Below are 549,354 nucleotides of genomic sequence, written 5' to 3'. Positions count from 1 at the left end.
TAGATTTTTAAATTATTTAACCTATTTTATTTTTACTTATAATGTTTTAAAGTGCCCACTGTTGAGAAATTAAATATAATGAAAAACCAAATCAAGTTAATAGAAAAACAAGCCCTCTTTCCCAGTTAGCTAAGCTAACTCCATAGTCCAAAGGTGTGACTAGAACTTTCTACTGTGAACATTGTTCCATTGTCTTTTTACGTATGCACTGAAATACATGCTGCCTCTTCAGTAAAAGTGGTAAATATCTATTTTTCAAAATAAAATATTTTGGTCAATAAATTATATTAATTGATATCCACTTTTAAATGTCTCAGTGTTAGGGACCCCAACACCAGCCTCATTGCTGCTTTCACAATATTAAGAAAATAAAAAGATGAAAACTCACAATACTGTAAATGAAGAGTGAAAGTTAACTAAATCTGTAATAAACTCCATCCATGACAAGGCCGATAGAAATGACAGAAGAAGACCTGTGAGCCACCTGGGCTATGCCACCACCCACCTGGAAATAAGTACAAATATTCCTCCTCGTCATTCCTTGTCATTGCCTTGAAGCAAACAGAAAATTGCTCCAAATCCTGAAAAGATCTGAGGTGGACTGGACCATGGGAGAAAAATGGCTGGGCCAATAAACTTGTTTGCTAGTTAATTTAGACTTGGGAATAAGATTTCAGATCAGTCAGGTTAGTTTCATCACAGAAGAGATGTTGTTTGGGAGCTAATGACAGGTATGTTTTAGACTAGACCAGCTTCAACAGCAGAATCGAGTGAATTAGAGGAAGCTAGCCAGGAAAGAGAAGGGGAGAAGGGAGTGGGGAGGCATAGAAGGAGGGACCGAGGGAGGGAAGAGGAGGAGGAGAGATGGAAAGTGAACACAAAAGCAAAGAGGAGACAGAAAGAGAGTCTCAATGGCATTTTATCCCTGGCCCAGTGGCTCCTGTTGCTCAGTGGTTTCCAAGGTACTCTTCTGCAGTTTCATACTAAACTTTGTTTTTGCTTTAACTTAAGCTACTTAAGTGAATTTCTGCTATTTAAAGCCAATATATCTCTAGGAAATATGTGGAACTTGTTATACAGAGAGAATTTAATTATTCTTTACACACCAACTTACCAAACTACTACAAATATGCAAAGGAGCTTTAATCTTCTAAATAAACAGATAGTAGGGCCAGAGACTATATATATATATATTATTAGGACAAGAGACAATATATATATTATTACTAATAATACTAATTACTATATATTATTACTAATATAAATTTTGGTTGTTGACAACTACCAGATGTGAATACATCACTTACCATATAAGTAACCTGGAATGAGAATATTGCAGGGCAAGGAAAAGGAAATAGCTTTCCAAAGGCTTAGAAGAATAGCAGACTTCTGAGTTACGGAGTAGAAGAAAATTGTTGGGTATCCTTAGATACAAGGACTTTCTATGAAACTTTTGCAGAAAGTCATGCAGACTGAAATGAAAAAGAGACAATCAGGTGAGATTCAAAAAAGAGATGGAGGAGATAAGAATTGGAAGGCATTTAAAATCTAACAGAAAAATTAAATTAGCATTGCAATTAATAAAGAGCAAAAATGAAACTGGGATCAGCCTTATGGAGGACAAAGTTGAGAGTCCCCACATTCCTCTCACCCTCAGAGATCATGTTGGTGGGTCTTCGCGGCCTACCCAGTAGTGTGACTCAAACCTTCATTTCTAAGGGGCCTGAGCCCTTCTCTGTTCAGTTGCTCATGTGTCTATTCAGAGTTACACTGAGACAAGAGAGTCCCAAGATGTGCCACAGGATCACCTGAGCTCTATACATTCCTCCCTGCCACAATTGTCTAAAACCATCCCTACCTCCTCCTGCTCATCAAGATCAATTAGCCCTGCCAAGATCATGACTCCCTTCTTACCTACTGGACCTGAACAAAAGAAGTCCAAAGTGCTCAGTTAAATGAGACTCTTTCTCTGCCTCTTGGCAGTAAACCCACTTTGGACCAGGAACTCTAACAATGCAGAGACCAGAGTTACAGGGATGAGAAGCACAAAGTCCCCCAATATATGGTTGGAAGTGATGACAGGAGGAACCACTTCTGCTACCTGCCTTGGTTCCTGGGCCATGTATTCCTCCTATGTTGACAGAGCACCATATATGGGTCTCTGATTTAATGCATATAATTAATGCATCCTGAGGATGGCACTCTATCCTTTGAAAGTATTGCCTCCAAGCTATGCCTCAGCTGTGCCTTTAGAATGCCATTCCTAGAAGGTCTGTCAGAGCAATGGGCTAATTAATTCTGGATACTGTACTACAGGATACAAGCAGTAAATCCACTGGTCATGGGCCCACTTCTGTACTTCCTTTGCTCTAAGTGAATCCTCTGGTCAGATGGCTGTTGCATAAGATTCCACATCTATGGATCAAACATTCCATAAGCCCCTGGATAACAGCGCTGGCTGAGGCACTACAGGCTAAGAAGGCAAATTTATACCAAGAGTAGGTATCTATCACTGTGGAAAAACTCCTATTCCTTCCAGGTTGTAGTCTCCTTGCTACCAGATTAGATTCCACAAAGAATAGTGTCATTTAGGGGCTCAGACTTGGTCTCTGTCGGTGGCAAGTCGGACATTCAGAAGCATCAGTATCTAGACAGACCATGACAAATGGAGTCCCTTCTGTTGGGTCCATGCAAAGCATCCATCTCTGCCATAATGACCACTCCAGTAATGTGCTTATTGGGCCAGATCCAGGATGGCTAGTGACAAAGCCTGGATAACATTGACTGGACAAGCCATTTTGCCTACTTGATGTCCCGTGACTCTTTCCCGATGCATGCTTTCTGGCAGCATCAATGTGTGATAGAAAAATTTTTATGCTTTATTCTCACTCCCATGTCCACCTCCTTGTCTCTGATCTTCTATCCTTCCTCCTTCCAGGCCCATGACCAGCTGGCCAGGCCATTGCCCACTGTCATTCTCATTCCATAAAAAGCAGAGTACACTGCTCACAGCTCTGCCCATAGGGAAGAGTTTCCCTGTCTGCTGTTTTCAAAGCCACCTTTGAATACGGCTACAATGGAGCTGCCATCCTTGTTCAGCCTTCACACACATAGAAAGCTGACTCATTCATAAACAGAAGTTGATGATTTTTTTCTTTCTTTTCTCCAGTCATACAAGACCACCATATGACTGTGGGAGTGAGCTGGGAAAAGACTGCTGGGGTTACTGTGGTGCGTATCTGGGATACCTGCTTCTTCAGCTTATTCATGTTCTCTGGCGCTTCCCGGACTCAATTCCAAATGTACCTTTTCCATCTTGTGATTGACTGCTGCTGGTCCTGTCTGACTTTTTGACTCTGCTGATCCAACATAACCCAGCTCACAACAGGCAGTTCCGGATACAGAGTCACTTGGTGCCTCATAATCAGAGGTTCAGTCTCTACCAGCACCCACTAACACACCAGGAACTGTGTCTAAAATGACGTTACTCTTTGCTGCAGTTGGCATGGTCTTGCTTCAAATTCTAGAGGCCTCTTTTGTGATTTTCTCACTGAGGCTTGCTATGAAATGCACACTGAATCTTTTCCCACCACTAAAACCCACAGTATCTTAGAGTCTGTTGGATCATATGACCCAAGTGCCTGGGAAGCCTGACCTTTCTGCAGAACTCTTTCCTGTCACACATGCCACTCAATGCCAGCAGCCTTCCATGTCACTCAGAGGAACAACATTCCTAGCATTCCTGTGTCCCCTGAAAAGAGTACATCTCAACTCCTGGGGTCCTTGATGAAGTGTTAAACTCATGTTCCAAGAAAGAGCGACTAAGAAACTAAATTTTGCCTACTTAGTCTTACATTCCGGCCCCCTTGATCAAGCATTTGAGCTGAGCGACAATACATTGATAAGCGGCACAGAGATCTGGTAATATGCTTTCAAGGAGGTCTGTTGAGGTCATTCATTTTCCCAACCATCTCTGTGTCCTCCAGAGCGTCTGTCACAGAGTGTGCTCCCTACTTCATGATCATATCCATACTCAGGACTCCCAAAGTAGGTGATTCTGAAATCTCCACTTCTAGACTCAGCCTTGTCCAGGTCAAACGCACAGCCTCCTCTACTTTCTCTCCCATTCTAATACTTTCCCCTCCGCCCCATTCTGCTTCTCAGACAGAAGGCATCATGGCATATTGGAGACAGCAGTAGAAATCAAGAACGTTCACCAATGGAATTACATTTGAGCTTGGCCTAGATGAATGAATTGAATTTCTATAAGCAGAGAATGAAGAAAGGCAGGTCCAGGTAGAGGGAAGAAAAACAGAAAAAGGAAAAACCTCAGAAGGAGGATGAGATGTGGCATGTTTGAGGAAGAGCAGTGATCCAGTGTGATGCGACAACTTTATAATTCTCCAGTTAGGGGCGTTGTTTTTGTTGCTATTTTGTATTATTTTTTTAAATCTTAGAGCCATTTCAAAGAACACAAACTAAGGGCCATAGAACAACTGAATACTGTAGTTTACATATAAACTCAGCAATATGGTTTTAAAAGACACTGTTATTCCCCAGTCATATATATGATGTATCAGTTAATACTTTCTCACATGACGTTCCCCCATTTTTGCGATAGTATCTCATTGTAAACTCATATCAAATTTATTGACGAATATCACCTTAGCACTTTTTTTCCTCCATATTAATGACTCCAAACCTACAATTTTCTGGCTTTCACTCTTGTTTTTTCTTCAGATTTGGTCTTTCCCTAGTGAATTCCTTTCCATTTATCTTGATTAAACCTCACTCTATTGATTTCTGTCCTTTCTCTAACTTCTCAGAAACCTACTGTATATTAATTTTGTTTTCTGTGATATTAGCTACCTTCCCGGAACTGAGTAATATTCAGGGAAGTTAAAATACAACAACATTGAAGAGCCAGCCTTGCAGTTAAAGTTCAGCACACTCTCCTTCAGTGGCCAAGGTTCCGTTCCCAGGCACAGAACCACGCCACTGGTCTGTCGGTGGCCATGCAATGATGGCGGCTCACATGGAGGAGGTAGAAGAATTTACAACTGTAAACAACTGTATACTGGGGCTTTGGGGAGAAGAAGGGAAGAAAAAAGGAGGAAGATTGGCAACCGATGTTAGCTTAAGGCGAATCTTCCCCTGAAAAAAAAAAAATTCCAATAACATGGAATGACCTCCCTTTCAAACTTTGGATGCTATGTTAAATTCTAACAGGATGAGAAAATATGTGCATGCATATTTTATCTTAAGAAGAAAAATTCTTTGTGTTCCAATGATTTCTCTTGCTTCATTGGAGAAAATTATAACATTTAGGAGTCATCTACTAAAAGGCCAAGCTTAAATACATGCCTTCCTTTGCAGTGGGACAAAATAAAGAGAAAGGTTCATATCCTAAAACAAAGAGAGTTACTATTGGAGAGTTATGATAATAAGCAGAATAAAAATAATATATAATTACTTTTGACTTTATTTTTCTGTGTATCAAATATTACACATTCATTCATTCATTTAATCTTTATAAGTGTCCTAAGAATTAACATTTAAATAATTTATTCAATGTGATGAAGCAAGGTAAAATTTGAACCCAGGTCTTTCTGACTCTTTTCTTGTTATAGTATGTTCTGCTTTTAATTCATTCATTCAACTCCATAACTTTTTTTTGAGAGTCTCCTATTTTCCAACCACGCTGCTGGATGCTGGAGATATAGTGATGAACAGGTAAGTTTCTAGTCCTCATAGATCTTAATGTCTGTGGGGAAGACAAATCTTTCTCTTAGGCTCATCCATATTCTTTTCTTTACTGCACAGAAAATAAAACTATTTTTTATATTTTTATAGCTATTTTTTTATAGCTCAGCCACGAGCTCCCTCAACTGACCTTCCCTCCACCTCAAAATGTATTTATACTCCTCCCATCTTCACTTCCCTCCACGTCGCCTGACAGGAGGAAGATCCATCCTGTTCTCTAGGATCTACCGCCAAAACTGTCGTTTTGACCCCATGTACTCCCAACATTTCTCGAAATTTTTTTCCAAGCTTCTCTCTCATCTTCAATATTTCCCTCTCTACTGATTGTTCCCTCTGGCCAACAATCTCCAGAAATAAAAATACATATATTTGGTTTTGGTCTTATCTTTCTCAAGCTACTGCTTTCTTTCACTCTTGTCCTCAGCAATAGATTTAACAGGTTTGAGAATCATTTTCTCACTTTCACACATCGTATTCACTCTTCGAACCAATACAATATGACCTCTGCCTCTCCATTGTTAAACTCGAAGACAAAGGGAAATATAAAATACCCCGGTCCCTCACTCCACGACTGCGATCATTCTGAGGGATGTATGTCACTCGGCCTCCCAGTTTCCCCAGGAGATTCGCTGCAGTCACCCCTGCAGACACTGCTCACTGGCTGCGTTCCCTTTGCCTTATCCATTCCCCACTCCCCTACCAGCATTGTCTGCACTTTCCTTACATACTTTGAATATATTTTTTTTTCTAAAATATAAACCTGCTCATGTCACTGCTCTGCTTAAAAACTTTTGGTATCTCCCTTTCTATCCATAGAACAAAGTTATTGTTGACTTGGAATCTTAGGCCCTTCCTAAATTTGCACCAACCTACATTTTTGGCCTTATATTCTACCATTCATTCTAAAGTCCAGCCACATTGAATTAATTATACCTTCCCTAAACACACACCCTTTACTTCAGAACCCTTGCTTTTGCTGTTTCTTCTTCATGGAGTGCCCATACCTCTTTCCATCCCTCCCTCCCCTAGAAACTCTTATTCATTCTTCAAGACCCCATTCAGATGCATCATCTCTAGAAAGCATTCCTTAATCTCTCTAAACATGGCTATATGTCTTACATGATGATGTAGCACTCTGTTCATATCTCTATCAGACCACTTATGTTTTATTGAAATTTGTTTATATATCTCTCTCCTTCACTGTCCTATAAGTTCTCTCAAGTCAAGACCATAACTTACTAAGTCTTCTTGTTTCTAAATACTAGCATCTTCCTGTTTCCAAATACTAGGACCAATATCTAGCGATAAGTATTTGGATAAATGAATGAATGCTAGAAATTACAATTAACTGACATGAAGGGAAAGAAGCAAGTGGGATTATTCTAGGTTTTCTGCTATCCCATCTCCCCCATCCTCCTCCACCACAACCAGTACATATAAACCAAAATTTCTGAAGTAGATTTAATATTAAAGCAAGTCTCATGTACGATATGATTTGTGAAACAAGAGGGCTATTGCAGCCCTAAAACTATCTTTCAGACTACCTCTTCAACTCATGAAAATCTTTTACTGGGACACAAACCTTTCACTTCAATATTAGAGAAAAAAATGCTAAAATTCAAATGACTTGGGAATTAATACACTTATGTAAATTAGTTTTATTGCTAAAATAAATTATATCAAATTTCGATGTGAGGAGAGGATTAAAAATCAAGCAGGCAATGAGTCTCTGAAGAATGGGGTTACTGGTGCCCTGAATCCATTCCTTTGTACTGAGACAAACAAAATTTATGCACAAAAGGAGTTTTCTATTATATACTTCCACGCATTTTCTACTAAGTTTCAGATTCTTACTTTTTCTACTACCAAAATATCTCTGTTAATATCCCATCCCCTTAGGACCCTGCTCTGCACTTCCTTGGGTCATACTGGATAAACTCCAGTAATCACATCAACTAAGCCAATGGATCTGAAACTTGTCCAACCACCCGAGGAGGAGTATTTTTGAAGAGTTTCTCAATCCCTCCTCAAACGTATTAAGTTTAGAACCGCAGATATGAGGCATAGAAATCTGAATTTTTTTAAAGCTCCCCAGGTGATTTTGATGCTCATCCAGGTTTGGAAATCTCTAGACTGGCAAATATATGACCTCTTTTGTGGTACTTCATTTAACTCAATTAAATAAGTATCCACCGGGTGTTATCATATGCTTAGCATAGATGCATCATATAGCTAGCATTTCACAGTGTATATGGTTCCCTCCCAGTGTTTTCCATAGTGCTAACTGGGCATTCATTGCCTCTAGGGAGAGTTGTTATGCGTAAACCAGTTAGAGAGCCAAAAGAGAGCCATATCATATGGAAACGATTTTGAAGAATGTGTTATTTGACAGAAATAATATTTCCCTTTCCATTACCTTTACCCACCCTCCTTCGCTCAGACTATAAAGTTTCTATTCTGAGGAAGAGGAGAGAAAAGTGACAGGATACCCAGACAAGTTTAAATATTCAAGAGAAGAGGGCTTGAAATGGAGCAAGATCCAAAATCATCTGTCCTCAACAGCCCCCATCCCAGCGAACACAGAAACACACCCTGTAGTGCTAAGGATCGTCCAAAAGCCAGCCTGAAGGGATAATAACTAGTTATCACACTCATCAACCTCCCAAGACTAATGGGCAAACTCAGGAATGGGGGATACTGAGAATTGGAGACATCTAGAATTGACTTAGGTGGAATTTCTACCAAACAGAAGAATGAGGACAAAAATAAAATAACTTCCACTCACAGGAATTGAAAGAAAGATAGATATCTTGCATAACTTAATTTGTGGTCTAGTATTTATGCCAATGCTTTAGCATTGACCTAAAGTTGTGGGTGACTCTAAAAGCAGAGCAAATTGCAGCGTCCCTTCCTTTAAAGGAGGCTGTGGAAGGCAGCAGTGGGAGGAGAACAGGCTTCAGAGTCAGACACACCGGGGTGAATCCTGGGTGTCCTAGCAAGGGTTGGCTGTTTGTGTTCACTGAGGTTCACTTGCATCATCTACAAAGTGAGAATGGTGCTTTAGAATGAAATGAGGGGTAAGGGTTAGAACCCTGAGACAGGTTACAAGCTCAGTAAATGTCAGTTCTTTTATTTCTTCCAAGAGTATTTTATCTTAATTTTGAGGCCCCTTATTTACACAAAAGAAAGAATAATCATGCCAAGGTAGAATGACTCAATCCCGTAATTCCTTTTTTTTTTTTTTTAGATTTTTTTTATTTTTTCCTTTTTCTCCCCAAAGCCCCCCGGTACATAGTTGTGTATTCTTCGTTGTGGGTTCTTCTAGTTGTGGCATGTGGGACGCTGCCTCAGCGTGGTCTGATGAGCAGTGCCATGTCCGCGCCCAGGATTCGAACTAACGAAACACTGGGCCGCCTGCAGCGGAGCGCGCGAACTCAACCACTCGGCCACGGGGCCAGCCCCTCAATCCCGTAATTCTTATAAAGTATGACTTTGTAGATTTCTGTCACTGTTTGAACCTGTGGGAAGAAGCTGATGTTCTGCTGAGTGTGTTGGTGATGACCCTTCCCTCCCATCAAACATACCAATGAAGCAGACACTGATTTTGCCACCTCCTCAGTTTCTTAGATGTTTGAATCAGAGTTTAACCCAAATCACTCTGGTTACAATGGCTGCAGAGAGCTAATCTGTAAACTCGGGGTCTTGTTCTGATTACAATAGCAAGAGGAAGCTTTTTATTTTCGCTCAGATTGGCAAGCTTTTGTGCAACTGCATTTGAATTGTAAAGTCCATTTGAAACACACCCTCTCTGGGCGCTGGTCTCTGCAGATGGAGGAAGTGAATGCGGTTTCTAATTTATAGTCAGTGTTATGATGCACAAGGTAACCATAGCTTTCAGGTAAGGAAAGTGGAGACTTGGCACAGCAATTTGGAATTTTTATAGTTAGTATCATTTTCTTGTTAATGGGTCCATTGACAATCATAATATTGGGCCATAAAAGTTGGTGTTAACTTTCCTTTGCCATTTCCAAATTTTCACCTTCTTTTTTTCTTATTCAAACAATCATTGATGATTATAGTTGAAGACGATTATAGAGATTGCACAACCCAGGGACAAGAAAGCGGCAGTCTTTAGGCAGAAGTCCAGCTACAGATGGGTTTATTTTCTCCCCACAAAATGTTTCTTTCTCCTTTTCTTCTTTTTTTTTTTTTTTATTCTTCATTTCTATTTTTCTCTTTTTTTAAATCAAGGGATGACTTAGATACAGGGAAGTGCCCAAATCTTAATGTGAATTTTGTATATGTGTATACTTATGTAAACCACATTCCAATCAAGATACTGGACATTTCCACAGTTTCCTTACAGCCCTCTTAAATAACCAAAATAACCCAAAATAACCGCTATTCTGATATCTATCCCCACAGGTTAGTTTTGCTTGCTTTTAATTTTGCATAGACGGAATCACATAGTATGTCATCTTCTTGTGTATGAATACAAATGCTATGAATAGTCTTGTACATGACTTTAGGTGGACATAAGCACTCATTTCTAATGCGTGTCTACCCAGGAATTAAATTGCTAGGTTGCAAGTTATAAATAGTGTATAAGGATGCTTACAACTGCCAAATGGTTTCCCAAACTGATTGAATTAATTTATACACTTATCGGCAATATGTGACTTCCAGTTGCTCCACATCTTCGCCAATACTTGGTAAGGTATTTTCAATAAATTTTAACTTGAATATGTCTAGGGTCTGTGTGCATCTTCCTCAGTCCATAAAACTTCCCGTTGTCTTATACCTAGGCATTTCATATCCAAAATTTAAGTCCATGGTCCTTGAAGTCTTTTGAGTCAGCCAACTAACTATTAATCTCATCCAATTTCTCACTTATCAGATTAAGAAAACTGGTCCCAGGAAATTTAACTGGCTAACCCAGTGTCACATAACTAGTGACAAATTTAGAATTAGATCTCAGGCTGGACTTCTAGACCAGGCCACTTTCTACTTCTCAGCACTGCCATCCACTGATACTCAGCCCCCATTTTAACTCTTATCTCTACTTGATAAACCCCCTTTCAAATAACTTTATGAAAGGAAACGTACCCATCAATAATGTGCCTCACTTGGCACCATATTGTTGGCCTATATCACAAGGCTTTCTATTGCTTCTTTTCTTGAACAATAAATGGAAAGCATAAATACAAATATGTGTTGAAAGAAGTATTTCATAAATATGTGAAAGGAGGTATAAAAAAAAGACTGGAATAGGAATCAGCCGACTGCCTGCTAGTTTTCAGAATCTTATTCAAGGAGAGAGGAGCCTACCAATAATGGGAATAGGTCATTCTCATCCCACCTCAAGGGCTATTTTACCAGATTCACAAAATCTTCATGGAAAAGTGTAGTGGTTTACTGGCCGGTATTTCTTCCTGGTCTCTACCTTCTTGATATAGTATAAACATTTGCTTAAAATCAGGGAGAGGCGTAAATGAAGTTACGTGAGTAAATATGGTATAATTTGAATTAGGCAAAGGCCGTGAAAGAAGATTGAAAAGTGAAGGCACTATGATGATGTCTATTGACTTCACCTCAGTTTCCTCATATAGAAAATGAGGAGTTAGCTGAATTATTTTTAAGATTGCCTTCAGCTTGGTGGTTCTATGAATGGATTAGCCATAAATATAATTTATATGATGAAGGGAAAACATAAAACAAACCCAGAATTTATTTATGAATATCTGGTTTGAGAGACAGACTTAATTATGTAAAATGGAGACTCCTGTCATCTGATAAACTGGCATTTCCATTAACTGGTCATTGACATGAACTTGGTCTAGTTATTTCATAATCCATCATCCCCCTTCTCCCTCCTCACCTGCCTTCCAATGTATTTGATTAAACAAATTTATGTTTAGTATTTGACAAAGAAATAGTTTCTATTCCTATAGTTTCTTTTCCACTTTATCAACCTGATATATTTCTTACTGGTTTATCTGAGAAAAATGGGATCAATTATTATGCTATACAAAACCAAAAATATGAAAGTAATAAATCTATCTCAAATGAACAATATAAAATTGTATTTATAGAGTCTGAAATGAAATTACATTAGTCATCTTTTCACCAAACGATCTGAAGCGTATTTCTTTTCCCAAAATGGTCTGAAGCAATGGAATAAAAACTCAGGAAGAACTTTTTGGATTTCTCATACCTAGAAAAGAGGAATTCCTGTAAAAAAGCTAGCTTAAAATTATCAGAGTGTTTTGATTTGTTTTGACAGACTGGGAACTCCAGAGACAAGACATTCAGTACCTTACTTAGGAATCACCTTTTCCCCTTGTCATATGAGGATTCATGTTTTCCTTAATTAGAAATTGATCAGAAGCCTAATAAAGCTTGATGAGTGATAGCACTAAAAATCCTTTTCACAAAAGGCTGAACTTTATCTACTCACAAATTTTCTTCCCTTGAACTCACTCCATGCCCTCATTGCATGTCTGAAGAGAGGATGGGGGGAAATTCGACTTATTTTTCTTTGTACAGTTTCCCACTAAATTTTTTATTACTAAGAGTGGTTCTAATAAGTTAGTCAGAGTAACTGAAGAAATGTAAATGTTTTTTATACAGAGGAAGATGAAATCATTTAAAGATTTACTTGAGGATGTTTCTAGAGATTTACAGAGGTGGAGGAACCCTGGCTTAGGAAAGAGAAATAATTTAGTTTACACCAACAGGACCTGTGGTTTGTGATTCACTCAGACCAAAATCTTCAGCCCTCCCCCTGGGAACAAACACATGCATAAACAGCCAGAAACGTAGATTGTGGGAGTTAATAAAATAGTATGAAAATCAATCAGTTGGGTGAAGAAAGGCTGTTGAATAGAATTCAAAGTTTAAATATCCCTACATGATGGTGTAAGTGATTGCACTGTGTCACAGCTTCCTTACAGTCAGGATCTTGATTTATTGTGTGTATGTTTTGATGGAGATATATATATATATATATATATATACAGAGAGAGAGAGAGACAGCACACACTGTCGGTAAAACTGCCTTGGTAGTGGGTAAGCAGGAGATCTTATTCTTTACCAAAGAAATCAAACAAAAATTCCACCATGAAACGGATCTAGTGAAAAAGTCTGACTTAGAAGGAAAGTAGGCAGAATACAGTTAAACAAAGCAAAAACAAGCCACAGAGAGATGCCCTGGCTGGGAGGTTCAGCCTGGGTTCAGTAAGGGACACGCTCAGCATCAGGGTCACCACCAGGGCTTGTGCTCAGGTTGTTACAAGAGCAAGAGTAGGACAGAGGGACAGACGGGGGGAGTGGAGTCATGACAGGTGTTAAAGCAAGTGAGAAGAGACGACGGGCTACAGTGTGGTCACAAATAAGTGTCAAGAAGCTGAGTTTGGGAAGGACATGCTTAGCCAGGATTAGAGAGCTCACAGTCAAAGAAGTAAGAACAGCAAAATATATCTGAGGAAAAATATCTCAGATGACATCAGAATTCTGTCTTTTCAAGGATTTTTATTATTGCTGTAGTTAAATGCAATAGTTCTTCTGGGGAAATGACAAACATCCCCTTGGCAACTCTGCTCCAGGGCAGTCTTCCTTACTAGAAGGATTTTAGGCCCAGAGAAGTGATTTTATTTTCATCTAACCAACCTTTCTCTAGTCTATGCTGGATATTAGTCATTGTAGCCAGCCTGGAGCCATAGCCAAGAAGCCAGTGGAGACAGAGTCCTTTGAGTCTCCTAAAACTTCCACGGTTAGCTTTTTCCCCAAGATAAGAGTTCCAATCTAATAGCTGAGCTTTTACCTGAGGTTCTGACATAAACCACAAAAACATTCAGAGTCATAGAAGTTAGAAACAGCAAAATACGCAGCTCCAGGGAAAACCAAAGTAACCTGTTGACTACTGTTTCCTTTAGTGTCCAGTGGAAGAACTGAACCCGGAGCAAGGACTAAATCTCAGTGAAACTAGAAAGAATGAAAAGATTTCTTAAATCTCCTAGGAGAGAAGAGCACAGGCCAGATTTGGGAGGCAGACCGGGGAGTTCACTATAAATTTCAGTGATTGCACACCTGAAAGATTTTACACTTTTAAAAATCTTCATGCCTGTGGTATTGTGGTTTCTGTTTCAAAATACCCTTCCTAACCACAGTGAAGGGATTAGGGAAAAAAAGAACTAACCTAAGCAATTTTTTTTTTTCTTACTGAGGAAGACTGTCCCTGAGCTAACATCTGTGCCAGTCTTCCTCTATTTTGTATGTGGGACACCACCACAGCATGGCTGCCAACGAGTGGTGTAGGTCTGCACCTCGGGACTGAACTCAGGCCACCGAAGTGGAGCATGCAGAACTTAACCACTATGCCCCAGGGCCAGTCCCCTAAGTGAATTTTTAAAACAGTATTTTAACTAGATATTTTAAGGCTAAAGAAAAAGGAACTGTGAGTGAATATTGTACTCTGGCTAGTAGATTTATTTCTTACAGAGCATGGGTTATCAATTTAGAATCTACTTTAAGAATACTCTAGTATCAAACAAATAAGTAAATAGTTTATACACAATGAAAGCCAGGTTTTTCACTGTTGAAGAAAGAACGTTCAAATGAAGAAGAGAAAGACTAGAATGAATCATGTGCTATGGATTGGGTTTGGAGGTATAATTATTATGAACTCATAGTCTTCAGATAGGTAAATAAGTAGGTAGATAGACAGATAATCTGTGTGTGTGCATGGATTGGTATTTATATATATACATTTCCTAATTCTGTTTGCTGAGAGGGCCTAGAAGCGAGAACACCCAATAGAAATGAACACATCTTGGCACCCACATCTCGGTTTACATATAGTGTTCTCCCATAAACTGAAACATGTGAAGTGTTTGATTCCAGAACTGGGGCAGAGAAAAGGCAGATGAGCCTGGAGCATCCTGAGGGGCCATAAAGTAAGAAATTGCTCCAAAATGGAAGAGGTAGCATATTGAAAGGGCACAGAAACCACCTAAAAAGCTCCCAATGGCCAACACTGGAACACTTTGAGATGAATGAATGAATAAATAAATAAGCAAATAATAGTATTGGATTAGAACTCATAGAGTAAAATAAGTATCAATTAATAAATGTGGGAAGAGAAATAGCTCTTATTTACAGCAGAATTCTGATTAATAAATATGGAAGAAATGAGGGAAATAGACCATTACAACACCACAGTAATAATTGTGCAGGTAGGTGCCACTCAGACATGTTAAAATTAGTGGGTTAAAGTTTGAGGAACAGGAATTTCTCAAACTACCTCCCCAAGATATTTATTAATGAAAAAAGAAAACTAGTACGGTCACAGCAGAGAAGGCTGGCAGACAGCACCCTGACCGGTACTAGGCATGTGGACGTCATGCACTCCCTGATACAGTGCACCGAGAAGAGCACACCACATCTGCAACAGTCTTGCCAAAAATACGTAATCTCAATCTATTCATGAGAAAACATTAGACAAGTGCAAACTGAGGGCCGTTTTGCAAAACAATGGTAATCTGCAAAAGTTTCCAGGTCATGAAAGACAAGGGAAGACAGTCTTTCTTGTAAGCAACTCTTACAGATTTGAAGAGACGGAGGAGACAGGACAAATTCAGTGAAAGTTGGCATTGTGGACTACATCCTAGAACAGAGAAAAGGACTTTAGTGGGAAAACTGGTGAAATCCAAATGAAGTCTGTAGTTTACTTAATAGTATCATACCAAAGTCAATTTCTTGGTATTGATCATTGTACGGTGGTTATAGAATGTTAACATTAGAGGAAACTGGAGGAAAGGTAGAGAGAAGCTCTTTGTACTATTTTCACAACTTTTCTGTAAGTCTAAAATTATTCCAAAAGAAACGTTAAAAAAATGTTTTATCTAAATAAATCTTTTGTCTTCTCACTAAATATTGGATTGAATTGCATTGAAATGAATTAAATTCTAAGAATCAAAGATAGAGGAGGAAATGCTATGAGGAGGAAGATAAAGATCGCTGTGTGTCCCCAGAACTAAAGCCACAGGAAAGGATCCCAGGGGATGGTGTCAGGCAGAGCTGGGGTGGGGGCCCCGCTCAAATCTAAGCTGTGTCCTACCAAAGAGCTGTAGACTTCTCCGGGCGTAGTTAGTAGGCTGTGGAGCTGTGCCCTCCAGAAGAATATGTCCATTAGGGACCAAGGGAATTCTGGAAGAGAACTTATCCAAAGACAGTGTTTCTCAAACTTTAGTTATTCTGCATACTATTTTCACAATTTTTGCTAGCTCTTATATGACCTGAATTATTGTTTGCTCCACACCTTCCTTAGCATTGACTTTGGAATGGCTTGCTTTTTTAACTTGCTCTTATCCCTATGCTACTTAAAATCATCTTGCATGTCACCAGTGGTCCACATACCACAACAGGGGGCCGGTCTTAGAGGTTGTGAAGGGGTGCTGTAAATAATGAAGAAACTAAGGGGAGGGGATGATTGTCCATCCAACACATCACTCACACACACACACACACACACACACACACACACACACACACACACTACTGTCTCAGCCTAAACAGAGAGAAACATAGAAGAGGAGCCAGGCATTCTTGCTGCTTTGGCACGGAAAATTCCATGACTTTGGAGCATTGAGGGATCCAGAGAACATAATGAAGCTCTGGAACCTCAAGGACGTAGATGTCAGGAGTAGAGGTGATGGAATCCAGGAGTGGCAGAGATGGTGGAGGACAGAGGAGTGCTGATGGCACTCAGGCAGCAGACAAAGGGAGAACCAGAGGTGGTAGCAAGGCCACCATCTCTGGAAGCACTCAGAGTTGCCCAGCGCATAGGCAAAAAGATTCTCATAACTGGCAATTGAGCTATGCAGCTGTAAGGCCCTCTCAGGCAGTTGTGTGTGCTGGAAACTGCGCTAAATAGGCTGGAGAAGGAATGAAGAAAACAACTATATCACAAAGTGGCAGAACAAACTTGTATTGTAAGTCTATGCGTGATATCTTTAAGGATTCTGAGAAATAACTAGAGCTAACTGGTGTGTCTTTATATGCATGAAGGTCCTGTATTAGAAATTGGAGATAGAAGCCAATGAAAACTAATCACGCAAGTAGTAGCTAGGATGTACAGTTACGGGAGTGTAAACCGGTAAAGCCATTCCACAAACTGCTGGCAGTACTTAGCAAAATAAAGTGTGGACACATCTTATGATCCTTTAATACGAGAAAAATTCCCACACAGTCTTATAAGAGGAAATGTTCATTACATTTTGGTTTGTAATGGCACAAATTTGAAAGCAATCTAGGCTTTCAATATTAGATTATTGGATAAGTAAAGTATAGTCGGTGTAGACCATGGAACACTGGGCAGCAATCAGAACAAGGAATTACATGTGTGAACAGCATGTGGTTTGATTTTAAAACAGAGAGTTGAGAAAAAATACAAATAAAATAGTCTAACAGCTAGCAGCCATGTAACACTTACTATGTCAGATACTGTTCGAAGCACTTTACATTTATTTTAACTTATTTCTTCCTTGCAAAAACCCTATGTGGTAGGTAGTGTCACTGTCCCCAGCTTATGGATGAGGGAATTAAAGCACAGAGAGAATAAGTGACTTGTCCAAGATCAAATAGCTAATTAGTGGTAAAGAAAATGTTTAGAACCAGGCCACCTATCGCTAAAATCCTTGCTCATACCACTACATAATATTGATATCCTCTATCAATAAAAAACAGGAAGCAACTTTGATCTAATGCATTCTTGTGATTTAAAAACACGTCCATTTCCAAATTAGAGTACAAATGTTTTAAAATATATATATATTTCCAAGAATGTGTAACAGAAAACCAGCAGAATGAATATGCCTATTTGGGGTAGAGCGGACAAGGGTCAGAGTACATAACAGGTTTAAAAGAGGATAATAAATAAAATGAAATGAAAGAACATAAAATAGTTGTAAGGCTTAGAACTGACAAGGCAGCTGGGAGAGTTTTAGAGAAATCAGAGGGGCTGTCGTTGGTAGCGTGGCCTCAGCATGGTCCAGGCTGAGAGAGAAAGAATTGAAGCCCGGACTAATGGTCTACCACATAAATCAAGACGCATTCGGTACCTGAAGGAAGGATTACTCCGGGATAGACAATCTTTCCTTGCTTCATAATTACTGTATAATATTCATCAAATTTCTTGTCCATTGAGTCAACAAAACAGAATATTTTTTTAACTTGAGATATAATTGACATATAACATTGTACTAGTTTTAGACGTTCAACATAATGATTTGATGTGCGTATGCCTTGCAAAATGATCACCACAATAAGCTTAGTCAACCTCCATTACGACACAGTTACAATTTTTTTCTTGTGATGAGAACTTTTAAGATCTACTCTCTTAGCAACTTTGAAATAGATAATATTGGTAACTATAGTCACCATGCTATACGTTACAGACCCAGGACTGACTTATAACTGGAAGCTTGTACATTTTGACAACCTTCACACATTTCCCCCGCCCCCAGCCCCCAGCTCCTACCTCTGGCAACCACCAATCTGTTCTCTATATCTGTGAGTTGGGTTTCTTTTTCTGTTGTTTTGTATTTTGTTTTTTGTTTTTAGATTCCATGTGCAAGTGAGATCATACAGTATTTGTCTTTCTCTGTCTGATTTTTTAATCAGATTGTTTGGTTTTGGCTTTTTTCCTGAGTTGTATGCATTCTTTATATATTTTGGATATTAATTCCTTATCGCAGATATACGATTTGCCAATATTTTCTCCCATTCAGTAGGTTGCCTTCATTTTGTTGATAGTGTCCTTTGCTGTATGGAAGCTTTTTAGTTTGATGTAGCCCCATTTGTTTATTTTTGCTTTTGTTCCCTTTGATGTTTGTGTCAAATCCAAAAAATGACTGCCAAGGCTGATGTCAAGGAGCTTACCCCCTATGTTTTCTTCTGGGAGTTTTATGCTTTCAGGTCTTACTCAAAGCAGGATTTTTATTTACTTTTTATTTTTTTTATTTATTTATTTTTTTTTTGGTGAGGAAGACTGGCCCTGAGCTAACATCCATTGCCAATCCTCCTCTTTTTGCTTGAGGAAGATTGTCACTGAGCTGATATCCATGTCAGTCTTCCTCTATTTTGCATGTGGGATGCTGCCACAGCATGGCTTGATGAGCTCTCTGTAGGTCCTCACCTGGGATCCGAACTTGTGAAATCCAGGGCACCAAAGCAGAGTGCACGAACTTAACCACAACACTACCAGGCCAGCAGAATATTTTGACCCCAAAATGTAGTCCCCACATGCCCCACATTCCATACTTTAGACCTGCTAACTTTCTTTGTTCTTTGTATCAAGAATTAAATAATAGCTATGAATCCTGCATCCAATTCATAATGAATCTTTCTGGTAGTAATAATCACTACAAAATAAAACTGATGACTAAAATTATGCATTCAATGTTTAGTAATGACTAGAAAGTGTTGAAAATTTCAAAAATTTCTTGAAAAACTAGATCTGCAAATTTGGCTCAAGAAAATTGGGTACTTTTTATACACAGGAAATAGTAGACACAAAAGAAATTGGACAGCATGGGGCCGGCCTGCTGGAGTAGTGGTTAAGTTCATACACTCCACTTCAGTGGCCTGGGTACAGACCCACACACAGGTCATCAAGCCACACTGCAGCAGCATCCCACATATAGGACAGAGGAAGACTGATACAGATGTTAGCCCAGGGCAATCTTCCTCAAGCAAAAGAAAGGAAAACTGACAAGAGATGTTAGCTCAGGGACAATCTTCCTTACCAAAAAAAAAAAAAGAAAAGAAAACTGACAGTAGTGGACATTTTAATATCTAATATTGGACTAATGGGTGGATTTAATCTCTGTTGTAAAATTTATGCAGAAAATTGTTTTCCACTTAAATAGTTTCATTAAAATAAAAATAGAGTGGAAATTTTTTGAAATGGTTTACCCTTGCTATATAAAAAGTGATTAAGTAATTTAATTATAGTTAGCCCCAGGAAATTCTTTCTCAATGAAAATCCATCCATGATGGTGAAATACTGTTTTAACGTATCTGTAGTAACAGGAAATCAACACTTCTTAGGGTCACAACCCAGGAGAACACCAGGTTGTCATCTCCTCTTCACAAGCATCAAGCCCACACCAGACACCACAGCCATTCGGAGGTGGGATAGGGCAGACAAGCCCGTCCAAAATATGTAAAGGGACTAGGAAATTCAATCAAAGGTTAGATTTCAGAGCAATCACTGCAGGCTAGGGAGAGCAGGGACTGTGCAGGAAGCGGCTTTGATCTGGGCCTTAAAGGGTGAACACTATTTTGATGGGGAGGGACCACGATTGAGGGGAGTAGGACTTCTAGCTGGTGGGAACAGTCTGAGAAAATTAATAGAATAGGGGAACATATAAGGCATGATCAAAAAATCAAAAGGTGACCTTTTTGGCTTGATCATAGGTTTTACGTAGGGAAATAGTAGAAGATGTAGCTGGAAAGGCAGGCGTGAGCCAGACTTTGGGGATCCTGAAAACCAAGTTGCATAGTTAGGGCATCACAGAGAAACCATGGAACTGCCCAAGACTTTTGTTTGTTTTGCCGAAAAACTGATAAAACCCCAAACAAACCTTTAAACTCCAGGACGCTTTAGGAAAAAAAGCCTAGAAATTATCCACTAAAAGATAAGATCCAATGATGTAATTTTCCACTTACTCTAAGTCTTTATAAAACATCACACTAGAGAAAAGAGAATCCTGGTAAGGCACTTGTTGGGAGAATTATAACCCTCTCCCAACATGGAGAATAGATTTCCTGCTTAGAATCCCTCCCAGCTTTTTGAGTCAGGCCCAGCACAGCAGCTCCGCTGCCCTCAGGGCGATCATAAGGACCTGGGACTTTGGTTTGTGGCTGTCACCTCAGGCTCAGGGCTCTTCCTCTCTGCTGCTGAACCAAGACAGCTGGGGTTGTAGTGGAAAGAAGCCTGGACAGAGGACAGAGTTCGCTTAGCTCGGCCACTCCGGAGCTTTGTAAGCTGGGCCTCTGCCTTAACCTCACGGGGCTTCGTTATCCTTCCCTGTGAGGTGAAGAACTTGACCTGAGAGGACCTCTAAGTATCCCTCAAGCTTTGACATTTTATGTCCGTAAGACGTTCCTTTAATAAGCTACTTCAACATTTCCAGAAGCACCCTCTCCAGTGCGACACAAAAAGTACTTGACGACAGGTGTTGGCAGATCAATGGACAAGTCAAAAATTATAGGTACACAAAACAAAAGTAGCTCTTTCTATATTCAGCTTAAAATGCAGACCTTACTAATTTGCCTTCTTTCCATATACCTTTACATACATACAGCTGAGCTGCCTGAGCGTGGTCTATTTTTGGTGCAACATCAATTCCGCAAAACAGATTAGGAAAAAAATTCTAATTCTCTTCTTTTCTTTTCAATCTGCTTTTAATACTAACGGCAGACAGAAAAGCAGTGATCAATAATATAGAGGTTGCAATCAGAAGACCTGTGTTTGACTGTCATTACTACCACTTACATTACCTTGACCACATGTTTTTTTTTTTTTGAGGAAGATTAGCCCTGAGCTAACATCTGCCACCAATCCTTCTCTTTTTGCTGAGGAAGACTGGCCCTGAGCTAACATCTGTGCCCATCTTCCTCTATTTTATGCGGGATGCCTGCCACAGCATGGCTTGACAAGCAGTGGGTAGGTCCACACCCGGGATCCAAACTGGCGAACCCCAGGCCCCTGAAGCAGAACGTGCAAACTTAACCGCTGCACCATGGGCCTGGCTCTACCTGGACCACATTTTTTAATCTCCCTAAGCCTTAGTTTCTACACTTACAGTGTGATATTTTTGTGAGAATTAATCTAAATCATGTAAATAAAGATAACATATAATAAGCGCTCAGTAAACAGGAGAATATAATAATAATGTTAAACATACATAAAATATTGAACAACAAAAAAAAAGGATGTCTTTTAATATGGAAACTTCCCGAAGAAAATGGCTTAGACTTGGAACACTAACCTGCTAGGATTTGCCTTCCTCTAATTAAGTGGCTCTCAATATTGACTTCATGACAGAATCATTTGGGAGTTTTTGAAAACTACTGATCCCCAAGCTCCACCTGGACACAATAAATCAGAATATCTGGCTCACTTAGACAAGGAGATGGACTGGAAAGCTGAGCTGCTCAGACAGCTGGAGAGCTCTCAGACCTCAAGATCCAGACATAATTTAAATTTTAGAGACTCAAATCTAATTGAGTTGCCTTCTCCCATTAAAATCTGAAATTACAGAACTGGACTAGATTACAGGTGAACTCATGATACATTTCATACAGTGAAAAACCCCTCCAGGAAAGCAATGATTTCCCCCAAACCTGGGATTCTTATATGTTCTTTATATTCTGAGATAATTTCCATTTCAAATATGCCGATGAATGCCAAGATTTGGAGCTTGGAATCTCTTGTCATCTAGCTCAGACTCAAAGGCAGAACGCAGGCCTGAATGACATATGATGTCGAGATTAATATCTGTGAGCCCTATTTGATGGTTGCGTTAGATGTGTTGGGTCCCTAGTATGTGATCTGATCACAGGATGTGGAGTAACAGAAAAAAAGAGCATCAAAGTTTTTTATTCGCAGTATAAAATTCAGGATTTTTTCCTCAGTCTGATAAAGACATTTCACACTTGGGAGGTTTTGTTATTCTTAAAAATACGTTTCAGTAGTAATAAGGTCCAAATAACTAAATTAGATCGTAAAGAAAAATTTTAACATTTCACATGACTATTTCCGTTTCAGTTTTAAAAGTATATTAATTACAATAGTGTTATTTTAGTGATAATTTTGTAGGCTGACATCATTTTCACTAACTATGAGCCACTTCTGCTATGATACAAAGATAAGATGACTCTACCACTTTTTTTAATGAAATTGCCATTGCTCAAAATATTGAACCTCAATATGTCACTATCTGTATATTAGAAATGACATATGGAACGAATAACATTTTCACTTCTTTTCAAACCTAGTGATTCTCATTAGGAATTCATTTTCAAATTTGCCATTTGGAGATCCCAGACTCTGCCTCCTATAGCATTCTGTGAATTAAATTGGCATAACTAAACATGTCCCTATCAATCAACAAAAACGCTGATGTCCTGTTTTGGCAAAGTTTTCAAAATATAATACATTCAGAGAATGAGGCAGTTTACATCATAAATAAATCTTTCACTAAAATCATAGCAAATTTAACATCCTATAGTTATTACAATGGAAATTAATATAAAAGATTTTCTTAAAAAAAAAAAAAAAAACAGGATAGGGAGTAGAAACAGCACTACTCAGTTCCAGCCCCAGATCTTTGTCTAATTAATAATGTGACTCTGGAGGGTTTACTTCAATTATCTGGGCTTCCGTTTTCTCCCTCCGTCTCTAAAATTCTTTCAAGCTTCAATATTCTTTAATTCTTTAATTATATGTGCTGTCATGTTTATAATCAAGAGAACCAAAAGCTCATTTCCATGACATAAAAAGTGAGTGAGTTTCTCTTTGGTTATGTGCCGATCTTTAATATGAGAATTTTGCTCTGCTTGGCACTTATATTACTCCATTAAAATGAATAAGCTTACTTCCTAGCCTAAGTTACTGTTCTGAGAATTGGGACAGCTACAGTATTTAAGGAAAAGGTTAAGTTTCTATGCAAAGAAGCCCTAAAATACAATGGCCTAAATTAGATAGACGTTTCTGTTTCACATACCGTTCCAACTGATCTAGGGTAGGGGGAGGGGGCAGCTCTTTTCCATGAGGTCATACTGCCGTCCAGTTTCTTTCCCTCCTGTTACTCCATCCCCCTAGAGTACTGTCCTCATCATAGTTGGGGAGTTGAAAATTTCCTTAGTAAAAAAGTTCTGGTTTCAAAACCTCTGGTTCCAGATAAGAGAAATTCCTGGAACGTAAGTGATTTGCCCAGTACAACACTACTCCTTACGCTTAGCATTCAGCCGGTCCTCTATCAGCTTCAGCAACGTGCGTCTTCTACCACTTCAAACCCTAACCAGCCACTAACTACGTCAGTATAGTGCAATGGAAAGATCACTGATTTCAGAGCAAAGCAGACATTTGTTTGAATTCCAGATTTCTCGCCTGAGCAAGTGACATAACACTGCTTACCTATAAAATGCAGATAATCTGTATTTCACGGAGCAGAAGTTAGTATGAAATAACATAATGTAAATAAACTTGCTTGTCATGGAACCTGACGCACAGTAAATGTTTCATGAGCGCCCTCACTCTTCCTCACACAGAGAGGAAGAAAATAGCTTTCTGTGCCCAAGTACTGCATGGTGGAGGTAAGATATTCCAACACAAACATCCCTTGAATGACCAGCCTTCTGAGCAATACAATGATGCTGTACATTCACAGAGTCCTCTCCAGTTTTCAGACCACATCTGCATATATTATCTCATTTGCTACAATATTACAAGGTAGGTAGTCAGTAGAATCACCCTCCTTTCACAGCCACATGGAAACCACTGGATCACACTTGATATTTCCAAATCACTCTACACACTTTACTCCATCTGATGCTCGCAACTTTGTGAAGTAGGAGCCGCAGATACCATTACCATCATTTTACAGATAAGAAAACTGAGTTTGAGAGAAGTCATTAGCTTCACTTTTATCAGAATAAAGAGCTAATTTATAAATAGTTCTCAAAAATTATTTTTTAAATGGCAAAAAAAGTGAAGGGATAAATCCGTCTCTTGCTTTCAAATATTGTTTTATTTTGAAGTCTCAGAGAAAAGTATATTCCACATTTAGGACAAGATCCTGATTGTTTTTCTACGTATGGACCAGTATACTCCCTGCTACGCTGTAACAGCAGGCACCTTAGGGGTCAGAGCCACAGAAATCAGGGGTTACTCTCAGCTCTTTCCTCTGAAAAGATACAGACAGCCAACTCTGTGACTGTGGAGCCGGCCCGACTATTCTGTTCCTCTCTGTTCCTCTCCTGCTACTTCAGCAGGATGTACATCAAGAGGCTCAGCTCTACAAGCCAGAAGTGTTGGTCCACTATACTGTGGTGGTGTGGTTTCATTGGGTCAGATCGGGATCTCTCTCCTGGGATGTATGGACCCTTTTAGTTCATTGACTCTGGAAGCTCCATCTCCAGAAACTCACTCTTTCATAACCAGCAATGCTTTGGGCTGCAGGGGTCAATTTTTATCAAGCAGAGATCTATTTAAAAGAAAGAGAGGGGCTGGTCCTGTGGCATAATTGTTAAATTCAAGCGCTCTGCTTCAGTGGCCCGGGTTTGCGGGCCCAGATCCCAGGTGCAGAACTTCAACACTCATCAGCCAGGCTGTGGCAGTGATCCACTTATAAAATAAAGGAAGGCTAGCACAGATGTTAGCTCAGAGCGACTCTTCCTAAGCAAAAAAAAAAAAAAAAAAAAAGGAAAGAGAAAATGTTAAGTGACTACTGGCCTTGGCTCGGCTCAGTGGCTCTATGATAGCAGGTGCAATGTCTTCATGATTTTCTTGGCCTTTTATCAGGGTCATTTGATTACTGCTATGGCTGCAGCCCTCCCATCCTTTGCCAGAGAAGACAAATTTGGATAGCGGAAAGGTGGTGCCTATAAGCATCTGCTTGACCACATCTCTCACTGGCCAGAACTCTGTCACATGGGCACTGTTACTTGCAAGCAAGGCTAATCACCCAAGCTAGAATAATATCTACTTTCATTAATCTCAGGGGAATAAAATCAGCATATTTGGGTCATGGAGAACTTGCTTCCTTCTGATTTCTTCTTACTACTTTTTCTTTCCAAAGTCAAAACAGAAAAAAAAAATTGAGAAAATATCTTGAGTTTCTCTTCTTCTCTGAACAGGACCCAGTGACACTCTCCTAGTCATTTAAAAATTTCCTTGGTAAATACATATGCATCAGTATGGGAAAAGTTTGAAAATATTTTGTATATAAACACATGCAATGCCTAAAAGATGGTCTGGAAAGATATATTCCAAACTTTTGACAGTCATAAATGGTGTGGAAAAAGATTAACTCCATTTATTCTGCTTTAAGAAAATATTCATGTATACTTAAATACATTCTTTTTAAGACGATATAGATCAAAAAATCCTTGGAAACTAAATTCTTGATGTTTTAATTAACATCCATCTTCTTCATGAACATTCTGTCTCCATAGAAAGATATTTTCTTCAGAGGAAATCTACATATACATTCAGCCTCTGTCCACATGTCATTTTGATGAAACTGATTTCTTAAAGAATGTTTGTCCTCTGTATTCCTGGATATTTAAAACCATCATTTAAATGGAACCAAACAAACTTAGCTACGTTATGAACTCCTCATGTTAATTTCTTCTCCCTACAAAGTAACATATAAGGTACTAATAAGATTTACTATATGATATTTAGTCAAACTAATAATATGACACATTTAAGTGCCACATATACTACAGGAAAGAGAATAATAATGTGTAACGAATCTATAAATCATATCAAACATTGGACTGCAATTGGACTTCTCGGCAATAAAGAGGTGGCATAATAAGCCCAACAATGGAATGATGTTCCATATGGGATTCTTAAAGCAGCAATTTTTAAAAGAGTGTAAGTGGAAAACTAAAAGTACAATTAGTTGCACAAAAATATTGATTATACCCAGTAGTTTTATAAAGAAGTGACAAAATAAAAACATGTAGTTGTATGATTAGCTATTAAAATATGATACAGGCAAATTTTATAGTCAAAATGTCATTATGCTTAAGAGAATATCACCAATGGGAAAAATGTGGGCCTCATCACAACCTATAAAATTACATCGCACACTTCCAACTGGATACCATGCAGCTTGTTCCCTTTGAAGAAAAAAATTGCCCCAATTTGTTAAAAAATAAAAATATAAATAAAAATGTATGTATACATTAAGAAATTGAAGTTTTTGGGCACTGTGATATACCCAGGTCCTAGAACGATGCTGCCAGTTAGGAGGCACACAGCAGCTGTTGTTGAATGGATTACTAAATTGAAATACACACCCAAAAATATTATCTCTGAAAAATGGAATTAGAAAGTATTTTAATTTTCTTTCTTTCTCTCTTTCTTTTTCTTCTCTACATCTCTTAAATTTTTAATGAATATATATTACTTTGTCATTAGATAAAATAAATTATAAAGCAATCTTTAAAACAAAATGGTTTAAAATGGCAAGCACCATTTGAAGACCTACCAGACTCGAGTTACTAGGCGAGGCAGCTAGGGATAGCTAGCAGTTGGGCTTACCCGCGGGAGACTCACAGCCAACAAGATGAGCACAGCAGCAAGGAGAGGCCTGGCTGGAGGCCTTACAAGCTCAGATTTTGTGCTTGTTCTCTCTCATGAAGTTGAGATCCAGAACATGTTGCCCTCCTCTGATTATAAAGCTGAATATCTCTTCGCTAACCTGGGGTTAAGGCCATAAGTGAACCAATAACCTCAGGCCCTGGGGGAAAAAAAGTTACAATGAAAAAGAGATTGAAATACCGAGCTTGTGCTACACATGCTTGTTTGGTCTAAAGTCAAGCTCTCCACATAGAATGCATAAGCCCAAAACACTAATGTAAACTTGGTTTGAAGGACAGAAACCATAGAAGAGTCAATCCTATGGTGTAGCTTCATAGGAGTCCTCACCTGTGAACCTTTCAAGACGATTCTCTCAGATGATGAGTATACATAAGGATTGCAAAATACATGAGCAAGTCCAAAGCCATATTAGGCCATGTAAAAATGAACAAATAAGATAATTCACAGAATAGAATAAAGCAAACTGGAAAAAATAAACCAATTTTACAATAGGATTGTTTAAAGTATTCAACAAGATAGCAAGGGAGAGAATATCGTTCAACAGGAACAAGCAGTTATAAAACAAGAAAAGGAGAAAATGACAAATAGCCAAGGTAGAAATTCTAGGCATGAAACGTTAAGTCATTGAAATAAAAGTAAAATACTCAGTAGACTAAAGAAAATAATGACACAAATGAAAAGAGAATTAGGACATTGGAAGAAAAAAGGACATCTCCCTGAATATAACACAAAGAAATAAAGAATCTGCAAAAGAGAAATCAAAGCTTGGAGGACAACGAGAATGAGCAGCTCTGACATTTGTCTAAGGGGAGTTCCAGAAGAGAGGAGAGAATGTGACTGAGAGAAAACATGTGAAGCAACAATAGCTGGCAATTTTCTAGAAATTGGTCAAGAGATCAGAAGTGGTGAAAAGTATGACTCTGGCCCTATCACTGGTAAGAAATTTTAACACTGGATGAAGCAAATCTTTCCAAGAATTGGACAACAGACGTGCAGGTTTTGGTCCTTGAGAGAAAGAAAACCAAAGTAAGCTCTACTTTCCAAGCTGTGATGGAGCAAAATGGAAGCCAAAGACAATGCAGTGGCCTTGTTGGGCAAAGGACACAGATGGGAGGTTGGGCTTTGAGGGAAGTGAAATTTATGGGCAGGGAACAGGAGAGGAGGAGCCCTGGACGGCTCCAGACAGTGTCCATTTTGCTCTTAGCCAAATCCTATGTTGTGCATTCACGGGACAAGTCTCCCCGAGGCCCAGTTGTGAGCAGCTACTGGAGATGGGCAGGAGGCTCTGAGCTCAGCAGAGACTCTGTGAATAAGACCTTTGTGGAGAAGATTACACAAGTTTACTAAAAGAGTTAAATTAATTATGAATACATGAAGACACATACCATGTTTGCCAGGAGAAGATATTAAATACATTTATTCTCTTCCAACTAACCTATAAATTCAATTTAATTTCAATCAAAAGTGTCTTTCTAAAAGTCACATAAAAAAATAAACTCAAACAGTTTTTAGAAATGAAAACAAAGAGAGGGTGTGCACACCTCAGAGTAGAGAAGATGGGATTAAGACACAATAATCAAAAGACACGAAGCAAAGATTGATGCCTTTGACTACATCACAGCTCAGAACTTCTGTAGGGCTAAAGAAACTGTTAAGAATATTCAAGATCAAGGAAAGAACAGGAAAAAAATTAGTATCTAGGATATGTAAAGAATTCTTGAAAATCAGTAATAAAAACACATTAATGGTAAAAATAGGAAAAATTGGCAAAAGATGATTGGCAGAAGAGGATATGCTAACGGAAAATAAATGTACAAGAAGTTGTTCAACCTCAATAATAATCAAGGAACCTCTGATTGAAAACAGGAGATACCATTTTTGTTCCATCAAGTCAAATACAAATGAGTCCAATAGTATAAAGTGCTAGCAAAGATCTAAAGAAAGAAGTTCTCATACACTGCAGGTGGGAGCAAAAATAGGTACAGCCACTTCAGAGGGCAGTTAAGCAGAGCCTAACAGCATTGAAAACACTTACAACCTGGAAGCACTGCTCTTTCATTTCTGAATATATAGCCTCTTCCTCCCAAGCCCCTCCCCCTAAAAAGCGTGTATATGCACAAGGAACATATTCAAGGAGGTTTGTTGCAGCATATTTTTAATAACAAAAATAAAGAAGGGGAGACAAATCTAATTGTACATAAACACAAGAAAATGAACAAATGCAGTATCCTTATGATGAAATACTTTTTAGCAATTAAAAAGAACGAACGAGATCTATCTATCTATATATGTATATAAACATGGCTTGAGCTTAACATAATAGATTATAAAAAGCAATAGTATGATATATATATATAATATACACACACATAGACAAATACATAAAACACAGTATACAGCATATGTGTTTTGCTTGTTTGTTTTTAAAGAATGGAAGAGTAAACATCACAGAATTTATCCACAGTCAGAATTGTGAATAGTCTAGATAAATCTATAATGATTTATTTGAGAAAAAAATACTAAAAGAGATTTGTGATAAAATACTAAATTTGTCAATTTTAGATGGAAAAAAGTAAGTAATTGTATATTATTCTTTATCCTCTATTGTTCTTTTAAATGTCATAAAGCTTAAAAAAATTTCACTGTTTGTATAACAGATGACAGAAATTGGTGGTGGTGAAAAATAATTGAGGGAATCTTGGGTCATTGCAAGTACCACGACAAGTCACAAGTCACGTGGGGGATCTGGTTTTGCTTGTCATGGGTAGCTTTGAGAGATCTAGATTTTCTTTTTTATAGAAGAGGTAAATTAGAGTGACTTCAGCTTTAGAAAGAGACTTTTTGTTTGTTTACCTTAAATAACTCCCATCTGAAATATTTGTTGGTAACACATATACTTGAAAGAATCCTTTTGTTCCCTATTATCAGGCAGTGAAGTTTTCCCCAAGAACATTTCGGAGCAAAAACCAGATATAAGGCCATGCTCTAATGGCACCATTAAATTGCTCAGGGCTTGGTCTGGTACTTACAGTAATACTTAAAGCATTCCCCGAAGGCCCATCAAAATAGAGCTGAGATATGATGTTCATTCAAACAAATGTCTTGCAATTTACACCTAATGAAATTTCTCTCTAACATTGTTTCCTTCACTCCTCCCTCATTAATCAATTAAGAGGGAGTAGAATTAAGATACCAACTTTAGCATAATGTGAGAAAGTTCAGCATTCCATAACTGGGGAGTAAGCAAATGACACATGGTTTTTTAAATGTGTGCAATATATCAGAAGTGGAGAGAGGAAATTAATGTGAACTTGGGGGAAATAATACGACTAATACTGCTCAGTAGCAGATCTTGGATATGTTTTTCTCTTTGATTTTGAAATTATTGGATACTTTTATGGACTTTGCCAGTAAAATAATTCCAGTTTTATTACTATCCATATCCTGTGGTTTTATTTCCTAATAAAAAGATGTGTAGTGTTAGTGTTGTCCTGAAATGTAATTGATTTCTGAGAGGTATTATTTGCTATCTGGGAAATGGTCTTCTGAATTTCTATGAAACAGTGCATGGGTGAATGAGATGCTGAGAAAGACTGCAGTACCAAAAAGTAATAATGGAGATAAAAATTATTTCTCATTATTTTAGTATTGGATAGTTTTGAGTTCAATTTATTGAGGTTTTTAAAGCTTTTTATTGAAATTGTATAGTTCAATAGAAACCAAAAATTAGTTTTGATGTCATGAAATATTTTCATTCCTCAAATCATTATGATATTAGTAACATTAAGTTGAACCCCTCCTTTTTTCCCCCAGAAATGCAAATAGATATACTTAGGATGAAATCAGAGAGCATAGGAAATTTAACTGGACAGTCCTTATACATGAGAATTCTTGATCTGTTTAGGCGCTAGCCACAGGAACCGGCTCAAACATCCCAAAGAACTTAAAATATTTACTGAGAGCTTATGTGAAGGAGACATCCTAAACATTGTGGGAGGCACAGAGAGTAGAGATCTAACTGGGGAGAAAAGATGTCATCAGCTCATATTTCAACCCTCCTTACCACCAAAAGCCAGACCAAGCTGCTCCCAAGCTCCTCTCCCGTACCTGCTCGCCAATTCCAGCTACAGCCTTCAATGGGTTTCATTAGTCCAGCAAGGCCACCGCTCTTGGTTTGGGTTTCACTTCCCCATGTCACGGTTTAGAAAGTAGCCTTGGAGAGAGCTCACTTTGTGTGCTTCCTTTTTCTCAAGAATCACACCCAGCGCATCTGTTGTCAAGTTCTTGAAAACAGCTGCTTTGCATATCTTGTGCAGTGTTATAGTTTGTTTACTGCAGTAGAGCAAATCTGATATTCATTACTACTGTGTGGCCAGTAAAGTCCTTGGGCATTCTCCCCCCTTCGTATCCATATACCTCTTATTTCCTTTTTTTCTTCTCTTCTCCCACACTATGACCTGAGTCACCTGAGGGCTGAAATTATACATTTACTTATGACATAGCCCTAGGGCCAAGGGAGATGTGTATTGAATGAAGCTAAAGGAACCACAAATTTGAATATGACTGATGATCAAAGGTTTTTCCAACTCAATGTTATTTCTTCTTAACAAAGATAACTCCATTTTGGGTCTCTCTTCAGAACAAGAATATAAGTATCAGATGTAACAGTCTCCATATACAGATACATAATCCGTTATCCCACAATTCTGAAAACCACTAAAACCCATAATATTTGGCCAATTGGTTGCCAAAACTCATTTGGTAGCAAAACCAGACCTGAACTAGCGTAAGTGGTCAGTTGTGTCTCAATGCTTCTCCCAAGCACAGGCACCAGTATTGATTATTGGTTTTTTATCTTGTAAATTTTGGTTTAATTGAACTATAAAAATTTCAAAAAGAGTTAAAGTTTGGGTAATGTTGGGAAGAAAGGGAAGCATCTGTCATTATCAGCAGTGCAGAAAATGGAGTTAATGGGCCACTATAAAGCATCTTACTAAAGAATCTAGTATGGCAGCTGCCCCTACATATAATTTAAAGAAGAGAAAGACAAGATGTTGAAGTTTTATGATGACAGTGATGACAGGAAAAGCACTGAAAACAGGGAAATCACTTCAGAAGGTGAAAAATGAAGAGCTTAACTGTGGGTTGATTAAAGGATTCTGACAACATAAAAACAAAAAAGGAAAGTGTGAGATTGGTCAGTGTTTCTGGACAAGCAACCAACCATGGAACGTAGAGATCATTTTCCATAAGACACTTATCAAATTTTTTGCATAAGCAAACCAAACATATTTACCTTTCTGTCCTTCAAGAAAGGGACTATTAAGAAAATGGGACATTATCAAAATCCCTACGTAATGTTGAAGTTTCCATCTTTAGCAGTGTTGTTTTCATGGGAAATGCCAAACAGTACCATCTTGGGACCTGATTCTTAGAATTACGCTAGATAGTTCGCACATTACCAGCGTTCCAAAATGTTATTTTTAATACATGTGAGTTAATGAAAATAATTAAAAAGATATATAAAACAAAAATTGAATCATCAAATAATATGTGAATTTAGACATGTTTACATTTACTTTATAGTAAAAATAATTGTATTGTTGTTAGAAATGGGCTATTTTTTTTAAGTCTGAGCAATTCCCTCCCAGTTTTCTAGCTTTCTTATTGGGTCAGCCTATTTCACAGTTAACTAGAGAAACATGGTAGAGAGAGAAGACAAAGAGCTTTGAATCTTTTGTTAATTAGTCTATAATGCTCCTAAGCTAGATTTAATTCTCTCACAATGTTGTGGCTAACTTCTTTGAGAAGGGATGTGGAGAAGTGCAAAATTTGACTTATTCAGCCACGTGAAAATTGATTCTTTTCATCCCCTGTCCTTTTTATTTATGCCATTAACTATATCTAATATTATTTTTGAGTGAGATCACAGCAGGTAGAGCGTTCTAGAATATTTTTCCTGCACCATTTTAGATTTTGAGGAAGTTATCTGATTTTCACTTAGTTTAATATAATTTTTTCTGTATAGACGTGCCACCAAATGGACTTTGTTTTACTTTCACAAATGTAAAACCAATTCAATAAACCATCTTGATCCAAGCTGCCACTTAAAACAATTCATCTCTTTGATTTCCATAGTATAAACGCAACTCTGAAAAAATGCCTAATTTCATGGCTTGTTTTCTAAGTATATAGACCCTTTCCTATTATACTTAGTGATACAGTGAAAAATATATAAATCAATTTCCTCTTTCTCTAATAAATGTTTAAAAAAAACCTAAAAAGGATATACTCAAGCATAAACAAGATTCCTATGAGTTGTTTAGATACAATTACAAGTGATAAAAAAAAAATTGGAATGTCTTCTCCATTCACTGAAAAGAAAAATGCAGATTATAAAAGCCGCCAAGAAAACATGAAATGATCTTATCCTAAACAGTAATAAAAGACATGCAGATCGCAGCAACCTTGAGATATCACTTTACCTTATAAAATAGCAAAAGAAATTCTAATTATAAATTTAACTTTGTTGAAGGTATATAAAAGTAATATACTCCTGGATGGTTCTAGGCTTTCTTGGAAAGCAATAAAACAACAGATATTGAATCATAAAAATATTCATATATCCATTACTTAAAATAATGTTGGTGAAATGTAGTCTTATATAAAGTGATTTAGTACATAATGTAAAATGAAAAGATGACAATAACAAATATTATATTTGTTATTGTAACTGTAAGTAAGTGAGCAAAACCTTGCTCTCACATAGAGATTTGAGAGGAAGATAGAGCCTGACCTACAGAGAATAATCAAAGAACAACCTGCAAATTTTCTCTGTATTTGTTAAAAAATGGCTAAAAGGAAACTACTTTTATGTTCTAGAGCTACAACAGCCAGTAGAGGAGCCACTAGCCATATGTAGCTATTGAGCACATGAAAAGTGGCTACTCCACATTGAGATACGCCACAAATATAAAATACACTCTGGATTTCAAAGACTCGGTATAAAAAAGGAATGAAAAGTATATCATGAATAATTTTTTATTGATCACATGGTAAATTATAATATTTGGCAACGTTGAGTTAAATAAGCAATGCTATTAATTTTGCCTGTGTCTATGTACAGTTTAAAATGTGACTACTAGATTATTAAGGGTGATTCTGTGACTAAAGAAAGCCCTTAGGCAAAGAATTGCAGATTCTTAAGACAGGACTACAGCAAAACTGCAGCTGACCTGTACAGTGGACCAAGAAGCTATGGGCGGGGCATTGACACCTTGTACTGGCAGAATGTCTGATGGGATCCACAAATATTTGTGAGAGTGCTTTTGATTGCAAGCAGCATAAAATTCAATTCCAACTATATTAAACAGTAAACAGAACACACCGGTTGACTGTACTGCTTCAAACTCAAAAGTACACCTATAGTTCAGGTACCTCTTGAAGCCATGGCTCAACATGTCACAAAAATCCACTTCCTTTTGCATACAACATTGGCTTCATGCCAACAAAAGCCTCCTGTTGGTTCTACTGATGGCAGCAAGATGGCTGCCAGCACCAATGGGGGTTTTATACTTCCTACTTTAAGACCAGCAGGTGAAAGATTATGTCTTTTTTTTGGTTGCTCTCATGAAATGAAGAGGCAGTTTCTTTCCCAAAAGATGCTACAAATGCCTCCTCGTATCTCATTAGCCTTAATTGAGTCCCAGTCTCATCTTTAAGCCAATCACTGCTGCCAAGCATTAAGATAAGTTGATTGAATTAAGGCAATCAGGGATCACCACCTGAATTTGAGAGCTTGGGGCTAGGGGGTCAGTCCTGCCCAAACTGCACAGCTGGGAAATTCAAAGTCATTAAGAAAAAAAAAAGGAAAATGGATGCTAGGGATGTACGCAACAAATATCCACTCTACAACCTCAGGCATAAACACAGAGGCAAGAATTCTAAAGGGAATTTCAATGAACATCTTAGCATGAGAAAAAAATACCCACAAGGGAAAATGAATGCATAAACTTTGTCAGATGTTTTTTAACTTTTTACTATCCCAAAGTTCTTTGCTATTAATCTCATGGTCTTAGCAATATAACCCTTAAACTCAAGGGACATAAATGCTTCTTTTTCTCAGTATCAAGGAAGGGACTAGTGAGGGAGTACTGAGCTACTGAAGAGCTGGGAGGACGCTGACACAAAGCCAAGCAAGTACTAAGGGTTTGGAGGACAAACATTAATCCCTCCTCCATACTTTTGCTTATCCATGTCTTAACTAGTTCTCTCCAAGGAAAGAGGAATTAAAATTCTGATTTGTCCATAGCTGTGACATTGTCAGCACCACAATTAACTGGTAGATGTGGTTTCTATGTGTCAAATTCTAGCACTCCCTGAGTAGAGCTCCCCACATACTTCCTTTTTTCATGCTAAACAGTAAATTGGTAAGGTCATTCTATCTCTATTATTTACCTTATGAGCTGTCAATAGGATAAGTAAGGTTGAAGTCTTCGTCACAGTTCCAGTCATCTTAGATACAGTAAGTAGAAATCCTCTTAGATTATAAATCTCAGTCAAATTGTCCAACCCAACTGAAACTATAAGTTCTCCAGTCCAATCACTACATTGAGGGGCATTGAAAGTTTGTTCAGAAATTTATAAAGACATTTTAGGTCTATTCTGTTGTAATTTTTATAAGCACAGTCACCTCACTTAAGAAATCCAAAAGGAATAAGCGTGAGTGGACAAATGTCGACAACAATCTCCAAACAGAAGATGAGAAAATAGCCTGAATTCCCGACAGAAAGGGGGAAGATAACTTGAATGAATGTAACAGGTAGGGGCAGATAAAGAAGAAAGGAAATCAAGATTGAACCTTAGGACAGGTTCAAGGATACTTGCAGAGATCAAAAGAAGGTGGTTCTGGTGAGTCAGCAGCAGAAAACCACACAACAAGAGAAGAAAATATGAAAGCAATTTTTATGTTGGCTTGTGGTTTTGCTATGGTTGTAGTAAATCCAATAATTTCTTGCAAGTAAAATTAAAAAGGACTTGAACCAGCTGAGGCAAAATAAATGGCAGGCAGCAAAGTTGCACTTTAGGCCTTGGCAGATTAGCTTATTTCGGACCAACCATCCCACAAAGAATAACTAAACAACATCAAACTGATATTTTTAAAATCTTATTCTAATGATTCAGAAAACTACCGAAGTGGATACAGGTTTCCCTCGCTGTCCGAAAGTTCACTTTATGCCGCTTCACTTTTACCAAAGACCTACATTAGTACCTGTTTTCGCTAACCGAAAGAAATCCAGAGAATTTTTACTTTTACCAAACAAAAAGCGCAAATAGCGTTGACCGCTTGCTTTCTGCGAGCCGTCACAGAAGCAGCCCGCACCCAGAGCAGTGAGAGTGGCACCGCCGCGCTCCTCCCCCAGGAACTACGCTCAGCATCTCAGCATCAGCACCGTAGTTTTGAACTGCGTCCGTGAGCATCAGTGCTCCGTCTACCTTTATTTTGGGGGCCTGGAAACGGTCCAAAATTTTTTCCATATAAACTAATGGCAGTCGCTTCTTCGCTTTACACCGCTTCAGCTTACGAAAGGTTTCACAGGAACGGTCTACTTTCGGATAGTGAGGGAAACCTGTCTCATGGTACACTCCCTGTACGCCCCACTCTAGCGCTGAAGTACCCACTAACGCTGCTGCTGAGAGTGCCGGTGGCCTTCAGCTTTCAACTGAGTCCCTCTCAGACTTGTCATCAGCTGAAGAGAGCCACCTCATCTCAGGTCATGTCACTTCCCCGGGCCATCTCTCATCCCATGGCCAGCATGATGAGGGAGTAAAAAGAGCCAGCATCCTTACCCTAGTATAACTGAATGCTGAAGGGCCATGCTCAGCAGCGGAGTCTCACGTAGGGTTGGCTGAGGTCTTCGTTGCAACTGCATTGTGGTTCTACGCCTCCTTCTGCTCAGTCGTATTCCCTTCACCCCCGCAGGTATTCATCCTTAGAGAGCTCACCAGTAAATTTGCTGTATGCAAATCTACGTCTCAGAGTTTACTTTGCAGTAGTGGATAGCTCCAGGCATGGGGTAGCCGCGCAATCATTAAAACTTTCACAGATGATGAACTGGGATGGGATCCTAGTGAGAAAATAAATCCACTGGTGGTAACAATGTATGAAACATTGAGAAATACAGGGAAGTGATAAATATAAGGATTCTGGGATGGCTGTTGCTGGGGATTATTAATATTTTGGGGAAAGACAATGAAGGGCTGAGGGTGATTACTCGCCAGTTTAAGAAAAGGTGTAAAAGCCAGAGGACATCCTTGTCAGCATTTTAAAACTCTTCTGCAGCAGAAAAAGTTGAAGACTAGGTCCAGGGCTAAATTACAACAGTAGCAGACCTCTAGAGAGAATGAATTCTCAAATTCCACAAATCTGCTATGTCAAATGGTTGGAAAGAAATGGAACTCTGAATCTCTTCTTCAGGACAAGAGAGTGCAGGGGATTCAAGATTGTCAAGCGCATCAACTCAGACATCTTCATTCCATATCTCAATGTTGATCCCTTGGACACCCACATAAGGCCATGCCATTGGCAGTGTAGAATTATACACCTTTGGAAAGAAAACATGCTAATAGAAACATTAAATGACTGTGGGACATCAAGGGACCATATAACCAAAACACCCCATCATGAGCTGAGTTCTGTCAGACCCACCAAAGGCAGGAGGGCCCAGCAGCAATCCATTGTAAGATACAAGTACAGTCATGGGTCACTTAGCAACGGGGATAGGTTCTGAATAATGTGTCGTTAGGTGATTTCATCACTGTGCAAACATCATAGAGTGGACTGAAGGGGAACAAAATTTGCCACCCCAAAATATGTCTCTTCAACATGAGGATTATTTTAGGCTGATTATTTTTAAGAAACAAAAAACTCAGAAAGTTTTTCCTGTTACCTCCCCCTTAACTGTCTAAAAGAATTCAGATTTAAAAAAAAAAAAAACCTGTCTCAGGAAGCCCGTTAGCATAACATGAACTAGGCAGGAGACAGGAACCTAGAAAAGCCTGTTTGCTGGACTCCCCTCTGTGTTCTCGTTCTGTGTGGCCAAACATACGTGTGTTTTCCAAACATTTGCTCCTTTTCACCTGCCTGTGAATTGCCTTTCTTCCCTTTGAAGTCCCTGACTCTCCCCACCCAACATCTCTTTTGTCTTTAGCTAAGGATGGTGTCTAAGGTGAGGGCTTCGGCCATTTTGGCCAAAACAAAACAAAACAAAAACAAATTCACAGATACAGAGAAGAGATTGGTGGTTACCAAAGGGGAAGGAGGTTGGTTGCGGGGAGGCAGGGGGCACAAAATGGGTGAAGGGAGTCAACTATGTGGTGATGGATGGTAACTAGACTTTTGGTGGTGTCACTTTGTAGTGTATACAGATGTTGAATCATAATATTTTACACCTGAATCTTATGTAATGTTATATACCAATTTTATTTCAATTAAAAGAAAAATCTTGGGGCCAGCCCCATGGCCGAGTGGGTAAGTTCGTGCACTCCACTTTGGCGGCCCAGGATTTCATGGGTTCAGATCCTGGGCATGGACCTACCACCTCTCATCAAGCCGTTCTGAGGCGGCATCCCACATAGCACAACCAGAAGGACCTACAACTAGAATATACAACTATGTACTGGGGGCACTTTGAGGAGAAGAAGAGAAGAAGAAAAAAAAGAAGATTGGTAACAGGTGTTAGCTCAGGGCCAATCTTTAAAAAACAAGAAAAAGGGGGCTGGCCCCGTGGCTGAGTGGTTAAGTTTGCCCGCTCTGCTGCAGGCAGCCCAGTGTTTCGTTGGTTCGAATCCTGGCCGCGGACATGGCACTGCTCATCAGACCACGCTGAGGCAGCGTCCCACATGCCACAACTAGAAGGACTCACAACAAAGAATATACAACTATGGACCGGGGGGGTTTGGGGAGAAAAAGGAAAAAAAAAAAGCAAGAAAAAGAAAAATCTCTCCAGGAGCCAGATGGCCACACAATCATGGCTTTTACGACCTAGAGTTGCAAAGCCTCATTGCCCCTTGTAATATAAATACCGGGGTAGATGAGGCTTCAGTCTCCCAGATACAAAGCTAACCTAGGTGCCTGTCCCTTCGGCTTTGGGCGAGATAAGAGAAGTTTTATTATCCTTTTGGATCAGGGCAATTAGCTCTTTCATTAGGGAAACAAATGGCTACAGATCTAATCACTATGGTATGCGAACGTGTTTCTAAGAGAAGTGGAAGCAAACAGTTATGACTTTGCAGCTTGTCTGTTTCCATGGCTCAGACTTTTTACACGAACACTGATAATCCAGGAATATTTCATTTCCCCACAATTATATATTTAACAGAAATGTCTGCACATGTATACAAAAAACATGTTCAAGAATGTTCATGGCAGCATTATTCTGAAGAGCCCCAAACTGGAAACTACTCGAATGTCCATCAACAATAGAATGGATAATTATCTATTACAGTATATTGATACAATAGAATTCAATGTAGCAATAGAAATGAATGAACCCCAATACACGCAACAACAGTGACATTCTCACAAACATAGCTGTGAGCAAAAGAAGCCAGACAAAAAAGAACATATACTTTCTGATTCCATTGAAGTAAAATTCAAAAATAATCAAAACTAACCATTGGTGTTAGAAGTGAGGATAATGCTTGCCTTTGATGAGGAAAATGCGGACAGCAAGTGGGAGGGAGCAAAACAAGGACTTCTGAGTCATAGCCTTTGTCTTGAACTGGGTAGTGGTTACACAGCTGTGTTTATTTTGCAAAAATTGATGAGCTGTTCAATTATGACTTGTGTACTTTCTGTACATATTTTATATTCAAAAACTTTGTTTTGAAAAATGGGGGTAAATTTCTTGTAAAGACTCAGCAGTTCTGCCAGAATTCAAGGTCAGTAAGCATTCTGGCCTCTGGAAACACTAAAACAGAGACCAGAAAGCAACACGACCAGAGTGTTTCTCTCTCTCCACCTCTCCTCTGTGCCTCTCACTACTTCTCTACCTCATTCTTTCCCTTCTCTTAGGTCTGCTTGGCAGAGCAAGACAGATGAAGTAGTAAGAGTAGTTAATAGTGTGGTTAATATCGTTTATTCCTAAAGGGTTTTTTTAATGGGAAATATATAGGCTTTGAGCTTCTCTGTTCGTATCATTCCCAATAGGATTTAGAACAGAGCTGATATTCTAGCTTGTACGTACAGGCAAGGTGAGCATTTCTTCTGATTGGTGTCACCCATTCCACACCTCTTATTAAATGATTTGAATATGACCTCTGGCTTAGATTTTAAAAATAAATAAAGGGAAAACCTTTCATTTCAAAGCAAATAGACACTAATTATAAATTTAAACTTCAAATTTTCTGTAATGAAAAACTTCTGATCACTAAAAGAATAAAATAAAGCAAACTGACAGTTTTCTACACCAAAGGGACTACAGGTGATAGCTAGTAAATTGAGAGATATCTCTAACGTTCCAAAGCAATTTTCTAAAGCCGGAATCATTCCTTCACACACCTGCAAAAGATTCAGAAGCCCATGGGGAAGTAAACATTTATTTCAAAAATAAACTTTAAAGTTTGGAGATAAAAACAGACAAGCTGTTTTCTTAAATAAGAAAATGTGGCTCTACCCTACCAGAGGTACTGTACTCAGAATTTCAAAGAGCAGAAATAGCAGGTGACAACTTACTCGGAGACACTCAGGCCAAGTGAACGGCAGAACGAGTATAATTTACATCCACTAAGCACCATATAAGCAGAGAGGACTAGAAAGAAGGAGACGGGGATTCCAACTCCAGTTTTGCCGCTGACTACATGGATTTTCTTCACTGTAAAACGGAAACAAGCACTCACTCTATCATGAGAAACAAATGATCAAGATGAAAATTTCCTCAAAGGAAGTTACTTACAACTTACATTTGTAGTTTTTATTAAAATCTTCTCAAGCCTCTTTTTCCTCTCTCGTTACATTTTTTCTTCCCACTCTTTTCCTCCTTTCTCCTTGTCTTTACCTTTTTTCTTTCCTTTCTACTTTCTCTATCACTTCCTTAACTGTCCATAGTATGTTATTTTAACTGACCGTATAGTTTATATTTATTTGTATTTCTTTCTTAAAAATCAACTAAATTACTTTTACCTGCTTGTAACTCAAAATTAATTTAGTTTCAGTGGGTCACTGGTTTACATGAGAAAAATAAAGTTTCTTTACCCTGGTCTAAAAGAATCATCCTTGGGTTTATTGAAAAGAAAGATTTCGTTTGTTAGGGAGCAATATTTCAGGGTCACAAGGAACCAACCTGCTAGTGATTTTCCTTTCAGGGACGCTGAACCAAACACCACCTCATTTCTTTTGGCTGCCCTGTATCCTACCCTTGGGTGAGTGTGTATCCAGAGTGCCTCCCTCCCTGTCTACCTCCTGAATGTTAAATGAGATCCTAGGATCTCTGATCAATGTTAATCAATCAATAAACACTTTCTTAGCATTCATAGTATGCATAGCTTGTGTTAGAACTTTGCAAAACTGGAGTTAAGAAAGATGTGGTTTTTAACTTCAAATATCTTGCTACGCATTTATATTAGAACACAGTGCAAAAATAATATTATGAATCAGAATAGATGCATTAGGTCTTATTCACTCATTCAACAAACAGAAAATTTTTTCCTGGGGACTGTTAGGCTGGTGAGCATACCAAGAAAATTAGGGGAGGATCCCTATCCTGCAGGAATGCATCATCTAAAAGAGAAAAAAGACAAGTAAACAATTGCAGTCATGTGTTGCTTAACGACGGGATACCTTCTGAGAAATGCATCGTTAGGCAATTTCCTCGTCGTGCAAACATCACAGAGTGCACTTACACAAACCTAGACAGTATAGCCTGCTACACACCTAGGCTATATGGTACCAATCCTATGGGACGCCTGTCATATATGCGGGTCTGTCCTCGACCAAAACGTCGTTATGCGGCGTATGACTGTGTATTATAATGTAATGTAATAAGTATCATAATAGTGAATTAGGAAGAAATCAGACAGGAAGGCATAACTCTGCTTGAGGGTGTCAAGGCTTCACAGAGGAGGAAGCATCCAGCTGAGGTTAAGGAAGCTCACCAGGTGAGAGAGAGGAAAGGAGAGGTGGAGTGTGGTTTTCTCATGTGTTGGCCTCTCTTCTTCTGCCTACCCCTCAAATGCTGGTATTCTTCAGAGTTCTTTACAAGATCCCCTCCACTTCCTGCTCTGCCAACTGCTGGAGTGACTTCACCCACCCAATGACTTCTGTGGGAGGACTCCCAGGCCTGTGTCTTCAGTCTCAGAACTACGTATTCAACTACTTGCTGCTGATCTACATGTGAAGGGCCCAGAGCCACTTCATACTCAAGTCCAACCTGAATTTCACCTTTCCTGCTGTCTCTGACCTGTAATAATGATCAGCCCCTAACTGGTCTACTCCCGTCATTTCTCAGTACTTGAGACTGATGGAAATTTCCAAAGCACAAATTTAGTCTTGAGATTTTCCTGTTTACACCTTTTTGACAAGATGCTGGATTATCTGGTCATCATTTGCCCCTCCAGCCATCCTTCTTGCTCTCCTAACCTCTCATTTTACATCCCAGCAATACTGAGTTACCTTGAATTCCTCACATCAAACATCCTCTCTCTTAATTCTGGGGCTTCACCGTTGGTATGTTCTCTCCCTAAATACACTCTTCTCCCATCCTTTGTCCTGGGTGAGGCCTTCTCCTTCTCCAGGTCTCAGATTAAAGGTATCTGCCCCTGAAATTCCATTGCTGACCCCACAATGCCGGCTAGAGCCCCTCCTCTCTGCTCCCTGCACAGATCTTCTCACACTGAATTATACTTGCCCATCTACTCACTTAGTTACCCCCTCTCAACTGCAAGGTCCATGAGACCATGATTATGTCTGTCTCGAATAATGTTCTATCCTTTACTATGTATGGTGCTCCACATTTGGAATTTGGATTCCAGAGAGACACAGAGCAAAAGTGTAGAAACTTGCTGGCTGACTTACAGATAATGTTTACAAGCTTATGTCCATGTTAGAGACTGGCTCAGGCACTGCCAACTTCATGTCGAAGTCTAACTCTCCCTTTTCATCCAGATACTTTCTTGAAGAATAGGATTACACTCACCTAAGAGATCAGCTCAAGATTCTTGACTGTCTGCCCCTCTGAGAAGTCCTTCACGTGGTTCCTCAGCTGACACTGAACTCTTGGAGGCCTTGAAACACCACCTAGAAGCAGCACTGTATATTGAGAAGTCGCACATGACACACACCTCATAAATCAGGGATAAGTCATTACCGATTCTTAACGTGTAACCAGTGAACTGAAATAACAACAGAGGCTGCACAGTGTGCTTTCCAGTTTAGGGAAGACATTTGTTCAAATAAGTTAATGCTCCTATCTTAATTGGTTGGAACAAATTTACCTACCTAGGCAAACAGAGTAAAACAGAAGTAGGAAAAGAACTTCATTATTTATTAAGATGTCAACTTATTCGTTAAATAAGTATTTGATATATCTCATTGGATTTGTTCGTGTAACTCTTAGAAGAGTGACTGAATCTTCAATTCTGTTTTGCTGAAATTAGTAATAAGCTGATTTATAATTACAAGGCAGGGGCATAATGGCTTTAATAAGGCTTACCTGAAACATAGTTACTTCTTGCATCAACAGCATTACTCAAATATGTGTCATTCTGGAGAGTAGTATGAAGCAGTCATAGAATTGTCTCTAAAATTAAATTGTTAAATTACTAAAATTTAATAAAGCAAAGTAAGTTCAAAGTATTTCTTTTTTTATTGTTTTTTTTAAGTTCTGCAGTGCTCAAGAGATCAATTTTGTATGTTTTATATGGATAAACTTTTGGTGAGTCAATAACTGAGAAACTGATGAATGTTCAATAATCATGTGCAAATAGATTTTTCAGCATTTAGCTAGAGAAAGCAAACAGCTTGGGACTCATTGATTAGAAAGGATCCAACAAGATGAGAGGACATGTTATCATTCCATCTCATGGGGGAGAGGATCCTTCTGAGAATGGATGAAATACGGTTCAACACAAGACACTCAGGGAAGAAGTCAATCCCGGGATCTGGAGAACAGCAGAGCTTCCTTGTGGGATCTGCCAGTCCCAGGCACCCTGAGGAACCAGATGGGTGTGAGTGAGGACATCCACCAGACACTGAGACGGCAGCCTCTAAAGAAACCCTGCTGTCTTTCTAGAGGATCTACAGTGTAGACAAGTCACTTTAGATTGAAAATTACCACACACACAAAAAAGGCTTAAACCACAAAGAGAATTTAATTGCCTTATTTAACCAAAAGGCCCAAGATAATTAGGCTTCAGGTAAGTCTCAGTCACTTAGAAAATGTGAACTGGAGCCCAATTTCTTTCTCCCAATTTCTTTGCTCTGCCTCCTTAATATAGATTCTGTTTTTGATCAGCTCTTATCTTGAGACCCTGAGGTAGCTTCCACATCTCACTGAGCTTCACAATTCCAGGTTTAAAGTTCAAGGAAGTCTGCTGGTTTGGAGAGTTCAAACAAAAGTCCTGCGTTTGAGTCTCATTGGACCTTTTTGGCCGGACTGGAGACACCCGTCTTAACCAACCACTGTGGCCAAGGGGGCCAACAGGCTGAGTGACTTAAGCCAGTTAGGTTCTAACTTAGCAGTTGACGACAGGTTCCGTCTTACCCAACTCACACGGCTGGAAAATGTAGGGTATTGTTATGAAAGGAGCGAAGAAGTCTAGGTTCTGGGGAAGCATCCAAGAACTATCCTATTTCATATCTCTTCAGTTACACCAAACATTTATTGTGTACTTAGAATATGCCAGGCACTGTGCTAGATGCTGGGGAAGGGAAGCTGTGCTAGGGTGGGGAAGATTTGGAGTAAGATATAGGGAATGCGCAAGATGTAAAGATGAACATCATGTGGTCGTTGATCTCAAGAAAATTAACTCTCTGTTGGGGGAGACAAACGTTAATAATTTCCTTGGCAAATCATGTCAGGGTTGTTGACGGACATGGGCCCTTTATACAGCCACAATGGAGGTAACTGCAGGACAATTTGGCAATGAACCTTGGTCCCCTTTCTGCTTTCATGGCCATGGTCCCCACATCCTCTGTATTAAGGTGCTTTTATATGGCATATTTTGACAAAGCAGGAAACTTCCAGATTATTGTGAAATTGTAGTAAGGACATGGGCAAAGATTTTCCTTTTAAATTTTTTTTTTTTTTAGACAATCCACTTTTTTTTTTTTTTAAAGATTATTATTGTTTTTTTTTTTTCCTTTTTCTCCCCAAAGCCCCCCGGTACATAGTTGTGTATTCTTCGTTGTGGGTTCTTCTAGTTGTGGCATGTGGGACGCTACCTCAGAGTGGTCTGATGAGCAGTGCCACGTCCGCGGCCAGGATTCGAACCAACGAAACACTGGGCCGCCTGCAGCGGAGCACGTGAACTTAACCACTCGGCCACGGGGCCAGCCCCTCCTTTTAAATTTTGAAAGGTTTTATGAAACCAGTGATTGCCAAGAATAACAGTACTCATTTATTCAAATCATCTCCTATGTTGTCTTCATAGTTTTCCTTAAATTTAATTTAAACAGCTGTCATTTTTTCTCCAGCATTATGTCTTGCCTGTCTCCCCTCCTGCTGATGGTGTTTTTAAGCAATGACAAAATGACATTAAAAATTCAATCAAAGTGGCTATTTCTTCATCACTATTTGCCTAGAATGATGTATTAACTGTGAAGAATAGCCTTGTCCCTCAGCATGCGGAAAGAAGTTAGACTGTATCACCAAGTTTCACAGAGTTTCTCTAAAAATACCAAGTCTTGCTTATGTTTTATAAAGCACATTTTCTGTGACTGGAGCATAGCCTAAGTATGTAGTTACTTCATGAATTGCTGAAAATTGTGCGGTACTCTAAGACTTTTTAAACATGTTATAGAGTATCTGTCATAGGAAACCTGGTGGAGGCTTCGCCAACATTAGAAGGGACATGGGCTTCCTTTACTGCCCCCTGGTGTCACTGTGTAGAATTGAATGAGACCACAGGTATTGGTAAAGCCATTTAAAGAAGAAAATAGAGATGAAATAAACCCCTGAGGGTGTGTAAGTATAAGCATCCTAAGAAATCCTTCAAAGCAAGGGCAGGAAGGCTAACAGTGGCATACAGACCCAAAAAGATGAGTGCTATTGGGCTATCAGCCTCTGAGTTGAGAGGAAGTAAAGAATGAGGGAACATGGTGGAGGGAGCCATGGGAGAACATGAGTGCACGATGGGAAGAAGGAAAGGGCTTGTGATGGAGCCCCTCTCTGCCACGTGGGAGGGCCGGGGCATGGGAGGAGAGGGGAATAAGGACTTTACCTTTCTGCTTCCGAACCCACAGCCAAGCATGCATCCGGTTTTGACTGGATGATGCCAGAAGCCAATAAACCCCTACAAGCTCAGGTCTGAGGCTTTGGAATTCATGTAAGGCCGTCGTGTCCATAGGAAGATTGCTGATAATGGAAGACCAGCAGTAAAAACATGTAAATTAAAATGCACAGTTCTCTTTCATCCTCTTAATTAACTCTGACACATAGAGTACAGAGTGACTTTCTCGTTTCCAAATTGTTTTTTCTGAACTCAGAGTTAGTAGTAATAGGACCACTGCATTTTCTTTCCAGTCCACAGCAGAAAGTACTTGGCATCTCGTCTTAGAAGAGATGCCAATTTTATATGGCCATTTTCACATCCAGGTTTCAGCAGATGTCGAAACATCCCTGATGATGCACAAAGAAATCGTTCCTGTGCTTTTGTGACATCTTGCTAAGGCTAGAGTCTCTGAATCTCTCCCTTATTTTGCCCTGAGAGTGAACTCTATCTCTCACCCTTTCTCAGGATCTCTAAGCTTGTTACGTCCCACCACCCTATACCCAGAGAATTTAAGCAGACTTAAGTGTTTTGACAGGCTAAGCCAGTATGGTAGATTATTTGCCGTTAAGTATTTTAGTTATCAGTAATAGTTTAATAAGTTTTCTAGAGCAAAAAATATATATATTTTTTAACAGAACTCTTCGATATTTTGACAGAAAATGTGATCAGGGGATTACAGAAGAGTAGTCTTTCAATATCCTCACAGAATGCCATGGCTGCCTTGCTTCACATGTACAAGGTCCCTCCTCCCAGCCACTGCCACCAGAATCCTCTGTATTTTCTCCTATTGCTTAAGTATCTACATGTTAGTTTTCTATGAGTGAGCCTATTTGATGTTTGCTCATTGGTCTGTCTGCCCTTTATCAGTGTGCCTCAATGATGCCTTAAATTCCTTAATTGCAGGTTACCAGAGGAAAAAGAATCTGCCTAATTCTACCTAATACAGCATCATATTTAGGTAATTATACTTAATAGGTGCTTTTTTATTACAGGAAAAATTATATGCAATATTATATCACAGAGATTTCTTCATGATGTCTTTGGGCGGAGGGGTTCTACTGTTCACCTTCTTTTACTATTTTTTTTTCAATCTCTCTTAATAGTGACCCCAGTAGAGGACAAGAAGTAGCAGTCCTTAAAGAGTGAATAAAATAGCAGTCAGGGTCCCCTCATCTCTGGATGTGGCCCTGGTCACAGCACTCTGAGCTTCTTTTCCTCAGTATGCAATGCAGATCACATAGTGTGATAAGACACGTGTTTCCCCTGAGAATTTAAGATGGCAGCTTTCTACTCAAGCCACTGACTTCCACATCTCTGTATGTCAAAAATGCATCTCTCTCTCTTTTTTGTAATCTCTTATTTTACAAATGAGGGAATTGAGATCCTTAGAGGTTAAATGGCTTGCTCACGGGGACACAGCTAATTAGCAGACTTGCAGCCATCATTCATCAACCTTAAAAATGTCCTTTCAGTGTGTTGTCTAGTATAACCTATTACCCTTAAGAAAGCTCCTTTCTGAAGAGCTAGGAGTTTCGTCAATACTGTCCACCTGCCTTTATAATTAACTTTTGTTTTATCTCTCTTAATAGAGTCCATAAAATAGAGGACAAGCAGCAGTAGGTATTTTTAATGTGTTACAGTTTCTGTACGTTATTAAGCCAACCTTAAAACAATGTAAATTATTGAAAATAAGAAGCAGCCATAGTCTCACCAACATAATAAAACCACAATTATTTGATTTTATGTTCTTTCCAAAACTTCTTTTTTTATCGATCAATACATACGTTTTAGAAGGCTGTAATATAGTATTTGTTATATGTGTATTTATATGTTAGTGTTCTATTTTTCCTCTTAACATTATCGTGCTCATTTTTCTATCTTTCTACAAAATTCTACCAAAAAAACTCTTCTGCAAGATGACTGCATCATCATGGAACAAGAGGAAAATTAAATTAACCATTCCCCTGTTTTTGGACACAGAATATTTCTAATTTTTCCTATTATGAGTAATGCAGAAGAGAACACATTAGAAACAGAAGCACGGAAGTCTTCACACAGGAGTCTAAGCCTGTGATAAATATCCCTGTGCTGAGTGAAAGATCTGGCTCAGATTTACCTTCTGTGAAACAGAACATGCAAATATTGAACGTTGTTTTGACATAGCATACACTTGCTTTGCCATGACAGGGCTGGGGATAGAATGAACTGCTCTTTGAAATATTTAAATATTTTTCTTGGATAGTAGACTCTTTTATTGAACTGTAAACTCTGAATGGGTAAATATTTCTTTTTCTTCAACTTAGAATAGGACAGGCAGTTATAAATTATACTATTGTACACCTACTATTGGCCAAGTACTTAACATACATTATCCAGAACCTTCTCAGAAATCCTATAAGCAAGGCGCTGTTACTTTATTTTATAGATTTACAAATGAAGAACCCAAGGCTCAGAGAGGTTCAGCAACTCCCAGAGCCAATTTCCAGTTAATTGACTTTAAGCCAGTGTTCTTGTCCCTGGACCACCTTACCCTATTGGGTACCATGTCAAAACTGAGTAGCAATGAGAGGATACAATACCCAGTTGTTTTTTTTAACATACATCTTTATTGAGATATAATCCATATACTGTACAAGGCACTCATTTAAAGTGTACAATTCATTGGTTTTTAGAATATTCACAGATATGTGCAACCCTCACACAGTCTATTTTAGAACATTTTCATTACCTCAAAAAGAAACCTCATGCCCTTTAGTTATCACCCCTTCCAACCCCCTCTCTCCTCAGTCCTAAGCAACAATTAATCTACTTTCTGTCCCTATAGATTTTCCTATCTGGACTTTCATATAAATGGAGTCATATAATCTGTGGACTTTTGTTTCTGGCTTCTTTCGCTTAGCACAATGTCTTCAAGGTTGATCCGAGTTGTAGCACATATTAGTACTTCTTTCCTTTTCATGGCTGAATAATATTGCATTGTATGGATATACCACCTTTTACTTATCCATTATTCCATTGATGGATATTTGGGATGTTTCCACCTTTTGGCTGTTATGAATAATGGCGTGATAAACATTTGTATATGAATCTTTGTGTGGACATATATTTTTATTTCTTTGGCTATACACTAGGAGTGGAATTATCATATGATAATTTTGTTTAATTATTTGAGGAACTTGCAGACTTTTGAAAGTGGCTGCCCTATTTTACATTTCCACCAACAGTGTACAAGGCTTTTGATTTCTCCACATCCTTATCGACACTTGTTATTGTAGTTGTCCCCTAACATCCACAGGGGTTTTGGTTCTAGGACCCCCAATTATATCAAAATCCATGGATGCTGAAGTCTCTTACATGAAATGCTGTAGCATTTGCATATAACCTATGCACGTCCTCCTGTATACTTTAAATCATCTCTTCTTGTTATTAGTGCCCCGGGCCGTGGCAGTGAGAGCAACGAATCTTAACCACTAGACCCCCTGGGCTGGCTAAATCATCTCTAGATTACTTATAAAACCTAATACAGTGTAAATGCTATGTAAATAGTTGTTATACTGTATTGTTTAGGGAATAATGACAAGAAAAAAAGCCTGTACATGATCACTACAGAGGCAACCATCGTAGGCCTTTGGATCCGCAGTTGGTTGAATCCTTAGATGTGGAACCCATGGATACGGAGAGCCGACTGTATCTGACTTTTTGATTCTGGCCACATTAGTGGGTGTTTTTAACTAGGTTAAAACCTACTTTTTAGCCTCATATTCTAGTTGCCTAAAAGTTCCAGAACTATGGAAGATGTTGGAGCTCCAGTTGTGAACAAAACCAGCTAAAACCATTCGCACCTTGGGACCTACCACATAGGAAGACGTTATCAATCAAATAATCACACAAATAAATATAAATCTACACCTTTGCTAAGTGCCAAGGGACAGGTACTTAATTCTGGAATTTATAAAAATGGCGGCTGCAGAGGGAGTCGGGTTGGGGGTTGGCAGACAAACTTTCTTTTCAGGAAATGTTTGTGACGAGGAGGTGTTGGATTTATGGCAGTATAATATAACCAGTTTCATTCTGTTTCAATTTTTTGGCAGACACACTAATAAATAGCTTCCAGGTAAAGCCTCTAGGAGCCAAGAAAAAAACAGAACGTCTTTTTTTCCTTATGGTAAACAAAAATAATTTTACTAATATTAAAGCTCATGTTCTGATAGACATGTTTATTAGCCTCTCTGCTAAGCTACCTCAAACATTCACATATATTTCCATGGACCTGATTACACAAAATGTCTTTTCTTTATATTTATTTTTTTCTTTATTTCTTTGTTTGTTTCCAGTTCTACTTACTTTTTTCCAGGTGTTTGTTTTCACACCATTTGTTTTATTATTTTGGATGTTTATTTCACATAATCTATGGCCCCTTTTTTGAGCATTTGGGGTTTTATCTATTATTTTATCTACAAATAGATTAAAGTTTATTTTTAAAACAAGACACTTTCTCAGAGTTTCTAATTATTAAAAGAAGTGATGGCTTTGATCTTTTATAAGTTTATATCAAAGCTTCACTAGACCTCTGATTTATATGCCTATAATTCCCTATTGTTTTAACATTGTTCCCTAGAAGACTAGGGTTCCAAATGAGTGGCATTTACCTGGATTTCACCTGGCTTAAGTACAGCTTAGTATATGATAGTGTTCAACTGATATAGGCACTGAGGTCAGAGGTGAGCTTCCTTCCAGACTCTGTTTTCCACTGTTGGTGTTATCTTCAACAATTTAACCACTCTGAACCTCGGTTCTTTCATCAAAAAAATTTTTGATGGACTACGTTTGCAAGATTTTTGTCATTAAATAATACAACTTGTGTAAATGATTTTGTACACTTAGCAAAAAATATTATAGAAGGGTAACCTATTAAATAATTATTTTATTTTGTATTTCCACTGCTGTAGATTCACCTGGAATGAAGGAAAGTTTACTTCCTTCCCCCCTGGACAGTTACAAGGCATTTGTTTCTAAATCCTAATCCCTCTTGGCCAGTGAGAAAGGTAAGCAGGCTCCTGGGGGTTACTAGCATCTGACACCTGGCTTCTTAAGAATTCAAACACCAGCTGATTAACCATCAAGTTGTACTGAGGGAGAAATGTGTATGATGAAATGTTGGGTTTTGTTTTACGTTTTTTTCTTTTTTGTGTGTGAGGAAGATTGTCACTGAGCTGACATCTGTGGCAATCTTCCTCTATTTTATGTGGGATGCCACCACAGCGTGGTTTGATGAGCAGTGCTAAATCCGTGCCTGGGATCCAAACCTGCAAACCCCAAGCCACCAAAGCAAAGTGTGCCAACTTAACCACTACACCACTGGACGGCCCCGGGTTTTGTTTTAGTTGATTGGAAGAAGGAAAGATGGAACGATAAAGACAGCCAATCCTTGGGTGGATCTGTGGAGGCTGAAGCAGAAGGGTTATAGGAACCTAAAGGAATGAGCCTTTAGCTAGCTTTGATGCAGCATTTTGGAGCCGCAAAGGTTGCAGAGTGGCAGTGGGCATGCCACTAAGTGCTGGGAGCTGCTCAGGGAGCCTTGTGGCGGGCCCCAGGCCTATGGTTTGCAGACAGAGTCTGCTTATCTGCTGAATACAGAGCTTGGCAGTGGCAGCGAGCAGCAGTGACCGAGTGATGGTGGGCGACCAGCTCACTTCTAGTTCTCAGTAAGACTGAAAGCAACCTCAGCAGGGGTGGCAGCCACCGCCCTAAGACTAGAGCTCCTCCCTACTAGGGCTTTAGAAAAATGACGGAACTCTGAAGATCCAGGAATTCTTGAAAAATTCCAAAGAGAAAAAAATCCCCACTAAAACAACAACTGATGTTGGACTTCTTACCAGTTTTGTTTTTTTTTTTTCCTGGCAAAGGAAAAGAGAGGAGCATTTTGAGCTTTTGTAATTAAAGCAAAAAAAAAAAAAAAAAAAAAAAAGCAACATTATTTTCACTCTAAGTGATATGAGGCAACTCATAGCTATTATATATATCAAAAAAAGGTACAAGTATTAACCATTTGACAATTGGAAAAGCCTGCACACTATTTTGGCAGCAACACTGAAGTAATAAATGTCTGCTATAATATGATATTATTATTCTTTCACCTTTGTGAGTCCTCTGTTTGAAAAAATCCTATGCTTTAGAAAACAGGTGTAGACCACAGGAAGCCTGGTCCTTGGGTAGTATCTCCTCCAATCCCTGCTTTTCCTTTTCCCTATTTCTCTCTCTGCTTGTTTCTTCTCTCCTTTGCCTTTTCAAATCCTCTTTCTCTTTCTTTTCGTTTTCTCCACATTCTAGCAGGTTCTCAGTCTCATCACTTCCCTCTCATTCTACTCTTCCCTTCCACAGCCCCCACTCCCTCTCCCTGTCTCTCCTCCATTTCCACATCCACTTAGCACTCACCTTCCGCCTGCTCTGCTTTCTGCTTATCTGCTCCCGCCACACACTTAGCCCGCTCCACTCCCTGCCTTACATTGACTTTTTCAAAATAGAATTTTCTTTAAGTAGAATCAGTGATGTAGATCTATATTCCATCCATTCATCCACAAGGGAAATCTCACCACTCAGCCCGTTGCAAGTGGGAAGTTTCAAATGTAAGCATTTGAGTGTCTTATATTCTCTACAATGATTCTGAAATTTGAGTATGTCTGTGAAGAAAATTTTAGATTGAAATAAAAAGTGCCTAAAATATCTATGAAACCTTTATTTAATAGCTTATCTTTCAGGAAAAAAAAAAAGCAAAAACAGACATGGTCACTGGTAACAGAAAGGGTTCTTTGGGGCTGAACTTAAGGAGTTGAAAAGAGGGACATATTCAGATAAAGTGTCTGGTGAGGCAAAACGGTAACACCTCAGTGTAATAAGATTCTGTTTTAAAATAGCTGAAGTAGAAAAAAGTATATGTAATATTCCTCCTACCTAAGTAATTATGACTTACAATTTCTTTTACTGCTGTAGCTTCAAGGCCTGACCTTGTTTACCCTTGGAACTTCTGTTCTGGAGGCTGAAAGAGCATTGTGTGGGCTGAGGAGAGACGGCGGGAGTCCTGACTCTTACAATGGTGTTGACTTGAATAGGTGGACAAAGCGTTTCCTTTGCTCTTTTAAGGACTCATATTATTTTTTCTGAGAGGCTAATCAACCAAAACAGTAGAGTCCGTTCGTGTACATGCAGTGGACTTTTCACCTTGAAACCTTTTAAACAAATGCCTAACAGGAGCTGAAGAAACATTTTCTAATAACTAAAGTGAGTCCCTGTGAACAGAAAGTTCCCAGTGAAGAGGAGTGATGCAAGCAGAGGTGGAAATATGAGAGAGGAAGGCTTTCCTTCTCATCCTTGTTCATTTTGAAGACAAGAAATACTGTCATGACAATCTCATGATGAGGTAAGAGGGGGCAGTCTCCTCTGTCATCAAACTGGAAGAGAAGAGCTTTCTGATGCTCAAAATATTGCCCACACTTGCCTTGTCTGATGATTCGCAATTGAAGAGTAATTCCTTCAGATAAGTCTTCTTGTCTCCTGTTAACTGAATATGTTAGAATGGATAAATCAGTAAAGGAAACCTGAGCACAATTTTCCTAAGAACTGATTCTGTATCAGCGCTGCCCAAATCGTATATATAGTTTTACTAAGAGCCACATTTAGAAAGTAAGAGGAAACAGAAACAGATAAAATTAATTTTAATAATATATTTGCTTTAACCCAACATAGCCAAAATATTATCATTTAAATATGTAATAAACATAAAAAAATAGTAATGAGGTATTTTACACTTTTTTTGTGCTAGACACAAAAGGACAAATTATAGTCTGATTCCACGTATGTGAGGCACTTAAAGTAGTGAAATTCCTAGAGACAGACAGCAGAACGGTGGTTGTCAGGGGCTTAGGAAGGGCCAATGGGGAGTCGTTTTTAATAGGTGCAAAGTTTCAGTTTGGGGTTATAAAAAATTCTGGAAATGGATGGCGGTGGTAGCGTTCACATAAGATTGCGAATTACTTAATGCCACCGACTGTGTATCTAAAAATGATTAAAATGGTAAATTTTATGCTATGTATATTTTGCTGTAATTAAAAAAAGAAAAGAAAGAAAATTCACCGCTATAAAGCCTGTGTTAACCTCCAGCCTTTTAGCTTTGAATTTATTTCCTTGACTTTGGGACGAATACCTTCTCTATATTGCTTCATGATCACAGGTTGGGAAGTGTTATTATATTATTAATTATAAAATTGCACCTTATTTTCTATGTGGTTGAGTACCAGGCGGTTGATGCAACAATTAGTGGGTTTAACTTTCACTTGCAAATAGAAATGCCAGGACCAACCGAGACTCATATGAAAACAATGGCTAAAAACTGGATTCCTGCTACAGAGGTGGGCGTGCTTGAAAAAGAGAAAAACAATTCCTTTCAATAGAAGAAGTTAGTTTAAAAATACAATACATGAAATTCTGGGTTTTAATGAGATATTAAAAATGCTTTCTCAAGTAAACAAACAAAAGGAATTGCCAGTTTTTTCCAGTTTGACACCTGTCAGTGTTGTACTCAGCCTGTCAAGATGTGTGGGCATCAAAAGTGGAAAGAAGGGAGCATTTTTCTAACTTAAAAGTCAATTAATTAGCACATGTTTATTGACCTTTAGGATAACCTAATCCCAAAATTCAAAGCTAAAATAAACCTGTATTTCAGGATGAGAGAATACATTCCCAGCTGTCCTATCACTGCACGTGTCCCGCCGACGGAAGCAACGTGCTCCTAGAAAGCCCATGTTTAGCCGTTGGAGAGGCCTGTGTTTGAATCCCAACACTGGCTTATTAACTGTAAAGCATTCAGAAGAAGTGCGTTATGATGCGGGGTCTGTGAGCCGAGGAGTCGAAAGAAAGATTTCTTAGACTCTCAAGATCTGGCAGTAGTGCTCTTTTATTTAGAGAATAGTATAGAATAGCATGGGGACAGGACCCATGGGCAGTCAGAGCTTCTGCTGCCGCCGCTTCTGCTGCCCCCGCTGGCATGGGGACAGAGCCCATGGGCAGGCAGAGCCGCTACTGCTGCCCCCGCTGGCATGGGGACAGGACCCACGGGCAGTCAGAGCTCCTGCTGCTGCCCCGAGTTGAGGGTTAGGACTAAATTTAAGGCATAGGTATGTGAGTCATCTCTTTACAAGACAAAGAATATGTGAAAAAGTTAAAATGGTATCAGTGCCCTTATGGCCTGGCCATTTGGCGGTCCCACAACTTTTAGATAAGAATCAAACCGGATTGAGTAAATGGCAGAAGTCATGCTTGAATTTTATCCTTGGCTAAAGACAAAGGAGGATTTGTGGGGGGGAGGGTCAGTTACATGAGGTTGCCAGACAGCAACCAACTTAAGTTCTTGCCTCTGGCATTGATTAAGAGCTTCTAGAGATAAGGCCATCCCCCCTTCTTCCTGGCACAGAGAGGGAGGCATCTTCACAGATAGAGGTTTCCCTTAGAAATGTAAATGTTTCCCAACAAAGGGGCAAAACAAATTCCACTCCTTGGAGCCTGAATCTCATCTGTAGTTTTAAAACTAACCAGCCTAAAAATCCTCATCATAAGCCATTTTAAAATTAAGCAGCCTAAAAGTCCTCATCAGTTAGTATGACCGTAACATTGTGTACTGAGAGAATATCAGCCTGAAGTATCTATGTGAATTGCTCTGCTGAAGAGTTAAGACAATCCCAAAAGAGAATTACAACAGGAAGGAAAAGGTTGAAGTTTTAGCTAAACTGGACTTCTCCCTGCAACTCCCAAGTAAAGGTAGCTAAAATGGAAATCCTGATCCTCTGGTCCAAAATGCCCATCTCTGCCCATCCTCAGGATTGTGTCTCATTTACCAAGGGGTCCCTTAAATCTTTAGGTTAGAATTTCCCACCCTTTTAACTTGGGAAAACCGCTACCTCTTCCTATGGAAAGAAATCTCTTCTTATGAACCATTCTTCCCTTCACCAAATACTTTACCAAGTGTAAATCAAGCAGATTTGAGGGCTCCTGAGAAGGCCTTGGTGAGATAGCCAATGACACCTATCATCTTTACACAGCTAGGATGAGAGCGGCCTCTGGTGCTATTGGAAAGCAGGGTTAGGGTCCTCTAGTCCGAGCTTCTTGTCAACATTCTTGCCAATGTGAACTAGAGGCTTCCCAGTTCTTTACTTTGATCAGGTTGCCCTTAAAGTAAGCCCATCTACTTAAAACTCTCATTAACCATTTTCAAACTACACAGTTGCTGTGCACTGAGTTGTGTCCCCCCAAAATTCAGATACTGAAGCCTAACATCCAATGCGACTATATTTGAAGTAAGGAAATTATTAAGGTGCGTAAAGTCATAAGGATAAAGCCCTAAACTGACGGGATTAATGTCCTTATAAGAAGAGACACCAGAGAGCTGCTCTCTTTGCCATGTGAGGACACAGCAGGAAGGTGGCCAACTGCAAGCCAGCAAAAGGGCTCTCAACAGAAACCAAATCAGCCTACACCGTGATCTTGCCCTTCCCAGCACGCAAAACTGTAAGAAATTAAATTTCTATTCTTTAAGCCACCTGGTCTGTGATATTTTGCTATGGCAGCTCAAGCAGACTAAGACAATAGTCTAATCTCATATTGAGAGAGAAAATATTTTCTCAATTAGCATGGGACTGCCATATCCTTTGAGCCAAATATTCTCATTTATTCTAGAAAAGCACTGTTTTGTTTTCTTTTGTTTGAGATTTGTTTTTAACTGCTGTTAGTAGCCTATTTGAATTATTTTTAAAAAGAATACAAAGATTAGTTTCAATGGTTGTTTTCTGAGCTTCTGGAAAAAGCTCTAAAAAGGAATCTTCTGATGAGGGGGCTAAAGGGTGAGGCGTTGCTGCTCCTTCCATATGCCACGCTAATACGAATATCTGAATTGCTGCAAATCAGTGTAGCTACTTCCTGCTTACAAAGAGCTCTCCCTTGAGTTTTCACAACCCTGAGACACAAATAATTTTTTTAATTTCAAAGATGATAAAAATGAGGCTCAGAACTGTTAAGAAATTTGCCAGAGAACAACCAAATAGAAAGTTTGTGATGCAAACACCAAACAAAATCCTCTTTCTAGGGGTCTAATACTTTTTCAACTCTGATTTTTTTTTTTATTAATGTTATGATAGATTACAACCTTGTGAGATTTCAGTTGCACATTTTTGTTAGTCATGTTGTGGGTACCCCACTTCCCCCTTTGTGCCCTCCCCCCACCCCCCCTTTTCCCTGGTAACCACCGATCAGATCTCCTTGTCAATACACTAACTTCCACCTATGAGTGGAGTCATATAGAGTTCATCTTTCTCTGACTGGCTTATTTCGCTTAACATAATACCCCCGAGGTCCATCCACGTTGCTGCAAATGGGCCAATTTTGTCTTTTTTTATGGCTGAGTAGTATTCCATTGTGTATATATACCACATCTTCTTTATCCAATCATCAGTTTCTGGGCATGTAGGTTGGTTCCACGTCTTGGCTACTGTAAATAATGCTGCGATGAACATAGGGGTGCAAGGGACTCTTGGGATTTCTGATTTCAGGTTCTTAGGATAGATACCTAGTAATGGGATGGCTGGGTCATAGGGTATTTCTATTTTTAACTTCAACTCTGATATTTTTTCTCTCAGTTTCATTCATTTTTTTCATACTAATCTTGTCCATTTTTCAGTAAAAGGTCCAACAGTACAGAATTGTTATCTAACAAGTTTTACACAGCATCTTAAGCAAATGACTACTCAAAGCGACGTGAGTCAAGAGATATTTATTGTGTGTCCCCTGTGTGCAAAGCACCATATTAGGCCTTCTCTCCAGCTCTCAGGAACTCACAGTTACCATCTGATGATGCTACAATAAAATTACGTTGTCTTTAAAAATACGTTTTTACAGACATGACTTAATTGATTCTGGAAAAAATAACGTTCAGAAATCACAGTCATCCTCTGTGATATTATCTTCCTAGCATACTCCTCTTGTATGTCTGTTCATTAACCCCACCCAACCATTTTGATAACAAAGGAGCTGACTTGTTCTTATTTTATATGATCCCTTGACACAGCTGACTGGCCCAGCGTGTATGCCTGACCCAAGCTGGGCCAATGAGTCTTTTCCCTGAGATTTTGGAATTTGACATCCAGAGAGTCAAAATAAGTCTCCATCTGAAAGCTGAAGACCTGAAAGTTAACTCTTGGGAGCTATCGGTTACCATGTGTCCCACCAAGTGGAGAAAGATAGTCTGCAAAGAATGAAAATAAAGCCAACAGGTAGAAAGAAGCAGAGATGATGGAGGCCAGCTTGCCTTCTAGTCTCTCTCCTAGCTGTTCTTAAGATCCTTACAGAAAGTTGTTCCTGCCCTTTCGGAAATTTGGTTTCTACTCTTCTTTTACTTCCAAAAGCCAACATTTTGGCTTTGTCTTGTGCGTTTTTGTTTTTTGCTTTTTTGCTTAAGCTAAGTCAAGTTGGGTTTGTGGCTTCCTATTCAAAGTCTGAATCGACACAAAGATCCACACATCATCTTAGTAGCAAAAGTGGGGGGAGAAATTCAATTCACCATAGTCCTATAAGGAAAAATAAAATGTATGAAAATTAATTTTAACACTTTTTAACAAAAGCTATTCTATCATATGACTTTAAAATATTACATTCACATAAAACAACTGAATTTTGCTTCGGGAAAGATACTTGGAAATTTTTCCATGGCAATATTTGAGTGCCTCCCTCTCTTTTTTTACATTTGAGGAGTCCAAGGCCCAGAGCCTTTAAATGTCAAGTCCAGCTGCACCAAGAATGGAATCGTGACACCAGACTCCAGGTAATATTTCCTTCCATGTAAATACGGAATTAGTGTCCAGGAATATACTAAATGACTACTAAGAGTAACACACTCTGCTAAACACCGGAGAATTGTTGTGCACATAATTTATATCATACAAAGTAGGTTAAACACTACCTTTATTTATCATTGACAGTGCTTTCCATTCTCTCCCCCTTCTCTTTCTATCTCTATCTCTCAATCCATATCTCTATCTATCTATCTAAAATTTTTACCCTCTCTCTGGGTTCTTTCCCCTTAGCAAGGTTGTTGTAAATTTCACAAGGTCTATTTATGTATCTTTTGTATCTCCCATTGCTCCAAGCACCATGCATCAAAGATGAGACTGTGTATTTGATAGTCATCAGTCTGCAGGTGATAATTGATTGTTTTTCTAAGGGAGCAAAATTTTTGGAAATACCCATAATTAGGAGGCTGGGACAGAATAAGAAAGAATTATTGAAAAAAGATAAATGAAGTTGAGTCCTTCAAATTTTCTCACCCCTCTGTCAAATTTCTTCCTTGCTTCTGTCTCCTTCCCGTATTTTACCCAGCTAACTCCTTCATTCCTTAAGTCTCAGTTAACATCTCAGTCCCTTAGGGAAGCGTTTTCCGGACTCTCAGAAATCTCCTGTAACAAACTTTCATCACACTCCATATTTCCACCTTTGTGGCACTTACTATACTATTTGTTTTTTGTTAATATTGGCATTTCCCTCAAAGATGAAGCTTCTTAAGGGACCATGTCTTTCCTGTTCTCTGGGCTATTTGTGAGACTGACCAGTACTTGGCACATGGAAGACATTTAATAAATATTGTACTTATTGATTGAGTGAAAATACATCATCATAGTAAACAAAAAAAAGGAAAACATTTCAGAAAACAAGAAATTCATTCATTAATATGAATTCAGGGGCTGGCCCGGTGGCACAGCAGTTAAGTTTGCTCATTCTGCTTCAGTGGCCAGGGGTTCATCAGTTCAGATCCCAGGTGTGGATCTACGCACTGCTTGTCAAGCCATGCTGTGGCAGGCATCCCACATATAAAGTAGAGGCAGATGAGCATGGATGTTAGCTCAGGGCCAGTCTTCCTCAGCAAAAAAGAGGAGGCTTGGCAGCAGATGTTAGCTCAAGGCTAATCTCCCTCAAAAAAAAAAAGAAGGAAAAAATATAAATTCACTATTTCATATCATAAACACTGCAATAGTGTTTATTCACTTTTTAATCATATTCAATAAATTTTTATAGCCTGTCTATTATATTTCTGTCACTATGCTATATGGAGATGGGAAGAAAAAAGCTACTGCCCACTGGGAATGGTACTCCTCTAATGGAGGGAGAATCATTTCCACAAGTTCTTCTAAGAAATGTGATCATTTCTAGAGGAACACACAGCTATGTGAAATAGTCAATGTTACCAAATACTACAGAGAAGTCCAAAGGAAGCAAGCATATAAGACATGTTACATATGTGGTTAGCATTGAATTAGAAAATTAAAGATTTGCATTATCTTTTCAATCATTTGACATGTTTAAGCCGCGCCTTCTTTAAAAAGGCATATACTTAATTCTTGTGCTGTGCTGTGCTGTCTATATAGCCCCACAGATTTTTTTTTAAGAAGGCTATAGACCAAAATACCATGTTTTGTTTAAAATATATATTCAAATGATTCAAAATATTTTATTTAATTCCTAATCCATCAACAAATACTCATGACATCCTGTTTGCTCCATATGGTACTAAATACTGAAACAACTCTAATTTGGGGATAAAAAAAACTGCTAACTGTGTAAAAACATTCTAACAGAAAGAAGATAATAAATATTGCATTATTCTCTGCTATTTATATGTGTATTCCACCCACTCTAGTGAATAATGAAGCAGTTGTTAAAAGTTCAGTAAAAGATAAAATACTACTGATCCTGAGCCCCAATTTAATTAGGCCTGGCCAGGATTTATTATGAGTGTAGAGAGATCATCAAGAAGTTTAAAGAAGTGATGCTCAGTAGAGATTATCTATGCAGTGTGCATATATATTTATAACTCCACCGGGCTCTTTTAACTCAACAAATAACCTTCTTTTTCTGTGGCCCAAATAACTTTCTCTTTTGGAAAAAATAAATTTCCTTGAACAGTAGGAACGCTTCTTTTTAAGTGAAGGAACTGGCTTTATCGTTGGTCAAAAGAGGCTATAAATCAAGCGATTCTTACTATATATTTGAAATCTATGACTAGCTATCTGGTGGGTTGAAAAGCATGCCCTGCTGAAATGGTCATGCTGTGGCTGCACTTAATCCTTGAAGGCACATGTTCTGGACTGTCAGAGCTCCACTAACTTGTGAAATTGTGATTATTCCTTTCAGGGACAATGCCACTGGGCCTTATCTCATGGTAAGATAAAGTGACTAAATTATACTCTGGGAGTACAGCTGCTCACTCAGTGAAGAAACAGGCTTTTCTGGGGTATGCACAGTCAGGTTCCTGGAACAAAGTGTCACTTACTGGTGGAACAGCCTACCTTACACTTACAAATTGCCATGCAAAGCAATAGAACAGGTTTACTAACGTTATATTATAAATGCCAATTTATTCCACTGGGTGAGATTGTTGGACTTTAAATGCCATCTGTTTTGTTTGTACATATTTTACACCCTTTCTCTGGAGAAAATTAACATGAATCAATGTGCTACCCAAGTTTGTTGAATATGGAAGAGTTCCAGGAAGTTTAGATGCAATTAATTAAATAGATACTTAGAGCTTTATAATTCCAATAGAAGCCATTGTCATGTCAAAAGTGTCTTTCAATATTATGCTGAAAACCTGAAACATACGTCCTTGAATGCTCATTACAGTCACTGAAAAGAGCTAAGGGAATTCATTTCCGTTTTGTTTTCTCACTCTTTGTCTGAACTTTTAACTAACCTATTTCTTTCCACCCTACTCTCTTGCCATTGCTGGGCTAGTGAGTATTTGTACAGCTGTTCTCATCCCTGAGCTGCTGAATAAGAGCCTGATTATTTCAAACAACTTTTGTAATTAGCTTTCAAGAAGCAAATTGCTATGTTATGTACAGTATCTGTGATTACGATAAACTGTTCTTTTTTATAACATTTCAGAGTGGGCTTTAATTGGCAAGCCCCAGCAGCTTGGTGAGCATTCTGTGAATTCACTCAGTACATTGAAAAAATAGAAGACTATTTGGCAATCAATAGAACAAGTATGGTACTTTTAGCTCAGTTTAGTTTTAAAAGGATCTATTAAATCAAAAAACCCTAAAATGCAGTGTTGTCGTTCTCTCTGGGGGTAATTCTGTGACTCAGATGTGGTAGTGATAACTTGGTAAGCTCAGTAATTCAGGCAGATAAATCTCACAGGTTCTAACATGCTTTGATATTTCTTGATTTAGGCCCTCATTCAATAAATATTTAGACAAACATCCAGGATCACTTAGACACACTGCCAGGTACCTGCCAGGAAAATGCTCCCCGACTCCGCTCTCAGATGTGGCCGTAGAAGATGATGCCGAGGGAGACTCTCCCATGGAGCAGAGCTTGGAGAAGCGAGGCTGCCTAACCGAGAACCCACCGCCCTACTGGAGAGAGAGGCCATATGTGCTGGGGACAGTGACCGTGTATGTTGTTTTCTGTTCTCTTATTTCCAAAAGGGGAATATTTTATGCAGTCATCGTTTTTCCCTCTACCCTGTTTCCTGGGTGTGTTAAGGTGGCTAAATGTATAATTTAGGCATAAGTTTCTCCACGATTAGGAAATATATCTGCACATAACCAAGAAGAAAGCATCAGCCAGAAATCCAGGACCTGGAACTGGGCGAGACTTTGGTATTTGTCCCTTTTTGGAGAAGATGAATGCATTTCTGAGTATGCATGTGATAGTTGCTTTGTAGTAATGGAGCATGTTTGAATTGCTAATATAAGTATTATGTATGTTGGGAATTAAAGGGTTCTGCACCCAATTCCAGTGTGTGGGGGCAGGCAGGTGGGGCAGGTTCCCACACCACCAAACAATTCTTGAACATCAGCTGGGTATTCTACAATTCAACTCAATTCTGACATTATCTACCCAGATAGCATCAGATCCCACAGATAAAGGGCTCAGTCGTACAAGACTGCTGCATCCTCACCTCACCACTTCAGACGCCAGTCACAAGCGTAGATTGTTACCTGTACTTCTGACTAATTGGCTGTAGATTGGAAGTTCCAATGACCACCCCCCTCCTCAGGTTCAATTAATTTGCTAGAGCAGCTCACAGAACTCAGAGAAACCTTTTAATTACTAGATCACCAGTTTGCTATAAAAGGATATCAGGAACAGCCAGATGGAAGAGACGCATAGGGCAAGATATGTGGGAAAGGGCGTGGAACCTCCCTGGCCTCTCTAGGCGTCCCACTCTCCCAGCGCCCCCATGTGGTCACCAACACGGAAGCTCTCCAAACTTCCTCCTTTCTGGATTCGTATGAAAACCTCATTACTTAGGTATGATTGGTAAATCATTGACCTTGGTGATTGATTCAACCTCTAGCCCCTCTCCTCTCCCTAGAGGTCAGGGGATGGGACTGAACATTCCAACTGTCTGTTCATGATTGGTTCCTCTGGTGCCAGCCCCCATCCTCAGGTGCTTTCCAAAAGTCACCTCATTAACATAAAACCAGTTGTGGTGGAAGGGGGCTTGTTATGAATAACAAGACACCTATTTCACCTTTAGGACTCTGAAGTGATTTCAGGAACAGAGGACCAGAGAACAAATATTATAACAAAAAGTGTTCCCATTGTTCTTATCACTCAGGAAATTCCAAGCATTTTGGGGTCCATGAGTCAGGAACCCTAGAAAAAGACCAAATACAGATGAGAAATTTATTTCAGTCATCTGGATAATGAAATATATATTTCTTATTAATCACAATATTGTAGGAATCCAAGAGGTGAAATCTAGCAGACATCCATTGTTTCTCTCTGTTCTTCATTCCTTCTTTATTCTAGCATAAAACCCCTCTTTTCCTTTCTCTAACTGCCTCTCCCCTATCTGGTGGTACTGACAATTGCAAACCCCAACTGCATGCCCCAGGAGTGGATATTGACTGGGCAAAAGGGTTCTCCAGACCCTTGTCCAGAGATGGATACTGGACTCAAGCAGGCCCATCAGATCCCTCTGCAAGGAGGGTCTTCATGCTGGGGGATCATAGATGGGCACTGAGTGCTGGAGCCTTGAGAACCCAAGCAGCATCTTCCATAGATGAGCTTGACATAAAAGAAATAAGGCTGCTGGCAGAGCCTCATATGCCAAAGGCAAAGTCGTCGTACTACTTGGGCAGGAAGCCGTACAAGAAAGGCTCATTTCAAGTGAAGCCTCATACAGCGGAGGACCAACACCAAACAGTGGCATCTGGAGACGCACCAGAGTAGTGAATGTGGACTAAGAAACCTTGTTTGAGGATATCTACAAGTTCCTACAGCTCCTACACGACTCTGAAAAGAGACTGTGTGTCCCCAAAATAACTGACTTTGTTGGACTTGAGTCTTTGGGTATACCCAAAATCAGGATTTTTGGTGAAAGTCATTTATTTTGGAGATGATTTCAGGAAGCAAAATGAAGAAGTGAGAAGTGAGACAGGAAAGCCAGGAAAAACGATGAACAGTATCAGTACAGAACAAGTTACCGCTGTGGACGACGAGGCCCAAGCTTACAGGGACCCTCTGAGAGGTGGTGTAGAACACAACAGGGGGCAAGGAATCTGGATGCTTATCCACCACCTCTTCTCCATTTTTCATTGGGAGTCACTCCTGAGCATTAACTTCTACTGCACATCCAGCTTGCCCATAAGCTTGTTCACACGGCCAGAGAATGCTCTCAAACACAGAGACACAGAAAGCTGAAAGTATCTATGTGCCTTCTGGGGTGTCATGTGCAGGGGATATGTGCAGGACACCGAGAGAGTCTGCTGTAACTTGTCATCAATCTTGGGGAGTGGACTTCCAATTATTTTATTTATTTGATTTAGAAAAGTAAAGATTTTAATCAAAATGACAAAACAAGCCAATTCACAGAAACCAGTTCTTTCCACCCCAGCTCTAAATACAAATAAATACAAGTGAAAATATTTACTTTAAAAGTGGTTTATTAGAGCCAAGCTTTCAAAAACAAGAAAAAAAAAATTCTCCAGGTGAGATAAACAAACAGAACACCTGCAGCAGTGATTTGAAGTTCCATGGTCCATGGGAGCAACCAAATATGTGGGTTAGGATTAAGGTTGTGGGTTAGAACCGTCAAACATGAGTGAGGGCTACTGTCTAAAAAATGAATCCAACAGATTCTAGATGTGAAAAATTTAACCATTGGAAGAAAAATGTCTTTTTTATTTCAGGTCTTCTAAAGTAATGCATACCTCTTACAAATATGCAAAAACAGCTTTTAATACAATGCAGTGCTGGAACCATATCTTTAAAATTTTGTGGGAAAAATTAATATCAAACAAAAATTGATTATATATTTGGCTAAATTATCAATCAGTATGATGACAGAATAAAGATAAATTTAGATATACAAAGATCTTAAAATTTGCTTCTGACATGTCCATTCTTTGAAAGATGCCTAAATGTGTACTCCAGCAAAATGAAGAAGAAAACAAAGAAAGAGAAGACAAAACTTCCCAATAATGACAGTTAAAGGAAGATCTGGGACCATGCTGAAGACCTAAGGATCAACCAGTTCGTATTGGAGGAGGAGGCAAAGGGCTCCAATGTCACTAGAAAGAGGTAAACTATACTTAATAGAGTGGTTAGGAAGAGATGGCATTCCAGAGAGAATGAGAAAAATCACAGAGATGTGAAACAGCATCACGTGTTCAGGGAACTTCCAATATTTCAGAAGGCAGAGCTTAGTCTGGAGAGATAAGCAGAGCAAGATCACTAAGGGAGGTTGTGCCAGGCACAGGAGACTCTTTGCTACCCCAGCCCGTCACCTCTCTTGCTCACCCAAGAATGTAAGAATCAGGCCCCACCAGTATTCCCTTCTCTCTTTTCAACCTGTTTGATTCCACAACAACCCATAGTCAAATGGCCAAAACCAACTGAGACAAAATTTGAAATATTTAAGAATCATCTTTGATGACATTTTCTGTACCCTTTGCTTCAATGGCTGGATCTACCAACAGGAGTCTAGGATTTTTGCTACAATCTCTCCCCTACCAAAATCTACTGTAATGAAACCTTCTCGAATTAATCATTTATTACTTAAGAGTGCTATAAAGGAATGTGCTATTATCATTTTAAGCCCCTTTTTGAAATTGTGAAGTGAAAATCCTTGCTTTTTACTTAGAAAGCTATTAATTACAATAAACAGATCTAGTCAAGGAAATTTTTCTGAACTTATACAATATTGTCATCATTTAAAGACAGATAAAACAGACAAAAAGTCACCGAGGGTTGAAAGATAATTGCACGTGATATAATAAAATTATACTTTTAAGCTTAACAAACTTTAAAAAACCATGTTATCACTTTCTTTTGGTTCCTGGACCCAATTCCAAGGGGTGTGTGTGTGGAGGCTTCTCCACACGAACAAGCAATTTTCAGGTACCAGCTGGGTGTCCTACAATTCAACTCAATTCTGACGCTATTACTGGGCCCTAAGGGACTGACGACCTGCATGTGGGTCATTTTGCCTGGAGCTGCTTGCACCAATAGGATGAGACCGAGTTCAGAATTGCAGAGCAGAAACTTTACTCATTGATCAATGAGTGGAGGAGGCAGAGCTCATGCTCCAAACCACCTTCACCGCAGAGGGAAGGTGAGCAGGGTTCTTACAGGATGTGAAGGGGCAGGAGGCTCCGCGTCATTGCTCAGGGTGGAGGCATTTGGGGCATGCCAGATCTTCCCTTCTTGCGCATGGCACCTTTTGCACACGTTTCCTTTTGCACATGGCACCCCATTGCCATCTTGGACTTTTCTGGTTTGGACTGGTTCTGCTGTTTGGCCATCTGACACTGTTCTGCCTTGGTTCCTCTAAGCACACAACTTAAAAACAAAGCATTAGATGTGGAAAGTGTTTTAGGGACTTCCCTGGGTGACATGTCTACCCAGAGATAGCATCAGATTCCACAAGCTGAGGGCTCAGTCCCACAAGACTGCTCTCACCTACCTCAGATGCCAGTCACAAGTCCAGGTTGTCACCTGTGCTTCTGACCAACTGGTTGTAAATTAGAGGTTTCCATGATCCACTCCTCAGGTTCGATTAATTTGCTAGAACAGCTCACAGAACTCAGAGAAACATTTTACTTACTGGTTTACCAGTTTATTATAAAAGGACATAACTCAGGAACAGCCAGATGGAAGAAACGCATACGGCAAGGAACGGGGAAATGGCACAGAACTTGCATACTCTCTCTGGATGTGCCACTCTCCACCATCCTCCACATGGTCACCAAGCTGGAAGCTCTCTGAACCCTCTCCTTTTGGGTTTTTAGGGAAGCTGCATTACAGAGGCATTACACAGGATTGATTAAGTCAATCTCCAACCCCTCTCCTCTTCCCTCCCTGGAGGTCAGGGTGTGGGGACTGAAAGTTCCAATCCTCTAATCACATGGTTGACTCCCATGACCACCAGCTGCCATCTTCACACACCCTCCAAAAGTCACCTCGTTAACAAAACAAAAGACATTTTATCACTCTCAACTCTTCAGAAATTCCAACGGTTTGGGGAGCTGTGAGCCAGGAACTTTGGACGAAGACCAAATATATATGAAAAATATACTTTGGTCATCTGAATGATCAAATATATATTTCTTATGAATCACAATACCACACACAAAATTAAGGGAAATGATAATTTTACAGTGAAAACCTTTAAATATGTTCAAAATAATAGTAATATGACTGTGTTATGTTTAAAATACAAACTAAAATTAAGTGCTAAAACTTTTAAAAATTGGATTTTTTGGTTTACTTTTCCCAGGGTTTTTCTGCCTTGTGGTCCCCTGACTAAGGTTGTACTATGATAAAACATCTTAATACCACTATCTTTTCATCTAAAGTAATTTCAGCATTATTACTATTATTTGCAGTTTTCTTCAGCCTAGAATTCATTACCTTATATATACATAGAAATTTTTCTTCAATTATACCAATAGTGTCTATTATAACACACTCTCATAGGAATAGAAGCAAAATAAGGGAACAATAGATATTGTAGTACTTATTTAGTGATGAGAGATAAACTATTATCTGTCGGGATGGACAAGACGACATAATGTTAGAACATTTCTGAAACTTTACTCTGCATTTACCCCAAACTGGCTAATGGCTAAAAACAATCACCAAAATTGGCAGATTTTGCCATGTTAAACTTTTTATTATATATAAATCATGACAAATGTCTACTTTAGAAGCTTTATCCACTTCAGAACCCAGAGAAACATCAAAGATGTTTTGCAGAGGCAAAACAAATGCTTCTTTTCCAACACAATAACTACTAACATCACCGCACTTCAGTGTGAAGCTTATTTTGATATGACTGTAAAATGTATAACATGCCCTGTACCCTGTAAAGGGCTATGCAAATGTAGTCTAAATGCCATGAAGTGGGAAAATGAAGATCAGCGCGTAGAATCTTAATCCCAAGAAACACGGTGACCTCATTTCTTAGCAGAAGCAAGTACAATTCAGTAAAAATAAGATAATCTCAAGGGATTCCTAAATTCCCCCAAACCGAAGACAGATTGAATGTATGACCTAATCACTTGTGATTTCCTTTTGTGCCAAAATATATTAAGGTCTGTAAGGTAACGGATATCTGCATGCATTGTTTCCAAAGGGTTTGTTGGTTTTCTTAATGTAATTTTTTCCATGGGGTTTTTGGTTTCCCCGTTACAGTCTTAAATCCATTGTTGTAGACTCTATGTTATACAACTTGATATAATATTCAACTTGATCCTAGAAGTATATACAAATAATTGGTAAAGGACCTGCCCAAGAAGAATTCTCAGAAGAGGTAAGGTTTAAACTGAGTCTCAGAAGACAAGCTCCTCAATCGGATAAGGACATTTCAATTCTTACGTGTAAAAGTGTGGAAGAATTCAGAATGTGGTATGTTTATGTAGGGAGATCTGAGGCTGCATCAGTATGACCCAGTATAGCTTTCCATGGAACTGAAGGGTAAGTTGAAACCCAATCTGAAAGGCCCTGGACAAGGCTAATGATAAAGAGCCATAGGGAAGGTTAAGTTCTAGAGAAAGTATGTAAGGCGAGAATCACGTTTAGGTAAAATTGACCTTGAAAGTCACATTGCCCATAAAGTACGGTATTCATTTAAAATGTATAATCCTATGTGGTGTTCTTATTCACAGTAAAGCTTGAGAAGCACTAAATTACCTCCAGGGAGGAGGAAGTGAAACTGGCATGAGATCATCTGCTCATTCAAACCTTTCTACTTTCGAGATACTATAAAATCTCTAGGATGAACGTGAGATAGGGGACAATTCTCTGCTTACTTACAAGGGTTACCGAATTCTGCTTTAAGATTAAGCCTATATAACCAATATTGCAAGTTAATTAGGTTAAATGATGTGACTTTATTGTGTTGATTAAATTCATTTGATATAGACTAGACAGAATACATTTTATAGATATAGAATATATTTTAATAAACCAACTACAAACTCAGAGTCTATGATAATTTACCACGAGTTAAATCAAATTTATCTATCAAAGAGAAACAATTTCTATGGTAAATTTATGTGTTATACAAATTTAAGTTTACTAAGAATAAACTTAAAATTTTGAATAACTCAGATTAAATTATTCTCACACAAATGTGTATTTTTAATTAAAAATTGGCATTGGAGCTTCTACTTGAAAAATACTCTGTTAGCAGTTAGTTGCTGGTGTACTTGAAAATATGCATTTCTTTGTTTAAAAAAATTTCTATAATGCAGCTTTTCACTAATTCAACGTGACTCTCTCAAGCTGTCCCTCCTACCCACGTGAGGTGAATTTAAGTAGGTGATATTTTCCTGCTGTGGCATTCTCCATTTCCAATTAAGAATGATTTAAGGCAAATCAAATTCAAAATAAAGCAGAGGCTGCAAAACTAGTTGAGATGTATAAAGATTGCTGATAAGGTATGAACACAAATAAATAGATTACCATGTCATGATTTTTTAAAAGGACTCTGAAGAATAACAGATCACTCACATTATGAGTATTGCAAAGGTGGGCTGAAATCTACCAAAAGTTTTTATTTCTTAAAATATATTTGAGATAGTAAAGCAGAATGTAAAATGAATTAGAGGTAGACACTTTCAAATGAGGAACATAGAGATATGGGATTGGAAAAAATTATCTATTCTATGTTATTTATCTTTATCTTAGTGCTATTAAATTAACTGTACTGAGCTAATGGAAATATGAAATTAGCATTATAAAAAGAACTTGAGATCCAGAGTAAATATTTATTGAGTACCTACCATTTAATGATACAAGACAAGGCACTGTGCGGAGGGAATATCTTTATAAATGCATTCAAAATAATGAGATATTTTTTAAAAGAAACATTCTAGTTTATTCCATTGGAGGGCTGCATTTTTTAATTTAGTATTTCTATATGCCCCATCTTTCTCTACAAAAGGATTTAAGTTACCAATTTCTAAGGGTACTTTAAGGCATGTATGAAAATAATACTGTAAGTCAGTATATGTCATATAAACTCCATAAGCGTGGTACAAACAAAAACGCTGTTGGGTTCTGAAGAGAACAAACCACTTCTGTCTTTGGCTATCAGAGAAGTCTTTAAGGATTCTTTGCTATTTCAACCTGACTTCAAAGGATAAATGGGATTTCAGTAAAGGGAGTTGCAGGAACAGCATATCTCAGATTCCAGAATAGCTTGCATAAGGGAAACAAGGCGGGGAAGCCCTAGATGCATTTGAGTAGAGCGAATGCACCTGCCCATGGTGGATTAATTGATTGGTTGGTTGGTTGGTTGGGAGAAGGTGGGAGAGGTGGTTCATTCACCAGGTTTTTGCCAAGCACTGAGTTTATGTAAGAGAAATGATGAGATTAGGAATAGTATAGAGAAGGTGGGCTTAAAAACCAGACAGACCAGGGATCAATACCAGAGCAGCTTCCTTAACCCTTCGGAACCTCCCTTTTTTCCTTCTAAAATGAGATCATTAATTGGTGATGACAAAACTTAAATAAGACAACATAAGAGAACATCCAGCTCATAGTACTGATGTGATTTTTACTATTGGAACCGAACAGGATCCTGAAAGGCTTTGAATGTTAATAACAGTAATAATTTTAATGAGGGCTTACAATGCGCCAAGCTCTGTTTTAAGCATTTGATGCGTATTAACATACAAGAGATTGAGCGAGTCAGTTCCCCAAGATCACAGACGTAGAGCCAAGATTTGAACACCAAAACCAGAAGCAGCGCAGTTGTGAAGACAAAGCCTCTGCAGTCATGGTCAGGGCCTGGGTTTGAATACTTCCTGATGTCACCACTTTCCAGCTGTGTGGTGTTGTCACATAATAAACATTTCTTTGCTTCATTTCTTTTTCCTGTATAAAATAGAGTTAATCCCTCATAGGGGTGAATGTATGTTACAGTAAAACTTTATTTATAAAAACAAACCCTGGGCCAGACTTGCCCTCCCACCGCATCCCTCCCATCACAGTTTGCTGACTCCTCCTCTAGCCAACTACTAGCTGAGTGACATTTGGAAAATCGTTTAACTAACTTTTCTAACCTCACTTTCCCCTTCTGTTATATCAGGCCAACATCAAAGCAATATTGTGATGATAAAATTAAACGATGTGTGTAGAAATGCTTTGTAAATTCAAACTACCATAGACTTTAGGTTTTACAGCGTAAGGTCCACAAAATATAAATTGCTTTAATGGAAGATCATGTCCATTTCTGTTGAAGAGCTTTTGATCCCAGTGTCTCAGAATCTCAGAATTCAGTGATGATTGAAATGTTTCCTTTCTAAAATTTACAGAGATCAATGACTGGTTTCCAAAACTTCCAATAGTTTTTGTTGTTTTTGGTTTTTTGTTTGGTTTTGTTTTTTTGGTGAGGCAGCTTCGCCCTGAGCTAACATCCATTGCCAGTCTTCCACTTTTTCTGCTTGAGGAAGATTAGCCCTGAGCTAATGTCTATGCCCGTCTTTCTATATTTTGTATGTGGGATGCCTCCACAGCATAGCTGATGAGCAGCATAGGTCCACACCCAGGATGCGAATCTGCAAACCAAGGCCCTGGAAGCTGAGCATGTGGAACTTCAACCACTCGGCCACGGTGCTGGCCCCCAGTTTTTGTTTATATTTGATCTCTGGTATCAAGCCCGTTCTTCCTGCCCTGGGTTCTTGTGGATGTTGTATTCTAAAACTAATAAAGCAAAGAGGGAGTCCATTGACATGGAGATAGTGATATATGTTGAAAAGAAATCAATTACAGGAAACGTTTGCCCATTATATTTAGTGATATACTGATTTGGTCCATTCTTTCAACAAGTATTGATTGAGCATCCATTATAAGCCAAACACTTCAATGTCCTAGAGATACTAAGATGAATCAGATGCATTCCCTGATCCATGTAAATAGACCAGTTACAATGGACTGTACTATTTCAGAAGATGAGACTCCTCCCCCTTGAATGGGTTCAGTAAGCAAGCTACTTTTGAGCTGGACACTCAAAGATTTTGCTAAATGGAGAACGAATGTGTGTGCAAAGACAGTCATGCAAGGACATGACATGAGAGGGCCGTGTTTCACAAAATGCACTCATTTGCACACTATCTTGATAACTTTTATTATGTCCACATACCATGTTCCACTGTTTACTTCACAATTTTCTTTCAATCAACTCATAGGTTTAAGTTTAGGTAAATTTATTTTCAAGGGAAATGTCAGCTTTGTTACACTAGTTACAATTTTCTCTGATACAAACATTAAAATAAAATCCATAATTAATTAAATAAAAACAATAGTGAATAAAAAAGTGGTAATTATTATACCATCAAAAATTATTTCCTTGACCACCAGTGAGCTGCATTTCACACTTTGGGCAATGGTATTTGGAGGAGTGGTGAATTCAAGTAGGGATTTAAAATTACCAAATAAAAATCACAGAATGTTTGGTCTAGAATGAATCTTAGACCTTATGTAATCTATTTGCCACCATTTTACTGAAGCCAAGGGAAAAAGTATTTTGCCCAAGATGGCAAAGATATATGTTCAATTGAGAACTTACAGCTCCTAATCTAATGTTCCTTCCAGTGCCACATGGGACTGGATTGATCTTTCAATACTTAATGACTTTGATAAATAAATTTATAGATCTTCAATTTTAGACTGAGTCATGTAGAAAGTTGCTTTAAACAATGGATTCAGTATGCCCTGTTCTCTGGTAATGGGATTAATAACTTTAAAAAACATTAATGAAATTTCTTTCACTTAATACCACTGTTAGCCTACGGCCTGAAGATAAAAGCGTGAATAATGGCATTTCTAAATAAACATGGCAGACGCAAGATGTGTTGATCTCTGCCCTGTCATGAAAACTCCACCAAAATAACAGTGAAGGGTTATTGGAAAAAAAGGGGGGAGGGGGATATATCTCTCCCCTCAAAAAAAGAAAAATGAAAGGAGACAATAGCAGATGGAAGGTAGCAATGATGTTTTGGGGAAAAGAAAATACAGGGATAAGCAGACACTGAATTAGCAGAGTGGAGGTAGCTAAATTAAAGTACCAAGAACCCGGTGCATGGGGAAACCGAAAGCAGAAATTGGAGGCTCTCAACACACCTGAATTTAGGGATTGGCTTCAAAGTGGAAGTGAAAGCAGAAGGATCAGCTGAGAGTCTGGATAAGGAGCAATTAGACCCTGCTATCCCCTCTCCAATCTGTATAACCAGACCACTGGCCCTGCTCCCATGATTAAATCAGCAAGTCCCCGGACTGGGGACCCCAGGCACAGCTGATGGCTGTGCTTAAACGAAGGGGTTAAACGAAAGTGAGCTTAGCGGGCAGAGAGACCCGCCCCTTCCTAACCCCATTCTACTCCCAGGACAGCCTAAGCAGGCAATAAGGGGACTCCTTTCTGGTAAAAGTAACTAGGCCAAAAGAAAGGAGGTGCAAGTGCTGACACTTGAATATGCCTCACCAAATGAACAATTGCCCCAATCAGTTGCCCTAGGGTGAGGCTGACCACCCACCAGCCAAATACCCCTCCTGCCCCCAGGCTGGCTTTTTAATAACTATTTTAAATACACATGGACAAGGATCACCAGACATTTTAAGGACAGCTTTAGCATAAAGGACAATAACAAAAATAAACAGAAAAAATAATTTGAAGTATAGAGATAAATAAACTAGAAAAACAAGTAAAATTGTATTTACTAATGTCCAAGAGATCAAAGATAATTGCATTCATTAAACAAGAACAGATTGCTGGGGGGGGAGAAATGAAGAACATTTAAAAACCAAGAAAAAGTTCTTAGAAATTATAAATACAGTAGGAAAAATATGCATATATTTTAAATCAATGAGAGGTTAGGAGTTGAAAAGAGGAAATAACTCCTCCAAAATAGAAGCAAAAGTCAAATTAATAGGAAGTAGGTGTAGGAGAAAAAATACTTTAGAAAGTGAATCTCCCCAGTGAAGCTTGTATAGAGTTGATCTATTTTAATAATAACAGGAAAATTTTCCCAAGTAGCTTCTTGGGTTATCTTCCATTCACAAATGTACATGTTTGCATTAGACTTGTTCCAAATTGAGTTATCAGATGTTTTTATTGGAAAGAGAATATTTTAAATGTTTAAAATCAGTCAAGTGGCAACTTAACCACAGGAATACAGTCTCCTCATATATATTTCACCGTCATCATAGTCTCATTTTATAAACTTCAGCCAGTCTGAGTTTCATTCTTTAAGAAGCCTGCTTCAGTGATCTGGGAGGTTGGGGGGAATAGAGAGGAGAGGCAGAGTGGAGTTGAGGGTGGAGGGGTGTGGGAGGAGAATGAGCAAGTAAGAGCTGTCTGATCGAAATGAGCAGAGCCCTCTAAGGTGATCTTGTGTAGTGGTGTCTGCAACAATCCCCCCATAACAAGGCCAGCCATGGATGCCAAGGGATTTGATCGCTGTCAAAGAAAACCAGAGCTGGACAGCAGTTAAAGCAGTAACAACAGATTTTATTCAGGAGCTATTGCAACAGGGGAAAAGAGACCTCAATATAGAACTGGGTTCAATTCCAAATACAGCAAGGATAAGTGTGGGTTTACAGCCAAGGAACAAATTGGGGTGAGGGAAGAGTCAATAGATAGAAAATTACCAAGAAGAAACGTCATGAGTTGAGGGATTCTTGCTAAACCCACTCAATAGGATTCTTGCTGAAGGCTGCCCAGCATGATCAGATATCACCTGGGGGATTACAGAGGATGAGGAAATTTGATCAGATATTGAAGGTGATATTGAGGGTGGGGGATTCTGGCTAAAGGAACTTAGCAGGATTCTTGCTAAAACTGGATTCTACAAGGTTGGAGATAGAAGCCTAAAGTGAGGCCTAGTTGAGCAGAAGGCTCAGAGGAGCCTGACTCAAGTTTGATCAAGGAGAGAATCTTTGTCATCACCTTAAAACAAAATTGATGTTCACTATACTTGTAGCTTTCCCACATCATTTTGTCATCTTATATAAGAAAAAGGCATTATAGCCGGTTAAAACCGGTACGAAGAAGCAAGAAGCTTCCCCAACCTAACTAGCCACAACCCCCTATACTCACAGTGGTAAGCTTGCCACCTTGTCCATGTTCGTTTTCCATCTCATCCCAAAAACTGAGATGCACATGCGTACTCAGAAGTGCTACGGTATAGAGCCTAAGGGCTCAGACGTGGTGCCAGAGGCTGTGGGTGCAGATTTTGACTCTACCATTTGCTAGCCATGTAATCTTGAGAAAAACGACTTTATTTCTCTCTAACTCAGTTTTGCCGTTTGTAAAGTGGAGATAATTATTGTATCTAATCTCGTAGAGTTGCAAAGATTAAATGATTCTATATGTAAAGAGCTTGGAACAGTGCCTGGTACACAGTAAAGGCTATATAATTGTTAGCCATTACTATTACACTTTGTTGATGTTAATTATTCTTCTAGGGTAAATAGGATTTGTTAATCCCCCCTTCTTTCATCCTAAGAGTTCCCCACCCACCTTCTCCTTTGAAACCAAACCAACTACCATTTGCTCTTTCCCAGCAACATAATTATTTCCTATTTCTCTAGAATAAACCAAAGCAGTGTTGTAAAATAACAGATAATCCCATACGATCTTGAAAAGAAGGTGAGGGGCCAGCCCCGTGGTGTAGTGGTTAAGTCCAGCATGCTCTGCTTTGGCAGCCCAGGTTTGGGGGTTTGTATCCCAAGCATGGACCTACACCACTCGTCAGCCAAGCTGTGTCAGCGACAGCATATAAAGTGGAGCATATAAAGATTGGTATGGATGTTAACTCGGCTAATCTTCCTCAGCAAAAAAAAAGAAGGTGAGACAAACTATATCTTCCTGTCAGTGAGGCAAGACAGTTGTTCTGAATCCTTGAAAAACCAGAAACTATTTTTAGTGGATACTATATTTTAATTATTATTTTAAAAATACAAAGATGAGATTTAGGAAAAAAATGCTATTCAAAGGTTTTTAACAAAAAGCAAATACTTTGTCCCTGACATGTTAATCCTCTAGTTTCTTTCCCAAGAGGAAAACATTCTAACCTTTTAATTTCTTCCTTTGTGTAGTTCTCTCTCTACTCGTAGTTCTCTCTCTACTCTACACAATATGCCATATTAATAGCTCTTATTTTTTCCATTTTATGCATTATCTGTTGATTTTCTGCTGTGACAGATGAGGACAGAATTCACGTACACTACTTTCGCTTCCTTCCTGCAATGTACCTAACATAGTAATACACTCTTTAGGTTAAATCAATAAATCATGGTTACATTACTATAAATATGTACTATTGTATACTAAAGAGCATAGTATCTTGTGATTATTTTTCCATTCTTATATTACCATTTGTTTCCTTGGAATTTCAAATTGATTATTTTTTCTTCCACTATTTGTCTTTCTCATATTTGAAAATTTTTCCAAGTTCTTGGTCACAGCATATCTTCTACCAAGAACCAGTAACTCTCAGTAGTTTCTATTTTAGTTGCAACATTCTCTCATATTTTCATCTCCTTCAATTCCCGAATTGTTCTGGAAGGTAGAGGTAATTGCACTTATTTTTGTGATCCATCTTTTCAGTTCTATCCAGGTGCCATCTTTGTCTTCCTTAGGGTGCTCAGGCCACATGCTCTGACTGCCCGATTTCCAATCATTTATTTCCTGTGGACAACGCTCACTATTGAGGAGCAGGAAGAGCAAAGGCTTAGTCAGACTCTGATTTAAAAGCTAAATCTGCCACTTACCAAATATGTGATCTTACGCCATGTCATCAACCCTGGTCCTTTCATTTGCCACTGTACATTAAGGACTATATTAGAGAATTCTTCAAGAAATATGCATTTCCTTATTGAGCATTTAACATCTCCCTGAGCACTACTCTAAACTCTTTACATGCATTTTCTCATTTAATCCTCACATCAGTTTATGAAGTTAAATAGTCTGATAATCCCATTTTACATATGAGGACTCTGAGGCATGTGGAAGTTTAGGAATGTGCCTAGGGTCACATAGGAGCCAGGGATGGAGCCAGGAATCAGACTCAAGACTCCGACTTCCAAGCCCAGACTCGCGGCTCCTACAGCTTGCTTCCCCTCAGTGTGAAAACGCATCTTCACAAACTGTTCACCATGATAATAAACCATATGGCTTCTCATACGTATTCTGTGTCCCAGGATTTATCTGTAAAGGATGGTCAGTCTAATGGAACATTCCGATAAGAAACTGATCAGCTGGAACTATTCTCTAGGCAGATTCCAAAGCCAGCAAAGCAGAGTGGCAAAGAGAGTGACTGAGTACATTCCACACAGCAGATGCGGGCGCACAGGCTGAGCTCTAATGAGCCTGCAACACTCCATGATTTCATCAACCACCAGACCTATTGTGCAAAAAGCGCACTTTACACCTCCAGAAGCTCTGCGTTGCAGCTTCCCACACCAGCCTCTAGTTCGTTATCAAGAAGCAAGCCTCTCCTTACCCCACCTCACCGGCCGATTGAAATGATTACCTGAGAAGGTGATTCCCCAAATTACTGGTCATCTGAATCATTGAAAATTCACTTGACTTCAAGTGATAGAGATGACAATTTTACATACACAGACATGTATATTTCTGGGCCTCACATATAGAGATTCAGATTAAATAGGTCCACAAAAGGGCCGCATTACATATTTTTGTAAAAGCTCCTCAGATGATTTTGATGATCAGCCAGGTGCAGGAACCACTGCTCAAAGCGCTGAGCTCCGTTCTCACCCAGGCGGTGTTCCCTCTCTTCTGCTGTCTTCTTCCTACATGGAACCCTGCAGTCAGCTGGTGTCATTCTTCAGCCTCTTCCTTTGCATCTGAAGGACGTCTGTCCAAACGCTAACTACATTTTCTCTATTTGGATCATCACTGAACTAAAACCACTAGTTTATTTCTTGGCAGATATTTCATTCACCTATATTATTTACCTCTTCACTTGATTTCTCTGTAGGTCTTTTTCCTTTTGTCAGTTTTCCATATTAATTCCCACGGGAATATCCCGAATTCTCATTTTCTACTGCTCCCTCGGCCCCTCTGCTCCTCCTTCTCTCTGATGCACCCTCACGTCCAAGCTGCCTTGCTCCCTGGACCTTTGCGGAGGGAACTGGCCACAGAAGTAACCACTGACACATGTTTATATGAAGGACGAGGAGAGTTCTAGAAAAAGAGAGTTAAAAAGTCATCTAGTTATCTAATTCCCTGCTGCTTTCTTCCCAGCACCGGTTATTCCTGCTTTCTCAGCAGGAAGCGAGCAAATTGGAGATAATGGTGGGCAGGTTTTATGAGAGCAGAAGTGGGGAAGGGACCAGGGCACAGGTACAAAAGACATCATTATCCAAAGATTAATGCCTGTACTTTAAGACTAGAGAAAAGATGGAGAGAAACAGATGGAGAGAAAGATCTACTGACCTGAGTTAAGAGTGGCCAAGGGGCTTGTGCTGGACTGTCAGGAAGTATGAAATCCATGACCTTGAAAATAGGATTATTTGCTGTGTTAGAAGTGATGTAGGACAGGTGTTTGAAATAAAATTCTTCATATGTAAAATAAGCTGGGTCCTGAAAAACCTCAAACGGAAGGGGTGTGAGTAAGGGGATAAACTAGAGAGAGGCCTTTCATGCTGGGTGGGGGCACATTTTACTTCCCCCCAAGGACTGGCCATGGCAGGAGGCATTCTGATTTGACTTCACGTCACATTGTTGATTCAATAACGTAATCATGATACTTTAATTTCTGATGTTTATCAGTTCATATATCTTTTAAGTAAAGTAAAAGTATTCGGTGGATTATGATGGCCATAAATCCAATTTCTATAATCCAGAGTTTGCCAGACTGTTTAGTTATCAAATACCTGGCGCCTTCTTTTCACCTGGAGGACATTCCTGCAGGACAGGAAACATTGGTCAGCTGGGGCAGTGAATTGTATAAGGACTGAGGCCAAGGTGCATTATTTCTTTTTCTAAACGTTACAGAACAAAAACCACAGCTAAACATAAATACCATAACATAAAAACCTGCTGTGCCCCAACCTGGGACACCTGCTCTGCCTGGCAAACTTTCTCCTACCTTCCATTTATGCCTCAAAGCTACCCCATAACAAACTATTTCATGCCCCTCCAGGTCTTCCTGTTTCTTCTATGCTACCACTGCAGCTTGAACTGACTGAGTACGCTGTTCATTGTGATGTATTTTAAATAATCGGATACATCTGTCTCTCAATTACATTTGGAGCTTCTCCCAAGAACAATGTTTTATTCATCTTCCTAGTCCTTCAGGGGCGGTGCAGTGACAGATAGGGAGGGGAAAGCCTGCAAATGAGCAGCGGTGAACATCATGGGAAGAAGCAGCCTGAACTGTTTTAATGATGTATAGGCATGCGACTCTGCCCTGTGCTCCACCCGCTCAGGGAGAGACCAAAAATCTGGCTCTAAAACTGAATAGTCTAGAAATCTAGTTGCAAGATAAAGATAGAAGAGATTTGTCTGGACTCTCAGAGTCTTGTCAGTGTGTTAAATGTCCACTGTACAGAGGTTAAGAGCTCTGGCTTTTGAGTCAGACAGCATGGAATTTACTAGCTATGAGGCCTTAGGCAAGTCCCAACCTCTCAAAGCTTTTCTCCTCATCTGCGGAATGGGGAAGTTAAGGAAATGAAATAGGCACAGTCCTTGGTTTCAATAAATGTTATTATTATTGTTTTTATTATTATCATCCGACTAGATTTGTACAATGAGGAAAAACATTGTCCTGGAAAAGTAAATGGTCAATCACTAGCCACACATCGTGAATGTCAGAAAATGTTGTATGAAATTCGGAAGTACTAATCCAAGGCTGTCTGTGTGCCCATGAGGTATGCAGGGATGCCTGTGGGGGGTGTGTGTGCACGTGCAAATGCGTGACTGAGAGTGAGAGAGTGAGATTGGCAGGGAAAGGCTATGGATAAATAATAATGGTCAGGTTTCAGGTCATCAGGTAACTTGTAGAACAGAATAAATAGCTTTCCTGAATTTTGTAGACTGAATTGTGTCCCTATAAAAATTCAAATGTTGAAGCCCAACCCCCAGTGTGACTTGGATTCTGAGATAGGGTATTTAAGGAGATGATTAAGGTTAAATTAGGTCCTATGGGTGGGGCTCTAATTTAATAGGACTGGTGTCCTTATAAGAAGACAAAGAGACACCAGAAGGGCATGCACACAGAAAAAAGGCCATGTGGGGTCACAGCGAGAAGACAGCTGTCTGCAAGCCAAGAAGAGAGGCTTCACCAGAAACCAGCCCTGCTGACACCATGATCTTGGACTTCCAGCCTCCAGAACTGTGAGAAAATAAATTTGTGTTGTTTAAACCCTCCAGTCTGCGGTATTGTGTTATGGCAACCCGAGCAGACTAAGACACTGAATAAAAGCAGTCTTTCATTTCTCACAAAAAGTTCTCTCTCTCTGGAAGTAGGGACTTGGGGACCATATAGTCTGATCCTTCATGCCCAGCAGAAGCCACCACTTCCTGCGCATACACAAGCTTTCCTCCTTCTCAGGGCTGGGGAGGAAGCCCCCACGTCAAAGTCCTTCTCAGTGCTTGTCTGGGGAGCAAATATTTATGGCAGACTTTTTAACTATTGAAGAAACGTCTTTCTAAGGACACATGACTAGCAGGTGGGAAGCCATGATTCCAGTCCAAAGATGCCCAGCTCTGATGTCTGTACCCTTTCTATTAGAAGAACTTCCTCCCAGAGTTTCCCCAACCTGGCACCAGGAGGTGGCCAGAAAGCTTGGTTGAATGTTTGACCGAAAACTGATGGTGTGTCAACTTGTCTTATTCACACTAGTTGACTTTGTATATATGCATATATATACACTTTAGTTTATGGAACTTGATTTTGAACAGGAGGAAAGATAAAGCTAAAAAAACAACTGGAAGATAAATTTGCATGAAGTCACTGAAAAATAAAGTTATGAGGAGCCTGTACTGATGTGTTTAAATTTGCTAATGGGGGGCTGGCCCAGTGGTGTAGCAGTTAAGTTCTAGTGCTCCACTTCAGCAGCATGGGGTTCACCGGTTTGGATCTTTGGCACAGACCTAGCACCGCTCATCAAGCCATGCTGTGGTGGCATCCCACACAAAATAGAGGAAGATTGGCACAGATGTTAGCTCAGTGACAATCTTCTTCATGAAATAAACAGACAAAGAAATAAATAAATTTGCTAATGAAATCTTCACCATTACCTTCCTAATGCTGGATTTAAATACACAGATGTATTTTTTATTTTTATCGCTTTTTTAGCAGGATCAGTTTTTACTTTCTCCCCTACCTTTAGAAAAAACATCTGTCTGGGATTTCTCGTGGTCCCAAGGCTGTAGCTGGAGCATGGAATTCGCTGATGCATAGAAGGGGTTGCCATGGGCTTGTACCTCCTGCCCCCTACCCCCAAGCTATTACAGCTGCTGCTGACAGCGCTGACAATGCAGCTAGCAAGAGCAAGCAGTCTCAGATTCTGCTTTAGTTGAGGAACAGGAAAAAAAAGAATAGGATATTACCCACCTGCCTATTTCCTCCTCTTAAACACAAAGAAAACTCACTTTTTTCCAAAACTTTCAGGTGGAGTACTGGGAGAATACAGGCCCTTAATGTCTTTATATTTTTATAATACTTTACATTTCTGGAGATTCACATCAGTTAATTCGTTGTTTTCTTTATCTGCTTATGTAGCAACTAAATAAACCCAGATAACCCTTCACCCATTGCATAGTCATGGATCGTGTAGAACTTGAGATGGGCTCTTTTAGCCACATTTTCATAAATGTTCAATAGTAAAACATTCACATTTCTACTGCAGGCATCCATACTCTCTAATTTTCATTCTCTGAATATTTAAGGAGAAAGCAGGAAGGAAATAATGACACCTGGTTTACTCCTGTAATGGGCTTTTTATAGGTTAGTTTTGTCTACTTTTTTGAAAGAGATCTTTTTTCCAAATTTCTATTTTGAGCATTTGCTTTCTATAGTTTCTGATGGCTGGGACCCACCTCAGAACTTCTTCCCATCTATCCCAGCTCTTCTTAGACATTTTTTTAAAAGTAAGAATAAAGATGGTAGTTTGGAATATGGTGAAGTAACTTAATTATTTTGAATGTATCACCAATTTAGTGAAACTTTTAAAGATCCAGAAGAAAAATGCTCTCTTTACATTCAGGCTTATCTATCCAGAAAAAAATGATTCTAAATACTGCAAGTGGAATTATATATCTGCTTATAAATTTGAAAAATAATATTTTTAAAGGATTAGAGTTGATTCCTAATATTTAATTAGGAGAAAGGGGAGAACCAGTAAACACTTTTCAAATTACAACTAAATATGAAAATAAGATATTGAAGTAAAACCATTTTGGGCAGGCTACAGTATTGCAATATGAAAAAAAAAAATGTGTTTAAAGACAACCAAATGGAAAAAGCAGAATTTGAAACTAAAAGTAAATATCTGGAAAAGAGTCATCATTACCTGTGTCTCCCACTGGCAAATATTTGCACATGAGGAAAACTGGGAGAATAGAAATGGTGCTGAGAAGCTGATGCACCAGCAACCTTAGAAATGATCTAATTTTTCATTCTCAGTCTTCTTTCTAAGGAACAGTGACCAATCTAATATTACAAAGTGAATAATAAGTAGTAAGCTGACTACAGCTATCCACCATTTTTCTCTTGGGAAAGCAAGTGCTAGTTGGGAAGCAAAATTTGCTTCAGGATTTTCTTCATTTGCAAGAGACAGAGATGCAAAGGATGTATAAACATTTGAAATGTAGGGTTTATATTCAGGATTTCTTTTTCCTTTCTTTCCTTTTATGTTTTGATTTAGGAACCAAGTATCCTTAATCCACATACAGAAGAATCAGGTGACAGCTATGAGTCCAGTCAACACTTAAGTATCGGTGATATGTTAGGGAACTGAGAACTTGGACGCCATCTCTAGACAGGAGGAAGACACAAACCAGAACAGATTTTGACATAACTCTGGTGGCTTTGGCTCCTTCTCCCCACACAAGCATCTTCAAGAAGATAAACACTTCTTGTTTTTCTTCTTTTATGTCAAGGGTACGCTGTAAATTATTAGAACTAATAAATGTGTTCAGCAAGGTTGCAGGATACAAGATCAATATACAAAAATTAGTTGTGTTACTGTACACTTGCAATGAATAATCCAAAAATGAAATTAAGAAAACAATCCCATTTATAATAATATCAAGAAGAATAAGAAACTTAATAATACATTTAGCAAAAGAAGTGCTCAACTTATACTCTGAAAACTATAAAACATTATTGAAACTAAAGAAGATGTGAATAAATGGAAAATATCAATACTCCCCAAACTAATCTACAGATTCAATGCAATCCCTATCAGAATCTCAGCTGACGTTTTTTAGAAAGTGACCAACTGGTTCTATAATACACATGGAATTACAAGGGACCCAGAATAGCCAAAACAATTTTTTAAAAAGAATAAGAAAGTAGGAGAACTCACATTTCCCAATTTCAAAACTTACTAAAAAGCAACAGTAATCAAGATAGTATGGTACTAGCTAAGGAGAGACATATAGACCAATGAAATAGAACTGAATGTCCAGAAATAAAATCATGTGTCTATGGTTAACTGATTTTCAAAAAGAGCGCCCAGGCCATTTAATGGGGGAAAAAAACAATACTTTCAAGACACGATGCAGAGACAAGTTGGTAATCACATGCAAAAAAGAAAGTAAGAAATTGGATCCTTATCTCACATCATACCAAAAAGTTAACTCAAAATAGATCAAAGACCTAAATGTCAGTGATAAACGTCCAGAACTCTAAAAAGAAAACATAGATGTAAATCTTGATGACCTCAGATTTGGCAAATGATTTTTGAGTATGACACTGAAAGAATGAGAAACAAAAGATAAAAACAGATGATTTGGACTTCTTCAAAATGAAAAACTTTTGTGTTCCAAAAGACATCATGAAGAAAGTGATATCCCACAGAATGGAAGAAAATATTTGCATGTTATATTGCTCCAAGGGACTCATATCCATAATATGTAAAGAACTTACAGCTCAACAACATTTAAAAAATGGGCAAAGGAGCCAAATAGACATTTTTCCAAGGAAGATGTACAAATGGCCAACAAGCACATGAAAAGATGCTCAACACCTTTAGTGGTCAGGGACTGCAAATCAAAACTACAGTGAGATACCACTTCACACCCACCAGCATGGTTAGAATAAAAGAAAGACAATAATAAGTGAAGGCAAGGATGTGGAGAAATCAGAACTCATATACTGCTGTTAGGAATGTAAAATAGTGCAGCTGCTTTGGAAAACATTTTGACAGCTCGTCAAACAATTAAACATAGAGTTACCATATAACTCAGCATTTCCACTCCTTGGTATATAGCCAGGAGAAATGAAAATGTATGTCTATAAAAATGTATACATGAATTATCGTAGCAGCATTATACATAACAGCCAAAAAGTAGAGACAAAACAAATATCCATCAACTGACAAATGGATAAACAAAATGTAGTATATCCATACGACAGAATATTATCTGGCCATTAAAAGGAAGGAAGAACTGATACTGCTACAACACCTTGAAACAATCTTCAAAATATCACAGTAAGTGAAATAAGCCAGCGGCAAAAGTCCACATACTATATGATTCCGTTCATATGAAATTCCAGAATAGGGAAATCTGTAGAGACAACAAGTAGTTGCTTAGGGCTCAGTGATTGCTTGGAGTTGGGGCCTTGGAGGGAAAGACAGGTGATAGTTAAAGGTTATAGGGTTCCTTTTTGAGGTGAGGCAATGTTCTAAAATTGACTATAGTGATAGTTGTATATGTCTGTGACTATGTGAAAAACCATTGAAATTGTACACCATAAATGGGTGAATTGTGTGGTATGTGAATTATATCTCAATAAAGCTGTTTTTAAGCAATTTTAAGTGCACCATATCAGTAATCTGAAAAGCAAAGAAAACTGTACTGTAAAATGTCTAATACATAATGCATTTCCATCTGATCCTTTATGGCTCTAGTACTTCCAGAATTGCTGCACAATTTTTTTATAATATTAAACACATCAAAAATCATCTTTGTGCCCTCAGGGCTTGCAGAGAAAAATGATAACTCCCTAGGTTGGAATTCAAAGTTCTTCACAATCCAGCTTCACACTAACTTCAGAAAATTTATTTAATTTAAAACGTTATATGAGCACGAGTAAGTCACTAAAACCATACAAAAGGATATACAGTGTAAAGTATAAATCTCCCTCCTACTTCAAATTCCTAGTTTCTTTCCCTCCTTAGAGGCAACCAGTTGTCAATTTCTTGTGTATCTTCCCGGAGATGTTTACTACGACTCTGTTCTACACCCCACCTATCCTTACCTCTCCACGCATATTCCACTCATTCAGCACCTAAAATGGACTGCCTTTATTATTAATTATCATTTTACGTGCATAAAAGTTGTTTCTCACTGAAAGTAAAACTACATGCTATATTTTTAAAAAATGTTACCTATAGCACCAAAAACCCAGGACCTTGTACATTGTAGATACCCCAGTAATTTTTTTCCCAGTAAATATTGTTGACTGGCAAGATTAGAGGAAACTGCTCAGAAAAACTTTTGGTTCTCTGCTGACAGTAGAGACTAATACCTTAACAAGGAAAAACAGGGGCCGGCTTGGTGGCATAGTGGTTAAGTTCTCGAGCTCTGCTTTGGCCCAGGGTTCATGAGTTCAGATTCTGGGTACAGACCTACACCACTCATTAAGGCAGGCTGTGGAGGCAACCCACACACAAAACAGAGGAAGGCTGGCACGGATGTTAGCTCAGGGACAATCTTCCTCAAACAAAAAGGGAAAGATTGGCAACACATGTTAGCTCAGGGCCAATCTTTCTCACCAAATAAACATAGACAAGGAAAAACATGTGGACAGGAGTAGAGGTATATAGAGAAAACATTTTCTTAAATGTTTTCACAAACGCATAGGATTGAAAACAATACATTAACTTCCATGGAAAATAACCAAACTTTGTACTGCTTTTCTGATGATTTTAGACATTGGCTGAAAATAAATCATACTCCCCGCATGGAAATTCATGGCCAAATAATTGTGCTCATAAAATGTTCCAATTAACCTCTAAAGCAATACTTTTTTGGCTTGAAGTTGATAGCATATTCTACTAGATCACGAATTCATGTCTAATAACGTAAAAGACTTTTTTCTTGTAGCTCAAAACCTAACAATGAAGATAACAATGAAACAATTGCTGTATTCATATCTCTATAACTATTGGATTCTCGGTATTAAGAAAAATAATATTTCTCTTCAATTAAGTTTTGGTAAGTTTCTCTTCTTTTCATGCTTTTTCCTAGAGATATTCTTTGACTTTTCTGAGTTACTCACCATTACATTTACTTCCCTTCTTCTTTCTATGTGCTTCCTAATGACAATCTTGGTTTTCATACTCTCTCTATTTTCACTTTGCTTCACTAATTCTAGAACTAAGCAAATATTCCCCTGAAGGACACAAACACAAAAACAAGATGGTTTTATCTTGCATTATTAAGTAATAATAAGGTATTGAGATTGAATCTGGTTCTCCAAGCTGCACCAATCTTCATCTTTCCAGGTTACTCTAAATGCCAGTGCATTACTAACTTCCTGGACAAAATGCTCGCTGTGAAAATATAAACTTCACTAATTAGTGAGTTGGGTGAATGAGCAATCTGCGCATATTAACATTTGAATTGTAAGATGTTAAACACAAATAACCACCCACGTTACAATATAAGGAGTAACAACTGAAATACTCAAGTGATTTATTTAAATTTTTCCAATTGTAGAACTCTTTGTCCGGGATATGTTTATTTGTTCAGACTATTGTTAAAATAATAATATGACTAAATATTCAATTTCTTCCTTTTGGTGGGCAATGATTAATTCCACATTTCTTTTCAAAATTTCAGCCATGTGCCTTACCTTGACTCAAACTGATATGGCAAATAGATCAAATTAAAACTCACAAATCTATTTGCATTTCAAAAGAGAGGAAACACGCCAAAATTAATTCAAAATTTTCATATGCTTTTTAGATAAGTTTGGTGATTGACATCTGAGCTTAAACATAACTTCCATAACATCATCCATCTATGTAATATGTTTAATAGAACATATTTAATAATATATTTAATTAAGAAGCCTTCAAAATCCTAGTTAACAAATGATAGAAAGATGTCTTGTATTTGAGTATCTTAATATTTTTAAATCATGCTCATTACAGACAGTGGAATGGTCCATTGGTAGAGCTTCAACTGTAGAGATGACAAACTATTTAGTGAGCAATTTACTGAGTATCTCATTACCTTTTCTCTAACCACAGACATTGTAAGTTCATTCTATCAAACTTAATAATGTTGCTTTTGAAGCTCTTTACTTCTAAGATTTAAATGGGGACTCTGTCATATGTCAGCCTACAAGTGAACCTACATATCCAGCCCAATAAAGCAGATGCAACGTGCTAAAGTCTTCCTCTGCTACAAATGAGTTAGGATGCTCCCTTTCGCTTAAGTGAAGCTCTTTATAGCTTGTCGGAAAATGAAAACTTAAGCAATAAATGAGTTTCTGTATCCTCTGAGAACTGATGCTCCTTCATCCTTTTAGGTCAGTAAAGCGCATCTCTCTCTAAGGCTGACCTACATAATCCTCAGTCCAGAAAGTTATTCTAAACAGAATAATTTAAAATCTATGTAGTACATACATTAAAATTTAAGTTACAAAGAACTCTCATGTTTCCAACTGAGCCACAACAAGTGATTTTGTAAGACCAACACAGCCAAAGATTTGGTCCTTTATGTAGATGGAATAATTGCATGTTTTAAATACATTTTTCTACTGGATTAAATGAAATAGTGTTCAGAAGATTTATCGTTTTTTGTTTGTTTTATAAGATAATGGAAAAATACTGGACTCTTAGAGGTTAAACCGTTTTAACATCTAACTCTTTTATTCCATCTCTGACAACTAGCTGCTTAGCCTTTGCTGGAAAATGTTGAGTTACAGAGAAGTGAATGCTTCATTATTGGAGAGTCTAACGTAAAAAATTCTTCCTTATGTTTAATCAAAAGGAGCTTCTGTAACTTCTAATCATTCTACCTCTTGTAGAAACATAAATCAGTCTATATTCAAGGAGTAAATAAAATTGTAGATGACAAAAATGCATTTCAAACTTGGTTTTCTTGAATTCTTGATTTAAAAGCCCAATTTATGTACAAGAACTTTCCAAGGCATATTTACTAGAATTTGAGTGAGCAACGGAAGCCCTAATGCGAAGAAAAAAGATATTGTTGGCATTTGAGAGATCAAAGTAAATTCGTGAATACTTTTCTTCCCACTTTTGTCACCTTTCCCCTATTTTCTTCATTCTTCCCTTAAATTAAAACTCCTTTCCGGGGCCGGCCCCGTGGCCAAGTGCTTAAGCTCTCGTGCTCCCCTGCTGCGGCCCAGGGTTTCGCTGGTTCGGATTCTGGGCACAGACATGGTACCGCTCGTTGGGCCACATTGAGGCGGTGTCCCACATGCCACAACCAGAGGGACCTGCAACTAAGATATACAACTATGTACCAGGGGGGCTTTGGGGAGATAAAGCAGAAAAAAAAAAAAAAAAAAAAAAACTCCTTTCCAGTGGGAATGATTTCAGCTGGGTTCCTCCTGGGTTAAAGCAAATGACATTGCTATTCCAAAGAGATGTTTGTTAGAATGAGTGAATGTCTAATTGGTGAAATGCAAAGAGTAGAATATTTTGGTGCTTTCTACCACTCCAAGAAACCATTTCCCTCTCCATTTATCCCAAGTAAGCCATCAGGGGGTAAAATACACAGAACTATTCACATTGCTTAGTAACGTACTGCCACACATTATCTGCACATAGCTCTGCACCTTGCAGGAAATAATGTTTTCAGCACCAGACCTAACCTGAGATAAGCCTCTACCTCTCTGGCAGGAAGTTATCCTCAAGGTCACATAATAAAATGCCTTTCTCTTTCAAATGCCAGTATTCAAATTGAGTGCCATCTCCTTTTGCACTGTACGGAATGAAACAAAATCTCAGCTTACATCTTGATGCATGCCACAGCACCTGAAAGCTCCTCCTTTGTAGGGAAGTGATAGGTGAGGACCGCCTCTGGAACTTGGCTGCCAGAGGTAAAGGCAAATGTGAATTTGAACTGGATCCAAAGCCTGATGCCTGTTTGGACATTAACACTGTCACGTGATCTACAAAATATGCCTGGTGCTTGTTTCTCTGGGCCAATTGGCCTTCTAAGTGTATTGACTTCCAAGTTTCATCCCCCACTCTGAGACTCTAGTTGGAGAGCCTAGAGACATGAAATTGTTGACACAAGAGGTTATAATGTTTGTAATAAAATATTCCATTTGTCTCTTTTATATCTACACATTTTTTTGAATTATAGGGCACTTAAGGTTGTTGTTCAGGCAATCAAGTTTTGGACAGGCTTTGCATTTAAACTTTGCTATGGGTTTGAAGCAGCTTCACCCTGAGAACTTCCTATAACCACATAGATTTATTTTAACTGTGTGTTAATTTAATGATTAATCAAATTAACTTTTTTAATTCTTAGTTTTTTAATAATGCATTTTTTGTGGCATGACAATATCATAGTACTAATTGCTTTTCTTCTAAATAGGCATACGGAGCTCTTTTTTTCTTAATGTATTTATGAAGGCATAGCTTTCTTTTTATACTAACAGGAATAAGCATGTGAATAGTTGTTAATGAAGTTTTCATTGGGAAAGAAGGTAAGAATGAGGGAGTGAAATAGTTGCTTTAAGCCTTTCTGTTTAGCATATGTGGCAACTTGTGATAGATGGGGAATTATATTCTACTGTGTTTCCTCGGAAATTCTTCCTAGCCTTTCTTAGCCTCAGATTCCCCACTCATAAAATGGGTATAAAAAATGTCATATTTTGTCAAATCTAAGACACACTGATTGTAACACACACCATTATTTTATGTATGATTAAGGAAAACAAAAGTAAGTCAAACTAAGACACAATACTTTCTTATCTCTTAAAATTGTTATTTTATACTTACTGAAAGGTCTTTTTAAGACTTATTTAGACATATTTAATTGTATGTCACACATTTGTTTCTATGACTTTCTGTGTGCACAATAATTTTCAATATGGTAAAAATAGTATAACCAAGCTGTGAATTCACAAGTAATGGAAACCATGTCCTCCTGGCTGATAATGACTATAACCAACCCTCAATTATAGATGCTCCTAAGGCCAAAGGTGTCAATATGTGAAGGAAAAAAATGTGTCTCAGACTCTAGGAAGAATGGAATTTTATTATTATCAATAGAAATAATTATTGTCATTATTATTATTATGGTTGTTATTTTCAAAATCATTCATATACCACAGATGAGTATGTTCTAAAATGAACATTCAAAGATGACCTGCTTTAACACTATAGAAACTATCATCTTAAAGTTATTTTTTGAATGAGTTAGAGAAAATAAATTCTCCTTTTTTTCAGCATAAATTTTTGTGGGGGCTTCTCTGACCTAATGTCATTAATAATCTGATATCCAATTATTTCATGGTTTGCCTTTGTTCCAGGAGCTATCAAAGACTTCCAGTTACCCTGGACAGCACCATTCTTGAATAAATCTCCCTCTAATTAAGTATGTATGAATACCTTTTAACAGTAACTCTCAGTGAGGTTGACCCATAAGGACAGCCAAGCATATAAGCCAGGCCATCCTACTTGCTTTCTTTCAACTTCTACCTCCTCCTGTGACAGGGAACCTTAAAAAAATGATAGCTCCATTCTGTCAAGCTTTACAGACTTTAAGGCTTTATATAAATTCCACTGAAGCTACATATTCTAACTTGATGCCCTCATCCTAGCTGAACACTGCCCTGAACTACTTTGCAGTCAACAGAAGTATCTTGGAATGGTTTGGCATGTGCTTCCCCTCTATGATTCACTTTCGGTGGCTCATAATGCAAGGTGTACAGTACTGCAGAATTTATTTCTCTAAGTTCAGTAACCTTCCGAGTTCACTCAACCAAATAAGAAAAACATTAGACCACATAATGTAAAAATAAATTCCTAGGCACTATCTGTGCAAGTATCAAAAACATTTATAGCTCATACTTAAACTCCTTTCATCTATGTAGTGAACACAAAGCCAATCTGTTAAAATTCATCATTTTTGCTTTTTTAGTAAAAATAAAGGTGAATCATTAAAGAAAAAACCTAAGAAAAGCCAATATCTACTATTGTCAATAACAGATTGTATATTCCTGCCCCTGGGAATAAGATATGAAATTTATCCCTTCAAAATCAATGTTTAAAATTCCGTGGGTTTTCCAAATTTTGAGACATTTAGTGACTTTATAGTCATTAAATCTTCTCAACTCATATCTTCTCAAATTGTTTAAGTCTTCCTTTGTGAGCTGGCTGTGCATCACTCCAAGGGGAGCCCTAAAAAAGGGACTGTGGATGCCGCCCAATATTTTCATCCTGAGATGTGCTCCTCTACTGCCCTCTACTGTAAGTATCAATAATTTCTACAAGGCTGCCGGAATGTATATGGTGTTTCTATTAATTGAAAAGAATAGGAAGTAAAAGCTCTACTTTGGAAAGAAAACAGGCGCAAAGATAATCTACAAAGAAGAGGTGGGAATTTTTCATTATTATAAATTACCCTAAAAGGTTGTTACTTTAAATCACCGTTATTAAAACAATGTTCCAAAAACATGATAAATCATGCTAAGCCCAATTGGCTGTATTTGTAGTGGCAGGAGGAAATTCTCTCAGGATCTCACGCTGGAACTTTTTTTGTTCACTTCATGATAAATAAATGAGTTAAAACAAGAAGTGTGGTAAAGTCTATAAACTTTGACTTCTGCTCCAATTTCCTCTTTTTAAATGTCTTCTTTCTTTACTGAGAAGAGAAAGGAAGTTAATTTATTTTCCTCTCTTGCCAAAACGGGAATGAAATTGATAGTCAATTATTTGCCCTTGTTTATAGTTGGCTCAATTTTACTTTGACAAAAATTCATTCCAATTAAGGCTCTTAATGTTTCATTTCCTTCTTTCTGTTCTTCTGTCCTTTCTTCCTTCAACAAACATTTATTGAGCATGTTCTAGGCCCCAAGTACCTTGTTAAGAGCAGGAAGAAGACTGGTTCCTATCTTTATGGAACTTACAGTCTTTAAGGAGATATAGACATTTAACGAAAATTTGCAGGAATGAGTATTTAATTATAATTTTTCAAATCAATGTTACAAGCAGAGCACATAGTATATGTAAAGGACCCTGGTTGGAAGGGAACTTGGTGCACTCAATAACCTGAGATGTCAGTGCGCTAACGAAATGTGGTACATGAAGCTGGAGAACGAGACAAAATCAGAACACACTGGGTCTTTTAGGACATCTTAAGGATTTTGGCCTTGATCCCAAGAGTATTTGGAAACAATTTGGTCATTTTGGGCAGAGGAATGATGTGATCAGACTTGTGTTTAAGAGAGACCACTATGCCATTTGCATTGGTAAAGTGGGGATAGGACTGAATGCAGATTTTTTCAGTGGATATTGCCTCAGTCTGGTGAAATATGGTGGAGGCCTGAAATAAGGAGGAAGCAGCAGACGACTAGGAGAAATTTTTAGAAGGTACAATGGAAACGACTTGGTGTGTAGTTGGATGAGAGTGTAAAGGGAGAGTTTGTGGAGTTGGACTATAAGAGAAGAGCAATTCTGAAGCAGAGAAGGCTTGCGAATTCATTATTAGGTGTGCTAAGTTTTCTCTGTAATTCAAAACAAAACTGTCTGTTCTTTACTGCTCTCCCCTGCTCACACACACATACACATAGAAATCCCAGCATTTCAAAGGAATTTCAGGCATGTTCCAGCTGTATGTCAGCTTAACTGGTATAGAAGACACAGCCTCCCCCTATAAATATATTGAAATGCTGGATATATTTAAATTTATGAGTGTGAATATATATACATATAGGTATTTGTTTTTGTGTATGTATGGATATATGTATATTATGTGTTTATGTTTATAGATGTGTATATATGTGTAAACACACAAACATAGATGTGCATGCTGATTCAGCTGTGCTCATAGGGATTCAGACCCTCCTATAAATCTTACTGCAGGAGACTAAAACGCTAGAGCACATTTGGGACAAAAGACATAGCCTTCAGATTCATGTGGTAGGACTGCCAGAAACAAAATCTTGCATAATGCCACGTCCGCTCACAAACTCAGCCAAGAAAATCATAAGGCAATTTCCTTGTACTTTATTCAGTGTATTGAATGGTAAGGAAATAAAAAACCAGCTGTGAATAAACTAACCTGAGATTTCTGTTACACATTGGTGCAAAAATTGCTAACTGAAAATTTCAAGTAAAATCTAATTAAGAAAGGTTGAAAACAATGGGTTTTGTTATAAACAAACACAAAACTGCTGTTTACATATAATCAAAAATTGTAAGCCACGTAAGGAAACAAATAACAATGTGAAAGAGTCAGGAGATACAACCAACAGGAGAATTAAGACCTGTAAACTGCAGATGACTTAACAATCTGAAAAGGACTATAAAAAAGCTTAAAATGATTCTTGAGGTAAAAGAAAGAATAGACATCATAATAATATAAAACAGTATGAATAAAAGATCAGGCAGATTTGAACATGAATAAAAACTATTTCTGAAAATACCAAAAAAACTAAGGAAAAAAAACCTCAGAATATGGTTGAGTAGGAGAAAAATACAATTGAAGAGAGAATTGCTATCCTGCCCTAACAGAAAATGAAAGGTTTATCTTCTTGAGACATTTAACAAAAAAAGATCTGAACTAGGAATAATTGAATTTCAAAGCAAGATGCCCCCAGAAAAGTTTCCACAGATAATGACTTTTAAGGAGGAGGGTAATGAAATCAATCACCCATTCTATTATGCGGTCCAACAGTCAAAAACTCCTCATCATGGACACAGAACTTCCAATGAACTTTTTGGGATTTCAATTTTGATCTTAAACTTAGTGAAAAGAACTTCCTTCTATATAGAATTATCTAGTAGAGGATCTGCCTTCTCTCATAAACAACTAGAAAACTGCACAAAATATATGAAACAGACAGAGCAGAACTATGAGCCCTGAGAGAAGAGAAACAAACAAGATGAGACTTATGATCATCTCAGCTTTCTTTCCAGACTACAGCATAGCTGGGGAAAAACCAACTAAAACCAACTGCCTGCTGAGATGACAAGACAGAGATAAAAATTTGAGGAGGCCAAGGTAGCTGGGATTTGCAGGGCAGAGTACCAGGGAACCACACAGAAAAAGAGCTCCAGAAATCTGCATACAATTCCCTTCAAGTCTTTGACTGAATTCAATTCCAGTCATGTGCTAAGTAGAACTCTTCAAGGCCAGCGAAAATACAGCATCCAAACAACTGTAAGTTAAACAATTCCCAGAATTCAGGTGGGTTTGGGAGATAATGGAGTTCATATCAGCCAGAGAGGAGGGAACCTGTTAAATACACAGGACAGTCACTAGGAATCTCAAAAGAGTCATGCCTTACTACTAGGGCTAAATAGTCCTAGAGTAAAGGCTACTGTAGACCCGTCCTAGGAAAGCCTAAGACAAACCTCAAAACAATAAAGCAGATCCTCAAGTAAATTAACTGCCTGTGAAAACAAACTTCAAGACCCTCAAAGGAAGAAAACAAAATTTGAACTCTCAACCACACAAAAATCACAATGCCCAGCATCCAACAAAAACTATCTAGACATGCAAAGGAGCAGAAATACTTGACCCATATCAGGAAGGAAATAAAAAGGCAATAAAGAGATCCCCAAACGACAAGGATGATGAAATTAGCACATAAGAACTCCAAAACAGCTATTATGCTCAAGGATTTAAAGGAAAATGGAAGATATTTGAAAGTGCGAAACAGAACTTCTAGCATTGAAAAACAGAATACCTGAAATGAAAAATTCACAGTGATGCCAGCATTGTGGTGGCATAAGATGCCCCTCATGTTTGTGCCCCCTGTAACAACAAACATTTGGCATCTATCCAAGGACAAAAGTGCCTTTGAGGGAGCTGTGAGACCCAGCACTCTATGCTAAGGAACTCAGGAATTGTCTTGCCCACCCATGCATCAGGTAACAGGAAGACAGATCTCAGTCCTGGTATGGACTTTGCAGTGGCCCGTGTACTGGTTCCAGCCCCTCTCACCCATGCTCTTGGAACCCCTATAAAACATGGTCTTAGACAATCACCTATGGACTAGAGAGCATTTGTTGAAGTACAAGTTTCCAGAGGAGAAGTTCTAGCATACCACTGGGGCAAAAAAATACGAGTTTGGATGCACTTCTCCCAAGGCAGCATAGTTTAGGGCCAATAGAGGTCTTCTTGGGTTATGATTTCTCCCACAAGGGAAAGTAAGAGCATGTGAGTGAGCTCACAACTCCCTCAGCTGTGTGGGATTCTGCCAAAGGGGCTCATGTCTTTCTCGCAACATCCAGAATACAGAATCATGAGCTACATGAGTGAGGGACAAGAAGAAGCTGAGAGAACAGTAGATGAGACTCTAAGAAGACATTAAACAGAAGTGGATCCTAATAACTATGTCACAGAGTCTATCAAGAAGCCCACCCACAAGTCGCAGGGAACATATAACACACAAATGCGCCCAACTAACCCACAGGCACCCCCAGTGCTCCATGTGCCTCACCCACACACACCCCCACCCTGTGCCCAGCTCCCTATAAGTGCTCCTGACAGCAGCAGAAGGAGCAAGCTTCAGAAAATGGTTAATAAACATGCACAGAAAACTGACCCAAATCTACAGACTGAGGAAAGACTACAAATTTGAGCTTTAGTGCCACCTTTTGGAAAACAAAAGACAGGCTGTCAGCACTCGGCCTGATGCCTTGCAGGATCCAGAGCAGTCATAGAACTGAAACATTTGCAACAAGGGAGAAAGAAGCATGGAACAAGTGACCCATAGAAGGACTGAGATAGCCTCAGAATCTCTGGAAGGACTGACAGAAGGCATCTCTCTCCTGAAGCCAGTTAGTAAAGACTGGAGGAGGTGACAACTACTTCAAATGTGAAGACAGCAGTGCAAAACTTCAAAGAACATGAAAAATCAAGGTAACATGACACCACAGAAGGATCACAATAATCTTCCAATAAATGAACCCAAAAACATGGAGATCTGCTATTTACCTGATGAATAATTCAAAATAGCTATCTAAGGAAACTCTATGAACTACAAGAAAATACAGAAAGACAATTCAGTGAAATCAGGAAAACAAAACATGAACAAAATGAGAAGTTTAATAAAGAGATAAAAATCGTAAAAAAGAACCAAAAAGAAATTCTGGAGCAAAAGAACACAATGAATGAAGTGAAAAATGCAATAAAGACCATCAACAACAGAATGAAACAAACAGAAGAAAGAGTCTGTGAGATAGAACAGCAGAAATTTGAAATTATTGAATCAGAGGAGAACAAAGAAAAAGAATGAAAAAGAGTGAAAAAAAAGCCAACATGATCAACAGTGTATTTTCAAAAGAACAAACTTGCAAATTATTGGAGTTTCAGAAGGAGAAGAGAGGGAGAAGAGGGCAGAAAGTTTAATCAAAGAAATAATGGGTAAGAACTTCCCAAATCTGGGGAAAGATTTGGATATCTAAGTTCATGAAGCTCATAGGTCACAAAACAAATTCAACTTAATGAGATCCTCACAGAGACACATTATAATAAAGTTGACAAAAAGACAATCTTTAAAGCAGCAAGAGAAAAAAAAGCGTGTAACTTACAAGGGAACCTCCATAAAGTTATCAGCACATTTCTTAGCAGAAACCTTGTAGGTCATGAGAAAGTGGGATGATATTTCAAAATGCTGAAAGAAAAAAACTGTCATCCAAGAATACTTTACCCAGCAAAGCTGTCCTTTAGAAACAAAGACAAGATAAAGACATTCCTGGACAAACAAAAGCTGAGGAAATTCATCATCACTAGACCTGTCTTATAAGAAATGCTGAAAGGAGTTCTTTAAACTGAAATGAAAGGATGCTAACTAGTAACAGGAACACATTTGAAAATATAAACACTGATAAAGGTAAGTATATAGTCAAATTGAAGTATATAGTAATTATATATTATTTATTATAAATAGTACATATAGTAAATATATATTATTATATTATATCATAAATATAGTCAAATTCAGAATACTCTAATAATGTAATATGGTAGAGTGTTAACTACTTAGTCCTAGTATAAAGATTAAAAGACAAGAGTATTAGGAATAACTATAATTACAATAATTTGTTAATCAATATAAAATATAAAAAGTTAGTTTGACATCAAAAACATAAAATATTGGAGATAAAGAGCATTTTTTGTATGAAGTTAAGTTTTTATCTTAAAATAGACTGTTATCTCTATGAGATGTCTTATGTAAGCCTCATGGCAACCACAAAGCAAAAACCTACAATTGATACACAAAAGATAAAAAGAAAGGAATCAAAGCATACCACTATGGAAAATCATCAATTCAAGAAAGAAGACAATAAGAGAGGAAGAAAGGAACTACAAAACAATTAATAAGAAAACAATTAATAAGATTGCATTGGTAACTCATTACCTATCAATAATTACTTTATATGTAAATAGATTAAATACTCCAATCAAAAGGCATACAGTGGCTGGATGGATTGAAAAAAAAAACAAAACAAGACTCAACTATATGCTGACTACAAGGGACTCACTTCAGCTTTAAGGACATACAGAGGCTCAAAGTGAAGGGATGGAAAAACATATTCCATGCAATGGAAACCAAAAGAGTGCAGGGTTATCTATACTTATATCAGACAAAATAGACTTTAAGTCAAAAGCATAACAAGAGACAAAGAAGGTCATTCTATAATGATAAAGGGGTCAAGTCATCAAGAGTTTATATCAATCATAAATATATATGCACTCAACTTTAAAACACCTAAATATATTAAGCAAATACTAACAGATCTGGAGGGAGAAACAGACCATACAATAATAGGAAGGGACTTCAATGCCTCACTTTCAATAATGGATAGCTCATCCAGATAAAAAATCCATAAAGGAATATTGGACTTGAACAATACTTTAGACCAAATGGACCTAACAGACATATACAGAACATTCCATCCAATAGCAGCAGAACATACATTCTTCTCAAGCACACACAGAACATCCTCCAGTATAGATCATATGTTAGATCACAAAACAAGTCTTAGCTAATGTATAAATTTGCAATATATGTGCTCAGACAACAGTAGAATTAAACTAAAAATCAATAACAAAACATATCTGGAAAGTCCTCAAATATTTGCATATTAAATAGCACATGGATCAAAGAAAAAATCATAAAGGAAATTAAGAGAACATTTTTAATAGAATAATAATAAAATTCAACATATGGGAATTTAGGGATGTAGTTAAAGAACGCTCGCCCAAAGGCAAATTTATGGATTTAAACGCTTATATTTATTTGATGAGAAGAATCTAAAACCAATAACCTAAGCTTCCTACTTAGAGAGCTAACAAGGAAGAGCCAATTAAATCTCAAATAAGTAGGAGGAAAGAAGAAAAATAAAAATGCAAATTTATAAAAGAAAAAAGAAAAACAATGGAGAGGATTGATGGAATCAAAACACCCTTTCAGAAGATTAATTAAACAGATAAAACTCTAGGTAAGTGATAAACAAGAAAAGAGAGAAAATCTAATTACCAATATCAGGAAGAGACAGAGATCATCACTATGAATCCTTCAGAGCTTAAGAGAATAATGAAGGAATATTAGTAATATTATGCCAATAAATTTGACAATATGTGTGAAATAGAAAAATTTCTGGAAAGACACAAATTACCCAAACTGACACAAGAAAAAATATAAAACCTGAATAACTCTATATCTCTTGAAGCAATTGAAGATGCAATTAAAATCTATCCCTCCAGAAAGCTCCAAGCTCAAATGGCTTCACTGGTGAAATTATAAAATATTTGAGAAAGAAGTAATACCAATTCTACATAAACTTCCAGAAAATACAGGAGGAAGGAACTTTTCTCAACTTACTTTGTAAGGCTAGAATCACCATAAAACCAAAACAAAAGATATAAGAAAGGAATACCAACAACTAATACCTCCTCACAAACATAGATGCAAAATCTTTAACAAAATATGAGCAAATCAAATCTAGTAACACATAAAAAAGATAACACATTGTGGCCAAGTGGAGTTTTATCCCAGGAGTTAAGATTAGTTTAACATTTGAAAATCAATCATTATTACCATAGTAACAGAATTAAGTAGGACATTCATATAGTCTTCTTAATAGGTGCAAAAAAGGATACATTTCACAGTTAACACTCATTTGCAGTGAAAATCTCAGCAAAGTAAGGAATAGAAGAGAAATTCCTCAAACTGATAAAGCGCATTTTGAAAAAACCTACAGCCAACCTCATAATTAGTGGTGGAAGACGGAAATCTCTATGCCTCAGATTTGGCAAAAGGCAAGGAGGTCTGTTCTTAGTATTTGCTTTCAAAATTATACCAGAGGTCCTATCCAGCATGATAAGCAAAACATAAAAATGAATAAATAAAAGGCATACAGATTGGAATGGAAGAAATAAAACTGTCTTTATTGCAGACAATATGATCAGTAGATTTGCAGACAACAGGATCTTTAGATTCTAAGAAATCTACAAAAATTTAAATGACTAAGAAGTGAATTTAACAAAGTCACAGGATACAAGACCAATGTAAACAATAACTTGTATTTCTATTTACTAACAACAAACAATTGATGCATAACAGCGAACGTATAAATATCCCTTACCTGGGATTACCCTGAAATATGTGTGTGCCAGCATTTCCCACAGGATTCAGCTCCAGTCTCCCACAGTGGTACCCGGTTTATGCATCCTTCCTTAGCTGCCTTCTTTAATAGCTCCACTCTCTACAAGTGGCTCTGCCCTTCCAAATAACCTACTTGCATTCAAATCCCTGTTTTAGGTTCTCCTTCTGAGGAATCCCAACCAAAACATATAGCAACATGATGTTCCTGGAGTTGAGGAGGTCATGACCAAACTGCTGAGTGACTAGTTCCTGAGAGGTACAGAAAATGAATTCTCTGCCTGCAGACAGGCTCCAGTTTGTGAGTAGATGAAATGAAGGGCTGCATGCTTGCCAGGGTCTCTTCGGTGCGTGGTGACAGGCTATGCCTACAGGAGCTGTTTTGAGTGAATTCCTTTATCAATGTGTGATACATCATGATTGCTTCATCAGTGCAGTGTGATAATGTCACTTTCAATTCACAGCGATGTCTGCAGGCAATTGAAAGGTCGACGATAACCAATGGAAAGTGGTCAGCAATGTCATCTGGCAGCTGTCTACTCTCTCCCACTTCACACTCCAAAGTTGAGCATTAATCCCAGAGGAGTATCGATGGATGGGAAAGAGAAAGATGCGGGACAGCAGGATACTTTTCTCTTCCACTCAAGATAGCTAGCCCCTCAGTCTACTCTGGGAGGTAGGAAAGGAGCAAAGTTTTGAATCAAATATGAGATCTAAGTTCTGCAAGGAACAGTCCTGAATCTTCATAACTGAGCCTATTTTAATATTGTTTTTAATTTAATATTTAATTTTTGTATTAAAGTAAGCATACTTTAATTATAAAAGTGACCAAAATTATGAACTGGAGTGACATCCTAAATGAGCCTCATGCTCACCAGGAGATGGAGGTGGGCGTGGGTGGGGGGTTGGGTGATTTTAAACAGAGCACAGCTGGCAGTGTTATTGAAAAATAAACACAGGTAGATAGCAGTATATATGTGTATTTAAATATAGATACCTAAAGACAGTTTAAGTAAACTGTTTCTGGTCCCTGGAGCATGCATATATATTTAACTATTAAAAAAAAGCATGCATTTGGGGCGGTGTTTCTCAAGTATGATTGTAAATCCATCTGGATCACCTGGACTGTTCATTAAAATGCAGGATACCAAGTCAAACCTCAGACCTAACAAATTATTTCTGGAAGTGTGGCCTCTAAAATCTACATTTTTAAACAAGTTCCTAAGGTGGATCTTATGAACATTAAAGTCTAAGAAGTATTGTTATACATATTTTCCTTCACCTTCCCTTTTTTGGTGATACTTTCATATAAGTATATAGAGATCTGCTTCATGCCATTTAATCACTGCATCAGATTGTGCTGATTTATTTGAGTTAATTTATTCAATCATTCCTCTATTTTGGACATTTTTAACTTTTTGCTATTTCTAACTACACAACAATAACATCTGTGTGCATACATCATTGAAAAGTGTGCAAATACAGGCAGATTCTTAGAAGTAGAAAAGCTGGATCACAGGGCATGTGCATTCAAAATAATTATAGATATTACCAAATTCACCTACCAGAAAAGGATTTACCCATGTACAATACATAAAGGTGTGTGAAAATGACCATTTCCCCAAGTCCTCTTAAACACTAGATATTATTAATATTTTCCATTTTTTAATTAAAAAGTTTATTGTTTTAGTTTGTATTTCTATAATTATCAGAGAGTTGACCATCTTTGACGTATTTATTGGCATTGTGTATTTTTTTCTTCCATGAATAGCTCTTTCTTTTTCTCTCGTTAATTTACAGAAGCTCTTTTTATGTTCTGGATAGTAAGTTTTTGCCTGATATTTATGTTGCATATATTTCTTCCCTCTGTGATGCTTGTCTCTTTAAGATGTTTTTCACTTTATAGGAGTTTAGAATTTCTTAGTGAAATCTGAGTTGACTTCCGAGTTTTGTGAATTACTGAGGAAGACCTTCCTCATCCAAATATTATTTCTTTAAATCCTTACTCAAAAAGGATTTGACTTTTATATTTAGCTTTTAACACATTAGAATTTATCTTTATATGGTGTCAGGTAGAAATTGATTTTTATTCATTTCCACGTATAGACAATTGCATCAAGAATATTTATTAAATATAGTCCTCCCTCAGTATCCTCGGGGGATTGGTTGCAGGACCCCCCTTGGATACCAAAATTGGTGGATGTTCAATCAATGTTTTTGCGTATAACTTATGTACATCCTCCTGTATACTTTAAATCATCTCTAGATTACTTATCATACCTAATACAATGTAAATGCTATGTAAATTGATGTTATATGGTATTGTTTAGGTAATAATGACAGGAAAAAATATTTGTGCACGTTCAGTACAGACACAAACATCATAGGCCTTTCATTCTGCAGTTGGTTGAATCCGCAAAAGTGGAACGTGTGGATAAAGAGGGTCAATTGTATACCACTGTATTTTTTCCCCTACTTTAAAATGTCACTTTTATCGTAAACTAAATTCCCATATATATGAGTTTGTTTCTGAATTCTATTTTGTTCTATTAAACTATCTGTTTCCATGCTAATGCTGCCATTTTTTAGTTACTATGGTGACATATATTTTTATATACCTATTAGGAAAAGTCTCTTCTTATTGACCTTCTTCTTCAAAAAAGTTATTCTTCTCCTGGCATACTTACAAATCACTTTGTAAAATTCCATAAAAATCTCATTGGAATTTTGAAAAGTATAGTTGCTGAGCAAGGGCTCGCTGCCCGATGCTCATAGAATCCAATACTGTGGCACTGGCTTTGGGAGAACCAAGAGCTTTATTGCAGGGTCGCCTGGCAACGAGACGGGAGGCAAGGCTTAAATCTATCTCCTTGAGCTGAAGTGGGGACGGATTTTTAGGGAGTTGGAAGTGGGAGTGATTATGTAAAAATGCTAGCTTGGTGGAATCTGATTGGATGGTGAGAGTGGAAGGATCTTGTAAGTCCAACTTGCTACAAATCGAGGGACCCTTTGCTTCTCACGAGGTGCCCTGTAGCGCTTTTACATCACGTTGGGTTCCACAGTCAGGAATTTTTTTGGTCCTCACGCTGCTTGAGGTCATCTGAGGCCAAGGTTTCTGACATCTGTGCACACTATCTGAAAACCAGCTTACAAAGACATTTTAGAGAAGGAAGTAGGACTCAGCAACTGTAATGGGTAATTCTGAGGCAATTTCACTATTAAATTTATTACATTTATCTGGAGTTTTTTTTTTAGTGAGGAGTCTTCTCAATTAAGAACATGTATGTCTTGTCATGTATAAAAGTCTTTTTATAAAAGCATTTATTAGCTGATGTACCAATTTGGACTAAGGTTGGGTAACATATAACCAAAGGAAAAATAAACTAAATAAGAATGGCTTAAACAAGATAGAAGCTTATTGCTTTCTGTTCTTTCACAAATATAATCGTGGTTGAAACAAGATAAGAGTTTGTCCTCTTCAGTACTGAAAGCCAGGTTACTGACTCCTAAAAGAAGGATGTTGTCTCTTATGCTGGTGGCTTCCAGGCTGCAAGTTGTCAGTGTCTGGGAGTTCATGGAGTGGCCAGGTGTTCCCAAAGCCTTCTATGCATTAAATATTATCCATAGGTTGAATAAATAATATGTCTAGCTCATATTTATTCTGTGGTACAATAGATATTTTTCAGTAATATGTAGATCTTTTGTAGTTAATAAATCCTTCATAAGTATTTTATATATGCATATGTTATATATAAACTATGTAAATTGTTCATATATAAGTGTTATATATATGCTCATTGACTGCTTACTATGTACCATGCACTATGTTTGGCACCGAGAATACAGCAGTGAATGCTTGGCAGAGGCCAAGTCCCTACCTCCCCATGGAAAAGAAGATCAATAAATAAATAAACAGGAAAGTATTCTAAAGAAGAGTAACAGTGTGCCAAGACAGAGGGTAACTAGGGGAGGTAATTTTACATAGGGAAATCAAGAAAGCCTTCTTTGAAGAGGTGACACTTAAGCTCAGAATGAGCCAATTACGTAAAGAACTCGGCAGAGGAGGATGAACATTCTAGGAGAGGGAAAAAAGAAATAGAAAGGAATTGTTCTGCTTAAAAAGCATGACAGAAGCAAGTTTGGCTAGAGATTCAGATGTAAGAAGAACAGTATAAGATAAAATTGGAGATGAACCAAGGCCAGATTATTCAGGGCCTTTTCAGTTTGGATTTTATTCTTAAGTCAGCTGGTAACTTTTAAGCAAGCAGGGACATGATCTGACTTACAATTCAAAAAGAGCGCTTTGGCTACCATGTGAGGACTAGAGGAGAGAGGTTGGAGAGTGGAAAAGGGCCACAGTCAGCAGTTATTATGGAGTCTGAGTGTTGCACATACTGATTGGCTGGTTTGCTCTTCATATCTGTTTTCCCATTCCTGCCGGGAGCCGCCCACCAGTCAGCTAAGCCTCTACCCAAGGACAACGGTCCAGGAGAGAGATGAGGGAACGCACCGCGGACTCTCAGAAGATGGCGATCGGCCGCTCCTGATCCTACTCATGCTACTAATCTTAGCAATATTGCTCCTGCTTTTCTTTTTCTGTACATGGGATATCTTGGGGAAAATCTCTCCAAGCAGGGGAAAGAAGCTGACGTAACCTGGCCTTCTAGGGAATGTTCAGGGAACAACAGCCTGAAGGGAAAAAAACATTCTGACCCCCTCCTGGAAAGGCGGAAAAGGAATTTGGACAGCCCTCAAGGAAGAAGCCTTCTAATAATCAGCCTCAAGGGAAAACATTCCCTCCTCAGGTCCTTCCAGGAGGTAGAGATTATCCTAGGCCTGTTAGGACAAGAGGCAAATGGTGGCACCCACCCAGGAACAGCGACATACAAAAACTACCCCTTCCTAAGGCAACTCATGATCCTGACAAAGTTACAAAGAAATATCATAATATATTGACACAGAGGAATTGGGATTATGATGAGGATTGGGAACCCTATAAAATAGTTAATGATAAAAGAGAAACCCCAAGCACTGTGCCTGTGTGGCTTTCGATCCTCTTATGCTTTGCAATACTTCTGCTTTCGTTATTACAGGAATAAAGATGGAGGCTTAGGGCCATTTGACCCATGAGGAACTAAATCTAGATGTTACACCCCGTTTTGCAATCAGTCTTAAACATCTAGACGCCTAGTAGACATGTAGAAAAGGTCAATATCTATATTTAATAAAGGTTGCTTACTTCTCAGAGACATACTGTGCTAATATTGCAACAAGATATGCTTATGTACCCATTTTGTTTGCCAAAATTATGTACTGAGATAATTCTATGAAATCATAAACGCGTGACCTGGACCCTATATAAGTGCTTGAATGCTTTGAATAAATCAGACTTGGAAACCTCACTTCTAGTCTCACCGTAACTTCTTTCTTCACCGACACTGTTCATCCCTCAGGAAAACCTACCGGCTGGAGCTGGACTCCAGCACATTCCTGTTTAGTAATAGAATCCATTTTTATCTCCACCACCCCATCTTATCGAACAGATTACATTTTCCAGCCGCCCTTAAAGCTAGATGGAGTCACGTGATTAAGTGCTGGCCAATTAGGTTTGGGCAAATGTACTGTGTGAGACTTTGAGGACGCCTCTGACGATGCTGAACTTCACCTGAGCCTGTGCTCTGGACAACAGTGATGACTGAGAAATTCCCCCACCTGTTTGTGTTCCAGGAAAGGGATTACCTCATAGAACCACCCTGCCCTGCATGACTTCAGTGAGACTCCGTGCACACTTTCTCATGACTCCATGAGCCCCTCAGATAGCCCGTCTTCTTGCCTGGACCTCTGAGGAGGCCAGATAGTCCCTGCAACTCCCCATTCTTTCTTTTTTATAATTGAGATACAATTGCCATGAAACATTATATTAGTTTGAAATATATCCAACTCACCCTTCGTTGTCCCATGAATGGTTAGCTGATATTAGAAATGTTTGTCTGCCTGAAAATAGCTAAACACATTACACATTTTCTGTTCAGCTGACTGAGATTTCCCTTGATTGTAAAAACTGTGAATTACCCCATCTGAGACTTGCCTATGATGCCCTATAAAATCTAAGGCAAACCACACCATGGAGACACTCAGATCTTAGGATCTAGGGTGTGCTCCTTTTTTGCAATAGCCTGAATAAAGTCATCTCCTTAATTGTTGGGTGCATTTTGTCTTCCACATCTTTTCTTTCCTTTTATTGAGGAAGATTAGCCCTGAGCTAACATCTGCTGCCAATCCTCCTCTTTTTGCTGAGGAAGACTGGCCCTGAGCTAACATCTGTGCCCATCTTCCTCTACTTTATATGTGGGACACCTTCCACATCATGGCTTGATAAGCGGTGCGTAGGTCTGCACCTGGGATCCAAACTGGAGAATCCCAGGCCACCAAAGCAGGGCCCGCAAACTTAACCAGCCCTGTGCCACCGGGCTGGCCCCTGTCTTTGACATCTTTTTATAAGGCAGGTGGTATATCTTCTTTGCCATTCTTCCTTCCTAATGCTTTAAATGTATGGGTGAAGGCTGGAGCTCAAGCAGCCTTCTTGGACCACAAGGTAGCGTACATTTAAAATGAAGCCTTCTATATCAGACTGTGGAAAGGTCTATAAGAGAAGCATAAAAGAATGTAATAAGATTACAGAGAAAAATGAGATTAATTGTGAGGGGCTTGAGTGAAACTCAAGGAAGGATTTTCAGAGAAGATGATACTTCAGATAGGTTTTAAAATAATGAGGATTTTGATTGATGGATGAGAGGAAATGACAAGGATAACAGAATCTTGATCCAAATTGACATGAACAGGCTGGAACAAGTGAGCAATAGGACAAAAACTGGCGACTTGCCAAGTTTATGGAATGAAAGATAAGGCAAATTAAAATTATTTATCAAGGAGTGCAAAAGAGTAATGATACCAAGGAAAGAAATGGAGACTCTGGGAGAGGCATAAATGAATGATTTCAGTTTTAACCACTTGAATCAGAGGTGATGGTGAAATATTTAAGTGGAAATATCCTAAAGGCAGCTAGAAATACTGCTTCAGCTGTTAAAGCGAGATCATAATAGACATGCATTTTGAAATTGAGAGAATAATTTGATTTTCTGAACAAAAAGACCCTGAAGTGGATGAGCTGATGGAAACTGACAGAAGACTGGAAACTCCAAGACCACTTAGTGGCAGTATAGGAGGAACAGCTGTTGCAGCAAAGAGAATTGAGCGCCAGGGCTCATAGTTTCTGGTAGCTTTTCCCCAACACTTGTTTGGAGCAACACTGCAAAATTGTAAAAGAGATGCCAAGAAAACAGTGTCACGTGCTCCAGTGTCTTTGAGACATTCTGGGTTTGGAGCTAAACAGGTTCTTTACTTCTGGTCTTTATGAAATGTTTAAAGATGGATAAAGTGTTATCAATCTCAAAGGAGGTGGGAGATAGTATGCAGCGTTTTCAAAACTTATTTCACTGAAAAACATTTTTATTACAGAACTTTTTGCAACAATATGCCTGTTTTGAACTCCACCAGTTCAAGAAAAAGGGGGCACAGTGGAAGATAACTAGTGAGTAGGATGGGAGAGCCATCTTTCCATCCTGGAGAAAACTACTTAACTTACTAGTGGGAGTTCCTTCCTACCCCATAGAAGATTTTGAGGTCACAGAATCATTGGAAATTTGGTTGAAGCTATGGGATCTTTCCTCTGAAAATTGAACCATGTCTGTATGTGTGTTGCCTTCTCTGGAAGCCCAAAATATGCTAAGGGTTAACAATGACTCATTAATTTTTTTTTAATATACATTTTTGCAAACTTGACTTAAATTTCTTTAATATGCTTATTGCAAAAGTATTATACAATAAAATACGAATTGTATGGAATAAAAAGTAACATTTCCCTCATCTGTGGCCTCCTATGTACTCCATCCATTTTTCTGAGAGTTCACTTTTAACAATTCTCCATGGATATCCAAATACATTTAAAAATATAAGTGGGGTTATTCTACCATTTGCATTTGTAAAATTTACTCTCTCCTGGACATTTTTCCACATGAGGGCATATTGATTTAGCTTATTCTTTTACCAAATTCTTGGTATGATGTACTATAATTTTCCATTTTTTCCCCACCCTTTATTAATCCATTTAACAAATATTTATTGAGTCTACTGTGGGTAGGTGTCCTGTTGGGCTGGAGAAATAGCCAGGAACAAAACAGATATGGTTCCCACTCTTAGGGAGCTAGTCGGAGGAGACAAGTCACAAACAAGTAAGTTAAATAACTACAGATTGTGAGTATGGCTATGCAGGAAAACAATCCTAGATGAAAGCAGGAGTGACCAGGGGAAGGAAGTCAGTTTTGTGCTGAGCCTTGATGGATGAGCCTGGAGAAGAACTGGAGGAGTAGCATTCCAGGATTCTGCAAACAATTTCATTATGAACAATCAATAAGTACACATTGATTGCTTGCTCTTTGCCAGTAACTCTGCTAGAGTGTGAGGGTTTAAAGGTAAAGATTTAAAATTTGATCCTTGTTCTCTCGGAGCCCACATTTTAGGGTAATTAAATAAAATATAAAAGACCTCAACACAGTGACTGGAACAAAATAATTGTTCAATAAATGTAAATTTGTATTATTATTTAAAAGTAGTTCGCAGTCTGGCAAGTAAATTTATCTCATTGTTCAAGTTTGTTTCTCAGAATGCTAGTGATGTTATGTTTTTCACGTTTATTTGCCATTTGAATATCTCCTGTAATTTGCTCGGACATATATATGCTTGGAGACCATTTTACTGGTTTGTTTGCCTTTTACTGATGGGTTTGTAGTTCTTCATATGATATAGATATGGCAACCACTTGTCTGTTACATGTTCAAATATTCACCCTCCACCTCCAGTTTGTTGTCTTTTAGTTTTACTAGTGGCATCTTTAAACGTGCACTTTTGAAATTTATTGTGGTTAAATATTTCCATTTTCTTCTTAATGACTTTGGGAGAAACTTTATCTAGATTACACATAAAAACTTTGCAAGGATGTATGCTACCAACAGTGATGTCATCAAGGCATACGTGGGATACCATATTGATGGAGAGCCACAAACGTTTGTTGCAAACCTATATATGCTAGGCACCGGGCCGGGTGTCTGTCCACATCAAGTCATTTGATCCTCACAGACCCCTTCCAAAGTCGGCAACATCGTTCCCGTTTTATACCTGCGGGAACTGAGGTAGAGTCCCAATGCCCAAAGCTAGTGGGTGACATCGTTGAAATGTCATGCCTGTGGCAACTGTGATCACAAACTCATAATATTTAATTTTACAAATATAAATGTGAAGTCCCTAGCAGTTTGGTCTAAAATTGAGTATGAGATACGTATACGCTTAGCTTAAGGGTGGCTAATGAGAAAAACATCTGGAAGTTCTATTTGATCCGACAGCTGGAAAAGTTAACAAGCACAGGCAACATTGTACTCTTCTATGGTTCCATCACCCCTAGAACATGGTGACCAGTGTCAAAGATAAATAGCCAGATATTAGTTAAAGTGGTGAAAACAGATTTTATTCAGTAACTACTGGCAGGAGAAAGAACTGAGCTCCATTCTGATTTGTGCAGAGGTGATCTGGATGTTTTAAAGGGAACATAAGGGAAGGGGAAGATGGGGGCTCAGCACAGTCAGAGAAGTGAGAAATGACAACGGGTTGGTCAGTGTGAACGGCATTAGCACAGCTCTGTTCGATAGCTGGCAGCTATGGAAGCCAGGATTCTATCCTCCCACAGAGACTGGGAGACAGGCCCCATCCTTTCTGATGACTGCATTCAAAGGAATGGCTCTCCTGTCCCTGAGAAAGGGACACTTCTGAGTTACAAGAGATACATATTCACAACTTTAAGCCCTTTGTGAGGTCAAGGCATATCATCAGGTGTTGGCTAGGACAGACAGTAAATTCTCCTGGCAGCCTTGAGCTTTCTCAGGCGGGCATTTTACTGCAGGGGTGGGGTCATCCTAGGGACACGCCGTATGCTGCTAGAAGTCATGCTGGAATTGGGACAAGTCTCTTATGCAGGGGTTTGCACGAACTGTTACGTGGAGAGCGGTGCTCTTCTCACCAGTTCTTGGAACCACGATTTACAGGAACATTAAATACGGAGAATGGGAACCAGGACGGTAGAGTCTGAAATCACATCATACAAGAACCTTGAGGGAACTGAGTTTAGCGTAGAAAAGGTAATGCCTAGGAAGTGTAACTCTCTACAACCCCGCTTAAGAGGGTTGTGAGGACCAGAGATCTCTCCACATGACGGTCCGGAGGAGGGGGTGGGCAGTGGTAGGTACAGGGAGGGGATTTTAGCCTAAAGAAAGAACTTTTCCGGAGCTTAGGCTTGCTCAGTCTTGGAAAAGGTTGCATGGCAACCGAATGCGCTCTTCATCTTGGGAGCGCTGCAGCGAGTGGGGCTGCATGCAAACGGCTTCAAGTTTCCTCCAACAAAAACTTCTATGCTTGTTTCCACCAAGGGAAAGAAGAGCAGACCCTAACGAAGGCGGGTTCAGTAAGGATCCTGCAGCACGCGAGTGATCAGCCAGCATGGGGACCGAGAAAAGGGCTCTGGAAAACCGGGGAAGTTTGCTTGGCTCTGCAGCCAGGCTGAAGAAGGGTGATGGGGCATCTGCTGCTCGGTTTTGAGCAAATAGCGGCTTCCTTACTAAAGTTCCGAGAAGAGCGCTCGGCAGAAACGGCCGGGCCGGTTGGAGGGGAGAGCTAGCCTAGCACTCAGGGAGGAAGGAAGCGGCGGCCGGCAGGCGGACACGGCCCCGGGGCCCCGCGGCCCAGGCGGGGCTCTCGGAAGGAGGCGGGGCCGCCTCGCGCGTCCTTTACTTAAAGCTGCGAGCGCCGGCCGCGCGCGCTCCCTGAGGCGTCGCAGCCGAGCGCCGAGCGGTCGATCGCCCTCGCTCTCGCGGCCTGCGCTCCGCTCCCCGGGGGCTCCACCCGCCGTTGTGTAAGTGCGACTGCCGCCCGGCGGGCTGTCCGCGTCCTCGGCGCGCGGGCCGGGGGAGGCGGCGGGAGCGCGGGGAGGGGGTGGCCGCCTCTCGCTGCCCCAGAGTCCCCGGATGGTGACGGATGCAGTGGGAGAGGCTGGCTGGGCGGCCCGGAATCCCGTGGCGTCGTTCCCCGCGGCCGTGGCGCCACCGGCGAGCCGTACCCGGGCTTGGAGGCCGAGCGCCACCGCTCGTTCTGAGGTCCGCCCCGGGCACGCTGCCCCGAGCATTGCATCAGAGCGGCCCGATGTTCTGGCGAGTTCGCGCGCTGTTTAATTAGCTAGGAAAAATTCTAACTGGCATTTTAATTTTTTTTAATGCAGAGGCGAGTGATCCGATATGGAGCATGCCTTTACCCCGCTGGAACCTCTGCTTCCCACTGGTATTGTATCTCCTTCCACGTTTTACAGTGTCACTGACGTGCCCCTCCCCAGAGCCCTGAACACTTATCAGGGCTGGACCGTAGACCCAGGATGGTTTACAGTCGGCCTCGGGTTGCCCTGCTCTGAGCCCTTAGGTGTATTACTCCACCTCTCTTGTGCTTCAGTGTCCTAATCTGGACAAAACGGGACTAGATATCAGTCCTTGCCATATGGAGTTGTGAGGACGAAGTGACTGGATATATTGTATGCATTCCACCTGGAGGAGTCAGGACGACCTGTAATATTAACTGTCAGGCCTCCAACTGCCGTCTAATCTCCAACACAGCAGAACAGTAGGCACCGAAGGGGTAAAGATCGGTCGTTATTCCCTGTCCATTGTGCATTTTTAATCCGTTCAAACGGCCCAAGATTTTCCAATAAAAGATTAGTAAATGGCCATATAAAACGTTTTAAAGATACAACACTCAAGGATTTTTGTTTTACAGTTTCAAATTGTTGTAATTCACATGGAAATAGATGGAAGGAATGAGTTTTTCTGAGGCTAGTTAGTAAGATTCATTCTCATGTGTAGCAGTTGACTTGTGTGATAATTCCATAACATTAAATATATTGTTTACCAGTTTTTATTGTGTGTATGTTGTGTAGAACTAGTTTATTAGTTCATAAATTTAAACAATGCATAATTTCTTAATATTTCAAGTTGTTTTCTGTAAACACATGAATTCATGGGTTTTGTTTAGGGTACTCAATTTGATTTGAACTTGTCAGTTTTCCCACATCGTGGGAGTGTTGATGGTAAAGCAATTAAAGAATGGAAGTAGAGATTTTTGACTCTTTACTCTCCATTCATTATCCTAAGTTGTTTTCATACACCTTTATAGCTTATTTACAGGTGAAGGAAAACAGAGACAGAACGAGAATCTGAACCCGGATATGTTTGACTTGGTTAAAAGGTTGGGTGTTTAGTTATTACTGTAAACAGCATTTCAAAAGTTCAGAAAAGCATTGGCAAACATAGACATTTTGCAAAGTAAATTTCATAGTGTTCAGTTATCCAATAATAGCCGGATGAACAGCGTTTCCAAGAGTAACATTTGATCCCGGTGGCCTGTTGACTTTCGGATTTGTTGCTAAAACCTAAGCGCTTTACTGACTAAAGATTTCTGGTGTTTTCTAGGTTGAAGAGCATGAGTGCTATATAGTAGAGTTTAGACCCAGGAATCAGACTCTGGGTTTAAGTCCTAGCTTTGCCACATAGTTACCTGACCTTGTTTTTCAACTGCTTCATCTGTAAAGTAGGAATACGTCACAGGGTTGTTGTGAATATAAAAGAGTTGTAATAAACGTAAAGCCCTTAGTGTCAGTAGTGATAAGCTGTTATATTGGGCAGTAAGTCTAAAGGGAAAACAAAAAGGCAGTTGGGTTTCAGGGTCAATGCTGAGATGGAAGAGGTTTGAGGCAGTAGACTGTAGTAAAGACAGACAGCTCTGCTCCCTCTGTTTTTATCAGAGGCTTGGTGGAGAAGGCTGTGGCACCTCAAGTCAGACCTCTGTAAGCCCCGCACTGGAGCAGGGCATATAGGGGACGCAGAAGAGCTGTGATACCCCATAGAAGCACAGATCCACTGAGATGAGCCAGAACCCAGTGCTCCCCTGGGGGCTTCTGTGTGATTCAGTGCTTCTCATAGTTTCTTCCTCTTCTTCAGCATAAAAGCCTGTAAAGATTCCTCTCTCCTCTCCAGCACTGGTCTTGAAACGAGGGGCCCAGGCAAGTTTATGGTTGACTCTAGATGTGTAAGAGAGATTTAAAAACAGCCATGTATTGTGAGGGACCAGTGCAGTGTCCTGCCCTTGATAGTAATTCAGTCAGTATTAGAGGTTAACTGTATGTTAGAGAGATTACCTTCCTCACACAGACATTTCATACTTATCTAGCAGAGAAGTCGTTTTTCTGTTAATAACTTCCGTAAATTTAATTTGTAGGCATGATGGACCTAAATGTTTACTCAGATTTACTATAGTGGACAGTCTAACAGTTCAGCTGGTTCTCTTCAGGATTGCCAGGCAGACCAAAATGCTTCTCTCTCTGGGATGATCTAGCTCAGAGAGACGATTTAAAAAAAATCTCTGCTTTTTGTAACTAAAGTAAGTGCTTATTATTTAAGGAAAAACTATTGTCTCGCCTAGAATGTGGAAGTTTCCTGTAATCCCTCTTCTGGAAATAACTTTTGGCATAAGTTCTAAATGCTTATTTTGGTATATATGCCAGTATATTGTTGCTCTTGTTTTAAACAAAATGGATTCATGCTATAAATTGTTTTCTAAATTACTCTTGAGGCAGTGAGTGAAAATATATATTTTTTACTATGAACATTGTTCTCTTTGTTCAGTTTTTTCAAGCAAAATAGAAATGTTTCTCAAGTAGAAAGTCCATCCTACTTCCCAGAGATTACCATTCTAAAACTGTGTTCTTCTAAGGTGTGTGTATATGCAAATAAGTAAATGAAATAGGACCTATTTTACACCCTTCTCTGCAACTTTTTTCACTTACTTATTTCACTTACTTATTTGTTATGGTCCATATGTACATGTATTCCAATTTTGTTTTTTTAATGGGCAGTATGATCTCAAATGAAATAGTCTTTATTAATAGACATTTAGATTATTTCTAGTTTTTATTGTTATAAACTACAGTGCATATCTTTGGTCATAATATTTCTGCCTATTTGAGTATATCAGGCTCCATTTCTGGAAAGGGAATTGCTGGATCAAAGGGCACGTCTGCATTTCTGTTATCAAGAGGAACTAACAACTAGCTAGTGTATAGCCTTTGATAGGAGGTGCTGGGGGGCTACAAAAGTGATCCCTTCTATCCAGGAATTTATGGTCGTGTGGAGAGTCAAGAACAAAACGAGGCTTCTAGTTAGCTGTTGAAATTATGCAGTAGAGAACCTGCATAGGAACCTTAGGGACTCAGGAGGAGACGAGGGCAGGCTGGAGTAGGCAAAGAGATCAGGGAGTGGACGAACAGACATCATCTGGGCCTCCAGAATGCGCTGGATTTAGATGGAGAGAGGCCTCGGGAAAGCAGGAGAGCATTGCAGGTGATGGTCTGACTGTGAAGAGCTCACCTGGTGGTGAGTAAAAACAAGGAAGGTGACTTGAGGGGAGGGTGCAGATGGAGATTTTGGACGAAGGCGGTTGAGCAGTGAGGGTAAAACCAGATTGTGGAGAATAGAGAAATTTAATGCAGGGTAGGAGATAGCAAGTTTTTGAAGTTTCTGTGTCCTTCTTCCTTTGGAACATTCTATATAAAGCATCCTTTTATATACCCTAAAGCTCAAATAATTTGTGTCATCCATGTCATGGTTCTGCGTTGCTAATCAGATATAGGTTAAAGTCTTTGTCTTGGCCTTGAAGGCCCTCCAAGATCTGATTCCTACCTACTTTTCCAGAATTCCTTTTTTATCATTGACCTGTCTGTGCCGTTCCAAGCTGAGCTACCCATTATTGACTCATGTGAACACTTGGGCCAGCTTCAGTACTCTTGCCTTAGCTCATGCTAAATTTATCACCTGGAATGTTCTTTTCCAGTCCTTAGAATTGTTATTCTTAAGTTTTAGCCATTCTAGTGGGTGTGTAGAGGTTTGTCTGTAATTTTGCATTTCCCTTATGGCAGAATTCTGATCTTGTCACGTGTTTATTGGTTGTTTTCGTATCTTTTTGAATTGCTTGTCTCTTGCCATTTTTCTATTGGGTTGTCTTCTCTTTTTTAAATCAGTTTGTAGGAGTGTTTTTATGTTTTAAATTGAGATATAATTGACATATAACATGGTATTAGTTTTAGGTATATAGCATAATGGTTTGCTATGTGTATTTTTGGGAAATGATTACCAAGTAGGAGTTTCTTTGTGTAGTCTGGATACAGTTCTTTAAATCTTGATTTTCTCATCAATGAAATAGAGAGAATGACGCTTTCCAAGGAGAGTTGTGAAGATTAAAAAATATCTGTAAAGCATTTAACACTGATAGATAGTAAGAGTACAAATGTTTTAGGTATTTCTCTAAATGCCTTAACTTTTTATCTAAAGGTTGTTTTATTTTTCAGTTAATGAGGAATAATATTTAAATGCTGAGGGCGTACTATTGCTGTTTTAAACTGTAAAATTGGGTGCCGTTTCAAAATATTCTTATAAATCTGGACTTTTTTTGCTTTGTTCCTTGGTGTCTGTGGTCATTTCAGTTTTTATCATGAAGCTTTATGTTTAGAACTCCATATGTTTGAAAGTAAAGTTTGTTTTAAATGCTTCATAAAATAAAAGTGAAAAGTCAAACCATCCTCAGAGTCATTATTTCACATGTGCTTATTTCACACACTTAAGTCGCAGAGCAAACAGTTACAGAAGTTTTAATTTCTGGTTTAATAAAAATACTGATGTTACTTTTAAATTTTTCCCTATTTTTGTGACATAGTACATATTCATTAGAAAAAATAGATAAACAAAAATGAAATAAAAATACCGTATTCCAGCCTCTCAGAGATTACCACTATCATCTCCATGTATGGGTACATTTGGTATGCAAGTATTTATATTTATATCCTTCCAGGTATTTGCTGTGTGTGAATACACAGTTAGGTATTTTAAACCAAAATGAGAACATGCTGTAAGTTGCTTTATTCCGTTCATAACTCCTCTTTTCCATATGAAATTTCATGGTATCGAGTACCATCCGTATTTAAATTTTCCTCTTGTTCCAAAAATAGCTCTTCCAGTTGCTTTTTCCAAGCCAGGACCACCTGTGCATTTGGTTCAGCCTTTTTAAATCTAGGACACTTGTCCCTCACATTTTAAACCCTCCTTAACATTGAATATTGACGTTTTAAATAAAGCTTTTACATCTCTCTTAAATGGATCTGATGGAATAAAAAATACAGCAATTTGATATGAATCATCATTCACTTAAAAAATATATAATAAACTCCAAAAGTTCCACTTTATTTTCCTCACATAATTTAATCATCATAAATAAATTTTATGCTAGAAAGTCTTATCTATTACTCTATATTTCTTTGTGAAAAGATTATATGCATTTAAATTTTAAGAAGATTCCTGTGACCATAATGCTCTTGGGAGTTATTTCTTCTGAACTGAATTACCATTGTTGAGGTTTATTCTGAATTGAATTACCATTTTAAGTATTAGGAGTATGCACTTGAGCAAGTCAACATAATTATATTACAAATTTTTGTAATAACTAACATTTACATAACACTGTGTGCTAGGCATGGATTTAGTGCTTCAACAGGGGAAAGCACATAGAAAAGTTTTGGAACTAGAGGACCCAGGTTTGAGTTTTAGCTGCCCTCTTCACTAGTTATGTGACCTTGGACATGTCATTTAATTTCTTAGAGCCTTAGTTTCTTTATCTACATGAAAGAATATATCCAAACATGAAGTCCTGGGGCAAATTTAAGATATTATAAAGTATAAAAAGCAAGTTTAAGAAGTAGAGTCCTATGCAAATGTAAAATATTTTCCACTAGATGAACCTTTTTTTTTTTTTTTTGGTAAGGAAGGTTGGCCCTGAGCTAACATATGTTGCCAATCTTCCTTCTTTTGCTTGAGGAAGATTGTCACTGAGCTAACATCTGTGCCAATCTTCCTCTGTTTTGTATGTGGGATGCTGCCACAGCACAGCTGAAGAGTGGTGTGTCGGTCTGCATCCAGGATCCAAACCCACAAACCCTGGGCTGCCAAAGCGGAGCGCAGGAACTTAACCACTATGCCACTGAGCTGGCCCCTAGGTGTACTTTATTACACTGATTATTAAATTTTGAAATCCCTGCATTCATTTTTCTAATTAATTCTCAAAGGTGATAGCTACCCATTTTAGTAAATCTGTTCAGTCCAGTTAGGTGAAACTGTTCAGGCAAGTCTACCAGAACTTTGTTTCCTGAATTTTGTAATTTTCTTCCATGCTTGTTGAACTGTTAATTGTAGACGGATGAAATTTTTAATAGTGGTCATAGTTTTTTTGATGCCTCATTGTGAAGTGGTGATGAATCCAGGAATAGCCTGTTCAGTATAATATTCATGCCATCTCATACTGGAACTTAATTTCCATTGAAAATGTCTGATTAATTTCACAAAAGGCATCATAAAACCTGAAGATGGGTATTAGCGTTCCTTGATTTACTAGTGGCTAATCTGGGAATCCCTGGGTCATCTGTGCCTGGAGTTCTGACTCCTTTGTAATGGTGAGTGTATACTGCCTGCGTACATCTGTAGTTCTTTGTATTTTGCAGTGACAGACGGACCTCTCAAGAACTGGTGGTAGCAATCATAGGTATGAACGTAGCCTTAAACTATTAACTCCCTTCTTTAATCTCAGCAAATCATAATAAAAATGACGTAAGGGTAGATTTGACTCATTTACATGTGTATTTAATTTTGAATTAAAGATTCTTCGATAATATAGTAGTAAGATGCTTCTTGGTCCCATCGCCCAACTAAGCAGGCATTCTTGTTAGAAACTTCTGGTTTGGTCTCTTCTCTAGATCTGTGCTGTCCAATACCGTTTCCGCTAGCTACATGTGGCCACTGAGCACCGGAAATATGGCTAGTGTGACTGAAGAGCTGCATTTGTAATTTAAGTGTGAAAAGCAGAGCTACAGTCAGTTATTGGAAAGTTTTTAAGTGTTTGGAGCAATGTGTTAGTTTACTGGGGCTGCCGTAGTCTGGGTGGCTTAAACAATAGTTTATTTTCTCACACTTCTCAGGCTGGAAGTCCAAGGTTAAGGTGTTGGCAGGTCTGGCTTCTTCTGAGGCCTCTCTCCTTGGCTTGCAGGTGGCTGTCTTCTCTGTGAGTCCTCCTGGGTTGCTCCCTGATCTGTGTGTCTTCTGTGTTCTAATCTGTTCTTGTAAGGATACCAGTCATAGAGGATTAGGCCCCCCCGGATGACTTCATTTTACCTTAATTACCCGTTTAAAGGTCCTAGCTCCAAATATGGTCACATTCTGAGGTCCTGGAGGTTAGGGCTTCTACACAGGAATTTGTGGGGTACACAGTTCAGCTCAGAACAGATTATGTCAATTTACTTTTTCAGGTGTAAATTTTTTTAAGTTGACTTGGTCCGTATTTCAGAATTCTCATGATACCAAATTAGGGAGGTTTTAATATCACTCCAATAGAATGGCTGGTGGTATATGAATCAAAAAGAGTCAGTTTTGGTCTTTTATTTTAAAGATTGGCACCTGAGCTAACATCTGTTGCCAATCTTCTTTTTGTTTTTTCCTCCTCTTGTTACCGAAACTTTGGTCTCTGATCCCGATGCCAGACCAAATAACAAGAACAGAGTCTTGTGTGAAAAAGGAAAAAAGGCTTTACTTTGCCAGAGAGAGGGAGCAAATCAAGGGCTAGTGCCTCAAAAATTGCTAGCTCCCCGTTAAGAAACACGTAGGGGTTTTTATTTGGGGTTTTAGGTAGGGGAGGGGGGCCATGGATTTCTTGGTCAGCATTTTCCCATTGGCCTGTGTCTGAGGCTGCTTCCAGCAGAGGAGACAAAACATTTCTCAGATGAGTGTCCTTGGCTGGGTATCTCCATGGTGGAAGGTAAACTCTGACATCAGGAAGCCGAGGAGTTGGTCCTGGGAAGCTTCGGTTTCTTGATATTCTCTGGACATTAGTTTCTCTGTAAAAGAACTTCAAGGTCCCGTGATTAACCACAACTTTAGTGGGAGCCCAGCGTGAGGCCATCTGGACTTTAACAATTAGTAACTTCTATTTGGCTCTATAGCTCAGGGAGTCAGAGGTTAAAGAAACAAGCACTTACATATGAGTGTGACTAAAGACCCAGGGAACTGGAAATGTGTGCTTTTAGTTTTAATCCATATATGCTGGGTTCACTGTAGGGGAACCAATATCAGGGCTGATATTAACTAAGAGCCAGTAACATTCTTCTCCCCAAAGCCCCCCAGTAGATAGTTGTATATTCTAGTTGTAGGTCCTTCTGGTTGTGCTATGTGGGACACCACCTCAGCATGGCTGGATGACCAGTGCTGTGTCCATGCCTGGGATCTGAACCTATGAAACCCTGGGCCGCCAAAGCGGAGCGTGTGAACTTAACCATTCAGCCATGGGGCCGGCCCCAGTGTTGGTCTTGTTTAGTCGCTGTTTTGTACTTATATACAAAATTTTCTCTCTTCCTTAGCACTTCCTCAGTATCTGTTATGGGCTATACTCCAGTAAAGGCTGTCAAAAAATAAAGCGATTGACAAACTTTACTGTGAAAGAGTTCAGTCTGCAGCAGGTTGTCTAATACAATAGAAATGTAGTTTCATATGTAATTTAATATTTTCTAGTAACTCCATTAAAAAGGTACAACAAATGAATTTAATCTTAATTATATATTCTATTTAATCCAATATATCTAAAATGTTATTTCAAAACATAATCAAAATGAACAGTTATTAGTGTAATAGTCTATGTTTTTTTTGTGCTAAATCTTCAAACTCGAGTGTGTAGTTTATACTTCTAGCACATCTCAATTCAGATGCTAAATTTTCAGTAAAAATACTTGATCTATATTTAGAGTGTCCTAATTTGTCAAATATTTTGTTTTCATATCAGCAAGGAGCAGTTCATAGACTCATAATTTTGGAGGGAACTTTGTACACCAGGAGTAGAATATTCCTTTTCCAAGGAAAGCCTTTGGAAAGAGGTATTGGGGATACAACTGGGACTGAAACCTGGGTTTTCCGACTATATATTTTTCCTAATATCAACATGGCTTTTCTGTTGTTTAAATTAAAGTACTGTGCCTGCTTTGAAACTTGGAAAACTTGCAGGGTTTTTCTTTTTTTTTTTTAACAGAAGCTTTCATCTCTTTGTGGGTGGCAAGAAACCTCTGGCTAAAGCTTCTGCATAAGGATTGTGATATTTGTGTTATCTAGGGCTAGCTAAGACATCTAGGAGACAAAGGAGTGGATTTTCGAGTTTCCAGGGTTAATCCTCTTTCTTTACTCTCCTGCCCAATTAGAAGTCCACCCTGGGCAGCCTTCAAGCCTCTTGAACGTTCATGGGAAGTTTCCTGGTTTGACTATTCATCCTTTTATTGGTGTATAACTCGTAATTGTCGGAATCCTTCCTTTTGGTTCTCTTCAGTTTATTTCTAGCTTACTAAGACTTGCTGCCATTACCACAGTTCACTGTGTATTTGATGTAGTTTAACTTTTCCCTGTATTTTACTTGATTTTCATATTTTCCTTAATTTTTGTTGTTTTAATTAGTTTAATTGTTTGATGACAAAAATGTTTGGTTTATCCTCATTGTTAATAGCCACATTTGTTTCTTTTGCCTTAAGTAATGTCTCATTAACTTTATAAGCCGTCTTTTCCATATCATCTAGAGAATCAATTTCTTGTGTTTAGTCGTATTGAGTCTCTGAAGCATCGACCCCCTCATCTTGCAATATTAGCATTTTAATGAATACCTGCTTTTAGAAACTAAAGCTTCTATATTGAGTTTAAAAATAATCTTAAATATTAAGAAAGTAGGATAATTGGAAATAGTGGTCTTCCTTTAAATGAAACAATTGAAAATATCAAGTGACGCTGTGGCGGTAGTTGTAATATTCACAATGCTAAGATGTTATGGCTTGATCACACCAAAAAAAAAAAATTTTTCCGTGGGTTTTGGTACATAACACCAGATGTCTTTTGAGGTTTTCTAGGAAAATGAGGTGTGTTTCTGCATTAACTTCCCATCAAATGAATTTTATTACCCTTTTTTCTTGGTTAAATCCATCAGAAAGAGTTATTCTTTGTAGGTGGCACACAGATGCTCAAACAAATGGATTTCGTTCTGAGAGTATTCCTGTATCTTTATCACACCATTTTCATTGAAGGTATTCATTTATCACAGTGGAATTGTTTCTTCTGTTTTTATGGCTTCCAGAGAATTTAAGATTTTGATTTACTCTTAGGTCACTTGTAAGTGTGTGGCTTCTGGCCCAATTGCTGCTGTTTATGTTGAGGCAACTTTATTTTTCTTTTTCAAAGTAGGAAAACTGCTCTTGCAGTTTCTTCCTAACCTAAGTAAAAATGCTGTGCATCGTTAGTCTTATTCATGGAGAGAAGGCCTTAGAAATCTTTGTGTTTCCAGGGCGAGTATGTCTTCATTAGCCATCTCAGAGGGATGCTATCTGGGTTTTTTGGTTGAACGTGTTCAGGCAGCTCTGTCTTTTTGAGAAGACGTATACAATTGGACAACTGATTGTTAAAAATGTGTATTTAAAATAAGCTGAAAGTGACCGTTAGTTCTCTTATTTTCCAACTGAAATCATACAGGAGACTTTTACTTGCTTTCTACTTAATTGCCCTCAAATATTGAAAAAACCTGGACCAGAGTTTTCTTCTTTTTTCTCTTTTTCCAGGCTAAATATTATAGTCATTTGTTCAACAATTATTTAAGTGCCTGCCATGCACCGGGAACTATTCTAGGCATTGGAAGACATACCAGCAATTTTCCTTACATTTCATGCTTTCCTCATCCAGTCTCTCAGTGTAAGCATCTGTAATTTACTCCTGGAAAATCAGATGTTCTTCTCAAGAGTGCTTACTGGGAGCCTGCTTTCCATTTTTTAAAAACTTTTATTCTTTTAGAGTAGTTTTAGCTTTACAACAAAATTAAGAGGAAGATACATAGATTTCGCATATATACATGCATGGCCTCCTCCCTTATCAACTCCCTCACCAGAGTGGGACATTTGTTACAATTGATGAACCTATATTGACACATCATTATCACCAAAAGTCCATAATTTACATTAGGGTCTACTATTGGTGTTACACATTCTATGAGTTTGGACAAATGTGTTATGAGATATATCCATCATTATAGCATCATACAGAGTATTTTCATAACCCTAAAAATCTTATGTACTCTGCCTGTTTATTGACCACTGCCCCCCACCGGCAACTACTGACCTTATTTTCTCCATAGCTTTGCCTTTTCCAGAATAAAATAGTTGGAATCATATAGTATGTAGCTTTTTCAGACTGGCTTCTTTCACTTATTATTGTGCATTTAAGGTTTCTCCATATTTTCTCATGGCTTGTTAGCTCATTTCTTTTTAGTGCTGAATAATATTCCATTGTCTGGATATATCAGAGTTTATTTATCCATTCACCTACTGAAGGACTTCTTGGTTGCTTCCAAGGTTTAGCAGTTATGAATAAAGCTGCTATAAACATCTGTGTACAGGTTTTAGTGTGGACTTAAGTTTTCAGCTCCTTTGGGTAATACCAAGGAACGCAGTTGCTGGATCATATCTTAAGAGTATATTTAGTTTTGTAAGAAGCTACCTGGCTGTCTTCCAAAGTGGCTGCACCATTTTGCATCCCCACCAGCAGTGTATGAGAGTTCCTGTTGATCCACATCCTCACCAGCATTTGGTATTGCCAGTATCCCAGACTTTGGCCATTTTAATAGGTTTCTAGTAGTATCTGTGGTAGTGTTGTTTTAATTTGCATTTCCCTGTTGACATATGATGTCATCTTTTTGCCTGATGACATATGGAGCATCTTTTCATATGCTTCTTTGACGTCTTCTTTGGTGAGGTGTTTGTTAAGGTATTTGGCTCATTTTTTAGTTGGGTTGTTTGTTTTCTTATGGTTGAGTTTTAAGTGTTTTTTGTATATGTTGAAAAGCAGTCCTTTATCAGATGTGTCTTTTGCAAATATTTACTCCCAGTCTGTGGCTTATCTTCTTGTTCTATTGACATTGTCTTTTGCAGAACAGAAATTTTTAATTTTAATGAAGACCAATATATCAATTATTTATTTCATGGATAGTGCCTTTGGTGTTGTATCTAAGAAGGCATCACCATACCCAAGGTCATCTAGATTTACTCTGTGTTATCTTCTGGGAATTTTGTAGTTTCGCATTTTACATTTGAGTCCGTGATCCATTTTGAGTTTGTGAAGGGTGTAAGATCTGAGTCTAAATTCATTCTTTCACATATGTAGTCCAGTTATTCCAGCAGCATTTGTTGAGCAGACTGTCTTTGCTCCATTGTATTGCCTTTGCTCCTTTGTCAAAGATCAGTTGACTGTGTTTATGACAGTCTATTTCTGGGCTCTCTAATATTTTCCACTGATGTATTTGTTTAATCTTTTGCCAGTATCACCCTGGGAAAGCTTTGAGTTTCTCACCGTTAAATATGATGTCTGCTGTAGGTATTTTGTAGCTAGTCCTTATCAAGTGAGAAAGTTCCCCTCTATTCCTCATTTACTGAGAGCTTTAATTTTTTTATCATGAATGGGTATTGGATTTTTCCAAGTGTTTTTTCTGAATATAGTCATATGATCATGTTATTTTTCTTTTTTATTCTGTTGATGTAAGGGTTTATATTAATTGATTTTTGAATGTTGCTTCTTCCTTGCACACTTGAAATAAATCCTGCTTGGTCATGGTGTATACTTCTTTTTATACTTTTTTGGATGCAGTTTGCTAATATTTTGTTGAGGATTTTTATATCTGTGTTTGTGAGAGATATTGGTCTGCAGTTTTCTTGTAAGGTCTTTGTTTGGTTTTGCTATTGGGGTAATGCTGGTCTCGCGGAATGAGTTAGAAAGTGTTCCCTCTGCTTCTGTCCTCTGAAAGATCTTGTATAGAATGGGAATAATTTCCTTTCTAGACGTTTGGTAGAATTCACCAGGAACCCATCTGGGTCTGGTGCTTTCTTCTTTTTTTGGGGGGTCTAATTTTTTTTTACTTTGTATTATTTTATTGAGATTACATTGGTTTATAACATTGTGTGAATTTCAGGTATACATGTTAGATTTTAACTTCTGTATAGACTGCATTGTGTTCACCAGCAAAAGTCTAGTTTCCATCTGTCACCATACATATGTGCCCCTTTGCTTCTTTTGCTCTCCCCCACCCCCTTCCCTTCTGGTAGCCACCAATCTGTTCTCCTTATCTGTATCTTTGTTTCTTTGTTTATCTTCCATGTATAAGTGAAATTATATGGTATTTGTCTTTCTCTGTCTGACATATTTTGCTTAGCATAATACTTTCAAGGTCCATCCATGTTGTTGCAAATGGCATGATTTCATGTCTTTTTTATGGCTGAGTAGTATTCCATTGTGTGTATATATCACATCTTCTTTATCCATTCATCTGTTGGTGGGCACTTGAGTGGCTTCCAAATCTTGGCTATTGTGAATAATGCTGCAATGAACATAGAGGTGCATATATCTTATCAAATTAGTGTTTTCATGTTCTTTGGATAAATACTGAGAAGTAGAACAGCTGGATCATATAGTATTTCTATTTTTAATTTTTTGAGGAATCTCCATACTGTTTTCTGTAGTGGCTACTTCAGTTTGTATTCCCACTAGCAGTGTATGAGAGTTCCTTTTTCTCCACATCCTCTCCAATACTTGTTATTTCTTGTCTTTTGAATAATAGCCATTCTGATGGGTGTGAGGTGATATCTCAGTGTAGTTTTGATTTGAATTTCCCTAATAATTAGTGATGTTAAACATCTTTTCATGTGCTTGTTGACCTTCTGTATATCTTCTTTGGAAAAATTTCTGACCTATCCTCTGCCCGTTTTTTGATCAAGTTGTTCATTTTTTGATGTTGAGTTGTATGAGTTCTTTATATATTTTGGACGTTAACTCCTTGTTGGATATATCATTTGCAAATATTTTCTCCCAGTTGGCAGGTTGTCTTTTTGTTTTTGTTCATGGTTTCCTTTGTGGTGCAGAAGCTTTTTAGTTTGATGCAGTCCCCTTTGTTTATTTTTTCTTTTGTTTCCCTTGCCTGAAGAGACATGGTATTCAAAAAGATACTGTTGAGGCTGATGTGGAAGAGTGTACTGCTTATGTTTTCTGGAGTTTTATGGTTTCAGGTCTTGCATTCAAGTCTTTAATCCATTTTGAGTTAATTTTTGCATATGGATCTTATGCTTTCTGTTTTAGAAGGTTATTAATTATTGATTCAAAATTTCTTTAATAGATGTAGGCCTATTCAGATCATCCATTTCTTCTTGTGTGAGTTTTGGCAGATTGTGTCTTTCAAGGAATCAATCTATTTCATCTAGATTATTAAATTTGTGGGCATAGAGCTGTTCATAGTATTCCTTTAGTATCCTTTTAGTTTCCATGGGATCTGTAGTGATGACCCCTCTGTCATTTCTGTGCTTTACATTATTTTAAATTGTAGCATCTGCATGATATTGGGAATCTTGATCAGGAAGATTTTGATAAATCATCAGATAGTCAGTGATTTAAGATTCCAAAAAAACAGGAAAATGGAGCTTTGCATACTCTTCCTTACATTTATAAATTTCCTTGTATGATTTTCTAAGACCTTGCTACTCAAATTGAAGTCCCCAGACCAGCTCTATTGGTATTACCTGGGGGCTTGTAAGAAATGCAGAATTTCAGGCCCCACTGTAAACTGACAGAATAAGAATCTGCATTTTAACAAGACCCTTACGCTCCTTAAAGTTTGAGAAGCCTGGCCTAAGAAACGTATCAGATTCCTTTTTAAAATAATTAGAAATAAAATCTCCATCACATTTAAGGATAATATATATCATTATCCAAAGCTTCCTTTCAGCTTGTAGCATGCAGTGGTTTTCTTTTGAGCTTTATTGTTTTCTGTGGAAATGTATAGTGTGACAATACTTTGAGGACACATCCACGGTGGCCGAGAATGGCTCACCTGATTGTGACACTTGATACCTTTCTCTGCACCAGCAATATATGAAGTGCGTGTTCCCTTTGTTGGCAGTCTGTGTGCTTTTCAAAATGTCTGCTTATGATTCTGATATTCTATCAATATAGTTGGGATATAACTTGAAGCTTTTCTTGTACATAATTTTGTTTTGATGTTGTTAATACTTGTAATTTTTTGTATTTTTTATCCCTATAGAGGAAACATTCTCATATACATATTTTTAGGCTGCATGGCATTTTATTCATTGAGCCCACATTTGAGTGCCTGTTGTGCACGTGGCATCATGCCAAATCCATGCAACTGAAATACGTGGTCAAGCCTTCATGGAGATTGTAGACTAATAGGGCAAATGGATAAGCAAATTGGAATTAGAGTGCAGTGTGATAAGAGACATCATAGGGAAATCCTGGGTATTAAGTGGATCACATAGAAGGGATTTGGGGACTTAGTGAAGGCTTCTGGAAAGAATATTTAAGCTGGGAAATCTACTTAAGTTGTTTTGCATTTTTTTATTTTTGTAATTAACACTGTGAGATAGATGTGTATCTTAGTCCTCATCTGATTGTATGTTGAGTGAAAATTTCTGGGAGTGGAATTACAGAATCAAAGATCTGAGCCTCTGTATTTCTGGTACATGTTAATATTGGCTTTCCAGAAAGGTTATACCTAGTTATATGTCCAACAGTAGTACATTAGAATGTCCCTTTCAGTGTGTGTAGTTGTTGGCAATGCATGCTCTGCAATTCTTGATGGAAACACGCATGGATTGTAGCTGCTTCTGCTTGCCTCCTCCCACCTTGAATGATTTTTGCCTTACTCTTGTTAGAATCAACCATGGTCTAAGTTGGGAAAATTGTCCAAGACTTGGAAATGACCAAAAGAGATTACTGAGTGTCCTTTCAGTGGAATTCTCGGCTTGCCTACTGGACCCTCCAGTGACAATATATGGGGTGTGCACCTTTTACTCACTTTCTTTTGATTAGGCTGTTTGGTAACTGTAGGGGTAGAAGTTAACTGATAGTCATGCAAATGATTCTTATCCATAATAATGCAAGAAATTTTTGTCCAGTAGAGGTATGATTGATTTCTACTCTGAAGAAGAGATTGTTGTTAGTGTTGGCGAGTGGATTCCAACTCCAAGTGACCCCGTGTACAGCAAAGTGGAACCCTGTCTGGTCTTTTTGCGCCATCCTCTCACCTTCCGGCGCTATATCAGACAATGCTCTGCTGCTATTCATAGAGAGTTTTCATGGCTGATTTTTTTCAGAACTGGGTGGCCAGGTCCTTCTTCCTAGTCTGTCTTAGTCTGGAAGATGCGCTGAAACCTGTCCACCATGGATGACCCTACCGGTATTTGAAATACCTGTGGCACAGCTTTCAGCATCACAGCAATACGCAGCTGCCACAGTAAGACAACCAGCAGACGGTGGTGTGGTTACCTGACAGGGAAGCAAAGCCGGGCCATGGTAGTGGCAGAGAGAGCACCGAATCTTAACCACTAGACCACCAGGGCTGGCAAAGAAGACATATCCCCAGATATTTTATTGCTCTCTAGCAGAGATTTCTAAGCTTGCTTTCAGTTTATGGTACTCTTAGTGTTTAAGTAATTTTTTCATGGTGCCACTAGGCCAAAAGAAATGCTAACAGTTTCCTTTCTTTAGTAGTTAGGTCCAAACGTAGGAGTTTGTGCACTGTCCCTGTTAGTTTGCTGAACCACCCTGAGTGCCTTGGTGCTCATTTTGCAAACCCTTCTTAGAATAGATTCACCGTCTTGGCATCTATTAGCAAATTCATTTCAGTAATCCTGTTTGCTTATATTCAGATTTGTACTGAAACCCTCATTAATTTATGAGTTGAATAATATCTTTGGCATTTGTTCATTTTATATTTGCATGAAAGTCATATTTTTAAAGTTTTTGAAAATTATGCTTTCGCGCCAGTTAAATTCTTATTGTGTTGTTGATTTAAAAGGTAAGTAGATAGTTTTAAATTTCTTTGAACTCAGTTTCCTCATCCTAAGTGATCTGTCACAGGCTGTGAGAGTTAAAAGTGAAAATGCATCTGGAAGAACAAAGCACAGAGGCCTTGCAGGAGAATGGGCAAAGTGGGCAGGGACACACACACCTCGATGCAATTGTTACGTAAGTGTTTTTTGAGGAAAACACATGTAAGCAGAGAAGTAGCAGAGCACAGGCGATGCCCCATGCTCTCGCCCACAAAGGGGTGCTTAGGCGGGGCGCGATGGGCATGTGATCTGCCTTGGAAATGGCTCCAGGAGAGGCATTGCATCCCATAATGTTCGCCATGTTTTCTGGAACCTCTAGGGGACCGCCTGTGAGCTTCTGATTGTTAGAGGTGGGAGCCTCTGTTCCTGGTGGCTAGTTTCAGCCTGTTCTTTCGTTGTTAACTCTGATCTGCTGGGCTAGCTCCTTGAAAAGATCCAGAAATTAGGGGAAGAGAGGAAGGTGAAATGAACCTCTGGGGCCATCCAGATTTGCATTTCCTCCCTTGTTTACTAAAACGGTGAAAAGGATATAGTAGTCAATAACTTTACGTTTAGGGGGCACAGTTATGTAATTTTATGCATTTTAGTTTCTGTGTGCTTGATCTCCATGTGCGAGGTATTACCTTTTAACCAAAGAAATGACTTTTTGTTTCCTGAGCCAGAGTGTGGCAGTCAATTCTGAAAATGCTTTTTTCTCCAAATTAAAAATCTTTAAATTATAACTGAAATTTGGAACTAGGATAGGGTGCATTTGGAATTGAGGAGGCGTCCAAGGAATGGAAGGTAAAAGAAGCCGGTTATCTGTGATAGAACTGAAAGGCTGGGAATGTTGACGTAGGAACCTCAGGCGCAGAGCAGCCCTGGGGAAAAGGGAGATGACAGTGGGAGTTTACAGGTGTCTAGTGCCTGAGGCTTTTAAGTAATTTGCAAAACCAGACGAGGTTGGGAGTGAGAAGCCTGGTGGAAGCTTTATACAGTTTTTGTTCAAAAGTGTAAAATAGTTTCCCTCTTTAACTTCTGCTGTTTCTTTCTTGATCCAAATTACTCTTATCATAGGAACAGTTGGTTTCTGAAAGTTCTCAGTTGCCTATTATCACCTCTCCTGAGTTAGCGTTGTGACCTGTTTCGGTGGATTTGTTAGGATATGTCTGCAATAATTCCTATTGATTAAAAAATCTCATGTGAAGGGAACCCATGTGCATGCGGGCTATCCTGATACCCTTCGTAGGAGATAGTGATTCAGCTGAAGTGTGTATTGGGCTGTGATATCAGATAACTAGGAAAGGATTGTGCGTCCTATAGCATTATAAACTTGAAATCGATCATAAATTCACCCTTTCTATTACTGTTAGATGAGTTATTGTTTCTACTTGCCAGGTAGGAACAATACTTGAGATAAAATCTGACATTACACTTTTGCCCTTCAACTGGTTTTTGAAGTGTAAATGGCTTATGTTTAGTCAATCTTCTTGTTATGAAATTGAATCATTTTTATGGTGTCTAAGAGCTAGAGCTGCTGATGCAGCTGTTACCGGCCACAGAGGAACTGCTCAGTTGAGACAAGAGCACTTTGAAGATGGTTGGGTTCTGTGAGGAGTTTTTCTGCTCACTTGTCACACACTGTTGGAGCCATGTGTGAGCAACGTAAAGTATACTTATTTTTATCTATTTGTGTTTGTTTGCATCATCAGCATAAAGATTATGATGATGATTGTGAATATTTGCTGAGAGCTGTCTGTATGCAAGGAGCTATTCCAAGAGTTCTATATGTATTACCTTGTTTAGTCTCATAACCACCCTTAAGAGGAGTATATTGCTACTCCCATTTTAGAGATGAGAACACTGAGGTGCAGAGAGGCCAACTGTCTTGCCGAAGGTCAGGTATCTAGTCAGTGGCAGGGTCAGGGTTTAGATCTAGGCAGTCTGGCTGCAGAGCCCGATATGTGTGCACTCTGCCCTAGTGATTCCGTACGGGTACCTGCGGTTTGCCTGATGTAGTTCTATTTCTCTCCTTTGAAGGCTTTTTCAGCCTTTCTGGGACCACTTTAAACTTTCTCTGATCCAGGTCACTGAGACCACCACTGTCTTTATTTGGGAAACTGTGTATCAGTTCGGAGTGCATTTGGATATACGCAATAGAAAAGCTCATCTCACAGTAGGTTCAACAATTAGGAGTTTATTTTTCTTAAATGACGAGAGCCTGGAGGTGGGTGGTTGAGGGCTGGTGCAGCTGCTGAATTCTGTTGATGGGGATGCAGGCCTGTTCTTTGTGCTCTTCCATCCTTACTGTGTTGGCTGTTGGCTTCCTTCTTGTAGTCTCATGGAGGCAAAATCCTTATTGTAACTCTAGGCATTAAGGATGCATTCCAAGCAGAAAGAAAAGGATGGAGGGATTTTAAAAAGGGGCAGCCAGCCTGGTTCATCCTTTTATATCAGAAAAGAAAAAACTTTTCCAGAAGATTCACATAATTGACTTTTGTTTTATGTCGTGTTGGCTAGAACTATGCCACATGGCCATTCCTAGAGATGGATCACAAGAAATCGTGTTATCATGATTTAGACCAGTCCCAGCTTGTTGTCTGGGACTGAGACAGGGACTTTCTACCATCTACATAAATTGAGGTTGTATTGACAGAGAAGAAAGCAGGTGGATGGGATGGATACTGGGGAGACAGTTGACAGAGCTGACCACAGGATGACTTCCGGGAGCTCCAGCCCAGTACTCAGGTTTTGGAATCATTGTCATCTGCGTGTGTTCAGGATCTCTGTGCTCTGGTCCTGGTGCAAGTTTCCAGGATACACTTGCCGTCTTTTATCTCAGATGAAGTGGCTCACTTCCCACTTTTTCTTGAAGACCTTTTTACAATACTCCCAGGAGTCTAGTTTCTTTGGGTCTGGGAGTTTGTCTTGCTCTTTGCTTTCTGCCTATTCCAAAGCATCTCAAATATGGGAATCCTGCTGAATTTCAGTCTCGCGATAAGGCCTTCTTACTTGTTGGCAGGTTTCTCTGATGCCATCTTTTGTCTCAAAATATAATTTGCTCATCGGGATACCTTGCTTAGTCTGTAGTGAACCTTGCTAATGCAGTAGTTTTGTTCATAGTGTTCCTGATCATTGCCCGGGCATTACTTTAAGATAATTAGGGGTCTGATTATGTGCTAAAGCACATGAAAATGACAGTAGAATGTGACCAATGCTTTGCCAATAGTAGACACATAGATCCTTGCTAAATGACTGCCCACTTGTCCCACACCATTGGAGCCATGTATGAGCTACATAAACTATACTTGCTCATTTTTATCTATTTGTGTCTGTTTGCATCATCAGCATAAAGATTTTGATGATGATTGTGAATATTTGCTAAGAGCTATCTGTATGCGAGGTAAACTGAGAGCAACAGGGTTAAGAAGTCCTTGAGGTTTTTTTTCCCTTAGAAGCAGAGGCTCTGTGTTATATCATTGATTAGTGTTACCAAATTTAGCAACTAAAAAAGATTTAGCCAATGTTGTATGGGACATAGTTACACTAATAAGGATTTGTTATTTATCTGAAATTTAAATTTAAATGTCCATGCATTTACATTAAAAATTATTTGGCAACTGTACAATGCATTGACTTACTAAGGCAGTGAAACATGTCATAAATACCTAGAATGTATTGGTTTGTATTAGTTTAGGACATAATTTTAACTTTAATCCTCATATTGATAGTATCTTTTGGGTTTCTTTTGATATTTCTTAGTTTGCTCTTTGTGTCTAAGAGAAAGGGTTGGCTAGTTCTAAAGTTCAGGAGAAGCATGGGATGTCAGATCAAAGAAGGAGGTCAAGGACAATGAGGTAATATCACATATTGAGTGGCACTGTAATTGATCTGTACACCTGTCCAAACACTTGGAGGGCAGTGACATGAACTCTTATTCATCTTTGCATCTCCTATGCTAAGTGTACTACTGCATATATTTGGAGAATAAGATAGACATTTAATTTGACCTGCCAGGATGCTCAGCTCCAAATCTCTGCCTTACCTGTGCCATGATTTCTTTTCTTGTCCTTGCACTGGTGTCAAAACCCTACCTAGGAAGCTCCTATAAGGCCCAGCCTCTGGCTAGACTTCCTCCACTCCCTGTCTTGCCCTGGGCCTTAGCAGCCTCTGCTCGTGAGTTTGCTATTCTGGCTTTGAGTTTCCTCTTGTTATCCACCACCCTACTCCCTGCGTTTGGGGATTTCCCTCTTGTCAGGCCAGCTGCGTTTTTAGAGAGCAGTCTTTTTTGTTTATTCTATTTCATGCAGCCATTTTGAAGTGTTTATAGTAAGAGCGATCTGTATAAGCTCAGTCTGCCGTGTTTCAGTATCTTCCTTGTCTTAAGCAGAGTATCTTACACACATTTAAACCTTTTGTTGGTAATTCACTGTTTCACCTACTGTTGTGTACATTACCCATCAACTTGGTGGCTTACGACAATAATGATTTACTTTTTTCTCACGATTCTGCAATCTGGGCTGGATTGGGTGGGTTGTTCTTCTGCTCCAGTTGCTTCCTGTTGGCCTGGAGTGTCCAAGGTGGCTTCTTCACTTATGTGTAAGGGATGTTCCTTTTGAAATTGCTACAACAGGCCTGGCTGAGTGTCTCTTTCCACATGGCCTCTCCATTTTGGTACCTAGACCTCTTTACTAAGGGCTCCCTGAAAGTTCATACCTGGAGAGTAAGCCACGTATGGAAGCACTCATCAACCCTTTGCTGTCTCATGCTTGTTAATGTTGCTTTGGCAAAGCTCAGAGTCAGCTGTTCAAGGGCTGGACTGTCAGAGGTGTGGCATATTGGGGACCAGCAGTGTAACAGATTGGCTCGCTGTTTTACCTACACATTGTGTATAATCTCATGCCATCACTCTTGTGGAATGAGTATGTTTTATTCCATTTTGTTTTGTACACAGTGAATTTTGATATTAAGTATCTTCTTCCTTTTAAATCACAACTATATTTTTAAACTTTTTATTTTGAGGTAATATTAGATTTACCCAAAAAGTTGCAAAAATAGTACAGAGTTCCCATATACCTTTCACCTAGCTTCCACTAAAGCTAACATATTGCATTAATCCCAAACTAAAAATTGACACTGGTACAATATAATACTATTTACTAAACTACAAACTTTATTCGATTTCTGTCAGTTTATCCACTAATACCCATTTTCTGTTTCAGAATCTAACCCAGGATGCCACATTGCGTTTAGTTGTCGTGTCTCCATCTTTCCAAGTCTTTCTTGGCCTGGGTTCATTGGAAGAATCGTGGTCAGTTATTTTCTAGAATGTCCCTGGATTTTCACTTGTCTGATGTTTTCTCGTGATTGGTTTTAGGTTAACGTGTTTTTTGGCAAGCATGCCACAGAAGCAGCATGCCCTTCCCAGCGCCTCATGTCAGGGGTGCATGACGTCCATGTATCTTATAGCTGGTGCTCTTAACCTCGTTCTCACTTGATGAAAGCACCTTCTCCCAGGTTTTTTTTTTCACTATAAAGTTACTATTTTTCCCCTTGCAGTTAATAAATATCTTCAGGTAGATACTTGGAAATTATTCAAGTATCCTGTTTCTCTTCAAACTTTGCTTCGCTGTTTTTGTATCCGTTGGTGAGTTATTGTCTGCGGCAGTTATTACAGTGGTGTTCTCATAGTGATTGTTGTATTTCCCTCTTCCCTTTTCCATTTATTAATTGGAATTCTTTTGTAAGAAAGAGCTGTTCTTTTCTTTCTTTCTTCCTTCCTTCTTTTGTCTTGTTTATATTGGTATGAACCCATGGATATTTCATTTTATGGATTATAATCAACACTCTTGTTTATTTTGTTGCTCAAATTGTTTTAGCTTTGACCGTTGAGAGCTCAGATTTGTTGCTGGACCCTTTTGACATATTCCCATTCTTTTTGAGCATTCTTAATTTCTGACACCACAAAATGTTCTAGGCTCAGCTTGGATTTTCCCTGCTCCAGCCCTGGAATCAATCACGTCAAGGAGCCTTGCTCCTTTTATTGGAGAATGGTATTTAGAAGCCAAGATCTCTGGGCTACCTGTGCTCATTGCTACTGTCTTGTCAGTTGCTTCAAGGCCGTCTCAGTGGATAGAGCCAGGAAAGGTGTGTACTAACTCCTGCATACACTCGGAGTTCTATTTATTTCTGTATGTATCTCTCTGTGTGTATATTAAAACATCATGAGTTCATACTATCTCAGATTCCCACCCAGTATCACAGGGTTCATTCTAGACTTCCCACCTTCCTTATTTGTGATTTCTCCAACGGTGAGAAACCTTGTTCTCATTATCTACAGTACGTTTACTCATTTGCTCAACACTGGTATACGTATAAAGTGGTTTCAGAATCATTAACCCATAACCCTGTGAGAAACAAATTTACCAACTAGAGTACAGAATTCGTATATTGTTCTTGTTGTCTTGAGCCTTATGGTTTCCAGTCAAAATACTTTTTCCAAAGTTACTTTATTGAGCTATTATTTGACAAACTAAATAGCTTTTAGAATTGTGTCAAAAGTAGGAGTAAATGAAGAAAAATAGGTAGTAAATGAAATAATTAGGGCTATTTTTTGAGGCAATTGTGTGTGTATGTGTGTTTCTCTGAATTCCTGGACTTTTTGACTTCTGTGTCAGTTGCTCAGAGGTATTTTAGATGGTTTTGATTCAATTCTCAGTTTGCCAGGGAGGTGAAGGAATATAGTAATACAAAATTTAAATTTATTTATTTGTATATTTTATTTGTATATTTGATACATTATTAAAACTTAAAAATACATAAGAATTTTAAATTCCCTTTTGATATACATGTAAAAAGGTTATAGTATTTGTAAGAATGGCATATTATGTATTTTTGGCCTGATCCCTTTTAGCAATTGTTTTAAAATAATTAGGTAACCGGGGCTGGCCCCGTGGCCGAGTGGTTGAGTTCGCACGCTCCACTGCAGGGGGCCCAGTGTTTCATTGGTTCGAATCCTGGGTGCGGGCATGGCACTGCTTGTCAAGCCACGCTGAGCCAGCGTCCCACATACCACAACTAGAAGGACCCGCAATGTAGAATATATAACTATGTACTGGGGGGCTTTGGGGAGAGAAATGAAAAAAATAAAATCTTTAAAAATAAAATTAGGTAACCTACTTTTTCTTACTTTAAAGATAGTTTTACTAGGTAGCTCTAGTACTCTTGCAGAAGTCAGCAGTGTAATGCATTACATCTCTGTTACAGTGCCTAAGTTACTGTTCTGTTGCTGTTTTCTAGAAGAGGCTGAGTTTGAGAAAGATTGGAAACAGTTGTCCATGGGTTACATCCAGAGAGCCAAATTGAAAAAAGAAATAAAGGCTGGGAGAGAGAAAACCTTGGAGCCCAAGAGAGTTCTTATCTTTAGTGGAGCATCTGATGTGGATCATTCATGGTAGTGGCTGAAATACTGAATGAACTAAGATTATGATCAAATAGGGGTAAATTGAAAGTGTTTTAGTAAAGATAAGACTAGGATAGGATTTTGGACTACATGGAAACATATTTGAACTGGAAAGCCATTGTAAGAAGAGAGATAGTGATTGCAAATTTAAAAGAGTTTCAAAAACAATAGTAGTTATATTTGCTCTGACTCACGTTTCACATGTGTTATAACTTATAGAAAAATGTCTTTTTACACAGTATCATTCTAGTCAACTTAAAAAATAACTCCATTAGATGACGTTTGGGTGAGTGCCATGTCAATGGCCTATGGAAAAAAATCCAGTGTATATTATAGTTTATAATATGTTAAATAAATACCCTATTAGAGGAAACAAATGCTGTCACTGTATAATGAAAACGTAAATATATTCATTACTATGTGTTAGTACTATGTCTACCAAAAACAATCAGATTTTAAAGTATATCTTGGGAGGATTTGCCAGATAAAATTTAGTGGGTCTTATAAGGATTAATTGCTGGTTTGAGTTCATCAAAGTTGTATCCATTAAAGAGTTCACTTAAAATGGAGAGTAAAAAATAGGATCTCAGAAAAGCAATAAAAATTATTTCATTGGTTTAATGATGTGGCTGATACCACCTGCATCTTATAATCAGTTGCAGTAAGCAATATTATGAAAACAAAAAATAATTGATTATAGATTATTCCTGTTCTTCCCTCCTTTCCCCTCCTCTCAGCCTTTAATTTTTTTTTTTTTTTTACTTTTCCTCTTTTTTTTTCTTTCAAGTCTCCTTCCAGTCTGCTCTTGATCTTTAAGGAGTTTGAGAAATAAATAAGGGAAGGGAAAATAAATAAAGGGAAATATATATATATATATATCTCACAAATTCTGAAAATAATTTGTAATATAAATTGTCCCTTTGTCTAAACAACCATCTGCTCTATTTTAGCCCTACCTCATCACAGAGCCTTTTATGAATAGATGGGATTTGTTTTTCTGCTTTTTTAGACAGGTTTTTTTATAGAGAATTCTGTCAATAAATTACTTATCCGAATATGTTCACTCTGTTTTTGATAAAAAAAAAGACTGTATTTGAAAATGTAGAAACCCAACCCTAAACTAATGACCACAAAGTCATCAAATAGGATTGCATGGTAATTATGTGCTAAATGCTTTATCTTGCCATAGAATAACATAAGGACACAGGCTGTGGGTCGTGAGCATTTTATGTTATTGGATGTGTTTATGGTGAATTTTAAGCCAGTTTTTGGCCTTTGTGCATAGTTGAGGATATGATATTTGGCTTGGTTTAATGAAAAAACAAAAAAAATTAATGGTGAATGGTTGATGCTGGAGAGTGTCAGATTTACCTTTGTAAAGGAAAGATACTACTGTGCTGATGAGCTCTAATTAACAATAACTTTAAATTTGTGTAGACAGCTATACCCAAAGTGTATTTTCCTTTTGTAGTTTTAAACTCAGAATATATTTTCTCATGGAAATGAAGTTATAATCAGACAAGCCCATAAAAGCCCATTTAGTGCATAATGTAGCAGAATTATAATACTTGTAGTAATCAGATATTGTTCCTAGCTTCTCAAATTCTGGCAGGAAGCATGAGATCTGGACTCGAGCATTGTCGGTTGGCTTCAGATTTGAAGGCAGCGGAGGAAAGGCCCCCGCTGCGAAGTACAACTTGAGACGCGCTGGCTTGTCCCTACGTGGACCCTAAATCCTGCAGATGAGTAGATATTGCCTGCGTTCTATATTCCACCTAGTTTTACTTCGTTGGGCCTCTTTTTTTTGTATTAAAGCTCTCCTTGGCCATTAAATCATAGGCTGCATTATAATATTTTAGTTATTTTTCCTTCACATAGTCACTGTGCCTGAGCAATTGTAACTTTCAATTGTGAAAGCTAATTATAACGTGAATCTGCAATCTGAGTGTTCTTGAAGAAGCTGGGAATATATTGACAGCTTTTTCTTTGAAAATTACTTTAATTTCTTTTATCTCTGTTCAGTATCTTAACTTAAGCTTTTAAAATAAGAACTAATTTTCAGAAGAGCTGTTCTTCTTTCCCATAATGTCAGAATCCCGCATAGTGATAGCAGGCTAAATTTTCACTGAAGGTTGAAAAGTAATTCTTCTCCTTTTTTAATGGCAACACTGTCAAACTAGTGGTAGAATGATGCAAATAATTCTTGTGGGCTGTAACTATTACTATCCTACACATGTAATTTCAGATGTATTCAATCTTTATGCAAGCTTGAAATCCTGGCAGCTGATCTGATAGTTTGCAAATTCCAAGGTTTTAAAGTTTATTATATTTTTATTGAAAGGTCCCATGTAAAGTTTCTAAGGGATAGCAGAATGAGCTGAGTTACTCTGAAATTAAAGGTTTCATGGTTTTCTACCTCTCAGGTTTCTGCTCTCCAAAAGAGTAGTAGAGTAGAATTTCTTCTGAAGAAATTCCCTTCAATATAACCTTCAAATTCCCTTTTCCTTCTTTCTCTAAACTTTCCTCTGTCTAAGAGTGTTTTGGTAATGCTTGGTTAGCCCTTAAGAGGACAAGATTTCTTTGCTAGAGAGAGAAATAACAATTTGGGATGTGAATGCTATAAAGGAAACTTTGGCTTAATTTAACAATGAGCAGATAGCTACACTTCTGTTCCAGTTTATTCTGACTGGAATTTTGGCTGGGCTCTGGATGTCGCACCATTGGTTTTAGATTGAAAGGGTCATCTAAATTCAGAATTGACGTTTCTGTTGTCTAGATTTGCCCTGCACATCTTTATCTTTGTAGGAAGGATGCTGTTCTGTTGTTGTTCTCCATTTTTCTGATTCTCCTGACTGTTCTTGAGATGTTCAAGCATAGTCTTCGTAGCCTCTTCTTGAGAGAAATCGTAGAGTCATACTGGATGGGTGGTCAGATTAGATTATGTTCACTTTCAGCCCAGGAGGCTGTGGCCCTGGCCTTCCTCTGCAGGGTGAACTGTCGTCAGTGGTCACAGGAAGTGGTTGGGGTTTCTGGAGAGCTTGGCTCCGGGTGATGAGGAAGTCAGATTTGTTTCCTGTGATAAAAGGGCGATGAGGACGAGAAGTATGATGAAGTATATCATAGAGTGGTTGTTAACTAAGGAATTCAGACTTGAAGGTCTGAGTTGATCACAGGTCACTCAGACCTTCTGCTGTGACTGAATGGGAAGAAATAGCTAACACATGGAAGAAAGCATTCTTTAGTGAAAAAGTGGTGGGCTTTTCCTGTAGTTACAGACATAGCAGACTGTGTTGGCATTTATCATTGAAGCTTTGAATAAGCCTCGTGAAGAACAGTAAGAAAATATGAAAAGTGACAACGTCTTTGAAATATAATACCAAAAGATGCTAGACGGTCTCTGAAATTGTATGCAGAGATATATTATTTTTTTTTTTTAAAGATTTTATTTTTTCCTTTTTCTCCCCAAAGCCCCCCGGTACATAGTTGTGTATTCTTCATTGTGGGTTCTTCTAGTTGTGGCATGTGGGACGCCGCCTCAGCGTGGTCTGACGAGCAGTGCCATGTCCGCGCCCAGGATTCAAACTAATGAAACACTGGGCCGCCTGCAGCGGAGTGCGCGAACTTAACCACTCGGCCATGGGGCCAGCCCCTGCAGAGATATATTATTAAGAGAAAAGACTTAATAAAAGTTGCATGTAGGGCTGGAATTTTTTAGTGACTTCGGGATTCAGAGTAAAGTCTTTTTTGTAGTGTGAAACTTTATGATAATGTACAGGGGAAAAAAGTGAGTATGTTTCCATTGCTACTGCAGGGTACATAGAGAGGAATGAGTATAATTTGCTATGAAAATCTTTTATTTGGACCTCCAGTAATATTTATATATATTTGTGTGGAATCCATTTTAAATTTAGTTACACGGTTAACTAGGGAACACTACAGAAGGGTAAATTACTTTAATCAAATATTGGAACCACAAGAGTAAATACTGGCTTGCCCTTTTTCTTTTATGGTTAGAATTTTCATTTCTATAAAGTTTCACTGTAAAAAGAAACTTGCATAAATTTAGTTGGTTGTTTCTTAATGAACAAATCTAGAAGCAGGAACTCACTCAACTTGTTGAGGAAAGAGAATCTGTGTGGTTACCTATTTCTTGAATTTTATGATTTTAAATTTAGATTACTAAAATTTAATGTGTACAAATATGTGTTTTTGGAATTACTTTAGAAATATTTATTTCCTTTACATTAAGTTAAAATTGAATAATCTTACTCTTAAAAAATGAACTTTTAAAGGCTTTTTTCCCCCGTGAATTTTTATTAGAATTGAGGTTTTATGTTGCATTAAGTTATGTTACAGTTTGCAGAATACTGATTGGTAGAGGTTGGAGGTAAAAATGTAAATTGAATTTTGCAATCAAAAAGACTGGTACAACTTAGTGATTTTTTTCCCCCTTTGCTTAGAAATATATTATGACCTGTAAAAATGTGCAAATGAGGACTACATTAGTTTAAGGAAACTAACAATAAAAAGAGAACGACATCTTTTTAAAGCCCCATATTCTTTGGTAATTTCATAATAAATGTTGTGAAATTAATACTCTAGCCAGCAGTATTTTGAAGGGGGAGGATATTTGTGGATATGTCCAAAGCTAACTGTCAGCAAGGAAGTTGCTACCTTTCTTGAAAGCTAGAGAAAAGGGGGTGAAGTTAACACTCTACAGTTCCAAGTGGCTTTAATTCTGGCACAGGAAATTAGCTGTTTATGAAAACGGCATGAAATGTAATTCAGAGCAGCTGTCTAGTCTATCAGCAGGAACAAACTGCTCATGTTTTAAAGTATATCAATTACCATAGGTGCCCATCATTGACCTGTTTAACCTGCTGATCTGTGCTCAAAACTAGGGAAAGTTTGCCAATCTTTTTAAAATAAGCCGAATGAACCTCTTACATTTCAGTTGTGTTATTTCATTAATTGTTAAATTTGTGCCCACTCACTGTTTAGAAATTTTTTTTGTTATTGATGTATAGTAACCAGAAAAGTATTTGTCTGATAGATTTCACGTGTTGAATGCACCCATGTAATCTGCACCCAGGTGGTCTCGCTGTTTCTGTAGAGTAGAGCCACGGAGACCCCCCCTCTAGTGCCCGCGTCCAGTGAAGATTAGATCCCTGGGTGAATTTTTAATGTTTCTACACTAGCTAGTATATTTACCACAATATTAAAAATTACTTAATTTCCTGAAGCTACTTGGTAGAAATGTTCTCTCTCAGGGAATCTCAAAGTAGCCTTAAAATAAAATGTTGATGATTTCTTTTCCAGTGATATTGTAACGTTGATACAAGTTCTCTGTACTTGCTTCTGCTTCCTCTTCATGCTCTGTAGAGTATTTAGCTTGAATAAGAGCTTCTTTTAAACTCTTAATTTATATGAGGTACTGTGCTAATACTGAGAGATACAATAATGAACAGGCATCTAGGCCTTTCTGATCCAGGAGAGATAAATAAAGCAACAAATCAACGTGGAAATTGCTGTAATAGAGTTATATGCTGGAGTGTTTGGCAGAAGGATGGATAGAAGGACTCCCCTGTGCCCCAAAGCAGAATTGGTGCAGTCATTAAGGTTATTAGTAATGCTAGTGTGTAGTTGCAACTGTAAATAGAATGCTGAAATGCACTCAAAAATAGGTGCAAGATATTCAGACTTTGAGTCCTAGCTTGAATGTTTTTGAAAGATTGAGATATTATTTGAAGGCCTGATTGATCTTTCCAGAAAACTCTTTCATCTGTGTGTGGAATAATCTGGCAAAAGACTTCCAGATATGGCTGTGTGTCTGAGTGCCCTTTCTGTCCTCTCTTTCTTTATATAGGAGGATGCATATCCGTGTTATTTCAACAACACAGGAGTAAGGGCTATAGTGGAGAGATAGTAAGATAAAGATGAGCCATTATGATGTGAACTACACTATATAGGATCTCTATCAGCATCAAACTTCACCGTCCTCTTTAGTCATGGGTAGATATGAAATTCAACAGCTATTTTTGAACATTGACTATAAGCCAGGTACTGTGCTGTGTACCAGGTGATATAGGTAAGACTTAGTCCCTGCATTCAGAAGTACGTAGTCCAATTGGGCATCCAAAATAGAATAATCACAGTACTACAGTCATGATGCAGTGTGCCAGCTGCTCTAATTCAAGTATGTGGCAGTTGGTATGAAAACACATAAAATGACATGCTTATTAAATGGCTTGTATCTTGGGCACAGTGATCACTAATATATATTTTTCATGTTGGGAGAACAATTGCTGTATAACTTTAAATTACAGCTCAGCTGGTTTGAACCAGTGGAGAGAGCACCATGACTGAAGATGTCAGTAGGAGTGCGTTTACATTAAAAGGAATGATCAGTTTGTTCCTGATAAGGGACTTGTGATGGGAACAAGCCTACAATGAAAGTTTTTCTTTTTGGCCACAGTGTTTTGTTTTGTTTTTCTTAAGGCTAATAACTGACCTGTTTATAAGCAGCAAGGCTACATTAGTTTCCTTGGCTTTGGTTTAAACAAATTACCTTACCAAATTTGCTTATGTTCACTGAACAGTTAAATACTGAACGCCTGCTCTGTGTCAGGCATTGGAGATGCATTGATAGTTGTGGAGAAATTTCTCTTTAGCTGGAGGAAAATAAGCAATCACCATACATAAACATAGTAGACATTGTGCTTGAAGCTTGTAAATGTGGAAGAAAAAGAGTCGGGTTAGAAGGATTGGAAGTGTGTGTGACAGGGGAGGCCTGGGTGGTGCCATTAGAAGGGAGCCCAGTCCATAAGACTGCCCTCATTTCTCACACGAATGGCAAGTTCAGGGGTCCTCAAGACTGCCCATTGGTTCAATAATTTGCTAGAAGGACAGACAGGACTCATGAAAGCTGTTATACTCATGGTTATGGTTCATTACCTGTAAAAGATACAGATTAAAAGCAGCCATGGGCAGTGGCACTTAGGGCAGAATCCAGGAGAGTTCCAGATGCAGAGCTTCCAGTTGTCCTTTCCCTGTGAGGTACGGACAGCATCCTCAGCATTGATGTATGACGGCAGGCACAGAGTATTGCCAACCAGGAAAGCTCACCCAAGCCTTGGTGTCCAGAGCTTTTATTGGACCTCTGTCATAGAGGTATGGTTGACTGACCATGTAGCTGGTCTTAGTCTCTTGCTCCTCTGGAGGTTGAGCTGATCCAAAGCTCCTATAAATCACATTGTTATACTATCCTGCATGACCCAAGGTCCCCAGGCAAACAGAGACGTTTCTTATCGGGCTTCACAATCCAAGGGCTTAGAGCAAAGGCCAGGCCTCTCTTTGGGGATGGTCAAATTCTTTTGTACACAAGTAGTTAGATTAGGCCAGGCCTCATGAGGGAGTAAGTCATGATGATGTTTGTCGAGATAGTATTATAGGCAGAGAAATAACTGGTGAAAAATCCTGGTGCTGGGAGATATGTCTGGCATGTTCAAGGAGTAGCAGAGCAAGAAGGACCCAGTGTGGCTGCAGCAGAATGGGGAAGGAGTTGTGATGGTTGAAGTAAGAGGTCCTGGGAGCCAGGTGATGTATGACCTTATTGAACTTAATTTTTCTCTGAGTGAAATGGGGGGGACCATTGGAGCCATTCGGGCAGAAGATTGATGTCATCTGACTTAATCATAAATCAGATCAGCACCATCTGATTTAATTACAAACCAGATTGGTATTGTCTGATTTAATCATAAACCGGATCCACTTTGTTGACAATGGATTTAGGAGATAAAAGGTGGAAGCAGGGGCACAAGGAAGGGGAGGATATCACAGTGAAAGACTGCAGTGACTTGGATCAGGGTAGTAACAGTGTGGGTGGGGAGAAGTGGGAAGATTTTGGTATTTTTTGAAAGTAGAGTTAAGTAGATTTGCTAAGGGACTGATTGGGGGTGTGAGAGACAGGAATCAGAGGTGACTGAGATTTTTTGCCTGAGCAGTTGGAAAGATGGAACTGGCATTAACTCCGATGGGGAACATTGTAGGTGGAGCAGTTTTGGCCAGAAGATCAGGACTTTTGTTTTTGACCTGTTAAATTTAAGATGTCTGTTATATATACATATTGGGATATGATATACAGGTTGGATATACAGTTTTGCAGTTCAGAAGAAAGATTAGGGCTGGAGACACACATTTGCGAATTGGGGGCACATAGATGGTAATTAAAGTATGAGACTAGAGGGGCTGGCTCTGTGGCATAGTGGTTAAGTTTGGCGCACTCTGCTTCGGCAACCTAGGTTTGTGGATTCAGATCCTGGGTGTGGACCTACAACCTTCATCAGCCATGCTGTGGCAGTGACCCACATAGAAAGTGTAGGAAGACTGGCACAGATGCTGGCTCAGGGACAATCTTCCTCAGCAAAAAAAAAAAAAAAAAAAGAAAGTATGAGCCTAGATGAGATCATCAAGGGAGCGAATGTAGTAGAGAGGAAAAGAGGACCAAGGGCTGATCCTGGGCTACTCTGACCTGAAGAGGCTGGGGAAAAGAGGAGGAACCAGCAAAAGAGACTGTGAAGGATTCACAGTGAGGCAGGAGGAAGACTAAGGGATATGATGTTTTGAAGACTAAGGGAATATGGTGCTTTGGATACAGGTAAAGAAAGTGCTTCCAGGGAGGAGGGAGTGATCAACTGAGTGAAATCCTGTTCCTAGGTTACCGAATGTAAGGACTGAAAATCGACATTAGACTTAGCAGTCTGGAGTCATTGCTGACTGTGATGTGAGCATTTTCACTGGGTGGGAGTGAAAGCATGATTGTAGTAGAGTTAAAGAGAATGGGATATTAAGAGATTGGGGAAAAAATGAGAATAGAATTCTCAAAAGATTTTGTAGAGGCATTACATAGAGTAGAGAAATGAGGAGGTATATTGAGGGAGAGTTAGGGTGTGTGTGTGTGTGTGTGTGTGTGTGTGTGTAAAGCATGGAGAATTAACAGCATTATGTGTGCCGATAGGAATGATCCAGCAGAAAGGGAAACGATTATGTAGGAGAAAAGAAGGAAGCACTACAGAAATGAGATCTAGTGATGAGATCTAGAACGAGAGGGGCTGGGATCCGGGGCACAGGAGGAGGAGTTGGGTGGTAGGAGCATAAACAGTTGTCTGTGTGGGAGAGTGAGCAGTGTGTATGAGGACAGAGATGATGTAAGACTTTGTGGAAGTTTTTGTGACTGATTCACTTTTCTTACTGAAGAAGGGTGTAAGGTGATAGGAGGAGAGTGAGAATGAGGCAGGCGGTTTGAGGGGAAAGGGAAGAAGCAAAGTACTCTTAGAGTGGAGAGTGCAGACCTTGTGTGACCTGTGTCCCCTTTCATTCAGACTTGGCCATCTTTCTGTCCCTGAGAAGCACATCAGTGACTTTTAGTATTCTTTCATTTGGTTTAATTAAATTATTTGGTTGGGTATTCCCATCAGTCTCCAAATAATTTAATCTCTGTGTATAATTCAAATGTATTTAAAATGGCCCCAAGCTCTGTAGCTTTGCTGTTGTAAAAATTGGAAAAAAAGATCTTTCAGCCAGTATCCTCCTGAGTATTCAGCCCAAAAATGTACAGGATTTAGTATAGTGCTGTGCTTACGAGGGGGAAACTCTGGGGCCAGACTCCCCACTGTTAGTTCTGTGATTCTGGCCAAATGAACTAACTTCTTCAGTTTTTTCATCTTAAAAACAGGAAATGGAAAGAGTACGTACCCATAGTGTTGTGTGAAGATTCAAGAAAACACTTTGAACAGTCAGGGCTCAGATCATGCTAGTTATAAATGATGATTATCTGTACCTTTCTTCTTTCACATTGCAGCAGAATGAGCTTTTTAGAATTTCTCAGCTGGAAGTAGGTAGCCTCTTCTGGGTCAAATTTCTTCCTGTAGGTTCCTCCAGTTTATCTGCAATGCATAAAAATGCGAAACTCAACTTTAAGTTCAGTTTTTTCCGTTTAGTGAGTTGTGCCCAGATCCGACCAGCTGTAATAGTGACTGGCACCTTTCTTTTGATTCTGCCTTGACTGGTAGCTTCCTGTAAAGACCTCTTCCTAGTCGTGCAGGAGAGGTTCAGGTGACACAGAGACTTCTCGGATGCTTCGTGGGGTCTGCAGTCAAATTAGCTAAACACCAAGAACTGGCTGAGTAAAGTAGAACTGAAACATGAATACAGTTCTCTGTGTCATGATTGAAACATCTTGTGAACCAGCTCCTGCTTTTGGGATGAGGCAAAAAAAAAAAGGCTGACAGTCTCTAAATATTTACCTTAAACTGGAAACCTCTTCTAAACTGATGATTTATTAGTTTTTAAAAAAATCAAAGAATTTATAGATATTCTGAGGAAATACATTTTTGAGTGTTCATTTACTGTAAAAATGTATTTGATACTCTAGCACCCTAGAAAAATTCAGAAGTACAGAGGATTAAATCTGCAGTGTCCACAAAATGCTTTGTTTTACTGAGAATAGGAGAGATCTGCTTGTTGAAATGAGACATTTTTGTGCAATAGTTCATTGTAATTGAGTTTCAGTGAACCATGGGGCCATGACATGAGAGGTAATAGAAATCTTTTATGAAAGCAGGGGAGCGATGGAATATTGGGCCTGATTCTTAGCTGTTTCAGTTAAAAAGCATTTATTGATCATCTGCTGAGTACCAAGCCCTGTATTGGTTGCTATAGGGGAGACAGAAAGGAAATAAAAGACCAGGATTCTGCCCTTGAGGTGTGGAGTGGATGTGGTATAAAACTTTAGATTTACGAGAACCAAATTTAGTCTGTTCTCCCCTCTTTTAAATCCATGCAGCCAGAGTACTCAAATATAACTTCTTACTCTATGATGGTTATTAAATGATGCTTTTGAGACCGAACCTGAAGTAAGTTCACTCACCCGTTGTGCAGCAAGCCAATCTCTGACACTGGGTGTGGTGGAAGAAAGTAGGAATTTTACTTTTGCACAGCGCTGAGCAAGGAGAGAGGGCAGCTAATGCTGAAATCCCAAACTCCCTGAAAAGCTAAAAGGAAGGGTTTTTATTTGGGGTTTTTGGTAGGGGAAGGGGAGCATATGGCCTTGCTGGTTGGAGCTTTCCCACCAGCCTGTCATTGGCCTTGAGACTACTTGCAGAGAGGAGGGAGCCCATGACCTTGCTGGTCAGCAGCTTCCCCACCACCAGCCTGTATCTCTTTGTGGGGAGGAGATAATCCAGGTGCTTGTCCTTGGTGGTGTCTGTCTCCATGGGGGATAGTGGATTCTGGAGCCAGGAAGCCAGAGAGTAAGCAGGGAGTGCATGTTTTGATTTTAAACCCATATATGCTGGGTTTAATGTGGGGAAACTGATATCAGGGTCAGTATCACTTTGAATTTTGAGTGGGCGGGTAGGATTGGAAAACAGACTTCACAACTACATGTAACTGGTTTAGAATTGCTGTGCTTAACCAGTGTTTAACCAATTGAGTACACAGTAGTTACCACATAATTACATTTTCAAGTTACAGAACACTCAGTCAATTTAGGAATTTTATTTTCTGGGGGGTCATGTGGCCAATTGAGAAATTCCATTTACCACCAAGCAGGCTTCAATTTTCGAACTTTTCTCAAACCAGTATTTTATACATGCCTTCTTGGTTATGTAGAGTTTCTTAGTTACTGTTCTTCTTAAAATAATATTTAGCCATCCTTTTTATAACTGCCTTTTAAAGACTATAATTCCATTCTAGACAAGAATCTAAAATTTCTGTTTTGTACTTATTTTGTAAGTGAATTTTATTATTGCAGTAAGAAATTGCTGAGTACTTGAATCAAGATAATGTATACTTATGAAATGAACATAGTCTTCTGTAAAATTTGCTTTAAAATGATATCCTGACTGTGTATCATCATTTAGTATGACAAAATGTTAAAATTAGGATTTTTTTGGGTAGCATTTTGGTACTTCATGGAAATGAGTAATAATAAAAGAGTAAAATAAAATATTAATTATCTGATTTAATGATTTCTTGGAATATTTAATTAAAGTTAAACTGGAGTAGAATAGCAGTGGTATAATATTTAGCTGCTTCTTGGATAGACACACCCTAGCTAGAAGAAATGAACTCTTACTCAGAAAGGTGCTATCAAGTTTTAGGTAAGATTTTTTATTTCAGTGTAAGGTTTATTTGTGTGTCAAATATATTATCTTTTAAATGAACTTGTTTGTTTAAATGAGAATAAAATATTTACTCTCTTGTATGTTTTTGAGGATGAAGGATATGCTGGTATTGAACTTTTACCTCATATGCTTTGAGCTCCGGTGGAGGCCTGGTGATGGATGTTTTAGCATGCAGACCCAAGACAGCCATTGCCGGGAGGGTCAAATTATTTGAAAATTCTAGGAATACTTCCCGTTTAATCAATCAGTCAACAGTATTTGAGTGCTTACTATTGGTCCCAGACCCTGGTAGGCATTATGAGGGTTATGGAAATGTCACCAGGATTTGGCATATATTTCTCTAATACCCTGTTTTTGAAGCATAAGGCCAAGTTGACAAGGTATGTCCTGAAATGAGTAACGTTAACACGCTAGTTGTGATGAGGTCTGTTATTAATATAACTACATTAGCTATCTTTTGGTTAGTATTTTCCTACTTCTGTAATTTTTTCCTAATTTACACTTTCAGACTTTCTGGGTCCTTCTATTTTAGCTCTCTCTCATAAATAGCATATAGCTGGGTTTAAATTTTATATCCAGTCTAACAATCTGTCTTTAAATTAGAGATTTCACTTTGTTTCTTGACTGTAACTACTGATAAATTTGTATTCATTTCTCTGATTCTTTTTTTGTATGAAAGCTTTTGTGTGGATGTCTTTTTAACCTTTTGTTTTGAAATAGAGAGAGATTTTTAGGAAGTCTCAAAGAAAGTATACGGGGAGGTCCCATGTACACTTCACCCAGTTTACCCTAATGGTAACATCTTGCATTAATCTAGTGCATGTCAAAACAACATGAGAACTAGGAAATTGGTATTAGTACTCTTCACAGAGCTCATTCACATTTCACCGGTTTTACATGCACTCATTTGTGCATGTGTGTGCACATGTGCATGTATTTAATTCTATGCAGTTTTATCCCACATGTATGTTTGTGTCACCACCACATTGAAAATACACAACTGTTCCCTCACCCCAGGCTCCCTCATGCCATTCCTTTGTAGCTTCACCTGCTTGTTTCTCTCTCCGCTCCTTCCCTAATTGCTGGGATCCACTCATCTGTTCTCTATCTCTGTAGTTTTATTTCAAGAATTCTATATAAACGGAACCATGTAGTGTGTAACCTTTTGTGATTGTCTTTTCTCACTCAGCGTAATTCCCTTGCCATCCATTCCGTTGATCACTAGTTCATTCCTTTTCATTGCAGAGTAGCGTTCTGCGGTAGCAATGTACCATTGTTTGTTTAACTATTCACCACGGGAAGCAGATCAGGGTTTGTTTCCAGTTTGGAGCTGTTACAAATAAAGCTGCTGTAAACCTTTGTGTGCTGGTTTGCCTGTGAACATAAATCTTCCTTTCCCTGGGGTCAGTGCCCAGGAGGGCAATTGCTGGCTCATAGGGTAGCTGCGTGTTTATTTTATTTATTTATTTTATTCTTTTAAGATTTTATTTTTTCTGTTTCTCCCCAAAGCCCCCCAGTACATAGTTGTGTATTTTTAGTTGTGGGTCCTTCTAGTTGTGGCATGTGGGACGCCGCCTCAGCACGGCTTGATGAGCGGTGCCATGTCCGCGTCCATGATGCGAAAGATGTCTTAGTTTATTCAGGCTGTTACAACAAATACCACAGACAAGCTAGCTTATAAACAACAGAAATTTATTTCTCACAGTTCTGGAGCCTGGAAGTCCAAGATGAAGGTACAAGCATAGTCACCTTCTGGTGAGGCCCCTCCTGGCTGTGTCCTCACACAGTGGAAGGGACGAGGGAGTTCTGTGCGGTCTCTTTTATAAGAGCACCAATCCCATTCATGGGGGCTTTGCCCTTATCAACTAATCGCCTCCCAAAGGCCCCATCTGCTAATGCTTTTGGGAAAGGCCATCTAAAGAGAAGTGGCTGCTGTTGGTACTTTGCTATAAAACCACCGGAGGCAGCGTGGTGCCCTGCTGTGGGTGCTCATCTTTGAAGGAGTCCGAGAAGAGTATGCCAGGGGAAGCCATCCGTGTGGGCAGGTGCTGCTCGATGCTGGCCTTTCAGCACAGCTGAAAAGAGCCACATATTGTTCTGGAGACCAGTGAGACAAGTACACCAGAACCAGAAAGAAATCCCTTCTTCAGTGTCCCTCTACTGACAAAGCCTAACTTTGGGCCAGCAGGCACGGGGGAAATAAATACCATGTTCAGCTCCACTATGGCAGAGCAGGTGAGGGAGAGTAGATTTGGAGCTGGGAGGAACAAAATTCATGACTGACAGAACCAGATTACAAAAAATTCAGGTGGTAGAAGAATGAACCAAATGATACCATCAGAGACAATCAGCAAAATCCAGAATGTGGGATAAACAGCTTGGTTCTTTCAAGAAATAAATTGCAAGGAAAACAATAAAAAGAAATGAAAAGGAAACCTGGATTATAAGGGACAAGAGACATATGTGTGGACCTTGTTTGAATTCTCATTTGAATCAAGTATATGAAGAATTTTTTTTTGATACAAGAGAACATTTGAACCCATTGGATAATTGCTATTAAGCAATCGTTCATTTTTTTGGATGTGATACTGATATTATGGTTATGTCTTTTAAGAAAACTCATCTTTTAGAGGTGTATACTGAAATAGTTACAGATGAAATGATATGTGTAGGATTTACTTCAGTAATGTTCTTTTGCTGCCTGTGTGTTGAAAAAACTCTCAAAGAGTGCGAACGTTGTTTTTTCTTACAGTGTATAAAAGTTATTACTATACAGATGCCCCACCTTAGCTGTGTACAGAAGTTATCAACCGTGAACGATGACCTGTCTTTAAAGTAGTGTAATATTGAATCTTGTTCCTATGTTTTGTTTGTAATGAGCTATTAGAGATTTATGATGAAGATAACTGGCATTTACGGAGACATATTCCATGGCTACACTCATATGCACTTATTTTGACTTGGTAGTTTATGATGTGAACAAGTGTCTTGTGCTTTATGGGATAGTTAATATTTTCTTATGGAAGGAAAGAAAATCAGCTATCATTTTCAGCAGTCTTGTTGACATAGACATATGTTTTCTACCTATGAGCCTGGATATGTATTCTTCTGACATATTTACTGTTACTATAAACCATGGTATTCTTAAACATTTCTGAAATGTGACTTCTATAATATTTATCCTCTGCTGATATATTATTTGTAGCATAAACTAGAGTTGTAAGTTCTGAGAGAAATTCATATTAAAACAACTACAAATTCCCAAGAGACAATATTTTAGATACCAATTAGTGCTTTTATTAATTCCTAAAAATTTTTGAAATCTCTTTGATAGACAATTTTCTAGTGTTCCTCAGCCCTGTATAATTTTGCTCTTGTTCATTTCATAGCAAAAAGTAGAGTATTAGAAATTTATAAAGTTCAAATATCATGATATAGGTAATAAAATTGAGCACTTACGGGTGTTGATACTTGTGAGTGGGAGAAGGGCTGAGCACAGGAAGTAGGGTGCATTCTTTGTTAAATTTATTAACATTTTTCTTAACTTTTTAGGGATTTCGTGAATAGTTATATGCAACTCATTGTTGTGCCTAAAACTGTGGTAATTTACTTTTTCTTTTTGATACTATAAATATTAAGAACTATGAATAGCCTCAGATTTTACCCCACTTGTAAGCTAACGAGTCAGCCAGCCACGGTTTCATGGATACTGGTAAAAGACGTGAGACTCCTAGGTCAGAGATGAAGGATAGTTTATTACTCACTGCGGTACCCAGAGGATTAGCATTTTTGTGTCAATTTCCTGGACCTCATATCCACAGCATGATGTGAAGAGACAGTCAGATGACACCTGTTTATGTTGTGAGTTGTATTATAGGAAAGAAACCCAGTGCTTATGATTCTCAAGTTTTTTATAATGGGAAGTAAATGCCCTAGAAGGAGATATTATCTTTATTATACTAGACAGTAAGCATGCCTGTAGCTAGCTCCAGAGGTGACACTGTCTCTGTTTTCTAAACTATCCTTGAAAAGACAGTCTGAAACAAAAACGTTGATCTCTTACTTGTAAGACACACAGAAACATGAGAGACCCATGGAGAAATGACCTCCCAATAATATCTACCTTGTTTCTATACTGCCTTGCTCTGGCCCACCTGAATTGTTCATGAAGAGAAGAGAAGAGGACAATAAGTGTCTATATTTTAAAGGAAAAATTACTCCACTTCCTAAATTTGTATGCACATTTTGTGTATATGAGCATCTTTTAAAGGGATGTTCCTTAGAAATCAGTGACTCAGTAATCTTCCCTGGAGGACACCATCAAGTAGAAACTGTGAGTAGAAAGTACAGCTCGGTAGTCTCTCTTAGTGTAAAAGAGATTGTTTTTCCCTTCTACTAGTTAAAACAACTAACGCATTTAGTGAAATCTTTGTTTATATTTTATTTAAGCTGAAGCGTGACCATCTTCTAGGAATCTCACAGAAGGAATTTTGTGTTGTGCTAGTGATTCTGGGATGTGCCAAAATTAGTGCAAGAGGTGACAAATCCATTTGAACACCGAATATTGCCTGTAAACTGAATGGTTGTTCATACATACCCATGAGATAAATAAATATAAAGTTTATTTAATGTTAACTTTATTAATATATAAATTTAAGGGTTAGTGCATGGCATTTTTTAAATTATATCAATGGTCTCAGTGAAAAGATATAAAGATAGACATTTTTAATAGTCAAAAAAGAGATCTAGGAAACTAGTAAAACTCTTCACTCCAGAGAGGGGAACTGGTTGGTTGGGGACTGGAGAGAGAGACGGACTTATCTTTCATTGTATATGCTATAATATCTTTTAATATTAATTCCAAGTGCATTAATTACCTACTCAATAAAAAAATTTGAAAAAGTCCTTACAATTTTGATCAGTTTTAACCAGTTCAAGGGTACTTACGAGAGCCTTTGCAACTTTTAAGATCTGTTGTTGCTTGTTCATGTCTAAAGGGAAGGAATGCACCCACACTTTTATTATAGAGAGTGAGCTTGTCATAAAATTCAGTATAAAAGTGTTAAGAAACTTTCTCCATTTCAAATCTTACATTGTTCTTGGAAAATCTTGAGTATTAATATTTAATATTGATAGCAATATGATGCTATTTAAAATTTATTATTCCAGATTTTGGCAAGTTTGGCCCCACAAAAGGCATAGCAAACACACAATGTTTACTTAACAAACAAAAAAATACTTTTTATACCACCCAGTGGAAGAAACTGGCCTTAGACCCTCTAGTTTACAGGTATTTCACAGATTCATATTGTAAATCTTCAAAGAACAAAACTAAATCCTCTTGGTTCTAATATCTTCATTAAAAATAGCACGAGCACTCTGGATGTCCAGTATCAATGCCACTGCTTATGAATTTTGGACAAAGGGGGTAAATAGAATATACAAGCAAATTGAGAGACTCACAGTTGGCTGACTGTGAACAAATTCTGGCATAACTTAGACCACTGAGTATATACTTGCTTTCAAAGAAGGTATTAGAAACCTCTTACCAGATTCTCAGAAAAACTACCTCTTTGTTTCTGCTTAAGTAGTCAAATTTTATTTTTTATAACATTTTCCCCAAGAAGAGAAAAACTTGAGTTGTATTTTCTCTTAATTTTATTGCATTTATTGTTAATATATTTCCTTATATTTCTTTCTCTTGTACTTCCTATTTCTTTCTCATTTTGTTTTTTGTTTTAGGAGGTTTCCTTATTATATCTCCCTTATGTCTAATGAAGTCTTTTTCAGGACTGTTTGATTGTTTATTGCTTGTGTTGAATGGGTTTACTTTCAATTTTGTTTTGTCCCTCACTCTCTCCCTTCCTTACTTCTTTCCTTCCTTTGTTATTCTCATAACATCCTCAGATCTCTGAGGATATTCATTAAAGAAAATCTGCTTTGATCCCTGCATATATGATCCCCACAACCACATCTTGAGGTGGTGGTTCTGTAATTAATTGATCTTTTTCTTTAATATTCTCACTTATCCTCACATATCTATGAGGTCTGTTCTTTAAATATATTTAGCAATGAAAGACTTCCTGGTTGATTTAGGGTCCTGTGGATTTCCTTGTTGGTTGTATGGGCTTATGGTCCCATCTGGATTCTTCCGTGAAGGAAATCCTCTCAAATGCAGGCCTCATCTTAGAAATTACATTTAACAGGACACATGAGTTTTTATGCTAACAGTGGGGTATTTGAGAAGGTCCCTGTTAAATATAAGCCCTGGATGTGATTCAAGTACATGAGATTTTCCCCTTTTCTCTAATCCCTTCAAATAACAGTCTTAAATTTGAATGAATCAATTTTATAATTAATTTTATTCAGTTATAAATTTTAATTTATTCAAGACAGTTGGTGGTAGTTATATGTTGAGAAATGAATAGGAATTATTTAACTCATTAGATTAATACTAATTTTCATGAAAAATTTCAAGATGTACTTGTCTTTGAGGCCACACATGTCAGGTTTATTCTTAGACTTTTATTTCTCTCATACAACCTCTGGGATGTTTATGGGCAGGTACAATGTTTCTATTGCCAATGCCTTTGTGCCAAGCTCATAAGCACGCCAAGCACAACAGAATATGTGTTGAATAAACAGATGGATGAGAAAATTGAGGCCCAGAAACTGACTTTTAAAAAGCTAAAGATACACATTGAGTGTTTATTTGTTGAGTGCTGCAGACAGAGAGGACTTCCGGAGCCCAGGTTCAGTTAATTATGGCGGTAATAGAACTCAACTCCTGTGTTTTGTCTGTGTTAGCATTTTATCTGTGTCTCCTTCTCCTTGCTCTTGTAATAGGTGAATCTGTTATATTATTTTTGGGTTAGACTCAGTTCATTTGTCCTTGTGAGACTTTTCCATTTGGTCAAAGGTAAGATTAGGTCTGTGATTTCTTCTGTTGCTTCATGGTTCCTAATGTAGATGTTTATCAATTCCTATGTTTCCCCTCTTCTCTCCTTGGCCTGCCCCATGGTTCTAGGAAGTAATATATTTAACCTGAGGATAGGCCTACACATATTTTGTATTTCTGTTCTGTCATTGACATGTCTTTTGCTATTGAGCCTAATTACTGCATGTCCTAACTCTCTCTCCCAAATATATTCCCCCAAATGTACTTAGACTCATTGAAGCTTCTGTTATATGTAGTTTTATCAAGATCTTTTGTAGGTATTCCCTATTTTTTAAGTGATAATGACCTTCCTGAAATTTCTGACCACAGACTTTCATATTTCTTGTCCTTGATTCTTTGTCTACTCTTTTTGCTTCTCCCTCTATAAAAAGTTGTTCAGAAAAAGGAGAACCTCCTCATACGTATAACCATGCCACTATATTAGGTGTTTTATTTTCACTTTCTCTCTCTTACATAATAGGTGTTAAAGAAAAAACAATTAAAACTATTAAAGAAAAAAATTATTCAGTGACACTTGTTAAAGCACAGTAAAGAAGACTTTATTCAAGGGAGGGGCCGTGGCGAAAGGTGTAGGGGCCACTGCACTGGGGTCTTGCAGTGGCGGAGAGAGATTGGGCTCAGCTCTGAATACAGCACGGGCAAGTGGGAATTTATAGCTAAGGAGCAGAGTGGGGGTCAGTGGATGGGAAATTACTAAGAGGAACCATCAGGGGTAAGGGGAGACTTTGGTTAAACTGACCTAACAGGATTCCTGCTAAAGGCGGGCCGGGGGGATCAGACATCACTGGGGATGGTGGAGGTTGAGGATTCAGACTGGATGTGGAGGGTGATTCGATACTGAGGGTAGGGGGTTGTGGTTAAACTGACTTAGAAGGATTCTTCTAAAATTGGACAATAAGGAGATGAACATGGAAGTTCAAAAGTCAGGCATAGTTGAAAAAAGGAGTTCAGGGTAGCCTGAGTTTGGTCAATGAGAGAACTGTTGTCACAGTCGATCACCTTTTACTTCTGCAGATTATTTTTACTTTCTCATTTTTGTTGAAAATTTAAAGTTCTTGTAGGTCTACTTTATTTTGGTTTGATGCAAGATTTTTATTCGTTTATATTTGGAGAAAATCAAGTTTGACATCAGGCTTTATATTAGCTGATGTGTTTTGTTCATTGCTAATTTTAGATACAATGTCCATTGATATTAACGTGCCGTGTGTGGTAGAGAATAGTATTTAAATTATAATATGAAAATCCACAATAACCACAGTAATTACAGTTACTTACCTACAGTGAGCGTTTGCTCCGTAGTCTCTGTAAGTATAATTACTTTTTGTTTTCCTTGGAAAACTTTCAGCATTTAAAAGGGCCCCATGCACTAATATATCTTTGTGTAAAGAAATCCTTATCTCCCATGCATTCTTCTCGTTTTCTTTATTGTTAAAAAATTTAAATATGCAGTCTCTCCTGAAATGTTAACACACCCAGACGGTTTAGAAATGACCCATGTTTCCAGTTCATCTTGTCTGTTATTAAAAAAAAAAATATTTAATACACCTTTCTGTTGAAAATTTTCCTTAGACGTTATTTTAGATTACATTTTTTTAAAAAACGGAAGTCATTCACACACACATAATTTCAAAGCAAACCAGTAATTGTAGTATTTTCAGTTGATACTTTTTGAGTGGCTCCTTAGGCCTCCCTTTTGAGCAAGGCTCTTTGGAAGAAGCATCAGACGCCTCTGTTCTTCTGAAGGCTCACTCTTGCGTGCTCTCTAGCTCTTTCTCTCTCTTTTTCCATGGATTCCTAGAGACATATTTTTCTGTCATATTGTAACCCTCCTAAAATTGGGATGACACCTTGCAGTCACTGTCAGCCAGGTGGCAGTCATGACCTGGTTGTATGGGAAATCATTCTTTGAAACATCTGGTAAGCTCTGCCTTAGTTTTGATGAAATGAATATTACTTAAAAATCAAGGTAATCTAATCATTACATATAATTTGGGAAACAATTTTAAAAGATTGATAGAAGGAAAAATAATAGTATAGAAAAGAAACTTTGCTTACGCTAGTAATCAGGAAAATTGAAGACACTCCAACAAAAGGTCTTTTAAATGCTGAAATCTCCACCAAAATTGCCCTTTCTCCTTGAGTTTCTTGTAATTTTCCCATCTGTTCTCTGCTTCTTCCAAGGCTCATAGGCAGCCTGTTATTCTGCTGGAAACTCAGTTATTGTTGATGAGTTACTGAGAATCTTCCAACTTAGCCTTTCCTGAGTTTTTTGTGAATCGGACTCCAGGCCTCAGATCTCTTGGAATTTGCATGCAGCGTAGTCTAAGTAGGAACTCAACAGAGGTGTGGAGGGGGCAGCCCGAGGTTAAGCACAGAGGGTTTGCTGTGAAAGTCTGGCTTAGGTCTTTCTGCTCCCATTTGGTAAATTGCTTTCCTTCTCAAGCCTTTAAATTAGAAAAAATAATAGGATTTTCCCCATAATTGGCAGGGATTAAATGGAATGGTACATATAGAATACCTTGATTTCTAACCTGTGTTTTCTTTTTCTTCCTGTATTCACTGAATACTTATTGGGCGTTTCCGCTGTGCCAGGCACTAGGGATACACCAGTGAACAAGTCAAAAATTCATGTCCTCTTTGAGCTTCTTTCCTGGAGGAGGAGAATCTCAGTATGTAGTACATAGTAAGCCTTCGGTGAATGTTACCTTATTGTATAAGAAGTTATTTCGCAACCCAGTTTATGTAACAGTATAACTTGCTGTATAATGAAATAATAGCACCTTATTATTCTCTTTGGATTGACAATAGCCGGGGAAATGAGACTTCTGATTATCTCCTTGCAGGTCCCTATTTTATGGTTCCTGCTTCATCACTGCTCAGAGGAAGGCACTGCCAGGAGTTTCAGATGACAGCTTGCTGTGTTGGCACTTATTATTCAGATGCTAATGGGATAAATTCTTTGGCTTTTATACTGGGAGCAGATTTAACGTGTCTTCCTTAGATTTCACTCATAATCTTATTCACAAGTTCTTTTTAGCTTGTTTGAGAAGTCTGTAATTTTAGAAGCCCTACCTGCTGAATCACAATGCTGAGGAACATGAGTTGATTAACAGAGATCATGTTAAGAACTATTTCACTTTCATTTTAGTGTGTTAAGTCTAAAGAAGACACAACCTTACAGCTATCTGGAGCGCCCTGACATTGCTGTAAACAATAAGGCCAATAATAGCCATATCAGAATGGAAATTTTTAAAAATCAATTATTTGAGTCTTCAGAATCTCTGGCTGAAAATAATGGGTAGGGGAAGCTGGTGATCATTACTTGAAATGGCCTAAAATATATTTTACTGTGTGGCTGACACTTCTCTGGGGTTTTCTACTGCCATTTGTTAAAAGGTAAACTGAGGTACATTAAAATTTTCAAGAGCTTATTTGAACAAACATCTGTTTGAATCGGGCAGTCTCAAACTGACAGTGGGGAGGAGTGTGCCTTGGACAGGAGCTAGGGGAGAGGCTTTTAAAGGGCAGACGTGGAAGCAATGCAAGGAAATTATTTGATTGGTTAGGGCTTAAGCAGTTACCTATATAGGAAAGCCTCATTGGCTGTTTGTGATTGGTTGTTCTTAAATTTTGTTTTCTTGGATGTGAGTGCGTTCACAGTGACTCTGGTTTAGGACTGGTTTGCTTACGTAGGCTACGGAAGCATTAGAGCCCTCCCAGTCTAATGACCTCCTGTTTAATTACTTTAACACCTCCTTTTCCCCATTCATAGTACTGGCCACTTTTGTGTGTTTGGCCATTTTTTGCACATGGTGTTTTCTCTGCCTGGAATGCCTCACCTCTTCCACCTGGAGCCCTCTTACTCACCCTTCAGGGCTCCTAGGGCGAGTCTCCCGTGACACCCCACTGTCCTCGTGGAAGATTTATGTTTCCCCTTCTGTGGTATCTCATTGCACTGGCACATTGGGTTTTTCTTTTGTTTAATCTGTTGTTCTTCACACTGTCTATTTTGGGACTTATTTTTTTCATTGGCTGCAAAACCTTAATAACCATCTTAATATCATCAGCCCCTTTTATGGCATCACAGGGAAATAATGGCTTTTAAATATAAACATTAATTTCTGTTAGGAAGCAGAGACCGTTATGATCATTCTCTGGTAATACCTAGTTTCTTTTATCCTGACATCTTAATTCCACAAACTTTAATTGGTTTATTTATAAACTTTATTACAGCTTACAAATATTCATGTTAGCGTAAATTAAAGCAAAGATAGCTTAAATACTGCTTTTAATTGTATCTATGATGCCATTAATTATAAGATGCACTATTATGTACTATCAAAAAAGGAGAAAAAATGCTAATTAAACTCTGACACAGTGCTAAGATACTACTGATTCTGAAATACATTCAGAATGCATCTTAACCTGCACTTTAGAGAAGTTAAAATGTACAAAAATGTTCATCCTTAAATCAGTGAAATATAGTAATGCTATACCTTCTAAGAAGGATTAACAACTCTGTCAAGGAACGAAATGAAAGACTGGTTGCCGTTGGTTTTCCTTTCCTTCATTTGCCTTTTGGTAGATGTGCTAATGAGCAGCAAAGACCACAGATGCATAGATGCATAGCTGGAAGAGGGAGGAGTGGACAGAGGGTCTGGGAACTCAACAGATTTCATAATCTGCTCTCATAGTGCTAAACATAACCTACAAATAAGGTAAGAATTGTAAGTAGAGACTTGATTAGTCATATTTATTCATAAGAATTATGAATAAGTATCAGATTACGTTTGAAAAACTTTGTATTACAGGACATTTTATGGGAAATAGCACAGGCTGCCCTGCATAGGGATTGGAGCTAAAACTAACATTGGACGCATGTTGAGAAATGAGTTTTGTCTTGCTTCAAAATCTGGTCTGATCGCTAGGTATAAAGGTTAATTGTAAGAGCACGAAGATTAGTTGCATTTGACTTAGTTCAGCGAATGTGTGAGTCCTCACGTGTCAGGTGGAGATAACGGAGCCCTGGTGATGGCGTGGTTCTTCTGAAGGTTTTTGCTAGCTTTGAGAAGCTGCGCTTTGACAGCTTGCTGATCACTTCGTAGTAACACTGAGGTCGTAGAGAACTATCTGGACGGCACACTAACTTTCCTACTTTTAGCTAATGTGTAGTGGAACAAGCAATGGACTCAGAGCCAAGAGACCTGTAGTCTAGTCTCACCTCAACCTCTAGCAACAAGTAACTGTTTAAATCTTAACTATCTATTGGGCCTTGAGTTCTTTTGATGTTGAGTCCTTTTTGACGATGAGGTTGGAAATAATAATTCAGTCTTTTTCTCTTCATGGACTCAGTCTGTTACTTTTATACTGTTAAAACCAACAAGCTGACTTCTGAGTTGTAAAGGCTTTTTCAAAAAACGTGTATAAAATGTCATAGAACTGGAGATGAAGAGGGAGAGAATATTCATCCACCTCCCTGCTCATCCCCTCTACTTATTTTCAGAAACAAAGCAGCGTAACTTTCTGCTCTTTCCCTTCTTGAGAACATTCTCTTTGTAATGAGGGTAATTGATGTGACAGCCTCAAGCAGATCAATTTAATTGCTTTAATTTTTCTGATTTTTAAGTGTATAAATAATGAAAAGATCAGAAACATACATGTTTCAAACCTCAAAATTAACTTATGTTTCTGGCCTTATTTCTACAACTCACTGTGCCTCCCCTCACTCATTTAGCTCCAGCCAGATTCACTTTGCCATCTTTGAGCATGTCAGGCAAGCTGTGGCCTCAGGGTCTTTGCCCCTGAGGTTCCTTTTCAAGCAGAAAGTCACAGAGCATGTTCCCTCACTTCCTACTCATACCCCTCCTCAGAGTCGGTATCCTGAGCTACCTCACCTCTCCTGGTCTCCTTCCCTGCTTTAGTTTTCTTCTTAGCACTTCTCATGGTCTAACATGCTGTGTATTTTACTTATTGATCTTGTATGTTTTCTGTCTTGTGAAGAGTGTAAGCTCCATTAGGCAGGATTTTCAGTGCTGTATCCCCAGTTCCTAGAACAGTTTCAGGTGTGTGGAAGGTGCATGGTAATGCTTGGTGAGTTAATAAACCTGTCGTGGCATTTGAGGTTATTTTCCTTATAGATATACCGGAGAGAGAGGTTGCGTTATGAGGTGTTGTATATAGGATTAAGTTGTTTTTTGTACAGATCACAAATAGTTCTACTTTAAAATTTAAATCAATGTTTAGATAAAACAGAGTGAAAGAGTCCAGATATATTATAAAAATTAGTCACTAGGATTAAGTGTCACAACTGAATGCAGTCAGTGGAGATTTTCCTGGCAAGTGAGCAAAAACAAACAAAGAACAGTCTGGATTTATTCTTTCATTTTCTTTGATGCAAATCTCTTTCTCTTTATTGGAACATTTCATTCCGTGTCTATGTATGATAGAGGAATTAAATTAATGAGGTCTCACAATGTGTTCCAGGTCAAATATTATATGCAAGTAAGTCACCCCGGATTTTTTTATTCTATTAGAATTTTAAAATTAAAATGATTATTAAAATTTTATTTATATACAGTCAAGAACTAGAGAACTGTACTTTCTCTGTTAAGGTTACCAGAAATACGGGGATCCAAAGCATTATTGTTCTTTTTTAAGAGCAGTGGTTGCTGGAGCCAGTCTCCAGCTGATTGCTAAATACTCAGGAAATTAGTAAGCCAGGTGTTAGCTTGAAGTTGGCCGCGGTGGGGTATTTACAGCATGGCGTTGGCAAATGCTAGAAATCAGGGCTTCCCTCACCCTTATCTCTTTGGGCCAGGGGTTCACAGTGTAAGTTTGCTAGTGTTTATCACCTTATAATGTCACTGGTACTCCCTTACATTCTGACATGCTGCCTTTAAAGGCATAGAAAGAGGTGAAGTTATAATCAGGCCCATGGACATATGCCCAGGATATTAAAACCATCCTTTATCTGCGTTCTGGCAGGGAAAAGGGGAGGAAAAGAGCCATACTTTGTCATCTTTGTATGCTCCCTCCCTTTGGCCCAGCTCATTTCCGAGAGTGTGTGTGTGGGCGGAGGAGTGGTGGTGGGCAAGTTCAGATGAAAACCTTCTGGGCATTTGCAACTCAACTGTAAGTGTTATTGATTAACTGGCCTGACAGTCTTTGGAGTGTTTTTTCCCCTGCTTGAGAATCACTGTCTGCCTTTATAAGGAATGCTGCAGAAACAGAATTCAGTTTGTATTTGATTTAGAACTGGACCGTATGCTTCATTAAGTGAGGGACACCTATATGGAGTCTGTTGTGCTTTGTTCTTTACATTAAAAAAAAAAGTTCTAAGATTGTGTTTCTGTTCAAACCGGGTATGGTGACCTTAGAAGTAATTTTGTAAGACATCCAAAGTCTTAAAAATTAATTGGAAAGAAACTTAGAACACTCAAATTACGATGGTTAAGTTTGTGTGCCTGTGTGTATGTTTAGTTTTGGGGGTAACTATTTTAGTGGAGCAGACAATAGCACAACGAATGGTTTTAAAGTTCAAGTTAGAATCAGTTATTTCATGACTTCTTTGTGCTGGGGCCTAGGGTAAATTTTGAAAATAAGTGGGATGAGTTAACTATTTTTTCTACATGCCTAAAGTGCAAAAACTGTTGTTGAAGGAGAAGTATATAACTGTTATTAGCAGAAGAGATTAAATACGATGGTTTCCAGGTGAGAATGATCAATGGGGAAAATGGAGAGAAGTAGGAAGAAGGGAGTGCAACATTTTCTCTAGATTTTTGAAGGGTAAGGAGGTCTTTGCCAGGGGCAGGAAACCTCAGTTGTCCAGTGTTTATTTACTGTCTGTCAGGCCCACATGATGTGTGTTATCTCATTGAATCTCCCGTTATTATAGTCCACACTTTGTGGACTCAGAGATGTTAAATAAATTTCTCGAATATCTCAAAGTTAAACAGCTAATAAGAGACAACACTATGATTTGAACTAGGTTTGTGTGATCCCAAAGCTCGTGTTCTTAATCACCGACTATTCTGAAGGGCACTCAAGGCAGTGGGAAAACTGTGAACAAAGACACAACTATAGAAGTGCCCGCTGTCCTCACACAATGATGAGCAGCCCTCTAGACTGGAGCTGAGAAGGTAGCCTGAGAACCTAGTATCTGACACAGCCCCTGCCAAGCCAGGATACGCTCTTCAGTCACTGATTTATTTGATCAAAGTTATTGAGCGCCTACTGTGGGCCAGAAATTTTTCTTGGTGCTGGAGATTCAGAAGTGAGCACATGGCCTTGCCTTCAAAACCTGAATCTAGTACTGATACCCAGGTTTTCAGTTATGAGTTCTTGCTTTGCACGTTTGCCCAGAAAATACTTCATAACTTGGTCTTCAGATAAATTTCTTCCTTTTGGAATTATTTTATAGTTTTATAACTATATTTAAGTGTATATACTATATACACACACACTATATATATATATGTAGTTTCCTATGTCTATTCTGGAATTAATTTTAGTGGGTGGTATGAGCCAGGGAATTGATATCATCTTTTTCTTCAATTTTCTTCTAAGTAGGAGGCCCCTTCATTTTCCCTGTTGAACTATTACTGCTTTGATATACTAGGTTGCTTATAATTTCAGTGTCGCAGCTATTCACTTAAAAAGTGCATTGTGCATGCTGTTAAAATTCTTTATAAAGTTTATAAACAAGCAAAATGGATTTGTGAATAAATGAACCAAAATGCAAAGGTCAGTTTCTTTTAACTAATATGTGGCTGGTGCTATTCCTTCCCTCTTCTCAACCTTCCCCTTATGTCAACTTATCCTTTTCTGATAGAACCAGAATATCATTTGGGGTCTACCCCAGCCTGTTTTCAGTTTTCTAATCTGAGTTAATCTGCCATTTTTGCTCACAAATTCCCCGTCCTAACTTCCTTTTTAAAAAGCTTTGAAATGTAGTACAGACTTGATGTAAGCATTTATATGATATAAAGGCAAACACAGAAAAAGTTAATGGTTTCCTTCTCTCTTTTTCATTTGCATTCTGCTAAGGTAATTGCTTTTAACATGCTACACCTCTTTCTATGTTCATTTCTGGTAACTCTTGATGAAGAGAAATGTTCTATGTGAGAGAAGTATGAAAATACTAATAGAATTGGGAATTGGGACGTGGATAAATTCTTAAATGTAATGCTGATTTATAAAAGTCTTACCCTAAGCTTTGAAGAACAGTGTTTTCTGAGTTCTCCAGAATGTATTTCCATGGAGGAAACCCCCTACACTTTGTTCTGTAAGGTGGAGGGAGTTGCATTCTCCATTTGCTGTCTTGAGAATCCTGTTGTAAGTCACTTTCTCTAGCTTCTTAAAAAAAAACTTTTAAATCTACTTAGTCTAATTTGCATAAATTACTCAATATTTTGGGAGGAAAGAATGCTAGATAGTGTTCCACAAACTATCTGCTTTTAATTTTTACTTGAAACTGAAATAACCTATTATTTTAGTGATTCTTTGGTGTATTCCAACGTGGTGTTTAAAGATTGTTGGCCAACATCTTTGGAGTGGGGCACATTGCCTGGGAAGTGTTCTTTTCTTTCCATTTGCCAGACTGGTTTTTCTTTTTTGAGGAAGATTAGCCCTGAGCTAACTGCTGCCAATCCCCCTCTTTTTGCTGAGGAAGACTGGCCCTGAGCTAACATCCGTGTCCGTCTTCCTCTACTTTATATGTGGGATGCCTACCACAGCATGGCTTGACAAGCAGTGCCATGTCTACACCCGGGATCCGAACCGGCGAAACCCCAGGCCCCCGAGAAGCGGAACGTGTGCACTTAACCACTGCGCCACTGGGCCAGCCCCCTAGCTAAACTCTTTTATTTTACTTTTTTTTTGATAATATAAGCACAGGGTACTATATACATAGATATAAAAGATTAACAGGTAAAACTAATGCTCCCTTCTATTTTTGTGTTGCAGCTAACAGTTTTCCTCTTTGGGTGGGGTGGGGGGGGGCGGGGTGGGGATTAGATCTCAGAGCGCTCGCCTGTGGCCTAGTGGAGATCATTTGTTGGTGTCAAAGTTCGAAGTCCCTCTTGAATTCTATAGAAGCCCACGGTGCCCACGAGATAAAACTGTTCACCTACCTTGACTTTAGTAAGATTCCTGCAGTGTGGGTTTGCCTCTTGATATGGTGGACTGCGTATGTGTAATCAGAATTAGTTCATGGTATGTGCATGGTTCTTTTGAATTTAAATCTATGTGTTTTCTTCTTGAAAAAGAAAAGGTTGAACAGAAAGACTTCTGTTTTATTCATAAGTCCTTTGATCACATAGTAGTGTGCTGTGTCATCAGTGTCAATTTAACAAGGCAGTAAATGTGCTTAGTAAACTTTGAAACTCTAAGTAAATGTCAGTTGTTTTGTCCTTACAAACTAGAGGTCTCAGAGAACATCAGTCTGTGGTTTGACTGTATCCCAATTTAGCTTCATTTGGACTTATTTTGATTGTAAATATTGGTATGTCTCTTGAGGATTTAAACAAATCCTGTTTAACTTAAAGAAGAAAAAGAAAAGGTCTCTGATTGTCATTATTTATTCATGGTATTATTACGTGTGAAGCCCACAAATCTTTGAAGCGCTACCCATCCCCCAAACAGTTCTCACCCGACTAACCAAACCCAAGAAGAAGGTCTGGAGGAGGTATTTAGAAGGGAGTATTTACTGGCATGTCGAACTTCTTTTGCCCTCCTTCTCTTGCTGGCCAGCGAAAGGGATTCTATGCTTTGAGGTGGGTGGAAATGGATTGAGGTGGCAAGTGAGCCGAAGGAGAACAGGTAGGCCCTCTGTTTGTTTTAGAAACACGTGCCCAGCTTATCTGGATTCTGCCTTCAGAAAACATTCTGAACCGACTTTTCAAGTGTGAGCACTGTTGTGGCCTAGCTGTCAACATGTCAAGACCCATGTGATGGACTCTGTTTGTAGTACTTTATGATGAACCCTTAGGGTTATGACATTACATCTACGGTTTGCTAGGTACCGATTGATTTTCTTGATTGACAGGAAGCCCACTTTATTGTGGCCCAGGTCAGCAGGGCAAGGGACAGTCGATGGAGCAGGTTTGAACTCTGTCAGCAGCTTGAGAGGTGTCACAGTGCCAAGATGAAGAACTCAGCTTCCTTCCTTTGGGTTATAGTGAGAATGTGTTTATTAAGAACAAGAAAGAAAATATTTCTTGGTATATCCTTCTTTTATATCAAGAAAGACTCAACACTTTGTCAGAGTTCACCTTCCTTCTCTATTCCCCCTACTTCTTACACAATAGAAGCTTACTAGTTATAAAATACAAAATGTGCTTTTTTCTTGACTAACATGCATTTCCAGCATGTGTGGATTCCTGTGAGAATTTATTGGGGCATTTTGTTTTAGTGGCATAGTTTTTATATCAGGATTACCGAACTTGGATAGACCCATTGCTATTGCATCATGGGAGGTAATGCTCTTAGGTGGAAATTTATTTAACCCATTCAGAATCTATTTGCACAATAACTAGATATATGCCCAGGTTTGTAGAACTCAATGACGTCTTACATGGATTTCTTTGTTTCCTAAATAGGTACTAAATGTAAACACCCATTTAGCTTAAAAAGGTTTAAACTATTTTCAAAGAAAGTATTTCCAGACTCTTTAATTATGTAGTTGTACTTCTGTGGACCATCTCCAGGTTCTTTAGTTTTTTTGTGAGTTATAATGATCGGAACACCATTTAGCTGTTTTAGGGCAAGATGATTGGTTTTTCTTGCTGTCTTTTCTATTGTCCTTCCTAGAACATTTTGTGTAATAGTCATTTAAGAGAAGTACTCAGGGCTCCAGGACCCAGAAAGGGCCATTGTGTTTTATGGGGGTGTTATTTCATTCTGTGAGGGATTGTATAGAGTATAGAACCATTTGTCCCTAGCAAACTGGAGGGAGTCACTTGATTATTAGAAGGAGTAGCTGGAGTCAATTTATTATAAATGGATTTGAAGTCAGAGTTGGAAGAGCAACTCAACAAATATTTATTCAGTGCTTTCTATGCAGATGAGGAGTACACAGCAAAGGAGACTGAGGAGTGGCCAGTCAGATAGGAGGAGAACCAAGAAGTGAAGGAAGAACTTGATTCAAGAAGGATGTGGGGCTGACCCCATGGCTGAATGGTTAAAGTCACGCGCTCCACTTCAGCGGCCCAGGGTTTCGCTGGTTTGAATCCTGGGTGTGGACATGGCACTACTCGTCAGGCCATGCTGAGCTGGCGTCCCACATGCCACAACTTGAAGGACCCACAACTAAAATATACAACTATGTACTGGGAAGATTTGGGGAGAAAAAAGCAGCCAAAAAAAAAAAGAAGATTGGCAACAGTTGTTAGCTCAGGTGACAATCTTTAAAAATAAAAAAAATAAGGATCTTTGTTAAAAAAAAAAAGGATGCAGGAAGTGATCTATTCTGTTATGCTACTGAGATATGTTGGGCAAGATGAGAATTGAGATGTAGCTGTTGAATTTTATAATAACAGGTCATCAATCACCCTGACAGTAGTTATTTCTAGGAGGTGATGAGATGAAAACCGCATTAAAGTGAGTTTTGCTGAAGACTGAGAGAGAGAGATGGGGTAGAAGCTGAAGATGATGTAGGGTAGGTGACCATCTCATTTATCATCCAAACCAGGACACTTTGCCAAGGGAAGGGGGTGCACCTGGGGTATAGCGAATGGTCACTCTTCACTGAGAGAGCTTTTTTGGGGAAGTATCTATTTATGTCTACTCTTTGTTTACTTTCTCTGAAGCAATTTCTTGTATATGACTTACCAGTTCTTAGTCCATTGGTAATTCGGTTATTTTTAATAGACTTTGGTATGGAGTGTTTGTTCAGAGCTTTTTAATAGTTCTGCTTTGTCCACATGCAATTTAATTCCTCAAAGAATGAATTGGCTTGACAGTTTTGATTTCCCTGTGCACACTTAAAAAAAAATTCTGCTCTTAAATACGGAAGTTTGTGCAACATGAAAATGAAATTCAATGCCCTAGAGTTTTCACTATTTAATTGAAATATATTTAGGGATGAGAGATTCATAATAATGGTCTTTGGTCTTCTGACAAAATAACAATTATTTATAATGAGTGGCATGTGTTGGCTAATATTGATTTTATCTGAGTTCCAGTTTTTTTAAATGGAGATCATAAACCCTTGATAACTTACTAATGAATTTCAGTAATTTTTTTCTGCTGTAAATTGTCTTTTATTTCAGTGTATTTTCATTTAAGAGTACTAGTCTTCAATCCTTTTTTGATCTCATACTATATCAGTTAAAGAAAAAAGCAACCATTTATTTATAAAAATTACAAATAACTGTTATGTGATATGTATATAAATTTTTCAGAAAACAATTAAAAAAGATTAATAGACTGTTGACACCGATAAAGGTGGAATGAACAGTATTTTTCAGTAGTCTTGCTCTTTATGGTGGCTTTCTGCTGTCATTAGCTCAAGGCACCGTACCAGCCGTTGTGAACTCTGGTTACCCATTAGACTCTCTTATGATGCTTTTTAAAAAGTAATGATGCACAGGCCCTACTGCAGGCACGTTAAATCAGAATCTCTAGGAAGGGGAGTGACTTTTCTCTCCTTTTTAATCTGTGATTCTGATATATACCTTGAGGTTGAGATCCACTGTTTCATAAACTGAAGGATAGATTTATCATTTGTGATAATTATTGTAAATCCAAAGTTCATATCTTCTTATAATCTTCCTTGCTTCCTCCTGCACCCCCTTCCTTCCTTTCTCTCTTTCCCTCCCTCCTCTTCTCCCTCCCGCCACTAAGTTCTTGTCAGAGCTGGTTAGATTGTATCTGAAGCTTGTTGAGCGCCAGTTTTAGAAGTGATCAGTTCTGCCATTTGCTTGTATGATTGTGCTTTGGCAGAATTTGTGTTATCTTTAATATGTGTTGAAGAATATTTTTAAACTACTCTTCCATTTGGTGAAGATTAGTTTATGTAAAAATCTGTAATTTTACTTTACTGGGCATAGGTAAACTGCAAGTCATCCTAATTTGCTGGAGGGGAAATGAGTACGGGTGCACTGCCCATGCCATTGTGTGGTGCTCGCACTTTCTCCTTAGGAGATCTCAGGTATAATAGATAACCCATGGCCATCTACTGCAAGGACAAGCGAGGTACTGGTGCTCGTCTGTGTGTTAAATATCATTGTCTTAATTTCTTTTTCTTTTTAATTAAAAAACCCCACCTAAACCTTTTACTCCTGAGTTGCATGACTGAGTTTTTGAGATCACTGATTTAGAGATGTGAATAGGGTCTACCTCTGAATAGAATCCAAATAATTTTCATGCTCAGAGATCTGAAATAGAAAGAAATTGATTTTCTGGAGATTTGCTGTTCTGTTGTCCTTGTTTTACTTTCTTAATTAAAAGAATACCTTGATATAATTATAGTTTTCCAAAGATGGAATAGAATTATCTTTGCCTTCTGGTGCAGTGGGTTTTTTTCTTGGCTTTATACCTGAATCCAAACATACTTTGGGGCTCTAATGACAGTTTTGTTCCATGGAGTAATTGCTGAGTGAATACTTCATGGAATGGTTTTCAGTTCTTTTTTTTTTTTTTTTTGCCCCAGGGCTTTAAAAAATTAATAGACTGCTGACACAAATAATCCATAACCAACCTATAAATCAGAATCGGGGTGAGTTTATTATGACCCAGAGTGAGGATTATAACCTGGGAAGGCCTTAGAAGGCATTCCAGAAAAGCATGGGTTTCAGTACAGGCTTATATCTTTTTAGAACAAAGAACATACATAAAACACACCCAGGATACATTTTCAACAAAATTTCAAAGAGGTATTGAGTTGGCAAATTAGCAGGTCCACATGACCTTGATGTCAGGAAAGGGACTAATCTGGGCATTGCTAATAGGGCGTAGGAGGGAAGGATGCTTTCTTATCTAGAGAGAGAGCATTCTAAGCAGATGTACAGTGTGTGTTTGATAGGCCATGAGGCAGGCTCTTTAGTTCAAGCCGAGCCAGTTACCCCATGTACCTCAATATGTGAAAATCTCTTGTCAAGATTTAATTTTTTTTTTAAAAAAAATAGCTTTATATTTACAGAAAAATTGGGAAATAGTAAAGACAGTTCCCATATACTGCCTCCCCCCAGCCCGCACCATGTTCAGTTTTCTCTGTATTGGTATCTTACATTAGTAGGGTGCATTTGTTATAGTTAATGAAACCATATTGATACATTACCATTAGTTACATAGTTTGTTCAGATTTCCTTAGTTTTTACCTAAGGCCTTTTTCTATCCCAGGATCCCATTCAACATACCACGTTACATTTAATTGTCATGTCTCCTTAGGATCTTGTTGGCTGTGGCAATTTCTCAGACTTTTCTTGTTTTTGATGACCTTAGCAGTTTTGAGAAGTATTGACCAGGCATATTGTATCAGGTGCCTCTACTGGAATTTGTCTGATCTTTTTCTCCTGATTAGGCTAGGGTTATGGGATTTTGGGAAGAAGACAGAGTGTTATGTTCATCATCACATTATATCAAGGGTACATCCTATTGACATGATTTATGACTGTTGATGTTGATGTTGATCATCTGGCTGAGGTAGTGTTTGTCAGGTTTCTCCACTGTAGAGCTTTTCCCCCTTTCCATACTGTACTCTTTGGAAGGAAGTTACTATGTGCAGCTCACACCATACTATGTTTAGTCCACAACTATGCTTCCCTTCTTTGGGGTGGAGTATCTACATGATTTATTTGGAATTCTTCTGCCTAGGAGATTTGTTTCTTTCCCCCTATTTTAATAATTAACTCAGTCATTTTATTATATCAGTATTGACTCATGGGTATTTATTTCTGTACTTTAGATTGTAATCCAGTACTTTTTTATTTATCTTGTTACTCAGGTTGTTCCGGTTTTGGCCATTGGGCCATTGGACCTCTTTGAGTTGGCTATTGTTTCCCTTTGACATATTCTCATCAATGTGGGTGTTTTGTTTTTGGGGGAGCACTTCCTTTCTTTCTGGCACTGTCTGATGGTCCAGGCTCATCTTGTATATTTCCTTTCCCAATCACAGAATCAGCCATTTGTCCAAAGAGGCAGGGCTTTTATATATATATATATATATATATATATATATATATATATGTATATATAACAGAAGAGAGAGAGCTATATAACAATGACAGAGATGTGGGATGCCCCTCCCACCGTTTTTAGCATCTGAACTTGTGATTTTTAACAGTTCTTAACCTTCAGAGGTCTTCTTCCCTTTTTAGCCCAAGACTGATGATTTGACTTCATTTTTCTTTTCATGTCATGAACTTGGAACTTTGTACTTAATTCAGGATTTCCACGCATCTTGGAGCATTTTGGTTTTGATACATCCAGGGTCAGATTTTCCATCTGCTTCTGTAACTCAAACCCCTTTGAGAAAGCAATTCAAGGATTTTGACTCAAGAGTTGAGACAGGTCTATATGTTTCTTTGTTCTTTAAAATGGAGTGCATTATACATTTTTTTAGATAATGAAAATGTTCTGTTACTATTACACTAGATAGCCTGCCATCTGTTTCTATATTTCTCTTTGAGATTGCCTTAGGACACTTGATTTAAAAATTTGTAGCCTTTGAAGCATAATGAAAAAGTTCTTCGTAGCCTTTTTCTTAATCTTTTTGTGTTGCCCAGGAATGGCATCAGTGTGACAGCTTGAGAAATACTTGAAATAAGCCTATTAATTTCCATACTTCCATGGTTCCTGACTCTCTCTCTTTTTCTAAATTCCTGGACATTTAGAGCCAGAGGCAGTGTCCTGTGACTCAGTGCCTGAGAGTGATGTGGAGTGCTACGTGATGAAATGTCTGCATTGAGAGATTCCCATAAGCTAGTTAGGAAGAATAGGTGGTTCTCGATGCTACTTTTTGTGCAACCTGCTATGGATTAGTAATCATGAGGGCTGGGAGTGTAAAATAAATGCCAAACTGACTTCATCTAGTTATAATTCCAGAGGAGACTAGATTAGAAGAGGAAAGAATACCAGATCCTATTAGAAAACTAAACTAGATTAGAAAAAAAAAAATCAGATCCTAGTGCCTAAATAACTTTATTTTTTTTATTAAAGATTGGCACCTGGGCTAACAACTGTTGCCAATCTTCCTCCCCTTTTTTTTTCAAAGATTGGCACCTGGGCTAACAACTGTTGCCAATCTTTTTTTTTTCTGCTTTATCTCCCCAACCCCCCCCCCCCCCCCCCCGCCACACACACAGTTGTATATCTTAGTTGCACGTCCTTCTAGTTGTGGGATGTGGGACACTGTCTCAACGTGGCCTAACGAGCAGTGCTATGTCCACACCCAGGATCCGAACCTTGGGCCGCTGCAGCAGAGAGCGCGAACTTAACCACTCGGCCACGGAGCCGGCCCCTAAATAACTTTATATATAGAACCAGCTTAACATGAGTGTTATGTATAGAAATAGCTGAATTAGTTAATTATCATTAATAACATCATTAGTAAATCATAACTGTACTGCATATTTTCATACTGCTTCATTCTTTTCAAAAGTGCTTTCACAGATATTACCTTAATGAAAGTATTGGTTTAGAGGATCGATCACGTGGATAATAATGTGCTTTCCTTTTATCAGATTGCTCTTTGAGCCACAAAACTACTGAGTTCTATATCGGAGATTCAGTGACAGAAAGCAGTTTTATTCATTCATTTAAACATGTACAATATGGTTGAAAGCTTCCTTTAGCAGTCCAGACCTTGTCAAAGATAAATGGAGTGTTGGTTTATCTAAATTATTAGCTCCTTGCCATGAACATCTTATTGAGCACTTACCATGTGCCAGCTATGAATCCCTTATGCTGATGCTCCGTCTGTGTTGAATGAATGAGTGAGTGAAAGTTTTCCTTCCTGCGCTTTGATGCTTGTCTGCTCTTCTTTAAAGTCATCTGCAATTCCTATCTAGATTGCATTTACCTTAACTCAGCCTGGACTATGATCATTTTATTAATTAAAATTTGTTTTTGGGGCCCGCCTCATGGCTGAGTGGTTAAGTTCGCGAGCTCCGCTTCCATGGCCCAGGGTTTTGCCAGTTTGGATCCTGGACGTGGACCTACCACACATCAAGCCATGTTGAGGCGGTATCCCACATAGAAGAAGTAGAAGGACCTACAACTAGAATATACAACTGTGTACTCGGGGGCTTTGGGGAGAAGAAGAAGAAAAAGATTGGCAACAGATGTTAGCTCAGGGCCAATCTTTAAAAAAAAAAAAATTTGATTTCTCTCTAGAATAGTGAAACTTGAAATAATATCAACTTAAACAAAATAGAATTTTTTTTCTCACATAAAAGAAGTCTGGAGGCAGGCAATGGAGTGCTGGAATGGAGGCTCCAAGGAGTCATCAGGGACCCAGGCTCCTTCAGGCTTTTGCTTTTGTTCCTATGATCCTAGGTGGCTGCTAGAATTTCATTCAGTGAATTCATCAATCCTTGCTCCGGATGGCAGGATGGAGGCAGAAAAGAAGCAGAAGGAAAAGCTGCCTCCATTTTAAGGACACTCCCTAGAAGTAACATATAAAGTTCCTATATACATCTCCTTGGCCAGACCTAGTCTTATGACTACATTTTGCTGCAAAGGAGTCTGGGATATCTAGATTTTTCACCTGGACAGTAATATGCCAAGTAAAACATAAAACAGAAAGCAAAACAAAGCAACAACAAAAAAAGAAACAAAACAAAAAACCCCTCAGGATTCTGCTGTTAAAAAAGTAGAGGGAGGGGCGAGCCCCATGGCTGAGGGGTTAATCCTGCGCTCTGCTTCAGCAGCCCAGGGTTTCTCAGGTTCGGATCCTGGGCACGGACATGGCACCGCTCATCAGGCCACACTGAGATGGCGTCCCACATGCCACAACTGGAAGGACCCACAACTAAAAATACACAACTATGTACTGGGGGGCTTTGGGGAGAAAAAGAAAAAATAAAATCTTTAAGAAAAAAAAAGAAGTGGAGAGAGAACATCTTGAGGCAATTACTGGTCCCTGCCACAACCATTCCCTCTAATGCCACCCAAATGAGCATCCTAGATTCCCCTTACCTCTTGAGCAGTGGTTTTGCCAATTCTCAAGCCAGCTGTCACCACCGTCTTACTTGTTTATTCCTACTCCTACTTATACTCCCCAGAATTGGTGGGAAAAATCCTAAAATTATAGGCCTGTCATGTACCTGTTCAAATGTCATGTACCTGTTTGTTAGTTAACCCCAATTGAATTCTTATTTTTAAACTTGGGGATTGTGAGCTCCTGTAATCCGTTTCTTACAGCAGTTTTAAATTTTCCACGTTCCATTCTACTTCTGTATTTTCACTTTGTTTTTGTTTTCTTTCTTATAAATAGGTCAACCATAGTCTACCTTTCCCTCACTTCTGTGTGTCTCTATGGTATGTCTTCGTGTGCCTGTTTTAATCCATAGGATGTAAGCCTGATGAGGGGGCTCCATTTCTCTTGTTTACTGCTGCCTCGAGCAGAGCCTGAGCAAGAGTACTTCATGCACTCTAAGTACCTGTTAGATGAATAAATGGATCATTGTCTTTCTTTCTCTTCCTTCCTTCTTCCTCCTAGAATATAGGATTGTTTCTATATTTAAAATACTTGCTCTTGACTTTGCTACCTCCCCCCCACCCCCGCCGTTTGTCACACTTCACTTTTTATTTTTTAAGAGGCATCTCTCCTCACAGTTTACTAACTCCTTGTTCCCTTTACTATCTTGAGGCTCCCTCTGTGAATTTTCAGATTTGTCTTCCAGATTTTTCCACCCTCATTGGCCTTTTTTCATCGTTGAGTCTCCTCCGCCTCCACGATGGTGAGCAAAACACTACGATCTTGCATTCATCCTCTGTTCTTTTCTCTCTCTGCCCTTTCTTTGCAATATCTTAGCTGCTAGGCTGCTTGTTGACCTTCAGCTGTTATCTCTGTATGGATGATTCCTAAGTATACACACATTGCTTTTACAACTCATTTCTGCATCACTCTTAAAGACTTCCTGGTGCCTCAACTTAAACTCCCCTGTCATCTTAAATAGTAAGTCTAGAATCCATGATGTTAGTATTAGTGTCCCACGTTCATGTCACTAGGGCGTTGCTTCTGAAACTTGGCAGTGTAGGAACCCTAAGGGCAAAGGAGAGTGGCTTCCTGGGTGTTGTTTTCCGTGCTAGAATGCACTTTCTTTTATTCTCTCCAACTTCTTTTCCCTTTTAAGATCAAGTTCAAAAAGCTACATTTCACAAAGATTTCTTGGATGACACTAGACCTTACTGACTTTCTAGGCTTTGAACTCCTGCCATACTCATTTATCTGTTGCCTGGCACTCCTCATATACTTGTATTGTATTGTGGAATAAATCGTCTTTATTATAAATGTCTTATCTTGCAGATACCCTGTAATCGTATTCCTCTTTGTACTCTTAGTGCTTGGTATATAATCAGCACTTAATAATGTTTGCTGTGGATGATGGCATCCCCTTTTCATTTCCTTATCTTGTTCCATTTCTGACTCTGAGATAGCTTAAAAAAAACAATTAATTTTTCTTATCACCAAATAAACATTTCTTCTCCATAAATGAAATGGAATGCTTGGTCTGAGCTGAGTGACAGATTTTCGACAGCCTGATTGCATTCTGCTTTGCACTATTTACAGTACATTATTAAAGGCTTGGAATGATTGTTGGAGAAGTAACTTTTCTCCATCTTTCTTAGTCTTTTGAGTGTCATCATCTTAAAAACTTGGAATAAAAGAGTCCTGAAAAGAGCCAGTAGGATTTTGTGAAAACACATGACAAAGCTTTGCATTGGGGAGTTCAAGATAGGGTAGGGGCAGAGAGAGAGAAAGAGAGTGAAAGAGAGAATATGAATAAGTGAGAATGAACGTGAAAATACACACCCAGTAGACCCACACCACTTGGTAAATAATGTCAGGATATCAGACCAGCCAGGTAGAAGGGTAGCTGGATCAGAGTAATGGGTATATCATAAGGATGAGAATTCATATCAAGAGCATTTCTGCTCCCCACCCCCTACAAAAAGAAGCCTACTCAATTGCTTTTATGATAAATTGTTTTTATAAAAAATTCCTCAGTAATATAGTAATATGATGGACCTACGGAATAAAGTACATCCAGTTAATCTGTGGTGTCGTTTAAAACTAAGGTATGAGAAATTAGCTGTGGTTCAAATTTAGCTCTGTGCAGACTGAAAATCTGGCCTGGTAGAGTATGATCCCAGACTCAAATTAGTGGAACAAAAGACTCAGTTCATTTATTTATTTTATTTTACTTTTTTTTTTTTTTAATAGGGAATTTGAAGTACTGCCTTGTGATTCTGAATCAGCCTTTGGACAAATATTTTCACCATCTTTGGAGCAAAGGTAGTCTTAATTAGCATTTATATTTCTTTGCTTTCTTACTCTATTTGGGACTAACCTGACTATTAAATACCCCAGAACCTACCTGTAATACCAAAAAGTGGCATTCGTAATAAGGCGATTTAATTAATGGATTATCAGAAGAATCCATTATTGCGTCTCTGTTAACCTGTTTATATATGTGCTTTCCGCAGCTTGGATCCCCAAGGACAGAATTACAATGCAGCCTCACTCTACTGCATTTCAGAACTACTCTGTGGATGTTAGTCTTGAGTACTCACCAAGTATTTGTTCAAGTGTAAATATTTTTGGCACTGTTCACAGCAAAAAGCATCCCCAAGCCTTGCTTGTCCCGGCATCCAGTAATCAGATATCTGCAGGGTGACTGGATTCGCAAAATTAAGAAAGAAGACATGTTACCAGTATATTAAAATCTCTAGAGATGCTGAGAAATATAGTTAAAAATGGGATCGTTTCCAAGAATTAGTACTTCTATGAGGTTTCTTGTAAGAAACAGGCTTTATTAACTATCTATTTACATTATTCTTTGATTTTTATATGATTAGCTCTCAGCCAAAAAATAATATTAAACATTCACTGTGCTCCTCTATGAAATCTTGATTTTTTTCTAAAGGGCTACTTCTGCTAAGTTATCAGTGTAAGTTTAGGTCAAATTTGGTAGGCAGAAGAACTCGATTCTTGATGTGTTGATTTATATTCCTGATCCTCTCTTGTCATCTCAGACCTCTGCCTTCTCAGCTTTAAGGTGGTGTGTCTTAGAATGCAAACCTATTAGGCTAATAAGCTCACATCTGTGGACAGAGGTGGTGGTGATACTAGAGGGAATAAATCATCACAGATGATTTGTATAAAGAATTTTTCTTGTTTATTATGAATACGGTGAAACCTCTTAGTATTCTAAGTTTAGCCATCTTTGTTAGCCAACTTAGAATTTCACATTGTAATTGTACTAACATTGCCTTCGAAGTTGGAAACTTATTTAACCACTGACTTTTCTTTGCTAACACTCACTGCTTCCTTACTTGTAATTAGGTAGTGATTTGGGGGCCATAAGGCTGTAAGGTCTCTTTTGTCACTTTATCTCTAGTGCTTAGTGCTGTGTCTGTCACATAATTGCTTAGTAATTACAATAAATGAGAGAGTGATTTAATGTGGTTCATATTGCTAGTAAATACCAAAATAAACCGATTGGGCACACTGTTTTTATCTGAACTTATTATATCAAGTTTTATTATATTGTTAGAGTGTGTGAGCAACTGTGCTTTATTGCAAGCTTTAGAAATCGACAAAATAATCATTGATGGGAATTGTTGGAAACCTTAGATAAGGAAAACTACATCTTAAGGAGTCTCATATTTTGGGGAGTTAAGGGTCCTATTTTGCACATAGTGTGCAATGATGTGGAGTTTTGAGCTCACTGAAGTTCCTCACTTCTTCAGCATTTCTGCGGTGAATTAGGTTGGAAAAAGTCTCATGCCTGATGTACGCCAGCTAATCGTTTGATTTGCGTAAAAAGATGAACACTTGGTCAATCTGTGTACATGGAAAGAAGTAAAGGTCTCTAAAGTGTCATGTGTACTGAAATGTTAGATAATTCTCACTTCCAAAATAACTTTCTTTAGGTTCTTGAAATGTTAAGTTCTTTCATATGTACTTCTAGGATAATTCTTGGCTTTCTGGGGCCATTAACCATTGTAAAAAGCAGATCTGTCAACAAATACTAAGGAAGGGTGGAATGGGGTTTTTGTGATGCTCATGAGAGAAGCTCTGACTTCTTTATCTTTGTGATGTCCTGCTTTGTGTGGCTGTTCTTCCATATAAAGGCAATAACATAGGGAAACTTTGAGCCTGAGTTATTGATTTTTAAGAAAAAAGAAAAATCCTAGAGAAAAGCCCTTTATAGGGCAGTATTGGGGGTTTGGGAGGGAAGAGAGCATTGTGGTTTGGGGTTTCAGCAAGTAATGGCTCCAGGCTGCCATGCCTGTTACTCTTCAGCCCATACGTGCGACATTTTATGTAAGTTCTGTTCCGTGCATGTGAAGATTGGTCAAGAGCAGAAATCAAGGGGTGGAAGCTGGATGGACTGTTCAACCAAAATGCAGGAAAATTTGAAGGCTGCTGCATAGTGTAAGCCTCTCATATAAAATTGATAATTGAACTTCAGCCTCCGCCCAGGACTTCTAAGTAGGTATTTCCTGAGACTGAGATTTGTTTCAGTGGCAAGAGTACTTTGAAGTTTCATTTTTTAGTTTTTTCCTGTCATTTTTAATTGGCATGTTATGAAATTTAGTTTAAATGACTAAAGAAAGGATTTAAGGGAGATTAAAATAATAGAAGTTTTTAAATGTGTTTTCCCTTTAATACCTCATGAAGTTGCGGTGATTTTCTTGAGTACAAGTCTTGGAATATATCCCTGTCTGTCTCAGCATTTTGTATACTTGATTTAATCATGGGATATAAAATAAGTACTTAGGTCGGTAGATAAAAAGACAGAAGTGTAGTTAGTGTCTAACTTTTCGGTAACTATAGAGATTATTGGCATTTGTGAACAGATATTGCCCTCAGACTTCTTAACCTTTTTTTTTGGTCAGACTTTCTCTCCTAGTAAATGTCTTTCTCACTCTGAAATATGTGATAGTGGGAAAAAAAACTGGGATGTTTGCGTTTGAACAGCTCTGCTCTTTTCCTGTTGTAGGTCACTTTTTCTTAACTTGGCATCCGCTGGGCTTACCAGGTCCTCAAAGGTAGCAGGAGAGATCTCTGAACTACATAATGTTGAAAAGCAAAAAAGAAATAAGAAACCTAACAGACATTCATTTACTTGGGATAAGGTTACATAGATGAAACCATATATTAGGTTTCTAGGAGTTTGTCTTAAAGTGTATGCTCGTTTTAACATGAATTCACAGCCTCTGTCTCTTCCATATGATCCACAGAACAGGGGTGACTACGTTAATCAGATTGGGAATTGATGATCAGATTGTGTTAGTGTCAGGTGTTTCACTAAGATGTGACACTTTTTTCCTCTAATTAGGAATTGTTTTCCCTCACCTGATTTCTTTCTTTTTCAGTTCTGTGATAACCAACCTTAAGATCACACCAGGGTATGGGCTGTGCACTCTGGTTCATTTCAGCTGGGGCTTAAATCAAACTATTTGACAAATCGGGTGGGTCTCATAGGTTAAAGGGAGGCACATGTGGCATTTCATGAATTGAAAGTAAGCAAGGTCTTTGGTTTTATAATATTCCCCATTCCTTTCCATTAGTGATTGATACCTGTTGAGGCCTTTCTGTGTCAGACCTTGGGCTTGAAGCTGGGGAGGAAATTATGGGCTCTCAGTTAGGGCTGGAATTAGAGTTCGCAGAGCACGGTGCAGCCTGTTCCTGTTGAAGGCGTGAGGGGCTCTGCGGGCCACGAGTCCCTGTAATGAACTTGCTCTATCCCTGCTTCTTAATCGCTGAAATTCTTGTAGTATTTCATTAATCGAATCTACTTTGCTCATGTCTGTATGCTTTGCTTGCTCTCTTTGAAAAAAAGCACCTTACCTGAATAAAACAGTTTTTAATAGAATCGTGACTTGGTCCACTAATTATACTGATCTTGTGCTGCCATCGGCTTTAAGTTTTACATGAAGTAGAAATCGGCTGCAAAGCACCTTGCTGTGATAGCAGTCTTGTACCCACCCTTTCCTTCATAAATTATGCACCCTATGACTCTGTCAGCCTCTTTTTACCTGCTTATTTGAAGTTAAGCTCAACCAAAGTTAGCAAATTTATATCATGTAAAGTTTTTCTTCTTTCCGTTTCTATTCTTATTTCTCTATTCATTGGGACCTCTTTACCTCACCTCTGTGTCCAATCTGTTTATTTCCATTAAAATGGAGAAATTGGATACCTGCAAATTTCAGGTGTAGATTGGTTGAATTGATTAGTATGCTTAACATGCTTGGTATCCATCTCTATTTTAATCTTAAATTTTCTGTTTGTATACATTATCCCTGTTAGAGGAATTTCAAGGAAAACGTGGTTTTTGATAATCACCTTGAAATTCTGAAATCACCTGAGGATCATTCCTAAAGCTGACTCTGGAAGGGCTAGTCCTGGTCCATCGTTTTTTTTTATTTTAAAGAGTGTGTTTCAAATTTAATTTTTTCTCTGGCCTCACCTCCTATTCCCACCCCTTCCTATGTATTTAATGATTGATGTAATTTGTTCTTTCTTTTTTGCCAAAAACAGATGTTTACTTATTCGTATTTGCAAACTTCCACTCATCCTTCAAGGTCCAACTCAAATGCCACCTCTTGTGAAGGAAAGCTTCTGGAGCTTGCCCTGGTGGAAATAGATTTTCCCCCTAGTATTTGTATTGTGTTTCTATTACTTGTAAATGTCACCTTATCCCTTCTTGAGGATAAGCTTCTTGAAGATGGATCCAAAGTGCCTGGATGATGGTGTTTTCTTCTTAGTTCCTGTGAGACTAGCCTGGGGGTAGTTGTTGTAGGCCATCCCGGCAATTGCTGAAGGTCAGTGTCTGTCTTTGATGCTTTCTAGATCCTGGAAATTCTCTTGCCCTGATGTGAACTAGTGAGCAGGCAGCAGGCGTGTGTGCTCCTGTGTTTTCGCTCATTCTCTCTCTCCTCCAGATTCCTTTCTGGTCCTCAGACTAGTTTGGGTCCCTTTTCTGCTTCTGCTAAACTTGAACTCATCTTTTTCCCTCTGCTCTATGACTCTCTGATGCTTATTTTAGTGTTTCTTGGTACAACTGATCAGCACTGATATTTTCATTAATCTCTTGTTCTTTCCTCATAGCTCATGTGCAAGGATGTATCTTTTTTTTGCCTCTATAGTCTTATGCCTTTGACAGGTGAGGTACTAACAAAAGTGTGATTGGAATATATCCTCTTTGTCTATTAAGGTGTTATGGTAAGGTGTTTCTTTTATTACATAGAAGGATATAAAACTATGCAGTTAAGCAGTACCTTTGTCTTCTGACGTAGGTGTCTGAAGAGATTTATCGTATATTTTTATTGTAATACTTTTAGAGCTCTTTTCTTTAAAATAATTTCTTTGTGAGAATTATATGTTAACCTTATTTTTGTGAATATAAGTGCTTCAGTTTTTCTATAGATTTCCATCTTTAATTATAGAAATATGTGTGCATTATAAAAAATTTAAAACATCACAGTTTATAATGAAAAAGTATCAGTCCCCAGTAACAGTTTATTACTCCCTTCCTTATCCTTTTTGTTCTTGTACTTTTTCTTTTTCACTAGTTCCCATGAAATGATTTTAACCATCAGTTAGGATAATAGATAAAATATGAAAACCAAAAAATGCCCCTACAATGGTGATCGCCAGGCTCTGTGACTCTGTGTGCTCTGTGGCAGTTAGTGTAGGTGTTGTAACTGCCTGTTTTACTTCATTCTTCATGCCATTTTGATCTGTGTCCTAACTGCTATGTCAGTTTTCAACGTAACCAGAAAATGGCTTCCAAGTTAGTATGGCTACTTTGTGTGTGTGTGTGTGTGTGTAAATATTTACATTTGCTCCATGTTTTATACACATACACTTTTTTGCCTGATATTAAGCCTCAATGAAGGGAGCCTTCTGCGAGGTTAATTGGATGAGTATGAGCACGTTATTACAGTTATTCCTTCTAGGGAGGCCGGACAGTAGCCTTTTGCTGTGGTATCCTTAGTGAAACAAAGTAAAAGTGAAAAAACCCAAAGGATCTAGCTCTACACTAACCAGATGGTGGGCTGCTACATAAACCTGGAAAACATCACCCTTTGGGTCAACTATCCAGAGGTAAATTCAGCATTTTGCATTTCTTTTCTTCTAGTTGATGGTGTCCAGCTCTTTAGAAGGTGGTGTATCATTCTCCCAGTCAGAATACCTGGGTCTTAGATGCCCTTCCCTGAAATGCAGACATTGTCGTGTTCAGCAACTCTTCCCAGAAATTTGTTATTGAGAAATAACGATTTCTCCATGGTGGTGTTTCTCCACTTCTGTTGTAATATACAGCTTATTTAAGTAGTTTGAAGGACTTCTGAACGAGCAGGCTTTGGAGAAGCAATCAGAGAAACATGGTGTAGTTCGTGTGCATTTTCTCCCACATTGTATAGTGTATGGTACCCTTAAGAATCTGGAAACATTTATTTCTACCCTGGCCCTACTTTACACTCCATAGACTGTTATGTGTTAGATAAGTGTGTGTGTGTGTGTGTGTGTGTGTGTTAAATGTTGTCCCATGTTGCTCAGTGGCTTCTTCCTTGTAATATGTTGTTTCAAGGCTCGCTACACCTGGAAGTTTACTTTTAAGGTCATGCTATTTAATTGAATCTAGATGAGTTAAAGAACATTTCCAATGGCTAATATTTGTGTACAATTACAGACTAAAAAATAACTTGAACTTTTTTTGTAGTACCAGTCTTTGGGGGAAGCGGGGCCTCTCTGAGCCTTTGGTTTTACAGGAATAGTTGCTTGGAGTCTTTGGAAAGAAGCCGCCATTGGAAAGCAGAAAAGATGGTGAGAGGGTGTGAGGTGCTCTTTACCGCTTCACTAGGAGACAGGTGTTTGGCTGAGAGAAATCTGGTCTACATTCTTTCTATGTCTCGAGTTTACTGGTGATGTTTGGAACAAGCTGAATGGGGTGCCATAGGGGGAAATCATAGGGTAAAACACTTGTATAAGCTGGTAGGAGAGCAACGGTAGGGGGAGGAAATATTCTATTTTTGAACATGTTCAGTAGAACTGAGCAGTGTGAACTGTTTGAGTCATCTAACGGCAGACTCCCTCTGGAAGTGAGACTGTGACACCTTTTAGTAAGGCTTCCTTGCTATCTAAATAGTTACAATCAATTTAGCTTTTAGAGATTTGTTGGTTATGACAACCTGGATAGGTAGAATGTCATGCACATTTTTGTCATTTAAATGCATCCAGGCAAAGACCCAGCAGATACTTTAGCTAGGAAAATGCTATACTTTAGGGTATCCGAATTTTAGTTAGGATGATCTGGGAGGCATCTGTTCTAGTAATGAGTAGCTGAGTCATTAGACTTAAGAATCCTGTAATAGTTAGGCTTATCACAGTTTATGGAACTACCAAATTGACACTATTTGTGTCATTTTCTGTGCTTAGTGTTTCGCAGAACTTATGCTTTGAGCACATTTAAGTGAACATTGAGCCAAAGATCTGATGAGCAATTTGCATACTTGGTTCAGGTCCATTAAGCAAAACAGTTATGTACAAGCTGTAGTCCCAGTAAATAAGGCTGGCAGAAACTATCTATCCCAGTCATATAGAAACATTTGAGGGACTACAAAAAGATTATTTAAATATATAAGACATTTCAATACATTAGTTGCACGGAAAGAAATACATATTGTTTGATATGAGGCCAGAGACATATTCCGTTGCTCCCATCCCCAAGATGATGGTCTGTTTCTATTGAATTAGATCTTTTATCTTTCTGGGCATTATAATACAAATATTATCAGATATTAAGGACTTTTGTGTTATTTTCATTTCCAGGATTCACTCTTGGGCCTTTATGTTGTATTGTGTTTTGTTTTAGTAACCACAATATTATAGGGGATTTAGGGAATTGACACCAGAATTTCAAGAACTTTATATTTGAAAGGTGTTTGTGAATCTGCTGTACATCCTAATTCCAGGGTATTTATATGAACTGTTGCACTTGATATTCTAAAAAAGAAAAGTCATATTTAAATATCAAATTTCACAGGATTACATTTTCTAATACGTTTACTGAGAGGCAAAAAAACAATTCCTTTATTTTATTTCTTTTTTTAATCCTTTTTTTTAGCATTGCTGTGTCAAACAGTGTATGAGGACTGAGCTATCAGTGAGAAAGACACAGGCACTGTCTTAAAGTGCTTACAATCTAGTGTCTGATGCACAAGTCCCGTTGTATACATTGTAATAATACTCTCTGCAAATCAAAGTGTGTTATTGTTATGAACTCTGTTGTTTCCCCGCCAAATCATATATTGATGTCCTAACCCGCAATGTGACAGTATTTGGCAATAGTGCCTTTAAAGAGGTAATTAAAGTTAAATGAAGTCCTAGGGTGGGGTCCTAACACAAGGGGACTGTTGTCCTTATAAGAAGAGGAAGAGATACCAGGGATGGTGTTACAGAGAAAAGGCCATGTGAGGACGCAGTGAGAAGGCTCCATCTGCAAGCCAAGGAGAGCAGCCTCAGGAGAATCAAGCTTGCCAACACCTTGATCTTGGACTTCTAGTCTCCAGAACTGTGAGGAAATAAATTTCTGTTGTTTACATCACCAAGTCTGTGGTATTTTGCTAGAAAGCCCGAGCAAACTAAAACAATTATTTATAAAGCTTGTTGGCAAGTTGAGAAATGTTCCACTTCCTTCTCTATAGAAGAGTGTTGATCTCAAAGGTCCTTTTGATTTGTAAGCTGGGTGCCAGGATTCTTCCAGGCAGTCTTAATCACACCTCAGTACGTTGGAGCTCCATTGAGTCACTGGTAGGCATTGAACCTTCCTTGGCTTCAGTTCTCTAGCCTGGGACTGAGAGTGGGTCCCTTGTTTACAGAAGATATTTCACTGACTTCATAAAAACGGTGCAAATACTCTATATATTAGATATTAATTTGATGGATATAATCAGAATTTGGGAAATCAGTTTTGGACACCTTAAACAGATGTAGAAAAAAGTATAGACCAAATAGATTAAAGCACAAATTTAAATAACTCACATATCTATGATTATTTTGGGCATTGATCTATTGCCCTTTGTAAAGATGAGAAGAATTTGCTTTTCTTGTGAAACACAAATTAGAAAGATTCAGTGAATTGCTATGGGACCATTTACACTTCTGTCTGGGTGTTCTGCAGGTGGTTTCCCATTGAGGCCAACCTAAAGTGGAATTCTTCCCTCCGCCTTTACAGGATGTGACCTGTTCGTAGTACAGTGGCCGGCCCTCTTGTACTACATTTGTTCACAGAGTGGTAAATAGGGGATTACAAATCCCACCATAGGTCTGTTAGTGGAACTATCTGTTGGTACTAGATAAAGTCACCTAGGAGTGGGAGGATGTCTTGGATGAGGGGGCAGCAGCTTTTAAACAGACTTAAATGTGTTTATAAAGAAAGAAAGGTGGTTTCCTTGCTTACTGTTAGATTTGCTTTGTTTTTATAGTTTCATGTCTCTGACTTGGGAACGGACATATAGTTCTTTAATAAGAATGTTTAAGGGATGTTACTTTCTCTTGAATACCTATATTAGAAAACTGCCTCACGTTTTTTTCTTCTCAACTCCTGCCATGTTAATACATATATATATATATATAAAACTTGAGTGGTTTTTCTGAAGTGAGTAGACTCGTTGAGGTAGCCTTACTGGAAAAACTATTCACTGTATTGTGCGAAGATGGTGAATGAAGTGGGTTAGTGAAATCAGCCAAGATATACTCACCAAACCTAGTGGCTTTTAAAGGTTACCAGACTCTCTCTCTTTGTTTCTTTCTCTGCAGCTTAAATATTGAAAAGGGGAAAAATACCAATGATGGTTGTTATTTACTCTCCATTAAGTCATAAATAGATGACTGTAAAAATTTAACATTATAAAACATTTTATTTTAAATTCGTTCACCCTGGAGTTGAAATTCGTCTACCCTATATATAAGTGGCCAAGGTGTAAAACACATCCCAAAGTAATACAAGTTAATGGAAAAATAATAGAATCATCCAGAATATTTGTTTTTTGAAATTATTATTCTGCCCTTAAGGTAAAATTGTTCTGTAATTTTATTTTGAAGATCAAAGTGTCGAAAAACGTACCCTCCCATCCTTCTGTCTTCCATCATTACCTTTAAGAACATGGGTATTTGACTTACTCATTAATGCCATTTGTCTTTGGGATGTTCTTGGGAGTTCAAAAGAGTAGACAGTATACGATAAATGAGATGCAATTAATTTTTTTCAATTGTCAGCAGCTTTTGCTTATGTTAAAGAATATAGATTGGTATTACTATGTTTAAAATGTACTTGTCATTACCAGCCTGGATCATTCACTAGCCAAATATTTATTGAATATATAACTTATCACTGGTTACAAACCCAAGCCACTCTTTTTGCTTTGTGATTACTTTATGCTTGTTGTTTATAATGATGCAGTTCATAATTTCAGTCCTTTTTCCGGGGTTTCACAGGCAGTTAATCATGATTCACAGCATTGTGCATTCTTTATCTTCAGTGGCATATAGAACATTGCAGGAATAACAAAAGGGGCATTATCTTTGTGCTGGCTGGAAATAGGCTGGATTTGTCATCTTAGAGGAAAAAAAGATAAATATAAACTGAAATTTGTAGGAGTGTGGATGCGAATGTACATAGGAAGTAGATTTAAGAAACTGGAGAAATATAAATATGTCAACTTAAAGCCCAATAGATTTGTTGTCACTTATCTGTATGGCTTATCCATGTCCATATGCCTAAACTGACCACATTCTTCTTTGCTTTGATTATGTAAGCAGGACTATTAGTTTTGTTTTTCTTTACTTTTTAATTTTATTCATCTCAATTGTTACTAAATCAAAGACGGCCTTGAGAAAATATGCTTTTGATCAAAACATTCCATAGGTCTCTGAGTACTATATTCCAGATCTCTTGCTGGTTGAGTAAAATACCATCTCTTGTTGTTGAAAGTGAGATAGGAATATTGTTATAATGTTATAAATGGAATACTATTTCTAGTTTGTATGGAACATTTTTAGCAAAGGCATCCATAATAACTTTCATTCCGTTTGTGCCTTTTTATCTCTTTTCTTACATAACAAAGCAAAAAATAACGTTAATGTTGCAAATTAGTCTAAAACTAATTTTTTTCCCCAATGATAAGAGAATTGTAAGCATGCGTTAATAACTTTTAATTTTTCTTGGAGAGGTGAATTGTTTTTCTCAGAGTACAGAACAAATGGAGATATATCTGCTTTCTGGGTTTTAAAGAAGCAATATTACTTCTCTCCAGAGAACAGTAAATAGAAAGTGTATGCAAACTTTCTTTTTTGGTGAGTAGAAAGTAATCTTTTCATACTTAAAAGCATTAAAGGCTGTGTTTGCATTACTCTACATATGTTTAGTTAAATGCGTTGTAGAAATGGTTTGGAGGTTCTACTTATAGAAAATGATTTTTATATCATGTCTGTGATATCTGTTAACTTTCCGTAAGTGTGCAACTATGAACTCTTGTGGCTAAGTACAGTCCTGAGGCCGCTCATAGTAATAGGAGGCATTCTCTCTCAAACATTCATTCAGTTTAATAAAAATTTTAGCTTGTGGCATGAACCTCTGTATATTATTCTTTATTAGACACAATTGGCATTTAAGTTTCTGGAAGGAACATTGAGCTATGCAGTACCTATATTCTTTGTAAAAAATTCTAATTATGACGACTTTTGGTTAACTGTATACCTCAGCAAACTGGAAATTTTTTCTGCGAACCTTACTTTTAGAAGTTGTAAATTGTAAATGTCAAACTCCCAATCGGTATGAAGACAACTTGGTAAAGGTTCCCCCATTCTCTTATGCTTATTCTGTCACTGCTCTAGTGAGACTTCACATTTTTTTGTTGTTGTTGAGAAAGATTGACCCTGAGCTAACATCTGTTGCCCATCTTCCTCTTTTTTTGCTTGAGGAATATTTGCCCTGAGTGAACATCTGTGCCAGTCCTCTTCCACTTTGTATGTGGGTTGCCACCACAGCATGGCTGATGAGTGGTGTAGGTCTGCACCCAGGATCCGAACCAGTGAACCTGGGCCTCTGAAGTGGAGTGTGCCGACCCGACCACTGTGCCACGGGGCTGGCCCCCGAGACTTCATGTTTTGAGTGTTCACCTTGGTACTTAGAGATCTTTTGCCATTAAAGTTGGTTTCAGTAGTATTTACCCTGTGGTACTTATTCCGTCAGGAACATTCACTAATTATTTTATATGAAGATTTTTAATACTTGTTAAACACTTGTTGAAACAAACTGGAAGTGCTTATATATTCCTTAATGAATATTTCTATTTCAGTGTAGTATAGATAACAACTTTGTTAGTGTTTCAACTTTAGAATTAAGGTAAAATTAACCTTAATTTTTCCTGCTGGTGAGCATTTTGTTTCCCTTTTAAACAATTTTATTTTCGTGCCATTATTGGTGGTTTCTTTCTAGGTTTCTTTTTATTTTTGAACATTGAAATAATTGTAATTTCACCTGCTTTATGTTCAGTTTTGAATCAAAGTTAAGACAGTTTACTAGTTGTGGTACATGGATAGTATCACTTCAGTAAATTTAGGAAGTATCTCAAGTAAAAGTCAAAGTTATCAATTCTTAATTGCACTTTCAGTTTAATGAATGATACCAGCATAGTTCTGTAACTTATTTTAAGGCAAACCAATAGTAAATATGTCAGCAAAATAAGTGAGGAGAAATTACAGAGGTAAGTAACAAGGTATTTACAACTATGGAATGAAAAAATTGTATAATCAAATGAACTCAAAATGTATATAGAAGAATGTTTATTGCTGAACGTTTTGTTATTATGCATACTTTCTTTTTCTTTCTTGGATGTATCAAGGCAGCCTTAAGATGGCATCTGACTGATATGTGGTTCATCAGATTAGGAGGTTATTATACTTGGTTGATTAATTGGATGCTGTCGTTATCTTTATTTCCTTTCTTCCCAAATAGCGTGTTTTCAGCTTTCGTACCATAAGTAAACGTGAGGGAAACATTTCTCCAAAACAAGCTAATACATGTTTACCACTTATTTTCATCTTCTTGTAACATTGGTAAACAGGTGTGTTTTTATTAACTTATGAAATTGATTGTTTTCCTGATTAGTTTCTTCAAATTCGTATGATTTTCACCTATTTTTATTTACTGCTCTTGTTCTTTGGAATTACTGAGATCTTATTTTGGCACCTTAGATGATATAATAGATGACGATGGTACTTTTAATTTTTTAAGTAGCTATTGGAAACATTCTTAAATAAAGAAACTAATAGCTATTATGTTAATACTACTGAAGGAAATTGAAGAATTGGAAAATATATTTTTACCCGTGAGTTTTTGGAAAATAAGTCTGTAGATAACCAGTATTGTAAAGGGAAATATACAAGTATTTCTCAATATGCCACAACCACCACAAAACCATAATTCCCACATCTGGATGAGTTAGAGAACATTTTCCAATTTCAAAAATTCCTTTATTTCTTCTTATTACATTTTCTCAGGGAAATGAGATCTTTCTTGCACTGAGTTTATAGGGATGAACGAAGTGATGTTCCTTTAAGCTTCTGGAGATGAGCATTATATAGTAGCAAATAAAGTGAGAGGACTTTTCATGAGATTTGAATTCATGAGCACAGCAGAGACAGTGATCATAAGAATGAATCGAGGTTTTTAGTGGACACATTAATGGCAGAAATGGAGGCTATATTTATTTCTCCCTGCAGTTTTTCTCTGCTTCCAACTCCTTTTGCTAGCTACCTACAGTCGGTGTATAAAGCAACACTTTTAAACCGTGTTTCTCCTCCTCCCCTTCCACTCCCCAGTTTTGCTTTATAACTATGTGTAGAGAACAGCAATAGATAATTTTAATTAAACAGCATGCAAGGTTTTTCATGGGGGCTACGTTGAATAGAATTGTTTTAGCCGTTAACTTTCAGTATTGGATTAAGATTTGTTTCCAAAGTGCTAAACCGATGCCAGCTCTGTTATTCTTGGCCTGAAATATGCTCTCCACTGGATGGTTCTATGTGTCCCCTACTCAGCATGTTTGAAACCATCTCACCTTTCTCTTAAAATCAGAACTTCTGTGGATTTACCTCCCTTGTTATTCACTAAGGCTCACTCTTTGAAGCCATCCTTAACCGCCTGCTCTTCTTTTTTTTCAACCTTATGTTGTTATGTATCAACTATTGTCAGTTTTCTCTTTACAGTATTTCCATATTCTCATCCATTCCTCTTTCCTACATCAACTGATCTCTTTTGGGTACTGGGTAATCTTGTCCAACTCTTTTGCATTGTTCTCTGAGTTATCTGCCTACCTCTGATTATTTTTCTCTCTCTCCCGTGTCCCATCTTTAGATTTATTTCTGTAGGTTCTTACTCTCCCTATTCAGAAGGTTTGGAGCTGTCACTGTGGCCTGTAGGATCAATTTCCGATTCCTTAGGCTTTTAGGCTTTATGTTCAACATTTCTATTCTCACACTCATATGTGTCGTCTTCAAAGTAGACTCTTAATTTTTTGATGGTAGTCTTTGGCTTCCACCTCTTATGTCAGTGCTTAGTGTGGCACCTTGCATGCTGTGGGCCATCAGAAATTGTGTCGAAGAGGGTCTCTGTTGCTTGTCCCTCTGCCTGCCTGCTTTCTTCTCTGTCACTCTGAGAGCCGGCTAGTCTGCTTCTCTGTCTATGCCAATTTTACTGTTATTTCATGTCCTACATTTTCCATTTGAGGAAAATTAGTCTGATGTCTGCTAGCTACTTCACCGGATCGCCTTTTTTTTATAGGCACATAAAGCTGTTTGGTTTCTACTCTTTTTCTAGACTTCCAAGATATCCACAATCAGTTTTTTTCACAGAACATTATTACCTTCTTGCCTTCTTGAGTCCATGATAACATGGGAGCTCTGCATATTGTGTGCAAGGAAAATTATCCTTGTAGAGTATACAGTATTTTAAAGAATTTGAAAAGTAGAAAACAAATGAACTTTTCATTTTGTTTATATTTCTTATTATTTTCATGCAATGAAGGTGATAAGTTAATATTATGGGTCATGGCAAAGTTGTCATAGAACTGTTTATTTTTATACTTAAACAGCTTATTCCAAATACTATTTTGAGAGTTCAGATACGTTGCTCCCAGGTTTTGGCAGTGCGTCTTGTCTCTGTAGTGTGAACAGTATTCTTCCTCATCTAGTAACCCTTCCACAGTGTAAACCATGAGTTTTCCATATGTTAATATCCAACATCATAATAAAAATTATACTTAGCATTAAATAGTGAATTCAAAGCTGATGTTTTTCAGGATACATTTAAAAAAAATAAAACATTTTGTGCCTTAAAGGATCCTATCAAGCAAGTGAAAGGACAGTCCACTGAATGGGAAGAAATATTTGCTAATCGTATATCTGATAAGAGACTTGTATCTAGAATATATAAAGAACTCTTACAACTCAGTAAGGAGATAAATGACCCAATTAAAAAATGTGCAAAGGATCTGAATTGACATTTTCCAAGGAAGGTATGCAGATGGTCAACATGCACATGAAAAGATGTTCTCCATCACTAGTCATCAGGGAGACGCAAGTCAAAACCACAGTGACAGATCACTTCACACCCACTAAGATGGCTGGAATCAAAAGGTTAGATAATAAGTGTTGGTTAGGATGTGGAGAATTCAGAACTCTCATATGCTGCTGGTGGGAATGTAAAATGGTGCAGTCAGAAAATATTGTCACTTCCGTTAACGGTTAATATAGAGTTACCATTTGGCCCAGAAATTCAACTCCTAGGTATATTCCCAAGAGAAAATGAAAACCTATGTCGGCACATAACTTGTACACTAATGTTCATAGCACCATTATTCATAATAGTCGGAAGTTGGAAATAATCCCAGTGTCCATTAACAGATGAATGGATAAACAAAATGTGGTATGTCCAAAAAATGGAAAATTTTTCAGCCATAAGAAGGAGTAAAATACTGATATGTGCTACAACCTGGATGACTCTTGAAAACATTAAGCTAAATGAAAGAATCCAGCCACAGAAGACCACACATTATAAGGTCCTATTCATATGAAATACTCAGAACAGGTCAATCTACAGAGACAGAAAATATATTAGTGGATGCTTAAGGGCTGAGCAATGGGAAGCTAGAGTAGAGTTACTGAAAGATATGGAGTTTCTTTTTAGAGTGATGAAAATATTCTAAAATTGATTGTGATGATGGTTACACAACTCTGAATGTTCTAAAACCATTGAATTATATTCTTTAAATGTGTTCATTTTATGGTATGGGAATTATATCTTAGTAAGCTGTTACAAAAAATGATAGACATTAAGGTAGAAACTAATATCTTCTATTTACTTATTATCCTATTTGCTTTATCCTGTTAATTTATTATCCTATTAACCCTTTTTTTGAGGAAGATTAGCCCTGAGCTAACTGCTGCCAGTCCTCCTCTTTTCGCTGAGGAAGACTGGCCCTGAGCCATCTTCCTCTACTTTATATATGGAATGCCTACCACAGCATGGCTTGACAAGCAGTGCCATGTCTGCACCTGGGATCCCAACTGGGGAATCCCGGGCCACCAAAGTGGAATGTGCAAACTTAACCGCTGTGCCACCGGGCTGGCCTCCCTATTATCCCTTAATATTTATTTTGACTAGGATGTTCACTTTTCTTATGAGTTTTAATTTATACCAAAATTTATCTAACACTCTGTCCTTACTTCTGGATATATTCCTACAGTTTGGGCCAGTGGTTCTCAAATTTGGCGTGTATCAGAATTGCCTGGAGGGCCCTAACTCTAGCATTTCAGATTCAGTAGGTCTGGGGTAGGGCTCAAGAATTTGCCTTTTTAACAGTTTTTAACAAAAATGCCCTGAGAACTAGTGCTTTAGGTCTTAGGACATCACTTTTTTTTTTTTTTGGCACAATGCTTATTAGCTTCTGAGCTAATGGCCTTGGTAGATTTTAGATTTTAGCTCTGCGTACTCTCTCTCATTCTGCCCTTCTCATATAGCATCTCTCTTTTACCAGAGAGAACACAGCTTTTTAGTATTATATTTGATATCCTTTTATGCACACTTCCTGCTCCCTGTTTTAAAAAAAAATTCTCCATTTCTTCAACTGTTCTTTTTTTTTTTTTTAAAGATTGGCACCTGAGTTAACGTCTGTTGCCAATCTTTTATCTTTTCTTCTCTCCAAAGCCCCATAGTCCATAGTTGTATATTGTGGTTGTGGTCCTTTTAGTTGTGGCATGTGGGACCCCGCCTCACTGTGGCCTGATGAGTGGTGCCATGTCCGCGTCCAGGATCCAAACCAGCGAACCCCTGGGCCACTGCAGCGGAGCGCTGGAACTTAACCACTCGGCCACCGGGCTGGCCTCTCCCTCTCCCTTTCTGCATTATGGACTTGATGTTCAAGTGAAAGGTTTCTATTTTATACCTAATTTTTTGATCTTGATTTTCTTTAGCATTCATAGCAACTATTTCTTTGCAAATTTGCCTTAGAACGTTTAGAAACTTTGTAATGCTACACAAGATAAAATTTTGAACAGAAAAATAATAAAGCTGATTTCTTTATGAATTGATGCACTTAGGAAGCTAGACACAAATATCAGTTATCATTTTTTTTTAGTGTACTTCACTATTCTTAGTACTCATTTTAATTCCCAGATCAAAGAACGACTTTAGTTTGTTTTAATTAGAACATTCTTTAAAATATTTTTACGAGGCAGGCTTTATGTGGAAGAGTGTGACAAGCATTCATTATTAGCATTAAATTCTTAATGAAGGAAACTGCTTTCTGAGGAAATTTATCACACTGATTTGAAACAAGCAAACAAAACATCTTCTGAAAAGAAAATATCCTTAGGATCCTGTCACCATGAAGTCCCTAAGCCTCTTGTCCAATGTTGAGAGTTAGTGATGATTCAAGTGCTTATTAAACTAATAAATGAATGAGCTGTCAACTGGGCATCTGGCAGATTGCTGGGGTCACGAAGACAATGAGACAGACCCTTTCTTGGAAGGGGTTCACCATCTGGTAGTGTATGCTATAAACCAAGCATTGAGGATCTACTTAGCATCCGAGAGGTACCAGCACTGTGTACCATGCTTGAAGGGGATCTGAGAGGCATTTAAGGAAGGCTCTGCCCTTGAGAGTTTTTAACTTGTGTTGAGATGAGGCCCAGCCCAAGAAATCACCACCTGTATACACATCGTATATTGTGTGGTGGTGACTGTGCAGGCTGTTGAAATTCACAAGAGGGCTTTGGGGATTGAGCTGGAGATCTTTGTGAATGCACACACATCAGAGTTCATTGGCAAACTGCTGCAGGCAAAAATGCCATCTTTGATAATAAATTGCAAGGAGATCAAAAGTGATGTTTCTAAAAGAAAAAGAAAACAGCTAGGACGTAGAATTCTTTATTTTATTATGCTGGCGTGGAAGGGAGCAGCTGTTATCTATCAAACTGAGAATCCTGATTAATGCTGGCCAGTTGAGTGCCCCTCTCTTGCCTACTGTTCTGTTAGAGGACATTTTATATTGGGCTTTGGGTGGCACCACAGAGTTTGGGGAACCATCTCAAAGAGCACAAAAACCTAGAAGCCAAAAAAACCTAGCCAGTTTACTTGGAATGTTTTACAATGTTGAAATAAAGGATGCCGCCAGAGTTAAAGAATTCTGCTTTATGAACACAGGTAGGAATATAATGAAAAATATGGTACTATAGAGAATATTAGAAGCAGCTTAATACCTTGGGCTTATCAGCCACATTTAAGTGTTAGAACAATCTCATGCCATAGTGACTTTGGAAAACTCTATTTCTGATATCTGTTCTGAGCTAAAGAATTGGACTCTCTCTCCTTTATGTATTGGTAGCAGTGATACAGGAAGACCTGTGTGAGGAATGCTGTGTGCCACAGGTGGGCATTATCTGCTTAAAACCCTTTGAATTTAACTTAAAACATCCTTACGCATTAGAGGTGTTCTATATGTGTGCACTGACTTGCAGTTAGATTTTGGTGATTATTTTATTATTTCAGTAAAATAGGTCTTACTTGGGTCTTGTCACTTTTAGTTCACGAGAACATGCCTGCTTGATTTAGCCAGATTTTTATGTTGAGGCAATATGTTGCTAAAGTGAATTAGTCAACAGTTTATAAGTATGATGGATACATACATAATTTGTATTTGCATTTTTTACCTTATTCCAAAAATCTTTTAATAATAAAACTTGAATCAACTTAAACTTACCTAACTTTCTAATACTGCTGATTAGAGATTATAAAATGTTCTTCTTACCCATAAAGACTGTATAATAATATTGGAGCCTTATATCACATGTGGAAATACTTCCAAATGTATAAAAGACTTAAATGTAAAAAAAAAAGGAAAAAAACCAATAAAAATCTTTTTAGACAATAACTTAGGTTATATGTGACTGTAGGATTAAGGAAAGTCCATCTCCACGAGGGTTGGAAACCTAGAGGTTTAAAAGATAGGCATATTTGAATATATAAAAAAAATTAGTAAATTTTCTATAGCACAAAATATTATAAACAATGTTAAAAGAACAACAACAGATTTGGAATAAGCATAAACATAGACAAAAGGTTTTATCTATTAAAAAAAGCCTAACTAAAAACAAAAAAATTAGCTGAAGATAAAAGTAGGTGTTTTAAAGGAGAACTAATTCAGATAAACTCCAAACACATGAAAAGGTGTTCAAATTCCCTGTAGTTGAGGAATACATGTTAAAATAACAAGGTGTCATTTTACACCTATTAGACTGACAAAAAATTAGAGTAACAGCTATTGCCATTGGAGACTTGGAAAATGGGGTAATCTGATATTGTTAGCAAGATGGATCTATTATGTATTTTTTTTGGAAAGTAATCTGGCACCCTCTATTAACATAAAAAATATGTCCTTTCAATTCTGCAACTACTACTCTGCCACACAGTCAACTATTGTGACTATTGCATAGAAATATGAACTCTATATATGTGAAAAGCCATATACATGTATATGTATGTATACACACATGCACATATAGTCTGTGGAGATTTATTGCAACATTCTTAATAGAGACAGAAGCCTGGAGAACAAAGAAATGCCTATTCATGGGTGAATAGTATCATATATTATGGCATATCTGTGACATAGAATATTATGTTGTTTTGAAAAAAAAGAATTAGAGCTATGCTAGTTGCCTTGGAATTTCAGTCAGGTATTATTGAGAGAGAAGAAAAGCAAAATGCAGAAAAGTTCCAATTATAGAATCCTATTATTGTAAAATGAAGTAAAAAAAGTCCATATATGCATATTTTACTGTGTATGTATGAAATTTTTGTCTGTATATAAACATGGAGAAGCATAGTCCTAGCATATTTTACTGTGTATGTATGAAATTTTTGTCTGTATATAAACATGGAGAAGCATAGTCCTAGTCTGTTTCTTGGACAGGGGTTGGGGAAGGTGTGAAGTGATCTTTATGAGCATAGGGAAAAGAGAAGGGGAGGCAGAAAGCAAAAAATGGAAGTATGAAAATAGCATAAATAACAGCATTTATGATATGAACAAATTTATGTTTGTAAGTTTTTGGACATTTATATGAATTGTACATATGTATTTAAAAATAAAATAATTTAGGGACAGTATGAAAGAGAGAAGGAGCTGATATGTGTATCAGAGAGATTGGGCATAGACATCTCTTTTGGCTGGAAGTAATTGGTAGAAGTGTAATGATGTTTTGCAAAATACCTATTTGACAACTATAAAAGGCTTTTCTCTAGTCTTATTATTAAGATTAGTAAACTCTTTTATATTGCAACTCTGCATCTCCAATTTATTTGAGAAAAAAACACATTAAAAATGGTTAATAGGGGCTGGCCAGTGGCGCAGCAGTTGGGTTCCCACGTTCCACTTTGGCAGCCTGGGGTTCGCTGGTTCGGATCCAGGGTGCAGACATGGCGCCACTTGGCAAGCCATGCTGTATTAGGCGTCCCACATATAGAGTGGAGGAAGATGGGCACAGATGTTAGCTCAGGGCCGGTCTTCTCAGTAAAAAGAGGAGCATTGGCAGCAGATGTTAGCTCAGGGCTAATCTTCCTCCAAAACAACCCAAAAAGGTTAATATATATTTTATTCAATTATTACTTCAGTAAAGAAATAGATAGGGGCCAGCCCAGTGGCGCAGTGGTTAAGTGCACATGTTCCGCTTCGGTGGGCCGGGTTCGAGGATTTGGATCCCAGGTGTGGACATGGCACTGCTTGGCAGGCCATGCTGTGGTAGGCATCCCGCATATACAGTAGAGGAAGATGGGCACGGATGTTAGCTCAGGGCCAGTCTTCCCCAGCAAAAAGAGGAGGATTGGCAGCAGTTAGCTCAGGGCTGATCTTCATCAAAAAAAAAAAAAAAAAAAAGAAATAGATAATGATAATACTTGCATGTGATATGGATGGGTTCTGGATATAATGGCACACTATATGAGGTAAGGTATGTAATTTGGCTGAGGGAGGTCACAGAAGGCTTCCTTGAAGAGGCAGAAGATACGTTCTAGGCAGAGGGGCAGCAAGAAAGAAAGTATAGAAATGAGAAAGAGTATGGATTTCTATGTTAAATGCAATGGAGCAAAACAATCAACTAAGCAATAGATGGAAATTAATTGCTGCATTTTATTGACTGACTCTTGATTGTAAGATGCGTTATTTTATGTACCACTAACAAAGACATGCTTATTAAACTATTTATTTTTATTACACAAACATTTTTGTCTCATGATTTCTCTGTGTCAAGAATTCAAGAACAGTTTAGCATAGGTGATCCTGGCTTAGGATCTCTTATGGGGTTGCCACCTAGATGTTGGCCAGGACTGTAGTCATCTGAAGGCCTTACTGGGACTGGAGAATCCACTTTCAAGATGGCACACTCACGTGACTGTTAGGAGACTGCCTCACGCCCCATGGAGTGTCTTCATAACATGGCAGTTACTTTTCCCCAGAGTGAGTGATCCCTCAGAGCGAGTGAAGAGGATTCTCTAGTGTCTTTTATGACCTACTTTCAGAAGACACATAGCATTGCTTCTATAACAGTTGTTAAAAGTGAATCGCTAGATCAAGCCCACTTTCAAGGGGAGGGAAATTAGACTCTACCTTTTGAAACATCAAAGGAAGAGCATCATGAAATTTGGAGGCAAAATTGAAACCACACATCTGGAAAGGGAACTATAAGTGGAAAAAAATGGTTAAGTTTATTTTGTAGAACTTCACTTGCATTTTCTTTTTCTTCTGAATCACTGCAGAAGAATTATTGATGTCCATGTTTTTTGACATAGTATTGTCCTCTCTGCCATTAAGAACACTGCTGATGAAACATTTTTTAAAAAAGATGATACACTATTGACTCCCAGTTTTTTTTTCAAGCTACTGTCATCAAAAATGAAAGTTTTAATGCCAGTGTTTTCTCGATCTTACAAGATTGTGTCAATGGAAAGTATTCAGTGAACCATTAATATTAATTTTCCTTCCTCAGGTGGTTCTCAAATGGCTTATTAATTGAGATGTTGAAGGATTTTCATGGTCCAGACATGTCACTAGGAATAATAAACCAGTTTTGTGCATGCATAGACAGTGACAATTATGTCACAACTATATCACTAGGCCAAGAAATAATGATTTCGTTGCTTTTAAAACATACCCTAATTTCAGCATGTTAAAATATAAAAAGAGTGTGCTTGTTATTACTCACTGATGTGGATGGCTGTTCTTTTTGTTGGCTCAGCACTCCTCCTTTTTTGCTACAGTTCTCTTCTCTTGGGCAACAGTACCCCACTTCTTTGGGGGAACTGCTCCTCCCTCACTGTAACCATTCAGTGCTAGGGGAAGCTGCCAGTCATACCCCAGCCATCAGTTGCAGGGGTGGATCCCCCAAGCTGCATCTAGGTGAATAGCCCCCTGGCCAGAGAGGGGCTGTGGTTGATTCAAGGATGGACACATGACTCAGTCTGTCAGTATTCTTTGGAGTATATTTTTCAACTGGAGCTAGCCAAGCCAACTGCCTCTCTGCCATTGTCCCCAAGTAAGAAAGATGAGAGAAATGTCGATTTCCCTTGCAACCGTATGTTCTGCCTTGGGATGACAGGAAGAAGAACCTATGGCAGAAAGCTGTGATGTACATAAGGGTTTTTGCAAATAAATCCGCCTGTTTTGCTTAAGTAGTTCAAGTTGGGATTGTCCTCACCCATTATTAATAATATGTAAAATATAATTTCATTATCTGTCTTTAGTGTTCTGCCTTTACGGTGAAACCTAAAAGTCACATCACCTATAAAGGCTGTTATGATTTTGTCTTGTGACTTTCATTGTCACCAATCCTGTTTTTCTCGTTAGCTTTTAAGTCTGTAACTGAAGATTTTTTTTACTACTGTGATTTTCAAGAACATTGCCCTTGTAGCTGGAAAAGAAATAAACTTTTTATCATTTTTATACCGTTTATATTTTTTAAATCCATCGGTTTTTAGATCCAGTCTTTGATGTATAGCTAATAAGAAGGGAAGATAAACGTAAAATTGTTAGCTATCTGACATTTGTCTTCAAGAAAATAATAGAGATTTAAGGATTGCTTACTGATTGGTCAATTGGTTTTGATCAAACATTTGAGAGGAAGGATCATGAGAATAAGGAAAATTGAAGTTTTAGCAATCTCAGAAATATGAAGCGCTGAACACTGCAGTTTACGTACAGGACATTTGTTACGCCAGGCTTCAAGCCACGATAGATGGTTGCTCAGGAGAATATTCAGATGTGAATTTTAGTAGTAATATTTAACTGTCTACACAGAGTTTATCTAAACATTAGAAATTATACCTTACTAAGTCATTTCCTTATATTTTTGTCTTCTGATTTCTTTCATCAGCATTTTGTAATTTTTACCATACAGATCCTGTACATGTATCTTTGAGTTTATACCTAAGTATTTTGATTTCTTTGAAGTGATTATAAGTGATATTGTGTATTAAATTTTGGTTTCCATGTGTTCATTGTTAGTATATGGAAATGCAATTGATGTTTATGTGGGGATGAAGAGATCCTAATTTGGAAAGTGGCACTATTTTTTCCTGTAGGAAATAATGCACCACACAAAAGAATGTTCTTACTTAGGCAAAATCTTCCCTTTTTTTGTATAATTTTTATAGATTTCGTACAGTGTTCAACCTCATCGTATAACTTCATTTTTGGAGGAAATTTTAGAAAGAAAATATTCATCCAAAGAAAATAATTTTCTAAGGAAATGAGTGATCCATGATACATAATGATTTTGGAATATATTTATGGTATAATATGTTCAGAAAGAATAATTTTAGTTTAGTTTTTGTTTACTATTTTTTAGACTAAGTTTGTTTTGATTATGTGCTCCGTTTTAAAAAGTCAGCTTGATCAGCTTTGCCTCTAAAATCACTCAGTATATCTTCTTCTAAATAGACACATATTAAACATAATGATTTGGACTTCTAGTTAATGACATTTAAAATGGATTTACACATATTCATTTGCTCATTTAATTACCTATTTATATATATATATATATATATAAAAAGTGTATTCAATAGTCAGCACACGCAGATTTGTATCCGAAGTCTTACAGTGAATTTGTGTGTTATTTTCTTAGTCACCTAAGGTTTGCTAGTAACTTTGTTATTCTCTGATAAGACCTGCTTTTATTAGTTAATGTTGACTTTGCTGCCTTCACACAAAATTCACTACCACTCTTTATTGGTTGCAGAGTTACGACCACCGTAAATAAAGCGAGCATGAAGAGAAGGAGAGAATAGACAATTTATTTTCATGCATTTTTGGTTGCCAGCTAAATCACAATTGTCAAAGGAAAGTGGAGTTTAATGGTCATCCTTAACAAGTTTAGGAAAAAAATGTGCATTTTTACTCTTTCCATGTTGTGTTTTATGGATATATCAAATTTGGTTCAGAATAATGATGATTCAATAATGACATTTTATTATTCAAGCTTGATGAATAGGATTGGGAACGATTGTTTATTTTGTCCTTCCATTTCGCTTATAACTAACAGTTTGACAAGAGTGAGAGACACTGACTGATGCTGTACCGAGACTGTGTTTAATGTTTTTTAATGGAGTGCTCAAGTTAAAATAGAAATCTCTCTAGCCTAATTCAGACCCTCGCAGGTAAGGCTTGTTGCTTCCAGTGTGTTTGCTGGAGCTCTGTCCAGCGTCATGGTAAATGTATGTTTTGAGGATTAGAGTGCAAATACCTAGGATTATATATGTATATATTCAGTAATCTTTTACAGTGCTTTAATTTTGTTTTACCTACAAAATCCTTTTATTCCCCTACAAAATCCTTTTATTCAAGTGAAATCATGTATGAGAAATCTTTGGGCAGTTTCCAGGACAGGAAGCAGATAAAAGTAGAGCTCCTTTGGTTGAGGTGGCCCATGTGGCTCTGGCCACCGGGCCTCCCCAGTGCTGCCCGCATGTTTCTCCACTGATCTGTTACAATGTATGCAAATAACAGGGGTTCTTGCTAATCCTCCTCTGCTATTCCTTAGTCTTATTTCTGCTTCTCATGGTAGGTGAGTCAATAACTACTTTTTGATTATAAAGAAGTTTTAAAATGATTGAATGATGTATTTTAACTAGTTTGGATGGAATAAATCCATAGTTGCCTTATTTTGTTTAATTCACGAACTGAATCACTGTAGGCTTTATGACCATTTGAAGAAGAAGATAATTTTTTTATTGAGATATAATTGACATATAAGGAAGGTAATTTTTAGAAAGATCAAAGTTTTAATATATATCCATTGGAAATGGAATCAATCTAAAGTAATTTCACAGAATTCCATTATGCTTGCCTTTTTGGTACTTGTTAACCAGTGTCCTTATGTTGCCTGTGTAAGAAGATGGAGCGAAAAGGAAAAAGATAGATGCTCAAAATGAATTGTTCTGTAAATTTGACGTAACATATTTTGTACTTTCAATTATGTGAGAAATGAAGCAATATTCTTTGGTTGAAGCTTCCAAAGGGTTGTGGTTTTTTTTTTTTTTTGTAGATACAATTAAGGTTCTGATCATTTGCCCTCTGACAGCTGGAATAAAATTTTTGGCAGTTGGAATGACATGCTAGTGTGGCTTGTCTTTTGGTCAAGATAGGGTATAATGAAACAGACTTGGTTGCTTCAAGAGTGAAGGAACAGTCTGTGAGTAGTTTGAACAACCAGCTTGTGGATGTGTCCGTTATCCTTTCTGCATGGGCCACTCATGGCATCCTTGAAGCATGTTAACAGTGAAAGTTCTTCATGTATGATTTTTAATCATTTGAACAAAAATTTTATTCTGGGATCACAAAACTTCATAACCATCGTCCCTTGGTATGGGGTTGGGGAGGTTGGTTCCAGGACCCCCACAGACACCAAAATCCGTGATGCTCAAGTCTCTCATATGAAAGGGCATAGTATTTACATATGACCTCGCACATCCTCCTGTATACTTTAAATCATCTCTTGATTACTTATAATACCTAATATAATGTAAATGCTATGTAAATAGTTGTTATACTGTATTGTTTAGAGAATCTTGACAGGAAAAAAATGTCTGTACGTGTTCAGTACAGACACAACCATCATAGGCCTCTTGATCTACAGTTGGTTGAATCCACAGATGTGGAACCCGCAGATACGGAGAGCCAACTGTACTATCCTTTTAAGTGTTATAATAAAGAAGATTTGGTCGTCATTACCCTAATCTAAGTGGATTTTCTAGGCACGGCATTGGTGTGTAACTTTGTTTAAAATTTGAGTTTGTGACTGAAAGAAATGTATAATTATTTAAAAAGCAGTTGAAAAAGGAGTTAAACGGTGGTGAGAGGTTCATCCCCACTGAACGTCTAAGGAGCGAATGAGAGAATGTATGTGCACGCGTGTGCGCCCCCTGGTGTCTGCAACAGAGTCCCTATATTTTCTTATTTTATAAATAGAAACAGTAAAGGCTACCTTATTGGATTACAGTGAGATAATATCTAAACCTGGAAGCTTGTAATTACTTGATAAATGGAAGCCATTATTAGAATTGTTACTCTTAAGAACAATGTACAGTTTCTACCCTTTTAACATCTTCGGAGTTTCATAAATGTAGCATATCTCTGGTCCCAGTAATGATGTTTACTACTGGCTTATCCTCTTTGTTCTGTTTAAGGACTGTAATTAAGTTATTTTTAAACTGGATTCAGCCTTCCATTTGTTGTTTTGTAAGAAGAAAACCAAAAGAAAACTGCAAATGAAAAACAAAAGGCAACTCACCTTACCAACCCCGATAGTTTTATCAAGATTGCAGGTGCAGTTTAAGAATTTAGACAAAATAGAAAAAAAGAAAAAGGCACTAAGGGGAAATGATAATGTAATAATAATGTCTGTAATTATACCATCCAGAAATATCCCCTGTTAACACCTTAGAGTATTTCTTTCTAATTATATGTGTGTGATTGTATTTACTGAAATAAAATTCATACTGCAGATAGAGTTGAGGTTCCCTTTAAAAATATTTTGTGATTTTCTTCTAGACATATTCTTTGAAAATTTATTGTTTGTTTTATTGAGGTATCGTAATTAACCAGTGCTGCTGCTCTGTTCTACAGTGTAAATGGGAAGTAGTATTTTTTTTGTCTGTGAAGGCGGCACCACTGTAGCAGAAGAGCTGCGGCTGTTTTTGCTTGTCTCTGTTCTTCCTTTTGCAGTGATTTTTCCTTCCCCATGTTTTTTCCCTTACTGTGCTAACTAACTCATAAAATTTTTTTTAAAGTAGGTTTATTAATATCCTCTGGCTCTAAATGTAGTCTACAGATACTGAAAGGTCCTACCTACCGGTCCTAATCTCTTTAAGGACAAAAATCCGACGTTATGACAGATTTTGAATCTCAAAGATATTTTCAAGTAATAATAGCTCCATGAATAGACAAACAGCCCTAATCATTTAGCATGTAGGCTGACCTTTAACACATGTGCAGTGAAAAACTTAGAGAATAAACTTAAAGAAATTTGAAGTTCAAAATTAAAATATTCATTTGATTAATATTTAACTGGATACCTGCTACGTACCAGCCAATTGTCCTTTTCAGCTTTGGGGATCCGGTGGTGGATAAGACATGATTTCTGCTGTCATGGAGCTTACAGTTTACTGGGGGGATGGGGATCGAGGAAGACATCATACAGATGTAAACAAAAGAACCAAAGGAGAATATTCATGGTAGTACAATGAAATCAAATCAGAAGGTGAGGTGGTCAGGAAGTGCCTCTCTGGCGGGGTCACATTTGAGATACCGTCTAAGGGTAAGAAGAAACTAGCCACGTAAAACTCCCAAGGCAAAGTATTCCTGACCAATTTCTCATTATGCAATTTCTCATTAAGGTTATAGAAGAAATATTCTGTGAGAGTTGTATACTCACAGAAGCTTAAATAGGATTTTTTTTATTGAGGTATAATTGACGTATTAGTTTCAGGTGTACAACATAATGATCTGAAATTTGTATATATTGCAAAATGATCACCACAAAAGTCCGGTTAACATCTGTCACCATACATAGTTACAAATTTTTTTTCTTATGATGAGAACTTTCAAGATTCGCTCTCTTAACTACTTTCAAATATGCAGTCACTGTTATTAACTATAGTCACCATGCTATACCTTACACCCCCATGACTTATTCATTTGGTTACTGGAAATTTGTACCTTTTGACCCCCTTCATCCATTTTGCCCCCCCACCTGGGACAACCACCAATTTGTTTTCTACATGTGTGAGCTCAGTTTCTTTTTTGTTTTGATGTTTTTAGATTCTACTTATAAGTGAGATCATATGGTATTTATTTATTTTTCTGTCTCATTTGTTTCACTTAGCATAATGCCCTCAAGGTCCATGCATATTGTTGCAAATAGCAAGATTTCATTCTTTTTTATGGCTGAATAATATTCCATTGTGTATATATGCCACATTTTCTTTATGCTTTCATCTATCCATGGACATTTAGGTTGTTAAATGGGATTTAAAAAAATTTCCATAGCAATTATATGTGTATGCAGTTATCCACTTTCTTGGTTGAAAACAGTAAATCTGAAATGTTATCCTTTTCAGAACCTATTTTAGCTTTACTGCTTGACTCCTTTCACTGATCAAGGCCAAAAAGGAATATAATCCCAAACTTCAGACTTGCTCTTATTTACCAAGAAAAAAATTGGGAATAATCCAAATTTGCATTTGTGTATACAAAAGCAGTAGCAATTCAAATGTTTGATGATGATGAGGGTGGTGGTGGTAACAATGAAAATTAACATTTTTTAGTGTTTACTAAGTGCCAGGCACTCTTCTGAGATCTTTTCATAGATTGAGCCATTTAACTCTTACCCTGGGAAGTAGCTGCTCTTATTATCTCCATTTAACAGATGAGGAAATTGAGGCACAAAAGGAGTGAATGATTTGCTCAAGGTCATATAGCAACTCACTCTTGCTCAAGGTCACACAACGAGTAGCAGAGCTGGGAGTCAGCCCCTAATTTATACATATCTACCCAAATAAAACAAAACTTTGTAATAAGTCATTGGCAATTCATTTCCTTGTGTCATATGAAAAGTTAATGATTACAAAGTATAATAGAATCTCGTGGTTCAATTTTTTTCTCTTTGGAAAATATCCTCCTTCAAACACTGTTTGTACATTAAACCTGATTTTAGGTGTTGAACAAAGCTGACTAGGGAAAAAAGTGAGACCGTAAACTTTTGTCTAGATATATAGTTCTTTTTAATGTGATAAAACATTTTTCAGGTTTAGAATCTTTGGATCCTATAATGTTTAAATTTGTAGCAGAGGGTACATCCCTACGACCTGTTATGCATCCCAAAACAGTTCTACGAAAGCAAATGCATTAAGGGTCTGTTGCATTTTAGATAATCTCAAAGTCTGAGCTAACTATTTATACTTTATTAAGAACAATTTGCTGAATCTGAACTATAGCTTAAGATTGATAATTCATATTCAATATTCATGCATTCAATTATATGTTGCGTTTTTATTAGTATGCAATGACGAAAGATAAAATGTTTATATCAATTAATATTTAAACTTGTAGTTATAGCTACCCAAGGTGTAAACTTCCTAAATATATTTGATCCACATTACTATACATTGCATGTAGTATTTGGCTTGACAAATAAAAATGGCAAGTAATAGGATATATTGGAGTATATGAGGAAGCCATTTGGTGTAAACCTAATTCGGCCTGACCTTGTCTTTCCAAAAAGGCCTGACCAAGGCCATTGAGCATGCATTGTATATCTGCTTTAGATATTCCCTATGGCAAGAACAAAGGCCCTTGAGATAAAGGTGCAGCTTCCCTCCCCCTCCCAACTTTGGCATTCCCTTAAGGATTAAGCATCTTTCCTTAGGTTAGGAACTGATTGCTGTGCTCACCTGTGACCACCCAGCTCAAGACAATAGGCTTGCCTCCTGCTATGCCCTCCAAGATAGCGGACCCACTACCTGCTGTGTCCATCAAGTGCTGTGCCGACAGGGCAATCTTGTGACTATTGTGGAAGGGACATTTCAATCATATGTGAAATGTCCTGTATGGGGGTATATAACCACTCTGTGCACCCCACTTCTTTGGTGCCCTTTCCTCCTTCGGGAAGAAAGGCCCTGGGCCGTGGTCCTCAGATTTCAGCTCAGAATAAACTCACCCAAATTTTCATTTATAGATTGGTTATGGATTATTTTCATCGACAGGCTGTAACACCAGTGCTTACTGTTCTGATGTCTTGTTGATATTAATCTTTGGATATTTTTTAAAAGCTTAGCATTTAAATAACTTTCTGTGTATTAATTCTTCTTGACTACAACATAAAATGTATGAAAGGGGCGTGGAGGATGAAGTAGGGCTTTTTGATTTGTTTTTCTATATTTTTTGAAGTTGTTTAGTGACGGCTATAATGTGTTAGACTTGCCTTTCAGTCAAAATTCTTTACAAATCACATTGTCAAATTTTACGAGCATTTCCTTGAGAAAGGAACTCTCAGTGAATGATTAGAGTCATGTGAACAGATGAAAGTGGTGAGGAGGTTTTTGTTCTTAAGTGGAGAGAATGGTTTAATGAGCCCCCATGTACACATCATGTATCTGCAACAATTACTAACTCATGGCCAGTTTTGCTTCATATATACTCTTCCCCACTGGATTATTGTAAAGCAAATGTCAGATACCATGTTACTTTCATCCATAGATAAGAAAATTATTTAAAAAATTTATTTCTAGTATTTATTTTATGTGGTTGTACTTAATATTAATATAATACACTTAAGCTTCTTCTATTGAAAAATGCTGGAGGGCCTCATTTGGCATGCATGAATTAAGCCAGATGCCCAGGAAAGATGTGAAAACAGATGGAATTTTTATGTGTTTTAGATGTTGTGATCAAACGTGCCACCAATCTTTCATTCTGCTTTCCTAGATAGAAACATCGAATCATTTTTGATGCTTGCTTTTCTTCCTTCTCCCCCTTCTGATATGTCTTCAAACTCTATTGATTTTTTTCATTCTTTAAATGTCCCTTTAATTCACCTTTAACTCTATATATCCAGTACTGCTGTTACTTCACTGATTATTACATGTCTCAAGCTATTTTCTCTGATTACATTTTCTTTTCCTTTGCGATTCATCTTTTGGACTGCCCTTCCTAATTTTCACCATATCCCTTTGCAGTATCTACAGTGTTTATGTCATCCCACTTAAATTCCTTTTTCTGGTATTCAGTTTCTTCTGTAAGCTGACCATGTCATAACCTCATCTTTTTTTATTTACCATCATAAACCTTTTAGGCTGCTCTCCTGAATACCCTTCATATGTGCTGGGCCGTGCTCATTCTTACCTTTCTGGTTTGATGTACATTATTTACTCGGTTTATAAATATGTCCTCTCTCTTCTTTGATCTGTAGTCTGCCTTTCCATCAAAGTTCAGCTTATTTTCTTTTCCTTCTGTCAAGCCCCTGTTGATGACTCTAGGCCTATACTGATCTTTCCCTTTTCAGAATTTACATGAGTGTGACTAGTTGATGTTATGACGTGGAGTTGCACTATTTCTGTATTATTCCAATTTTCTTATGGATTTGTGTTTCTAAACTGAACAGATAACCTTCTTAGGTACAGAGAGTTTTCAAAACACTATCAGACAAATGGTATATACTTCACATTTATCTCTTGGTTAAAACTCTTCTTGAATATGATGTATATATGGACTATTTAGACTAACCATCTACTTTTTATTATAATGCTCATTCTTTTTTGCTTTTTTTGAGGACTATTTCCCTTCTCCTTGTTTATTTGCTTCTAATCATTGTGCCAGTCATGTTGACTTTAGCTTCTTATAAAGGTGAACCAAGAGGGAGAGGAGTTAGCGTCTTCTTGTCGTCATCATCATCATGCCTGTTCTACTGAAGAATGGGCCAGTGCTTAGGACTGTTGTGATTGGTCCGTGGTCCTTCTCAACCTCCACATCCAATTCTCCTTTTTCAAGATGAAGAAAGGAGAGGGGTCTAAGATTAATTAAACCCCTTTAAAAAGACTTTTTAAATTACTAGCCTCATTAAGAGAGCGAAAAAGCTTTAGAATTTCTTCCACAGGAAAATGCATCGTTTCTAAGAAGGAGAAGGAGAGGAGATGAAAAGTATGGGTAGCTGTAGAGAGCCAGGTAAGAGAAAATCAAATGTAAAGTGAGTATATGAAAGAAATGCGAAAAAGAGTACAGTGAGTGATAAGAGCAGTTGTGAATAGGGAGGGGAAGCCTGAGAGACTACTTCTTGGGTTATGAAAAAGGAAAGGAAAAGATAAGCTGAAAATTTAAAAAGAAAAAGATGGAGAGAGAACCCGGAAGCCTGAAGGGGAAAGAATATAGCCATCCTTGCTGTTAGGGACATAAGGCACTAATGCTTTAGATAAACACTACTACTTCTCTTGTTGTTTAAGGGAGGAAAATATTAGGAGGGAAAAAAGCTAATAAAAATTTTTAAAAGGTTATTACCAGAAGTAACTCTTGGAAATTAAAAAAAGACTCTATTATTAAAAATCTTAAATTGCTGGTAGTGGCGGTGATTTTGTTTGTTTGTTCTGCGTTGCTTGCTGGTCATGCTGTCCCATTTGTAATTTAGTCATGTGCTGTTACAATCAAACAGCTCAATTGGGTCTTAAAATGGTCTCAACTCAGATCTCATTTGAATGAAAGTGAACTTTAAATGTATAACCACTTCGTCCTTTGAACCCGTCTTGTTTCTAATATGGTAGCTACTAGCTGCATGTGGCTATTTAAATTTAAATTAATTAAAATTAAATAAATTTTGAAATCCAGTTTCTTAGTCCAACTGGCCACATCACAAGTGCTCAGTGGCCACCTGTGGAGAGCACCATTTTGGACATCACAGATATCAGACATTCTATCATCGCGTGGAGTTCTACTGGACAAATCCAGACTTTAAGACCTATAAGTAGAAGAACTTAGAGATTTTAAATATGATCTTAAATAGGCAAACATTTTGCTTTCATTATTAGAGTAAAATTTTCTTATCGTAAGTTTACAATTTGCAGTTATAATAGGGGAAGAGCAGAATTGTTTATAAAGTGATGCATCTTAGTTGCGAGAAGTTTATTGACCGAGTGTGTAAAATAGTTCTCTTTCTCCCCATTTCAGGAATTGAACTTTTTTTTGGGTAGCTTTCTTAAATTCTTCAGAATCACAAATGTATGTGAATATACATATATATCTGTGGATCTCATTTGATTTATAATAATTCCACATGAAGGACAAAATCCGCATTTCATTTTGTAGTGAATTTGAAAGGCCTTTTTGCAATCTTCATGATTAGTGAAATGTTCTCTGTAATTAAATATTCTGAGATATTACATATTCTAGTACAGTGTCCGCTACTTTGTCTGATGGTCAGATTCACCCATGGCTTGTGATTCCAAGGCTCTCCCTCAGAACAATGCATCGTAGTCAGGGGAGGCCTGGGAGCCGGCATTTTAACTTGTCCCCCATAAGATTCTCACCATGCTTTTGCTGAATACCACTCTGACCGTTGACTTACTAAATATTAACTCTGGCAGGTTTGTGAGTGCTGACAGATATTAAATTTGCTTCACCTCAGTAGAGCTCTGCATTCACCTGCGGTAGAATATGTTTATAGGTTTTGAATAGTCTGAATTCCGACATTATTTTGTAAAATAGATGGAGGAAAATATTATGGAACTAGTAATGAAGCAATATTTTTTTATTCACACATTATCATGCATTTAGTAGCACAGGAAATGTGTTTGATTGATGAAATTATTCAGTCATCAATAGTGTGTGTGTGTATATATATATATATTTTTTTTTTTTTTTTTAGGAAGATTAACCCTGAGCTAACATCTGCTGGCAATCCTCCTTCTTATTTTTGCTGAGGAAGACTGGCTCTGAGCTAACATCTGCCACCAATCCTTTTTTTTTTTTTTTTTTTTGGCTGAGGAAGACTGGCCCTGAGCTAATATCCGTGCCCATTTTCCTCTACTTTATATGTGGGACACCTGCCACAGCATGGCTTGACAAGCAGTGCATAGATCTGTATCCGGGATCTGAACTGGCAAACCCCAGGTCACCAAAGCAGAATGTGCAAACCTAACTGCTGCACCACTGGGCTGGCCCCAATACTATATATTTTAAATAAATATATACTTGCAGAACAAGTGTATGCAAGCCCTCTTAAATAAATGAGGATCTTCCCAAGACTGAAGTTGGAAGGCACTTGCCTACAATATAGTTACTTAGGGATTGTAGAAATTTTGTCTATATTTGTGAAGCAGATATTTATTCTTGGAAGAATAAATAGCTGTAATCCCCTGGGGTTTTTTTTTGCAAGGTTGCATCCAGTTTGTTTTACCCTTACTTTTAACGTAGGCACATGACTGATGTGTGTTAAAACCTAGTTGAAAAAGACCTTTTTAAATAAGTATAACTACTTCTTAGTGAAAATAAAGCATTGTATCATGATTTAATTGGTAGTTTTTTCCATTCCTGGGGGTACATATAACAATGGTATTCCTTCTGTTAATGATGTCTTAGGTCTAATTGAACTAAATTATATATTTGAGCTTAGTAACTTTAGTTGACCATATAATAAATAGGTGCACAAAGCACACTGGATGTGGCAGGAGATGACACGTGTTCTGCTCTGTCTTAACCATGTTACCCTAGAGCAAAGTCAGTTTTTGAACCTTGAACCTTAGCTGCTAAATGTGGTAGTAGGTCTAATTTAGTGCTCGGGACTAGAAATGGATGTTATCCTCACCTGCGGAAGTTTCTGAACTAAAAATACCCACACTACTCTCCTGGAAATCCTGGTAGGTCTTTATGATTTTTTATCAAAAATTGAGAGAAAATCTCTATACAGCAAATTGACATGGTAAGTGTGCAATTTGATGAGTTTTGATAAGGTTTATACACTCATCAACCACCACTCTAATCAAGATGTTGGATATTTCCGTCGCCACAGAATGTTTCCTCTACCCACTTCTAGTCAGTTCCCACACCACCCATAGGTGACCATTCTTTTGGTTCCATCAGCCTAGGTTAGTTTTGCTTTTCTTGAACTTCAGCTCACATACATGGAGTCCTACAGAGTGTACTCTTTTTGTGTCTGGATGCTTTTGCTTAATAAAGAGATTTTGAGATTCATCCATGTTATTGCATGTGTCAGTAGTTTGCTTGCTCGCTTCCCCTGTTTCTTCCTTCTTTTTTTCTGAATACTATTCTGTTAAATGAACATATCACATTTTTAATCTGTTCTTCTGTTGATGGGTTGTATTTGGTGTTTTCAGTTTTTGTCTTTATGAATAAAACTTCTGTAAATATTCTTGTACAAATCTTTTTGTGGACATATCTTTTCATTGATCTTCGGTAAAATGCCATAGATAATTGTGTAGTTAATATTAGAAGAAGCTGCCGATAGGTTTTTCAAAGTGCTTGAGCCATTTTACATTTCTACCAGCAGCATGTGAGAGTTTCAATTGCTTCTACCCTCTCAACATTTGGTGTTAGTCTTCTTAATTTTAGACGTTCTGGTGGGTGTGAAGTAGCACCATTGTGGTTTTAATTTGCGTTTCCCAATGGTAATGATGTTGAACATCTTTCATATGCTTATTTAGTCATTTGTATATCTTCTTTTCTAAAGTGCTCAGATCTTTTTGCTTAATTTTTATTACATTGGTGGTCTTTTTATTATTGATTTGTAGGCATTGTTTATATATTTAGGATACAAGACGTTTGTCACATATATGTATGTATTGCAAACATAGTCTCCCAATCTGTGCCCTACCTTTCTGTTTTCTTAATGCTTGTTTTTGATGAATAAATGTTTTTTTAAAGAATTCCAATTTTGATGACATCCAGTTTATCAAATTTTTAAATGTTCAATTTATTGGTATTTTAAATGTTTAATGTTGTTTATATCCTAAGACATCAAACTTTATCTTCCCCAGTGTTGAAAAGAATTTCTTCCATGTTTTCTTTTAGAAGCTTTGTTGTTTTATAGAGCTTTTACATTTATATCTATGATCACTCTATCATAAATAATCATCTATGATGATAGTATGGTCATCTTGAATTAATTTTGGTGTATGCTGTGAGGTGTAGAGGTCCTTTTTCCCCCTCTATTTATGAAGTTTTCCAGTAACATAGGAAAATTTGTTTGACATTGCCTCTTTCATTTTCATAGTAACCTATTCTTGTTTTATAAATGCAGTTTTACCCCAAATCTGTATGAGTATATTAGAGTTTCCCCACACACCTCCTCACTCCACCCTCCCAGTTCTTGTCTATATTCTTAACGTTTTTTGTGGATCCTTAGTTTTTCTATTTGTTCATATTTCTGGTTTCTACATTCTGATAGTCCTTGATTGTCTTTTTATATTTAGACTAAGTAACAGAAGGATGATTTCAAGCTACTTGTATGTGGTCAGATTTTTGGGCTGGTAGTCTTCACTTAAAGGTGAAGGTGAGTGGCGTAGGAGGCTTGGGGGACCCCTAAGTCCCAGGGGTACCAGTAAATTCTGTTGCCGACCTCATTCCCTCTAGACATGTTTATTTTCTTTGGAGAATAGCCTTAAATTTTACTGTCTGGGCATATTCTTGGCTGTCCTTGTTAGACCCAGGTCAGGATTTGAGGTGCTATGGTTAGGTTATATTTTTCTTCAGGGATTTCATTTATTTTATGCTTTTCAACTCCATATCTTTTAGATAATTCCTTTTTTGTTCATGATTAGGTTAACAGAGTTTCTTTTCCAAATAGTTCATTTAACTATAAACCCCTTCCCCATCCCTCCCTTTCTGCTTAAGGACTGAAAATCCTTGCAACTCTTAGTTTTTTCGTTTTTTCTATTTTACAATTTATATTTTTGTTGCATTGTCATCATAGAGTGTTATTTGTCCTATTTTCACTGTTTGGAATTCTCATACCATTTTCTTTGTGGCCTAGATATATAGTTAGTTTTTATGAATTTGCGAGGGACGCTGGAAAAGATCTGTGTTCAGATTACAGTGTTTGGTGTACTTCACTTCATTGGACCTTACTAGCTATTTATGTTTTCCATGTCCTTTATCTTCTTGGATTGAGAGAGGGGAATAAGACTCTTCCACTGGGGCCGGCCCAGTGGCACAGCGGTTAATTGCGCACATTCCACTTCGCAGTCCGGGGTTCACTGGTTGGGATCCCGGGTGCAGACATGGCACCGCTTGGCAAAAGCCATGCTGTGGTGGTGTCCCACGTATAAAGTAGAGGAAGATGGGCACGGATGTGAGCTCAGGGCCAGTTTTCCTCATGAAAAAGAGGAGGATTGGCAGCAGTTAGCTCGGGGCTAGTCTTCCTCAAAAGAAAAAGACTCTTCCACTGTTTATGCATGACCCCTGCTCTCTTTGTGTTTTCAGTTACAAAGTACACTTTTGCCCATTTTCAGTTTTTTATTTTAGGTATATTATTTACAGCATACAGGTGGGTAATTTATTAAAAATGTAGAAGGGAAACGTGTCCAGAATTAGACTTGTCTCAGTGTTATCATTCTGTATTGGTTTTTCCTGGCATGTGTGTGCCCTCTCAGTCCATGGTTTGTCTTCCTCTGATTTGAAAAATTCATCTTTAATTTGTTCTGTGTTCTTACGGGAAAGTAATTAAACACATGTAAATTTTTTTTAAGTCTCCCACTTCTGATTTTCTTTATTTTCTTTCAGTCTTTTCTAATTTGTTGCTAATTTCCATTTCTTTTTGCTCATTTCTCTATTTTATCTAACATGTCTCTTACTGGATTTTCAGTGATGCTCATCCTGCTTCAAACAACTTCTCGCTTAGATTTAATTTCTTCACTGAATCTGCAGGCTCTTGATTCATCTTGTTCTGTGTTGGTTTTGCCATATGTTTCAAGAGCTCTTGTATCTCTTTTTTGAATGTTTTTACTTTCTCATTAAGTTCTTTGAGTCATAGTGATGTTTCTACTCGTGATTTCTGGTCGCTTAGTGGCAGCATTTTTTTGGTGACTTTTCCTCATCCATTTTTCCTGTTTAGATCCTATCTCCTTCTTCTTCCCTTCCTCTTTTCTTTCCCTCCTTCCCTCTCTCTCCTTTAACTTCTTGGTCTATTCTAGATCCTGTGCTACTTCTTTTTGATTGATTTTTGAGTTGAGAATTCCCCCCTGGACCACCGGTTTGAAACTGGGTACTGTTGGGCTGGGAGAGCAGGGGTGGCACGCATTCCTTCTCATTCACTGTGAAGCACTTTAGGACCCAGGAGTGTATGTTTGAGAGTGTTTAACCTTTACTCCCTGCTGCCTGTGCAGTGGCAGCCAGACGGCTATTCACAATTCCGTCTTTTCTTCCTTTTCTTTCTTATCTCAGCAACAGAGTGCTTCCTATGTTGACTTTGTATCTGAACCTTGGCCAAGACCTCCTCTCAGCATCTTCCTGTAACCCTGCTTCAGTCCACTGCCTTGGGTCGGTCTTTTACATAGATTCTGATTGGGTGATAGGTTTTGCCTACTTTTATCCAAGATGGGATTTCCATTTTTTTTTTCATCCTACTGTTGTTTTGGGGTGGAGAAAGAACAGAGACTTCTCCACTGTACTGTGTTAAAACAAGGTCATGTACCTTTTTGTTTTTCCTTTAAATATTTCAGTAAATTTCTTCCAGCTAACAAAAGCCTTCTTCAGAGTAATATTTAGGATTTGGCTTCTTGGCTCTTCCTTCATTTCATGGCTTGGTGATTTTTCTTCTGATTGTTAATTGTTTTACTTGAGGCCTGGATTTCACTGTCTGTGGGTTGGTTTCCCGGATGGGTTAACTATGAACAAGTGGGGCATCACTGTACTATGAGGATTGTTTGTTTTGAGGGCACACCAAGGTATTCCGTTTATTAAAAATCTTGTAGGGATCAATATTTCCATCTCAGTTCATTTCTCTGGGCTATATTGTACTTCTTTGTGCATTTATGAGGTTGTATAGCTTATGAATTATTAAAACAAGCTTGAATACATCTGTAAAAAAAAATATGAGTAACTTTCATTTGCCTGCCATCCCATCCGGAGGCACTGGTTTCCTTTTATTATGAATTCTGCGTAGTGTTGCTTTTTATGTTTCAAAGATCAAAGATGTAGGAAAAAGTTCATGGCTCTATACTTTGGTGAGGGAGGAGGTAGTTATTTTAGTTTCTATCATCAAATGTGAAAAGTTATTTTCAAATATACTGGAGCCAAAAAAAAGGAAAAAAAAAAAGAAAAACAACAACTACCTAACAGTCGGTGAAAATAACTAACAGGACACTCTGCCATGCAGTACTTATAATTATTTCAAATTTACTAACAAAACAATGAAGCACATTTTGCATAATGAAATATTTATTTTTATCCGTCATGCTTGCAAGCTGCTCTCCATTCATCATGTTTGCAAACAGCAGCGGCAAGATTTCTTTAACGTGAGCCAAATTTAATTCCCAGCTGTTGAAAATTAATTTTTTTAAGTCCTGTTAAAAACTATCATCTAACAACAAATCTCACTATTTTTCTTTGTCTCTTTTTACTTTTCCATTGACCTTTTTCTTGTTTTTATTTTCACTCATGAATAAGTGTTTTTCGGTGATACTTGGTGTGTGAGATAGGACTAGAATAAATAAAAGACATTCTTAAATGTGTAACTTACTATATTGTTCACCAGGCGAGTTGATCGGAATTCTAATTTTGCATCCCTTTCATTTCATAATTAAACAAAAAATAAAACAGAAAGTCAGTTATAAGCTCTAGGATGGAGAAAAGCTAGCTATAATATTATGTATTTTTTAAAATTGCTGTGATGTGAAGATCCTACTGTTCTCATGTAGATTTGAGTCAAGACTTGTGCAAAAGCCCAAAGGTTGTAAACTACTTCTTCAGCTTCTTTCTTTGGGGTGTAACAGGTTCGTATAGGCAATGGGCGATACAGGGTTTGTTCTGGGTACTGCATTCTCTTATCATGGATGTTGTTTACACAGCTGCCTAGCCTTAGATTTGGTGATTCTGATGGTATAGAAGTAGATAATAGTTACCAAGAGGTAGATAAGTGGTTAAAAGTTACTTTCTGTGTGTTCTATGTTTTGTTTTAGTTGTCTCAAGTTACTTTCTTTAGGGGAGAAATAATACAAAAAGATGATTATTGTTGCTATTTCAAATTAAAATGGCTGATCTTGCTGAGTCACCAGAGGTGGTGTGACTAACCTAGCCTAGTTTTGGCTAATCTCGCTAGGTTTTGCACTCTCTTGCCTCTGGGCTTCTGCCTAGAATGATTTCATTTCCTACCTCTTTTCCCCCTTAGGTAACTCATACTTTTTATTTATTCATTTTTTTTTTGGTGAAGAAGATTGACTCTGAGCTAATATCCATTGCCAATCCTCCTCTTTTTGCTTGAGGAAGATTGTCCTTGAGCTAACATCTGTGCCAATCTTCCTCTATTTTATGTGGGGTGCCACCACAGCATGGCTTGATGACTGGTTTATGGGTCCATGCCTGGGATCTAAACCTGTGAACCCTGGGTCGCTGAAGCAGAGTGTGCACACTTACCCACTACACCATCAGGCAGGCCCCTCATACTTTTTTTCTTTTTTTAAAGATTGGTACCTGAGTTAACATCTGTTGCCAAACTTTTTTTTGTTCCTCTCCCCAAAGCCCCTCAGTACATAGTTGTATATTCTAGTTGTAGGTCCTTCAAGTTGTGCTGTGTGGGACACCGCCTCAGCATGGCTTGATGAAGGTGCTAGGTCCAGGCCCAGGATCTGAACCAGCGAAACCCAGGGCTGCTGAAGCAGCGTGCATGAGCTTAACCACTGGGCCACAGGGCAGGCCCCCTTTTTAAATAATAATAAAACATTATTATTTTTATTATTTGTGGTCTCAGTTCCTGTGGTTTGCTTTCTCTTGTGCCCAAAGCTGCATTGGCTTTGTCCTTTCTGCATGCTCCCGTAGAGCTTTGCATTAATCCACCTTAGGAATCATCTCACTGATGATATTTGTCTCTCATACTTCTTGACCAGTGCTGGTTAATATAAACTTAAATCTTCTTGTAGCAATGTTAAAAAGGCAAAAAGAAATAGGAGAAATTGATTTTTAATACTGTCTTATTTAACCCAATATATTTGGCATATTGTTTCAACATATAACCAATATAAAAATTCTAAATTATGTTTTTATATTCTTTTTGTACTGTCTTCAAAATCTAGTGTTTATTTTATACTTCTAGCACATCTCGATTAAGACTAGCTGCATTTCAGATGCTCAGTACCACAAGTGGCTAGTGTCTACCATATTGTACAGTTGTGTGTTGCTTAACAATGGGGATATGTTCTGAGAAATGTGTTGTTAGGTGATTTCATCATTGTGCGAACATCATAGAGTACACTTACAGAAGCTTAAATGCTATAGCCTACTACACAGCTAGTCTTTATGTTACTAATCTTGTGGGGCCACTTTCGTATGTGTGGTCCGCCCTTGACTGAAACATCCTTATGCAGCATGTGACTGTAAAGCATGGTTCTAGACTGTGGTTTCCTTGAGAGTTGGACCCATGTCTGGTGTTTGCTCGGTTTCTGGTTACCATTGGTGCTCATTCCATATATGCCTACAAATAAATGAATAAGTAATTGAATGGAACATACTGGGAGAGTTATTTTGTAGATTGATGCCAATCGCTAATAATATCAGTATCTCCTGTCAAGAGAAGTAATGCACATTGACTAAAAAGAGGACCCTGAGGTGGGAAGAATCCTGCATTCCAGTCATAAGGTAGGGCAGTGGCAGGCTTTGAAGAGGTGACGTTGCTGAGAATTTATTGCAGCGGACAACTAGGAGAGGAAATTAAGAGGGTGGCCAGTCTCCACTCAGGGTCTACTTTCCAAGTGATGTCCCCAAATCCAGAGCATTGACAACCAGCACCTTTGACTTTTACTGATAGACAGATCTGTTTCTACCAGAGGAGTCATAATCAAGTTTGTAATCAAGTTCTGTGCACACCTATTTAGTACAAATAGAGGCTAGTGTATGTGTTTCAGTTTACTGCTTAAAAAATAAAATGGATACAGGGGGCTGGCCCCGTGGCCGAGTGGTTAAGTTCGCGCGCTCCGCTGCAGGCGGCCCAGTGTTTTGTTGGTTCGAATCCTGGGTGCGGACATGGCACTGCTCATCAAGCCACGCTGAGGCAGCGTCCCACATGCCACAACTAGAAGGACCCACAACGAAGAATATACAACTATGTACCAGGGGGCTTTGGGGAGAAAAAGGAAAAAAATAAAATCTTTAAAAAAATAAAATAAAAAAATAAAATGGATACAGTTGTATCAATTGTGTCAATTGATACGGTCATTGTTGATAGCAATTTGATATTATGTGGTAAAATTAATAATGTGTATATTCTTTGACTCAGTGATTATCCATTTAGGTATATACCATTGAGAAAATGTTTCGTATGTGAACAAAGAGGCATCTAAATGATAATTTCAGCATTTTAGAAAATAGTAAAACATGTAAACCACCTGAACGTCTAGTAATAGGAGATCAGATAAATATTTTTGAAACATTCATTAACTCTGTAGAGTAATTAAATTAATGTAATGCACTAGATTTGTATTTCCAAATGGAAAGCCCTCAAGAACATAATGTTGAGTGATGAAATCAAGTTTCACAACTCTATTTTTAAAAAATTGAAAATAACACATATCACACAATATTATATATTGCTCATTGATGCAAATGCATGCTGTATAAAATTAGCGGTTACCAGAGGAGAAGGGGATGACGGGGAGGGCAAAAGGCGTAAAGGGGCACATGTGTATGGTGACAGATAGAAACTGGACTGTTGGTGGTAAACACAATGCAGTCTATACAGAAACAGAAATATAGTGATTACACCTGAAATTTACGCAATGTTTAAGCCAATATGACCTCAATAAAATAATTAAAAACAAAAGCCAAACTGTAAAGGTAAACCCTACGTCCAGAAGAGTGTATATCACTGGTAAGTGCAGGAGAGTAGGTTGGGTCATTAGGGACGGATCTAGAGAATATGTTTCTGTAGTTTTTTGTGATGCAAAGTACTGAATGATAACAACTGGCAATTTAGGTGGTGGTCATAGAGATGGTATCTTAGTCTTTAATGTATTTAAAATTTTTCTCAATTTGTAAGATGCATTTTATATATTCAGAGGATTTCCTTCAGGTCTGTACTATATTTTTTTGAAAGTAAAAATTTAGGATTACAAATACTAGGGATATTTTGATTTATCCCTTCATATGAATTATTTTACTCCTTTGCTGAAAAAGGATGCATAGATGGAGAAGTGTCCTTTGATGTACACAAGTACAAAAGTGCATTTTATAACTTTGTTCTATATTTCAGGCTGGAATTTTAATCCAGATCTCTATGGGAAAATACATAATAAACTCAGTATCCCATAGCACCTTTTGCACCCTTGTGAGTTAAGATCAAAAGTATTTTTAAAAAGTCTAGAATAGCCGGAGCCTTTCAAAGACATTTGGGCTGTGGGGTATTTCAGTTCAGTTCAACAAGTGCTTAAGGAATGCTTGTGCATGCAAGGTACCACATCAGGCTTGAAGGTGGCTGGGACACAGTAGAATGTGAGGGGAAGAAGGAAATGACTCTTCTAGACTTCTCAGGATATTGAAACAGTTGGGAAATGCCCAATTGGATAAATAAATGTTCACTGTCTGAGTGGGAAAGAACAATATATTTTTTTAATGAAGTTATCAATTTATTGTCTCAGCTCCAAATCCATCTGTCATTATCTGCTCTGAGATAACAAGAGCTGGGCCTTTTGAGCATTTCTCCTTTGTAACGAGTATGATGTTAAGCTGTGTCCACAGAGGGCATGGGAGGGACATTACTGGACGAAGGGTTTCTCTTCCTGATTCCACTGTCTTTGTCATGTCAGCTGCCTGCAGCATGCATGGTTTTTTCTGCAGTGCCTGGTGGTCGGCAGTGCCTGTCACCTTCTCTGTCCCCTGACGCCCTCCTCAGGAGGTTTCCTGGCAGATTACTGCCAAGTGGGACACCTCCCTTGACTGGCTTCCTCCAGCACCTTTCCGGAGGCTTCCTAGTGAATTACGAGGCCAGCACCTCCCTGTGAATGGTGTCCCCTGCACTTCAGAGGGAGGATTTCTGGCTAGTCTTGCCCTTGAACTCTTGCCGGTGTTGTCTGTTCTCAGTCTTAGGGGCAGTGGCTGGTTCCTAGATCTGCTCTTCCTGTTTTCTCTACCTTCAACCACCTCATTAGTCCAATCCATGTTAATTTCTCATGTTCAGATTACTTTTTCTGTTCAGATTACTGCATGCTGTCTCCTGACTGAAACCTGATAGATACAGAAGGCAAACTGCATTTTCTCCAGTATGCTAAAGTCAGTAAAAGTGACTTGACATTTAAAAGATCTCTTAGGATTTCTTCAACCTGTTCTCCATTTGGTTTTAGTAGGACAGTAGCCAGCTCTGCGAATGGGTTATTGGATCAGTAGATGTGAACCTGTCTGACTCTTACCATGTATCTTATTGCATTGGAACAACCGTGGGCATTATTGTTAGCAGTGAAGTTGGTGTTTAAGGTTCTTACACGGTAAGCTTGTATAGTTTCATCATTTATGCTTCACTTTGCTTTGCTGAGCTGTCTGGAATGCACAGTGGAGGGTTCCTGGTATAACAGAAAGAATATGAGCTTTATTATCAAGGGAACCTAGGTTCTAATTTTGGCTCCACTGTTACAATAATTCTAATTCTAACTCCACTAACACATAAATGAAAAGTCTTCTTATTTTCAACGTCTGAGTTCTCACTCTGAAGATGACAGAAAAATCTGTCGCGTAACTTGGGGCAAATCACTTTGTGTCTTGGAGCTCTTTTCCTTGTTCGTAAAACAGGAAATAAAATACAAGCCTTTCAGGTTGCTGTGAGGTTAATCATGTTGTAATAAAGCACCACTAGCAAAGTGAAAATGGTCCAATTTCTCTGCTTCCTTGCTAGCATTTGATGTAAAATAAAATCACAGTATTTTATTTCAGCCGTTTTTGTAAGTATGGAGGGATATCTTACTGTGGTTTTAATTTGAGTTTCTGTAATAACTAATGATGTGAACATCTTTTCATGTGCTTATTTGCCATCTCTATAGTCTCCATTATTTTTTAAATTTCCTGAAAATAACACGTCTTATTCTTATAATTTTAAAAAAGATAAGCAGGAAAAAACTGACCTATTTTAGTTTTCTCTTTTGGTATTTGCCGTCACAGTTCTTCCTGAGCTTTCAAACCAGGTCTTTTTCACCAGAAGTTAACCTACACATCCAGAGTTACCTCTGGTTCTTTCTAACAGTTTGGTTTCATGTTTCCTGTGATTTGAGATTAATGAAAACAAACAAAGAAACCCAAACTCAAGCCCAAACAATAAAACTACTCTGAACAATACTTACTAACAATGCATCTATCTTACAAAGTGTACTTCATGTTTTAAATTTTTATTAAACTTTTGATAATGCCTTTTAATTCTTAAATACCATTAGTATAAAACATTTCTACTAGGCAGAGACACCTTGAGGTAAATGCAATGTAGAGAAAAGTGGGAGAAGAGCTATTCAAAACTTCACATCTCTCATTGTAAGGAGAGCATAGGTTGGCCCATATGATTATAATATAAATGGAACAGGAAAATTTTGAAAGATGATAGAGGAGCAAGAATGGCAAGAAATATTTTATGGATTGTGGCCAACCATTGGAACAAGTAAACAGTATAGGGAATGCTAAACAGTTGTAAATGGCCCCAGTGTTTGTCAGTTGCTCAAGACAGGAACCTGGGGGTCATCTCTGGTTCATTTTGCACAACCCTCCATATCCGCTCCCTCAGCCAATCCCGTCAATTCCACCTCCTGAATGTAACTTGAAGTACATCCATTTCTCCCTGCTAAATGCCACAGACCTGGTCTAAGCCGGCATCTTCCCTGGACAGTGCAATAGCCTCCTAACTAGCTTCATTACTTCCAGTCTCATCTCTCTCTAACCTCTTCCCAACATAAGAGGAAGAACGATCTTTGATAGGTAAATTAAACGGAACACTCTCAAACTTAAAACCCTTAATGCCTTCCTTTTATACTTAAACTCTGTTCTATACCTTGGGCTGCTTAATCTGGTCTTTGACTGTCTCTCAACTTTGTCTCTTATAGCTGGTCCCTTATCTGACTAAACTCGAAAGCAACTGGCCTATTAAAAACTATTTTTAAAAGTAAGCCTTTTCGTGACTTGATAAATCATGCTTTAAAGACTAAGATTAATTTATCTCTAAGAATGCACTGAGGTAATTTACAGACTAAGAAAGCACTGAGATAACTTACAAACTAAGAAAAGTGGTAGTTAATGAGGCATTTATTCACCACCTTTAAGTACTTGGCTCTTTAATGGTGCTTTGTCCCACATGGCTGTAACTCTTGGCCTAAAGAAGGCCCGGTGTGACTTTTAGGGTAGTTGCTTCTTGCTTTTAACCCGAACCCAGTGATTCCTCTTCTTTCCGTCTCTTTTGGAGACGCTATCCCTGCTTCCTCTCCCTTCTTTCTACTCAGTCTTCAAATAGTTCCCCCACGCTTTTTTTTCCCCCTAAATAGGAAGAAGAATTAGCTTCTGATTATTTGTCCTCAGTTTGAAAAAGAGTATAGTCAAGTTATGAGATTATAATACGTGAAGTTATTACCTTACTTGGTAATAAAAATATGTAATTATTTCTTAATTTCTAATTATTTTGTATTAAGGCCCAATTGCTGAAGTTAACTTCCTATTACCATTTAGATTTAATCGTTATTGTTTAACTAAGAGAATAGATTTGTTTGCTAGAAATTCAGTAAATTGTGTTAAAATATTTTTATATCTTGACAAAGGTATTAGAAAAGGTACAGAGATGATATGATTTGGTATTTTTTTCTTCTGTCGCTACAAAATAAGATAAATGCGTCACTTTTTTGTGTAACAAAGGATCTGATACGTTTTCACTTTTGATATATGCAACTATGACTCTCTCATTTGAAATATGTCTCCCATATACGTTCTGAGATCTGTTACCACTGATCTACAAGATAAGGAGAGGGGATGGAATTCTGGGTGCCAAAGAAACAGGCAAGGCGGCAAATGAGTTCCAAATCTCTCTGCATTCTTCTATTATGTAATGTATTTGCATCAATAAAGTCAATTTTATTTAAAAGCTTTTACTTTTGCCAAGTGGACCAGCCACCATCATTGCTATTTTCTTCTCTTCCAGCTCTTCTTGGTAGTTCTAGGCATTTTATTATTTTTGCTCACTCACAGAGATCTGTCACATCTCATTATTTTGTCGCTGCTGCTTTACCAGTGTTTGTATATTATGAAGTGAGCTAATAGAAGTTCTCACTTTTCGTGCTCACCATTTATGGTGATATCTATACAGTTGTTGTTTATCTCGTCTGACTCGGGAGATGATGTGAAGTACCCAGCAGAAGACAGTCAGAAGGATCTGCCTTTGACTGTTGTGACTTGTCGCAATAATTTCGTAATAGGGTCTCGGGTGAATAGGAGGCACAATGGAGATGGCTTGGGATCATGCTAGAAGGTCAGCCAGAGTATCACAGATATCTGATGCATGTACGGATTGTATAATGGGACTTACTAAAGATTCCAAAAGTCTAAAATAGAAGATAACGTGGTAGGTTTGCATCTGGGGTAGAGATGAAGGCAATTTAGCTAGGACATAAATTGCTTGGTTAATTCACCTGACTTTGGTGGCTAGGTAGAATGTAGTTTCTGGGTGATGGTCTAGCTTTTAAATTGGAAGTTTAGAGAATAGCGATCTGTCATCCAGCTGAATTCTGTGGGACCTTGGGCAGCCTGCTGAGGTATAAGTGGTCCTCTTGTTAGAGCATTGGTTGTAGACTGGGAGTGATTTTGCCCATGAGGGGGCATTTGGGCTTGTCTTTGGATGTTTTTAGTTGTCACAATTTGGGGGTGCTACTGGCATCTAGTGCATGGGGGCCAACGATTGTGCTAAACATTCTACGATGTACTGGTCAACCCCTCATAAGAAAGGCCCAAAATGTGGATAGTGCCAAGGTTGAGCAACACTGTATTATAGCGACACCAACAAAGGTCTATTATATCTTTTTTTATTCACTGTAGATTGAGTGTACGTATTTGCCACTTTGTCCCTAAAGAATGGCCAATATTTAGTAAAAAAGTTAATGATTGAAAATGCACTCACCTTAATCGTTCCTAACAAGTCACATTGGGACAAGCATGCATACTCCAGCTTCATCTATACAAGAACATGTTTTTCCGTCCTGCTTAGCTATTTGCAGTTTTTACACATTGTAAGCTTTACTTATTTTTTAGAATTTCCCTGTGCCACTTTAGGATAAACAGACAGTTTTATGTTTGGCTGTTTTTAAGATTTCTTGGTAATGAGGTATTTGGGGTCACTCAGTGTTAAAGAGGCACCTGATTATAGACTTTATAAATAGCATCAGGAATGACTAAATGTCACGTTTTATCTCCGTAGCGCAGAACTAGGAGAGGAGGAGATAGAAGGTGGCAGAGGGAAGGGTAATAGAATTTATGCAGCAACATTTACCTAAAGGTAATAAAAATCTTCATTACATGGCATGCAACAGGTCATTAGGACTAGCAGAACTATGCGTGTAGATGCTCAATATTAATACCACTTGCTTTTTATTTGAAATAAGGATAATTCTGTGCTACTGACTTGGCTAAAATTTAAAGAATATTCCATTTACTATTTGTGGGATATTACAAATAATGTGAGCTTTCTTAGTAATTGCACATAAATATACTACAAATAAAACCTTTCATCTAAAATCCTAGAAGAGTTATCTGAACAGCAATTAATTATGCGTTTTGGTACTCCTATGAGCAAAGTAAATTGTTGCCATTTCTCTCAGAGGGCATATATTTCCATTAAATGCTTTGGATGAGTTTCTCCACATGAAATAATGTCTTGACAGGGAAAGCATGCTAATCCATCTCTGTTAACCATGTCCCTGAACTAACTGATTTGGATCCTGATCAAGGCTTCACTGGTGAGAGTGTATATAAATAATAGCCAAACCATCTACGAAAATACACAACTCCCCTAAAGGCTTGATCCAACACAGAGTTGAGGCATAATAAGATAATATTCTCCAAATAGGAAAGAGGAAGAGTCAGTGTTTTTGAAGTAGAAGTTAATGTGTGTGTTAGTTAGGGCTCCTTCTGTTTCAAATGACAGAGAATCTAACTCATGCTGGCCTGAACCCCAAAAGGGAATTTATAGCTCACATAATTGAAAAGTCTAGTGCCTGGCTGTTGCTATGGCTATGGGATCAAACAACGCTGTCGTCTGCTAGCTTTACCTTTATTATATTGGCTTCGTTCTCTGGGTGGCTCTGATAGATCGTAGATCCAAGCTTCCAGCCTCTCAGGTTGCCGGACAGTAGAAAAGAGAACCCTTGTGCACTCTTGGTAGGAATGCCCAGTGTAGCCACTGTGAAAAACAGTATGGAGATTCCTCAGAAAATTGGAAGAGAACTACCATATGATCCAGCACTCCCACCTGTGGGTGTTTATCTGAAAGAAATGAAGTCAGATGAAGGTCTGGTCATTTTGCAGGAGTGGCTTTCAGAGGTTTCAGTCACCTCTTCTTTGGCACGCACATGGCCGTAGAAGCCATTGATTCTTGGGTCTCTCTAGCTTTTTGTTTTGTTTTGTTTTGTTTTTTTTGGTGGAGGAAGATGAGCCCTGAGCTCACATCCATTGCCAACTTTCCCATTTTGCTTGAGGAGGATGGTCCCTGAGCTAACATCTGTGCCACTCTTCCTCTACTTTGTATATGGGACACCACCACAGCATGGCTTGATGAACGGTGTATGGGTCTGTGCCCAGGATTTGAACATGCGAACCCTGGGCAACTCAAGTGGAGCTCGCTCGCTTCCTAGAGCAACCCTGGAGACAGCCCCAGGATCTCTCTGGCTTTTATCCTTTGCTAGTTGTTACAAGTTTCCTTAGGCATCTGTGTCTAGCAGCCATTCTCCAGTGCAGGTGCATCTTATCAGTGCTGATTACTGATTGCTTAATAAACATTCTTAACATAGTAACCTTTGGCTGATTCTTAATACTCCTATATATTCTCTGAGTTGCTATTGCAAGGAAAATTTGACCAAGGGTTATGTAGTTAAAGTTTTAAATAGCAATATATCTTATGAGTGAGAACATATAAATAGATGTAAGAGTGACTTTTTTTATGGTTGCTTACTAAGGGCCATGATATATTTTACCAATATTCAACTGGTGGCCATTTAAGTTTGCTACTAGTTTTCCATGATTACACATAATCATGAAATGTGTACATATCTTTGGGCAAGTGCTTATAAAGGCTACATGGAATTTCTGAATCAAAGGGCATGCACATTTAAATTTTATAAATCTGCCACACTGTCTCTCAAAGTCATAATCTCACCAACAGCATGTGAGAGAATTTGTTTCCCCATGCCACTTCCTTCTAATTTTATTTATGTTGTCTCTGAAAAATTTTGTGAATTTGGCAAAATATATGTAATAATCTTTATTTTGCATTAGAATCAGCACACTTGGCATTAGCTCAAAATGGACTCATCGGCATTAGCTCATAGGACTAATAAATGGCTAATCTAGATTAGAATTGAAATCTTTCATATCTAGTATTCTTTCGTTTAACTGATACTGTAAAATGTTTATTCGATTTTACTTTTTTCTTCCATGTTAATACTTGAAACGAATTTAATAGTCTGCTTTTCGCAAAGTCAAATTATTTCTGCCCAACTTTATTTAACAGAAATTACTGAAATAGCCAATTAACCTCTGATTGTGAATGGAGCTCTTCATTATTTGTTATTATCATTAATTTACATTATATCAGATTAAAAAATTGTAAGTTTAAGATATATTTAATTTACTTCTTGGTAGGACCAATATATAAAGTTGATGTTGAGATTTTAGTGTATTTTATTCTTCAGATATTTGTCAGCCTGATGTGTAGTAAATAATTGTTCAACCACTGAAGTTGTAGTATTTGACAGATCTGCAAAAATTTTCCTCTATAAGCCAATGAAATTTTTACATTAAAAGATAACTCATACAACAACTTATATTCATTAAAGCTTGGAACAAGTTAAATTGATGACAGAGTCAACATATTTTTGAGGCTGATTCGTTAAGAGTAACCTCTATTTCTGGTTCTTTTACTTGGTCACTTTCGTTAGTAGTGATATTTATTTGGTTTTCAAATTGCTGTCAATGAATTCATGCCAACATTATGTAATTTATGCTTGAAATATTTTATTTTTAAAATGCCATTTAATTTATGTATATAGAAAATATTTTATTGATAAAATTTAGAAGTGGTAGACTACATCTTTTTTGGTCAAGCTTTATTAACAACAAAACAAAATAGTTTTAGGGACAGACTGGCACTTGTTTGTCCTTTCAGAGGGATTGTCCCCTGCTCCCAACTTCCAGGTAAGGAGAGAAGAGTCCACAGATTGCATCATGGTTATTGTAACTCCATTGGCCATTTAAAACAGGAATAGATGTGGGCAAATTGACTTCCTATAAAAAAGTTATTTCTCTTTTCATAAACTGCTCTAAAGATACCACCTTAAATCTAGGTGTGAGAAGTAACAGGCATTACAAGAAGTTTTTGGATTGTAAAAGTAACTCTGGTCTTAGCTGAACTAGATTGATTAATAAGTAGTTTTACAGATTTGTGCATTGAAACTCATCTCTCCTTGCCTTGTCCTCCCCTTGCGTTTTGTTGCTTTTATTATAGCACTCATCAGAGTCTACCATGCATTGCATATATTTGCTTCTGTTTCTCTTTTTTCTGCCATAATTGAGCCTGGAGAGCTAGTACTTTTTGTTGGTCATCTTTCTATTCTATTTAGGGCCTGGCACACAACAGGTATAAATGTTGAACTCAACTGATCTTTGGAAAATAATATAGTGTGAAAAATTGATGTCATTCTATTTGATAATCCTTAGCCACTAAAAACTGTTTCTTAGATTTTCACATTACTTCAGTGAATCTGTTTTTACGTAAAAAGATCCCGTATACTTGTTAATTTTGTTTACAGTGAATTGTTTTATATACTCTGAGGGCAATTACTCAGTTCATCGTCTGTTTCTGTTTATTAATCTTTTCAATCTCCCTATTCATTCATTCTATAGCATATTTTATATGTGAGATGATCTCTCTATTTTAACTTTTGATGATTTTGAACTTTTAGGTTTTGATATTTAGGAAATGTGAGGAATATTCTGTGATTTTCTGCAGGTTATATTTGTGGTAAGATTCGAATTTAGGTGCCATTCTTTTTAAGGAAATGTATGTTGTGGGTAATTGGTAAAATGAGACGTCCTCTTAGATATCTTTGTAAAAACTCTTAGTTTTGTTTTGCACTTTTTAAGTAGCTTGGGATTTTCTTTTCCAGGAACACAATGGTTTTTAGACTTTATTTTCATTCTAATAAAAATGGAGGAAGAAGACTAATGTTTACTAAAGGCTTACTGGGTTTCAGTATTGTGATGAGCCCTATATATGATTATTATACATTAATTGCTTAATAACTCTATGCCATAGGTGATATTATCTCCATTTATAGATGAGGAAGCTGAAGCAAAAAAGGAACATCATTTTTGCCATTTAAACTCTGTTTTGTTTCTGATATAACATAGAACACAGAAAATAGTCTCACATATTATGGATTAGTGGAAAATTCATTGAGACTTTTATTTCTGTCAATATGGTCAATTAGATATCCTTGAAATATACCACCTGCTATCAAACACCTAGAAATCTGGATGTATTGTAAACACTCTTGTAATTGTGCAGCTTAATTTGCAAAAGGTAAGGTGATTTCATAAGTGCCATAAAACAAGGAAGTAGCTCAAAAGAATGGTTCGCTTCTTCTGAAGCTCCTGGTCCTCGAGGTCTTTGCTGGTCTCTGTGACCTATGACTTTGGTGTTACCAGCTTTGGGGACAGGAAGCAGGACATTCCTCTGTTCGGGCTGAGGAACTGGAATCTCAGACATCTTCCCCTTCACTCTCATTGCCCAGGGTAAAAGTTTAATCTATGATCATTAGGTAAAGGACATTTTTTTTTAAAAAACAGAATATAAGAAAGCAATTGATGCTAAGATACTGAACATTTCTAGGAAAATTAGAAATTAGAGAAGTAACAACAACAACAAAAATAGTAGTCCATGGCCTAAGAAAATTTCAAGGAACAGTTGATCTGCAACATCAAATCCTAGAGTGACAGCAAAGAGAAAGTGCAGGAAAGGGGTAGATAAGCCCCAGCCAGAGAGACAGCTGGTCTTATTTGATTATCTTTTACCCCAAGTTTCAGTCAATTTTGTGCCGCCTTCACAATTTTGACAATGTTCACACATTATCTAGATTATTATTTACTTAATATCTTAAAATGAAGTTATGCTATGCTTATGGTTTATTTTTGAAAGAAATCTTTTATATCACAATAAAATATGGAAACCCATAATATCTGCCAGAAGTAGAAAGTTATCTGTAAAAATGAGTAAAATAAGGGAACAAAGTTATAACCATGTCCTGTTGCCTGTTACTGTGCAAGCCCTATCTTCTGTTATAAAGAAGGGAAAACAAGCTTCAAGAGATACTGAAGATACCATATACAATCTCCTCCTTTATTTAATAAGAGGAATTGAGGAAGATGCTAAAAGGACACATGCTTTGTCTTAGGTGATTCTGTCTTCCTTGTGTGTGTGCCATGTAGGCTTGTTTTTAGCACCAGCAGTGTCACTGGCTGAATGTGAAATGATCCGAGGAGGGAAGTGTGATCATGTGCATGCCTGAGTGCCTGCTTTTTGATGTTTATCATTTGAAAGATACTGCTCTAAACTTCCTGTTGTTGACGAAAATAATCCATAACCAATCCCTGTTGTTGACGAAAATAATCCATAACCAATCTATAAATGAAAATTTGGGAGAGTTTATTCTGAGCTGAAATCTGAGCACCATGGCCTGGGGCCTTTCTTCCCGAAGGAAGAAAGAGCACCAAAGAGGTGAAGTATACAGAGTGGTTGTATACCCCCAAAGAGAATGTTTCACATATGATTGAAATGTCTCTCCCACAATAGTCACAAGATTGCCCTGTCAGCACAGCGCTTGATGGACACAGCAGGTAGCGGGTCTGCTATCTCGGTGGGCGGAGCAGGAGGCAAGTCTATTGTCTAGAGCTGGGTTGTCAGAGGTGAGCTCAGCAATCAGTTTCTAGCCTAAGGAAAGATGCTTAATCCTTAAGGGAATGCCAATGTTGGGAGGGGGAGGGAAGTTGCACCTTTATCTCAAGGGCCTTTGTTCTTGCCATAGGGAATATCTAAAGCAGATATACAATGCATGCTCAACAGCCTCTGTCAGGCCCTTTTGGAAAGACAAGGTCAGGCCGAATTAGGTTTACACAAAATGGCTTCCTCATATTCTCCAGTATATCCTATTGCTTGCCATTTTTATTTGTCACTGTGTTGAAACAGTCTTTGTTTTTTTTCTCTTTGAAGCTCTTTTAAGAGCCTGTGCTGACGGAGGTGCCAACCGCTTGTATGACATCACCGAAGGAAAGAGGGAAAGGTATGCTTTCCTTGAGCCAGCGTCCGCAACACCACTAATTCTGCTCTTCCGTTTGTTCTATTCTCTTCTTAGTAAATGGTGACTGTTAATTTTCCTTCAAACTTAACAAAAAACCCCCGCAGTGAGAAACCTGCTTAATGTTGTATTATTTCGTTGCTTTGAATAGAATCCCTTAGTAGAACTAGGCTAATCATATTCTTAATTTAAAAGAAAAACCCATTCTACTACTTCAAAAGTCTCATTAAGTAGCATATCAAATATCAATATTTGTGAGGACTTTGAATATTGATTAAAATAAAATTTCTAATGGTAATTTGAGTTGTTATTCAGTTTAAATGCATAAAACTATCTCATATAAGTGAAATGTATATTCTCTTGTAGAAGATGCAAGATTTTTATATTAGTGTTGAGTAAAGCTCAGTATAATTTACTCTAACTCAGTTACTTCTGAGTTAGGCACATAGATATATTTTAGGAGACAAGTAATTTATTTCTTAATGATTTGTTGTCTGTGCTGTCTTGTTTTCCTGATCTTTGCATGGTGAGCTATTTTTGGATAAGAGAATATGTTTGAGGAGAGCAAGATTTAAATCTAGCTCATTGCCAGCATGTTCATAGTTCAACCTCTTGGCAAATACAAGAATTTATAGTTTAGATATACATAGACCGGCTATGAAATTTAGTTCCACTTCCATCACGTATGTTATTGAATGTACTGAAATGTTTATAGTTTGAGAAATCAACTCCTTGCTGCAAAAAATAAAGTAAAAATATTATGATGCAACATACCATAGGTGTGAATTACATATATGTATTTTGAAATATTGTAAAATACATCTTCATGGCATCAGAATTTTTAACTTCAGCTTTCTAATGTTGGAGCTGCTTTTGGAAAGCAGCTGGGAGCTTATAAGACGAAGGCATGTTTCTTTTGAGATTGGGCATGCTGATGTCTAGGGACTGGATGTGTTATCATAGAATACAGCAAAAGTGGGAGCCTAGGACACAATTTAAATTATTAACATTTTGTGCTGCTTTATTTTTTAACTGTACGGATTCCTCTGACTATGTTGTCTAAGACCTGACGTGGACAGTATGTGAAAAAATCCTCAAGTATGTGTTACAAAAAGTGCCAGTTAGTTCAGGAAAGAGCATAATACCCATGAGGCCAAGATTATGAATTGGGTACTGTTTGTTTCATGCCTGTAGCCTGCTTGCTGGCAAGAGATCTGGTCCTGGGTGCTGTTTCTCTAATGGTACGTGTAGTCCATGAACATAATTATATGAACCAGAGCTGTGCAATGCTATTAACACAGTGCTTCCCAACTCTTCCTTGATTGTAAGAACCATCTAGAAGACTTGTGAAAAAATACAGATTTCTATACAATTATATTAATTATTTTTATTGGATTGGGCTGGACACTAATAAGAAAGATGATACACAACACTTTTATTCACATTTGAAATCAAAACAGATGACCATGTTTGAGAAGTGAGTACTATTATTTTTGCCCAAATTTCAAAATAATCATTTCTGATATTTCTTAACACACTTATAAGTGACCCTTGGAAGTCTTCCAAGAAGATTTATGATTTATCTAACAACTGTCTGTCCATATGTGAAGATGTTCAATAAGAAAATGTGCTTTCCATTGAGTTTCTAGGTATAATAATATATTTGCAATGATTCCTACTCTGATGCTTAGGGACGTGGCTGGCCTGGGTAAGGGTGGAGTCCCGAACAGGGAGATGAGTGAAGCTAATTGCCTCATGTGGGAGTTAAATTCTTGGAATAAATCTCATTAAATCCAAATCCTAACCAGTTGAACTAATTGGATACAGGTGATTAAACATGATTCCTGTTAATTTTATTTTTAACAGAATGGCTTCACAATGAAAAAGGAAAAAATATTTATGAGTTTTAAAAAGGCAAGTATGGTTTATGGACCTCTGCTTGCCTTGCTCTTATTTGTTCGTTTATTTAATGTCCATATCTACAACATAATACCTTATAATTATGCAATTACAACTGAATGTGTAGAGATTCATCTTCAATTGAGGGCAAAATGAGATATTTAGATGTTTAGAATGGAAGGAAGGAAGACTGATGTAGACAGTAACAGAGGAGCAAGGTTTATAGTGGGATAGAATTGGGGCAAAAATCAGTGGTGACCTTAGGTCCAATACTCTACCCAATGCATTCAACTCTCCACACCGTCTTTCATTATTTTTTTTTCAAGTCATTTTATTGGGATTATAATGGTTTATAACGTTGTGTAATTTCAGGTGTGCATTATTGTTTATCAGTTCCTGAACACACTTCATCATGCTCACCCCCGGTAGTCTAATTTTTATCCGTCACCATCTTTGTTTGTTTGTCTGTCTGCTTCAACTCTGGAATCGGCCTCTCTCTACTTATCAGGTTTAGAAGTTCTAAATGTTTTTTCTTATTTGTGAAAACAATACATGGTCATTGAATACATGTTAGTGAGCTGGAAGAAACAGAAAGTTGAAAATAAAAATTATCTGTTATTTCTTCCTAAGTAGCAAAGAGTTGGATTGGGTCTACCTATTGGTTCTGCCCTTTGGAACAGCAGAAAATATGACTTATTTTTCTGTAGCCACTTGCTCAAGTGAAAGTAAGCTTGATGACTGTAAGCTCCCTTGTGCCTAGAAAATTGTCTGGGAATATGAGACACTCAACAAATGTCTGTTAGTAATTGAACATTTGAATAGGATTGTTTTGTTCTCTCTCCCATAGGTTTTGATTGACTTTGATTAATGACTCTCATGTTTTGGGTAAATAGATTACCTCTGCTCTGAGAGCTGAGAGGTTCTGATTTGGATGTGTGTTCAGTCTGTACATCAAACTGAGGCAGGTTGAAGTCCCAGTCAGGAACAAATAGAATGGGCTCCACCAATGACCAGTGGATCCTACCTTTGGCCGGGGCAGTGAGATTAAAGAGGAAGAAATTTTAGAAAGACTCAGTCTCTGTACTGCACTCCTGTACTCTTGATTGACTGTTTTCCTAACACCAGATGCCTGTTTTTGGAAATGTGGGGTAATAAGTTTGGGTATCAGATATATGCACCAATACCCGCAATTCTACAGCTCCAACCTGATACTGACTGAACTCTCATGTTTATATTCTGATAGTAGTCTGCAATTAAGAACTCCTATGGTGGCTTCATAACATCCTCCTGCCCTCTCTCCAGTAGGTAAAACCCATTATTGGTCAGAACCAGGATGGTAAAGCACAGCCCCACTTGTCACAATAATCACAGGCTACAGAGATAAAGAAAAAAAATACAAGAGAAGCAGAGTAAGATTTTCTAGGAGGATTTTATGGAGCAGACTTTTTTCTTGCCCATCATCGATAGGCCTTGGAGGTTTGTTTTAGAGTGATGATTTTATTGACACTATGTTAGGTCAGGAAAGTGTAAATTGTCCACGTCACAGAAAAATGAAAGATGGTTGTTTGTATGTACCGGGTACATAATAATGATTATGGGAGGGTTAAGGCCACGCCCTACCCCCAGCCACCATTGTCTCCTTCCATTTCTCAATTATTCCTATTTCTGCATGTTTAGCAGATACTCTAAGAGCAATTTCTGCTCTAGTCAGTTTCTGACCAGAGTCTGAAAAGTAGTCAACTGTGGCAGTAGTTACTAACCTTTCTCACCATGGGGAATATTAAAAACAAACAAACATATAGAGAAGTGCACAAATTAAAATGATATAGTCCATTGACTTTTCATATGGGGAGCACACTCATGTCAACAGCACTGAGATCAGTAAATTGAATATTACCAGTGTCACAGAAGCCTTCCTCATGCTCCCTGCCTTCGCCGTCTCCCCTAAAAGGGAACCTCAGATGTAACCACTATCTGACTTAATTAATCTTAGATTATATTTGCCTATTTTTGAACTTTATAAAATGGAATCATACTGTATTGAATTTTGAGCGTGTGGACTGTTTTTTATATGTAGAATTCATAGCTCTCTAAACCTGAAAAAGGATTAAGAAACATTGCTGCAGGTTCCTGCAGGAGAATTACGGTGACCATAATTATGAGGTGGAGGTGGGGATGGAATCAGGTAGAAGAGAGTAAGAGGTATATAGAAAGGAAGGAGAATTCTAAGACCGATGACACAACCACAGTAGTCTGACAATGGGGAGAAATAGTTTATATTCATCATTTGAAAATAATACCTTTAAAGAGGGGTAAATATTTGTAAACCCTATTCTGTTAGAAAGGTAAAATAAACTGACCAAAAAAAAAAAAGAGAGAGAGAGAAAGAGAGAACTTTACAATGAGACAGGATCTCTCTAGAATAATTCAGTAGCAGAAATAAGAATGTAGCATTTAACTTATCTTTTATTCCTTCATTCAAGCATGTATTGGATACTTTCAATAGTTAAACGTTTTGATAGTTACTGTGAATATATAAATAAGTAAAATACAGTTCTTGCCATCAAGAAACTTTCAGTATAATCAAAGTGAAGAGGATATTGGTATTCAATATGGTAGATTATAAAGCACATAATGAGAAAATTCTAGTTCAGCATGATAGGTTCCGTGACAAAGGAAGACATGGTGGATGGACAATTAATCCAGAATGTGAGAGTATTAGAAAATATTCTGAGGATCCTAATGGGGTGTAAAAGATCAAGGCCACAGAGTGTGTGGTGTGTGTCTGTGTGTGTATGTGTGTGTGTGGTGACCAGGGGGAGGAGAGGAGGTTTTCCTTTGTCTCCTGGGTAAAATCTAAACTCATTACCTTGAGAATCAGGGTTGGACCTTTCCGTACCATGTCAGCCATGCCCAGTTTCCCCCCTTGTCTTCTCCCAGGCCCTTTCCATTCACTGCCTGTGCTCAGAACCTTTCTCAGGCTGATCTTCAGCTTGTACACATTGGTACTGCCCACAATCCATTCTGATTGTCTGGCCATCCGTTCTGATTAGTCGGTACTTATTGTACTGATCCTCAGATGGCTTCAACTGCCTATGGCGGCATTTCTTGTAGCAATCCTATCCATGCAGCAGTGCTCAGCTAAAATGCCGTCTGTCCTATGAGGGCTCCCCTCGCTTTCCAGCCCGGTGTGACCTGACATCTCTTACACTGTAATACTACTTTTAAATTACAATGTTATGTTCACATTTTACCTTGATTTAGAGCCTTAAAGACTTATCTCCTCTACTAGGTTGTAAATTTCTAGTGATCTATTGTCATTTAACTATGCATAATACTTTGTAATTATTTACTTTCTCATTTTAAATTGTGATTTAGCTATGTGTAGATGTATGTTACCTCCCTCACTAGGTGGTAAACTCCTTGAAGGCGGCGATCATAATTAATCTTCTTTATATGCCTTGTAGTATCTAGTACACTAATGAGCGTCTGAAAATTTATTGAATTAATGATTTTTCATTGATATCTTAGCAGAATGTCACAAAGACTAACCTTTTTTTCAGCCAGGGATCTCTAAGATATAGTATCAGCATTGGAAATATCTTGATGCTAGAGAAGAAACTTTGGATAATTATGTATTGTATTAGTTTGTATAAACCAGAAGTGTCTTATATCTAAAAATATTATGTATATTTTGTCTGAAATCACATATAGTATATGTCCCACTTATTTCCAGAATGTTTTATATTACATTGCATTCTAATTTCTATCTAAATGATTGTTTTATCATGAAACTAAGATCTTTGTCTTTGAATTCATTGGTATTTTGAGAGCAAGGTGAATATTGGTGCTAAACATGAGAGTTTTTTTTTTAATTGTGGTTTTGTGAGACTTAGAGACTCTCAAATTCATCAGCATAACAGTCTGAGAAATAGGTATGAATTTTGGTGTCATTAGTGTGTAGGCATTTGAAATGGGGGGCTGTTATTTTTATGTTAGTTTTCTCAGAGTGAGTGATGACTATAGCATTCTTAGTGGGAAGTCCTACACAAGATTATTTTTATATAAACATTTTTCTAGTTTAGCTCAGATGTTTAGGAGTTGCTTTTTTGTTTAATTTAAAAGATGAGCACCCAGCAAAACTTCCATGAATTCATTCAAATAGCCATTCAATTAAACTTGAATTAACAATGGTGGGATGAGGAGCTCTTGTGGTGCTGAAATAGAAAGGCAAGATTCGATCTCTTACTCCTCTCACCCCATTAATTTTCTTCGCAGTTAAGATTTCAGACTTTCTAGCTTTATGTATTCTTGCAACTTTCCCATCAACAGATCAATACCACTTTTCAGAGTGATCAAGTGGGAATAGAGGATGCCTGTTTTATAACTCTCAAACTAACAGTGCCCCAGCTAAACCAATTTCAAAATATAGTTTAAATAACTGAATAATGTGGGAGGCTAGCTGTTAAAAATTAGATTCTAAAGCCTTTACCAATGAAATTAAACCAGGCATCTGGCAGCAAGTATCTGATACACCCTTGAAGGAATCAATGGCCTGTCTGTCTGTTTACAGAAGACTAACTTTTAACAGTTTTGTTCTCTCAGCCCATTTCATTGCAGCTAGCAGTAGCTTCCAGGTTGGGACTTGTGTGGTGAGAGAGCATGCGTGGACTCGTTAGTTAGGTCAGGATTCAAAATCTGATTCTGCAGATCCATTACTGTGAGACATTTGGCAGGTAATTTCACGTCTTCAGTTGTAGTTTCTTCATCTGTGACGTTTCAGAGGGAGATCACTATCTTCCGGGGTATTCAGAGAAATCTTGATGAAGAAACGTATTACTTGGGCCAGTTATACAAAACTTGGATAAGCCAAGGGGATGGAGGGTGGCCCTTCCAAGCTATCATATGCTGAATTATGGAATAGTTGAATATGCACATGGTGCGGTTTTAGGCAATAGCTGGAAACACTTTCGTAGTTAATATTCTGCACGCAGTAATAGTGTAACTTCTTAGAAAAGTCATAAGCACTTTTCCAGTTGTGGTTGGAATGAAAGAATGTAGTATCTGGCTTCTCAGATTCTTTTTGGTTTTTAATCAGCTTATTCAGATATAATTTCATACAATAAAATTCATCCGTTTTCCGCATACAGTTCAATGAGTTTTGAAATGGTTTACAGTTATATCCACCACCACAGTACGAGATCAAAACACATCCATCATCCCCAAAAGTTCCTTCCTGTCCCTTTGTAGTCAGTCCCCAACTCCCACACCCTGGCTTCTGCAGCCTTCTAGAAGGTCATATAAATGGAATCATGCCGTTTCTTGTCTTTTGTGTCTGACTTTTTTCACTTATCAAAGGCTTTTGAAATTCATCCATGTTATGGTGTGCGGCAGTGGTTTGTTCCTCTCCACTGTTGCAGTGTTCCATCACATGGTCCACTACAATTTTGTTTGTTCATTCAGTGCAGTTGATGGATCTCATTCTTAAGACTCGCTCTTTTAGCTGGAATCTGTCATCATTTTGTCAAGTGCTTCTTTGGGAGGGATGTTACTTCTTTTAGTTAGAACCAATCTAAATTTTCAAAGTTGGTACTTCAGCCCTTGAAGTTATTTAAGCAGTAGTAGAGAGTCGGATGTAAGGCCTTTATTTTCTGTGTCTTAGTGAAAATTCTGCAAAAGCTTGCTCAATACTGTTAGGTTTTTATGGATTAAGGCAATAAATATAAAATTGCGATGGAGGAAGTTGGTGTCAAGTATCTGAGCATACATTGTGATCTTGATAACCTCCAATATATGAGGCAGTTGATTTCAGTCTACCTGTGACTGTAATTTTCTCAGTGATTGGGATTTATTTTAACTAATGTTCAAGCATTTCATGGCATAGTTGAAAAATGAACTTTAAGTATGCTTTAACATGTATAGAAAGTAAATGTGTCTACTTTGCTTAAGGAAAACCAAAGATCTTTGGTTTAGCTTGATTCTTGTAAGCCTAGCCTTAAGCAATATTTAGTCATTTACTTCGGCAAGTTTCTATTAAAAAGTACTTATGCAATCAAATTACAAAGCTCTGTAATCATGTCAATGTTATTGGGTCTTTCAATCAAAATGATGGAAGATAAAAATGATTAGCACATTTAAAAGAAAATTTATAATAGGAGTCTTGATATTAAAGAACCCTGCACAACAAACTTTGAGGGCAAATTTATCTTGAATTATTGATTGGATTGGTTTAGTAATATATTTTAGTCTGTTGATTATCAAATGCTGTAAATCAGAGATCTCAAAGTTATCCATGCATAGCTCTGAATCATTTCAGGGTATTGGAGGAGCGGGAAAAGTGTATGCAAAGATGCTATGTTTGTCAGATCATGCATGAAGTCAAAATAAATTTTCAGAGCAAGATCATTTTAAGCAGCTGCAGGAAGTCAGCTTACAACTAAATTTAATCAGAGGCATTGTTCTTTATGGCGATTCTATTTCATAAAGTACGTTCCTGACAAAACTCTTTTCCTTTCCTGCACTGTGGATGGAGTCTTCAGAAATAAATTACCTTCAGGTGGTTTTTTTAGAGGACCCTGGATCATCTGTCAAAAGTTCTGAGTAACACGTCTCTTTTAATTTTACTTATTTAAAACAAATAAAGTTGAGTTATTTTTGCACTTGTTAATACAGTTTGAGCTCTTTTTTAATCACATTTTTTTTGCTTATTTTAAATATATTGTTAGATTGCTGAGTTAAGAAGTAAAAATTGAGTAATCACATTATATATATATTTGATATATATATAAAAAATTGTTTTTTAAAAAGCTGTGGAGTGGTCCTTAACTGTCTGATTTTTCATACATATTTGAGTGAGTGTGCATGCATGCACACTTGCACAGACACACTTAGGTACTTCCTGCATGGTTGTCTTGTTATTTAAAATTTCAGTTTTGTGTTATTAGACCAAGAGTAAGCAGAATAACTCCAGCAACAAGATGGCATATATTATTTGTTGACACATCATTATGGGACATGAAATTTGAGTTGATGACGGGATTGCGCCTGAGACAGCTACGGCCTTCTTGTTGTTAGGGGACAGAACAGTGACAGCTGAGATTCAACTAGCGAGGGCTAGGTAATAAATTTTGTGGGAAAATATCCAAGTGGCAGTTATATGAAGATGAACCCTGAACTATCACCTGTAATCCTGGGTTAGAGATCTGAGAATTGTTTGAGACTGTATTCTTCGAAGACTTCTGTAGGCACAAAATGCAAGAATACGCTAAGAATCTCAGAATATTTAAAAGACGACAGAAAACATTTTTCCACCCTAAGAAAAAAATCTTGGTGTGTATGTCTTTGTATATATTATATCTTAAATGCTTAACTCTGGATATTATATGCCTTAGGAAGTAGGAAGAGAGCTGGAGAAAAGTCAGGAGAAGGGTACTTGATGAGCAAGAGGACAGTAATTCGTAAGTGCCCAGGCTGAAAGGAACTTAGAATAAAAAGTCCTAAGTATTAAAAATGTTGACTTGCTCTCTAAACTACATGATTTAGAATTGCGGTTAGCACTGTTGTTGCATGAGATTGGCAGTGCTTCTGCTTGGAATGTAGGGAAGACGAAGACAGGGTTGTCATACTCCCACAGGATTTAGGCCCAGGAGCTCTATTTTTGACCTTGGCTCTCAGGTTCCATCGTTTCTGCTGAATGCCTTGTAAGGGTGCTTTACAACTGGGTTGTGCTACTCAGGGCTGGAGGCACCGTGGATGGGGAGGTTGTTTAAACACTAGGACTCCTTAACAATGAGTATTTAAAATATTTGTGCCGTCTAAACACTGGTCTCCTACTCAGCTCGTTGTTTAAAAAAACCATTGGAGTGTCCATTGAAATGTCAAGGAATTAATTTTAGTATCAAATGGAGATACTTTTTTACAGAACATTATATCTGATTCATTTATAAAAATCCTATTTGATTAAAAAAACCCTCTTTTATAAAATTCACTTTTAAAAACCCTCTTCTGTTTTCTTCCAAGTGTTATAATCCTTATATTTAAAAACTCAGGGGCCGGCCCCGAGGCCCAGTGATTAAGTTTGTGCACTCCGCTGTGGTGGCTCAGGGTTTCACTGGTTCGGATCCTGAGTGCGGACATGGCACCGCTCGTCAGGCCGCGTTGAGGTGGCGACCGACATGCCACAACTAAAGGGACCCCCCCGGCTAGAATATACAACTATGCACTGGGGGGATTCGGGGAGAAAAAGCAGGAAAAAGAAAAAAAACAAGATTGGTAACAGTTGTTAGCTCAGGTACCAATCTTAAAAAAAACAGAAAACAAAACTCAGCTCATGTGTTCTGTTTCCCCAGCAGTCTCCTGAGAACTACCCATGTCTATAGATCTCAGTCAGGCAGAAATTCTCTAAGCAACACTTTACTGTCACTCCACATTAGGTTGAAATTATCTATAGTGTTTCTACTTAATTGGACATAATTCTTTGTTCTTGTTTTATCTATCTGTGGGAATAACCCTAGCACCCAGGACGAGGTTTGATGAATAGTAGATGATAAATATTTTTAACTGAGCAGTATTACTCCTTTTAGGTAGCTCTCCCTGAAAATAATAATAATTTCCCCAGAGATAAACCAGCAGATGACAAATCCTAAATGAACTAAGGGTATTTGGTGGCTAGATTTCTTCCATTACCAGGTTATCCTCTGTTACTCTGAGTCTCTTTTACTCCATCTGTCCAACTTGAGTGCCCTTCCTGAACGTTCTCTTATCCAGTGCTTCCCTGTCAGCGTTTATCACAACACATTGGAATCACCTGTTTGCTTGTCCCCTCAGCCTGTCACCTCATGAAGGCAGGTCCTGTCTCTGGCTTTTTCACTGTCTCATCCCCAGTAACTAGTTCACTATATGTTAACTAGTTATTTAACAACGATTAGACATGCTCTGCCATAAAAACGTAATGTATTCTGTCATAGATTAAGTATGAAAACATGGTTCTGACCCAGTAAATTTTTAAATTAGTTCTGTTCAAGAGGAGAATGAGAGAGTCATACTGAAAACTCTAATGTTAACATTGTTAGGAACTTCTTATTTAATTTTTTTTGTATCAGTGGAGGTTCTTGGTTGTAAAGAGCAGAAAAAACCCTGACCAACTTAAACAACAAAAAAATCTGTTAAAAATATTCCAATTAACAGAATAAGTTGAAAGCCTGAAAAGTTGGGCTTGGGAAATATGGAGGAAGCTGGAAACCAGATCCACAGCTGTGTTTATGTTCTAAGAACAAGGTGGGGCTTGTACTCAGCCCTCTGTGAGCCTGGTACTGGGTGCTGCCGATGGATTCCCAAGGGCCTCTTCTTTCTTGTGTGAGAGCATATGATCGACTGACCGAGCTGAAGTGTTTGAGTGAGAATATGTGCCCGTGCCGTTGTTTCTAGGGGTGGCATGAGTAAATATCTGACTCCTGTTTGTTTCTAGAGTGGGCTGCGCCCAGCATCAAGACTCACCATGCTAGTTTCTGTAAACATGGCAGGGGGAGGGGGGCAGCCAAATGGAAATACTAATGCAAACAAAACCAAAAAATCCCCACAAATACCCCTCCACAACATTTTCTCTCTGGCTACCACTGCTATCAGCATGTCCTAGGATGGTCTAATGGTCTTTATTAATCTCCTTCATACTTCCCCCTCCATGAGTCCCTCCCCCACGTAATACTTATTGTGATATAAAATGCCCCTAGGTATGAAACTTTTTTATTCCTCAATCTCTTAATGACAGTGAAAGGGAATTAAGTGGTTACCTGTCATGCATATAAATGATAACAATACCTCATGCATTCTGAGAAATTTAATAATATTCCTCCCAAATTTTTAAAAAAGTATAAACACTTCCTTAGTTTTATAAAAGCTTGTTGTTAATCAGATCCTGTACATTTTTGCTGACATTTTTGTACTATCAGTTTTTTTCTAAGTAAGCTCCTTTAAATCTCACTCTTATGATTCATAATTTTTCTGTGGGGTTTGTAATTTGTTTTAGAAATGTTCCTCAGTGACAATTTTGGTAATTCTATTACCAAGACAATTTTATATTACACAGCATAGGGCTTGGTTTAATTGATCTGGGTCTCTGTGGTAATTGAGTAAAAGAATGAAAATGTTTTCTAATTTGTAGTATGTAAAAAAGTTTCATTACTTAAAGGCACGGCTTTGCTTTAAGAATTCAGTAATAAAAATTTTTACAAAATCTCCTTGATTTGTCTTTTTAAGATGAAATTTTCCCAGATTTAGTTCCTTTATTAAAAAAAATTGACAAGTTTATAGACAGAAAAAAATTGTTTTCTGACTTTGAAGCATAGTACTTAAAAAGGCAACCGAAGCTTGGAAGCTTACATGCAGTTTTCTCTGTACAGCTCTCATGTTTTCTACTGCGTGCAAAACTCACTTATTTATCACTAGCGGCCTCTAGTGTGTATTCAATTTTTTCCTGCTAGGCTGTACATTAGTATCTTATTAGTAACTAGAGGGCAGTTCCGTGTGTTAGGAACAAGAAAAACAACTGTAGTTCCTGTCATTTTAGCATTTTATCAGTCAGTGAAAAGAATGTTTTCGCATAATAGTGTTGTCTTATGATTCCTATTACCAGTAATAGGGCTTTCAGAGTGAATTTCCTCCACGTGGCAGTTGTTCTCCAAAGTATGCTTCTGCTATGGTGGGAGAGCAAGTTAATGGCCACACGCTGTGCTGATACATTCACATGCCTTGAATAGGATGGAATCAAGTGAGGATATAGGGGACAAGGTTACCAAAACCGGAGATGTTAGCCAAATCATATGGCAAAAGTCTGAGCTAAACTGTCCTTATTTGTTCAATTTTAAACAAAACTGCATTCAAGTAATTATTAATCATAATTACAGATAAAAACAATACAAACATAAATTAGTTTAAACAAACGAAATCTATATTATTTAGTTTTTGCCTTTTTTGTTTTAACTTTATATATTCTTTTTTAAAGGCACATCCTTCTCTACTCCCACCCACCCTCCTGCTCATAGAAGTAATCAAGGTTATTACAATGAACTTAGAGAACATAGGAAGATAAAAAGAAAAAAATAAAAGTAACCTCAAATCACCTAGATTCCCACCGCTGATATTTTTACACACCTTTTTCAATTTCATACTTTTGTAAGTATGTTCCTCTATTCCTGAGTGTATGTATGTGTGCACATATAACAAAATAGGGATTTTTATGCATACACTGTTTTATGTCATGTCTATTTTCTTAACATTATATTATGAACACATTATTATGTCATCATATGTAAGTTTTATTTGTCACATTCTTATTTAACAACCATTCTTCATATATCAGACATATATGTTGTTCATAATTTTTTATAAGTATAACTTTGGTAAATAAAAGTTAGATTAAGTTTTGTATGAGTTCCTAGCACTTAAAGTAGATTCATAGGAATTAAGATATGGGTTCAAAAGTTATGAATTTTTTAAAAAAATATTTAAATCCAAGTTGACAGTTTGTTTTCCAGAATATTTGTGCTCATCTTCACTTTTATCAACAATGTAAGATCATGTACATTTCTCTCCACCCTTGCCAGCTTTATTAAAATTTAATTTTTTATTTGTGTATTATTCAGGAGATTATATTCCATTGTTATTTTAGCATGTTTTAGATTATTCACTTGTTCCATTTGACAGGCGTTATTGTAGGAACTTGAAATGCAGCAGGGAACAGAATGCCTGACTTCAATGAACTTTCATAGAGATAGATAATGTCAGATAAATAATTAAAATAGAAAGTATATTATTATTGACAAGGAGGAAAATAAAGCAGGAGAAGGGTAGCATATTTTGCGGTGGGATGGTAACTAATTCGAGGGGAAGCCTCATTGAGAAAGTGCCTTCTGAGTTAACATCTGTAGGAGATGAAGAAGTCAGTCACCTGGCTATCCAAAGGAAGGGCATTCCGGGCAGAGGAAACCCGCCTGTGCAAAGACTCTGAGATGTGAGAATGGTATCAGTTGGCTTTTTCTGTATAACAAACCACCCTAAAACTTAGTGGCTTTAAACGACAATGATTTATTGTTGTTCACAAATTTAAGGGTCTGGTAGGTGGATCTTCATCACTTGTGTCAGTCATGTGGGCTGGGTAGGCACTTTTTCAGGTGATGTCAGCATGTAGACAGGACTCTCACATATTTGAAGTTTGGCTACTTGTAAGCTGGGGCACCTGACTCTTCTTTTTCATCTTCTATCTTTCAATCTCGGACTTGTCCAGGATTGTTCTCATGGCAGCAGAGGCGGGTTCCAAGAGAGAAAAGGGAAGGCTGTGACTCCATTTGAGGCCTCAGTTCATAACTGCCATGCCATCGTCATTTGCACTGCATTTTGTTGTTCAAAACAAATCACATGGCTGATACAAATTCATGTAGTGGGGAAATAGACCTGTATTAGCACCTCTTGATGGAAGGATCTGGAAAGACACATTTATAAAGGAGTATGGATAAAGAGGGGAAAATAATTATGGATAATTTTGCAAACAGTCTACCACAAGTTGAGAGAATGAGGAGAAACTTATTAGGAAGGAGAGTGGTTACAAAGGTAACTGAGGGTAGATCTTGTAGGGCCTTTGTAGGTAATACTAATGATGTACTCTCAGTGAGATGGGAAGCCATTGAAGGGTTTTGAGCAGAGTGGTATCAGTTGTCTTATCAGGGTTGTAGCATGGAAGATGGTAAGAAAGAGCCAGAATCAGAATATATTCTGAAAGAAGAGTCTTTTGAACTTGTCGAGAAATCACTTCTGAGGTGGAAGAAAGAATCAAAGATGACTCTGTGGATTTTGGCCTGAACAACTGGGAAAGATTGATTTTCATTTGATGAGATTAGGAAGACTAAGAGGACCAGCTTTGGTGGGGAAAAGAACAGAGGTTCAAAGAGACATGTGTGGAGTTTGAGATGCTTATGTACATCTAACATTGAGTAGGTTGTTAAATATGTGAGTCTGGAGCTGAAGTAAGATATAAGCTTCAGAACCATCAGTATATTGAGGGCATTTAAGGCCATGTGACTTGGTTAGGTAAACTGGTAAGTGCAGAGAGATGAGGAAAGAGGTCCAGGGGCTGAGCTGTAGGTATTGCAGTGGTAAAATATCCAAGGAAAGTGCAAGAACTATCAAGAAGACAGAGCAGGAGTAACCAGTGAGTTAGAGGGAGAACCAGGAAACCATACTCCTTAGGTCAAGTGAAGGAGAATCAAGGAGTAGAAAGTGATTGTTTGGGTTATATGTTTCTAAAAGATAAAGTAACATGGGAGAATTGACCCATTAGATGTAGCAAAATAGCAATATGGAGTCTTTGGAAATTGAAAATGTAAAAGCTATATATACATAGAAAATGATTACAGATTGTGTATATATATGAAGGTGTTTAAAATCCTTCTCTTTGGTATCATGTCTTTGTTACTTTTCCTTTTGATTTTTTTTTCTATTTGAATGAACCATTGTGTCAACCCTAGCTGAACAAGGATAGTCACCCTTTGTCTTTTGTATTTCTTTTAAATGTTTTCCCTAATATGCCTTTTACTTTTATTAATGACATTCATCATCTAGTTTAGAGTTTGTTATTTCAAGGTGGCCTGTATCTAAGCCATTATCATCTGACTGAATTTTTTGGATTCCTATAATACAGGAATCTTTATTAAGTACTGTGGAGAACCACGTGGCTCTAGTCCCTGTCTTTTAGGATAATAGTTGACACGTATATAAAATGGATAGAGGTAGCAAGATAAAAACAAACTAGCAAGGATAGAAAATAAAGCATTTACTTTAGCAGACCAGCATATGTCTTAAGAAATTCTTTTTGTTATTTTCTTAAGTAAGATTTTAATTCCTGCTGTGAGGAAACTGTGGGGAAAAAGGAAAAATAAGGTTTGAAAACACTATACTAGCAGAATCGTTAGCAAGGCGGCTTATTGTGCGTGGCTTTGGAAAACTTGGGAGGAGCAGATAATCTATTAGTGACTCTAATGGCATTTATCACTAGCTGTATTTATAGAATTCTGCGTATTGTGTCTCTGATGAATCACAGAGAGAAGTGTAAAGCAAATAAATTACACAAAGTAATTCACTCTCAGTGAGCTAGCCTTTTATATTTGTTAAGGTGAAGAATTGGAGTTAACCTGTATGTATGCTTTGGGGCTCTTTTGTGTTTGTAAATAAGAAAAGATGAAACCTTCCACTCTGCGCTGTGTCAGGCTTAGCACAGTTTTTCTCAGTATACACGGCATTTTCTGGCACTGCCCCATACCACTACCACTTCTTCCTTCTAGAAAAGTAACCCCATAGCTTTCTTTCTATTCAAGTAACCTCTCTCATTACTTTCCTCTCCCCTTCTAGCCACTTTTGGAAAATAAGTTATTATAGCAAAGGGCAGAAGGAGAAAGTGATCTAATATTAAGAGCCAGAGGAAATATTTACTGACACAACTTTTGTTGTGGATAGTTTGCAAACCCCTGTCCTAGAGCAAAAAGAGCCACAAAATCACTCTCTCATTCTTTAAAGGTTGTAACATCCCCAGCCACATGTAAATACAAGTGACTGATGGGTAAATCAACTGTGACTAAGAAATGAGGAAGTGGCTGTCATGGTATACTGTATTCTTCCTTCCTTTCATATGATTTCTTTTACCTCTTATGTCTTCCTACTTTTTTTCTTTCTATTGCCTGAATATGGGCCTTATTTCTCTCCAATCCTCTTGTCATGATCTCACTTATTTATAACTTTTCATGTAGTTTCAATTAACATAAAGCTTTTCCTTCCCTTTCTCTTACTCGCTAGCTCTCCCAAGCCTGGCTCTTCCTGTGTTCTAATGTAGCATTCTGTTCTTGACCTGTAGTGTCAATGACTCTGTTCCATAATGACCTGGTTACTTTGTTATCCATGCTTAGACTTTAAACTTTTTGGGACTGCGATAACTATGGTGTCTGTAGGGTGGCACACATAGTATATATTTAATAAATATTTGGTAAGTTGAATTAAATATCCCATGTATGGAGCAGTCACGAGTATATGGTTTTACCTCTCACCTCTCCTCAGCTCTCTCTCTGCATTTATAAGTTTTAGCTGAACTTGGACACTGAAATACTCTGTAATCTCAAACTCCAACTGTCTAAAATCTAGTTCTTATTCTTGTTATTTTGTTTTAACCTGTGGTATTAATGTTAAATCAAAGTTATGAGACTTACATATTGGTCTCAGTCTTTTAAAATTAAAATTGTTTACTGTTTATGGAGAATGTTGAGAGATTGATTAAATGTTAGAAAGATTGGTTGAATCAGCTTATAGATGCTTTAATGACCAGTCTGTCTTACAGGGATAGATGTTTTCATATGTGGTGACTTGTTAGAACAGTTTCACATTATATCATTGTACTACTTGCCATGTGCATAGAGGGGCAGTGCTAAGCCCCATGTAAATGGCAACCCACTGTCTTTATCTCTTCTCTACAAATGTGATTTCCATCCAAAAAGTTGATGCTGGGTCTTTTAAGAAGAGAATCTTGCAGGAATGATGAAAGAGAATAAAATGACTATAAGCTATGTGCTTAAGTATAACTTATGTTGTAAATTTTGTTTTCTGGAGACACATTGTTATAAATATGACTTAGTAGAAAAACCATCTTTTCACAGACACTCTTGTTTAGGTCTGACATGTTATTCACCTCCGAGAAAACTTGTTAGGTTATGTGCAATATATAATATTTCATTTTAATGAATTGTTCATTGTATCTATGTGCATTATGTGATTCACTATGCACACAGTCTTTGGTCTCCATGAGTTTAGTGTAAATATTATATAAATTTTATGTCCATGGTTCTTATTTCTTCGTGTTTTCATCTTTCTTTGACTCTCTCTGGAGCAAAGGAAATAATACATTTTGGGCACACATGATATCAAATTTTAAAACTGCTTTTCTTCCAAAATCTTTTTACCTTAGGTTTTGCTGTTTAATTTATTTTTCCTTTTTCTATCTCATCCTTCCTTTGCTCCAACTAGACAGGTCATTAATTATACATGTAAACTAGTTCTCTGGAATGGAAAATAATCTCATTCCTAGAAACTCCTGGTCAGTTATGTAGAGCTGTCTGAGCATTGAAAATCGAGCAGAGCCACAAAGGCAGATCCAGTTGATCCCTTCGTGTGGAGAAGGTTCATTCTCATGTGTCATGAAAGTCACTGACAACACATTCCACCAGCTGTGTATAATATTAAACTGCCAGCCCTGGGGAGACAGTGAAATGACTTCTGATGTAGCATTCTAACATGTGCTTGGTATGGTAGCAGTAGTGTCTTATCAAACGTTAAAGAGAATGTTAAGTATAACATTTATGGGTTATGTTTTTCTTCTTTGCCTGCCTAATAATTTTTGATTTAATACTGTACATTTTGAATTTTCCATTATTTGTTAGTGGATTTTTTGTGTATCTTCAAGAGTGCTGAATTTTGTTCTGAGACGTGGTTGAATAACTTACGAATGCATTTGATACTTTTGATGCTTTATTTTAAAACTTTCTTATCATAGGTCCAGAGCAACTTCTATTCTGGGACTAATTTGGCCTCACTATTAGGGTGAGACTCAACTTAATGACCTGTTTATTACTGTGTCTCTGTACTCCTGATGACAGGAATATGGATTGTACTCAGCCACATTTTATCTTTAGAAATTGTTGGTCCATTGCTTTATGGTGTCTTTTCCCCCCTTGGCCTTGTCATATGTGTGTAGATGAGTATGTGCCCACACATTCAAGGGAATCTTTCTGAGGCTTTCTAGAGCTCCCTTTCTGTCTGTAGTTCCGTTCTCTAAGCTACCCTGGCCTACATTTTCTAGCCCTTCTACTTCCCTTAAGATTGATCGTGGCTTCCTCAATTTAAGAAGACCACAGCTCTCTGAGTTTTCCCTCACTGTGTTGTGGCTAGAAACTGCCTCCAGGAAGAAAGCCCAGGCAGTAATGGGTCTCATCCCATTTGTTCTCCTTTTCTCAGCAATCACTGTCCTGAGCTGCCTGTTTTCCTGTCTGAATACCACTGTTTCACATATTGTTTCTGGTTTTCTAAGTGGTTGCAGTGAGAAGTTAATTCCCATAGCATATGTAGATGGAGCAGTCTGTATATTTTTATTTCTTACTGACCCATAAAATTTACATTCCTTATATTGAGTTGGAGTGCTAGGTTACAGAACTGAATATTCATTTATTTGTTTACTACCTAGAATGAAATATACTCTCAACGAGCCTCATGTGATTTTGTAATTGTGCTTCTCTTTACCACTTCTCTATTCATTAAAACTAATCCTAAACCTAGAAGCATCAGTAGAACATGCCCAGGGATTGATAGCTTATGGTACGGAGCAACTTCGCGCTGCACTCACACTGCTGTCTGATTACCATGCAGCTCTGGTTGGACAGACAAGTAGAGGAGATTTCAAATAAGGGCCAAGACTGTCGAGGAAGTGTAATTGCATCTTGTAGCAAGAAAATTTCCCTATGTCAGATGAAGTTGTCCTTCAAGTCAGAAAGGAGGAGGAGGAGAGAGAATGTTTCAATCTGTGTGACAGCTATGCAGGTTGCTTCCTACCCCTCAGACTAGGCTTTCTACCACAGAATTAGGGTGATTTAACCTTATAGAACTGTTATGAAAATTAACTAAAATTATACAAAATTAATAAATGTAAAATGCACGAATAAAATACAGAGACTGGCATATAAGAAGTATTCAAAAATGTTTCCTAGAAGGTTTTTTCTAGGGTAAGACCCCTCAGGTCTTCCTCCTTTTTGCAACTTTTTTTGTCTGTCCCTTTATATCTAAATCAACAAATCTTTTACAAAGTTGTATGTGTTTTCCTCTACCATTTTTCCCTTCTCATTCTGTCCCTAGTCATTATTTCAATTATGCGATATGGAGATTCTGTCTGTATATCCTTTGTTGTTGTTTTTATTATTTTTGTTTTCTCTGTGTGTTCATTAGCATATAAAGAAATTCTTAAGCAATTATTTTGGAAATCAAACTTATTTTCTACCTTGTAGTATTGATTCCTGGGCTACTGAGTTTAAGATGATGAGATCAAAAATCTTAAGAGATGAAACATTGTCTTACTTGGATAATTTGACAACAGTCATTTATAACAACCTCAGTCACTGTTAAGCACTAGTTTATGTTCTTATAATCAGTCTCTGAGTTTTCATTTTATTTTTAATTTTTTTCTTCCTTTTTTGTTTGCTTTTATAAACATAATTATCAAACTAAGATATGCTTTATTGAAATTTAAAAATTCATCCCATCTCCTGAGAGGCAGAGTGAACAGCTTCATTCATTCACTTTCATTATTTTCTTCATACTTAGACAGAATTGCATGAATATATTTACAGGGTTTTTCTTTATTGTTTTAAAACACATGATTAATACCAAAACTTATGGGACGTGGCAAGAGCAGTACTAAAAGGGAAGTTTATAGTGATAAATGCCTTCATTAAAAAAGAAGAAAGAGCTCAAATAAACAACCTTAAACTACACCTTGAAGAACTAGAAAAAGAAGAACAAACTAAGCCCAAAGGTAGTGGAAGGAAGGCAATAATAAAGATTAGAGCAGAAAGAAATGAAATAGAGAATTAAAAAATAGCATAAATCAGTGAAGCTAAGAGTTGGTTCTTTGAAAAGATAAACAAAATTGACAAACCCTTATTTAGACTAAGAAAGAAAGAGCGAAGATTAAAATAAATGAAATCAGAAATGGAAGAGGAGATATTACAACTGATGTCACAGAAATAAAAAAAAGTCATAAGGGGACTATATTGAGCAATTACATGCCAACAAACTGGATAACCTAGAAGAAATGGATTAATTCCTAGAAACATACAACCTACCAAGATTGAATCAAGAAGAAGTAGAAAGCCTGAACAGACCAATTATAAGGAGATTGAATCAAAAATCAAATACTTTCCAACTAGAAAAGTCTAGACCAGATGGTATCACAGGTGAATTCTACCAGATTTTTAAAGAATATCAGTCCTTCTTAAAGTCTTCCAGAAAATAGAAGAATTGGGAACACTTCCAATTTTTTTTAATGAAGCTGGCGTCACCCTGATACCAAAGCCAGAGACATCAAAAAAAAAAAAAAAAAAAAACAACTACAGAACAATATCCCTGTTGGACATGGGTGCAAAAATCCTTAACAAAATATTAGCAAACCAAGTTCGAGAGTACCTTAAAAGGACACACGCCATGACCAAGTAGGATTTATCTCTGGTATATAAGAATGGTTTAACATACACAAATCAATGTGATACACTACATTAACAGAATGAAGGGTAAAAATCACGTTGTCATCTCAATAGATGTAGAAAAAGAATTTGCCAAAATTTAACACTCTTGTGATAAAAACTCTCAGCTTACCTCAACACAATAAAGGCCATATATGAAAAGCCTACAACTAACATCATACTCAATGGTAAAAAACTGAAAGTTTTTCCTCTAAGATCTGGACAAAGGTGAGGATTCGTACTCTCACCACTTCTATTCAACATAGTACTAGAAGTCCTAGCCAGAGCAATTAGGCAAGAAAAAGAAATAAAAAGCATCTAAATTGGAGAGAAAGAAGTAAAGTTCTATTTGTTTGCAGATGGCTTGATCTTCTATCTAGAAAATGCTAACAACTATTAGTCAGAACTAATAAATAAATTAAGCAAAGTTACAGCATACAAAATAACATACAAAAATCAGCTGTGTTTTGATAGACTAAAAATTAGTTATTTCAAAAGGAAACTAAGAAAACAAACCCATTTACAATAACATCAAAAAGAATAAAATCCCAAAGAGGTCAAAGAGTGGTGCACTGAAAATTATAAAACACTGATGAAAAATTAAAGAGGTCAAAAAAAAATGGGAAGACATCCAATGTTCATAGTTTGGAAGAAATAATATTGTTAAAATGTTCATAATATCCAAAGCAATCTACAGATTCAGTGCAGTTCTTATCAAAATTCCAATGTCATTTTTCACAGAAATAGGGGAAAAAAATCCTGAAATTTATGGAGAACTGCAAATAGCTGCAAATAGCCAAAGCAATTTTAAGCAAGAATAATAAGGCTGGAGCCATCACACTTCCTCATTTCTAAATATATTACAAAGCTACGGTAACCCAAACAGTATGGTATTGGCATTAAAAACAAACATATTCACCGATGGAACAGACCAGAGAGCCCAGAAATAAACAGACACGCATACAGTCTACTGAGCTTTGATAGGGGTGTCAAGAATACACAATGGGTAAAGGAAGGCCTCTTCAATAAATAGTGTTGGGAATACTAGACAGCCACATGCAAAAAAATGAAATTGGATCCTTATCTCACACTATACATAAAAATCAACCCAAGATGGATTTAAGGTTTAAATGTAATACCTGCAACCATGCAAGTCCTAGAAGAAAGCATAGGGGAATAACTTCTGGACGTTGTCATTGGTGATGATTTCCTGGATATGACACCAAAACTACAGACAACAAAAGCAAAATTAAACAGCTGGGATTATATCAAACTAAAAAGCTACTGCACAGCAAAGGAAACAATCAATGAAATGGAAGAACATATTTGCATACCCTATATCTGATAAAGGCTTAATAACCAAAATGTATAAAGAAGTTCTAGAACTCAATAGAAAAAAAACAAATAGCCTGATTAAAAAAAAAAATGGGCTAGGGAACTGAATAGACATTTCTCCAAAGAAGACACACAAATGGCCAACAGATATATGAAAAGATGCTCAGTGTTATTAACCTTTGGGGAAATGTAAATCAAACCACAATGAGGTATCACCTCATACCTATTAGGATGGCTATTATCAAAACAACAAAAAACAGGAGGTATTGGTGAGGTTGTAGAGAAATTGGAACCCCCCATACAGTGTTGGTGAGAATTCAAAATGTTGCTACTGCTATGGAAAACAGCATGGAGGTTCCTCAGAAAACTGGAAATAGAACTACCATATGTTCCAGCAATCCTGCTTCTGGGTAAATATCCAAAGGAATTGAAATCAGGATCTCAGAGATTATCTGCACTCCCACGTTCATTCCGTCATTATTCACAATATCCAAGATGTTGAAACAGCATAAATGTCTATGGATAGATGAATGTACCCTTAAAATGTGATATATACATACACTGGAATATTATTCAGTCTTAAAAACGAAGGAAATCTTGCTATTCTTGACAACATGGATGAGCCTGGAGGACATTATACTAAGTGAAATAAGCCAGATACAGAAGAAGAAATACTACATGATACCACTTCTATGATGAATCGAAAGTAGTCAAACTCATAGAAGCAGAGAGTGGAATGGTAGTTGCCGGGGTCTGAGGGGGAGAAGGAAGGGAGAGGTATTAGTCAAAGAGCACAAAGTTTCAGTTACACAAGATAAGTCCTAGAGATCTGCTCTATAGCATAGTACCTATAGTAAAATATTATATTGTATACTTAAAAGTTAAACTTTTAAGTATACAATATAAGAGGTTAGACGTCATGTTGAATGTTCGTATCAAAAAATGATAGGAATAAGTAAGAGACCAGGAAGAAACTTTTGGAGGTGATGGATATGTTTATGACATAGGTTGTGGTGATAGTTTGATAGATGTGTACTTATCTCTAAACTCATCAAGTTGTATATATCAATAATATACAGCTTGTATGTAGAAAAATTTTTTTAAAACTACAATCAAGATAAGTGTATACATTTTTCTAGAACTTGCTTTTTTTACTTAACATGTGGTGGACATTCTCTCTAGGACAGATGTCAACTCCTCTTACAGCTGCCTAATTTCCCTGTCAGGGTACATTGCATTTTGGTCAACTTTCTCTGTACTATTGAACATTCAGTTTTTTCCCTTATTATTATTGTACACATATCCTGTGTACTGTTTTTTGTAGGATAGTTTCCCAAAGTGGGATTGCTTGTTTATAGGCTATATTCCATTCACCATCCCACTAGTCTATAAGTGTGCCCATTTTATTCAGCCTGTGCTTGTCTTAACTTTTGACAATTTCTTGTGTGAATGACAATATCCTACTATTGCTTTAAAATTTATTTCCTTGATAGTTAGATTTACCATGTTTTCATATTCAGTCATGCACCGTATAATGACGTTTCAGTCATTAAAACAGTGGTCCCATAAGCTTAGCTCCATATCGCCCAGGGATGTAGTAGGTTACACCATCTAGGTTTGCGTAAGCACACTCTATGATATTTGCACAATGACGAAATTGCCTAATTATGCCTTTCTCAGAATGTGTCCCCGTCATTCAGTGATGCACAACTGTATTATCAGCAACTATGTACTTGCTGCTTCGGGGAATACCAGGATCAGTCAGGGAGAGATCCTGCTCCGAAGAACTTACAATCTAGTAGAAACTAAAAAACGTTTACAGAAACTGCTTAAAATGAAATGGAAGTTTTAAGGGCATGGTTGTGTCTTCTTTGGGAGCAAAGAAGGCTCTGTGGAGGGATATCCTTCTTCACTGGTATCAGGAAGTGTCTTATGAAAGGCGATAGTTGTATTCTAACACATCATGTTTAGGCATATTTTCTAAATATATCGACCTCCCTCTCAATTATTACATGTGATGGATCTTTAGCTCATTAATTAATCTCAGCCCGTTTTGAACTCTTAGTCATTAGTGAGGGGGCAAGTACAGTAAGAGTTAAATGTAAATATTGAAGGAATCAACACCATTTATGGAGAATTTGGAACACACTTTAGTACTAAGAAGTCAGTGCCCATAGGTTGAGGATACCAAGAAGAGATGTGCTGGGCTGATCTATGACAACAGTAGACAGAAATGTGATCAGTGGTGATACAAATCTATATACCCTTAGTCAGTTGCTCTGTGCAATCAGTACCCAAAGAATTCTGAAAATATTCCCCTATAAACGGTCTTTTATATCATAAAAACATCTGTGAAGTGTCATCCCCAATAAGTACCTCCTCACAATGCCCGGGTACCATGGCAACAGGTGCCTCAGAAAATGTGAAATGGGTGTTTAATTGCAGCATCCAAAAGCACATTTCAGGAAGTTTCAAAAATTAGTGTAGTATTATATGATGAAAAGTAATAATTATTTTAGTCATCTTAGCATGTACTCCAGGTGTATTTTTGGGATGAGTCTTCTTAAAAATAAGCATCTTGGTTCATTTTAAAAGCGTATATGTTATATTGGGGAAAATTATATTAAAAGTTAACCAAAGTTACTTATCTTTTATGTATATAAGTTTGTTGTCCTGTTAATATTTTATACGAAAATATAAGTGAGTTTACATGATTACTCTCCTTCATTATTCACAGTATAAGATAAAAAGAGATGTAATTCTCCTTCAAATGATATAAGGGGACAGACATCTCAGCTTCCTGTATGTATTGATTTTTATTTTTCATTTTTATTTATTGTCAAAATCAATAGGATATTTGGAAACTGCCAAATTGATTCTAGATGTTTGAAAGACTAAAATTTGTAGAGCAATGTAGCATCAGTCTTATTAGGAAGTTGCATGATTCAGACTGAGTCCTAAGTTTAAGTGGCTGCTTTACATGGTGAAGTAGATTGGATACTGGTCATCCAGACAAAATTCACTTGACTTCTTGGCTCTCAGTTCCTTATAAAGGACAATGAGGATACTGGAAGGATGGTTCCTTTTGTCCCTTCCAGCACTGTCTCAATCCTTTCGAGCTGCTATAAAAATACTATGGACTGCGTGGCTTATCAACAACAAGCACTTATTTCTCACATATCTGGGGACTGGGAAATCCCAGATCATGGTGCCAGCAGATTCACTGTATGGTGAGATCTGTTCCGTGATTCATAGATGGCTGTCTTCTCACTGTGTCCTCATATAGTGGAAGGGGCAAGAGAGCTCTCTGGGGTTTCTTTGATAAGGGTACTAATCCCATTCATGAGAGCTCCACCCTCCCAAAGGCCCCCCCTCCTAATAACATCACCTTAGGGGTTAGGATTTCAACATATGAATTAGGGAGGACATAAACATTCAGACCATAAGAAGCACTAATATTCTGTGATCCATATGAGTTTTAATCTCTGTGTGGTTGAATGTTGGTAGGTGGAGGCATTTTAAAGAAACTTGAAAAATGAGTGAACTTTTGCAACAGGAAAAAAAATAAAGAAGAAGGAATAGTCTCTTTTCAGTTCTAACCATGGTAAGGTCTAAGGTACTTACCTAAATAGGTATAAAATGAAATTGAAAGTAGTAGATATGGTGGCAGGGACATTTTGAGGAGAAAAGTTTATAAGAAAGTGTTGAAACCAGGAAAGGTGATTTAAAAACATAGGTACTTTACTTCCCAATTCTGCCTTATTCTGAAATAAACTATTGTTTTTTTGCACATGGCTGATGTTCAGTGAATATTTCTGGAATCAATTGATTAATGTAAACATTTTATTACCAAAAATGTCAATAAGTAACCATTATTGCTTAACAAAAAACTAACCTAAGCAGTTTATGTGGTGCAGATCTGTGCAGTAGAACTTCGTCTTAACTTGTAGTCCTAGGAAGACACAGAGCTCAGGGAAGAGTTGGTCCAACATAGATTAGTTAGATTAGGTTAGACCTAAGAAGTAATATTTCCAGTTGAGTTAAGAACTTGAAAACAAAATTGTACTAAAGAATAAGGTTAGTGTTGGGTTTTTCATATTCATCTTCATTAATTTTGTCCTAAATGCACACGAGGGGTTCTCAGTCGGATTTCTTATTACCCTTGTCCCCATTGCTCTAGTTTTTAGCCGTTGGCAAATGCAGTGACAGCCAAGTCAATTGTCCCGTGCTAGTAACTGCATGCTTCTTAGGTGAAAGATGAGGAAATATGATTTTTTTGTCCCTAAACTTATTAAGTGTGCTTCTCTTCTCTTGAAAGGGTCTCTGTGGAAATTCTGTGCCCCTGAATCCTAACCCCAACCCATTGGTACATGAGTAAAATCTCTCTAGGAGCCAGAGAGCCCCCTGTGTCTTGGCTTTTATGACCTAGAGATGTCGCTACGGATATTCTGGGGCTTCATCTCTTTTGACATATAATACCAGGGGAGATGAAGCTCCAGTCTCCCTTTAACTAGAACTCTAGTCCATCATGTAACAAGTTTGCCCTCTTGAAAAGACATATAGAGATTTTATTATTCTTTTGAATCAGAACAATTAACTAGATAAATGGCTGCAGATCTAATTCTCATGGCATGTGAAGAATAGAATATTTCTGGAGGAAATGAAAGCAAACTTTCCCTTCTTGATATAAAATATGTTTCAGAGGCTGAGGACACTGGGGCTTTTTGCAGGGGCACTGAGCAATCCAGGGAAGTTTGATTTCTCCAGTTAGGTGTTCTAAGTGGAAAGAAACCTACCAGGTCATGTAGATGTTTTATGTTCGAATAATAAAGGACGGCTTATGTACATAGAGTAAGATGGGCTTTATGCGTTCTGAAATGAATTCTGAGAAAACATAAATGGTAGGGAAGTGAAAGAAGATAATTGTGATATAATTAGAAACACATGTTTTTGGGAATCCTCTCCCTCTAATATTTAGTAACTGTGACCTGTGTAGTATTTCAAACCTATCTAGAAGACTCCTCTTTCTAGAAATGTGTCAATAGGATAATTAGAAATGTCTTTGAACTGACAGAGCAGAGCTCTGCAAAGAATGACTAATCCTCATGATCATTTGTTCAAATCTGTTGAAAGTTTGGAACTTGTGTGAGGGTCTGGTAATGTAGGGGTTTGTCTATATGTAGGAGGCAATATGCAAAGATTATGAGTCTTTGTGTTGTTCATAAACTGAGTTTTTTAAACCAGTGGTCTTCTTTAATCTTTATTTTTTAAAGCAAGATAAATATTGACTGATAGCGTGATTAAGTTGATGAATTAGTTGGGTATGCGGACTTCCCCTCAGTCACGCTATATTGAAACCAAGAGTATAAGATATGATATCCCATTTGCTCTAAAAATAGACTCTGTTCTATTTCTTTTTCCTTTTGAGTACATTGGTGTTCTCTCTGGTCCCTATAATCATAGTTTTAAAGATTAAAAAGTAAGTTATCTTAATTAGTTGACTTACTTGGTACTTTTTCTTTCAGCTTTTTGCCTGAATTCATCAGTGGGGATTTTGATTCTATTAGGCCTGAAGTTAGAGAATACTACACCATTAAGGTAAACTATGAACACGTTTATATTTAAGATCTTTCTCATATGTTTGCTTTTCCTGTGTTCTTTCTGGTTTTCTTGGTGTATGTGTAAATGATTGAGAAACTCATTGTTTGGTTACTTAAAAATATGTTGATAGCAATTGTAATACACATTCAAATGGAAATTTAGAAAATGACAAGTGGAAACGCAATCTTAGAAATTCTGTCACCATCAGGTAAGCATTAATGTTTAGTCCTTTAAGCATACATATTTTAAATAAGTTTATAGTTTATGTAGGTTCATTTAATAATATACTATTGTTGCCTACATCCTCATTAGCTATTACATATATTTCACAAATCATTTTTAATTTCAATTAATGAATGTGCTGTACTTTACTTAGCCAGTTCCTAATTGATTTACATCTAAGTTGTGTCCAGTTTTTTGCATTGTAAAGTACTAAATACATCTCTGTAGGTGATTTTTGTAAAAATGCGTAATTGTATGTTCCTTGAAATGTAGAATTACAGTTTATTTCTTTAATGTTTAGTTTCTTGGGAACTATTATTACTCTGTTCTGAATAAAGCTATTTGTCACAGCTTGAAATTAATAATAATATACAACTTATTAACGTGTTCATTTTGTTACTACTGGTGCAAATCTTGCAGAGATCCTTGCCACTGAAGAAGAACATGGAAATAATCTAGTTGAGAATGATAGAAGACACACAGGACTGTATTATAGTAATCACTAATTCAAACGTTCACTGGCTTTAGAGGACAGTGCAGAGGTTTTGTTTTTTTATTTGTTTGTTTTTGGTGAGGAAGATTGGCCCTGAGCTAACATCTGTTGCCATTCTTCGTCTTTGTGCTTGAGGAAGATTGTCCCGGAGCTAACATCTGTGCTAAACTTCCTCTATTGTGTATGTGGGATGCTGCCACAGCATGGCTTGAGGAGCGGTGTGTAGGTCTGAGTCCGGGATTCAAACCCACAAACCTAGGGCCGCCAAAGTGGAGCTCATGAACTTAACTACTGCATCACTGGGCCAGCCCCAACAATGCAAGATTTTTTTTAAAAAAATTATAGCCTCAGTAATTCTTCTAGATACAGCACCATCATCTGTGTTATTCTGGACTGGCCTTAGCAAATTATACCTATTTTTAAAACAAATAGCAGTCATTGAAATAATAAAACTTTAAATTCTTTATAAGACTTATGGATGGATGAGATAAGTTCAAAAAGAAGAAAGGAAATCTTTCATAGGAAGGAAGGAAAGAAGGAAGGAAGACAGGAAGGAGGGAGGGAAGAATGGAAGAAGGAAGGAAGGAATGAAAGGAAAAGAAAAGAAAGTGAGAAAAGAAGAGAAGGGAAACATGATTTTAGATGGGAAAACAAAGGTACCAAGGTTATACACTATAGGTTGTTATGATCTGAAAATTCTGGGGCCAGCGGTGAATGCAGATCTGTGCACGTTCCATCTGCCCACCAGCTGATCAGACTTTCCATCACCAAATGAAGACTGTTCCCAAGTCAGTGTTTGCTATTCATGCTCAATTACGTTAACATTGGCTTGTTTCTATTCATTCGCCACAGCCTCACTTGTCATTAACTCCATCCCTCAACCTCCTTGGGATGGAAAGCCCTCAGCCTTGCTTATAATGCAGAGTTTTACAAATTCATAGATATTAATCATATTTTCGGGAGCAGAAGAAACAGCAGGAGAGGCAGGGACAAGCAGACTCACCAACAAGTCGAAGATCTGGCCAGATGTGACTTTTCTCCTCCTCTCTTAAATGCTGCTGGCTTGCCAAAACTGGAAGTAGCAATCTGACAGTTTCTGTCTAGGATGAGGAAATAACAGGAAATAAGAGGAAGCCAGCTTTTTTGTTTCTGAATGGCTCAAGAATAAAGGAAAATTTTGAGTGAATACCTTTTGATGAATTTCTCTTCTATTTCATGCTTCACTTTTTTTTTAACATCAAAAGTTAATTTATATTTGTTAAGGTTTGGTTTTAAAGTAAGAGTAGCTGAATCTTATAGTTCCTACATTGCGTAGTCCTAAATTGATATAGTGCAATCCGGTTTTTTCATATATCAGTGAGAACTCACTGCTTTTGAACTTTGCAGATCTGTTCCTAGAGGGCACCGATGATGTCTTTTATATAGATAATATGCCCTGTATAGCATGGGATGAATGTTTAGCTGCAGTTTTAATAGTGATGGTAATGACAACAAGTTAATGCAGCATTGCAGCTAATTCATAGAGGCCATTATCTCCAACTTCAGCAGTTTTTGAGTTGCTCTATTACAAATGAAAGGAGATTATCTCCACTTTCAAGTACAATTTTTTCCCACCTGCTCTGGATTTTCAGTGAAGCTGAAATTGGGGCTCCAGTGAAGAAAATAAATAAGGAAGCAATTTAAAATTCTAAAGGTTTGTTAAAATCATAAAGTGGATTTTGTAGTCAACGTGTATTCATACAACTTTTTTTTACCCGATAGATATGTCTTTGACTCATAGGAAAAATCCACGTTTATGTGACTATACAAAACTTTAAATTAGTTTGCCTGCTTAATTTCTGAGAACACTAAAATATAAAGTATTTGATCTGCCATCTTTTAAACAGAATATTTTATACCCCAGTTCTTGCCATCTGTATTAGTTATTTATTGTTGTGTAAGAAATTGTCCTAAAATTTAACAGCTGAATACTGCAAACAGTTCTTATCTCACACAGTTTCTCCTGGTGAGGAAAAGAGAGTCAATTTACTGGGCGGTTCTGGCTCAAAGTTTCTTGTGAGGTTATAATGTAGCCTGGTTTTTCAGTCATCTCAGGCCTCCACTGGGGCTACAGAATTCTCTTCCAAGATTATTCGTGGGTTGTTGGTTGGTCTCACTGGCTATTATTTCTCACTGGCTGTTGGTTGGAGGCATCAGTTCCTTGCCATTGGTTTGCTCACAGGATGGCAGCTTGCTTTCCAGAGAGGTAGGGAGTGAAAGGAGAACATGCATGCAAGAGAGCCAGCCCAAGACAGAAGCAGCTGTCTTTTATGATCTAAGTGCAGCAGTGATATACCATCTTACCATCTCTTCTGCCAGATGCTATTAGTCACGCAGACCAACCCCATACACTATGGCATCAGATTACACAAGGGTGGCAATACCAGGAGGCAGGAATCATTGTTACCCATTTTGGGAGCTAACTACCACACCATTTGACTGACTTCATACTCACAAAGCCTGAGTGTTAGGCAGCGAGAAAGATGTTTTAATGATGTCATAATGCATTCTTGGTCTTTGATTAGTAATATGTAAGAAGAAAGAAGAATAGCGATTAGCAATTTCTTTTTGATTAGGTCTTTATATGCATAACCTGCTTCAAGGTAAGTTGCATAACAACAACCCAATCACTAGTCTTTATGTCTGTAGCCCTGAGTTATTTTTTCCTTAGGGTTTTGGACAAGTAGGGGGCAAGCTCTGGTCTACCACTTAATTCCATATGGTCCATAGGGTAAGAACCAAGATATACAATTTATACCTTTTGTTAATTAACATTCAGCAGTTTGAAAACTGCATATTTTAGGGATGCAGTGATCACCCACTGATTCAATACCAAAGTTCTATTTTGAAATTTCAAGTGAAGTACAGTGTGGCTTGTAACCATCAATGTATTTTTTCCATGCCAGTAACTGTGTTAACCTATTTCAACATTAAACATATAGATACAGTAAACATTGATTATACACACTCATAGTCTAACTACTTGTAATCCACTTTCCTGATGCCTCTGGTGTCCCAATTTTAATTTACTCTATAAAGCCTTACTTTTCAGATAGCTGTGAAGTCTTTGTGTTTCCCCTTCACCCGTTTGTCTTAGTTCTTCCCTGCCTGGTTCACTGATATTCACTCAGAATGAGGAATGTCTATTATAGATTTTCCCTTTGATATTTTATTTTATTTTATTTTTTCACTTTCTGAGTCAGTCAATGCTTCCTTGATTCAAGGCTAAAATCACCTATTCCACTCTTGTGAATTATTCCATCGATCATGCCCACATATGTTTCAGTTTCCTGAGAACTCTTGAAGAAACTGTAATATCTCATGTAACTCCTAGTATTCTTTCATTGTTGTATAGCCTCTGGGGTCTTCACTGGATATAGGAAAGGGGATTTTAAAGTATGCTTCCTTAATATTAAGGAGGTTAAGGAGCTAGTTGCAGTATTTAACTAATGCCTTAAAAAACCATAGGATAACAAAGTTTTGCCACAAATGTAGGTCTGTATGATAGAATATAAAAATATATTATAAGTATAATGATAAAAGCAAAATAAATTAAAATATAATAAAAAATTAAACAATACTATTTAGCATAATTTCCTGATGAGGAAACTGAGCTCATAAAGCCTAATGACTTGAAGAAAATGGTAGAGCTAGTCAGAGACAGCTCTTGGATCAATATCCATGTTTTCTATAGAAAAGAATTTTGTTAAAACTGGGACTCAGTTGCTACTACTGCTTGTCAACAGATTATATCTTTGGCTTCTTGGTTAAGACAGTTGTCCCTTGTGCAGAGTTTTTAGCATCCTTGGGAATGAATACCAGATCACCATCAATGTGATAATAGTCATTGTGATAACCAAACACTCCATCTTCACATTTCCATCATGTCATTCCCTTTTACCCCCAGTTCTGGGGTGGCAAGAGTAGGGGTGCAATAAATAGGCCAGACTGAGAATGACCAAACGAACTGATAAATTATTAAATTACCTAAAAGCTGTTTATAGGATCTAGGATTGAGCCATGATAGAACATTGACCAACCAAGGTGATTTGGTAAAAGAAAATTAGCAAGGGCATAGGTAGATAGCCTGTAAGTATAGAAATGTCTTCCTTTGGGCTTCAAGTGAGTATTCTGGCATTCCAGAAAGTGTTGCCATCAGCACTCAGCCATATTCTAGACAACATGGTGAAAATAACCCTAGTCAGGAATAGGACTCTTGGTCTAAGTTCTGATTTTATCCTCTCTGTTAATCCTTCCAAGTTTTGAAAGAACACAGTATGGTATCATAATAGCAGTCAAGGTCAAGAATACTGAAACATGGTGTGGCTCAATGACCTTAGTAGAACTGAAGTTACAAAGACAAGACTTGCTTGAAGAGATGCTATGAGCCTCCATAAGAATGGTGAATGAGACTCGCAGAAAGGTTGAGTTGATACTAAACCACCAATTTTCTATGACAAGCAAAGCAAGATTATTCCAATAGGCCACCAGGTAATTCTAGTAATGTAAACTGGAAGAGTGGAGATGGAGATCCAGGCAGATTATATCTCCATGTCTTTCATTGTATTTTTATCAGAATTGGGAAAGACAAGATTTTTTTAGGCAAACACATGAATTATTGAAGAATATCTTTTATTAAATCAATGTTTCCTGATGATTTTCCCATTGTCACCATACTGCCATGGCCATAGCCAAATTTTTGAAGACTACTCTCAATAGTCAAGGGGAGTGTGTCTAAACTTTTAAAACCTGTGCTCTTTTGATAAATATAAGATGCTGTAAATGTTACATACAATAACCGAAAATTACCCATCATTTTACATCTCATCATAATGGCTATTACCTTTATAAATGTGTTTCAGTTACATTTTAGGAGACTGAGAGTTTGGGTTTGAATGTAATTTGTCCCAGTCATAATAATGGGAAATTGGCTTCTGGTTGATGTTTGAATAGAATGTTGGATTTTTCTTAGATGGACTGCTGATGTTAAGCAGGAAATGCTTATATTTTAATTCCACTTTAAAGATGAGAACACTGATTCTCAAATAGTAAGAGTGAGAAGTATAGGTAAATACAGTCATGCACTGCATAATGATGTTTCGGTCAATGATGGACTGCATATATGATGGAGGTCCCATAAGATTAGTACCATTTAGCCCAGGTGTGTCGTAGGCTATACCATGTGGGTTTGTGTAAGTATGCTATGGGATGTTCACATAATGGTGAAATCACCTAACATATCCCCATTGTTAAGCGACACGTGACTCAGGCAAAGATGTCAAATGACTAATACTTAGTCTTGGCTGTTAGTAGTGTGCATTTTAGTTTTTAGATTTTTATAAATAATAAAGTGATTATGTTTTCTTGAACTATGTAAATTATTTTTTGAGTTGTTAGTTTACGTGTATGGAAACCTTACCAAAGCATGTGAAATTAAATCATGGTATATAGCTGTGGCTTTCTCATACACTTTTAATAATGATCAAATAATGTTATACATGTGGAAGTACTCTCAAAGTGCTAAATAACTATTTTAATATAAAGTGGTAGTACTTTATTTTACTTTTTAAAATTACTTATTTAAGGGCTTTTTAATAACTGTTCTCAGTAAGATTGGTTTTAAAAAGATTTCTAATCAGTTCATTTCCATAAGTGTACAATTCATGAACCTAGATTTCATTCACAATCAAAATCACTTAAAATATCCTTTTGAGTTTACTAATGCTTTGAGTTCAATTCTATTTAAATTTCACATAATCTCCACAGATGTTTTTAATCTCCAGTTAAAAACATCTGCGTTGATCTGCCTAATCTCATGAATCTTATTTTCTACTTTTAGCTGTGTCTCTTTCCCAGTTTTACCCAGCCACATGCCAGCAACTTGTAGATATGGTAAAATCAACTAATTTAGAGAAAATGGCAAACTGGACTGTTAGAAATGGTAAAACATTAGCAAGTTTCACTATTATGCCAAACAGAAGAAACTACATAAATATAGAAAGCTCAACTCTATTTATTGGTATGTTTCTTTAAAAAGTAAGAAAACAAAACCCCCCTGAGTATAGTAAATTCTTAGGCTTAAGCATTAAGACTAATTAACATATGCTGAGATATAAAGGCTTTGTTAAGGGGATTACAGACAGGCAGTTCCCAGTGACAAGTGAGTGACAGGTTCTTCACTTTATATTCTTAAAACTGTTTGGCTCACCCTTATTAACATCTCACCAAGGGAGTGATGAGACAGGCAGAGGACACTATGTGAAACTCTCTCTTGAATATACCTTAATTCTTCTGCTCCCCTCAATCACCGTCCTTTCAGATTGACTTTATTTCAAATTGTCTATATTTTTCAAAGCCTGTTTTGTTTGAATTTGCTTAACATACTTAAGGTATTTAAAAAGGGAAGCCTTTGCCCTTTACAGTTTTAAGAACTCCCAAGTGCCTCACATATGATCTCCTTGGCGCCTGCCTGCCGCTGCTCACTCATCTGACTGTATTCTCTTGGGCCTCTGTGACTGTCTCTTCCCTCATTCATCTGGCTCATGGGGCCCCCTACTCATCCGTCTTCCCCACTCATGGTTCCCCATCACTGTAGCTTTTGGGTGTTCCTTCCTTAATATTCTCTTGCAGAGCTTAATACGTATAATTTTATCGTAATTTTCCTCCTTCTCTCGGTTAGTATGTGATCTTCTGAGCCTGAAGTCTTTGGTCAATCATGGTGGTGTCCCTAGCAGTAGGTAGGTTCTCATGAAAGTTCATATGAAGCAGATGTCTCATCCTGTTAGAACTAGAGCCGCGAAGCCCTCGTGCCATGCCACGCTTGGTATAAAAAAGATTTCTATGATCAAATGATTTTGTGAAATTGGACATTTTTTATGCTCCTTTTGGAAATTTGCCATGCACATCATTTTAAGTAAGGCTGCCAAAAATCTCATTTTGTTTACCTTAGTATTTCTCAAACAAGATTTACCACAGAACACCTACCCTTTACCACCAACACCTAATGTATATTGGTTTCCACCTAGGCTAAAATGTATTGGGATGCTTCTGAGCTTATTTTACTATTTCTGGTTTTCTCTACTTTTAAAAGTTGGTAAGAGAAAATAATCAACACGACCTTGAAAATAATAATAGCCAACAGTTATTTTAAAGAGCTTACAGTATGCCAAGCTCTTTTATATATACTTTCATTTATCAATTAATTTAATACTTGCAAGAAATGTTGTCAGGTTAGAGTTATTATCTACATTTTACAAATAAATGGGAGCACAAAGATGCTGAGTAACTTGCCCAAGCTTACACAGCCAGGAAATGGTTGAAGTGAGATCCAAACAGGCATCCTGGCCCAGAATCCACACTCTTTTCTAAGCACTCTGCCATAATCCTCTAGTTTAAAGGAGAGAGTTTCTCAAAGCAAAGTGAAGATTAGGTTTACATGCTGAGGAGATTCTGTGGCCTCCTTTTCTCTATGTGTTTAATTCCCTTTTCTATTTCTAATTAGTTCTACGTAATTGAGCAACAGTACCCACCCAGCTGCCTTCCGTGCTCCTGCTCCCGCCTTTCCAGCATCCTTGCTTTTCTGGGGAGGCTTGGTAGAAAGGCCTTGGAGAGGCTAACTCTTTCCTCTGCCTATTCGTAGTGGTCATGAAGGAAGAGCACCCAGACAAAGAGCAGTCTCTGGGTCTGGATGCTCCCAAGAACACTGTAAAATAAAAGCTTACTCAAGCATCCTAATTGAGGAAGAACCTCTCTAGCTCTTGTTTCCGGGGTTTCCAAGACCATCCCCAGGCTTACTGATTTGCTAGGAGGACTCACAGGATGCAGCATAGAGTCATACTCATGGTTGTGATTTGTCACAGAGAAAGGATAAAAGCAGAAGCAACAAAGGGAAGAGGCACAGGAGGCAAAGTCTGGAGAAGACCAGTCACCAGTTCCAAGAGTCCTTTCCCACTGGAGTCACACAGAATGTGCTTAATCAAGTGTGAGGTGTTGTCACCAGGAGAGCTCATTCAAGGCTCATTTCCCCAAATTTTACTGTGGGCACCCACATGTAGGCACCCACAGTGTCTGCTAGCATGTAGCAAAATTCCGGCCTCCCAGAAGGAAAACAAGCAGGTGATGCGCATAAACCACATTGTTTGTACAAACAATTTAGGCATAGTGAGCCACTCTTAGCAATTTTTGTTGTTACGTGCTGTCTAGTCAGCTCCGACTCCTGGCGAGCCTGTGAATGAGTGATGTCCACGATGTCCGTCCTCAACAGCCCTATTCACCCTCTGTAGATTCATGCCTGTGGCTTCCTTGATGGAGTCAATCCATCTCGTATTTAGTCTTCCTCTTTTCCTGCTGCCTTCTACTTTTCCCAAAAAGCATTAGTGTCTTTTTGAAAGAATCCTGCCTTCTCATGATATGCCCAAAATGGGAGAGTCTCAGTTTTGTCATTTTTGCCTCCAGTGACAGTTCAGGCTTCCTTTACTCTAGGACCCACTTGTTCATGTTTCTGGCAGTTGAGCGTCTCCGTAGAGCTCTCCCCCAATGCCATATTTCAGATGAATCAATTTTCTTTTCTCTGTCAGTCAACTTCACTGTTTCACTTTCATGCCTGTACATAATAATTGGGAATACAAGGGTGTGGGTAATCTTGACCTAGTCTCTAATGACGCTTTCTTTCACTTTAAGCACATTTTTAATCACTGTAAGGAACTATTTACCATTCAAGTTCGTGTTTGTCAGCCCCTTGGCAGGCAGGCTGATTTAAGGATAGCAGTCTCAAGCCTGCTATGTTAATTCTTTTAAGCCCCTCTTCCACCCAAAACTCCAGCTCTGCTTTTAGGAAGGAAGCCATCATTCAAGACCCTATGCTGTTCTAAAAAGACTTTTGACTTCCATTAGTAGAAGTGGTGACTTTCTTGTTTGAAACGCTACAGCTTTCGTTCAATGCCGTGTTGAAAGGAAAGGTTATCTTACAATACCCAGGGTAGGGAAGATTACGCTAGATTAGAATGTCTCTTTATGTTTGGGATTGAAAGGAGAGTTGCTACAAGGTTAAATTGTGTTTAGTCTTTTCTTTTTGCACCATCTGGAAAACCAGAAAGAGAACACTTAAATTATATTAGACAACGTGTTACTTAGAATTTTTAAGAGTTTAATCATGTAACATTCTCGCTGAAGAAATCGTTACTTGTAGGCTGTCATTTGATGATAAAAATCTTTTTAGTTTGAAAAATAGAAATGTTTTTAGAAGGTTGGTAAATAAAACTGAAGGAGCAGTCTACCACAGTATGCTCATACAGTAAAGAGCAAAGTGGGAAATGGTTACATTGTGATTACATCTCTTCAGGCTAAAACGTCGATTTTCATACCAGTATCAAGGAACATAGACCATTTAGATTCCAACTGGCCTCGTCTAACTATTCTCCCTCTTAGCAAATTTGAGAACAAGTTTGGGCTAATTTTAGGTCTGTATCTTTGATTTTCCAGAGCATCTGTTGTTTCCTCTATGCCTGTGGTGTCTTAATCTAGCAGGCAGTTTCTTATTATAGAGTTCCGGTCAATTCAATTTAGTGAATGATTATGGAATCTTATTATTAAAAATTTAATGTACTCCATTTTTTGAAGACTCTTGAATATATCTCCCCAAAATATTTTTATGTGTATGTTCTGCTTACATAAAAGAAGAAAGGCTACTTCAGCAATGAATAGCGGGAAATAAAGTATGTGGGAGCTAGAATCTTAAGACTCAGTAAAACTCTTATCATTGCTTATTTACCAAAAAAAAATCCATATCAATATTCTAATGTGATGGGATAGTGAATTATATTTCATGTTTTCAGAGCCAACATGAAAGATGATCTTTGATATCTACTTGCCTCCTTTTCCTTACCCTATTGATTGACACCTATTTCCTCTCCCAGAAGTGTCCATTTATTTCATACATACTGTCCTTATTGGATAAACCACTTCCATCCCATCCCTGGTTCACACTCCAAAATTATCTTAACATTCTCTTCCCTTCCTCTCTAGTGGAAGTCATCTTTCTCTTAATGAAACTGATGTCTGTTTGCTATTAAGAAGGAAGTACAGCAATTAAATTCACAGTAAGAAATTCATGATGAATTATCTTTCCTCCTGTTACTTATATTTTAAAAGAAGAAACTTTTCACCCTCATATACTACTAGCAGGAGTACACATTTTTACATCCTTCCTGGAAAGCAATTTGGCAACATATATCAAGGATCATAAAAAGTGTTCTTATAATTTTCCCAGTAATTTCATTTCTAGAATTTAATTCTAAGAAAATAACCAGAAATAAACACTTATACACGGAGATATTGATTGTAATGATACTTTTTAAAGCAAAAGGAAAAGTGAATGATGCCGTAAATGTAATGATAATTATAGTGATGCTATAGTGAGTTGGGAAAGCAGGAAAAAGTGAATACCCAAGGTGTTCTCAGCCTCAGCTGTCATGGACACAGCACAGAGTCAGGGTCATGTCTGCCTAGGAGCTAAAGGATTTTGATGTATTTAAAACTAGAGAAAACCAACTTAATAATGGTTCAGTATAAATTATAAAGGCATTTTTCTGCTTAAACCTGCCAAAATACCCAAAGTTTAATTAAGCAAGGTTGAGTACAAAATGTGGTAGGTTAAGATTATGGGACTCAGATCATGTACGATGTCCTTATGAGCTATGTGACCTTGGACAAGTTATTTAATTTCTCTAAACTTTTGTCTGCATATCTTAAAATGCGATAATTATGTTTGCCTTATAAAGTTATTGTGGGATTCAGGAACATAATTCATATAAAATGATTAATATATAACACAAAGGGTACTCAAATGGTAGTTCTTATTAATGTAGTGAGGAAAACAGGTAATTATCAATAGATCATGATTTTAAGATTCTAATTTTAAGGTTAGATACTTTTTTTTTTTTGAGGAAAATTAGCCCTGAGCTAACATCCCCTGTCAATCCTCCTCTTTTTGCCAAGGAAGATTGGCCCTGTGCCCATCTTCCTCTACTTTATATGTGGGATACCTGCCACAGCATGGCTTGATAAGTGGTGCGTAGGTCCACACCTGGGATCCGAACTGGTGAACCCTGGACCACTGAAGTGGAGTGTGCGAACTTAGCCGCTGTGCCCCCAGGCCGGCCCAAGACTAGATACTTTTAAGATTATCTGATCTTTCAGAGAATTAGGTTATATTTTGTTGGTAAAAATGTCAGTTTATTGAAAAGCACCTGAGATTTTATAACTATATACACATTGTATTTAGTTATGCTAGGCGAGAGGCTTATATGTAAGTCATTCCAAATAAATGTTCTGAATTGTTGTGTATGGTACCTAGGAGGAAATAAAACTTCTGGATTCTTAACCTTACCAATTTAGTCCCTAAAGTTACAGAGCCCCATGAAATCTGTGCAGGATAATTTGCACAAGTCCTTTCTTGTCCTGGGTAGATGAATGGGCACTAAATGACTTTACCTAAAATGAATAATCTATTAGCAAATTTGGAAATGCTTTCACCAGACTTAACTCTTGCCTCTTGTTTTAATGAGGCCAAGTCTCTCTCTGGATATAATGCATGAGATAACAATTAATATGTTATTATAATTTTTTTCAAAGGACCTGTGTTCTTTCCCATTAAAGAGTTTCAGGAGAGTCAGCATAGTATAACCTGATAGGTTTTGTATGTGTTAAATGTAAAAACCCATTAACCTATATTAGTTAAATTATTGGCAAACAGTAAATTAAGTAATTGAGAATGACAGTCTAATGGCTTTTGCATTGGTCTTTGGAAATTAGGTTGATTATTGGCACTCATTGCCTTGTAGTAATTTCTTTTAGTTGTCAGTAAATTCAGAATTGGTTTTGTAAGCATCCACATGAAGTTCTTGGAGAATATTAGCAGTGTTTTGCTTACTCGAGTGAGCTTTGCTGCGAGGTAGTCTGACTGTGGCATCTGATGTTCGACAGTTTTCTGAAGTGCTGGGGTGAGCGTTTGCTCTGGCTTCGTCACTGGGCCCAGTGCTGGAGGTGCATTAGTGCATGGAATCTCACCAGCAAGCTTAGTTTGCACATTAGTTCCATTACAGATGAGGAAATGAGGGTCAGAGAGATTTTTTCAAAGTCTGCACCTTTTTCCTCTTATTAAATTCCTTGAATATGTGTAGGGTTGAGTTTTTATAATCTCACGAACTAATTATGGACCTAGAAAAGGATCGGTTGGTAAACAGTAGCCCACGGGCCAAATCTGGCTCACTGGCTGTTTTCGTACAGCTGGCAAGCTAAGAATGTTCTTTACATTTTTAAATGATGGGGAAAAAATCAGAGGAAGAATAAGAGTTCATAACACATGAAAATTATATGAAATTCTAATTTCAGTTTTACTGGAACAAAGCCATTCCCGTTGATTTATTTATTGTCTGTGGATGCTTTCTTGCTACAAAGGCAGAGATGAGGGGTTGGACCAGAGGCCGTAGGGCCCGCAAAGCCTGAAAGAATCGCTATCTGGCCCTTAAGAGAAAAACTTTGCTGATCCCTGGTCTAGGGTGGTAATGTATCTCAGGCCTTTATAAGTGACTTTATTTATTACTGAATGCCTTGTGCTGTGCTGGCTTCTCCTCCTGGGGATGCAGTAGTAAGCAAACGGACACAGTGGGCGCCTTCATGGAACTTACAGCTTAAAGCCAATATTTTGATTAATAGTTTAATAGTCATAAGATGGATTTAATAATTTACGTAATAAATTATTTGGTCATTCTAATAAAATAATTTAATACTGATAAAGTAGACTATTAATAATTTATATAATAAAACTTTTTGCTTAATCTAAGCATTTACCATAACTCTTATTGTTTGACACTTTTTTTTTAATGTGTGAGTATACCAAACTGAACATAAACCTTTTTAGATGATTTGTGATTTTATTGTGATTAGGATCATGTATTACAAACATATATTTTTGTGTTTGCTAGAGCTATAGATGTTGGCAGTATTGGAAATTGAGCTGAACTATTATCATTCCAGGGCATGTTCTGAAAACTGTTTATTGCTAAATTTTTACTGAGTCCCTGATATCAGTTTATTTCCTTGTCATTTGTCATTCTCTTAAGAAATAAATTACAACTCATTGGAAAATACTCTGAATTATTTATGTAGCACTCTGTACTGCTGCCTTTGTTAGCCTCAGTGTACATCTGTGTTTCGCTTTCCCTCATTGGATATTGACTTTTTTAACATTCATGTGTTGTTGTATTTTAATTTACTTAATTGCATATGAAGCACTAATATTTGTCATCATTTTAAGAATCTGCATTAACGGTTCCCTAAAACAGAAGTGTTACTCAATTTCCTTATGGCAGCAGTAACATAATAATACCTAAAAAATAGCGTTAATGTTGCTTTTCTGTGTTAGACTCATGGTCTGGTTTATCCACGTTTATATTTTAAAGAAGCATACCATGAATCCCATGAGGAGAAGAGTGGTTTTAACCCATCCGTCTTTTGTCTGTTCATCAGACTTCTGTTGACTGCTTGATATGTGTTGGTACTGTCTTAGCGACTGAAATTCAGAAGTCAATTTCTCTATCCTCAAGAAGCATTGAGTCTCTCCTCCTGACTGATACTGGTACTCCCAAACTATAGTAGGCAGGATTTGCCAGACATGAATTTTTGCCAGTGTTGTGTGTGATTTGTTCCACGTCTTTGATTAATTTTTTCCAAGAGTGCACTCTCTCGTATGTAAAGTACTACTTCTGTTTAAGTTTGCCTCTTTCCATTCTTCATTCTCTTCAAATCTGATAATCACATTGACAATGAGGATTAATTTTCCTTATTTGTAACTTTCTACATCCTTCTGCACCTTTAATGTTTGCTTTTAAATTTTGGTTTCCTAGATCTCAGCATCCTCATTATTTTAATATGAACTCATGATATTTCCTTGATTATTGTGAATTATTTCAATTTATTATTGCATATTTTCTATTATGATTCTCAACATTGCAATTCTTTGTTCTTCACTTACTCCTGCGTTAAGGAGAAGTTAATGTAATCAATATATTGCAAATGACTGTATTTTAGAGAATATAGCTTAGCCCCAAAGTTAAAATGGGATATCAGATGCGCACACTACGCCCACTACCCAACAGAAGGAAAGGAGCAGTTAGGGATGAACAGAAGACTGACTTTCTTTTAAGCACTACTGGCTAGTGGCGAAGTATGGCTAGGAATTTCTCAGTATGGGAAGAGGAAGAAAGGGAACCTTCCTTTGTCTGCCTGTCTCTCTTTCACACACACGTATTTATATTTTACCTGTTTACTAATTATGATATTTATGTTTTTAGTTTCCACTGGGCTGTATTATTAGTATCTGGTAGATTCATACTTCTTTTGTACACAGTATTATTTAATAAAGCAGTAGAGACATAGTAATCCCCTAAAAAGTAGTTGATTGGGCCTCTGGTAGTTGATTTAGAATTAATGTATATATGTCTTCTCCTGGTTCTGATTTATGGGATGAGAGAGCCTCGATAAGGAAAACTATGGTAATTCAACACTGGAACAGAATTTTTAAACTAGTTGTTCTAACTTACTCAATTCCCCTTGCTTTTGCTTTTCTATGGGTATGGTTTTGAGGGAAGAGGGTGGGCATTGTAGCTCCTTGTCTTCAAAAGATTCTTTTTAGGTTAGAACAAAATTAGAATAGCCTTGATATTGACACATACTGAAATCTGTGACATCAATCTGAGTCTTTTCCTTTCAAATTCTAGTTATAAAACAGACTTAATAAAATAAAATGTAATATTAAAAGATGATAATCCAGCTTGAGAGAAGTAGTGCATTCATAAAGGGAACTTATTATTAGAATTGAGCTATTTAAGTTTCTATTTGTATAATGACAAAAACTACATGAGAAAATGCATAGTATGAGACTGGAGCCACCTGCTGGCTCATAAAATAATAATTTGTATCCTAAAGAAATATATTTCAGGCAAATGAGAAAAATCAAAAGAAACGTTTCCACTCAAACATTGGCATATTAACACTGTTTTAAAGAGTTTCCTAGTTTATGCTTTTGGAAGATTTCTGTATAGTTTAAGGTAAAATATATGTATATCTCTTAGGAAATGGATATTAGATACTACTTTTTAGAAAGTGATATACATACTTAATTGGCCAAATCTTATAGCTTTTATATCTTCTGGGTCCTTGGGTAGTGAGTGTGAGGATTTTTAGGGTGGTGTTTTTTTTTTAGAAAACACCAAATCCAGTGAAATTCTTCACAAAGCCCAGTGCTTCTGACTCCTGGAAATTGAGTCATCCTATTTTATAAATAATTATAAATAGATATTAGTATATAATAGGTGAGCATTGGTTGATACCTTATAGCATTTCATTTTTCCTTGTCTGCAGGATCTTGGTAATTTCTCATCTTTAGTTTTATTTCTCCTCTTTTAGATCTTAATATGTTATCATAAGATCTAGAAAACAGCAGAAACATTTCAGTTGGCCAAAGGCCTGTTATTGCACTTTCGCTAATGTTTTGTTTTGCAGGTCTCCTTTCTGGGTATGGAAAGCAGCCCTGTGAGGGCTCGGGGAGCTGTCTCCACTTCTAGTGAGTTCATTCTCAGTCTGTGATGAGATTAGAATCATGTAAACTCGTGAAAATTCCAAGAAGCCGTGGATGGCTGATAAACACCTCAGTTAGACTTTCTGGAAGTTCTTGGTTTCGATACAGTCTGAATTTTTCGGGGCTGGCAATCTGTCTCCACGTCCTGACTTAAGCTTTTCTGTGTGTCCATCTTAAATTGGTGAGGTAAAGTAAGATGTTTAAGCTGAGATCATTGGTTTCAAGTAGCTTTTTTTGTAACATCCTTTTTGTAGAGTCAACTCTACAAATGTTATATGACCTTTTTCTATCAGATATCTAGGAATTTGTTCCCCCTGCACGGTAGTAAAGACAGAATTTCTGGACATGACATTGCTGCTAATTACTGCCTAGCTGTCCACTTGTTAGCAAGTCAATTTAAATCTCTCATCTTTATTTTCTTAATCTGCAAAATATTATAATGTTACTAGATAAATTATTTCTTGCATTGTCTTTAGCATAGCTTTTCTTGTGGATCTATGTTTATTTTTGAAGATAACTGTAAAGGTAGACATTGATCTATTAATCATCTCTTGTATTGCTATTTCTGTTTGCATTTTATATTTTGTTTCCTTTTGCTAGAGTAATTATTTCTGTTGTCAGCACTTAAAAGAGGAAGATAATTTCCAATTGTCATAGATGCTGTATTTAACAGTAAGATGCCACACTCTCCTCCCCCTTTTTCAGCATACATTTTTATTCCTTATGAATACTATTTAAACATTTATTGCACACTTACTGTGTGCCAGGCACTGGAAACAGTAATGAATGAAACGTAATTCTTGTCTTCAGGGAGCTTTCAGTATAGTGATTTTTAGTTTGGTTACAATGTAATCTCAGCCCTGATGGTACTCCTATATCCTCTGGCGTATTCTTCTGTCTTTTTTAAGGAGTGTTAGCCTCAGACAGTCAACTTCTTTACGTCTTTGCTTGGTGATTATAGTAAATTTTGATTCTTTTAGGGTCAGGAAAGTATATGTCGACGATCTTGTAAAGATGACATATACATATTTTAGGGCATAATATATTTCTGAATGATGAGAAATTAATTTTTTCATTGCTCATGTACTGTAGGACAGTCATAAATGAGGGAAGCACAGGTTGAACTTGACACATTTAAAGAGACCTTGAAGTTAAAGAAGAACCTTTAAATCTACTGAGAATGATTCTTGGAATAATTTAAGAGGCGGAATGGGTGTTTTTGTATCCTTGAAAACTCTTTGAATGGCAACTTTATATCCTAGATTATATTTAACTTTCCCTTACCCAGCTGTTTGTCAGAGACCACAAATTGTTTTATTCCTCAATTAAGAAGTCTGAAGTCGCATTGTCTGGTTTTACATAGTTTTGCCTCTGTAAGACATTGGAGGAAAAGCTGTCATTTCAAGCATATTGTTTCTTTAGCCATCTAAGTTCGCTAGTGCCAGCAAGCTGGCACTTTTGTGGCTTTATATTTATAAATACATTTCAGTGTTTTTCACTAGGTGAGGTATGTGTTGTAGTAGAGGCCGAGAACTTATAAATTCACTTCATTATGTCCGAAAGATAATCCAAGAGACTTGTGTACGCTGGCATAGCTCTTTGCGCCTCTTTGCATGGGGAAGAAAAGGCGCTGTAAAGGAATTTTATAGGACAGCTAACTTAAAGTGTAGTTTTATCATTAGTTCAGTATTAACATTAGTTTTTCCATTCATGTAAGTAAACTTAGGAGGTCTGCTTAAAGAAATTCAAAGCATTTTAGAAATAGTTTCATTTTAATTTCAGGCAATTTCACTGTGAGTATGTTTTATAGTACTTGTACCCAAGTCCTTATGTTAATCTTGAATGTCATCACAGCAGTGATTTTTAAAAAGGCCATTAATGTAATATAATCTGTACTTTTCTTGGGTAAAATGATTGTCATAATCAGACGATTATTGTAATATTCTGACACCATTCCTGAGATGTCCTATTATGTGAAATAAAAAGATAATGATAGTGATTCTGATGATTGGGGTATAATACAGGCATAATGTGGTGTGTCTACTGATACCTTATCTTTACTTTCATATCTCTTGATCTCCTTCATAAGGTTGACATCATCACTTATTTTTACCTTTTCTCCTACTTTAACACACAGGGATGTGAGATTATTTCAACTCCTGATCAAGACCATACTGACTTTACCAAGTGCCTTGACGTGCTCCAAAAGAAGATAGAAGAAAAAGACCTACAGGTGAGACATGCCCCTGTCTGATGGTTGGAATCTTACTGCCCAGTATGTGAAAGATCCTGTTTAAAGTTTTTACTCATCTGAAACTGTTATTTGCTTTTGCGCTGATTTTTTGGGTTCTGTGTCAGGTTTTTTCAATACATCAAATAAATCCGTACTTAGCTGCCAAAACATTAACGTGAGCACTTAAGCCAGAGGTCACAGACTGAAATATCTTACAGTGGTGAGGTCACAAAGTGGGTCAAGTGGGCCTTGTATAAAGTAATCCAAACTGGCAGCTCATTTTTGGTCTAAAGTAAGTAGAAACTTTTCATCTCTGGTTGATTGTTGTTATGAAGAGCTATCTGTTTTTTTTATATGTGTGTTTAAATATTGTCTGGGCAAAACAAACAAATGTGGCTCAGATATGATCTATGAGTCATCATTGCAAAGTCTTATATAAACAAAATGTTATCAACTTTTTTTTAAATCAGAGAAGAGTCTGCTGCTTTGTATTTATGGACCCTTTAAGGCATTCAGTGATGATTTTTCACCTAGCATTCAGCTGTTTAATCACATTAATGAGCTAATACACGTTTATATTTTATTATATTTTACAATATTTTTTGATACTTGTTGAAATGGTGTGCAAAAATTTTTAAGTCTGTGTTTAATAAAGATCAACAAAATTAAACCCCAAGTGTGGAATGACAGTTGACCGTTATTTTCCTGGCAGGGGCAAGAAGGTAAGCTGAGATGCATAATAAAATATGTAATTTTAAGCTAAGAAAACTAGAAAGACACTCTTGTACATTGGAATGCTTTTTTTTTTTTGGTGAGTAAAATTGTACCTGAACTAACATCTGTGCCAGTCTTCCTCTATTTTATGTGGGGTGCTGCCACAGCATGGCTTGACAAGCAGTGCTAAGTCCATGTCCAGGATCTGAACCTGCGAACCCAAGCCACCAATTCAGAGCACGTGAACCTAACCACTATGCCACCAGCCCAGCCCCTAGAATACTTCTGATAGTACAAATAATAGGAGATGCATTTCCATCTGGCCTCCATCAAGTGAGATAGGGCAGTCTTCAGACACAGCTCAGTCAGATCTCATATCTGTTATTTGGTTGTCTTGGCTCTGCTGTTTAGGCTTTATCTTCAGCCTGGTTTCCCTGATCGTCTCCAGGGGCCACCTGTAGCAACTTTTTACCGCTTGTCATTTGGGGGGTTAAGGGGAAGGGACATCACTTCCCACCATGATCAAACTTAAGTCCTGAGATCTCTCCATTAGGCCACTCTTGGTTTTGGCCAACAGGATGAGAGTATCCTGATTGTCTTGGATTGGAGCAGGGGGTGGGATCAATCTACATGTCTCATGTAGTCCACCTATGTGACTAATATCCATGTGGCAGGACAAGGTAGGTGTTGGAGAAGCAACTCTAACAAAAACTTACTGCCTCGCAAAAGTTGATCAAAGGTTGATTCTAGTATCTATTTACTAAGTTGAGGCAGCAGACCCTTTTCTCCCTTTGAAGAAAACCCTTGTTAACTATCGTAATTGGCAAGTAACTCATTGCACAAACTCAACAAAAGTAGTTGAGCGAACATTTCTCATCTCTGTTGTAGCTTGAATTATACCAAATGTATTGTGCTATTTCCAGCAATAAATTGCTATAATTAAATATTTGTTTAATGAAAACAGAGCACAGCCCATTGAGAGTTATCTGCTTCATCCAGACATAGCTGATTTTGAGTTTCTTAGAAAAAATATTATAAATCTTCGCAATTGTGTTTCAATTTGCCCAGCACCTCCAGTGAAATAATTGAAAGCTGGGAATGCAATTATGTGAGTCTTGTTTGTTGTGTCTAATTGATAGTATCTATAATACAGTATTCTGTCCTTGAATCTCGGAACAAATAATCATATCTCAAACTCAACAAGACCAAAATCCAGAGAGAACCTCAAACTGGGGGAAAGGGTGATCAGGTGTATATGATCTGTGAAACAAGTCTGACAAAGCCTTGGCCAGTCCAGTGGGGAGGCCTGAAGTGAAAGTACCTGTTAGAGGACTCCTGCATTGGGCAGAAAGGGCCAGACTCTCCTCCTCCCAATGTGCTTAGTCAGGGACTAGATGCTGCCAGAGATGACTGTGTCCTTGGTGGCATGCTGTGCTGCATCCTGAAGGAGTTGCCACTGGACCATGACAACTAACTGCCCTCTTCACAGCTCAACAATGGGTTCCTTCTGGGGGAGATGGAGTAGTGTACCTGCATGGCTGCCACTGGCCCCTGGCGTGAGATGGTCCCAGTGCATTCTTCAGCCTCATCTTGCATCACTGTTTCTCTTTGTTCCTCAAATATGCCATATTCCCTCTACTCTACTGCCTTAAGGTCTTTTTGCATATGCTGCCCCCTCTGCCTAGAACTTTTTGAATACTTTTTGTATTCTTCCTTGTCTTTACCTAGACCACGGTGGCAGAGTGTGCCTGACCTCCTTAAGGAGGACTTTCCTTCACCATCCCTCTAGGTTAGACTCCTCACTTCTATACTCCCTTTATTTCTCTTCTAAGGCACTCTGAACATGTCTAATAATTTTGTTATTATTTCTAGTTGTTTGCCGGAATCCTTTCTTCCCAGTTTGACTGTATAGTCATGAACCTGGGATCAGGTCTGTCTTATTCACAACTGAACAGCAGCTGTTTGAATGTACGAGGTGCTCTGGGAATGTTGGGTCTGTGTTATGCACTATGGGAATGCACGGGAGAGTAGAACATAACACAGTTAGGGCAAAGGCTTTTTGAGAGGGCTGAGACATAATAAACAAATAGGAATTTGTGAAGGGGAGAAGAGTGGGCAAGGAGAAGTGGTGTGCTGCACAGGGAGGCTGGATGGCATGTCAGTGACTGATGGCAGATAGTCTGAAGAGTTTTAAAATGGAGAATGGTGTGATTAGCTTGGTGTTTTAAAAAGCATAGGTAGATAAACTGAAGGCTATGTTACTCACAATGAAAACGTTCCAAGATAGCTCTCATTCACACTGAAAGAGGTGGTTATATTATATCTGGCGAAATGGGGTATCGTGAGCTTCCGCCTGACTTTTCATTTAACCTGCCAGTACAAAGTTGTGTTTGATTTAATATAATAGCAAAAGCAGAGCAAGATTAGAAAGATTAGGAAGGAAAGTAAGGGAGGATTCCCCTCCACACGTCCTCCTATCCCAAATGAGAGCACCACGAGGGCTTTTAAACATTTCTCCGTCAAATACACATAAACTGCATCAAAAAATCCTTTATACTTCTCCACCTAATAAATCTTATCAAATTCTCATACATTTCTGTTTTTCCACTTATTAAATTGTAAATTTAAATTTGTAATCAAAGTGCCTGTATTTTATAGTAAGATCTTATTAGCATATACTATAAAAATGTTAATTATAATCTAAGTAAATTGAATGCAAAGTAGTATTTAATATGTTAAGGAACTATACTGCATAACATTAGAATTTTTTAAAATTTAGATGAGGGTCTGTCCTTATCTTAAAAGAGTTTACTATCTAGAACATGAGATTAATTAAAAAAAAAAAGATTTCCCTAAATTACCTTATTTATTTATTTATCTATTTTAAACCTGCCAACGCTCAACTTTTATTCTTCTGCAAAAAGGTTCTCTGATACAAGTGAATTTTTAATACTTTGCTTTTGTATTTGCCATTTGCTTAACTGTACCTGGGCCATGAATAATATATTACCAGGAGGCCATCTGATATGACAGAATCTTCAAAGAGTACGTATATTTTCTGATGCTGTGATACGCACTTGAGATCTAAACCCTGGAATTCAGTGGAAAATATTAAAAGCAATGGCTCCAAGTTTCTCAAACTGTAAGATGTATGTTGCTTAGGATGAAGCAGAAATAAATCTAGATTATAAGGCCCTAAGAATAACAAGTCTCCTAAAATACAGTCTAGGATATTTCCTAGTATTATATGGCAATAAAATTAGTTACTTCAGTTTCTGATATTTTAAACACAGTCTTTGTATTAGACGAAATTTGGACAGAAAATTTGCCATTAATTTCACACTGTATTTGTGTAGATTCAAACTTTTTCTAGTTTTATTTGCTAAAACTTCAGTACATTTAGCCCATTTATAGTATGTTGTTTTTTAAGCAATTTTATAACTACAAATTAAATACTACATAAAGACTATAGGATTATTACATATTATATTAAGGTTTTTAAAATTCTTTTAGTAGCCTGAGCAGGTATTGAATTGTGATTTATATGTATTAAGATAGTTTCTATGTATTTGTATCTGAGTTGGAGTTCTTGGCTATTGATGATTAGGACTTTCGTAAGGAATATTGGTCTTTCTACTTAATTCCTTCATGGCGTTTCTCAGGTAGATACATTATGTTTCTACATCTGCAAATACTATGAGTTTTAGAGTATTTATTTATATCCACTAATTATGAGTATTGGGGTTAGGTATACCTTGTTGTTTTGTAATGGACCAATGGCTTTGTTTTATGTTTGTACTAAATATTCTTGCTCCTCACTTAAAAATCAAATTTAAGACTGACTGTATCTGATTGGAGTAATTACTCATCAGTATAGTAAGATCTGACCCGTAGGGTTGCAGGGGGAACGAGAGAGTGCTCTGGGAAGTATCTTCCAAGTCCTCCGGCGTCTTCAGCGCAGCCTGCTCTCCTGAGCTGATGTCTTAGGCAAGATTCCCATCTCATCTAAAGCAAATAGAGTCACTCTGTTGTGTGTGTAAACATGTATTCTGGAAAGGGATAAATACTACCTTTACAGTACAGAAACCTGGCAGATTACTTACTTAATTAATCAGATTAATTAATCTGATTAGTTAATCAAGTAATCAGAGTTAATATCATTAGTGATAGTGCAGGTTGATAGCTCATAACCCTCAAGATAGATATAGGGTGAGACGGACAGTTCTAGAGTTCCTCCCTAAAACCTGTAATCCCAGTTTAATCTTTAAAATAAATCAGAGAAATCCAAATTGAAGATTATTCTACAGAATAGCTGACCAAATTACACTAATTACATTTTCAAGGTCCTGAAAAGCAAGGAAAGATTGAGAAACTGCCACAAACCAGAGATGAAAGAGACATGAAAACTAAATGCAATGTGGTATTCTGATTTATATCCTGACACAGGAAAAGGACATTCGTGGAAAAACTGGTGAAATGTGAATTAAGTCCAGAGTTTAGTTAATAGCAGTGTGGCAGTGTCAGTCTTAGTTGTGACAAATGTACCTTGGTTATATAAGATGTTAACATTGGCAGGAGCCTGATGAAGGATATACTTTGTGTACTGTCTTTGCAACTTTTTACTAAATCTAGAATTATTCCAAAATGAAAAAGTTGACTTGAAAAAAATGTATTCACTGTTTCAAATATGCTATGACTGTGGAATGATGTAATAACCTTTTTGACATGACTCACAGTAATATAGAAGAAAAAGGCAAGTACTCCTTAGCACTTAGGCAGATCGAAATACCTTTTTATAAACTCTCTCACCTTTAATGTGTTTCCTCAACAAGTTTAAATTGCAAGTCTCTGGTGCATGTTTAGGCAACTATTTTACGTGAAGACTGTGCCTGCTTGAGCATCTTAGCTGGGCCTGTGATGGTGTTTAAACTATAGTGACAGCCCAAGTCCTCACGCTTCCCAGTTCCCCAAGAGATCTACTACAAAGTGTGGTAGGACTCAGTCAAAGACAGAACTGGCACCAGATGTGATTTTATCAGGAGTGACTCTTTGAGGTATAATTGACATACAACATTTTATTAGTTTCCTGTGTACAACATAATGATTCGATATTTGTATATATTGCAAAATGATCACCACAATAAGTCAAGTTAACATTCTAGCATCTTTCTTTTGGACATACTCTAATTTTACAAGAATTGTGTTAATATCAGAACCTTGGATTAAATGGAGTACTCCTTACACATGGAAGTGTTTTCTGGGGAGGTCTTCAACTTCCCCTATTCCCAGGGACCCAGCGAGAATGGCATCTGTACGTTTAGTAGTGGAATCCAACAGGGAGGTGAGTTGCACCTCAGCTAACCGCTGTTTGCACCGTGCCTGGATGGAGGGAGATGAGGGAGATGTGCTCCAGCCTCTCCAGCCTCTCCAGCCCTGCGATGGCCGTTGTGTGCCTGATGCTCACCGAGGGATGTATTACTCCGAGATTAGTCAGAAGTGTACTTTAGAGTCCAAAGGTGTACTTTCTCCCCGTAGATGGACTATGGAAGCTACTGGGGATCTTTTTCCAATCAATTTAACAAATTTTTATCTAGTACCTGTCTGCTAAGTCATTATGCTATAATTAGGGGACTAAATCCGCAGCCTCAAGTAGTCTCCAGTCTAATAGAGGAGACAAGTACAGGTAACTGTAGAATAATCCAGACTATAAGAAATGCTTTAACTTGCCTCTGCAGAATAGACTCCACTTTGTTTGTTAATAATTATTCATATAGAACCCTTCTCTATTTCACCTTTTAACTTTTCCTTTGAGAAAATGGAATGTGATTTTCTTTTTTATTGAAATTGCAGCTTGTATCAGTGAGGCCTTCCGTGACCACTTTATTTAAAATAGCACCTGTCGCCCCAGCTCCTCTCCCATCTCTTGGCTCAGCAGTCCGATACCCTTCCCTGCTTGATTTTCTCTATATGATGTATTTAGGGTATTTGTTTCTATTACGTCTTCACTCACTGGAATGTAAACTTCGTGTGGGCAGGGAATTGTGCATGTTCATTGTCTGCAATATCCCCAGCACCGAAAACAATACCTGGCACATTGTGGGCACTCCATAAATATTTATTGAGATTGAATATGTAAATATAAGAGGAAATCCTTTCTTTGCAAACCTTTTTATCAAATGTTGGCAAACTTTTTTGAGTAATCTGCTTTAACTTTAACAAGGCTTGTTCCACTGCCCCAGCTCTGTCGCATTAGAATTGAAAATTTTTTGGTTTTCACAGTACGTGGTGAGATCCGCTGTTATTTGATCATATGTGTACCTGCGATTTTCCTCTTCATTTTCTCAGGCAGGGGATGCCCATTGTGTGTAATTAAAAATAGTACGGTTCATATGATATCTTCTTTCCATTTCATTAATTGGTATTTTATAACTTCTGGGACCTACTTCTTTTTCCAAGTTTTAAGTTACTTGTGAAAGTCGAGAGCTAAAAAATGAGGGCATATAGGGGTTGTCTCATTAGCCATCACCACTGCAAACTTGATAAGAATAAATCTTGCCAACTTCCTTGAAGGAATACTGATAGCAATACCGTACAATTCCAACATCATCTCTGTAGCTGACGCAATGTAAGACTTTTACGACAAGTTTCTCGACCTTCTTGCCTGTGCCTATCTACCTTAAAGAGGTGTTGTAAACTTAAATTGATAACTTTTCTGAGATTCTAGAAAGCAACATGATGTACACACACACACACACACACACACACACACAGACACAGACACACAGACACACAGATATTCAGCTATACGTAAGTTTGTCTACACAAATCACCTCTTGATTTTTAGTATGTAGTCAACAGTGTTCTCTTTGTTGAGTGCCAGAGTAACTACTTCCACATTCAGGTTCTGGAACAAATGCTGTACAAGTGAAATATCAGACGAGGAAGCAAGGAGAAGAAAAATATTTGCGGACGAGTGAACAAGCAGGCTATTTCCTAGGTCATTTTGGAGAATCCTTCAAAAGAGAAATTCCTTCTTAGAGACCAGAAATCTTTCTTAAGTGCTGGGGAACTAGAGAAAATGGATACTCCCAGTGGTTTGAAGTGACTCAGGAGATGTTGCTACGGATATAAAAAGCTGACTGCCTTAGAGGCTGTGGCAGCCTGATCCATCCCCGCCAGAGGAGAGGCTGCTTTTATAGGCCCTGGGACAAGGGTTAAGTTTATCTGCTTACCAGGAATGTCAGTTGATGATTCACTTGCCAGATAAAATTTCTTATTAATGCAAAGAACTACAGATAGGGTTGGTGGGATGTTCTTCTGCAGAGGAAATGCTGACCTTAGATGAAAAGAGCTATTTTATTTTGAGTTACTGTATTGTGAAGATACAGAAACTGCAGAGGGAGGAGGAACTGTGTCTTGAGGACTTCTGTGAGAATACTGCACATAGAATAGAACATCCTGAAATTGCTTAGTAGATTATCAAATTTCTCTTTCTCATTCTGCATATCCCTTAGCAAAACATACTACATGTGGCAGTACCTACATCCGTAATTATGATTGTTTATGATGATAGTATCTATATTTTTAAGAAATTATTTGCTTATAGTTTTCTTTTTTTTTTTTTTAGATTTTATTTTTTTTCCTTTTTTCTCCCCAAAGCCCCCTGGTACGTAGTTGTACATTCTTCGTTGTGGGTCCTTCCAGTTGTGGCATGTGGGACGCCACCTCAGCGTGGTTTGATGAGCAGTGCTATGTCCACTCCCAGGATTCGAACCAACGAAACACTGGGCTGCCTGCAGCAGAGCGCGCAAACTTAACCACTCAGCCATGAGGCCAGCCCCTATTTGCTTATAGTTTAAGTCATGACTGAAGAACTGAAACGATGTTACTGCTTGTCACAGGAATGTGTATATCAGATCAGTATATTTTCAGTGGTAGTTAAGTAATCAGGAGAAGAGAGATATATACATAGAAATACATTCTTTGTGTTAGGTGATGAGCCTGGATATCTCAGAAAGTTCTGTTGAAATCAGAGGAGAAGATGGAATCCTATAGTATTCACTTTGCATCCTTCTTCTCTTTTAGTAGCTGGATGTAGATGTCTTTCTGCTTCCATGACTTTCTATTTTTCCAGCAGCAGGTCCATGGTCGATGCATTCTATGGTCAATGTGTTGGTCCATGAAAGCAAGAAGCATACTAAAATCCAGGTGCATAGAGTATAAGATGAGTATAGAAAATAAGAGGATACCAGCTTCTTTCCTGTATCCACTGTGAACTTTCCCCAATCAACACATATGTGAATGCGCGTAATTCCCAGTATGAACAGCTGGATCAAGATATTTTGAAACATATTAGGAAATAAGAATTCAAAGTATGCTGATTACATTTTGGTTCTGTTTCCTCATCCATTTCTACTAGAAATTTTAGATGCCTATAAAATTGACCCTCAAGATTCTTATTTTTAAGCATCCATAAAAATAAAGGAAATTATTTCAGAAAGGAAAAAATTATTGAACAAATATTTTATCCCACATTGCACTCAGTTTACTATTGTGCTCATGGATGTAGAATATATTTGGCAAAATAGCAAATAGCTTGCTTATAGCTGAGGTAAATCTGAGGATGATGAGGTGATCAGCGACTGTGTATACATGATTAGCTGGAGCAAACTTACTACACTGCAAGAAATAAGCTTGAAGTAATTAATGTCACTGCAGTAACAGTTTTACCATTCTCGCTTGGCATTATAGAATGGTCCAGTGCAAATCTAGAAACCAGAGCGTTAATGACCAACTGCAAAATTTGCACTAAAATGTTCTCTATTTTCCCAGAAGGTAGGAAGGGGATAATTAATGTAAACTGTTTGTATTGCACCAGATGCAAAACCTAAGGATTGCACTACAGCAAGTCTGATAGCCAGCTATTATAAACTGGTCAATAAAAAATGCAGAGAGTTTTATACCACTAAACCTTGTGAAAATAATGCACCCAAAGTACTACAGATAGCTGACTCTAATCCGTTCAGACATGGGAACCAAGAGTTTCATTTATCACTTTGGACAAGAATATGCAGCAAAAACTTATTTTATGGCTGAAGCAAAGCAAGAAATATGTTGGGTGAAAATGAATCATGATGATGCAAGAGAGGATAATTGCTATTAAAAATGATCACAAGTGTAGAATACTAATCTTCTGGGACCAAAGCCTCTCTTACCAAAGTCAGTCTGTTTGCAAAAAGGTTTGGAAAATTATCTGTCTCCCTTCAACTTTCTCAGTGGAGGTAATGACTAAAGAAAGAGGATACAGATTCCGTTTCCTAGTGCTTCACAGCCCAGTTTCTGCAGAATGGGAAAAATGACAGTTTGATGCTCTTTCAAATGCTCAGCTGTAGTATGACATCATACATGCTAGAAAGTTTTTAGCCAGAGCAAGAAATATCTGGTGCTTTTTGAGTAGGATGGTCAAAAAGGAAGATATGAATTTTTTTGTTCATCTACGTAGGAATTGTTTAGATTGTATGAACAACATTTATGTAACACAAATTGTAATATTCTTTCAAACTCCACTTCCAAATAGCCAGTTGTTTCAGAATGTGATATAAGTCATAATTTCCTTCATCATTTTACACTAATTACCAACTGCACTGAAAATGCTATGCTAGGTATTTTGAGTGTTCCAAACCACAAATAATGTATTTTTCCATTTCTCTTGACCGTCGTAATTCAAAAGGAATGGTTTCGAATTCCTTTTCCCTAGAAATATCTTCATATCCTGACAGTGTGAGAGGTTTGGAGACCATAATCACCCCTAGTAAATTTTATAATATTCACGTTATTTCTTTATACAGACTGTGATTTTATGTAATTTTACTTACTCATAAATATATTCCTGACTCTTCAAAGAATTTAATTTTCAGCAGAGATAATAGAATAAGATCATGTATAAAAACCCTATGAGTGTGTGTTTTATTTATTCTATTCAGTTCTCCTTGGCACTCACTTCCTGATATAGAGAAATGTAAATAAATGCAAATTCACTCTTGCCATCCTTGGTGTACTTACATGGGAAGGAAAAATAACAAATTTCCACCTTTATATATATATCACACTGTGGTTTTGTTTATATGGAAAAGATGTCCCGTCCCCAGGGAGCTCAGTGATATGGCTTGAGAACCTTTCATCCAGTTAATCAAGGAAATATTATTAATCAGGACAGATCTGTGAGGAAAGACAGCACTGTTATTACAACCAGGCTTGAAATGTTGAACTAAAACATTCAAAACCTTGCCCAGGGTAAATCAAAAAAGCATTTCATCGTTCTGGGAATGAGCTCAGTCATTGTCCTATACTCAGTCATGACCAGGGTACCTGAAATTAAAGAGTTTTCAGGGATTCTTAATGACACTCTGAGGGTAAACAAAGAAAAACTCAAACAGTATGTTCAGTAAAAGTTCAAAGGACAAGAAGTGGTCACAGCAGCCGTCAGTGTTAGAAACATTGTGTGGGGTCAACATATGAAGAATCTTTAATCTCTAGATAAAGATTTGAATTTTGAACCACAGATAATGGTAATAATCCATTTTCTGAACTATCTTGATAATTTAGAAAAATTTAGAAAAATAGTGTAATGTATGAAAGCTGAGTTGGAGGGTGGAAATTCTAATGACAGTAATGAAAGAATTAATAATAGGATTCTTTGAAGAATAACTCTTTAGTCGTTGTCCTCATCAAGAGTCTGAGAAAGAAATAGGGACCTTAGAAAATAGACTTAAAATATATACTTGATGATGACTGCTCTTCTTTTTGTTTGCCAAAGACAAAGCATAAACATGGCAACCGTTCAACTAACACACATCTGTTACGTGCATGCAGGCCGCTCGGCTAAGTGTTGGAGGTTGAGAAATGCAACTACATGAGATGCGGTTTCTGACTCTAAGAATTCGTGGCCTTTGGAGTGGATGCCCTTGTAAGCAGATTATCCTGATACATTGTCGATAGTGCTTTAGTACAGGTGTGATCAGACAGGTGAGAAGCCTGTGGAAGTGAACTTTCTCCAGTGTAGACTCTCCTCATGCAGGTGGTGACTCAGCTTTGTCTGGAAGGTAGAATAGGAGCTAACCAGAAAAGGGGAGTGTTTTATTCTGAAGATTCAAGCTTAAAGGTAAAATTCTTAGGTTTGGGATATCAAAGGGCCACTAACACTGAAAGTACTAATCACATATACACACTTGGTTAGTGCAATACTTATACCTTTTTCCTTTCACAAGCCAACAGAATGAACTAGCAGAGAGGGGACCACACACACACAGCCTTATTGGGAGGGTCAGTCCCTCCTGGCCTCCTCCATTGCTGACTTGCAGCCAGTGTCAGGGGCCTCTGCCAGCAAGTTTCTTACATTCTGCACTGGGAGGTTGGAGTCCCTCGGCTGAGCTCTCCAGAGAGGCACAGGAACAGAATAAGTTCCCGATGGTCAGTGAGGGTATGAGCTGCCTGAGCTTTTATGCTAAAAGCTTTACCATGGTTGATAGCAGTCGGGTGTCTTAGCCTGGATCGCTATGCTTGCCTCCATAGCTTTCTCTCAAATGCTAACAGGTTTGTATACATTGCTCACTTTTCAGGTATAAATATGCCCCCTCTCTGCATTCTTTTTTTTTTTTTAACTTTTCTTTAAAATAGCATATTCAAAAACAAGTTTTGCGTAAACTTTATGACGTTTCTTAATAACAACATATTTACAATTTGACAAAGTTGGATAAAAACACTGTTCAAACAGGTTTATTTTTTTTAGGAAGTGGAGGTGGGCATCCTTTGAAAATACAGGAATCACACCCTTTACAGGGAGGGAGAGTAAAGGGGACGGTCCAGGCACTGAGATTTGAAATCTTGTGTTGTCTTCTGAGAACTAAAGCATTTCTAGAATGTACATGGGCTGGAAGTTGAGGAGGTGACTATGGAGGAGATTGGACTTTATCTTGTAGATTCTGGAAAGCCGATGCTTGATTTTAAGGAGAACATTGGCATGATCAGATTTGAGATGTAGAAAGCTTCCTCTCATAATCAAGTGGAAGATGGCTTGGTTATAGAAGCCCAGGAAGGAGGCCACTGGGGTTATTCAGGTAAGAATGATGATGCCTCAATTAAGGCTGCAGCAGGGAGGATGGAGTAGGAATTATTTTAGAAAAATCCTGAATTTTCTTAGACTTCTCATCTGTGAACAGAAGCCTCGTTATGCTGCTCAAACAGACTTACATTAAACCGTGACTCCTTGGGCCTGCTTGAAATTTAAATGGGATCCCCATAGTGTTGTTTCCACAAACTGCCAAGATCCAGCCAGGTGTATTCCGTGCTTGTCAGTACAGTATATTCTGATACCATAAAATCTGAGGACTTTAATTTCTCTGGTGTCTCATTGTTCTTCACATCGGTCACTGGAATTATTCTATAGGCTTATTAAAACATATTTGATATTGCTGGTTTTTTGTCAGTTTCTTTTTGCTCTGTCTTGATCTGACTCTTTTCTTTGTAGCTTGAGTTGGGTCTTCCATCTTTAAATTAGAGCATCTAATATTTGGACCAAGGAATTGCATCCTACTGTTCAAGCCCAACTGTAGTGCAGTGCGGATCTTTGAAAGTTAAGAGGAGCTTAAGAATAATGTCTAAATTTTTTGTGACCCTAGTTTTTAATTTTAAGTTGGCTGTGTTAATGTTGTAATTCTCAAACAGTAGGGTAAACGTGTGTTTTGGTTTACATGGGATAGTCCCAGTTTATGCCTGTATTCTTGGTGTAATTATTTATAATGTCTCCCTTTACTTTTAAAAGTGTCTCAGTTTGAATGTTAACTTGGATGGTCACCCTATCTATCAGGGAGAGCCACAAAGAAATTGTCCATTTATGCATCTCCAGAATTCAATTTATGGGAAATAAATGTAATTAAAATATGCTGACAGCCACTGTCCCTGCTATAGACTTCATGCCTGCTGTATCTAAGTTTTTTGGAGGACAAATGGAGAAAAACATGTCATTTGTTTACTGAAGGGTTTTTATTGCCATCATAGAAAAATGCAATTACTTCTCCTTTTGGTGTTACATATCCCTCAGCCAGTCTTGTCATAATTCTATTAAGGCAAATAACACAAAGCCTAGTTTTTCATTTATTTTCTAAACAGAATAGACACGATTATTGTTTAACCTGTTATGGTGTAAACCAGAGACCTTTACGTGGACTGTTAAAAGTAAAAAGAATCTTGAAAAATATGTTAGTGAATTTAGTCCACCCCCCCTTCCTTTATAGATGAGCCAACTAAGTCACAAGGAGGTCATGTAACTTGTATGTGGTTACATGGCTATTAAAGGGGTAAATAGACCACATTATATGTAGTCAGATTTCCAATGTATTAACCCGGGGTTTCAGGGTTCCTTTTGCTAGACATGATTGCATATGAAGAGCTAAAGGCAACCCTTATTCCTACTACTCCCCATTGCTAACAAAAAAAGGTGCATATAAGATACCCTGATTTGAGTGTAGGAAATGTATAGAAACCAGATAGAAATGGATTTCTTACATTTTATATAGTACAAAATATGGCATAATAGATATATTATGTGCTGGGTACTTGTGGGTATGTGTGCACAATACATTATTTAAAATACTCACTTTTTAGAATTGTAAACACTGAATTCTTGATGCATCACAACCAATAGAAAACATGTTAGCCTCTGAGACTACCTTCCATTCTTTAGGGAATGGTAAGCATATTAAAAAATAAATACACTTGCTGGAGAATATGTGCACGCTCCCTTTTGGTGCCCTCTGAAGTTCGTGATCCATCCTCGCTACGGTCCCCTATATTCGCAATGTCTGTTTATCTGACTCTAGCATTAACTGGGCTTTTCTCTAAGGACAGCAATTCTCTGCAGCCATAGTAGTGCTGCTGTTTTGTTTGTTTTTTCTCCCATGATTTTTCTAGAATGGGCCCTGGTGGTAGGAGTAGGTGTCTTCACTGCTTTTTTGCTGTTTCTACATCTGTGCTGTCCAAAACTCTAGCCACTAGCCACGTGAGCACTTGAAATGTAGCTAGTTCAAATTGAGATGTGCTCTTAGTGGAAAAGATATTGAGGCCTTTGGAGACCAAGTGTGAAAAAAATGTAAAGTATTTCTAAAATATCTCTATATTTTTTCCTGCTTTATGGAGATGTAATTGACATGTAGCATCAGGTAATTTTAAAGTGTACAACATGGTGATTTGGTACACATAGATATTGCAAAACGATCACCATAATAGAGTTAGTTAATACTTCCATCACCTCACATAATTGACTTTTTTTGTGTGTGGTGTGGTGAGATCATTTAAGATTTACTTTTTTAGCAGCTTTCAAGTATATAATACAGTATTGTTAACTATAGTCACCATGCAGTACATTAGACCCCCAGAGCTTATTCATCTTATAACTGAGAGTTTGTACCTTTTGACCAACATGTCTCCATTTCCCCCACCACTCAGCCCCTGGCAACCGCTGTTCTACTCTCTGTTTCTATGAGTATGGCTTTTTTAGATTCCATATATAAGTGAGATCCTATAGTATTTGTCTTCTTCTGATTTATTTCACTTAGCATTATGCCCTCATGGTCCAACCATGTAGTCTAGATGGCAGAATTTTCTTTTTTCTTATGGCTGAATAATATTCGATTCTGTGTGTATGTGTATATAGAAATATATGGATATATAGATGTATATCACAATAGATATATACCACATCTTCTTTATCATTCATCTGTTGATGGACACTTATCTTGTTTCCATATCTTGGCTGTTGTGAATATGCTGCAATGGATATGGGAGTGCAGATATGTCCTCAAGATCCTGATTTCATTTTTTTTTTGATATGTACCCAGAAGTGGGATTGCTGCATCGTATGGTATTTCTATTTTTATTTCTTGAGGAACCTCCATACTTTTTTCCATAGTGGCTGCACCAATTTACATTCCAACCAACAGTGTACAAGGGTTCATTTTTCCCCACATCCTGACCAACACTTGTTATATTTCTTACCTTTTTGATAATAGCCATTCTATCAGGTGTGAGGTGATATTTCATTGTGGTTTTAATCTGCGTTTCCCTGATGGTTAGTGTTGAGCATCTTTTCACGTACTTGTTGGTGATTGATTTGTATGTCTTCTTTAGGAAGTGTCTGTTCAGCTCCTCTGCTTATTTTTTAACCAAATTGTTTATTTTTTGCCTATTGAGTTATATGAGTTCCTTATATATTTTGGATATTAACCTCTTATCTGATAGATGATTTGCAAATATTTTCTCCCATTCCATAGGTTGCCTTTTCATTTTGTTGATTGTTTCTTTTGCTGTGCAGAAGCTTTTTAGTTTGATGTAGTCCCACTTACTTACTTTTGCTTTTGTTGCTTGTGCTTTTGGTGTCATACCTAAAAAATGGTTGCCAAGAACAATGTCAAGGAGCTTTTCCCCTGTGTTTTCTCCTAGGAGTTTTACAGTTTCAAGTCTTATATTTAAGTCTTTACTCCATTGCAAGTTATTTTTTATGAGTGGTATGAGTCCAATTTTATTCTTCACGTGATTATACAGTTTTGCAACATGCCAATATTTTTATTACAGATTACATGTTAAAATGATATTTTAGATATATTGCACTAAAATATATTTTTAAAGTTTGACCTCTTTTTTTTTACATGTAACTACAAGAAGATTTAGAATTGCATATGTCTCTCATTATATTTGCATTGGACGCTGCTGTTGTATTCCGCTCTTCTTCTCCCCTAAAAACTCCAGCTCTGAATCTCCTGTCATCAGATTATATCACCCTTATCGCTCATTGCTGTAGTCCTCATTGTTATAGTCCTGTTCATTTCCCTTCATGTCTTCATCAAGTTAACATCTAGGTCACCAATACTTTTTTCAACACTACTGTCTTAATTCATGGTGAATTCAATATATGCTTGAGTGAACCTTCCAATACAACGATCTCTTGTTTCCTTGAACTTATCCCCTTGTTCAGCTCGTTATCTTGTTTACCTCTTGACCTCAATTACTCAATTCTATGAACACATCTAGCTCTTGTCTATAACAAGATTTGTCAGCCCTCCATAATGTCTATTTTAAGCATTTGACTCACTCTCTTGGACCACAACTCCAACAGTTCTTCAACCAGCACTCTGATGCATTAACCATCTTTTTTGCTATCCTTCAACCCTTGTTTCCTTCTTTCATTTATTCAACAAATATTTATCGAACACCTATTGTGTACCATGCTGCAGTCTAAGCACTAGAGATGGAATATCTCTGCCATCATGTGGCTTTTAGTTTAACTGGAATGACAAGTAATAGGGCACATTAAATAAGTAAAATATTTAGCACAATATTAGATAATAAGAGGTGCTTTGGAGAGAATTCAAATCAGATAATGGGGATATGAACTGTTGGCATGGAAGAGGGGAAGTTTTTAGAGAGATGACCAGTGAAGGAAGTAAAGAAGCTGGCCATGTGAATATCGGGGATAATGGCATTCTAGGCAGAAATAACAGCAAATGCAGAGTCCTTGAAGTGGGAGGAACTCTGGCATATTCAAGAAATAGAAAGAATGAAGGGAGCATGGCTGGAGCAGAAAGCAGGAAGAGAAGAGATATAGAAGGTGAGGTCAGAAAGATGCCTGGATAACAAATAAGGCAGGACTTTGTAAGTCCTAATAAAAAAACATTGGGAAATGATAGGAGGATTTTGAGCAGAAGAATGTCAAACTCCGATTTCCACTTGAAGAGGATTATTTTTGATACTGCATTGAGAATGGTTTATAGGGAAATAAGAGCAGAAGCGGAAAGACCTTTTGAAGGCTACGGTAGTATTTCAAGTGAGATATAATGGTGGCTCACACTCCCTGACGGATTTTGGTGTCTTGAGCTTTGGTTGTGGGTAGTGAGAAGTACATATGGAAAGCAGAGCCAATAGAATTTCCTGAGAGAATAAATAAGGGGTATAAGAGAAAGAGAGGAGTTAGGGATGACTCTGGGATTTTGGTTGGAGCAACTGATATGCAGAAGACAATGGGAGAACACGAGTAGGGGAAAGATGAGGTTAACTTTAAGATCTCTGTTGGATATCCAAATGCAGATGTCAAGTAAGCAATTGGATATATGAGCTTGGAGTTCAGGAGAGAGGTCTGGACTGGGGATACGTATTTAGGAAGTGTTGACATAGATGGTATTTAAAGCTACAAGGCTGCGTGTGAACACCAAGGGAGGGAATGCAATGGTAGGGGAGAGAAGAGAGTCGAGGACTTTGCCCTGGGCCACTCCAGAGTTAACAGGTTGGCAAAGGAGACTGAGAAGAAGCAACCAGTGGGATCAAGAGAATATGGTTTGCTGGAAGCCCATCTTCCTGGAAGAGACTGTATCTGGGAGGAGGTAAGAATGAGTTGGTCAGATATTACTGATCAAATAATACCAGAAGTGAGAATTGACCATCAGATTGTGCAAAGAGGATGCCACTGGTAATAGTTTTTGATGGAGTGATAGGGACCAGCAAACTTACCTCTTGTCTGTATTCCTATGATAATTTCTTAGTGGTCTCTTGGCTTTCTTCTTTGCCTCCCTACAGTTTATTCTCAACACACCCAGCATGGTGACTTTTTAAAATATATAGATCGTGTCACTCCCTTGCTCAAGTAGCTCCCCATTTAATGCTAATAAAAGTCACGGACTTTACGGTGGTTTCACAAAGCTCTATACAAATCTAGCACTTAGATTTTACTCTGATTTCTCCTATTCCTCCTACTAATTTCTCATTCAGTTCTAGCAACTAGCCTTCTAATACTCTTTGAAAATGCCAGGGGCCATGTTACTGGTTCGGGACCCCAATACCGTCTGTTCTCTGAAGCATGTGCCACAGGTATCCCTATACTGGCCAGCTCCCTCATCTCCTTCAGATCTTTGCTGCTATTCAGAGACTCTGTCAATGTAGCCTGGCATTTTTGACCTCCCGCCTACTCTGTTTTTCTCCTTCGCACTTACGACCTTTTTGCATTCTGACTAATATACAGATTTTTATTTTTATCAATTTTGTATTATCCTCCATTTGAGTGTCAACTTCACGAAGGCAGGAGTTTTTGTCTTTTTTACTGATACATCCTAAGTGTTTAGAGTAGTGCCTAACACATGGTAAGTGATCAATAAATATTGCCTGAGATGACAAATGTGAAGTAAGCTAGTCTTTTCAGAAGCCACTAACTATTGGATCCCTTGCCAAGGAGGGAAGTACTATTTTGTAGGAATTAGATGATATTAACTCAGCCTAATAATTAGCTTCTTGCCTCTCTGATGATTTGTTCAATTTTTCCTGAGGCTTTATACGCTTAGGGGAAGCTCAATAAGTAATTGTTGTCTACTGTGTTGGGAACACTGTAGCAGGCATCTGTGATTCATAGGCCTTCTCTAGAAAGAGATGTTACAAGTATATCAATAGCTGTAACAAAGTGTGACTAGGTTTGTTGTAAGGAATAATTACGTTACTTAAATTGGGAAGTGTTTTTTTTTTATGTTGAGGAAGATTCACCCTAACCTAACATCCATTGCCAATCTTCCTCTTTTTACTTGAGGAAGATTCACCCTTAGCTAACGTCCATGCCAGTCTTCCTCTATGTTGTATGTGGGTTGCCACCACTGCATGGCTGCTGGTGAGTGGTGTAGGTCTGTGCCGGGGAACTGATCCCAGGCCGCTGAAGTGGAGTGCACTGAACTTAACCACTAGGCCACAGGGCTGACCCCTTAAACTGGGAGTTTTTGATGATCAATCCAATGCAGACACATGCAGACACACAGTATCACCGCAGAGAGGCATATGGAATTAAAGGGCTGTTGTACTCACAGGTCCTAGAGAGGGAGGCAAGGCAAGCCATGTGGGAGCCGTGTGGGAGGAATGTCCAGGGAGCAGACTCAACCAAACTGGGGGGAGCTGGAGCAAGAGCGAGGACCTATGTGCAAGTGCCTTATTGGAGGTCAGGGTGGGGTGCACAAGCAAATGGGAGAGAGGATTTCACTGTTGTGTTTAAATGTCTCGAAGTCACAGTCCGAAGAGGGCAAGAAGGGGAACTTGTGGCAGGGACTAGCCTTATCATCCTGATACACGTAGGTTGGGTGCTCACAGGCTGTTTGTGGGGATGTTAAGTGATCAGGAAAATATAAAGTTTTAAATATTTGCAGTACACTGGGTGGTATTAGAAATAAAAGCACAGGACTTTGGATCCACATAGAAAAGGCCCCCTGGCAGTCTGTAAATGGTCTATTTCAGATTGAACACTCCTGTCCCAGAGGCATTATTGTCCTAAAGGCATAAATCTAGCCTTGTAAAACCTCTGTAAATAGGCAGCAGTGGTCTCTGTCTCCTTGCTTCTATCTCCGTGAGTCTCAGATGTCCTACTTACAGCCAGAGCTGGAGAACTGCAGAGCGGTCCCGGGCTGCCTCGTCCCCTCCCCACCTGCAGCTGGCATTGATCCTGTAATGTTTTTAATCAGTCTTGCTAAATACTTCCTGGAGGGAAAATGAGTCGTGATGAGAAGTAATCTTGCTGCTGCTTTATTCTGAAAAATTCAGTGACTGATTTACAGATACTGCGTATTCATCATGATCTCCCACTGTAGAAGACGGGGATTAAATTTCAGCCTTAAAGGTTATGGGATCCCTCAAGGCTTAGAGTATAGTAATGAAGAATTGAGAACCTAAAAAAAGGGATTCCGCAATCTGCATCATGAATAAACTATTTTATCATCAGGCCCTGCTTCTGATATGAATTTAGGATTATGTAGATAGGAATATGCCATGCGCTTTTTACTAGAGCCTTAGAATTTTCTCTGCTTTATATTTCACATATAACTTCTTTTAATGTCTTTCTCTTCAGTTTAAAGCAAGTTCTCTTTGTGTTTTTCTGAGGTCCTATGTAATTTCTTGGCCTTTCCCCACTGGTCTAGACTGGCTTTACCAATAAGGCCTCCTCAGCATGCTTAGAAGCCACGTTCTTGACTTGACACCCAAACAGAAGCATGCAAGTTACCCATTTCCTCTGAAATTTAGCAGATGTCCCTGTCTTCCCCTATGTATTCAGAGGAATACATGTTACCGAGGGTGCACGGTCTTCCTGGGCCCCCAAATCTGCTTCTTAGAGTTCTTGACAGATCTTCCAAGATAGTATTAGGTCCTATAGAGATGGGTGGTGTGCCTGTCTTAAAATAATATAGCTTTGACTTGAAGCATCTTGTCCAAAGAAAAAATTCCCGTTCTCCCTACTCTCTGATAAGGTCAGAAATAGGAAACTCATTCAAACTTTTAGGTTCTTCTCTGTAGTTTACTTTTTGTGTTTTTATGGAACCCCACTCTGATTTGTATAATCCCACAGTTTGGCATTAATTTATTTCTTAGGCTGGCGAGTCCTTTCTTGCGATGTCTTCCCTTATTCATTCATCAAACACTTGAGTGTCCTGTATGTGTTAGACACTATGCAGGGTACAGGGCTGTAACCAGTGAACCCGAGAAACACAGCCTTAGGCCTCATGGAGCTTATTCCACTTACTGTTCCTCTAGGAACTAAACAGGTTAAATTGATACTTGCGTAACAATTCTTCTAAAATCATGTTTTCTTCATGGACTAAACGTTATCTAAGCTTTTTTAGTGTACTACTTTAAAACCAAAATACCAAATATTCCTTATTTTTAAACAATTTCTTTTCTTTTTTTTTTTGTTGCTAAGGAAGATTTGCCCTGAGCTAACATCTGTTGCCAGTCTTCCTCTTTTTTTTTTTTTCAATTTGGCTTGAGGAAGATTAACCCTGAGCTAACATGTATACCAATCTTCCTCTATTTTTTTGTACATGGGACACTGCCACAGCATTGCTAGTTAGTGGAGTAGGTCCGCACCTGGGATCCAAACCCAAGAACACAACCGCCGAAGTGGAGTGCACAGAACTTTAACTGCCACAGGGTCAGGGCCAGCAATTTCTATTTAATTCTAGATAGAATGATTACTACTGCTAATTTTTATTTTACGGAAGATTTTCTTACAGTATTTTAATTAAGCTCTCAGTCCTCCTCCTTTCATCATCAGGATGGCGGCTTTGACTATGCTGATACACTGTAAGATTGAGCCGACCAGCACGAGGAGAGCAGGAGGCAAGAGAAGAGGCAGTGCCTCTTTCTCCCTTTGCCTCAGGACCATGAGCTACTACTTTATGTGGGAGGAGACTGTTCCTCCAGCCCTTTCACCTCCCTGCAACCCTTCTTTACCCCTTGTCTTATGTGTAAGGAATGCATTACAGTCATTTTATACATAAGCTTCCTGGAACTATATATTCAACAACAGGGAACATTTAAATAAACTATACTATAGTTGTAGGAAATGCTCTCTTTAAAGTGTTAAGTGAAAAGAGTAACATACCAAACTGCATATAATAACAATGTATGACATTAAAATGTAATATATTTTATTAATAATATATAATTATATAATATGTAACATTAATATAATATATGCTATTATCCTATATATAATAAAAATATTCATAGTAATGTAAATGTAATAAAAATAAGTAGAAGAGTATCTAACATTTTTTAAGCAGTCACTATGTTATGGAACATGTTCTAAATGCTTTACACTTATTAAATCGTGTCAATACCTCGCTTAATCCTCTTGGCAACCCTGGCTATTATTATCTGATTTTTACATGTGAAAATAAAAATGAGTTTCAGTAAAAAGACAGTCCGAGTCCTAAAGATTCTTGCATTCTAGTGGGATGGCTAACCTGTAAAACAGGCTCAGTCTTGTGTGCTGTGTATCATGAAGGAGGTGCCCACGGGTATGCTATGGGGGTGGATGGGAGAGGCACCAACTGTGAAGTCGGGGAAGATTTCAAACGGGAGGAACACATAAACAGAGTTTTACAGGTGAATAGGCAGATGGAAAAAACCTAAAATTTGTACCTGAAAGAGTTGTTTTTTTTTTTTTTTTTTTTGAGGAAGATTAGCCCTGAGCTAACTACTGCCAATCCTCCTCTTTTTGCTGAGGTAGACTGGCCCTGAGCTAGCATCTGTGCCCATCTTCCTCGATTTTATGCAGGGGATGCCTACCACAGTGTGGGTTTTGCCAAGCAGTGCCATGTCCGCACCCGGGATCCGAACCAGCAAACCCCAGGCCACTGAGAAGTGGAACATGCGAACTTAATTGCTGCGCCACACGGCCAGCCCCCTGAAAGAGTTGTTCTTGAAAGCTGACTCTGCCACTTGCCAATATGTGACCTGGAAGACGTAACTTAATTCCTTCATCTGAACAACAGAAATGATGTCTACCATTTCTTTATGGCTTATCAAGTGAAGTATAGTATTGAAAGTTCTATTTGGGGGTTTGATGCTGTTTAATTATTTAAAATTCTTTAAATATGTGACTCAGTTTTACTTTGCCTTTCTTAGGTAGATGTGATCGTGACATTGGGAGGACTTGCTGGGCGTTTTGACCAGATCATGGCGTCTGTGAGCACCCTGTTCCAGGTGACTCGCATCACTCCTTTGCCAATTATAATAATGCAAGAGGAATCTCTCATCTACCTGCTCCAGCCGGTAAGTGAGGAATAAAGATAAAGCTTCTAACACTTGAGTAGACTAGGAGAACACATCAGCTCAGTTTGTGTCTGAACTATGATTGAAGTTGACCATGTTTGCTGACTTGTGGTGACTTTAGTCTGCAGCCTCAGGTCACTGAAGAGGAAAAACGTAGAGGAGAAGCCTCAAAGTTTTCATTTTATTGCACCCAGAAAAAAAAGTCTTATAACGTTTAATTAAATTGACTAAGAATTCAAGTTAGCACTTTTGCATTTTGAGCAGCTGAATATGAATGCCACTTAAGAAAAATGTCAACAGAGGAAACACAAAGCTTGGCAAATATTTTAAATGGTATTCTCATATATTTTCATTCTTGTCACAGTTGGAAACTGGATTTGATTTTGTTAAGCACTTAAAAGAAAATCTTTACCTTTTACTGTTCGTAAGTTGCCTGCTTATTAATTTCACTGCCCCAGAATAAATTTCTAATCATGGTGTCGTTCATCTCCAATGGTAAACATCGAGGAAATTCTCTATCAATATAGTGCTTAGAACGGAATTCTTATTAAGTAAACAAGTTTTCTAAGGTTGATTGGTAGATTTCAGCTTGAAAAATAATCATTTGGTAATATTTTTGAAAACAGTGGACAGTTTTTTTCTTTTGTACCTCTCATTGTAATGGACTACTTACAGTGTAGCTTGTGCCCCATCTGCTAGCCACCGTCTGTAGCATGTCATTACCTACATTGTTGTTTGCTTAATACAGTGGGTGTAATGCATGCTCACCATTGTTCAGCCAGTTTTGCATTTTTTCTGCCTCTTTGCGTTGCCTGTCTTTGTTGCTTTCTGGAACACTTCCTATGAGATGTGGAAGGTGGGGGCCGAAGAATTCGGTTTTCAAACTCCATACTGTCCATTTATTTAGTCAACAAACAGTTACGGAATGTCTGCTACCTGTTGCACTACCGGGCAGTTGAAGATTAAAAAAATAGTAATATATGATCTTTGCTCTTCAGTACATGTCCAGTAAAGGAGTCATTTATAAAAACATAAACATAAAGCAATGTTAAAAGGCTAGCACAGAAAGATGGTGAAAAGATTATGTAATTTGGTAACAAGTGTGGTAAAAAAAGGCTTCCAGAGGCACTCATTAATTCAGCAAATATTTATTGAGTACCTGCCATATGCCAGGCACGTTTTCAGGAATACAGCAACCAACAAAACCGACAAAAACCCCTTGCTTTCATGGAATATACATTCTATTGAGCTTACATTTCAGCAGAATCTTTAAGGATGAGTAGATGTTGGCTGTGGGAGGTGATGGGAAGTCATTCAAGCCAGAAAGAGCCGCTAAAGAAAGATGGAGTGCAGGGTATGTTGTAGGATCCGCAGGTGATTCTGTGCAGCAGTGTGGACAAATGCCAGAAAGTCTAGGAAACTAGTTAGGATCTGCTTGAGAAGAGCTTTGAAATCTACGCAATGGAGTGCAAACTTTTTTTGCCATAGGTGGGAAGTCATGAAAAGATTTCAGTTAGTGGTGTGATGTGCACAGACATGCTTTTTGGATTTCTGATTACAGGTTTGTTAAATACCTAATTTCTCAACAACTTCTGAAGTTTGAAACTTTCTACCATTGTGAAGCATTGAGCTTCATTGTGTGTATTGAATTGATAGTATGATAGCTAAAGTAGTTAGTGTTAACTTGTCTCTGTGCAGATATTCTGGTTAATAGATTACTACTCAAAGACGCAGTAAAATAATTTTTAAAAACTAAAACTGGAAGATTGACAGAAAAAAACACATCTAAAAAATGACTTCTAGTCTTAAGATTTTTCCATTGTTTTTGGTGTTCTCTACCTTTCTATAATGTGTATAATTGTTGACTTCCTAAAAGGTATTCAGCTTAGGGTTCACTGGATTTCTTCCATCTACAGATGGCTGTCTGTCATCAGTTTGGAAACCTCTCAGCCATTATATTTTCAAATATTTCTGCCTTATTCTCTTTCTCCCTTCTTCTGCAACTCCAGTTAAAAGTATATAAGATCCTCTAATTGTATCATGTATGTCTCAAAACTTCTCTTCCATATTTTCTATGTCTTAATCTCTCTGGGCTGCTTTCAGAAGTCCTTCAGCACCTCTGTAATCTACTTCTCTTCCACTTCTCCTGTGTCTGTTTTTCTGCTAAACCTATCCAGTGAGTTTTTAAGTCCTACCAAGTTTTTCTTTCTTATATGCTTGTCCTTTACTCACATTTTCAAGTCTTTCTTAAAATATAATTGTTGTACTTACTTTACAGTCTATAATAATTCTAATATCTTCAGTCTTTATAGGTCACTCATCTTTTATGTTCACTTCTGCTTGTAACCTTGATTCCTTCTGTGTTTTGTGATTTGGGGCTATGACCTCATATTTCTGGGAACTTTGCCTGTGGGAATTATCTGACGTGTGGGTTATAAGTGAGTCTGAGGAGAATTTCAGGTGGACTCCTTGCCCAGTTATTTGTAGGTGTTAAACACTTAGGACATTTCGTTTGAGACTGTTTTGGACCATCTAGGCAGTGTGAGTCCTGATGCTAATCCTGCTGGGAGTCTGAATCCTGGTTACCAATGCTCAGGGGAGACTTGTTCTCTTGTCACCTCCGGAGTGCCAAGGTTTCCCAGGGGTCCAGTGGGAGTGTTATATTATTCACCTTGGCACTGAGAGTCTCTGCCTTATGTGGTGCCATCTCCTTTTCCACTCTCGCCTTGAGTAGGCCTGGGGCTGTATCTCCTGAGGACCTTCCATCCTTGGAGGCCTTAGAAGCCAAAGCTCAGGTTCATCGGATTTGGTAAACACCAAATATTTAAAAGATGAAAGTTATATTTGGTATTCTTTTTCAATCAAAACTTAGTTTTTGGCATCTGAGTATTCTTTAAAAAACAAAACAAAACAGATGTTTTTAAATTTTAAACAATTCCTTTTAATTCTTTTCTAGCATTTTTTATTGTTTTCAATTGTTCAAGGTTCTACTCTACCATACTGTTTCTATAAGTCAGGTTCTACCCTGTCTATGTTGCAGTTACAATTAACCCCCCAATCTCAGGTGCTTAAATGAGATTAGGTTTTTTTTTTCTCATTAATGGAAAATCTGGCGTGGTTTGGGCATCATCCTCCATTTTATTTCTACACTAATGGGAACATGTTGCAGCAGCAGGGGAAAAAGCATGCTAGAAAATGGCACCACATGTTTTAAAAGGCCAAGCCCAGCCGTGATTTGTGTCACCTTCCACGGGAACACAGTTACATGGCCCCAGCTCCACTGCAAGGTGATCTAGGAAAGGAAGGCGCTGGCCCAGGGAGAGGAAACACTGTGTGAGCTCAGAAGGTTGTTTCTGTCAAACTGGCAGAGAAAGTTGAGAAAGTCTCGAATCATGACCCTACATCATTTCTAAGAACATGATTATCTAATTTTTTTTCATTTGTGGGATATATCAAACTTTAGTTAGTTAAAGCAGAATCCCCAGTTCTGCAAACATGGTGATCATATGAAGTGTACTTGCATAGCCTGCATCCCCCAACACAATGCCCTCTAGATTCTCTCTCTGATAATTTTGATGTGTTGCATTGAAACAATTAGAGAAGTAATTACTACAGAGTATGGAGCGGAAAGCTCCTGCAAGACCATACCCTCTGGCATGTAGAAGAGTGACAGTGTTTAGCACAGACTTGCGCCTGTGGGGTCAGCAGTGCTAGCTTTGCTCCTTTTTGCCACTCAATTCTAGAGAAATCTTCCCAGAGACACATCCTAAGTCCCTGCTTTTCAAACATTTTTAGTGAGAGAATAGTAAGACAATTAATAATACAAATGCAAAAGTCAAAATGAGTATGTTTGAGGATTTAAGATGTGAACCAACCTCATAGAGGCTACCATGTTTTTAAGCAGTTTTAAGTGTGCACTTATGAAATGCGATTAACACTAAAAATCAATTAAGATCTATACAAAAGTTATTGCATAGAAGCATTCTACTTCCTAGAAATGAGACTTACATCATTGGAGCTGAACTGGCTCTGCCAGGTGTATTGTCCTGTAACTGTGTGTTATATGTTATACAGCTACTAGAGTGTGCATATGTATTAAGTACAGTACATAGTCTGGGAGGATAGTCAGAAAGGATGTCTACAGATACTCTTCATTGTTAATAGGACTTATTGTAATCACAGTCAGGATGGACAGAAAAACACCATAAATTTAAGTTGAAACCATTATTGTGGAAGTAGACTCAAGACAATCAATCTGGTATGCCTCAGCGCCAAATAAAGAATGGTTGAAAAATGTTTTAATCTATTTTTTAATTGCAAGTCAACAAATAGCTGTTCTCAAGAAGGAAAATAATTTGGGGGATTTTATAAGAAGCATCTCATTTGAGCTTCATAAGAACACTGTGAAGAAAGCAGGACGGATCATACAGTCACACAATAAAGTCACACTTTTCCACTACACTACATTTCCTTTTTCATGAGGTAAATAGACTAACGTGCAAATGACAAACTTTTAAAACATGTCATAGTCCGTAGGCTGGTAATTCTTCACAAACAATGTATAGCTCAATGGCCAGTTGTTGTGCGTATAAGTGCGTATGTATATAAATACAGTCGTGTGTCACTTAACAATGGGAATACTTTCTGAGAAGTGAGTTGTTAGGTGATTTTGTCATTGTGCAAACATCATAGAGTGTACTTGCACAAACCTAGATGGTATAGCCTACTACATACCTAGGCTATATGGTACTGATCTGATAGGACCACCATTGTATATGCAGTCCATCATTGACCAGAACATTGTTATGTGGCATATGACTGTATATATATATATATACACCTGTATATATATATATATATATATATATATATATATATATATATATATATTTATATATATTCTTCACAACATTATTTTCAAATAAGATAAATCTTGAATACATTTTAAGGATATATTCTACCTTGTTGCTGTCCCTCTAAATTAAACAACAGTGATTCTCTGAATTTTCTTCAACAAAATCTACAGATAGTAAGACTCCTTATCATTTAAGCAGGTTAAATAAGACTACCATTGAGCTTTGCTAAAATACTTCAAAAGTGGTAAAATTCAATGTAAATGTTTATTATGAATATTATTTTTGAGGACAGTGTCTTCTAGAATTTGTTCTGTAATTATAGATGATCTGAAATTGAAGGTAATAGTGGGAGGAATGAGACATCCTATGGAACCGTTTGTTGGCTGGTACGTGTTTTCGTGCTGTGCCCTGGTGAAAGAGCCAGCGCTGCGTCTGCCGGACTACTAAGTGGCTAAGATAGCTCTGGACCATGGGACTAAAGTGTGCTTCTCTTGGTCTTTCTAAAAAAGCCGCCCTACCCTCAAATCATCCTAGTGTTCCTGTAATGTTCTGTGTTTCTTTCAGAGTCTACATGTGAGACTCTCATGAGACTGTGTTGTATAAATAAGTAATCGTCGTTCATTCATTAAAGTTATCTTAGTCGTTTGCAACTGACCTGTATGTCCAGTAGCAATTCACATGAAGTTGTTTAGATTGTTCCAGGCTGAAGTCTCTCATCTACGTTACCTTTTCGATCCCCTTTCTGTGACTTATTTTTATTAATTACAAATTGAATTTTAAAACGGAGATAATAGTGTAGCTCCAGGTCTATATAAATATGGAAAAATGCTTGGAATTTTTTAGCTGGTTGATTTTTTAGTATATAATGTCTTTTATGTTGTGTTTTGGCATATTTCACTTACTGTGGGTCAAAATGTCATGAGTGAAAACCTCAGTAGGTAGCGTTTACTTTGAAGGAAGGATCAATCGGCCATTTTTCAATAGAAAATTAAAAATAGAATGCATAATAGCTCCTCCCTTAAAAGTAAGCATCCCCCTTTTACTTCCAAAAATGTGATCTTAATAAGACGTCGTGACTTTTTATGAGCAGGAGATTTAATAAACTCGATGAGAGACATTTTAGATATGAAACATCATTGATGTCAGTTACTGGTTGGTTATATTCCTTTTGAAGACAGTCAGGCGCTCAGAGCCATGTTTATCATGCCAGCCATGCAGACTGTGAATGGCTCCAGGTTTCACATACATACTTTCTCATTTTCTGGTCCTGTGCTTCTCAGGAGTACAGAAACATTAGCTTCTGTACACTGAGCATAAATTATCTTTTATCTCCAAGTTTTATGGCAGTTGGTAATACAAGTTAATAGGATTTATGACCAAGAAATGAGATGTCCAAGAGTTAATAAGGCGTGCCTTCTACATTATCCTAAACCTTGTTCAGTGGTTCCTATTCAGGATTCTAGTATCTGATGTAGGAGAATGGTGTTACAGAGCCGAGTCCTGTCAGTTTTTATCTCACTTGAACAAACTTCTTAAATATGTTGTAAATATTTCTTCTTCATGATCTTAGTCGTGTTTACTACTGCTTGTTTTTTCTCTCTCAGTAGACCAATTATTTACTGTATAAAGTCCTGACATTTTATACGTCATGCATTTGTAATGCTGGTAATGAAATGGTAGAAATATGTTAATAGTCTGATAGAAAGAAGCTGAATGTTGATGTTGTAAATTTGGCACGCATGATGGTCTCTGCTGAGAACTGAGGGTTTGGATCTGGCTACCCACACGACACATGTCCAGCACAATCTGATCAGTGGTAACGCCAGAGAAGTGTTTCTCAGAGTGATTCGGAGTGAGGGGACAGGGAGTTCTCAAGTCTAGACAACACTGAGAATCTTCTCACCATTTCTTAGCCAATGATAATTCCTTGCTTTGGAATAGTCATTATTATTTCATTCTTCTTTTATATCTTCTTCTCATATAATTCTTGTATCTTGGCCTTTTAGAAACTATAGTATTAACTGTATAGTAGCATAGAACCATTAAATATTAGTGTAAATAGAATAAAGCCTTAGAGCTCATTTATAGATGAGCAATTACAGGGACATAGAGGTAAGGTGATTTATGCAAGGTTATGCACAGTAGTTCTTTGAATGAAAATTTGTGATGACAATGAAGTAGATCTCATGCAGTGGTGGTCTACAAAAGGACCCCTGGGCAGTTCATATCTAAGAACGGCCTGCCACGCTGAGCCCTCGCAACCTCCTTTTCCTCTTCCATAAGGCAAATTGCTAATACCCATGCCTTCCTCTCTCCTGCACCCACCTAAGCTTGCTACACTGGGAAAGTTCTGCCGCCCACTGTCTGACCTAAATGTTCTTTTCCTTCAGATTGTGTCCTTGCCTTGCTCACTCTTTTTCTTTGGTTGGTCTGCTCTGCTATTCCAGGGCAGCAAATTCGTCTCCACATGGATATAGACACATAAGTTCCTTAAGCATCTTCTTTGCTCTTGCTTCAAACTTTGCCCAGCTTTCTAGGGAAGATGTTTCTATACCCATTCTCCCTTTCTCTTCTTTCCTCTTCTGTGTGCTTTACTCCTCCTCCTCTATGTGGCATTTAAAAAATATAAAACAAAGACCTGTTCTATTCAGAACAGTGTGTTAGTCTTACACATGTTAGTAGGAAAACATAAGATTTTCATGTACAATAAGACAACCAAATTCCAGAGCTGTACAACTCTCAATTTTTGTAAGTGCCATAGCATCCCCTTTAGATCTCCATAGAAGTTTTCCCTGTATGGTTTAATTCGACGCATTTTCTTTAAGAAGTTAAGCCACACATTCATAAAGTGTTTACTTTGAGGGGTTGTGTTCTGTTTTGTTGATGTGCAGCGTAGAACACTTCAACAGCAAACAGTCTTCAAACACCTGTTATGTGGTAGACACTGTGGTAGGCACTGAGAGTGTGGAACTAAAAGACACTGCTTATGTTCTGTGGCTCACAGTTTAGTGGAAAAGAGAGAAGAAGAAATAGCAAAATTTAGAAATATAAGAAAACACTGTGTGCTATGACAATGGCATGGAGAAAGCATCTAAACCAGGTTGGGCATGGGGCTGGTGGTAATAATGCGGAAAGTTTCTCAGGGGAGATATTATCTGATGAGGAGTTTGGCAAAGAAGGGAATAAAGATGTTTAAGGTGGAAGGAATATCATGTGCAAAGGTGAGGCGACCTTAAAGAACTTGGCACATTTGGGGTAACACCAAACTTCTGGGTCCTGGGGAGCATTAGGAGATGTAGCTAGAGGTAAGAAGGGTCTAGAACATGAGGGGCTTGTTTGCATTCTCAGCAAGATGGTCTTTATATTGATGGCAAAGTTCAGGTATTAAGCATTTTATCCAGGAGAATGGCATTAGATTACCATTTTAGAAACTTTAGTTTGGTAGCAATATGGAGGATAAATTGGTTAGGGAAGAGATGGAGACCATTCAACTCTTTTAGAAATCCAAAAAAGAAATGGTGAGTAAGTAAACTTAAGAAGTAAATATGGGCATGAAGAAGAGATGATGAAGTTCATTGGGATGTCTGCTTGAAAGCCTTCATTGGAGGAACACAGAGGGAGAACTCAATGTCATGAGTAGGATTCTGGATTAGGCAACTGGGCGTTGTCTTTCTTTGAAATAGAGAAGATGAGAACAATAGATCAAAATAGGAAGATGGTGAGCTGACTTTGGAATATAAATAGATTGATCTTTTTTTGGATCTGGGTAGAATTGCCTAAAAGGAGGGAGAGAGGGAGTGCGAGAGAGCCTGGCAGTATACCTTGAGAATTATCAACATATACATGTTGGAAGTGGATTCTTCTCATCCTGGAAGAAGGTATAGAGTGAAAAGAGCAATGGCACATGGTAGAACCCTAGAGAACAACTTAAAGGAGAAGAAATAGGAGAACTAAGAGAGTGATGTCACTGAAACAAGGAGGTTTAATGTTTCAAGAGGCAAGGGAGTGATCAGCCAGGGTGTCAGGAATATAAAAGATACAGAGTTTGGCAGCTAGGAAGAAACTTGTCAAGGTACAGTTTTCTTAGCAAAACATGGGTAGAAGCCAGATTACTACGAGTTGGATAGGAAAGGAAGTAGAAACACATTTCTCTTGTATTATTGTTTACCCCTTTTCATTGTTCCCTTATAGCAGTTGATTTTGGGGACTAACCTGGAAACTAATGACAGCTTATAAATTATTTTGGTGAGGCCATTTTCCAAGTTAAAACAAACAAACCCAGAACACGTGTGTTTGGGATTATGCTTTTATTTCTTTCCAGGTATGACCAGGAGTGCAGCTGCCCTGTTGCACCTTTATAAGATAGCTTGTGTATTTATGTACACTAATTGTATCGCTGTACACTGATGAGGTCCTTTCAGCCTATTTTAAATCCATCTTCTCTTCCAGAACAAGCAGAAGCATCTCCTGGTCTGCTCCCAGCTCCACAATCCAGATAGACCCTTCCGTTCCTCCTCCTCCACCTCCTCCTCCTCTCCGTCGCCCCCTTGGTCTAGGCATAAGCATGAACCTTTGAGCCAGACTTTATAATCTCCGTTTCTGGTCTGTTGTCTTCTCAGTGTTACGTGGCCTACGGAAACTGGTGCATCTATTGATTTCCACACTGACCACAATATTCCTTTCTCTGTCAAAAATATTTTTTAAGTCATTCTCTTCTTTTAAAGACCTACTCAAATTTTCTGTCTTCTACACAGAATTGCCAAATAAATCTCTCTAACCTTCACTCATCAGGATCATTTTCATCACTTTTTAAAATCTTTTTTTTTCCTGTGGGTCTCCAATAGTACATCCATTAAAACGAAATTTATACTTATAACTTTTCTCATTTTCTAAACCTTAAAAAAATTACCATTGCATATTTTGGATCAAAGATGAAATAATTGTCACACTTAGTTCATCCAATGCTAGCCAAATGCAAATACACAGGAAATTTTAGGTGATCTAAATGTACTATTTCCATGATCAAGAGTGTTCATTATTCCTCCTCTTGTAAGATTCAGGGTGCCTGGGTGACCCAAGATGGGAGTCAGAGGCCATGACTTAGTCTACGTATTTCCCTGTTGGCATGTGCTTTCTTCCTAGTTTGTTGGAAGCTCATTTGGGGCAGGGGCGGTGGTAAATGTGGGGAGGTGATTACTTCTTTTAGTGGCTAGTAGTATGCTTCTGCTCTTGAGCAAATAAATGAGAATGATGGTGGCAGGGATGGTATGTTTTAAAGCAACATGGATTCAATGAAATCTCAAGGGGAAAGGTGTGAAATAACAACCCTGATACCCGCCACTCACCCACATAGCATACAAGTTCTTTGACCTTAAAGGAGTCTTTCACTCAGGGAGATAAAAAGATGCCCATCAGCAAAAAGCTCTGGTGATCCCTCAGTGATTCCAGAGTAGCAAGGGAGGAAATATCAAATTCAATCTCCATGGAAACTGTTTAAAAACTTATTTGAACATTGGCCTTTCATTTTCAACCATGAGTGACAGAGAATTGGTTTTGGAGACTTGATGCAATCCATAAGAGTGCTGTGTGCAGGTGAAAAGATAGAAGAGAGAGCATCAGCGTTTGTCTGAGCTCTGTCATCATAATTTATCATAATCCAATTCTCGGTAAAGTAATGGAATATTGGACGCTGGGAGTCATCTTTTCCTTTACCCCCCCACCCCCCAGTCCTCTGTGGCAAGGACGCAAGTACACTGTGTCATGTATACTTAGTTCAATTGAGCATTGCTTCAGCCTCTTCTTTTGATTGAAAACAAAAGGTTGCCAATGTGGTATCAATGAACTGTGAAGTGATTTGAGTGTTACCAGCAGGGAAATGAAATGAGCCTCTGGGAAGAAGATTGGCACAAGTGAAAGTTTCTATATAAAGAGCTTCATACAGCTCCAGCTGGGTTGTATTACTTCTCACCCAATTAAGATTTCTTTTTTCCTTGAATTTGGGAGCATTTTGATCTTATTTGTTCCAAAAGTGATCAAAACTGAAAGTGAAGAAGAAGTGGAAAATTTATCCAAATAAAGTTAAGCTAGGAGGGCTGGGATTTGAGGGCACTTATTCAGACTGTTTATTCGCCCTGGATATTTTGAGCTCTTCCAAGGAGTGGTGCATCACTCTCTTGCACACACACACAACACATATAACACACATGTGTGTGTACACACACACATACACACATGTAACATGCACATGCATGTACATCCACACCCACACACACATCTCCCCAAGAATCTCAGCTCTTCTATGCCAATCTTACTGAGAGGAAGCAAAGTAAGTATTCAGTCTCTCAAGTCTATTGGGGAGGATATTTTTTGGAAACCATTATCCTGTATAGTTGTCTTTTATTTATTTATTTATTTTCAGGTGTACATCATAATATATTTCGAATTCTGTGTAGATTACATCATGTTCACCACCCGAAAACTAATTATAGTCCATCAACCCTTTTGCCCTCGCCCCTCCCCCCTTCCCCTGTGGTAACCACCAATCCAATCTCTGTTGCTATGTATTTGTTTGTTGTTGTTTTTATCTTCTACTTATGAGTGAGATCATATGGTATTTGATTTTCTCCCTCTGACTTATTTCACTCAGCAGAATACCCTCAAGGTCCATCCGTGTTGTCACAAATGGCCAGATTTCATCATTTCTTATGGCTGAGTAGTAGTCCATTGTGTATAAATACCACATCTTCTTTATCCATTCATTCCTTGATGGGCACCTAGGTTGCTTCCAAGTCTTGGCTATTGTGTATAATGCTGCAATGAATATAATTGTCTTTTAAAAGCTCTACTTAGTCCTTCATAACTTTGTCCTGATCAGAATTAAGATATTTGACTTAAATGCGTGTGAAATGTTTAACAGTGAAATTTATAAAAACGCATCAGAGTCAGGAACCAAGTTAGCAAAGCAAAATATAACCCAAGATGATTGATAGACTGAGAGAGTTAAACTTACTTTGACAGATAATAGGATTAAAGATGTCCCCAACTCCACATTGTCTTCTGAAGCAGATTGAGATACTGCTGATATGATATTAAGTAGATAGCATAATCTAAATGTTGAAGACATACTGAATATTAATATACCACTGAAATCTCTTGAGAGCCATGCATGAGTTATAAAGTAGCCTCTGTATCTGAAAGGCTGGAAAATTACCAAAAATAATATTTTGAGAGTTATACAGACTTTGACAGTCTATGAAGTACCATCATCATCCCCTCACTTGATTCTCCAGCAGTTCTCTTAAGCAAGCAGACAGGTACATTGTTCCTGTTTCTCAGATGAGGAAACGATGACTAGAACATCATTGCAAGTATAAATACATTCACAGTCTAGGAATTTTCTCAATCCTGGTCCTGTACCCTTTGCTTTATAGCTGTCTATTAGAATCTACACGTAAACTCTCTAAATTTCATTAGATCCATATGGAGGCCTCCCAAAGATTGAAGGAAAAGTAACTAGTTACCAGTATCATCTGTGCACTGAGAATGGTTCATTCCAGAGTACACACTGACACCATCAGCATAGCTTTTTTTCTCCCCAGTCAGCTGTTTTATTATAAAAATTGTTATACATACAGAGAATTTGAAAGAATAGTATAATGAATGACATATTCCAGCCAACCATTTTTAATTTTTTAACCTCTGTCTATAGATGCATTTTTTTTTTGGTAACCATTTGAAAGTAAATTGCAGATATCACATCACTTTATCCTGAATATGTCAACACGGGGAATGATATTTAGAAACTAGGATTCAGATAAAAGATATGCTTATTACTACTGTGGTGACATTGCTTCTAGATCCTTTTCAGTGAACAGAACTAAGAAACAACAAAAAAAGTTGTGTGGGTGTATAAATCATGAGTTCATATTGATATTTCGAATTCAGTTTTAATACATAGTTTTTAAACTATTTTTATTTCTTCAACTCAAGTCCTCGTTTGAACTAACATACTTTTTTCATGCTATAATATATAGTAACTAGTTTCAAAATTATAATACTCTTATTACTACTATTAGTAAAACTACTGAGTGAAATTTAAGATTTGTTTTCAGGTCTTTCTGTTTTTAAATTATATCCCAGAGTACTGTGTCTCTAATTTGTCACTTGACCTGTTAAATTTTGTTCTTTCTCTGGTTATGCTACTGATTTAATATAGATCTTCCTCAACTTACAATGGGGTTATGTCCTGATAAACCCATTATAAGTTGAAAATATTATAAGTTGAAAAATGCATTTAATTCATCTAACCTACCGAACATCGTAGTTTAGCCTCACCTACCTTAACTTTGCTCAGAACACTTATATTAGCCTACAGGTGGGCAAAATCGTCTAACACAAAGCCTATTTTATAATAAAGTATTGAGTATCTTATGTAATTTATTGAGTACTGGAGTGAAAAACAGAATGGTTGATGGGTCCAGCATGGTCGTAAGTGTATCGGTTGTTTGCCCTGTGATCGCCAGGCTAGCTGGGAGCTCCAGCTGCCCCTGCCCAGCATCACGGGAGGGGGTCGTGCCCATACCAGTAGTCCTGGAAAAGATCAAAATTTGAACTTGGTTTCTATTGACTGCACGTAGCTTTCACACCAATGTAAAGTAGAAAAATCTTAAGTTGAAACTCTAAGTTGGGGACCGTCTGTATACTCTTAAGTTCATTTGTTGCTGTTTATTTGAAATTATAAGTTTTTTTTAAAAACGATTCTTTTAAAATATTTTAAAGTAATTACATATTTTAAAAAGCAAAGCTTCATAGAAAGATATCATCAAGAGAGGTCATGGTTCTGTAACTATCCCCCTCACCACCAATACCCTCTTTCAGAATCTTCCAGATTCTTGCAAAAAGTAAAATTAAAAACAAATAGGTACACATATTCTCATTTTCCCCTTTTTATACAAAATTTAGTGTGCTATATACCTCTATCTCTTCCTTTTCTCACTCCCTGTATTTTGGAGATGATGCTGTACTCAGTAATAGAGATTATCCTCATGCTTTTATGATGGCTGCTTAGTACTCTGTTGTGTGGATGTACCTAAATGTACTATAATATATCCATGTGTAGCTTTTTGAAAGAACATACTGGAAATTCAGACTGGAAAGTTCTTTGAGTTGTAGCTATGTATATTCTGTAAACATTCCTCAGGTGATTCTATGTACATTCTGATTAGAGACCTGTGTTGCTCTCAAAACACTTCATGAGGTGGAGACAATGTGACCCAATTTTAAAGACCAGCACACTGGGTCTTAAAAAGGTGAAGTGGCTTCTCAAGGGTTATTCTTCCCTTTAAAGATAAAGCCACGTTCCAAATCCATGTCAGACTGACCCTTTAGCTCTCTACATTCCATGATTCTGTTTCCAATTACATGATTCATGAGCTTGGTATGATGCCACTTAGTGTAGAAGAAACAAATTTTGAAAGGTAAACTCGTTAAGCAAGCATAAGCTACAAAGACCGCAGAATTCTTCTATAACAGAGAATTAGGCTTCACTGCCACCTTTTGTAGAGTGGAGGTAAGTTTTTAAATAGAAAGAAATGAATAGACATAACCAGTTTTCTTATCAAGGAAGAAGAACATTCTATTATAGCTGAATAGTAATGATAATAAGCCAAAGTCTTTCTTTTTTGGAAAAAGCCATGTTGATAGAGGAGCCTCAAAATTGATTAATTGCCTACACGTTGGCCTTTCCAATTGTCTGATGATAGGAAGCCAATTTCACTCCTACCAGACGCCCTCAAGGTAAAAGGCAGAGAGTATGGAACATTGGTCTTATTTTATCAGTCAAGTTTAATGTACAAAAATGCTGCTCAAGGGATAGTGGAGAAGGATTTATTTTCTCCTGGGTGAAGCTAGCCTATTAAGAAGTGGGCACTCTTTGAAATTTTGATAATAGTAATTGAAAAGCTATGAATAGAGCTTAACATTTTTTTCTGAGCATATGTCACACTATAAAATATTTCCAAGAGCAGAGCAAGCGCTTTGAAAAATAAAAGGACTTTGACAATTTTTTTCATGTATTTATTCAACTAACCTGTTAATGACTTATTTTTCAGGTATTTTGCAATAGTGGAGATGAATAGGTTACTCTCTAAGAGCTAAGAGTATCTTCTCTAAATAGGTCATTATTACAGAATAAGATAAGCTCAATATTACAAGTATATACGGAATATTAGGGAAGCATAGAGAAGCCACATGTAATGTACCATAGACAGGATTCCTGGAGGAGGTCATATCTGAGCTAGCCTCAAAAGTAGACAGATGAGTAGGGGTTACTGAGAGTTAAGGGATCAGAAGACCCCTAGAGAAGATGGTGTGAGCAAAGATGTACAGTGAAGAAGCCGCACAGTTTATTAGGGAGAACTGTAGAAACCCTGATGTTTCTGGGAGAGAAAAGAAGGCTATGGTGATAGAGGAGACAAAAGAAGGGAGACAGGAAAGCACTTGAAGATCACTCCTGTGCCATGTTAAGGAATTTGGATCTTAATCCCTTAAAGGTTGACAAATGACTTGTCACTTTTGGGGGTCACGAGCCTGTTCGAGAATCTGAAGAAAAGTATGAACCTTCTCTCCAGAAAAATGTACATTTATACATATGCTAAAATTTTTAAATATAATTTTAAGAGTTTATAGTAGCCCTGAGCCTATCCATAGAGTTCCACTTGGAAACTGACTCTTTCAGACAAATTCTTATATACCTCGTTATCTTACCAGTTAGTACGGAAAGGGTTTGGTTCTATTCATAGACAGGCGTTTCACATTGAGTTATGAATAGAAATTATCAAATGGAGGGTAGCCAAGTTCTTCAGTAATGATGAAAATAAAGATAATGGCTAATACTGAATCCCACCGTGTGCCAGGCCCTATTCTGAGTGATTATTTCTCTGCTTTTGTTTATTTGTTAACTTGTATAACAACCTCACAACAACTATATGAAGACGCTATTGTTATTCTCCCTATTTCTCAGATGAGACAACTGAAGCTCCAGGTCTTATTTACAGCGAATTAGGTGCAGAGATGGGATGGACCAGGCATTCTGGCTGCACAGGTACTGCTCTGAACTCTCAGTTACTGCATTATGCTCTCCCTGAGCAAAACAAATTGAGGCTGTTTTCAACAACAGAAACCTAGACTGATTGGCCATAGATATAACTCTGTGTGCAGACTTTATGTTCTGTTCATTTTACTTCCATCTTAGATATAAAGATTTCTGCCCTTGCAAGCACCAATTCATTGCAGCCACATTCATAACACAATTTTGAATAATTTAAATATGGCTACAAGATTATTAGCAGAAACACTTAATATTGCATATCATCCGGTAGGCTGCTGTAAAGAATTTCATTTCTAAAGCCAAATAGTGCATAATTCTTTAAAATCATCTTATCCTTAACACACACTTCATTCAAAACAATTTTACTAACCAAATTCTAACTTACTACTTAGTATAAAAATGTTGATGTGCAACATTAAAAAAATAAATTAATGCTACAAATCTTATTCTCTATTCCTTTTATCTACAATGCTTTTTACCTGAAAAATTGCATTTATATCCAAAATAGAAGTTTATTACAAGGCTCTTTAGGAGAGGAGTTATACTCAAAGAAAGGAAAACATGCAGACCCGTTAGACGGGGAACTAGAAGGAGACTATGTCACAGTTAATCGTAGAATAGATGTTTAATACGCGAGTGTATGAGGAAACAATGTGATGTCTATTATTCTGTGGTTGTTAGAACTGAAAATTTTAAATTACTCAGCATAGACTTAGGTGTTGTCTAGGGGCTTCTGCCTCTGAGTGGGAGGTTTGAGTCTTGACTATGATGTTTACTGACTGTGGCTCCTGGGGGCTCTCTGAGTCTCAGTTTCTTCATCTGTAACTTTGGAATGATAATGAGCATGATTTTCATGAAAATTAAAATATTTAAGGTCGTGTGTATGAAATTACTTTTTGGTTTGTTTTTGTTTGCTTTCTTTCCTTTGGGCTTCAGGTGGAAAGGGTCGAGTTAATCCTGCTCCTGTATCATGGCACCTTATCATCATCGGTCAGTTTGTTTTGCTGCTCCATTTGGATTTGTTGATTCAAATCTCGTTCCGCTCTAAGATTCCCTTTCCATCACATAAGAACCATCCTAATATATTATAATTTTTCTTTTTGTTTGCACAAGCTTTGCAAAATGTGTATTGTTTTAATGACCATTAAAAAGATATTTTGTATGTATCTCTAAAAGAAAGGGGCTCCTAAAATAGAGTGCCACTATCACACCTAAATAAACTTTAAAATAATTACTTAATATGATGAAATATAGTGTTTACAGTTTCTCCATTGCTTTAAGATGTTTTTACAGTTTATTGTATGATTAGCAACCCACATAACGTTCATACATTGCAGTTGGTTGATATTTTTCTTGTTCTTTGAATCAGTAGTCCCCTTGTCTGTCTGTCTCTATCTCCATTTTCCTTTTTCTTCTCCTTCCTCCTGTTCTTCTTCCTCTCACCCCTCAACATTTTTGTTGAAGAAACTTTGTCATTTGTTCTATGAAATTTTCACAGTTTGGGCCCCTTGCCTGACATTGGGTCATTTAATACTTTCTATTTTCCTTTGTAATTTGTAGTTAATTCTAGAGCCGTGATCAAAACAATTTTAAAAAGTAGGGAGGCAGGGGACTTCTGAAATAGATGACATTACATCATAACATTTGGTTGTCTCTTTATTGTGTTGTTACAACCATCAATTATCACCATTGGCCTCTATAAATTATAGTGGTTGCTTGATGCTAATATTGAACTATTCTACCATTACTACTTCATTATTGCCTGAAATACCTCCATAAAGAGAGGCTTCCCTCATATCAGCTACTAGATTATCCTGAAGAATAGTTTGTAAAGGAAGGAAGGATACACACTTAATTCTTTTTTCTTTTATTCCCTAGTTTTCAAAATAATAAGGTGACTCCCTAGCTTTCCTCAACACTGATCAGTTAGTTTTTTTTAGGCTCATAGTTTTAAACATATTTGATATATATAATCAGTTCTTTCTAGTTATTATCTTTATTGCTACTCAAAGCATCCCATCTTTGGCTGGTGGGTGCATATTCAATTTGGCTCCTAAATCCTTTTGGCAGTCTTTGATAACTTTCTTGCTTTCCATCTCTGTAAGATGTTCCCAGCGCATCTTGTACATTTCTTGACTGAGGTTTGGAATCTTTTTTGGAGAATGATACTAGAAACCAAGATCTGGCTGGTAGGTATGCTTATTACTACTGGGGTGTCATTTTTCAAGGCCTTCTCAGCAAAGAAATATAGATGTGTATACTAATTTGGGCATTTACACATATTTATACATATTTCTATATGTAACCATCTGCATCTATATTACATTAAACATGAGTTCTTACTGATATTTCCAACTGTAATCCATTACTACATGGATCATTCTAGTTTGTTCTCGCTTGTCTGTAACCTTCTTGCTTGTCTGTAACCTTCTACTTTAACAGTGAGAAACCTGGATCCCACCATCCACTATCCGTTTACTTAATTATTTAATTCTAATATACATGTATAGTAGTGTACATTTAATTATTTAATTCCAATATACATGTATAGTGGTGTTAGAACTGTTAACTTGTACTCCTGTAGGAAACAACTTTATCCGTTAGAATACAGTACTTATATTGAGTTCCTTTTGCTTTTAGTTTTGCAGACTCTATTCATTTCCAAAGTTACTTAGGTCAGCACCTTTTTTCCTACTCCCTTCATTGAGGTTGTTGCATATATTTATAATACAATTTGGTTTGCTTGTCACAATCTGCATTTTGTCTCAGAATCCCCTGATTCTACCGAATGATTTTTTAAATTTACATATGATAAAGTTAATTCTTTGTGTTGTAAGATTGTATAAGTTTTGCCGGACCCATACTGTGATGCATCCACCATTACAATATCATGCATGCAGTGTCATTTCACCACCCTAACAATCCCCTGAGCTTTGCTTATTCATCACTCCACACCTTCCCCCATACCCCTGGGAACCATTGATCTTTATACTGTCGCTATGGTTTTGCCTTTTCCCACATGTCATATAGTTGGATTCATACAGTATATAGTCTTTTAAGACTGGCTTGTTTTGCTTAGCAATGTGCATTTAAGCTTCCTCTGTGTCTTTTCCGATACCTTTTTTACACAGCACTATATTTTTAAGATCTGTCTGTATTGCTGTGTATACATCGATTCTTTTTCTTTTAACCTTTTCATTCCTCTGTGTTGTATATCTAGTATCTTTGCTCATCCACTCTCTGCTTGCTGGACACCAAATTGCTCCCAAACTTTGCATCCCCCAAAGCCCACCCAGCTACACCACCACGAATAATGTGGCAATGAACCACCTCCCATATATGCCTTTATGAACCTGTGTGAGCTTTTCTTTGACATTATCTATCTATCTATTTATCTATCTAGGAACGGAATTGCCAGATCATAGGGTGTATGTTTACTTTATTTGACTAGTGCCAGATTGCTCTTTAGAATGGTTTTACTGAGCCAGCAATGTGTGAGGAGTTTTTTTTTGTGTGTGTGTGTATCTGCTTTAAAAATTATCTCCTTATCCCCACCAACACTTCATATCATCCAGATTTCTAGATGTAAAGTATATAGGAATCGAGTGATATCTCATTGTGTTCATTTGTATTTCTGTAATTACTAAGGAGCCTGAGCATCTCCTCACATGCTTTTAGTCTTTACTCATTTTTTCTATTGGGGATACTGTCAACTTTTTATTGCCAATTTGCAGGTATTTCTTATATATTTTAGAGATGAATCCCTGTCAGTTTGGAACATTAGAAAATATCTTTCTCATTATATCATCTGTCTATCAGCTTTGTTCATGATGCCCTTTGTTGAATAGAATGATCAATTTAGTCTTTGGCTTGGTCGGTGGGTAGTACCATTTACTGACCTGCTGGAAACCTGGAGAGGACTGGGGTGGGCTGAGCATAGGAATCGCGAGTTTCATTTGGCTGTTAAGTTAAGGATGCCTTTCCAGCCTTCAAGGAATCTTGAGTAGGCAGTTGGATATGCGAGCCTGGAATAAACATTTGTTAGTTTTAATATATTAAATTGTTTTTATTGTTCCTTGAAGATTATATTTTCTCCTTTTATTTATGTTTTAAAACTTAAAGTTTTGTTTAAAGTTACTGAGAAAATTTTTATTTAAGAAATTGGAATTGAAGGTACTTTGAATTGTATCATAGTGATTTTTTTTTGCTACATGTGTAATTTTGATCACAATTTCATTTTTTCTTATCCCAAATATTTAATCCATGTAGAGTCGTGGTTACCCAAGGAAATGTGCAGTCCTAACCCCACTCACCGCACCCCCTCCCCCACGCCCCTGAGTCTCCTGGCTTGTTTCAAGGGCTCTCTGGATATATTTCATAGAACATTTACTGTTCACCTTATAAATGGTACTATTTCTCCATTTCACATTTAGATTCTAAGAAATAACTCAAGGTGACTCTCATGTTTAAATTGAATGTGAAGATAGATAGTTTTGATGCAAATCTGTAATATGTTCATGAGATTCAGTTATCAAGTATTGAATATTACAGTTTCAGGACCATCTTCCTTGAGAAGAAAATGCCATGGGTATGCAAAGTGCATCCTTTGTAACATGTAAAAAAATTTTATTTCAGGATTATTATTTAAAAGCAAAATATTAATTATTAAATGCTTTTTAAAAGAGAAACAAGACATTTTCCTACAATTCTTGTCAGGTTTCTCATGTCAGAAGTTTATCTTTGGCAACTTCTGGGCTTGCAAACGACAGAAAAATGTTTGAGTCGAACAATACTACTAGTGTACTTTTCTCTGTCTCTCTTTTTTTTTAAACTTTTCTCTTTGTTAAGGCTCACAAAGGTCATCAATTCTAGGTTCCACCCAGACTATGATTTTTTTACAAGATTTATTTTTTATTTTCATCAGATAAAAGAGTTGTTTTTATTATACACAATTGTATGTTCATCTGTTATTTATCTTTTTATAAACCATAACTAATTCATTATCACATATACGTGTGATTTTAAGTAGAATTAATGCTTTTGGTTGTTGTAAATAATACTGAAATTTTATTTCGCATATACAGTCATTAACACAAATCCATGGTTTTATAAATTAAAATATATTCATAACTTGGTTTTTATTATTTAGGAAGGATGTCTATTATCTTAGCTATTTAACTTTATAGAGGTGACATTTCTTCCAAAAGGAATGTGACCATCCTTGAAAAGCCAAAACAAAGAAAATCTTTCTTTTAGGTACAGAAAAAAAAAAAAGCCATATATTGCTGTGCTGAGCACTCATAAAAATGACTGGTGGTGCTTTCAAGCCTCATTCATCAGGCTTACATTTTAGAGGAAAAAATCTCATTATCCACTCCATATTCATTTAAGTTTTAAGTGCTTAGAAGGCTTGTCATAACCTAGACTCAAGGTCTGAAATGGTAAATCTTGACAGGTCTCAATTTTAGCAGCTCCCCTGGCACTGCCAGAACTGTGAGCACCCCTGCTACATGCACGAGCTTTACATTCTATCCCGCCCTAGTTCTTTCGTGTTTCCCCCATCACTCCTAACTTTGTAATATTGTTAGCTTTTACATCTTCCCTTATTTTAAAACCGGATTAATCTAAAAGTTTACTCTTCAGTAAGAAACACCAGAAGAATATGTGGGGCACGTTGCATTTGTATTAACACATTTTATCACAATAGGCAGGTAAGGAGTTCCTTATCATATCCAAATAGGCCTAGAGAACTAGATTTCTGTGAGTATAAATATAAAAACCTTATATTTACCTTCGTTTTGTGCCCTTTCTATACTGCCCTGTGCTCTCTCTCCCTCTGCCACACCATGCTGACTTCTCGAACAGCAGAATTATTCTGATGGTTTAAAATGTATTCCGTCTGAGTATATAAGTTTGGGTTAGGAGAGAAAGGACTGGGATTTTATTTTTTTATTTGTTAGTATCTGAGAAGTGACAGGTTAAAATGTGCTGCTTGTGTTTAAAAGCATATATATCATATATATGGTTCTTTCACTTGCCAAAGTATGTCATTTATGTTAACAACATTTAGATACTAATTTTCCTCATTTGAGAAAGTAGTATCTTTCCTTTCAGAATGCATTTTTTTGTAAGTTACTTAAAGAATTGAATGCGGTCATTTATTAATAATACTCAAAGCTAATAAGACGTCATCCTTCAGCTCTCAGAAGAGAGGCATTAATAGAAACTATTTTAGTGGGGAAAAAAACTGCTTGGTTTGAAAAACTCTCCTTTTTTGCTTTCTAATGTCAAGTTCTCCCTTAAGGAAAAGAAAGTCGGACAAGACAGTTCCTACAGAATGAATCCTAATTTATCTCTATTGGATGCCCATGGCAAACTAGTTCCTGTTACTCCACTGTCTGATAGTTCTGATTACTGAACAATTAATTTAAGTGACTAATATTTTTAAAAATATATTGAGAATTTAAAATTATCACAAAATTACATTTTTCCAATAACTTCTTATACCAGCTGTGGTGTCCAACTTAGAGTCAGAAGATAAGAGTTCAGATATTGGCTGCTACTTGGATATGTCCAAAGAGAGCAGCTCTGCGAATTTTGGAATATATGGAGGTGCTAGGATGTAAAATAAAGCATAAAAGTATGGCATTTTTAAGACAAATAGTGATTTGGTTGTATTGGTTTTTTTTTTTTTTCACGTAATAGGCTCTGTACCCCTACTTATTTGGTCTGTGTTTTCATAGCAGCCTTGAGATATTGGGACAACGACGTAACACTGCATATAGACTGGCCTTAGAATGGAGTTTGAGGCTGAATAGGGGTCATGTAGACAGAGGTGAAGTTATATTAATGTATTTCCTATCAAGGCACTGCATGGAAATTGTAACCTGTCTTCTGCCTCTTGCTTCTCTGTTAGCTTGTCTGACAAAATTAGAGAATAATTAAAGATGAACAACAGAGCCCCTGTCCTCACACAAGTGCATCATTCCCACATTAAGCCCACTTCAGTCATTTTTTTATTAGCTATGACAAAATAATGATAATGAAATAGCTATGTGCCAAGCACTGTTCTAAGCACTTTATGTGTACAATTTAATTTAACCATTGCAACAACTCTGTGATGTTAGATAATATCACCTCAATTTTGCAAGACAGGGAATTGAGACAGAGAGAGAGATTAATTGAATTGTCCAAAGTCACACAACCAGTAAGTGGCAGAACAGCATGTGATCCAAAGTGGTCTGACCCCAGAGTCTACGCTGATTCTCACCGCAGGGTTCCTGATTCTCTTAGCACTGTTCTTGCCAAAACAATGAGAAATATAAGCTAAAATACAGTCACTGAGATCGATTGCCAATGATGCCTTATAAAATAATCATCTGAATGGCTCTTAATAGGATCATATTAATTTTTATTAAGATAAACAACTAAATGGAAAAGCAACATTTAATTATCTTCATAGATAAATAGAGAGATAGCTCATCAATTGAAAACCATGCCTGCAGATTAAAGATCCTGAGTTTTCAAGTATTTTTCTCACGGGATGGTATTCAGACCCTTCACCAGGTGCACAATATATCTCAGAAGAAATGCTCAACTACTGTGACAGAGATGTTAACTGCCAAATATTTAAAAAATAATGTTACTGATTATTAGAATAAAAGGCTTCGCATGACCTACTTCTTAATGTCTCCTGCAACAAAGAATTACTGACACAGAAAAAAAATCAAAATATTTAGTCCTGCCTTTTTTTATGTCTGTCTTTATTTTTACTTGTTTTTTCTAAAAAGTTTTTTTCTAAGTTGTTAGCAATTTTATATACATATAGCCATCTATTTCACTTGCCATGTATCATTGGCTTGTGTTATAGTCTGCCAAAATCACACACATTTTGCATATTTTAAGCTGGAACAACAAAGTCATGACAGGGTTAATCATGATGAATGGTCACTAAATCTGTGATAGTATTTAATTTGGATTTGGAGAGTGAAAGAAGAGAGGATATTAAAATGCCAGTGACATTCAAGAGCAAGACCTTTATTTTTTATAATCCCCAAGACTGATTTTCCTACAGATGACTTCAGAAATTAAACCCTAGAAACATCCTTGGTACACTGGTCTTTCTAAGTGCTGGCACTCAACGGTGGAAATGCGGTGCTCTGAATGTCCAGGGCTCGAGGAAAAAAGTACTATCAGTTATTTAGAATCTGATTTATGCCCTAAGAGAGTGGCTGCCCCTCTTTGTGATTTCAGGGAAGCCAGGTATCAAGGAGCAATTTTCAAAGAATTGAAAGCTGGTGCAGGGTTATGAATAAACTCTGGGAAGCTTTGACCTTCCTTGTCAAATGATAAGGCCATAAATATGTGGGCAATTCTGCTTTGTTGTGAGTACCTGCTCTTTTCCATCATTGTGGAGTTTCTAGGATACCATAAATTGGTACCAGCAAAACTAAAACTAAATTTTTTATTGTATAAAAATAATAGAAGAGTAGAAAATATAAATTAGAGAACACAGGAGGCAACCTCTTGTGTGTTGCTCCTGAAGTATTTCTGGAATTAGAGGATCCAATTTTGGAAACTTTATAATATCCTAATCAAATTTAAAATAACTATTTGGTCACATTTTATCATTTATTTAAATAATATTAAATAAATGACTTTGGGGTAGGAAGTGAGATAGTTCATATACAACATTTTAGTACTTTTTTCCCCACTGTGCCAAATTCATTAGGAAATATGGCTCATTCTCACTTTGAGGTAGTCTTTTTAAAGAATGACATACAGTACAGTGAATTTAAGTACATGCAGTGTTGCTAAGCATAAAATGTTCTGTTTTAATGATGTGTTATCTTAATTTCATTAAGATGAAATTTAACGATTGTTGGGGAACCTTTTTCCCCTAACTTCTTCTTACCTTTCCCAAGTTGATAGCTTAGGAAAGAATAAAGATGAGGGGAGTTCAGTCCATATAACCAAAGAGAAGGGGGCAAAGGAAAGCTAGGGGTGTTCCTTTAGAAATAAAGAAATATAAAACTTGGCATACTTCCACTTTTTCAAAAGGTATCCATACACTGTTTTGAACAAAAGTAAAAAAAAGAGAAATATATATATATACATATCTGTTGTTCTGTTTTATGGACATTTAAAGAAGCAGAAAGGGCACAGGAAACGAGAAGGAAAAAAGCCTCAGGGATACAAAGATAAAGCAGTGTCGACAAAGTCATCTGGAAAGGGACGGCAAGAGTTCCAGAGTGTGTTACAAATGTGTGTAACAAATTACCAGAGAACTTCGTGGCTTAAAACAACAGCAAACCTATCATCTCTCAAAGTTTCTCTGTGGGTCTAGAATTTGGGCTTTTCTGGGTGCTTCAAGCTTGGGGTCTCCTGAAGTTCAGGCGTCAGTCATGTGATTCCAAGGTGACTCACTCACATACCTGGCAGGTTGGCGCTGGCTGTTTGAAAAGGAGGAGGCAGCTCCATTCCTCTCCATATGGGCCTCTTCAGGGCTGCTTGGATGTCCTCACAACACGGTGATTGACTTCCCCCAGAGCGAGTGATCTGCAAGAGCAAGAAGCAAGGAGGCAGCTGTAATATTTTTTATGATTTAGCCCAGAAGTCACACACCAACATTTCTTCAATATCCTATTGATACTCAGAGGTAGCCCTACGCACTGTGGGGAATCACTACACAAGGCATAAATACTAAAAGGCAAGGTTGATTGGGTGCCATTTTGGAGACAGACTGACAGGGAAATTTGATGAGTGGTAGACACGCATGAGCATGTACACCTGTATGAATAGGAGAGGGTAAGAAACTAGGTCGTTCAGTTGGGAGGTGAATGTGGGCGTGATCATCCTGCAATGCACTTGATTTGTGACAAAGACTGTAATATTAGTTCTCACTTCAAACACAATGCATCACATCTCGTATGCTTAATTGTGCCTTCATGATGATAATAATCTCCTTTACAACACAGAACTGTAAAGCTAAGCTGCATTAAGGCGTGAGATTTCTCTCAGAAATATTACCATAGTCTTACCTCAAGACATCAGAAACTACACCCCCACCAAAAAAGTCAGTATTTTTACTTTCTGATGTTAAAGACTCTTACCTCATATATAAGAGGTACCAAAATAAGAGTCCTATAACAATTAAGATTATGATCTATATCACTTGAAAGGTATATTTATTCTAACATTTTTCCAATACATAATATATAGTATATTATGGGGTACTTTTCAAGTTGCTTTCAGAAGACGAATTATCCCAACATTCTTGATGCAAAAAAATGCGACCAAGCAAATTGACCTAAAATTAAAAGTAATGCGTTGTTGCCCATTTTAATACTTTTATATGGTAAAAATGATAGTGAATGTTTATAGAGCAGTTACTCTGTGGCAGGCACTATTCTAAATAGCTCACATATCAAGTCATTTGATCCCACAACAACCACTTTATTTTGGCTTTATAAATGAGGAAAGTGAAACTCAGACATAATAGAAAAGAGATTCAAATCCATGAAGTCTTTCTTCAGCACCCATGCCCTTAACCACAGCCCTCTACATAGAACAGACTTCCTCAGGCTAGCTCAAAGCAAGAATTCATTAATAATGACAGCATTTCTCTCAGACTCATTCCACAGACAGAATCTAAAGTCTAGCCAGACTCCTCAGGGTCTAGAAAAGCGAAATGGAAAGAAAGCTTTCAGAAAGCCTGGAGTGTTTCTCTTGAAGGGTGAGGTCAGTGTGGAAGTAGGTAGGTCTGATTTACTTTTTAAAAGGATCACCTTGGCTGCTGAGTTGAGAACGAACTCTGGTGGGCAAGAGGAGGTCTTGTTATGGTGACTTGAATAAGGTGGAAGTGAAGGAAATTGTGAGAAGTGATGGGAATCTGGATATGTTTAGAATATGGAGTAAATAGGATTTCTTTATGGGTATGAGAAAAGAAGAAAAACTTTTCACCTAAGGGTGGAAGGATGGAGTAGATATCAACTCAGATCAAAAGCTGTGAATGGGGTGGGTTTGAGATAAAAGATCAGGTTGTGTCAAATAGGCAGTTGGATGTTCAAGACCAGAGTTAGGGAGAGAAGTCTAGGCTGGAGATACAAATTTGGGATTCACCAAGATCTAGATGATTGAGATCACAAATGCTATAAATGAAGGTAGATTAGAGGCAAAGTAAAGATAGTATATCAAGGAGGAGAGAGTGATAACCCATTGTGAATTCTGCTGATAGGGATATGGTAGAGGAGAATGTTTGTGCTTGAAATAATTGTGGGAAGCTGGTAGGTCAAGTCAGATGATGATGAATAATTGACCATTGGGATTAGCAATTTGGATGTCATTGGTTATCTTGATGAAAGCCAATTTGAAAAAAAAGTGGGAGCAAAAGCTTAATTGGAATAAATGCAAGAGAATTGGAGGAGAGGAATTGGAGACAGTGAATTTAGACAACGCTTTCTAGGAGGTTTAATGTCAAGAGGACCAAAGAAATGGGATAGTAAGCTGATAGCTAGCATGTGAATTGGAGGTCAAGAGTAGTTATATGAAAACAGCTAAGCTTAGTGCCCCCTTTTTGATAAATATTTATTGTACTTCTACTATGTGTCTAACATTGTCCAAAGTTTTAAAAATATAAAAATTAATCAAATATAGCTTCTCTCCTTAAGGTATTTACCTTCCCCTTCCAGTAAGGGAGTCAGACTTAAATTTCTGAGCTGTGGAGCTGAAGAGTGTGCAAGTAGCCAAGGCTGCAGGTTCAGGGACGGCTTTGGAGAGGAAGGATGATAGAGGAATTGATGTCTGAACCGAGTCTTGGAACTTGTACCATCTGAGTATTAACCCAACTGCTTCTAATTAATATTTTCTAGGATCTTGGGGAGAAACAAAATTGTCCTATTTGTTCCTGACTAAAAGTAATCAAATGTTTTAAAAAATACTTTGGTGTGTTAATTTTCTTAATCTTTGCCCAGTCATTGATTTTGCTTTAACCATTCTTTGTGAACTTCTGGAAAACCCAGTAAGTGTGTTCTGAAAACATGAATGAGTGTCCCACACGTTCTTATCAGCATCTTCCATATATTCAATCACTAGCAAAGAAGAATTAAATAAATGGGACATGTAAAGAGAATGGGAAATGTTGAAGAGAGGTCAAGGAAGACAGTTATTCATTCACTTCATTCATTCATTTACTGCACAAGTATTTATTATTTAGGATAAACCTTGGGTAAGGTCATGCAAAAGCTTAACTTGGTGATTGAATATAGGGAACAAAAAGCAAGCATGGGAAGAAAAGCAAAGGAATGAAATGGTTCTGACCAGCTTTTGAAGTTAGAAGCCTAGAAAAACATGATGATGTGCTAAAAAGAAGTGGACTTGAAAATCATGGTCTACTTGCATTTAGATCCCGCATCTACTAGTTACTAATTGAGGGATCTTGAGCAAGTTAATGACTGTACTGAGTCTATAACCTCTGTCTTAGTAGTAACTCTACCACTCAAGGTTGTTATGAGAATTACGGTGCCCAGAAGAATATTAGGACATAGCAGATATTCAAAAATTGTTACCTCACTTCTCTCTCTTTTTCTTTAACTGGAACGTCCTCATTATTTCTTCTAGTTTATAAAGTTTGATAGTCATGTTGGGGTTTGAAATAAATAAATGAATGCAAAGTTGTCTTTTTCTTCCCCCTTCCTCAGGAGCGCTAACAATATCCCATGAGGACTGTTAACATGAGTGGAAAAAAAAAACCAAACTAGACATCCGACTCAGTTTAACATGCTAAACATCAGCCATACTACATCCAGCAAGCAGAAGCACTTTCTGGAGTTTATTTAGATAGGATAATGGCTAGATCGTTCCAGTAGTTCTCTCCACTGTCAAACCACCTCACCCTTACCCTCTACCCATCGGCCAGTCTTAATGACTTACAGCTTCATAACAGAAAAGAGAAGTCCATGGGGGGTTGATGAATCTGAAAAAAGGGACGGTCAGATAGAGGAGAACGTTTGTGCTTGGCATAATTGCAGGAAGCTGGTTGTCTCTGTTGGCATCTCTACATACAGCTCTTACATGGAAGGAAAGCTGGAGTAGTTAATACCAGGAGGAAAGTTGAGATATATATTGCAGTGCTGGCATTCCCATCAACTCTTTACCATTAGGAGAAAACTTGAGATACAAGTCCAGTGGATTTAGAGTCTGAATTGAATTTTATGTAAATTATTTGTTTGCACTGGAAAAAGAGAATCTTGTGTTATTTTAGTACTAGGCTCAGTTCATACCTGCCGGAGGGAGAGGGGTGAGTAAATCAACATCTATAAAATGAACATTTGAAGGCCTGTTCTTGGTGCCTTATGTATGTTATTTCACTTAATCCTCAAAATAACCCAATGAGGTAGTACTATAATGCCCATTTTACATGCAAACATAAATTTATACTCTGTGTACCCTTGAAGTGTATTTTGAGTACTGTTAACAGGATTTCGTAATTATTGGTCATGTGTGGTTTTGTCTTAGTGTCCAGTGAAGCAGACAGGATCTATAAAAAGAATTCTAGGCCTCTGCAGTGAGTCCTTTCATTTCAACTGGACCCGCCCTCATTGACTCTAATTTTGATAAGATTTTTCTAAGAGTATTGACACCTTTTTATAAATACTTTTTCCTTTTGCTCTAAGCCACTAATCAATCAGATATTTATTAGACACTAATATGTTCCTTCCACTGTGCTATAAATCCAACGAAAATGAAAGGGAGGGTCTCTGCCTTCAAAGAAATTTTATTCTTTTTAAGGATATAACGTGAACTCATTTGAGAGGTGCAATACAGTAACAAAATGCTATATTTTGTAGTGTAAATAATTAAAGATTGTAGCTGTTAGAAGCAAGTGATCTATGTTAACTGGAAAGCATAGGGGGTTTTCATACAAAAGTAGAGCTTGCCCTTTGCTTGGACATTTCCCCCAGTTAAGGAAGGAGAAATAGCATAGGCATGGACAGAGAGAACACGGCATCCTGACTGTACCCTACGTTAAGCTGAGTGACATTTATCTGAAGTTATTTGAAAATTCTGTGATCGCTCTTTGACTCAAAACATATCTTTTAATGTAACCTGTCATGTTTCCACTGTTAGAAATGCTTGTTTCTGGGATAAGTATTGTCTTTAGAAGTCATTGTTTAAAATGTCGATATCTTTTGGAGGATCCATGAGTAGGTTTCTGATGGTTTAGTGTGAGAGCACTCAGCAGATTATTTTCTCTGACAAGAATAAAAGGGAGGCATCAAGATAGGATAGGATACATTGTCAAAAAGCATCAATATGGAGGTGGTAGAAAAGAAAGGATAAACCATTTCATCAATTTTATTTTGAAATAGTCTTGTATTGGGGTTAATGGGGAAATCAGGCTATCATTATAGTATTTTACTATCTCTAACAATAGTAGGTATTTCATAAATATTCTTGATTTTTGAATAAACAAACTAGTGCAACTAGCATTCAGAAGGTTTTCTTTTGGACAACCATCCAGTCTTGTCGTTAACCTTTTTCATCAGAGAGCAAGCCCTCCTCATGTCAAAACACACATGATTTCAGCCTGAGGTTATTAAATAGTTTCCAAGACAAAAATCAGATGGATGTTATTAACTTTAAGCATATTATTTAAATATTCTGACTGTGAAAATATTAAACCAGAATATCATAGTTTTAGATGCTGTGTGCAAAATTACTATTCCAAATCAGTATTTTCGAAGGTGGGTTTCATGAAATGCAGATTCCATGGGTAATTACAAGGTGATATTTGAGGGGCAGGCAGAGCATCTGTAGTCAAGTAAGCTTGGGAAATACTCACTCAGGTAAACAAGACTTTGTGCTGCAAGACAGCCTAGAACCTCGAGCATGCTGATGTGCATTGTGACTTCCAAGAGGAGAATCTAAAGAAGCAATTTTTCCAATCTTATCTGACCCTGAGAGTAGTGTTCTGTGGAATACACTTTGGAAAGTGTGGTTCTGAAGCGATTTGAAACTCTAAATGCTGTCTATAGATAAGATATTAATGCATTTTCAAAAGGAAATAGCATAAATAAATTAATAAATTAATTTAGATAATTACATATATTTATATGTAATGTTGATTCAATATAGTCTATTTCAAATAAAACCAATACCTCTGTGTTTTGAATTCTACATTTGTTGGGCAGAATAAAAGTAAATATACCAGTCCTCTAGCTCTGAGATTTTACAACTACAGGGTCACTGGAGAGACCATTTCTCTTGTGAGTGCTTTCAGTCATGAGTAGCCACAGTATGAAAAGACGCACAAAAGTCTTTCTTTGTGTGGGAGAGGTAGCCTCTTCTCCTGGTAAATATAGTGTAGATCCTTCTATTTACTTCTTTGACTATTCTTCCCTGAAGGCTATTTAATTTCCTGTGGTGTTTCTTGATAAATTTTTTAAGTACCTAGGAAAACTAACAAAAGATGAGCTGCCAGAGGTCAGCCTTGTATTTCATCAGTGTCCAGCAGTGCTCCATTCATACTGGGTCCAACTATGTGCCAGAGATTTTAGCTGCAATTAGCCACAGGGTGTAAGTTCAGCATTAACAGCAATTTGATGAATGGTTATCCACCTTATAAACTAGCAATGGCACCTGCTTCTTGAATCTTTTATGCTAAGTAGAAAATACATTTATGCTCTTCTTGTGTTCATTTGCTTTGGGAATGATCTTGTTAAATTGCTGTGTATTTTGTGAGACCCACACTAAGATATCTTAACATAAAATGGCATTATTATTGGATTTGAGGATTCAGAGATGTAAAAAGGATTCAGATGCCTCAATGTTTGATATTTTTGCAAAAGCAAAATCTAGGGTGAACTCTGTCTTTTCCTTCACTGAGGTCCTATTCCTTTGCAAAGAGGATGTCTAATACAAGCAAATGACAGTGATTTCTTACTCCTTCCTTAAGTATCTATTTGCGTATATTTTGCTCTAGCTTGGCGTGACAGTCTAGAGGAAGTGACCCTCTGATGGTACCTGTCCTTAACATGCTTGTAAGTGTGATTTCCAGCATAAGTGTCAAGCAGCATCTTTGTTACCTTTCACTGAATTACAATTTCATATCTTATAGAGGTTGTCAATATGTTAAAAATTACCATGATCTGAAAAGCAGACTGTCTGTGATTCATTTTTGTTTCGTCTTTTCTATATAGAACTGCCTTTGACTTCAAAGAGTTATCTTAGCTCAGAACAGGAACCTGTGCAGTGATTCATGAGGGTAGATGGAAGTCAATGATTAGTTCATGTGCCTCTAGTCTCCAGTAATGGCATAAATCTTTAGGGAAGTTCTTTAATGTCAGATTGTATGCCTGCCTGTGTCAAATCACATATAGGCTAGCATATATTATAAATTGAGAAATCTGAGGAATGAACAAAAATTCCTTTTGTTGTTCATTTTTTAAAGATGTCACATAGAAATGAAGATATGGGGGAAAGTATAATATCACTCTCCTTTACACAAAGGTAAATTTTCGTATTTATAAACAAAAGACCGTTTACATATGGCTAAACTCCTTTTTGGAACAAGAGAAAAAAATGTTAAGTGATTGTAGGCTAAGACCTATGTGACTCCTCAAGTCCACAAACTGGTTTATTCCCAGATTGAAAATTTTGAGGTCTGTCGAATCTTAAAATAATGAGGAAAGCAGTGAATATATAGGAAGGCTAGAAAAGAGAGATTTCTACTGTGTCATTTAAATTGGTGGATTTTATAACAGCCATCCTGTCCCTGGGATAATAAACCTTAACATGTATATGTGCTGTCTCCTTTGCGTTCTGTGATACAAGTTGAAGAATCTTCTTAGGGAGTTAGTATCCTCGAGTTGAGAAATCATTCCTTATTTCCTTCATCATTCTTTACTGAAGTTCACTGGAGGATCCAACATTCTAATGTGTTCAGCTGACCACTGCCAAACCATTAAGTGGGCCACAAACAGAGGGAGGAAAGTCTTCAGTTAAAAGATGAGAATTAACTGTAACACACTGAAAATGAGACAACTCATGGACACATGAATCTCTCTTTGATAAGGAAGGAAGAAGTCACAATCTTTAACAACAGATCTCATCGTCAGAGACACTGTCACCTGAGACAGGAGTAGAGCCACCTGGGCCAGGTATGCGTTCCTGCCCTTCTTCCAGTGTTCTCTGCCACCCAGTGCCCAGGAGGCTTGGGTTCCCTGTAACCCCTCTGATCAGCTGTGCTTTCCAATGTGGACCTGAGAGGACAGCCCTTGTAGGCTGGGATCTGCCCTCGTGACAGGTCTCTGCTTCCTGTTCCTTCATGGCTGGAGCCAAAGCATTTCTAAGGAAATCAGGATTTCTCCACCACCCTCTGTCATCAACTCCTTTGATTGTAAAAGAGGCTTTGTTACTGCTTTCAGAATTGGTTGAAGTGTGTAACATTTGGCATCTGTGGATGGTAATTTATATTATATTTAGCATCTGTATCTTCAGAGAGAGTTAGTTCTATAATGGAGGATAGTAGGGAGAATAAAACTCATATTTGTGTGTCAAGCTATTCAATGTAAATCAATTTAGGGAAAAATACTATACAAAGAGATAAAGGCAGCTCACGGCCTAAACAAACAAAAAAGCCCTGTTTTTTTAAGGGAAAAAAACAGAATAAGGTTGTAGTGGCTGCTGAGAAGCAGCAGTACATTTCTCTTTGTGTGGAACCTTTTGCCAGCTAGCACAGGTTTCAAACCAACCATCATGTGGCTGTCAGTCCCGTTTAAGGGATGAGAAGCTGAAAGGTCAAAACTGAAAAGTTGAAAGACTCTTTTTTGAAATTAATAGACCTCGTTTTTAGAGCAGTTTTCGGTTTGCAGAAAATTGAGCAGAGTAGACAGAGAGTTCCCATATATGCCCCTCCTGTTCTCCGTTTCCCCTATTATCTGGCATTAGTGTGGTACATTTGTTGCAAATGGTGAACCAATATTGATACATTATTATTAACGAAAGTCCATAATTTACATTAGGGTTCACTCCTGTGTTACACATTCTGTGGGTTTTGACAGATGCGTAGTGCCATGTATTCACCATTACAGCATCACAGTGAAGAGATTCAAGACCCTGAAACTCTCTTGTGCTCCACCCAGTCCTCCCTACCTGCCTTGCCCCATCAGTGAATGTCCTGACGCCACCTCATGGCCTTCGCAGGTGTGTGTGCAGAAGTCTCTCTTCACAGAGCTGACTCTTCTTCCTCCTTCAGTTCCCACACAGCAACACTCCCCAGGGAACTCCTTGCTTACACGCTGCCCCTACTCTGCACACCCAATCAGGTCTCTGATCCATCATCTTTCCTACCTCTTGGTGCTTTGCCTTCCATGCACTGATGAAGTTTTCCTGTGTACAGTTGTGTGAATAGCTTGTCTCTGACGCTAGCATGGAGGCTCATGAATGAGTAATATGGCTGGGTGAAGAAAAGAGCTCTTTCAAATCTCATTTTCAGTCCCATTGCTGCAGCTTTTGCATATTACCAGTTACTCAGGCCAGGTGCAATTTTAAAATCCTCCTTTTTAAAATCTACAGCTTCAGGCACAATTTCCTGGGCTCCCCCAACGGTGTAAAATGATGAGAAAATTAGGGCCACTCACCTTCTTCCACTCTTTTCCTCAGCTGTACCTCCTGACAGATAGAGCACTACTTTTACACTCTAATATGTGGAAAGATTCTGTAACTGTATTAATCATTTCTGTGGTTTTGCTCTAAATTGATACTAAAAGAAAAACACCAAAGATCATTATTCAAGAACAAGATTCGTTTTTATTTCACTCCAGAGTCTTTTCCATGGCTGTGTCCCAATTATTCCTCTTTCTTGAATTACTATTTAGAATTATAAGAATATATTCTCTATTTTTTCTTCAGAAGAACCTAAGAATTCCTAAGTCTTGTATTGCTTCATATCTAAAAAGCGTATTTGTTATGTTTGTAAGATCTCAATGTTGAGTCAACTCATGGTTCATGGCACATTGTCACCTCTGGTTCAGGCAAGAATCCTTATTGCTTGACTCATCCATTGCTTCCTTTTTATCCCTATACCACATTCCTATTCTCCTTACCCTCCCCATAGGCAAACATGTTCGTCTGTATATATACTCACATATTTTTAAAATTTTTAACATATATATTCTTAAATTTGTTACTAGAAAAATTATCTTATTGTGTTTGCATTTATTTTAATTTACATAAATGGGTTCTGTAATTTACCATGACTCTGTTTCCTACTATGCATTATGTTTCCAATCCACCCACATTTCTCTGTGTGCATCTAATCCATTGTTTGCTGGATATCTACATGTATGCCTATCTTTTCTTCCAATGATGGACACCGAGTTCAAGTGTATTTTATGTTTTCTTTAAGAATCTTACTTGTGTTCGGATATATTTAAGCCCTTTTAATTGAATATATGCCCTCTGATTGAATGTCCAAATAGAAATATGTGTATGTGAATTGTATAGCTAATGAAGATCTGAATGGACTTGTGGTAAACTTCAAGGGCTGATATGTAATCTAGAGAATTTTTTCCCTAATGAAAGCAATCCTTTGACTAAAGACAAACCCTGCTCACACATTGAGGCCTTGTATACAGCAGAATAAGTTCTCAGAAGCTTGCAACATACAGTACAAAAGGCATAGTTGGAATAAAAGTGAAATGGCTGTAAAAGGAGACCTAGATACCTTAATCTGGTAATATGTTTTGTATTAAATATGCTTTAAAGCAATATTTTATTAAAATAAAGAATATCCTTTGGAAGTTATTCAAAGTCATATGAATTATTAAAAATATCTTTTTTAGTCTCCTATTGAATGCATGTATGTCTTGGCATTTTCCCATAAGGACTTGAGGCATCTTTTTATAAAGACTGTATGCCCTAAGGATAATGAACAGAGCAGGAAAGGAAAATCGTTGCTCTGTAGAAGAAGGGTAGTTTCCACGTAGTCTGTTTAAAAGCAAACGTTGTAGCCTTCATTGAGCATTACATTTAACTCTAACCTTCTTCTAAGTGCAAAAATTGAAAATATGGTAAATTATATTGGTTTTCCTCATCAGAATGGAAGAAGCATACCAGTTCCTCAGGACACATACTCTGTTTGTTGATACAGGTACTCTCACTGAGCATCTTCTAGAATGGCTTTGGGTATAAGAAAGAGGTTAACCACTAGTATGATTGACAGTGAATTCTGAAAGCTAGAAGCTCAAGTCTCAGATAAGGCAAAGATTCAGGAAGTAGTGCTTTATTTACGCTTGAGTAAGGGTTTGAATAAGACCGTAGAATGCTGTATCATATAGTGCTACATCTTTAGCATGTGGAACCAGTTTAGTCTTTGAAATTGACAGGTATAGGTAGGAATCCTAATTCTGCCCGCTTGTTATTTGTGTGGTCCTGAATGCAATCTCTGCAAGCTTCAATTTTCACTTATGTAAAAATAATAATTAACAATAAGCTACATTGTAAAATTGTCACTAGGATTTAGTCAGGTGGAAGTTCCTAGGATTATTCAGTACGTACTACATAAATTTGTTGTTAGGCTTAAGTATGATAAACCATGTGAAGTTCCTAGGATGGTACCTGGTGCATCCCACCAGGTCTTCAATGTACATCAACGGCCCTTCCTTTCTCTTCCCTGTTTTAATGGTCATTCCTTCTCTCCTTCAGGGAAAGCACAAATTACATGTAGATACTGGAATGGAAGGTGATTGGTGTGGCCTTATTCCTGTTGGACAGCCATGCAGTCAGGTTACGACAACAGGCCTGAAGTGGAACCTCAGTAAGTAAAACCCTAGGACAAAGGGAGCTTTTCTTTCTTTTTTTTTTAAAAAAAAAATTCTCTTTGGTCTATACCTGGGAGTGGAATTGCTGGTTCATATGGTAACTCTGTTTAACTTTTCAAGGAACTGCCAGACTATTTTCCAAAGCTACATTCCTACCAGCAGTGTATGAGTTCCACTTCTCTACAATTTCACCAACACGTGTTATTATCTTCTTTTTTTTATACACATCTTATCGGGTACGAAGTGATATCTCATCATGGTTTTTATTTACTTTTTCCTGATGACTAATGACATCGAACATCTTTCTGTGTGCTTATGGACCATTTGTATATTTTCTTTGGAGTAATGTCTGTTCAGATCTTTTGCCCATATTTTAATTGTATTATTTCTGTTTTTAGATCGAATTGTAAGATGCTTTTATATATTCCAGATATGTCCTTTATCAGATATATGATTTGCAAATATTGTCCCAGTCTTTGACTTATCTCTTCATTTTCTTAAATTTAATTAACTAAATTCATTAGTTTAATTTTGATGAAGTCCAATTTTTTCTTTTATGGATTGTACTTTTAGTGTCATATTTAAGAACCAACCTTCTTTCTAGTTGATTTTGTGTCCTTGAAGTCTACTTTATTTTCCCAGAGAAGTAGCTATTCTAACTAAAGTAGCAAGTTCTTTTCATAGTCAAACCTCTGATATTTTGTAAGATTAGCCACTTTATTAAGTTTAAAATGTTTTCTAGTACTTATTAACTGCTTTAGGTTCTAGTTATACTAAAAGTGTCTGATTTGAAAAGAACGAAAAATGAGGTGGGTCTGTTCATGAAATAAATGCTGATTCCAAAGAAACCATCAAACATCGTGAAGTGAATCAACTCTAGGCTCTTTAAAAATAATGGTAATTTAATCGAAGAGCTTTGATTGAATGTCCAAGGGATGATCTCCTGATTGACCAATACCTCTAAGGTTGTAGAAAGTAAAATAGAGAACCATGTCATTCTTTTATAATATGTAAAACTTTCAGGTTCCCACAAGGAAATAAATATTTCAAGAAATAAGTAATTTGAAGATAAAAAGATATTTTAAAAGGCATTTCTATGAGCCATTGCTGAAACAATTAAGAAAAACTAGAGATATTTTGAAGCAACTGTGTGGAGAGCTCATCAGAATTTGAAAGGACCGTGAGAACAGATCTGCTCAGTGCACAGAAATATGACAGGCTTTGAAGCTGTTTAGCTGAGAGTGACACAAGCTTCCATTAGAAACGGTTTTTTGAAAACATTCCAGCCTAAAACAAATGTACTTTCTAGAGTTCCCGTTCTTTCCAAGGGCCCAATCTAGACAGAACTTCTTCCTGGATCTAGTAGTGACCTCACTTTTCAGGGCTGGCCCAAGACCAGAGGAGCACTGAGCCACTGAGCGAAGTGAAGAGGAGGCTTGGCAATATGGGCAACCACCCAGCTTCCTTTATTTTACAGCAATAGGAAAGAGTCATAGCTTTAGGCACGAGTCTTCGGGGCTCTTTAGAACATCCACAGTCACGTGCACATGCTAATTCCGATAATAAAGTTTACTCTGGGAAGGGGGCCTTGGGCTTGATGAGGGTAGAGGGCTTTTAACCTTCCTAGCTGTAACAATGTTTCAATCCTACTGAAATGCTATATACTATTACTTATTTATATTTACAGATTGCTTTGATGTTCAGAATAATTACTTTTTTCTCTACTATTTTATGAAAATAAGTAAATAGCAACTTCATGGAATATGCAAAGCAATAGAGTTCAGACACAAAGTGTTTCATCAATTATCTGTGGTAAAAGTGCTAATTAACAGGGTTTTCTGGTGGGAAAGATTAGCTCGTTAAAAAGTAATAGAAATAGCTGTGAAGTCACACCATGTTCACCTGAAGAGAAGTGGATAGATTTCTTTCGCAGAGAGGGCCCCTGCTTACTCAGTGTCATTGTCTGTGAAAGCAGAGCCCTGAGGTCAGTGTCGATTTGTCGTTCACACCTACAAAGTGACAGGATGGGGCTGGGCCTGGAGGAGGAGAAAGGAGATGCAGTGGCTTAGTCTGGAGCTGCTCACTTCTTGGGTCAAGTAGAGTAAGCAAGTCGTCGTGAGGAAGCGCATCAAAATCTTCCTCAGGTGGTCCGTGGGCTTGACGTCTCCCAGCCTACACCCACTGTGAAATATGATGCCAGAAGTTCTAAAAGTAGTCTGATTTACCTGTTTCAATTTGCAATATCTCCCATCACATTTCGTCTTTTAAAAAAGTGTGAAAGATGCCTATGTACCCATCACCCAGAAGTAAATCTTTACAAATATTGTTGAAGCTCCCTAGATTACAATATTTTATTTCATAGCAATATGCTATGACCGTTCTGTGACATGTGTCTGGTACAAGAGTTTCTTTAGGCTGTATACACTTGGGAGTAAAGTAGCTGTATCACAGATAAGAGCATCCTCAGCTTTACTGGATGCCATGTTACTCTGACAGAGGTCATACCAGCGTACACTCAGCCAGGAGTGTACAAGAGTTCCTGTGCTCCACATCCTCACCCCATTCTTGGTATTGTCAGATTTAATCATTTTTGCCAATCTGATGAATGTCAGTGATGCCTCACTCTGGTCTCTGGTTGCTGTGAGAGAAGCAGCTTTTTGTAATTATTAACCATGCTGGTTTCCTCTTCTGTGGATTGCTACTTTCTTGTGCCCGTTTAGCCATTGAACTATTTGTTTTTTTCTTATTCTTAGAATTTCTTCAGACCCTCGTTATCTTCTTCCTGGCAATACTTTGCCTTTTTCATTCGTTTATGGTATTTTTCTATGTGCTGGGGTTAAGTTAAAGGTAAATCTTTTGATTTAAGATTTGTAGTTTTCATGTTGTAAGTCAAATTTCTATTCCTCATGGTCATAAAGATGTTTTCACATTTTAGTTTTAAGTTTTATTTTTAGGTATTTTATTTCACCTGAAATTGATTTTTGTGTATCATATGAGTTAGGGATCCGATTTTTTTTGCTTATTGATAACCAATTGCCCTAGCATCATTTATCATCCTTTCTCCAGTGATGTGCAAGGCACTATACGGTTTCATATTTGTGGGTATGTTTCTTGAATCTCTAGGCTGTTCCCTTGGCTTACGTTCTTTTTCCTATACTGATACCACACTGCCCTAATTACCATCACTTCATAGTAAATATTGACATGTGGTAAGTTGAGTCCCCCAACCTTGTTCTTCCTCAGAATTTTCATGGCTGTTCCTGGCTTTTTGCTCTTCATAAGTTTTAGCATTAGCTTCACAAGTGTGCCACATATAATTCCATTATACTTTTTTCAGAATTATATTAAATTTGTAGATAAATTGAGAAGAATGAAACAATTGGATAAGATTTCTCAGTGACATTCTCTTCCCATCCATAAATATATCTCTCCGTTTACTTAGAAATTTTCAGTTGCTCTCAATAATGCTAAAATTTTGTCCATAAGATCCTGTACGTCTTGTATATAAAATTTATTTCTAGAAACTCTATATTTTGTGTTGCTATTGTAAGTAGCTTTTTAAAAATCACATTTTTTGAGTTCATTGGTGGTATATAGACATAAAGTTGATTTTACTATATTGTATTAATATATTGTTGAACACTTTTATTGTTATTGTAAAACTGTGACTAGAGATTCACTTGGGTTTTCTATAGACAGTCGTATTTTTGTTAGTAATCAGGTTTTTTTCCTTCAATCTGTAACAAATAGGATTGCATTCAGTTATGGCTAACTGAAACAGTAGTCTTAAAAAAGCCCTTTTTTTTGTTCCTCATGTAGCAAAGTACAGAAGTTAGTAGTTACAGGGCAAAGTTTCTGTGATTTCCTCAGTCTTTGCCTCAAAATCATAAGATGTCTCTTGCAACTCCAGCCACTGTGTCTCCCCTTCAGCATCACGAGGGAGGAAAGGGAAGAGAGGAAGATGGGGCAGCACATACGGCAGGAAAACCAGGCAGTAGAGATTCCCAGAATTTCCAGAAATCCTTCCTGCATCTAACCTTCTGACTCGGTGGCCAGAACTATCAAATAGCTACCCCAGCTGCAAAGGAGGCTAGGCCGTGCAGTTTTCTAAGGATGTAGTCACCCCAAATAAAACTGAGGTTCTGTCGGTGAAGAAGATGAGCATGAATAGAAGTCTGCTCTTCTGTCTATCAACTTGTCCACCATCTAGTTGAACAGTTTAGCTACATATATAATAAAAATGTGTTTTACCTTTTTTCAGCCACACTCTTGTGGACTTCTATTGTTGCTGTTAAAGAACCACAGTCAATCAAACTAACTCTGATTTGTTTATAATCTGTCCTTAACTCGCTCCATTCTTTAGACCTGATGTTTTCTTTGATGCTCTACAGTTTTACTACCGTATGTTTAAGTGTAGCCTATCTTTTGTTGTAGTTGGTGTTCCTTAGCTCTGATAATTGGTGTAGTTCATTGATCCTGCAAATTTTTCAAATATTCTCATTTTTCAGAGAAAGACATGGTAGTTCAAAGCTCTAGTAGTGATTTGCCCAAATTGACGTCATTAGGGATTGATGCACTCAGAATCTGAATTCAAGGCTTCAATGCTGTTTTTCCTTGTTTCCAATTAATAAGTGAAAAATTTTCCATATAAAATAAGTTGATGTCTGAAAAAATCACTAAAATGAATTCAGCGTAAAGAGAAGAAAACAAGAGGAAGGTAACTGGTAAAGAAGAGAAAGCAAAGGACATAGGAAAGAGGAGATAATGGTGGGAAATGGAAAGTAATTAGGAAGAAAAAAATTTTGAGGGACAGAACTTTTAACTCCCCTACACTTTTGCTTAAGAAAAATGTTAAATGGAGTTGCCCTCCATTCGCCCAGGCCTCTTAATAGAACACTCAAGTTGAGTTTGAAATTATGTATTCATTGCTCCTTCTTTTGTGTTTTTTCAAAGAAGTATAGAAATAAATGGCAGAATGAAATAATTTTCTAGCATTGACTGAAATCTCCTAACCCAAGTGAAAGAGTTTTGAAAGAAAAAAGTTGCGAGAAAATAGTTTGAAAAGGTTTTTCATCCCTGTGGAAAATAGTTTGTAATGAGTGTGTATGGGCGCCGCGTTTTCTGCAGGAGTTCTCTATGAGGATTTTTAAGTGTCAGTCTAACAAGGGAGCAGTTCATGCATCTATAAAACTACGCTGGCTAGTAATGCAGTTTCAGTGAGAAATGCTCTTAATTCTCACTCCGTTAGGCCTCACAAAGTGATTCCAGTCAGTTGTCATGGTTGGACAATAGCTATACCCACTAAGGTTATAGGCTTGGTGAGCTAGTGCCACTAATATGTGAGATGGTTCATATTTTTAGATGTCTTTGCTATTATTTTTATTGCTTTTCTAGTCCTGTGCTTAAAAAACAACACTCTGAAACTGTGATGTCAGTATTTCCTGTCTGATTCAAGAACAATATCTTTTGTATCTTAATTCTTTGATAATAGATGACCTGCTTTGAATTGAATTAAAGATATTGTTAAAATTTTTACATAAAACACATGCTTTAGAGGTCAAAGATGGTAATAAGGATGGTGGTTTTTTTTCCCTCTCAGTCTTCCCCAAGGAAGATGTTAGCTAAAGTTTGCCACCCCCAAATCATTTTCTTGAGTTTACAAGTTGGTGAAATGACTATATTTCATCACATCTAAGATGTCATCAATTGTAACATGCGTTATTATGTTATATACATTAAGAAAAAATACTACTAATTATATCTCCAGAGATGTGGGGAAAATGTGCATGTTAAAACTGATAAAATATGGTAGATCAAATAGCATAGCAACTTAATTATCAAACTCTATGCATAGAAATCCACTCTGAAACCTGTCATGACAAATTGCAAAAGCCTTTGAAATGGACAAAAAGATTCCTGAGTATCTTTCAGTGGATTGTTAGGCCTGGTCTAGAGGTCCCTCGAGGGTAACTGATTCTGTAGGATGCTTAGCCTTTCATTGTCTTTGCTTATTTGTAACTCTGAGGAGTTAGAAGTTAACTAGTAAAGGACTGATAATAATTTAAATGATTCCTGTTCATATAAGTCAATTGAACTTTTTTTCTGTCAAAACACAATGGATTATCACCCTATAGAAATGACCAGTTTTCCATCTATTAGCAAATCCCTATCAGCATTCCTAGTTATCTATACATATCTCTGTCATTTGTAGTGTCCTTTGAATCAGGGTTTTACGTCTTACTGGTTTTCTCATTAGTTGATGACTTAAGTGAAATCTCTGATGTATTCATTTTGTGTTTGTTTCAGTCATTATTTTATCCTTTGAAAGATTATTCTTTAACAAACCAAATTGTAATCACCTATGATATTAAAGGATCACAAGCTATTGCAGTCTTTTAAAAGAAACGTGTAATATGTTCCTGCAAAGTACCACTTAACCTCTGGCTCTCTGAAGTAGCCCTGGAACAGAGGCAGCCCTGGAACAGAGGTCTAAGGATATCACTTCCATATTTGTATACTGGGAGAGGTCTTACAAAGAGCTGTGCTGTGCACTCTGTGTCAAAAAAGAATCATGGCCATGACTGAGCAGTTTGAGCAATAGGAATCAGGCTAATATGATCTTCTAGAACTCATGAGTTCATTCTAGTACTAGTAAGGTAAGCTAGAAGGAAATGGCATTTTTTTAAACAGTTTTATCATGACATACCATGAAGTTGACCCAGTTAAAGTGTGCAATTCGATGGTGTTTAGTATATTCACCAGTCAAATTCAAAACATATTCATCACGGGGCCGGCCCGGTGGCGCAGCGGTTAAGTTCGCACGTTCCGCTTCTCGGCGGCCCGGGGTTCGCTGGTTCGGATCCCGGGTGCGGACATGGCACTGCTTGGCAGCCATGCTGTGGTAGGCGTCCCACGTATAAACTAGAGGAAGATGAGCACGGATGTTAGCTCAGAGCCAGGCTTCCTCAGCAAAAAGAGGAGGACTGGCAGTAGTTAGCTGAGGGCTAATCTTCCTCCAAAAAAAAAAAAAAAAACATATTCATCACCTCAAAAAGAAAGTGCATACCCTTTAGCTAGTCCCCTCCCGTCCCCTCTTCCCATCCCACCATGCCCTTCCCCCCCAGCCCTAAGAAACCACTAATCTGCTGTCTATCTCCATAGATTTCCCTATTTTAGACTTTCATATAAATAGAATTATATAATTTATAGATTTTTTTTTTTTGTGACTGGCTTCTTTGACTTAGAATGTTCATCCATGTTGTAGAATTTATCAGTATTTCATATCTTTTTATGGTCAAATAATTTTCTACTGTATCCCTTTTGTTTATCTGTTTGTCCACTAATGGAAATTTGGATTGTTTGCACTTTTTGTCTGTTACGAATAACACGGCTATAAACATTCATGTACAAATTTCTTATGGACATATGTTCTCCTTTCTCGTGGGTAGACAGCTAATGGTAGAGTTGCCAGGTCATGTGGTAATCATTTATGTTTAATCACTGAGGAGCTGCACCATTTCACATTCCTACTAGGAGTGTATGAGAGTTATGATTTTTCCACATCCTTGCCAATACTTATTTTCATCTGACTTTTTGATTTTAGCCAAATTCAGTGTCATAAAGATTTACTCCTATGTTTTCTTCTAAGAGTTTATAGTTTTTTCCCTTATATTTACATGTTTGATTCCTTTTGACTTAACTTTTCAACAAGGTGTGAGGTAATGGTCCAGAATTAATTTGTTAATTTCCGCAAAGAAATCAGCTTGGATTCTGATAGGGATTGTGTTGATTCTGTAGATCAGTTTGAGAAGTGTAGCCATATTAACAATGTTAAGTCTTACAATCCATGAACATGGGATACTTTTAATTTATTTAGATCTTTAATTTCTTTCAGCAAACTTTTGTTCTCGTAGTGTAAGTTTTGCACTTCTTTTGTTAAATTTATTCCTAAGTATTGTATTGTTTTCATGCTATTGTTAATGGAATAGTTTTCTTAATTTCATTTTTGGATTATTCATTGCAAGTTTGTAGACATACAGTTGCATTTTGTGTCTACTGATCTTGTTTCCTCCAAACTTGCTGAACTTATTTATTAGTACTAATGGTGTCCTAGTGGATTTCTTAGTATTTTCTATATACAGGATCATATCGTCTGCAAATAGAGGTAGTTTTACTTCTTTTTTAATCTGGATGCCTTTTACTTTTTTTTCTTGCAAAATTGTGCTGGCTAGAACCTCCACTACAATATTGAATAGTATTCAAATAGTATTCAAATAATACTGAATGTAGCAAAAGTGGACATTCTTGTCCTACTCCTGATCTTAGGAGGAAAGCATCCAGTCTTTTACCATTAAGTATGATGTTAGCTGTTGGTTTTTCGTAGATGTCCTTTATCAGATTGAGGAAATTCCATTCTATTCCTAGTTTGTTGAGTGTTTTATCATCAAAGTGTGTTGGATTTTGCTTTTTGTCTATTGAGATGATCATGTGATTTAAAAAACATTCTGTTGATATACTGTTACGTTAATTGAATTTCAGATATTAAACCAAACTTGCTTCCCCGGAATAGATTCCACTTGATCATGATGTATAATTCTTTTATATGTTACTGAATTCAGTTTCCTAGTATTTTGTTGAGGATTTTTGCATCCATATTCTTAAGATATATTGTTTTGTAGGGTTCTTTTCTTGTGATGACTTTGATTGGTTTTAGTATCAGGGTAATACTGATCTTAAAGTCTAGGCATTCAAGAGGGAAACTCTGGGGAAGTTAGCCAAGGCAGCAAGAGCAAAACACAAGTCAGTCAGTCTGGCAGGCGGGTGCAGATGGGGGAGGACAGAGCATAGAGGGAGTGCTGGTTGCAGGAGACCCCTGAGGTGTGTTCTGATCCAGCGACAGGTGGTACCCTGTACCTTGTCCTCTTTTATTTGTGCACTTGCTGCAAGAAGGGGGAAAAGAGGAGAGAATGAGACCTACAGGGCCAGGTTGTATCTAACTAATAAATATCTAGTCTGCTGGCCATTCTACGGAGGAAGTGTAGGAATGAACATTTAAGCAAGCACAACCTTCTGGGGAGGAAGTTTCATTTATATGAAAATTTTATCTCTAAGGCTTCTTTTAAAAAGCACTTATCTCCACACATGCATAAGGAGACATCTTTCCCTCATCTGTGTTTAGTTAGCCATCAATGGCTTTACTTCTCCACAGCTTTGTATTATTATTTTTTTTTTTTTCTGAGGAAGATTAGCCCTGAGCAAACTGCTGCCAATCCTGCTCTTTTTGCTGAGGAAGACTGGCCCTTAGCTAACATCTGTGCCCATCTTCCTCTGCTTTATATGTGGGATGCCTGCCACAGCATGGCTTGACAAGTGGTGCCATGTCCACACCCTGGCTCCAAACCAGTGAACCCGGGCCGCAGAAGCAGAACATGTGCACCTAACCTCTGGGCCACCGGCCTGACCCCACTTTATATTATTAATTTAGGAAAGTCATTAATGTTTTCTTAGGCCATTTTTATTTATAAATGGAAAGTGCTAGCTATAAATTCCAATACTGATTTTTCTCCAAAAATAACTTCCAACTAAGAATCTTTCAAACCTTAAAAATAAAACATTCTCTCACAAATTCATGTAAATTTAAAGAGGTAGTGCAGGAATGAAAGGTTTATTTTTCATAATACCTATGCCTACAGTGTTACATTTATTTATATAATTTAGAATAATAATTACAAATACATATTTTCACAAAGATTTCTTAAGGAAGCCTTACACATCTATTTGTAGGGTACTGAGTATTTTCAAGCATTTGGTGAAACTTTAAAGTGTGTACTAAGTTCATTCCTCTAGGCTGCACTGAGTGATTTCTTATACTTTGGACTACATTATGGAAACAGCAGAACATTACATTCCTTATTAATGGGATATATTAAAAGAAGACATCTTAATTGTTGATACCACATCTTGATTTTTTTTATGCATTGTCCATCGTGTCAGCAAACGACAATTTATATGATCTGTAGGTTCAACCATATGAATGCTATTTCCTTAACTTAGATTCTAGGATAATTATAGTATCATAATGTCAAAAGACACATCATCGTTTGTCGAGACCTGTGATTTTCAAGTGAAATAACAAAGATCTAAAAGTGACTCTCACAAATCACGCAGCTTCCTAGTGCCGGAGCTGGCCTGGACTCAGGTGTCTCGACTCCCAGCTCAGGGCTTTTTCCTCCTAGTTTCTTTTGCTAGTAGCACAATACAAAATTTCGATATTTGATGACAGATTTAAATATATATAAAGATAGGTAAACTTAAAATGTGTGATGTTACATAGGCAGATCAAAAAATAACACCATATTTGTTAAAATTTCTGTGACATAAGTTTTCAGCTGAGTCAGTTTCAAATTGCTGCTATAAAAAATTACCCCAAACTAGCGGCCTAAAACAACACGTTTGTTATTATAGTTCTGGAGGTAAGAGTCCAAAATGAGTCTTATGAGACTAAAATCAAGGTATTGACAGAGCTGCATTGCTCCTGGAGGCTCCAGTGGAGAATTCTTTTTTTACCATTTCCAACTTCTAGAGGCTGCCACGTTTCTTGGCTCGTGAGTCTTTCCTCCATCTTCAAGGCTGGCAGCATAGATTATCGAATCTCTCTCTCTTCCTCTGACCTCTGCTTCCATTGTCACATCTCTTTCTCCAACTCGGACTCTATAGCCTCCCTCTTTTAAGGAATTTGTGACTACACTGGGACCACCTGGATAATCCTATCTTAAGATTTTTAATTACATCTGCAAAATCACTCTTGCCATTTAAGTAACTTATTCACAAGTTCCAGAGAGTACAATGTGGACCTTTTGGAGCGGCTATTATTCAGCCTACCAGATCAGGTCTATAATCAATGAATTAAATAATTTCCTGAAATAATACATATTGAATACAGTTATTGATCATTGAATCTTTACAGTTACTGTGAGAATTGATGTGTGAAGACTGTCTATATAGTTGTTGAGAAACTGAATCTCAAGGTTATCATTCATCTTGGCTTCAGAGAACTTGTGGTAAACAAAATTCAATTCAAAACAAAAACAAAAGAAATTGTGTGAGCACTATTGATTTGGTGTCCACAAAGGGGAACGAAGGTTACAATTTTCATTCAATTTGGTTTCTCTTTTCCAAGGATTGTTGTCAAGTTTAGATAAGCGTATACTCTGATCCCTGGGAATCATGAAGGAAACCGGAAGGTTTGCATAGACCAGAGCTAAAGCTCCATTCAATGAACTGTAGATTGTAACCAGTTTATTAGACATATTCCTTTTTCTATCCTTTTTATATTTCTTCTCTTTTAGCATTTGAGACTGTACTGCAATCTGATGTGTGATTAAGATGGTAGAAAAACGAAAGGCAGAAAATTTGACTTTTCCTTATTTTGCTTTTATAGTCACTTATTAGTAGAATCTCAGGACTCTACAGATCCTTAACTATCAATCAAGTTCGTCTTAATTAATCTACTGAACACTCATACACCATCAAACTATTGAGTTACTACTTATGCCGCTGTCACTTTTATTCCTGCCCCTTCCACACACACAAACACCCATGTCACTTGCAGAGACTTGTACTACGATATATTACCAATTTGGCTTTTCTTATTATGTGCATAGATTTGGTCAGTCTGCGGTTATAGACCACAAAACTGCCACTTTTGATAAGTTCTGAATACTAACATTGAGGAATCATTGCACAAAATGACAATCATGGGTAAGTCTAGGACCCAGATTTTATGAAGAAGGAAGGGGGGAGGTTGGGATGGAGGGAGGGTGATAAGCAGTAGATATTAATTCTTTGGAGAGAAAATACAAAGAGGAAGAAGATTACTTTTTAGACTATGTTATTCTGAAGAGTTTTCAAATATTCTACTTGTAATCAAATATTTCACTTTCAGACATATAAGACTCATGACATACAGCCCACTACAAACTTGTATTAACTATATATTTCATTGAGTCAGCTCCAATTCTATTTTCTATGTTGTAGGATTTGAACCAGATATGATTTCTCTTAGGTTCTTACCCTTTTATGATTCTGCCGAGAGCACAAGGAACCAACAGTAATTTACTATATACCATAATTATCCTGTTTTGTTTTTAGAAAACTCCCAAAAACCTGACAACACACATTTGTTCTGGTTCACTCTTGGCATTTAAATGTGAAAACAATTAATGTGCATTTGTAGGGAATATGACAAATGGGAATTTGTAAGCAGACCAGTTTTTCATTGACCTGCAGTCAAGAACACTATTATAACTCAGGTTTGCCTCCCAAGTTGGTGAAATGAGTTGATTTCCTGGTATTTACGTGGGCAGGTTGACAGATGAGAATGGCTTCAGTGGAAGCTTGAGAGCCCCTTTCTATTTCCCTCCTCCAGGTTTCACTTTTGTGCTGATTCAGATGTGAGCTCTGTGCGTTCAACCATCCAGCTAATAAATTGAGACATGAAAGCAATAACTTTTGGTCATCACATGAACTGTAGAGAACAAATCAAGGGGTACAGGTGAATAAACTTTTACTGTGGGAACAGCTCGCTGGTTATAATTTTCTCATGGGTCCAAATAATCATCTTTGTGTTTTGAAATGGCACTTTCACCTATCTCCTATCTATCTTTTCTCCACACTCACTCTCATTCAGGTATAACATTAGCTCTTATTAATGCAGACTAAGTATTTTTATCCCCATTTTATGGATAAGGAAACTGAGACAAAGGAAGTCAAATGAATTGTCCAAGTTCTTATTTCCTAACTTAGTTCTCCTATGCACATAAAATGGATCCATCACTGGTCATTTACGTACCTAGCTATTTTTAAAAGCTTTGCACGTGGTGAAATAACGTATGTCAAAATTCTTCTTCTAAATGAAAGTGGGATTTTCCCTGAAATTGGGCAGGGTCAAAGACAAAGGGGAGAGAGAATTAATACATTAGCAATTAAAATCATGAAATGAGCCCCACCTAAGACATTTCTTTCTTCTTATGAGCCACAAAAGCATAAGCTAGAACCCATGCAGATTTGTAGCATGTGTAATTTATGCTCACTGTGATAGGTGGTTTCTGGGGTGATTATAAACCAAATGTTGTCATTCATCATGGTTCTCAAGGTACTTGGGGTAAGGATTCAAGGAAAAAATATTTATTTAGCGTTCTCAAAGGAGGATAAATGGTTAAAACAGGATTTTTAAGTGTCTAAAGATTCAAAGGTGACAAAGAAGGAAGGTAAGAGGGCCGGATGGCTCAGTGGCAGGAGGTTGGGGCTGCGTGCCGCTTTCTTAGCAGCGAGCTGCTGTTTGTCCTCCAGATGGCTTGGAGGCCAAATTGTGGAAAAGCTGAAAATATTTGGAGAACACTAGGCTTAAAGAAAAAGAAGGGGAGATCAAACTGGGGAAATGTCCAGTATGCAGACTAAAATAGAAGCATCTGCATGAAAAGATATATATCTGTGTATCCCAAATGAAGTTTGTAGTGAAGAAATATTTGTGGGTTTTTTTTTTTTTTTTGCTATAGTTTAAGGGAAACTCAAGGTACAGATTACATGGAGAGAAAGTAAGTTCTCTAACAGGGAGCATCAGGAAACTACATAGTAGTACTCTTTCTTCTTCCAGAGAAGAGAGTAGAAATGCACTAGAAGAGAGAGTAGAAATCCTCTGGCTTTGAGATTATGAAACAGCCGAAAAGGGGAACAAATCAATGCCTAAACCCCTTGACAAAATCACTCTCTGGAGATTTTTGGAGAACATGCAACTTACCTTCTCTCCGTGGGATTCTGCTGAGTTTCCCTTGAAATGTAGCAGAAAAAAATTATGCAGCTATTTACTTCAGTTAACAATGTGGAGAAAAGATGACAACAGGGTTCAAGCTCTGACTCTGACATGAATGAATCCTGTGGTACTGGGACATCACGCAGAGTCTTCCTCTCTACACAGAGGGTTGGTAGATGATGTCGAAGGTTGCCTTCAGTGTGAAAACTGTGGCTGCTGACTCCACAAGGAAATGAGCGAGTCCAAATCATAAATGCCAGGAACTTAATACCGCTCTTCCTTAATTCCCTATGTGGTAGCAATTAAAAGTTCCTGTGGAAAGCAGTAATAGGACCAGAATCAGGGGACTTTTGTCTGGAAGCACATCAGGGGTGGACGTTGCACTGTGCATACCTTCTCTTATAGATTTCATGTCATGTAATTCGTGTACAAAAGCGGCTTTGAACATTGTGGAGGAGGACGTCCTATGTCATCACTACATTTTATAATCTCCTGCTGAAGGTTCTCACTCTTCAGAAGTTCGCAGTGAAGCCAGGAGTAGGAAGTTGTTATTACTCCTCATTTGCACTGAGGCAGAGTTGCAGCTCTGGCTTCGGTCAATAAAATACTCTTTGATAAGGATTCATTAGTAGCATTGCCATCTCCCCGCAGCCCCAGGGCCAGCATCACACTTTGGCTGTCTTCTCAATTGACTTGCAAAGTTTCACTTTGAGGGTATCACGTGGGCATTTTTCACTCATCTGTTTTCTGGACCACATTTACTTGCAAATTACCAACTTGTCTCTCTCAACTATCCACAAATCCCGTTTTTCTTCTGTGTGTATGTGTATAATGTGTGTCTTAAGGAATATGCTTAAAAAAAGATATGCTTAGCAAGAAGGTTTTCTGACTTTTTTTTACCAGCTACAACTGATAACCAACTTTTATTTTTAACCATTTAAAAAATTGCTTATTTGCCGTATATCAGTGGGATTTAAATCTAACAAATAATTAAGAAAAATGCAAATTGAAACCTGCAGTGTTTACAGTTGACCTGTTTCTCACCAAAGGCTGATATTCCATAGTAAGGATAAAGACATTTTATTTCCTACGCCTTGCATGGTACAAGCTAATTACCATGTGAATTAAATAAATAAGGCTCTCCCTTACAGCAGCATCCTCTGCTTTAGGGGGAAAAATCTGGTTTATGCATATAGGACAAAGTGATTAAGAACAGAGATGCTGGCCTTTTCTCATCCAGCTTCACTGCGACTACAATCATGGTGTAAATATGAACAGGACTCTCACCTGCCCTCAGTATTCAGTTCCCTTTCTTTTAAAATGAGTGACTTTGAACTAAATGATCTCAATCTTTTTCACCTCTGGTATTACTCTTTCTTCTTTATTCTCAATAGCAGAATTTTACTATTTTGTTCTCTCCTCCTGAATGCCTGTGAAAAGCATTTGAGGTCCAGCACATATGCCATTTCCCCCATAAAACATGACCCTATACCCAGTATTCTCAGAATTTGTTCTCCCTTTAACACCTCCTCTCCCCTCCTATGAAAATCTTACTCATCTTTAAGGGCCATTTCAAATCACGTCTTTCATGAAGCTTTCCTAACTAAATGTGATTTCTCTCTCCTTTGAATTCCTAGTGTGCTGTGTGGCTTTTCAGGGTTCTTACCTATTAGTGTCATTCTTTATGCAGATTTCTTCTTCCTTTTACTAGAATGCATTTGCCTCAAGGATTTGGAGCTTGTCATCTCTATCTCTTCCTAGTCAGCTAGAATAGCACCCTGCATATTTTATGTAATTAGCAACCTTTTTTAAATTAGCAAGTGCATTTTACCCACGTGAATTCTGTATTGGGAAACAGAATCAATTGCACTTTGGTAAAAGATGTTGAGGCAAGAGTTCTTTATCATAAACCTTTAAAACAATTAGAATAATGACAGGTAAGTTGAATTTTAAGGGTGAAAATAGGTGTAAACCCTGCCAGAAGTTCATATGATTTAAAGTGATGCCATCTAAAATGTGATTATTACAAAAGAGAGTTTTTGAGTTTGAGAGAGAGAGCGTGTGTGTGTGTGTGTGTGTGTGTGTGTGTGTGTGTTGAGAAGGGGCCTGTCTAAGGAGTGGGCAATGGAGGAATGACTGTAGACATCTCGCCATATTGGGGATTTGGAATTTCAAATGAATTCACTGCCCACCTTGATGCTTTTCTCTGGCCCATTTCTTCCCTGCTCTGAGCATGAGGCAAGGTCTAAGCATTTCATTTTTAGATTCCCCTTTTATAAATGTTGAAACTGGTATAAAACCATAATTTGAGAGCAAGTATCATTATAAAAACAAGGACAAATGCAATTGATTCTCATTATTTTTTAATGAAAGTTACAGTATTTGCTTTGCAAAAAGAAAGAAAACAGAAAAATGCTGGTTGAGCTTACTCTACTGTGTCTGACAGGGCATTCTGACAGTATTATATAAGTATAAAAAGTAGGTTTATGGTCATTGTAATTATTTTGTATCTTTACTTTACCCACTTAACTAGACTGTATACCTCTTTAGTTTAAGGGCCCTTCAGGTTTCCTCCCCATCCTATTTAGTAACATTTTTAATACTAGATGTTTAATTGATGTTGATTAGTAATAGGATGCCTCATCAAAGTTGCTCTTTCTTTTTCACATTCAGACCTTACCCATTTCTCTAGCATTATCAACTAGAAGTAAATTAGAAAGTGTCCCCTAGCCTTGGGAAATGATCGTATTTACAGGTTGGTAAGAAATGGTGGATCCTGGGGCCAGCCCAGTGGCGTAGCGGTCGCACATTCTGCTTCTCAGCAGCCGGGCGTTCGCCGGTTCAGATCCTGGGTGCGGACATGGTACCGCTTGGCACGCCATGCTGTGGTAGGCGTCCCACATATAAAAAAGTAGAGGAAGGTGGGCACGAATTTTAGCTCAGGGCCAGGATTCCTCAGCAAAAAAAGGAGGACTGGCAGTAGTTAGCTCAGGGCTAATCTTCCTCAAAAAAAAAAAAAAAAAAAGAAGTGGTGGATCCTGCAAAAAATAGGAAAGAAAGAACAGTGAGTAAAGCAGGAAGAGGATGGGATTGTATAGTTTATCTGTGAAAGAAGCTGCCATATGACAAGGGGTTAATGAGTAGGATCATATGCAAAAGAGATAGAAAGAAAGCAGAAGATGAGAGATGTTGAGTTAGGTATTAAGGTAAAGACACTTATGGATAAAGGCACAAATCTTTACCAGGAAGTTGGCCACAGCGTCAGTGGATAAGGCACTGGGTTAAAGTTAAGATTTAGAAAATTTAAAATAACTATCAAAGAGAGTGTGTTAAAAATTAAATGACTTTTGAATAAATTTTGCACCACAACAAGGACTAATTATTGAACATGAAGGGTTCTTTAATTCTAAATTTCTCTAGCAGAATTCTAGTGGGGCCTAGTGCACAGAATGGATTGGGGACCCTGATTATGGGCAGGTGTGGTCTACAGTGCCACAGCATCTCCATCCGTCTTAAATTATGCCACAAGTTATCTATAACTAAGTCTAAGTACTAATGATTGTGATTGTTTTTTTTCCATTCATTAAATAGGTTAAAGGTCACTCTTAAAATAATGTCTCCCTGGCAGTTCAGTGTACTTCCCTGGCTTGAAAAGAAACCTTGGATTAGAGTCAGGGTTGTGGAAGTTGTCTGTGCTTTCACCCTCATCTGTTAGTGCTTCTTTCTATATGCAGTGCTCTTACTGATTTACCACTAATTGTTATGGCAATCACAAATTATTTAGAGGTTCATAGTTGCAATTTTAAGGTGGCTGTGTTTTCTGTTTAACTTTACCCATGAATAAATTTTTAACAAAGAATGTGTGAATACAAGAAAATGAGAGTAATACATCAATAACTTTATCGTACTTCCACCAAACCAACCAGAAGATTCCGTAGGGGTGGAGGGGAGGTAACTTTGTCATGTCAGTTAATATAGCCAAACAAATTTGAGGCAAATTTGTTACCTAGAAGTCAACAGATTTATTTTGCACACTTCATTTCTCTTTAAGAAAATGCCCCTTCTTGCTTGGTCTGGTCTTGAGTCCCCTTCCATCTATATGATCTTATCACAACCTGTAACTTTAAATAACGTCTAAATGCCATGCTTCTCAACTGTATGTCTCCAGCCCTGACCTCTCTGACTATTCTTCACTTACTCTGGGATTCCTGGGACATAAGCTGCTCTAGAGTGTAGAAACTCATCCATTTTGTTTAGAACTTAGTGCCCAGAAGAGTACCTAGTACAGAGTTGTTGTTGAGTACATCTTTGTTGAATGAATGTTTAAGAACTTTTTCTGAGCTAACATGACCATGACAAAATACTTGACTTTTGCCCCACCTGTTCTTCTGTTTTCCCCGTGTCAGTAAACCAACACATATTCAATTACTCAAACCAAAACCCTTAGACTCATTCTTCCTTTCTCCCCATCTCCTCTACCATGATCCTAGAATGGGCCATTTACTGATGCCCTGAAATCCACAACTTCCATTTTCTGAATCCCACCTTATTTTCTAGCCTTCTGCAAAGCAACTATTGCATTTTGAAGATTATACCCCCAACCAGATGTGATCTTTCATGTCTCCAAATTTTCAAAGTACTTTGCAAGGGTCTCTTTAAGGCACATGTAGCCTCAGATTGTGATATTTTTATAATTGCCTTAGCCCCCTTTCCCTAACTACATCATAAACTCCGTAAAGGCAGAAACTGGGTCCTAATTCCTATACCCTCTAGTTCCTATACCCTCTAAAGCACAATCACATGCCTTCAACATTAATGAATCAGTATAAGGCTTGGGAGGGAGAGAGTGGTGGGTTTAAATCTTTTCTGCTACTTACTAGGTATGTGACCATGTGATTGACTTGTCTGGGCCTACATTTTCTCATCTCTAAAGCTGAAGTAAGGATAGAGAATATAAGAGCCATGTCATAGCACTGTCAAAAGGATTAAATGAGATAGTGTACAGAGTACAATAAGTAGTGGATAGTATTACGGTGATGACTTTTATGGGTACCCGAAATGTCAATCCCAAGAGAACCCAAGAGCAGCCCACCTTGCATGGCTATCTGTGATTCTGATACTGATGACATTCTAAAATATCAACTATCATGGAGCCAATAATAAATATAGTACCAAAAATTCAGCTGTGAATACAGGCCTACATCCTTAATTAAGAAAAAGTTAACAGTGGAAAATCACTTCTGAGTCTTTTAAATAGGAAATTGGATTTCCTAATGGGTAATTTAAAATACTTTGGGACCATAAATATACCTGGAGCACTCAAGCTATAAGTTGGTGACTCAGAGAACAAGGGCACAGGATCCTGAAATAAGCAACAGCAAATGGCCACTTAAGCTCTTAAAGAGCAAATTGCAGAAAATAAATTAATTCATTTAAATATGCATGAATCTCCTGAGTGCGGGAATATGCTGAAATGGTGCTGAATGATTTCCTTTGTTGTGAGTGTTCTGAAGTATTAATAATGCCTTGCTTTGTGCCTTATACCTTTGATTAGAACAAATCCCAGAATCTTTTGCCTTTTTAAATTGTTTTTAAATGAGTTTGGATTATAAACCAGGAAATTCCAGTCAACGTACAGATTGGTCTCATTGATTTGGAAAAGTGGATAATAAGTTTATCAAAAGGTGAATGGATCCCAGAGAGAATGGAAAATGGTTCTGATTAACTTGTTAGAAAAGAGCTTTGGAAAGGCTGACATAATTTTTCAGAAACTTCTTAAAAGTTTGAAACTTGACAACCTTTCCCCTAAAATACGTGCAAAGATGTCATCAACCTCTCTGATACTGTATGGCACAGTAGTTTGAGTTCTAAGAATCAATATCCTCAATTGTAGACTAGATGGGGTATTTATCAGAATTATTACTCAGTTATATCCAGCTCTCATCAGATCTTTTAATTTTCATTATGGGAACCACAGACATGAAAATCCAGTGTTTTATGTCCTTGCATACTCAAAAATAAATTTTATGGTTATGTAATTGAATAAATAAAGGAACAAGGGCCAGGGAGAGAAGGCAGAGATATCAAAAGCTGAACAAACTATCCATTAAAGGCCTATAATATTCAAGGCTCTGTTCGATCTGATTTTTTAGAAGAGAGGGATTTAAGGAAATCACTATTTGCCTGCACACACTGATTGTTAGGGTAGCTTTCTTTTATGGCAGGGCTTCCTTTTCAATGCCAAGGCAATGACGGAGAGCTTGGCAGCAGAGCAAGAACGAGAGCTGAGGAGACCTGAGCTAGGCAAGGGCTGAAGCTTACAAAAGGATTTGGCAGCCTTGCCCGAGAACAAAAATAATCAAAAGAATTGCCAAGAACCATAAAACCAGGAGGGAGAGCAGGGATATGAAATACATCAACTTGATTTTCTGAACATGGAAAAATATTAAATCTATTCTAAGTCCGTTATGATGTTCATGTATTTTTGTGAATTTCTGTTATGACAGTAATTTCTATTTTGCCTTGGGGCTATGAATAGGATCAAGTCAGATAAGTTTTATTGTTATTGTTTATGTTTTAAGTGTGGAAAAACAAATGCTTTTTCACCAGGTTTAAATAATTTGTAACTTACGTATAAGAGCATATATCCCTATTGTTGAATATTTCCTTTGATGCCAAAGGCTCATTATTTGTATGCTAATTTGTTCTCTTGGGAAGCTATGATGTGCTACAATTACAAATAATCTTTGAAGAGAAATCTTTTGGAGCATCTATAATAAGAAACAGTAGCACATTCCAGGAAAATGGTGCAGCATTTGCAAGAGTATGTCAAGGTAGGTCAACAGGTATTTATGTACTGCAAGTATGCAGTAGAGGTGGTGGAAAGAGGAGAGATGATGCTAGAAACTTAGGTGGAATCAGATCATAAAGTGCCTTATGTTTGGATTTACTCTATAGGTAGTGGGGAAAGATTTTAAACAGAGGAGAGAAATGATCACCTTTGTGTTTAACAAAGATGGCTCTGGAATTATTGTATGAATTGGATTAGAGAAAGATACAGTGAATAGAAATTTTTTTCTTTTTAAAAATCAGACCATATATGAACTTAGAACCTTATGTCAATTATCTGAATAAACACTCAAAAGAAGCATTTCTCACTCATTCTAAAGGGATAAGATCTATTAAGTGACATTTTTAAAAGAAGATGGCTATGTTAAATATATTATCTATTTCAATATGTACCACTGACTTTTAAAATTCCTCATTCAGCTTCCATGTCTGCCTGTGAAAGAGGGTATTTTCTTCTTCAGGGCTATGATCTGTGGGATCACTTGGTTCTGTTCAACAAACACAAGATTGGAAGTGTGTCTTCTCCTTGGGAAATGTGACAAACCTGTTTCTGTAATTCATTCTGTCTTGTTGTTCTAACCCAACCAGATGACCTACCAGTCTTCTGTTTGAAACAGTGATGCAATTTAGAGAGCCAAATGTACTACAAATGACGTTCTTTAGACATTAGGAAATCACCACAATTACACACCTAAACACACATCCCACTCTACTGCATTTCACACTACCTGCTGCTGTTGATAGAAGGATTATATTTATAGGAAGAATTCAAATATTACCTACAGATAATGAATATATATTTTTTGTACTTGTTATTGAGATTATGATAGTTTACAACCTGGTGAAATTTCAGTTGTACATTATTATTTGTCAGTCATATTGTGGGTGCACCACTTCACCCCTTGTGCCCACCCCCACTTTCCCCTGGTAACAACTAATCTGTTCTCTTTGTCCACGTGTTTAATTTCCACATATGAGTGGAATCATACAGAGATTGTCTTTCTCTGTCTAGCTTATTTCACTTAACATAATACCCTCAAGGTCCATCCATGTTGTTGTAAATGGGACGATTTTATCCTTTGATAACAAATATATTTTAATACGTACTTATGTAGGTACTAACTGTTCATTGATGCTTCTTTAAGAGCCTATGTCCTAAAATAAATTGAAAAGCAGAATCTTTAAGAAATTTCAGTATGAAATATTGTTCCATCTCTACTATGTTTCTAGTGATTATTTGCTTTTTTAATAGCTCTGTGATGTTTTTCTAATCAGTGCACATGAGCCATCATCAAAACTAGAATTCCTAATTCTGAGCCCAAACAGTTGGAGCCCAACCAAATCAGGACTTGTAATAAGGTTTATGAGGAAAACCCATCAATCATTCATTCCCCCTCTCTAGCTCCGCATACATTATTGAAAGATTTTATCAGAGTTTTTATGCTAAAAGACCTTTAAGAAATTTAAATTGTATGCCCAGTAGCTTGTAGTATTATCTAATCAAAATTTGATTCGTGAGGGTAAATCAACTAATACATTCATAATTTTAATCGTGTTAGCTGCTCTGAAATTGGCTGATAATTACTTTAGAATTAGAGGCTCTAATTTGTACATTGGTAATGTGTTTCCAATCACCAGCCAATGTAATAACAATAATAAATTATACTTCTACCTACATTGAGATCTTGATAGACAGCTGAAATAAGACATTTCCACCAGAACTGAATATCAAACTTTTTTCCTGACTATTAAAAACTTGTCAAGTTTCCGAAGGTTCAAGGCCATGTTTAGCACTGTGCTAGTCAAGTCCTCTCACGTTCCCAGTGGTTTTAAATCATTTAAAGTCTGTGACCAAGAACAGTCTTATCGGTATCATCATCACTGTCAGCAGAGTTTCCTAAGTACACTAGAAAGCAAGGATGCTTTGTAAACCACTTGAAAGCTAAACCTCCGCCCCATAAGCTTTACCCGTATTTATAGTAGGCGTCCATCTAATGAACATAGTCAGGCCTTGGAAAAGAAAATTCCATTGCCTGTGAATATTTCTAAAGATGTGTTTTAAATATATGCAATAAGGGTAAATTAGGTTAACACGAAGGATTTTAAATACTTTCTTAAATTGCAGAACCCTTTGCTCAACTAAAATTTTACCTAGACCCTTAAACCATAAACGTAGATAAACAACTGTTTTATTTGAAGTAAGTGTAATACAGACGCTATCACATATAGTGACTTACCACATACAGTTTTTTTCAAGTCCCTGAAATAAATCCATAATCTTTTATCTATATTTCTAACTCTGTCCTCTCTTTTTTTTCTGCAAGAAATAATAGCTGATAAATACCAAGTGAGTACTGCGCGCCTCCTTATGTGTCAGAAACTCTTTCAAGTGCTTTCTGTGAGTTGTCTCCTGTAATCCAACAGTCAAGTACCATTTTAGAGGTGGGAAAACTGGGGTGTAGGGATATTAACTTTGTTGCCCCAGGTGACAAAGCCTTGAAGCAGTCGAGTTGCAATTGTTCCCTGGCTGTTTGACTCCAAAACCCATGTATTTATCACTCATATATCACCGCCTACCTAAAGTAAAAATAAACCTCCACCAGGCTCTCAGAATTCACGGGGCTGCTGTAGAAAGATTTTCCTTAGACATACTCGAAGAGAATTTTTCAGAGAATTAGTTGCCTTGTGTGGTAAATTAGCCCAGAGGCCAGGAGTTTTGCCTTATTATTCCCTTCTTTTCTACCTCTTGAACTATTTTTGAAGCAAATGTGGGTATCAACCCACACTGAACACTGGGATCTCCTGGGGGCTGTGAAATGTACTGATACCTGTACTTGTGTCCCACACATGGAGGGTCTGATTTAATTGATCTCAGGTGTGGCCTTGATGCTGGATTTTGGGGGTTTGTAGGCTTCCCAGGTGTGTCCTGTGCAGTCAAGGTTAAGAAAGGTTGCACTTAAAGCCAAGCTGCCTTTCTGCTGTGTCCATGCCTTTGCTCACATAGGGCATACATGAAATGGCTATAACTGACAGAGTGGGATGGGCTGCTAAAATAAAATCTAAGTTAAGTTTTCCTGTAATCAGAGCATTTAGTAATACTGAGTCTTTAAACCACTATTCTATCATTCCACAGAACCCAATAATTCCCTAAGAATTCTCAAATGGTTTCTTGAAAAACAGTCTAGGTGGTCCTGTTCATTGTACATGTTTCGTGACCTCTAGCTTTATACCTTGTGATATGAAAAACAATAAAATCTCAATTTGGAAAAGCACTATTTTGGATAATAGAGCATAGGATTGAAAAGGGGGAGATTCTGTAGAAAGGGAACATCTGTTTATGTTAAGGGGCAGGAGTGGTTAAAAGCCTATTCCTCATAGGGAGCTCTTACTGTTTCTTTAGTAGCCACACTGCTGCTTTTTAGCTGGAGGGCATGTCGTATGTAATGCCTTCCTTATGACTAGGACGGAGGAAAACAATTAGTGTCCAGGGACAGACTTGCAGCCCTAGCATGCATGCATGCATCCATATATATACATACATAGAGAGAAGGGGGGAAGAAAGAAGGGAGGGAGAGGGGAGGAAAGAAAGGGGAAGAAAGGAAGAAACAACAGAAAGACATAGAGAAAACAGAAAGAAAAAAGTCGATGTACATGCCTATCACTAAATTATTATTTGGCCAAGTAGATTAGTTCTTTTCTGTGATCACATGTGCGCGCAATTATGTTTCCACCTAGAATAATTAAATATATTCATTTGTTTTCTTGGAAACAACAAAAAGTGGATTATATGCCATCAGGTGACTTTCATTTCAGAAAACAAATACTTGTTTAATGGCTTAACACCACCTCCCAAAAAGTATCTACACACTTCTCCCACCTCCAATTTTGGTGTATTGTGATTTTTTTAAAAAATTATGACATTTAGTTCCAATGAGCTCACTATGCTGTCATATTAAGGATGTTACTTTTTAGATTACAAATTAGAATTTATACTGTAGTTTACTCCTACTTCTTTCCTTTTCCACATTCAGATTATAATTATATGCTTTTTCTATATAACCTTATATATCCTGTAGAAAAGTTTGCTTTTTCTGAGGACTTCGATACAACATGAATCAACAGAATCTTTGGAAGCATGAAGACAAATACTTGCCTAGAAAAGACCTGAAGTCTGTTTGCAAGGTAGCCTGAAGTGCTCCTTTTAGCTGGAGGGCAGAAGAGCAGAACTCTCTCTTGGGTAGTAACTACTGGCTGTGAATGCACAGAACAATTAGTGTTGAATCAGAGAATCGCTAACAAGTTGTACTTTAAATTTTTTTCAGTTAAAATATGTCACATGTGATATTAGAGTAATTGAAATTATTATGTCAAATGATACACTTTGCCATAATAGTAAATTTCACCTTATAGCAAATTTGTAGAATTCTTTAAGACAAACCTCCCAGCTGTTCACTATGCCTGAAGTATAGGGAAGTAGAGTAACGTTATTGCTTCGATAGTTTATTTGCTGGTTTTCTGATCCAGGCTGTTGCCCCCGCCAGGATTCTGAGAGTGCCTGGGGTCCTTGTTGGATTCCTTTCAATACTTCAACTCCTAGATAACTGAAAAATAAGATCATCGTGGTCCGCTTGAGGAATTGTGGATCAGGATTGATGTATTACACCCTTTCTTCTCTCTTTGTCCAGATTGTCCTGCTGTCTCATCATTCTAGCACCCTCACTGCTTCTGGATCAGAAACGTCTGTCTCTGTGTTACTCCTCACTCTTTATTTCTGTCACAAAGGTTCAGTTGGCCATACAGACAGGAAGGATGAGTGACTGCTTGAAGCAACAAGCTCCAAGGAAGGGATAAAAAGAGAACAATACTTCATCTCTCCCCTGGCAGCTCCTTAAAGCAACTGGTTCAGACCAAGGGCAAGAGAGATGGCCCAACTTTGCTGGCATAGGTGACCTAGTATTCGTCAATGAGAGGAGTTCAGCAAGGCATCTCTTTAGTACAGAGCATAAATAGCCAAGAGGGTGAGGACTGCAGGGAGCTGTGTCTTTTTAACAGTCTCATGGAAGGAAGGATTTCCTTCACTGAGAAGCTTCATCCTGACACTCGAATGGCCATGATGCTTAACTGCCGGACTTGCCATCCCTCCACTACGTTCAAGATTTACCTGTAAGGAAATGGAGGCATGTTGGCTGAAACATGCTGTTGAACGTCTGATCAGTGTGACTTGTTTTCTAGCCTAGTACTTGCGCCAGAAACGACAAGTATAATTCACGTGTATGGGAAAAGAGGTCAGTCTGATCCTGTGGCATAGTTTGAACTCTTTCGTCCTCCTTCTACAGTTACATTACGTTAGCCATTAGTGACCCCTGCTAAAAGGTTAATCAATCAGTCAGTCAATGTGAAATAAAATAAAAGTCTGGGTTTCAGGACCAGAAGCCTTGACCTTTCTTTTTCTTAAATACTTCAGTTGACTTACAGCACTTCTTTGCTCCAGCTCAAGATGACAGACGCGCCCTTCTTGGCATTATGTTCTTACTGCTGTAACGCCTCTCTCTTTAACCCTTCGTCCTTTTCCTTCAGCAGACATTAAATCCACAGCCCTGCAGAAAATTACTTAACTTCCCGCTTGAGGAAGTAAAATTCAAATGCCATAAAAAGCATTCTTTTGGTTGAGTCAGACCCGGAACCCACAGGAATGATTTATTAGGTATCATTTTATCAATGAATCATTTGTCTGCTTCAAGAACAGACATTATACTATACTTGGAAACAAACTAAAATAGTGACAGCAGCATGAACAATTATTTCAGGAGTCCAGCCTTTGTGGGACCTAATACTTCATAAGGAGTGTTTTAATTAAATTACAAATTAGAGTTGTGTCCTACCATTGCAAAGTGACTTCTGCGTTTAGAGTGAATGTGGTTTTCATAGCACCCAGCCTGATACTTAGCTGTGCCTGACAGTGACAGTGAGACAGCTGAGCGAAGGGTCATTGTTGGACTCACAGTGCCATCTACAGAGTAGATTGAATAACGGAGATTCCACTTCTCTTGTGCACTTCAAATAAGGCAGCCACAAGGGAATTAAGATGAGCGTGTTTTGCAGTTAGCTGTGGACATACAGTAAGACTTTGTTACTACATTAAAAAAATGGTTGCGTGTTTGCAAAATGCTGTTGTCGTACTTAAATCTCTATTAGTCAGACTCCTAAGGGAATGAAGTATTGTGTTTCCTTTTGGTTTTTATTAGATTAATTAACTGGAGAGCCCATTTGTTTCAAAAGTCCATTTGATAATCATTGCAAAATGTAGTATTTTAACTTTCTGCTTACTTTGAATAGATTGTGTTGGACTTAAGTTTCATGATTGACTTATTTGTTATGTCTACTACTCTTTCTCTCCCTACTGGAACCGAATCACCACGAGGGAGAGATTTTTATCTACTTCATTTACTAGTTTTCCTTAAGAACTTAGCACAATGTCTGCACAAAAGCAGGTCCTCAGATACTTGTATGTGAATCAGTAAATATCCCTGCACTTTGCTAGTAGGAGGACCAAACGTGGAAGGACAGACAGTTAGCATTCTTGAATCTTAGGTTCTTGCTTTTAAAATGGGGATGCCAATACCTATTCTTCCTGTCTTCCTGTTGTTATAAAAATTAAATAAGATAATGGATGGCAAAGGACTGTAAACTATAAGGCGCTATAAAATTTAGGCATTTTTCCCAAGTATCGTTTTTTATTTTTAGTAAAGCTCTAGAAATATAGAAACTGTAAGACCTCCCCCATCCCGTTTTCCCCCATAATTTCCTGAGGTGCTTTTAAAATGTACATACTTGGGCCCCAGACCATATACGTTGGTGCCTGGCAATCTTCATTTTGTAAAAAAAACTCAGATAATCCTGAAGTACACTGACGTTTCAGAACTTCTGGCATTAAAAAGAGGTTGAAATTGAATTGAATCCAAAATGAAAGTTACTCCTTTAATACTGCTCCTCTTTAAATAATTTCCTGATAGGAAGTTGTTTCTGATAGGATGTGTTTCTTTGTCATAAGGAAAATATGGAAACCATTAACTGATCTATTATTATTTAGTTTATAGTATAGAGCACTAATTTTTATAAAAATTTAGAAGGATCTAGACATGTAAATAAAGATTCTCTTAATACATGAAAATTATTTAATTTTAGACAATTTAGATACATTTCACAAAGTAGGATACAAATGTTATATAAAATGATTTTAAAAAGAAGCAAAGGAAAAAATCTAAGCTTTTATAAGACTGACTTTTAGTTTCATTTAGGAAATGCCGCTTGTTAATTTTTATGCTAAAATGCCCTACAGTATATTAATAGGCTTTAGTATATTATAAAATAGTTAACTTCTTAGCATTGAGGTTATTTCTGTGCTATCCCCTTTTCTTAAGCACTTTTTGAGAAGTGAATAGACCATATCTTTAAGATGACCACATTGGCAGATTAACCATGTAAAAAGTAAAACACTTCTTTTTGTGATAATGGCTCATAGATGGATATAAGCTTCCATAGCACATAACTATCTCTTAGGCCAGTTAAACATGTTTTTACTCATTTTTATATTTGGTTTTGTCTTGAGGGCAGCATCTGTGTGCCGCGTCATCATCTACCTTATAGCACTTGCCTTACAGTATCGATGAGTGGATTATATATTTACTCTAAAACAAAGCAGGAGGACTTTGGATAGTGGCTAAAAGTGGAATTTGGAATCAGACAGAGATAGCCTTAGGGGTAAATTCTGGATCTGCCACTGGACTTCTTCCTCTAACTCACCTTCTAAGTATTATATCCAATCATTCATTTATATATAATTTATTGATAAATAGTCATATTTTTGGTGGGGTTGGTGGGGGGGCAATGTCCATGTACCAAGCCCCACTGTGCTAGCACGATCAAGGATAGACCAAATTCCAGAACAATTCAAGGGCTCCCATAGACACGTTTGGGGAGTAGGGTGAGAATATAACAAGTACAATACAATTATGACAAACCATCAAGATAATTAGTGATAAGCAGTATGGAGGAAATTAGCAAATTGAGAATATGGAGAGTAATTGAGGAAGGTCACATCAGATGAGGTTTCTGTGGAGGGTCCGTTTGAGGAGGTGAGACCTAAAGAATGAGACACAACTCACCATGGAAAGAGCTGAGGGAAGAGAATTCTGGACAGAGGGGAAAGAAATACCAAGTGCGAAGGGAGAAGGCTTTGTATTTCTGAAGACTCCAGGAGAGGCCCGGGCCTGGGAGTGGTTGAATTGGGTGTGGCTGTGAGACAAAGAGGTGAGCAGGAAGGAAACCTTGTAGGCCCTGGGAGATATGAGTGTTCTCAGAGCAATAGGAACCCACTGAGGGGTTTAACCAGGGAGGGATGTATGGCTTACATTTGAAAAAGATTACTCAGAGGGGTAATTATACCTCCAAAATATTTCTTGAAACTTCCCCTCATTCCAAATCTAATACTCCAGCTGAGTCTCTCCTGGCTCATGCCATCTACTAATTGTCTTCATCTACTAATTGTCTTCAGCTCTGTGGCTTCAAATCTGCCCTTTACAGAACTGCGAGAGTAAACTATCCAGACTGTCCTGTCACTCTCCTCACCTGCGCAGGGGAGGAAGTCCGAGCTCATTCACCAGGTTATCGGGGTCCTTGATGGCACGGCCTCTGTTGTTTTAATACCCATTCCTCACCATTTTGTGCCTTGCACTTTTTGTTTCAGCAACAGCTAACTGCCGTCGGATCCCTGCACGTCCCCTCCTGTTCCCACCACCTGTCTGTATTCCTGCACTCCCATGTGCCACAGTGTCTTCCTTCATTCAGGCCAACTCCTTATTTAAAAAAAAAAAAAGCCTTTCTCCCTGTACCTCTTACTTCTACCACTATAGTCCCAAACTCACTATGCTGTATTTCTACTTAATGTCCTTATCTGCTTATGAGTTTCCTTGAAGATATTCAGAGAAAAGTGCCTAGCAGCCAAGAGGCTTCCAGTAAATGTTGGCTGGCGATCTTGTGTAAAGATAGCTGTGTGGATGAATGAGAGAATGTTGACTGAGTGCCGAGCTGGCAGAGGGACACAGTCTTTAGTAGACAGAAGGTGCTAACCAGGTCGTCATTCTCATTCATTCTCCTTCCTCTCCCATTTTCCCACTTGTCTATCTGGCACACTCTCCTTCCTTCTTGTGATGTGCACATAGGTACACTGGGCACGCTGTAGCCCTTGCAAACAGATGTCATATCCTGGATTTGTCTCCAGAGGACTTGGAGTCTGGTGGAGGAGCTGGAGCAGATTCATAAAAGAATAAGCAGCTATAAAAATGGGTAGGATGAAGTGATAAAAAATGATATTATGGATCAGAAGAGCTAAAGTCTTGAACTGAAAAGAAAGTCTCTCCTCGTTTATTTTTAGAAAAGAAGGCTGGAGAAAAATTTCACATTACTAAGCCTTCATTACTTCTCCAAAATATCCTGCAGCATGCTTACTAATGTATTGTGAAATTCTCATGAATAAGTCACTCTAATGTCACATCACAAAATATGTGAACAAAGGGTATTTTCTCAAGCTTTTCTGCAGATTTTATTTTGTGTGTTACTTCAAAGAAAAGATGTCTATATAGTTGGACGTATTTATAGATTTGATGTACCATAAATCCCATTACTCATATAGATAATCTTGCTTAACGGTGGAGGAATGTATTAACCCATTTTTATTACTTAAAATATGTTTAAGTGGATTCTAGTATCATAATATATCTATGTTCAAAGCATTTTAAAATTTGCAAACATGACTTTTATGAAAATTACTTTAGAAACGTACAACAGTAAAATCCATTTGAGTTGGATCCTATACATAGACACTGGAGCTCTATCCGAATTGGCTTTAACATTACCTGTTGTTGCTTAATTTCTCAGAAATCTAAAAATATCCAGTTTCTAAACATTTAAGGCACAAGAGAGTGCCTTTCCCTCCCAAATAAGTAATTTTTAAAAATCCAAGTTCTAAGAAACATCAGTTTAAATATTATTCATTTCTATAAGCTTGACTAGTACTGCTGATAGAGGACACTTTGATCTCCAGAACACCATGGTCGTTGCAAGAGACACGATCTTGTACATACATGAAGAATGCAGTAAGTAGTAAAATTCTGTGTTATGTATTCCAGAAAACGTGCAATAAGTACATATAGGAGAAATTGCTGTCATGCTCTGGGAAGACCTCACAATTCAGGTTTGGGTTGAGCTGGACTTTAAGGTTGGGTAAGATGAATAGGTAAAAAAAGGAAAGAAAGAGAAGGAGGTGAGAAAGAGAGAAAATGAGCATTCCTGGCAGGAGGAAGCATATAAAAATACTGGCAGAAGCAGCAATGATCATGCTGGCAACCGAGCAACCCACCTTCTCCTTCTCCTTAAAATATCCTGGAACCCAATTATCATATTATTCAGGCTAAAGATGGGCCTGTCAGAGACCCAGGGGAGGCAGTCTTTATGCTACCTCATATATAACAGCACGGAGGTTTCAGCCTCCTCTGTAGGTAGGAGCAGATTTGACTGTGGGACAGGGAAAGGGGAGGAGATAGTGACCTGAAAATAGCGCTTTTTAGTCTTGACCAAGGTTTCAAGTTCCTTGAGGATGTTTTCAACCAGGATGCAGAGAGGAATGAATCCTTTTAGCTGAAGAACAAGAGAAAGTCAGTTAGATCCATTTGGGATAGCTTGACAGTTAATATACTTTGTTCCCCCTCTCTCCCCACCCCCATATACCCCATCCCTTAGTTTAGTGGGTTTAGTTAAAATCACAAAATTGCAAGGGTCACTATCGTTTAATTCCCACAAAGCTGTAATTGCTACACTACCGCAATCCAGGAGCAAGGCCAGGAGCAGGTGACCCTGGCTGCACTTGACTCGACATGTGCTGTTGGCTTCCCCAGGTCTTTGTACCTGATCACACTAAAGTGTGCATTGTAAGCCTTGCTAGAATGTTATCCTTTAGCAACAAAATCATTTTGCTATCACCCAGGTGTTATACTATTTAAACATTTCCTTTCAAACTAAAATAAATTTTGTTATATATAACAGAAGGTTGAGAGTTTAAGGTCCTTAAATTATCTTATGTACAGTGTAAAGTATATAAGCACATCAGTGATGTAACAAGAAGTAAACAGAAATCAATTTAGCATAAGTCTGACCAGTGAGGGATGCTTCTGAGTGAAAACACACACACATACGTACACACATGATTGTGGTAGGAGAAGCACGAGACGTTTCCAAGTAGAGGAATAAAGAAAGGTCATTAGTTTCCTTTGTGTGACCATCTTGAGTGCTCGTAGTGTTGTTTGTGATGATCCCCAAAAGATGTCAAGGATAAAGTGAATATGCTGGAGCTTCAAGGCTAACTGTAACCATGGAAAGAACCTGACGTAGAAACCACTAAGATAAAGCCTGGTGGGGAAAAAGACACAGGAATAGAGTGAAGGGAGGGGATGTGTGCAAGAGCAAGGAGGACAAGGGATGGAGGTATGAAGCAGCTCTCACATTTATGCCCTTTGTGTGGTTATATATATAAAGGACGTGTTCCTTTGCTGGTCTAAAGATATGTGGCATGTGATTACCCCAGTATTCTCCTTGCAGTACAGTATTCTACCCTCCCCCGCCCCTCCTTAAGCATGCGATATGGGGGAGAGAGAACATATATTGTTCGTTTAAATGAAACAGGAACAGGGGCAGGCGTGTATATTTGTGTGATGATGTTATTTTAATCACCCTCACTGTTTCTGTGGCACACTGATTTTGAGCTGTCCATGGGTGGTAGCTGCTGCAGGCTATGATTAGATAAATGGATGCAAATGGTAATTGTAAGTGATGAATGATTGATGATGGTGTTATGTGGTGTTATTCTGCACCCTTGGAAACAGCCTCTGGCCTCCCAGGAATGTAGCCTGTAACCAGAGGATGATCATCATTCGAAAATGTAGGCTCTAGTTTGTTTTCTGTGGGGGTAGGGGAGTGAGGGCAGGCTATGGCATGTCATAGAACACTGGGGCAATTTTCTCCGGCCTCTTTCACTACTTCATGTGTCAGATCATTACCAGAGAGAGTAAGAGGGCCTGGCGATTGGAGATTTAGAAGATCTAGCAAGTACTGCATTGCTGATTTCTCAATTAAAAGTGCCCAGTAGTAGCAAGCTAGGCAGCCTGGGGTGGATACCTCTAGACTTAAGAATCACTGGCCTACATTAAATATATATATATTAGTGGTTCTGCATTTCCTAGAGTGTGGAATACATTTACTAGATTATCTAATGCTGTTCCGGTAAAATGGTAATTCCTGGCATCTCTCCAAAGTTTTGCGTGTGTGTGTGTGTGTGTGTGTGTGTGTGTTTTTAGGGAGGGCAGACACATTTGGGTCATGTTTATTGAGTATATTGACTCCCTGGAGCAAAGACAAGAGCGATATAGGGTGGAAAAAACAGAAGCACGACTAGGAAATAAATAGCGCTTTTGACACGCACACTGTCTGTACATCCTAAGTTTCACAAACGGTATGTGAAATTTTCTTTCTTTTTCCTTTCTGAATCCAAAGAACTTAATCCTATCTATTTCGTCCATCGTTTTGAACTTTAGTCCTACCCAGGAGATTCTAGCTGAAGTGAGATTGTCAAGAAGACAAACATGAACTGATGAAAACTTTCTTAGAATTTAGAATGCCGAGAAACTGGTTTATGCAATGAGGCGCACGTATTCAGCACTGTGTTCTCTGCTGGTTCCTGGTATTTGGGAGCTGATAACCTGGCAGGAGAAGGAAGGAGGTGAGAGTTGGGAGCGGCAGTGTGGTAGGGCAGAAAGGGGCCTGGAATCAGAGCACCTGGTTCTAGTCACATCTCCCACCCAGTCAAATTATATGACCTTGAAGGACCCTATGTTTCATGATTTTTCTAAGGTGAGAGTCTTATTCTTTTTCTTTCTTTCTTTTTTATCTTATCATTGTCTTTGTTCCACAAAGAGTTTGGCAGAGCTTACAGTAAGTCATCTAAAATAAAATGCCGAAATAAAGGAAGAAGTCAAAACCACAGTGCAAAAGCAGACCACAGATATGTATGGAAAAAAAGAAGTAATTTTAACAATGCGGGAATGTTGAAAAATTCAAAAAAGATAGTATATGGAAAGCACTTTACACTTTTAAGTGTTAACTGCGTAGTATTTCAGATAGTTACGGATTCGAGGACAAAAACTTGGAGCTGAATGGACTCTTCAAATTTACAAGGTTTGTCTTTTGTTGCTTTTAAGAAGTATTGACCAATACCTCCTTATTAAAATAGGATTTTGATTTGAGTGAAAGTCCAAATACTCACCAGTAGAAAAGTAGGGAAATGGAGTACATGTGTTCAGACAGAGGGCCACTGAAAGAAGACAGAATAGGAGTAAGACCATAAGGAATGAATGCACTAAATTGTCCTTGTCTCCTAAACCTTTACTTCATAATTTTTCTTAAACCTGGACATTTTTCTTTTAGTAGGTAGAAGGAGTTTGGAAAGAATCATAAGGAATGTGTGAGTTCTGCTTCTATCTAGAAGTAGGTAGATTCTTGTCGACTCGTCTGGTTCCTGTGTAGCCCTTTTTAGGGATTCTGAAGACTTTGGCTTTTGTTGTGGGCAAGTTGGGAAGAATTGGAGAGTTTTCCTTCTGGCTTTTTCAGGATTTTCTCCTTATCTTTGATTTTCTGGTTTGAAAATTATATGCCTACATATACTTTTTTGGCATTTATCCTGCCTGGTGTTCTCTGAGCTTCCTGGATCTGTGTTTTAGTGTCTGACATTAATTTGGGGGAAGTTCCAAGTCATTGTTGTGTCCAGTATTTCTTCTGTTCCTTCCTTTCCTTCTTTTCCTGGTATTCCCATTACACATTTGTTACACCTTTTCTGCTTGTCCCACAGCTCTTGGATATTCTGTTCTGGGGTTTTTTGTCAGTCTTTTTTCTCTTTGCTTTTCATTTTGGAGAGGTTTCTATTAAGATGTCCTCAAGCTCACAAATTCTTTCCTCTGCTGTGTCTAACCTACCAATAAGCCCATCAAAGGCATTTTCATTTCTGCTAGAGTGTTTTTGATTTCCAGCATTTCTTTTTGATCTTTCTTAGAATTTTCATCTCTGTTTACATTGCCCATCTGTTCTTGTATGCTGTCTACTTTATCCATTAGAATTATTAGCATATTAATCATAGTAATTTTATTTTCATTTTATTTTTTTGAGAAAGATTAGCCCTGAGCTAACTGCTGCCAATCCTCCTCTTTTTGCTGAGGAAGACTGGCCCTGAGCTAACATCCGTGCCCATCTTCCTCTACTTTATATGTGGGACGCCTACCTGGCTTTTGCCAAGCAGTGCCATGTCCGCACCCGGGATCCAAACGGGTGAACCCTGGGCCACTGAGAAGCGGAACATGGGAACTTAACCACTGCACCACCGGGCCGGCCCCATAGTAATTTTAAATTCCTGCATCTCTACCATATCTGAGCCTGGTTCTGATCTTTGCTCTGTCTCTTTAAACTGTTGTTTGCCTTTTGGTATACTTTGTCATTTTTTTCTTGATAGCTAGACATGACGCACCAGGTAACGGGAACTGCTGTAAGCAGGCCTTTAGTAATATGGTGGTGAGGTGCTGGGGGAGGGGAAGTGTTCCATATTCCTAGGATTAGGTCTCAGTCTTTGGTGAGTCTTTGCCTCTGGACTGTGAACTTCATGGTGCTTCTCAGTTGTCCTTCCCCACCCAGCCCCCATACCGTCAGTGGGACAGGATGGCTAACATGGGCTGGAGTTGGGTATTTCCCTTCCCCCAGGTCAGTTAGGCCCTGATATGACCCAGCAGGTTAGCTTCTGGTTGAACAGCTCCTCCTGCGGGCTTGTTAAGAAGAACAGAGTGCTCTGGTGTATTTCAAAAATGGTTCCTTTTCCCCTCCCCCTGCCAGAAGCACAGGGAGATTTTCCCCTGATATTTACTGTGGGGATCTGGTCAAGCTCCTACAGGTAAAACTCACAGAAGTGTGGGGCTCCTCATGACTGGGTCCCCCTGGAGTTTTTATCTCTCAGACTTGCCCACACTGAGCCTCCAGCAAGTCATCAGTTACAGCTCAGGTTTCCCTACCCTGGACTGGTTCTCCTGCAGGTTTCTGCTCTAGTAAGGTTTGAGTCTCTGAGTTGGCCTATGAGTCTCCCCAGTGCTGGGGCCACAGTTTGCCCTGTGACCTCACTTCTCTTACGTGTCTGAGAAGAGTTATTGCTTTTTTAGTTTGTTCAGCTTTTTACTTATTGTTGGGACGGAATTGAATTGGAGGGTTTTAAGCAGAGGAATAATATCTGACATATTTTACAGGAAATACTCGGCTGCCATATTGTGAAAAGACTACCAGTCATCAAGTGCCAATATGCCAGGCCTCTGCTGAATCTAGACTTGCTGAATTATTGAAAAATCATTATATTTTTATAAATGAAAGCTCACTCTTCTGAGATGTGAGGGATTAATGGGAGTTAACTGGGCGTCTGTGGCTATGAGGCTGGTCAGGACGTCAGATTTCAGGGAAGCGTAGGAAGATTCTAACTAACTGAGAACACAGGGATCCCCAGGTGGATATGTGGGGGATGGGGAAGCATTAATGAGATTCAGAAAAACACTGGATTTCATTCTAAATCTTGCCCTTGTTCAGGGGCCAGCCCAGTGGCATAGTGGTTAAGCTCGTGTGCTCTGCTTCAGCTGCCCAAGGTTTGTGGGTTCAGATCCCAGATGCAAACCTACACACCCCTCATCAAGCCACACTGTGGTGGCATCCCACATACAAAATAGAGGAATATTGACACAGATGTTAGCTCAGGGCCAATCTTCCTCACCAATAAATAAATAACAATAATGAATAAATAAATCTATCTCACCCTTTTGTAAGATGAAAATCATTCAGCCATTGAAGAGTTGGGTAACTAACTTCTCAATTCATTTTTAAATATTATTAATAAAAAGAAATCTTAAGGTTGAATTTGGATATAAAGTTAGTTCCTCACTCTCACTCAACACAGGATCTGGCAGCTCCACTTCACACAGTCGTCCCAGACGCTGGCTCCTTCCGCCTTGCCTGGGTGGGCTTTTCATTCTCCTGGTCATAGGGGGCAGCTGGGGCCCTGTCCCATTAGTGTTGCAGCTAGCAGTGTATACATAAAGGAGCAAACGCATCAGCTGTCTTTTTAAGGGAAATCCCCTTTAAGTTGCTATAAAACCTCTGCATATATGTTTTTAGCCAGAACTTAGCCTCATGCACTTACCTGGTTGCAAGGGAGATTGAGAAATGTTATCTCTATTCTCAGGAACTATGTACCCAGCTAAAATTCAGTGGTTCTGTTATTCTAAATGAAGGAAAAAATGGATATTGGGGGACAATAGCCATTTTTGCCCAGACTATAAATGCCATGGGGAATAAATGTGTCCATTTTTTTTTTTTTTTTACCCCAAGGACCTAAGGATGTGGGTCAAAACAAAAAATGTAGAGGATTATTGAGTATGTCTTGAATTGGACTTACAAATTTGTTCAGCATATTTTCCCACTAGTCGCAACTTTCATTATGCCACTTGAGCCATTTATTTCTAAATCCATGCCCTAATTTAAACTCTGGTGGTATTCACATAGATTACCAGACAACTGTTGTTGACCAGACTTGCTACAACACAGATCTGTAAACTCTGGGGTTTGTGTTATATTCCATAAGAGATCTACCACCATAGAAGGAGAGGAGGTTTGTTTAGAGGAAGCATTGCGAATTAAAATTTAAAAAAAGAATTCATACAGAGCTACTATGCATGTAGGACAAAAGTAGAAAAGTGATGATTCTCCAAACCATGAAAGCCAGGGAAAGCCCTCCTGACTTGAATTCAATTCATGGCTTTCAGTGTGTTTTATACAAGCAAAGGAAAGAGAGGAAGGAGGAAATTAGGAAATTGAGCCGTTTGACATAAGGAGCCTAATAATTTGAGTGGATGTTTTAAATCATCCATTCATCCCTCAAAGACATGAATCTTTTTCAGAGGTCCACTCGTGCTATTTTTTTAGCTAATTTTTTTTTCTCCTTTTAATTTAAATATGAAGACTGGGGGCACGTTTCTCTTGTCTCTTGAATCACATGTCAGCTCCGTCAGAATGTGAAAACTTTGACAAATGAGACTGTAACTTGATCAGAAGTTTCAGCACAGGTACAAAGGTCCCTGTGTCCCGGAGGCTCTCCTCAACCATGCTGTCGTCCACAGTGCATGACCTGACAGTGACTTTGCAAAGTTTGGAAGTTTTACTTGGGAAGAATGATAACGAATACAGAAACCCAAAGTATATAAATGAATTGGAAACGAAATGCTATTTTCTTTTGACACTTACTAAGAAAAAAATACTCATTTACCTGGATTTGAATTTATTTCGTTTCCATCAGATATATATAGAGATCATGCAGGAGCTCCATATTGCTCCATTTCTTTCCAATCTTTGTTTCATAGCTATTAAAGCAAACTTCACAACCTCATCTGGTTCTAGAAATAAAGGACATTTTCTGTCTTCTCCTCTGCTTGTTGCTAGTAAAACCACTTAAAACCTGGAGTGAAGAATACATCTACATATCTCTATTTTTTTCAGTCACCTGCTACATTTTTCTTTTTTCCCCACGATTCCCTTTTTACTTATTTAAGTTTTGTTTTAGCTTATTATCATAATCGCTTCATACAAGAGTATGCAAAACTTGGTTGATTTGGTATCTTTTTCAGAAAACAATGTTGTTTAATCTATGGTGAAGAAATTATCCATAAAGAATCTTGAAAACTCATTAAGATGGTGACCAGTGGTCATAGAGACCATGACCTTTCAAAGTCAGCATTCCTCAATACTAAAAGAAGCAGAGAGGAGCGAGGTATTCCTTTCCCTAGGCCACGGGCTCTCTTCTTGAGATTTTAAAAAATGTTTCCAAATACCAAGGACCACGCGATTTCACTCTTATGGTTGTATTCTGGTTACTCGTCCGGCATTCATTCAGCACAGGTTTCCCCTGGTCTAGCATTTGGATTTGTCTCTGGCTGTGATTATTTTTTCTGCTTGTATCTAGAAGCATAATATATTACTTAAAATAGGTTCTAAGCATACATGCCTATTTTTTAAAAATATAATCATTTTTCCCATAAAATAAACCCACCCACATTTCCTCCCACACCCTTATCTGCATGGGATTCTCAAAGTGACGCTCTTTTTACTGTGGCTGGGACAGGTGAGCCACAGACCCTTAGAGTCCCTTTTAAAAAATTTTTAAAGTCTCTATCCACTTGAGCCTAGCTTAGGCGAAACAATCCAGTGACTGCCATCTCCTTCTTTCAAAGATTGCTTTAAAGAATTTAGAAATATGTCTATCAAAGGGTACTTAGGAAGACTAACTTACGATTTAAAGTCAATGAAGAGTGACCTTGGGAAGGATGCAGAGATAACAAGGGGCTTAAGTGCAACAGGACAAGGAAGGAGTACAGTTACTCTGGATGGATTTCTTTTTCAGGCCTAAGCATTGTCTGTGTTCCTTTGAATTTTAAACTTGTTTGAATGATTCTTTTATTGCTGTTTTCAGTTATCACATTGATCTAGGAGAAGCAAGTGGGCAGTCTCATTCCAAATTGGAACTGCCTCTGGATTGATGGTAGTGATGGCCAGGTGGTGGCTGTAGAGGTGGGGGACTGTGTGCTTTCCTTCTTATTGACCAAGAGTGTGTCTGTCCCGTTAGTGTGCGCCAAGTACAGGAATAGCAGGTGCACATTGTTGAGGGATGAAGCGACTGGGCTTCTGTGCTTCCAGGGCAGCTGGGAAAGCTCCTGTCCCAAATCTATCACCACTGGATTGTCGCTATTTTCCAAACTCTACCACTGGAGGTTCACTCATTCTGACATTTCAGTTCAAGTCAGTTAACAAATATATTTTGAATCCAATCCTTATGCACATTCCTGGGAATTGTAAAGGATTCAGAATTTCATAAATGTGGAATTCTTCCTCGAAAAAATAAACCACTGGACACTGGGCCATCAAAAAACAAAAAGGAGAAAGCACAAAAAGGTAAAATTGGAAATGTAAAAGGGCAAATAACCACAGTTAGTTACAGTAGAGATTAAATGAATGATAAAAGTGAAGTGCAAGTTTCTGCCAAATATATTGGGAGCTCCCAGCATTCCAGCAGCAATATGGCACTGTGGAGTAGACTCAGTCCCTTACTGAGAGCAGAATCAGGAAGGAAACAGGGAAGTCCTACACCTCTGCTGAGATTCCAGAATATCCCCAGAAGAATGGAATACTACATTTATAACCATCTGATTAAAATATTCCCCTTCCCATCCCTCTTGAAATGACTGCTGTATCATAATGAAGAAGAAACTTGAAAAACAATTTTTCATTTTGAAAATGAATTTAAAAACCAGATATAAAATTGCATATGCTATGATTGAACTATGCAAAACAAAAAGTCACATATATGCATGAAGACTGAAAGTGGGAAAATGTAATTGATTCAAGTAATAAGATTATGGATGATTTTTCTTATTTTCCAGCCTTTCAAAATACTGTTTGCATAATAGAAATGCAGAACAAAATAAGGTATCTCCTGTGTATGAGTTCACATTTGTAACACTTCTACAGACTTTCTCCTAGTAAAGAGACAAAGTCATTATCGAACTGTATCTGGATTCAGCGTATTACTTTATAGGCCACCTAAAATGAGCCATTTCCTTAGTTGAAAGAATACTCTTGGGTTGTTACTCCTTAAATAACAATGATTACAACAGTCCATGGTCTCATAGGAAGGCAAGCATACAAGAAATCTGCAGGACAAACTCAGTTGCACAAACAGACTACATTTCTTGGTAAATTAACAGACCCTAACTAGTGGAATAATTCCAGCATCCTTTATGGAATGGACCACAAGAGAACTCTGGGTACTCCACTAGAGATGACGGACACTGGGAAGGGTTCTGATCTTGGGCTTTCAAGGGGATTAGTTAGGATGACTGTCAGATGCTTGAGTCACTCAGTCAGAGAGAAAGGAGGCAAACGTCCCACGTTATCTAAGACTGCCTCAGCCTTTGCATAAATAAAATGATTTATTTTGGAGCTGGCAACTGAAGTGCTCATTTTAAAGTGTCTTGGGAATTTGTTGAGGTTTGCAGTGGTACCACCTATCAAGAGATGCCGTAGAAAATTCTCAGTTGCTGCCTATACTGTGTTTTTCTGAGCTAAAGTTATCTATTTTGTGATAGAAAAGGGGGAATATTGCCCTAAGTTTTGGTTATATTTAGTGTGTCATTATAACTTTTGGTCTTATTAATACTTTGACGATTTTGGATAGAGTACTTCCAGAATTTTTTTGCACATCATTAAAAATTATATGTCAAGAATTGGATGAATTGATGACAACTTGGATGAAATATGATCTACTTTTCGTATATATAAATACTTCAAATACTGTATTCAGGTGGAAAAGTATGGAATTTTTTGTTTGTTTCTTTACAGTTACTTGTACTTAGAAGGGCAGTCAAGAACTTACGGCAACACTGCTTTGATTTACATTAGCAATTATCACAAAGTCTCTACATCCAGAATAAAATATGCATCGCTTGGAGAAACACGTTACTCTATTACTTTCTTCATCCTTTTAAATAAAATCTTCAGAAATTCTATTAAGGTTCCCATGCCATTTACAGTCCATGTCTTTGATTATGAGCTCCTATGAAAATAAATAAGTAAAATTTAAAATCAACATTGAAAAATTTGTTTTCTGAAAAATTTTGTCAGAGTAATGAAATAGTTCAGATACATGAAACATAGAACACAGAAGTCTCTTCATGATCTAACTGCTGCTATAGGTAACTGAATCTAAAACTTTGATGTTCATCTTCCTAGAATTTTATGCCCTTTTACTCTTTATATTTTTAACCAAAAAATGTTCATAATAAACATATTCTTCTATACTAGCTTTTTTCACTTAAAAACATATTTTATATATTAAATATATTGCCTTATTTTATAAATACAGATCTAATTTGTTTAATGCATACATTGCATCATATTGTATAGAGCTACCATGACTGGTTAAACTAGTTTCAATTTGATACATATGTGGATGATGTCTAGGTTTTTTTATTACAACATTGTAACCACAACCCTTGTACATGTACTTGTGTGAATAGTCAAGAGGACCCAATGCCCAGAAGTGAGATGGCTGGCTCACAGGAGATATATATATATATATACACACACATTTGCCAAAATGAATTTTCTTTGCCAATCTAATGGGAGAAAATTGTCATTTTAATTTAATTATCAGGGAAATTATTATTTAATTATTAGGGAAATAGAGCATCTTTTCTTATAAGTATAGCCTTTGCAAATTTCTTTTTTGTTTGTTTGTTTTGAATTGCCCATTCATTGTCTTTGCCCATTTTTCTGTTGGATGGTTCATTTCAGTTGTGTGAACAAATTTTTCTATTAGGGTTATTGAACTTATTTGTATTGTAAATTTATTTGTAATTTGTCTTCTGACATGGTACACGTATGTGCTTATTTATTTTACCTCAAAAAATTCTGAAGTATTTTGAGAAATTTTTTGAAATGCACAAATGTAGAAAAATAATATAATTCTCGTTCTTTTTTATACCATCCAGAATTATCAATCCTTTATGTTTCTGTTTTCCGTCCTTTTTATTTTTTAAGTTAAAGAAATAAAACATTTAATACATTGTAAGAAAAGGTGGTCTTCCAGACCACGGCCCTGGACCTCATTTATCTTCCTGAGTGACAAAGAATGTTCTATATTCTTCTAACATTTTGTGTATTTTTGAATGCCTGCATATGTTTCTATAAGCAATATATTGCTTTCTGTATTTTAACCTTTTTTGCAAATAAGAGCAAATTTTTATATAATATTCAAACTTTCTTTTATTACTGAACATTATGTTTTTGAGATTTATCTTGAGATATGCACAATTTTAGCTCAAGGTGTTTAATTTTTAAGCAGTCAGATTTAGTAGTCTTTTATGTTTTGTCTTGTAATAGAGTTTTCTCCTGTCAAAAGTGTAAAATTACCCAATTATTATCTTCTTCTCTTTTGTATTTTGTTGGTTCACATTTAAAATTTTGATGAGGATCATTTGAAATTAATCTGAGGATAAGAAGTCATGTAGGTAGGAAATCAATATTATTTTCTCCCTCAAATTGCTGGCTGGTTTGCTTGTAGCACATTCATCAGTTCATCATGTGCTTATTGATTGAAAACATTGGCTTTATCAAACATACACTATGCAGGTATATATGGTCAGCTTCTTTGTTTTTTCTAGGCATTTTTCCTATCCCTATACCGTTTTTGCTAACCGTACCTTAGATCTACCATTATCACTCCCCTCAAATATTTTCCTTGGTATTCTGTTTATGCTTTCATTGAGCTTTTGAATTGTTTTATTATGTTCCTAAAAGAAAATCTTATTTTTATTGCAATTTCACTGTATTTATAACTTAGAGGAATTTTTCCTACTTTTAATTTGTTCTGCAGGCACATATTCATTTATTCACATCTTTTTTCATGCCCCTTCAGTAAAACTTTATAGCTTCATATAAGTTCAGTAAATTTCTTCTTGAGCTCATGTCTATTTTTATTGCAACTGAGTATGAAATCTAACCTTTCATTGTATTTTCATATTTTCTATCTTGTTAATATTTGTATATTTTTTAACTTCATCAAACACTTCCAATTGTTTTCAGTAGTTTTTAGTTGATTATCCTAGGTTATATATGTTTATTCATCATCCTTATGTCTTCTTTGGTAAAGTGTTATTCAAAGCAGTGGTTCTCATCTGGGACAGTTTTGTTTCCCAGGGGACCATTGGCAGTGTCTCAAGACATTTTTGGTTGTCACTACCAGGGATCCTGTTGGCATCTGGGGATGCTGCTAAACATCCTGCAGTGCCCAAGACAGCCTCCCACAATGAAAGTATTATCCAGCCCAAAATGTCTCTATACCACAGTTGAAAAAACCACGGCTCAAGTCTTTTGCCTATTTTTTTATTGGATTTTTGGTCTTTCCATTCTGGAGTTATAAGAGCTGTTTATCCATTGTAGGTACAGTGTGTAGGTCCCTGCTTGGATGTATGTTTTGCAAATATTTTTCCCAGTCCGTGGCTGCCTTTTCATTTCCTCAACAGTCTCTTTTGGAGAGCAAAATTTTGCAATTTTAATGAACTCCCTTTTATTGGTTTTTTTAATTTTATAATTCATGCTTTTTGTATCTTATTTGAGAAATCTTTGTCTAACTGAAGATCACTAAAATGTCTTCTTACTTTCTTTTAGAAGTTTTATGGTTTTGCTTGACATTTACAGCTATTATCCATCGCCAGTTAATCTCTGTAAATGACGAGTTAAGGCTTGAGGTTTATTTTAATGCATATGGCTGTCCTATGGTTCCAAACCATTTGTTGAAAAGTTTTTCCTTTCCTCACTGAATTGCCTTGAAATCTTTGTTGAAATTAATTGTTTCCATGTGTATGAGACTATTTCTGGACTTTCATTCTGTTCCACTGACCTGTGTGATTATCTATACCCCAAAACCACAGTATCTTGGTTACTATAGCTTTATAATAAGTCTTGGAATCAGGTAGTGTAAATCCTCTAACTTGGATCTTTTTTAACAATATTGAATCTTTTGCCCCAAGAACACAGTTATCTCTCTCCATTTGTTTAGGTCTTATTTAGTTTCTCTCAGCAGTATTTTATAATTTTTAGTTGACATCTCCTGCAATCTTTTGTCAAATTCATCACTAATGATTTCATATTTCTTGAAATTATCTTAAACAAATAGATGGTTCAAGTTTTGGTATTGGTTTTCTCTCTTCTGTTCTTTGAAGTTTTAGAGGAATTAACAAATGGAGCCTTTGTGCTCAGAATGCTTTCCTCCTTACTTCTTCGTCAGAGGCTGCTCATCTATTTGAGACTGTAGAAGAAGAAAGACTTTTCCTCTAACCTCTTCAGCTCTGTGGCTGTGCCTGAGAATTAAACTGACAAAAGATAGATTAACAGAGGAAAAGCACACAAATTTTACTTAATGTTAATATTTTTACGTGCCCATGGAAGTCTTCACATATCAGAACTGAAGACCCAAAAAAGCAGATAGGCCTGAAAGTTTATACACCACTTTATACCATTTTAGCAAAGAATGATAAATTGTGGAGATGTGTCAAGGCAAAGGGAAAAGGGGTTTGGGCTACGGTCGGTAAATTGTGGGAAAGTGACTAGGAAATATTTGGGGGAAACTAATGGAAGATAAGGGTGACTTTAGTAGGTTTGTTTGCTTAGATTCCTCTTGGCATTGACTTCATGTCTCCAGGGAGAAGAATGTTCTCCTCCTCCTGGTACAGGGAGTACACCTTTTTCTCATGGGAAATTTGTGCCCTGCTTTTAGGTAGAAAAGGGGAGGTAAGAGAGCTCTTTGTGCATCTGCTGCTTCTCAAGTGTTTTCAGCTCAAAATAACCATCATGCCAAAGTGGCATAGTTTGGGGTGGCACATTCTGATTCCCTTCAAGATGCAGCTCTAATCCATCTTTCTACATGCAATTTTTCTACATAATGCTAACATAGTGAATTTTATATCAATTATTATTTCTACAATTAATTTGATAAACATAGTAACTTTCACCATTTTGCTATATTTATTTTGAGTCATTATTTAATGAATGTAGTTAAATGTCCTATGAATTTAAGCTTGTTTCACCTTCTACATTTCATATGTCTTGAGGTTTTTCTTTCTAACACATAACATGATGTCTTATACACAGGGCAAGGAATTCTGTCACTAATGCTTGAGAGTTCAAAGAAAGGTTTCTGTAAGAAACCTTAAAATATAATTATTCCTCTGAGGTAGAAACACTGGTATTTTAGGATAAATTTAGTTATAATGCTCCTGGCTAATTTAAAGATAATCTTCCAATGCATTGATGATTAATTATTGAGTCACTGTTTCTCTAAGATGGATGTCTAACAGTCATTTTTAACTAAGGGCCTGAAAATGACCATGACAGCTTAGCTGGTCAGACAAACATCCGGAAAGCCTTCGTTCATGGGGAGCTTCTCCTGCTGGTCACAGTCATCCACCACAGACACATGCCGAGGGGGCTTGGGATGTAGGTATATGCAGGTCTAGCTCTGGATGTGAGTGGACGGAAGGATCAGAATATGTAAGATGTGTGCCCGCATTTTACAAACCTTTATGCCAAGAAAATCAGTTTAAAAGGGAGATTGAGGGCAAATTTTGTGTAGAGGGAAAAGAAAAGATTAGAAAGGTCTGATGGATTGTCTCCCTAAGAGAGCTTCAGGTCTTTATAGCATTTGCTAATGAAGTCATCTCCTTTCCTACCAGATGGACTGGACTCCCTGCTGGGAGCAAGCAGAGGCACACTTGGGAGGGAGACCTCAGGTGGCCTGAAATGTGGCACTCGGTGCCTGAGGAAAGCTTTGGTCTCTAGTGTAAAAATGCTGGTCAAGGTAACGATTGTATCAAAGACTAGAAGAGTTCTACAGAAGTTGGTTCCCCAGAGGAAGAGAAAGTAATTTGGCCTGACATTAGTAAAAAAGAGGAAAAAGTAGTAGAATAGTATTTCATATCTAAAAATAATTAAGATCAATTTATCAGAACTCTAAAAAGTCTTCAGATAACAAAGGATAAAGAGATGTTGGCTTTATCACAGCTAAAATGCTTGCCAAATCTTTTATTCTTATAAAAATGTTCTCCACTTTCTGTCCATGATGTTATATATTATATTCTAATGAATGCCCTAAATAATGATTTTTCAAAAGGAAATGATTTAAAAATTATCCTGATGATGTTATAGTAATGGTCTATATATTTACTTAAACTTTGCTTTTTCTTCTCAAAAAAGTACAAACTCTTGTGGTGCCGTACTGATGAAAAATTACTACCAGCCTGGTGGCTGCTGTCTGAAGTGAAGGCGGGGTATGATGAAAATTAAACAATCTCTCTCGACTCCTTGGTAGTACATGCTTAATCGATGTGGGAGGAATTGCCAACAGATGAAGCAACAGTAGAACACTACCTTTTGGGTATTGCTAGTACCTTTCTAGAGGTAGAGTATTGGCTGGCCTTTGGGGGCTCATGGAGCATATTTTCAGATAACAGTTCTAAAAGTCCCTTTTGGATTTCACTCCTACAACACAAAACTCAAAAATAAGACTATCTTCTTACAACTGGTTTAGATTATTTTTCTTCAAGGGCCTTATATTATAGCAACATTTTGTTTTAGTTGACATTTTTCTGGCTATTTTCATATACTTATAAACACTTCTTTTAATGTATTCTGATCCATTTAGCAATTTGCCTACTATTAGCTACCAAGTTGTAGCTGTTTTCCAGATCTATAAGGTTATGGCCTGTTTTCCATATTATTTGTAAAATCAACAAACACCGACCCCTAAGAATCAACTATTTATACTTTTTGTTGAGAGAATTGATCACTTCTTTCTTCCTTGGAAGGCCCAAGCCAATTTCCTGTTAAGACTAAAATCTTTATCCCAACCACCCTCCACCCTGACCCCCAACTGCCACCTTATTCCATAATGAAGCAAAACTCTTTGGCCAACCAAAAAGTAACAAAAAATACTTCTTTGTAGAACCTTAACAAAGGCCTTTAGAAAATCAACATTCTCCCCACCCCTCAGTACACACACATATATACACACATGGGTTGAACTGATTCTCTCCTTACATATCCTTTTTCAACCCCTCAAAGAACTGAAGAATTTTAGTCAGGTATTTCTGTTTTGAGTCTGATTTATGAACTCTTCCTTGTCTGGCCAGGTGCTGGCCATATTCCACAATTCATAATCTGTCACCAGGAGTAATGGCCCATTTCCAAAGGTGAAGCGTGACAGTTCTTTCTGCATGCATCAGGTAAACAGATTGTGAGGCTGCTCAGTGATCCATCTGAAGTGGGCTGAAGAGCACATTAACCTTTCAGCACACCCCCATTTTCACTGTGGTTCTTTTCTTTTATGCTCTTCATTTTTCTTCATAAAAAGCAGACCTGATGAATAACACAACATCCAATCACTAGTGAGCAGATTGCTTGAAATCCATGGAAGGTGAGTGGGCTCTGGTACCCAGTAAATTTCAAAGCGTCTCAACCTTCAAACCTTTGTTGTATGAAATGTCATTCAGCAAATATAAAGTTTCAGTTATACAAGATGAATAAGTTCTCCAGATCTGCCGTACAGCACAGGGCCTATAGCTAATAATACTGTATTGTGCACTTAAAAATTTGTTGAGAGGGTGGATCTCATGTTAAGTGTTTTGCCACAACAAAAAGGAAGAATAAGGGGAAGAAAGTCATTGGGACTAAGAGGCACATTTGTCTTTTGGTTCCTCAGCAGTGTCAGCTTTTTTTTTTATAACACTGGACAGTGAGGAAACCCATGGCTTCCATTGACAGCTTTTTCCTTTTCTTCATTTCTTCACAAGAGATGGGCCTCTGCATTCTAGGATTTAGGAGCCTAAGGCTGCAGGAGGAAAATCTAAAATAGACAAACTTTAAGCCCTAGGTCTCATTTTGCTTTATTTTCATGAACACTGTGTCTGTGTATACTTGTGGGTTATTTCTGCAGAGATCTAACAGTTCTGTTTTTCAAAGTTGGGACAGTGCTGCCGGCGGCATTCAGTAGATTTGGCCTCGTGTAGGTCAGTCGGCCAGCTTAGCAGGAGCGCAGATCCGTCGATGATCTTGAATAGATGCAGGATAAGAGCGGGCACTTGAAAATCATCAGGCACCAAATGCTGATAAGATAATTCATTTTCCAATCAGTATTTGGACTATGGATGTTTTAAAAGTTCATCTAAGCTTACCAAAGTTAATATCTATATCATTTTTTCTTAATGCTTTTTATGTGTGCAAACTACATTGGAGTGAAAGTCAAGTTTGAGTTTTAAGAAAGAAATAAGTGATTTAAAAGTAAAGGGAGCAAGGGGCATAGAATTCATTCCAGGAAATTGGTAACCAAGGAAACCAAATTGAGATAGTCTGAGAGCAAAAAGCGCTATCAGTCACTAACGGTGGTAGGGCCTGGGGAGAAATTTGGTTTTATTTTGTTTTTTTAAATAGTGAAGCCCGGGTGGGTTGTTTCAAGAAGGAAGGAAAGGAAATGGTGAAGGAAAAGAGACTAATGGTGTGTGAAATGGAGGGGTTAACTTTTGAATGAATAGCTAGATCAGTACTTCTCACACCTTCACGTGTCTCCTGAAAATGCAGATTCTGATTCTATAGGTGTAGCGCAGGCCTGGGATTCTGCTTTCTTAACAAGAACCCAGGTGATGCTGATGCTGCTGCTTCCCAGACCTCACTGTGAGTGAAAGGGCCTTGAAGAAAAGGGCAGTTAGAACCCCTGGATACAAGAGGAGGGTTTAACGCCAGCTAAGCAACAAGTGTCTTCCTTTAATATCCGAAAGAAAGATTAAAAGAAAGAAGTTTGGACAAGATGGTGAAGGACAGAAAATCAATTTGGTTTTATCTTCCGGTCCCAGAATTAAATATAGAAAGAGAAGAAACTTAGAATGGGAATGGAATATACTATCTAGGAGATATCCAGCCTTGAAGAAATAATAATCTGCTTAGTTTTTTTCTTTTGTACAAGTATTCCATTTCTTTGGAAATCTAAATTTTTAACGCCTCTATTGTAATTTAAGTTTGCACATCTTTCTGTATTGTCTTTTTACCTCTAATCACCTCAAGAACAAAGCTCTAGTATAACATTTTACAAGTAATAGATTGTCAATAAGAAATATTTGATTGATTGATTTAGTCAGATGTCCTGAGTTCTGGACACAGCTCTGCTACTCGCTCCCAACCAATAGTAAATCACTTAGATGTTCTCTGCCTCAGTTTCCTCATCTGTCACAGAATGATAATACCTTTTTCTGCCAACCTCCTAGAGTTGCTATGAGAGATAAATAAGATCTTCCTTATAATGCTACTTGGGAAATCTATCCAAATGTAAGGTTTTAGTAGTAGTGGTATTTTATTTCAACAAGTGACACCCACATATAATCAGAGATTTCATAGTCTCTGTAGGATACTACACAGTAAATCTTCCAACCTCACTAGAAAATTATTTGCTTAAGATCTACTTTTTTCCTTGGTTACCACATTCCTGGAATGGATTCGATGCCCCTTTTGAATCTGCTTATATACTTCTGACCTGTAGAGAAGACGATGGAGAAAAGCCCCTCCGCTGCTGACGGCTGTCTCTGTAGGCTCAATATTGCTCGAGTTCTTTTTTCATTACAAGGAATTGCAATTCTGTTGGCTCACCTTTTCTGAAAATTTTCTCGGAGTGATGTGCAAAGATTGCTGATTACACATGTTGACCTTAAACAGTTACTTCTCCAGCAAAAATGGGTTTTATTCCAAATCAGCTAAGAATTGAAATTCAGGATGTGCATGCTACGGTCACCCATAGACAAATGCAGAGGGACAAAGGAGGGGGCTTGCTTTTATAAAGCAAAGGGCAAGTAGGGGGCTGTTCCAAACAAAAGTCCATGGGAAGAAAGTAACAGTTCTGGGTGGCGATGGCTTCTCATTGGCTGGGCTATGGGACTTCTCATTGGCTGGGCTATGGGACTTCTCATTGGCTGGGCTATTGCCAGCAGGGGAAAGAAATCTTCCTTCAGTCGTAAAGTGGTTGCACTTCCTTCCAGAGATGCAAACATACATCTCTTCCTGTTTGGAGTTATTGATGATGTATGGTAGGGTGTGAGAGCTCCCCCTACAGGCCATCCCAAGTCCAATTTAGTCGAGGATTCTTTCATTAATTCTATTAATTTCCACACACAGATTACATAGTAAGGTCCCTTCCAATAAATGCAATTAAAAACTCTCAGACTTTAAAGCTGTCACATATCCTGAGTGATAAGGAGATAACTCCTTATTAGGGAGGAAAAATTGTGTTGGTCATTTAGTTCATGTCAATAAGACACTACAGATTTTTTTAAAAGACTATTAGTTCTCAAGTAATTAAGAAAATATAAATGAACAGCAGAGAAAATATGAGTCAAAACCATCAAGAGTTGTTATTACAATTTCAAGTAGAAAAATGCTCGTTTATATTTTTAACATTTTTACATACTCACGTTCACAGCTATGCTGATATATACACAGTAAAGAAAATGAGGTCGTCTTCATTATCTGCACATCCTTGCATCCGTTTAAGAAAGTCTGCAGATGCATTCTAGCTTAGCATTGCAGTCTTTGTATTTCTGAGGGGAAGGAAAGAAGGCGTGTGGCTTCGGACGCAGCTAGCTCTCTATCCCTCTGTACTCTTCCGCACAAATTTGACTTCTCCTTGGTTAAGACGTAGAAAGTAGCTCTTACGTTTTACAGATAACTCGAGAATGACCTGATGAGGAAGTTAAATGTCTCTTTATGAAATAGAAACATGACTCTTCTTTGATTAAAATAAACATAAAAAGATGATAAATATATTAATCAGCTTTCTCCCCATAGATCGTTGGACCTCTTAGCACAATGTAATAAAACGTTATATGGTTATAACGACCTGTGTTGTTAGATCTCTTTAGTTTTTTGACAGAGAAGTAGAGGGCCTTAATCTCTACATTACTTTTTTTTTTTTTTTTTAAAGATTTTATTTTTTCTCTCCAAAGCCCCCTGGTACATAGTTGTATATTCTTTGCTGTGGGTCCCTCTAGTTGTGGCATGTGGGATGCTGCCCCAGAGTGGCACGATGAGTAGTGCCACGTCGGCGCCCAGGATTCGAACCAATGAAAACACCAAGCCGCCTGCAGCGGAGTGTGCGAACTCAACCACTCGGCCACAGGGCCAGCCCCTCTCTACATTACTTTTAATAGAAAAAAAATTAAAATTATTTTATAATATTCTATATGATTATATATTGAGGAATTAAAATATTACTAATAGAATTATCTGTGCATGGAAATTCCCTGTACATTCTTTACAACATCCTGTAAATCAATAATTATTTAAAAATAAAAAGTTTAAAAAAAAGGTGAAGGGAAAATATACAGAATTAGAATACACAACAACAATAACATATACCCATCGGAGTCGGGATGGTGAAGTGGAGTGACAGTGTCCTGAGATTCTTGTATTCCACAGGAATAGGGTGAAGGTATTGAAGAGTGTTAGGCTTTGTTAGCATAAATATGTTGAAATTCTAAGTGATCACTAAAAGACTAGAAACTGTCCAACTTCCAAACTGGAAGACAGATACTCAGGGAATTTGACATTGGTAAAGAATAAGGGGTCCCATAGGATGAAGGGAGCCTCTTGTCGATGAGACTGCAGCCATAAGAACAAGCAAAAAAACAAATAAGCTATGACTTGAAGCTAAAATTGAGAAAGTACTCCAGAAAGTCAGATTTAAGTCAAAGAAATTAAAAATGCTGCAGCAGTGTTTTTATTCCGATTGGAACTGGGTTCGTGATAAGGTCATGGGCAGCATTTTGGGGTGCTTAAAGTGAAAGGGAAAGTCAAGATTTAGTCAAATAGCAATGAATATCAGTCCAGCTCAGTAAGGTGTCAAGGTAATGTTAGTACCTATTGAGTTCTAAGCTATAAATGTGGTAGGGAGATGGGTTCTATTCTTTTTCTTCTTTTTAAATTGATATGTAATTTATGTAATACAAAATGTACCACTTTAAAGTATATAATTCAGTGGGTTTCAGCATATTCTCTGTGTTATACGGCCATTACCACCATCTACTTCTGCAACATTTTCATTACCCTGAAAAGAAATACTGCATCTGTTAGCAGTTAGTCCCGGTTCCTCACTCTTCCCTTCCCTGGCAACCACTAATCTACCCTCTGTCTCTATGGATTTGCCTATTCTGGACATTTCCTATAAATGGAGTAATCCAATAGGTGGCCTTTTGTGTCTGGCTTCTTAGCACTTACTGTAAAATTTTTAAGGTTCAGTCATATGGTAGCATGTAAGAGTACTCCATTCTTTATGGCTGAATAATATTCCATCATATGGCTCCACCACATTTTGTTTGTCCACTTAGCGGTGTATGAACATCTGAGTTGTTTTCACTTCTTGCCTATTATGAATAATGCTGTTATGAACATCTATGTACAGTTTTGTGTGAAAATGTTTTCAATCCTCTTGTGCATGTATACCCAGAAGGGGAATTGCTAGGTCATATCGTAATTCTAGATTTAACTTTTTGAGGAACTGCCCAAGTGTTTTCTTCAGTGGCTGCACCCTTTCACATTCCCATTAGCAATATATGAAGGTTCCATGTTTTCTACATCCTAACATTTGTTATTTTCCTTTTTTTAAAAAAATAGTCATCGTAATGGATGTGAAGTGGTATCTCATTGTAGTTTTGATTTGCATTTCTCTCATGATTAATGATATTGAGCATCTTTTCATGTGCTTATTGGCAAATTGTATATCTTCTTTGGAGAAATACCTATTCAAATCCTTTGTCCATTTTTAAAAGGAGTTTTCTTTTTTATTGTTGAATTGTGAGAGATTTTAATATATTCTGGATACTAGGCTTTTATCAGATATATGATTTGAAAATATTTTCTTTTTCATGGGTTGTCTTTCCATGTTCTTCTTTTTTTTTTTTTTTTTTTTTTTAAAGATTTTATTTTTTCCTTTTTCTCCCCAAAGCCCCCTCGGTACATAGTTGTGTATTCTTCGTTGTGGGTTCTTCTAGTTGTGGCATGTGGGACGCTGCCTCAGCGTGGTCTGATGAGCAGTGCCATGTCCGCGCCCAGGATTCGAACCGACGAAACACTGGGCCGCCTGCAGCGGAGCGCGCGAACTTAACCACTCGGCCACGGGGCCAGCCCCAGTCTTTCCATGTTCTTGATACTGTCCTTTGCACAAAAGTTTTTAATTTTGATGAAGTGCAGTTTATCTATTTTTTCTTTGGTAGCTTGTGCTTTTCTATTCTTTTATAAAGCTTTTTTTATTGAAGTAAGATGCTGTTTTATATTTTAAATTCTTGTTGTCTCTCAGTTATCCATAATTTTGATGGCCTTTAGGGAGCCATAATTTAGGTAATAACCTGTCTCCCTAATGAGATAATGCATTAGTTTCCTGTGGCTGCTCTAACAAATTCCCACAAACTTAGTGGGCTAAAAAACAAGTCAAATTTATCATTGTACAGTTCTGTAGTTCACAAGTGTGAAATGGGTCTTGCTGGGCTAAAATCAAGGTGTCAGCTGATCCCTGTTTCTTTCTGGAGGCTCTAGAGAAGAGTCTTTGCCCTTTCTTTGTGTCTTTGCCCTTTCCAGCTTCTAGAGACCACCCACATTCCTTGGCTTTGGCTCTCTTCCTCCATCTTTGAATCCAGCAACATTGGACCAAGTCTTACTCGCTGAGCATCACTCTGACCTCCTCCCTCCTCTGCCTCCTCTTCTGCTTTTAAGGGACCCTTCTGATTACATTGGACTCACCTGGATAATCTCCCCATTGTAAGGACAGCTGAGTAGAAAACTTAATTCTATCTGCAACCTTAATTCCCCATTTGCCACATAACATGCATATTCACGGGTTCTGGGAATTAGGAGGTGGACATCTTTGGGCAGTTATTATTCCGTGTACCACAGATGACCTTACTGCTGACCTCTTCTACTACAGCTAGGGACTGCAGAACATCTGTTGACAGCCAATGAAACTGCAAGTACTCAGAAAGAAATTGACTCTAGATAACTTTGGTCTTGTCTCTACAACCCTATTTGAGCTGTGGCACAGAAAGCTTAGTAAATATGCAAATTATTGATTCTTAATAACCTGTTTTATAATTCCTAAACCAGAAGTTTCTGTTCTTGCAGTCCTGCAGGAAAGCAGCTCAGAAATTTGGCATTATGACTAGAATCATAAAAGTGGCTTTCCAGAAATGGGTTATGTGGACAGGGAGTTCCTTTAAGGACAACGTGGTACAGTAGAGGGAGCACGGGCTTTGGAGTTAAGTGGGACCAGTTAAGTGGGATCTGGGACCAGGTTTCAACTCATCCACTTTACTAGAAAAGTCCACTGGAATTCAACTGTATCCAAAAAAACTAGATTTTTATGGATATTTACAAAACATTGCATTTGTATGGTAGCATATCTCAAATATCTCTAAAAGGCAGTTTGATACTTTTTAAAAAAATGACAACAATTAGTACTTAAAGTGTCTATAGTAGTTTAAAGATACTTAGCCATACTGTTTACCAAATGATAATGCCTTTAAGAACACATGTTAAATGTATGCATTTTAAAATCAATTTGTTTGTGTGATGCTAGAGATAAAAGGATTCTCCCTACCTAATGCTGTTGGGAGACACCAACAAAGAGGCTGACAGTGAATTCTTGTCTTTGATTTGAAGGAAGGTGAGACAGCAGGCAGGCTGATTGTGTACTGCTAAGCTCCCTCTCCTGGCTCTCCTGCCCACCTGGTCTTGCCTGAGTAATCTAACGCCACACCTAGACAGAGGGGAAAAGTTCTCATCTGCAGATGAATAGAGTAGCATGTGGGTGCTCCCAGTGATGGATGTGAAATCTGAATTTTTCTATCTCTGTATGTATCAAGGTGTCTTTTATCTTGGGATATCTGGATGGTAAAAACTAAGATTATTATTAAAGAAGGCAGCAGGCAATTTAGGAAGTGCCCTGTCTCCTTATGACAAAAGCTTTGCAGCCGAGCACAGTAATTTATGTTGATAAATTGCAGCTGTCACAGTGTCCAAAGCACTTCATAGGATACATTTCTAACTTTGCATTTCTTGCTCGTGCATTCTGGTGTATAAACTTCCATTAAAGAAAAAAAAAAAAGAAGCACCACAGGCCAGCCCTGGTGGCCTTGTGGTTAAGTTCGGCGCACTCCACTTTAGTGGCCCAGGTTTGGTGCCCAGGCGTGGAGCTACACCACTCGTCTGTCAATGCCCATGCTGTGGCGGCGGCTCACATACAAAAATAGGAATACTGGCAGCGGATGTTAGCTCAGGGCTAATCTTCCTTAAGAAAAAGAAAAAGCACAGCGAGTTTCTGGAGATATGCCCTAAATTGTCACAACCTGGTTTGGGTAAGATTAAACAAACGTAAGAATGAGAACAACAGATAATTATCATCAGTATGTCCTTTTCCCCTCAAAGTCGGTGAGGATCTTAAGGTGGAAAGAACTGTGAGAGAAAGAGATTATTCTTTGAAAGAGTTTAAGTTTCCAAGGAAAGAAAACAAAATGTCAGAAAAGTGGAAAAATTGACTCCAAAACATAGGAAAATACATACTAACAAGAAGTATGGAAGGCAATGGGAAGCCAAGGTAGTTAATCCAAGAACTACACACGCCTGGAAAAGGCAATAAATGGAAAGGGCACTAAAATCACACAGGTTTGGTTCTTATATGACAGTGTCATGTCTAGTGTAGTGGAGAAAAGTGATCGATAAAATCTACCTTCAACTAGGAGTCTGTAAACTTCAATTCCAATAATCCATTTTGCCACTGTATCCATTAGCTGTTGGCACAAGGATGCTGTATTATACCACCTCAAAACCCCGTGAATAAAACCACAGTCATTTATATTGCTCATGCAGCTGCCGCTCAGGTAAGATTTGGCTAAATCCAAAGCTGGACTTGTTTCATAGCACCTGGTGTGTCGCTGCTCTGCCTCTTAAAATAGATCCGTGGGACATCTGGATGGCCGTGCTCCTCATGTCTCTCTTTGGACCTAGAGCTAGCATATTCTTCTCGAGGTGGTGGCAGACACACAAGACACAAGCAGAAATGTGCAAAGCTCCTTAGGCTTCAGCTCTGGCCTAGCACACTGTCCTCTCCATCCACATACCATTGCCCAAAACCCACATGGTCACATGGCCAAGCCCATATCAGCGGGCTTCGAAGTCCACTCTGCTCTCCATGAAAATTCCTGCAAAATTGTGCCAAATTTTGGACCCAAAAAAGCCTCTGCTATAGATACAGTAAGAAAATATAGGTAAATTTATGATGTTTTAAAGTGAAATTTTTGGAAAAACCCTCTAGTTTTTAAATAACTCAAGCACCAAAAATCTTGGGGCCAGTCTGACAGCATAGTGGTTACGTTCACATGCTCTGCTTTAGTGGCCAGGGTTCACAGGCTCAGATCCCTGGTGGGGACCTAGCACTGCTCCTCAAGCCCCGCTGTGGCAGCATCCCACATAAAATAGAGGAAGATTGGCCCTGATGTTAGCTCAGGGCCAATCTTCCTCACAAAATAAAAAACAAAAAAAAACTTAACTTATGAAACAGAGATTATAGCTTTTAGCCTTCACATCTCTATCCCCTAATTTTCTACTCAAAAAAAGATAAAGTTGTAGAAACCTTTTCACTATTTTTTTGCCTTTTTTAAATCTGTCACCTTTCACTTATAGCTGTAGGCACTTGAAAACGTTTGTTGGGGAGATGAATGAATGAAGGAGGCCGTCTTAGCCGCAAGAACTGAGATTAGCTCTGCTAATCATGAGCGCCCGCATTGAGCCGCTAGCACCAGCTAGACATTCTCAAGGCATCCTTTTCTCACATGGGCAGTTGCCCACATCAATCAACATAAATAGTTCAGTGCTTTTGAAAAATGAATTTAAAGCCTGGGTTTTTGCTAAGAAAGGATTAGTAGTTATCATTTTAGTGGAGCAACAGTATATCGTAAGTTCAATGCGAAATTATTTTATTCCAATTCCTGCTTCAGTATGCTGCCATATTTGTCAAATATTCCTAAAATATCGCTTCCATCCAGTCATTCCTTGTAAAAAATTATGCAAAGTTTCCCTATCACTTAATAGTCTAGAATTCAAATCTTTGTTTTCTTTTTTTTCATTCTTCTTCTCCCTAAAGCCCTCCAGTACATAGTTGTATATTCCACTTGTGAGTGCCTCTGGTTGTGCTGTACGGGATGCCGCTTCAGCATGACCTGATGAGCGGTGCCATGTCCATGCCCAGGATCCAAACCAGCGAAACCCTGGGCCACCCAAGTGGAGCGTGCAAACTTAACCACTCCACCATGGGGCCAGCCCCTCAAATTTTTCTTGATCTGGTTCTTTCTAGGCTCATCAATACCATCTCTTGAAAGACAGTGTCCCTTTGCAGAATCATAAATTTTAGTGGGAACGTTTGAATGTATATTGTGGAATACTGCTTAAAAGGGGGAAGCTTACAGAACTGTTGAACTGTCTTGTATCCCTGTGTTCGAACATCTAAGAATGCATATTTTTCACAGAAAGCAGAGTGAGTGGTGCAGTGTAAATAATAATTTCTTTAAGATGAGTAGTAAGTTTCAGGCAAAGACTAGAACAACCAGAGGCAGGAAAAATATTGTGGATAGTAAAATATGATTTAGTGGGGTAAATAGAGAGGATTGAGTAGGCCACAGTTTCTTGTCCTGAACTTTGGTGCCAATTCTCAAATTCAAAAGTAGATTCAGAAAGAATGTGTTACCCGTAATTACAAAAGGTTGTCTTCTCATCTGGAATAAGTCGTGAAGACTAGACAGGATAAAGGACTCGGCTGTTCATGCCATCCAGTCAATTTCCACGCCTAGCCAGCTTGTGTGCAGCAGAGTGGGACCTCCTGGTCTTTCTGTGCCGTCCTCTGATCTTCTGGCGCTATAGCAGACTATGCTCCGCTGCTATTTGTAGGGTTTGGTGGGTCTCTGTAACTTCTAATATTTATGATTATTACATTTGAAGGTGGTGTGATTAATGATTCTTTAAATGTCACTAATTTGAAACGTGATTATTCATCAAACCTTTTATTATCTAAAGAGAAAGGATTGCATGGCAAGGTAAACAATGGGTCATTTAAGATATATGGATAAACAAATCATTTTAAAGAATTTTAGGGTACATTTACTTTCTTAAATGAATTCATTTATACTTATTCAAAAATTCATCCATTATACGTTTCTGCAACTCCACCTACCAAAAATTGGCATTAACTTATTTTGCTTCATTTTTAAATCTCCAACCATACTCTGACTAAATAATTTATATCTTCAGGATGCATAATTAAGAATATTTTGCATAAGTCTCAGTGCTAAGATGAATTGTGGCCTATGCATGCAACCTGATTGGTATTCTCTATTTTGACTCATTAGATGCCTTTTTTTGAGTTGATTTGGTTGGATTAACTGACTGGACTTGTCAAGATAATCTAAACCAGTTTGTGCCCATGGCCACATACTATCAAATTTAACTCAAAAATTTCTGATAATGATACTAAGATGAGAGAGGTTTGGTTCACCTTGCATTGGCTTCACCTCTCCTTCTCGCATTAAAGTTCTTCTGGCTTCAGATCTTCAAAAAATGAGAAAATTAGAGAGTTGAAATGTGGCTTGGAAAGTGACATAGGGTTGGTTTCTTGGTTGTGGGTTTGCATTATTTTGTGATTATTTTAAATGCCCTTCAGTTTAAACAGGGTATTCAAGGTAGAGGTGGCAGTTACTCACTCCTAGGTCTCTTCCATGACCAGTGGTAGAAAGACAATCTCTCACCAACACTAGGGCCCCAGGGAATGTGCTTTGCCTAGGTAGTCTTTGGCCCAGAAACTCCCGTAACCATGAAGATAAACAGCCAACTCCCTTCTAAGTTGGTCCAGAAAGAAAGACCTTTGAAGGACATGTTTTCCACCACCTTGTGGCAAGTGCCCCACCTAGCAAGTGGCCTTCGTTGTTCTTCTCTGTTTATTGCTGCAATGACTCTTGTGACTGATGGAGAGAGTGGTGCAGGAGAATGTGTCCTCAGAGGTGTCAGTCCTCGACGGGGCACAGGGGTAACATCAAGTAAATTACCAAACACATGCACTGAAAGAAAGGTTAGTGCTCTGAGACTGTTTTTTCTTCACCACCACCAAGAAAAAAGAGGAGAATTCCAGAACTGACTTCTAGCCTAAAATTTAAGTCATAGTGTTAAACTTTTTGAAAATTTTATTTATTTATTTTTTAAGATTGGCCCTGAGCTAACGTCTATTGCCAATCTTTTCTTTTTCCTCTTCTCCCCAAAGTCCCCGGTACATAGTTGTATATTCTCGTTGCAGGTCCTTCTAGTTCTCCTATGTGGGATGCCGCCTTAACATGGCCTGCTAAGTGGCGCTAGGTCCACGCCCAGGATCCAAACCAGTGAAACCTTGGGCTGCCGAAGCGGAGCGCACAAACTTAACCACTTGGCCACAAGGCTGGGCCTCCTTTTTTTTAGTTTATCTTGAGTCAAGTATCTTTTCTTAGAGATAGTACATCAAGTTAGGATGTGATAAGAGTAGTCATGTGGATAATTCTATTTTTCCTCAGTTCAGTTATATTAGCATTTGCAAGAAGCGGGGGGGTGAATTTGCTGTTGTCCTTACCATCAGACTTACGTGCAAGGCTAACAAAATCTCTGCAGTTAAGGTGTCTACATTCTAGGGGGAGAGACAGGCATATGCATACAAAGATATATTTATAAAATATTTTTTCAGGAGGACCAATGTTTCAACCTACTCAGTGGCTATAACAGAATACCACAGACTGGGTGGCTTATAAACAGCAAACATTTATTCCTCACAGTTCTAGAGGCTGGGAAGGCCAAATCAAGCTGCTGCAGATTCAGTGTCTGGTGGGGACCTGCTTCCTGGTTCACACACACCATCTTCTCGCTGTGTCCTCACAAGGTAAAGGGGCAACGGACCTCTCTAGGGTTTATTTTATAAGGGCACTAACCTCCTTCATGAGGACTCCACCCTCATGACCTAATCACCTGTCAAAGGCCCCACCTCCTAGTATCATCACCTTGGAGTTAGGACCTCAACATATGAATTCTGGGGGGACACAAACATGCCGTCCATCACACTCAGTGCCATTCAAATAATCTTGGGGTGGAGGGATTTCCCCCCCCCATCCTGAAAAGTGAAACACAAGGAAAATAGACAAAAATATAAAATAAAAAGACACAATTCTCCCATAATCCTCTAACTCAAGACAACCAGCGTCAGCACTTTGGGGTTTATTCCAGTCTCTTTTCTATGTTAGATTTCTTAATTAGAAAAGAAACTCCTATATTTAAGCTCTTGTAGCTTAAGGTTGTGTTAGATTTTTGGCTTTTCTTGTGTCTTGTTGCATTGTTGCATTGTTTTTAAGCAGCATATTTATTTAACAAATATTTATAATGCATCTACTCTGTGCAGACTTTGTGTTAGGCGCTAAGGATTCTGGGGTAAGTCTGGTCCTCAGGAAGCTGAGGCTCCAGTAGACCCTGCTGTTGGCTGATACTGAGCTCACAGTCGACTCAAACCCAAAGACTGTCACCAAATAAGCTTTTCCTATCCAATATGTTTGGTTTTTAACTCAAACACGAGGCTTTACATTTTCCAGTTAAACATCTCCCTATTGCTTTTATTTGTTTTTTATATAACAGCTTTTGTAAGATATAATTCACATACCATAAAATTCACTTTTTTTTTTAAGATTTTATTTATTTATTTTTTCCTTTTTCTCCCCAAAGCCCCCCAGTACATAGTTGTATATTCTTTGTTGTGGGTCCTTCTAGTTGTGGCATGGGATGCTGCCTCAGCGTGGTTTGATGAGCAGTGCCATGTCCGTGCCCAGGATTCGAACCAACGAAACACTGGGCCGCCTGCAGTGGAGCGTGTGAACTTAACCACTCAGCCACAGGGCCAGCCCCTAAAATTCACTCTTTTAAAGTATATAATCCTCCCACTGCTTTTGGCTTGTAACTTTAATTTTTCAGGATCATCGTGAATCTTGATTCTTTCTGTAGTTTCTCTCTCCCGGTATTTTGTCATCTGCAGATCCAGGTTAACTTTACTGGTTTTGTTCCAAGACAGTGATAGAAAGCTGAATGGGATAGTTCCAAGGACAGAATCTTGCATCATTCAAGCCTTTCCAGAGAGCCACTAATCAATACTCTTTGAGAAAAGTATTCAACATCTCTAAATTCATCTGTCTATATAATCCTTTAGGCTACACTTCACCATGTTATTCTTGACAATATACAAAAATAAAACTAGTCTCTGGAAAGCAAACCATTACTCAAACGTGGCTGTTGGACATTCTTTTTAACGGTCTGAGTCCAGCAAACAGAGCTCCATGTCATCCCATACCTTGAGCTCAGTTTCCTTTGTAGAACACGCAGGACTGTTTGCCCTGATGGAGAATGCAGAAGTTGATGCTGCATCAGCTTCTCCAGGCAGAAATCAACTCTTTCTTAACTTTGCTCCGAACAAGGCTTTAAAGCCCCTTTTTGTTACTGAATCTAGCACGCTTTGGTTTTATGATCTTCTAGATCTTCAACTTTTCTATTTTCCCCATCTTTTAAATTATTCATTCCAATAAAGGAAACCCTTCCAGTTCTGTTTTCCAGCGGCAAGTCCATCCTCAGAGTTAACGATGATAAAATAGTCTATTTAGTCTGTTATTATAAAATGTAGAATTCTTTGGTTTGGGAGGTTTCTGTTTGTTTGCCCTCTATTAGTATATAGGACCTAATCCATAGGGAGTGTTCCCAGATAGCTTTCATGAGAATTTCACAGTACCTTAGGACCTCAACATGGCATCCAGAAAGATATCACATCCATCCATGTTACCTGCTTTTGGCAGTTTATCTGGGTGATTTTTTCATTTCCCCTCCACATTTGAGTTTAAGCTCCTTTTATCTAATTTATAGGTTTCCTGCCAAATTTTTACCTGTATTGCATTTCAAGCCAGAAACTCATCCTTTGTTTAATGTCAGCACCCAGTGAACTGTTTGCTTCCTATAGTCTCCTTTTTTTTTTTTCTTGGCATAATTTTCTTTCCTTAAGGGCAACATCATTAAAGTAACACAGTGTCTATAACAGCATGAATCCTGTCATATCTTCTTCCTCTTACACTACGGAAAAACGTCTCCCAGTTGGTAAGCAGTTCTTTATGAGACTTCTTGGAAAACTGGAAGCTAACTTCTGGGGACTTTTCCTAAGCATTTAACAATATTTAGGCAGAATGACAGATACTAATACTTTTATTTTAGTAGGGATTTTCAAGGAGCTCAGACAATTACATGAGCACATTATCATGCGGTGTAAACACAGTGTCTCTCTAATCTTCTCCCTCGGCTCAGTTCCTGAAATCTGAAGGGAGTTCCTGTCCTTATAATTTGTGTTAATAACCTATTGTTCCTCCAGCTGTCTTCATCCTCTCCATCCACCACAAATTGATTCGAGGGAGAGGGAAGGCAAGAGAGTAAAATCAGTAAATCTATGCTCTGATTTCCCCGTTTGTTTTGTTCAACCCTGTAACTACACTTTATTTTCCTAGAGTAGCAGATTTTCAAAGTTAAATCTCATGAATTTCAATATTTATAGATGTACATAATAGAAAACATGATTTAATCGCTCTCCCCCTCAATTCACACCTGCAAACTAATATTTGCGTAATGAGATCAAGGTGAATCCTTTTCACAAAAGATGACTGTCATGATCAAATAACACCATCTGTAATTTTGCCTTTTTAGAAATGAGTGTATATTTGGGAGAAAGGAAAAATAAAAAGCTTTCTCTTCCTCTTTTCTGAAGTCAGTGTGAGCAGGTAAAGGCCCCTGGAGGCCTCCAGGGGAATGCCCCTCCTTACCTTTAAAGCCCCAGTGGGCCACAGCTCCCAGCAAAAGTAATTATTTGAGCCTCTTTGTTCTGACCTCTCTGGGCACATTTAACTAGTCAGAACTTATTGAGTATATTCCATGTGTAAGGCATGGTTTTAAGTGGTAGGAAAATAATAATACTCAACATATATTGAGCTCTTGTTCATGTGCCAGGAAACCTTCTTTATGTTTCTCAGGAAATTTTCCTGTCTCCTGCTGCTATTTTAGAGGGGGAAAACAAGGATGAATCTCAGGGAGGAGAACAGGTGGAAGAGATGTGTGTTCTGCACAGGCAGATTGTGAGCCCCAATTTCCAAAACAGGAATAATAGTTATAATACTGGCTTCATCCAGTTGTTAGGAGGATTATAAGAGTTAATCTAGGTAAAGCTATGTCCAGTGCAGAGCGCAACAATGCAGAGCTATGTTTTTAGTTAACAAATCAAGAAAGGGGAGTTTTGGCCGCCTGTCAGTCACAACGCCAGCCACTGAGAATACCTGTATTTGGGAAAAATGACGTCACTGGTGATCTCAGTACAGTTTCAGTGGAGTAACAGAGGTGGAACCTACATCACAGCTGGTTGTGGAGTGAATGAGAATTGAAGGGGAGACGAGTAATTCCAGCGTTTGGGCTCTAAAGTGGGGAAGAGAGACAGATCGATAGCTGAAAGGGGCTTAGAGTAGAGGGGAGTGAAAGAGTTTAAAATAGTAGGGCCTTGGGGCCGGCCCTGTGGCCAAGTGGTCAAATTCGTGCACTCTGCTTCAGTGGCCAAGGGTTTTGCAGGTTTGGATCCTGGGCGTGGACCTGGCCCTGTTCATCAGGCGATGCTGGGGCAGTGTCCCATATGCCACAACTAGAAGGACCCACAACTAAAAATATATATAACTGTGTACCAGGGGGCTTTGGGGAGAAGAAAGAAAAATATTAAAAAAAAAAAGATGGTACAGCCTTGAACATATCTAAGTGCTCTTATAAAGAGATGGGAAGAGTTTGAAGAAACAGGAGAGAGTGGTGAATAATCTGTAGATCAAAGTTGTGAGAAGGCAGAGGACAACAGGATCCCGAGCATCCCACAGAAGAGATGTCTGCTGTTCTGTCGTAACCAGAGGAAGGGAAGAATCACATGGATGAAAGTATAGACATTTGGAGTGAATGTTGATGAGATGCTGAGGTCGTTCTTCTTGGGCTTCTCTTTTCCCTGAGAAGGTGGGGTGGAGCCATATGCTCAGAGTAGATAAGTATTAGGTATGTGGAAGTATAGAGGTTTTGGGTGTGTGGAAGTTTTTAAATAGTAGCTGCCAAGGACTTAGAAAGACTGCTTCAACAGACAGTCTGGTTGAAGTTGAGTGCTTTCTCTGTGTCCTTTCTTATTCTCACTGTGGAAATAAATGCATACCAACCAAATGAGAACAAGCAAAGACTTATTTATTCAGTCCCTTTCAGAGTGACTCATGATGGCAGAGACTCAAAGTCGGCAGGCAGAGGAATAGGAGAGCTTTATAGTGAAAAAATGGAAGACTTCAGGTCCGCCCTGATTGGAGCCTGTTGGTATGGAGAAGCTGTGGGCGGGCTGACTAGAAGTGGGGCCTCCTGTGTGATTGCTTAGAGGGGCATATTTGGCTTTCTTTGGTTGATCTTCAAGTTGGAAACAGGGACAAAAATTAGGGAAGGTGTCAGCTATTAATCAAGTCCCAGCCATTTGGGGCCAATTGTTATGAAGTTATTGTTTGGCTTCCTGGATTGTTTATAGAAGTAGCAGTCTGACTTCCTCAAACTCTGCTGTATAGCAGGCTGGCTTCCTGGGCTGGTGATTGTAGATAACGGGTTGCTTTCCTGGGCAGGCTTCTGCAGGTTGCGGGTCAGAGTTCTATTTTATAAACAGTCTGGCCATTGTCTGTTTGTATATTCAGTCTCTTACCGCTTAATTATCATGAAACTTAAAATGACCTTCTATTTAGAATCTATTGTTCTGTTAGTTAAAAGAATATAGAACCTGAAAGAAGAGACCCAGGAAAGAGTCAATAATGGAATGAAGGTAAGGGAATTTGTAGGAATACATTTCAGGAAATAAAATGAAAGTTTAAACTGTACTGTAAGGGAAACATTTTAAAGAACCACATCACATTATTTTGCACCTTGCGTCAGGTAAACTCAAGCTGCAGAAGCGTAGCATCAGGCCAGATCTCTCAGACCAGTGGACCAGAGGACAGAGACTTAAGTGACCTAGCACAGACATGGTATTTTTCACCCTTAAAACTGAGGCCCTAAGGGACTTGCCTGGCGTCTCACAGCTACCTGAGACTGGACTTCATCCCAGTGCTCTTTCATTTTCATTGATCTAAGAACTAGCCATTATCTCAAACATATTGCAAATTTCTTTTTCAAATCTGGAATCACAGGGGCTGGCCCCGTGGCCGAGTGGTTAAGTTCGCGCGCTCCGCTGCAGGCGGCCCAGTGTTTCGTCGGTTCGAATCCTGGGCGCGGACATGGCACTGCTCGTCAGACCACGCTGAGGCGGCATCCCACATGCCACAGCTAGAGGAACCCACAACGAAGAATACACAACTATATGTACCGGGGGGCTTTGGGGAGAAAAAGGAAAAAATAAAATCTTTAAAAAAAAAAAAAAAAAATCTGGAATCACAAACTTCAAATAATGCAGGACATGAACTCAAACATTCCATTAATTACTCCATGGAGCTGTCTAGAGCCGTAATAAACCTGTTATGAATACCTATTAGTCATCCTGGCTGTTTAGGCTTAAGAGAGTTTAAGGCGAATTTAAACTCATAAATGTATAACCATAAGGCATGATAAATGTTATGATTAATGGTATGTCAGAGTATGCATACTTTTAGGATTATTGTTCCCATTCCAGAAATTCCCTTGTTCCTATAAAATATTTGAGGGGCAGTTTCCCTGATAAGAGAAACAAGGGTGTATCACCATTGATTGATTATACGGTAAACCTTTCCTTGCCTCTCTTCACATAATGAATCTCTCTTCTCCTTACTGCCTGATGGAAAATTTTAATGGGATGTTTCCTCCAGTAGTAAAACCACTGAGCCATAGAGAAAGTGCTTTTTACATCTAGTCAGGGAAACACCTTGATACCAGCCAGGAAGATTCAAGACTTCGACATTAATGTTGTGCTAAGATAAAAAGCTTAACAGAACACTTAGATTTCTCAAAGTTCCGTCTATGGATGCGTGGTACTTTACGGATCAAACAAGGCCATCTGATGCAGATAATGAGCTCAAAGGGTAAGGAAAAAGATGAAAAGGGAGAGAATAGGAAGCAAAGGTCTAGCCATTGAGGAAAGTGTTCCTTTTCCTGTCGTGCTCCTGGACACACCTGTGTAAGGTGGCCTAGAAGCAATATTAAATAAGTTCTGGAAAACCTGGGGTTGGTATGCTTCACAGTAATAACCACTTAAGGAAATGCTGAGTTCTAGGAAGGGTATCCCTTCTGAAGTCAATAGAAGACCCTTGATTTGAGAGCTCAAGGAGAATCAATACCAAGGGTTGTGGGTTGGTTTGTGTCTTGGCTTTCTGGCGGAATTATCTGACACCTAGACCCACGGCTTGGGTGGATGCTAGTGGAACAGACATTCAGTTTCAAGTCAGGTATTTTTCTTCATGGGTACCAGAGTCATTCTTAGGCTTTATGTTGGTTGTTTTATTCAAATATTCATCTATTCATTCAATAAATATTTATAGTAAGTCCACAATACTCAGTACTATCCTGTGTACAGGTGTATCAGAGAGCAAAATAAACCAGGTCTCTCCTGGGCTGACATGATGCTAAGTATGTCATGAGCAAACTGTAGAAGTAATATTTTTAAATTAATACTTCTGTATAACATAAACAATTAGGTATCTTTAGGCATTCCTTGTTTTTATTAGAGTTTCTTGTATGGCAGGCTATATTCTACAAATTGACAGTAGCCCTAGGCGTCATTATAAAATAGCCCTCCTCACTTCATTTTAATAAAGTTCTTTGGTCAGAACACCAAGCTCTAAAGTTGCACGTACACTGAACCCTTAATTCCAGCAAGGGGCCCTGCCAGTACTTGTTATAATGTCAAAGATTCTTGAACTGTGGAACACAGCTGGTCCGTTACCACAATGAATAATGGATTGGGGAAGCACCGTTCAGCATTCTTATTGAATGCCTGCTTATTCCAGTGTTTCTTACTTTTTTAAACTGTGACTCTTTAATAAACATAAAAAGATCCCCCTTAATGTCTGAATTTTCACAGTAGATTTTGTGCTTAAAAAGAAATTAACGCAATTGCAATTTTAAGAACGTTTTTTGAAAACTATCCATACAACTCCCCACTCTACCCGTATGCAATAAAGCATATGAATGTCTATGTAGATTGCAGTAATTTGGCCTTTTTCATAATTTTTACAAAATGTTAAAAAAATTCAAGGGTGTACAAAGGGACAGAGATTTCAGGCATCTTAAAATAGCAATTTAAATGGACTCAAAAGAAATTTAGTATTGTATTTTTATAAGGACGCCCTTAAAGTACTTTTTTTTTTCCTTCCCCATTGTAATTACACTATCTCTACATGTCATAAATTAGTTATACAAGAGGAACTTAGAACAGAAGATATTCTGCTATTTTTGTATTTCCTACTGTGGCCTCTTAACTGTTTCTGAGGCTGTGTAAATCCCTTTGTACATTGGGTTTTGGCTAAATCAAAATAGAAAGTAGATCCTTTTATCTTAGCATTTAGAAACCAGTAACATATATCACACACCAGAGCATGTCTTTGCAATTTTTCACAAACAATGTGTTTGAAGGTTGAACTACATGCAATCAATTGCACTGTTAAAAATTTAATGTCTTTACCTGCAGAAAGTACCAGTATATTAATTTAGTGGTGCATTAAACCTCTGCATTTGAGGGTCATGAGCTTACATCACCAAGCCAGGTAGATATTTAATAAGGTTCAATATGATTAATACAGTACGTGAACCTTTAAAAAAAAGTAACATAGATTTTTACTTTGATTTTATAGATTTTTTTCATGAAATATAAAATTATTTCCAAAACCACATTGACAAATCCTAAAACATACCATCATTCTTGCATTACACATAAGAGGCATAAAGGAATAACTTCTGTTTAAAAAAGCAATTTCTATTTATAAGTTTTTTGAAAAAATCTATTCCTCTTTAATTCATAATTTTAAAATGTTAGGGCAGCATAGGGAGAAAACGACCTACTGAAATGGAAAATTTAGTAAACAAAGTAAAATTTATTTAGAATGTTGAAGAACATTTAAATCCTGAATCAAGAGATCAGTCACTCTCTCAGGCAAAATTGCTAGGAGGGTGCCAGGAAGAAGGTACACCAGTGTGCACATCAGAGGCACGTATGTTTCCATTTGTGTCCAGGTGCCTAAAATCTGGATCTGGAAGATGCTCATCACTATTCCCAGGTAGAAGTCTAAACATGTCTCTTAAATGAGAAGGAGGACACAATCTGCCAAGATGGTTTCTTCATCCCTTGACAGGGAAATGGGGAATGAGATGGGTTGTTTGTATCTTTGGATTTATTTTAAAGGATAAGACTTCTAAGGGCCAGAAGAGAGAGATTTTATCAGTCAGATTAATGCCTACAACAGCTTGGCACCAATCCACAGTCCTGCAGTGCATACTGTAGGAAATACCCCTTTGATTCTGAGCGGAGGAGACAGATATCACTGCCATGTCTGCCAATGAGTGGAAAATGGGATACTCTAGCACTAATAAAATGAGGCATATGAGGCTTCCCTGCCACTGCTCGCAAGTGAAGCTGCCCCAAGGCCACGATCAGAGACAGTTGTTATTCCAGGTCCATCAGATCACCTCAAGTGCCCGAGTAAAGCCAGTCTGTAGTCACCTCTTGGCAAAGTTCTACCCATTAACTGTAGAAGAGAGAGACATCATCACTGTGTCTGCCATCTCTGCAGCAAGAGATTTATCAACACTTAGATCAGAGGCATCTTGGTGAGTATTCATTAATAAAGCCCAAAGGAACCCAGATCAAGTACTAATATTTTTCCAATGACTTGGATGCTCCAGGAAGAATAAAGAGAGGGATAGCTACTGCTCTCTGATTGCTTCTTGAAAAAATGTCTTTGATTAAGAGTAGGAAAGTGAGAAGGCAGTTGTAACCATCAAGAGGGTGGGTTAGGATGCTCCATCCACTATTGATTAGACTAATCTGGGTAGCTTAGACCCTGCTCATCAACAAGGCACCATGAGAGCCAGAATCAGAGGTGCCTCCCACTCAATACCACCACCAATTAGATGCCAGATGAAGCCATTGATCTTTCATTCTGTCAGCTAGATGCTTGCAGGGTATAAAGACAATTGTTCTTTCTTAATTACTAATATAGAAAAGATATTTCAAGCTATTTATACATGTACATACTTGTTATTTAACAATTTTAAAAATTAGTTCAGTTTTAGTGATGATCTTTTTACCAAACAGATTAGAGTTGTAAATTTCTCTATCTCGTGCCAAATAAATATGACTTTTTAGCCTGAAGCTTTGATATAACTTTAGCTTGTACAGTTTTTGAGGAATGATCTTTTTTTTCCAATATAACAACAAAATTGTCATTCTCCATCCCTCCCTCCAAATACTTCAAGGTAAATATTTTTTTCTACATACAAATTTTGTAATCATCTGATTTGGGTAGAACTGATATCGGATCTTTTGAAAACATTAATTTTCATTCTGATAGTTTCAAATATAGCCATTTATTACAAATGAATTTTTTCTTCTCCAACAATATAGATCAGTTTCCCTAGAATTACAAATAAAGGCTCTGTAATTTAAATCTTTCTCCTATACCACAAAATAATCTTCCCATATTAATAGTAAAAGTAGATTAGCTGAATTTCACTTTTATTTTTGTCTAATGTGGTTTCTACAGATATAGCAAAATGTTCTTACTAAAGCCCAGTATTGAACCATGTCCTAGCCGCTAAGCCTGTTGGATCATTTTCTCTTTCCTCCTTGTCTAGACTGTTAATACTACTTAAAGAGTGGCTAACACTGACAACAAGAGAAACACTCCTGTAGACAATGTTGTATTAATGGAATTAGTGCATTTTCTAAATAAGAAAATGCAGTACAAAGTGTGTCAGTTAAGTACTTTATGTCTGTGTCCCATGCTCTGTAGCTTACTCAAAGATTGGGGCAAGAAATGTCTGAATTCATTTTGCTGCTGGCCTGAAGCCCACAACTTTGGTCAATCTGCAAGAACCACTCTCTTCTGTTTTGTGACTAAGCTTTAGAAAAATTTAAGTAACATAGCTACATTTCAAGCAGTTTAATATCTAGTATGTGGCTCAACTCATTTAACTTTGATGAGTCAGCCTGAACGTGGTCCTGGAGAGCCTTCCAGTGGGTTCACTTCCATAGTTTGACCCTGCGATAGCAGAAAGCTTGCTAGGCTAGGAGTCAGGAGACCTAGATTCTGGTGCTGTACATCCGTAGGTCAATTAAGTGTCTTGAATTGGGATCCCAGTCTTGAAAGAAAGGGGTTGGATATTAGACCAATGTTCCTGGACTACATTCTCTGAAGCCCTAAAGACCTAGCGAGCTGCCTAAGGCCATCTTAGCTTGGGAGCAGGGTAAAGCCATGTGGACAGACCTCTGAGCCTAGCACCCTAACTGGTTAAAGTAAGAGCAGCTTCACCTTTATCTGTGTTAAACCACTGAACTAGATAAGGTCCCTTCCAGATTAGAAATTCTGTGACAAATGAAGTTAGACCAAGACATACGCCTGACTGGGAGAAAAAACATTTGAACATTTAATGTACAAGATAGAATATACCTGCCACCACTCCACAGTGATATATTAAATGCTAAACAGAATGTTGTAAATTAAATTTGAGGCCAGGATAATGTAATATGCAAATTTGTATGTAAGTATTTAATGCAAAGAAAGTTCATCAAGAAAAGAGAAGTTCAAGCTGTCATCAGGAAAGGATCCATGGTATGAGTATTGAAAAATGGATTGATTATTATAACTAGAGCAGGAAGGAATATATTAATTGTGAATTAAAGGAGCTTGTTTTAAAAATTAGCTAATATTTTCAGACTCATTAGAATATTCATATAGTAAGATGCCAGCTATTCCTAATATGAAATATTATCATTGTATATCAGTAAGGGGAAATTAAAAATGAAAATAGGCCATGATGAAATATATTAGGAGCTAGTGTATATATTTATAGGTTTATGGACAAAGTCTAAGATATTGTTTTATTACCTTCGATATAACAACTCATATCTTTTAAAACTAAAACATTTGACTGAAATCGAATGCTGTTTTTCTTAAAAGACACTGGTCAGACCCTCTCTAAATGAAATTCTACTCTAAAAATAGCCACATAATTTAATGAAATCTGCTTGATTGTAAACATCCATCTACTGTTTCTGTTTTGTAAATATTTTTCAACAAGGCAGTGAAAAGCCACTGTGACCATTGGGATTTGTTTCAAGAGTCTCACAGAGTTTCAGTCTAAGGGGTGTCAGAAAGATCACCTATTATCGAAGGAGCTGAAGTCAAGTGGTACTGATGTCCCTGGTAGGGGAAAGCAAAGGAGGGAGTGTCAGGAGCTCTGGAGGAACTGGAGTTGATGTGGAATCTAGAGCAGATGGTGGAGACAAAGAGGAAATCAGGGAACCCGGCCGGGACACAGTGAGCAGGGAAGCCACCTTCGTGAGAGCAGTGGGCGTTTCATCAGCAAGGGGTCACCTCAGAGGGGCAGCTGGTCTGGCTGAACTAACCAAGACTGAGCCAGAATCTTGGAGGGATTTATGTGGCAAATCTTGCAGAACTTCAAGAGCTTTTGTAAACTCAAAGACTCAGAGTCATTTGATTAGTTTGACTAGATCTTTCCAGCCACATATAGAGAATCAACTTCTAATGGTACCTAAACTCTCCTGAGATTTGTTGGTACAAGCAGTGGTTTTTCTAATTCTTCCTAGGAGGTGGAAAAAAGAAAATTATATTTTTTTCATATATTGGTGTGTGTTTTGTTTGGGGGTAGGTGCAAATATATATGATATTAGGCTACAATGAGTGTGTTTTCAAAAATGCCTAGATTACGAGTCCCTTGTGTTCAGAATTTGGAAACCCTTCTCCAAAATGGTCCTGCTCTTCGATCTAAGGAGGTGTTCCTTCTTTACCTGGTTTATAGGAAAATCCATGCTATTCTGTTCTTGTTTTTATTTAATTTATTGTTAAAAGATAAGAAAATTTAAATATATGTTCATGAATATATTTTCCCAGTTGTGATCAATGTATATAGTTTGAAATGAGAATTTTTCTTTTATATGTTTAAATTAAGCAATTTTTCTATATTACTACAGTCTTCATCTTTAATGACTACATCAAATTCATCAAACTTATATAACATATATACATAATACTAGCTTGGCATTGAAAAACTCTAAGAAATTTATTTTTAACTAAGTCAGAAAGCATTTTTGTCTGAGGTGGCATTCACGGACAGCAACAGTGGGTTGTAAAGTAGACTTACCAGGCCTTCATCCCTTTTAGAGCCACCTGGCTTTATTTCCACAGATGCCCCAGGTTTGTCCTTTCTGACATCACAAGCCAAAATGTATCATTGCCCTTCCTGATTCCACACTTTCATCTAAAATCACAGTGACAGATTTAATCCATATCCTACCCATCGCATGCTATAGCCAGTTAAAATCTGTATGGTTAGAGATAAGGTTAATAGAGGCCTTCCCCAGTTGAGCACATATCCTTCTTGCTACAGACGACAAGTCATCTTATGCCTGAGGCAGAAATAGGCTGGTTTATAGTCTGGTAAATAGACTGGTTTAATCAAATCTTATTCAGATGAGTTACATCCTTCAAAGCAGGTTTTTGGGGGGTATCACCAGCTTTTTCCAATCCTACACATTCCATTCTTCTAATCTCGTCCCCCTTTCTCAAGGTATAAGGAGTAGGTACAGCATTCTGTATCAGTCCTTCCTCACTTCCTCTTCCTCCTGATCTGTGTATGTCTCTTCTGGAGCATAAAGTTTATACGGTTTTATTTGTCTGTCTGTTTGGGGTGATCTGATTTGACTGGTAAATTCTGAAAGAGCATGGATTATGTCTCCTTAGTCTATTTTGTGTAGAAGTCACCTGCAGGTTTGAGATTGATGTTAAGTAACTATACCGTGCTACCTCACATATTCTTTTCTTTCTTCACTTTTCTATGCCTTTTCCATTTGTTTGATCTCCTTAGAATAATCTCTGTTGACACTTGAAGGATAGAAGCAATGCCACTTTAAAGCTTCCTCACTGTCGATGGAATGATGATAATAACACAACGGATTTTCAGGACTTTTATGGAGAAGTCAAAGCCCTTCACAGACATGAATGCATTCATCTTCACAACAGCTGATTTAGAGATAACTGAGGACAGGTCTTAATGGCATATTGCAAATGGATGCTGAGGTCATCTGAGAAACTTTTAGCTAAAGTCATAGAATATTACAGTGGAAAGTTCAACTCTCTGTTTTCAGGGATGGCACTAAGGCCAGCAGCACAAAATGACTTGCCCAGTCAGCCATATATTGGGATGAGAACCTGTATCTGGGACCGTCATCTCTGCCATATGCAGCCACAATTCTCACACTCGTGTGAATGTTTCGGGGCAGGCCACTGTCCACGGGGGGAGGGGGGGCAAAGCAGGGCCCCAGTCAAAGGAAGCAGAGCAAAGTAAATGAGCTCAGAGCTGCCTAGGGACAGACTAACATTCCCTCTTTGCACACTGTTTAAATCTGATTCAGACTTCTCACACTGAAAATTTTTGGCCAGTACTACATGGTTCATTCATTTCTCTACTAATAATTAATGTAAATAGGTCAGATTTTATGGATCTATGTATTTTTGTTTCATAAACTCAGCAAGCTTTTTCTTTTTTCTTAAAGCAGCTCTGATTGGCTCTTTAACTGCAACATGGGGCCTGTGTAGAACGTGCAAATGATATAACACATTAGGAAATTCTTTTTGACAAATTAAAATAACATTTTTTATTTTAGAAATCCCTGAACATTTGAAAGTGCTAATCTTGGGAGATGTTTTCTAACTGGCGTAATTAGCTTGATTCCTCCAAGTAGCAGCATTTCCTTGGTCTAACTGTTTTTTGGACGGCAGGCTGAGTCATAACACAGGCAATGTGGAGATGGAAGAAAAATTGAACATCAGAAGCCTTCTAATGACTTCCAGCCCTAGTCCAAGGACAAGGGAAATGTGTGACTTCTGAGAGAGATGAAGATAAATGCAGCCACTTTCAAATAGAATTATAATAGCCTTTCCTTAGACACTTGAGCTCAGGAAAGGATTAGTTGTCAGGATAGAGAGGTCACCAGTGCTCACCTTGGGAGGAGTCTTCAGCAGATCAGGGTTTCCAGAGATAATGTCCTTAAAGAAAGGCCAGCTGAGGGCTTGTTATCAGAGGCATGCATAACAATGAATAAGTCTGCTCTTATCCTTTTCCCAGGCACTAAGAAATTCTGGTACATAATCCAGGTAAAATTTTCAGGTCCTCCTGCATCAGTAAGCTAAGTAAAGTTGTCCTTGGTGAGCTTCAATAAATTGACAAAGAAAGGACTCCTCCCCACACACCAGGCTGTGTGCTTAGCATCTTCTATAGGCTCTTCCAAGAAGCTGTAATGCAGATAGCACGGGCTAGTTGACTTCTTCCTAAATTTGGCACACGTTTTCTTCAATTCCGATTTATTTGAATGCATTTCAAATCAATGAGCACTTCTTGATTTGATTCTTGTAATGGTCATTACTTCAGTTTTGGGGGAAGTAAAGCTGAACCAGGAGGAAAGCACTTCCTTTCACAAGTTCTTAACCTTTTTCCACAAATTTTTGTCCCAGATTTTAATAGTGAAAAATTTCAAACCTACAGAAAAACTGAATATTACAGCAAAATCTGTTTACCTTTCACCCAGGTTTACCAACTGTTAACATTTTCCTACATTTGCATGTCTTTCTTTGTGTGTCTGTGTATTTTGTTGTCTGAACCATTTGAAAATATGCTGAAGACATGATACTTAACTCCTAAATTCTTCAGCTTGCATCTCCTAAGAACAGTCTCCTATATAAGTGTAGTGCCATTTTCTACTCCAAAAAATATAACATTGATCAAATAGTATTATACAGTCCATATTCATATTCCTTAATTTTCCCAGTAATGCTCTTTTAACTTTTTAAAAATCAACTAAAAAGCCTACCAAAGCATTTTCTTTGGTTGTCATGTCTTTTTAGTCTCTTTTAATCCAGAAAAGCCCCTCACCTTTGGTCTTCCTTAACACTGACACTTTTGAAGAGCCCAGGCCAGCTAACTTGTCACACGCCCTGCAGTCTGCATTGGTCTGATAGTTTCCCCATGACTGGATCCAGCTCAAGCATTTTTGGCTAAATTATTATTACCTAAGTGGTGTCGTATTCAACCTAGTATCATATCAGGAGACATATATTGTCAGTTTGTCCTCTTATTGCCGATGCTAAGCTTGATCATTTGGTCAAATGTCAGATGATATTCACGAGATCTGTCTGCTACTTTTTTCTTTTTAATTAAAAGTAATACATGGAGTGGTACTCTGAGACTGAAAATATCTTGCTCCCCAGTAACATCTCACCCAGTGGTTTTAGCATCCATTGGTGGTCCTTGCCTGAACCAATTATTGCATTGGCAGCTACACAATGGTGCCTTTCTAATTCTCTAATTCCATCGCTCATTCCTTTAGTAGTTGGCATTCTTCTGTGAAGAAGAGATTTTCCTCTCTCCGCTGGCCTTTGGGGATTCTTTTTATGATTCAGTATATTATTTGACATCACTCTCAGTATTCTTCTTTATCTCAAATGCCCTAAATTTTTTTTGAACACTCTCTTGCTTTCTCGAACAAGATGTTTCAGACTTACCCTGTACTTTGCTTCCCTAGAACATACTCTGTGTTAAAAGTTGGCTATTTAGACTCCTAGTCCAGGACGGGCAATCAAGTACTTTGTGAATGGAAAAGACGGAATTATTAATTTGGCCTGTAGTGGGTAGAGAATCAAAGAGAGCTCTATAGGCTAGAAGGGGGCATTTGACTTTAGACTTGAAGGATACAGCAAGCATAGAAAAGATTGGAGATGTCCCAGAAGGAGGGGACACATCAAAACTTTTCATGGGAGTAAGAAGTTCCTGATATATTCAGGGAATAGCAAGTAGCATGTGGTAGCTGGCAAACAGGTTATATGGGAGAAAGTAGCCAGGTGACAAAGGGCCTTAAATGCCAGGCTAAGGTGTTACAGTGGGGCAGGGAGGTTATAAGCAATGAGGTTCCATCAGTTACTTTTCATGTGAGAATGACATAATCAGAAAGGGAATTTAGAAGAGTGGGAAGGAGAGGTGATGGTTTGGAGTAAGGAGTAAAGTTAGAAGATTATCTGATCCATATCCAGGCAAGAGTCTACTCATTATATCCCTTATAGAATGTAGTATGCATTCTATTGGTAATTTTAAGTTAAGTTTGTTTAGCGTTTGCATTTTCAGTTTTCTTTTCCACAGTTCTGCTACGTATTTCTCAGCCTTCAACGTGAAGGGCTTAGGGCTCAGTCTTTCTCACTGCTCACCATATGTTAAGTATCCAAGTGTTTGTTGACATATTCCTATCATAAGTTGAAATTATTTGGAATGATTTGATTTCCCCCGTTTGAATTTAATAGTCCCTTTATAACCAGAGTCTCTAGGACTGTATTATCTGCAGGTGAAGTGGGAGATGAAAATCAGTATCTGTATAATCAATCCACAACATAATGTTCCTCTGGAAAAACAGATAATTGAATCATAAGTGTGGTTCCTGCTTCAATGTACTGTTCAATCAATATGGTAGCCACTAGCCACATGTGGCTATTGAACACTTAAAAAGTGACTTGTCCAAACAGAGATATGCTGTAAATCTAAATACACACCAGATTTCAAGGACTTAGTACGAAAAAGGAATGCACAATGTATAAATAATTTTTTATATTGATGATATGTTAAAATGATAATATTTTAGATATACTGGATTAAATGAATATAAAGGGACCCACTGTTGCCACTTTTATTCAACAAAGTATTGGAAGTCCTAGCCAGAGCAATTAGGCAAGAAAAAAAAATAAAAGGCATCCAAATCAGAAAGGAAGAAGTAAAACTGTCAGTATTTGCAGATGACATGATACATATAGAAAACCTTAAAGATTCCACTGAAAAACTGTTGGAAATAATAAACAAATTCAGTAAAACTGCAGTATACAAAATCAATTTTAAAAAATCTGTTGTGTTTCTATACACTAATAACAAACTATCAGAGAAATTAAGAGAACAATCCCGTTTACAATTGCATCAAAAAGAATAAACTTAACAAAGGAGGTGAAAAACTATAAGACATTGAGGAAAGAAGTTGAAGGAGACGCAAATAAATGGAAAGATATTCTGTGCTTATTGATTGGAAGAATTAATATTGTTAGAATGTCCATACTACCCAAAGCAATCTACAAATTCAGTGCAATCTCTGTCAAAATTCCAATGGCATTTTTCACAGAAATGTGACAATATGTATCTAGGACCAATAATCCTAAAATTTTGATGGAACCACAAAAGACCCCAAATAGCCAAAGAAATCTTGAGAAAGAACAACAAAGCTGGAGGTATCACACTTCCTGATTTCCAACTGTGTTATAGAACTATAGTAATCAAAACAGTGTAGTACTGGTATAAAAACAGACACATAGGTCAATGGAATTGAATAGCGAGCTCAGAAATAAATTAATTGCCCATATATGCATGGGTTTATGACAAAGGAGACAAGAATACACAATGGGGAAAAGACAGTCTCTTCAATAAGTGGTATTAGGAAAATTAGACCTCTATCTTATCCCATACACAAAAATCAACTCAAAAGATTAAAGATTGGAACATAAGACCTGAAGCCATAAAACTTCTAGAAGAAAACATAGGGAAAAAGCTCCTTGACATGAGTCTTGGCAATGATTTTTTGGATTTGATACCAAAAGCAAAAGCAACAAAAGCAAAAATAAACAAGTGGGATTACATCAAACTAAAAAGCTTCTGCACAGCAAAGGAACCAACCAACAAAATGAAAAGGCAACCTACCAAATGGGAGAAAATATTTGCAATCATATATCGGATAAGGGGATAATATCCAAAATATATAAAGAAGTTATACAACTCAATAGCTAAAAAAACCTCTGATTAAAAAATGGCCAGAGGATCTGAATGGGCATTTTCCCAAAGAAGACATACAGAAGGCCAACAGGTACATAAAAAGGTGCTCAACATCACAAATTATCAGGGAAATGCAAATCAAAACCACAATTAGATATCACCTCACACCACAAATAGCTATCACCAGAAAGATAAAAGATATCAAGTATTGCCAAGGATGTGGAGAAAAGGAAACCCTTGTACATTGTTGGTGGGAATGTAGATTGGTGCAGCTACTATGAAAAGCAGTATGGAGGTTCCTCAAAAAATGAAAAATAGTGTACTACCTTATGATCCAGCACTTCTATTTTGGGGTATTTATCTGAAGGAAACTAAAACACTAACTTGAAAAGTTATCTGTGCTTCCATGTTCCTTGCAGCATTATTCATAATGGCCAAGACATGTAAACAACCTAAGTGTCCATCAATAGATGAATAGATAAGAAAAATGTGGTTTATATACACAATGAAATACTATTCGACCATTAAAAAGTAGGAAATCCTGCCATATGCAGCAAGGTCCATTGATGGACCTTGAGGGCATCATGCTAAGTGAAATAAGTCAAACAGAGAAAGACAAATACCATATGATCTCTCTCACATGTGGAATCTAAAACAGACACGCACACAAATGAACTTATAGGTACAGAAAAACAAATTGTGGCTGCCAGAGCCTGGGGGTTGGGGATGGGCAAAATGGGTGAAGGGGGTCAAAAGGTACAAACTTCCAGTTATAAAATAATCAAGTCATGGGGATGTAATGTACAGCATGGTGACTATAGTTAATAACATTGTGTTGTATATTTGAAAGCTGGTAAAAAAGTAGGTCTTAAAAGTTCTCATCACAAGAAAAGAAATTTGTGACCATGCGGTGGTGGATGTTAACTACATATATTGTGGTGATCATTTTGCTATATATCCATATATCAACTCACTATGTTGTACATCTGAAACTAATATGTTATATGTCACTTATATCTCAACAAAAACAGCAACAACAATAAATATATATATTGAACATTTTACTTATTTTTACTTTTTTGATGTGGTTACTAAAACATTAAAAGTTAGATATGTGGATCGCCTGGTATTTCTGTTTGACAGTGCTGATGTAGACAATTGAATATATTTCTTACTTTGATTGATGGCCTCAAACATATTTTTCAAGATTCCAATAAATATAAATACTTGAAAGGCATGTACTCTATACCTCTAAACTAGGACTAGTTTGAGTTTTTGTCTGAAGCAAATGAAAAGGCAATATGTCAATACAATTTTTGAAACTTTCAAGAACCATAAATATAAATACTATTTTATAGGAAACAATTTTAATAATAATCATACTTCCAAGAGTTCCTATTATAAACTAGCAATTTTTAAAATGGAAAGTTTGCCTCACATATATACGTATAATGACCTTTTGTAAATTTACAGCTCAGAAAATTAAAATTGTAAAGACCAATCATAGTGAACTGATTTTAGAAGAAGCATGCAGTCATGCACCGCATAACGACGATTCCATCAATGACAACCACATCTACAACAATGGTCCCATAAGATTAGTACCATACGGCCTAGGTGTGTAGTCGGCTATACCATGGTGTACACACAAGGATGAAACCGCTGAATGATGCGTTTCTCAGAATGTATCCCCATTGTTCAGTGGTGCATGTCTATGGTTTGCTTCTTCTGTTAACGAAATTTGTGTCATATTTTCTCTGTGTGTAGCCATTTCTCCAAATAGGCTAAGCGTCTTCGGAGACTAACTGATGGATATAGAGCATACATGGTTCCATTATGCCTGATAGTTAATGATGTTCTGAATGTCTAACTTAACTTCTAGAACTTAACCTAACATTCCAGGATGGAGGGAATCTTGAGAGTCATCATATTAGGTTCATTAAACATCTGTCTGTGTGGTATAGATAGTATTCATTTACATCTCAGAGTCGTTTTTACACTCTCACTAAGTTATCCACTTACTCCATCAGGCCTGCTGACAATTCTACACTTCAAGAAAAATAAATCCACATCAGTTCTTTTTTTTTTCTTCCTGAGGAAGATTTGCCCTGAGCTAATGTCTATTGCCAATCTTCTTCTATTTTGTATATGAGCCACCATCACAGCATGGCCATTGATAGACGAGTGGTGTAGGTCTGCACCCAGGAACTGAAGGCAGGCTGCCAAAGCGGAGCGTGCCGAACTTAACGACTAGGCCAGCAGGGCTGGCCTTCACATGAGTTCTCCTCTTAGAGCTCTTCAAAAAATTGCTTTAACCTCTCTTAGCAACATGTGTCTAACAATGTTTATGATCATCATAGCCCACCCTTGGATTTACCCTCTCTGAACTTCATTTTCCTCATCTGTAAGTTGCAGATAAAAACCTGCACTTGGTGCACTGGAAGTGCTCAGATAATGTCTTGAATAAATGAGAATCTCCATCTCAAATATCACTTCTTTGCGTAGCATCTCCCAGGCAAAGCTCGTTCATTCCTTTCTCTTTCACTCACTAAGATTTATTTATTTTAGAAATGTTTGCATTGCCTTTTTTATAATCTTACTTGTTTATTTTTACAAAATAACCAGTGTCAATGGGGCCAGGCCTCTTGGGGATGTCTGTTGTTTCCCCATCACCAAAGAATTCACCTGCCACTTGAAGATATGTACAACCCATCCTGGCTCCATCCTCATTAGCTCCTGCCTCGTGCTTCTGTCCTACCCACTGCGCTTGACTACATACACATCTTTCTCTTTACTGAAATGTGAAGTCCTTGAAGGCAGAGACACTCATCTTGTATCCCTGGTGCCCACCACAGAGCCTTGGTAAATATCTGTCAAGCAAATGAATGCAGATGGCACCTGAAATGATTTTAAGTATGACACAAAAGCCAGCCTGGTAAAGTTGTGAAGTTATCTCATTCTGCCTCTCAGCAGGCCATGAACTAACCATTTGAATTAAGGCTTTGCTAATTGTTCAAATCATGACATCTCTCTTTTTGCATCTTAAAACACTAACAAGATGGGAGAGGAAAACCTGATCCACTTTATTGACAGAATAATAGAAGAAAGAAAAGGGGATGAAAATTTCTTGAATAATTACTATGTGTTAGAATTTTAACTATATAACATACAACTTCTCTTTGAGGTAGATATTGTTATCCACATTTTACATATGAGGAAACTGAGGCCAAAAGGCTAAAGAACTGAGTTCATAGAGCTAGTGAGCAGTAGAGGCCAGGTTTGACCCTGGGTCTGCCTCACAGACCTCACCATGACAGGTCTCATATTTTTTAGAAAGATGCCTCCTCCGTAAAAGCATGTGAGCAGAACCGCCACGCAGGAGCAGAGGGCACAAGTGCTTCCCACCCTTGCTTTCCAGTGCTTGGAGGCATCACAGGCCTCCCCCAGGATTCCTTTACACTCTGTCTACCAGCTCAAAAGAGCCACTAAATTAGCTTGCAGAGGTAAAATGGGCAAGAAACTGGGACAAATGGCCCCATCTACCCCCACCTGACATGAGAAGAGTTGAATAATTGAATTCTACCAATTTGCCAGCTTTTACTTTGTAGTCTTAAGTCTTTTCAGCTATGGAGAAAAGCTGGTAGGACATCAGTGAAAGCAACAGAATATTAAATACCTAATTCTCATCCTTACTTTTGGGAAAGAAAACAGTTTGAGATAATGGATGAAAACTGTAAAATCTGTGTTAATGTTTCTCATATTTTTTAAGTTCTTCTATTTCCCTAAAATATGAAAACCCAAAAGTCGGGCTATGTCTTTGTGTCTCCTAATATACCTCATATGAAATTTCCCTGGAACTGAAACTTAACCAGTCCTCAGTGGCCAATATTCTTATTGTCATTAGACTACAGCTGTCCTTAAAACAATTGATGATAATGACTTTGAAGCAAATAGATGAGACACAACTTTTACATTCAGACAGAGCAAGCAATTTTAGGTTATGTTTATCATACATCATCTGATTGCTTATAATTTTACACATAGCTATAATTTTTATTCTTGTCTCTGGTTAAAAATAGGGCTTCTGAATGACTGGTTGTCTTAGAACAACTCTGGTTAGCTCAACAAGCATGGTTAGCTCTACTGTACGCTCTGCAAACAAAGAGGGGGGGAAAAATGGAATCTGATTCTTCAGGCAGCCAAAGTTTTGGACAAGTCCTCTGGGGTAGAAATGAAGAAGTAATTTGTGAGGGAGTGACATCATCAAGGAATCGCAGTCTGACTGGGAACTCAGCAGGGCACAGATCTGCCTGATTCAGGACCCCAAACAATGAGCTTTGCCAGTCTTCGTGCCTGTCTAGGCAGGGAACCTAATTCATAGCCTTGTCAACTGCTGAGGATCGCTCCCATTCCTGTCCAGCCAGGAAGCCTGGCCTGAGCACCTGGGAAGCTGTTTAGCCCAGCAGCACTCAAGTTGAGAGCCCAGCCAGCAGCTCTGCCGTTTGCAGAGGCAGGATGGTGGCCCCATTTGTTTGGGGAACTTGGTGCACAGTTCTGCCTGAGTCAGGACCCCAAACAACAAGCCATGCTGGCCTTGAAACCTGTTCTGCTGTTGCGCCTGGAAGAGGAAGCTAATTCACAACCCCACCCACGGCTGAATATGGCCTCCGGCCCCGCCTGACCAGGAAACCTAACCAGAGCTCCCAGGAATCTGTGTAGCCCGTCCTGCAGCCCCACTTACAGTAGCGCTTGAGCAGAGAGCACAGCTAGTGGCTTTCCCCATCTGCAGGGCAAAGCCATATAAATAATCCTGCCATTTGCGATGGATAGACCTTCGGGGCATTGTACTAAGTGAGATAAGTCAGACAAATGTCAGAGAAAGACAAATACTGCATGATGTCACTTTTATGTGGAATCCAGAAAAACCAAACTCATAGAAAAAGAGATCAGATTTGTGGTTAGCAGAGGCGCAGGAGGGTGGGCTGAATTGTGTCAAAGTGTTCAAAAGGTGTGAACTTCCAGTTATAAGATAAATAAGTACTGGGGATGTAATGTACAACATGGTGCCTGTAGTGAACCATGCTGTGTGGTATATTTCAAAGCTGGTAAGAGAGTAGATCCTAAAAGTCCTCATCACAAGGAAAAAGACATTTTTGTAACTATCTAAGGTGATAGATGTTAACTAAATTTATTTTGGTAATCGTTTCGCAGTATATATGTACGTCGTCATGTCCTGTACACCCTAAACTTATGCAGTGTTATATCTCAATTAAATCTCAAGAAAATGAAGAAAAATAATAAAAACAGAATTTGCTTTTCTCCTACCTGGGGGAAGTTGTCTCTGCCAGTCTTACGTATTTTATTTTATGATGACCCTCAGACATTCGAGGAGGATGGAGTTCAGTCATCATTCCAAGTATTTTCCTCAAAAAAAAAAGATTGTTTTCACCTAAGGAAGATTTTAAGGTTTTGTCTAAAAGCATGACTCCTTGTCTTGAAGAAAATATACTCCAAAATAATTGTAGTGACATAGTAAATTGAATTTCCTGATTTTGTGTTTCAGCTTATTCATCTTAGTTTTCTGTCATTTTCTTGTACTTTCCATAAAGTTGGCATAATCAGATGCATTTAACTGTACCTTTAATTAATAGTCACTGTAGTGTTAGGGACCGAATGTGTGTGTCCCTCCAGCATCCACATATTGAAGCTGTGACCCCCAGTGTGATGGTCTTTGGAGGCCTCTGGGAGAGAATTAGGGTTGGAGTGGGACAAGGGTGGAGCTCTCATACTGGGATTAATTAATAAAATAGGAAGAGACAGGAGAGCTCTCTCTGCATCATGTGAGGATACAGCAAGAGGGCAGCTGTCTGAAAGCCAGAAGCAGGTTCTCACCAGAACCCAAATGTGATGGTACCCTGATCTTGGACTGCCCAGGCTCCTCACCTGTGAGGAACCAGTGTCTGTCTGGGGTTTTTTTAAAGATTGGCACCTGAGCTAACATCTGTTGCCAATCTTTTTTTTTTTCCTTCTCCCCAAAGCCCCCCAGTACATAGTTGTGTATGCTAATTGTGAGTGCCTCTGGTTGTGGCATGTGGGACGCCGCCTCAGCATGGCCTGACAAGTGGTACCATGTCTGCACCTGGGATCCGAACCCACAAAACCCCAGGCCGCCAAAGTGGAGCACACGATCTCAACCACTCGGCCACGGGGCCGGCCCCCAGCATCTGTTGTTTAAAACCCTAGTCTATGGTATTTTTTTATAGCAGCCCAAAGCCAACTAAGACAAGTTTCATAACTGGTCTTGGCGGAACTTTAAACATTGCAAAATAAAATAAAAACGTAATTTACAAGTATGGATAATAATGGCTTTCCTTAAAGAAATGTTTCCTGCAAAGAAAAAGTTATAGCTTCTTATGCCCTAATAAAACCATTTCAATTCTTTCCCCATTTAAGAATTACAGTGCAACAATGTCTTAGAAAAACCAATATATGTCAAGTAAGCATCTACCCCTGATCATCTGAAATCCATAGTCTGCCTTGAGAAAATCAGAAAGGAATTTATGTGCAACTACAAACTAGAGAAATAATTTTGTACTTTAAGCCCAGGTAAGAGCTAGGATTTTAATCTAATCAGTTTCCAGAATCTTAGAACATATTATTTCAAGTTCAGGTGGGGTGCGCATACCTTGTTCTTCACTAGGGAGTTTCCTCTGTAAAGCTGGCAGGCCTCCTAAAGCATCCTACGTTGCCGTTATGAATAAATGTTCTGAAATGTTCAAACTGCTCCCTAGCTCTTCCCCTGTTGGCTGTTGGGAAAACCTCGAAACCCTCGGCCTGGGGTGGATGGCAGGAGGCGCCTGCTGTGCACCCAGATTCCAGGCAAGGCCATCTTTCAGGAGAGCCAAGGCTTCTTCTCAACAGGTTCCAAGTTGACTTTGCTGTGAATCCTGCCACAACCACCACCCTAACCCACTGTCTATGTAATAAGTGTCTGGACTTGTATATGTAATTTATGTGCATATTAATATTATTAATATTAATATCATTTAGAAACTTCATCTCAGAATGGTTCCAGATTACTGAAGAGGCAAGAGCCTCTTATAGTGAATTGCACATTCAGGTAATATTCACATGAGGCCCACTCTGTATTCCTGTATAGTTTTACTTTATAACTTCGTGTTTGCATTAGTAAAGGCGTTGACAGCTATGAAAAATAATTTGAGTTTTAATAAGTAAACTGTGTGAACCAGTAATATTGATCGTATATTATCCTGTAGTACTTTTTCAGAATTTTTAAATTGCCTTTTCACGATTTCCTTAGGAAGATAACGGGCTCCCTCTAGTGGGAGGTGAGCATTAGAATTGAATTATTTCCCCAAAGCAGTGTAGCTTCTTAGTCACCCTCTGAAGGAAAGGGGGCCTCTTCTGACTCTGACAGTGTGGGCTCCATAACATTTAGTTTTCTCTTTGAATTTTAGCAAAGAAAATAACATTGATTATCCAGGAATGTTTATAGGACAGTCTTGAGTTTAGAATCAGGTTGATGATGTGAACCCAATCTGCCTAGGCGTTAGCTTCGGCCAATATATTTATGTAATTTATAAATACATAAATTCTAATTACAAAACTTAACTCGTAAGCCTTTACTTTGATAATTGAGTGGTTTTTAAAGGATTCTCTCATCTCTTGCGCTCATGTTAGAGCTGCGCGTAGGTGGCTTGCCCACGATTGTGTATCTGGAAGTCTGCTTTGACTCTGAGTTCCTATTAGTTTTACAGAAAGTAAGCCCTGTTCACTTTGGCTTTTCCTACTTTATAAGAAAAAAATGACTAAAATCCCATGCTTTTTTGAGGTAATTAGCTTTCTGCCCCTTACCATTTATGCTTGAAGCTAAAACTACATCTTATAGAGTTTAATAACTTATGTAAAATGTTAATTCTGAATCATCAAGAAAAATTAAAATTGTACCCAGGCAGGGAAGTAAATAGCACATTACAGCAATGGCTTTTGGTTTTATAATCAGTAAGAAAAAAAACGTTTAATGAAATTTAGCATTGAGAATGGGCTATATCCCCAAATGGTAAATAACCAATAACCAGCTCCAGGAAGAGTGGTTATGGCAAGTTATAGAAATTTTCAGTTTTAAAACCCCATATCACATATTGCACCTATTCCACATTTTATCTATCTTCTATCAAAGCGTGTACTTACTTGCTTTTTGGTAACTGTTGACAATGACATTCTACACTGGAAAAAGGTTGGCTCTCACTAAATATATCTATTTTTAATTTTCTTACAGCAAATCATATGCTTAGTTTTGGAACACTGGTCAGTACTTCCAATACCTACGATGGATCTGGTATTGTGACTGTGGAAACCGACCATCCGCTCCTCTGGACCATGGCCATCAAAAACTAACACAGCCACCGGCATCCTCAGCTGTGCCTCTGACTTACCTCATTTGCCAATGACTTATTGCTCAACAAGAACGGTTCACTGTGGTTTGCAGGAATCTAGAACTCTCCATGGGAAGTCCGCTAGTTTTAAAGATGTTAATATTTAAATAATCCAGGGGACATTATAAATGACAGATCTCTGTTTTACAGTGGGGGGGGGGAATCATTATTTGTTAAGAAAGGAAATAAGCTCTGTTACATTCAGTTGGAAAACTAATGTGGATCATTCCACTATAAAATGCAGCACTGGTTATTCTTATGTTATTAATCATTCCATTTATCCTAGGAAATTGGTTTTAATTTTGAAGCTGAGAAAGCTCTGTTGAGGGTCCTTGGTGTCCAGGATGTAAACCTCCCATCCTTAAATGCTTATCATCAAGGGCTACTTCTGAGTGTCTATTAATATTAGATTCCTCTATATAATATAGAAAGGAAATTCTTCCAGATTGGAATGTTAGAAGTACACCATTTCACTCTGGCCTTATTACTGTGTTTGGTGTTGTCTTTTAGGAATACATCCAGAATCATTGACCTAATTATTAAATTTGAAAACAGGTAGTTATGTAAGCTATAGATGAAAAGAGAAATGACACAAAAGATAAATGACAGTCCATAAAGCTCTACTAACGTATTCACCCCAAACTCAGCTTCTGAAGTCAGTGTGCTGGGCTTTAGTGGAGTGACAGATCCAAGTTGCCCTCATCATAATTACAATCTGGACTGAAAATGTTAGGCAGAGGAAACTTAAGCATAAAAATCGAATTGTTTCTGACATACCTCAGACTGAAAAAAACCTTAGTTCATAGACCACAAGGTTACCAGATTACCAGAAAATGGGTTTTGCAATCCATGGGGATGAGTGAACACAGTGTATAAGGAGCCTGGTCTGAAAGCCTGCGTTCCTGTCCCTGTGCGGCCATCCATCTCAGTTCCCTGAACCCCCCTCCTCAGCCAGAAAAGGGAAGCGGCTGGATGGATGTGCCTGAGGTGCCTCCCCACACTCAGATGCCAGACACCGACGCTAGGCTGTCATTAGGCAGATAATGCCCAGTTACTAAACCATCTGGGGCACTGAAACGTATTTGCATTTCTTTTATGATGAGACCCTCTTCTATCCTCTTACCCTTTTCCATCTTGTTTACCAAACCGAATGTTGCCACACAAACCATGAAGTAAGAACCTGCCCAACGTGGTTCCATACCCACAGTCCCCGGGTTGCTGTAAGGAAAGGGACCAGCAGCTCTTTTCTTCCTGGTGCTACAGCAGAGGCGGCATCAGATTGTAAGTGGAGGATGAAAGCAGGGTCAGCTGAACTAGCATGCAATTGTGAACAGTTAATCATTAGAAATAATTTTTAAATATTTATGCAAATATATGTGAGATTGAAATCTGGAGCTCAAATAAAAATATTTAACTATCAGTGTGCATGTCTGTGGTCAGTTTTTAAGGAAACAATCCGTTGTCTCAACTGTGTTTCATTATCACCAATCTCTCATAATCAATGCTTCTGTATAAGAAAAGGATTTGCTCGAAGGATGATTGATAACTACAGTACCTCACTCATCTGATTTCAGAGAGCAGCCCAGTGCCTTTATTACTTTCTCTAATCTCCATGGCGGTTACTCTCTGGCTCACATGTGCCAGGTGTCTACACTTCATCTCTCTGGACTGCAGCCCCATCCATAAAATAGGGATTCTAGGTGGCACCCCATAGTACCTTGTAGGACTTGCAAAGAACAGGAAGATAGATTACTTTCAAAGATCTCTATAAGCTCGAGGAAAAAGAACCAATAGAAAGAAGGAAATTGGTGGAGGAAGAACCCTGGGGAGCAAGAGAAGGGATGGGAGGGGCCAGCCCTGTGGTGCAGTGGTTAAGTTCACACGTTCCACTTCGGCAGCCCGGGGTTCGCTGATTCAGATCCTGGGTGCGGACCTACGCACCACTTGGCACGCCATGCTGTGGCAGGCATCCCATGTATAAAGTAGAGGAAGATGGGCACAGATGTTAGCCCAGGGCCAATCTTCCTCAGCAAAAAGAGGAGGATTGGTGGCAGCTGTTAACTCAGGGCTAATCTTCCTCAAAGAGAAAAAGAAGGGATCAGAGCACAGGTGAGAGTCCCAGATTAGATGGTCAGTGCTATAGCAGAGCCCAGTTCTAGGCCCTTCTGCATCTGCTCAGCACAGGAGCAGAGCCCAGAGCTTCTGTCCATATACTGCCTACTTTCCCATTCACAGTCTGATTTCCCATTCACAGTAGAAAGATCAGTCAAGCTCCACTCCTTCAACTCGGAACCTCCAACAGAAAAACACCTAAGACCTCCACACCACTGCCCAAACAATACCTGCACCAAAAGGAGCTGGAGAGGAGCGAAGGAGAGGGGTCACGTGGCGTGGCACTCTCAGCGCTAGTCCTTTCTACTGCACTTACTTCGAAGTTGAGGCTCAGCCATTGTATAGTCATCACTAGAAATGTGTTATATACATAGAAAAGAAGTATGTCCATTGTTTTATAATTTTACTACAAAAGAAAGCATGTCCTACTTATCCTGAAATTCTTACCAGTGTTAATAAGTGGATACTTAGCAAGAAGAATATACTTTGCTGCTTAGTAAGCATTGAGGAAAAATTTAAAAAATCATTGAGATTTATCCCACATTACCACCTATGTATCACACTGTAGCCATTGGAGGTCCGTGGAAGGGTTTCTCTTAAAGGATAGGGCACCCCTCCCAATTCCTGCCAGGCTACTGAAGAATTAGGTACTGGTCTTATCGTAACAGCTAGATCTTAAGTTAGCATGAGGGAAGCCATCTTAGGGAAAGGAAGCGACATTGTAACTATGACCCTGACTCACTAGTCTCTGTGAATACATTCTAGCTGGCAGATAGCCAAGATGATTAAGCACCTCTTGCTTTTACAAAATGTATGATCTGCTAGCTCTATGACTCTTGCTTCCCTATATCTCTGAGCTGTGATAAGACAACTTTATTCTCTGAGTTCCCCAGGAACATGATGACCTCCAGAAAGAAAAACTCTGTGTTGGTACCCATCATGAATGACAGAAGAAAGAGAAAATGTGGCGCCTTGAGGTTTGTCACACCGGATACTCAACATCCCTAACCCCCCTCCCTGCCTGCGCATTTCCCTTATATAACTGCCCCAAGGTTCTGTTTGATTTTAAGATGGTTCTTCGGGACACTAGTTGCCGTCTTCCGATTATGCTGGCTAATTGTATAAACTTTCCTTTCTCAACCACTGGCTCGTTTGCAACTGGTTGGCACCAGATTGCAGCAAGCAGAACGAGCCCCTTTTTGCTTGGTTACATTATTATTTGACCCCTTTCTATTCCTTGAAAATACTTAAGTACAATTTTTCTCTTTAGGTACTTCCTCATTAGATCATTTAAGTAAGCATCCATTTGTTATTTTTATACGAACACTCTGAGTCTGCAGATGGGATCTCAGGTGCACCAGTGCCCTTTCTGATCCCCGGCCCCCCCCCCCCCCCCAGCCACGTCCAGTTCAGATCCTGACCTCCAGCTTGCGGCCATAAGAGACACTGGAAGTTGGGCCCTGCTAGGAAAGTGCCCTGTGTTCCTTGGCCCTTTTGACTTCAACCTTTCTTCTTTACATGGGTGAGATATATAGCTTTTATAAATCTGGGGGCGGTCCCCCAAGAATGGCATCTGGCTCCTAAATCACTGACTAGTGAGAACATGCTATGATGACTTCAGGCAGCAGGGCAAATCTGAAAATGGCTGCAGACTGAAACCCCGGCTGGAGTCCCAGTGACTATGAGCTGTGCTAAGTTGTGTGTGTGGTCCAAGGCATTGGGAGTGCACCACATTCCCAGACCTAGGTCGGGCACAGTGATACATCCTCATTCCTTAATTTCTGCTAAGCAGACAGAGAGCATTTTCTCTTGGGATGGGAACTGGGGCCATCCACTAGTTACAGAGCTTCACTCAGAGCAAGGAGGATATGGCCCTGGCGGCCTGGGTGTTCATAACGGTAGCTGCTTAAGCACTTCTGTCACGCTTCCGTATGTGTGGAATGCATTTTAAACAGACCTGGCTGACTACTCCTGCTCAAATTCATGCCTTCAGAGCTTTACTTGAACAATCAAAGTAAAGCAGCACATGGACTTGATCTGACGGAGACTGATGACAGGCACCAAGGCGGGAAGCAGTAAGAAATTGTGCTCTCTCCCCTCAGGCTCTGTGCTCATGAAAGGAGTGTGGTCTGAGTGGTGACTCTCAAGCTATATTGACCATGACCCTCTAGGAATACATGATGTCTTGTGACATAGTCCACACATACACAAAAACATGCACGTTCTCTAATATTTTATTCTAAATTGAAAAACACCCAGAAATCTATTCTAAGTTGAAAAAACACACCAAAGGGTAAAGTAAAATGCATAAAGAGACTTTTTGAAAATGTGTGTGTTTGTGCAAGAGTTCTGCATTGAGCATACACTTCTTTCCTAAGTTTAAGACAAACTGAGTATAATTTACCAATTTATCTTTATCACTTAATAATAATAGTTTTTATTCTTATATATGTGCTAAGAGAATAACCTCCCAATGACAGCAGGCTGAGTGTAATCCTATTTGGGAATAATAAAACCAATTTAACCTCATTAGGAATGGGGCAGTGGGGGGAGCTAGATTATTTAAATTGTGTCTGAAGCATTCTATTCAGAATAAAATAAATGATCCTTATACCTGGGGGAGATTAAAATTGAAGCCACAGGTCAAGGCAGTCCCAGGGTGTCTGTATATACAGAATGGAAAATTTCTGGCACATACAGTACAAGTTTGCCCTCCCTTGCCCAGAGCAGATTTCACTTATCAATCATGGTTTTCTTTTTTGATTAGCTGCAGCCTGTGCCTCATCTCAAAACAATTCTCCAGGCAGCCGTGATCAATTATTCTCCATTGGCTTGGCACCCCTGGTGGCTCAGAGCTAATGGGAGATCCCGCCACTGTACACAAAACACCTACAGTTCCATCCTGGGAAAGAGGTCATGGCAACATCATTCTTCTTCAGGGGGAATGAAGGACGTGTTCCCCATGTACTTAATTCCACCACTGAAAGCAAGGGCTTTGTATACAGCAAAAGAAAAACTAATGCCATCCCTCCCAACAGCTTGAAAAACATAAACAGGGCCCTGAGATACCCACAGTTGAGAGACGAGAAATTTCTCAGAATAGAGCCATAGCTTATCCCTGAGAACAAAGAAATCTAAGATATATAATACTGTGTTAGTCCAAAGGTTGAAAAGGGTTTTTTAGCTAACAGCAAAAGGAATCAATAAAGGATTACAAATAATACCTTAAATATTTCTTTCTTTTAAAATTACCTTTAAACCCAAAAGACTAGTGAGTATTTAATAGTCAGTTTATATTTTTGAACAATAAACATGGGAAATTATGAGTGTAAAATTCTGCAGGAACTGAGCATAGTCTCATCTGAATGGCAGAATTAATTTTGTGCATAGTTGCTTAACATTCTGAATCCTCTGCCAGAATATCAACCCCTTGGGAGCATGGACTTCATGTTTCCTGTTATCTGCTGTATCCTGTCTTAGAATAGGGCCCTGTTGTCAGCACATGTGCAAAAAATATTCATGTAGTACCACTGGTGCATTAGCTAACCTCCCCACTTGAACCCAGGCCCAAGGACTATACTGTTTGGCTTCCCTAGTCCCTGGAAATGATTGCTCTTTTCCTTCCTCCATCCCTAACTATCCAGGCTTTAAAGCAGATATGCGAAAGTTTCCCAAGTGCCCTCATTCTAGATGGATAGACTGGTATATATGCTTGCTCACTCACATTTCTGAAGAAGGAAGTAATGTTCACAGCACCAAGGCTGGGCTCAAAGATGTCATTCCAGGCAAATTACAGCAAGTAAGCAATCAAGGAAAATCAGAAGGCCAAGAAATTGTAAGGGGCTTGAAATCCACAGATAAGGGAAAATGAAAGCCATGAGGCGAGTAATGACAGAGGTTTGGGAGATTGGGATGGACTAAAAGAATCAAGATCAAAATAAATGTGAAGAGCACATTTGATTGGCCTGACTTACTGGGGAAAATGCAAAAATAAGAGGTTAAAGAAATTTTTCTGAGTTGGAAATCTTGTAGCTGGAGCTATTTCCACCTTTGGAGGTTCAAGGAATGACCCTGGCAGTCATGAGTTGATACAGACTACCCCAAAAATAAGAGTTGTTTTCAAACACTTGAAGACCATGGCATTTGATTCTGATATTTTGTTTATTTGTGTTTACATCTATTTGTTCCTCAGATTAAACCTTTAACATGCATATGATATTAGCCTGAGGAGTCTAAAACCATAAAAAAAATGTTATCTCCAACTGAATCAGCCACACTAAACCTCATTATTTGTGATTTTAATTAAGCGTTCTCTATCAATAAATCGCCCTGTTAACTAACTTTTTAAAAAGTATAAAGGTCACAAAAGAATTCACTTTTTATTGAAAAAATTTATCTCATTCAAAAAACTTCACCAAAATATGTGAAGGACATAGAGTAAGGGATTTCTTAGAATAATGTAGAGGTTTTACTTTTTTTGGCTATAGGAAATATTAAATGTCTATCAATTCTCTCTACTATATCAACTTCATTAATTTAAGAAATACTTTTCACTCTCCTTTTCATTCCCTATTCATGAGGAAAATTTCCTAGGTCCCAGTGGTCTGCACATTCTGCCTTTTTATTTGCACTCCTTAAAATTCAGGGAAGCCTACATGAATAATGAGATGAGAAATGGTGCAGAAAGTTGTTGGGATAGCTTTTAGTCAGTGAATTTATTATGCATATTTTAAAGTTGACCTTTTAATCCAAGTTTTTATTCAATTCTATTGCAAGGAATTGAGCAACATGGTCAGTTTGAATATTTGTATGCCAGTGGCATTGAACAATGAGTTTCACGAGGAAAAAGTCACAAATTAAATCACGAAGAAGCCAGTATATTCTTTTTAAGGCTAAATGGAGGTAAGATAGAGACTTTTTTAGCAAAAACAGTTTTTCACAGAAAGAAAAATTTGCCCTAAATTTTAAGAAGATATGTAAATCATTTTCATATTTTCTCTAGATTAATGTTGCTAGTAATTGTGTATCCATATAAATACACAAATAATGTTAGTCACATTGATGCTATTGTTATTCATTCTTGTTTTCAGGAATGAAGAGCTTTCCACAAGTTGCTCCAAAGGCTTAACCTTTCTCTTGGGTAGAGGTGAAATGTACTAGCGCTGATATTCATAGCATTGAAATAAGGGGATGAGCCGAATGGATTGACTACAGAGAATCAGGAGCTATTATGAAGCCCCAAGTTACTGGAGTTTCCACTTACTCAGATTCTAGCCTACTCAAAACATCCCCTATACCAGGACCTTCTGCAGACCGTATGGGAGGCCCATTTCCCCTTAATGTACAGAAGAATCCCCCAACAATTTTGCCATCCAGCAACCACAAAATGAACCCACTCCCTCTTGACATGGCAAGCTCCCTGGCGTTCAGTCCAAGGCTGGACAAACACTTGTGGGATCTGGCCTCCAAATTAACCCCCAAGATTCTACGCTGAGTCGCTCCCCAGGAAATCCAACATTTTATACCTATGTGAAGTTAGAGGGCGAGGATAGGTGCTGCCTTCTAGATTGGTGCTCCTCAGCTAAAATCATCAGAAGCACTCTTAACTTTGTATTTTTTACAAACGCATTCTTAGGGCTTCATCGAAATTGACTGCTATCACATCTGCTCGTCAGGTTTCTAGGTTGCAGATTTGCGGCTGGTGACGCGTTTGACCCGTGGAAGAAGGAAGACAAAGAATGTAGGTGAAATGAATTTCCCTGGTTTGATGACAGTCCCAAAGTCCGAGCAGGAGACTAATCCTGTGCTGTTTCCTCACCAATGAGTTAACTTTCAATAAAGCAGAAAACCCAGTGAAATGAGAGATTCCAAGTTGACATATTGCTGTCCTTAAATGCAAATTTGTGTGCCTACGGCAAGGCAGACACTGGGGTACAGTGATGCCCTCACAGGCTTACATTATAATTAAATGACGGAGAGACAAGAGAGAGAAGTAGGGAAAAGGAAGGAAGAAAAAAAGGAAAGCTACATGGGAATGGAAACAACAAAAACTGCAAAAAGAGGCCAAAAATGGGACATTCACTTTGGGCAAATGAGATGGGGAAAGAAGAGAGGACAGTTTGCTTCTCTTTTCTAAGTCATTTGGAATTCTAATGAACATTATCTTCAACTCTTAATAGCACAGCAGAAAATGGACTTTTATGAATCCACTAAAATCCCTATATGTAAGAAAAACTAAATCGTCACGTTTTAATAAAAACATTTTCTGACATTATAAAGACATTCACACAAACAGGCCCAGAGAGACACAGAGACGCAGGCACAGTGAGATTCCCAAAGGCACTAATAAATACGAGTACACAGACAGACAGGCCTGGGAAGACAGATGGACAGAGAAGCGGGCAAAGACTCACACACACACGACATCCACCAGCAGGGAGACCCTCAGCGTCTGATCCATTCTGTATTTTCTCAGACATTGAGAGAGAACATTTATTTTATTATTCCAAAATGCAAATTTTTTTTCTTTATAGGCAAAATTTCAGCTTTTCAGTCAGTCATGTATTCATTCAACAACCACTATCGAGGATCTTCTTCTTAAATTCCATTTCTATCATTATAATCACACCCTTACTTATACCCTCAACTCTCTTGTTGTGCTCACTTGGCAAAGCCAAAAGTATGTTTAAACCAACTGTCTGCCTCCTCTGCACCTGAAAACAGCTGGAGAAAAACACAACCATGATGACTAACCTCACTTGAAATTCAATATATACATACGTGCATGCATACCATTATGTAAGTGGCCTCCTAACGATGCCCGGCAATCATACTACACACTTGTAATTCATTCACCCTACATCATCATTTTTCCTCTCCCCTGGATCATTCTTATACAAGTAGACACATTCTTCTATAGACCCCACTTCCTCTATCAGCCACCACCTCATTTCTTTATTCTCCTTTGCAATTCTCTCCTTTTAAAAGTTGTCTAAATAAATGCACTCTTTCTAACCCCACTCCTCCCATTTCTCTCTCAAACCCACTCTGGTGATGCTGTGGCCCCACCACTCCACCAAACTACTGTCTTTAAGGACACCGATGGCATCCCTGTTGCTGAAGCCAATGATGAAGCCTCAGTCCTCACGTACTTGACCTATCAGGACTATTTAACACACTGATCACGTTCTGCCCTTGACTGCACGACACCACACTCTCCTGGTCTTACTCCTGCCTCACTGGTGCCTCTTCTCTGTATGCTGTACTGGTCCCTCCACTTTTCCTCCAGCCTTTCAATGTACAGCTCCTGCGTCAGTCCTCACTCTTTTCCTTTTCACAGTGTCTGCTCACTTTCTTAGTGATCTCATCTAGTACTTACCACCTTAGACAACATCTGTATGGAAACCCACATATTAAATTGTCCACTTGATATCTCCACTCTGATATCTCAGAGACTTTTCACACTCAACATGTTCATCACCAAACCTGTGCTGTTCCCCAAAAGCCTGCTCCATCTACTACCTTCCCATCAGTGATGGCAGACCCATCCGTCCTGTTGCTCGGGCCCAGATCCTTGAGTCATTCTTGTCTCCTCTTTCTCTCACAATTGTGAGCTCTACTTTCAAAGCGTATTTAGAATCTGACCACTTCTCACCATCTCTGCCATTATCACCCTGGTCCAAGCTACTATTCTCTCTCACGGGAATCATCACAAGCAGCAACCAATTGTCCCTGCTTCTACTGTCCTCCTCCCCCGACTGTTCTCTGCACAGTTGCCATGTCCAGTCATGCCATTTCTCTATCCCTGCAGTGGCTTTGGGAAAATGCCAAGTCTTTCCAAGGGACCAGAATGCCCAGATGATCCAGCCCACTCTCCCGATGACCTCCTTCTAAATTTATACTCTCCCCCTGCTGACTCCGGTCAAGCTTCATGGGCTCTTTGCTATTCTTCAAACACACCCAGCACACTCCTGCCTGCGGGCCTTTGCTCTGGCTGTTCTGTCTGTCAGGACTGCTCCTCCGAGACATCCGCCAGGCTAGCACTCTTGTCATTTTCAAATCATTTCTCAACTCTCACCTTCTCAACAAAGCCTACCTGGAGCATGCTATTTAATAAAGAAACACGCCCAACTACCAAACTCCACCCCTCCCCATCCCTGGCACTTTCAGTCCCTCTTACTTTGCTTTACTTTTTTTTTCAAATAATTTATCACCTTCTAGCATACCATACAATTTACTTATTTATTATGTTATCTCTTCCTCCTGCTAGCACGTAATCTCTAAGAGGGCTGGGATTTTTGTTTTATTCGCTGACGTATCCCAAGCCCCTAGAGCAACGCCTGGCACATGGTGGATTCCCACATCCAACAAACGCTGAGAATTTACCACGTGCAAGCACTGGGAACTGAGCGCCGAGTTAAGACAAACATGGTGCCCGCCCCCTTGGAGCTGACAGTCTAATTCTTACTATTTCCTGGAGACAGCTAATTTTTAGAATCTTCAAAAGGGAGTGGAAAAGCATCACGAAGGATTGCATCAGACACCCTCACAGCACTGTAAATGCTCAGCTGAACCAGCGGAATCCAATGACTGAAACAAACACGGTAACTGTGCGCCTTGGGTTTCAGGCTTCAACTCTATCCCATGCAATTGAGAGACTACACACCAGGACTCCAAGGTTCCTCAGCCTACTATGCAAACCAGAATTTGCCCTAATGACACTAGATATAATTAATGATGAACAAAACAAACCACCTCAGACACTACGTCATTCTAGTCTTGCAATAACTCCTCCCCTAAGTAAAAAGACATGCTCCAAATGAAAATATCTCCATTTAAAAAACTTCCCCTGACATGGTAATCAAGTCTTATGCTTTATGCAATAATTAGCTGGACTGAAACCCTTCCATGCCCATTTTTCTGCAGTTCTGGCAGCAAATTGATAACCTCAGGCAATTTTTAATTAGCACTCTTTAAAAATGGTTTGCTAAATTAGTCAACTATGAAATAACCTCACCCAAATGATTAAGTTCAAATTGCATTTCAAATCCATCACCTGTTTTTACTGTATGAACATACCGTCACTCCAGGATTGTTAATTACACTGTTTACCGGCCTGTGTTTTAATCCATGCACAGAACAGTGGGCAGCAAGTGCCAGCTGGCCTATCTCTATGCTGCTGTTTCAAGTGGCCTGCCAGCCATTTGGTGTTGACATTTCTATTACCAGCAATAGCTCTGGCTCCATCCTTAACCCAGGAGAGAGAGTATTTCAGATGAGCCTCCTTATGTCCAGGTAAGTCACCTGTGTTGCTCAACGTAAGGGAAGCTAGGGCCTGCTTTAGTAAGGACTTTCTTGTGGCCATGCTTAATGGGCATGGCAGCTGTGCCATTCCTTCCTCACACCCTTCGCACCCAAATTGCATTGCTGAAGCATCTGTTATTTAGCACGTGTGTTCACATGATCTTATTTAATTTCAAAATAAGACTAGGAATCAAGCAGTTTTAACTCCAGGACATAGATGAGAAAATGGAGCATCAGGGGATTGAAATATCTCACCCAGAGTTAGAGCCAGAGCCAGAATAGGATCTCTAGTCTCCTGACTGCAATCAACTGGCACCATCAGCTGCAGCCTCCATTTCCCCAACCATCTCCTCACTTGTCTCCTTTTCTTAAGTTTTGTCTCCCTCCGATCATGTCTCTACACCGCAGCCTGAGCAATCTTCTCAAAATGCACACCTGCTGTATAACCTTTCTGTACATGGCTTCCCACTGCACTCAGGCTAAGGTACCGGATCATCCTTCAAGGCCCTGTGTCCTCTGCCTTCCTCTCCCGTCTATTCCCCATACTCCAGCCACTGCTGCCTTCCATTCTCTGAACTCTCTTTGCTCTCTCAAGGGCTTCATCCAAGCTATTTCCTCTGCCTACGACCCAGAACCTACCCCTTGTACTTCCACTCGATTTGTCCCTGGCTTTCCAGGCAGCCATTAGGGAAGCCAAATCCCAGGCCCTTCACTGAGGTCTGCCTTGGCTACTCCCAGGGAGAGGGCAGCGTTAGCACCCATGCCTGACTTGACCAGACCCCTAGAACCCAGTCTTCACCCTGGGGGAGAGCAAGGTGGACAGTGGTGTTAGGTGAGGGGACAGTGGTAGGGGGACTTTCCTGGACCAAGCAGTCAGTGGCCTGGAAAAAAGAGGCCATGGAAATCTGGGAAGAAGTATAAATTTGATCCAATATATTATTATATTAATCATTCTACAATATCAAGATGTCTTTCTTATATCCTAGATGGTTCCAGAACCCAAAGGCAAACAGATCACTTTCCCTTGGTTTGTATGGTCCTTTTAGACATTGAGAAGGAAGAAATCAACTTAAGGAAATCCACCAAGTGCCTAGCACTGTTAAACTTTACCCTGCCTGCTTTCCATTCACCTTTTACACGTTCCTTACTTACAGGCTGTCATCTGGAAAGGGGAAATGGGGATTCTTCTAGGTTTGAATTTGCTCCATGGGACATCTTCCATGAGTGGCTGGTTTCTAGTTTTCACACCTGGACTAGTATTGGGAGGATTCTACTCTAGCTCCAGCTGACAGTAAGAATCCTAATAATTCTGCCCTCAAAATTGTTCCTCAGAGCTAGGTAGAGACTTGCGCAACCTCAGAGTTACAAAGAACCCTAGAAGACATTGACTCTGGTGCTCAAGGCTCATTTGATTAATGAGTAATCCTATTTGCAGATAGACGGGACTCTACATACATGCCCTGAACTCCACATATATACCATGGACCCAGTTATATCCACGTAAGTCTTTAAATTCCCCTGAGGCACCCATGCTATTGCACAATATTTTTCCAGGCATCCAAACACACATTTGACTAATGGCACACTCATCTTACTTATTTCTTCACTAGTGAATGTACCTATTGGAGAATTTCCTCCACCAGGTGGCAGCCAAGCCTTACTAAAATACAGTGTGTCAATATAACTGCTTGATCAATGAAAAGCAAATAGCCTTAAGATCGAATTGCATATGGACACAAGACCCCATGGAAATGGCATTCTCTGGAAGATGTTCAATATCAACAATGTAAACAATGTGGTATCTGATGCTTCCTTCCAAACTCAGGTATGACCTTTTACCACTGACAAAGCAAGGCTGCAAGGAAGAGAATTTTACAATGGCTTCTCCATTCAGGATGCTCTACTGTTTATGCCTGACAGCCTGTTCCCTCGCCCCGTGCAGAAGGACTTGATCATCTCCTCTACCAAGGTGTTAGCACTTCGAGGCTACATGGTGCTCAAGACCAACTTTCTTTCCAGGAACAACAAAGTTAGTCACTTCCAAGCGGAACTGTAACTAAGCTCCACCTCCCTTCATTCATTTCCTCATATTATGTGCGTAGAGGTCCATTGTCTTACCAAATTGTAAAGTCCTTTAGGGACAGAAATGGCCTTATCCATCTTTGTGTCCCTTTCTCCTTCTCCAGTGCTTGGCCCCTACTTATTTCTTCAGTTTCTTCTCTCACCATTTATTTTTACAACTCACTTCTCTGGCTAACTCCACATCATTTCTTTTTTCCTTCTTTTCTTTTTTTTTTTTGGAGGGGGACTTCCCTGAGGCCTCCAGACCCTTTTTGCTCAAATTTGCAAGAATTGGTTTTTGTTGATTGCACCCTACAACACTGCCTGATGTTGGCAAGGAATACAATATCCTTCACTGCATAGGAGAGTGTCTAAGATATAATCAGAGCCAATTCACGAGAAGGAGTACTGAATTTTATACAAGTAGGAACTGAACAAATGCACAGGGTTTAGCATATGAGACCTCTAATATCAGATTTCTCTATTTTTTTTTCTCTGCTACACTGGGAAGACAGGATGCAAACATTCCCCCTCATTTTCTTAGCCTCTGTCCTCCATGTTCTCAAGGAAAGGTAAACTAAATTTTTGGTTGCTAATAATTCAGTCTAAGAACAAGGTTTGAGGAAAAAGGGGAGTGGATTGGAGAAGCAGACAACAGGTAGGAGCTTCAACTGAGGCAGAAAGAGCTGTCCCTGGCTTGAGGGGGTGGACTGTGTTAGGAGGAAGCAGCAAGACCCCAGAGAAAAGGCCAGTCTGCGACTTATACAGAGACAGGACCACTGATGCAGTTTGTCAAAGAGCCCTTTCTCCCATGTAGAGAGCTCTCAGGCCTAAAGGGAATGCATAGACAAGGACGACAGGGGTCTCAGGGATGCACTGTATGAACAGATGGCAGGTCTCTACTAGATGGTGAGGCCCAGAACCTTGGAGAAACTCTTAGAATGACATGTTGAATTTCTCGGCAGCCTAAAGAGATAGATGTTGAGGATCCAAATTAGAATAACTTAAAGAACATAAAGAAAGGTGCTATTTCTCACATATCTGAGGGTATGAACCTGGATTCGTATTGTGCCACCGTCATTAAATAAATTGCAAGCGCTCAGGGTAAGTTTCTGTACTTATTCAGCATTTCCACTGAGCTGTTGCATGTACTGCTAGTCTCTTGATCTGTCCAGGAAGCATAATGCTTTAATATATAGAGACAAGGGACAATGCCTTTCTTACAGGCTGTGCAGGACAATGCTATTCCTCTCTCAAGATCAGGAATAGAGATCACGTATGCATCTCTTCTGGTGTTTAGAATTCTTGCAAGTCTGAGGTCAAATGTATGATGTAGAATGCTCCCAGAACAAACGGTACGTTCTCACCTCTTTGCCTCTAAGGATTCACTACAACCATCTTCTAACTCAGAGGTCAAAGAATCAAGGAAATTGAGACCTCCTTCTTCAACTTTTAAATTAAAATCTACAAAGAAAATTTCAAGGTGAGAACAGACATAAAACCACATCAATATATAAAGTACAAGACAAAAGAAAACTGTATAATACTCTTAATGAGAAACCCTCCATGTGGAGAGAAGCAGCCTCTTTATTCTAACCCCTTGCTTACTGGGAAGAAAGGCAGTAAAGCTGTACTGTTTGTGCCAAGGTAGCAAGTAATGGAAGACTCCTCAGCATTAATTTTATACAAATATCTCTGTGGTACAAAACAAACCTTTGAAGACACTCTTCAGTTTGAAAGGAAATATTTCTAAAGGAAATCAAGAGGCTTTGATCATAATGTGCCCAAACGAGGGAGTAAATATTCACAGTAGGTCATGCTCATGCTCGGAACACAGCACAACAGCTCTCAAGCAGAGCCAGAAATCACTCTGACATCTAACTTGTGACCTGTGAGGTGTGGCCTTGGTGAAGGGCTGTTGGGTTGCTGACGACGAGCCAGAAGAGTTACAGTTTCTGATTAGCAGGATTCGGGCCGGGCACCCGTTGTTCACAGCCAGCATCCATTCTGATTGGTCAGTGCCTGTCTCCCCAGGGATCTGATACTATTTCACCCAGAGTCCAATTTCTGGTAGTACAGCCAACTCTCAAGAGAAGCAGAAAGTCGATGGCAGTGTCCCCCTACCTCCCTGATGGCATCACCACAGAATAAGCAGAGATGCCTATGAGAAGTTCCACACTAGTGATGGCGGGACAGATAGATAACAAAACCAATAATGGAGAAAGATGGTTGAAAACAGACTTTGTAATACTGAAGGCATACTGTTTTGGAGAGAAGAAAAGAAAGATTTGAGAGAGATGGCAGAGAAAAAGTTGGCAAGAGTTTGTAAGAGATGAGAACCCTTTTGCTCAAAGAGAACAGCCATTACAAGTGTCAGGATCACCTGGGCCACCTGCTAAAAACTGCAGATTCCAGGGCCCTACTCCAGAAGTGCAAAATCAGAATTGTGCGGGGTGAGGAGTGAATCAAGGGAATCTGCTTTTTTAACTAGTTTCCAAGGTGATTTTTGAAGAAAGAAATTGCACAAGAAGGACAAGAACCATGGCCAGTCTTTATCCCAGGTAAGTTTGGAGTGCCATGGAGCACCCAAGAGGAAGACTCTGAATGCGACTGGAGAGACAGGAAACAGAAGGGGCAGAGGGTCAGAACTAGAGTTACAGATCTGGGATGAATGTGAATTTCCTGATAAAATACAGGCAGGTAGTGACACTTGGAGAGGTATGTTGTTTGTTTATATATTCAACTTCCAAATACCCCCCTATTTAGGAAGAAGCCTTACTGTGGGGATTTTGATGGGAGCAGGGCTCCACTTCTCACTATGGGAGCCAAGAAGCCAGCTATTCCCTTCTGCTGTCCTCTAGTGGCTGGAGTGTGAGGATGTATCAAGACCAGGTCAATTAGATGCTGCCGCCTCAGGATTTTGAGTCTTTAAAGGAGAAATTCAAAGATGCAGAAAGTGTTAAAAAATGATTCTCAGCAATGGTCTCCCTAGTGTCGAGGTGCCCATGACAATTCCCAACACAGACTCTTCTTTGGGTGGGAACTTGACTTCTGCAGAGCCATTTGCCACATACGACTTTTCAGCTTCCCCCGAAATGTATGAGCTACTCATATATTTTTCAATAAATTCCTTTTCTGTCTAAGTTTATAAGGTTCGGAGAACACTAGAGGACAAAAATAAACCCATGATACAATCTTCCAGATAATTGGAGAGTAAGAAGTACAAAGATGTGAGACAGAGAAAGCACACTCCGAGAGCAAAGGGTCGAAGCACTGCTTGAGATAAGGATTCAGGAGAGCACAATATCATAGAAATTAAGAAAGAGTTCACTGAAGAAAGAGAAGAAACTGATATGTGAGGGTTGGGCATTTTCTTTTCTATCCCTCCAGATTGCTTTGATCACATTCCTATTTTAAGAATTATATTGTACTTATTATAACAATTAAATAATTTTTAAAATATCTAATTTAATTTAAATAATTAATTAAATAGAATTAATAATTATAATAATTAATGTTATATTGATAATGGTTAATTGTATTGTAATTATGTCCCCCCAGTAGACTGTCAGTCCCACCAGAATAAGAACTATCGCTTTTCCCCCATTGCATCCACAGGGCATTTCCTATGCTGATCACAGCAGGTGCTCTGGAAATATGTGAGGAAGGCAGGGAAGAAGAAAGGAAAGATTGAACCAAAAAAAAAGTAAAGCATGCAGAATGGGAGTTCCCCTGAGCCTCCTGAGACACCAACTAAGCCAGCCCTGCATGGTCCCCTCCTCCCTGGGAGGGTGCCAAGCAGCGCCTGGGTCCTGCCGCAGCCTCTCCCCAGCTGGGCAGTGTCCTGGCTTGCTCCTTTCAAAGGCACTCTCTCCTTGCCTTTCTCCTCCCACAGACCCTGTCATGTCCTTCTCCTTCACCTTAAGAAAGGTAGGAAGAGTCATTGGTTTCAAGCAGCTTTCTTTGGCTTTCTGCCTTGCAAAAATTCTTGAGTCAAGGGAATTCAGAGGGCTTAAACATTTGTCTGAAATATGAAAGAAGAAAAAATATAATGAACAAAATACAAATTAATATCTCAAAAAGTTATCTTCCAACATCTCTCTTACCTATTTCCATGAGATTGCAAGAATCAAAGGTCTTCTTCATCTGTGTTACTCTGTGACCTCAGCATCATACTTTGTACATCTAATGTTCTTAATACATATAACATTAAAATTCAAGTAGAAGGGAAGAAATCAATGGAGAGAAAGAGGGGTTAACAATGCAAATAGGTGGGCAGAAGTTCCTAGAGAAATGGGAAGAATTGGATTAATTATGCAGTGGAAGAAATTATATTTAGAAATGTGAGACCCCTCTCAGCAGGGAAAAACCAGAAGATGGAAGCCAAGCCCTCTCTTTCTGGTAAGAAGAGGCCATAAAGAAGAGAGAATGTACAGAACTCCCATTCTTGACCTCACAAGATACGTTTATTACAGCTAACCTGTTCTTGTTCTTCCATTGTGTACTAGCTCTGTGGGCAGGAGATAACTTGTTTTCTTACTTCTTAGATCTCCCAGATGAAAGGAGCTAGGTCCTAACTGGATGGTGTGACTACTGCACAGCACTCAGTGAGCCTGCAAGTGGTGCCAGATGCATTGACAAAATAGAACTTTTAGATTGTCTCTAGAAATTGGGAAGAAGGAAGCAGATGGATATTTGGTGACCAGAAGAGCAGGCTAAGTTAAACACAATAATGCTCCCTAAATATTCCATTTCTCACCCTTTTCTCAGTGCCCTTGCAATTAATGGGAGCCACCTGACTAGCACAGGATAACAAAATATGAGCAAAAGGGATGGGCCAATTCCAAGCTGAAACAGTTGAAAAGCCCTCACTTCTGCTGGAAGGTCTGAGGCACAGGATGTACCTTCCAGATTATAGGGCATAAGATGGTCAGCTGGGGTCTCTGAGCCTATGGAGCAGAAGCCCTACTGACCAGGGCTGGACATGCAGTATGAGCGACAAATAAGCCTTGTGGTTTCAAAGCACTAGGATTTCAGGATCCTTTTTTTTTTTTTTTTAGAGAAACTATTTAAAGGATTTTTTTTTTTTTTTTTAAGATTGGCACCTGAGCTAACATCTATTGCCAATCTTCTTCTTTTTAATTTTTTTCTTCTTCTTCTTCTCCCCAAAGACCCCCAGTACATAGTTGTATTTTCTAGTTGTGAGTGCCTCTGGTTGTGCTTTGTGGGACGCTGTCTCATCATGACCTGATGAGCGGTGCCATGTCCACACCCAGGATCCGGACCTCCTAAACCCTGGGCTGCCGAAGCAAAGCGCGCAAACTTAACCACTCAGCCACGGGGTCAGTCCCCCCCTTTTTTTTTAATTGCAGCATAATTGACCCTACCCTAACCTGTCCTATCCACTTTGCAATCTTCTTTTTCTCCCTTGATAAGGCTCATGCTTACCCATCTTTCACGGATGGCCCCTTCCGTACAATCAACATTAGAGTCTCAAACTTCCCTAAAGAAGTTGCAAAACAACACAGCAGTCATTCCATGTCACTGCTTACCATGCATTTTGTTACTCCTTTAGAAAAGTTCTTCCCGTTGCATTCGGGAAAGCGTCAAACTAGATGCAGTAAGAAAATGGTGGAGAAAGTTGACAGTTCCTCTCAGGTTTTAGGGCCAGTAATCCAGGAGTCTCATAAAGTTTCAAAGGCATATAATTTCCTTTGATATAATGAGATAGCCAGTTCTTCTCCTTGTTCTACAGGAACTTGGGTATTTGTTAGTTTATGATCCCACTAATTCCTCTGTCTCCTAGAATTCCCACAACTCGACCATTTTCTCCTGTGACCAGAAAGAATGAGAGACCGCCCAGCCTTGTTCAATGAGTATCACATGTTCCAAGGTGTTCTGAGACCTGTCATGCAAGCTCTTTGCTGCTTGAGTAAAATTAGGATTATGCTGTAGGCCATATAGGTCCCTGTGTTTGGGATGAGGGAAGAAAGGGGACATACTCAGTGGTTCTGGGCATCTGAGTTGCTGCTTCTCTGATGTTCCCAGATCTAAACCTCCTTCGCAGTTGTATTTGACTATTTGCCTTTCCCAAAAGCAGCTCAATTGCCAACACTAGGCATTTAGAATTTTATAAGAAAGAGGAATGCTGTACTGAAGTTATAATCTAATTTATTAGTGCAGAATATGAATAAAGGTCATCTTTGGAGCCTGCAAATAGTACTTGATGTATTGAGATGAGAAGGGAGAAATAAAAGGGCACATCTGTGGAAAGGGCCACTGTGGGAGGTGGCTTACATACATCATCTCATTTAATATTCCTGTTAACTGATATGAAAGAGATACCGTTATCTCTGTTTTACATGAAAAAATGGAGACTTCGGTGAATTTCTCTAGCTAAGAGGTGGCTAAATTGCAACGCAAACCAAGCCTCCCATACTGCAAAGCCCAAGTTCTTTTCTTCAGCTTTTGATAAATTTTACCATTGAGAGTCCTAGCTTTGTAACATCATTAATTTTCCCCTACCACTATAGAGCTCATGCTCTACCCTTCTCCAAGCTAAATCAGGCGTGCCCCCCCAAAATTCTACGTGGGATAAATCACATTATCATACCTACAAAAGGAAAATTTTCCACTTACCGACACACGCCTAGGAGAGAGAAAATTGAATGCTGAGTTTCACCAAAACTGTTTCCAACCAGCTGAATCTGTTCAACAACCACGAATTTTCAGCAAACCATCATCCAAACAAAGCTGACACAGGACTTAGAATTTTGAGTAATCTGATATGTCAGACCCTTATAGACTCTTTTCTGACCAATGGGCTTGTTTTAGCCAATCATATATAGACTTACGGACTCATCCTGTTCCATTCAAAGAGGAAGTTCTCAATCATTACTTAGCATAACTACATTGAAGCCCCCATTCTAGTGGATAAAGCCCCTTGATCCCCATTTCCACCCATGCCCCAGATAACTATTTAATGAATTTCTTCAGTGTTGGGTCCTCCCTTGCCTGGCAAGCAAGTAAACAAACTCAGGTTGTTGGGTTTTTTCCTGCATCATTCTGGTGGGCTTTGTTTTATTTGGTGACACACCTGATTACCCTTCCCCATCTTGAATATACAGGTAGGCTTCTGAAATTTTCGCTCTTTCCTAAATTGTCAGCTTGTCAGAACAGTCAAGAATCTTGATCTCTAACATACATTATCCTGACTACACGTGTCCAAGGGAATTCAAAGGATATCCGAGTCATAAGTGTTGAAGACTGGCCTTCAATCATGCCAGAAGTACCCTGATTTCAATGATCTCTCAGAGTTGAAGCTGATGCTTTGAAAATTATATTATATTAACCCCAGGGAACTGCCAAGGAATAACTTTTCCTGCACTTATTTCTCATGGAAATCAGTCACAGAACTCTACCATCTGTGAGAGAAAGAAAAAAACAAACTATTGGCTATGAACTGTTTTAACTGTGGGACAATATCCTAGAAGGGAACAGCACCTGCTCAGCATCTTCACTGATAAACATAATGCCGAACACCTGCTTGACAATGGCAGCCATTCTAGTCCAAGTTGTATTTAGTTTTTCTTAATTGTCATTCCCAGGTTCCTCAAATAAGCAAAGCCAATGCTATCTTCAGAAAGCAAGATTATACGCTGCGATGGGACATTCATTCATTAAGCAAACATTTGCCAAGAACCTACTACAAGCCAGGTACTGGGCTGGGCCGAAGATGAAAATGTGAATAAGATGTAGAGGTTATTACCCTCGAGGAGATTAGGAGACCTCAGTCAGGTGTAGAAGTCAAACTAAGAATCTCCATAAAAGTGTCTTAAGTGCATAACAGAGGCATATCCTGAGTGCTGTGGGAACACAGCAGGAGCAACTAACACAGAGGTCTGGAAGAGTTTAGCAGAGGAATTGAAAATTGAGTTGAGTCCTAAAGAACAAGTGGACCGTGGCCAGATGGGGGATACTCTGGAAGGAGGTCTTCCTAGGCAGAGATAAGAGCATGTATAACGTACTGAGGATGGAAGTTTGGATATGGTCAAGATTTGACAAATTGTTTTGAATTACTGAAAGTGGGTGGAGTGGGAGATGGGGGTTGTCACGAAGTTGGCTTGTAAAGGACTGACTGTATGATACTAAGGAGTCTGGACTTTATCCTCTAGGTAGTGAAGAGTTAACTGAAATATATAAAGTAGTTTGTGGGCACTTCCACTTCTGGTCAATATGGAGTAACAAACATCAGATTTACCCTACCATCTTAAACAAGTCAAAATGTACAAAATAACATGAAAAAATGATTTTCACAATTGGACAACAACCAATGCAGGACAGTCACTCCTGAGAAAAAGGAAACAAATGATCTGAGCCTTACAATGACCCCAGCTTATTGTCTGGAGGAAATGTCCAGGTTGCAAGGCAGGGGTTGGTCTTGCTGAGTTGAGGAGATGGAATTGAGAATTCAGGGAGACTAAGGTAGCTAGAATTCACAGGATGGAGTACTGGAAGGGAGAGAACTACATGGAGAGGAGAGAGCTGCATCTAGAGAAGAGTACTTCAGAAGAGATGCAGGGAGAGCTCCAGAGATTCCCCTCAAATCTTCAGCTGAGTACTGATCACTGCACATGTATGAGGAAACTACCCTAGTTGGAAAAAAACAACAGAAAAACAAAATCTCTGGAATTCACACAGGACCAGGAATGGTTTGTATTCCTACAAATAAGAGTGGAAGAACCTTGTAACACATGGTATGTTGGGTGGAGTACACAGAAGGGTATTGCCTCAGTAGGAGGAAAAATTAACCTTAGACTACAGGTGTCTCTGGTTCTACGTAACAAAACCTAAAAGTGACTCTCAGAAGGATTAAAGCATTTCTATGTAACAGAACACAAAGCAAGGTTCAAGATTATACATATGGGAGATATAAATATAGATACAGATATGTCTATCTACCTAGATACATATCTCCTACATATACAATAAAGAGAAAATTCACAACATGTGACATCTAATACAACATTTTTGGGCATGCAAAGAAGCAGTAAAATATGACCTATAATTAGGACAAAAGTCTATTGGTAGAAACAGACCCCAAAATAGTAGACAAGGACATTAAACAGTTGCATAACTATATTCAATGTATTCAAGAAGGTAAAGGAAAATGTGTGTATGTTAAGTAAAGACAGGGAGGAAATAAAAGAGACCCAAATCAAACTTCTAGAGATGAAAAATAAATCAGTATTTTAGATGACAAATAAACTGAATGGAGTTAACTGCAAACACTGAAAAAACAAAAAGATTAGAAAACTTTAAGACATAGCAATAAAAACTCTCCAAAATGAAACACAGAGAGGAAAAAGCCTGGCCCCCACCAAAACAAAACAAAACTAGAAGCAGCAGCATATAAAGCATCAGTGAACTGTGAGACAACTACAAAAGGATGGTATATGTATAATTGGTGACCTTGGAGAAGACAAAAAGGGGAGACAGAAAAAACATTTGAAGAAATAATGGATGAAAAGTCTCCAAATTTGATGAAAATTATAAATGCACAAATCCAAGAAGCTATATGAACCCTAGACACATAAAGAAAACTGTACTAATGTACATCATAATCAAGCTGCTTAAAAACAGTGATCGAGAGAAAATCTTAAAATCAACTAGAGACCAAAAAGTCACATGTGCAGAGGAACAAAGATAAAAATGAGAACTGACTTCTCTTCAGAAACATGCAAGATAGAAGACAGTGGACTAAAATCTTTAAAGTACTAAAAGGAAGAAAAACTGTCAGCCTAGAATTCTACGCCCTACTTTCAAAAATAAGGCAAAATAAAGATCATTCAGGCATATAAACACTGAAAAATTCATCACCAGATTTTTACCACAAGAAATGTTACAGGAATTCCTTTAACATGGAAAATGATACCTGACAGAAATCTGTTTTATCCAAAGGAACGATGAACATTGGAAATGCTAAATATGTAAATAAATATAAAATACTATCTTTTCTTATTTTAAAAATATTTTTTAAAGACAATTGACCACTGAAAGCAATAAAAATAATGAATTGTGGGGATTATAACATATGCAGAAGGAAAATGTACGACAATAATAGCACCAAGGACAGGAGGGAGACAAAGTCGTGTACAGGTGTAAGGTTCTTATAGTTTAGTGAAGCAGTATAATGTCACTTGAAGGCAACTGTGATCTGTTAAACATGTATCCTATAAGTCCTAAAGCAACCACTAAAAAAGTCAACAAATGTTATAAACCAATGTTATTGTTACTAAGCCAACAAATGAGATAAAATTGAATCATAATGAAATACTAAATTACTCAAAAAGAAGGGATAAAAAGAGGAACCAAGAACAGATGTGATGAATAGAAAACAAATAGCAAGATGACAGATTTAAACGCAACCATATCAACAATCACATTACATGTAAATGGTCTACACACCCTAAACAAAAGGTAGAGATTATCAGATTGGATAAAAAGCAAGATGCACCTATATGCTGTCTACCAGAAACCCATTTTAAATATAAAGTGTTTGTGTCCATCTCTGAAGTGCACCAGCCCTACTAGGCTGCAGCTCTGCCTCCTGCATCTTCCCTGAAAAGCAAGGCCTCCGGCGAAGAAGGACTTTACCAAAGAGTCATGCCAAGTCTCGCTGTCTTCTCTACAAGCACTCAAATGCCACATTTTATCCCTGGCTTCTGGATTCTTCAGTTTGCAAAATGGCCAACATTTTCAGGAATCATTCCAATTTAACGGCCTGATAAAATACCCGTTATGTATCAGATTGTGAATTACCAGAAATGGCAATTTGTACGAGTCTGATAATCCTTTTTTCCCCCCTTCCAACTAAAAGGCCCATATTATTAGCTCATTCGTTCATTCACAAAATAGTTAACATTCATCAGCCAGTCACTGTGCCAGATGCATTGTACACACAGAAATACACTGGAGAAATAATCCAGTTTAGTTTCTGTACCCATGGAGCTTAAAACAGAGCAGAGGAGACAATCTATGAACAAACGAAAATATAGTTACATGTTGTCTTAAGAGTTGTAATGGAAATGAGAAAATATGAGGAGGCAGGTGTTAAGTAGATAAAGTGGGCAAAGGAGTCTTCATTGCAGGATCACATTTAAGCCAAGAACAGAGTAGGAACTAGGCACAACAGGAACCAAGAGAAGAGTTTCCAGGCACAGCCATAGCATATGCAAATACTTCCAGACAGGAGAATCTTGATGTGGCTAAGGTGCTTGAAAGACAAGAATAGTTGGCTGAGATGAAGTTGGAGCAGTAAATGGAGCCAGATCATGCAGGGCTATGGTAAGAAGTTTTCATTTCCCTCTATGTACAATGGAAAGTCATTATAGCATATAAATAGAAGAGTGACAGGCATGACTTAGTTTACATTTTAAGACAATCTCCCTTGCAACATGTGGAGAATGGATTATAGTGGGACAGGAATAGAAACAGGGAGACGGGTTTAGGAAGCTGTCACTGAAGAACAGGCAAGAGAGGAGAGAGGCTTGATCAGAGAGGTGACAGGGAGAGAAGTTACAGGATTTGAGATGTGTTTTGGAGGTTGAACTGTCAGGACTATTTTGGCAGTTTGTATGTAAGCTGTGAGGGAGAGAGCAGAATCAAAGGTGATTCCAGTTGAGTGGGAGGACTGGAGGTGTTACAAGTTTACGGGTGGGAATCAGTTCAGTTGAGAGGCATCAGTGCTTGCCCTGGCTCATGAGCCCAAATCAACAGAGAAGGCAAGGAATTGGGCCTCGGAGCAGAATCTCTAAGTGTTCAGATCAGAAATTAGATTGTTTGACTAAAGTAGATCTAATAATGTCAAGTCCATCTCTAATTCCAAATATGGCTTTCCCCCTCTCTGTTGCTCTTTCCTCCTTCTCCTTGGGACTGCTCTGAATGATGGCTTGACTGAACTCCAGGTGGCCCAAAGCCTCATACGCCCTTGTACCAATTTAGTAACACGCAGCAACCCCGTTTGTAAGATAGAGACAATCAGAAGCCTTTTGCAAACTCAAGACTGAGTCTAGCAGCCTATCCTGTTCTACTGCTCCATTGTCTTTCCAACAAACTGAATGGCAGGTTTTGCAGGCCTACTTATTTCTCGGGTAATCAATCTTGTCTTCTATTATTTCATCTCTCCGCCTTACTAAACGCAAGCCTGCTATTTCCCGATTCCCTCCTGAATGCAAAGGAAGTAGCTCCTAGGGGCTGGCCCCGTGGCCCAGTGGTTAAGTCCTCGCTCTCCGCTGCAGGCGGCCCAGTGTTTCGTTGGTTCGAATCCTGGGCGCGGACATGGCACTGCTCATGAAACCACGCTGAGGCAGCGTCCCACGTGCCACAACTAGAAGGACCCACAACAAAGAATATACAGCTATGTACTGGGGGGCTTTGGGGAGAAAAAGGAAAAAAAATAAAATGTTTAAAAAAAAAAACAAAACAAAGGAAGTAGCTCCTAGCTTCTAACCCACCCTAATGATCTTGTCCTTGATGGATATCAAGCAAGAGGAGCCATTTAAAGACAGGACAGGTCATCTTCAAGTCCAAAGACCTAGAACTGTCACTCTAATGTTAGTGGACTTAAAAGTCTGAAGCCTCAGAATGACAGAGGAGCCTGCTTACCATGACGTGACCTCAGCTTTCACACTATTGCCCAGACCTGGTGGCACCTGGGGCACGGGGGACAAAGAAGGCTTCAAAGCCCAGGAAGACGTGCACCCATGTCTTGAAAGCCCCAGCAAACCTGTGAGGACCACGCTCTGGCCAGATGACAGAGCTCCTTCCCGCACAGAGTCTCCCGGAAGAGCACTTCCTTCCGGGAGCCACGGACCCTGGACCCGAACACCAGAAAAGTCTGTCAAGCCACTGGCAGAGGTGTAGCCCCAGGATACCAAGGAGGAAAAAACACCTCATTCAAAGTTCTTCCTCTCACTGAAGCTGCCCTGCCAGCCTATCAAGTTTATGACCTCAGAATCCCAGACCCCTTCCTTGATGAAACACTTGAGCTGCACACTTGCCAGCCTGGCCACCTGCCTATTTCTGTTTCCAGTGAACAACTTCACGGCTCCTCATGGGTTTGGGACTGTAAAATGTCAGATCAGATCAATCACCAACTGGAAGAGCTGTAAAAAAAAAAAAAAAAAAAGGAAAAGAAAGAAAAAAGACTTAGAAGCTTTACTTCAAATTTGCTTTTCAATTTTGAAAAATGTAGGGCCTTAAAAGTTTTTTCCAACAGGTAGAGAATAGTTAAATTACAGTACTGCCACTCAGTAAGTTCTGAAGGCTTTGAAATAATATAGAACTGTGCTTTTCATAATACATTTAGGGGGAGGAATTGCTCAAAATTGTGTAAGGAGTATAATTACAATCATGGAGAACATACACAAAACAACAATAATGGCAAAAATGTTATGAGGAAATGCACCAAACTGTTAATAACTGATTAGTTGTTTGATGGAAAATTGTATTTTTTTCCTTTTCTAGTCATTCTGTATTTACCAATATGTTCCTAATAAATTTACATTCCTATTTTAACAGAGATATAGTTGTTTTACTTTTAAAACAAATTAGATATAAATCCCTCTGCTTGCTAGCCACAGCCCTGGTAAAGGAATAATTTAAATCCAAATGTTTTTAAATTTCTGTCAACAAAAGGTTAGTAGTGCTACAAGACACAAAATATTATTTCTGTGAATTAAATTTAACCAAGTCCAGGAGAAGTGAATTTGTGGTCCAAACATTGGGATCATTTTTTTTTTTTTTTACTTTTTGAGATCATTGTAGATTTACATGCAGTAGGAAGAAATGATACAGAGATCCCATATACCCTGCCCCCTTTTCCCCCCAATGGTAACATCTTGCATGACTATAATCCAATATCACACCAGGAAACTGACATCGGTACAATCCCCAGACCTCACTCAGATTTCACCAGTCTTATGCTCATTTGTGTGTGTCTATATTTAGTTCTATTCAATTTTATCTCACATGTAGACTCATGTGACCACCACCACAGTGAAGCTTCAGAATAGTTCATCACTGCTGCTCCTTGCATAGCCACAGCCACTCCCCCAACTCCCTCCCCACTGCCCGTCCCCTAACTCCTGGTGATGGTAAACAATTTTTGGCCAATGAACAATTATTAATCCCCCATGTGCAAATCATGATGCCAAGCAGTGGAGGACTATGCTGCAAATAGAAATCAAATAGACAGTGCATCCTAGTGGTTAGGAGTACGGGCGGGAACCAGAGTACGTGGGTTCAAATCCTGGGTGTGTACCTACCAGCGGTGTGACCTTGGCAAAGTACTTTTAAGCTTTCTACACCACAGTTGCTTCTTCAATATAATGGGGCTAACAATAGAGTCTCCTGGGGTTGTTTTGAGGATTCAATGAGTTGATATTTGTAAAGCAAGTAGAAAGTGCCTGGCATGAATAGATGTATATTAACACCTAAGAACTCACAATCCAGGGGAGAACACACAGAACTCTAATCAGGTCAGCCCACGCTAAGTGATGTAACATCAACGCGAACACAGCACAGTGGGAGGACATGGGAGGGACAATTCATTCTGGCTGTGGAAAGCTGGGAGAGGCTTCACAGCAAAGAGAATAGCTGGGTTGGGCTTTGAAGTGTGAGTACGACTTTGACAGAAATAAAGGGGAAGGGGACGCTGTTTTATAAACCAATGTGATCTGTGGTGCTGAGGCATGGGAAGGCCAGGGCCTGAGAGAGGACTGCAAGGTTAGAACCACAGGCTGAGAGGAGACTGGGTTTGGGGGAGTACCCACGGATGAAGTCCCAGGGAAGTTGGGGCCAGGTTTCCAGGGGGTCTTGAGCTTTGCAATCCTGAGGAAGACTAGGATGAGCAGGAAGGAGCTCCACAGCACAGAAGCCTCAGGAGGAAGGAATTCGAATGGATGGGAAAGCTCTCCTAAATTACAAAACACAAGCGATGGCGATTTATTATTAAAAACAAGAGCAGCAGCAAGCACGTGTCTTAAACGTGGTCAGCCTTCTTGTTAGAAGCAGAAAATCTTGAGTGTTGGGGGCACAGGGATTAGAAGTGATTAGGCTAACTTGTGCCAGAACCTGTTTGCTCCCTGCCAGGGCAGTTGCCACTTTAGCCAGGTGTTCTCAATGCCCTTCACTGGCAACCTCAAACCTTCCTTCTCTGGGATCTCTGGAGGAAGCCACCAGACAGAGACTTTGGTAGTTCCCAATGTCTCTCTCAGTCACTGGCAACATCAGGCGTTGTCGTCGTCAGGGGCACAGCGTTTATCTGATCATCTGGCCATTTGTTTCTTCAGGCTCCGATGTCCCAGTGGCTGAACTCGTGGCTGGCTCGGGCCTCCCTCTGCCCTCCCTGCCTTGGCCGGTGCTTCTCCTCCTGCTTGTTCCCTGGGCCCCACCTCCCTGTTTGCAGCAGCTGTGATCCTACCCAGGGCTGATTCAGATTTGTCTTTCACAACCGCATTGTTGCCTCTCCGGTCCCAGGTCTTCCATTGACCTGCTGTCGCCACACCCAGGCGTGGCACACAAGACAAGAACAAATTACCTTGTGTTTCTGCCTTGAAAACTTTTCTCAATCAGATGCCTTTTTCTGATTATTTTTCTCACTATAGAGAGAGAGGGAATGACAAAGAATGCTTATTTCACTTGCTTAAACCTAACTATATGATTAACTTGATATAGACTGAAAAAAATGATTGATTATATTCTTTAGGAGCATCAGACATGTTTCTTTTTGTTCTGTCATTCTCCTATCCATGAGGATAAAAAGATGTTGGAATAAAAGGCTCTTGCTGAGAGGGTGGTAGTGGTGGTTTTACAATGTGGTTCTGAAAACTAAGAAACCAAAAACATAAAAAACCCTTCGCTCTAAACAAGGTTAAGCATGTGAGCTAAACCAATACCATCTTGTCCTCCTATAAAACGTGGTCTCCCTGCCCTACCTCCTTCCCTTGAAGTTGATCTGTGAAAGATGACTTTCAGCAAATATCATAAATACAACCCCTTCCCAACAGAACACATCATGGCATTCTCCCAAGCCTTCTTAGGCTAAATTCACCTGTTGCCATTAAATCACATTTTCATGTAAAGAAACAAAACTATATCATTTGTAAGAAAAGTCACACAACAGTAAGCCAAGAATATCGAGACTAAGGAAGAAAGACAGCCAATCTGGATTTTTCTATTGTCAGAGCCCAAGCTCAACAAATCTGATTGTGTTTAGAACGTGGCAATATCTTCAAATCTCTAAGTCCCAGAGCAAACCCTTTTATACAATTAGACCCTGTGTCTTTCAAAGTTTTCTGTAAGGCTGGGTCCAGTCTATGACTTGAAGTCTTTGCTTTTCTAACCTTCACCCAGGCAGAGGGCAACCAGACAGTGAGAGGACATACAACAGAAATGATGGCAGAGAAGGATGATTTATTCTTAAATTATTACAATAGGATAATCTATTATGAAATTAATCGTGCCCTGCTTTCAGTGCAGCAGACACCTCAATGAAGGACAAAAGGTCATTTCCTTCCCCCACACAGACCCCCACCCCCATCCCTAGGATGGTTTTGCCTTTGTTTTTGAAAAGTCTGGGAGGGTCTCAAACTCTAACATGAATAAAAGTCACATGGAGGGCTAGTTACAATGGATATTTCTGGGTCCCTCTCTGGACTTACCAATTAAATTTCTGGGGATGGGGCCTGGGAGCCACATTTTTAACAAATTCCCTAGGAAATTCTGATCCAAGTGGTTTTAGGAACACTTTTTGAGAAACACTAGGTCAAAAGACAATCAAACTGGAATACTTGGGTGTGGGAAGCAGGCGAGCCAAGGCTCCAGAGAAGAGGACCAGAACATGGCAGGCTCCTGGCCCACTTAGGGAGCTGGGTCTTCATCTCAGGGGCAGGCAGGGGCCACTGCAGGGCCCTATGCAGGGCTGTGACATGGTAAGCTTTGCATTGAACACGCCTCTCCTTTTATCCTTCAGCTCATAGCTCTTGTGTCCCCCTCTCTAAGGGCCTTCTCTGCCCTCCACCCGGTAGTCCTAGACCAGGAGAGCTTCCTGCTCCTCTGTGCCCCTTATTAGCCTGTGCGTACCCCTCACTCATCACTGACCATGTCGTACCGACGTTGTCGGTTCTCTTGTGTTATTGTTCTAATCCCCTCCCCCTCGCCCCCTCCTGCCGCCCCAGGAAGCTTCTGCAGGCAAGGAAGTGACTTGTGCATCACCTGGCATACAGTAGGTGGCCTTTAAATGTTTAATCAAGCAGACTTGTGTTCCACTTATAACCGTGTCACCACCAAACCATCCTGGTTTTTCATGTAGAAAGCAACTTCACAGCCCGCCCCTCCTTGCTCACCTGGCCAAGAATGCTTCCTATCTAGCTGAGAAACTGGGCCCTATTTCTAAACCTCTCATTTACCAGACAATATTAGCCTTAAAGAATGACTCAGAATGAAACATCAGATGGCCGAAGTTTGCATCATATCGTCACGAAGTTAATCCATTTATATTTTTATGTTTCAGAAAGATGTAAAGCTCTCAACTCTCCAAAGTCCACGTGGGTAGGCCAAGCCCCTCAAAGGAATTTAAGGCACAGGAAAATGTACCAGCCAGTGATTACAGCGTGAAAGCACGTGGTGTCCAGAGTCTTTCAAATCCTAAAAGCAAAACACCTGGGGTCTGTTCTAGACTTGCACCCGACCCCCCTCCCACCCTCAGCTCCAAGCACCTGTTTCAAGTTGACCAGCACCTCCCACTCAAGGGCACATGTAAGGAAGAGGCAACGAGAATTTTAAATTCTGAAATTAGTCTACAAAGCAAGCAAGAAACCTATGAACTAGAGGTCACAAGGATCACCCCTGTGACCTCCCCTATGAGACTCCCCTTCATTCTCAGAGAAGAAAACTGTGACGTCAGGTGGGGTGATATCACATGACAAAACCTTGACTAGCTGGTACCTTCTTGGGTTTACCTGCAGCCTGTGCATGCGCAGTTGTTCCCATCAGAGAAGCTGGCGCCTCAAAGAGTTGACCTTGTAGCCTGGGTTCTTTCAGCTTGCTCTTTGTCACCGTCACCGAGGGCAGCTCTGATTTAAGGACATGCAAATCAGTCCCGGGGGGTTGGCATGAGGCTTGGAGGCACCTCAGCGAGCAGCCTGCAGGCGGTCGGGACACCCCAGCGTCTGAGGCCCCCTTGATAAATGGCTCCGGAGGTCGCCTTCCACAGATCGCACGGAAGGTCTCTGTTTCCAAGCCCCAAACCATGACCAAGTCCATCACCAACTCGGCCCGGGGTGTCGGGGGCCCCGCCTCGGCCTGGCGTGGAGCGCGGGCGCTGGCCGGCGCGCACCTGGCCCTCCGAGGGACGGCCGCGGGGGAGCCGCCGGCCTGGCCCCGGGCGCTCGGGCCCGTGCAGCCGCCGCCCTCGGCCTCGCCCTCGCCGCGGGTCGGCGAGGGGCCCGGCCCGGGCTCCCCGTGCGCGCTCCGCACACCTGCGCCCCGCCAGGTTCTTAGGCGGCGCCCGTGCGGCTGGCGGGCAGCCGCGGCGGGACGGAGCCCAGGCCATGGGAGGCACCCAGGAGCTCCGGCAGGACCCGCGGGGTGAGCGCGAGGGGCGGTCGGGGGGCTCTGGCCGCACAGCCGGGGTGTCAGCCGGCGCTGGAGCTTGGGGGGCCGAGGGCCTAGGGTGGGCCGGGGCCAGGGGCGCCCCGCACCGCGCAGTCCGTCCTTCGGGTTCCGATTTTCTCCACCGGGAGGAGAAAACGCAGGACCAGGAGTGCCAGGACCACTCCGGTCTAGGTTCTGACACCCCTCACCTTTCTTACCTGGGCGCAGTTATTACTGGGATACGTCGCTTTTATTGAGCACCTGCTGTGTACCATTTGCTAGGCTACAAGCTCTTCTGAAATGCTGTGGGAATCTGGCCCTCCTTCCCCATACCGACACCCAACTGTGCCCCCTCACCCTCTTCTGCAGCTTCAGGCCCCTCCTGCCAGTCAGGTCTAATGTGTACCCTGGGAAACAATTTGACTAAGCACCTTGGCCCAGGACCGTCCATCTTTCTGTACACATCGTTAGAAAGTCATTCCTTAAGAATCTCATGCAATTTTCGTTAAAATAACAATACCGCTTAGTCACTGGTTAGCATCCATTTAAAAAGATTCCAATTTCCTTGGAAATGATAAAGCAGCTCCTTGAGGCGAGCATTCTGGGGTGGTGAATAAGTGGGGAGGTGAACTGGAGAGGGTTTGGTGAGCCTGGGAAGCAGTCTGGGTAGTGGTTGAGAGCGCTGTGTTGTGTGATAGGGGGCAAATTACTCAACTTTCTACTCCATATTTCTCCATCTGTTAGAATGAGATGATAATAATGACTGCTCAGGGATTGAATGCACACTGTACTAAGCTTTGAGAGGTGCTTAGCACAGTGCCCGGGATATGGTAAACTCCTGATGAACCAGCCATAGCTCAAAGAAAGAGACAAGCTCGGAGGATGAGTGATAAGGGCCTTTCAGTGCCAGCTGGGCCTCTTGTGTGTAGCTGTACAAGAGGGCCGGCCTGGCCAAGGCCCCTGAGTGAGCCTCCGTTTTGCAGGGAGGCAGGTGGGGATGGACACGGGGATGAGGAGGGTTGTCAGGGACACAGTGAGCTCTGGAAAGTGAGGATGCCCGTGCCTGTTAGCTCCTTTGATGTCCTTGCCTAGCCTTCTGGACACCATCCAATCTGGCCTTGTCCCTACTCTAAGCAAGACTGTCTTTGTCTGCACCAGGACCCTAGATCCGGTCTGAGCAAAATCAGAATCTCAGTCTCTCTCTCTCTTTTCCAAGTCCACCCCCAATCCCAACATTTGTTGCTTAGAAAGGCCTAACCAGACGCCTGTTCCTCAGACTCCCATTTCCAGTGTCTGGGAAAAAACAGGAACTAGGAGAGAGTGAGTGTTCCCCCAATTAGGATTGCTCACCTACTGTCTATGTACGTATGCAACCCCTCATGGTTGCATATATATACATACATTTTTCAAAGCAATTGGATTATCTAATTTGATCCTCACAATAGCCACGTTAGGAAGGTAAGCCTGGAAGTATTACCCCATTTGATAAGTGGACAAAGTAAAGCTTAAGATCAAACAGGAGACCCGTTGTAGAGCAGAAAGTGGCATATCCTCTTTGTCCAGGCTCTTCCTTCTCCCTGGTGTTAAGGTGAGTGGCTGCTGGCTTTCCACAGGCCAGGAAGGTGGAGGCGAGCCCCTGGCTGCTGGGCTGAAGGAGGAGGAACCATGGCTGAGTTCAGCCCCCGACTCTCAGGATGCCCCGAGTGAGGAACCGCCCCTCTCCTGCGCTGTCTCTGGGGAGAAGCAGCCGTCAGAGGTCCCTGGAGAACTAACGGGGGCTGATGCTGGGAGAGTGTGCCAGCCCCCCGGCTCGGGGGCTGTCCACAAAGACAGAACTCTGGTCCCACCTAGATCCCAGCCCCAGGGGGAGGGTTGCTCCCTCCTGGTGAGAGAGGTGAAGCCAGGGAAGAGGTCCTGCTCTCCAGCCCCCAGTAAGCAGAAAAAGCCTAATGCCATGGGTCTGGCCTCCACGTCATCTCCTGGTGTCACTAACTCAGCCCATGCCACACACAACCCAGTGCCTTGTGGGTCAGGCCGGGGGCCCTGCCATCTGGCCAACCTCCTCAGCACATTGGCCCAGAACAGCCACAACACAGACCAGAAGAAGAGGCCCCCGGAAGTGACCTGCCAAGTTCGGAAAAAGACTCGAACCCTATACCGCTCAGGTAAGTCCCTGAGGGTGAGAGGACACCTGAGAGATCTGGTGTCATCTCTGGGAAAGGCAGGCTGCACAGAGAACATAGCCCCAGGAGACTGGAGTGTGGTTAGTATGTATACCACCTTGTCCTGGATTCTTTCTTGACCTGTGGCAGGGCCATGACCTCTGACCCTCAGAGGGGAAGGTTAGGTTGCCTATCAGAAAGTGACATTGGGACCAGGTTCGTTCCCTGCCACAAAGCCCAAAAGAGAGAGGCCCCAGCCCAATGGAGAATTTAGTTACAAGGCTCTGGGAAGGCCCTTGGGTTGGAGACAGTGGTCCCATCCTGAAGGCATTTGTCTTTTTTCTCTGCTGCTGCATCATTGGTGTTCTCATTCGAGTTTTTTCTTCCAGACCAGTTGGAGGAGCTAGAAAGGATCTTCCAAGAAGACCACTACCCAGACAGTGATAAGCGCCGGGAGATCGCCCAGACAGTGGGGGTCACTCCCCAGCGCATCATGGTAATGGGGGCTGGCACACTCTCCCAGAATCCACCACCTGGAACTCTCAAAGAGCAGAGCATGTGCCAACATCCCCGTGAATAGGGGTGAAGTGAGGTCTTGGATCTGGCTGTGTTCTAGCCTGTGTCCACACAGCTACAGCCTTAGACTATGAGAAGAGGAAAGTACCTGAGAAGCCATCTAGATGAACCTTTTTATAAAACTGATCTGACCGAGAGGCATCTGAAGCAAAGTGGTGGTGACCTCCTGAAGTCATGGAGCTCACTCCGTGACAGTCAGGACCTGACTCTTAGTCTCTGCCCCATTTCTCAAGCTCTTCTTGTCTCTCCCCTGCAGGTGTGGTTCCAGAATCGCCGGGCAAAGTGGCGAAAAGTGGAGAAACTGAATGGGAAGGAGAATAATGACAATCCTGCAGGCCCTGCCCCCACTCCTGCCCGCAGTCAGTTCAGGTAAGAATTTCTCTTCTTCCTGGATCCTCGCCATAGGTAGGAAGTGGGGTCTAACTGGGATCCTGGGGTCTAAGAGAGAACATTGGAAGGCTGGGCGTGAAGCCTGGAGTTGTTGGCTAATATTTAGTGAGATTTGGGGTAGATGGGGTCAGGAGGTTGCTGGTGCTTCGGAGGGAGGCAGAGTCTGGGAATAGGGCATCCTTTCCCTGCACTGAGGCTGTGGTCTAAATCCAGGGGCCACTCGAGCTAGAATCTTCATTCTCTTTGCCTCCAGTTCTGCAGCTGAGCTGCCACCTACTGTGCCTATGGACCCAGAGCCTGGTACCTTCCCTCAAGTGCCCCCTCTGGATACTCTCCCAGGTGAGCTGACCATTCTGAGGATTATCTGAGGAATATGGCAGCTAGGAAGACAGCAAAGACAGAGGGTCCTCTCTCGATAGATGTGGGAGTGGGCGAAAGCTTTCTACTGTTTTGGTCCATGGGGGCCTATTCTGGGGGACCTGGGCATGGCACTTCTACTATCCAGCAATCCCAAATCTGCCTCCCCATTTTCTTACTCTTACAATGCCTCTTTGACTTCTGTTCCTAGAGCCCCCCTTTCTGCTGACGTCTGACCAAACTTTGGCCCCAAGCCAACTGAGTGAGGGTACTCAGAAGGTGGCAGTGACCCCACCACTCTTCAGCCCTCCACCAGTTCAAAGAGCCAACCTTCCTTTTCCCCTTGGCCCTGTCCACACCCCTCAACTGATGCCTCTGCTGCTGGATACTCCTGGCAGTGACAGCAGCCACAAGAATGGCCCCTGTGGGTCCTGGGGGACAAGGTATAGAACCTAATGGGGATGGTCACTTGAGTTATCTTGGGAGGGGTATAGAAGGAGAAAAGACAGATGAAGCTTGGGAGGGGAAATGGTTAGCTGAGGAAGCAGGGAGTAGTAAATGCAATGAGGATTCAAAGGATAAGTGGATTTAGGATGGGAAGGATCCAGGCTATCACAGCAATAGAGCAGGAATGAGGGTGAGAAGCCAGGAGCAGGAAGAGGACGAAGAAGAGGCAGCAAGTCTGGGGTCCTGGAGATGGGGAGAGGTGAGGGGAAGGGACTCACCCACTGTGTGGGAGGAATGAGGAGACTACCCCTGAGCCTCATGAAATACTCCTCTGTTCCCCACAGTGTCACGCCACCACCCACCTGCTCATACTTGGAAGAGCTGGAACCCCAGGATTACCAACCAAGCAACCAACCGGGACTGTTCCAGTTCCCCCAGGCGCCACAGCCCCAGTTTCCATACCTGCATCCCTTCCCCTTCCACATGCCCAGTTCAATGACACCTCCACTGCTGGAAGACTCTCTCTTTACGTTGCCTTATGGCTCCAATGGGGGTACAACACAGGGCTACTTCCCAGGCCTGCCATCAGGGCAGATCCTGCTGCAGCCACCTGCTGGGAATATGAGTGAGTTGGGGCTGGAAGAGAAGGTGCCCTTTGTGATTGAGGAAGGTGGGAAGGGACAGAGAGCCTCATTCGCTGGAGGGAAGGCTGAGGCATGGCATGGTGGTGAGAGAATCACTTTTCCTTGCCCCTGGTTGTCTTGACGAAGCTCTCCTTCCTCAAATTTCCTGGAGGCTGCAAAGCAGAGTGAGAATCAGCAAGACAGCTTTGGAGTGAGGAAAACCGAAGGGTGAGGTCCAGCTCAGCGGTTACTAGCTCTCCGGAGTCTGTTTCCTGGACTCTGAAATGGGAATAATATTCCTATATCCTAGAGGGATTTGGTGAGGATTAGAAACAATATGAATGAAGTACTTGGCACAATGAAGTAGATGGCAGCAATATTAATATTCTGACGGGCCACTCGGATCTCTGCAATTCTGGAAGCAACCATCTTCTTAAGAGTAAATTCCAGTAGACAGGGAAGAAAGAGGTGTCTAGTTGGTTCCTGGTCTCCTTGTTGCCTGTGTGAGAGGGCACTTGGCCTGACCCGTGGTCTACTTTGTGTGACTGTTCCAAAACCACAGGGCCTCGAGTCAGGAGCATGCCTGGTCCTGAAGAGGCACCTGGTGCTAGTATTTCGTGCAGACTTGCATGGGGTCCTAACCTATGTTTCTGTGGGGCAGGGAGGGAGCTCTGTCACAGAACATGTTGAATTGGGGCTGATATCCTTAATCCTGTCTAATCTTTCCTATGCTCTTTGACCGCACAGGTACAGTCCCGTGGAATGACCCCTGCTTGCCAGAACTGCCCTTCCCGGGTCCTTTCTGTCCACCAGCTCTGGGGCACCCCCCGGGAGGCAATGGCTTCTTCCCCGATCTGTTTCCGGCTCCCTGTGCTCAGGCTACAAGCAGGCAGCCTTCTCCAGGTCTCACCCCGCTGCCTGAAGGGACGAGATCAGGAACTGGGCCCTTACCCAGCAAGGCACAAGAGGAACAGGCTGCCGCCTCTGGGGAGCAGCCCTCAGCCCCCAAGGAGGTTCAAGAGGAAGACACGAACAGCCATGCCCCCTAGCTGTGGGGCGGAGGAGAGAAGAGGCTGCTCCATGAGAGAGTGTTGGGGTGCCACTGGGGAGATGGCAGTTGACGTGTTAGGAAAGACAGTGGACTTTGTTACCTGGGGTGAAAGTCGGCTGTTTCCCCCTGTGTAGGCTCATCTTCCTGGACACTGATTGGAGAAGGAAGAGGGCTGGCCCTGCCCTTTTCTTCACACCTCTGTATGGTGGTCCTGAAGACAGAGGATGGCTATATTCTGAATGTTGTTATCAGTTTGTGTTGTTTTTTTTCCTTGCTAGACAAATGAGCCAAAGTGTCCACTGTAAGCAATAAACTAGTGTACTCTTTGGTTTCTCTCTGAATAATGTGTCTTCTCACTCACACAAAGCTCCATTTCCTTCATTGCCTTCCACTCAGCTGACTGGTTGTTGGATGTAGTCCTGGGCGTCCCATGTGAGGTGTCCATTGGGCATGATCATGTGGAGCCTGGCATCCTCCCTGGGCCCATCTCCTGCTAGAGGAGGAATTGGGCATCTTGGGCCTTGCCTTCAGTCTTGCCTTTAAACCATATTCCCAAACTCAGAACTGGACCTGAGCAAATCCGAGCCTGGGCCTCTCTGGAATTTCGCCCTGTAGGGATAGGAGTATAAAAGAAGCCTGAGGATATTTTAAGTCAAGTCTCTAGTGTCTGAACCATGACTTATTTCCTCAAAGCTCTTCGCTGCCGGTTGGGGTAGGAATGAGAAGTAGGAGAACCAAGAGGAAGATGCTCTCATATATATATATATTTAGCACCCCACGCCTGATGAGCCTACATCATCCAAATAGCTAGGATTGAGGGCTGTCCACCTAAACCATTTCGCTGTGCATTTAGGGGGTATGTGTGTGGGGGTGCCATTGTGGACCTCCAAATGCTATGATTATTGGAAAGAACATTTTTCAAAAATGTTTATCATAAGCAATTATAAACTTATATCCATCATAACAGTTCTAGGGTCATAACCCCCAAGAACCAAAAAGGAAAAATAATTGGAAATGGAGAATAAACTTCTTAGACAAATACACACGTCCATTTATCTGTGGAGGGTTTTATAGACCAACACTATTTAGTAGCTCAGCTCTAGTACTCTAGCCATCATCTCTCATTGCTACTCAAGGATTGTAATAGCCAGACTTAATTTAGGGATTAGAATATATACATTAAAATATTAAATGTATTATGACCCATAACTGGGTCTTTTAAAGCATACATTTCACATATCTTTTCACATTCTGTCTCATGATTCCCACAAAATGAGCAGCCTAAAAGGAGACATAGGGGGAAAATGTGGAAGACGATAACTTCAATTACACGCCAGTGTTCCTCTCTGTCACCACAAATTTTGTTGCTTTCAAAACTCTGTGAGGAGGCTGGATGCTTACTCCTCCAGCTCTTAATTGGTTCAGGTTCCTGCCACTCAGATTATTAGCACCCCAGTATGGAGCAAATGCAACAGTGTAGCCATCTAAAGCCAAGAATTGAAGGGCGATGGCACTTGAAGGTCTGTGCTTACATGCAACACTCAGATAAAAAGTCCTAGACAATCTTATAGTGTATACCAAAAACAAAATGAGTTAATTGAGAATTAAGAATGAATGATAGACCAAACAAAGAGAAAATGGTGCAGACATCTTAGAAGCATAGCATCCTATAGGGGGAAGAAAGCTCACAGGCTAACAAGTGCAAGCTCCTGACAAATGCAGGAGTTGCTGCAGGTGGAGGTGAAGGATCCTTCAGTCTTGATTTTCCAGTGGGGGCTGCAGAGGAGGGGGTGGCTAACCCTTACACAAAAGCCTATAGAATTTCTGAAAGCTTTAATTATTTTAAAGTTCTTCCTTCTACTAGGAGGAAGTCAATATTGTTTAATTGATCTGAGTTTTGCTTTCCGTGTGCTACAAAGAATAAACCTCATATTGTAAAGTCATTTCTCAAAGCCTTGCCCTCGTGTGGCTCCGTCTCCAGGCTCTTTACCACTCTAGAGACCTCTTTTGAAATGAAGATGAGCTTATGGATGTCTCTTGTAGGAGTGGTGCCAGAACTGAAACTTACTTTGAATGCAGTCTGGTCAACTGCCTTGTACCGTGTGACTGTCACCTCCGTCAAATAGGACACCCTCTTCTCTTAATGGGTTTTGAGAGGAATTGGCTTTATTTTTTGCAGCCAGTTCATATTCTTGGCCCAAAACAAACTTATTGTCAGCTATGACCCCTAGATCATTTAATAGAAACTATTTTAAAGACAGTATCTCTCATTTTGTATTTGGAGAATTGACATTTTGAATCTAAATATACAAAAATTTATATCACTTGTTCAGTTTCATTTGGTTAATTTTAGCCCATTATTGAGCTTGCTAAATGGTTTGGAGTCCTTATATAACATTCGCCATTTTTTGCAATTTTGTTCTCTCTGCAAAATTTCTTTTTTTTTGAGGAAGATTAGCCCTGAGCTAACTGCTGCCAATCCTCCTCTTTTCGCTGAGGAAGACTGGCCCTGAGCTAACATCCATGCCCATCTTCCTCTACTTTATACGTCGGACACCTACCACGGCATGGCATGCCAAGGGGTGCTATGTCCACACCGGGGATCCAAACCGGCGAAGCCCGGGCCCCCGAAGCAGAACGTGTGCACTTAACCACTGCCCCACCAGGCCGGCCCCCATCTCTCTGCAAGTTTGATCAGTATGTTTTATACATTTTATAGTCAAATAGCTGATAATTAGTAAACAGAATACAAGCATACAACATTTTGGCATCCTTCCTTGAAAATACTCCATTAACGAGCACTTTTTTGAGTAGAGAGTCAAACTAGCTAAAAATCCTCCAACAACATTATCATTCAGGGCCATTCTTTGCCATCTCCAGGATTTTGGAAAAGGATTTTGGTAAAAAAAAAACTTTGCTGTATGACTCACTGAAATAAAAAAATGTTCTCTTTATTGTACTCTAATAATTTCATCTTCTTGTAAACCTAAACGTAATAAATGAGCTTAGCTCAGCATGGCTTATTCTTAGGGAACGCCTATTGTCTTTTATGATAATTTGTAATCCAAATATTCACAAAACATCTTTCAATAATCTCTTCTAGAAATTTGTGAGAATTTTACATTAAATTTATTCTCCTTTCATTTCTACAAATCATCTCTTTGAAAATTACAAAAGTTGCCTCTATTAAATCTTAGAGATCTGTTCTGCTCTGAAAAAAAAAAAGAATTATTTAAATCAGCTATAAGACTCTTGTTTGGGTTTTAAGACCATCGATTTTCGTCCAACCCTTTTCATTCCTAGACTATTTTCCTTTCTGGAGAAGACAGGCTACAATACGAGTCAAGTGCGTCTGCTCTCTCTGTATTGTATGTTGACATTATAACGTCTGCTGACATCATAACGTCTGCCATGAGAAGTACATTTCTCTTTTCCCTGTCCTTTCTGTTCCAAGTTTGGTTCTATTGTCATCACCGCTAGTGTTACTGTTAGTATTGGTCTTTAGCATGTGTTGCAGCGTGAATTTTTTCTGGGCTTCGCACTTTGAGATATTATTCTTGGAAGTCCAAATGTGCCTCCTTTTAACTTTCACACCTTTTCAGCCCTTTTAAAATCTGAGCTTGTAGCCACATTGTTACCTTTTGGACGACTCCTTTCGTTCCTCATTATAATTGGGGTTACATCTGTAGAACTTCACTTTGGATAGTTCCACATCCCTCTGCACCAGCCTCATTTGGAGGATGGGGAGCTTCTCACACATAGCTCTCGCTTTTGTTTTGGCTTTGGTTAAAGTGAGGGAGCCAAGTCTCTGCACGCTGGAGAGCCACGGTCAGGCCATTCCTCTCCTCGGATCTCAGGGCAAGCACATTTCAGCACTCCTCCCACCTCCCCTCTCCCCCTCCCCCCATCCTCTTGATATCATGGCTCTCTCAACAGTGCATTCTCTGGGGTTTGCAGTTGGCAGGGCCAGAATCCTCCCTTGCAAAAATCTATCCCTCCAACTTAAGCTTCCACTATCACAATTTGTCCACTAGATGGCAATCTACCACTACTTTCACTGCAGCCTTAAACTACTCTGTTTACAGTAAGAAAGTTCACGCTAATTCTTTCTCCAAAACGCCCTAGAGCCACTAATATCAGGTTCAAAGATACTAAAGTCATTTGGTTTGTACCTTTATTTGCCAGATAAAGTATAGGATGTCTAGTTAAATTTGAATTGTACATAAACAACAAATAATTTTTTAGGATAAGTATGCTTTCTGCAATATTTGGGTGTCCTGTATTTTGATTTGCTAAATCTGGCAACCCTAATTGTAGCGCTCTGCTAAGGACGCCACATCCATGATGACTTTGTGATTCAGACAGAGATCATCCAGGAGTTCGCCTCTGTATCTCTACTCAACTTCCTTGCAGTTTAGGCTCCTGAGCAGTCCTGGGTTCATCGCATAAAGCCAGTTCATTCGGTACTCCCCTCCCTCCTGCAATTATAACCCTCCATACAGGCTCCACGCTTGTCTAAAAAAATGCTCTGAAATCTGTTGGATTCGTATTATATTTTCTGTTCCTGTTAGCTAAATTTTTTATATTGGTTATTTATATATTTCTGAGATAGTCCATTAGAATTTATTTTTAAAATGTATATTTTAACATCATTTTCATAAAAAGAACACAGGAAAACAGGCTGCAAAAGATAATTTGGCATTTGTTGATTCCACTCCAAGTCTTAAATGGTCTTGATTAATTAAGAATAAGTCTGACTTCCTGGAAGTGAGGTGTCTCCTTCATTCACCCGGAAGTGGTATTATTTTAGTTCAAGAGATAGTTTAGGAGATTTAGGTTTTTTATGTTTGTGTTTTAGTTTATACTGTTCTTTCAAAAATGCCCCCTCGCTTGAATTTCATAACAAAGTCCTGAGAAATAAAGGCAGACATTCATTCTGCCATTTGGTGGGGATTTACAGGCACCCACCATACTGAGTGCACACAAAGATAAATAAAAAGTCTTTCCAGCTTTCAGGGAACTGTCAATCTTGTGGGGGAGTCTGACGGCACAAATGACCAGTTACAACACAGATGGCAATGCTGCGCAGGGCCAGCCGTGAGTACAAAGTGTGACAGAAGTCCAAAACTTGGAGCAGCCATATCTGCGGGGGCTAAGGAAGCTTTGGAGCTCGAGGCATTACTCATGAAGCAAGAGTAGAATTTGGAAAAGCAGAGAAGGCAAGCAAAGGTATTTCAGGAAGAAGGTGGAGTGAATGCGAGTCCACTGACACTGGAAAGATGCTGAGGGACAAGTTCAGAGTGGCTGGATTTGTATGCAGAAGAGGCCATCGGCGGGACCGTGATGGAAGATGAGGCTCGTTCGGGAAGAGTGGGAAAGGCCTTAAACACAACGCTGAGATGTTTGGGCTATATTCTTCGGGTGATTAGAGAGGCATTGGCATTTTTAACTCATGGGCTTGACTTGACCAGATTTGTATTTTAGAAAGACAAATGGAGATCAGAGGCCTTAAAGAGGAGATGCAGGGAAACGAGACAAGGCTACTGAATTAGTCTAAGTGAGAGACGATGGAGCCCAGAGTACAGTAGTGTAAAGGAAGAAGAGGACCAGATCTGAGAAATATTTAAGAGTCAGAGTTAGTATAATATGAGAGAAAATTAGTTGAAAGGAATTGGAGAGACAGGGGAGAGGACAAAGACTTCAGTAACTAGGAAATGCTGATAACTGAGAAAGGAAGCAATGGAGATGGAGCAAATTTGGGCAAAAGGAGATTATTTTGTTTGTGTATGTTGGGGCCAAAGTTCCTGTGGTTTCTGGGTGGATATGTCTAGGGAGAAGAATATGGAACCAGTGTCTGTGGGAGAGATAAGGACTAAAGGTTGCCATTGGGCCTCTTCAGCATAGAAAACACTAGCGGAGCTCGAGAGACCAAATCAAACTGCTCAGGAAGAGCAGGGAGCATGAAGAAATGTGGTCCTAGGGTGGACTCACAGAAAAACCCACAAAGGAGAGGACAGAAGGGCTGAAGGAAAGGTGGCATTGAGATGGATAACGAACGGCCTGAGTAGAGGAGGAAAGACTTGGAGGAGCTGGATGGGGAAAAAGTGAAAAGCCCAACTGGGTCACTTGGTTTGGAGAGGTGGTTGGACAAATAAGTGTGCAAATTAGATATAAGTATCTCAATTTACAGAGGAGGACACTGAGGTTGAAATGATTTCCTAAGAATGTCTTAATCAAGTCTAGTAGAAGTCTTTTGAGTTTGTTTTATTTTCCACCTCACCAAATGCAGATAAGGAGTCTTGCTTCCTGAATGCTGATATCATTTACAAACCTGAAAGAGCCTTAACAAGTAAAAGGCTATTAACGATAGCCAGTTTGTGTGTTTCACAAGACCACGTGAAGAGCTAAAATAGCTTACTTACCTAACTCAGAAATTGGTCCTCAAAGTATTAATGATGATGATAACCATTTATTTAGCATCTATTGTGTATCTAGCTCTCTAATAGGTAATCTCATTTCACAACAGTCCCATAAGGTGTTATTCATTTGACCAATGAAAATCTGAGAGTCAGAGAGGTGTCTGAGTTTACCCAAATTTGCAAAAGATATAAATTTTGGACAAGATGTAACCCCATGTCAGGAAGTGCCAACTTCAGGAAGCAATGTATTTGGACAGTTTTAGAGGGAGATAATAAGGAAGGTCAGAAGGTGGGGGTGGGTGTCATCAAACAATGGGTGTGATGTAGGCCAGATTTAGAATCAAATCCTTCCAAGACCCCAGGCCTGTGTTTAAATAACTTAAATACTCATACTGTTTCGTTTGATGTAAAAAGAAGTAGGGACATTGTAGTGAGAAGAGGGAAGAGAAAATAGCGGTAAAAGGGAAAGGAAGCTGCATGTTCTAAAACTGAAAGGGGGATTGGAACATATGAGAAGAACAGTCAGAGGGGAATTGAAGTGTGTGTGGGGGCAATGTGAGAAAAGGAGACAGTTGGAGGGGATGGGTGGGAGCTAGATGGCCAGGTGGGGGCCAGCTGTGACAAGCCTATTGCCTCGTAGATAACGAAAGGGGGAAAAAAGACAGAGCCAAATCTGACACTGGTACAGCACCTTCCTCCAGAAAGATTGCAGGTGAAATCTGGGAGAAGATAGACCAATGGGGAAGTCATTCTAGTGTCCAGGAATGAGATGTTCAGAATATAATAATGGTAAAGAAACGAGAGAGAAACAATCAATGAGAGCAATGCTAGGAAGATATCAATGGAATTTAATTTTGTGGATCAGGAGGAAAGAATGTCAGACTGACTCCAGGTTTTAGAGCCTAGGCATCTAGGAATACTGTTTACAAAATATGGAAGTCCAGAGGAGTTGGTTTCTGCCTCTGCATTATAGCTTCTGCATCTTCATTTGTAGCTTTCACATTTCTTGTCTTAGTCTCATTACTCTGATCAAGTTGCCTCAAGAACATTCCTCCTGCCACAGTTTTATTATCTGAGAATGGAATTTCCACCCACAGAGATTCCATGGTCTTTTCTGGTGCACTTTTATCCTGTTGCTGCTTATGGCATTCTTTCCATCTAACTCTATCCAATGTGTCCTCTCCAACTCGGCTCCCTTACCCCAATCCATATTCCTGTAGCCTGCCAGGGATGCAATCTGTTTTTCAGTGTTCCCTTCTGAGTTCCCATCAATAACAAGCATACAATGTTTCCAAGCATTCCAATTTGCCCACTTCTTTATTTCACATTCTTGCTCATTATTGTCATGTGTTGCTTAATGATGGGGAGGGGTCTGAGAAACGTGTCATTGGGCGATTTTGTCGATGTGCGAACATCGTAGAGTGTACTTACACAAACCCAGATTGTGTAGCCTACTATACATCTAGGCCCTATGGTACTAATCTTATGGGACCACCGTCGTGTATACGGTCAGTTGTTGACTGAAACGTCATTATGTGGTGTGTGACTGTATTCCCTGTGTTTGACTTTTCTGTTACTTCCTATAATTCTTAATTATTTGAATTGGTGAAATCAGGTATATTTTCATACCCAGTCAACTAAAAAATGTTTCCCAGAACCAACTGAAAGGACTACTATCAAATGTTTAAAAAAAATATTTGATACATTTATTTTCCTTGATTTTCAGCTGGAAAACTCCTCCTCCATCTTTTTTTTCCCTTAATGCCAATATGGTTTATACTTTGAGGAGGAAGCCCAGTATTCCTGCATAAATTCTATCTTCTAGTAAAGATCCTCTTGTACTTCTCTCCCCTAAATCTAAACAGCCACCTCTTTACACACACACGCACCCTTCCCCCCATCTGACTCGCCACTTCTTTAAGGCCCTGATGTGCAATGGCTGCAAAAACCACACCTCATCTTTGTTTCCAGTCTGTTGCCTGGCCAAGCTCAGTTCCATCACCCAAACCTGCTTATTAACAATTCCACAAGTCTGACCTTCCACTCTCTCAAAAATAATCTGCCTATACATATTCTGTTTGCTCAGTCTTCGCATTTTATGGCAAGCACCTTAAACCTTTTATGATGAGCACAAACTCAGCAAACCACTTGCATAAATCCTAGAGGCGAACATCAGACTGTTCTAATCTGTGGTTTATAACTGGCTGAGTGACATTAGGCAAATTAACTCCCCTCTCCAGGCTCCATTATGACAAGTGACGGTGTGAGACACAAAGATCTCTAGGCTTCTTTGGACTCCAACAGTCCACCACAAGTTGATCTCAATAAGAAAACACTCTAGGGGCTGGCTCAGTGGCGCATAGGTTAAATTTGCATGTTCCACTTCTCCGAGGCCTGGGTTTCGCTGGTTCGGATCCTGGGTGCGGACATGGCACCGCTTGGCATGCCATACTGTGGTAGGCGTCCCACATATAAAGCAGAGGAAGATGGGCATGGATGTTAGCTCAGGGCCAGGCTTCCTCAGTAAAAAGAGGATTGGCAGTAGTTAGATCAGGGCTAATCTTCCTCAAAAAAAAAAAGAAAAAGAAAACACTCTAGAACTGGCTGGATGCCTCCCATCCTTCTGCATTTTCATCCCATTGCCTTCTGTATTTTCCTATTCTTCCTAGGACTGTCTGCTTCTGTGATGGCTAACATCTCTCTTGCTGGATTTGTGGACTCTGCTACAGTATCCCATGGTCTATTGCTCTCAGCCACCCTTTCCAGAAGAGTCTAAACTTTCTCCCTGGTGTTAAGGAGCCCCTTGGTCTGTGAGCAGATTTAGATCCTCCATCTCAGTACAATCAACTGACCAGCTCCCACTCTGCTTCAGGATTTCCATCTGCATTGTTCAGAGATAATTGCCTCTTTGAAATGCTCAGGTAAACTGCCAGGAAAATATTTATCTGCCCATTGGTGCTCCCAGGGAAGTTTGTGGGCCAGACTCGGGCCCCTCCCTGTAGCAGGCTCTGCCCTCAGGCCCATGACTCATTCCCCAAGCAGCAGGGATCAGTAGTCACTCCCACCCTCACCAGCTCGCTCAAGTTTACAGCTCACACCAGCCCAGCTCCTTTCCTCCACACATTCCTTGTTCACAGGCCACCCAGGAAGCATAAACACTCGTCTGTCTAAGGGCGCTCGTCCACTCACCTGCCCTCCCTGAGTCTTCTTTGTGCCCATAGCCTTGTTTTTGCAATGCTCCCTGGGAATTCTGCAGACTGAAGGGATGGTTTGCCTTATCTTCTTCCAAGGAAGAGGCTAGAGAAATTTCTCTTCTGTAATTGTCATTTAAAATGGGCAGGTTGAAAGAAGCGGGTCAAAAACTATTAAGTACAGAGAATGTTCTAAGTACCTTTGAATCATTGCTGAGTGTGGCATCTGTTTCTCTTTAGCTCATTTACTCGTAACCTTTGGCCCCTCCGCACACCTGATTTCAGAGTTGGAAGATTACATTAAACAGGCCGGGAGCTGCTGCAGTCATGCAGCTCCTGAGTCATGTTTATAGCAAATGTGGCTTTGGGGTGACTGAGTGGAATGAGTGATAGGCCCAAATCACCACCAAAAGATATTTACATAGAGGTTTCAGAACCGTGTACAAACATGCACACGGCTCAGTGATGTGTCTTGGGGTGCGTGGGTGAGGAATAGTTGTGTCTATAAAGGGCCACTGTAGCAAAATACTGGATTTCTAATTTTATCTTCTTAAGGAGAAGAGGTTATAAGGGCGGCACTCCTAAATACTTAAAAGCACACAGACTATTATGGGTAGAGCAATATGGGGTCCAAAAGAGCATTTGGTTTATCAATGTATGTGAAAGAAGGGAGCCAGTGAATGTAATCTCTTTAAATTTTAAAAGACTTTTAAACATCTATCCCAAATGCTAATTTAGAAAAGAATCAGGCATCATAGAACCCAAATCCATTTGATCTTTTGTCACATCATGGATATAGAAGTTGTTTGAGAGAAAATAACATTAGGGAAAGCAAACATCTCCAACTGTGAGCCTTCCAGATATTAACATGGAGGCTGACCGTGTTAAAATCATTATAAATGACTGTGACAGGGCAAGAAGTGCAGAATAAAAATCTTAAGATCATAGTTAACTTTATGTGAACAGTTGATGGTGAAAATAAACTTTAAAAAACAGCTTTCTAAGCTGTGTGAGTAGGTGAAAGTGATAGATGGAAATTCAACGTGGTTGAGGGCACAGAGGAAATAATTCAGCATATAGCTATAGATTTTAAGCTCCAAGCATGTTACAATTCAGAAGAGAGGCTATAGATAGGATGTTGTTGGGGCTGGCCCAGTGGTGCAGTGGTTAAGTGCGCACGTTCTGCTTCTCAGCAGCCCGGGGTTCGCCGGTTCGGATCCCAGGTGCGGACATGGCACGGCTTGGCACACCATGCTGTGGTAGGCGTGCCACATATAAAGTGGAGGAAGATGGGCTGGATGTTAGCTCAGGGCCAGTCTTCCTCAGCAAAAAGAGGAGGACTGGCAGTAGTTAGCTCAGGGCTAATCTTCCTCAGAAAAAAAAAAAGGACATTGTTGATGTCTCCTGAAGACACTACCATTGTGCAGAGTTTTGCTTAAAAATCAATAAAATGAGGTATATTCATATATGCCTCAAAACGCAGTTCTGCCCAAAAAGCATGGGTTAATGGTTGTTTTCACCATCGAGCATAAGAAATTGCTGTTTCTAAGACAATGATGCTAATTAGGATTAAAGAATAAGTAGAGTTAAATTCTGGAAATCTGACGGGGGAAGGGACAAGAAACAGAACTGTCCCCAATTTTCAGAAACCCAATGTATGGAAAATTTAGAAATTCAATTGAGAAGAGATTACTCACATCTAAGTTTTGTTTGTTTGTTTTTAAAACCAAGGACAGGTAAATCCCAATTGTCTTTTAATTTCCCAGATTAGGTGAGAATAACCCAATTAAACGAATACATATTTAGTCTTACGGAAGTCAGCTTCAAAGGGCTCATAGCAACTTCAAGGAAAGAAGCAGTCATTCAACCAAAAAAATTATTTGCATGTGTACCATTCAGAAGTTGATATTTTATCTCTCTGGGAAAATAAGGGAGAATTTGCCTAGAAAACATAAGGTTGAATATGGCTCTGTTTGAGCCATATGGCCAGTATTCAAATGCTGGTTTGAACAAACAATTTGGATTATAATTATGGTTATTGCTATTAAGAAGGGCCAGTAGTTAGTTTACACGTAACACTTACATATTAGTATATCATATATTAATAATAAAAAGCTAGCTTTATGAAAATAGTGAAAAACTTCAATTGAACTTCTCTAAAACAATCCCTATTTTAGATTTTTTAGTAGGGTCAACCTGTTTAGGATAAATTAATATTAGCTCCATCTTAATTACTATAGTGATAACTTTTCTAAAAATTAAGCAAGCTACCTTACATTTTAGGACGGATTGAAAACAAAATGTGTGATCAAAAGTGATACTATCATGTCCTATCGCTGTTAATTGGCCACAGGACAAGTTTATAGTATTATTCTTACCTTTGTACAAAGCTGCAATGCAATTCTACTTTTGAGTTCTCCTACAGATAAAACAGAGTAGTAGAATGTCCAGGCTGGGATGATAAGGATCGAGCTTAAAAGTGCTATTGCCATATGAGGGCTCTATATAAGAACAAAATGTAAGGCGTGATGCTCTTCAACTGAGCAGGACAATCTGACAGGAGGGAGAGAATCATCCATTATAGAGTTGGATAGGACTTTGGAGTTTACTTGTCCAATCCTGCATTTTACATCTAAGGAAACTGAGATATGGACAGGCTGAATCATGGCAGTGCAACTGCAGTTCAAGTCTCTTGACTTGGATTCTAGAACTCTTTCCGTTCCACCATTCTGCCTTTCACCAAGAGGATGAAACAGCTGGGAAGATAGCTTCGCAATAATTCGTCAAAATATAAAGTCATGAAAGTTTGAGCAGGATTCCCAAATCCATCCAAACTAGCCTTCCTTCAATTCTTTCTAGTTCCTTATACAACCTCTGAGGCCAAAAGAAGCAGAAAAACTGCCCAAACTCTTGGGAGTGATAAAGCAGGAGTCAGCAGCGGCCATAAACTAGGCACCGTGTTGGTCTTTCATGACACCTGAATCCAAATCCTCAAGTGATTCCATGTTCTGACCTGGTTCAGCACTGAGTCTGAAAAGAAAACACTCAGAGAAGTGCCAGGTTTATTAGAGTGAGAGAGTATTACCCTCACATCGCCACCAATAGACATAAATTCCAGAGATGCATGCACTGACCTCACACCAATAATTACGGAAAATCTCTAGGGTTGGAAGATACCTTAGAGGTCACAAGGTTTACCCTCCCATCTGATGTGCTAATCCTCCTTCAACATCTCCCTCCAGTGGACTGAGGTCAGATTCTGTTTAACACGTGGCCATGATGGAAACTGGTTAGCTCTGAATCTGCACTCTGAAGCAGAGAGTGTTTAAGGACTATATGGTAGTACAAGTAAAGTTCCTTGGCTGAGACCCCGTTGGTCCCTTTCCTATGAGAAAAGGTTCCCATAGTCCAGTGCAAAGTCCCTCAAAATTTCCCCACCAAGCACAAAGCACAAAAAAGGAGGCCTGGGACCAGCATGGGCAGCCGGATTTTGTCCGTGGGTTTTCAGAAGGTCTAGTTCTTGGTGCACAGAAGGCCTCTGTCACGGGGTTCTGGGGCCAGCCCTCTCCAGGAACACGTTGTCCTTAAGCTCAGGGGGTTCTTCCCAGAGAACAGCTAGGTCTGCTGTTCCACTAGCTGTAGTTTGGCAGTCTTGACTCGCTGGGCTTCCTTTAGGTTCTGTGCACGGATCTCCGGGTTGGAAATGAACTCCACTTGTTGCAGAGGGAACCAGCCTTGCTCCCCATCTGAGAGTCTCACGCCTTCCAGCCAGCCTATGGGCACAAGGTGGGTGGGAAGAAGAATTACCTGGGAAAGACTTGCAATAATTCCTGCTGGACTTCCTTCCTGGAAACTTTTCTAATCTTAAGGCTCAGTGGACTGGAGAGCCCACAGTATGGGAAGTCCAGCCTCCCAGTGTACTAACCTTGGCTGCTCTGGTTCTGGTAAAGTCTATAGCTGCCTGTTCCTGGGCCTTCTCCACTCTCATGGGTTGAATTGTGCTCCCCCCCCAAATATATGTTGAAGTCCTAACCCAAAATAACTCAGAATGTGGCCTTATTAAGGAAAAGGGTGGTTGCAGATGTAATTAGTAAAGTTAAGACGAGGTCATCCTTGAGTAAAGTACGCCATTAATCTAATATAACTGGCCTGCTTATAAAAAGAGGGAAATTTGGACACACACATTCACACCGGAGGACGGCCACATGAAGATGGAGGTAGAGATTGAGGATAGAGATTGCCACAAGCCCAGGACCACCTGGGACTACGAAGCTGGAAGAGGCAAGGAAGGAGAAGAGGCTTCAGGGGAGAACAGCCCTGCTGACACCTTGATTTTGGACTTCTGGCCTCCAGAACTGGGAGAGGATAAATTTCTATTGTTGTAAGCCACCCAATTTGTGGTACGTTGCTAAGCAGCCCTAGGAAACTAACACATCCACCTGCAGCGTCCCACCTCCAACGCCCAGCCTCCTGCTGCTGGAGTCTCCCTCTTACCGTCGCTGCTTTGCTGAGTCACCATCACCACGTCGGCCTTCTCTAGCGCCAGCTCGTCATTCTCTCGGGGTTTGTAGGCTCGAAGGCACTGTACTTGTGGGGAGTCTTTGGAAGAGAAGAGTGTGAGGAGAGGTTAGGAAAGGGAAATGACTGGAACATGGAGAAGGAATTGCAGGGCGAGGCTGGGAAGACTTGGGCTAGAGAAAGTTTGGGCTGCTGAAAGTTACAGACAAAAGACACAACTGGAAAAGTCTTTAGCTTCTACCAGGGAACAAAATGGTTGATAAGGAAATAGAAAGATCAGAATTGAAATGAATCAAAAATGCTACTTCTCCAGGGAAGATGAATTGTGAAATATGCTGCAACCACCTTCAGTGACTCATTATTAAAAATACTTGAGATTCAGCTACAGACCCATCTTCCCTCTGAAACCTTTCCTGACTCTTTGGACCTCAATGGATTCTGAATTCCTTTAAAAGTGATTGTTTGTGTCACATCACTATCTTCTTATCTTAACTAATTGTTTCAAGTATGTATTCTGTCTCTCCAACTGGATTGTAAAATCTGAGTCTGTGACGCATTCTTCGTTTTCTTCACGGTACCAGATGTGGGGCTAGAAGAGACTTAACCAGCGGGGTTCCAGGTATGATCTCAGAAAGGCATTCAATTCCCTTTAGCTTCAGTTTCCTCATCTATAAATGACTGGGTTGATCAAGATGATTCTTGAGGGAATTCTGGATTTTCCATATTTCTAGATTTTTGTGAACCAGGGGAAATCCAGTTTTGAAGCTCAAGATAACAAGTCTCAGAGTGTTCCTGACTCATAAGCATTCCATCTTTCAGGGGTTTATCTTTCTACTTTACCACACTGCCCTAGTTCTCTCAGAAAACAAAGAGAACACTCTAGTATCATCTGCACGTCTTTTTCTCCAGCTCATCCACATGTGCCACTCACAAGATCACAGAGAAGGAGAAGAATTATCTTGCCTTCCTTACCTGCCGGGGAACTGAAGGCCAGCAGAGGGATTGCACAGTGAACAAATTACAGAACAGAACTGTTTACAGTCTGGTTCTCCTACTTCCTTTCCCAGGGTTCCTTGTATTTTTTTGTTTTTTTGAGTCACTACAGGCCCAGTGTTCCTTTGAGTTCAGTTCCTCTCTGGACATGAATTAAGGAATCCTTGCTGGATGACAACTGCGGGGCTTATCTGAGACTCAGAAGTCCAGTCTTGGCATGAATGCAGACGCATTCTTAATGCATGTGTGCCCGTGGGTACCTGGAAGCCTGAGGTAAGGGGTAGTGGTCTCAGGTCAAGTTATACAGGAGGGGGTGTGGTCCAGACAAATCTACTATGTTATTAATCCTCCTGCAACTCCCACTCCAGCCCTACTTTCTCCTCGGATTTCTCTAAGACATTTTTGTTTTTGTTAGTGCCATCAGGTTGATTCCAACTCCTAGTGAGCCCAGGGACAGCAGAACAGAACCCTGCCCAGTCTTTTCGCTCCATCCTCTCACCTTCCAGCACTATATCAGACAATGCTCTGCTACTTTTCATACGGTTTTCATGGCCAATTTTTTCAGAAGTAGGTGGCCAGGTCCTTCCTAGTCTGTCTTAGTCTGGATGCTCCACTGAAACCTGTCCACCATGGGTGAACCTGCTGGTATTTCAAATACCAGCGGCATAGCTTTCAGCATCACAGCAACATGCAGCCCCCATGGTATGACAACCGACAGATGGGTGGTGTGGTTCCCTGACTGGGAAACAGACCTGGGCCCTAGCCGTGAGAGCGCTAAATCTTAAACACTAGACTACCAAGGACTGAGACCTTTAAGCAGATAAAATCTCAGCAAAATAATAGCAGGATAGACTTAAGGAGACATGTATTTAAAAAGAGCAAACTATTGCCCAAGGAAGGGAGTGTATGGGAAGGAGGCATTGCCAAGGTGATGAGCAGTTTAAGCAGATGCATCTCAGGTGTTTAAGCTCCAGACGCCAGTCTTCTATCCTGAAATTCTGGATGAAAGCAATACAAGAAAGCCTCCCAGTTACCACCCAGCCTCCTAAACCCCTGCAGCCAAAGGAAACTTCTGACCCTGCCATTATTCTGTCCCTCTTAGACCCTCACTCACCATAACACTCCAGAAGGTCCAACTCCTCTCTTGGCATGGTCAAGGCTGAGATCCATCGAAGCTTTTCACTTCTGAGGAAACAAAGCAGGGTCATTGCTTCAGCTGCAGCTCTGGGGGTGTAGGATAAGGGCCAATGATGGCAGAGGGAAATGACTGTGGGAGGGACTTGCCTAGTTCGAAAAGTTGTGTAGTTCCATAGTGTCTAGGACAAAAGTCATAGGACTCTGCTTGGTTGGAAATATGACACGATCTTGAACTATATGTTAATGTGTCTTGTCACCTTTTGTTTTTCCTTTCTCTTTCCAAGCTTATCCTCCTAATGGCTTCTTGTATCTTTCAAGTGGGGGCAGAAAGTCAACTGTCAATTATACACATGTAGATTTTCCATTTTGGGACTTGTACCGAGCAAAATGTTCACCTCAGTTTAGATTCCCTCTCTCAATTTGCATAATTCTTGACACTCCTCTGCCACCTCCCTTCAATCAAATATCTCAGAGATGAAAATTATTCTGCAATCATAATTAGATGAGGGAGACATATCTACTATTTTTTTGGTCATGTAATATAATCTAAGCCTAATTTTGTAATTATCTGGAGGTTTTTGCAGTATCTTAGCCTCTGCTTCCATACATGCTGGAGTAATTGAGAGCTGACACTATTACTGTTCCTGGAAGATGTTGCCCAAAGCACTAAGCAAAGAGCAGGAGTCTGCATCTGATTACCTGACTTAGGTGACGTTTTGCACACAAACCCCGGCACCAGGCCCTCTGTTCCGTAAGTGAGAACAGGCATTATTGATCCCACCCTGAAGGGTGGGACAAAACTGAACAGTGTCTACAACATGAGGATCTTCAGACCATCAGATATTATACTGAACTTTTAAAAGACGTTTCTTATCTCTTTCATAACAGCAATAAGAGCTATGGTCTTATAGCTGTTTATTATTGTAGGCAACGTGTACCAGATTTTATAGGTATTATTTTTAATACTCTCTCAAATGTATGTATGTGTGAATGTATTTTTAAAAAAATTATTATTAAAAAGATGAGCAAATCCAAGTTCTCAACACTATGGATTTCTGCTCAACAGAGGACTGGGTTGGAAGGTGCGAGAAAGGAAAGCTAAAGGCAACCCAGTGCCTGTCTTAGGCATGTATATGCCCACCAGTCTTGGACGCTGAGGGATTTCTGGCTTGTACACGTGGGCATTTGCTCGTGATGTCAGTAATCCAATTCTTTAGTTACTCCATACCAGTCCATCTCCTTACTGGTGTCTCACAGACTTTGCCCTTCTTGACTAAAGTGTATAAAATAGATGCTAAACTTTGGTACTGACTTTACACCCTCCCCCATCTCTAGTCTCCTGCGGAGTTGTCTATCAGCTCTAGTTTGGGTTTGGGTTTCTCTGTGGATGCTCACCAGTCCAGAATGGGTGAAATAGTGCAGTGGCTGTTTTCTGGACCCATTTTCTGCCTTGGTCCCACCTCCTTCCCAAGCTGCCCTCCCTCCTCCCCTCAACTGCTCTGCCCAGCCCCATCTCACTGAGTCTCGGTGCGGAGGAGGAACTCGGCCTGTGTGCCCTGTGTATTTTGCCGCAGGAAGAGTCGGAAGAGGTTTTTGTGAGGTCCATGTAGCTTCATTTCACACTTTTCCCCGCGGACAGAGGAGAAGGGAGCATGGTCAAATACCAGGAATCGGCTACCCCTGCAAAATACAAGGCTTTTCAATCTGATTCTGTAGTTGTCACGCTTTAGCCACCCTCATATCTGTGGATTCAAAATCCCTGTTGTAACATCTGCAGCCTGCAAATTCTCATAAAAACCATAAGATGGTGCTAACTTGCTCCCAAGATGGTAGCTCCAGAGTCCCCAGGGATTTGTAGTGCAATGGACACTTTGCCACTTTAAAGAGTTGAAGAGAAAGAACTAATATAAAATTTCTAAGGTCCTTAGGACCAAAGAGTTAAGATCTGGAATTGGCTAAGTACCTCTAGGCCAGTAGGCAGAGCCTAGCCCAAAGAAACCCCAAATCGACTGATTTGAGAATCTGATAAACTAATTTGCTCCATTTTGCTCTGTCTCTCTAACATGATATGGGTCCTACTATGTGACCTCATGACATAATTTGGTGGGATCCCCTTTTTCGCTTTGGATCTTTTGTTCTCTTCTCTAGGCCATGGCCTCCACTCGATGGACTGAGCCACTGAGAAGGGTTCCTCTAAGAACATGACCCTTCTCTATCCCTTTCAGTTCTTCCCTCTTGCCTCATCCCATTTCCCTCTTGTGCTCTGGCCTCCCATTCCAGTCACTGACTCTCGGGGCCGAGACAGCAACAGACAGTCGTTGAAGAGATGCAGGTGGACTGGACGCGTGTTCAGTTTCCTCCGTAGCCCCTGGGAGGCACTGAACTCAAGGGCCGTCAGTTCTCCACTCTTCACCAACCAGCGTGACTGTGAAATAAGCGGGAATATCTACAGGGTGGGGGAAGACAGAGAAGGCAGTGTCACAGACAGGACAGCATGAGGCCTCCTCTCAGTCCTGCCCTCCTCCCCGTGCCTCCTATTTGTAAGGTCCACCATTAACAACCCATTCTTCCACATCTTCCCTCTTGCTCATAACCCATCCACTTAGACTCAGTTTCTCTCTGAACCCTCTAACTACTACTGTCTACTCCTGGGCAGCTCTCATGTCCATAGCTCAGGCAATGAAAAGTACCTATGGTCCCAACCAGGACAGTGACTATATGAGAAAGCTCAGCCCTAGCAGCCCAAACTGAAAAAGAGATGGAAGAGCCCAATTAGGGCATGTGGAGGAACAAGGCAGGGAACAGCATGATGTATGTCTTAGAAGTTAAAAGATTTGAGCAGTTCTGACATCTGTTCTTTCTTTGATTATAACCAGAGACATGAGAGGAGCAGTTGGAATCACATGTGGGAGTGAGAGTAAGGAGAACTAGGTAGGGTCTGCTTAGAGCTGGAATTTGGGTAAAGATAAGGGTACTGGACTATGTTTAACATGTGCATAACGGATTTTCCCTCTCTTCCAGGGAGCTAACGATGGTGTCTATTCTGAGATGGAATTTGAGTGTGGAATGTCTATTGTAGATTTGTATTTGGATAGGAGATTTTGGCCCTATATTTGGATTCAGTTTTATATTTCTTTGGTTAGACTAGATAGAGCCTTGATAAAATACTGAATCGTTCTAGCCACAAAAATATATCTTTATAGAGGCTTATATTGATAGGCTCTTCCTCATCTGCCCAGTTCCCAAATGCATACACTCTCTCTCAAGTAAACACTGTCCTTTATTTCTTATGTAACCTTCCAGATTTTCTTTATGTATACACAAGCAAATACATATACCGATATGTGTCCTTCTACTTTTTCACCAAAGGTAATATATTATAACACACACAGTTCTCTATCTTCCCTTTTCATTTAACAATATATGATGGAGACTGAAGTAGGTATTCAGGTATCGCAGAAATAGGATGGAATAAAAGGCATGCAGAAATGCGGTCAGAGACTAGGATTGTTTGAGCAAGATGGTTCTGTGTTTGAGGGTGACCTGTGGGATATGCTAAAGAGCTTCATGGGCAGCAGCGGGATGGGGGTTGGGGGTCCAAGGGACTAACTCACTTTGCACTCAAACTCAATCTTCTGGCTCAGGTAGATCAGCTCCTCTGTCCGTCGCATCCTCTGGACGTTGTTATTGCAGTCTCGGATCAGCTGAGTGTTGAGCAGGGTAGGGAAAGAGGAAGAGCACTGTGTTAGAATCTTTGACTTTTGGGTCCCCTGCAAGAAGTCTGGAAATGGGTTGTAATAGGCTAGAATTGCATGAAGCCAGCATTAAGTTGACGTCTAGGATTCTGGTATACTTGGTATGACCTGATAGAACATTTCCGGGCTAAGTGAACTTAAGATTTAATCAGAGGATTGTGGTAGGGAGAGTGTAGTCCCCTGGTGTGGAGTGCCCTCAGTGTGGGAGAAGAGGCTGTGGGGTGTGCATGTTTGGAGGTCTGGTGGATGCAGTGAGGTGACTGAGCAAGGCCATTAGCAGAGTCCTGCACTTTCTGGAGTCATGGGCCTGGGCAGGGAAGAGTTCTCTGTGAAGGCAAATCAAAGCATCAGAGTCAGGGTGGTGGCTGCTTACCTCCTCCAGGGCGTGGTGTGCCTTCGTGGCCTCTGCCTCCTCTGAAGAGCCGGGCTGTGTTCTCTTCAGAATGTTCTATAGAACAAACAGTAGCCAGGAGCCAGATGGAAAGATGGGATGGGAAAACAGGAAGAGGTGATTGGGGGTGGGCTAATGGAGAAGTCAAGGAACAAAATTTTAGAAGCAAATTCACCCTGAGAAAGAAGAATGTGGGAAGTGGGGAGACTGCTCACATCACCCACAAGGTGTGGAAGAGTGGCAAGAAGAATGGACACTCCTTTACTGTGGGGCTTCCTGACATCATCCCTTTGAGTTAAGGGGAGACGACCCAGGGAGGATGTGCCGTACCTGAAGCAGCAGTTTAAGACGGGTGATGCGCTGGAAGGGCAGAATCAGAAAGGACTTGAGGGAAAGGCGTTGGCAGATGGGGTCACTCTCCAGCTTCTCCAGGACCTCTCGGAAACTGCTGTTGGCATTCCTGCATGGGCAGCGAGCCTCAGGTAAGGAGGGATGTGGGGAGTACTGGAGGACACAGCGAAGGCAGGGGGAGTGGAGACTCAGTGGAATGTCTGTGGGTCAGGAAAGAATGGTGGGATCCAATGTACAGGGGGCCCAGATGTGATGGCTGAGGGCATCTGATCTGGAAGGAAAGGTGGGACTTGAGATCACAGAGCAGGCACAAGAACATGTGCTCTCGTGACAGCACCCTGGGTTAGGGATCGGGGATTTTGGTGGAAGGGCATTGCAGGGCCCACATGCGGACTGAATGGGGATCGGGTCTTACAGCAGTCTTTGGAAGGTGCGTTCCTGGTAGGTCTGGTTGGTGACATAAGGCAGGTAGACCCTGCGGAAGTTGGGGGCATGGTTCAGGACTACATCACACACTTGGAAGGTGAAGATGTTGTTCTCGAAGTTCTCTTCCAGGTCTGAAAGGAACCTGTACAGGATTCAAACAAGTCTCATGAGACTTGTGGGCCTCAAGTGAGCAGATGGCTGACCCCTGCTATACCTTGAGCTTGTGACTTCTTCTCTTTATTAGTAAATAACTTCTATTGACTGTCCTTAGTTCTGTGACCCTTGCTGTGCACTAGGCTGTCCCCAGTTTACCACTGATCTAACTCTCTGGTCCTAATATTCCATTTCTTGGTCTTCTTTTGATCCTGTTCAGGGTTTCTGATCTTTAGATGCTTCCCACATCTCATCTCCAATGCAGTGTGGTCCACAGTACATCCAAAACCTCAACCCAGGAAGCATTTCTCATTCACCTGCTTATCTATTAGTGGATCTATCTACCCACACACCCTCTCCCTTTCTTTGCTTTCCCTATCCGTGTGGCCACTGGGAATCATGGAGGGAGCAATGAGAGAGATTCTGAGAGAGAAAAAAAACAACCAAAGGTTTATAGGATGAGATAGTGAGACTGAGTGGTGTTTGGGAGAAGAGGAATCTCACATGGTGCTGACATCATGCACATCCTGTAAACGAGAGAAGAGCCATTGGTGATCCTGGTTGGAAAGAATGGCCTTGAGCTGGGTTGAACGTTGGAAATGATCCACTGCTATATGTAGACTGCGCAGGTATGAGGCTTCTGACACAATCAGCTCAAATTTGGCCTAGGAGGTTGGGGAGGAGGAAGATTAATTAAAAACATTTATTGAGTCCCTGGTGTATGCTAGCCCCTGTGTATTGTTTCAGGGGTAGACCGATGAACAAGACAGATTGTTTTATATCTCACAGTCACACCAGAACCTAACCTAATATTGGAGGGAAAGGAAAACAGCATTTGAGGCCAAGGGAAGAACATGTGCAAGCCCTCAAAGGTGTAAGAGAAAAAGACACTTTCGAGAAAGAAAGAAATTGAGTGATTTTGGAACCAAGCATACTAAAGTAGTGGCAGGAGAGGAAGCTGGAGAGGCAAATAGAGATGAGGTCTGAAGGATTCTGCAAACAAGGTAAAATAGTTTGAATGTACAACAATGGGGAAAACAAAAAGAGACTTCATGTAGGGGAATAACTTGATTACATTTCTTTTTTATAAACATATTTCTGAGCACAGTCTGAAAAAAGATTGGAAGGGGCAAGACAGCCATGTTAGGAAACTTCGTAATGATTCCTGATGAGAATAGCCAAGGGGATGTAGAGAGGTAGGACAATTTCGTGATTATTGAGGAGGGAGATTTGGAAGCACTTGGTTATTTGCTAGAAATGGGGGCTGAAAGAGCAGGAATAGTAACTGCTAATGCCTCAGTTTTTGAGTTCAGTAACTAGGTGAATGATGGAGTCAAAGTCAGAGAACTTTGAAAGAGGAAGAGATTGAAGGAATAAAGGTGATTTGAGGTTTGAGGAGAAATGAAAAGAAGCAGGATTTTTGGGAATGAGATGATGCAGTTGTGATTTCACGGAGATAGTCCAGCATTTGAGAACTTGTTTGGAGCTTCCTGCAGGGTGCACAATGACTCACAGCCCTGTCCTTCTCTAGCTAGGCTGGTCATGCTTCTCATCCAAGCACGCAGCTTCAAGATTGATGCATGGATAGAAAAAAAAGAAGACACCCATGCCTTGGTGATGACTTAGATAATGGATGACACAGCCAGATGACCCTCGCACACAACAACACTAACAGGGACACTGAAGGTTCATTTGTATCCTGGCTCTAACTTTTGCTGACTGTATGACTTTGGGGGCCTCATTTAACCTCTGAACCTCAGTTTTCTTATCTTCTTGTGTAGATAGAACGACCCTCACCTCACAAAGATGTTGTGACAATCAAAAGCAACGGAGTCAGTGAAAGCACTTTGTAGATGCCAGAAGTGCTATTCATGAAAGAAAAATGTGTGCATAAGAGGTTGAGGTGCAGAGGTCTCTCTTCTCAGAAAAGTGAGACCAGAGCTGGCCCGGGAGCCCTGGCAGACTTCCTAGTGTGCTAGAATTGGTGAAAGAGAGCTAGGGTTCATGTCATCTCCCCATTGTTTGGTCCATAAATATGGGGCAGATGAGTGATTTTCTAAATATCCTCCACGTGCTTTGAAAGTTGAGATCGGAACAGAGCCCCCAAACCTGAACTCCAAAATAGCTAAAAATTTATGCCTGTCTCTGTTTGACTTGGTAAAAGCATTGTTTATCCATAAATCTTTCTGGCCAAAACTTTACTCCCTCTCATCTCTGAAAGAGAGAGTACGGCACTACTATGTACCACACTCTGCACCAGACGCTATGCTAAAAGCTAGATATGTTATTTCATTTAAACAGCACAGCAGTCCTCAAAGGTAGGCATTATTACCCTCAATTTTTAGATGAGGAAGCTGAGATTTAGTGAAGTTATATAACTAGCCTAAGGTTACATAGCTAGTAAATGGTGAAGCCAGGATTCAAACCCAGGTCAGCATGACTTGACATTAAAATAGTACACAGTTTTTGAGTGATTACTATGTACTAGGAACTTACTCTTTTTTTTTTTTTGATCTCCAAGTAACTTTTTGTAACCCAGTTTTACAAATGAAGAAACAGAGACTTAGAAAGATCAAGTAATTTGGCCAAAGTTAAATAGCTAGTAAATATTAAAGTGGGCTTCACGTCCGGGTCATTTGCTCCAGAACCTAAATACTTAAACATTATTCCTTAATCCCTTTCCATGGTGCCATATTGTCTTCCTGGAAAGAAAGGTTCTAAGCCCTGCATGTGCCTTGTTTGAAGAGGGAAACTTCAGTGTAGCCTGAAGCCCTGGTTGACGAGGGAAATTTCAGTCTAGCCTGAAGCAGCAGTGCTGGGATTAATTCCACACTCTTTCCAACAAATTCAGAGGTATGGTCACTTAGTATGAGCCCAAACCAATAAGAGGCAGGAGTAAATGGCCCATGGCATGAGGAGGTGGACAGGAGGGATGGTGGTGACATTCAGAAAGCAATTCAAATCCATCGGAGTGGAGATGACCGATAGTCGTGGTGTGCATGAGTGTGTGGTGGGTAGAGCCTGCTCTTGGCGGTGGTGGTGAGTAGGAGGCAAGGACGCAAACAGATGAGGCTGCTTTCCCTCCTGTATCCCCATCCCCTGCCCACTCTGCCCTGCTGAGTACCTCTTGCAGTTTTTGGTCTTCGTGGGTCATGGAGAGCAGCACGGTGCTATTGCGCACCACGGGGATTTCCTGCCAGAGGGAGCCACTGGAGGCCATGGAGAAGCGCTGCAGGTACGACTCTGAGGAGGCCAGGGGCTTTCGGCGATGCTGGAGGGAGGCGTGCCCATGTGCCTCTGCCAGGCTGTCTGGCCGCTGCTGGCTCTGAATCTCCTTGTTTAGAACCACATCGCTGTACTCTTGGTAAAGCAGCTGAGCTACAGGGGTGAAGAAACATGGGAGAGGGAGAGAGTTAGGGAGACAGGGGAGTTGAGCCACAGAAAGAGACAGAAGCCACCAAACTGCTCTGGCTCTCCTGGCAATTCTCTCTCCCTTTAGATATCACCAGCCCACAGCTGAGAGCCATGAGCCCCTCTCCAGTCTTGGGCAGAATACCCACAAGGGTCTCTGTTTCTGTCTCCAGGTACTCACAGGAGTTGATGAGCTTCGAGCGGCGTCTTGAGAAGCCTCCCATCAGCTCCTTTGGCTTTTTTTCCCTGTGGAATAGAGAAGGGCTCTGGGGTGCTTGCTGGGCATTAGATATGGAGAAGCCCCAGGTGACAGCGGAGGAGGTAGTCTATAATCTCTGGGACATGGCCTGGGATATCAGGGCCAAATCCCCTGAAGAGGCAAGTTGTAGCCTGATGCACTTTTGGATAGTTTGGAGTTTTTTTGGATGTCATGTTGAGCTTTTACAGGGGGTTTAGTAAATAGCCAAAGGGCCTAGGAGGACGGGAGACGCGGACTCAGCTGACAGAACAACGTTGATAAAAGATCTCTCTACTGTGGAATCCTGGTGTCTGTCTCTTCCCCTCCCTACCCCCAGAAGAGACAGTCCCAGAACCCTTGTCAACTGATGGAAATTTCAGAATCCTAAGAAAAGAGAGTACAAGTGTGTCCACTAGGAGAGAGGGTAACTCACCGAAAAACAATGGTGTCTGAGAGGCCAGGGGATCTTTCCATGGCTGGACCTCTTATATCTGAAAATGGAAATGGGTGAAGTAACTGAGATTTTAGAGGGACATTCAGAGACAGCGGAATAAGGTAAGATCTAGAGAGGGAGATGCAGGCATCCGGGGGGGATGAAAGGGCTCCATTGGGAATCTGGGAGGAAGGGAAGCACCAAAGGAGAAAGCATCTGAGGACGCTAGTACCAGATACGTCCCATCCCTCATGTCAGAACGTGAATCGGACAAGTAGAGATGTCTCCTCTACTACTAGGAGGACATCAAGCAGGTGTTGGTAACTGGAAAGAAGTGGAGGTCCAGAACAACCCGGGGAAAAAGAGATGCACAATTAAAGAACACCATGGTTGGGTGATAGAAGATAGAAGGGAAGGAGAAGGAAGAGCATCAGCAAGCTCAGAGAGGCTCTTGGAGCTCCCTCTATGTTGGGGTTGGGTATGTGGGTGAATGAAACCAGCAGAGGGAACGGCAGGAGCCCTGGGGACAGAAGATGGATGTGATGGTAAGAGATGAAGAAAGCTTGGTCTGAAGTGAGTGTCACTGTTGTCCTTGCTCACCTGAAGAGCCCTCGGGCAAGATGGAAGGTCTGCGTAGGCCTTGCCGGTTCCAGCCCTTGTGCTTATTTGAGCCCTCATCAGGGATGGCAGTCTGTCCACTGCTGCCTTCCTGTGGTCTCCCTGGGTCCCGCCTGTGGGGCCAGCTGGATGCCTTCTCCAGATGGGGATGGCTGGGTTTTTCTGGCTGCCTTGCTTGGCCTAGATCCGACCTCCTCAGGCCATTGGCTCCTTCCTGCTGGGATGTTCTTCTCAAAGATCCTCTGGCCAGGGTCTCAGAGCCTTCTGAGGGCCCTGGTTCAGAGGTGGGTCCCTGGGGCTCCAGAGTCCAGGGGGTGCTTGGGGGAGAGGGAGTTATAAGGGCAGTCATATTGCTGAAAGCCATGCCAGGGGACACTTCACTCTTACTCCTACTGGTGGAGGCCAAAGAGTCTGTTGACCTGCCTGTGGCTGGGGGCCAGGAAGTGCGTCCGGCAGAATGAGGAGTGGAGATGGTCCACTCTTGACAAAGAGGTCGTGGCTTGGCTTGAACTCCTGAATTCATGAGTCCTCCCTGGGTGCTCCTGCTCCTCCCTTTAGACTTTGGGGGTAATGGGGGTGGTTCAGTGGGAGGATCCATGATAGGGACAGGGGGTAGAGGCCTGTAGACCCTTGTGGTACTCGAAGAAGAAATGGGAGAATGGTGGGGCTGCAACAAGTCAGGAGTTGGGGGTAATGGCTTGTTGTATCTCAGCCTGGGGGGGAAAGAGGTCTGAGCATGGGGGGGAGTGTCCGGAGTAGAGGGCAGAGGTCGGTACTGCCTTGCCACAAGGGAGTTAGGAACTTGGGGAAGTGGCCCTTTGTGGGGGTCATGTGGCCCTAAACCTAGGGCTAATGGAGGAGGATGGCTACACTGCTTCAGTGTGGGGACCACTGCACGGCCATCCCTCTCCACCATGGAGGGGTGGACGTGCCTCTTCTCTGGGGGAGGAGGGGGCGGAAGTTCATGGATCCTCATATCTATGGAGACAAGGGGTGGGGAAGAGGCACAGGCAAGAGACTCTGGGGCGAAGGCTGAATTATGTGGGGAGCCCCATCGCTGGTTGCTGTGGGGACTGCTGGGCCTTTCTGGATTTGAGGTGAATTCTTGAGAGTCCTGCCCTGGAGTGGATAATGACCTAGAAGATTCTGGAAGGATACTGCAGTCCCTACTGCTTCGCCTGTCCCTTCTTGGGATCACAGAGCCATAGATGGCAGGTTTGGGGGGCCTCTCGGGCAACTCTGAATGGGAGAAGGAACATGATAGTCCCACAAGGTCTGGAATCAGCTCTGTCCTATGAGAGCCTGGGAAGGAGTTGCTCCTTACGTGTTGGAGAGCCCCTGTGCAGTTGGCTAGGGGGCTGTGAGGGCTGGCCCAGTCAGAGCTGGCACATGGGTCCAGGGTGGCCTCTGCAGAGGGGAAGCCAGGGAGGGAAACCAGGGGAGTCTCAGAAGCCACACAGGGAGATGGGTTGTTGGTTGAGAGAGAGGCTCTGGAGGTTTCTGGAGAACATTCAGCAAGGGATGGCTCCCTCCTGGGAAAGGCAACTGGCGGGCTAGCAGATGATGAGGCAGTGGTGCTGGGGGAGACTTCAGCAGGACTGGAAGGAGCTGAATCTGGTGTCCTTGGAGGAGTCACAAATGTCCTGGCAGAGACCACTTCAGTCCTCTGGCTGGATGCTGTCCCCTTCCCCAGCTTGGATCCTTCTTGCTGGCCGTCCACAGTTGCTTCTTGGTCAGGTGACTCCCCAGCAGGAAAGGAACTAGGTACAGAAACGGGCTGGTGGGACCATCCTATTGGCTCCAGTGTAGGAGTCAGAGCTACAGGGGACACTTCCTCAGCCCCAGGCTCTGTGTGGGTCCCGGGAATCCTGCTCATGGGATAACAGGCGTCTGGAAACAAGTCACAGGGAGAAGAGACCTCAGGGGCTACCAGAGTCAGTGTGGAAGAATCATCATGCTCTTCCTCCTCTTCTGGACTCCTTTCTTCTCCCGCTCCTCCCAGTGCATCCCAATCCCAATTCCATAGTTCCTCCTCACTTGACCCCACCTCCTCCTCCTGGCCCTCAACTGGCATCAATTTCCCCCATAGACACTGCTCTTGTTGCTTTCCAGTTACTTTCACTGATTTCCCCGCTAAACTTTGATTTTCCTCATACTGAACATCCACCCTACTCTCTTCTGGCCTGCTCAACTCCCTCTGCCTCTGTGCCCCCTGTTCTAGATCTGCCTGGCCCTGAGTTCTCGTCTCCCACTCGCCGTGATTCAGACTTCCCAATTCCCCATTAAGGCCCTCTCTTTCTTCTTGTTCGGCAAGCATCACATCATCTTGTATCTGCTCCTGTTTTTGCCTCTGTTCTTCATCTGTATCACTAACCTGCTCTCCCATCTGTTCCTGCTTCCCTAAATGCCCATCAGTATGAACATCCTCCCCCAGACTTCCTTCCCCCTGAACTCCCACTTCTTCTTGTCCCTGCTCCTCCTGCCCCTCGGCCTTCTGGGGACACATGACCCCTTCTCTCCCCTGACTTTCTTCCACCCCTTTAAATTGTAGCTCTTCCCCCTCTGTAGGCTGTAGTCCTCCCCCCTCCGCAGATTGTAGCTCTCCTCCCTCCGTAGACTGTAGTCCTCCCCTCTCCGCAGATTGTAGCTCTCCCCCCTCCGTAGACTGTAGTCCTCCCCTCTCCGCAGATTGTAGCTCTCCCCCCTCCGTAGACTGTAGTCCTCCCCTCTCCGCAGATTGTAGCTCTCCCCCCTCCATAGACTGTAGTCCTCCCCCCTCCGCAGATGGTAGCTCTCCCCTCTCCGTAGACTGTAGTCCTCCCCCCTCCGCAGATGGTAGCTCTCCCCTCTCCGTAGACTGTAGTCCTCCCCCCTCCGCAGATGGTAGCTCTCCCCCCTCCGTAGACTGCAGCTCTTCCCCCTGCCTGATGGTTCCACTTTCAGAGTCCTGCAGCTGGTTGGTCTCTGCAGGGTGCTCTTCACAGGAAGGCCAAAATCTGGTCTGAGCAGAGGTGTCTAGAGAAGTGTCCTCCTTCTCTTCTGCTTGTTCAGTTCCCAACATCAAAGAAGTGAGCTCTGATCTAAATTCCACCTCCACTCTGCTGCCCAGTTCACTGGATTTGGGGACCATGTCTAGATGGTCCCCCTCGATGGGGCAAGCCCAGAGCTCTAAGGGAGCTAGTGTCCCTGCCTGTCTGTCTGCCAGGTTCTGGGGCACTGTCTCCTGGCACTCTAGAGTGTCACAGGCCTCAGCCATAAGGTTGTCCTGGTTGGTCTCCACATCTGCAGAGGCTTCCTTGGGGAAAGAAGTCATACTCTCAGTTGCATAATCATTCACATCCCTTAAATCTCTCGGCTGGGTCTCCAAGAGTCTGCGTCCCTCTGCCCGCTTAGAGGATAAGTCCTGGCCTTCTTGAGCTTCGGGTCCCAAGGCAAGGATATGGCTGCTTCTCATGAGAGCTTCAGGGATAAGACTGAATTCCTCTATGTCAGGGATGGAAGTCAAGGCTCTATGTTGGGGCTCCTCATTCTCAATCAGGGCTGAATCCTAAAGGGGAATAAAAGATAAAGTTCCTATCACTTATTCTGTTTTACCTATCAGAGGAATAGACCATAAAGAATAAGAGTGGGATATTTTTTTGGTTCCATTTAGAGACATTCTTTGAGATGAAAGGTACTCAACAAAATAAGCAATAGCCTCTCTAAAACTTATCATTTATTTATTCATTTAATAAATATTTTCCAAGTAACCCCTTTAAGTGTGGCGCATTCAGTAGTGGATCAGATGGACAAAGATGGTGTTTTCATGGAGCCTGCACTCTTGTGGGGGAGACAGATAATAAATAATTAAATTAGAGCACAAGACCATGGTCAAAGTAACAAGTGTTCCCAGTGGTCATGACTCCCCAGATGGTATTATGTCATATGGTCTCTCCCTGTATACTCTCTGGACACCAAGAGTGACTCAGTCTCATAACTCCCAGACACTGTGAGTGACACACCCTAGACCTAACAGCCCAGAGAAGCAGTGTCTGGAGGGGGATCTTCTTCCTAAGCTGTTGACAGGGGATTAAAATAGGCCTGACCATTATAGCCAATGCCTGAGGTACTAAGCATTGTGTGATCTCCTTTATACAGGTCTCTATTTTACTACATATTATTTTCCATAGTGTCCAGCAGAGCCTTGTAATTAGTCAACAATTCTGCATTCAACTATAGAGGCAGCTGTTGTAAGGTGGAATGATAACTAGACTTATTAGAACTGTAGTAGATACAAGGGTTACCCACTTTGACTAGGTCCATAAAAGTGTGTTACCCTCGTTATATTACTCCCCCCTTCTCCCCAACAACTTTGTGAACTTTTCTCATTACTTCTCAAAATGTTGACCTTCCCTTCTCTCTTCTCCCTTCCAGCAGATACCTCATCTTCTAATTTGCAAAGAATTTAGAAACCGATGGAGAGGAAGTGCTTCAGTTTCTTGCAATTCACAGTGAGCTGCATTTCGCCCCTTCCGTCTTTCCTTCTCTGACCGTTCAAGAGGTGTCCTCTCCGAGCGCTATTTTCTTTAGCCTGCCTTCTCAGGGACCTTATGCTATGGATCAACTCTCTCACTCCTTCACCTTCTCTGTTAGAACCACCCCACGAGAACTGAATCTTGTTCACGTCTTTCTCATCTTCCTAACTCGTGTAAGGAGCTGTTCACACCTGCTGTCTTCATATCCTCACATCTTACCTACCTCCAAGCAAGCTTCAGTAGCACCACTCTGCCCACCTCCCTACCATCTTCAAGTTGCTAACTCCAAAGGAGACACTAGGATGCTTATTTTGGGGGTTCTTCTCGGTATTTGACACTACTGACATTAGAAAAACTCTCTTTCTTGTTACTTGTGAGACTCTCTTTTCCTGGTTTAACCCCTTCAGTTCCCCAATCCTTTAACTAGGTTACTGTACTCCTCTTTGTACATTTATCAACCATAGTTCACTTGACTTCTTCCTTGTAGCATTTATACAATTATAATTATACAATTATGTGTGTATTTTGATTTATCATCTATCTCAAACAACAGGTGGTAAGCTTCACGAGATCCAGAAGTACATCTGTCTTGCTCAGTTGTCTATACCTGGCACAATACCTGGCCCATACTAAGTGCTCAATAAATCTTTTTCAATTACAAAATAAATTTCTCTTTTCCTTCCTGGCCCACATTCCCCACAGCTAATCAGTCACCAAGTCCTACTGACCCCACCTCCTAAATAGTCCTCAAGTCAGTCCATTTCTCTCCATCTCCACTGCTAGGCCCTGGTGCATGCTGCTGTCCTCCCACCCAGGCCACTGCACCTGGGGCACAGCGTGGCCACTGGCCTCCACACAGCTTCTCTTGCCCTATTTTCAAGGCATTGTCTACCTAGCACCTGAGTGATCCTTAAAGAGCCACTTCTAGTTTAAATTCTTCGGTAGCCTCTGACTGCCGTTGGGATCAAACACAAATATCCAGTTGGGTTAAATGCCCTCCACAACCTGGCCTCTGCCTTCCTCTCCAGCAGCCTCATCACGTGGCAGGACCTCCTGCACCCCATTGGCCTTCCGTCCTTTAGCTCACCTCCCTCTCTCTCATCTGTAGGCCTCACACATGTTGCTCCTCGGCCTGGAATCCTCTTCTCCCACCCCAGAGAACACTTGGCTTCTTCTCTCACACTCAGTGCACTTGTAATTACGTGTCTATTGTCTGGGCTAGACCAGGAGCTTCATGAGGGCACAAACAGTGCCATCTTAACTGCTCAGTCTCCTCTGCCAGAGGCTCAAATGGCCCTCAACAAGGATTTATTGTGTGAATGTAGGAAGGAAGAACAGAGAGTTAAAAGAATGTCGTTCAATTTTTAGTTCTGCCTGTTTTATATCTTGCTAATTTTAAGACAATTGTAGAAATCATTTATTTGGACATCCATTTTCCTATCTTTTAAAAATTTTTTTTAATTTTTCCTTTTTCTCCCCAAAGCCTCCCGGGACATAGTTGTATATTTTTTAGTTGTGGGTCCTTCTAGTTGTGGCAAGTGGGACGCCGCCTCAGGGTGGCCTGATGAGCGGTGCCTTGTCAGTGCCCAGAATCCAAACCTGCGAAACCCTAGGCCACCGAAGCAGAGCGTGCAAACTTAACCACTCAGCCACGGGGCCGGCCCCCATTTTCTTGTCTTTAAAAAGGGGATAAAATATCTCCTTTGCAAGGAGTTCTAATGAAGATTAAATAAGATAACATTAAAAAGTGCATTGTTAACTTTAAGGATCATAGAAATGTTAGGGACTGTAATTGCTGTTGAGGAGAGAGACAGAGTAAATGTAAGAGAGAAACAGGACTTATGAGCTGGAAGGACCTTTAGAGATACACAGAAAACTTTGCTTAATTTACAGATGAGGAAACTAAGGTCACTTGCTCAAATTTCCTAAGCAAATGGTACAGGAGAACTCAAACCAAGGTCTCCTGACTGAAGTCTACTATGAGTAACCAGAAGCCCAGCTGTAAAAAGTTGGCAGGTCACTAGCCTGCAGAAGTTCCCAGGGGCCTCTGGAACCCACAGCGGCACCTGGACCCGTACCTTTCTTGTCTGGTCCAGGCTTAAAGTGGAAGCCCCCTGCCCAAAATGCCTATTGTCCTGCTGAGATACTGTACACGCATACATGCTTTCACAGGCATATATCCACAGGCACACACACACACACATGCAATAAGCCACCCTTGCAGTTTCTATGTAATGGAACCTGACATAACCAAACAGGCAGGTCCCTAGCCACCCTGCAGATGTAGTATGCGACAAGTTCCACCTATATGGGGCAAAGAGCCATGTCTAACATAAGTGTCCCTGTGGGGAATAACTTTTGCGGCCTTTTCCAGTTAATTGACACAGTGCATGATTTGCTCCCTAACTCTAGCCCTAAGTACAAAATACTGTAATCACTATGGATGAATCTGTGACATCACCCTATTCTCTCAACCACACATTAAACAATATACTTGCTCTCTGTAAACACTTTCTGAAACTTGGTTCCTACCTGCCTAAGAAGACCATGGGACTAAACCTGTAGTCTCTTCTCACCCCTCCATCTGTACTGTCCTGGCCCTGTACCCATATACACTGCCACGTCCTCAAAACAAGCAGCCTCTCAGTATATAAGCGTGTTTCTGCTCTATTTAGGCTATATCTGTATACACCATGTGCTATATTTACATCTTGAGTTCCATTCTAGTGACACAATGCATATCTGTCTCCTGCAACCCCATTGACATTATTTCTAGCACTATCTTTATCCATCTGGAAATACTGGTGGTCACCGGCTCAGCCACTATTTCCCTATACTTGATCCCATCCTAGTAATCCTAATAAGATCAGGCAATACAAACCCAGAAGGTGACAAAGCTAAAGGAAATCTGTAAAACACGGTTTTACTCACATAAAGACATCAGGAGAGAGGTTTTTTGCACTGTCCATTATCACAGAGTTGCTGCTCATCTCCTCTCCACTGGGGGTGAATAATCACTGAGCAAGCCAAGGACCAAGCATGGCATCAAGGTGATCTGGTCTTCCTCCAGACAAAAGACATTTTGCATCTGCTGACCCCATCCACAGGCGACTTCCTTGGAGACAAAGCTCCAAGTCACTCAATTGACAGTGTGTAACAGAGCTCAATATCTCTGTTGGAGACCCCCAACACCTTAGCTCTTGTCTATTTCTAGGCACCAGACATAAAACTGTATTCAAAGACATCCCCTCCCCCTCATCACACTACTTATTCTTTGAACTGATGTCAAGTGCCATGTGTATTTTTGAGGACGATGTGTCCTGGATTTTCCAGCAGTGTGTTTTGAATACTCTGACTTGCACCACAAATCGCTGGAATATTCTTGAGACTATAATACTTCTGCATTTACACTATATCGTCCATACTGCTGCTCACCTTAGGAAAACATCGCCCAAATCAAAAGATATGTTCTAATTTTAATTTAGAAAATAACACCATCACATAGCTGTATGTCTTTATTCACTGTTTGACATTATTGGCCCCAATGCTACAATGATATCTAAACAAAAGTAGCTGTCTGGACTACTAATTGCTAACACCTGTGTTCTACCCACTTTGGGAAAGTTTTGCCATCCCAGTGAAAACTGTAATATACATCTCTTATCTATTCCCAAATGTCCAAAAGTATCGCCTCATCCACTGTCTTGTATACCCGTTGGTCTTACACAGAACATCATCAGTGTTAATGCTGACATACACCTCACAAGCCCACCTGTGGCCATCCACACAGATAATGTAAGTATGAGTGACCTGTTTATGTCCTTCACACAGACCATGAGGGTGACCTTGTTCCAGTCCACCTTGCAGATACTGTAAATGACCAGCTCCTGTTCGCTCAACAGCTACAGTGAGTGACTCAGCGCCTGTCCACACCGAGTTGTTACCTGTTTGGGTCTACACCACTGACATTTGAGTAACACTCCTCCTGTTCAACCTATGACCCTGTGAGTGACCTCGTTCTTGTCCACACCATGCAGTGACTGACCACGCCAGACACCACGAATGGTATGTTCCTGTCTATTGCATAGCCGCCAGGCTTAATGTGGCCACAGACAACCTCAGATAGACCACATTGTGGGCAGCCACACACTCCAGGGACCCCTAAGATAAGAAGACTCTTGCCTCTATTTAGAAGCACCGTATTCTTTTCATAAGAGGGATTCCTCTGCGTACGTCCTGATGCCTCTCTTTTCCACACTAGCAGAACGACATACATTCCTCTTACAGGGCAGCCTCACTCAGAATTGACACCCCCCATCCTTCCCTCTCCCCAATGCCCCAACAGCCCCCTCAATATACATGGCTTCAGTTTCAGGCCCACTAATTGGTTAACAAATGATCCCACATTGCTAGGGCCTAGGCTACTCCAGGTGTACATAGAACAGGAAATCTGAGAAAGAGGCCATATCCAGGGCTGTTTAGTGAGGAGCTAGGATTTCTGGAGTAGGCCAAGGATGCAAGAACTCAGAATGCAGTGAGGGGGGCAAAACAGGGAGGAAGCTAGAAAGGAAAGTCACCCTCTCCCTTATGTGTTTGACACACCCTTCCCCCTCAATGTGACAAGAGTCCTGACCAGAGTTCACTCCTAGGTAGACAGGAGAGCCAAGCTGTCTTGGGAACCCAGGATCCAGGAAGGGGAGAAGGGATTGAGATCTGAAAACCAAGTGGCATCAGGATCAGCTCTCCTAGGGCAGTCTTGCTGGAAGGCAATTATAAACGATGCTCAGAACTAGAGCTTGAAATGGGTTCTGGCACCCCCACCCCAACCCCAAACTGTAAACAGCTCCCTTTCGGCCTCCCGGCCTCCCGGAGTTCCGGAATGCAATGTTGTGATTAACATGAAGCTTTGGAAGTACTCCCTGCATATGGGGAAATTGGGTGGGGGGCGGGGCAGGAGTCATTTTACAGGTGAAAGCATCCCGCGACCCGGGGGGAGGTGTGTACTTAGACATACAGTCTGCGAACCCATAGGAAGATAAAGGCAGGCAGGCCCAGGCCTGGTTAAGAAGAAGGAGACAATGAAACATCTCTAGGTAGGGAGTGCGTTCACAGGGAATCTCAGTTACCCCTTATTCTAGGGGTTAGCTTTCCCCAGGGCCGAAACTTTGGAGAACGAGCCCTGATTATTGGCCCGGGATCTGGGGGCAGGGTGCCCATTTCCAAGGCGGGCAGCAGGCCGGAAGCAAATTTTCCAGGCAAGAGCATTTCCTCCAGCTTCCCTCCTCTTCCTGACCAGGGTACTCGGTCACACACGCGAACCCCGCCTCTCTGCCCAGCCCCCCATTTCCGGAGCCTGCGCCCGGCTCCCGGCTGGGGCTGGTCCCGGGGCAAGGCCTCGATTCCTCGTCTGCCCGGCCCTCCCTTCCCTCCGCCGGGGCCCCACGGCCGCCCGGAGCCAGGAGTTGCGAAGGGACGAGGGCACCCACCTGGTCAGTGTCACATGCTGTCCCGGCCCAAGAGTCCCCTCCGGGTCGCAGGCGCCGGCCGGCAGTCCCCCGCGCAGGCCCGGCCGCCAAGCCGCCCCACCCGCGCCGCCCTGCCCGCCCGGCCGGGAGGGAGGGATCTGGGCCTCCTCGGAAGTTTCAGGTGAGGCAAGCGGGGACACACCTTCCCGGGGGAGGGGCGGCAGCGCCGGGCCGCGCCGCGCCGGGGCGAAGGCGGCTCCCGCGTCTGGGCTGGGCAGTGCCGGCCGGCGGGCCAGCGGCCGGGCGGGAGAGAGGACAGCGGGGCTCCTCGTGGCCTCGGACGTCTCTGCAGGCCGCCTGGGTGTTTCTTCGCCCCTGGACTCACGTCTCCACCTGCGCCTGACCCGGGCCCATGCTGATCTGATCCACTGGCTGGTCTGTGGCTCTCAGTGTCTGAGTTTCTGAGATTCTGTTTGTCTGTACGTGCGTCTTCACCTTGGGGCCTTGCTGTTCATTTCTCTTCCCTGATGTCTACCTGTCTCTCTCTATATGAGGAAGGGTGTATCCTGCTCGCTTTTTCTGTCTCCCTAGGAGGCCATCTCTTAGGGCCTAGAAATGTGCGTCTCTATGTTATCGGAGTTCATTTGAGGATGAGTATATATCTCAGGGTATGTGTTCCTTCTGGGGTCTTCCCAGGACCTGTATGTGTTTGTATTTAAGTATCTAAGCCTCTGTGTCAGGCCTGTATGTTTTCTCCTGCCTGTATTTTTTTCTGATTCCTTCAGGAAAACCCTGTGTTCTGTTGGTTTCTGAAGTCAAGGCTGAGGGGGTCTATCTTTATGCCTCTCCATAGACTTCAAAGAATGCCAAAATATTCTGTGGTGCAGGCACACACACACACACACACACACACCGTAAGAATCCCTCACCTAGGGGACAAAGATCCTTGATATGTTCATTTTAGTCAGCTCAGCCCCCAACGCCAGTCATGACTCCAGAGGTTTCCATGATGATGTAAGTCAGGTAGAATCTTAGTGGCCTTTCTCGCTGTTTTGTTCTTGGGGATACCATGATCTAGAAGCCCCAACAGCTGGTCACTTAGACCGTTTCCAGATTACTATGCCCTTTGGCTACTGGATTGGTCCTGGCTGACCACACCTACCAGGTTTTCGAAAGGGACTTTAGGATAGAATGTCATTAAGATAGAGTGGTTTCTTCTCCAGTAGAGTCCTGAAGCCTCTCTATGTTCAAAGAATCTGCTACTTTGGCCATATTACTTTGGCCAGAGGGGTTAAGCCCTAAACAGTTCAGCAGCCTTCAGGATTCTCTAAGCTGCCATGGAAGGTGTGGGAAGCAATGGACAAAACCGGGACTAGAGGTTCAGGTATGTAAGGGCAGGACTAGCATGTGTCATAAGCTCAGCAAGGGGCTAAGAATGGGAAAAGCAGTAAGTCAAAAAGTTTAAGCTAGAGCTGTCTATTTCTAAGCTGGGAGAGAGAACTCAGTCCAGGGTATGAAAGCCCTTGATTTTGTTGACTGGGGAAAAATTCACTACAATTCAAATAGCAGATATTTATCTGGGAAATTAGAATTGCAATTCTGGAGATTCAGATTCAGGCAGAAACCCAAAATGTGCTCCAAGGAGGACAAAAGAGGCAATGGTTTATAAAGGCAAAAAGAGAGAAATCACATGGGTTGTTTTGCAAAATTTATGATTGGTGCTGGCAACAACTGTTCCGTCTTGGCTATATGCGATTGGTTGCTAAGGCCATCTCTAAGGCAGAAACAGAAAGTTCTTATCTATGGGAGCAAGCATATTTCTTGAAAGAAGGTCAGGATGACAACAGTGAAGCACAGTTCCGAAGTTACATTCCTTCTGGGTTGAGATGTGGAGTGCATGCATAAGCCCCACTTCCTTAATGGCCTCCCAGCTCCATTTTAGAAGCCTTGACATATGTTACTCCATTTTGTGATCGCTGTCCACAGTTTCTAGTGGGTGAGCAAGGTTAGTAAACTTCTGATCCTTGGGCAGAACTTGCTGACCTCTGCTATGTTCCATAGTGCCTCCTGGGAATGGGCAATGTGGTCAGAGGTGCTGCAACTGCCTCCTGAACCAGCCTGCCTATTCTTTCTGCTCTGCTCCGGCTTCACTTGTTTCTCCTTGATTGCAGCTCTCTATCCCTTTGTTTTCTCTGAATGTCAGGTCTCATAGACTTGACCTCTTGTTCTGCCAACTCTGGCCTATCAGCATTTTTGTTTTTTTTTAAGTCACCATGCTTGATTCAGTGACCCCTGGGCTCTTGTCCAGCGTGTTAAGCATACAAGACTTGACCTGACTTTTCAACTAGTAGTGAGATGTAGGAAAGTTAAACTTACCACTTAGGGAGTTGGCTCTTCCCGTGGAGTGTCCCTGTCTGCAGGGTGTTTGCATATGGGGACCAATCTAGCACTCCAGGCTGCTCTTCCCTTCACTTTGCAGACTGCGGTGTTCATTGTTTTCTTTTTTTCCATTTCTCGGTGCTTACTCTTAGTGTGTGGGCCTCTTAACCAGGCCTGTCATCCTATCCTGAGATTTTGAAATTTTATCTGGGCTTATATTTCCTCTGTAAACTCCTAGAGAGGAGAGAGTGATACAGCGGAAAGAGGATGAGATTTAAATTCAGACATGGGTGGATTTGAATCCCACCTTCACCACTTACTTAATGCAAAAATTTGGCATATTAACCTTCCTTTGCTTCATTTGAATATTCCTATGCTTCGTTTTTTAATGTCTTAAGTGAGGATAATAATATTTAACAACACCTGCCTCACTGGGTTGTTGTGGTGATTCAATAAGGTAGTGTATAGACATCACCTTAGTCCAAGTGCAGAAGGTCATTGATACGGGTTGGTTTCCTTTCCTAACAGTGCCTAATAGTTGTGTATGTTGAATAAATAAGTTTACAATAACAAGGTGATAAGGGCTGGGAAAGGTAAACGGATTCAAAATAAAGTCATTTTAAAATAAGAGCTATATTAGATGGGGGAGGAAAAGAATAGGTTCTGGAACTTGGGGACATTTTAATTGGAGACAGTGCCCTTGACATGCAGGCATGGCAGGGGAAGGACAGAGAACTGTCCTGTGTAGTTCTAAGTATTGAGGCTAAAGGAATCACAGTGACCCTTTTTGGGACAGGAACTCATCAGTTATCCTTAGGCTGTCACTGCTCTGATCAGATGTCCTCCTGGTGCCACCATCCCAGGTTACTGGCTGTGTGGTGTCCCACTTGGTTAACTGACTCTCACTGGACCCAGTGCTAGTTCTTGGAATATTCCTCTGGCCTGACTGTGCTTTTTTGCCTGATCCCATGACCGCTCTTTGAACCTTTTTGAACTGGTTTTGAACTCAGTTCTTTTCTTAACTTGACTGACTATGGTTTCTTCATCTTTCTTCTTTCAGTCCGCCATGCCTTGCCACTGCGGTTCTTAGCTGTCCCCTTCCATTCTGATGAAGGTATTTTTGTTTTCTCATCCTTGGTTTCCCTTTATTTCTTTTCTCAACCTTTGCACATTGGCACGAGTCTAAATTTAGTGCTCTTCAAGGTGTAAATACTAATTGCCTCATTCATTTTTTAAAATTCTTTTATTCAATATGCAGTTTTAGAAACCAGATATACAAAAACCAAGTCTCTGCCCCCAAGAAGTGTTCAATCTAATTGAGGAGAGAAACAGATAGTAAATCATGATAGCAGAGCCTGATAAGTGTTGAGGTCTACACAAAGTGTACTGAAAGCCTAAAGGAGAGAACACTGCTCTGGGAAGAAGAGAAGCCTGAATGGATCAGGCAATGCTTGAGTTGACTTGTCTTAAAAAAGTCACCTGGTGGAGAGGAGGATGGAGGAAAGGCCTACCGACAACAGAGACGGGATGTGGAAAAACAGAAGCCTGAGCATATTCGGTTCAGGGAAAGGCACGTAGTGTGGGCTTAACATGAGGTGTGGTGAAGAAATGGCAGAGAAGGAAAAGAAAAAAAATGGTAACTATGTAACCTGATGGGTATGTTAATTAGCTTGATTGTGGTGATCATTTCACAATGTATGCATATGTTGAAACATCAAGTTGTCCACTTTAAATATATACAATTCTTGGTGTCTCACCTGGTGGTATAGTGGTTAAGTTTGTGCACTCCGCTTCAGTGGCCCAGGGCTCATGGGTTCGGATCCTATGTGCAGACCAGTACACCACTCATCAAGCCATGCTGTGGCAGCATCCCACATATAAAATAGAGGAAGATTGGCACAGATGTTAGCTCGGAGACAATCTTCCTCAAGCAAAAAACGAGGATTGGTAACAGATGTTAGCTCAGGGCCAGTATTCCTCACCAAAAAACCACTATATATATATATATATGCATGTACAATTCTTATTTGTCAATTATACCACAGTAAAGCTGAAAAAAATCTTTTAGAGGAGCCCCATCTCTGGAAGAATAAAGTCTAAACTCAGTAGCATGTGTGGCCTGCAAGGCCTCTCATGATCTGGTTGCCTGACTCCACGCTCTCCCCAGGTCTCTGGAGGCTCATAGTTCTTGAAATTTCTCCTATGGGCATATTTTTAACTTGGATGCATTTATCATAGGAAAATATATATGCCTCTGCATCTTACTGAATTGAGCATCTCCGAAGTGTCTGGTAAATAATGTCTGAGGATGACCATGTCTTTCCACAGAAAGGTCACAGCTATGGTAGAGTGCCAGAAGTGGTAGAGAGACAGCAGGATCCTATCCTGTATCGCAGCAGCAATCCCTGGAAGGGCCATTATTCAGATTGTCTGGATTGTCTTGAGTGCTTGGTTTTGGGATGTTTCTAAAGTTCTGGGATGGGGGTGATCCCTGTTCGTCAAGAGACTAAAACCGATGACGTCCGTTTAGTGGCATTCTGGCTCTATTGCAGTCTCTCTCAAACCTGGCAAATTAGCAAAATCTCCTGGAAAGATTTTTTTTGTCTGTTTCCTATTGTCTGTTTGTTTGTTTTTAACCATCCCAGGTGATTATGATGAGAAGCTAGATTTGGGAACCCTGGTATAAAAGTGGTTCTTTACCAGAGGTTTCTGTTATAATCACCTGATAAGTTTTATGAATTTGCCTCTGCCCAAAACCTATGGAGTTTCAATTCTGGAGGTGTGGGGTCAAGCAGAACTCATGTAAAATAGCTCCTTGCTGATTTGGATGCTTAATGATAATGGAGACACTCTGATCTACAGTGATTTTAAAACATCTTTTATCCTACCTTCCGTCAATAAAAAAAATTTCATCAAACATTCTCAGTATACGAGTGTTTTATCTATTTATAAACTATATACATTTACTTCCTTATAATATGCAAAAGCAGACATTTTAAAATAATGAGATAAAAATAAATATAATGAAAAGTTCTTTTTCATCCCATTCCCCCAGTGCATCCACTGACCTTTCCACTTTGCGAACCTCTGAAAGAAAGAATGGGGTTAGTGGTCCTTAACTGGACCTCAACTCTTTTTTTTTTTAAAGATTTTATTTTTTCCTTTTTCTCCCCAAAGCCCCCCAGTACATAGTTGTATATTCTTCGTTGTGGGTCCTTCTCGTTGTAGCATGTGTGACGCTGCCTCAGCGTGGTTTGATGAGCAGTGCCATGTCCGTGCCCAGGATTCGAACCAACGAAACACTGGGCCGCCTGCAGCGGAGCGCACAGACTTAACCACTCAGCCACGGGGCCAGCCCCCTGGACCTCAACTCTTATTTAGATTTTACAATCCCGGGTGGCTGTCTAAAAGCAGATTCATCTCCCCCTAACCCAACCAAGGCACTCTTAATTATTTAATTCACTCAGTCATTCAACATATATTTATTGTGTTCCCATTATGTGCAAGGCATTGAATAAGGGGTTGGGGATATAGTGGTACACATGGTCCTTGATTTCAAGGAACTTATGTTATACCAGCACATAGCCGTTAAACAAATGATTACTTAATAATTATGTTATTATAATTTTAATGGATGCTGAAAAGTATATATGTATAACCTAAGACGATGACCTCATCCAGAGAGTTAGGGAAATCAATAGTTTGGCAGTAATATTTCAGCTTAACTCTGAAGGATGAATAGAAATGAGCTGGCAAAGAGGACGGGGAAGAGGGTTCCAGGAGGAGGTAAAGTATTTGAAAACCCTGAGGCAGCAAGGTCACTGCCTCATTCCAGGAACTGAATGAAAGCTAGAGTGTTTCAGATCAGGAGGAGGGTGGAGGGACCCTGGCGCAGAGTGAAGCTGATGATGTGAGTAGAGACCAGAGATCTTGCAGGCCTAGGTGACCACATGAAGCATTTTGGTCTTTATCTTGAGGGCAAAGGAAGCCATTGAAGGATTTAAAGCAAGGAGGTGACAGGGCCAGATTTGCGTCTCAAAAAGATCACTTCAGACTGAAGCAAATTATCTCTAGTCTTTCCCTTCTTATCTTTTGATTGGACTTAGAAACCTCAGCTTTTACGTTACCCTCAATTTGCACTTTCTCTTTCCCTACTTTCTCCGAACTCTTACGTGTTTTTCAAGATCCAGCATTGAGGTCACTCCTTGGTGAAGCCTTCCCTTGTTCTGTATTTCAAACTTACATGACATTTAGAGCTAATCTCCATAATGGCACTTCCTAGGTTTTGTTATAAATCACCCGCTCAGTTTTTATTTGGGGAGGGCAGGTGCAGAGAGGTGACTTAGTTACAGTCTTCACTTCATGGCACACTGTCGTCTTTGGTTCCTTCGGTTTGTTCAGGGTTCCTCCTTTGTTTTGTTTATTTACTACTTTTTTATTATTAAAAAACTCTGTATTGTTTGTGTGCATGTATTTGTAATTTACACAAATGCCGTTGTGCCTCAATCTTATGTTTTTCACTTTTTCCAATCAGAATGAATTTTAAAGTCTGGTCATTTTTCCCTGTGAACTCTTATCCTTTCTATTTTTATTTTCCTTTTGTCCTGTTTTCTTCTTTCATCCACCTTTACTTTGTCTTATGTGTGAATATGTATGTGTGTATGTATGTTTATGAGCCATATTCTTTTTGGTATAAGATGAGAAATACACACACAAATACATACTGATACGTACATAAATGTTTATATCGGATCTTACACTGGTAGGAAGAAGGCGTTAGGATCCCAAGAATTCCTTTGATGGGGCTTAAAGCCAAATATTTCTTTTATCACTTTTATACAAACATATTTTATTTTTTCTCCTATTTAGAAGCTGGAAAACATGCATTATGTCTTTGCGTGTGTGTGTGTGTTTTATCTTTTTAAGACTAAAATCTCATCATATTATTGAAAGAATGAGTCAAGTCCTTTTGTAATACCTGTCCTTCTATTGGACATAATAGAAGCAAAAACTGATAACAACATGCTGGTTATTTTGAACACAGAAATGATCTTAGTTCTTCCCTTCTTGGTCAAACACTGTCTTTCTCTTTTCCCAATAGAAAGTCATTGGCCTTATCCCTAATCTCAAATCCTTATTGTCTATTTCTGTAAGTGTCATGTTCCAGCTGTCAAAGTCCCCAGTGACTGTCTTTGGGTACAAGTGTCTCGCTTCCATCCTAATCCATATTATTTATCCCATTCTTCCGATTGCAGCCAGGCCTCCTTTAGCTGCACAGCAGGCTTCCTGTCCTACTCCTAATAGTGGGCCCAGAGTATCCTGTGTCACTGCTCCCTTAGGTTTCCACTTACCTGCCCTTACCTCCCTGTGGGAGTAGAGGTTGTGGTAACAAAAGAGAGAGGGAGTGACCAGCCATGCATCCCTTGTCACAGTTTTGATTGCCAAGGCACAGAGAGGCACAGAAGAAGACAGAAAAATAGAGGCAGAATGAAGATGAATAGACAGGGAGATGCTATTCACTTCATCAGAAATATCCTTCTATTTCCCTTATGATACAAATATTCCTGCCTCAGTGGTTCCCTCAAGACAGGGTTATTGAGGACGTTAAAGTCATAAAGCAAAACATTAAAAGGAAAACAAAATTAGGAGGACAGTTCAGTCCTCTCCTTTTAGAGATGATCAAACAGCTCCAGAGAGGTTGTGACTTAAAATGTCATACTCCTACCTCCTAGGTAGTGGCCAGCTGGGGTTAGCATCCTCCCATTCACTCAGGCTGCCAGCCAGGGTTATTGAGCACTTGCTTTAGATTGTCTGCATTCCTGATATCATTACTATGCATAAATTCAAAGTAGGATGCTCATTATTGTGGGATATACAGAGGCATTATGACATGGACTCTGTTCCAAAAGAACTTGGAAAATTTAGATGGAAATAATAAAATAATATTCTAAAGCAACCTCTGGTAAGCCCAAAGAGAGGTAAAAATAATAATGCCAGGGAAATTCAAAGAAAAGTGTGACTAATGTGGGCCGGGGAGGTAAGGAAAGGCTCTGCTGAAGAGGTGAGTCTTGAACCTCTCTTGGGCAGAAAGTGTGGGTGGATGCAGGAAATACATTTCCATGATTGTTGATGCTCTGTGCCACCCCGTAATACCCAGGTTCCATTCCTGACACACATAGGCCTGACAGTGGTAAGAGCGGCATTTTGGAAAAGGAGTGGGCTGAGAAATGAGCATGAAGTCTTGAGACATCAGCTCGGGTGTGTGTGGAGGTGGTGAAAGGCATGATTACCTGAAACAACCTTCATCTTTTGGGCCCAAATCAACCTCCACCAGAATGTTTTTGCACCAGTATGCTGCTTTGACAGATTCACCAGAGCTCTCACAGATTTGGTCCCCAGTCAGACGTATATCTTGGATTTCTAGTTCCTGAAGGAAATGTGAGTTTTCTGCTTGGCAGAAGCAATAGCACCATCTTGTGGAAATGAATGCTTTCGATCACAGCCTTTTTGTTCTGAAAACATCAGTCGTCTTCAAGAAAATCAGTTGTATGCATTCTTGCCTCTAAATCATTCTTGGAATACACAATTTGTGAGTAACAAATGGTCTCTCGTATCGTCTAAATCTTTGATGGCTGAGTTAGCAGCTTGTTTTTTTAATTTTTAGAATAATCCCACACACATATAGGATCCAATATTCTCCTGTCTCAGACTTGTTTCTTTTAGGTGGTGTGTCCTCACATTTGGGTTTTAACCACGTCTGAAGGGATCTTGTAGTCTTTCAATTTAGCAGAGTAACTCTAAGTCCCCAATGAAAATAAAGGAAAATAAAGGAAGAAACACTGGCTGCCATGGCTCTTTTCTATCTCCTGCAGAGAAGTTGGGAAAAGGAGGTCCCTTAATCTTTAGGGAGCTAAAGCACCGCACTGGGGAGCTCAGAGAAGAATTCATCACTGCCAGGAACTTACAGAATCATTTCCTACAAATTTTATTGGGTCCGCTAAAAAACACTCTGTGGGAAAATGCTTCATTTAGAATCATAGATTCATTGAATCATTGAACAACTAATAAGACTTGTAAATGCTCTGCCCTCCAGTGGAGGGGAAAAAAGGCCCAGTCTTCTCAATCTTTCTTGCCCCTGGTTTGGTTTGCATCACGTGTGGAACCCATTTCCCTGGGAAGGTTTGGGACTTGAATAAGCTGCCCTCTGAATAGTCCCGGGCTTCATTAGAGTTCCAGGTTAGTATAAATTTTGCAATAGTCAAAAAATCTGTTTTAACTTTTTCAAAAATCATGTTTTGAAAAAGTGACACTTTAACGCGGTTCAGAATTTGAAAGTACAAAAGTGTAAATTTTTCCTTTCACACAAGTTCATGCCTCAGCTATCCACTTTGCTTTCCTGGACACTCCAGGATCACAAGTGATTTGTAAAATGCTTCCAAAAATATTCTGAGCTTATAGGAAATATATTACATCAGTGATAGCCCACAATATATTTTGAAACTTGCATTTTCTCCCTTAAAAATATAAATTGAAGGCTGTTTTATATTATCAGTACGTAAAGAACTTCCTCGTTTATTTTTCAACTGCACAATATTCTATTGAATGATATAGCATAACTTATTTAACCAGTCTCCTACTGAGGTAGTTTCCAATAGTTTGGCAGTACAGATAACGCTACAACGAATAACCTTTACAGCTGTTGCTTTGCACACCTGCCAGTCTCCCTGTAGGACATGTTCCTGGAAGTGGAATTGCTGGGTCGAGTGGTATGTGTGTTCATAATTGTGGAAGACACTGGCAAATCATTCTCCACGGAGGTCCTCTATACGAAGTAACAGCAATGTGTGACGCCCACCCCCCCCCCGCCCCCCGCTCTCATTAACTGTGTGTTTTTAGAAATTTTTAATCTTTGCCAATCTGATAGGTAAAATATGATATTTCAGTGTAGTACCGTTGCAGTTTTCACAGTTTTCTTGTATGAATTTGATCTTCTGAACTGAAATTTTTCAGGAGGCTGGGTCACCTAGAGAGTTCTCTTTCTCCAAAGCTACATTGGCAAATTTATTGATTTTTTTAAAATCTAGTTTTTTGAATAGGTAAAACCAGCTCGAATTTCTAGCAGCTTTCAAAGGTATTTGTTGACATTCCCTCTTCCCTGCTTGTCCCCAGTGGTGGATTTCCTGTGATGCTAGCAAAGCTTCGGAGCCCCTACCAAGCACCCCTTCCAGAGCCCTGAACTAAATTTGTAGTCATAAATTCACATTCTTTTTCTTAAAGAAACTGCCCCAAATTTTATAAGCTTCAGGCCTGGTTATGCTCTTGCTTGTCACCATCATGCCAGTTTCCAGTCTCTCTCTTTAGTTTCTTATGTATCCCTCCAGAATTATTTATGCACATGTGAGCACATACAGATATAGATTATCCACTGGTCTTCCTATCACTCTTGCTTTTCTCAATGTATCTTGGAGACATTTCTGTATAAGATATGGAGAACGTCCATATTGTTTTTTGTTGATAGTTGCATGGCATTCCGTTGCTTGGAGGTACTGCTCTTTACTTAATCAGCTCCCTATTGGCAGAACTTAGTGTGTATTTGTTTTGTTTCACTTTTGCCATTTTCTTAAGTCTCCAGGTTTCAGAGACTTAAATGGTAGCTAAAAATCTAGTGTGGCCACAGGTTTTAGAAGAGGTAAGAATTAAGGTAGGTGAACTTGGCAGGGGAAGTCCCAGCCTCCCTTTCTCCCCTCCCTCTTTAGGTATCTAGGACTCTAACTCTTATCGAAACAAAACAGGTCCCCTACTACCTGCTGCTTGCAACCTAGCATGGATGTACACATCTGTGTGGTAAGTTTGTCTATGATTGTGAAACAAAAGATTGCCATGCTGAAGAAATTCTGAGTATCTGAAGGCAGGAGGGAGAGATCATTGTAAGCCTAGGGTGCCTCTAAAATCATACTGCATGGGTGTTGGCTTCACAAAAGGGCCAATAACCCATGAGGTCATGTAACTCTATCAGTAGCATTGCTACAGCCCACAAAAGGATGCCCACTGCACACATACTAGCAATTTGTTCTTCGGTGTCTGATGGAGAAGGATCCAACAGCCCATTCATGGAGTGTGGGATGTCTTCTGCATGCCAGAGGATTCAAGATTCAATCATTTAGTATTTTGACTCTTTAACAACTTCAGGCATCACTTCCTTTCTGCTTTTCCAGGTCAGTGCAAACACCATAGGAATATCATTTTGGATAGCAGCTGGAAATCAGCCTTTCCATTCTCCTCACCCTCCTGAAGTATCAGCTGTCCAAACTCCTATGACAACCTACTTTCTGGGAGGAAAGGACCACATACCTGTCTAATTTGGTTCCCCCAGCTCTAAAGGTTTGCCCAGTTATACTTTTGTTCAGATGCTCTCCTTTGGCTCTTCCCTCATATCCTTCCTAGAACTGAACTGTAGTGGGCTTTAGTTAGAGACAGCACATTTCAAGTCCTCTGTCTCTTTTATGAGGGGTCAGGTAACTAATGCACAGAGAAAGTAGGAGAGGAGAAAAGAAAGAAGGTGACAGCAGAGAATTAATGAATCTCTATGCTGCAGAACTAAGAGTAATGTTTGGTACTTCTTTTCACCTTAAAAAGAGTTGACATGTATATTACCTTTTTTGAAGCTCACAATATCCCCTTGGAACAGCTAGGGTGAGTGGTGTCTTCTCACCATTTTATAGGTGGGGAAGCAAAGCAAGGATACGACTAATCATGGATATCTGAACTCAGATCTACAGGATTCCCCACTATCTAGATATTTGATGGTTCAGGGCTGACATCAACTGGGTCCCTCAGGAAGTGATCTGGTAAGCAGCAGCAGTTCAGAATATCTCTACTACAGCGTGGCCTAGGGGATTTGTCTTGAAGCTTTATTTGGATTGTATTTCACATAAAATTGGAAAAGATCTATTATGTGTATCAATGAGGGTGCTGCTGATGGAGATCTGGGGAGGAGGCTCAAGTCTCTTCACCTCTTAGTACTACCGCTTCTCTGGAGTTTTACTGTTGTCCTGAAAAGCCAAAGAACTGGAAACTCAGAGCCTTTGATTACTTGTGGCAGAGACTGCTGGATGTTTACCCACACTGTTTCCTCTTATTCCTGGGTACATATAGAGACCACATTTCCCAGACTTCCTTGCATTTTTGTATGACCACGTGACCAAGTTTTAGCCAGTGGGATGTGAGCAGAAGTGACAAGTCCACTTTTAGGCCAGGTCCACTAAGCCTCCATTCTTTTTCTCCTTCCAGTACACATGACAACCTTGGGGACCACGTGGAGAAGGTGACAGATCCACAAGGTATAAGGATCCTTTCTGACTCACCAATTGACGGCCAGCTGCTTGCTAGTCAGGAACGCCTGCTCTGAACAAGAAGAGAAATTTTTATTATGTTAAAGAAAATACCGGGGCCGGTTCCATGGCTGAGTGGTTAAGTTCGCGCGCTCGGCTGCAGCGGCCCAGGGTTTGGATCCTGGGCATGGACATGGCACCGCTCGTGAGGCCACGTGGAGGCGGTGTCCCACATCCCACAACTAGGAGGACCTGCAACTAAGATATACAACTGTGTACAGGGGAGATTTGGGGTGATAAAGCAGAAAAAAAAAAAAAGGAAGATTGGCAACAGTTGTTAGCCCAGGTGCCAATCTTTAAAAAAAAAAAAGAAAATACCTTAGTACAATTTAAAACAGTCTAACAAAATCCGAAATATCAATCATTGTTTATTTTGTCCTGGGTTTAACTGTAGTGTGTGAGCATATGTGTGCTGACATGTATTTGAGAACCAGAGGATCAAGAAGAGATCAGAATAAAGTAACCTGAATGAACTGTTTCTTCTCCTTTTTTTAAGTTACAATCCTAACGCTTGTTTACTTTAAAATTTTCTAATAATGCAGTATTTTCCATAGTACACTTTCCATTTTGAGAGTCATCTTCTTTAACCCTATAATGTTTATTATTTTGAATATGTTCTTGTACCTTAATATATGTCATTATACACACATACACACCACCCTCCCTTAGGAGGATCTTCTCTTAGGAGAATCTTCCTTGCGCATTATAGAGAGAAAACTTGTTTATTTTAATAGTTGCATAATATTCCATATTGTAGATTTATATTGTTTTATTTAACAATCTCACTATTGAAAATATTAGCTTATTTGTAACATTTTGCTATTACAAATATTGCTCAAATTTAAAATATGTTTATATGTATATATTTTGCATGTATATATGTGAATATTTCTGCAGGCTATGCTCCTAGAATTGGAATTGCTGCATCAAAGGTGTGCAGATTTTTATTTTTAAAGATATATTCCCAAATAATCACCCAATCAACTTATATTTCCACCAAGACTATGGGGAAATATCCATTTGCCCACATGCTCAGCAATACTAGAAAGTATGTTGTCCATCTAGTGGGCAAAAAGTGATGTCTCATGCTTTAAAGTTGATTTCTCTAATTGCTAGAGAGGCTGTATGTCTCTCATCATATTTGTTAGTGGTTTTCACCTGTTCTACTGTGTGTGGTTCATTTATCTCTCTTATATTTAGATAATTTTTGCCCAATTAAAGAACTGACATATATTACTATTTTGTTTGTTGCACATATATATTGAAAACTCTGTTGGGTATATTTTTATCTTTTTCTTAAAATGGATTTTCAGAATATTTGGGTTGATTTTCTTGAGCCTCACTTAACTGTAAACAGAAAACATTCCCTAAGTCCAGGCTACAGGGACTCAATATGCTAAGTGGTCATGGGTGTGATCCTCAAGGTCAGGCCCACCTGGATGAGAGCCCAGGTGGTGTCACATACTTGCTTATAACTACAGGAAAGTGCTTACCATCTCTGTGCCTCTGTTTCCTTTTCTAAAAAAAATGAGGTAATAAAAATACTAAACTCATAAAATTGTTAGGAGGTTTAGACAAGATAATAATGCATGTATCTTAGCACAATGCCTGACACTTAATAAGCATTCAATAAATACTAGATATTAAAATTATTACTTATATCGTGGGCAATAGAGATACAGAATTAGACATTTAAGTTTTATTCCAGATTCTAGAACCTTTCCCAATGAGAGTTACTGGTAATAAGATCAAAGAAGGCTAGCAAAACTCCTTTTTCTTAGAGTGGGCATTTCACCTTATGTTTCAGCTAGCCTTGTGCAATTCTTATTTCCTGGAGCACTGAAATATTCAACTCAGTTACTAATCCAGCACTTACTCTTGAGTTCCTACTATGTTTGAAGCCAAAGATATTCAATTATCTTTGAGTCCATTTCATTTTTCCTGCATGGAAATTTTTCTTTATTCCTTTGAAAAAGTGATAATCCAAATTCCAATGAAATATCAGGAAATCAACAGAGAGACAGAAAATTAGAAAATAAGAAAGAGGGGCCGGCCCCGTGGCCGAGTGGTTAAGTTCGCGGGCTCCACTTCAGTGTCCCAGGGTTTCGCTAGTTCAGATCCTAGGCCCGGGCATGGCACCGCTCGTCAGGCCACGTTGAGGCTGCGTCCCACATGCCACAACTAGAAGGACCCACAGCTAACATACCCAACTATGTGCTGGGGGGATTTGGGGAGAAAAAGCAGAAAAGGAAAAAAAAAAAAAGATTGGCAACAGTTGTCAGCTCAGGTGCCAATCTTTAAAAAGAAAGAAAGAAAGAAAGAACTTTAAAGATTGTCTAGGTCAACTTTTCATTTTATAAATGAGGAAACTGAAGGCCAGAGGAGGTAAGCAACTTTTCCAAGGTTACACAGTGAGTTAGTGGGGCGATCAAGATAAGAACCCAGACATGCCAACTCTGAGCCAGCACTCTGTTGACTAAATCATACTATGCTCAAGGATCTACATCTTCTTTTGGCCTGACATGACTTCAAAAATTAAAAATAGAGAAACATAGGTTAAAAACCATATCAAAACGAGCCAATGCTATTTAAAGTTTGTCGAGAAAGCAGGGAGTCTAAGACACTTCCCTTCCCTGCAGGTTAGGAAAGCATAGTTGTGTTTTTGCCCAGTGGGAGGGCATTCCAACTCTTCTTTCATTTTTGTCTCCTCTCAACAATCCATATTTAACACTGATACTCTATACTCACAGCAAACAGTGAACGACAATGCTACAGGTCGGTGGTTGGCAATCCATGGTCCACATGCCAAAGGTGCTGCAGGTGCCAATTTCAGGAGGCAAGTGGACCAGCTGCCATGCAGAGATCCTTATCCCCATCCTTATCATTTCCAGTAGTTACTGCCCATAATTGTCTCCACCCTCTTGCCAGAGTTTTCAAGGGCAACACCCTGACATTCCATCCCATTTGTCATCAGCACCATCCTGGCTTTCCAGAATCACAGGCTCAGCAATTTGGCACCCTCCTTTGAGAAGCCAATGACCACTGCTCCCTATGGTAATGAATAAACATTCCCAGCATTTTTTATATTAAGTGCTATATTTCTACCCTAATTTGTTTCCTTTCTTTCTGTGATCATAGAGCGATAGCATATTCTTGCCTGTTAATATCCATCACATAAGAATATACTGAAAGCAAGAATTGGATAAATCTTATGGGCAATAAGATATCTCACTTAAAGGGATGAAGGGTAACACATCACCAGGCTCATGAATTTTGGGTAGAAATTTGGACACAATGACTATTCATTTGTTCATTCAATCAAAGTTTATTGAGTGAACACTGTGAAGAGTCCTGATGCCAGCCGTTCAGGTTGTGAGTATCAGTAGATCCTCTCTGAAGAGTGGTTCAGAGTTAATTTAAAGCCAGGCTACCTGGTCCTAAATTATGTTTCTACCAGTGAATAATTTTGTGGCCTTGGGTAAATTGATTAACTTCTCTAAATTTCATTTTCCTCATCATTATGTAAGGATAGTAATAATACCCACTCTATAGATTCAAAATGAAGATTATATTAAAATATTTTATATAGTGTCTACCACATAGTAAGTGCTCAATAATTATCAACTACAATTAAATTTCTGCTATACTATAATCTACAATTAGGGGGATTTAAAGAAGGTTAGAAATCAGAAGATAGCTCAAAACTGAAAATTTGGAAATGAGGCAAACCCATAATTAAAGTGCCCTTTATTTATTTACCAAGTGTTTTGTGAGTGCTCACTACTTGTTAGGAATTTAAGGTGTTGGGAATGAAGAGATGAACCCATTCTTGTGCTTCCACTTATGGAGAGATGAAACATATTTGAGAAATGTAGCTTAGATCCCAAGTGTCAGATTATAAAATGTTGGAGATCAAAACAAGATGTGAATTCCTTTGCCCTAGGGAAAGTCCCCCCATGTTTTCTTAGTGGATGGGCTAGGAACAGGTCCAAAGGGAGAGAGGTTCCCCTTGGGGCCTTTGCCAGCTGCCTCACAAAGGGGTCACTGAGTCTGGGCTGCAGCTCGGACTCCTGGTAAGCCTGTTCCCTCCAAGGCTGAGTGGCCTCCTGAGCTGCTAGAGGGAGCACACAGAAGCCATGAGGGTAAAGGTTTGGTGACCTGTCAGCCCCAATGATCTTCCTGACTAATAGATGGCCTTGGTACCAGACTCAAAGTTTAGGAACTCTGACAGTGTTAACATAATTTCTGACCTAATTTTAACAGTAATAGTAATATCTTAGTTTGCTTGGCACTTGAAGTCTTCAAAATGTGTCCATTTGTATCTCTCTTGTTTGAGCCATCCTGAGGGGCAGCCTAAGCCCCTCTCATTATGCAAAATGTATGGATGAGGGACTGAGGCTCAGGCAGGGTAAGGGACTTCCCTGGAAAGAGGACAGCTAGCAAATGGTCACCCTGGAATGAGAACCCATGTCACTAGCTACAAATCGCATGCGGTTAAGTCCTGGGCAGCATCTTGGGCTTCCTAGATGCCTAGGTCATCCCTAGGAGAGCACTGCACACAGAGTCAGGGGTCCACACAGGCGCCTCCCTGGACATGATTTCTGTACCTCATGCTCTCCTGCTGCTCTGCCCTGTACCACGGAGCTTCTCTCCCTTGAGACCAACCCCCAGAATTACAGCTCTTCACCCTTTTTTTCTGCATGCCACCAAATGTTGCCATGCAGCATGCAACATCTGTCATAAAACTAAACATCGTTTAAAGACTGTGTTAGGAAATATTGTAATTACAGATTATATCCAGTTTGGATAAACTACAAGAACTTTTCTAATGCTCTTCAATTGATGAACCATCAATTGCCAACTTCTTTCTTCAATTGGTTTCTGTTCCACTGTCCTGCCAGTGGAGAGGCTCCTCCTCCATCACTGAGCCTTGATGTCGCAGACCTTTCTTGCCCCCTCAGCCTCCTTTCCACACCAGTATAAAGCCAAGCTGCATTCTTAGCAAATGTGAGTACTTTTTCTATCTGGAGCCCAATGCCTATCTTTGGCTAGAGGTGAAAGTCTCTTACTCTCTCCTCCTCCTCTTTCTTCTCCATCTTCTTCTGGAACATCATAATCTCTTTGATTTTTCTATAGTGGTTATGATCCTGGGTTTGGCAATCCGATTGCTTATATTTGATCCTAGACTAGGCAACTATTAGCTATGAGGCTTTGGTTAGGTTACTTTATCTCTTTGTGCCTCTGTTTTCTCACCTAAAAAGTAGTTAATGACAGTCTCTATCTCATGGGGTTATTATAGGGATTGGAAAAGGTAACTCTTGTAAGGTGCTTAGAACAGTGTCTCACCATAGTTAGCACTCGATAAATATGTGTGGGTACATGTACATGTGTGCACACGAACATGGTGTGTGTGAAACCAGAGATGCTTAGTTCTGAATCTTCCCACCATGCTCAGTTCCAAACTAAACCTCTGATCTCAATAAAAACAGCCTCCATTCCCACCCTCTCTGTGCTCAGTGCTCCTCTAAAGCTCTAAACCTCCCTTGTGACTGTGCCCATAGGACTCACTGACCAGGACAAGAAACCTTCTGTAAGTAATCTCTGTCTCTCCTGCCTCGTCATGGCACATATTAGACTAAGAAGAAACCCACGTTCACCTAACATACCTGTGTCGGGACAGGTTAGTCTTATTCCTAACTGGATAACATTGATAATGATACACTGCATTGTTGTGTTAAGTAGAGAAGCCTTGGGAGTCAGATGGTTGGGGTATGAATCTAGTGTTTTTCATTTGTTAGTGTTTGCATCTATAAAATAGGATGATAATGGGAAATGGATTTGTTATGATGAAAAAATGAGATGGTTTCTGTAAAGTATCAATGTGCAGTGGATGACACAGAATAAGTACTTAACAGTAATGTTACCTAGTATTGTTATTAAAACTCCTTTTTTATTCCATTCTGTTGACTCTGCTTGGGTTTCCCCATCCGTACCCTGCAGTTGAGAGTTGGGTTGTAGCACTTGCTAACTCCCACTAAGTGAGGAGTGTTTATTCAGAGAGAATCACAGATACTCTTCTTGAGAAGGGGAGAAGACTTTAGAAACAAGTGGCCATCAAAAGCCCAGAGCAGATTGGAAAGTGGATTTTGTTGGATAATTCCCCGGGAGACCAGTTGAACATGTGTGGACTCACTTTCTTCCCACAGAAATTGTAAGACAGATGACAGGATTTAATCAGTAATATCAATTTTACCCAAAGCTTAAGGGGGCATTTAGGTAAATTTACTGTTTGTAAGAGTAAGTACAATTGAGGGGAAACATCCAAATGTGGGGTGAAAACGGACAAAGGTATCGATGGGTTCTGGGTCTCTGCTTGTGGCTGCACTACTTAAAAAAATTGTCAGCAATGTGGCTACATCTGGTAACACCTGCTGTTCTGCTGTTACTGAGCAGCCCTGATGAAGTCAGAGATTCAGTGGCTCTTTTAACCTTCTGGGACCCATGGCAGTGGATGAAATGACTTTTTTCCTAGATATTCTCAGCTCACGAAGCAGTTAAATGAAAAGAATAAATATTTGATAGAATTAAATATAATGAATACAGCAAAACCTAAATACTTTCTGGGAAGGAAAAGGGAGTGCTTTACAGTCTCTTGGATCATTCAGTCTCAGATATAAAGAGAGTAACGAGCTTAGGTGTATTCAGTACCCAACGCTCTAGTGGGCTACCGAGGCTGGTGATTCAAATGTCACTCCAATTGGAAATGACTTTCCTTGCACACTGCTCTCCTCAGGGCACCCTTGACCTCTGAGTTCCTCAGGCTGTAGATCAGCGGGTTCAGCATAGGGTTGAAAAGACTGTAAAACAGAAAAAGGATCTTCTGCTGCTCCTCAGGATAGCGGGATTTGGGGGCCATGTACATGATGATGGCGCTGCCGAAGAAGAGTCCAACCACACAGAGGTGGGAGGAGCAGGTGGAGAAGGCCTTTCTGCGGCCCTCCCCTGACTGGATCCCGAGGATGGCAAACAGGATGCGCATGTAGGACACCAGCACCAAGCAGAGGGGCTTCACCAAAACTAACACAGAAGCAACAAAGATGACAACTTTGTTGAGCCTAGTGTCAGCACAGGCCAGCTTGAGGACAGACAGGATTTCACAGAAGAAGTGGTTGATTTCATGAGGCCCACAGAAGGGCAGCCTCAGGATGAGGCTCACATGGACCACAGCCAGGAGGGAGCTATATGCCCAGGAAGTCACCACGAGGGTAATGCAGACTTTCCAGCTCATGATGATGGAATATTGGAGGGGGTGGCAGATGGCCACATACCGATCATAGCCATCACCACCAGGAGAAGACATTCAGTGACAGTAAATATCAAAAAGAGAAAGGTCTGTGTTATGCAGCCAGCAAAAGAGATGGGTTTGGCTGGATTCAGGAGGTTCACCAGCATCTGGGGCACAGTGTTGCAAGCATAGGCTATGTCAACAATGGCCAGGTGTGAGAGGAAAAAGTACATGGGGGTGTGCAGTCTGGAGTCCAGTGAGATGAGCCCCAGGATGACCCCGTTACCCCGCAGGGTTAAGGTGTAGAACAGGGAGAAGAGCCCGAAGAGAAGCATCTGAATCCTTGGACCAAGACGAAATCCCAGTAGGATGAACTCCATAACCATTGTCTGATTTTCCCCCATTTCACTATGAAAAAGATAAAAGGGATATTTTAGGACAAAATTGTTGAAAACATCCAGATATTATTTTAAATTTAGTCATTTTTAAAAGATAAACTTTTTAAATTAATGATCTAGTTACGTATCAATCACCTAATCTGACACCCAATTTTACAGAAGGGAATTGTGTCACCAACAGTAGATTACCTAGAGCCATTGACACTTGTGATGGGAAGAAAGAATGTGAAACCAAAAGAGGAAATAATCATGAAATAGAGATCATCCTGGAACTGTACGTGTCAAAATTACTGAAAGAATTTCTGGAGTGTGGAAGCAAGCAGTAAGGGAGGCCTCCAAATACGAGAATCAGAGAAGTCCTAGAAAAGTGATGTAATTCCAGTTTCTCAATAAAAATATCAACTGTGCTGCTTTCAGCAACTGAAATCAACCTTTGCTCTCTAGAGCAGCGTCTGTGACAACAGGAGGAGCAAAAAGATAAAAAGCAATTTTATGACAACGCAGTTGTTTAGAATGATGAGAAAGAATCAATGGATGGGCTGCACATGGGCTCTAATGACTATCTTCACTTTACAGCGGATGTTGAATACAAACTGACAATTGGCCATTTTGCAATTAATCTATTGATTCATTCACAGTTACTGATTTACAAAATAATTCCTTTGAATAACAACCCAAACAATTTGTAGAAATTGGATTTTTTGGGGCTGCCCAGTTTCATGTATTGTGAGTCTAGAATTTGTGAGCAGGATTGTAAATGAGTACGAGGCCAGGCATTCACAAGTTGACTTGAAGCCTTGGTGTGTGTGAATGTGTGACAACATTTCAAGATGTAGTTCCCCCCTCACTGTTTGTAGTTCATCCCATATCTACTCATATTAAAAGAGCAAATCCAGGACTGGCCCCAGGGTGTAGAGGTTAAGTTTGGTGCACTCCACTTTGGCAGGCTGGGTTTGCCGGTTTGGGTCCCAGACGTGGACCTACTCCACTTGTCAGCCATGCTGTGGCAGTAAGCCACATATAAAAGTGGAGGAAGATTGGCACAGATGTTAGCTCAGGACTAATCTTCCTCAGCAAAAAAAGGAGCAAATCTAGGTACTAATAAAGTAGGAAAGGCCATCCCTGAATGGTAGCGTGTTGGAAGACCCACTAATGGTGTGATGGCTTAGCATTTGTACTATGTACCATGTGTGAAATTCAAAAACATAGGAAATGACGCTCATAAAAAAATTAACTCCACCTTACTTTAGCAACACAAGAATTGCTAAATTCTTTACAGATAGCTAATTGAAAAAATTTTGGAAAAGAGATAATTGAACAAATTTGTCATTTTACAGATTGCTGTACTAATAAATTGGCAGTCAGGTATTTGATACTTCTGTGAATTGGCGAGGTGGCAAATAATACTTGGTTTGTCCTTAAGTCCTAGATAATAGTTTCCTCAACACACCATGCATAAATCCAGCATCTTGGCTGGCAGAAATATTTTGTTAGTGCTTTTGCTAAGCAAAAATAACCTGAGGCTGAGCTATTGAACTTGTGTCTGCTTGCCTCTGAAGAAAAAGTTTCTCCAGGATTAATGTTAGGGAAGGCCTTGCTGTTGATAAGACCCTGGTCCAGCTGCCATTAATACCAATGGAGACATCAATAAGATGCTCCCTGAGGAACTTGGAAATAAGAGAAATAACACTGCTTTTTGAGAAGTAAAACTTGTAAAACCCACTCATAATGGATGAGAAGAACTGGAGCAAGAAAACAAGAGAAGCTGAATGAACATGTCATTGGGGAGCTCTGAGGGCATCCAAAGCTCCACTCAAGGTCTTTGATGCAATCTCACAAGAGCAACGGAGGAGGATCTGTGATTTAGGGAACCCAAACGAAACAGTTGTGTGGGTACCTGTCTAGAGGAAGGTGAGGAAGAAAGAAGGGGGTGGTCCATGAGGGCCAGTGTTTGCCAGCACATCAGCACCGTCCCAGGGAGTCTGGCCCAACAGCATGAAAGTGCTGTCCTGCAGGCAGGTCTGTGTCTACAGTTCAGATGGCTTGAGTGATCACTGATCAAGAACCTTGGCTGGAAGGATCTCCACTTAACCCCCTCTGCTCCGATCCTATGCTCACCAATCAACCACGAGATACTAATTTGCCTTCTTATGTAGATATTTTAACAAAGAGGACATGTGCTCATAAGCCAGTTTCTTCCCCGTTTTTTATAACAATAATTCCATTCAGGTTTATTCATGGTTCTTTTTTGAGTTTGGATAGTATGATACAGCTCGGAAATGTGTACACTGAACAAAACTTCCAAAGCTGGATCTACAGAGTGAGGGCTAGTCCCCGGGCAGAGATAACCTCATTGAAATACAACCCAAGGAAAGCTTTTCTGAGCAGCTAATTGGGATCCTGAAGGACATGCCCTTCTAGATATCTAGATCCCTCTCTAGAAGCAACAAATGATCGTTTTTTAAAATAACCATTCTCAATCAATTATTATATCGCCAAGACACAAAAGAATCTAACTACTATACTATGAATACCTAACATATGATCACGGCTTGTTTTTTTTCAAGATTCTGTAAAAAATTATTGTGCTAGGACAGCCTTCTAAATTGATTTGGAACCCACACAAAGCATATGAAAATATTCAGGTGTGAAAATGCAATTGATCTACATCTTATAATCTCTTTATTCAATCCTCCTTTGTTTCCCTTTGTAACTTCCAATTTGATTACACAAAGGAAAAAGAAACATTGCTTACAAAGAATGATCTCTGAAATCTAAAGGGAGAGATGAGAGAAAGGAGGGCCTAATGAGTACATTAAGATACTATAAGAACAGTTGCCATATGGGCTGAGAGTCTGATTTCTTTTACAGGACTGGATTGTAACACACTCCTTGTGAACACAGAACATTTTTGTAATTCTAGCACTTAGCAAACGTTTATGGAGTGAACAAATGAATGAATGAATACACATGAATGAATGAATGCCTAATATTAAATTTTTGGACCATCCTTGGACTAAATCTGGAATTTCTGGCTTGCTTAAATCTCTCCTACCATAATCATACCCAATTAAGCACATTCTTCCCAAGCCAAAAAAGAACTGACTGTCTGAAGTTTGATAAGCATAACTGTAGAATCTCCAAAGTGTTTGAGCATTGAACACTTGAAAGAGACTTCTATATTCTTTCTTTTTTCCCCATATTTTATTTTATTCTAAATGATATTCAAAGCTTCTCACCTGGACTCAAATGGATTAAATTTTCCAAAGGATTGGCAGAAGTGATAGGAGAGACTAAAAAAGAAATTAAACAATCCCACTTCCAAATGTAACATCCAGGCCTTGATTTATGCTTTAAATTATCTTATATGTATGTACAATTTAGCAATTTAAAAATTGGCAAATTGTTTGATGACTAATAGATTATCCAGTTTCTCCATGGTTTCGAAGTAAATATCTAAGATTGAAATAATTTCTTTACACATGCACAAACCTGTCAGTACTGGATGGAGCCGATGTTTCAAGAAGTAAAATTTAAGATCTGATGAGCTGACAAACTCCTTTCAAATGTTGTGAGCGTGAGTCATGCAGCATTCCTAAAATGAAAGCTATTTTTAAATCCTCAGTTCCACTGAAATATTGGATAGTTTACTTCCAAGTAATGAGAAATACGTGTTACAGCTAATGAATTCAATAGAACCCTCCTCCATTTCTCTTTCAGTTCAAACTACAGGCATACTTGTTTTACTGTGCTTTGCTTTATTGTGCTTCACAGATATTGCATTTTTTCCAAACTGAAGGTTTGTGGCAACCCCGCCTCAAGCAAGTCTATTGGCACCATTTTTCCACTAGCATTTGCTCACTTCATGTCTCTGAGTCACATTTTGGAAATTCTCACAATATTTCAAACTTTTTCTTTATTATTATACTTTTTATGATGATCTGTGATTGGTGATCTTTGATGTTACTATTGTTATTGTTTTGGGTGCCATGAACTGTGCCCACTTAAGAAGGCAAACCCTACAATGGCCTCTAAGTTTTCAAGTAAAAGGAAGTGTCACTCGTCTCTCACTTTAAATCAAAAGCTAGAAATGATTAAGGTTAGTGATGAGATACAAGACAGGCTGAAAGCTAGGCCTCTTGTACCAGTTAGCCAAATTATGACTGCAAAGGAAAAGTTCCTGAAGGAAATTGCTCCAATAACACACGAATGATAAGAAAGCAAAACAGCCTTATTGCTGATATGGAGAAAGTTGTAGTGGTCTGGTTAGAAGATCTAACCAGCCACAACATTCCCTTAAGCCAAAGCCTAATCCATAGCAAGACCCTAACTCTCTTCAGTTCTATGAAGACTCAGAGAGGTGAGGAAGCTGCAGAAGAAAAGCTTAAAGCTGGCAGAGGTTGATTCATGAGGTTTGAGGAAAGAAGCCGTCTCCATAACATAAAAGTGCAAGGTGAAGCAACAAGTGCTGATATAGAAGCTGCAGCAAGTTATCCAGAAGATCCAGCTAAAATAATTAATGAAGGTGGATAGGCTAAACAACAGATTTTCAATGTAGATGAAACAGGCTTCTATTGGAAGTAGATGCCGTCTAGGACTTTCATAGCTAGAGAGGAGAAGTCAGTGCCTGGTTTCAAAGCTTCAAAGGACAGGCTGACTCTGTAGTTAGGGGCTAATGAAGCTGTTGACTTTAAGTTGAAGCCAATGCTCATTTATCATTCCAAAAATCCTAGAGCCTTTAAGAATTATGCTAAATCTACTCTGCCTGAGCTCCATAAATGGAACAACAAAACCTGGACGACAGCACATCTGTTTACAGTATGGTTTACTGAGTATTTTAACCCACTGTTGAGAACTACTGCTCAGAAAACAAGATTCATTTCAAAGTATGACTGCTCACTGACAATGCACCTGGTTACCCAAGAGCTCTGATGGAGATGTGCAACAGGATTAATGTTGTTTTCATGCTTGCCACACAACATCCATTCTGCAGCCCATGGATCAAGGAGTAATTTTGATTTTCAAGTCTTATTATATAGGAAAGACATTTTGTAAGGCTATGGCTGTCATACATAGTGATTCCTCTGATAGATCTAGGTAAAGTAAATGGGAAACCTTCTGGAAAGGATTCACCATTCTAGATGCCATTAGGAACATTCATGATTCATGTGAAGAAGTCAAAATATCAATTAACCAGATAAAGTAACATTAAACAGAGTTTGGAAGAAGTTGATTCTAACCATTAGGGATGACTTTGAGGGGTTCAAGACTTCAGTGGAGGAAGTAACTGCAGATGTGATGGAAATAGCAAGAGAACTAGAATTACAAGTGGAGCCTGAAGGTGTGACTGAATTGCTGTAACTTCATGGTAAAACTTTAACAGAGGAGAAGTTGCTTTTAATAGATGAGCAAAGAAAATGGTTTCTTGACATGGATCTACTGGTGAAGATGCTGTGAAGACTGTAAAAATGACAACAAAGAGTTTAGAATATTACGTAAATTTAGTTGATAAAGCAGCAGCAAGGTTTGAGAAGGTAGACTTCAATTTTGAAATAAGTTCCATTGTGGTTAAAATGCTATCAAACAGCACAGAATGCTACAGAGAAATTGTCCATGAATGGAAGAGTCAATCAATGTTGCAAACTTCATTGTTTTCTTATTTTAAGAGATTGCCACTGGCACTCCAGCAACCGCTTTCAGCAACCACCATCCTGATCAGTCAGCAGCCACTGACACTGAGGCGAGACTCTCCATGAGCAAAAAGATTATGACTTACTGAAGGCTCAAATGATGGTTAGCAATTTTTAACAATAAAGTATTTCTTAATCAAGGTATTCATATTTTTTTAAAGATATAATGCTATTGGACACTTAACAGACTACAGTATAGTGTAAACATAACTTTTCTATGCAGTGGGAAACCGAAAAATTCAGTATTGGCTTTATTGTGGTGGTCTGGAACTGAACCCACAGTATCTCTGAAGTATGCTTGGATTTTTAAATTTCTTTTGAGATTTCTTCTTTTATCCATGTGTTATTTAGAAGGGTGTTATTTAATCTCCAAATATTTTGGGATTTCGCACCTATCTTTCTGTTATTGATTTCTGCTTTAATTCCACTGTGGTCTGAGAGCTGACATTATATGGCTTCTACTCATTTAAACTTAAGGTGGTTTTTATAGCCCAGAATGTGGTCTAACTTAGTCAATGTTCCATGTGAGCTTGAAAAGAATGTGCATTTTGCTGTTGTTGGATGAATTAGTCTGGAGATGTCCATTATATCCATTTGATTGATGGTGTTGTTGAGTTCAGCTATATCTTTACTGATTTCCTGCCTGCTGAGTCTATTTCTGATAGAGGGATGTTGAAGACTTCAACTATAATAGTGGATTCATCTATTTCTTCTTTCAGTTCTGTCAGTTTTTGCCTCAGGTATTTTGATGCTCTCTTGTTAGGCACATATACATTAAGGATTGTTAAGTCTTGTTGGAGAATTGACCCTTATCATATGTAATGTGCCTCTTTATCCCTGGTAACTTTCTTTGTTCTGAAGTTTTTGCCTCTCTTGATGGCTGTGTCTCCCCCGTCCCTGTTCCTCTGTCTAACTATATCACTGTGTCTATCCTCTTTCCTTCTCTGGTCCACTTTATGATATTCTCTCTCCATTTCCTATTTTCCTTATCTCTCTTCAACAATTCCCCATCCTCAATATCTCTCTTTCCTACTTCCCCATTACGTATCTCCACAGTTGTTCTAGAGATTTGTCAATAATTCCAGTATGTAAGTGGTTTCTTAGAGGATTTTGATTACATAAGAAGTCTACATTCAGGTTAACTGTCTTATAAGCAACCTTGGAAAATATTATCTTGCAATTCATAATAGCAGTAATATCTGCCAATGCACATATCTGGGATATTGAAATATTCTCTCTTGATACCATAATGGCCAATAAGTGCTATTTACTTGTATGTGAGAATTAATTTGATAAGAACTTGTGTTTAAGCAAACCCTTTTAATCAAATAAATCTTTTTGATCTAGTCAGTGATAAAAATATCATATATTGGACCATGAACTGTGCCTAGAACATGGTTGGTGTTCAATAAATATTTATTGACTGATTGGATATCAGTGTGATTACATATGAGAAAAAAATATTAATGAGCTCTCCACATTCTGCCTTGAGCTAGATTCTCAAGCAAAAAAATGAAAACAAGCACAAAAAACACTCCAAAACATTGAAGGCACTATAGAGTAGGAGTCAAAGATCACGGGCTTAGGGGTCAGACACACATTTACTACCTGAATGACTCTGAGTATATTTCTTAACCTTTCCAAGCCCCAACTTCCTGTTTTTCAAAAGGAGAAAAGTGATAGTACCTATTTCACAAGGTTGTTGAGATAATACATGTTACACATTGAGCATATTCCTGCTACACAGTGAACATCCAATATCTGAGATCAAGTGTTATCTATCTTTAACAGCTTCTTGATTAGCCTACGATTGTGTGGACCTGACAACATGGCCATTTCATGGTTCACAGTAGTCTCTGGAAATCATTCCTCTTAGTGCCTATTATCCTCTGAAAGCCCATTTTGCAAAGTCTTGATTATAACAATGTATGTCAACAACATGTTTTCTGCATAATACGTTGTTGAAGGATTAGTAAAACAGGTTTGGCTTCTGATCTTTTGATGTCTTTATTGGGAAAGTGCGTGATCATTTGAAGAGACATTAGGGATTAAAAGGAAGACAAAACTGTGACAATTCTATTAAAAACTGAAGAGATTATCCTTTAGGTAGCAACTCCTTCACTTATCTGCACTTTCCTCCACCACTTCAACCACAGACACACACATCACTCACTTCCAGCTTTGGGAAAGCCTAACACGTAAAGGTAATCATTAAGTACTTTCTGTGTGCCTGACACTGTCCTCTGAGTTATGGGTAATGGAAGAGATGTGTATGGAAAGTGTGGATTATAGATTGTGGTTTTGTTGATGAGACATAAACACAAGGACTGAACTAATGTTAGCTTCCCTGAGACGTAAAATCACTCCATAATATATCAAAGTGCAATCTTCTTCAGCTTAAGGAAATTTCCCATCTATTTACTCGAAATTCATCACACAGAAATTTCTTATTCTTTTATCCAGCATCAATGTTCACAAGGTTAGTGCTTTTATGCATCTACTTCTCCACTGTTTAAGACGAAATTAACCAAATTCTATACGTACTTACATTTGTGACCAACATGTTCAACTAAATTAGCATTAACTTTTCCTCAAACTATCCCGGCAGCAGAATAATAATCAGTAGACAGTTAGAGAGGACTGAATTTCCTTACCTATGTTTAAAAAGAAGAGCAGTGTAAGAGTAAGAGTTAACAAAAGACGAGATGCTACAACACGTCTGAGAAGATTGGTGGTAAAATAAAATATGGCAACCTGTTAAACTCCCACAGTTGGTCTCAAGTATCTCAGAAGGGAAAGCACCTGAAGGTTGGGCATGGTCCTGCTTTCTAGAAGCTTTTGAGGGAGCTACAGAACCCTCTCTTCTGTTCCTGATGGAAAATGTGGCAGAATCCTCAGAAAAGGAAGTTTTATTCTCTGATGGGCTCAATCTAGTTGGCAGCTCTGGAGGGCTCCTGGAGGGAGTGGGCCATGAGATGTAGTGCATGCCCACCTCCACTGGGAAGGAGAGACAAAGCAATTCTCTTTTTCTATTCCTGTTCTCATCCCCAGCAGGATGCACAATTAGGAAACACAGACGCCACGGAGCACACCTCTGAGACAATGTGACTCATTACAGTTCCCTAATACTGGGCATTATTTGGATTTCATGAATCCCAGCTCTGCCCTAGTTCCCAAATCTCCAGATGGTTGAGGTGAACCTGTGAGGAAGCAGAACCAGTGTGACGGTGAATAAGCTCCTGGCATTAACCTCTGTGGCTCAGCTTCTCCCCACTGTAATCTGGACCCCTTGCGCTGCAGCAGGAGTGGGAAGAAAGGCCCCTGAAAAATCAGCTGATGCCAAGTAACGACTCGAGGTGTGGAGATGCTGTAGAGAGTGGGTTACGGAGGCATGGAGAGGATTAGCGGGTCCAAGGAGAGGCCAAGGTGTCCCAATGGGGCTTATTAGGACCTGCCTCAGGGAGAGTTTTCTAGGGCAGCAACCACCAATGTAGGTCAACTCCTAGAAGTATTCTCGAATCTCCATTCTGAAGTGGGGAGATTCCGAGTCCAGTGGCTCAGGGGAGGGCAGGGAAGGACTCTCTCCAAGGAGGCAGCTTCCCCTAGAAGCCATTACCTCTCCCAGGAGGGTGGGGATATTTGCTGCCTAAGAAATTCTCATGTTTATATATGTTTATATATACTTCTTTCTTGTACTAGACACAGGAGGGCTAGGAGTTTCATATCAAGCAAGTGTGCAATTTACAAAGTAATGAGTTTGTTACAGTGTGACCCTTGACCTGCTGGGATTATGGCATAGACTTGAGGAAAATCTTGCACAGGTTATCATGTTTCAAGAACGTGCTTAACTGTGCTCCAACTATATAGGTCCTTTGTGAGAAGAACCACATATTTATTTAGGGACACGAAGAATTGTTCCTGATTGTATAAAAAGACTAGTGCATAAATGTTAGAATCTTTTCTCCTTTATTTCTCTTCTCATGCCCAGGTGAACTACAGAAAAGCTGAAAATTAGGAAACTGATGCATATGACAAAAATACTGCGAAATCCTGTGAAAGCAGTAGTTCTAAGACAAATTTTTCTATGTTCAATACCATATACACATCAGTTATAAAAAGTCATTTTAGGGTATAAAAATAGAAAGTTTCAACTAAGGTAATCAGACATTAAATATAAAATTTTATGGTGCTAAACAAACTAAAATTTAGGAAATGCATCACCTCAAGATAACTTGTTTTCTATTATATATAAAGTTGACAACTTTTAACCTGTGGACAGCTTCTAAAAGTGGGAAGAGACACATGAACATATTCAAAATATAAATTTCTATAAAGGAAAACAACACAGAGGGAACAGTCAGATCTTATTTGCTATGAGTGTGCTCTCCAAATGTCTACATTATACACCAGCATGTGGAAATCAGGAGACTTGTTGCCTTTCATGAGCAAGCAGTAAACTGAAAACTTGTGTTAAGAACAGTTTTAGAGGGTACATTTCTATTATCAACACCTTAGAAATGTTGGTTATAAATAGACATTTTCATAAAAATGAAAAATTAAAAGTAATATAATCAGTAATTAAGTGTAACATATGAGATTATCACAAAAACTAAAATTCAGGAAAATTGTTTAACATAAAATCAATATCTATAACTTAAAATTGTCTATATTCTGTTAAAATTAAACTTAAATAACCTTTATCTTGATGGTATTTATTATTTAAAGAGAGGCTAATGACACATAAATATACGAAAGAACTCAACATACAGACAGAACAGTCAGGATTAATTGAAATGCAAACATTTACATTATCTGCTAGCATTGGGCATTGATTTTACTGGACATTTCTAACTTTTATTTTTAGAATAAAATATTGCTAGAATTTGACCACAGAGTTCATTTGAGAGTAACACAGATAAAAGCATAGAATGAGTGGATTCAATTACCCCTCAAATAACTAGGTTACCTTACTTAAACATTACAGCATAGTATTCAATAATAAAGTAAATAGATATAAAAAGGTTATTTTCAAAGAAACATCTTGATACAATTTGGCAGTCCAACAAAATTCTAAACTGCTTTTAATAACTACTTCATTTTGGCTTTCACTAAGATGTGAGAAATACATACTGATGGAATAAATGAAAAGCAATAAGGAAAGTTAACGTACTGAGGTATGTGAAGAAGCCATTTTGGTTTAAAACTGATTCAGCCTGACCTTGTTTTCCTGGAATGGCCTGACATGGCCTGTTGAGCATGCGTTGTACATCTGCTTTAAAACATTTAGCGTCCCAAAGCAAAGAATGCTGCTTTTAAAGACAGGGAGCAATACCTCCTTCTCATATCAGTATTTCTTTAAAGATCAGCATTCTCTCCCAGAAGTTAGAGTCAGATTGACCTGCTGTATGCAGGAAAACATCTTGTGACTGTAGAAAAAAGAGAAAAAACGTACTCCTATCATATGTGATGTATGTTCCTTGTTCCAATGTTATACAATCATGCTGTACACTCGCTTCTCCAGAGAGCTTCCTTCCCTGGTGGAGGCTGCTCTCCCGGGCTATAGTCCTCAGAAGGGGCTCATATATTAAACTCACCTCTGTGTTGATCTATAGAATGATTATTGGTTATTTGCATTGACAGCACTGACACATAGTTGAGAACTTATGGGACCAGAGGTGCCTTGAGAGAAGGTTTTTAAAAAAATTTTAACATTGATACACGTTCACTCTAACATTATCAAACACCACAGAAGTATTTATTTCTCACAGCTTACTCCTCTTTCTAAAAGTAGCTTCTGTTGACTGCTCAGAGTGCATCTTTCTAGGTCATTTTCTCATGAAATTACATACATATATCAAAACACACATGCACATATACACACATACACATATATGAATTCATGCATGTCTAGGCGTTTTCCCTACAGAATAAGAAAGAATTATAAAAATGTGACTTGCTTCCTTCATTTACCCATATTTGATGAGCAATTTTTGTTTTAGCCCGTTATAGATAATACTTATTTTTTAATAACTGCATAATATAGTTATCATAGTTCAATAACTCCAAAATTAATAAATATTAGATTATTTGGGATTTTTTTGAAATAAATTTCAATAAAAAATCCTTATACACATTTCTTTGTGCAGTTATATACATTAAGTATTTCTCTAGAATAGATTCTTAGGATTGGTATTCACATTTTACATGTTGAGCAGATATTATCAAATTTTTTATCATCCAAATCTGTTCCAATTTATGCTTCAAACAACAGCGTGTGTTTACTTTTACTCACATAATCACCAACAACACATACTATCAACCTTTTTCCCTCCCCACAATCTGTTGGGAAATAATTGTTCTTTCATTTTAAAGTAGGTTTTCCTGATTGAGGATGAAGATATTGTCACATTTATTGGTGACTTGCATTTATTCTGTGAATAGTCTATCTGTATCTAAATATTTTTGTCCATTTTCTCATGGACCTGTATATTGGTCGTTGTTAGTGCTGAATTGATTCCAACTCCTAGCAACCCCGTGTACAGCAGAGCGGAACCCTGCCTGGTCTTTGTGCGCCATCCTCTCACCTTCCAGCACTGTATCAGACAATGCTCCATTGCTATTCATAAGGTTTTCATGGCCACTTCTTTCAGAAGTGGGTGGTCTGGTCCTTTGTAGTCTGTCTTAGTCTGGAAGCTACACTGAAACCTGCACTCCATGGATGACCTTGTTAGTATTTGAAATAGTAGTGGCGTAAGCTTTCAGTATCACAGCAACACGCAGCTGCCACAGTGTCACAACCAACAGATGAGTGGTGCGGTTCCCTGACTGGGAAATAAACTTGGGCTGTCTCAGTGAGAGCACCGAATCTTAACCACTAGACCACCAGGGCTGGCTACAGGTTTGTATATTTCCCCTCCTTTTATAGATGTATATCAGCTGTATCACTATCCCATTTCTTAGGATGATTTCTCAGCCTGGTGGGGGACAGTATAATAGTGGTTACATACATGGTCTTTGGCCTTTGGAAGACCTAAATAAGTCCTGCCGTGCCTCTCAATAGCTGTGAGACCATTGAGGGGTATGTAACTTCTGTGCCTTAGCTTTTTTATGTGTAAACTGAATATAATAGAAAAATTTAGGTCTAGCAATTGTTGTAAAGATTAGATTGATATTAATGGATGGGTCCTCACAGAACAGTGCTTGAAACAGAATAATTGCTCAATAAATGCAAGCCATTGATATTATTATAACACCTATGCATAGAGATATGGGATCCTTTGTGAGTGAGTGGGTATTCTTAATCCTTTCCAAACAGGATAACAAGACCCTTTTTTCTTAAGGACTGCAGTTCATGGGGAACTCTTATATCTTATTCTCCATACATCTCACACCATTCATAGTTCTTAGATCATTAACACATGCAAATCGTTCATTAATTTGGTCTTTACTTTTGAATTCCTACTATGTGCAAGGCTCAGGAATTAATTATATTCAGTTATTCTCAAAATAATCCATTCTATTTTGTCTCCTATGTAAAAGCAAAAATCTAAATGCAAGAAAGCTAGTAGAGAGGCATAGAATTAGAGTCTAACATTTCATTTTACTGGCAGAGAACCAAAGCCTAGAGGACTTAAATGACTTTTCTAAGGCCACATAGTGATCTGGTAGAATTGGTAGAAGTGGAAAAGGAACCCAGACATCCTGGCTCTGAGCCAGCCCTCCGAGGACTAAACCAGACCATGCCCAACAATGTACCATTTCTCTTGGCCCCACAGGGTTACACAAATTCAAAAGAAACAAACAGCAGAGAACAAAAATCAAAAAACAAAACAAAAAACCAGATCAAACTAAGCCAGTGCTCTAGTCAAAGTTCATCAAGAAGGCAAAGAAAACGGAGCCTTCCCTATGGTCCGGAAAAAAAATCACAGCCATGACATCCTGTGAGACTACTTTCTAACTCTTCGTTCATTTTCCTCCCTCTTCCTCCTGCTTCTCTATATCACTACTATTCAAAGTGTGGTCTGTGGATTGGCAGCATCAGCAAGATATGAGAGATTGTTACAAATGCACATCTCTGCCCATCTCATTCAGACCTGCTGAATCAGAACCCGTAATTTTGCAAGATTCCCAGGTGAAGTGAATGCACATGAACATCAGAGAAACATTGGTCTACACTATCTAGCAAAGACTAAACAATCGTCCTATAGGTCAGTTGTTGGCAGTGCCCGCTCCACATGCCAAAGTCGTGGTGGGATCCAATTTCAAGTGGCTTGTGAACTGACTTCCACCAACAGCATCTCATACCTATCATTTTCAGTAGTTACAGCCCCTAATATTTCGACCCTCTTGGGAGAGATCAGAGAGTTAACACCGCCTATGTGGTTATTCTGCTAACCCAAGCACCATCCTGGCAAACCATAATCATAGGGCTTAGCATGATCTTTTTGAAAGGCTCGTAACCTGTGTTCTACATGATAGAAATGAATATACATAGCTCTCTCTCCTTTTTTTTATATTATGCACTAAATGCCTTCTCCTAATATGTTTGCAATTCCTCTGTGATCACCGGCAAAAGGAATGTAGTTAATTATTAATATTTACCCCATAAGAAACTTTTGCAAGACCTGAATACATCTGGAACTAAAGATGACTAATGGACAATGAGATGTTTAACTTTGAAAGAATAATGGCCGCTCTACTTAAGTTACATACTTTATGGAGTTACTCACATTTTACTGGATAGAAGTTTGGGCTGAATGGTCATTCATTTATTTATTTAGTCCCATTTATTGAGTGACTACTATGAAACAGGCCTGGTTTAGCCATTGAAAATGTAAATATCAGAAGGTTCTTTTCAAAAGAATGGTTCACAATCTAGATGCAAATGACTACCCTTGAATTCAGATTTCACCGCTTGATATTTTTGTGACATTGAGTATGTTAATTAATTCTCTAAACCTCAATTTCCTTTTATAAATGACAATACTATTGGTACTTACTTCATAGCTTTGATGTGAGGATGACATCTAAAGAATTTAACGTAGTGCCTGGTACACAGCCCGTATTAAATGAATTTTAGCTACAATTATTTTCTACCATACTATGTTCTGCAAATAAAAGGATTTTCAAAATGTAGAAATCAGAAGATAGTTTAACACTGAAAAATGTGTGTAAGTCATTAACCGATAGTTAAAGGCTCATGAATTTACACAACCAGTGCTTACCATGTGCTAGGTAGTGCGCTAGTGCTGGTGAAAAAGTGATGAACAGACTGCAGTTCCCGCCCTCATGGAACTCTCCATCTTACATGCAAACCTCGATACCTCCCTGAGAAAGGTGGTAAATGCCACCTGAACGATGATAACAATTTTGAACACCAAAAATGAAATCCGAATTCCTTGGTCTTGGGAAAGGGCTCTGTGTAGATACGATACTATCAAACACCCATTCCAAGTCTACTCCATTGATGAGACACCTGTGTGGAACTGCAACATCAATCTTCTCTTCCATTGTTTTCTGTTTCACTACCAAGCTCATCGCCAGACCCCTCCTCCATCTCTGACCCTTGGAGTCATAGTTCTTTCTTGTTACCACATCCACTTTTTCACATATCAATTTAGAGGCAAGCAGCTTTCTTTAGCGAATCTAAGTCCTTTTCTGTCTAACACCTAATGCCCATCACTTGGTCTTAGTGATTTGTTTTATTTCATCCTCTTGATTTCTCTGATCTTTATCCACAGATATGCTCTGAAGAGGCCATGTTACTCAGTGGTCTTGAAGGTAGGGTCAGGAATCAGATTGCCTCAGTTCAATCCCGGACTGGATAGTTGTTAGCTGTGATACTGTGCAAGTTACTCAATCTCTTGGTGCCTCAGTTTCCTCACATGTAAAGTGGGGTTATTGATTGTCCTTTGCCTCAAAGGGCTGTTTTGAGGATTAAAGGAGATAATAAGTGTACAGCGCAGTGCCTGACCTGTAGTGAGAGAGACAGAGGGATAGAGCCAGAGCCAGAGCTAGACAGAGACAGAGAGACTGTGGTGTTGGTGTCTTGGTGTATGGGTTCTGGGCCTTAGCTGAACTAACTCACCAATCTCAATGAGAATGATCTTTATTCTCACCTTCTTCGTGTTCTGTATTCCTCTAAAAGTCCAATGATTTTTGTGACTCTGCCCATAGGATTCACTGTCCAGGACAACCATCCTCTCATGGATGATCTTCCAGGCTTCGCAGAGCACAGATGAGTTCACTGTGGCACACACGAGGCTGTGAGGAAACCCTCCTTCACTTAAACACATCCTTCCTTGGGATAACTTAGTCTTGTTTTTTATTTGACAACACTGATACTGATATACTAGATTGTTGTGGTTAAGTACAGAGGGCTCAGGAGCCAGGCTGTCTGGGTAAAAGTCTGACATTTGCTACTTTTTGGTGTGTGCATATATAAAATAGACTGATAATAGGAACTTTGTCGTGGATTTGTTGTGATGACTGAATGAGACGATCCATGTAAAGTGCTAACCGTATACAGCATATAGCACTGGATAAGTGATCAATCAAAATGTCAGCTATTATAAAAACTCATTTTGTTTTTACAGTCAGTAAGCTCTGCTGCCAATACACAGTATTTAAGAGTTGAGTTGAGCAATTATTAATTCCCAAGTGAAGGGCACACACTTATTGTTCTAAGTCTTATGTTCACTCTTACTGTGAGATTGAGAAAGGCTCTGGAAGCTAGTGGCCATAGTAGTCTCAGGGCAGTTTAGGAAGTGGATTTTATAGGCAACACCTTAAGAGGCCACCTGAAATGTGTGGGACTCATCCCCGACCATTGGATTTGTCAAGTAGAATGAATCAGTAAAAATCAATCCTCCACCAAGGCTGAATAGCCAGCTATACTGGGTTAGCCACTTACGCTATCTGGTGAAATGTCCTATTTCAGGGATAAGACATCCTAATGAGGGAAATGATGCACATCTGGACTAATCAATCTGGAATTGATGATGAAAAGACGCTGGAAAACCAAATATAGAGGTAGTCTGTGCATCTTCATAATTTACAGCCCCACACTCAAGATTTTCTGGAAAATCCATAAACAACCCAAACTATTTTCTTTGATACCAATTATCAGCCTATTCAAGGGGATAATGCCCAGTTTTGCCCTTTTGCTAGCTACTAGCTAACCAATTTACCCCACAGTTGTAATCGAAGTGCACTGTTCCCACACTGTCTGCAGGTTTTTCCTTCTCTCCCCTCTCTTCTCCTATATACCTTGTATTAATTTTGTTCCTTTACTCGGCCTTCTCAGTAACTCCCTAATATTAGTCAATTTTCATATGAAATTTCTCAATGTCATGCAACACAACTCAATATCCCTCAGTTATTCTTTAGCAGGGTGAGTCCAATTGAGGGAGAATGGACAAGTTTGTGCTGGGTTAGGGGCATCACTTCCTTTCACTGCAGCATTTTTTTCTTCCAACATATTGTGGCATATACAGTTAGTGAGTTTATATAGTTAAATAAGGGAGACAGATAGACTGTATTCAACTTTTGGAAGCCAGAAAATGAGTTAAAATAATTTTTAATTGCACAGATATTTAATTCAATGATAAATAAAAGAAAAAATCATGTCTGATAAAATCATATCCAATAGAAAAATCAATGAATGCAATATATCTAAAACTTTTCCTTCAAAGGAAGAGGGAAGACTTACTCTTGTGTCATTAAGGCACACATACGAAGAGAGTAGTGAACTTTTCTAGATTTAGGCAGTAATCGAGCACTTAGGCTAGAGATTCAAATGTCATTCCAATTGGGAATGACTTTCCTTGCACACTGCTCTCCTCAGAGCACCCTTGACCTCTGAGTTCCTCAGGCTGTAGATCAGTGGGTTCAGCATAGGGTTGAAAAGACTGTAAAACAGAAAAAGGATCTTCTGCTGCTCCTCAGGATGGCGGGATTTGGGGGCCATGTACATGACGATGGCGCTGCCAAAGAAGAGCCCGACCACACAGAGGTGGGAGGAGCTGGTGGAGAAGGCCTTTCTGCAGCCCTCCCCTGACTGGATCCTGAGGATGGCAAACAGGATGCGCATGTAGGACACCAGCACCAAGCAGAGGGGCTCCACTAAAACAAACACAGAAGCAACAAAGATGACAACTTTGTTGAGTCTCGTGTCAGCACAGGCCAGCTTGAGGACAGACAGGATTTCACAGAAGAAGTGGTTGATTTCATGAGGCCCACAGAAGGGCAGCCGCAGGATGAGGCTCACATGGACCAGGGCCAGGAGAACGCCACACGTCCAGGAAGTCACCACTAGGGTAATGCAAACTCTCCAGCTCATGATGACAGAATATCGAAGAGGATGGCAGATGGCCACGTACCGATCATAGGACATCACCACCAGGAGAAGACATTCAGTGTGAGCAAAACTTAAAAAGAGAAAGGTCTGTGTCATGCAGCCAGCAAAGGAGATGGGCCTGGCTGGATTCAGGAGGTTCACCAGCATCTGGGGCACCGTGTTGCAGGCATAGGCTATGTCGACGATGGCCAGGTGTGAGAGGAAGAAGTACATGGGGGTGTGCAGTCTGGAGTCCAGTCAGATGAGCCCCAGGATGACCCCGTTACCCAGCAGGGTGAAGGCATAGAACAGGGAGAAGAGCCCAAAGAGAAGCATCTGAATCCTTGGACCAAGACGAAATCCCAGTAGGATGAACTCCATAACCATTGTCTGATTTTCCTTCATTTCACTATTAAAGAGAGAACCAGATAGCTATATGACATCTATTTTATTTATTGTTTCATAAATTTTTGGTGTGTGGAAAATTAATAGTATACATCTTTAAGAACTCATAGAATTATAAATAAGGGAAGGAAACAAGGGAGTAGAGAAAAAAGGAAGGAAGGAAGCCTTACCTGTTTAAACAAATTTAAATTGTCTCTGTCCATTAAGCTAAATTCTTTACCTGCTATCCAATTTTACAGAAGGAAAATATGTCACCAGTGATTACCTACCTAGATTACTACCTAGAGCCATTGACCCTGTGATGAAATTAAGAAATATCAAACCAAATGACAAAGAAAATAACCATGAAATATGGATTGTCTCAGCACTACAAATGTCCAAATCTGTAAGAGAATTGCTGGATAGTAGAAATAATCAATAACAGAAGAGCTTTAAAAATGAGAATGGTGGGGCCTGCCTGGTGGCACAGGGGTTAAGTTCACACGTTCCGCTTCTCAGAGGCCCGGGGTTCTCAGGTTGGATCCCAGGTGCAGACATGGCAGTGCTTGGCAAAAAACCATGCTGTGGCAGGCGTCCCATGTATAAAGTAAAGGAAGACAGGCACAGATGTTAGCTCGGAGCCAGGCTTCCTCAGCAAAAAGAGGAGGATTGGCAGCAGATGTTAGCTCAGGGCTAATCTTCCTCAAAAAATGAAAAAAAACTTCGGTGCTTAACAAACTTTCTAAATTTATTTTTTAAACACATAAGGCATAGGAAAATATTTGGCTGTGAAAGACACACTCAAATCCACCCACTTATAAAATAGTAATTTCCCTTCTCAATTTTCATTTCTTTCCCTCAATGTGAAAACATAAATGAAAAAAGAAATACAGTACAAACTAGATTTTTTCATAGCCAGATTGAAAGACAGATGAAAAACAAGGCCAGAGTACATCAATATTCTTTAAGCACAGTAGCCCTATTTGTTGCAAATTTGTTTTCTTTTAAAGCAGTGGGGAAGTTGAGTGATAAATTAATAAACATAAACAAATGAACAGACGTCTAAATGTTGATGTCCTTATATTAGATCTGGTTTCTTTTAAAATATATTTTACTATAATTATGCCAAGTCCAGCCCATTCCTTGCAAAGGAAGTAAAATACAGTAATTCAGAAGAATTTCACCCTTGGTAATCTGTATTAAAACAGGATTTTATAAATTTGGTAAAAATAACTGAAGGATTTACAAAGTGTTTTAAACAATTAAATTTTGGGTATACTTTTATTTTTTCTTATTTTATTTGATACGTACGTGACATATCTAATATTAGTTAAATACAATCAAATGGATTGCAAACAGATTAAATTTCTCACAGGCTTGTAGGGGTGAAGGAGGTGGCTCAAGATTGAAATACATCCCATTCCAAATGTAGCTTTTAGGAAGAGTGATGTCCATTAATTTATAAATGTACAATTTCAGAATTTTGAAAATGGCAATCAGTGAACTCTAAAGTTCTAAAGTAAATATCTAAGAAGGAAATCATTTCCTATATAAAGAAAACATCAAAACTTGATGGAACTTATATTTTAAAAAGAAAATCTCGAAGTGATGAGCTGAAAAGTTCTTTTCTGAAGTGGTGGGCATGGGTAAAGCAGAATTCCTAAGGTAATCATCTAGTGTTAATCCATAGCTCAGCTGAACTGTAGGACTGTTTACTTGCAAGTAACGAGGAAGAACTGAAAACTAATTCATTTTATTGTTTACATAGGTATAAGCCAAGACTTGGCAAAGTTGTCTTATGGGGTAAGGGTTGATAAGTGATTTTTCTAGATATTAAAACTAATGTGGACCATAAAGAAGAACTGACTGTCAGTTCCAACTAATTACAGTCTGTTCGAGAATCTCCTGAAGATTGATAATAATGCATCATACTATTATGTGCTTCCTGTGTATGGGGACTTAGAAGCACATAATGAAGCGGATTGATTGTTCTGAGTTCTGCGAAGATGTTACTGGAAAAAACATGCTTCAGGAGAAAGCTCAGGGATAAACAGATAAATACAAAGGTGTACATTAAACATAAACATCCTCTAAAAAGAAAATGTAAAGTCTTAGTGACTATCTTGTCCTTCTCCCACCTTGCTGCACCACCACCTAACACCTTGGTCCCTTTTCTGTATTCTTTCCATCCCCGCCACAAAAACTTATCCGCCAACCTACAGAAAATCTAATATTTACACATATTTATTGAGTACATTCTAGCTGCCTGCTACCGTCTTTAGTGCTATGCTTAACTAAAGATAAATATAAGACAGATTTAGTATCCATTTGGCTTCATCTTCCACTGCAATATGTTCTCATAGATTTAATATGAATTGCGACTTTGCTTACAATAATCAAATGCATAATTCATATAACCAACATATTAATTTTACTGAAATGTAACATCACTCCATAATAAACCCTGCTATATTTCCTTTGGCTAGGAAAATTATTTCATATGTTCCATCTAAATTCATAATACAGAAATTTCTTCTTTTCTTTGGTGTCAACTTCTTTTCTTTAGTGTAATTTTTTCTCTATGATGTGGATATTTCTCCACCAATGAAACAAAATTAACCAAATCCTAAACACCTTTATATAATTTGTCTATAAACTTGCATTTGATTTTTCCCTGAAAGCACTCATATAGAATATGAATGATGAGTATATATGTTTAACATTAATAGAAAGTATTTATTTTTCTTTCCAATACTTAAATAAAGAGTGGCAGTAACAGAGACATAGTTCATAAAAACTGTATAGTGGAACACATCTAAGAAGAACTGATGGTGAAATAAAATAAGGCAATCTCGTAGCTCCCACATTTGGACTCAAGGACCTTAGAAAGAAAAAGCACCTGAAGATTGGTCACTGTCCTACTTTCTAGAAGCTTTTGTGGGAGCTGCAGAACTCTCACTTCTGTTCCTGATGGGAAATGTGGCAGAATCCTCAGAAAAGGAAGTTTTATTCTCTGATGGGCTCAACCTAGTTGGCAGCTCTGGAGGGCTCCTGGAGGGAGTGGGCCATGAGATGTAGTGCATGCCCACCTCCACTGGGAAGGAGAGACAAAGCAATTCTCTTTCTCTATTCCTGTTCTCATCCCCAGCAGGATGCACAATTAGGAAACACAGACGCCACGGAGCACACCTCTGAGACAACGTGACTCATTACAGTCCCGGAATACTGGGCATTATTTGGATTTCATGAATCCCAGCTCTGCCCTAGTTCCCAAATCTCCAGATGGTTGAGGTGAACCTGTGAGGAAGCAGAACCAGTGTGACGGTGAATAAGCTCCTGGCATTAACCTCTGTGGCTCAGCTTCTCCCCACTGTAATCCGGACCCCTTGCGCTGCAGCAGGAGTGGGAAGAAAGGCCCCTGAAAAATCAGCTGATGCCAAGTAACGACTCGAGGTGTGGAGATGCTGTAGAGAGTGGGTTACGGAGGCATGGAGAGGATTAGCGGGTCCAAGGAGAGGCCAAGGTGTCCCAATGGGGCTTATTAGGATCTGCCTGAGGGAGGGTTTTCTAGGAGGTCGACTGTTGGAAGTATTCTTGAATCTCCATTCTGAGTCCAGCCCCTCAGGAGAAGGGAGGAAAGGACTCTCTCCAAGGAGGCAGCTTCCCCTAGAAGCTTGCTGCCTGTTCTGGGATTGGGAGAAGATTTGCTACCTAAGATATTGTCCTATTTATTTGTATTTGTCTGTGTTCTTATACTGGACATGAGATGGTCAAAATGTTATTTTGGAAATCTCCTATCAGTCAATCATGCAATTTACAAACTAATTAGTTCATTACAGTGTGATTCCTGCCTTCCTGGGATTATGACATAAACTTTGGGAAAATTGGGCACAGTTATCAAATTTTGAGAACATTTCTGTCTGTGCTCCTGCTCTGTATATCCACTGTGGGAAGAAGCACACATTTAGGGACACCCAAGATGGCTCCCAATCATATGAGAAGCCTGGTGCATATCGGGCAATCCATAAATATTGGGACCTTTCTTCTTTCCTTTCTTTTTATGTTCCAGGTGACCTGCAGAAAATGTGGAAATCAGAAAACTGACATATAAGAGCAAAAATTAGCAGCAAACTGAAATCCTGTGAAAACAATACTTTAGGACATAGTTTTCTATGTTCATCACCATGTGACCATCAGTTATGAAAAGTTAAAAATTTGAACTAAGACAATAAGGAATTAAATATAAATGTTTATGATACCAAATGAACTTAAATCTAGTAATATGCATAATCTCAAAATTACATGTTTTTTATTGCATATCAAGGTAACACAGCTTTTACCTTGTGGACAACTTTTAAAAGTGGTCAGAATAAAACAAACATATGCAAAATATAAATATACACGAAGGAAAATAATATACACAACACAGTCAGCTCTTACTTGCAATAAATGTGTTCACAAATATTTACATCATCTGTCAGCATTGGGCATTTTCTGTAATCACTGACTTTATTTCAACCTGCATTTACGACACATATGGTTATAGCGAGGTCCACTATAACTTGGACATAATTTCCATTTAAAAGTAGAATACGTAAAAATCAACATGTCAATAATTTAAACACCTCCCAAACTAAATTACTTTGATAATTGGTTTGCAAAATTTTAGCTTTTAAGTGATGAAATATATATCCAAGTCAAGGATGAACATTATCTTCAGAATACCATGGCAGGGATGTAATTGATGGGAAATAACAATTGTAAAATGTTATTAATGGTATTTCTGGAGTAATTATGTGTGAACAGGTCAAAAGATCAATGTTTCACTTGAAATCTTGAAAAATGGGAAAATACAGAGGCAGAATTTGTTAGAGCTTGTTGAGCAAAGCCCAAGACATAGAAACTTCAGTTGGTAGACACCTGGGTTCTCATGATGAGAATTGTGATCTATGGGGGGAATTTTTTCTACAGTTTTGAAAAAATACCCTTCGATATGACTCAATTCCATTTTCTTTGATTCTAGGCTCCTTGACCCATATTTTTGTTCTTTATTTCTCAGATTTTTAAAAAGAGAACGTGACTATCTTAGATAATGTGTATAGTACTCCTTTCCCTGGGAAGAAATATCTTCCATTATAAAGGTTGAAATTGGCATCCGAGTTAACCATGATTATCTGGTGAGTCCTGTGAGGGTCAGTCATTTCTCTCAATTATGCTTAATTCCAGGTTAACTGATAGCAACCTTGTTTCTGGACCTACCAATCTGATGACCAAGACTTAAACCCCTAAGGGTTTTCTCAAGAAAATTGTTTTCTGCCACTTTTTGACTTTCATTTTTGAAGTTTAACACTTTATGAGACTAGGTTTGCAATGCCCATTTAAAAAAAGGCACACAAACAACTTTCATCAATACATCAGTGCTTCTTAGCTTTTTATGAGGTCGTGGATCTCTCTTTACAAGACAATGCTGAGGATCTCCTTGTCATTCTCCTCTCCGGTTCACACACACTGCACGAGTACAGAGAACTTTGTTTATATTTTCAAGGATCCATTGAGCCACTGAGAACTGTCCATGTGTTCCTTAGTGCCTATAAACTCCCAATGAAGAATCCCGCACTGGATAAACATTGATGCTCAGATTATGATTTCATAGTCTGATCATCAGAATTACCATAGAAATGATGAATTAAGAGGTTAGAATGCTTTTGTCTGACTCAATTAAGCATAAACTTTATTAAGGACTAAACATTAATCCCATAATCAAGAACACTAATCTCTTTATTGAAATGATGATATTTGTTCAATAATATAAAACAATTTGATGCAATTAAGTAGTTTCTCTTAATCTCCCAAATTCCTAATTGTTCAGCAGTGTTCGACTCCACTAAGCCAGGATAGAACTTTTTTCTCCAATTTACTCTAGGGTTTAATTTACAATCAATACATTGCTATAACCGTGCCTTTACATATCTCCAAATCTTATTGCTTTTCCAGTAGCTGAGACCTGACTGTATTCCAAAATAACATTTTAAAAATTATAACTTTAAAAAGATGTTAATTTACTTTGTACCCCTTGAAAACAATATTTTCTTCCAGCAGTAGAAAAAGAACAAGTAATAAAATTTTGTCTATGTCTTTGCTACAAACGAACGTGGTCACACTGTTCATTTTTTTCCTTCATTGGGAGGAAATCTTTGCGACTGCACAGGCACTTCACTTAATCCTTTTTTTTTGAGATTATAGTAATGCACATGGCATTCTATAAAGAGTATCAGGAAATTCCTGTTTATGAAGCTCTTGTTTGAGACTTGTTCATTGCACGAATAGCCAACGAGTAATAAATCATGTACTTTTTCTTAATCTCCAAGGGATCAACTAGCCTCTTGGGCATTCTATCTTTTATTCATTTCCTTTTTATCCATCATATGCATCACAGACCTAATCCTGTGAACATTCTCTTATAGAACTTCTCCCATATCTCTATTTTCTAAACAACAATCGAGAAACTTTTTCAAAGCTTACACACTACATAGGTAGTGGGTATTGCAAGTCCTTCCAGATTTCTGTGAGAAACTTGGTTTTATCTTTAAAGCATTGAGACAGAAAAAATAGATTGATGTCATGTGGTGGGTAAACAGGAAAATGTACATAGAGTACATTTTTTTAAATCTCAGATTAGAAGATGGTGAAATTGAACGAGGTCACCCCCTGAGATGTATCTAGGAATGCTGATCCCAGATGAAGCAGAGGGTTGGATTCATTATCTCCAGATGATCCAGCATTGAAGAGTAGAGACAGTGACCCTCACTTTCTGTACCCAAAGAGATCACAGATTCTCACAGGCTAATCTAGGCTACTGTGTCTACACCTCTATCTTCCTTAGAGGTTCACCTTGCAGGAAAAAAATGATTTTGCTCTAGAAGGTGGTTACAGGAAGTACTCACAATGAGGCAATCCAGATCAAGTTCTTCTGTTCCAGGAATCTGTCAATAAATATAAAAAAATTTCATGTGATCAAGTAAGTTTGGAAAAGACTGGCTAAAACTTGAAATAGAATTCTTCTTTATTGTAGGAATTTTCAGTTTTCACTTTGCTAATGTGAATTGGGAACCCTAAAATGAGGTACCTAAAATTCAATCCTCCTCAAACTTATTTGACCACAGAATGTATTTTTAAAGCCTTCTTGAGGGGCTAGTGCTTTGAGGAGGACATTTTGGGAGATATGGGGCTGACCATAGCTTGACTGAGATATTATAAAGGGTGTTGTTCTAGATCTATGGTTTCCAAATCCTGGTCCGTCGACCAGCTGCATCACAATTTGCTGCTGATAATATTTGAAGACAGACTTCTAGAATACATCTCACATCTACTGAATCAGTGATCTACTGGTGGGGCAGCAGATAATTCTACTTTTAATTCTTGTGCTTTAATTCAGATAATTCTTGTGCTGAGTTCAGTTTAGAACCCCTTGAGATAATGTCTTCCTAGGTCACTGTCAACTCTGATGCCATAATCTTTTCATAAGACTCTCTCTCTTCTCAGCACTGTCTTTAAGGCATTCTTCACTTCTTTGTTCCTCAGACTATAGATCAGGGGATTAAGCATGGGATTGAAAAGGCTGTGAAACAAGAGGAGATATTTCCTCTGCTCCTTTGGGTTCCCATGCTGAGGCCCAACATACGTGATAATGGCTGTGCCATAGAAGAGTCCAACCACACAGAGGTGGGATGAGCAGGTGGAGAAGGCCTTTCTTTGACCTTCCCCTGACTGGATCCTAAGGATGGCACCGAGGATGCACATGTATGAGACTACAATTGATGAGAAGGGTCCCACTAGCACAGAAATTGCTCCAGCCAACACTACTATTTCATTGATGTGGGTATCTGCACGGGCAAGTTTGAGAACAGCCATGATTTCACAGAAAAAGTGATTAATTTTCTGAGGTCTACAAAAGGGTAAAGATAGAAGTAAAACTAGATGAACCAAAGACAGAAGAACTCCAATGGTCCAGGAAGTCACTGCAAGGGTGACGGAGACTCTCCAACTCATGATGGCAGAATATCGGAGGGGGTGGCATATGGCCACATACCGATCATAGGACATTACCACCAAGAGAAGACATTCGGTGACAGCAAATGTCAAAAAGAGAAAGGTCTGTGTCATGCAGCCAGCAAAGGAGATGGGCCTGGCTGGATTCAGGAGGTTCACCAGCATCTGGGGCACTGTGTTGCAGGCATAGGCTATGTCGACGATGGCCAGGTGTGAGAGGAAGAAGTACATGGGGGTGTGCAGTCTGGAGTCCAGTGAGATGAGCCCCAGGATGACCCCGTTACCCAGCAGGGTTAAGGTGTAGAACAGGGAGAAGAGCCCAAAGAGAAGCATCTGAATCCTTGGGGTGAAGGGAAACCCTAGTAGGATGAACTCCATGATAGATGTCATATTGTCTCTCATGTTCCTAAAACAGAGGAAATTGAGTTAATGTTCATGTTTTAAGAGAAGTCTTCAAAAATAGATTTATGTTAACCTGTTTGATACCTTTTTGTTGGATAGAGAATTGTTCAGAAATGCTTTCAGTGAATTTTTGTGTTTTTTGATGAATGTTTAAAGACTATATTTGGTAACCCTAAAATAAATTTTAAAAAATATTTGTGTACATGTACACATATACATACGTTTCTCTTGTTGTGGCTTTCAATGTTTTTAACAGAGGTTAAATTTTCAAAATAAATATATGGTCACATGTTAATAGAATACAGTTTTTATTTCACTCACTGAGATACCTCGTATCCTTCAAATAAATTCTGGTTTTAGGCACTATCTGTGCAGGTAATTGGCAATAGTTAGATGACTTCTGTGAGGGGGCAAGTCTCTGAATTCCTTGAGAGACTGAACTAAATCATCTTTCTTACTCTATGATCCCACAATAAAATGTAAGTACAAACATTTTTGTTTAAATTTTATTCCCATCTTTTATATAAGATCATCTTGGAGACGGCAAGGATGAGCAATAATTCTCAATTTAAATGGCCATCAAATTATAAACCTGTTTAAAAATCATCCCATTTGCATTATAACTCTCTTGTTACCATTCCAATGATAAGTGTCGGGTCCAGGATGTTGAAAATAAAATAATTCGCAGGTATTTATTGACTTCCTATTAGGTCCTAGCATTGTTCTGAGGGTGGAGCTATCAGTGATGGGAACTCTGAGCTCAAACTCATTCCTCAGACTGTGGCCTCATAACTTGCACATAATAAATAAATGAGCACTTATACACTTATCTGCCAACTCTGGATATTCTTCCAACTATATTTAGATATTAGACTTCCTCTGTATGTGACATTTCAAATCTAGGTTTTTAATAAAGAAGTGCTGGCCTTTTTTGTTTAATATTAAACATTTACCAGAAAGTCATGGCACACATGTATCTCTTACCTTAAAAATAGCTACCAGTCATAAATAACCATTAATATATTGATTAGATTCATATATTAATATATTAATAACGTATTTACTCAGATTATCCTATGATTTAAAGTATCAATTAGCAAAATTTGAGCATTAATAAAAATGTACTTTTGCATAATATTAAAGTGTAAGAGTAAAAGATAAGCAATGAAAATGATGTTAAAATATATTTGACCAGAACTCACAAAGGCAATTAGGGAACCCGTGTGTCCAGAGATGACTATGGTATAAGGACCCAAAAATCTTCATGCAGACAAGGCAAACACGTCTAGTGTAGCTGAGTTCACTGACAGCCCTGGAAGACTTTCTGCTCATAAGAGTCCTGCCAAAGAAGGTTCTTGGCTCTTCAAGTTTCCTTTGAGAAGAAAAGGCTTTATTAACTTATTATCTCCACAGGGTACCTTTCTAATTGTCATGAGGGCTTTGTGTAGGGCACGAGACAGTAGGTCTTGCGTGCACCAGCATGTTCCCTATAGAGACATGAAGAACCCAACTGCTGATTTCCTTTTGAGAGGGGAGAGGACTTTCTGTCTCTGAGGAAGCCAGAGAGATAGCAAGATCTTGCAAAGTGAAGGTAAGAGCAGGTGGTCCCTCCGTAACTGAAAGGATACACACACATGAAGTCATACCCTGGTGCCGCATGAATATTACAGCTACCCAAATACAGGAATTTGTTATAGTTT

At 38.9% G+C, this 549,354-nt stretch overlaps 5 protein-coding genes, 2 long non-coding RNA genes and 1 pseudogene across 11 annotated transcripts; 3 read left to right on the top strand and 5 right to left on the bottom strand.

Moving 5' to 3' along the window:
• The first annotated feature begins 111,230 nt into the window (after window positions 1-111,230).
• Window positions 111,231-428,007, top strand: TPK1 (thiamin pyrophosphokinase 1). Of its 4 annotated transcripts, XM_070616678.1 has the most exons (10): window positions 111,231-111,485; window positions 111,774-112,255; window positions 112,619-112,677; window positions 177,409-177,480; window positions 232,504-232,573; window positions 260,664-260,736; window positions 279,268-279,363; window positions 302,554-302,700; window positions 339,370-339,481; window positions 426,431-428,007. In XM_070616678.1, exons 3-10 carry the CDS (start codon window positions 112,635-112,637, stop codon window positions 426,547-426,549), a joined length of 732 nt encoding a protein of 243 aa, XP_070472779.1. In that variant the 5' UTR covers window positions 111,231-111,485; window positions 111,774-112,255; window positions 112,619-112,634; the 3' UTR covers window positions 426,550-428,007. The 4 variants fall into 4 exon arrangements, with proteins under 4 accessions (XP_070472779.1, XP_070472780.1, XP_008520832.1 ...); XM_008522610.2 differs by lacking the exon at window positions 111,231-111,485 and having other exon boundaries at window positions 112,251-112,496; XM_070616679.1 differs by lacking the exons at window positions 111,231-111,485; window positions 177,409-177,480 and having other exon boundaries at window positions 111,643-112,255.
• LOC139082927 (uncharacterized) lies at window positions 140,301-147,921 on the bottom strand. The gene is made up of 3 exons (XR_011539300.1): window positions 147,805-147,921; window positions 146,716-146,821; window positions 140,301-140,526 (listed from the first exon to the last, which is right to left on the bottom strand). It is a non-coding gene; the product is annotated as an uncharacterized lncRNA (long non-coding RNA).
• Window positions 428,008-459,602: 31,595 nt separating the features above from the next.
• Window positions 459,603-464,543, top strand: NOBOX (NOBOX oogenesis homeobox). Its single transcript, XM_070615354.1, has 8 exons — window positions 459,603-459,767; window positions 460,309-460,885; window positions 461,272-461,436; window positions 461,692-461,827; window positions 462,102-462,187; window positions 462,417-462,648; window positions 462,997-463,277; window positions 464,023-464,543. The coding sequence occupies exons 1-8, from the start codon at window positions 459,603-459,605 to the stop codon at window positions 464,322-464,324; spliced, it is 1,944 nt and encodes a 647-aa protein (XP_070471455.1). The 3' UTR covers window positions 464,325-464,543.
• Window positions 464,544-476,980: 12,437 nt separating this feature from the next.
• Window positions 476,981-500,516, bottom strand: ARHGEF5 (Rho guanine nucleotide exchange factor 5; the record flags this gene model as incomplete). The annotated part of the gene is made up of 15 exons (XM_070615353.1): window positions 476,981-477,709; window positions 478,431-478,535; window positions 480,562-480,632; window positions 482,103-482,264; window positions 482,873-483,030; window positions 484,199-484,288; window positions 484,713-484,787; window positions 485,061-485,190; window positions 485,497-485,649; window positions 486,165-486,325; window positions 488,785-489,038; window positions 489,253-489,317; window positions 489,743-489,800; window positions 490,343-493,907; window positions 500,361-500,516. Coding segments are annotated over 15 exons (5,361 nt in total), but the record flags the coding sequence as incomplete, so codon positions are not given.
• A 35-nt stretch (window positions 500,517-500,551) lies between these two features.
• On the top strand, window positions 500,552-513,582 carry LOC103552537 (uncharacterized). 2 transcript variants are annotated; one of them, XR_545275.2, is made up of 3 exons: window positions 500,552-500,774; window positions 511,934-512,099; window positions 513,009-513,582. It is a non-coding gene; the product is annotated as an uncharacterized lncRNA (long non-coding RNA). The 2 variants fall into 2 exon arrangements; XR_011539299.1 differs by having other exon boundaries at window positions 500,616-500,818.
• A 6,158-nt stretch (window positions 513,583-519,740) lies between these two features.
• On the bottom strand, window positions 519,741-520,798 carry LOC103552546 (olfactory receptor 2A1/2A42-like; annotated as a pseudogene).
• A 17,259-nt stretch (window positions 520,799-538,057) lies between these two features.
• On the bottom strand, window positions 538,058-546,186 carry LOC103552547 (olfactory receptor 2A1/2A42-like). Its single transcript, XM_008522619.2, has 2 exons — window positions 546,148-546,186; window positions 538,058-539,228 (listed from the first exon to the last, which is right to left on the bottom strand). Exon 2 carries the CDS (start codon window positions 539,051-539,053, stop codon window positions 538,283-538,285), a length of 771 nt encoding a protein of 256 aa, XP_008520841.2. The 5' UTR covers window positions 539,054-539,228; window positions 546,148-546,186; the 3' UTR covers window positions 538,058-538,282.
• A 535-nt stretch (window positions 546,187-546,721) lies between these two features.
• OR2A7 (olfactory receptor family 2 subfamily A member 7) lies at window positions 546,722-547,654 on the bottom strand. Its single transcript, XM_008522620.2, has one exon. It carries the CDS (start codon window positions 547,652-547,654, stop codon window positions 546,722-546,724), a length of 933 nt encoding a protein of 310 aa, XP_008520842.1.
• Between the last annotated feature and the right edge of the window lie 1,700 nt (window positions 547,655-549,354).

The sequence above is a fragment of the Equus przewalskii genome, chromosome 4, assembly GCF_037783145.1.
Source record: "Equus przewalskii isolate Varuska chromosome 4, EquPr2, whole genome shotgun sequence".
NCBI classification, from domain to species: domain Eukaryota; kingdom Metazoa; phylum Chordata; class Mammalia; order Perissodactyla; family Equidae; genus Equus; species Equus przewalskii.
The sequence above is the reverse complement of the archived record's forward strand: the minus strand, read 5'-3'. Positions and strand labels throughout refer to the sequence as shown.

Coding starts and splice junctions, on each gene's coding strand:
- LOC103552547 (XM_008522619.2), bottom strand. CDS start 539,053: ATGTACTTCTTCCTCTCACACCTGGCCATCGTCGACATAGCCTATGCC.
- NOBOX (XM_070615354.1), top strand. CDS start 459,603: ATGAGTGATAAGGGCCTTTCAGTGCCAGCTGGGCCTCTTGTGTGTAGC. Junction 461,828..462,101: donor CCTGCCCGCAGTCAGTTCAG/GTAAGAATTTCT, acceptor CTTTGCCTCCAG/TTCTGCAGCTGAGCTGCCAC. Junction 462,188..462,416: donor CCCTCTGGATACTCTCCCAG/GTGAGCTGACCA, acceptor TTCTGTTCCTAG/AGCCCCCCTTTCTGCTGACG.
- OR2A7 (XM_008522620.2), bottom strand. CDS start 547,654: ATGAGAGACAATATGACATCTATCATGGAGTTCATCCTACTAGGGTTT.
- TPK1 (XM_070616678.1), top strand. CDS start 112,635: ATGGAGCATGCCTTTACCCCGCTGGAACCTCTGCTTCCCACTG. Junction 177,481..232,503: donor TCACCATCTTTGGAGCAAAG/GTAGTCTTAATT, acceptor TTCTCTTTGAAG/CTCTTTTAAGAGCCTGTGCT. Junction 302,701..339,369: donor TCATCTACCTGCTCCAGCCG/GTAAGTGAGGAA, acceptor TCTCTCCTTCAG/GGAAAGCACAAATTACATGT.